This window comes from Podarcis gaigeae, assembly GCF_964106915.1.
Source record: "Podarcis gaigeae genome assembly, chromosome: 14".
Classification (NCBI taxonomy): Eukaryota; Metazoa; Chordata; class Lepidosauria; order Squamata; family Lacertidae; genus Podarcis; species Podarcis gaigeae.
Genome location: NC_139690.1, coordinates 21,350,568 through 21,858,759, shown reverse-complemented (window position 1 = coordinate 21,858,759; position 508,192 = coordinate 21,350,568). Strand labels below are relative to the sequence as shown.

The window sequence follows — 508,192 nt, the reverse complement described above, 5'->3', positions numbered from 1 at the left end:
TCCTTTGAGGAAGGTTGTAGGCAGTGCTATTTTTCTAGAAAAAAAGGTGCCAGAAAGCACCACAAACACTTCCGAATGGCAATGGCGCCCACCTAAGAGGTGCTGGAACTGAGGTCCGGCAAGTTCTGGCTACAAAAAAGGCCCTAATTGTAGGTTATTGATAGGTAAAGGTAAAGGACCCCTGGACAGTTAAGTTCAGTCAAAGGCGACTGTGGGCTGCGGCGCTCATCTCACTTTCAGGCTGAGGGAGCTGGCATTTGTCCACAGACAGCTTTCTGGGTCATGTGGCCAGCATGACTAAACCGCTTCTGGCACAACGGAACACCATGACAAGTGCTAGAGCACACAGAAACATCGTTTACCTTCCCGCTGCAGCGGTACATACTTATCTACTTGCACTGGTGTGCTTTCAAACTGATAGGTTGGCAGAAGCTGGGACAGAAGAACGGCAGCTCACCTTCTGATCAGCAAGCTGAAGAGGCTCAGTGGTTTAGACCACAGCGCCACCCACTCTATCACTCAGTGATAGAGCATCAGTCAGTGTGGACAAAACTAAGCTAGGTGGACCAGCAACATTGCAACATTCCCCACTTGTGATTCCTAGCAACTGGCATTCAGAGACCTACTTTCTCCAGCAGTGGAGGTAGAACACCATCACCATGCCTAGCAGCCACTGATAACCCCACCCTCCATGAATCTGTGCGATCCCACTTTAAAACCATTCAAGTTCGTGGCTGTTGCTACATCTTGTGCAAACAAATTCCATTAGTTTTAACTGTGTGCTGCAGAAGATGTACTTTCTTTTGCCTGTCTTGAGTCTTCCAACATTCAGCTGCAATTCTTCTATGTTACAGTTCTTATAATGCAGTTATAGAAGTTGGCCTTGATGAACAGCATTTGTTTCCCAGAAGCACTCTCCTCCCCATCAGATCCAGAAGAAGCGCTACAGATAAAATCTAGGCCAGCGGGGCAGGTATTCCTTCAGAGAGCTGACTTGATGGCAGTCAGAAGCCTCACAGGAGGGGTCTTGAGGGAATTACCCTCCTTCTGCCAGTAGTGGTTCTGAGGCTATGTTTACACTGTACATTTAAAACACATTACGTCCTCCAAAAGAATCCTGGAAACTGTGATTTGTTAAGGGTGCTGGGAATTACAGTGGTGCCTCAGGTTACATACACCTCAGGTTACATACGCTTCAGGTTACAGACTCTGCTAACCCAGAAATAGTACCTCAAGTTAAAAACTTTGCTTCAGGATGAGAACAGAAATCGTGCAGCGGCGGCGTGGCAGCAGCAGCAGGAGGCCCCATTAGTGGTGCTTCAGGTTAAGAACAGTTTCAGGTTAAGAACGGACCTCTGGAACGAATTAAGTACTTAACCTGAGGTACCACTGTATAGTTTTCTAGGGTAAACTATAGTTCCCAGGTTCTTTGGGGGAAGAAATGTGCTTTCAATATGTTTTGAATGTAGCCAGACAACTCTCATCCCTGGAAGGACACTCCTCCACCCCAGAACAGATCCAGGAGCAGAACAGTTTTAAACTCACTTTTTCGTTTCCTGACATGGCACACCTCACAGCTACTTTGCAATCTTACATGATGTCTGAGAAATCCTCCCTCACCCACAATTCCCTCCCTCTTTATTAAAAAAAAACAAAAACAGGCATGCATAAAGGTGCACTTCCATAAGCCGTGCACAGATTTAACGTTATTAAAAGGAGGCAAAAAAGCAAAATGAAGCACGATTGCAGGAAACATCTCTTCCAGTCCTAAGAAGAGATGTTCTGCAGCGGTGGCGGCTGTTCCGGAAACACAAGGAGCAGTTGCGGGATGTCAAAGAAGATCAATCAAAAGGAAACCATCAGGATGGCAAGAAAGGGTCTGATATGAAAAATTAAAAGCTCGGAGGTCTTTTGTTGCGAAGCCACAGCGCTGAGTGCCATCTCAGACCATTGGCCTGCGATTTAGGAATCTGGAAAGAACAAGCCCAGGCAACATGCATGTGGCCCACTGCTATGGGGGGGGGGTGTTATTTATTATTTGTGCATGCCAGGAAAAGGGTACCTAAAGCACATGACAGCATCAGGGGGAAGGAGGGGAGATGCAAGACTCAGGTGCCTTTAAATGAAACCACAATCGGGAGCAGTGATGTTAAGCCTAATAAGCCTTGTGGGTCTGTTACGTCTTTCCTGAATTTGCCCACCCCCCTCCTCTCTGTTTTCCTTTTCTTCAGAGAGCCAGACTCCAGAAAGCGGAGTGTGGAATCTGACACTAGCATGTAAGCAGGAGAGAGAGAGACCCAGAAATGGGATGCATTATTTATGAGCAGAAAACAAGGCCTCGGTGTTAACAAGGGCAAAGTTATTTCAAGGAGAAAATGGCTCCTGTTATGTGCCATCAGCCCCAGCCAGCTTCCCTTCTGGAAAAAGATCAGTATTTACAGGACGCTTCCAGACAGCACAAAACCAGTCCAAGTCGCATCTTATCCCCTTGGGCCAAACACTGTTCTTATTGGCTGTGTGGTGGTGTGGAGAGCCTCTTTCCCTTTGCTAAGCAGGCAGAGGAAGTTTGAGTGTGGGATGAGCACTGGAAGAAAGACCAAACCTTGGTCTCCTCAAGAGGCAAACTCTTCCCTCTCTCGCTCTCTCTCTCCGTTTTAAGTTTAAAAATTATCAGCTGATTCCTTCCAAACAGGTAAATGCACAGAGACATCCAGAAAGCAGAACACAGAGCTTCTTCTGAACGCTGTGTTGCAAGTTGTCTCTCTCTCTTGTCTATCAATTGAGCATATGAAACAACCTTGCCTTGATCCAGGATAGGATACCACCCACTGCTACTGGACCTGGGATATTAAGCAGCAGAACTTTTAGCTCCTCTCACAGCCACTCCTGCATCAGCAGGTGTGCCGAATTGGCTCCACTGGTGTGTTTGATTCTCTTCCCAATAAGCAGCAGCAACCCACCTGCCAAGAAGCTAACATATGGCTCCACCCCAGCCAGCCACTTTGGGTTGTAGCTCAACAGCAGAGCATCTGCCTTGCATGCGGAAGGTCCCAGGTTCGATCCCAGGCATCTCTGCTAAGGGCTGGGAGAGACTTGCTGTCTGTAATACTTGAGAGCTGCTGCCCATCAACGGAGACAATAGTGTTAGAAATGGACCAGTGGCCTGACGTAGTACAGTGGTACCTCGAATTAAGTACTTAATTCGTTCCGGAGGTCTTTTCTAAACCTGAAACTATTCTTAACCTGAAGCACCACTCTAGCTAATGGGGCCTCCTGCTTCTGCCGCGCCGCCACTGCGCGATTTCTGTTCTCATACTGAAGCAAAGTTCTTAACCCAAGGTACTATTTCTGGGTTAGTGAAGTCTGTAACCTGAAGCGTATGTAACCTGAAGCGTATGTAACCCGAGGTACCACTGTACTATATTGACCTGAATATAAGCGGCACCCGCAAATTAGCTGCACCTTTAAAATTCAAGGGGAAAAAAATAAAAAAATACAATACCCGAATATAAGCTGCTCCCTTAAAATTGGAGAGAAAAAGAAAAAAGTCAATTACCGGTATAAGGCAGCTTCCTGTGTTATGGATTTATTTAATTGGCAACACTTATCCTGAGCAGAATTTGGTGTTACTTAATACAGAATGTATTTTCTGCCTCAGCAAAAAACCCAACCCCGCAAACCCAACTCTGGATAGGTCCAGAGCTGAAACAATTTATTTAGGGCAGACAGGGAAGGTGAATCCTGTGTCTTCCTCCTTGGCCCTTCCCCTCCCCTCCCCTCTTACCCCACCCCACCTGCAGCTGCCATTTTGACACTGGCTCATTGATTCCACCTCAGGCTTCATTAACAGTTATTGCCTTCCCTCCATCCGGCTTTTACAGTTCCTTAGTGAAGATGTCTGTTACACCAAGATACCCCATGAGGAATAGCAGGAGCTCTTTAAGCAAATAATGAAAAGGAGCTGCCTCAGGTCCTGTTTGCAGGTAGGAGCTGACAAGGACTTCCTCCCAGAGAACATATTTTCAGTGCTCCCCCCCAAAAAAAAATGTTTAGGGTTACTCTCATTTTCCTACTCATATTGAAAATTGAAATACTGCCCTTCAATGAGGCCAAACTTAGAGTCTCAAAATGTTTAGGGGTATGTGTACCCCTGCACCCCCCCGAAAAAAGCACTGCATATTTTACTATGTTTTTATATATGCCATAAGCCGCCCAGAGTGGCTGGGGAAACTCAGACAGATAGGCGGGGTATAAATGAGAATATTATTATTATTAAACTATGGAATCCACTCCCACAAGAAGTACTTAAGCCAACCATTAAAAAAGGTAAAGGGACCCCTGACCATTAGGTCCAGTCGTGGCTGACTCTGGGGTTGCGGCGCTCATCTCGCTTTATTGGCCGAGGGAGCCGGCGTACAGCTTCTGGGTCATATGGCCAGCATGACTAAGCCGTTTCTGGCGAACCAGAGCAGCGCACGGAAACGCCGTTTACCTTCCCACCGGAGCGGTACCTATTTATCTACTTGGACTTTGACATGCTTTCGAACTGCTAGGTTGGCAGGAGCAGGGACTGAACAACGGGAGCTCACCCCGTCGCGGGGATTCAAACCGCCAACCTTCTGATCAGCAAGTCCTAGGCTCTGTGGTTTAACCCACAGCGCCACCCACATCCCAAGACAACCATTAGAGGGCTTTAAAAGAGGGTTAAACAAACTCATGGAGAATAAGGCTCACAGTGGCTACTAGCCATGATGGCTATGCACTACCTTCACTCTCAGAGGAGGTTGTTGGCATCTTTTTGTCTCAAGAGACAATGGAGTGTGCCTCCAGAGGTGAAGTCAAACCACTTGAGAATCACAGCACTTGCTGGGGCTACAGAAACCAGTATCTCACAACTGCTGCCTCCTGTGTTGTTTTTGCTGCATTAGCAGCACCGAAGTGACATCTCTGGGGCACTAGCCTGGGCAGTCTGTATGGAGGCTCTGGGCTGCCCAGACGACATGACGCCTCTGGGCCTCACTGATGTGGTCCGAAGGAAAGTAGAGCAATATGTTTGACACCAGCTTGGCTGCAGGACTTGCTAGAAGGAGGCGTACAAGGGGCCATCCAACCGCCTTAGGGATTTGTCTGGGTTTTACTCCTTAGCTTTTTCTTCTCCCACCTGAATACCAGTTGCTGAGAATCACAATTTGGGAGCGGGCTGTTGCAGTCATGTCCTGCTTGTGGGCTTCCCATGGGCATCTGGTTGGCCACTGTGAGAAGAGGATGCTGAACTAGATGGGCCTTTTATCCGATCCACCAGGGCTCTTCTTATGAACCACAAGAGCTTCCATGGGTAAGGCTGGTTTAGGATATAGGAAGCTGCCCTATGCTAAGTCAGACTTTCGGTCTGTAAGGATTGCATCTGAATTCCAGTTGCTGGAAACCACAGGTGAGGCGAGTGCTATTACACTCCTGTCCTCCTTATAGGCTTCCCTTAGGCATCTCACTGACCACTGTGGGAACACGATGCTAGAGATAATTGCTGTACAATAGTAACTTTCCAACTCACAGTGGGGAGCTGTTTCTCCTTCAAAACCCATGTGTGTTGCAAAGCATTCTTGTGCATGTTCTCGGTCAGTACGGGGCACATTGCATACCCCAAATAATAATCTGTTGCATACCCAACAAATCACTGCAATTAGCAGGAGAGGGCTATTCTGTAAAGTTTAAGAATCAGGCCTCTAGTGTGGTGGCACTGACCTTTTGGAGCTCCCTTCCATTAGATATCAGATTCTGTCATTTGGGCACCTATTGAACACCTTCCTTCTCCAACATGCCTTTTAAGCTTTTTTTTTTTTAAAAAAATCTATATTAGATTTGAAATTCACAAAATGGCTGGTGTTGACATGGTCTGTTGCAAAGCACCCATTTCCCAGAAGACAAACTAGTCAGTCTAAAAGTGGGGGGGGGGGGAGAAAACTTTTCTAAGAAACTGAATACAAGGCAGAGGTGGGCAGTGTTCCTTTGCAGCCGGGCATGGTGGGGAAGGGGACATTGATAATGACTGAGAAGCTTGTCTCTCAGAAAAACAAAAGAAACTCATCCGCCATGATGGATCTTCTTCTAATTGCGGTGCTTTCCAGAGCACAATTTGAAAACTTCTATAGAAACACCACCACCCCCATCATTTATGACTTTGAAAACTGGAAAACAAAAACATATCTGCAGCCAGAGGAAATTGTACAGACAGATCTGTCACACCATGTCTCCCGTGCCGTTTAAAGAAGATGAGAGGGAGAGAGCCCCCATGACCTCATTTAATATTTTCTATCTTGGTTCATGGTGATTTGAGAGGCAGAGGTCGGCTGATGGAGAAATTCAAAGGGTCCTAATGAGAGCAGCAATGTGCTCTCCTGTTCTGATCATCTCCCGGGTGATAACACTACAGGTGATCTTTGATGTCACATGCTGTGACTTCCAAAGTACAGCTGAACTGATCTTTCTGTTTCATCAGGAGGTAGGAGTTTGATGCTTGAATAGCTGGCTGTACAACATTTGGTCATCTTTCTTTTCTACTGGTATTCTTTGAGAGGGCAGATCTGATTAGGTTGATGGTAAAGGGGACTTGTCCTATCACAATTGGGATAGAATTGGGTACAATGCTGGTGAACAGCTGGGTGTGTCACTTGCAGCCTCACATCTCTGTGAATACATGGGCATATAGTATGTATTTTTTTAAAAGTGGAAGCAACTGGCATTATAAAACTCTGGCAAAACTTGAGTGCTGCTTTAGATTTCAGTTGCTGGATGGGAACAGAATGCAACAGAACTTAGTGCTTATTGTTCCTTTGCAGCATGTCCAAGCAAAATCCTTTACATCTTACCTGCACGGAAGATCTGGTAGTTACCAGTATTTCAAAAGGGGGAGATGCAAAGGCAACATTTGGATGGATTTTTTTTTTGCCCCCCCCCCAAAGGAACAAAGAGCCTTGAAGACATGTTCATTTGTTCCAGAGGTACCAACAAGGTAATCAAACTCCGTCTTGGGCAAACGCCTTGATGAATATGCAATAATTTTGCATACTTCAGATCTGTGCACACTGTAGTTTTTTGTATTCAGCCTTGAACCTGTGCAAAAATAAATATAAGAATAACTGTATACCTTTCATTCAAACAGTATTTGTCAAAATATATTGATCTTTCAACAATTCACCAAAGATGTCTACATGCTGCTACTATATGTAGAAATGATAAACTGTTTTATCCCAAGGCTGTCCCATGTGGCAGAGAACAAGGAATGCCTTTTCTATGAAAATGCCTGCTGTAACCTCAGTTGGAACAACTTAAAATAAAGACTCCCCCCCCCTTTACGACCATTGTTTTATTAATATGCCAACTTTGCACACATTTAATCAATTAATGAGTCAGTCAACTAAAACTAATAAACTAAAATGCCTTTAATCTGGTGACTATCTTTATCATAATTTTACATATTATTATACATTATCCATTTGCTTTCATCTCCTCTCTCCATTCCTTTTCCCTTTTGTATCGTGTCTATTCAATTATTAGTTTATGAGACAGAGACCACCGTATTTTAATATATGTACAGCACTTAGAAAATTGTTGGTTTTTAGTAAGTGTTATATCCAATGTACCACAAAGTTGAAGTCACTTAGCCGTATACTGGTTCCACTGGGGAAATGTTTTGCACCAGCAAAATGGTATTGCACAAGAGAATGCACAAGGACTAAACCCTAGACAAATCCAGAGTGGAGTTCATAAGATGTTTGGATGGCATCTTGTACACCTCCTTCTGGCAACTCCTGCAGCCAAGCTGGTGCCAAACATATTGCTCTGCTTTCCTTTGGATCTCTTCTGTGAGGCTGAGAGGGGGATCTTGTTGCCTGGCAGCCCAAGACCTCTATATACACTGCCCAGGCTTGTGCCCTGGGGAGGTCAGTTTGGCGCTGCTAATACAGCGGTTTGACTTCACCACCAGAGGCACTCAAGACAGCCAGATGCCAACAACAGCAGCAAATGAGGGTGTATGTGTGCATCTGTGTGATATGACAGTGACCCATCTGCACTATACATCTAAAACAGGATCATACCACTTTAAGCAGACCTACATTTCTGAGTTCCCTGTGGACAGGGATTGACTGCTAAACCACTCCAGAAATAGTGGCTCTGTGAGGGGAATAGGGGTCTCCTAACAACCTGCAGCATCCTGCAATTCCCAAACTGCAATTCCCATAATTCTACAAACCACAATTCCCATAATTCATTTGGAGAAGCCATGACTGTTTAAAGTGATATCATAGTGCTTTAAGTGTACTATACAGATGTGGCCTAAGTTTTTACAAGGGCTGCTGCATTTTTAAAAAAATGAATAGAAGAAGGAATTTCAACAGGTGTAGCTTTTCATTCTTCTCCAGCAACCACAAGAGCAATTTTCCTGTCTGTACTAATAACTAGGGATGGACAAATCTATGGATTTCATTTCCAGACAATTTCTCTTTCCTAACCTTAAATTCAGTTTGCTACATCAATGTGCCAATTTGTTAAGCCCTCACAAAATTTTGTCTGCTCTGTATTATAATATGCACATTTGTTCTATGCAATTTTACCTAAGATACACATTTTAGAAAGCAAGATCCCCAGATATCAGGCATTTTGTCCCCCCCCCCCAATGTGTGCATTTTTTGTACTAAACATTCATTGGAGAACCATATCACAAAATTTGGAGCATGAATTTTGGAGGACAGGTGGATTTTGGTCCGGGTACCATTTCAGAAGTGTGGATTTGGAAGATTCACGTTCAGTTGTGAACCACACCAGATATTTCCCTCCTCCTCACAACAACGTCGCTCCTTAAGCAGTACACTAGCTCAGACTTCACCAGTGCTACCAAACACATATTTTCCCTCCTTCTGCTAAAAACTAAACAGTCACTTCAAGTCAGTTTGTTCTCTGAAGCTTTTAAAAGAGACGTCAGCTATGCTTAGTGTGAAGTTGGGGCTGAAGTAAAAGCTGGATATGTGCCCAGTCCAGTCAGATGGAAATTACATCTTGCACAGGAACCTAAATGTCATCTTCCTCAGCCCCTTTTACAGCTGGAACTGTGTTAACTCCCTTTTATCCCCCCATGTTGCATCTTTATTTTCCTACAGATATGACTGTACTTCCCTTCAGATATGATAAATCATCTCTGGTAGCACCACAATCTAGGGCACAGTGAGCGATCATCTGGAATTTCAGATGACACTTAAAAGTATAATAACAAGTAAACAAAGCCCAGGAGGAATATGTGTCTTGAAATGTGCAGTTCATGTTAGTAGCGTGAAGTAATTAACAAGCTGAAACAGCAAGAGGGGAGCTGGGCGGCTTCTAGTTCTTCAGAAGATGCTGAAAACGAAAATGGGCCAGGTTCTCAGACCATGGGAACCACTGGGATAAGGTCAGCCCATGACCTGTGTTTATTATACCCTAAGCGCTGGCATTTGTTTGAGGTTGTATTCAGATCAGAGGTTCTCACATGAAGGCCTGCCAACCACTGGTGGCCCATGAGTGTGGTCCACACCTTTTTTTGAAAGATTGCAAAATAGTTGAGAATGTTCTATAGTTGAAGCAGCACATGATTCATTTTTTTCCCTGGCAACAGAGATGGAGACCATTTGGATCAGGTCTGGGTTTTTCCAACGGACTAGCAAATTCCTGGCCCATGGTTTTCATAACCAGTAAAGGCTGGTCCATCAACCCCAGTCTGCCCTTGGTCAGCCCTTCCTTTCTTTCTTTCTTTCTTTCTTTCTTTCTTTCTTTCTTTCTTTCTTTCCTTGCCTTTCTTTCCTTGCCTTTCTTTCTAATTGCCTTTTATAGAGTGAACATTATCACACATTATATTTCGTAGAAGGCAAAAGGTTTAAGTGGTCTGCCGGTTTTCAACTGGTCTGCAGGGCTGCTGTTCTGGTTTTGTTGTTGTTACTGAGAACTGTTGATAAAACCAAAATGGAGCAACTCCACATTAACATGCATTGTATCGTTATTTTTTTAGTTGCCAACAGGTTGTGCTGTTTCTTGACTTTGCAGTAAAGAACACTCTAATGACAGGTCTAAGGCAGGAATGGGGAACCTCTGGTCCACAGGCTTCCTGAGGCCTGCCAGGCCTTGGAGTTTGGCTCACTTGGCTATTTTAGGCAAACCACACCCACTTTCCTTGCTCCTGACATCGTATATGATATCAGGCATGAGAAACCTCAAGGTGCAGCTTGAAAATGAAGAAGAATCAGGAGCGCACCTGGAGCGCATTCCCAATAATTCCTTTCAATTGCCAGCTTGAATTCAACTCAGAAATGAAAATGATTTTTTCCCTCAGGCATGGCTCTCAGCAAAATAAAAAAATTAAAAATGAAACTCTCTCAGAAATAGAAACTGAGGAGAAATTGGGTTCAGTTTGCATTTAAATGCAAACCTACCTACTTCTCACTTTCTGTAGCAATATGCAAACTGAAACACTGGCAACCCTTCGAAATTTGCAGTTCCTTGAATTTTGCAATGCAGTTTGCAAGTCAAGCAATGTGTACAAAAATGCATATACTGAGGGCAAAGTGCACACAAAATGCATATAGTAGTGGCAATAGCATACAAAAAATGCATTATTGGGGGAATAACATGCAAAAATGCATCATGTTAGGGAAATTTGATTTATGAAATTCTATGTATTAGGCAAAATTGCATACACAAATGGATATATTGGGATAAATTTGCACTAAGATGCCGATGAATTTTCACAAGGACTTGAAAATAAACAATTCCTGAACCACTGTTAAAAACCAAACACAAAACTGCAAAAAATAGAAATGGAGAGAAACCAACATTGATTTATTTGGCCATCCCTAGCCAGAAGTAGGAGAGGGGACTGAAATGTTGAAGGAATGGAGAGAAGCACTTAAACTTAGGACGTGGAATATTTCCCAAAGAGGAGCTAGGGTTGCACCAGGCCTGTACTTGAGAGAACTGGATGTTCCATAGCTCTTTCTACCTTTAGCCATTAGGACCTTTACGCCAACTTTATACCTGCTTTCCACTGTCAATTTCAGTCGATTTCTAAAAGCAATATACAACACATATGGATGTGGAAATTCAGTGGGTGTTTTTGCCTAGAACGCATGAGATTCTGTCAGCAACTGTGAACATAAATGACTTCTTATGCTTTTCACTCCATCATCGTCAAGCCAGCATGTTGAAGGCCTTGTGCGTTTTCTTTGGGATATAAAATTACATTCTTTCTTCTTTTCTTTGCTGCAAGTGAGTTTTGTTGTTCTTGTATAATGTTGAGCACTGAGCGTGAAATGAGTGGATCTTGTTTGTTAGTGTGGTTGTGGGTTTTTTGTTACTGGTTTGGTTTTTTTAAAGTACTGATCCTTCATCTTTCAAACGATTGAGAAGGCAAACTTGGCAGGCAGGCAGCTCACCTGTTTTCTGCCATCACTGCATGATAAATAGCTTCGCAGAACCTGCCAGTGCGCCTGGGACACGCCTTTTCAAATGGCACCAAGTGTAAAAGTGTTATTGCAAGCCAGAATGTGGTGGAGGGAGGGAGGGAGGGAGGGAGGGAGAAATATTCTCTCCAGCATTATTGAACATTCTCCCACCACCCCCCAAGTTATATTTATTGTTATGTCCTGTTAGTTTGGAGGTGGTGAGAGTGGGAGTCACCAGATTGACAACATCCTACCTTGGAATGCTTGAAATTTTTTCCAGAGCTTGGCTCTGTAGCTTTCCACTGAATCAGTGGTTTTGGAAATGCTTGTCTAAAAGCATCACTGCTGGTGTACTTTGTCAGTTGTCCGCAGTGGTTCCCAAACTATCTTTCAAGAAACTCACGCTGGCATTTCAAACAGTGCAACTCTAGGCATCCAATAAGGTCCCACTAAACTCAATGAATCTCTTCATCGTTATCTGTCTGATTCTCATTGAATCAAGTACAGTGGTACCTTGGTTCCCGAATGGCTTGGTTCCCAAACATATTGGCTCCTGAATGTCACAAACCCAGAAGTAAGTGTTCCGGGTTTGCAAATGTTTTTTGGAAGCCGAACGTCCATTTCGGTTGTCGGCATTGTTTCTGGGGCCAATCAGCCAATCAGAAGCCGCACCTTGGTTTGCGAATGTTTTGGAACTCGAATGGATTTCCAGAACAGATTGAGTTTGAGAACCAAGGTATCACTGTATCTTCCTGTCATCAATGCCCATCCAAACAGACCTATTTAACTATTAATTATGTAAAAGACAGAGAGAAAGGTTATAGCCCTTGATGTTCATAACACAGGCATCTGCAGAAGGGGAAATGGTGGATGATCCTTAATGTGGCGGGCATTGTGTCCATGTCGATCAGCTGCTTGGGGAGGACAGTGAGCCCTGCTTGCAAAAGAACAATGGGGAGCTCCCTTTAAGCTCCTGGTTGTTCCTTTGTGGTCTGTGACAGGTGTGGGACAAGGGGGCATGGTTTCTGACGAATGGCTTTGTAGGCCAAATGGGGAGCTGTTCTGGCTGCAATGAGGCCCACAAACTGGAGGTTCTGCACAACAGGGCTGTTTGTTTCTTGCTGTTTGTATCTGCCTCTATGGACCTAAGGACTCAGGGAAGCTAAATGCAATTTAATTGCCTATATAGGTCTAAGTTTTAAGAGCTCACAGAAAAATAGACACAAAGGGAGAAGAGAGGCAGGGGGAAACCCACAATTTTATTTTATTTTCCATTTTTATTAACTTTTCAAATTTTACATTTCAAATTAAACATCATCTATTATACCATACATTCATTAACTTCTTTCCCTCCCTCCCCTTCCAAGGTTCGTTTAACTTCTCCACCATTCCTGCATATTTTGATATATCCATCTAATTCTATTTTCCTATCTTACATCACTTCAATATATATTATACTGTTGAATTTTACTTTAATACTGCCAGCGTTGTCAGCTGTACACAATTGTTTTCAAAATACTTGACCCACAATTTTAAAACTGAACATACTTTATCCCTATCCCAGAGTACATTTTCTCAGAAGTAATTCCCACAGAGATCAATGTGATTCACTTCCAAGCAAGCCTGCCTAACACTGTGCTGGATTTTAGCCATAGTATTTCATTTTTTAAAAATAATCTGTATATATGTTTTGACACTTTAGAAAATAAAATTTACCAAAAAAAAGAGGGGATCTTGAATGTTAAACTGCATTTTACCATGTTCAAAGTTGCCTTTCGGTACAATATCCCAGCCCTCGCTATTTTGTTTTTGAAACGTTGCCTCTTAAAATTACATAGCTGTGTTGCTTTCCAGCACAATGTGTTGATGAGAAACCTGTTTAAACATTTCATACCAGAAGGCAGGGCCAGATTTCACATCCAAGAACTTGCCAGATGGAGGCTTAATTCAAATGAACAAATGGCAAACAAATGATCTGTGCATCTGTAGGGACTATTTATGAGTTACCCGTGCTTAAATTTTTGAAAAGAAAGAGATGCAGGAAAGCATGAATGCCTTGACGCTGGTTCTCTGGTTAGTTGGTGGTGCGCATGCTATGGGACGCTTTTATATTCTAGAACAGGCATGGCCAAACCTGGCACTCCAGATGTTTTGGGACTAAAACTCCCATCATCCCTAGCTAACAGGACCAGTGGTCAGGGATGATGGGAATTGTAGTCCCAAACATCTGGAGGGCCAGAGTTTGCCTATGCCTGGTGTAGGTGGTCCTTCAAGGTAGCCTGATCCCATCAGTATGCAGATGATACCCAGCTCTACCTCCCTTTTAAATCAGAACCAGTAAAGGCGGTAAAGGTCCTGTGTGAGTGCCTGGAGGCGGTTGGAGGATGGATGGCGGCTAACAGATGGAGGCTGAATCCTGACAAGACTGAAGTACTGTTTTTGGGGGACAGGGATGATGCGGATTGTAGTCCCAAAACATCTGGAGGGCCAAGTTTGTCCAAGCCATGCCTGAACATCTGGAGGGCCAAGTTTGGCCATGCCTGTTCTAGAACTTCATGACTATTTGTGCTCATGATGGTATCACGGTGGTTAGATGCAATCCCACTTTCAATATTGTTTGTACTTGCAAAAGTTTTGGGGGCAGCCATCCTGCTTTGTTTCCAATCAGTGCATGTCTCATAGCTTCTTGCTGAAATCCTGTAACCTGTAACACATTTTCCTGTTTTTTGCTGTTGCCCCATTCTTGTTGTGCTATAGCGCCTGGATGGCAATAATGCAGTAACACTGGGGAAGCATTGCAGGACAACTAGTAAAACAGAATGGTATGTAGATGATCCATTATAACCCCAGTACAGTTTAAATCCACCACTAATACAGTATGTTGTTGTTGTTTAGTCGTTTAGTCGTGTCCGACTCTTCATGACCCCATGGACCAGAGCACGCCAGGCACTCCTGTCTTCCACTGCCTCCCGTAGTTTGGTCAAACTCATGCTGGTAGCTTCAAGAACACTATCCAACCATCTCGTCCTCTGTCGTCCCCTTTTCCCTTTTCTTGCCCTCCATCTTTCCCAAAATCAGGGTCTTTTCCAGGGAGTATTCTCTTCTCATGAATTGGCCAAAGTATTGGAGCCTCAGCTTCACGATCTGTCCTTCCAGTGAGCACTCAGGGCTGATTTTCTTCAGAATGGATAGGTTTGGTCTTCTTGCAGTCCATGGGACTCTCAAGAGTCTCCTCCAGCACCATAATTCAAAAACATCAATTCTTCGGCAATCAGCCTTCTTTATGGTCCAGCTTTCACTTCCATACATCACTACTGGGATATAAATACTGTATAAATCCACCACTAACACACTATTATTGCATCAATGACATGCCGCAGAAGACATCACCAGAATACACACACACTAGCCTGAAGGGGTCCTTAGTGGAGTCATATCAGGAGATAATTAGGGATATTTGAGAATTCTATCAGAAACAGAAATGGGAGCAGAAATTCCTACAAAATTTGCATTATCAGAGGTCAGAAATGGAAACCACACAAGTGAGTATGAACAGTATTCATTACTGTTGTTTTTTTAGCACACAAACATTATGAAAACAATCACATTGTTTATTGCATTGTTTTTAATGTTCCCCTTCAATTGAAATGCATTGAGATCAATTGTGCAATTAGGTATATGCAACCTTTTGCCATAGCGGATAGCAAGGTGGATAGCGTATGCTTTAGTGAAAGTTGAATTGTAGCAGAACTGACACAGTGCTGATTGTGATGAACACAGGCCAGGATGGAAATCATATATATATCCATAGACATAATTCAGGCCATTCATTAAGATCAGCCAGACACAGTCCTGCACAAGTTCTGACCTCACCAACAGTAGCACTGGAATCATGGAACTCTTTCCAAAGGAAATGCATCTTACCCTCTTCAGTAAGACAGTGAACAGGTGACCTATGTCTGCTGTCCAGCTTCTAACTGTTGGTGACTGCTAACTTTAAGTCCCCTCCTGCTCTTCCATCTTTATCTTCAAACTATAAAAACATAAGAGCCTACTGGATCAGGCCAATCTAGTACACCATCCTGTTCTCACAGTAGCCTTCAGCTGTGAAGGCAGAGCATAGCTATCATGGCTAAAGGTAAAGGTAAGGGTACCCCTGCCCGTACGGGCCAGTCTTGACAGACTCTGGGGTTGTGCGCCCATCTCATTTAAGAGGCCGGGGGCCAGCGCTGTCCGGAGACACTTCCAGGTCACGTGGCCAGTGTGACAAAGCTGCATCTGGCGAGCCAGCGCAGCACACGGAACGCCGTTTACCTTCCCGCTGGTAAGCGGTCCCTATTTATCTACTTGCACCCGGGGGTGCTTTCGAACTGCTAGGTTGGCAGGCGCTGGGATCGAGCAGCGGGAGCGCACCCCGCCGCGGGGATTCGAACCGCCGACCTTTCGATCGGCAAGCCCTAGGCGCTGAGGCTTTTACCCACAGCGCCACCCACGTCCCAGAGCTATCATGGCTAGTAGCCATCAAAAGCCTTCTCCTCCATTAATTTGTCTAATCCCTTTTTAATCCCTTCTAACTTGGTGGCCATTGCTGTCTCCTGCAGGACCAAGGTCCATAGTTGAACTATGCACCGCATGAATAAATACCGGTACTTTCTTTTATTTGTTCTGAATCTTCCAACATTCTGATTCATTGGATGCCCTCAAGGTTTCATATTATGAGAAAACCTTTTCTCTATCCACTTTTTCCACGCCATGCATAATTTTATGAATTTCTATTAGGTCACCTCTTACTCGCCTTTTCTCTAAACTTGTTGTTGTTTAGTCGTTTAGTCGTGTCCGACTCTTCGTGACCCCAAAAAGTCCCAAATGTTTCAGCCTTTCTTCATGGGGGAGTTGCTCCATCCGCATGATCTTTCTGTTTGCCCTTTTCGGAAACTTTCCCAACTCCTTTTTGAGGTGAGGCCAGAACCAGACTTGAACCAGACAACCCTTCAGACAGGGAGCACCTCAAAACAGAGGACTGTCCTCTGAAACCCCTTCAAACTGAGGACTGTCTTCTGTAAAGGAGAGGACATGGCTATCCTATCCAGGCTTCATCTTTACTCAGCACATTTCAGCAGCCCCCTTTGGTCTTGGATTAACGGTTGTGTTTAAGTTCTGTTGCTCTCCTGCTATTCTTCTGATGCTGCTTGTTTGTTTGTTTGTTTGTTTGTATGTTTGACACTGTGTGTGTGGCTGCTGGTAGCTAGAGCACAAAAGTCCCTGGACAGGAACAGTGGGAGTTGGAATGTCGCCAGCGAAAGAGACAGAAGTCTGAGTTCGGCAGCCAGCAGCAGGCTCCAAGGGCATGCTGTTTACTTTTGGAGAATAGATGCCTGCTATATAAGTCACTAAGTACTTTATGTACAAACATAGTACAAGCAGAGGCGACAATGCACCCCGACAGGGCAAGCAACCCACTACCCTACAAGATCCTTCCCCCCCCCCCGAATCTCTTATCTTCATCCAGTTCTATGCTGTCTCAATAGATCTTCTAAACTGCCACACTGCGTATGTACACACATACGCACCTTATTTCTGACCCTCGCCCACTAGTTGGCTGGAGCTTTGTGTGTGATTTTCTTTGACATGGTTTCTTCAAAGGTCACCCCACCTGGTCACTTTGTCAGTTTCATTTCAGAGGAGAAAGGGTGGGCTGTGAACGGTGCTCAGGCAAGCAGGGAGCAAAAGACTTGTTCATACAACACTCATCCTGATTTGTTTGCACAAAGTTTCTGGGGAGGTTAGACAACACCAGCTATTTATGGAGCATTCATGCTGATATCCCACATTTTCCAGCAGGAATGGGGCGGTGGAGGGGGGGGGGATTTGATTCAGTCTGCATTCATACTTTCTAACCCAGTATGGGAAATGAAACACAGCAATCCATCAAAATTCGCAAGATTCCAAATTTTGCAGGGAAGTTCTCCATACAAGTAATGTGTACAGTGGTACCTCGGGTTACAGATGCTTCAGGTTAAGCGTTTTCGGGTTGCGCACTGCGCTGAACTGGGAAGTACTGGAATGGGTTACTTCTGGGTTTTGGCACTTGCGCATGCGCAGAAGCGCTAAATCATGCTTTGTGCATGCGCTGAAGTGCTGATTCACGACCTGCACATGTGCAGATGCGGTGCTGCAGGTTGCGAATGCTGCGGGTTGCGATTGTGCCTCCCGCACGGATCGCGTTCGCAACCCAAGGTTCCACTGTACAAGAACGTTTACACTTGGGTAAAGTGTGCATCAAAAGGCCTATATTAGTGAACGCAGCCTATACAAATACATTATGTTGCTTTGTAAAAAAAAAAGTTTATATTCCACAAAATTGCATGCAAAAATGTGTATATTAGGATAAACTGACACAAAAATGTATTTTTTTTTAATGCAAAACACTGGAGATGTGGAGAAGTAGACTTAAAGATTGGAGGGGAAATGAGATATGAAGATAAAACCAAAATGGTCAGATTCACCCATCCCCATTTTCTTCTGCATTTCCCCATCAATTCTTTTAGTGCAAAATGTCCAGTCTTAGGGGGAAGCACGTTTGTTTTGCAACATTCACACAATGGTTGGCATCAAAATGCCAGCCAAATGGGAAAATCCAATGATGAATGAATGAATGAAAGAAAGAAACCTCTCTTGCCAATGACTCATTTGCAAATTAAACCCCGTTTGGAAGAATATTTTATGGCTTTAACACCACACCACCTTCCTCCCCCCGTTTTAGAATTCTAATGAGCTCAAAAGCAAGTTTTGCGACATTTTGGTTGGTCTTATAAAGGCATGGTCTGATTATGGATTTTGGAATCCTTATGGGCCCTCCTGACTTTGTGCCAGCTTGGTGACCCTGAATCAAGTACAGTCTTCTGCCCAAGGGGGATGATCAATGCCAGTCTGCATTGTAACACTATGGGGCCAAGTAATACTTTTCACAAAAAGGAATATTAAACTTTAATTTAGCTTCTTTGGAGCTATGCCTAGGCAGCTGCCTTCCCCCCACGTCCCTTGTGTAAAGTGCCACACTGTATAATATGCGTATGTACACACTTAGCTCTATAAATACACAGTCATCACACACTTCTAAAAGGGGTATATGTGCGCTAAGAAAACACAGGGGACAATACAGTTCCTAAGAGAGGCCTGGGTGGTTTTTCTCCCGCTCCTCAGGGTTGTTAAAAGAAGGCGGCACAGACTCAGAAGGATATGAAAATTAAAAATCGTCTGAAGGAAACTTGTGAGAAGCTCTGGTTAAGGCTGCAGCTCAAGAATCCCAGCTATGTTATGTCAGAATGTTTAATTGCGAGCTGCAGTTTAATGAATGGAAAGATATGGCAAAAGCAGGAAGCGAAGGGAGCCTGTGAAAACAAAACTCCAATTGCCGTTTTGGAAACTGAAACGTCCGCTAATATCTCTGTGCACGCCAGTATATAGTGTTACAAGGAGGCATTCAGAAGATCGCATTCTCTGGCCCTGAACCAGTTACCACTTAATGCAAGTATTTAATTTCTAAAATCAGAGGATGCAAGGTTGAAGTCTGCCTAATAGTCACACTTAGCTATGGAAGGGGAACCCTGTGGCCCTCCTAATGTTGTTGCGCTCCAACTCCCATGAGCCGAGACAGTGATCAGGGACGATGGGAGTTTTAGTTCAGCAATGCCCTTCCCTGCTCTAGGTCCTGTTCTAGAGGTGTGGTTACTCAGTGGTGCACATGTCCTATCTGTACATGCCCAGACTTATTGAGCTCTTTTTACTTCTCACATTCTTCTTGGGGCCTTGAAAAGTCTGGCTCAAAGTAAGATGTAATGTGCACATTTTTATGTGCGTGCACATTTTATGATTATGTATATGCCATGTCCAATCAGAGGGACGCAGGTGGCGCTGTGGGTTAAAGCCTCAGCGCCTAGGACTTGCCGATCGAAAGGTCGGCGGTTCGAATCCCTGCGGCGGGGTGCGCTCCCGCTGCTCGGTCCCAGCGCCTGCCAACCTAGCAGTTCGAAAGCACCTCCGGGTGCAAGTAGATAAATAGGGACCGCTTACCAGCGGGAAGGTAAACGGCGTTTCCGTGTGCGGCTCTGGCTCACCAGATGCAGCTTTGTCACGCTGGCCACGTGACCCGGAAGTGTCTCCGGACAGCGCTGGCCCCTGGCCTCTTGAGTGAGATGGGCGCACAACCCCAGAGTCTGTCAAGACTGGCCCGTACGGGCAGGGGTACCTTTACCTTTACCTTTATGTCCAATCAGACATGTTGTCCAGATGGGATAGATTTCCAGTTTCCAATGGAAAACTGGAAACAGAGAGGTTTTCCATTTTCCAGTTCCCATGGGTAGCAACTTTTTTAACTGGAGTGTTCTCTTTAGATTATACGTATAAATTAAAAGTGAATTCAAGAAGGATGAAAATTAGTAAGAGTGCTAGAGCAATCACAAAAAATGACATCCGGCATTGCAGCCTTAAACAGACTTAGCAGGGAGTAAATCCCACTGAAAGAACTGGGGCTTGCTTCTGAGTCAAGTTGCATAAGATTGCTTTGCCCTGGTCAAGTGAATTGTATTCTCTCTCTCTCTCTCTCTCTCTCTCTCTCTCTCTCTCTCTCTCTCTCCACTTTCCAATAATTTGAACTGAGAATTTATTGATATTTATTGATGAATATGTTCACAATATTATAGAATCAAAACCAAGCTAGTCACGCTTAGCTTCCACTGAAATCAATGTGAAATGTTAGTCATGACTAATTTAAACTCCATTGATTGACTAACCTGATGCGGGCCCAACTAATAATTTATTTTTAAACTCTCCCAATAACAAAAATCATATATTCAAGATTGATTATTAGAGTGTGTATATTCCCCAGTAACGGGTTCAGAAAGCAACTTAACACTCCTGCCCTCAACACACCATTGAAAACTATAGGATTCCCTACTAAATAAACATGCATAACATTGAATTGTAAAATAAAGCAAATTAGATAATCAACTCTAAAATATAAACCAGCAAACGATCAGAAGACAAGAACAGCTGCAAGACCAATCAGACTCACAAAAGATAAGAAGCTCAAAGGCATCGATGAGTGCCATGCTCAAAAATGCTTTAAAGATGGTATGGAATGGTGTGAGAAATTTAATTCTGTCTATAGCTGCAAGAACACCCCAGGTTGACAAGTATGGAATTGATGCCATTGATTGCTACAGAAGTGACGGGCTGCAATTCTATATGCACTTAGAATAATAGAATTGTAGGGTTGGAAGCGGTTCCAACAGGGCCGTCTTTAGCATATGCACCGCTGGGGTGCAAAGATCCACCCAGTGCCCCCAAATTTAGTTTAGCCACCCAATTTTTTTAAAGGGGGGGGGCGAGCTTTTTTTGAAAGGGGGGAAGCCAGAGTTGACGATCTTTTCAGGGGGAGGAGAATTGCTCACCTGTCACAATGACAAAGCAGAAATAACTGCTTTTGTTTCCTGACTCGTCGGGAATATCGGGAATATTTGACGCTATGGAGTATGGGTGGGGACTTTAGCTCCATTGCTTTTCAATGCCGCCAATCGAGAGGGACCAGTATACAGTAGGTATACATTTAGTGCCCTCCAGAATACACTTGGTGCCCCCCAGAATTGGGTGCCCGGGTGCCCCACACCTCTTTTACCCCAGGGTAAAGACAGCCCTGAGTCCCAATGACCATCTAGTCCAACCCCTCTGCAATGCAGATATCACAGCTAAAGAATCTCTGGCAGATGGCCTGAGATTAAGTCACATTGATCTCTTCAACCAGGCGTTGGACTGATTAACATCCTATGGCCTTTTAAATGTGTCTGTGGGAGAGGGTTTATTGGCTTGTTTTGCTTCTGCTGTGTTATTATGTACCTCGTGTTTTCATTCTGTATTTTTATGTTGTGAACCTTCCTGTGATCTTTGGATGAAGGGCACTATACAATTTTTATACAATTGAAAGGAAATGAAATGGGCCTTACCTCTGAGTCGACACTCATATTATCACGCTGTTAATGCTTTTGTTAAGAGCCCACTTTTTATTAACTGATAGCTAATTATGAGGTGTGTTTTGGCAAAGCCTTTGCTTTCATTCTTTCTAGTTGATAAATCATTTGCCTTGAGAAACCGTTGATCAATCAACTTAATTTAATGCTTCTGCGCATTACCAAAACCCCAATACAGTAGTACCTCGGGTTAAGTACTTAATCCATTCCGGAGGTCCGTACTTAACCTGAAACTGTTCTTAACCTGAAGCACCACTTTAGCTAATGGGGCCTCCTGCTGCTGCCGCGCCGCCGGAGCACGATTTCTGTTCTCATCCTGAAGCAAAGTTCTTAACCCGAGGTACTATTTCTGGGCTAGCGGAGGCTGTAACCTGAAGCGTATGTAACCTGAAGTGTATGTAACCCGAGGTACCACTGTACAAGTGGCTGTTGGTGATAATGGAGTCGTGGAATCACTTTTCTATTTATTTATTGCTTTTGTATCCTGACTTTTGTTTGGGGAGTTCCAAGCCAGGTGCTGCTCAGACCCAGATGTGTTCAGTTTCAACAAACTAATAGTATCCTGTTCCTTTGGGGGGTGGGGGATAGGACATGGTTTAGACCTCACCTTACAATTGAATAAATTGCACTGTTAAGATGGACACGACATTTTAATTAAAAAAACAACACCAAACCAGTTTATTGTTAATGTCACCAATTCAAATCTGCACTAGTCTATTTAAATTTAGTTTTAGCTGATTAGTGCTTCCAAACAAACTATATTTTAACCCATGGAGACTGGTATATTGGGGCAAATGGGGCACTGCCTGTCTTCAACCAAACCCCACTGGTCTGGCTTCTTATTTACAACCTCCCCAGATGCTGGAAATGCCTGTCTGCTTCCTCCTCCTTAGCTTCAGTTTTGGCCCTTGAACAATTCAGCAGGGTTGAAGATGGGGACAGAACATCAGTCATTACCTCTATCGCCACCTGCTGTTGGTCTCCCCGCCTTCTGCCCTACCAGCCCAAAATAGCTGCCACTGCTTTTATCTCCTCAGAACAAAATCACAGTAAAAGCATATAAAGGATTCTGAACCCCCTGGATGTTAATTGCTGGGTTTTTTTGTTTGCAATAATAAAAATTAACATCATAGATGTTGCAAAATAATGAAAAAAATCAAAATAGCTTGTAAAAAAAGAAAGAGTGGTACAATTGCTTAATGTAGGTTAATTTACCTGGAATAAAGGATGGCTTATAAAGGGTTTCATCCTCTTAAAACTATAGCAAAATAAAGTTAAAAGTGTTGAGGTGGCAGCACTTTTCCATCTCTGGTCTTCATCTACTAAGGTGGCGCTCATGGTTTATATGTAAAGATTGTTTATTTATACTTAGGGCCATTTATGGGGAGGCAATTAAAATTTAATTTCTTGATGTTTCATTAAAAAAAATCATACACCCACACCCACAGACCCAGCGGTTGGTTTATGTTAATAAGCAGCATGGTGCGAAAACTCCAGCAGATGAGTGAGAATCCCAGTGAGATCTCCATTTTTCTCCCTCCCTCTTTCATTTTTACTTATTTATTTATTCATATAGAGCGTTTATGTGATGCCCAATAACATTGCTCTCTGCATGACATACAAGATATTAGCATACAATAATAATCACAGAATAATAAAATCCACGCAAGAAATTCATAATGAAAAAAAATCAGAAACTAAAATGGCATAGAAAAAGCTGGAGCAGAAAGCAAATAAAAAGGAGGCCGTAAATTAAACGTTCAGTGGAGTAAAAAACTCATACATTGGTACCTCGGGTTAAGTACTTCTTTCCGGAGGTCTGTTCTTAACCTGAAACTATTCTTAACCTGAAGCACCACTTTAGCTAATGGGGCCTCCTGCTGTTCTTATCCTGAAGCAAAGTTCTTAACCTGAAGCACTATTTCTGGGTTAGCGGAGTCTGTAACCTGAAGCGTATGTAACCTGAAGCGTATGTAACCCGAGGTACCACTGTAATTTAAAAACCTGGGACAATAAAAGTGGGTGCCAGACAAGACTATCTGCCTCTGAAAAACAGTTCCTGGGAATCGCAGGTGGGCATAATGCTATTGCCCTCATTTCCAGCCTGCAAGCTCCCCACAGGCATTGGGTTGGCCACCGTTTGCAAAGGATGCCGGACTAGATGATCAATGGCCTGCTCCAGGAAACTTGTCTTATGTTTTCATGGAGAAGGTTTTCTGTTTCTTTATTGCAATGCCTTTTATTGATTTGTGAGTTCCTGTACATCTCAGGCATACCATACAAACGGGGGGGGGGGGGGCGACCATTTTTAAAACAATACAAAATATGACAAAAGATAGTGTTCATGCCACCCCAAACCCCATGAGTGGTGTGAGGTTCTAGAGGTTGCCATTCTTGCCAGGGTCTGTGTTCCCTTTGGGAGACAATGAGGCACAGCGGAGACTGTGTTGCCTTTCGGATATATAGTTTAATTTATGCATATATATATAACCTGCACCTAAATGGAGGTATTGCAGAGCATTCACATCCTGTGAGGATGTGGTTTCCCTCCTTAAGGACAGCATGGGATTCAAAAGGCAGCAAAAAGCCATCATTTGTGTCTCTTCGTTCCAGCTGGTCATTCCCATTCCTCCTACTTCTTGCTGCTAATCTTCACACATTCCTTCTCTATGATCAGAGCTCAAGGACACATTCCAACCAGGCAAAAATGCTCAAGCAAAGTAAGAAGGAGAGCTGGTGAGGGGTGTGGCTTGGGGAGAAAGGGGTGTGGCCTGAAGACAGCCCCAGAGGCCAGAGAGAGAGAGAGAGAGACAGAGAGAGACCTAGAGGGTCTCCCATCTGTCATGGCAGCCACAGAAATGAATCTGGCACCCTGCCAACATGCTGGGGTCTCCGCCAAATCCTGTAACAATCAGCTGGTGTAAGCTGGGTACAGGATTGCTCTGGTACAGTGTGCAAAATATTTCTCCTGACATTTAAGCGCTGAAATAAAGGGGAAAACTTTTTTTTTAAAGTCTCATCTGTGGCAGCTGACTCTGAAGAACAAATCTGCAACCGGCACTTGGAAGTGTTTGAAAGAGATTTTCTCTTAATTTCTTTCTTTCTTTTTACCTGTAACTTCAGTCTGGCAAATGTATCCTCCGCCCCCATTACAACATTCTTATACAAGCTGTGTCTGATCTAATCTTGTGTACTTTGGCCACAAATCTTGGAAAAGCAAATATTCCCAAGGCAATTGAAATATTGAATGCCCTATATAACAGCATGGAAATATGAGGCAGTTCATAAAGTGGAGTTTGTAAAGTTTAACTTACATTTTGTCAACATTGCAAGGGATAGAAGAGGGGGAGGAAGCAAGTATTATTTTTTTTATTGTAGGGCCTTGTTATGATAGCAGTCACAAGGCCAAAGACTCACCTAACATTCAGTTTAGGGAAGTGTTTGTATGTAATGCAGGTGTGGACGAATCTGTCAATTTCAGTTTCTTTCAGTTTCTCATTTTTCCAATCTTACATTCAGTTTTCGATATTTCTGCAGTGATTTGTGATTTTTAAATTTTTTTAAAACCATTTCATAAAAATTAACATTTTAATGCAACTTTTTGCTAAAGTGCACATGTATGTAGTTAGACTAATAGACACATTTTTGCAAGAAATTTCCTGTAATACAATACATTTTTGTTTGCTGTTTTTACTGCATACTTTCCCCCAAGAGGCTCATTTTTCTAAACATTGTTTGGTCGGGAACTGCATTGCAAAATTTGGTGCAGTATGAATGTTGAAGGATAATTATGATACAGTTCAGATATTGGTTCAAGAAGTGCATATTAGGTAGTTTTTCATTAAAATGAGAAATATATAGAGATAATTTCCCTTTATCCCTAAAGCAAACCTGTGCTTTTATCATTTTAATTTAATGTTTCCAAAAGTGGCTAATAAGCAAATAAATAAAAATCAGAAATGGAAAAGGAGCAACATAAAATAAAAAGAGGATAATGTGGCAGATAATGTAAATATCACAGCATAAAAACCTTTATAGATTAATAGAAAACCTGCATAAACCAGTGGTTCTTAACTTTTTGGGGGATTCAAGGACACCTTAAGAATCTGATGAAAACTGTGGACAGCCTTCAGAAAAATGCACACAAGCACAACATTTTGAACATAGTGTATTTTATTGTATTATATTTGTTTTGTGCCCAGTTCACGGTCCCCCTGAAGCCCATGCACAGACTCCCCCGGGGGTCCGTGGACTGCAGGTTAAGAACATTCAGCCTAAACGAAACCTCAATTTGTGGGTTAGGCAAAGAGAATTCCATAACTAGGATGTGTCCACAGAGAAGATCCCCAAACAATCTTGCATCACTCTGTGTTGGAATGCAGAGATTCACAATGCTTCTACTCAGCCCTTCCTGTTTCCCTGTCCATATGCTCTGGCAATGGGTGTGATCATAAGCATTGTGAGCACAACTCAAGGAATGACATTGGGTGGGTATCCCTTGAGTCAGATCTATCTGCTTTTTGTTAACAAAAGGATTTCTTTCTGTGCTTCTGGATAAGCGTGAAAATGCTTGTTTAGAAAGGCATCTGTGCTGCTTGAGCAAGTGACACTATAATGGTCAGGGAGTGTTTTTGTTTTTTTCTGTACTTCCTGAACCTGTAATCTGAATGCAACGCCTACAATAAATATTTCACTAAACACGGTTCTCTCCCATTTTCAATAATTCATTAATAGCATGAGTATGTGCACAGGGATAGCACTGGAAGATCATATATGTTTTTTATTAACATGCAACAACTTTATACATTTTGCCTAGGGTTGCCATATTTCACAAAGTGAAAATTCAGACATAAAATTGTTGAGCAAAATCGCAGAGAAATTAGATGTTTTTGAGCTGTTTCTGAGGAAAATTGGCAACAATGACATTGCCGACATGGGCTAGGTCTGCTTGCGGCTGCAGTATTCTGGAAAATGTTGGGATGTCCAGGAAATCACTAATTTTGCCACTCAAGGAGTATAGTTTTATACTAAGTAAAGGTAAAGGACCCCTGGATGGTTAAGTCCAGTGAAAGGCGACTATGGGGTTGTGACGCTCATCTCACTTTCAGGCTGAGAGAGCCAATGTTTGTCCACAGACAGCTTTCCGCCTCATGTGGCCAGCATGACTAAACAGCTTCTGGTGCAAAGGAACACTTGGACAGAAGCCACAGTGCACGGAAATGCCGTTTACTTTCCCGCCACAGCGGTACCTATTTATCTAGTTGCACTGGCGTGCTTTCGAACAGCTAGGTTGGCAGGAGCTGGGACAGGGCAACGGGAGCTCACTCCATTGTGGGGATTTGAACCACTGACCTTCTGATTGGCAAACCCAAGAGGCTCAGTGGTTTAGACCACAGTGCCACCCGCATTACCTTTAGTCTTTTACTGGAGACTCTAACAAGGGAAGACTGGCAAAGTGGTGGGGAGAGAAAAGGTCATTTTTTCCCCTTTAACACTCCTGAAACTCCCCCACCTTGAAAACCTGAACAGAGCTACAAAACGTCTCTTCCAGGGTATGTGGAGCAGCGAGCAGGCAAGCTGCAATGTTGCAGCATAAGTCTTATTTGTTACATCCTTTACAATGTCAGGGCACACCCCACATTAAGCATTAGCTGAAGCTGAGCTTTTAATACACTGAGGATGACTCAGACAATCCTAGAGCTCCTTCCAATTTGAGAGGAATGGGAAATACCCTGATTTAAACATTGCCAGGAGCGCCTGTTGTCAGAGACGGCTAAGATACTCTACATCAGTAAGAGGCCCAAACAACAGGAGATCTATGCCGCCAGCAGATAGACTATGCAGGTAGAAATGGAGCCACCATTACTGTATAAGTTTAGGATTATTTCTGACTACCTGAACATTATGCAGTGTTTGGAAATGCATTATTCATAGTTCTGGTCACCAAGAGGTTTGGAATATATTCTGCATGTCAAGGCTGTATACCCTGAGCTTTCTACGAGGCTGCAATCTGGGATTTATATTTATTTGTTCACCATGATAGAGCACCATCTTGAAACAATGCCATGGCCAATTTGCATAATATTTGCATGCATATGCTGGAGGCAACTTCAATACGACACATAAGCCATGTACTTTTGACTCTGTTCCGTGTCAGAAAAGTATTTGAAGCAATTGAAATGACATGTGTTGGGAAGCGTGACAAGACTTTCCTCACCAGCTGAGTCTTCAGCCAAAAGCTTTTGTATTGCTAATATTTAATGGGCAAAACCACAAATAGCGAATAAAAATCAGGAGATGTTTTGGAAATGTTTTACTCACTTTTAAAATGAAACATTGACACCCATTTTTAAAAGGAATGAGCAAAGCATCAAAAGAGATAGGGGTTTATATCTGAAAAACATGGAGAGTATCCTGGCCTACAATTTGGGCATAGTTTGTATTAAAAGTTATAATGTTAAAGGTTAATATGTAGTGCTTTTTACCAATATCAAGGATTTTAAACATACTGGAATTGAAAACTGTTTGCACATTATATTTTAGAGACAGTGGGTGAAAGTCAACGTCACACTATTACAAATATTCTTTCTACAGATCTGCCCCTTCCATCCCCCTGTGTGCTATTCTAGGGGTTCTCCTGATCCCCCATAGAGTGGGAGGAGAGGGAGAAGGCCCCGTTGCACAAGTGGACACCCTGAAGGTGTTTGGCAAGTGAAACATGCCCAGTATTTCCCATTTGCTTTACCATTTGGCAAACACTGAAGTTCAACACTGCATTTAAAAAAAAACAGTTAACAGAAATTCATTTTTTCTCAACATATATGCTTGGGATTTTTGTTGTTGTGGGGGAATAGGAAGAGTATGAAAGTTATGAATACAAGGCTGAGTTTAATGTGCATTTGAAGCTTCCCATTTAAGTAGCACTGTCCTCGTGAGATCCCTCTCAAACAGCTGCTATCCAGCTAAAATGTGGACAAATCCACAGTTAAACCTCACAATCATTACTTTCGTAGTCCAGCAACCTATGGAGGGGCACAGCCTCCCCAATCCTGTCCCACGATCTCATATGATGCCATTGCTTGAAAGACTCCCCTTTTAATGTAAACCATTTCCTCTATCTCAAGGTGGAACTTCTCCACTTCCTTGCATTACCCACCCTGTTGCTTCAGCCACTGCTTATCTTTTTCTGGTATTAGAGTTGGGACAACAGAAAAATGGTTGGGGAGTGAAGGTGCTGGAGCTCAGAGAGTTCAGTGCTTTTTATCTCATGCTCATTTTACTGTTAAATATAACACACACCCCACTTTTTATTTCAATGATTGAGCACAAGAATGATGGCCACGTTGTTGTCTACGTTTGTTCTCCAGATGGCAACAAAAATAGAGGTTTCCTGAGGGCACTCATGGGCTGGCTGAGCAGTCCCACGTTGGGCAAATCTGGTCTAAAGCTGGGAAGGCCCTCCAGATGTTGTTGGACTTGGTAATGTTTCTGCATCCAACAACAGGCACCAAGAATGAGAAATTGTTTTTTTAAAATACAAGAAACTTTATTTAGAGGAGCCCCTAAAACAGTCTGCTAGAACTCAAGGCCAAAACTCAAGGCCAAGGAATTGCCCAGGCGATACAACTCAGGCTGTAACACTAAGGAAGCTTCAACAAATTACGGACTCTATCATTAGATTGCAGCTCCCATCAGCCATGGTTACCAAGGTTAATGGAAAGGGATGATGGGAACTGTAGTCAAAGACTATCTGGGGGCCCATAGATTCCTCACCATTGCTCTAAGGGTCAGACCTCTGAGCATAAACAGGTCAATAAAAGATTGCAGCGAGTATGCAACTCCCTCACAAAATTAAGTCCTGCACTGCTTTATTTATTTAACTACAACTATATACTGCTTAAGGGACGCGGGTGGCGCTGTGGGTAAAAGCCTCAGCGCCTAGGGCTTGCCGATCAAAAGGTCGGCGGTTCGAATCCCCGCGGCGGGGTGCGCTCCCGTTGCTCGGTCCCAGCGCCTGCCAACCTAGCAGTTCGAAAGCACCCTCGGGTGCAAGTAGATAAATAGGGACCGCTTTCTAGCGGGAAGGTAAACGGCGTTTCCGTGTGCAGCTCTGGCTCACCAGAGCAGCAATGTCACGCTGGCCACGTGACCCGGAAGTGTCTCCGGACAGCGCTGGCCCCTGGCCTCTTGAGTGAGATGGGCGCACAACCCCAGAGTCTGGCAAGACTGGCTCGTATGGGCAGGGGTACCTTTACCTTTATATACTGCTTAATAAGGGAGGGGGGGGCACATCCAAACGGTCTACCTAAAACGATTTGTTGCTTAACAGTTTTATTGTTCTCTTAAGTGTCCTGTTTGGGTGAAAAGTGTTGGTTTCAAAAAACAAACAAACACAAATGGATTTTTTTTAAAAAACAAAACAAATAATTTATAGAGCCAAACAAACTATAACTAGTGGTAAAATTATCCACGAGCTTTAAAAGTGATGTAGAAAAAGAAGCTGGTTTTATTGAGAACAGAACAAGTGACATTTTTACATTACATTAGAAATTGCGTGAGGAAAAGTGTTTTTCCCCCTTTGCAAGGAGCGACGTGATTGGCTGGCGTCAGGCGGAGAGTTTCTCTCACACAATTTTCAACCAATCACACTTCTCCTGTCACAACGCATATTTCGCGTGTCTCCAGGCTTGTGTCTCGCGCGCGTGTGAAAATATTATGCGGCGCGTGGCGCGTGGTTAGGCTACTTTTTTGGGTCGCGTAGGGTAAAGTCTCGTATACCGATCTTGTCTAGCGACGGAGGCTGAAACCTCAGCCTATTCCAAATCCGACCAATCCTCGACGAGGTAAACTGGAGGGAATCATTCCATCTGCCCATGCGCCCTGCTCCCCTCCCTTGTCTATGCGTCACTTGCTCCCTGGAGGAAAAATGAAGCCAGCGAGAACGCTCTGAGCGCATGCGTGCATCTCTTTACACCCTACACCCTGTCAAGGACCGCTCGGAACAGCCACGGCGCTTCCCAGTTCCGATTGGTCATTTGTTATCCTGTATATCGCGCCCTGATTGGAGCCGCGGCTCTGTCAAACAGAGGCAAAGGTATCCGCCTACTAACATTTCGCTGATTGGCCGGCAGCTTCCCCCGTCCATTGGTTGGACCTTGACAGCCTTCTCTCCCGCCCTCCGCCCAATCACCTCGTGGCATAGGGGTCCTGACGGTGTGAAGAACGTAAGAGGCCGAACCGCTCCCCTACTGCTTAGCGAAACATAGTCCTCGCGGCCGGCGGCTCTCTGAGAGGAAAAGAAGTGAGCCAAAGAGAGCCTAGGGACGCGTGCCGGGCTGTTCGAGCACCCGCCGGTCCTGTCGCTGACTTAACCGGCCCGAGAAGCGGGGCGGCGGCTGTGTAAAGCGGCGGAGGAAGACGAGAGCGAAGGGTGTGTGTGGCCCGTATATTGCCCGCCTAGAGAGGCTTGAAGGGGAGTGGGCGGGGGTGGGGGGGAGTGGAAGTAGTTCCGGCAGCACCTTGGCCGTGTTGCCTAAAAATAGCGCCCCGTGGATATCCTTGCGCCGGTGTCAGTGTCTCCGGAGGAGCGTCAGTTAGGGAGGCGGCGGCAGGAGCAGCGGAGGAAGAAGAAGGAGGCGGCGGCGAGAGAGGAAGGAAAGAGGCAAACGGGTGAGCGAAGAGGGTGGGCGCGGGTGCTCATTTATGGGGTGGGGAAGCGGCAAAGGGGGGGGGGCTGTTGGAGGAAAAGGTGGCCAAGGAGTTGTGGGGGGATGCGATATATTTTACCCCTCAAGTCCTTACCCCAAGTTAGGAAGGTGATGCAGTTAAGGGGTTGGGGTGTTCAGGGGGGCATAGTATGAGAGAAAATGAGGGAGAAGGTCCCTCCCTCTTTCTGCTTCTCTGCCCCCTCCAACTCCTTTGCCACCATCTCCCCCCCCCCTTTCTACCTCAAACAGTTGCAATTTGGGGTGAGAGGGTGATCCTAGCAGGTGAGGAAAATCAAAAGTTTCTGTAGTGTGATGATGATGATGATAATTGGTAGCTAAAATGGACATACAGTCTCTGGGCAGCAAAAAAAATGCACACATGTGTTTGTGTGTGTGTCTCCGTATACACGTCTAGCTCAAGTAGTTGCAATTTGGGGTGAGGGGATGAGGCTAGGCGGTGAAAGGGGGGAATTAAAGTTTTTGTAGTATTTGCATGAAAATAATAGGTAGCAAAGATGCACGCACATATAGTCTGGGAAGCAGAAATGCACATGTTTGGCTATATTTGTGTGTGTGTTTGTCTACCCTAGTATGTATATGCACTTGTGTGTGATATGTTTATGTATATTCTGATTTGATCATGGCTCTAAGCAAAATGTTTGTGTGTGTGTGTCTATAAAACACAAATATCTGAACGTATTGTCTGTGTACATATACAGATATACATGCGTGTATATATGGGTTTTTTTACAGACACACATACTTAAGTTTACGCCACAGTCAAATAAAAATTACATGACTATATATATATAAACACCAGACACGTACACACAATAAGACATAATACTTTGTGGTGGTTATGCATCTGTTTCAAGATTGGGAAGAGGCACTTTTTGTCAAGCTAAGTTTGGGTCATAATAAGATAAAATAATAGCTGAAGTGGTTTGTGGTGCCTGCATTAAAAGATTGTGTTGCTTTCTCCCCTCTTCTTTCTCTCTTCTCTCCCCCTCCCAAATCTCTGGGTCCTTTCCCCATTGATTTTCAGGGGATTGGAATAAATGTTTTTCATATCTATTTTCTGCTTTTTCTGTACGTATCCGGACTCGCGGTGTATTAAGACATCAAAAAAGGCATGCTTGGTTATTATTTGTTTAAGGGGGAGGAGTTGTGGAATAAGAGAGACTTTAGGGGAATGAGTGTGTGCAAAAGAGAATCTACCCCCTCTTTCTACTGAGACTTGTACACAAGAAACATTTGGGGGGGAGGGAGGAAGGAAGGATGTAGGCAGTCTTCTGGTTGACAGATTCATGTTCCCTCTCATAGACTATTAATTCGCTCACATTGTCTCCTAGAGATATCTTTTTTTGTCCCATTTTCTTCCACTGTTCTCCTCAGCTGTGGTCTGAGAGGTTGATGAGAGTAATTTATGCATTGACGTGGATGAGTGTGAGAGCAAGAGATTTTGGAAGTTATGCTTTCTCCATCTCCCTCTTTTTAAGAAATGGTGGATTGGTATGTGGAGATGAGGGGAATTGAATTTAGGGATGTTTCATTTTGGGGGTAAAACTGTACCCTCATTTTATGAATCTGACACAGGATTCTTAATGAGTGGGTGGAGAATATGGGAAGCAGGTTAGGGAAAGTGATTGGTGTTTGTTTAGGGTCCAGACAGGCCTTTAAGAGCTAACTAATGTAATGGAAGGGATGACAGTCTTGTCTGTGGTGAGTAGAAAAGTGGATACATTTGTTTTCTTCTGTTTTTGCTTTTGCTTAGAGTTGTGAGAACCCTCCTTGATAAATGGCAGGTTTTGGCTGCAAATGCTTCTCCGTATTCTGTAAGATCATTACATGTACCTGTTTTGGAAGGGGCAGCAAGGAAGAGGTCCATTGAAACAGTTTGTGTTGTTTGCCAGATAATTTGATATTGGAAAGGTGTTGTGTTGTGTGTTGTTAGCAGACTTCAAGGAAAAAAATTGCACTCCAAAAATGCATGCTATTTTTAAGCTTTATTTTGACTGTCAGTGAAGAAATAAAGATTACAAAGGAACTGAGTTTTTTCTGTCTCATCTAAAACAGCACTTCCATTTGAGAAAGCCCATTTGAGGTTAGCTCAGCTTATAAAGTTAGACTTTTCCAACACTTTTCCTGTTTATATAGGAACCCTGCTGTTGATAAGGGAATCAAAGTGTTAAGCGAGTATTTTGTCCTTGTTAATGTTCTAATGACATGTTGGTAGACATTCTTCCCTTTGAGTGTGTGACTGATTGTCTTTGTTGCTTACTATAAAGAACTGTGTGAGTTGCAAGGCCTTGTCACTGATGTTTATCCTCGCACATTTTTCCCCCTCTTGTAACTCTAGGACTAAAAAGGAGAATTTAGTTTTCCATAGTTGCAACAATATTCTTTTTTCTTTTCAAGTAACACCTGTCCTCCCAAAGCTTTGGGGAAAGAATAAAAAAGGGTTTATTCATTTATTTCAGATACATTCATTGCATTGCATCTTCTCTGGATCACAGCGCTAATAGATTGTAGGGTATGACAATCTATAGGATTATTATCATGCAATCAATCACAATATTATGGTCTAAATTAGCTTCTTAAAGTGTCTTGAATTTAATGTCAGTTGAAGTGGAGGAAACAATTTTTGCAAACAATTCTGCAAAGTTTACCGTTTTTCTAAAGTTTGGGTTATTGTCCACTGGAATCACTGAAAGGGTTAGCAATGCACAAGTACCTAATCACTGCTGGCGTAATGAATCTCCTGTGTTGGGTGAAGTTATTTGGGGAGAGAAGGGAGAAGTAGCATCTGGAAATGCAAGGTAGTGAGATGTTATCGGGTGTATGTATATAAGGTCTTAACAAATTTAGATGGCTGATATCATTTTGTAAAATTTCCTGCTTTTCAGGGGGTTGGATGGTCCTTGGGGCCTTTCCAACTCTACAGTTCTATGATTCTATGAGAGTCTGGTATGAAATTTAACACTGCTTTCAATAGAACCATTCTTTCGAAGCAGCCATATTTGTTGTTAAACAACCTGTAAGAGACTTAATATGAAAGTTTAGTTTAAGATCTTTCAGTGAATGGGGTTTATTCAGGAGTCACATTGGTTGTTGCTCCTATGTAAGCTTTCAAAATACAGTGGAACCCCAGGTTGCGGACATAATCCGTGACGGAGACACATCCGCAACCCGCAGCGTTCAAATCCTGAAGTGCCACGTCTGTACAGGCACTGGTGCGATTAAGCACTTTTGCGCATGCGCGAGCGGCAAAACGCGGAAGTAACCCATTCCGGTACTTCCGGGTTTCCCATGGTCCACAACCCGAAAACACGTAACCTGAAGCATCTGTAACATGAGGTATGACTGTATAGAATAATGCTGTGAGAAAAGAGACTGATGCTTTACTGCAAAAGGAAACAATGTGTCTTATTAAATGATTGCCATATTGTCACCTTCATTTGAATCTGTGAATGAATTGGTAGTAGAATGTGTACTGTTCATCACTAGATTTCTGTGTTTGAGGGCTAGTGTGCATATTATTTGAACATATTTGATTCACATTTCCGTATCCTACTTGGCCAAAATTATACACAGTCTGGTTAGACTGTCATCTTACTCAGCAGTTGAGGAAACAAGAGCCAATCTTGAGAGAGCCAATCTTGAAACAATGCCATCTTGAGCTGAAGGGCATGCATATTTAGTAGTACGTAACAATTGCCTATATTTTCTTCTGGTTGTGGTAGATGCTAAACTACGCATTGATAGACTACAATTAATTTGTTACAAAATGTTTATTTTCAACTTTCTTATTTTATTTTAGTGAGGTATGCAATGCTATCAGTGTAGAAGGAAAGCGTGATACAAATCCAAGGGTATTTAAAACTTGCTGAATATTGAGGTTGGCAAGAAATGCCAAAAACTTTTAAACTCTTATTTATTTGTATACAAATATATTCTGCCTCCTGGACCTCAAAAGCGCCCCCCCCAAAGTGGTTATCAGCACTTGTAAATCTTAAGCCCAATTAAGTGTTTCAAGAAAATGGCCAAGTTTTAATCTACACTTCCCTTATTTACCTGTAAAGGATGAAATTTCCAGGGTCTATCTTTTAATTTCAGAAATAGTTTTATGATACCGTAACTTTGGATATTCTATCTGTACATCTCAAATATGAAAGGCCCTGTAAAATACCCAGAAATGAATACTTTTCATTTCTTTTAGTACTGTATGGGCATTGACAGAACAAGATTGAAAACCTCCACATTGTGAAGGATTACCGTATTTTTCGCTCTATAAGACGCACCAGACCACAAGACGCACCTAGTTTTTGGAGGAGGAAAACAAGAAAAAAAATATTCTGAATCTCAGAAGCCAGAACAGCAAGAGGGATCGCTGCGCAGTGAAAGCAGCAATCCCTCTTGCTGTTCTGGCTTCTGGGATAGCTGCGCAGCCTGCATTCGCTCCATAAGACGCACACACATTTCCCCATACATTTTAGGAGGGAAAAAGTGAGTCTTATAGAGCAAAAAATATGGTAAATTCTTCTTCAGAGACTTTCTTTAAGTCTTGAAGATATGGGAGTTCAGACAGAAAATACATGGGAAGATTTCTTTAGACTTTGATCAGATCCTTATCTTCAATCATAGTTTTCACCCAGTCCTTGCATGTGATCACCTAGCTTTATGATCACATATGATTGTGCAGATAACCATTTAAAAGGTAGTGTGGCTCACATCTGGAGCAAAGTGGCCCAAAGTTGTGATACTTGCCATAACATGGATTTAAACTTAGAGATTTAAAAGCTCAAATTAACTTTTCTTGCACAAGCCGCCAATATTTGCAGCTCGCATACTTTAAAAAAAGCCACTGCAATAACCTTGTTTTATTTAAGAGATTATGTTTTGTTTAACAAATCATTAGGAGCAATATGTTAATCACATCTAGTTCAACAAGAAATAATAATAATTCATAAAAATGTTTTCATGTGCTGACTGATACCAACAATTCAAATGTCTTGAATTTACTTTGCCAAAAGGTTTTCTTTTAACAAAAATAAATATACTGTTTCTGGAACATTCACTTTTGATTCACTAGGTCATAACTTGGTGGCTAGTATGTGTACATGTTGTTGTACAATGCATGTATGAGGGGACTAGATGCTGATACGCTCAACTTTCTGTATGTTTGAATGTAAAGTTATTAAGCAGAATATGATTTAATTCTAATGCATGTTGAATGAGTTGGTTTGCACTTAATGCTTGGGTTTGTTCCAGCTCATGCCTATAGCGCTAAACTTCAATGTTATGTGCACAAGCTGGAATGAGCCCAAGGTTACAGTGGGAGGAATTCGATAGTCTCACTTTCTGCAGATCCTCAGGTTTCATTATGTATGAACCAAAGCCAGACTAGTTGGTTTGCAGCTGTCATGCTTTGAACTTGACTTGTTTAGAAATCGATTAGTGTTTGTTTTAAACCAAGGGTAGTCAGTGTGGTTGGTGAACTCCAGATACAATTAGGCTACAACTCCCAACAGCCCCAGCCAGCATGGGCCAATGGCAGAAATTAAAGTCCAGCAACACCTGGAGGGCACCATGTTGCCTACCCCAATTTTAACCCATTTTCTGGTTTGAACATAGCAGGCTAGTATTTCTGGAAACTGAAATGAAATACTACAGTAGTGGGTGTTCTCCTTATCATGCAGGAAAAAGAGGGGAGTGCTCGGGCTTCTTTCAGCATGTTCAGTGGTTTAGCGTTAAGTGCAAACGAGTCCTATGCTTACTTATCTGCTGGCCTTATCTGCTGGAAATACTGGTAAAGAACAGCTTGATCCAGCCCCGCAGCAGTTGTCACTTATGAATGTTCATATGGATACAATGTGCTCTTGAACAAATTGTTGGAATTCATTGCCATGTGGAAGAAGTTTGTTCCTCTGCAACTGTCAAAGTGCTGTGACATCATATGTGTTGCTGCCTGACCTTTTGGCTTTGAAAATGAGTGTGGGAGTTTCCAGTGTACAGGGATTAGTGGGATCAAAGAGGAGGTAGAACTCTGTGCTCTGGGGATCAACCTCCTGCTGAAGAGCAAATTGCCTGGAGCTAATTAGTCATGTACATCACTGCATTCGTGTGCTCAACCTTCTTTTTCTTTAAAAAGGTGTGCACATGTGCTTATTGTGCTCTTGAAGTGAACTGTGTGATGTAAAGTAAGTACTGTACATTAAAATTACACCTTACTGGTTCAGGGAAAGTGCATCAAACTACTAGGAGAAATGCATCAAACACTATAACTATTTAAATAGGTTTACTAGTACATTGCAGGAAAAAACAGCTTGAATTGAAGCCTAACAAACAGTTGTTTGGTTAATAGTATATTGTCTCATATCTGTAGGCTGTGCCATAATTCACTTGTGATTTATCTGAAAACTTGGCCATAGCAACTCTATTCTTGACCCACTTTTTCTTTCTCATCTCATCTTCAGTTCTCATGCTGTAACCGGCTTGTTACAAGATATTATAGCTTCCTGAGTTTTCTTTAAATAAGCCTTCCTGAAATGTACTGCATGTGGACGACTGTCTAATTTAGAACTGTATCTGGCATACTAACCAATGAATGAGTAAAATATAGCAACAGTTGAAAACAAATGCCTCACCAAGGAAATCTTATTCCTACGCCCACTATGTAGTGAACTGAAATTATTATTAGTTCTTCCACAGTATTCTTGAATAGGTTAGTATGTGCTTTGTTTCCCTCTCTTCTGTGGTTTTTTTTTTTTAAAAAAACTGCTCCTTTTTTTAACATTCTGCACTTGAAGATCAGTAAATCCACCACTTAGATTTTCTCTATTTGTATTTGGAGTTCAGAAGCCTTGTAATGATTTTTGGTGGATACTTATAAAGAACATTTTTATACAGGAATGTTCTGAATAAATATTTGTGGGTATAGATGCCACAAGGGATATTCACAGGATACAATGAAAGTATGGTTTTTCTTGGTTGGATATCAGCAACTGAAACGGCAATGACTTGTCACCTTCAGCCTATAGTGGCTGTCAATTCTGGTGAATGTGACAGCTGAAAGCCTAGTTCTCCTGATTTCATTTGTTTCATTTTTAGTCATGTTACATTGCTTGAAGATTAATGGAAGCCATGTCACAAATGTTCAGAGCACTGGGGCTTCTTAGGATACAGATGAGGGAATTTCTCTTAGAATTCTTCTGATTTTCTGATGTAGGTTGAACTGTGGTCACACCATCACTGTTGAAGTCTAAACCTGTGCAAAAACTGAAGTTTTGACTGAAAATAAAAGGATATTGGATAGTCAATCCCCCCTCAGTCGTCCCCCCCAAATCTTCATTTGTACACCCACCCTCTTTCCAGTTTACTTCATGCATTTGGATGAAATAGATTCAGATTTATGAGTGTTCTGTTCCTCTAAGCTGCCAGAGCTGTTGTCTTTATTGCAACCTTTGAAACAAGTAGCAAAGGTGACCTTGACCTCATTCACATGTACCCATGGGAGTTGGAAGCTGCTTCCCTATGCTGTGATTCCTGTATTGCTCGCAAGTGTCCGTGAATGGCTCCTCCAATATTGGTCCTCCAATTCCATGAATCTTTCTACCCTTTTGTCACCCTGCTGGGATAGTAGGGCAGTGATTATTAGCATGGACCTTACCCATGTGATTGCTTGTTCTTTGTTGTATGGTATTCCAGCACATTGGGAGAAGCATTAGAGGAATTAGGATAGCAAGGTGTTGGGGCATTGTGTTAAACAAAACAAACAAAGAGAAAGTAGTCTAATTATTAAAAAATAAATAAAGAAGCCACAATTATTAAAAATAATTAAGACGCCACGATGCAACAATTGAAGGTTGGCGTGAAATACTTTCAGAAAAAGAAATGTTAGAAGGCATGTATGTTTATGAATAACAAGACAGATTTCATTGATGTGGCAAAACATTTCAGCTTCAGCCTTTGTCAACTGCTCTGATAAAAATGAGAGGGTACAGTTGCCAAAGTGGCAATTACAGAGCTTTGAAGATGGAATGTTCAGAGGGACTTCATTTGCTGAAGCTAAGTGATGTTGGTTGAAACAGTGTGGTATTACTGTGTCCATTGTGGAGAACCAGAAGTTTTTCTTCTTTGCTAACATTGTACATTCAGTTGATAACTCTGTTGTAGTTATTGATACAGCAGACAGAATATGGTTCTCAGAACTAAAATGTTTTATCAACTGGTTGTTCCACTTAATTCAATAAAATTGCACATTTGTGGTTCGTAAAGTGTTTGCAAAGGTCAGTTGTGGTTATACCTACATACTGAATATGACATCCTGGTTTTTGTACTTGGTAATATAGATTGCAGGACTGGCAATCCTGGTGCTATTGAAAGTAACTGCCTCCATGAAATACACACAGGTGATACAGAACCAAATTGATTAAAAAGGCAACCAAATACAGATGTTACCCAAAAAGAAACATGAGCATAAATTTTCCTAATAATTATGCATAACAGTAAAATCTTGACCTATACAATAAATAAGACACACTTAAAAAGAAAAATATTAGTTCCCAAGAGAGGCCACATGACTTTGTCTAAGTTGGGTAGCCTTCACTGTGAATTTAGCTGTATTAAACATTACAGACCTCTCTGTACTGGAAAACCCATATTAAATGTTATCTATACCACTGAGGGCATCAGCCACCACTAAAGTTTTCTCTATCTTTGCTTAGGTATTTTATACAGCTTACAGTATACATATAGTGTGTGGCATCCTCTATCCAAGGGCTACCGCATATGCCAAAACACTGATCTCTGGGGATTTTCTTAAATCTCCCTTCCAGGCAATTGGCTTCATAGTCTGAAAATGTGGGCCTGAAAGTACTTTGCAGAGAAAATGTGGATTTACTTCAGGCAAGTATTTCTCTTCCCTGCGGCGTGAGTTTTTGGTGGTGAAACTATCAGAAAATCTGGATAAAGTAATGGCATTCATGTTCTGTTCAGTAACAGGTATTGGAACCACACTTTAATATTGTAATGGCTAAGTTGGATTTCAGCCGCAAAAAAGGTGCTGGGCCTAGTCCATGTGTCCTCATTCTTTTACTGTTAGCTGTCCAGGTGTTTGTGGAGGATGACTGAGACTGCTCTATTATACACAATTTTAACCAGTTCATTTATTGTTTATCTCATTTTTTTAAAAAATAAGAGAAAATTGCCCTGAAAATGAAATATAAAATTGGCATTACTCCAGCTTCTTCCCACAGGGGAGCTGTGGGCGTTCCTGGTAGGAGATCAGTTATGTCAACTGAAGAGTAACCTTAGCAGCAGAAACTGAGGAGTAGCTCTGGTTTACCAAACTTGCCTGCTCAGTATGCAAAGATCGCGTCTTGCCTGTGTACAGTTTGCATCAAACCATTACATAGGATGATGGCTTGACTTGTAAGGCAAGTTGTTTGAATAAATAATACCTGCATATTGCACAATATTAAAATAGATGGGCTATCGATCATAGTTCTCTGTTCCCAGTAGTCCAGGAGTCGGCAAGGTTTACCTCACCTGGGCCAGTTCACTCCAGCAGAGATCCCTCTGTGGGCCGGATTGTGCCCACGCCCACGATTTCTGGCATCTGCGCAGACGCGATTTCTGGCATATGCCCATGCGCAGGTGCATTTTGCGGCCTCTGCGCATGCGGAGACGCAATTTGCAGCGACGTGGAAGCGAGTCACTGTGCTGCGCCAGTTTAGCGCAGTTTAGCACGGGGACTTGCCAAGTGGGCAGCTTGGTTCAGGGATGGCTCGTGGGCCAGTTAATTGACCCCCATGGGCTGCTTGTGGCCCATGGGCCTTAGGTTGCCAACCCCTACAGTAGTCTATTTCTAATAATCTGTTCACTGAGTAGAGCTTCCTCTACTTTTAACTGGATATTGAGATCCCACTTCAGACTGTACTTCCTTTGCTGCCTCTCATCATATCCTAAAAACCTGTCACAAAGACCGATGATCACTCTCCAGTTGGTCTCCCACTGCAAAATTCTTAGTTAAGGGGCACATTTGTGATTACATAATAAATAATCTATCTCACTCCCACCGTTTAAGGAGGAGTATGTAAAATTCCCTTCTGTGTTATCCTGTCCAGCTCCACAGGTTTTACAGGAATTGTCATTACAAGGACAAAATTTAGAATTGCTGATAGGTGGCAGAAGTAGAGTTTGTGAAGACTTGGAGGCTGGTGAATTGCTTTAATAGGAGGCTTGTTGACATCTTCAGCAAGACATTCAGAGTTTGCCAACAATGGGTAGCGTTCTCTGATCGCCAGGTGATAGATTTCCATCTAGCGTCTCCCAGCTACCACAAATAGGACATGTTGTTCATTGTTTATTGACACCTACTTTGATGGAGGAGGTTTTTTCTAGACAGGATGGAGGCCTAGTGGATGCTGCAAGTACAATTACAAGAAAGAAATCAATTACAAGAAGAGAATATCCTCTAGGCAGAAGGTGTTCACTGATCCTTCTTAGATATTGTTGTTTGTTGTTGCAAGTGTGCTTGATTCTGAGAGCCAAGCTGTAGACAATTAAAAAAAAATGCTTTGCTTAGCATCGTTCCTGGTATAGGTATTTTTTGACATTACTGGGTTTGTTTCAGAGTTTAGTGACTATTTTGTTGTTCTTAATGGTGAGAAGGACATCCAAGGGAAGGGATGTGTGGATTTTCAGTGTTGCTACTGAAGGTTAAGTTGATAGGTGTATAGAATTGATGTAGTTTTAAAAAAATTGTCCTAAGACCCTTTTTACCATTGGGCTAAACCATAAAGATGCCATCAATGTATTACCACCATATAAGTTGTTTGCTAATAAGCTGTTTGAAGATGTCCAAGTTTTTCCATGAACAGATTTGCACACATACATGCACACGCCCTGCTTAATGCCAAAAGAAATCAAATCCTTGATCCAGATGGCTTCACAGCAAGTTATTACAAAATCTTTTCCTCTATATTAGTCAAACCAGCCATTGAAATCAGTTAGTGAACTATTGAGGAACAGTACATTATACCTGAAACATGACTAGATACTACTATTGTGACAATTCCTAAAGAGGGAAAATGCTTATTAGTTACCTCATGCCAATTTATCACTTAAACCTCTAGTATAAGATTTTTACTGATACATTATCAAGAATAGCAAATGGTATTATACACAAATACATATACAGAAACAGCAATCAAGTAGACTTCATTTGGAAGAGGAAAATGAGAAATAATATATGTTTTTTAGATTTTGCATGCACTAAGGAAGAGGAAATGGTGATGAATGACCCTTTTTATCTGAGATACTAAAATACTTCAACTTTGTAGCATCATTTTTTACATGGGTATAAACTACTTAATGAAATCCAGAAGCAAAAGTATGTCCTAATGGGATTATTCTGCCAGGTTCTAGACAGTTTCCTGTTATTGCCTTTGTTTATTCTAGCAATCGAATTGTTAGCAATTATAATGAGAGCATAAAAATACAATAGTGGTTAGATCAATAAATACACAGAAAAACATTGATATGGATTTGCCTCATGCTCTGTCTTTCCAATCCTTTCCACTCTGTTCAAGTTTCTCCTACCCCATCACTTCTAGTGTGTCCCACTAACCTTCCAAATGGACCACCAGTTTCCTAGAATGATGGAGCAGCTGCTGCTCCCACCATTCTTCACAGATACTCATGGACCACAGTTTAGGAACCTCTTCTTTAGAGGTTAAAACAGCTGTAATTATCAATATATGGAGTACTGGTGACTGACTGTCACTAGCTCATAGTGGTCACACTTCTTAATAATTATTTTTCATACTATAAACTGATGAGAATTGCTATAACAGGACTAAAATGTAGGCTTAGGTCCTTGTTAATGTAGCGGTTGCTTATGAGGAGTAAGAATTGCCTCTCCGGTCAGGTTAGGAAGTCTTTGTTTTGAAGAGAGTGATTGTTCCCGCTCCTTCCTTTTTTTCGGCCACTGGTGTGCCATACAGGTATGTGCAGTCGTATCGTAGTACAACATTGTTAGCAGCTCTCATAGGGTATATTTGCAAAGTGGATGTATAGGTTTTTGTACAGCATCTAGGAAAAGCTGACATTTGCAAGGGCATCAGTTGCTGGTGCAGATCTGGCAGTTGTAACATATAAACTGGTCTGTGGCCCTGTTCTCAGTCCAAATGGAATTATTTGTGAGGTTAGATAACTCGGTTTGCTGTTGGCCTGATCCTAACATGACATGGATTTTGCACACCAATAGAGCATATCAGAGATCTTGATATTTTGGGTGCTCTTGGCACCCAAGCCAAAACTGTTGATCACTGGGACCTTGCCCCTTTAGCTCAATTATGTACATGTCTTCTTGGTAGCAACAGCCACTGAGTTCAATGAATCTCATTATCAGGTAAGCATGCACAGGATTGTGACTTTAGGCTACTGTGGTATACACAATTAACTTGGAGTTGCTCTAATGTTTCTATGTTTTTTAATTTTTTATGTTTTATTATTTTCTGTAAGCCACTTTGAGACATATAGTGAAAAGAAGGTATAAATTCTATAAAAAAATCCCACTAGTTTAGTACTGTATTGCGCTTCTCTCTGCCATTTACACCTGTACTAAAATATTGGTGATAATCCAAAGCATTAAAGTAGATAAACTGAGTTTTCTGCATTTTTGAGAACTGTCCATCTGTTGGTCTCACTTAAAAAAAACCCCAAATTGTACAATCAGTGCTACTTTTAGTGGCAGAGATCTTCAGAGGTCAACTGTGCATGTCAAAAGTTCATATGGCATTGTTCTACTGTAGAGTTGAAGGGGTAACAGTTCTCTGTTTACTTTACTTAGGACTCATCCATGCTGGAGATAATGTGGATTTCAACACTGTGTGTGTGTGTGTGTGTGTGTGTGTGTGTGTAGAATCCACATGATGTGCTCTTCATCCAAGTAGCAGTCCGTAACCCACTCCCCCAATCTGGATATTCCCAGTCTCTGAATAATCCAATAGGGGAAGAAAATCCAATATAAAATCACACATTACAAGACTGAGTGACCACATTCTGTGGGTAGGCTTTAGAAGGGTGGTGACGTTTTGCTGGATGCGATCTATTACCTCACCCCAACTCCCATGTTGTTTCTATCAGTCCAAAGGAAGGATGCAGCCCAACCTTTTTCACCTGCTGTTGTTGAAGGCATATTTATGGTATTATTATTTTTTACACAGCTCTTTTGTGTAGAAGTGCTCTTGCACAAAAATAGCTGCATGAAAAAAAAATTGCTCTTATAGGTACAGGAGGCAGAAAATGAAAATGGGAGGAAGCAGCAGCTTTTCAGAATGTGAATATGTATGTATTAAAGTAATATTTCTAGCCATGTGTGAGGGTGTTTCTAAGCTAAATGGGATTAAGTACTTTTGGCCCACTTTCATGGCTGCATGGATTAAAAGTTCTGTCTTGGAAGATGTGGTTTTTTCCCCGTATTTGAAATAAGGATAGAATGCTTTACATCTTCTCCAAGCTTTAGATTCCTATTGTATTTTTTCTTGGCAACTGGTTGTGAAGGGTGTGTATTAATGTTGCATTTGGAACTTCAGCTTCAATGTTCAGTTCAATGCACTCCCGTTTTTATAATAGTGTGTTAAGGTTTTCAGAATGGATCTATTTTGTAGCTATAGTGAAAACAAAAAAAATGTTTCTCACTATATCTTTAAAACAGATGATTGCTGAAGTATGTATGATAGCTGAAACATACATAATCACTGCAAAATCTTAAATTTTTCACAATGAATTTACAATACTGTGCCTGACTTAAGTTGTAATGGGGTCAGTACTACTATCAGACACCTGAACAGTGGGAAAATAAAGGAACGTGGGATAGGAAAAGGAAGCTGAGAGTGAGGCAGCCTCTTGAATGTTTAAGGTGCACATGGGATGATATTCACACATTTCCATCTTTCCTGGTTGAGACAGAACACAGGATGCAATGGGAATAACATGGACCAATCCCAAAAATAAAATCAATAGGTATCATGAGAGGGCTCTCACAAGATCAATCCGTTGAACAGTAAACTAATGATATACCAATATATCACAACGTCTGATATAAGGATAGAACTATGTAAAGGCAAACGAGGTAATGTCCTGGCAAATGCTACCACTCAGGGTTCTAAAACTGATACATACCTTTGCCCATTTACATCAGTTTTTTAGTACAAAGCAATAGGGGTGGCAGGAATAATGAGCGAAGCGATGACCAGCTTTCCCCACATCCCCACTGTACATACCCACATTGTGATTCATGATAGATCACCATGTCAAATATTATGAAACTGTTACCACAATACGGATTTTAAACCAGTTTTGTAAAATATATTCATATATTGCCCAGTCAGCAAACTTTTTCAGAAGGGGGCAGGTCCACTGTCCCTCAGACTATATTTTGAAAAAGAAAGAAAGAAATAACGAATTCCTATGTGCCACAAATAACCCAGAGATGCATTTTAAATAAAAGCACACATTCTACTCATGTAAAAACACCAGGCAGGCCCCACAAATAACCACCAGATGCATTTTAAATAAAAGGATACATTCTACTCATGTAAAAACACGCTGATTTCCCAGACTGTCCACACATTCGGCCCCCGGGCCTTAGTTAGTCAATCCCTGGCCCAGCCCTACAGTAGACCAAAGTGTGTTTTCCAAGGTTATCAGAGCTCTTGGTTTCAGGCAAAGATTCAAAATTGTTAAGAGCCTTTCAAGTTGGTTATGGTTACAAGTCTGGAATGAATAACTTAAGAGTTAATAAATTTGACTTGTGACTGTCCAAAATATTGTTCTTAACATTTATTTTGTCTTGCATGCCTGCACTGCTAACACACTGCCTGTTATGTCAGACTGACCTAGGGGTCAACCTAGCACAGCAGATCCTTAATACTGGTCCTTGACTTGATAGTATGTTATGCTGCCAGAATTGAACATAGCAATATTGTCCATATCAGTTCTGAATATGTGAATTATGGAATGTGCTTAATAGGATACTTGAGTAACTTTTAAATAAGGTACGTTGACGCTAACTGCCGTACTACCCAGTATTGTTTGTGAAAGGGAGCTGATGTGTCCTGTTTTTGCTTAGAGCTTTATAAACACTTGCAATTGGAACTGCACCTGCATCTTAGAGTATTACTTGCCGCATTTTGTCAGCTGGCTTCAAGCTGTCAATTCCTGTTTGAATTTTTTGCTCTTTCAGGAGAATAAATGATTTTTTTGAGGTGAAAGTTGACATGAAATCGACCCTGCAGACTTTCTAAACATGTACTTCAAAAGGACTTAGTTTACTAGTAATTACTTAAAATTTTTTTTAGTAAATAAGTAATAATTTTTAATAGCAGTACTTACTCTTAAAAAGACATTAAGTACAAAAATCTAACTTCATAATTTGTGCGGTATAAAAAAAAATACACTGTTTTGCTTTGCTTCTTCCGTAATCCATCTTTTGTGGGGGTGTAATAATTTTGGAAATTCTTTGTTGCATGTTTAAGTTTTGTCTAATTATGAAATCGCTTTAGGCAGTGAACTGTTACTGTCTTTCTTTCTGTAACAGTTCTAATTTGTATCTTAACACAGCTAGCTCTCTGCTTCTTGCCCCCCCCCCCCCCCCTTGTAGAGACTTCTGGGAACTATGGTACAGCAAGGAGTAACTCTAAAGGACTGCACTATCATATACTAGGGAAAATTAACTGTGGTTGTCAGAGCAAGACTCCTGTTGATACTGTACCTTGATGGCTCTAAAATCCGCCACTCTTTGTAACATTTTCTTAATAGCCAAGAGGAATGAAATACGTTTTCTAAATTTTGGGCTATGCAACAACAGTAAGGTGATGTCATGAGCCATGCTTTCTTGTCAAGCAAAGCTTCCTTTTAGGTATGACCTGGTAATTGCTGAAGCACAGTGGACTCTAGGGAGCGATTCAGCCTCTTTGTCTTATGTTACCTTGGAATTTGCAGGTTGAGAAGGCTGTAGCTCCTAAAAAAATAAAATAAAATAAAATAAAATATAAAATAGAATAAAATGCTTTGTCCAGTATGGTGACAAAGGAGTAAAAAGAACAGCATTGTAGAATTAGAGGTGTTTGGGAAATAGGGCTGATGTTGCTTTAATCAAAACTCTTTCTTTAACCAGGGTGCTGGAGAAAGTGCAATCCCTCTCTCTTTCTCTCTCTTTTTTAAAAGAATCAACAACGTTTATAAGACTCCAGTACATTCTTTTCTGATGGAAACATGCCTAACAGCTAACCTTAATTTTCTTCTGCTTTGGGGAAGAGGAACTGTGGTAATAGTTCTTAGGATGAACAAGGAATCCCAGAAGCAACATAGGAAAAAGAATGCATTGCATCATGTCACAATTGGCTGTATTTGAAATATGATATTTAAATTGCCTTGAGTTAAATCATTATCCAGAAAATGGACTTGTTTTAAATTGGATTTCTATTTTGAAGCTTATATTACTGGAGCAAACATTACTGGTTGCTATTACAATGAGAACATAAGGATTGTAACTAAATAGAGCCTTTACGCAAACTAGAAGCATAATCCGAAACCATGTGATCCATGTAGTTAATAAGCATAGCATATTTACGTTTGCTTAGACAATAGAGGCATCTCTGTTTTGGTTCTCTGGACCAGGCTGCTAAGCAAGACCACTTACTTGAAGACTGATCCAAAATATACTACAAGCAAGGGCTGGTAGCTACTGAACAAATTACTGTTTCAGTGAGAGAGAAAGTAAATATCCCTGATATTTAGTTGGTGGAACAATAAATATTCATTAAATTGAACAGTGTTAATTGGGAGAACTTAAAGCAGGAGAACATAATCATGTGTTTGGGCTTCAAGGGCAACTGTCGTGATATACAGCACAATAGCTCCTGGATCCTATTGCTTTGACTTGGTAATACCTGGGCCCTCTGGGAAGGCCATGATAATCTAATGTGCACTGTTTATGGCAACATGAGAAAGGGCCTTTTCTGCAGTGGCTCCCTGTTTGTGGAATGCTCTCCCCAGGGAGGTTTGGCTGGCAACTTCTTTATACATCTTTAGGCAGCAGGCAAAAACATTCCTCTTTAACCAGGCCTTTGGCTGATTGACATCTGATGCCCTTTTAAAATACGTTGTGGAAGTGGAGATTATTTGGTTGTTTTTTTCCTGTTTTGATTATGTATTTTGTGTTTTTTATATTGTGATTATATATTGTGAGCTGCCCTGAGGTCTACAGGTATCAGGCAGTAAACAAATTTAATAAATAATAAACATAATATGTGTGCATGCACGTTCCTGACTTGTTTGAACTTTAGAAATTATTTTTATTAGAACACTTGTAAATACAATATTTTAAGACATGACAATTCAACAGCACACGTTTCTGTTAACATACTTTATGTTTTAAGGGGGGGAAACTTACATACATACAATTTTTTTTAATGCAGCCTTTTCACAGTTGAAAACATTCTCAAAAGCAGGCAGGGTCAGGGGCAGCCAGGTACACTTCCCCTGGACCTCGGAAGGCTAAGCCACCTAGGGGGCTCCTTTTTTGTTTGTGTTGGGTCACTAGCCATGATCCTGCTCTTTTGGTACTTGATTGAATATAAAATGTGAGAAGAAGGCTGAGCACATCAGAAAAAGTCACTTATTGGTGTTGTATTCATTCATTTGGTTAGTACTTCTGTGAAATAGTGCCTTTTTAGAAACGGAAAAATTCTAAGCTGCAGAACTGCATGATAAGTAATTAACTGATAGACAGGAAAGATTTGCTAAAATCTTGGCCGGGGAGGGTGGGATACAAATAAAAGTTAATAATAGAATATTATAGAATATAATAATAATAATAATAATAATAATAATAATAATAATAATAATAATTTTAGCCACCTCTGTTTAGCAAAAAGCACAACAACAATTTAACTGACAACTATTTCAAAGTAGATGACTTACAGCAATGCAATTTCCATGAATGCACAGAGTTAGACAGAAAATCATTTTTAAAAACAGTGAATAATGCTGTCCCCTAACCCCTGTTTATTGCTGATGCAAGTTGAAATAGTAGACTGCTGTGACTGTAATATCAGCTGTTCCTAGCCAATCATTAATGGTCATTGCTTCAGCTGCTATAGCTCTTCAAGCAAGCAGATAGCGAAAGAGTAGGGGATGTACTGCCAGCCTTGGATCCCTTGGCAGTGATTTCCTTTTCTGAGTCAGATTCGCAAAGACCTCTGGCCTATAGTATATCTCTGCTATGATCTGTTTGTAGAGTTTACTCATAAATCATGATGTTGGAAAATGCATGTATTATCACCTTTTACAGTTTAATTCATGTGTATTAAGCTGTATGGTACCAATAATGGCATGTAAATGTGAAACTATAAAACTCAATTTCTGGGAACATCCATTATAAAACTTCATTTTAAGCACCTAATTAGTGCTTCTTATGAAAGGTATAAAAGTATTTTTGTGTTGTGCAGAGTGGGGATCTGGAAGGTTTGAACAGACCTTCTATCCCCTAAGATCCCATTGTTTCTGGGCATAGACTGGGAGATGGAGTGGGGGGAAGGAGTGCCCTGTTGGGATTCTCCATGAGTGTGTGCAGCAGACACCCATGTCACTTTAAAAGCATAATCAGCTTTGACAGTATTTTTAAAGCTCAAATGTGTGATAATTGTGTTAGTGAATGGATAATCTGTGCTGCATATTCTAATGTAGAAATCAAAGCAATGCATGCTTTGGAAAGTAAAATAATATTCTGATTGAATTTCATATAATTTGAATAATATACTGTTCTTGCATAGTCTTAATCCTCCATTGAACTTGAACGTGGTGGCACAGTTGAAACGTGAAGTATCGGACAGGACTTTTTATTTTTAATAACTCAATAAGCTCTTGAACCCCCCCCCCCAACATCTACAATTGGAAAACAAGCTCATTGGAAAGGTTAAAGAAGCTGTCTGCTTGTGCACTGCACAGTCCAGTCTAGTCCAGTGCCCATACATGCAGCCTTTTCTCTCTTTGGTAAGCTGCAGCTGACTCCAGAAATGTTCAGTCAACCATAGATGTCTATTATGTCAGGACTAGGAGATCCTGGTTATCAGATTTGGAGCAAGCTATGACCTGAAGCGAACTTCAAACCATGATTAAAGATCCAGACTTGTTCAGAGTCTGATAACCAGTGTTCCCTGTTAAGACTTAACTAGGAAACTATAGTTAACTGAAGACTTCCTGGGTTACTGCTCTGTGCCAGAAGAATAAGTTCAAGCACATAATGCCTTTTTCAGCACACAAATGATCATCTATTACAAGCACTGTATGCTTTGTTACTGTGTGGTTTTGGACTACTTGCTTCCTTCACTCTAACATGGGGGTGGGGAGGGGATGACTGATCTGCATATCCTGTGGTCAAGGCTGGTGCAAGAGATGGTACTGCTGGAATTATTGCTGCTGCCCCCACTCCACTTCTCTGCCTCTCTGCCTGCTTGCTTGCTTTGTCCTTTTGCTGCTGCATTAGTAGCATCAGCACTGACTCTCTGTCTTCCTCTTCTTCCTGCCTCACTCAGGAGGGGCAGCAGGATCCTGGGAGAGTGCTTCTGCTCCTACTATGGTGGCTAGAAATGGCCTTAATTTTTATAGTTATTTAGCGCCTTTGCCTTTCATAGAGTGAGGCAGGGAAGATGGGGAGGGCGCAGCAAAGAATTTGGCTGGCTGGCAGGCATTGTTGAACAGACAATGAGAGAAATGAGCAGTGGGTTCCAGTGTGTGTATGCGTGCCAGTTCACTGTTACTCCACATCCACCACCTGAGATTATTGTCTCTGCTTGCCTTATGAAAGATTAAAGCCCTGTTTGTGGTGATTTATAAAGTATTTTGCACATTTGGGCAGCAAATGACATTTTGAGACTCTTAACTCAATAAAAACCTTCAGTCGCAAGTCTTCAGATTTGAGCAATTTTACTGCTTAAAACCATTTAGGTAGCCCAATCTTGTGCAAGCTTACTCAGAAAAAAATAGATGTTCAGTCAGGTTAAAGGTAGATGCTTATAAAATTGAAGCCTAAATCATCTTAAAGTCTATTATAAATGGAGCTCTGAGGTACAGCTATGATTCCAAGGGGCAACCTTTAAAGGGGACACAAAATGAACTGAGTTCATCTTATAGGAAATATAAGCACATGATTCATCCTTTAAAAAATGTAAACTTGAATGCTGTTTTCATGAGAGTTATACATAGCTAGTCCTGGTGGGCTGTTTTGAGAATGTAGTAGGAGTAGATAAGACCAATCCTTTCCATGACCTTCAGACAACAACCCCCTTTGAACAGCTGTCCCCCACTGTGCCATTCTCTTCATCTGGAATAGATGAAACTGCATTCTTTCCAGTGTTAGAAACTGACATATGAAAACTAGGAGCTGAATGGCACCTTAAACCTAGGTTATGAGCACAACAATGGAATGTCTAGCCACACTTTTTTAATCACAAGAATACAAAGCTGAAAATGAATGAACTGCAGCCAAAATATTATGTTTGTTTTCCACATGGTCTAGTCCTTCCCCTCCCCACCCACCTAATATCCCTAGAGGGTCTCTTCTCTAGTCTTCAGAAAGTAGCTGGTAGTGGGGAGGCAGAAAAGGGTCCTCCTTTCTTTCCACTCTTCAGTTTTAATCCAAAATCTTAGGCTCAGTACTGCACCCAGAGCTTAGAAACTACTCGCACTAATGAAATTTTCTGTTGCAAAATTCTCCTAGAACAATGGGTGTTTCGAACACTGATTCTTTCCTATTGTTTCAAGATGCCACGTAGTGCATCTTCCCCACATCATTCTTCCTTGCTCTCCCACCTGCTTATTATGTGCTTTTCTGGATTGACTGTTGAGATGCTACCTGGTTTTATAACTTAATTCATGCAGCTAGAAAAAACAGATCAGTGTCAGCGTTTCAAGCTTTTGACCTGCTTCTGCTTAGGGAAGAAACATTGCATCTAACTTCCTGATCTATGCTGCTCAGCCAGAGAGACTTTTACGAACTGTATCAAGGTGCTGAGGCAGACGCACATGGGAGTACATTTCACTGAAGTTAGTTGGACTTAAAAGCTAGCAAGTTTAAAACTAGGTGGTAGAAGAAGACGTTGCATATGGATCAGTACTCCATCTTTTTTTTTTTAAGTGTGCAGTTTGTATAATAAAATGTCATCAGCTATCCCATTCACAAAATCAGATTTTTTTCCTTTGTAAAAGCAGATGGTGTGGGGAGTTCTTCCAAGAAAAACTGGTTAGTACTTGCCTTAAACAAAACTATATATCAACAATAAATAAGTTATTTCATAACTTTGAACATATAAAAATGTATGCCTTAAGCACTGTTGCACAAGGGTTCTACTTTGGAGTTCAGTGTGTGTCATGACAAAATTACAAACGTATTCTCCTCTTCCATGACAGGTTAAGTATACCCAGGAGCATTTGGTGAGGGACTTTGTCAAAAGCCCCCCTGCTTCTGATTTATTTAAATATTTTTTTAAAATTGGTGTCAGTGCTTTAATCAATATACTCCACTACTCCCCCCCCTTTGCATCTCTTAATGTCCAACTGCATTCCTTTTTCAAACTTATTTCCCTTCCTTTCTGTTCTCCATTTGGGCCAGGCTTCCATTTTATGAAAAAGCGATTGGTTAGTTTCCTTGACGATGCTTTTTAAACATGCTGGTTAAAAACCAGCTTGATGGTAATTTCTTGATCTGTGCTGTAAATTCTAGCTGAGCTTGTGGTTTGAATACCCTGGTATTGAATCCTTTCCCCTTTCCCTTTCAGCTTCCTTTTTACCAATCACCTCATTTTTGAAAAGTTTCTTTTTTTGAAGTGAACTGTAACTGTTTTGGCATTCCTCATTTTACAGAGGGGTAAAATGACAAAGGAGAAAAGAGAATACACCAGGAGGAAGGTGACCAAAGTCTATCTAAATAAAAAATGTCTTTAACTGAAAAACTGCAGCACTTTGGAGTCAGGACTCTTGTTTCTGTTTCAAGGGTCAGACAGAGACTTCTGATATAAAGCTGTCCCTGTAATCCCCATGTCTGTTTGTGTGTGGGGGGGTGTTATGGGTTTGTTCTGTTTTTGTTTGTTTTTATTATATATTATGTGTTTTTATTTTGTATTTTTATGCTGTGAACCACCCTGAGATCCTCAGACAAATTAAATAAATAAAATGTAGGACACAGCTTGTGTCCTAAAAGGATATTTTGTGAAGTTTAAAACTGAGTGGCTGGTGTCTTGTTCAGTCCTGTATCTTTGTTACCCTTGTCCTTTCTATATTGCCCTAATGTCATCAGGACAGAAGCAGTTTTCTCTGTTAAGTCAGCAAATATGTTGATCTAGTACAGGGGTAGGCAACCTAAGTCCTGGGGGCCTGGATGCTGCCCAATCGCCTTCTCGATCCGGCCCGCAGAGTCTAGGAATCAGCATGTTTTTACATGAGTAGAATGTGTGCTTTTGTTTAAAATGCATCTTTGGGTTATTTGTGGGGCATAGGAATTCATTCACCCTCCCCCCAAATATAGTCCAGCCCACCACATGGTCTGAGGGACGGTGGACTGGCCCACTGCTGAAAAAGGTTGCTGACCCCTGGTCTAGTAGTTACAGTGGTACTTGAGGTTACATATGCTTCAGGTTACATACGCTTCAGGTTACAGACTCCGCTAACCCAGAAATTGTACCTTGGGTTAAGAACTTCGCTTCAGGATGAGAACAGAAATCGTTCTTCGGCGGCGTGGCGGCAGCAGGAGGCCCCATTAGCTAAAGTGGTGCTTCAGGTTAAGAACAGTTTCAGGTTAAGAACGGACCGCCGGAACGAATGAAGTACTTAACCCAAGGTACCACTGTATTCCTCAACAGAGGCAGGAAGCTATCTTACAGCAAACTGCTTGTCTGTCTAGCCCAGCTGCGTGACTGGTAGTGGCTCTTCAGAGTATTGGGCAGAGGTATCTCCTGTGCTTTCATCTTTTGTTACCTTCTTCCCTTGCTAAGGATCTTATTTCATTTAAGGATGCCATGTGCAGGTGGCATCTGTATTCAGTAGTGCTACCTTCCTAAATGTAGCCTGCTCCATGATGTAAAAAGGGGTAGTATTTATATCAAGGACACATTGGCACTCTTTGTCTACACAAAGCTGTATTTTACACTCTGAGCCAATGGTAACACATGTGTCCATTTTCAATTTCTTCTTACTTTGTCTCCTGGACATTTTAATGATATTCTAAGCTCTAAAACAAGACTTAGATGTCAGAGGAATATTCAAATGGAATTTCTCAAATTATATTCCTCTTATCCATTTTTAATGCTGCATCAGAATATCATGGCTGTATCCTCAGTTGAGGGTGAATGTGAAATGCTATCTGACTAATCTCCTGGTGCTGCCACTACTTATTAACTCTGAGAATTGTGTTTAGTGCATTTGCCCATTTTCCTATACATGACTGAAAGGTAGTGCATTTTGTGACAGGTGACTGAGACAATTTGTGTTGATTTCAGTAAGCCATTTCCCCCTTTATGAGAAAGATTTAGAAGACTGCAAACTCTGTAATCAATCCTATTTTTTTTTTAATTACGGTACTTTGGCAGACTTGGATTGGGGCCAACGGTCTGTAGACCATGGCTGGTCTTGATAGCCAGTCCATGGTCGTTCTTTCCCATTCTTCCCACTTCTTCAATCCAGTGTCAGATGTCTAAAAAGCAGCAAGAAGTCTTGCAGTGTTGTTTCCAAGATTCAGCACCCAATTCTTCAGGTGCCTGAACACATGTGGGGATGTTCCTGATTTCACCCTGGCAACAAGCAGTCCTGCTGCTTATTTAGTATCTCTGGAGTATAAAGTGAAGACACGACACTTCTATAGGCTCAGGGAAAGGGTTGGGAACTGCTTGATTCTGTGCATTAGCTAAACAAAAGGTTCATTTGCCAGTGATGAAGTGTATTTGCAGATCTGTGTTCAAGATGAGCATCTTTACATAGGGCCATAGGCCCAAGGCTTGAGGATACCAAGTGGGGATTTTTTTTACTTTGAACGTTGAATATGTATGCGCACACACACACCTTGCCCATGGAGAATAATAAAGATAGGAAGGTTCATTTGCTCAAAAAATGCCTTGTGTGTCTATATATTGTTGCTTGCATGCATGGTAGCTTAATGCATTCACTTGCCTTTATGTTGACTTAACCAACTCCTGCCTTTTCCTGTACAGTACCTGTATTGTCATGCGGTCAATTTAGAAACCTGTTTCTTTGAGAGCACTCACAGACTTGTACTTTGTGTTCCCTTACGCCCCACAAGCAGATTCCATTCTCCTCCTTCCTGGCTTTCTCTCACCATAGTTCACAGTGGGTGGAATCAGGCAAAGTGTGTTTGGTACTAACCTGGATTATATTTGATTGGGTCCCGAAACATCAATGTGTAGTATCTGCTTAGTATTTGCAGTCTCTGATATATATAATCTACTCATTTCTGAGGAAGTTTCTACATTTTTAAGGAAAATGTAACTTGTGAGCCTCAGTACATATGCACACGTTTCAGCTTGCAAGCCTTTTCATTTATGTGGATGGTGACACAGGCTTATTGGAAAAGTTTGCAAGCAGCAAAGAAGTGTTGGATTGGTAATTGGCTTGTTAGTGATGTGTGAAAACTTGCAAGTTTTACAGTAATGAATATAACCTTGAATTTCTCAGCTATTTGTCAGCCTGTATGTTCCTGTGAAATAGTCTTTTGGGAAAATGGAGTGCTACATGGAGAAGTCTCAGAATGGATTTATTTTTAAACGGCATTCAAAAGATGTTTTGTTCTTGAATAGCATCTTCTATTTGAGCATGCACTATTCTCCAGAAAGAAGAACCAGGAGAGTAACGGGTGGAGCAAAACCCAGTCAGTTTGGGCTTCAATTTAGTTCAACTTCATATTGCAAAATGTTGGAAAGAGTCTTGCTTTTATGCTAGTTTTCTGCATGTCCGTACTAAAACACAACTGCTAAATACTTTGACTTCTTTAATGGAATATATAAAACAGAAATAAATTGCGCCAATGCAGCGTGTGTTATTGGTACATTTCTGTCCACAATTAGATATTAAATAATTGTAATACTTCTAAAATTGCATTGACAGAATAAAATAGTTGCAGCTGAAGGACTGGCTCAGGATATATATATATATTAAAAAGTTCTTGACTTTTGTACCTCTAAACCATTGGGTAACTAACAAATGCAAACTTTTGAATTGGGTTCTGTGAATGAAGTCTATGTCTTGATCAGAGTACAGTTGAACACATCATATGATATAATTCACTGTATTTCATTCTGATCAGAGAAGAGGCTGGGTTGTCTTGCATTTGACTTGTAATATGTAAACATTTGTGATGTGAAATATGTACTTTTGACATCAGAAACCAATTTTAATGTTTTTCCATTCTAGGCTTTCGTTACAACTGCGCAGTGCATGGTCGTGGAAAAGAATTTAGGCTTTAGTCCTGGAAGACAACTATCTATCATGTGCTAGGATACAAAGTTTGTGGATACTTTTACTTGTGTGCTTCTGGATTATAAAGAAGGAAAGTGAAAATGGGGAGGAAGAAAATACAGATCACAAGAATAATGGACGAACGGAACAGACAGGTGAGAAATAATAATGTTAAGCAAAGGTGGTCATTTCATATGGCTTCCCCAATAGCAGAGTCCTCCTCATCTCCTTTTCCTCTTGTGCCATATCTATTAGATTGTAAGCCTGTTTGGAGATTTGTCTTACTTTTATTGATCTTGTGCAGTATAAGGTGCCATGGAAGGCTTTTTGGCTGAAGAATTGGGATAAAATGCTTTAAGTAAGTAATTGCGTTATTAATTTGCCAATAACTTGATTTAACAGCATCTGGCTCCACACACTTTGTTGACAGAGCAGATACTGTTTGAGTCATGTGTGAGTCATGTGACCAAACGACCAATAAGAAAAAGTATAAAATATAGAATAATAACTAAGATCTCACAATCCTAGCAGTTCTAAGCCATGACAACGTTTAGATCAGTGATAGCCAAACTTGCTCCTCCAGCTGTTTTGGGACTACAATTCCCATCATCCCTCACCACTGGTCCTGTTAGCTAGGAATTGATGGGAGTGGTAGTCCCAAAACAGCTGGAGGGCCAAGTTTGGCCATAACTGATTTAGATATTTTCTACTAGCTTCATAAATTGCATCTGCCTAATATTGTTTTTTAATTGGTTGGCCTCTTTTGTTGTCTGCTTCCCACCCCCAACATATTAATCTGGCAAAATTCCATTGACACGGATACACCAGTCTATAAGAGAGGCTCCAAAGCGGGCCCTAGTACTCTTTTCTCTCAAAGCTTACTACCAAAAAGAGGTTTATGCCAGCTTCCTGTTGGAACTATCAACACTTACTGACTTAAGGGGGTGGTGGTGGAAGATATCAGTTTAACCTATTGGCAAAATCAAAACCAAACTTGTAACTTTTATGGGGGGAAACCCCCAGTATCTGACATTAAATCAGCATTTTAACTGTATTTGTTCAGTAAGATGAATACAGTAGTAAGGAAACTTTTCATGTTTTCAGCCAGTTCTTGTTTAGAAATATACTATTGCTATTATTTAGCTGTAATTTTATTATGTGTGTTCCTTTACAGATACAAGATAGTGACAGTGCTATCTGTCTTAAACTATTATTACTAAGTACATAGTGAGGGAAGTCTTAAAACATTCCTCTTCAGATAGGATTATACCTCAGCTCTATCCTGTATACAAAGTAACTGATACTCTGGGGGATTATAATTAACATGAGACTGTCATTGTAGTGGTAATTACAAACTCTTATCTGCCTGAATGAGCTGTAGGCCATTTATATAATTGAGCTAGATGGAATAAATGGTTGTAACTGGGCTATCAAAGGGACTCAGTGTCAGCATCATCAAATAGTCTTCTTTGTTAACAATTAAGAGAGAACTTTTCCCCATAAGAGAACTTTTCCCCATGAATTAAGTGTATAAAAGCATTTTGCAAATGCTTATCAGGTCTGTGACCTTATAAGAATTTTTTGTTATGTTTTTGCAACATTAGTTTCTGTAAACATATTAAAGCCCCTGATGGACTTAATAAAACACTGAGAAGGCCTGCCCTTCACTGTTGTGCAAAGTTGAAATCATTTTATGCTTTCTCAAATGCATTGTTCTGGTTTTAGATGTTTTTATAGCAAAAGAGGAAAAATGGGCTGTTCACTTGAAGCTTGGGTAGAGTGGTTCCACTTACGATTCAGTCTAAGATGGATTGCTTTAATGTGGGCAAATCCCCATAGTGTCAGTGAAATGGTTGGGTATGCAATACACGTGGGTGGGCTGAGATTAACTACTTGTCCTGAAGAAGTAACGCTTGTCCTGAAGAAGAAAGCTGCACTTGAGGCCACCCTTATAAGTTACTCAGTGGGTGGGTGACATCCACTGCTTTACTTATCTAGACTGTTCCTTCTCTCCACCCTACTAGTTGCTTATCATCTCCCCTAGTAATCTAACCCCACCACTGGAGCATTTGTTAGGGTGTTTAATGAGACACCCAGGTTTATATACTGTATTGGCTCAGATATAAGCCTCACCTGAATATAAGCCACACCTTTAAAATTCAAGGGGAGAAAAGAAAAAAAGACAATACCCAAATATAAGCAGCTCCCTTAAAATTCAGCAGGCACTCACACCCGTTCTGTTTTACCGTATGTTTGTTTCAGCAGTGATATTGTAAATGCTAGTTTTTGTAAGGTCATGAATTTAAGCCACACTTTAACCTTTCACGGTCAGAATTTGGAAAAAAGGGGAGCCTTATATTTAGGTACTGCCTGCTTTATACTTTGAGCCAAGTTGATGGTTTTGCTGTTGATGTTTAAAGCCCTAAACAACGTGAGACCAGGGTACTTTGATGAGTTCCTCCCTGGATCATATTAAATTAATCTTTAAGATCTTATGAGGAGATCCTTCTGTTTGATGACTAGTGGATTGTCACTTGAAAATGACTTTATCAGTGACAGCACCCCCCATGGTCTCTCTCAGGTAATTTGTCAGGTGGTGACAGGAATGATTTTTAAAAGCCTTTTGAAAATTTAACTTTACGCATACTTCTCTGGACTCTTGATGCTTACATTTAAAATTTTTATTTAGTATACTGCTCGGGTTTATTTGTGATACACAGTTGTCTATTTTCTTGTTTTTATTTTATTTTTTAGGTGATTTTATTGAATGTTGTTGGCATTCTTACTGTTGCAAACCATTTATGAACTTTTATTAAGAGATATGCATGGATTATCATTTTGTTCAAATGGTAACTTTATAACACAGAGAAACCAAGTTGTGTATAGCTTGTTACCATGTAGTTAGAAGTCACGGGATAAGCCTCAATTTATTGAGAATAGTCACAGAGCAGGGGTGTGTCTGAAGAACTTGTCACTATGTGATTATGTTGTTATTTTGCCACAATGGAGTGTGTTTTTCCCTGTGAGACATAAGTTGTGTGATTGGCTCACAGTTGCTGCCCAAACTATGCCCAAACTAAAGGCAATTTGAAGCAACTGGCATCCTGTAAGGGTAAAATGAGAAGGTGGGAGGAGAGCCATGTATATCACTCTGTGCTCTTCGATGGAATAAAAATGTAATGTCTTTTTGGTGCTGAGCAATATATGGATACAGAACTAGATAATACATTTTGGTAAATTTCCTTGTCTGCTATGTGAAGCAAAAGAGAAATTGGGTTTGGAAGAAGTTTGTTGCAATTATTGTGAGTGCCAGTTAACTGGGTTAGTGCATTTGCAGGGGGAATACTTTTCACATGTCTCCTCTGTATCTTTACAGTCTGACCCTTAAGTATAGTAGTAGTTGTCCATTTCATTGCGTAATACCTACCCTAAGTAACAGCAAAAGTAAATTTGTTGCATTTCATTTTGTTTCAGCATTTGAAATGGTCTAATTTCAACTCTCCTTGGGCTGACCTTTTACATAAGCATAGTCTGTGTTAATAAACTTCTTATTTACATCTATATACCTTTTCTATGCTGCAAGCAGTTTTACATAAAAAATCACAGAACATTTAAATACGGCAATTAAACATAAGATGCCAAAATCAAAAAGCTTGTGGAACTTTGTAAACATCAAATGAACTTGGAACTGCCTATTAATTGCCTCCAGAAGCCTTCTGAAATAAGTCTTGTAATCTCTGCAAAAGGTCCTAAGCAAAGAGGTGTATTTGACCTTATAGCAGATGTCTTTACTTCAAAACTGACGAACTGTCCAGGCAGCTCAAGGGAGAAATGATCTTCCAGGTTATTCTCCATCATTGAAGGAGTTCAAAATAAGAACCAGCAGCTTGCACTTGGACCCAGAAACGGCAGATAACTAGTACAGTTCAATTTATTTTTGCTTTCCAGTGTTCGTTAGGTGGTGAGCTACAGCATTCTTCACCTGCATGAGCTTCGGAATAGTTTTCATTGACAATCCCTGTAAAATGCATTACAATAAAGGCAACTCCCATCGTTCATGCGGGTTCAGTTCCAAGGGTTTTGCATATAAAGCAAAAATCTCATATAGGTAAAATTGCTTGCAAAGCCATTATTACTCAGATTATAGGTGGGGCATGTGCTTAGTCCCCCTCTATGGAAGGAAGAAATAGCTGCCCTGCAGCTAGGCAGCCTACCTTCTATAAGGCTGCCTGTAAGGGCAGGATCAGAGGTGGGAGGAAACTGGAAGACCCAAGCAGACCCAGTGCAAAGAGAACTTTGTAAGTTTGTGGCCTTTCCAGGCAAGTCCTACTTAGCACACCCTGTGTTTATCTAGTGGTTCAGTGGTTCTGGGAGTGGTGAGGATGCTCTTATGGGAACTCAAATTGTTCTGTGAGTTCTTGTGAGAGCATCCCCACCACTCACAGAGCCACCATTCTGCCAGCCCAAAGAACCCTGCTTCCAGGGTGTACAGAGTGGTACTTGCCCAGGCAGGTTCAGGTTTGTGGAGCAACAGAAGAGAGGAGGAAGGAGACAAGCAGAGAGAGAGAAAGCCAAGCACATATAGTCATGTGTAATGTGCATAAGATGCAGGTTTATTGCAGTCCCTTCTAGAAGTTACAGAAGTACAGTCATACCTCTGACAAAAAAAAATTCCTTCCAGTAGCACCTTAAAGACCAACTAAGTCAGTTCTTGGTATGAGCTTTCGTGTGCATGCACACTTCTTCAGATACACTGAAACAGAAGTTTCCAGACCCTTCTATATAGTGAGAAGGTGGGGAGGGGTATTACTCAGAAGGGTGGTGGGAATGGGTGGTTGGCAGATAGCTGTGATGAGCCTGTTGACGACTCTTAACGACTGCAATAGGTCTTACAGGGAGAAGCAAGGGGTGAAAAGGTGAAAAATGGCTTTGTCATGTATAATGAGATAAGAATCCAAGGTCTTTGTTCAGGCCATGTTTCTCCATGGTTTTAAGTTTGGTGATAAGTTGTAATTCAGCAGCTTCTCTTTCCAGTGTATTTGAGTAATACCCCTCCCCACCTTCTCACTATATAGAAGGGTCTGGAAACTTCTGTTTCAGTGTATCTGAAGAAGTGTGCATGCACACGAAAGCTCATACCAAGAACTGACTTAGTTGGTCTTTAAGGTGCTACTGGAAGGAATTTTTTTTTTGTTTTGACTATGGCAGACCAACACGGCTACCTATCTGTAACTGAGTCATACCTCTGGTTACAGACGCTTCAGGTTGTGTGTTTTCAGGTTGCGCACCGCGCCGAACCTGGAAGTACCAGAACAGGTTACTTCTGGGTTTCGGTGCATGCACAGAAGCGCTAAATCGTGCTTTGCGCATGCATGGAAGCGCCGAATTACAACCCGCACGTGCGCAGACGTGGCGCTGCTGGTTGCAAATGTGCCTCCCGCATGGATCACGTTCACGACCCAAGTGTCCACTGTATGTACAAGAGTAGCACAATCCTGTGTTGTCAAAAGGGGCTGGAGCTGACAAAAGCCACTCCTGGTCACTGTCTATGCTTGTTCAGGAACAAAAAAGAGTACCCCCAAGTGTCAAACATGTTCAGATGCAGTGATTACCACCTCATCTATCACAAGCACAATTGATCCCTCCAAACATTGGAATTACCTACCAAGAGCAGCTCTCTCTTTCTGCTGGATGAGCAGATACCCTGAACCTGACCTTTGGGATTTACATGCTTCTATTCAATCTGTGTCCTTAAATTACAGTGTTTTGTTGCTCTGAATGTATACAGAGAAGACCTGCATGTGCACTACTCCCCCAGCCCCGTCCTTTTGAAACTGTGGGAATGATACTGCCTGGGCAGGAATCTCCTTTCTCTCCCCTTCCCCCATCATTTTATATCACCAAAGGTTTGAAAGCATGTCCTGTGACCTGCTTCAAAGTAGTCTGAAGTTAGGCAAGAGAGTTCTTACTGCTGCTGGTCCATATTTTATTCCTCACTTACCCAGAGCTTTTGCCATTGTGTTTCACAAAATCTAAAACCACTTGTGAATTTACTGTTTACAAATCTGCCTGTTTTTATTTTCTAAAGGGCTTATGGTTTAAGCTCTGTAGCTTCTTGAACAGTTACCTATGTCCACAATAGTATAGCTTTAGGAATTTTGTATCCCATAAAAATTATTTTTTTAAAAAGGGAATTTTGTACCCCAAAAACATGTTTTTATCAGCACAAGCACATATACTACTCCAGCAACTTATTCTTGAAAATGGTTAGCAATTGTATGACAACAGTTTTTACTTGAAGAAATCATTTCAGCTTATGGAGCTAATGCAGGCAGCCTAATGGAAAACCCAATTCCATCTGTACTTAGAGCAGTGCTTCTGGTGCATTGACCTAATTGTAAAGCTCATTATCTGAGTCAGATAAAATTATTGAGCTGAGAACAATAACTAAATCATAACTCTTCTGATCAATGCTTATTTAACTTTGAGAATATTTTGGTCACGGGTTATATGTTATCACTTTTTAAAGGTTGCTGCTCTGAACCAAAACGTAAAACTTTTCCAGTTATTTCATAAGTGCATTTATGACTGGTATTATTATTTATTGAATTTATATCATCCTCCTACTCATTTAATCCCCACAACAACCCTGTGAGGTAGGTTAGGTCAAGAGGCAGTGATTAGCCCAAAGTCACTCATTGGCCAAGTGGGATTTGAACACTGCTCTCCCAGATCCTAGTCCAGCTCTCTGAGCACTACACCTCACTTTTTCTCTAAAACTCATAAGAATAAAATGAATACTTCCAAGAAAACCTTGGGTAAGGTATTAATAGATGTTCTGTCCACTGGCAGAATATTGTAATTGGTTTAGAATGTGGTGTCCATGGACAACATGGCACACTCAAAATGCCCCCCTGTATCTGCTGAGGGTGCCCTATCCCCCCCATTTTTAAACTGAGATTTTAAAGCTTTCTCTTGTTGCTGATGTTTAGGCGGGCAGACTGCCTGCTTCTTTTTGTGGGGTGAGGGTTGTTGCTTGCTTTTTGAGAAGGGTTTATTTGTTTTTGCCCGGCAGGTATTTTGCCTATTTTGAAGAAGGGAATATGAGCATCACCTGTTTTCTTCTAAGAAATGAGTATTTCACAGTGCCTCCAACAGTTTGCTAGGTTTCCAGATGTGCCTCTATGCTGCAAAGATTTGGCTTACAATATGTAGGAAGAATTGGTTCTGCTGCTAAAGGCAGGTAGACAGAGTCTGTTCTGTTTTTAGAGCTGCTAACCACATATCACATTCACCTCAGTCATTTCTGTGGGTTTCTTAAATTATGCAGATGAATTCCTGAATAGAACTTTGTAGATTAGACATGCTTAAGCTCTGTCTTTGGCAGCTCTGGATATTCTTTTTCTAGTTACAGTATCTGGTAGACAAACTCCCCACCCCGTGAAGTTTGCCATGAAATAATTTCATCTAGGAATGCATTCCTAACAGGGCTATGTGAACTTCCTTTCTGGATGTGTGCCAGATTTGTGTATATCTATGTACTTTATTTGACTCTTGGTCCCACTTCTTACACACGTTTGGCCAGTGTCCCAGAAAGAAGCACGAATGAGCACATGGACGGATTCAGATAAAGAACAACTTTATAATGCTTTGGTTTATTCTTCTGCAGTAGAAATTCTCTGTTCCTGTGGGAGCAACTTGGTTGCGTTTCTGTGGGAAAAGCCTGAGTCTTGGAGCAGTTTCACACACTAGCTTCTATAATGGAATAGCTTTTAGTAACAACAATAAGGAAGGCTATCCTAAATTCTCTACATTCCTTGGATCCCTGATGGGAATCTGTGGCCCTCCAGATGTTGTTGGACTACAACTCCCATTATCTCTGACCATCAACTGGCTGAGGCTGATAGGAGTTTTGAGTAGAACTACTTGAAGGGTCGCATGTTCCCAACCCCTGTACTTTGATTAAGAGCACCGTTGAAGCTATGTTATTCCCATGCTTGAAGAACCAAAATGTTCGTGAAATGTGCGTGAAAGTTGTGTGTGTTGCCCCTCAAACATTCTGTTTTGTTTTAGTTTCCAGACATTTGCACAATGAATTAGATTAGTTTCAAATCTACTGGGCCTCTGCTTTCTAACCAGGTTTATTGGTTTGTTCTCTGTTGCAGATACTTCCCCCCTCCCAAGTCACACTGACCTTGTTGCACGTCCAGCTCAGGAAGTGACAGTCTGGTTATTTATGCCTGTTTTGCTTGGCCAGGATATCCATAGTGAGCTAAATGACTTGGGAGCTCAGGAAATCTCTGCCTGACCTTCCTATAGCATCAAATTGTGGCTGAAGGCATAAACATGGGATGCAGAGTGACAAAGTTCAGTTGGAGGGGGCCAGTTGAGCCGTCTTGAGAGTACACTTGCTTATTTTATTAAACAACATTTATATACCATGTGATTGTAAGAAAACCTCTAATCAATTTACATCAGGGCATGTTGTCTGTAAGCCCATAGGGCAACATAAGTTCCCTCTGATGTAGTGGGTATTGAATAGTGCCAACAAATTATTGGATCCCCTTTCCTTGTGTAATCATTCACAACCAGGTGGTTACATGGCTTAGCTGGCATAAAACCTAGATGTAACCTTCATGTAACAATTACGGTATATTACCCTGTATTTAGCTGTTGCTTGAATTTTATGTCCTGGTTTCCCAAATCGGCTTGGAAACCTGGAGTTTTGCTGCTGTTTTTTATATTATTTTTTTGTATCTTTATTTTTATGTTCAGTTTGGTTATACAGTTTTTGATGTATTTCATTTATTTTTAATGACTACTTTGTTATGTTTGTAATTATGTAAATCTTTACATATTGTAAGCTGCATTGTTTTAACTATGGAAAGGCGGCATACAAATAAAATGATGATGATGAATTCAAACCTATTTTGCTCATAAGTGCATATTCACATTGCTTGCCAGTGGGTTTTCTCAAATTCCTTTCTCACTTCTTCTGTCTAGGTGACCTTCACAAAACGGAAGTTTGGATTAATGAAGAAAGCCTATGAACTGAGTGTGCTTTGTGACTGTGAAATAGCACTCATCATTTTTAACAGTTCTAACAAACTCTTTCAATATGCCAGCACGGATATGGACAAAGTTCTACTCAAGTATACAGAATACAACGAACCCCATGAGAGCAGAACCAACTCTGATATTGTCGAGGTAACAAAACTGTAACCATGAATATCCTCATACCTCATTTAGTTTTAGTAAAGCCAACCATACCCTTCTGGACAGTAACTAAAGTAATTAATTTCAATCAACAGTATTTTAAATGATACATTACTTTATCCAAAGCTCTCCAAGATGGGTAACAAACATGAATAAATCACTGGAGGCTGCTCCTGAAGGAATCTGTCTCATAAGGCATTGCATGGATTTAATTGAAACACAACAAAACCAGGAAGCATCCAAGGATGACAAACAGAAAGGAGAAATATATTGCAAAGATGCCAAATGATCACAAACCCTTCTGTTACAGAAGAGCTTGTATGGCACGAGTTCACTAAGGAATAAGAAAGCAAGCCCTTGATAAAAGCATTCTTGCTGAAATACACTCAGCATATTGAACAATAACATATTCTATCTTCTTGGCACCTTTGAGATATACCGGATATATTTGAGTATAAGCCGACTTTTTCAGCACATTTTTTATGCTGAAAAAGCCCCCCATGGCTTATACTTCAGTGAGGCAGGCGGTGGTGGCGGAGGGACAAGCGGTCCGAAAGGAGCCCTTTCTTGCCACTGGTCCCACCGCCCGCCTGTTGCAAGGGCAGGCACAGGAGCCGCGGTTGAGAGAGGTGCTGCGCTGTGCCTCTCCCAACCGAGGCTCCTATGCCTGCTCTTGCGAGTGGCAGAGGCGGTGGCAGAGGGACAAGCAGCCCAAAAGGAGCCCTTTCTCGCTGTTGGTCCCACCGCTGCCTGCCTCTCGCAGGTGGCAGAGGAGGAACAAGCATCTGTGCTGGGCTGCGCCTCTCCCATCCGCAGCTCCTATGCAGTGGCGGAGGGACTGGTGGCCCAAAAGGAGCCTTTTCAGGCTGCTCCTTCCTTCTCCTCCACCTTTGCTGCTGTAGGCGGCGGCAGAGGAGGAACAAGCAGCCCGAAAGCATCCCTTTTGGGCTGCTTGTTCTTCCTCCACTGCTGCCGCCAACACCAGGTTTGTGGTGTGGTGTGAACCGAGTCAATAAGTTTTCCCAGTTTTTTGTGCTAAAATTAGGTGCCTCGGCTTATATTTGGGTCGGCTTATACTTGAGTATATACGGTACTTTCCCTTTTTGTTCGTCAGTGTATCAGCATTCTTGCCACGTTAAAGCTGAATATCCAGGGTTTTTTCCTGTTTTTTTGCAGGTTGTGTTAGCTCCCTTTATTATATATTTAATGATAAAGATAATGAAGAAAACAAAGTAGTTTGTATAAAGTATGTACCTCTAGAGAATGAATCTGATTCTTCCTTTCAGAAAACAGGAACTCTGCAAAATCTTGAGTATGGTCTTTGTACAAATATGAGATGAGATTAGCAATAGCTATGTTAGACTAATTTAGTGTCTGCATTGCAGAATAATATATATGTGTTTAAATTAGATTTTTTAAAATTGGTTTTTACAGTATGGTTTTTCCATCCACTCTTCTTTACCCAATCAAATCTAAGGGCATCCTTTAATATGACTCTCTTAAAGGTAAAGGTAAAGGTACCCCTGCCCGTACGGGCCAGTCTTGACAGACTCTGGGGTTGTGCGCCCATCTCACTTAAGAGGCCAGGGGCCAGCGCTGTCCGGAGACACTTCCGGGTCACGTGGCCAGCGTGACATCGCTGCTCTGGCGAGCCAGAGCCGCACACGGAAACGCCGTTTACCTTCCCGCTGGTAAGCGGTCCCTATTTATCTACTTGCACCCGGAGGTGCTTTCGAACTGCTAGGTTGGCAGGCGCTGGGACCGAGCAGCGGGAGCGCACCCCGCCGCAGGGATTCGAACCGCCGACCTTTCGATCGGCAAGTCCTAGGCGCTGAGGCTTTAACCCACAGCGCCACCTGCATCCCTTGCAACCAGGCAATTCCACTAGTTGTCCTTTGCGGAGGAACCATACTCTCATTTCTGCTGAACTACATTTCATTTCAGGTTTACTCCCATAGTTGTACACTTTTATTTTTTGAAGCTTGTGTTTTGTTCTGACTAGTATGTGCATTGTTACTGAAGGAAGCATGTAGTAGTTTGGGATTTTCATAGTTCTCTGGTCACACATGACCTGACTTGTAGCATTGTTTTGGGCTGACTTTATATTAAGGTCCAGCTGATTATGTTGAGTGTTGTCAAACAACTGGAAACTTGCTTATGTTAGCTCCTACCCCCAAGGGGCAGGTTCTTGTGCCCAATCTTGTGCTACATCTCTCTGAAATGCATCTCTTCTCTCCCCCCCCCCCCCAGCTCTAAGCTTGGAGCTGAGGAGAGGAATTCTGCTCCTAACTTGCAGCTGGAGATAGGTGTGTTGAGCTGCTTTTGATTCTTTACCTGATTGGTGCTCAGAGTGCCCTGTTTGGCAGATTCTGTCTCCCATTAGCAGCTCTGAGCTAGAGATAAAGGATAGGGACTTGTTATTGTTCTGCACTTGTACGTGGCAAATACAGAGCCAAATAAATAACCCCAAACTTCAGTTGAACTTCGGAGCTAGGGAGGGGCCATGAATCATTCCTTCTCTGATGTTCCAGGGTTTGGATGAAGCTTTGGGCTCATCTCAGTTGACAGAGCCTCGTTCTCCCCTTGCTGTAGTGTGGGTTGTGTGTTAGATTGTCCAACCCTGAATGTTGTTTAAAAAACCCCCGGTCACAATTCCAAGAACCAGAGACCTTTTAGTTTCCTGCTTTTAGTATCCACACAGATGAGTTGTCATCACGGGGCAAACTAAATTATATGCCATAACACTGGGATGGGAAACCTCTAGCCCTCCAGGTGGTGTTTGACTACAATTCCTATCATCCTGGACCATTGGTCATGCTGGCTTGGGCTTATGGGGGTTGAAGTCCAATAACATCTGAAGGGCAACAGATTCTCCACCCATGCTTTAGTAAGTAAATCCAGTTCGTTTGTTGACTCTAAAATTGGTTACCTTTCATAATTACTAATCACATTTACAAATAAATCTTTGTTCTCAAGTTCAGTGGTCTACTTGTGCAACAGGCATCTACTGACTGTCTAGACCATGAAAATTATTGTATAAAGCTGGGTGGTGTCTCTTCTTAGGCAAGTAGCAAATGGTTTCTGAGGTGAAGATGGGTGGGACACATAATCTTAGTCAACGTTCTGAATTGCTCATTTGTAGGTATTCTTCCTTTATTGAGTTGGCAAATACTGTATAGATACTTGTGGATATGCAGAGAGCCTTCTGTACATGGAAGTATCTTGCCTATGTGTCAGCCAGAAAATTTAGCTGTTACATTCAGGTAACACATGGGTGATTACAGACTGCAATCTGTTTTAACTGTTTTTAAAATTTGTAAATTGTTGTAACCTGCCCTGAAACCTAATGCTAAGAAATCTAAATAATGATGATGGGAGTTAATCTGTCCAGTGAGAATCTCTCCTCCCATATGAAATATCTAGAATATTACCCAATGAACTTATATTTATAAGTATCACAATAGCTTCTTTCACTTCTGGATACATTCCCTTTTGTACCCTGTCTGTCTGACTATCCTTCCCCTCTTTTCTCAGTAAAATCTAGACTAGAAGGTTTAGGGTTGGAGTAAATGCATTTACTGTGGGTAAATATGTTTATCCTTTGTGTTGATTTTTTGTAAAAATGAAGGTTACTTTCCTAGTGGAATGGTAGCATTGAAGTGGAAAAGGGGGGGGGGAATGAGGCCAGCTGATGGATCCCCCCCCCCTTTGCTTGGGCATGGAACCTCTTTATGCTTGCAGCATGCCTTGTGTGGCTGTTCCAGCAAATTATAGTGAGTGGATGAAAATGGAACTAAATTGCAACACTTCAAACACTTCATTGACCTTCAGCAGACCTTATTTTATGTAATTGTATAGTTATATTTCATAGTTCATGACATTGTGCCAGCATCAGGAGCAAACTTGGGTCTGGCACTGGGATAGCCTTCAGTGCTTGCAGCATGGTGCAATTCATGCAGTGCCATGTGCAATGCAAGGGTTTTTGCAGCAGTGGCAACACTGGATGAGGCAACAAAGAGGTCAGTTTCTGGATAGTCCTGCTACTTTCCATGCTACAGGTCTGAAGATTCAAGAGAGCAAGAAAATGGCATCATAGGATAAAGTGCTAGGTAAGGGGGTTTCTCTGAATGCAGGTAGAGCTGGATGGCTCTGCTTTGCTTACCAGGCTCACAGTGGTTCTTCAGCAACCAAGAGAGCAAGTACTGTTTTGTGACTTAACTTAAATCAGATTGTAAGAGAAGGGTGTGTACTACACTGCTGCTTGCAGTATTTGAGATGTATTAAGCAATAGCTAGTATAAATATGCAAATAAAAATAAATACAAACTTTCAGAAGTTTGTAATAAACTCCTGTAACTTTAAAGTTTAGCACTGCTAGAATTTTATTTATCCCACTACCGTCCTTTGTATGCTTCAATTTTCATCTTGGGAGACCTCCAACAAAGCTTACAAAAATGTAATAAACACCAAAAATGAAACAAGCAGTATAACTATGAAATCGCATGAAAAGCACAAGAGCAGCATCACAAACAGAAATAAAAATATTCAGTGGCACACATACTTATTCAGCATTCAGAAACCTTCCTTGGATGACTAGATTCCCCCCCCCCCCTCGCTAAAATGCAAGTATACTTCCTTGGGAGGATGTTGTACAGTCATGGCACCACAATTGAAAATGTCCTGTCCCTTGTGCCCACCCCACTCATTTCTGAGTCCAGAGACATGGAGCAAGACCTTGGAAGCAACGACAGGAAGTAGAATTTTCCAAAACTGAAAAAAATCCAGTGGAAATTTTCCATTCCAGAAGTTGGTTAGTAACCACAAATGAAGCCAATGACAAATATTAGCCAAGATGGTTTCAAAATGTTCAGTTTTGTTTGCTAAATACAAGCAAAATAATCATGTTAAATTAGATGACTCTCTAAGCATCAGAATATTTTCTAATGTGATTTATCTGCATAGGAAAAATTTTCACTTAATTATTTTCCAGAAAAGACACATCAGTCAGATGTTGATGAAAATATATGAATAGGTAGATGTATTCTGAAGCAATTCTTCAAATATCCCTGCACCAAACTGCTTAGGACAAGATGAGAACTGTAGTCCTACTACACCTGGAGGGCCATAGGTTGCCTACCTCTGGTTTAGAGCTTTAAAGGTTAACACGAGCACCTTGAATTACACCTGGATACAAATCTTTGCTAGTGAATCTGGCATAAAAATCTGACATACACTGAGAAAATTCCATTTGTAAGTCTTGCTGCCTCATTTTGGACCGGTTGAAATTTTGGACTACTGCTCAAAGGTGACCTTAGGGAGAAGTGTTACACTAGTTGAACCTTCTATGAATGATCTTGACCAGGTCTGCTTTTTCAAGTGTAGAATCCATTAATGGTATCTAAACTCAAGTGCCACTTTTAGTTGCAGTGCATTTTAGAGCATCTAAATATCTTTGGAAGTTAACTATCTGGGTTGATTGTGTGATGCATTACAAAAAGCAAGCTACCAAAACTATGTTTACAGTTTAATTTTATTCTTCGAGGATAGCGATACAGCTTTGAAGCTCTGAAATTGCATGTCATTGTCTGCTAGTTCTGTCCTCTTCTATTAAGAGAGCACTTATTCAGTACAGCCCCCTCATTAATTTAAAGTGACATAGTTCAGGCAGTTGTCTAAAACGTGACCTACCTTCTTTTTCGTCCTGTGTGACACTAAACAGCATTTCTGCTAGTCACACATACGGGAAGAAGAACATTTTAGTATCTCTCTTAAGTTGAAGTACAATTTTAAAATGTTGAAATCGCATGCAGAAGCATGGCTTTAGTGCAGGGTTGGGGGGCCATGAGTTAGGTTTCCAGAGAATTTCAACATGGATGTTGATTCACTTGCTGCCTTAGCTTTTTACTGTGCTATTCTTGCTTAACCCACTGTGCTTTATCACTGGGCGGGAACAGGTGCAAATGAAATGAGACTCATTCAGCAATATATTTTTGTATTTTTCAATGTTTGAACGTAATTTCCATGTTCTCCTATATACTAGGGTGCAACAGCTCTGTGAAGTGTGCAGCAGTGGCAACAGAAACAGTTACTGAAACAGTTCACAGTACTGGTTAAAGTTGCTGCTTTTTTGAAGAGCAGTTTAGCATTTAAGTCCTGGTCACTCAGTGGCTCTTACTGACTCTGGTAATGGAATCTCTCACTTGCCACATGTGCCAGTTGGAGTTTCCAATTGGCTGAAAGTGACCACTGCTAGAGAGTTAAATTTTCTGCTTTGGAAGCAAGGGGCTGCATCCCTTCAGCATACTTGGCCTGTGCTGAGTTGGGCTGAGTAGCTGTTTTTAAAATATGGTCAGTCTTGAATTACTATGCACTTTGGATAGCACAGATGGTCGGTGCATGTACCTCATGCAGCCCACAGCACCTCTGAGAACTCTGCCCTTTCAATCCCAAGCCAGAGGCAGAAGCTGTAAAGAACATGGAAAAGGTGTCCCAGGCCAGCAGAGTGCTTTTGAAAACATGGATGTACTCAGAGCCTGCTTTCAAAGGTAGCCTTGCCTGCATGGGAAGTGTCAGCCCCCACCATGCCCCAGACAGGGAGAACTGAACTATAGAGCAGGAGTAGTGAACTTCAGAGCCACTGACCCGATACTGCCCTCCAGGCACCTCTATTGGGACCTTTGATTTCTCCCCAGCCCACACCCCTCACTGGCCCTGCTTTGCCTTACTGGAGCATGTCCTTGAACTCTGATAATGCCTCTTACTTGTCTGAGTGGAAGAGAGAGGGGGGTGTACTTTAAAATTTGCATTTGTTGTTCTGACCCCTAAAAAGTTTCCCAGAAGGAAATGTGGCCCTTGAGCTAAAAAGGATTTCCTACTCTTGTTTTAGAGGCAGATCTATTATGCCATCTATTAATAATTCTTCGCCTTTCTATGAAGATGCTGAAGGATAATGTCCTAATAAAGACTCAAAAATATATATCAGTATTATTGTGAAACGCACACACATGAACCAGCACAGATCTGCCAGATGCAAGCTTGAATAAATATGTCTTCGTACACAAAATGTGTAGTACATTCATAGTCTGATTTAGTTCTAGAACAGGAAGAGGTTTTCATTTAAAGATTTATAGTTCAGTATGTTTGCTTTGAAGGCTGCGTAAAATAAGAACCTTACAGGGTCTTCTGGTCTGTTCCAGGCCCAGAAATAGTTGATGAGCAGCCAAACACCTGCATCTATTTCTATAATAACCGATCTTAAAGCAAAACAGACACCTGGATTTTCAGATAGACATTTACTTCATAATGCTGATAGAAGGGTGAAATTAAATGAGTGAACTTATGTCAATGTTTGTGTGCCATTTTTTTCTGTTCTGTCCTTCCTTGGAGAGCACTCTTATTTTCAAGTGAAAAGATACACTGCTGAATTTGTTTGTTGTGCCTGTGTTAAAATATTTTAAACTAATCCTAGGCTTAGGGCTAGTTCCCTCAGGACCATGGCACACAGGGGGAGGTAGTTTAACCCTTCCTTCCACAGCCACAATCTCATTGGCAGCACCCATCCCCAGAGAACACACAGTATTTCAATTAGCAATAGGAAAAAAAGCTCCCATTGGATCATAGTGTTGTGGTCCTGATGAAAATTGGGAGGGGGCTTATCCTCACTTAGAATTACATTTTTAAAATTTCTTGATTTTAGCAAGATCATTGTGATTGATGTCGATAGGTCCTCAAAGAACTACAGTAGCTTCTGACAGGCCTCATTCAAAGCCCAAAGGCAAATTTGCTTCTGTTGACCCCATAAGCTAAGAAAATTTGATGGATCTTTGGGAATCCAGTGAGTTGGCCTGTGCAGTGCAAATGTAATATCTGATAAGTTCTTGGATTGCCATGTATTAAAATTGGTGTGGTTTGTCTTTGACACATGCCTTTTGCTTACTTTCTTTTTTGGAAGGGGGAATTATCCAGCTGACAGCTACAAAATGTCCCGTCCCCCCACCCCGGTAGCAAAATGAATATTTTAATGCCATGCTCCTTTGGTGATTTTTGAAAAGGTTGATAATATGGAAAAACTTATTGGCCAATCACTTAACTGTCAAAAAACCCTGTTGCTAAAATAGTAATAATTCAGGATGATGAATATCCAGAATTTTGTTCTATAGTTGCATGTTGGGACACATTCTGGTTTACCTGCCTCCAGAAAAATGAAACTTATGGGCCTTCCCCCTTGACCTAAAAAGAAACTAGTTCTGCAGAATTAGAAGCATTCTAACTTTTACATTGTAACAAACTGTTGAATTTTCTATGGCCTGCCTCTAAAGTCTATCTTTATGTGTGCCCAGAGGCTTTGTGGATATGAACTGTGGCCATCTAGGCAGAACTGCAAATTGCTTTGGAAACTCCCCTAGATTTCTTCATTCCAAAAAACACACAAGTTGTTCAGTGATGGAAAAAGGAGAAGGCCACTTGTATGAATCTGCTAGAAATGTTGAATAATATTTGTCAAGGGCAAGCTGAGCATGGGGCTGTTGTGATGTACTCAGTGGCGGAGGAAGGGGGTGCGGTGGGGGCAGTCCACCCCGGGTGTCTTTGCTGAGGGGGGTGACATTTGGCCCACTGCCCACCCACGACTCACAAGCCTACCCCAAGCCTATTATTATTATTATTTATACCCCGCCCATCTGGCTGGGTTTCCCCAGCCACTCTGGGCGGCTCCCAACAGAATATTAAAAATACAATAAATACAAGTGGTAGACATTTGTGACCACTTCTGCGACCTGTGCTTCTCTGGAAAGCAACCCGTTGACTCAACTGTTTATTGCTTATGTGTGCAATTAAAGCAGAAGTATTTGTAGATTAACCCTCTCCCACTCATATCATCCAAAGTGAACCTTGAAGGAGAAATTTTGAATACAAAACATTTTTCATAATGATTGTTTTAACCATATAAATGCAAATTAATATTAGTAATTTAATATAAATTTAATTGATTATTCTATCCTGCCTGGTGTCACAATAAACCTATTCTTAGCCACATCGATTGCAGTGAGTCTTGTTTTCTTCAGCAGTGTTTTAATAAGTGTATTTAGTATTTCTCTTAGAAGTATTTTATTTTGTTTGCAGCAGCATTGTTATATACAGTGGTACCTCTAGTTGCGGACACAATCCGTTCCAGGGTGCTGTTCGCACCCCGAAAAGTCCGCAACTAGAGCGGCAGTTCTGTGCAAGCGCGGAGCACAATAAAGCACTTCTGCGCATGCGTGCGTGGCAAAACCCAGAAGTATACACTTCCGGGTTTGCTGCATTCGCAACCTGAAAAGCCGCAACGTGAAGCAAACGCAACAAGAGGTGTGACTGTATATAAAAAAAGGCCTGAGAGCATGTTTATTTACTAATATTAGAAATGTATTAACATTATATGTAAATAATATTTCATGCTATATGGGGGTTATATTTTCCTATGCGTGTTTATGAATGCTAATTTTAATTGGAATTGTGTAGCATACTGAATATGCTATACTGTAATAACAGAAGATGGCTCTTTTCTGCAAATTGTAAATAGAATTGTGAAAGCAAGCCTTTACATGTTCTTTAATTTGATTAAACTTTAGGTAGAGTTTCATTGCACCTGGAAATTAATACCTGCATTTAAAAATTAATCCTCCAGTCGCATAAATCTTGAGTACCTACAAAGTCAAACTGAATATTCTGTTCAATCAAGGTTAGATTCAACTGAAACTGATTCCAGCTGGCATTGTACCAGGCTGTTTTTGTAAATCCAGCCAAATTGTTGCTTGACATTAGGGATTACAGAATAATATAACAGGCTGGGTATTGTGTGTGGTTTTTTATTATTATTTAAAAATATGCTTGTATTTGTATTAGGCATCATGGTGAATTTTATGCAGGTGTTAGGAGGATGTAGAAATCCTTTGGAAGAGTGCCAAAATATTTAAGCATAAAATAGAATCATCACTTGTGTTTGCTTTTACATATGAGTGGAATGAGGATTGAAGTGTAAGTCACAGATAAAAGTATTTTTTCTTGTACTCCTGTGATGTAAAGGTGTGTAATCAGCTTGTCACCAGGTGAGCTGCATGGCTGAACAGGCATTTTGTCCCATGTCTTGGATGTCCATATTCAGTGTATAGTGCCATACTAGTTATATAATATTTGGAATTATCCTTTGTGTCCTCAGATATTTGCATGTACATAAATGTCTACAGCTTTTTGAAGAGTGAGGAAGCCCTTTTTCTCTTGACCACTACGTTGTAGCATTAAGGCACAGCATCAAAAAAACAACATCAAAAAAACGAAGATCATGGCCACTGGTCCCATCACCTCCTGGCAAATAGAAGGGGAAGAAATGGAGGCAGTGAGAGATTTTACTTTCTTGGGCTCCGTGATCACTACAGACGGCGACAGCAGTGACAAAATTAAAAGACTCCTTCTTGGGAGAAAAGCAATGACAAACCAACACAGCATCTTAAAAAGCAGAGACATCACCTTGCCAACAAAGGTCCGTATAGTTAAAGCTATGGTTTTCCCAGTAGTGATGTATGGAAGTGAGAGCTGGACCATATAAAGAAGGCTGATCGCTTTTGAATTATGGTGCTGGAGGAGACTCTTAAGAGTCCCATGGACTGCAAGAAGATCAAACGCATCCATTCTTAAGGAAATCAGCCCTGAGTGCTTACTGGAAGGACAGATACTGAAGCTGAGGCTCCAATACTTTGGCTACCTCATGAGAAGAGAAGACTCCCTGGAAAAGACCCTGATGTTGGGAAAGATTGAGGGCATAAGGAGAAGGGGACGACAGAGGATGAGATGGTTGGACAGTGTTATTGAAGCGCCTAACATGTGTTTGACCAAACTGTGGGAGGCAGTGGGAGACAGTAGTGCCTGGCGTGCTCTGGTCCATGGGGTCACGAAGAATTGGACACGACTAAATGACTAAACAACAATAAAAAACCTCAATTCATTTCCTATATTGCTACCATAGAGTGAGGAACTCCTAGCTGTTTAATTCTGAGCTGGAGAAATTTTGTGGAGTTTTAAAAATCTTTTAAATTCAGTCCTGTAGCAGGGACCCTCAGATTGTCTATGAAACACCTCCTTTGTAAAGTGTGATGAGTGTAGCAGCAAATTTGCCAGCTCCTACTGACTATTTTCTCTCCCTAAACTGCTCAGGCAAACCCCAAGAGCAATCTGTCCAAATTTTACTAGACAGGCCAGAACAAGTACAGAGACCAGGTGTAAATCTATCCCTTGGATTCTGAACTGGCAGCTACTGAGTCACCCTTCCCACTAAACTCAGCATGGTTAACCTTGACCAACCCTCTGGTGGTCACATGCTAGCGGTGGCTGTGGCCATGAATACACCACAGACAGAGGCACATTGCCCTGACCTGTGCAGGTCAGCTGGTGAGGGGGATAATTGCCCTCTCCCCACTTAAATGATAAATCTGGTAACAGAAGAGGGGGCAATTTGTGTATCCATTAAAGGACTGGGCTGGATGGAAAGGTTTATACTTATCTACCTACCCAATGCTGAGTCTACTTTAATTTTTCTTCCCATTTTGCAACCAAAATAGCAATGTCTGGGTGGGTGGGAAAATTCCCTAGAGGGCCTGATGAAGCTCCCAGGCCAGTGCCTAGCAACCTAGCTAATTTTTTGGTGCTGGGTATCTTGGCCCCTGAGAATAGCAGTGGCCTCAAGTCCACAAAGCAGACAGATTCTCTCTCAGATGGCGAAGGTACATGACATTTAACTGAAGAGCATAGATTTGAAAAAGCTAACTACAGGATATTGACTATGAAGGCTCTACCAGACCCTGTTCTAGCAATATTTACTCTGGATGGACACATGGCACTAGCAAAAGAAATGAATTACTTTTAGCAAATTCTGAATATTCACTGGACTTGATAGGGAAAAGATTATGTACTGGAGGGGTAAAGCAAGTAACAGTTGTTCTGAGTAGATCCATTTAGTTTATCCACATAGAAGAGATTCTGATTTCTCAGGTAGAACATTCACAAATACGCATTTCTTGGGGCATCATCTTTCTTTTATTTTTTGTTTTTTAAAATCATATTTATTGAAATTTCCAAAAAGTCCAAAACATGAAAGAAAAGGAAAAAAAAGAAGCGTTTGCATTTAAGGCCTTACTTTCATTAACCTCTTTCCAGGACTTCCCCACCCCTCCCCCTCTTGTATTCCATTTCCATTAGATTAGTTCCACAAGTTCTTACCCCAAATTTTAAACTTATTATAATTAGCTCATTATTCAATTTAATTCATCTTATATAACCACTTTCCCTTTATATTCCACCGTCTTTCAACTTAAAAAAAAAAAATTCCCCTAAGGTCGATCCCAATTCCCTTCCACAAATTCCCCTTTTTAGTACACACAGCAGAACGAAATAAAGAAATAAAAAAAACTTCAGAATATAATTTTACACCCTTTGGATTCCAAATCTCCCTCCCCCCTTTCCCGGTTTCGATCCCCAATGTCCATCAATCTATCTGCTATCAGCCTGGAGACCCCACGTCCATGTCCAAGTCTCTCTCTGCTCCACTTTGCCGTCTTTTTGGTAGTCTTGGAGAAGCTCTATCTCAAGAATTTGGTAGTCTTGGAGAAGCTCTATCTCAAGAAAGTCCATTTTTCTTCCATCCAAACCTCTATATTTAAGAGTAAAAACTCGAATTCTGTTTCTTAATCCTTTTAAGTCTGAATGTCCCAAATGCTCCAACTTCCAGCTTAGTCCAATTCTTGTTGTTCTCTTTCCTCATTTTCCTTAGGTTTATTTTCCTGTTCCGCTGCAAAAACATTCTAATTCAAAAACTTCTAGTTCCTCTACAGAGGCTTTATTTATTCAGGAACAAAAACTTGCGTCAAGTCCCTTCCATTCTTCAATAGATATATTTATTGTCTCCTTTAGTGTAGAGACCTCTGTAGACAAAATAATGTTTCATTTTTGCAGCTTTCCCAGGAGATAAAAAGTCCTGTTCAATTCCATGAGTATTTTTCCACTTACAACCATTCTTGCAATGTCCCAAAACCCCCTCTAGAGGGATTATGGTAACTTAGTCTCCTTCCAGATCACACCCCAAAGTCAAGCTAACTTGTTATCCCTTGTTTTCAGCAATTTATATTCAAATTGTAATGAATCTAACCAGCAAAGTCATCATAACAAAGTTCTCTTTTTATTCTCCAACTTTGACATCTACTTTGACGGCTGTCAAAATCTCTATATCTCTTCACCAGGCTCTCTCACGGATCACTCCCGGTTCCCGGGGGGTTGCACTTTAGCTCTCACAATCCACTCTTCTCCTCCAGCACAGTTACTTGTAATTTCCCATCGTGAAATTAATAACTTTTATCAGTTAAAAAAAACACGGACTCTTCTCTCGACCTTAGTTGTCAGATCCTTGCTTTAAATCATCTACAACAGGGGGGAGACGGACTTCCTTTTTGCACCTCCCCGCTCGTTCCGAATCCAAAAATTTTTCCCCCCTTTTAGGTCCGATTTCCAAATTACTCACGGGTTATTATTTTTAGTCCAGATTTTCAATAGAAGAAGTCAGCGCTCTCCGTCGAATGGAATGCGGCTTCGCTCGGCAGGGGAAACAGAAGACTCATAGCACCACACCACCCCCCGTCCCCTTCAAAAAGGCTCCTTCGCGGGTTGGGGGGGCGCAAACGGTACCCGCCGAGTCACCAGGTCCATGGGCTTCCGCGCCCATGGTTTTTGAGGGTCCCCGCGTCGCCGGTGTGGCGGGACCCAACCCCTGCCGAGCAGACTCCCTCCGGAGCTCGGAGGGAGTCCGCCATTCGGCGATGGCGCCAACCCGGAAGTCCTCCATCTCTTTCTTTTAATCCGTCTATCAGCAAAGGTCCCAGTTTAGTCTTACTGTGCTGGCATTTGTATGATTTGTAGTAATACTTCATATGCCATTGCATCAGACTGCCCAGGATTCCATAATGACAGGATGAACTCTACAATACATCATTTTTTGCTTCCATCCAGAGCCACTTCAGCCATCATGTATATTTTGCCAACCAACTTGCAGTTTTCAGGGATGAATGGTTAGATATTGCCCCAGTTCTTTCAACTGCATGGGTTGGATTTCTTCTCAGGTATGTAATTTGACTTGAGCCTTCAGACTCCAGGGTAGCTCCATCACTCCTATTGCTGGATGAGGAGTCAACTGTTTGGAAAATGGAGCCATAGAGTGGGTTTTGCATTGTAATGCTTACAAGGTTTTTATTTTAGTTACTTTGATTGTAGATGACCCATTTAGCAAACTCAGAGCTGTCAGTAGAGACCATTGTCCATTTGTTTTGTAAAGATGGTCAGTTTGCAGTCCTGGACATCTAGAACTCATATTTTTGCAAGGCCATCAGACCAAAAACGCTGGTCTTTTCTTAGACTTACATATGGAATTGGACATTTTCAGTTTAGAGTCCTCCAGTTTGGACTATTCATGACACCAGAGGTCTCTTAAGAGTATGTGTCTACTCCCAGGCTTTGGAGCTCCTTACTGAGGAAGGTTTATCACACCCTATTTTTTTCAGGAGGACAAAAAACTTTTTTATTTAAATAGACATTTCAACACTGAACTGACACAGGGGTCTTTTTTGCTGCCTTCTCTGTTAATCAGTAATTTTTACTATAATTATGTTCCTAACTGGCTACCATCTTTTTCATATGCTGTCACCTAATTATTATACACCTTTATTGTTATATAGTATATTATTGTTATATAGTATATTAGATTTTATCATTAGCTGAATAGTATGCATGCCAAGACCTATATGCTGTAGGAGTGGGGCAGTAATTTGAAGGCACTGGCAATGGATTGTTGTCAGAGTCCTGTACAAGAGGGTCATATCATTCAGAATCTCCAGGACTTCATGACACCTGCTACTTTTTGTCCATTTGGCATACCTTTACTTTCATTTACTCCAGTTCTGGACCCCTGGATCTTGTCAGTACAGTGAAGGTTGACCAGTCCTAACTCCTTATCATTACTCCATTCTGTTCCCACCCCACGCCTCCAACCATGACAAGGTTAATCTTCATTGAAGTGTGACCTACTATCTGCATCCTTCTGAGCTCTGAGCATGGATTCACCGTTATGGAAATAGGGCACTGATTGTGATGATGAGGTGGCCAAAGGCAGCTGGTCTTTGTGGAATTGCAGTTTGCTTACATACATATAATAAGGTAATGCTGTCATCATGCTGCAGTTTGCTTGGTTGCCAACAAATGCTGCTGCAAGCTACAACATGACAACAGCCTTCTGAGAGCTGTTGGGCCATCACAGCAGCATTGGCGGGTGAGGGAGAAGGGAAGCAGAAGAGGGAGATGGATGTGGGTGGGTGCTTAGGTGAGCCATGGAAAAACTGTCAAGAAAGGGTGGGGCAGCTACTCAGCAACCATCCCGCTCTGCTGATGACCGCCTCACACAGATAACTTGGAGGCAGCTGGCTGGCTGGTCCCCGGAAGCTGCAGAGGAGCAGTCAGTACAGGACAGGGAAACTCCCCAACAACCATCCTGCTCTGCCACCACCTACTGCCTTCCTCCTCCTCACCCTCTACTGCTGAGACAGAAACAGTGTTGTTGATCTGAGGCAGGCAATATGAGCAGGAGGAGGTCTAAGGGAAGGAGGGTGGGTTTGGTGAGGTCTAAGGGGAGAATTGATAAGGGGGTGGGTTGGTGGGGGTTAGTGAGTGAAGTGATCAGGGGCTCAGAAACACAGTTCTCTTGGATTGGAGAGCATGAGACTAGGACCGTAAGCATTCAGTCTTTGCCTTCATGATTCATGTCCACACAGTTGCTACTGCTGATATATAGATAAGTGAGGTGGGGATGGAACTTCACAGAAGATATGCTAGGGAACCTTTAATCTCAGGTCCTAATCTGTTTTGAGGTTATGATCATAATTTTAGTCCAGTAATAATCCACTTTGTTTGAAAGAAAAAATATGTGTTTGAATTGATGCATCTGCAGAGTGGTTCCTGCAGAGTACCTTTAGGGACATAATGGATGTAGATTTCTTTGCCATCTGAAAAAATAAGAAAGTGTCAGGTTCTGGAATCAAGGAGGAGCCAGTCTCTCTGCCCCTGGGGATGTTTACAAGGGCCTTAAATTGAGCCATGGCAGATTAAGGGCCATCCTTGTTGATGTAGCATGGCAATATCTCCCCACTGAAGGCGGTGTTGGATGGGTGAGTGGTAGTATTCCATGATTTCCTGTCTTCCTTTCACAGAATTGAAAGTAACCCCTTTTCAGTATCTCCCATACTTATTTATGAAAGCATGTCAGATGGGGATGCCATAACATTCTCTTTTGATGAAGTCCAAGAGATGCACTGCTTTACTGGAAGAAATTCTTCCAGTAAGTGTTGATATTGTCCCTTAGTAAAATTTGCAGATTTCATTTTTGATTTTTTCATTTTTGATTGCCAATGGTGAACTCTTCTTTAAACCTACTTTAGAGCCATATCTGCACATCATGTTCTGCTGCATGTTTTAATAGGCATTCTCCCATGTTTTTGCGAAGCAGTTTCTCACAGGGTTACTTGACAAGTTTCTCCTGTTGTGGAGCCATCTCTTGAGGGAGCCTGTTGCTCTTTCTTCACAGCTTATGATAAAACTTCTTGTGCCCTTATATGTATGTTCTTTGGACAGACAGTCTTCTTTAAGGTTGCATTTCTATTAGGGGGGTCCAAAACTGCAGGTGGCCATGTTGGTGGGAGGGGGAGGAATTATAAGTAGCAACAGGCTATTGAAAGAAGCAGGAATGGAAAGTGTGGTATAGCAGAGTTTCTTCACTTTATCAATATTTGGAAAAGTCACATTCGTTGAATTGCACAGAGGCAATAAAGGAGACAGCAAGAGTTGCTGTTAGTTGTTGTGAATATTCCTTGTTATGAATATTCAAAGAATCCACTTCCCTTCTCTACTATAAAGGCTTTCACAGAGAGCATGAACATACATTTTGAAAGAACTAAGCAGGTGAGGCTCCTTGATTTATTTACTTGATGCAGTGTAGGAAAGGAGCAAGCACTCTGTGCTCTGAAAGTTTGCAGAGGTTGCTGCGTTTCGGCTGCCATGGTTGAGACCTCACTAGTATGGCCACAGTGAGAGCAACTTGAAGGCTAATGTTTACCTGTAACCCCTTGACTGTGCTCAGGTGCAGCTTTTTGTACAAACAGGATTTACACCAGGGATGGGGAACCTGTGGCCCTCACAGATGTTACTGGATTCCAGTTCCTATCAGCCCCAAAATCAGTGTATGTACTGTTTCGATCTAGTGCTTCTATGAATATCATAATACTAACCTGCTTCTTGACAGTGTCATCCTGCTACCACCCTGTAAATGTTGTTTTTGAGAGAATGGTGCATACCTGACCTTGAACTGGTCTTTGGGGGACACTTGGAAACAAGATTTCTCACTGCTTTCAGAAGGTGAATGCATGAGTTCTTGCCAATATCACACTGAGCTTCAGAAGCACCTTGACACCTACAGGATCTTGCTTCTGCTTCCAAGTGCTTCTGAACCACAGTGTTGTATCAGCCATGAGATCTTTTCCCTGCCCCTGAATTGTGAGAGATGCTGAGTTCTGAAAACCGCAGATGTTACTGGCTGACAAAATCTGTTGGTCCCTCATTGTGGAGAAAGAAGAGAGTCTCCACAAAGAAGGCCCTCTGTCACAGCAGCTGACCTTGCATTTTGTTTAGAAAAGCCTTTTTAAACAGTACAAAACTCAAAATATATGAAGTACCAAATAGAGGATATGATGCAAAGTGTAATTACGATGGGATTTTGGAATCTTTTCTTTCGCACCGCACATAGGTGCATTCCCAACATTTGGGTCTTTCTCAATGTTTGAGCCATGGTGGGTTATCCCTGACATAGTTGCCCGTTAGAAAACAGCCCACTGATTCTGCCCAGTTAGATTAGAGCATTCCACTTGTGCCTCCCTTGACACAAAGAGTAACAGTTTACTCTTATGGTACTTGATAATGATAAAGTAAGTGGTACTCTTATCAGAGTTGGGCCTGCAAAGGGATGTTTCTGTGTATGCAATTAGGAGACCAAATGCCTTGGCTTTGACTTGTTTCATCAGAAATGGGAGACTATAACTTTAAGTGGCCCAAGAGTGACAAGAACTTGGTTTAGAGTGAGGGTTTCCAGAATCTGAAGTGGGAGATTGTGAAACCTTTCCCTTCCTCCTGAGTTAAAGCAGGGTTAATTCCATTCTTAACACGATAAAAATAACAATTACGAAGAGTGCATATGTTCTTTTGTTCTGAGTTTAAAAGGATATGCTTCAGAGTGTGGGATGAATTGATTCTAGATTTTTCCTTTAATACACAGACTGAACACTCCATAATGCTTCTAAATTAAAATATAATACATGCATCACACACAAAATAAGATTGCTGTGTTTCTTGGAAATGGTCAGCAGCTTCTGGCTTGTACTTTTTTTCCTAATTTAAGATAGTGTTTTTTTAATCTACATTTCTTTTTTCTGGCTATTCAAGTATAAAGTGTTGAGACATGTTGGGCAAAATGTGTATATTCTGGTATGAATGCCACAAACTTTCTAAATCTATTTATAGTATTCAATAATTTGTAAAGGTTAACTGTAATCCAGACTGTAGTGTTAGCATTTTCCCTGCTGATATCAGTGTAGAAGACTGGCAGGCTTAGCCTTGTTGAAGGTTTGGGAGGGTTAGCAGCTTTCAAAGTGCTGGACAGCAGGGCCATGTATGGTTAAGTCCATATACATATCCACCTGATTGGTTAGGCTGTGCTGCTAAGTGTTGTGACAGGTGTTGCCGAAAGCTACACCTGTTTTCCTGAGAATGCTGATTTAGTGGGAGTTCCAGGCACTGTCTGTGGGACTTGCAACACCATGCCAAGTAACCTGAGAAGGAATGATATCTAACTGATGGCTTGAGAGCTTTACACAATTTTATTGTGTTATGTGAAATGCTAAGTGTACTTTGGAGCTGCTAGGAAAGAAATTTAGCCAAAACTTCCTATATCTGTATTTGCGTAAGGCCCTTGTCACAGCAGCACTCTTGTACACATTTGCAGCCAGCTCTTACCCCTCTTTTACTGCATGAGGAAACAGCATGTGTACAAGTCAGTGAGAGGGGAATGAAGGAGCCAGGGCAGCCTGAGAGGAGCCTGTCTGCCTGCAGCAGACCTTCTTACCAAGATGTTGTGGTGGCTCCTGGGAGAGATCCATAAAGGAGGGCAGTGACATCCCCCACATCCATAGAGGCAGCCACACACACAGCACCCTATAATTCATTCCAGTGCTGGAATGGGGAAGTAATGTGGGGAAACCAATCTACCAAAATTGGAGAAGGGACGTTCCTGACCGAATCAACCCGTAGCCATATAGTTCTCTGGTCGCCTCGCTAAAGTAGCTGGAGGGAGGAAAGAGGGAAAGGCAAAGCTGTCCCCTCCTCCCCCTCCCTTTCCCTCTCTTCTGATATCAGTCAAGAGGGTGGAATGGGGTAGGATGGGGTGACACAGGAGAGGACAGGGAGAAAAGAGGTGTCGGGAAAGGATGAGAAAGGGTTGTAGAAGCAGGATGGAAAACCCACCCTGGCTTTGCAGAAAGGAGGAATGTGAGAGTTAAATGCCAAAAGGCCTCATTAGCTACTAGCCAAGCCATACCGTACAGCATATAGTTTATGGCAGTGGTGTCCAAACTTTTTTCAAAGAGGGTCAGATTTGATGAAGTAGGGGCCAACCAGAGGGCCAACCAAGGTTGTTGACCTTTTTTTAGGATTGATATTGTTGACCTTTTTACCTTTTTACCTTTTTTTAGGATTTTACCCCAAAGTTGTTGAACTTTTTTTTAGGGTTGGAGTTGTTTAGGTTTTTACCCCAGGAAATGAACTGTCACAGGGGCCAGATTACACCCCTGAAATGGACTTTGGGCATGCCTGGTTTATGGTATTTGCTTCTACAGGATGCAGTGATGGTATTAACTTGGATGGTTTTAAAATGTGATTAGACATACTGTATTCATGAAAGATAAGGCTATTAATGACCACTAGCCATGATGGCTATATTCTACATCCACTGTTGAAGGCAGTATGCTTCTGTATAACAGTTGCTTGGAATCTCAGGTGGTCAGGAGTACTTTTGCACTTATGTCTGACAACTGGTTGGCCGCTGTCAATAGAATATGCTGGACTAGATAGGCCTTCTTTGGTCTTATCGTTGTCTTACATTAAGACAAGCTGTTACTAGCAGTGGTTGCTAAGAAATTACAAGATAATAATGGCTTTAGATCTGTGTAGGTTTGCTTGAAGACCATTAGAATTCAACTTCTCCAGTGGTGTTTATGAAGTTCAAATAGTTTTGACTAAAGCTTCTCTCCCAGTATTTCTCACAGCAAAATCTTGTAAGTAATAAAATGGGATATATTCTCCTCCTTTCTGGATACCATGGGTGCTTATTATTTATCAACTGATTGGATTTCTAGTTTGTAAACTAAGCATGACATACTCATAGAATATTATGAGAGAGTGACTTGGGTTCAGAACATACTTTCCCGTTAGTGATTTTTTTTTTAAAAAAAACCAACACCTACAGTTTTATTGTTAATTGGATTTTAAACATTGCTTAGAATAGTAGTTTTCAAAGTTCCAAAGCCCAGGGAACCTTACATATGTTGGTTTGTCTTCCAAGGAATGCCTTCACCTTGCAGGAAATTTTTATTTTCAACTAGAATCTCTGCTTTACAAAACATGCTTAAATTTACAAAATAAGTTGCACATTATAAAATGTTGGAGTGGAAGATGGAAGACAGAAAAAAGCTGCTCAACCCTTTCTATGCCGGCTCAAAAATTCACAAAGAGAACACTCTTAACAGCTTGTGGAGAGTGATTTCTGAGCTCAAACAGTGCCAGAGGGGGGAAAGGATTAAGCTGCCTCTGCTTGCTTATGCTTCCTTCATTCCAGATCTCAGGGCAGTTTTGGATTTTAAAAAGCCAAGAGAAAAAATAATGCAGAACCCTGTTTACTGTGCAGTGTGAGCCACAGGAGCTCTTAACCTGGATTAGTTATGACTTGTTAAATGATCATTAGACTGCCTTGCAAGGTAGATCATTCCCTATCTTCTGCACATTCTTGTTCTAGGATATGCTCTCAGTTCACACAGGGCTGGTGCCTACAAACTGTTCTCACAAATTCTTTTGTGGCTATTTTTAATTGCCAGAGAAAATAGATAGTGGTCAATGAGCTATTACAGTTTCTGACAGAAACCCCCATCTCTTAGAAAAGTTTGAAAATCACTGTAGCAATTATAAAGGGCAGGGGAAGAGAGAATTGTAGGTATTGTATCCAGTGCTAGTCCTATATAGAGTAGGCCCATTGACGTTGGGATAGAACTGCATGTGTTTAACAATACTAAAGTATCAGTGTATATGGATACACTTATTTCATGGGCTCTGGTAGTAAAACAGTGTGTACCTTCTTAATGCAAATTTGCGATTAAAAAATTATGGCAAGTTTAGTATTGTCTGTGTGAATTTTCCAATTGTATTTCAGACTTTAAGAAAGAAAGGCCTTAATGGTTGTGAGAGCCCTGATGCTGACGATTACTTTGAGCACAGTCCACTATCGGAAGACAGATTCAGCAAACTAAATGAAGATAGTGATTTTATTTTCAAGCGAGGCCCTGTAAGTACTTTTCTTAGCTCCTACTTTTTATTTGTTGATTCTTTTTATTAACTTCATTATTTAGGCTCTGAACAAGAAGGAAAACAGAGGGTGCGACAGCCCGGACCCTGACACTTCATATGTGCTCACGCCACATACAGAAGAAAAATATAAAAAAATTAATGAAGAGTTTGATAATATGATGCGGAATCATAAAATCGCAGTGAGTACTGTGGTATGGCTTGTGACTTTATTATATGCATGAGAACATTTTGCAACATCTCCTTAACTTTGAAAGCTACATTAAAGATGACGTTGTACGAGCTTATAAAGCAGAAATGTTCATGCAAGATGCATGAATCTGAGACAGAAATCTTGGGATTTTTGTATGAACTCTGAGAAAGGCACTTTGTATGCTATATGTGAGTTAGAAGGCAGCAGGAAAAGCCTCTTACACAGTCCACTTCCTAAGAAGCACTGTTTTCATTAAATTTCTGGTCACAGAGAAACAAAAATGCTTACAGTGTCTACTTTGTTAGCTGAAATCAACCAAGGCCTAGTACAAACCTTTCAGGCCTAGAGAAATCCATTCTGTACAGGCTCCTGTACAGGCTCCTGTCTTTCTTCAGTCTTTTCTCAATAAACTACAGTGGGACCTTGGCTCTCCAACAGCTTGGCTCCTGAAAAACCCGGAAGTGAGTGTTCCAGTTTGCGAATGTTTTTCGGAAGCCGAATGTATGATGCAGCTTCCGTGGCTTCTGATTGAGTGCAGGAAGTTCCTGCAGCCAATCAGATCCTGTGCCTTGGTTTTCGAACGGTTCTGGGAGTCCAATGGGCTCCCGGAATGGATTAAATTCGACAACCAAGGTACCACAGTAGTAGTTTTCTGTTATTTTGTCATGTATCATCCTAGATCTGTGAAAAATATGCTGCAGTATTTTTATATTAAAATATTTTCAAAACGGGGTATTCCTTGGTATAGAACTCAGATGCCTTTGAAGTAAAACCTGTAACTCTTAAGAAGTTAAGGCAGTCTGTATATTGTGATCAGTTGTTTTTGTCCATCACTAAGAAAATCATTGAGAGAGAGAGGATTATCAGCATATGCCATTGAGTAATTGGTCAGATAATTATTGTCCTTAGTCTATAAGGGAAGCCATATCTGAGTGTGATTTTCTTTTGAGAAATCTTTGTAAGTCACTTTGAGAGTGTTTAAGACCATAAAGCAGGATATAAGCATTCTACATAAATGAAAATAAACATGATTGCACAACTATAATTTCCCAATTTTGTTGGCAGAAGCTATGGCATTTTTTTCCAAAACCTTGTTAGTTTCTATTGCTAAATATGTCCTAATATTCTTTCATTTTGTTCATTCCAAGACTAGCATTCTGTACACACCAAAAGAAGGTTTTTTAAAATAAAGTCCTTTGATTTATTACTCTCTTAAATGAATTGCTAAAGGAATTTTTCAGTGTGCTATTTAAGGCAAAATTCTACCTTGTAGTGATGATGTGTTGCTCATATAACAATAGAAAATAACATAGCCATAGTATGGTAAATTATTTACCAGTCAAACTATAAGGAAGCTGTTTTTGTTGGTTCTTATTTTATATAGCATCATCCAGGTATATGGCATTTGAAAATGAGAGGTCCCTGTCATGACAGCCTTACAATCTAGAAATTGATATAAGGGCCATAGCAAAAGGTAGTGGGGGTGGTAGTGAATTGTGGAAGAATATGCAGTCATTTCTGTTACATGTTTTTAGGTATAGTTGAATAGATTCTGGGGACTAGAGACCAAACAATTCTCAGATGGGTTTTTGAGGAAGGATTTCTCAAAAAGAGAGCCAGTGTGGTGTAGTGGTTAAGAGCGGTAGTCTTGTAATCTGGTGAACCGGGTTCGCGTCTCCGCTCCTCCACATGCAGCTGCTGGGTGACCTTGGGCCAGTGACACTTCTCTGAAGTCTCTTAGCCCCACTCACCTCACAGAGTGTTTGTTGTGGGGGAGGAAGGGAAAGGAGAATGTTAGCCGCTTTGAGACTTCTTCGGGTAGTGATAAAGCGGGATATCAAATCCAAACTCTTCTTCTTCTTCTTTCAAAGAAACAGGATTTAACATAAGATGTAATGCCTACATGTACTTCATCAAAGTGCTTTTTTTAAAAAAAAACATAAATTGCATTCCTTTAAATCCAATCTTAAGCTAAATTGCAAAGAATTATGCATTAATTTATTCATTTTTTAACTTGAAATAGTTTTACAAATGAATACAAATATAATAGCACAACTCTCTAGCTTTTTTAGAACTTTCAGCATAGTTCTATAGTAATACATAATGTGAAGAATCAGGTTTGCCTTGGAACTTTTAAAGTTGAAATAGTATGCTGTATTTTTCAGTAACATCCTTTCCTCCCACTCTCATTGCATGCTTAAGTGCTCTCAAATACTGTTTCTGATTGCAAAGGGATAATTTTCATTTTCTGCAATAATCAAAATGCTTCTTAAAAGTTTGCTAGAAAGTTACGGGCAGATGCCCAGAACATCTTTCATTTTCTACATATGATATTTTGTAAAACATATCTCCATGTGATCAACTTGGAGTAATTATCTGTAGCTCTAGGTAATTATCGGTATCTCTAACCAATTTTGAGAGTGCTAAGTGTGGTTTGTATGTAACAAATTTGAATAGTTTGCATTACATAATTAAGATGTGTGTGTTCTATATGTATGTTTCAAAACTCCTTTTAGAAACCAAGAAGCTGTTTTCTAACATTTTGATTAAAACTTGAGGAAAGTGTAGCTCTTTAAATCTCACATGATTTCCTCCCACTCTTTTCAGCCTGGGTTACCTCCGCAGAACTTCTCAATGTCGGTCACTGTTCCTGTGTCCAGCCCCAATACTTTAACCTACAGTAATCCTGGGAGTTCCCTTGTATCCTCAGCACTGGCAGCAAGTTCTACCTTGACAGATTCTACCATGCTGACCCCTCCTCAAGCCTCATTGCATCGAAATGTGTCACCAGGAGGTCCTCAGAGACCACCAAGTACAGGCAGTGCAAGTAAGCGTTCCTCCCTCACCCCAAGTTTCAACAAGCTGTCACTCTTTACTTTTGTACATTTTTTGTACATCTGAGTGAAATAAATATTCTTCCTCTGTATCCCCCAATTAGGTGGTATGCTGTCCACAACAGATCTGTCAGTGCCAAATGGAGCTGGTTCAAGCCCAGTGGGTAAGTTTCAAAGTTTTGCATTTTGAATACTGCAAGAGGCTTAATTGGCTTAGGAACGGATGAAGAAATCAAAGCAAAGACTGTTTCTTTCAGGACTGACTCTTCTGAGCTGTGGGAAAGGATATCTGCTACTTTTTATGTTTTGCTTTTTATATGTAATATGTTCTTGGATATGTCCTTTTTGGTGTAAGTGCTTAGAAAATGTGGTTACCCTAAATTTTGGCATCCAAAGTCGTAATGAGACTTGAATCTTCCTAGTAGTTTCTTCTATTTTGAACTAAGTGCACTGTTGAAGGGAATTAGCTACAAGGATAATAGAGCCTATAGGCATGTTTTTATCTCTCTCTGCTTCTCGAATAACTCTGAGCTTTTTGCTTTTGCCAGTCTGCAGTTTGCGTAACTTTCTGTAAATCGTACTGAAAAAGAGCAGTCTCCAAAGGGGTGGGGGTGGGGGTGGCATCAATCTGTAGGCCTGCATGTCAGCTTGACTTTCGAAGGGGAGCTCCAGATATTTTCCTTGCACTTGTTGACAAACTGGAGAGTGGTGCTGCTTGCTTCAATCAGTGTAGAGGCATCTGTGTTCCAGTTCTCAAATTACCGGAAGATGGCATGAACACCTGCTGTCAATATTACGTGCCCACTCACAACATCATTTGATGGTGAAAGATCAGTTAGCTCAGGTCAGAGAGCATAGAATCATTCCTGTGAAATCAATTGATTTTCCTATTAGAGCCCAGTTTTCCAGTATCACTGTTAAAAGTTAAAACAAAAGTGTCTGGAAGTCCTTTGATAACAAAGACTATATGTATGTGAATTTGAGGTTGCAGATGGCATGCTGGCTGTGAGAACCTGAGCCCTTCTTGCTTTTGCTCTGGCATTCCGCAGAACTGTTGAATTCTAGTAAAAGCTTAGGCATGAAAATGGATATAAATTAGGCTGCAGTTCACTTACTTTTTATGCAGCATTTATGAATGACAGAATTTTAGAAAATGTATTTATTAAAGGTTTTTAAGCAAAAAAAATACACAATGCAATGTGATTTAAAAGGTAATATACAATTGCAAAAGAGATTTTCCTGTTACAATACAATTATCATTAAGCGACCTAATTCACAGATAAATTCATATCCAGGTATGGAGAGTTCTCCATGTTGTCATACAGTGTGGTGCAGACTGGTGAAGATTAATAGTTAATTAATGTAACTTTAAAAAGGGGGCCAAACTTCATCAAACCAATCATGTTTCATGTTGCCTTGTACCACTCTCAAATGTTTGGAGAGGGCTATGGGCCAAACAATATTCATCTACTGCTCTCTAGAGGGCCCATTAACTGACTTCCAACAGTTAGAAACTTTTTTATATACCCACGGTCAAAAGATGCACAACCAGTTCTTTGGTTGGTGTACAGAAAACATGGATGGTGTACAGTGCCATTGAAGGAGTACCTTTATGGATGCATCTTGGATTCTGGCATATTCTTTGCATATCCTTTCCCAATCCACATCTTCAGTGCACATCTATATCTCCTTCCCTGGACGCCTGTTTTGTCACCCACTGATTACTTAATGAGCAGTATATAGATTACTGAGGCAAACGGTCTCAGTTGCTGGCTCAACCTGATGCATAAACCTTCAAACAGTGTCCAGGACATAGCATGCCACCCTTTCTCATAAGTTCCCTCCTTCCCAAAGGGCCACACCTGCTTAAATTGGAGCCACAAGGCTTTAACACCTTTTAACTTCTCCCTCAAAATGTTCTTTGATGAGGTGGCCCTTCACCACAACATCTCTAATTCTATACAAATGCTTAGATTTCCATTCTTTAAATTGAGTATATTTATATTTGTGCCTAAATTAAGGATGATCCAGTGGGGGGAGTCAGGGGAGAGAATGCTGGTGCCAAACAATCACTCCAAGACTTCCAAACTTCCATAGTAGCCTTGAAAAAGGAAAGATTAAGCATGAACTATTAGCTATCATTACAGCAACTCTGTAATGCAGGTGATAGTGGCTCCTTTTGGATGCAATTTTGTAAGCAAGGAATGCTTAACTCTCCACTCCCCTTCCTCCCTTTGACACATGCTGATCCTGGTTAGCTGAAGTGATGCTTTCTTTTTACATTCAAACCATGGTTTAAAATCCTGGTTAGTAAACTGACATTAAACCACACTTCCCTGTTTGGCATGTAGAGGATCAGCATGTCAACGAAGAGAGAAGAGGACTGGGGAGTGTGCAGGACAGATGCTTCCACAGAGCTTCCTAAACTATTGCTTAGCAAGCTGAGTGTGTTACATCCAAACTAGGGCAGTAAATCTAGCAGCATTTTAAGCCCATCAGAAGTGAAACTCTGCCACTTCCTGGATCTGCCCCCCCCCCGCCAACTTGGTAATAAATTTAAATATGTCACTGTAGCTTTTAGCTAGGGCATTCAAGTTTCACTGTATTACTGAATGGTCAGCGTCCAGTATTTTGTCAGGATGCTGTGACTTGTCAGTTACTCCAGTGACACACTGTGGCAGGTGGGAATTAACCTCGGCCATCCTGAAAATACAAACTGAAGTCTAGCAGATGCATTCTGAAAGAGAACCCACTTAAACTGGAATACGAATTAATAACAAACCACAGGCATTTGTTACATTATTTATCTAAATATGTTTAGGTCACCTTTTAGGACAAAGCTGTTGCATGGCAACTTACCCAAAACCACAAGTATGTATATAATAATCCAAAAATGTAGTAAACATTTCAACAATAACAGTCAGCATTAAACATTTAAAACAGCTGAAATGTTTCATTTTTTCATCCAGCATTGTCAGGGAGTAAATGGGTCTTTAAAAGCATGTACTGATGGTACCATATGCCCATTTGTTGGAATAGAATTCCACAAATGTGGGACCACCATGAGAAGCGCCTTTCTTTTGTGCACACTAACTGAATTGATATAAATGGCAGACCTATTATAGACTCTCTGAAGCTGATCTTTGAGGATGGGCAAGTTCATACAGGTGAAGGCAGGTCTTTCTAAGGTAATGTGACCCCAAATCAGTGGCAACTTTAAAGATCATTACAATTGGCCTAGAAATCCATGGGCTACCAGTGCAAAGGGTTGCCCAACTCCCCCATCAACATATAGATGGGCACATGTTTGTTTAGTTTATTTACTGACATGCTATAATCTTATAAGGTTGCTAATTAGTAGTCCTCTGTGCAACTCCACAGCATAAAATGACAACATGGAATTGAAAATCCAATATCATGAAAGTAGCTTACACCAGTTGAACATTCTACATAGTCTTCAAAGGTAGACACGTATTCAAGTCTGGATGTCATTAGCGCATGTGTAGCATAGTTTAGGTAAACCCTATCTAGGTAAAATCACATATGCCGCATCATCCTGAACACATGTTGTAAAAGGCACCCTAGCCACCACTGGATTTCCACAGACAACACAAAGTGCAGGAGAACCCCCAAACTCTGAGGAAGTTACATCAGGGGAGGGATGTAACCCCACCCTAGTCTGGTTCCAAACGTCCATACACTTTGGTTGGTTTCCACAGTCTTTATGTGTTGTCTTGATTAAACTTTAGCTTGAATGGTTTCATTCATCCCAAAACTGAATCCAGACACCAGTTCAAGGGTTTCACAGCCTCCCTGGGATGAGTATGTCAAAACAAGAGCTAGAGCTGTGTGTTATCTTCATACTGATGAAAATTGCACCCTAAATCTCCAGATAACTTCTTTTAGCAAGTGGTAATATTTCAAACTAGATCTTAATTCTTCTTTTGCAATTCCCTATTTTCTCTCTTCTCCTTGATGATCTTTAGATGTTTCAGTGGCAACACTGCAGCTGCTCTTCCAAGGATTCATCCTGCTACTCTGCTGCAATATTTGAAAACACACTGATCAATGATAATTCCAATCACATAGGTCCTTATCACACATTTGTCACCAAAGCAGAATTCAGGGGTTGATAGTTGAGTGGTGAAGTTGAGTGCAGTTGTCCGTTACACAGGGTCTTCTTACATAGGAACAATATTGGAACATAGGAAGCTGCCTTATACTGAGTCAGACCATTGGTCCCTCTAGCTGATTGGCAGCAGCTATCCAGGGTGCTGGGGATTTATCCTGGGACATTTTGTGTGCAAATGAGGTACTCTGTTACTGAACTTTGCCTCTTTCTCCTAAACTCTTAAACATTACTGTGTGAATTAAACAGCAGAAAAATGGTTTAACATCACTCCTGTAACATCTAAAAAATACTGTAGTATAGTCAGTTAAAGATCTGAGTGTGATGGGCACCTCCCTTAGAAGTATTGAAATGTTAATCTCCTGTGGAAAATAGTCATTCTTGGGTTGACTCAAGGCTGAACAAATACTAATATCTGTAATTAAGGCTGAAAAAAACCAGTCATGCATCAAATTGTATCTCTCTTCTCCTCCACCCAGAGGGTACAGTTTTGTGGACGCTTAAAGCAAGAAGAGAGACAGTTAAGATTGTATTGAAGCCAGAAGTTAAAATCTTCATGTTTCAAAGAACTGTTCATTTAGCTCTTGTTTTAATTTATGAATTCATATTGTCCCAACAATTAAGGAGCTTTGAGTTTTTACACTGAGCCATATCCCTTATCAGATGTTTGGTGCTTATATCCAAAGTTAAATTGTCTGAAGGCAATGTGTTCTAACAATTGGCTTTCTATAATTTATGCTAGAAATTAATGTGATAATGAACTCCCTCTGAGGCACTGAGACAGAACCAGGGTTTTAGTCTGCCTGCAAGACTGTTAAGGGGCACCTGCTCTGTGTGACAGATAATAATCTAATATGAGACAGGGCACCTGATGCAGTTTTGCTTTACAAAACTCAAATGTTGCATATTTGGGTGGTATTTGGGTGGGGGCAGAGGCAGGGGCAGTGGCACATCGCCAAGCACAGGCACTCTTGGCCCCAGGGCAATATCAGTTTAGATCTAACCTTGGTCTTCAGTTCCCAATTAGCTAATTACTGAGGATGGCCTATTTTCCAAAAGCCAAGCCGCAGATCCCCTACTTTTGAAAAATTTGATAACTCTATTGTAGTTACATCAGAAAGGCAATTTTTTGAACAAAATGTGGTGTAGCCTCTAGTACGCAGAGGATTTTAGGTATACTAAAAAACAGACTAGAGTTGAGGAATATCTGGTTTTCAACATCATGATATATCAGCAGCTAAACATTGTGATATTCTGACATATCACAGTATCTGAAATTTGGAGATCGGGTGGATGGGGTGCATGCAGATCAGATGTGAGGATGGGGAGAAGAATTAGCCATGAAGATCAGATGGGTGGGTGGGGGGAGAGGAAGCGGAGTCACCTCTACTGCATGCTTTGAGTGGGAGGGGATGGGTATAGGGGGCATGAAACCGCCATCAGTGGGCTAGCCAGTGAAGACCCACATCCACTGTGGCTGCTGTTGCTTTCCCGTTGACTGAGAAAAGCTGCTCCGCCTGAGTGCCAGAGGAAGGTAATGCCACGGTGCCTTGAAGGGCAATCAGCTGCCCTGTTTTGCATCAGTGTGAGAGGGAGGTAGCGCCTCACAATTGGCTGCCCTGTTTTCCCTCAGAGTGAAGGAAGGCAGCTCAGATAAGCAGCAATATCGGCTGAGATCATTGTGCAATATTTGCAGTGCCTTGAAATCGGCTGTCCTGCTCTCACTCATGCGAGGAGTGATATATTGTTGTGTATTGCCAGGTAAAAATAGTTATCGTGGTGTGATTTCAAAACAGAATTTGGCCAATATATTGAAAAATCACACAGTGCTAAAACAGACCATAACATTTGAGATATTACTATGCAAAAATGGCAAAAAGATTAGCTGCGAGGGGGAGGCAAGGACCCCCTGCATGTGTTCTGCGGACCTCCAGGGGTCCTTGGACCCCTAATTGGGAACCACTGCTCTAGATGTTACTGAACTACAAAACTCATCATACTTGGTTATGCCGTTTGGGGCTGATAGGAGCTGTGGTTCAGTAACATCTAGAAGACTATGTGTTAGCCATCCTAATTTTAAACCCTCCACATTTAAAGTTATAAACACTGGGGGGAAACCAAGCCAATTCTTCTCAAATGTCCAAACTAATCTTCCATTTTAAATTCCATTTGGAGTTAAATGGCAAGGAAATGCTAAAAGTTGTCCAGCAAAATTGTACCCACCCCAGCTGCATTCACACCTGCTGAGGGTAACACTTCATGCAGCTGATGAATTGTATGATAGTTCCCCAAAACTTGTGCCATAATATTTGTCTACTCTAAATGAGTAGATATTACATATTCAGTTGTGTATCTATTACTCTTTTGAATATAATGTTTGTTGATTTAGGTGTTGTTTTAATAAAAATGAATGCAAAAATGCATCAGGGAGAAGGCCATCTGAACTTCTTGGGGGAGGGCATTCCAAAGCACTGGGCCACAACCAAAAGTCTCCTCGAGAAGCAAAGCAGTCTCCAAAAGAGTTGTAATTTGAATTAAAGCCTTGCAGATCTCAGTTGCTGAGACAGTAGGCTTATGTAGAAGGAGGCATTTGCTGAGATAATCGGGACCTAGGCTGTATTGTGTTAAAAGCACTTTGAAGTGGCCTCCGATGAATTGGCAGCCAGTGAAAGCCTTTTCCCATGGTTGATTGCTTAGTATCACCAGATGTTATAGAAAAATTATAATTTATTGAGAGGGTGAGGTGGGGTGGGAGGTAGATAGACAGCTGCCACATTTGAAAGGCAAATGTGTCCTAATTTGATAGAGAAGTAGCTCAGCGTTTCACATGGTTGGTATGTAAATAATATTGATGTTGCAGTAAAATAAAGTTAACACACAGGAAGGTTAGACTAGAAAAGGAATCAAGCTGTTAAAATGCTCTGAGAATGCCTTCCTGGAGGAACAATGGCTAGTGGGCCTCACAATCTTTATTAAAGCTATATGATAATGACACGTAGACCTTAATGGCTGGATTGATTAACTGCCCCCCCCTTGAATGGAAGAACATGTATAGCTGTCTAGTAGAGCAGGCAGATACTAGCTTGATTGCATCCAGATTGGGTTTCCATGGAAGCTTTTCATCAATAAGTAATCCTAGGTATTTAAATCGATGTGCTTGCTCGAGGGTGTGACCATCTAATGTCCACTTAGGCTTGGTAACCCTCTTACCGAATACAGCAACCTTAGTTTTGGCATAATTAACTTTTAGGTGTTCTTTTTTGCACAGTTGGCCAAATTTGACCAGCATCCTTCTGAGTCCAATTTTGTTCAAAGAGAGCAGGACTAGGTCATCAGTGTAAAGCAAAATGGACACTTTGCGATTTCCAAGAGAGGGAGAGAAGGAGGAAGGGGATGCCATTTCAGGGATGAAATTGATGATAAATACGAAAGGTACCAATACGCAACCCTTCTTGACACCTCTTTTAATCAGATAATGAGTTTGTGAAGGGATGCATTAAGCTTTAGAAATTGGTTCTTGAAAAGTATAGAACCAAAGATGGCATTACAAAACATATAAAGCATATAACCAAAATATTAACATTAAGAATAAAAACAAAAAAACCAGTAAGCAAAATTTTAACATAAGACTCAAAACAATTGTTGTAGCTGATGTCTTTTTACCAGGTTCTATATCTAATCCCTAAAACCCAAGAGTGTGAGGCTATGTTTGTGTCTGTCTTCTAAAGTTGACAAACTTTGATCTTACAGGATTTACTTGGTTTTTTTTCTCAGGGTCCTGAGAAACATCAACCAGAGCTTGGTACAAAAGACATACACCCAGCATTAAAGAATTCTGAGACTAAGAATTTGTTTTGAGTGCACAGTCCCTGCACACAAATATCTTCTCTGGGATTTTTTAATTTCAGCATTGTGATTTAGAGTGGAGATGGGGTCATTTTGTTGCTGCTGTTCTGAAGGTTGTGTCTGCTTTGCTCCTCCCCAGTCATCTCACTACTGCGCTGCACTGACCTAAGCCATAATTTGGCTTAGCATATTTTCTGAACCTAGGCTTGCCATTTAGCTCTCTTCAGACTGACCATGGTCTGTAACCAAGAGTTGTTCCTAGTTTGCTGTTTGTGGCTTGTTCCGAGAGAGCTAAGCCACAAGCCTGGGTTCAGATGACTCACTGAGTAAAGGAATGGCTTATCTCAGCATGGAACAACCCCAAACATTATGCCGTGATAATATAACTCAGTGTGAAGTGTGAACCTGGCCTGTATTGTCTTAAGTATAAACAACCTCGGGGCTGAGTACAGTGGTACTCTGGTTATGAACTTAATTCGTTCCGGGGGTCCATTCTTAACCTGAAACCGTTCTTAACCTGAGCTACCATTTTAGCTTATGGGGCCGCCTGCTGCCGCGCAATTTCTGTTCTCATCCTGAGGTAAAGTTCTTAACCTGAGGTACTACTTCCGGGTTAGCGGAGTCTGTAACCTGAACTGTTTGTAACCCAAGGTACCATTGTATAAGTTAATTAAATAATAAAAAGCCTGAAGTATGGGGAGTGTCACAATTTTAAACGCTCTTTCTTTTCTGTACTCTCACAATGTGTCCAAGCTTTGATTTTCTAAACCACATACATGCTTCCAGGTTTTCTATTGTCATATGTTTAAAAAAAAAAAAAAAAAAAAGAATTGTGGATGTTAACATCACTTTCAGATGAACACTGAAGGCAGGCAGTACTTTCCAGGCATCTGTCTTTATTGTGCAATTTGTATTGTGGTGCAGTTTGTATTGTGGAACATAGAGCACAATGATAGATTTAAAGAATGTTGGACTAGAGAGCATACAGCTAGGAATACCATATTAAAAATGGGAAGGTGATAGAATAGTTGGCATTCTTACTGGTTTTTGGTTTTACATTACCGCACAAAACAGTATTTTCTCCTCAGATAATCATATTGGTAGTAATTATTATTCTTTGGTTTAACCTGATTAACATTTCCTTTAAGAAAGAAAAAGGGGGAAAGTCATCAAAGCTTTCATTCATGCCATACAATCCATTAGATCTGCTCTATCTATGAAAGTACTTTTAATAACTTGCAGAAATTGCTTCTTAAAAAATCTAGCAGTGGATGATTTTTTTTTAATTCAAAACAACAGTTCCTCTTCTCAAATGCTTTCCCAGGGGTAACCAGTACAGTCTCTTTTTCTCTTTTTCACATGTTTTTAAAAGGTGCAAATTACTGTCTCTAATGTGTGCACACACATGCATTGTGCTGAGAAGAAGAAGCTGGCATACAAAGGGTTACCCTGGCTACATTTGGGAAAGCTGCCTGACTATTACATCATCTTGTAATCATTATCTGCCTCTGGCTCCTGACCTTATGCTAAAAAATCCTGCGCTTTTAACTGCCCTTTCACTTGGGTTTATAATTTGATATTCTTGGGTTACCAAGGTTTGCATTGAGTAAGGCAGTTTCTAAGATTTTGAAGAACAAATATATTTCCGGATGTTGTGGGAGAAGTAATCTTCCTGACTTAAGCATAGACAGTGTCATGCACAATAATCTCTCTCTCTCTCTCTCTCTCTCTCTCTCTCTCTCTCTCAGAGAAAGAAAACGCTTCTTAGGTTGAGAGTATTCCTTATCTCTTGCCCACAATCTTCTCCTTCCTATTTTGATGCCTTATCTAGAAAATGGCTCTGTTTTCTGGCAGGCAGAGTGCTTCACATCAGTCTGCCTGCCTGAGTGAGGCTCGGCACTGTTGAGAGAGGCTTATGTCTGACAGTGCCATTAAAGGATATGAAATGTTCTCTGAAAGACTGACAGTCCCTTGTAAGAAGGGCTGCAGGAAATGACTGTATTGGGTGTGGAAGGAAAAGCAGAACTGCCTGCTTGCTTGAAGAGAGTAATAGGAATAGTTGGTTTTTTAAAAAAGTACCCCACACTGATGTAATTCCCATTTAAGATAAACAGAATTTTCAAGGAAGTATTCATGAGTTTATTTGCTTTGAAGAAACCCCATTGCAATTAAGAGGGATTACCTGAGGTAAATATGCTTCGTGCATGGACTTTTAGACTTGTGTTAAAAGACTTTTGAATAATATACAAGCTTCAAGCAGCTGTCTTGTATGGCTGTGAATTCAGTTTCTAATAGACCTCAGCGAAGCAAGCAGACTGTGGTGTTACAAGAAAATGCTCAAGCACAATTAACATTATCGGTAGCTTAGTGGGTAAATGCAGGCTGTAATATTGGTGATCTTGAGTGCTATGATACATTAGCCTTTATCTTGAAGGAGTTGACTGGTGAGAAAACCTGTGATACGTTCTGCTTCTTAAAGTGCCAGGCAGGCTTTCTTAAGCAGATGTTAGAGACTTCTTCCGTATGTTGCTTTCCAAATAAGGGAGAAGTGGTCAAGTCCAACACACATGTGCACTTGGATCCCCAAAAGGTATGGGCCCTTTGTTTAGCTGATATCCTTTCTCTGGATCCCCTGAGAGGAGGCTTTGTGGCCCTGATTCCTCCTTCATACTACCATTCAAGTACAGTGGTACCTCGGGTTACAGACGCCTCAGGTTACAGATGCTTCAGGTTACAAACTCCACTAACCCAGAAATAGTACCTCGGATTAAGAACTTTGCTTCAGGATGAGAACAGAAATCATGCTCTTGCAGTGGCGCGGCGGCAGCAGGAGGCCCCATTAGCTAAAGTGGTACCTCAGGTTAAGAACAGACCTCCAGAATGAATTAAGTTCTTAACCCGAGGTAGCACTGTATGAATAAGTTTGTTTGCTTTAGCTACCATTTTGTTCCATAGTGCAACTATTCTTTTTACTTTTTCATGGCATAACTCTGCATGGGTGTAGCCAGGATTTATGTTAGGGGGCAGGCTTCATGGGGCAGAACCTCAGTTTTTTAATGGATTTACTTCATTTAGAGGGCCAGCCCCCCCCCCCCAGCTACGCCTATGCATCATAGTACATATAGGCCTGCAGAAACAATTTTGGTCCTGCATCCTTCCCTGTGATACCATGGTAACTCTGGAGTAAGCTTATGCATGCCACACCTTGAAGCATTCCGTTTGGGGAAGAGTCATTGCTGGTGGTAGCAGACGTCCTGCATGCAGAAGGTTCCGAGTTCAGGCCACAGTCTGAACAAGTGGTGATGGGATAACTGGATGAGTGGTCCATCCTGTTTTTGCCTAAAGCCAACTTCATTGGCTGATACTGTTCTGGTGAATGGATGCAACCTGCTGAGCGAATAGCAGTTGGTCGCTCTTTAAGGCGGGGGTACCCAATATGCCTACCAGATGTTCTTCAGCTCTCTGCTGATAGGGGGCTGATGAGAATCGGAGTCCAGCATCATTCTAAGGGCATCAGGTTGGCTCCTCTTTTTAGTTTTTTCCCTTTGCTTTTCCAGATTTCCTCCAGCAATTATTTTTTTTTCTAGACTAGTAAGATGCAGATGGAGCTGGTTAGATGCTTAGTGTCAGCTTCTTAGAAATCAATTGGACATGTTCTGTAAATACCGCCTATCGGTTGACTTGTTTGTGTCAACCAGCCTTCTCTGGCTCTTCATTTTGGGCTTGGGTCCCACAAGCTGTTCTTGTGTGTATGTATGTGGCCAGAGACAAATGCTTGACCAGATTCCCATCTTTTTCAGCCTGGTTACAATTACTGCATGTTCTTCCACATGCGAGAATATTTACGGTTTGTGCAATACTGTTGCTAAGCTACAGCCATAGTGCAATTGTTCAGACATTAAAAATGTGTGCTTCTGAAGGACACTTGTACATTGCATTCAGAAAAGATACAATGGGAGCCTTACAGCCTCAATTTTCAAATGCACACAGTTGCAAAATTTGAATGGAATTATAACAAAACAACAACTTAGTACCTAAGACTAATGCCATGCTGAAGCCTTCTCTTCAATTCTGGGAAATCTGCCCTCTCCACCCCCACAAAAAAGAGAGAGAAGGAGGCAGTTGATTTACTGTCCCTTTCACGGCGTAGGAAAGAATTATTACTTCAAAATTGTTCTGGAGAGCACGGCTTTGCCGCTTCCCTTAAGTTACAAGGTGGCCAAAGGGTGAGAGATGTTCTCACATTGACTTAAACCGCCCTCAGTGCACTCCATAGCTTCTCCAGTGTTCCAGAGAGTGAGACTGCCCAAGAGGCTGCCTGCAGCATGTCTGACAGCCTGGCTGTGTTTTATATGCATAGTAACCTCAAAATCTGCAAATGTGATTTGTTGTATACCTTTGAGCCTGTCAATATAGATATAGATATATAGCTATACAGTGGTACCTCAGGTTACAGACGCTTCAGGTTACAGACTCCGCTAACCCGGAAATAGTACTTCGGGTTAAGAACTTTGCTTCAGGATGAGAACAGAAATTGTGCTCCGGCGGTGTGGCGGCAGTGGGAGGCCCCATTAGCTAAAGTGGTACCTCAGGTTAAGAACAGTTTCAGGTTAAGAACGGACCTCCAGAATGAATTAAGTTCTTAACCCGAGGTACCACTGTATAGCTGTAGATACAGATTGCAATGGCGTTTAGCCACAATGCAGCTTTGACCTGATTCTTTCTTTGTTTCTTTTTTAAAGAATTGCCTGGCTCCCATGAGCGTTGTCCATCTCACTTTCTGGAATGGCAGGGAAGCCATAGAGGGCTTCAGAATAGCATGAAGAGGCTACAGTATTTATTAAAGAACAAATACACCCCTATCCCTCAGCTACTTCATAACTTTAACATTTGAGGTTGTTGGCCTGACGTATCTTCCCTGCTCTTTGCAGGAGGGGGCAATTACTTTTCACTCTTCCCCCCACAAATACCTGACAACCAGAATGGGCCAGATTATTAGAAGGATTTTACGACACTTAGGTCTGGGCAAAAAGGGGATTTAAAAGGACAGGCTTGCTAAGATTTAACAGAAAAATAATGGGAGGAAGACTTGGAGAAAGGAGATGGAGGACAGACCAACCAGGTCTGGATGGAATGGCCTGACAACATTCAGTGTCAAGCACCGCAGGAATATCTACATATTTAGGTGGCATTCTGTCCTCTTACCGCAGGTGATGTTTTAGATAGGTGCACATTCACACAGAAGTGTGAAACATTATTCTGTCCTATGGTTTTCAAACAGTTTCCCAGGATTCCTCAGATGCTTACTGGGATTTCTTAATAAGACCACTTAATAACAAATAAGCTTCCCGGAAAGACAGCTTGGCTCCCACTGCTGAGTTTATTCTAGGGCCCACTCCTTGGATCATGCATGGTGACACTGAGGACCAGCAATACTGGTTGGTATGAATATGCTTTGGACTCTGGGTGTTCCTTGGCAGATGAATTTGATTTGAAAGGTAGGAAGTTAGAATGGTGGTTTTCTTACTACCATACTTCCTTAACCTATTCTTAGCTCATTTGCTCAGGAGGCTTAAGGACATGGAGAGAAGAGCCCATTGTATGTTGGTTTTTGCATGCCTCTAAATTGAATATGAAATTTATTACTTGCTGTAATAAAATAGGTCACAGGGGTATACTCTGATCCAATTAATACTATAACCTACTTGCTTGCAACATTTCGTAGTCTATTAACAAAAAATTCCACACATGGTTCTGGTTGGGGTAAGAAATGCTGCTGGTGTGATATTTTTGAGAGAATGTTGAGAAATAGCACCTTAGGATAATTGTAGTTGTTGGAATATAATAGGTTTTTTAATATCTATTGTTCTATAAGCACCAATAATTCTTTGCAGCAACAGGCTCTCCTGTGCAATTTCCATTTATTTCAGTAAGTTTTTCAGAATTATTTTCTATTCTAAACAAAATGAGAGGCATTTTGGGGGGCGTTTTGTGTGTGTTTGTGAGACCCACATCATATCCCATTGCAACTTGACAGGTTGCTGTTGGGAGATGGACAACTGGAACCGCAACAAAATGTTGCAATGTGAAATTTTTTTTTCAGTATGTCAGCCATAGTGCAAAAAAAGTGGCTTATGGATTTTGTGGTCCTATGTGCAAATAAGGTTGAACTAGCCAAAACATGAGTGTTTTCTGTGAACATGCTGCCTGTGGTCCTGCTCCCAGTTATGTGAAATAATTACTTATCATGAAGATAAATGGGATTAACTGTGTGCTGGTTTTCTAGAGGGGTAGTTGTGTTAGTCTGCTGCAGCAAAGAGTCTTGATGCAACTTAAAGCCTGACAAATATATTGTAGCATAAGCTTATGCCAAAATAAATGTATTACAGTAGAACCTTGGGTTGTGGATGTAATCCACGACAGAGGCACGTCTGCAACCTGCAGCGTTCGCATCCTGAAGTGCTGCATCTGTGCCGGCGCAATTTGGCGCTTCTGCGCATGCGCTTCTGCACAATTTAGCACTTCTGCACATGCGCGAGCAGCGAAACCCAGAAGTAACCCGTTCCGGTACTTCCGGGTTTCCCACAGTCCGCAACCTGAAAACATGTAACCTGCAGCGTCCGTAACATGAGGCATAACTGTATTGTTTATAAGGTGCCACAAGGCCTTCTGTATATTGGATTGGCTCCACAGTGAGGTTTTTTAATTTAAAAACAAACAATTAAAAAAAATCTGTCAACACACTTCTCAGGCCTTTTAACTGCTTTCCCCACCCCCAAAGAAGTTCATCAGATGTCATGTAAGCCAAGACCTGGTGTTCCTACTGTCAGCAGGATCTAATGCCTCCTTTGGTGGCATGAGAGTGCGAAGAACCCTGTGTCAGACGAGAGTGCTAAAGCTACTGCAAACGCTATGTTAAAGAACAGATGGCATTAGAACATCTCTGTGACTGTTGCACCTTCTCATCAGTCAAGCTGCTATATCATACCTTAAAGTGGTGCCATCTCCACACATTTACTTTCATTTCCCTCAGGGAAAGGTGTGTGTTCCCCACCTGATTTTCTAGCCTGTAGAATGCAGCTTTTCTTAACCCACACCACCCAACCCTCCTGCAGATCACTGCTCATCAAACATTCTTCCTTCAGGGGATCCTTTCCTCAGTGACTTGTTTGTTGCAGAACTCCTTCATGTTGAGAGTGATTCTGGGATGTGTCCATGCATCCTGCATGGCAAGGCTTGCTAGGCCTCTCTGTTGCTAAGCAACCCCTGAAAGCTTAACCCAGAACCGTGGTAGCCAGTGTGTTGCCCTCCAGATGGATAGAAATTGGAGTCAAACAAAATCCAGACGGCTACTCTTTGCCCTAGAGCACAGGTTCCTAAACTGTGGTCCGCAAACTTCGTTCATGGAGCTGTGGTGTGTCAAATAGTCATACAGATTTTAAATTTCATTTTTATTACTTTTTATTTCTTAACATTACAATTGAATAAAATTAAAAAGTCCTACAGCATCTAGCACAGCATGTTACATTTGCTACAACAATAAAAAAATAATTGAGTGGTCTGCCAAGAGCCTCAGCAATTTTCAAGTTGTCTGTGGAGAAGAAAGTTTGGGATCCCCTTCTTTAGAGTGTATCAACATTCTCCCAAAGCTGTCACTTTAGAGGGCAAATCAGGAAGCTGTATTTTGGGGGTGTTTCTCCACCATTTATTGAGGTGCTCACAACCATTTCCCAAGGATCTCCAGATTGCCCTCTAACACTACTGCACTTGCACAAGCTCAGGCAAAAGCAACCCCAGAGTTGTCCGCGACTGGACCTAATGGTCAAGGTACCTTTACCTTTACCTTGATGCCCATATGTTCACTCACATAATGTATGATCATTTATCTTTGTCTTAAGGTGGACTTCTTTTGCCTCTTCTCTTACTACAGGAAATGGTTTTGTGAATTCACGAGCTTCACCAGGCCTGCTTAGCAGCACCGGGGGTGGGAATGGCCTAAGCAAAGGGATGCCTACAAAATCTCCCCCTCCCCCTGGCGGGGGCAACCTTGGAATGAACAGTCGCAAACCAGACCTCCGGGTTGTCATCCCTCCCTCTAGCAAAGGCATGATGCCTCCATTGGTAAGTTTAGCTTTTTGACTTATTAGTAGCTTGGAGAAAGACAAAAGAGACCTTGATCAGGAAGCTAAGAACAAACATGGGCTTGAGAATGTGGTTTGGTGAGAAACAAACTTGCAAGCACTGGTTAGGATGTTACACAAAGCCGGGCGCTCCATGGTTTGTTTTCCTGCTCAACTAAGGGAGGAGCGAAATGGTCACAGTGAATGGCTTAATGTTGCATTCGAACACAGACACTGTCAACAGAGCATGCCCATCTATAAGGGCAAACAGATGGTACTGTAAACATGATTCATATTCCTGCACTGGAGGGCATGTACATGTGAACTTAGCAAACAGTGGGCTTTTTTGGAAGCAGTTTCCAAGGGCACAAGGGCTTGCCCAAGCAAAGTACATTGAGGCTTCTCTAAAGTAACTGTGAATTGGTCGAATTTGGGTGTGGACGCTTTGCTTTTGACCATTTTAAATGTTCTTTTCCCATCAACTGTGTGTTGACAATAGGAGTCAGTAGACAGGCTGGAAGTTTACTATAATAATAATAATAATAATAATAATAATAATAAGAGTCCTACTGGGTTAGAGCTTTCTCTCTAGCCTAGCACCCAGTTCCCCCACAACTAGATGCTTCTGGGAAGCTGGCATAGTATCATGTAATGCTTCTTTGCCTTCTGCATCACACCATAACTTTGGAATATTAGTGAGGCTAAAAATAGCTAGCTCATCAAGCACCAACATGACTCTTTCATTCTTGAATACTGTCCTATTCTCAGTAACCTTATTATTCCTCTTATTTGCTGAGTACAGTCGGAGGAGGATGAATTGGAGTTGGTGAGTCTGGGTTCCTATTTGGTATGAGACATCAAGATCCGGAGAGCTTTCATGTTAACTGTCTGTTGTAGCTTAGACCAACATTCCCTTTGCTGCAGAGAGAAGCCAGTTGTGATTGGTTTATTTTAAGTTTCTACATTGACCAACAGAATATGGAAAACTAATAAATATTTGCCAAAAACGTTAATATTTTTACCAGTGGTGTTGCAAAGGGGAACGTTGGAACAGAGCCTCTAACAGCAACTGTCCACTGTGCACATTGAGGAGCCTTGAAATTTTCTTCTAAGGCACCTTATATTCCATGTCAAACTCTGCAGTGATTTGCTTCACTCATGAAGTTCTGCAAATTGTAATACAGTTCCTGTGTTGCTGCTGCTGCTGCTTTGCTTCTTGGAGATTACATCATTCCTGGTGAGGTCACCATTTTAGAGATCAAGTTAATTTCATGCTCTACAAGAGAAGCAAACCACAAGGGGGTTCCCTGTTTACCAAAGGAAACATACAATTGCAAGCTATTTTCCAATCTAGTGGGGAGGGGAAATGTTTTAGCCTTTTAAAATACAAAGTATTTTTTATGATTTGGTCTCTGGCACATATAAAGCTCTTTCTTTGTTGACCGGAACCTGGCTGTCTTTGCTGTTCTAGTGCAATCATTTTGGAAAGAACTGATTTATTACAAACCTGTGTGGAATTACTGTAGTGCTTTTTATCAATTATTTTAAACCCCAGACATGTTGCTGATATGGGGCTCTTGTTGCATGAAAGCATGGGATTGCTGTGTTTGTCTTGGCAAATGCATCGTGTTGGGTACTACGTGTGTGTTTTCAAACCAAAATATAAAGTTCTGTACAAGGTGTAATGGAGCTTATCAACAAACAACCTTTTGCTTCTCTGCATCCATATGCTAAGTGCTAGTGATTATCAAAAGCCCTGTAATTTGTTGCACCTGTGCTCAACTTCCAGAGGGAAAAACGTCTTTTCCCTAGGAAAATGCTAAAGTAACAAGGGGCACTTAGCAGAATTCTGCTAACGAAGTCACTATCGTGTGCTATTTTAAGTCATGTTTGTATTGCTTGTCTTGTGGGTCTTTCAGCAAAGTTCTGCTAGTTTCACGGCAAAGTTCTTTAGGACCTCAGTGCATACATAATCTGTTGTGTAGTTCTGCTTCTTCATAAGAAGCACGGCAGATAACTGTTCAGTTACAAAAAAGAAAAAACCCCAACCTTTTGGTTAGTGTGTTACGTTAAGGGCTTTCCATAATTCACTCATTCTCCAAAATACAGCAAAATTGTAGCTTTTCAGACCACGCTCTTCACAGGGTGGTATTTATGCAATGTGAATAGTCTGATATCCTATCTTGTGGTTAGTTGAAGCTTCACCATTACTTTGGAACTGGATGGCTGTCAGTGACAGAGGGGTTGAGTCTAAGTCCTAGATTTGTCTGTTCATTGGAATAGACCCATGGAATCTGTGCGAATGAAGTTACCATTCCACATTACAAGCACCCAACTGGCAAATGCCATCCACATAAATTAATAGTTGGAAGGGACCTGGAAGGCAATCTAGTCAATGTTCTGCTGCAGATATTTATCCATAAGGCACAAGGCAAATAACTATTTTGGCACCTTGCATATTCAGATTCTGAGAAGTAGATGGTTTTATAAACTGGGAGCTAAAGATGTGCAGAGTTGGTCAACATAAGGTTAGCCAGTGATTCACACTCATGGCCCGGTGGTTCCCATGAACAACTTGTGGAGGGTGTAGCTGCGTTAGTCTGTTGCAACAAGTCTTGTGTGTGCACTGTAAAGACACAACAAATTTATGATGGCATAAGCTTTTGAGGATTAGAGTCCACTTCAACAGGCTGCTTGCTTCTCCTGCCTCTCAAGAATGAGATCCACAGCTTAGATGCTTTCCCTTGAACTGTTGTGATGAAGCATTACATAAATACGGAAGATGTTCCTTGAATTAATTTGAAGCATTTCTAGTATGATGATGAGTTTCCCGTTAAAGCCTCCTATTTCAAATAATGAATGCATAAAATGCAGGCAAGGCATCTACTGCTTTGCTTACAAGGTTCAAACTCAGTCTGCAGTCCTGGTCATCTAGCTGAAGGCTGCTTTTACATTTTATAACATTTGAGCACATACACATGAGACTTGGTGTGTATCTGCACCGCACCCCCAAACCACTCAAAGGAGACGCATGCTTATTTTAATTCCGTTTAAGCATCCAGTGTTGCCTTTATTGTGCTCTGTGCTTATTTGTTACATCCATACATTCTCCTTCCATCAGAATTGCACTGTTTGCGTTGGGTGTGTGTGTGACTGTGCTAAATCTTGCAACCTGTCAAAAGTGCAACGCTGAAGTAGCTCTCAATTTCAATAGACAAGGGCAAAGAGTGGTTTCAAGTATGCAAGCCATAGGAGAGGGTTGCCCTCTGGTGGTGCGAGTTGCATCCTGCAGGGAAGTATGCAGTTAGTTGGAGAAAATACCTCCTCCAAGCAACTAGGTCATACGTTTGTCATACAAGTTGAAGGTAGCTCAGGCTATATTGCTGCTCTAGGCAAATATTTCAGTGTGCTTTCTCCATACCATGCCTTTTTCTAGACAGGGAATAGGGATTGTAAGGTCTTCGCAAGGGTTTTCCTGACCGGACCTCTCCACCCTCCCTGTGCTGCATAAATGAGTAGAGCAGGTGGAAAGGGCTGCAATTGGGAAGATAATAGGGGGAGATAATACAGTACTGTCCCAGATTGTAGTGGCAGAGGCTGCTACATATTTCTCTCTTCCTCTTTACCCCACACACCAGCTCACCGTAGGTTTTGCCGAGTAGCCTGGCCTCTCTTGAAATCTAGCACCTCGGGCAGCTTCCTGACCTGCTTATTGGGTTTAGCTTATTGCAGAGCTAGATTTTTCAGTCTTGAAATTCAGTTGCTTAGACAGCTCCATTTTTCTCAGCAATTCCCGTCCCCCCCAACCCACTCCATTGCACCTTGACCAAAGAAACCAAACAAATTCAAGCCCTCTCAGCTTCTGACATGTGGACCTGAACTAGTTTTGTATCATCTGTAGAAACTCTTCTTTGACAAGGCATATTACTAGCGAGGGGGGTGACTTTGGAGAGTTGCATTTATTTTGTGGTGTGTGCACAATCTCCTTTTGGTGCAGTTGGGTTGATAATCCTGCACACAATGCATGGTATATTACTTCATCTAGTACTACTTATGGCCTTACCTCTTATGCTCCATTTTACAGAATGCTCATATGGAGTTGAGTGTGACTGGTCCTAGGTTAGTCATTACATCCCAGCACTCTCCCCTCTGAATGACAGTGGCTCAGAAAAAGGTTTACATTTCCCTCTCTCTGATGGTTTGTCTTGGCTTTCAAGAAATATTACACTAGACATGGAAGAGGTTGCCTCAACCTGTGATTAAATTTCATTGTGGATTTGCCTTAACTGGGTTCTATGTTTTTGTTAAAAAAAATTTTTTACAGAACACACAGCGGTTAAGCAGCTCTCAGTCTACACAGCCTCTTGCAACACCAGTTGTGTCTGTGACAACTCCAAGCTTGCCCCCACAAGGATTGGTGTACTCTGCAATGCCTACAGCTTACAACACTGGTAAGCTATTCACTTGTTTGCTCTCCCTTCTCCCCTGGGTTTTGGTTTTTTTGGGGGGAGACGTCACTGAGAATAACACAAGATTTAAAACTCCAATAAACAAAAACTTAATGGTCTTTTAAATGCTTTAAATTTGAAAAGCTAAGAGTTTAAATGCCAGTGAAATTAAAAGTTATTTGCCTGCAAAGTAGTAGGCACCATGGAAGGTTCCCTGTGGGGGGTGTTCTATAGTTGAGAATATGACCTGCCTCACTTGCAGTCCAAAGTGGTACACTCCAGAATTCTGCCACTTCATTCTGTGTAATATGTTGGCCAGCTGTTCAAATCTCCGAGGCAGCTATATATTGCCAGTGTTCTTTTTTCCCTTTTAAACATTTTTCTGAAGTATGCTAGATAGTTGTTTTAATTTAAATCATGATAGTTTGACATAGTCCCTGAACTTATCAATATCTAATGTGCAGACATTTCTGTAGCAAGCTGTCATAGCTGCGTTGTGAAATCTTGAAGTTAAAAACAAAACACCATATTTTTTGATCCATAAGACACACCAGACCACAAGATGCACCTAGTTTTTGGAGGAGGAAAACAAGAAAAAAAATATTCTGAATTTCAGAAGCCAGAACAGCAAGAGGGATCACTGCGCAGTGAAAGCAGCACTCCCTCTTGCTGTTCTGACTTCTGGGATAGCTGCGCAGCCTGCATTCACTCCATAAGACGCACACACATTTCCCCTTACTTTTTAGGAGGGAAAAAATTAGCCTTATAGAGCAAAAAATACGTTAAGTCTTGTTGGTAAAAAGCAAGCAGTGAGGAGACCCCAGAAAATAAAACAAAGCCTGTCTTTACAAATAATAACCCAGGACCTTGTTAAGCATTTGGTGTGGTCACTGGGAGGTCCCATCCACCCTGTTTTTGCTATAGGAACTCAAGCATCTATGGCAATGTCATATTGGACTCCTTTGACATTGTGTTGGCACAGCAGTTGGTGTGTCTTATCCTAATCACCTACTTGCTGGCACGGCAAATTTGCAGGGATGAGCACTTGGAGAGTGCGTAATCAAGCATCTGAGGTTTAAACTGCTGTATCTCAAAGACGATTCAATCCCTAGAAGCTCCTGTTAAAATATAATTGAAGGACTTTGACCTCTCTTAAAAGTGCTCTAGGCCCTATTAGATGCTCAAACCTCTTTCATGAACATTCAGACCTAATTGAAAAGATGTCTCTGACTTACATTTATTTTATTTATTAAATTTGTATACCACCTTTTTTATCTGATCACAGGGCGCTTCACAACATAAAAAGACAAGATGAAAACATAATAATAATAATAATAATAATAATAAACAGAGACAAAAGCAACATGCATTATGATTTTTGGATTGATTTTGCATACTCAAGTGTTCTTGAAGTCCAAGGAAGTTCTCTTGACTTCAGTCTTTGATATCCTAGATGATAATTTATGGATTAAAAAAACCACCCGGAGATGAAAATTGTATCTGTCTCACGGGAACACACTTTTATCTCCTTTTCCCCCCAAGAGGGTAGAGCATATATAAAGCTGTATTAGAACGTGATTAAGTGTAGAAAAGCTTTTACAGCTCTCTTTCCAAATTCAAAGGAAAAACAAGTGATAATTATGAACTGAAATAACTTCTTATGTGTGAATCAGTAGTGATAACACTCTAAGTACTATATATCCTATATTTAAAACTCAAATATCTAATTGGTCAAGAACATAGAGGTTTAGTTTTGCATGCTGCATTCATGCAACTTTTGAGAGAGATGTTTTTGCCTTCAACTGTTTGAGTCAGCCACTTCGCAGCACGTAAAATGAAAAATGGGTCTAAAAAAAAAGAAAAAGACAGGTAACATGCAGTTCTTCAGTCTTTGTTATGCTGTCCATGGGAGCTTGCTGTTAATTCCAGCATTCTTCCCTTCCTTATGAATGTGCACCTAGAATTCATTTTTGGTATATAAATTCTATCAAGGATTCTTGTACTTTGACTTGCCAGCTGAAAGCAGATAAGAGACTGTCATGCACAGGCTCACAGCTCCTGACAGTGTTTCAGCATTCATCCCCCAAGAGCGAAAATAACAGCAGAATTAATGGTGGGGGGTTTATTTTGCCTTTTGTTTTGATGGCACTGTAGTCTGGAAAGATGGTAGCAATATGCTTTGGAAACCAAAAGGACATGAGACAAAGCCACAAGTAACTTGGGAGAGTCCCCTTTGAACCAATCTCATAGCTTCCAAGGAATGAGTTTGATGTAAAATCCATGCTACTTGGAGACTGATGTTGGAGTTTCTCCTTTCAAATCAGCATTTGCAACTTTTGCTGGTGTAGAATGGATTTCTGCCTTACCAAATTTCATTGTCCGAATAACATTCCTTACTAGTTTCGCTTGCCATGAACTTGCAGGGGTTGCAAAGTGCTGGTTTTAAAGCTGTAGATTTCATCATGCACTTTAACAGTGAATCTGACAGTGAATTCAGGTGGTTGAGTGCCTATCAGTTTGGAAGTGAAACCAGGGGGACCCCAAAACTAGGCAGCTGTTTCTGCATTCTTGGGGAGTAACTTTGGCATGCAGAAAGTTTGTACCTTGGAAGTGTTTTTATTACAATGTGTTTGTGGTTTTATTGAAATTTTAATAGCCTAATTTATTTGTGTATGCTTTTTTATTTGTCTCGATTAGTGAGCTTAGTAGCCAATGGATGTTAAAAGAAAAGAAAAAGAACATTTAAAATCCCCAAACTGCCCTCAAAACATCTGTCAGGTCCCAGGACTTCGAGAATGTGGCTAGCAAGGGGCAGGGATTGTCCAAAGGTAGCAGAAATCAGCAGACTGTGTGAGTCTTATCAGTTAAGTGTATGTTTGAGAGCAGTTCAGGGGAGGAAGAAGAAGGAAGTTGGCTCTTTCAGACTTATAGTAAGAATCCTGGAGAGGCAGGTTAAGTTTACGAGGATGTTGTGAGCGCAATCCCTCTTGCTATGCTATATAGGAATGTTTCTGGAGGCAGTAAAATTGAAAGCACACCTGTCTCCCTCTCCAGAACCAGACCTATCCGCCCCTGCAATATAGCAATAAAAAAAGCTCAGATTTGGGACTCACCCTGACCTGAGCCATTTAGCACTACATAGGAGACTAGGTGAAGAGAGAGAGAAGAAAGAAAAGGGCTACATTTGTCCATTTTCTTTTGAGTGGATTATACAGGGACATAGAGGGGGGAAATCAGCTTTAGAGCCATTAGTTCTCTTTGGGCCTAGCCTTGAGAGTCACTTGAATGGGGAGCATGTATGAATTACACTTTTTAATAATGGTATAGAGAAAATTTGCCCTTGGGGTCTTGAGGTGAAGTTAGCAGTTTTAAGATCACAGTCTTCCAAACCAGGCTCAAAGCCATTCTGCCATAGTGTGCCTGAGGGAGTTGTCATGGATTCAAATGCCTGTCCTCACCACGGTGCTGGCTGGTGTCAGCCCATGAATCTGTAACTTACACTTTCTGATGAATACATGGTACAAATAATTCCCCCCCCCCTTTCTTGCTCCTTTCTTCCTTTCAGATTATTCCTTGACTAGTGCAGACCTGTCGGCCCTGCAGGGTTTTAACTCCCCAGGAATGCTGTCATTAGGACAAGTATCTGCCTGGCAACAGCATCATCTAGGACAAGCAGCCCTCAGCTCCCTTGTGTAAGTGGGAACACACTCCCGCCCCCATTCCCTGGAGGATTGGCAGCCTTTGCTAAGTTACACCCAACTAGGCACCTCTTCCATTTAGCCCACAAGCTCAGACTTGGCCCTATTTGGTTAGGCACAATGTTCTTTAACACTTAACTTTGAGTGGGTTGGGTATACATGGGTAGCTGCCTCAGTGTACATACTGATTAGTGACTTGTAGGTGTTTTGCAACTCAGTGGGCTTGGAAGGTTATTTTGTAGGGGAATCCTTCTGCTCCTGCTTGTGCATTCATTGTCCAGTGGACCTTCCCCACCCTGCAAATAGTGATATTTTAACCTTCACTTCATTTGAATAAATACTCCAATACAAATGAAACTGAGTTGACCATGAATAAACTAAGCAGAGGGGTTGCCAGCAACTAGGCCGCACACTTAGAGCTTGTGCATATGGCTCTAAATGGATTGCCGATCTGAGCACTCAGGCCTCTATTACTGAATTGAAGGAACAGCAGCACTTAAAAGTGCTGTATTAGTCATGTACAAACTTGGGGTTTTTTAATTGTCCTTCATGACAGTTTCATTAAGCAGACTGGGGAATGAGTGATCTCAGGCACCCTCTGCACCCTCTATGTTGGGAGCTGCTCCTGGCAGTTGACTAGGTGGGTTGTTTTGGATTGCAGCAGTGTAGCTTGTTCTGTAGTGGCTAAAACACTGAAGGGCAACATTATTTTATTACATACACCTGTTTTTAAAACTGTTGATTGTATCTATATTTTGATAAATTTTATAGTGTGCTGTTTTTAAAGTCTGTTTTTATCTATTTAATGAGTATTTTATGTAAACCGCTTAATAATTTTTTTTAATTAAGTGGTATATAAATCTTGCTCCATTGGTTGGATAATAATGCACTGTTCTGGACTATCTCAGCATCATAAATCTGGGTGGTGCATGAACACCTGTTGTGCATAGCAATTGGCCTGGTTTGCATGCAATGCTAAACAATGACTTAGGGTTAGGTGCAATAGCCTCTGTGAGTCTCATCAAAGCCTTGGACTCAAAAACTCCCACCTCCCCTCATAGAATATAGGAAGCTGTCTTATAATGAGACAGGCTGCTGGTCCATCTAGGTCAATGTCTTCACCAACTGGCAATGGCTCTCCAGGGTTTCAAGCAAGGGACATTCCCAACTCTACTTCAGAGGTTTTCCTTACATGCTAGCAGTATATAAATTTTGTTGAATAAAAGAAATTAAAGAAACATGTAGGTGCTGGGATTTAAACCTGGGACCTTTTGCATGCAAAACAGATGCAAAACAGATGCTCTACCACTGAGCTACAGCCCTCTTCCTGCACAACCAGGAGGAATGCGTTGGTCAGTTGCAAAATAAGCTGACTTCAAACCTTGACTTGTTTTAACATACTAGAGTTTATTTTTTAAACCACACTTCCTGTTCAAACATACCAGCAAGCCAGAAATTGGGGAAAGCAGAACGAAATCTCTATGTGCTTGTCTTTCTGGTCACATGGTGGAAAGGGAAGGGGAAGGAGCCTTGAGGGTGGGGGCATTCAGAGGCTCAGGCATGTAATGCCAAGCCATAGTTTAGCCTTGCCTGCAAACTAGCCCATTGTCTTTTGGAACAGAAGGGTATTTTAAAACCTGCGTACATGCAGCCAGATTTGTTCTCAGTCTTGTCCAGCGTTGCTGCTTTTCCTTTCCCCCCTGCCATTTCCTTTTGTGTTTGCCTTTCTGAAAGTTTGGGTGGCGGGGCTGTGCCTTGCTTATAGCTCATCTCTGTGAAGCCCTCTAAATAACACTGCTTTTCTCCTCCCACCCCACCTCCGGTTTGAATTTTTTACTAGGACTGGAAGCCAGTTATCTCAGGGTTCCAACTTATCTATTAACACCAACCAAAACATTAACATCAAGTCCGAGCCAATTTCGCCTCCTCGAGACCGAGTGACCCCATCCGCGTTCCAGCAGCAGCAGCAGCAGCAGCAACAGCAACAGCAGCAACCTCAGCAACAATCACGTCAGGACATGGGCCGCTCTCCCGTCGACAGTCTCAGTAGCTCCAGCAGTTCGTACGATGGCAGCGACCGGGAGGACCCGAGGAGTGACTTCCACTCGCCGGTTGGACTGGGAAGGCCCCCCAATTCAGAAGACAGAGAGAGCCCGACCGTAAAGCGGATGAGAATGGATACTTGGGTGACATAAGCTTCCCATTCTCCCTTTTCTCCCTTCCGTTTCTACTTTTGAGTTATCCCAATGAACAGTCCTGACATATCTAAATTTATAAATAAGGACATGAAATAAATATTTATATGTATATACATACATGCATATATATAAATATATATATCTTTGTATACATATACATGTGTGAGTGTGTGAAGCAAGGCACACATACTCTCTCTTTCTCTCCCTCACACACAAAATCAGCAGGCACTTAAATACCAACTCCTCCTATAGCTGCAGATGCCCCGTGGTTTTTAAAACACAGTATAACAGAAAAGAACCCTTTCTAGGTATTGGTCTAGTCTGGCACTTAACCTGGACTTTGCTCCTTGAATAATGTAACCTGTTTTGCAAAATAAATGTCGTACCCGTATGTAATCTACCAAACTAGATGGCCGAGGCGTGAGGGCTCGCCTGTAGTCGTGTTCCTGTGTGTGTGTGTTTTCCAACAGCCGTACTGTCCCCTGTAGTTAAGAGTACGCTTTGTAGCAGCAGAGCCGTAGAAAAAGAAAGCAATACTGTACATAGAATGACCTTTATATTACCCAATCAAGCATGGGTCTCTCTCTCTTACGAAAGGGTGCATGGAGAAGGGCTGGCAATGTTGAAAACAAAACAAGAAACCCCCAACACCTGTATTTGCACGTGCAAAACTATACTGGGTCAAATTAAGGGTCCCCCCCCCCTTTTTCCTTTTACCAAGTGTGAAAGAGAGACACAAAGAACGTGCATGGAATATTCAAAAGATATTAGACTAGAAGATAGTCCATAAAGAAAATTTTAATATATTAAGTTATAATTGGAAAATGTTTGAAATCTTTCTTACGTTCCTCCTACCTTTTTAAAAAAATAGAGAAAAACAATTTTAGCTTGTGTATATTTTTTATTAAAGAAACCATACCCTTCTCTAAGACTATATAGAAAGTTATATACAGTACTTTTGAACACATTCTGCTATGAATTATTTATATAAGCCAAAGCTGTATGGTGTCACGCTTTTTTTTTTTTTGTAGAATATAGTTTTGTTTTTTGATTGTCTATTTTTTTGGTCTTTTGTTTTTAGGGGAGGAAGGAAAAAAAATCTTGCAGGCAGAACCTTGGGGAAAAATAAGCCATGAATACTTATTATTCTATATGTAAATTTAAAATTTGAGCCAAACTTTGTGTATATAGCATCTTAAATATATTATCACCTTTTGGTGTAAGTACCTATGTATTGTACGTTCGCCAGATTAAAAAAGTATATTTTTGTGGATTGACGCCAACTTGAAGAAAAAAAAAGGCGAGGTCCTTATTAAGTAGAGTATTCACTGTTTAATATTTACTATTTTGTTCAATATACTGTACTTCCTTTTGGATTTTAATTAATATTATCCAGATTTTTTCAGAGGGTGTTTTAAAAAGGGGCCGTTCCCCACTCACTGGTGGTGAATGTGTGTTAAAACATTTTTGTGCTGTATGGTAAGGCTTCATAATACATTTTATAAATATATATATACATATATGTATATATACATATATAAATATATGTATATAGATAGCAAAGTGATACCCACCCTTCCAATCCCATCCAGAAAACCTGGTGTTAAGTTCATCCTGCATAAATAGAAAATAAAATGCATTGGGGGGGGGGGGTTAAAGGCTGTGGGTTGTTGCCAAGGTTAATCATACTCGGAGTTGACTGATTTGAAATTGACATGGCTGAGTTAAAAGTCAACTAATTTCAGTGGGTCTATCCTGAGTAGAATTAAGGTGGTTACAACCTGTTATTTTAAAACTGCCTCTTTGGGGGTGGGGGAGATTATCTTATTGTTCATGCTGAAGTAGCAGAAACATACATCAGAAGCAAAAAATAAAAGGGTTTTGAAGTGGTGTGTGGGTTGGGGACAAAGTGTTTCAGAAGTTTCCTTTTCTTAATGCTCGGTATCCTTTAAATACAGCACCACCTCAGGTGATGTGGCTGGTCAGTGCTTTGCATGTGTGGGGGGGTAGGGGGCTCTGATTCTACAATCGCAGCTTGAGAGCTCTGCTTCTCATGCCTGTGGAAGCAACACGTTTTCTGAAACATCTAACTGCAGGGAACGACAGTAGGCCAGCAGATCCCTGTGGCATGTTTACATAACCAAGCATGTTTTGTGATGCATATTTGAATATGTACATGCTACATCTTTAGGGCCAAACTAGATATGGTGTTGAACGTGTCCTTGCATTTTGATGTGCACGCGTTTTAAAGCAGGGGTCGGCAAGGCTTACTGGGCATGGGCCAGATCGCTCCGTGGAGATCCTCCTTGGGCTGGGCTGGTGCAGTGCGACGCAGGAACTCACATCTGTGCATGTCCGTGATGCCGGAAATTGTTTCTGCGCATGCCCAGACACCGAAAATCACGCCTGCACATGGCTGTGGCACCAGAAATCGTTTCTGCGCATGCCCAGACACCGAAAATCACGCCTGCGCAGAAGCGATTTCCGGTACTGCAGACATGCACAGAAGCGATTTCTGGAGCCACGGAAGAGAGTCCCTGCGCCGCACTGTGCTGGTTTAGTGTAGCACATGGGGGCTCGCCTAGCGGGTGGCTTGGTTCGGGGGTGGCTCATGGGCTGGTTAAACGGCCTCCATGGACTTCTTCTGGCCCATGGGCCGCAGTTTGGGAACCCCTGTTTTAAAGCATTCAAATTGGTAGAGGTAGAATTTTAAACCTCTCTCTCCTGTTGTAGTTCTTGACTCTTCCAAAGCTGCTGTTTGCATTAGGAGAAATGCTCCCATTGATATTTATTATTATTATTCTTTATTAAATTTGCATACCACCCTTCATCCGAAGAGCCCAGGGCGGTTCACAACCGAAAAATACAAAATGAGAATACAAAATCTATAATAAAGCAAAAACAGGTGCACAAAGTTAATCTACTGTTGCATTTGGCTTGGTCTTAATGAGCATACATTGGCCGTGCATGCCAAAGTAACGCATGCAGTAGCTGAACCCCCCCCCCCCCCAAAGCCCTTAACCTATTATAGGAGAAAGTAAAGCCTTTGTTACCTAGAAATCAGGATTTAAAACAACCTAAACTCTCTCTAACTTTTGGCAAAATATCAATAAAACTAAGCAAGAACCAAGAGTTGAATGGAAGCTCAATTTATTTTTTTCTGTAATATATCCTCAAGTGGCTGCCTTAGTTATTTATTTTTAAAGATAAGCAAGGTATGGACAAAACTATGCCCTGTATAACTCATTTCACCTATAATTCTTCCCCACCTTATGTAAAAACTGTACAAACTGGTGGTGGATTATGTGCTTTATAGCTGGCTCCGATTTAGTTTTCATTAAGGGTTCTGTAAATGCATAAGCTTCTAGGATCTCTCTTTCTTAGAAGCATTTTGAGGAACTAATGCACACTAGGTAGTGTTACTTCTGTCCGGATAGGGTAGAGCAGAAAACGTCCCAGTGGTCTGTCAGCTTCCTCCCCCCCCCCCAAAAAAAAATCACACTTAACACAGAAACCACACCACCACTTCATAGATCCTTTTGATGCTTCAGATTGGTATGATTCTCCTGCACTATTTATGCACCTACATGAACTTTGCTGTACATTTGAATGGGAGTTCTTCATTTCACATTTACTGTCTGATTTCTTGTGTGCCTTAATGAGATGGCTTTGCTGACTGTATCCCAATAGTCTCTTATTCCTATGCAGGTTTGTAACGAGTTACATCAACTTTTTTCCCCGTTAAAAAAGAAAAAGATATAGTTTGGGCTTTGTACTTGAATCGAGCCAGCCAATTTTCTTTCTTTCTTTCTTAAAGAAATAATAATAATCAGTTCTTCGAGTCAGACTGTTAACTCTCAGCTAATCTCCTTGTTCCAGGATCAGGTCCTATCCATTGTCTCCTGCAAAAGAGCTTTACATCATGAAAACAAAACATGCTGACTTTTTTTTATATAATTAACACTAATAATGTAACTCTAGATGTTTTGAAAGTCTTACACAGTGGTCCTAGAGATAAAGATAGTTGCAGCAAGGCAGAGGATTGTGTGTGTGTGCAGCTCTGTCCTGTACTTTGGCATGGGAGCGAGTCAGTGTTTCTATGCTGTCATTTGCTATTCCTTCGTACCAAATACTAGATTTTGCACTGAAGCACCTGACCCCATAACGGCCCAAAATGCCTTTAGGCTGGTACACTGATGAACCCCCTTCCCCAGGCCCACTGCACTGCTCCATTGAATAAAAACCTTAATATTGCAAGGCACAAAGTTAAAAGTCACTTAGCTGTAGACTTCTCTCTCCCCCCCCCCCCCGGTGAAATGTTTTGCACTAGTAAAACGTTGTTGCACAAGAGAATTCGTAAGCAGGTTGCTAGTAATTTGGTTGTACAATAGATTGCGACGTCTGTTGCGCAACAAGTTTCTGCTAGCGCAGCTGCTGCATCAAATTCCACCTGCTAGCACCAGAAACTTTGTGCTAGTAGACAGAGCAATGGGGTACAGCCCCAAGTGTTGTAGCTAATGTGGCAGCAGAGGCTTTTGAGGGTCCCACTTTGGCCAGAGTCCTCAAACAAGCTCCAGTTTCTGAGCAGAAGTACCTCATGCTTCTTAGAAAACCATTTTTGCAATATGAAGGGAGTTAGGCTATATCATTGCAGGGCAGAGGTCGGGGAGACAGAAGAGGGTGCTATTTAAACTTGCTGAAAAATCACACTGGGCACCTGCAGGTCCTTTGCTATGCCCAAAGTAGCTTTACATCTCTCAGTCCCCTTAAGCCCAAGGTTTTTAGGGCAACTGTTTGAAGCTATTCCAGATGCGAAGGGAAATACATGGTGTGGTTTCTACGTCAGGGGAATTGTTGCTTGGAAGAGCTCCTGTGCCACACTCCCTATTTGGGAGAAACTGCCACGCCGGGCTTGTTAGCTTTTCAAATGCAGGGTGCTTTGGGCCGGAAAGTGCTTTCAAAGAAGTGACAATCTCAACCTCTGTCCTTAACAGGTTCTGAGGTGCTACTGGCTCTTTAAGAGGGCTGTACCACAGGTCTTGCTAAGATTCAGCTTTTGCAAATTCAACAGCAGCTTGTGCAATGAAGTTATTCAAAGACACGCACCCCTTTTATTTTTAGAACCATGGAATATTGTGACAGTAAAAATAAATAAAGTGTAAATAGAATCAATGGCATTTTAATTGAAGGTTGCAATTGGATTAAATCTTGTGCAAATCCAGATTGCTAGAATTGGGGTCAAATGTTGCATATGGTGGACGTAGCAATACTGACTTGTTCGTACCTGGTATCTCTCTTTTTTAAAAAAGAAGGAAGGCATGTTGGAAATGCTTTAGCCTTTAAACTATAAAGGACACTAATGCATTGACAAGTCTACTGTGCGCACAAGAAATATATAGTAAATAAGGAACATAAATGACTCCTGCCAAATCAACCATGGGAAGAAGTTTAAAATTTAGAATGTGAAAAGACTTTTAAAAAAATTATTGGGAAATTTCCTCACTTTGCTGTGCAAGAAAACACTGCTTTGCTATATTTAAAAGGAAAAGCTTTTTTTAAAATAAGAAAAAATATATGTATTTGGTAAATGTTTGTAGTCAACAGTTCACAGACGAAGCTGTTTGCGGTTAAAGCCGTCTGGCGGCACAAGCTGGACTTTGTTGCCATCTTTGAGACGAATCTTTAAGAAAAAAAATTAAGTTAATCTTTTTCCCTGAATGTGGTGTTTTTTTCTTCATTATACAATAAATATTCTAGTGAACTTTTTATCAAATGGTTAAGAAAATGCTAGAAGTTGTTGTAAAATATTTGTATCTTGCATTCACTAAAGTAAAAATACTGGCTTTTACTGTGTATATCGGACTCTCTCTCATATTTAAACTGAAGCTCTCAAATCTTTTCCCCTCCGTCAGCACCTAAACTTGGATTTGGTCCTGTTTCCTTGCCTGTAAAGATCCAGGCTTACAGGTACAAATGAAGCACTTGCATATATTTGAAGGTATATCCCACCCTGCATTCCAGTTGTGAGCCAGGTAAAACAAGATGGAATAAAAAGTGTTTCCTTCTGGCTTAAACTTCACTGTTTAAAGAGGAGTGGCCCTCTAGATGTTGTTGTACTGTAGTTTCCATCATCCCCTAACCATTGGCCATGCTGGCTGGGACTGATGGGAGTTGGTGGTCCAACATCTGGAGCTCCTTGGATTCTCTGCTTCTTTCACCTTTTTTCCCCCAAATGCATGACTAGCTTTTAATCCTGGTATTCAACATTTGTTTGCAAGGTTCACACTTATCCCCTTTTTCTCTTTCTGCCCAGATGCCTAGATTAAAAAAATAAATAAATCAGTTGCCTGTGCAGAGAATTTTGGCTACTCCCCCTCCCCCTTTGCTTTTAAGTAGTTGTATAGAAGAGCAAATATTTACAAAGGCAAGCAGTCTTCCTTGTGTTGTCACTCAATTTCTCCCCAACTTTTTTTTCCTTAAAAAAACCTTTTAGCATGTTACGCAGACATGGTGGGGCCTACTTGAATGACATAAAAATAAGCCTGTTTTTATCTGGAACATGCGGTAGACTACACCTGCATGAACTAATAGACACACCCTTCCTGTGTCCATTTGTTCATCAGTGCCTCTGTTATTCAGTAGGTGGCGAAAGATGCTTTCTGCTGGCCTAGTTTTAAACTTCACCACTGAAAATGACTTGGGTTTATTTGGACTGAATCATACCTTTTTAGAAAAGCTGATTCTTGCTCTCACCTTCACCTACGTGTTAGCTTTACTTCCTGGCATGAAGAGTAGGCTGGATTTATTAGTGGCTCCAGAAAATTTGTTGAGTTCCTTGGGCTAAAAATATTCAAGAGTGTAGCTACAGATGCTTAAAATCAATTCACTGTTGTTTTTCTTAGCTCACACAAATGCTTGTATGTTGACTCTTTTTTTTTTTGCCACCTAAACCTGATTTTTGTGCAACTTTGTGTTAACTAATAAAGTTCTAAGATCCTGAATAGAGCTGGAACAAAGCACTTAAAATTATTTACAAGATTTGTGGCTCCTGTGAGTAGGAAACAAGGAAGCATCAGGCATAACTTTTCCAGTAGGAAGTATCCTCCACTTTTGTATACTAAATGTTCTTTCAAAAAACAAAACAAAGCAAAAACCAAACCCAAGTTCTCTGCCAGAGACCATAAAATTATTGTATTAAAACTGACATAAATCCAATTGTGCTAACTTTGAACATAGTATTTAAGAACATAAGAAGCCCATCTAGTCTAGCATCCTATTCTCACAGCGGCCAAGCAGATGCCTATGGGAAACCCATAAGCAGGACCAGAGTGCAACCCCCACTTGAAATCCCCACCCACTGGTATTCAGAAGCTGGTGGGAATTGTAGCCCAACAACATATGGAGGGTAACACATTGGCTATTCCTGTCTTAGGCTATAGTCAGTGGTCACTTGATGGGCTGAGCAATGTCTGGTTTTCAACATTGTGATATGTCACCAGCTAAACATTGCGATATACTGCTGTCTGAAATAAGGATGGAACTATGTAGAGGCCAATGGGGAAACGTCCAGGCAGCTGCTACTACAGTGGTACCTTGGGTTACATACGCTTCAGGTTACAGACTCCGCTAACCCAGAAATATTACCTCAGGTTAAGAACTTTGCTTCAGGGTGAGAACAGAAATCGTGCAGCGGGAGGCCCCATTAGCTAAAGTGGTGCTTCAGGTTAAGAACAGTTTCAGGTTAAGAACGGACCTCCGGAACGAATTAAGTACTTAACCCGAGGTATCACTGTACTTAGGAGTCTAAAACTGATACATTTTTACTTAGCTTTAACATATTGTTACAGCTGTTATTTTATAGTACAGAGCAACATGGGTGGCAGGAATCATGAGAGAAGTGATGGATCCATAGCTGTCAACTTTTCCCTTTTCTTGCGAGGAATCCTAAGCCAACCAGAGTGGCTGGGGAAAACCCAGCCAGATGGGTGGGGTATAAATAATAATAATATAATAATAATAATAAATTATTGCTACAAAGACTAGAAGCTTTTTAAAATGAAAGCTGAGATTGTCAGGAAGCTGATTTCTGCAGCCATTAGTGTATTCTCTTTTTTCTGTATGGAGCTGTGCCGAGTCCAGACTCTATTGCTGAACCCCTTGAAAAAACAACAGACATTGCAAGACAGAGAAGCTTGGTGAGTCATGCCTGATCCTTGGCTGGGATTGACATGTGTCTAGCCAACATGAGAAACTCCATGCAAGTATTTTTAAAGGTCACTGCTCTGGATTTCCTATCTTAAAAGTCTTGTTTGTTTTTCTTTATAGCTATTTGATTGATATCACAGAATAAAAAGGGGGCTTCTTGCAGAGTTTTCTGAACACAGTCCTCACCTTCCGCTCTGCCATACTGTTCTGGACCAAATTCCTCTTTGTTGTAACTGCGTTGTCAGGTTTGCTGCGAGAGAGGTGGAATGGAAATTAATACTTTGTGCTCTGGCCCGAACATTTAGGGAATGTCGTGTTTTGCTGTCTGAAAGATCTGCAGCTGAAACAGATTTAGCCTGTTTTCCATTACGATGAGCTTTTGCCAGTTTCCATGGGCATGGAAGACTTTGGGAGTGATTAAAGTGTGTGTGTGTGTGTGCGCGCTCGCATGTGCCTCCTGCCCCACTCCCAAATTAATGCTTTATGGAGAGAAGTAAAGAAAGCCTAGGTGGTAATAGCTTTTGTTGGTCTGAAGAGGCCCTGATCAGCCACAGGAACAGGCAGGCAACTATTTTGGGCTACAATGCTGTTTGCTCAGTTATAGTGATTCAAAGCATCTATAAAACTGCTTTTCAGGGCAGTGCTCTCCCAGTGCATCATGTACAAAAAGAACACCACAATATACAGTGGCTACACAGGGGGTTGGGGAGAGAACAGTTCCACTGTGAGAGCCATTTTAAATGGCTTTAGGGATAGCCAACATGATGTCCTTCCATCTCTTGTTGGGACTATAAGTCCCACAGCCAGTTGTTGGGGATGATGGGAATTGAGTCCAGTAAGGCAATGGGCCACTTGCTCTCTCTTAGCTAGTCACTGCCTCTAGGCCTAGCCTACCTCCCATTCTTGGTGTGAGGATGAAATGGAAAGCAGGACCGCTCTTTATGCCACCCTAAGCTCCCTGGAGAAAAGGTGATGTTTAAATCTAACAATAAATAAGCAAGCAGCTAGAGGGCTCCACATTGGTTATGGCCACACCTGCTAGTTCGGGAAAGGCAGCCTTGAAGAAATAATTTTCTTTTCTGCCTTTTGTGTTTGCCATCTTACCAGAAGGACCTCTGGGAGCAATGGATAGAAACATACGGCTGAAGGCGCTGAAGTCAAACTTGCACATGGAGCCAATGTGAAAATGGGAGGAGTCTCCGCCATCTGTATTCAGGAGGGAGGAGAACCCCCTTCCACTGGGCTTGGGGTCTTAACCCTGGTGCTTGCTATGAGAAAAATGGGGCAGGAGTGCCCACATACGGCTCCTTGCCTGCCTTGTATACCCCACCTTTTCTCCAAAGAGCTCTCAAGGTGGCCTATATTCTCTTCCTCCCTGTTTTACTCTCATAGACTTTTACATAGGGTAGGCTCAGGCTGAGAGGCAGTGGCTGGCTCAAGGTCACCCAGGGAACTTCGTGGCTGAGCAAGAATTTCAACCCTGGTCTGCCAGGTCCTAGTCCAACACACTAACCACTCCAATCCACTGGCTCTCCCCTTTAACCTTTGCATCCGTCTTAAAAGGAACAGCCGTTATTCAGCTGTGGCTACAACAGCCTCGTCAGAGAGGACACAGTGCATCAGACGATTGGTCCATCTTGTTCAGTGCTATTCACAGACTGGCCGTGGTTCTTCAGGCAAATTTTCACAGCCCTACTTAGAGACTGAACCAGGCACCTTCTTCAGGCAAAGCAGAGGCTCTTTATCGCTGAGCTACAGCCCTTCCCTAAGCAGTGATGGTGGAGAGGGTGTGGAATGGGGAGAAGAGAGGATGAAGATCACCAGCAACACCACCCTGAGCTCATTGCAGAAAGAGGAGGCGATGCAAGTAAAATAGAAATCTTAAACCTTGTATCTCCCACGTATTTGTGTATGTGTAAACCAAGCTTGAGGGACGCAGGTGGCGCTGTGGGTTAAACCATGGAGCCTAGGACTTGCCAATCAGAAGGTCGGCTGTTTGAATCCCTGCGACGGGGTGAGCTCCCGTTGCTCGATCCCTGCTCCTGCCAACCTAGCAGTTCGAAAGCACGTCAGAGTGCAGGTAGATAAATAGGTACCGCTCCAGTGGAAAGGTAAACAGCATTTGTGTGTGCTGCTCTGGTTCGCCAGAAGCGGCTTAGTCATGCTGGGCACATGACCCGGAAGCTGTACGCCGGCTCCCTCGGCCAATAAAGCGAGATGAGCGCCGCAACCCCAGAGTCGGTCACGACTGGACCTAATGGTCAGGGGTCCCTTTACCTTTACCTTTAAACCAAGCTTGAGATGACGACTAGGTTCTTCTCTCCTTTTTTAGCAGAAGTGTATATGCAAAGAAAGCTTTATTGTATGCAAAGGAAGACTGGAGCTGCTCCTGCCATTTAAGACAAGATGACTTTTAATAAACTGGCAGTTAATTTAAATATATATCTATATAGTCCAGGTGATAGGCTAGGCCTGTTTCCTCAGAAAGACCAGAGTCTTTAAAGAGGCAGCAAGCATAAAATGAGATTTGCCCCCAATAACACAAGGGGGGATATGATCACATCTCCACCTTAAAGTGCTGTCATACCACTTTAACAAGCCTCCAAAGCAACCTGGGAGCTGTAATTTTGTCAAGGATGATGAGAGTTGTTAAGAGACACCACCTGCAATTCCCCTCACAGAGCTACCATTCTCAGGCTGGCTTCAGATTCAATGGCTCTTGCCAGTGAACTCTCAGAATTGTAGCTCTTTGAAGGGAATCATGGTGGTCTAACAACTCTCAGCACCCTTAACAAACTACAGCTCCCAGGATGCCTTGGGGGAAGCCCCGACTGTAGAATGTAAGGTGCAAATGTGGCCAAAATTTTTAGAGCAAAAAGGGTGCACAGGGGAGGAGTGCAGAACCTTCTCCCTAAGTGCCTTTCCCCCAGCTGAGTCTGTTTCTGATATCTGGCTGAAGACTGGTACTGGGGAGCACACAACCTACAAGAGGGTTCAGGTTCTGCACCCTCGCTTGCACCCCCTTTTGCTTTTTAAAAGTGAGCCATCCCACCATTCCCTTTGTGACTGACCAGCCACTGTCCATGTCTTGCTCTGTCCTGGTCTTCCTTGATCTCATTTTCAAGTTGAGCTCCTATCAACTTAGGAAGCAACTGATCTGTTGTTGGCTCATCCCAGAACATTATTTCAAAGCAAAGAGACTTTTCTCCACTTTTTGAGGGGTGGGGTGGGGTAACAGACAGAGTCATCCTCCTGACGGAAGGAAGTCTCCTCCTCTGTGGGTTTGGATAGTGGGCAGAGGTTCTTTAAGCACATGGAGGACAGGTGTCCCCCTCACTGACCCACCAGTGTTGTTCACAGGAAGAGTTGTGTTGGAGGTAGTAGTCACTTCGAGCTGCTGGGTTTTAAAATAGACAATATAAAACACTGGCAAAATTATTCCTACGAGGAGCATAATGAAAACTGCATTCCACCACTGGATCCCACAGTCTGCTCCAGCACCGATTTCCTTCCTCCCTGAAGGTGACCAGTTTGGTGTTTCAATGCAATAGTCTGTGCTTGGGGAGACACCGAGCAGAGTTGCTTTCTCAATGTCCTGGTCAATCCCTCTGAAATACTGATCGATTTGCTCGGTGTCTTCGGAGCTGCCGTCTCCCTCTTTGGACCCAGACGGTTCAGCAGGCAACAACAGACCAGCTCCCTGGGCAGGCAGCAACCCTTCCTGGGTCTCTGTTAACATGCCATTGACCTTGACTGGAATCCTGATGGATTTTAGCGCATACAAGTCTTGCTCCTGGATGAAGTTGTTGACCCGCTTGATATCTGCAACCTAAGAGAATTCAGAAAGGGGAGATGGGGTGTGAAGTCAGTTATCGAGCTCTTTTTTCATTGTATATAAACAGCTCCTTCTAATGCAATAATTTACTTCATGAATCGCTTCTAAGGGGACACCTAAAACAATGTGCAATAATATAGTAAATGCATATATCAGTGTTGTCCAGACTTGGGTCTCTAGCTGTTTGGGGACTACAGTTCCCGTAATCCCTGACCACTGGTCCTGTTAGCTAGGGATGATGGGGGTTGTAGTCCAAAACCAGCTGGAGACCCAAGTTTGGCCCACACTGGCATATATGAAAAAGTTTCATATATAAAAACAACTGCATATATAGAAACAATTTTTAAAACACATACATAGCAGAAGCAGTTTAAGACAATAGCCGTACACATACAAAATCAGTTCAGATCCAATGCAGTGACCAGCTGGGATAATGATCTCCATTTAGAACAGGTGTGGGGAACGTTTGGCCCGCCAGGTGTTGCTGAACTACAACTCCCATCAGCCCCTGCAAGCATGGCCAATGGACAGAGATGTTGGGAGCTGAGGAGTTTCTGAGGGATGTAGCCTTGAGTTCCTTGAGGCTGGGCAAATGGTCAGATTTGCTAAAAGGCAGCATCATATGCTGCTGATGGGACAGGGGGAAACATCCTCTCCTGCAAACCCAAGTACATAGGAAGCTGCTGTCTGCCTAGTCAGACCATTGGTCCATCTAGCTCGGAAATGGCCACCCTGCCTGGTTGCAGCTCCACAAGCCTACCTGGAAATGCTGGGGACTGAACCTGAGGCTTTCTATATGAAAATCAGGTGCTCTGCCACTGAGCTACTATTTCCCCCAAGTACGCAGAATTCAGAAATCCATAACTGGCTACCTTTGTTTCCAGCTGACACTCTCGTTCCAACTTCAAAGATGTTTCACCCAGCTATTTTTACCGGGTGAGTTACAACAGCTGAACAGTCTCCTCTGCCACCCAAACAACAAAATGATTGGCATGCAAGCCTGGAAACTCCCAGCTTGACTTGGTTGTCCAAGGCTGCCCTTGGGTAGGAGATGCCTTCCCCCGTCTTGCCTGTCAATGGAACAGAACAGAATGCTCTTCCTTGGCCTTGCAAGGCTCTGAGCCAGAAATGTAAAAACAAAACAAAAACCCCACCACTGATGTCATCAATTGCTGCTTCTTACTTTGCATCCATACTGCAGTGCCAATTTGTTCAGATTGTCGTCTTTGCTAACTTGGCGTTCCAGCAGAACCACATCCCCAACTTTCTCTGCGGCAGCCTTGCGCCTCCGTTGCTCCTTCCCTCTCGCTCGCAATTCCATGACGTCCAGTTCCTCCTCTGACGAGGAGTCATCCGAATCTGAAGGCCTGCTTCTGAACAGGTAAACTTGGCTGCTTGAGAACTTTCGGATGCTGGCAGGAGCCTGGAAGGGCTGAGTCAGTGCCTCACTCAGCCTCATGCTTTACAAAAACCTCTGCAACACAACACAAAGCATTTGGATTTTTATTTTTTTAATGATCATAAAATGAACAATATACCTTAACAACAGTTGGGAATCTGGGATGCCACAGATGAAGCTTAGCTCAGCAGCCATGGCAGAAAGGTTCAGATTACTCATTATGCTAAGTAAGCTCTAGGACAGGGACTCAGACCATGCCCATCCTTTAGATTTTGCTGTGACTCATACTCTGACAACCTTCTTTCTTTTTATCATCTTTAATACTGAAACCTCAAAAAACACTTTTCCCTTTGGCTATTTCTGTGGCTTCCTGCGCTGCATACAGGGTTATGAGAAGGGATGGAGGAATCAACCTATGTCTGGTCTATTCCATATCTGTTCTGCATTTAGTTCATCCACAAATCTGCTTCAGAAAATGGTCAGAACAATCTGGATTAAGGGGGGGAAAACCTGCAATTTTTTTTTTGTATTTAAATACATATTATCTCATTGTACATATTTATAAACTATCATCACTATCATTATCTTTACTCTAATGTCCCAGGGTGGGTAACAACAGTTAAAACACAGTGTTAAAAACTGTTTAAAACAACTTACAGAAATAAAGTGGGTGCTAAAAATATACACCTCAAGTGTCCAATGCCAGAGTAAAGAGCTGTGTCTTCAGAATTTGTCAAATCAGGATAATCAAGGTGCCAGATGTACCGCTGGGGGTGGGGGGGAGGAGTTCCACAACTGCCACAGACAAAGCCCTTCCCCAGCCATCCCTCCCTGAGCTTCTGAGAACATAGAATGATGAACACTGAAACAGCCTTCTACGATTGGCCTGCATAGCTTAGTACTGTCTACACCAGACATAGCCAATGTGCTGCCCTCCAGACCTTGTTGGACTCCAATTCCAACTGGCCCCTGCCACCATGGGCAACAGGGAAGATGTGGGTTGTAATCCAGCAACATTTAGAAGACACCCGATTGGCTACCCCTGGTCTGCAGCAGCTGACAACAGCACTCCAGCATTTCAAACAGGAGGACACTGGGGATTGAACCTGGGTCCTTTGGTTTTATCGCTGAGCCCATCCCCAAAGCAAAGGTTGAACATACCTTCCAGGTGCTCAGAGGTCCCCATGACAGGAGTGACTCTCTGCCTTCCAAGGCTAAAGATCTTTTGAAAACTTACACGCCCTGTTTCAGAACACTTTATGTCCCAGGACAGCCTGGCTTGCTTTGATGACTTGTCCACTGGCAAATTGTGTTGGGGAAGGCTCAGAGTGGCCCCTTCAAAATCGCTTTGGACCTTCAGCTATCCCATCCCTTGATAAATAATCATGACTGGGCCATAGACTCTGCCCCCCCCCCACCCAGTAGTCTTTCTTCTTTAAGTCCAAGGATGGATTTCCAACAGAGAGGAGAAACAGATGCTGCCTCCAACAGGCTCTCAAGTAGCATGAACGCACCTTCACTCTCATCAGCATAGGATTTCCTTCTCAGGCCCCTCAAGGCCTTCTCCTCTGTACAGCAGGAGAATGATGCCAGATAAGGGGACATCGCTGTTCAACTTTCTATTGTTTTGGCGGCGTATCATATTTGTGCCCTAACCTACCTGATTATCGTCTCCCAAATCAACTATTCTATTCTGAACTTAAAAATAGAAAGCGTAATGCTGGTGATCAGCAAAAGAGGATCAAAGACTCTCTCAAGGCAAAAAAAAAAAAATGTAGTATAAACACCGACAACTGGGAAACACTGGCCTGCAAGCGCTCCAATTGGACGACAGCCTTTACCAAAGGTGTCATGGGTTTTGAAGACACTTGAACTCAGGATGAAAGGGAGAAAAGCACCAAGAGGAAGGCACAACTGGCAAATCCACACCGTGATCAACTCCCGCTCAGAAACCTATGCCCCAGCTGTGGAAGGATGTGGAACCAGAATTGGCCTCCACAGTGTCTTACGGACTCACTGTTAAAACCATGTTTATGGAAGACAATCTTACTCAGCTACAAGTGATCACCGAAGAAGAGGAGGAGGTAGGTGTTGCTTTAACAAAAACATTGCCCTAAACTGGAGGGCGGGGGGAGAGAAAGGGGACCAATTAAAGCTACCTGCATTCCCCATTACCCTCCAACCAGATCAAAAGAAGTATCCTGGTAGAAAATAGTTGTGCAATTTTGGACTCTGGACTCAATTTGGCACACAAACAGCCTTTAGATGGTAATGTGTGTCAGCACAGCTTGAAGTAAGCTGGCCCTGCCCTCTTTGGGAGCCCTCATGCTCTTTTTGCTGAGTCTCTGTTTGAAAGGCCCACACTGAGGGCACCACATCCATAGCAGCTCCACACATTAGGCAGTAAACAGCCTGAATAAATGTGGACTGTATTATACAGACTCCAGGATGTGCTTAAAAGCAAAACCATATCCCTTCAATTAGTTAACTAGCACAAAAGGGCAACAGGTCCCCGCCCCCCCAAACCTACTGGGCTAGTTTACTAGATGCACAAACAAAGCTTTAGTTAGCATCCCAAACTATGACACACACACATCCTCCACCCCGGAAGTCTTAAGTGCTGCAGTCCTGAATTTCAATGCCTCAGTCATCCTCTGCCTCGTCTGAGTATGGGGTAGAGGAGTCCTACCTGCACACCTCAAAGAAAGCCATACAAGTAAAAAAGAAAAAAAAAACACTCTTCACATCAACACACCCCTGGCTCCCTTTCTAAGCCCCTGGAGTAAAGAGCAAAGATTCCTACACAGGATTTGTTTATTGCAATGGAAACGTGTGTGTGTGTGTGTGTGTGTGTGTGTGTAAATACCCAGGCAAATTCTCTTCTCTGCCCACACTCCCAAGCAATAAAAGGAAACACTTGTAGCGTGATCCTGGCCAGATCTACTCAGAGGCAAGTCCTAGTGAATTAATGAGGCTTACTCCCAAGGAAAGTGGGTTTTTAGTATTACGAGCCAAAGGCCTCCAAAAGCAAAGCCTGGTCTACTCAGAGGCAAGTACCACTCAATTAAATGGGGCTTACTGCCAGGAAAGTGTGGGGTTTAGAATTGCAGCCCTTACAAAGAACAGAGGAGCCCCCCAGTTGAAGGGGAACCCAGAACTCCCAGGTTAAAGGGTGTCCCTTCTAGATCAGCTGCTCCTGATCTAATACTCCCATCCCCGCCAACCACCATTCAGCCCTACCTGCTTTTATTTGCAGGCGACCTGGTTCCCAGCTGCCCCTCTTCCTTCCTTCCTCTCGCCCCAGCTGCTTGGCCTCACCCGAACATGCTGTGGGCTCCCTCTTCTGCCGGATAGTTCGGAATGGCCCAGGAAAGGCGGGCGAGAGCAGCGCCGCAGCCAATCGCCTGCTAGAACGGGCATGGCTTGTGCTTGGTGGGCGGAGGCGGGCGTAGAGCAGTTCCTTGAAGTCAAGTTCGGCGGAGAGGTCAGCGCAGGAACGTGCCTCAGGAGGCGGAGGAGGGAAGCGCGCGTTGGCCTTAAAGGAACAGCAGCCTTGTTTGTTTGTTTTTTAACCCCCTTCTTTCCTTGCTCCCCATAGATATTGGAAGGTGTGGGGAAAGGCAGTTCTCTAGCAGCAGTAGCAGGGGCCTTGAGCTTGCTGGGGCCTCGTATGAAGGCCGCTTCATAATTGCTGTCATGAATATGAGGTAATTGTTGCAGCCAGATTCCTAGGAACAGGGGATGCAGCCTTGTTTATTTACTGCATTTTTATACCACCCTCTCCTCCAAAGATGGGACATGGGTGGCACTGTGGGTTAAACCACAGAGCCTAGGACTTTCTGATCAGAAGGTTGGCGGTTCAAATCCCCGCGACGGGTTGCGCTCCTGTTGCTCAGTCCCTGCTCCTGCCTTCCTTACAGTTCAAAAGCACGTCAAAGTGCAAGTAGATAAATAGGTACCGCTCTGGCAGGAAGGTAAACGGCGTTTCCGTGCGCTGCTCTGGTTTGCCAGAAGCAGCTTAGTCATGCTGGCCACATGACCCGGAAGCTGTACGCTGGCTCCCTCGGCCAATAAAGCAAGATGAGTGCCACAACCCTGGAGTCGGTCACAACTGGACCTAATGGTCAGGGATCCCGTTACCTTTAGAGTTCAAGGGGGTGCCCTTGTTTTGCCTCCCCTTCCCCGTTTTAGCCTCACAACAACCCTGCAGGGTAGGTAGGTAAGGCTGGGAGACAGCGACTGGGTGAGGTCACGCGGGTCTGAACCCCCAGGGTCTTTCCAAGCCCTAGGCCTAAAATCAGTTTAGTAAATTTGCAACAAGGCTGTAAAATAGTCCAGTATCATTCTCTCCATATTTCTGGTTGAAGGCAGGGGATTTGAACCCAGGGCTCCTAGGTCATAGGCCAGCACTCTAACCACTACACTGCACTGGCTCTCAAGTCAGGATAACTTTGCATCAGTGAAGACAAGGAAGACTTTGCTTAGACCTGCAATTCCTGTTGCATGCACCTAGACACAGAAAGTGTTTCTAACTTAATTTTGTTCCTTGCTTTCTAATTTTGGCGCATATTTTTGATACAGTACAGACTCCGCTAACCCAGAAATAGTACCTTGGGTTAAGAACTTTGCTTCAGGATGAGAACAGAAATCGCGCGGCAGCAGCAGGAGGCCCCATTAGCTAAAGTGGTGCTTCAGGATAAGAACAGTTTCAGGTTAAGAATGGACCTCTGGAACGAATTAAGTATGTAACCAGAGGTACCATTCAGTAGCACCTTAAAGACCAACTAAGTCAGTTCTTGGTATGAGCTTTCGTGTGCATGCACACTTCTTCAGATACACGAGAAAGAAGATATCAGTCTGTACCTGTGCAAGTTTCTTGGTGAGGTTGATGGACTTCCATTTCATGCGGCTCAATGTGGTGCCTTCCATAGTTCCAGTTACAGATAGGTAGCCGTGTTGGTCTGCCATAGTCAAAACAAAAAAAAATCCTTCCAGTAGCACCTTAAAGACCAACTAAGTCAGTTCTTGATATGAGGTGTATCTGAAGAAGTGTGCATGCACTAGAAAGCTCATACCAAGAACTGACTTAGTTGGTCTTTAAGGTGCTACTGGAAGGAATTTTTTTTGTTTTGACTATGGCAGACCAACACGGCTACCTATCTGTAAGAGGTACCATTGTACACGTTTACTATGTTCTTCCAGCTTATCTCTGATGTAAACTGTGCCAGCTCTAGCCAGGGAATTGCCCTCCTTTTTCCAAGAGCTGCATGTGAGATTTCTGCTTCTCGCACGCAGTCCATGCAAGCAATAATTTTCACATGCCTCCCTTTGTACACACATTCTTGAGTTCTTGTAGGGGAACTCCAAGTTGCACATGCCCCAGGCCCCATAACCCCTCTGGGAGTCCCTGGTTCTGCTGGTGAGCTTCTGAAGAGACATCTGCTTGGCCACTGGCTTGGTAAAACTGGGTTCTCCTTGGCCTCTGCCATTGTTGGACCACGCAATTGGCCAGGCTATTAGGAGTCTTTTGCTGATCAAAAGAACAATTCAGGTTTTAGCAGCAGACTTCAGGCACAGAGCTGGAGAACAACAACCTGTTGTTTTGGAACTGATTGTGCATTGCCCATGACTTTGGTCTGGATCAAACAATATGGCATGCATTAGACCAGCCTTTGCCAACCCAGTGCCCTCCAGATGTTCTGGATCCCAACTGGGTCTGCGTGCTGTCTGGGGCTAATGGGAGTTGTAATCCAAAACATCTGGATGACACCAGGTTGGCAAAGAATTAAATAGGCTTTTCTGTCTTTCCTCTCTTGAAATCTTTCTTTTTTTAATAGAGCAGCATTCATGGGCAAGGCGCTTAAACATGCAAGTTGAAGGATCTTTGCCCCAAAGACCTTGCAATCTAACCTTCTACACAGGGGGTATGTGTGTTCCTCCGCGGTGAATTAATTCCAGCTATCGCAACATCACTGCCTGGGGAGAAGCTGATTTGAGCGAGGTATGTAAATTTGGCACTGGTCTGTTTACCTTGGCATTTTCTTTCTTTCTTTCTTTCTTTCTTTCTTTCTTTCTTTCTTTCTTTCTTTCTTTCTTTCTTTCTTTCTTTCTCTGATTTTTAATAAGATGTTCCTTGGATGGAGAATTTTGTATGTGACAAAACTACTGACAGCCTCACATGTGTTATCACATGTGTGTGGTTTTGGGCGAAAGCAGGCATGACTCTTAACTAAACAAACTTGGGACTCAGTTTGTTTTGGGACCCAAGTTTTTTTTAAATTATTATTATTATTCATTTCATTAGATTTCATTTCATCAGTTGCTTTTTACAATAAAAAGTCTCAAGGCAACTTGACAAAAATACAATATGATGTGTGACTTTTCAGACTAAACCTTTAGTGCAGCTGCCCTGTGGAGCACATCTTCTCTCAAAATTAGACAGGCATAGGTTTCATCCTATTCATACACCTTACAAAAAATTACCCAGCCCTTACTAGATGAGCAAGTCTATTCACTGATAGGAACTTATCTCCATTTTTGGAACCTTATATTACCTGCTTTGTTGTATGATGTTCTATGATACTTCTAAATGTCTAGCAGTTCATCAGTATTTAAAATAAACGGAAACATAATTGTCACGAGGATGAAGCAGGATAAAAGGTAGACGAATCTGTCAGTCTCTATTTCTCTCTGTTTCTCACTTTTTCAATATTTAATTCAGTTCTTCACATTTCCGCATCGCTTTGCTGCTATTTTTTTTTAAGTCCACATGGAAAAGGCACCAGCATTTTAGTGCAAATTTCTCCTAATATACACATTCTTGTATGCAATTTTGTGTAATATTCACAAAACAATTTCCCATTGTATAATGCATTTTTGTATGCTGTTTTCACTTGTATGCACACTTTACTCTGGTATATGATTTTTTGCACACTTTACTCTACTAAAGAACTGCCTTGCAAAATTTGAAGTGTGAATTTTGAAGGATGGCTGCATTTTGGTTTGTGTATTATTCTGGAAAGTACAAATTAAATGGGCTTGCCTTTAAATCCAAACTGAGTCAGATTTGTCCTGCCTCCCTATATATAACTGTTATAATGATAATTCTCCAGAGCCCTAGACTGGACTTCCCTTTGTTTTGCATATATCATTCTAAAAACACTTGGGTGTTCTGCAGCCAAAGCTCAGGCTGCAGCTGTTCAAATTGGCATCCAACTTGAAAGCTTTGTCCAGTACTTGCACAATTAGATATTGCAACCCATAAATCGTTTGAGCGATTATTACTTTCGACGTGATTCCTAATCTGGGATTAATAAAAAGCGGAGCCTAGTGAGATGGCAGGTTGTCTTTTTCATCATAGTTGGCCATGTGGGAATCCCTCCTAATGAGATCAATGGCAAAGAGTCAAGGCATTTTCAGAACTCAAAGGTGGCCAGTGAAAGGGAGGTTTTTTTTATAATCCTTTTGTGCTGGTAACCTCTGCCACTTAGCGTATGGTTTTTTTTTTTTTGCAATTTTTAATATTTTGCTTTGTCTAATGCTGTGTTTCCCAAACTTGGGTCTCCAGCTGCTTTTGGACTACAATTCCCATCATCCCTTGCTAGCTAGGGATGGTGGGAGTTGTATTCCAAAAACAGCTAGAGGTCGAAGTTTGGGAAACACTGGTCTAATGGGACAACAGGTTAGCTTTAGTGAAGGACAACAGGCTTGCCATCTCTTGCTGTACTTAGAAGAACATATGAAGCTTCCTTATACCAAGTTAGCATTGTCTACACCAGGGGTAGCCAGTGTGGTGGAAGCCTCCAGATGTCATTGGACTACAACTCCCATCAGTCCGAGATACCATAAACAAATGATCAGGGCTGATGGAAATTGCAGTCCAACAGCATCTGGAGGTCACCACATTGGCTATCAACAGAGGTCTTTCCCAGCCCTACCTGATGCCAGGGATTGGACTTGTGCAAGCAAACCAGATATACCCTACCTATGTCATCTTCCTTGGACTTCAACTGACCATGGCTTTTGCCTGGCCCAAGCCCAGACTTAGAAGGCCTTGAGGGGCAAAACCCAGTTTCTGGAGGGTGTTTAGAACTGCAGTCTGCCAGCCTGACTGGAATTGGTCGCAGAGGATCAGTGGGGCTATCCCTTGGGGGAGCAGATTCAATGTCAGATGTCCTCCTTGTATTTCTTTATCTATAGTTGGATATTCTACGGCACTCATATTAAAGGATAGATAGTAATCTTGAGGTCAGGAATGGAATGGAGAGCCTGAGGCCCTCTGGGTGTTGCTGGGAGTTGAAGTCCAAGATTCATGGCAGATGAGGCTATGAATGACTACTAGCCAACGGGGGCTATGTTCTACTTCCATTGCTGGAGGAATGCCATTAGACGGGTATCACAAGTTCACTGCTGCTCACACGTCCTGCTTGCTGACCCAACAAGGACACGGACTCTGCATTCATCAACTGAGGCCCTTCTTTGGGTGCCTCCTCCATGAAAAATGGGCCTTTTCTGCAGTGGCTCCCTGTTTGTGGAAATGCTCTCCCCAGGGAGGTTCAGCTGTCGCCTTCATTGTACACTTTTAGACACCAGGCGAAAACGTTCCTCTTCAACCAGGCCTTTAGCTGATTGAGAGTCTATGACATAGACTCTATGTCATTTTAAGCGGAGGTTATTGTTTCATTTATTTTTGTTCTTGTTTTTACTGTGCACCTTGTGGTTTTATTCTGTATTTTTATGTTACGAACCACCCTGAAATCTGTGGATGAAGGGCATTATACAAATTTAATTAATAATAATAATAATAACAACAACAACCAAATATTAAATATTTACATTTAATATTTGGTTGTTGTTATTATTAACAACTAACTTAGATATGATGCATTTCACGTTGTTAAAACAGAAAGATAAGTTTAGGCTTGATAAGGAAGTAATGGTTGCATTTTTAAAATCACCCCCTCGAGAACAGATAGGAGGGGAAAATACAAACACTTCCCCCATGGCTTCAAAATTCTGGAATTTTTACATCTCATCCCACTCAGTGATTCTGGGTACAGTGATTCTGGGTTATTTGCCTTATTCAGTAACAGGTTATTTAAGGCATAAAATTTGGCAAAGTATTGGTTGTGATTCCAGTTCACTGCCATGTTTGTGATGAGTATCCCTCATTTTCTTTTTGACAAGTGTCCTTTATCTCAAGGGAAAATTTCCCTCAAGCAAGGTGCAAATTTTCCCTCAGGATGAAAACGTTGAAGGAGCAATTTAACAATTAGTCAGCAGGTGATGCTGTTGCCATAGATTATAACGAAATGTCTCCTCACAAGCTCCTTGTGAATGTAATAAGCCCTGTTTTCCACTATATATTCTGGTCACAAATTGGTACAGCTGCTGCTGAGGAGACGAAATAGGGTCAGGGTGGATCTGTGTAATTAGGGGCCACAAGAAAAGATGCCTGTGTGGTGCTCAGACAGTCTGAGGCCAGGAAATACCTAATCCCCACCACAAATGGGAGTGTTGGCAGAAGTGGTCCTACCATTCGCTGAAGGCGGCTGCAAAGTGACGAGATTTTGGAAGTCAAGAGCTTTGTGTGCCACATAGCCTGTCCTTGGGGCTGGCCCTATCATTAGGTGGGTTTGTTTATTTATTTTACAACTTCATATACCATTAAATGCCAAAATAGGGTTCTAAGAAGTCTGAGGTAGCATATGCTGGAAGCGGTAGTGCCAGCCTCCTGGCTGATTTCCCTGACCTCACCATCTCCAAATTCCCCTCAGGGCCCAAACTCGAGACTTGTGGCAGTAGAGCGCATGATTTGCATGCAAAGACCCCCCATGCCAGCATCACCAGGTTAGGCTGTGGAAAGTCAACAGCAATTCCACACACAGCTTACGTGGGAAAAAGAATTGACTGAAGGAGCTGCCTGCCTCGAAGCACCCTCTATTTCTTTGGCAACAAATTGCCCCTTGTTTTCGTAACAAAAGAAGTTATGTAGTAGAATTGCGTACGTAAGGCTGTTGGCTTAGCAAAAGAAATGGGTCTGACCATTTCAGTGGGCCTCTTCTTCTCCAAACCCCAGTCTTACAACTACTGAATCATATTGTTGGTGGTGATCCTGGGAATAATTTAGCCCAACCTCAGTTCTGCAATGCTCTTTTATGATGGTTTTAGTGGTGTTAGTTTTGCTGATCTGTAGCCTGCCTTAGATCTATGTTCTGGATAGGGTATGGGTAGGGCAGTGGCATGCAGTGAAATTTTTCTTAGGGGTACAGTTATTGGCAGAGGCGCCAGCTTGCAAGGGTGATGTTGGGGACATCATGTGTGTGATGTTGTCCTGACATTGTGTGCGAGAGCATCATGCCTCCCTAAGCTGGACAGGATGCTAGAGCCCTTCCGACTCCTTCCCAAATCTGGGTGGACTTTGGGAAGGTGGCTCTTGGACCATGTTGAAGTATTGTGCCTCCCTCCCTAAGCCAGGCAGATGAGTCCTAGGCTTTGGGAAGGAGACACCAGGATTTAATACTTTAATACTCTAATTTACTGGGAACATTTAGTGGACTAGCCTAGTCTCCTGACGGCACACCACTGGGTATGGGGAACTTTTGGCCATCCAGGTGTTCCCGAACTACAGCAAGTATGTACCTCAGCAAGTATGGGCCATGCTCAGGGCTGATGGGAATTGTAGTCAGCAACATCTGGAGGGCTTAAAGGTTGCCTGAACCTCTTCTACAGAGAAGCAGGGAAGAGATGTAGCTGGCAGGAAATAAAACAATTAACAATAAAGCATTAAAAATGTGGGAGGTGATGATAGGGAAATATTTTGCTTTGCTGAGCCCAACTTCTAATAAACCTACATGTGTGCGCACATATCATTAGTCCTGTTTTGTTGGAACCTTCAGTTATACTGTCAGTAATAATTTGATTATTGTTTGAGACCAAACATCGCAAAATGAGAGATTAGGACGGTTGCCATGTGACCAAATGCAAGTTATCTCATAAGTATGCTTGTCCCTGTTCAAAGAAGTGTAGCTAACGGGCAGTGATGTAGTGTCCCTATTAAAATCAAGGAACGGGGAAGTAGTCATGCAACTGGTTTTTGAGATGCAACTGGTTTTCCCTCCCTCCGTCCCCAGACTTCTCTTCTGACAGAAATATGGCATTGCAGTCAGATTACAGAGCCTGAAGCTTGGAGGGAGGATGCAGTGGGCACTTTCCTTCTGGAAAGAGGACCCAAGACCATTTGGGAAATTTGCTGTGATATGTCGCTGCTAGATAAAAAGAGGAATGAGGCGGCTCTGGCATCTCAACAAAAGGATTTCTAACAGCAGAGCTGAGGGAAATCTCTGCTCGGGTCACCAGAGAGCTGCTGTTCATCAGCACTGGGTTAGGCTGGTTGGAGCAATGGTCTTGACTGAGTATAAGGCAGCTTTGCAAGGCACAGCATGTATTAATTACCCTCAAAGTTGAATAATTACTGCTGGAGCAACTGGCGACTGCAATTATTCATGGAAAAGAAAGTAGACTTGTCTTGGATGCACCTTATGCATTTTTGCCAGGGAGAAACGTGTGGGGAAGCAAATGAATTTGCAGGCTGTAAAACAGCAAGCGAGCGAGAGAGAAATGGCTGAAGTTTTGTTAACCACCTGTGCATTTTTTTAGGTCATGGAGCAAGTCTGTTGGACAGAGTGCTTCTGTCCCGCCAGCAGCTTCCACTCTCCATCTGAGAGCTGGAGGAAATTCCTGGAGTCCCATGATATAGACATGTGCGTGGCTCAAGAAAATGCAGGCGGAGCTGGGCCAAGGGACAGCTCGCACTCCAGCTTTGCTGCCTGCATAACAAATGCCTTCTAAAGAAAACTGGAAAGTCTCCTCCAAGTAAGTTTGTCTGGCAAAGGTTAGGACCCAGTATTAATGTAGGTTGTCTAGCTACTAGATTTCTTGTTTCTGACTTAACTGTCTATGGGAAACAGACCTTTTTACAGGATCTCTACTGAAGTCATTGGCTTTTAATAATAATGTTGTTGCTGTTGTTGTTGTTGTCAATCGATCAGTTAAACTTATACCCCTCTTACTCCTTCCTCTCCAAAGAATCCAGGGCATTAAACACACAAAAGATAAAACAATAAAAACATCTAAAGACAATTCCACTACAGATACAACCTTCAAAAGGTTTAGTGAAAGAGGAAGGTCTGTGGTAGGTGCCAAAAAGACAACAGAGATGGTGCTTGTCTAATATTAAAAGTGCTATTTGAAGCAGCCACCCCCTTCTTCTTTAAATGAAGGGGGGGGGTGCTTCAAACAGTGCTTTTGCGAAGTGCCTGAAGGCAGCCCTTGCACTCAACATTTCAGTTGAAATGGGAGTATGGGGACTGCTTTACATCACTTCTCAAAAGTGCTGTTTGAAGCAGCTTGTACACTTCTCTTGCCCCCTCTCAGGAGAAACGCATGAACTGTTTCAAACAGCGCTTTTGAGAAGTGCTTTAATCTCCACTCATCAGTCGATGAGCAGGGATTGCCTTGACCACACAACACAGTTCTCTGCTTAGAACATGGCACACAGCCAAAACAGGATTAAATCCTGGCCTCCCAGACCTCATCAGGGCAGATGGGCATGCTTTGAGGATAATGGCTTTGTGGACCTAACTGGATTCACTGGTGGGCCAAGATTAGCCTCCAGCCTGGAGGTTCTCCACCCCTGGTCTACCCTGACTGGCAACTACTCTGCAGGGTTTCGGGCAGAGAGTGTCTCCCAGCCCAACCTGGAGATGGCAGGGATTGAACCTGGAACTTACTACTGGCAAAGCAGATAGTCTATCACCAAGCCACAGCTCTCCCCCCAGTGGGTTGTTTGACTTGTTGGCCACAAGGGGAACTTGTGGCTTTGGTTCACACTCTCAAAGCTGAAATGCCAGCATCTTTTTTTTTATCTACAGGTAGAAAAAAAACCTTGATTGATTCATCTACCCAAGGGAGCAGTTCTAAAGAGCTTTAGACTTAAGGGTTTTTGTTTTGTTTTTAAGGAGGCTGGTAATGCTCAGCTGCATTTCTGGGGATTGAAATGAGAAGGTGTTCCATTATCTGGCTTGCTGGAAAGGAATTCCCATCCAGAGAAAACCTCTTAATGTACAAACAGTCAGACTGGCTTGCTGGTAAACTCTCAAGAGACTGGTAAAGCCGTCAGCTTCTCTGAAGACTTGAGAGTGAGTGGAGGGAACAGGTGGACTCCGACGACTGAGAAGCGATTGCTATGCTCTAAAAAGTAAAACAAAAAACCCCAGCCGCCCTGGGATTCTTATTCAGGCACTGTTTTTTGAAGCACTGTAATGGTCTGGTTTTGCCTGTCCCCGATGAACTCAATAGAAGACTGTTCCAAAGGGAGCTGGAAGCAAGAGGGAAGGTACACGGGGCTGTTGTCCCTTGGAAATCATCCGATCCTATGCTGGTTGTACCTGCCAGACCCACTGTAGATGCAGCTCAGAATTACAGGAGGGCGTTTATTGGCAGAAGTCTCCAATGCCTCCAGCCAAACCTATTACAGCATTAATTCTCACCCTCCCAACTTAATGCAATGCCTCTTGGCTTCCTAGGGAGCCCCCACAGGCCTTTTGTTGTTTCGGGAGTTCAACAATTACAATCTCATCTGGCTCCTGCGCATGATGGACTCTTCCAAGGCTAATGATGTGTTAATAGAGAGCGACCTTTGGACAAGGCCTGTTGTGTTTTGCTGCCGTTTTATAACCTCGATGGGAGGCTGCCTCGGTTAGTACCTCGGATACCTCCAAGAACAGGAAGCCTCCTTGTGCTGGGAAGGCAGCATTGGACCGAGGAATGGAGATTATTAAAATTTGTATACCCCCCTTCATCTGAAGATCACAGGGCGGTTCACAACATAAAAATACAAAATAATAACACAAGATACGTAATTCAAAAACCATAAACAAATCAATAGCCCCTCCTCCCACAAACACATTGAAAAGGTCATAGAATGTTTAGTCAGCCAAAGGCCTGGTTATTGAGAAACATTTTTGTCTGGCACCTAAAGATATGCAATGAAGGGGCCAGGCAAGCCTTCCTGGGGAAAGCATTCCACAAAGGGGGAGCCACCACAGAAGAGGTTCTCATGTTGCCACCCTCTGGAACTCGCATGGAGGGAGTATATGAAAAAAGCCCTCAGATGAAGATGGCAGGGTCTGGGAAAGTTCATTTGGAGAGAGGCTTTTCTTGAGGTATTGCAGTCCTGATTCGTTTAAGGATTCATAGGTTGAAACCAGCACTTTGAATCGAGCCTGGAAACTAACTGGCAGCCAGTGCAGTCGGGCTAGGATTGGTGTAATATGCTCAGACTATTTGCGTAGGTGAGATGGGGCACGGGGCAGGCTTCCCTTTGCCAACCAAAGGTGCAAAAAGGGTGGCTTCCTCAAGAGGAGGAGGAATTCTAGCAATTGTGGAGGAAGGCCAGATGAGCAGCTCACCTCTTCCACTGATGGTCTCTGGCTGCTGCTACCTCCAAGAGCAAAACAGTAGTTCTCCAGCAGTGAAGCTTGTCAATGTACCGTGGAGCTTATAGTCAGCTAAGCTTCTAGGGCTGCCTTCAATGGGCTGATTTGGCACTTGTACCCTGTTCCCTGGTGCTGTGGGTTAAACCACAGAGCCTAGGGCTTGCTGATCAGAAGGTCGCCGGTTCGAATCCCTGCGACAGGGTGAGCTCCCGTTGCTCGGTCCCTGCTCCTGCCAACCTAGCAGTTCGAAAGCACCTCAAAGTGCAAGTAGATAAATAGGTACCACTCCGGTGGGAAGGTAAATGGCGTTTCTGTACGCTGCTCTGGTTCACCAGAAGCAGCTTAGTCATGCTGGCCACATAACACAGAAGCTGTGTGCCGGCTCCCTCGGCCAATAAAGCGTGATGAGCGCCACAACCCCAGAGTCGGCCACGACTGGACCTAATGGTCAGGGGTCCCTTTACCTTTTACCCTGTTCCCACGTAGCCTCTCCAGTGGTCTGTTTTGGCTCTGAGTGTTGCCACTTGGTGCTCAGTTGGTAACTAGAGTTTTGAGTACATACAGTTTGATTGCAGCATTGGGTTTGTGGGAGAAGAGTCATCTCCAGTCTCTCTTGGCCTGAGCAGTAATATTCTTCAGGGTGTTGCCACTCCCCATGCCCCACTTTTGGTTCATCTCTGGCTGTTACAAGGGCCTTGCAGCTGTGCCAGCACCAACAGTCTTCACTGTGCTTTACTGCCTCAATAAAAGTACAGGAAGCTACCTAAAACAAGTCAGGCCAATGGTCCCTCCAGCTCTATGCTGACTGGCAGAGGCTCTCCAGCATTTCATGCAGAGGGTCTCTCCCAGCTCTACTTGAAGATGCCAGGGATTGAACCTGGGACCTTGTGCATGCAAAGCAGATGCTCTAACCACTAATGTGCAGAGCACACTGGCTTGAGCCTGTGGGGCAGTTGGCAACTGACTCCCCAGGCAAATTGAGCCCCATCATAACAATTACAGTGGAACCTCAAGTTGCGGGCATAATCCGTCCTGGAGGCACGTCCGCAACTCGAAGCCTTCGCATCCAGAAGCGCCACGTCTGCACGTGCCGGGATTTAGAGCTTCTGTGCATGCACGAGCGTCAAAACCCAGAAGCAACTTGTTCCACTACTTCCAGGTTGCCGTGAGACACAAGATGAAAACACACAACCTGAAGCGGACGCAACATGAGGTATGACTGTAGAGAGGGGCTAGGACCCAGAGGAAGTGATTTCATTTCCTGATATTCTGGTGGGGCTGCAGCAGTCAAAGGGCCATTTAGTCCATGCTTTTTCAGATGTTGCCAATGATGACACATAACACATCATGTTCCATTGGCTTGTGTGGGTTATGGATTCTGCAGCCTTAATTGTGGCTGCCCATGAGGCCACTGCTAAATACAATTTTGGCCTGGTGGAAATGCAGTTGAACTGACTTGCTCTGCACAAAAGAAAGCAAGTATGAGTTTAGGATCATGGTGCCAACAGAGCAAGCTATCCAGAAGCAACTCAGGTCTGCATGATACAGGTAAAAGCAAGACTTGCAATTATTATGGAAAAAATACATTTATTATTGTTGTTATTGCTGCTGTTATTATCTTATACATGTTGAACCTTTAAAAAAAATCCCCAGATTGGAATGATCTCTTTTAATTTACAATTTGTTGCATTAAGCTTTACTGGAATTATTATTATTATTATTATTTGTTTACAGCACCAGAGTAGGGGGGGCAAGGAATTAGAAATATTACCAATGGCTACAGTTCATATGGAAATTAATTACTGGGAAATATATCTATATCTATACACACACACATTTTTTGCACTTGGTATTGAAAAACGTAACACGGTATTATTACCTTGCATTAGAATAAAATATCAGTATCCAACTGCAAAGGTGTTTGTTTGTTTGTTTTAAAAAATCATATAGACAAAAGACAAAAAGATAGCACCATATGATAATGAGAATCTACACTCCGTATGTGACAACTTGTGCAATTACAAATGTACAGTACTTAAAAGCAGCACATAGAAAATGGATTTTAGACAATGGGATTCCTACCCTTGTAATCCAAGAGGGCTGGGCTCAAAGGGAGCAAAACAAAGGCGTTGCTGTAGCTACACTGAAACCAACAGGTGCCTACACAGTAAGTACAGATGAAGAAGCCACAGCCACTGTATGTGGGTGCTTGATGTGGCATTGATGCTCCTCATGCACCCATATTAATTGCAGTGTACACACAACATTGCTGGCATCAAAATGGCAGCCTGTACTCCCCATTTACGGTAATCTGGATTTTCCTTTTCCCAAGAAAACTTGGTAAATTAAAAAACAACAACACGAAAATAGGTTGCATCCAATATAGGATTAAAGTCACTTACTGGCATACTTGCTGCACTGCTGGAAGATGGTTGTGCAAGGGAAAACACAATGACATGACAAAAGATCTGTGCGTTTAATGGGGAGATGGGCAATAGGACTGGTTTAGGAGACGGAAGGTGAAGAAGAAAATGTTGTGAACTTCAGCCTTGCTTCAGATCTTGCAATGGCCCACCAGACTTTTTCAAAACCAAATTTTACTTGAACAAACCCTAGCACCATCTCAGCAACCATTTTGGAAACTGCCCTCAGTTTCAAGCACTTAATTAACTGTACAGCAGGGATGGTGGGAACCCATGGCCAGGGGTGCCAACTTGAATAAAATATTGGGGGGCAGGTAAGCCCCGTCCTGCATAATCCATCACATGACACAGCACACACAAACCATTTGAACAGCAATGCTCTTCAACTAAGCCCCTCTAATATTTTATTGGAGGGGACTGAAGGGGCCTCAACCACTAGGAGTTGGCTTCCATGCCCGTGACACTCTAGATGTTGCTAGACTCAATTGCTCATCTTTCCTGCCTGTTAGGCATGCTGGGCTGGGACTGGTGGAAATTATAGAGTCCAACTTGCACTGGGAAAACCACAAGTCCTCCATCCCTGCTATACAGCATAAGTGTAAGAGTGGCATGTTGGGTCAAAGGAAGACCTAGCCTAGCGTTCTGTTTCCAGTGATCCTCCAAGAAGGCACACCATCTGTGCCTTGAAGGGGCTACCCTTTCCATGTTGTTTATCCCCAGCACAAAATATTTAAAGGTACACTGCTTCTGTGTACAGAGGCTCCATTAGCAATTGTTGCTAGCACCAATTAGGCCCTAGCTCTCATGGATTTGTCTACACCCTTTTAAAAAAAAGCCATCTAAACTAATTCTCAGTCATACAACCCAGTCTCTTTATCTGCAAGGTTGGCATTTCATAGTGCAAGGCAAAAGATACCTTCAGCATGCAGGATCATGGCTCTTTTGATTGCAGCCTAAGCCATGATGCTGTGAGCTAGCTGATGAGGTCTGGCTATTCGGACCAGTGCCAAAGTGATGGAAATGAGTTGAAGCTTCTCTGCCAGTCCTCTTAGCACAAAGGCCGGCCTGCTACCCACTCCATCCCAAACAAGACTTTTTCACAGCACAGAACTGCTGGGTTAGGGTCTGAAAGGAACCCTGGCACAACACTGGCACTCCGTAGGGTACAGGCAGGCTATCAGCCTGGGATGGGCCTGATCTCACAGAGCAGAAGCAGAATGAGGATGGGATGATCATTTTACTAGAAGCATCTGACCAGGGATCGCCTTAGTATGTTGGTTTGGTTCGTTCATGAACAGTTTCCTAGATGTAGCCATAACATCTAGGAGACACCAGCAAAGAGGCCTGAAATGCAGTCTGAATGTCTTTCTATGATTGATCTTGAGGAGGAGAATAAGGAACACTATAAAGACATTTAACAGGCCAAAAGCACTACTACAACACCAAGTGAACTCAGCAAGATAAACTGGATTGGATAATTAGTAGCTACACTGTACAGAAATTTGATAGAATCCAGAGAAAGTTGGGCAAATTTTTATTTTTATTTTTTTGCGGGGTGGTGGTGGTGGAATATATTACCTTTATCACCTATTCCTCGTCTCGGAAGCTCACAGAGTAGTGGAAGTCAGGTTGTTTTATTGTAACCTCACAACAACCCTGTTTAGGTTGACTTCCCCAAGACCACCAAGTGAGCTTCCAGGCTGAGGAGGGATTTGAACCCAAGTCTCCCAGTAAAGTGCAGTCCTAAGCATGTTTATTCAGAAGTAACTCCGAGCGGGTTCCTACAACAGTCACTCACCAATGAGACTTGTGTACACCATCAATCAGCCAATGTCCAATTGGTCCCAATCCAACACAAACTCTCTGGATTAGATCTGAGGTTATCTCCCATAAGCTAGACAAGAAACAAAGGGTTGTAGCCAATGTTAGCCTACCTCAGAGGAGGCCCACTGAAAGTAATGTGCCTAAGTTAGTTATCATGTCTATTCATTTCAGTGGGTGTACTCTTGAGTAGGTCTAGCAATGGATCCAATCCAAAATGTGTAAGCTTTCCCCATCTTAGGGAAGTTTTAGACTACAACTTCCATCAGCCCCAGTCAGCACAGTCATATGATGCTGGGGACTGATAGGAGCACAGCTGATGGGAGTTGTAGTCAAAAACAACAGGAGGGTAGGCAGTTGGGGAAGGATGTAGTAGGCTCACCACCAAGACTACACAGTGTCTTTGCATATGGCTGCCAAGTCATCATTGCAGCCCTGCCTGTAAATATATGTATAAAGAATAAAGAATAAAGAACCCTGCCCCACAAACAACCTGATAATACAGAAGCAGGCTAGCACCAATGGAGCTCAGCGAGTGAATAAGCTCCTTTTGATCCAAACATTCCCACTGCCTTGAGAAGGGTTAGAAGCTGGTCCTGAATTTTCGAGCACCATTATCTTTATTTTCATCTTGATAAGATCCCAGGTCCGTACTCTGGAAAACCCAGTTCATTGTCCGACATCTGCCATGCCTGAGGGTTTTTTTTTTTTTAAAAAAAAAACAATTTGTGTAGTAGATTGATTTCAATGTCTTTTCATAGGATGAACTTTTTTAAAAACAAAAACAAAATGCATGTCTGACTGCACATCCAGGGATCTTTGTGAGTTCTGATTTCAACTCGGGGCCATTTCTGTATTAGGGGTGTCAGAATGTCCTAATATGAACTTGGCTGTCAAGTCAACAGAGTTGCAGAGGACAGAGTGGCTTCATGGAGCACAGCCTCCCATTTGCTACCTACTTGTCACCGTAGCGAAGGTGTTGAGGTGGAGATTCACAGCTTAATCTTCAGCACTGTGGCTGGAGATGCAAACATCTGACCTGAATGCGCTTTGTTTAACAGAGCATGTTTAAATCAGCACACCCATGAAAGCGGCAATGCTTCTCTCTGCTTACAGCACTGCTTGCCATAGAGCCTGTGAAAGGTAATGTCTGAACTGCATCGGTCTTCCACAGCAACCCTCAGAAATGACATTTCTACTCCATTTTATTTCTTTGGAGAGAGAGGGAGAAAAGATTCCCACCACTGAATGCAGGAGTGGCTGGGGCGGTGGGGTAGAGCTGTCCTCCCAGCAGTGGTGTCGCTGCTGCTTATCTGAACAGTGTGAGGGCTGGTGGGGTGGGACAGCAGCAAGGTTCAGCACCGCAGTAGGAGAACCAGATTGGCTGTGCTGGTGATGCTGTGCTGGGTCTTTCCCACAGCCCTGTCCTGCCTCTGCACCATCCAGGTGAGCTGTAACATCAATGACGCTGTTGGGAGGGCAGCTCTGTGGCACTACCCCATTGGTCCAGATCGGAAATGATAAATGATGTCCAAACTGGAGTGTGGGTGTGGAAGAAGAGAAACAGGGATATGCCTTCTGCCCAGAAAGAGATAAAGTAAGGATTCTCTCCCAAAATAACAGAGCCGAGAAGATTTAACCCCTCTTCTTGCTAACCCCTGTCCCCCAAATTCAACACATCAATTCTAATACTGTGATCGCCACATAGATGTCCGGACTCGTTTCAAAATAATAGGCAGCACAGGAATGGGAACCTGTGGCTTTCCAGATGTTACTGGACTAAAGCTCTTACCTTCCCTGACCTGATGACTGAGACTGATAGAGATTGGAGTCCAACAACCTCCAGAGAGCCACAGGTTCCCCATGCCAGACATAAAAACTTGCTTTCAGTGCTTAGCGCTGACCCTTCCACTGAAATTTCTGTGCCACATGTGAAGGTTCATTATGCAGCTGCAGTGGTGGGTGCAGTGGGCCAGGCATGTTTCTATGCAGCTCAGCTGGGCTACTGAAACTGGTCTGATGGAAAACTTCACGATTGAACTTGATTACCACTGTAGAGTTATGAAGCATTTTGAGTTGAACTGGGTCTCCTGGGATCGTTACAGTCGTCTTCTATTTATGTATTGCAACACTGGATAAATAAAGCACCTTAATAAAAAAAACAAAAACAAGGCAAAAGAGAATATATGTTGGCAGAGAGGAAGCGGAATGTCGGCCCTTGATTCGTTTTTCTTCTTCTTTTCACTCCTTTAAAATTATATTCAGTGGAATGCTGGCAGCAGCTGTGGCGAGCTTTCTGCAGAGATTTCAGATGCGTTCATCCACTGCTGTTTGGCTTTCAGGAGCTTTCCTAGCAATGCCTCTTTTTTAAAAAAAAAAAATTAAGCATTTCATTAATGGTTCTTGCTTTCAAGCCACCCGGCCTCGGCCCGCACTTTCGGGCTGGGAATGGAACGCAGAAGCCAAAGGCTGAAGCATTAAGTAATGTCTCTATCTACACTGAGTTATTTGCCAGAGGCTTACCCTGTTGAGGTACATGTAACTTTAGTCAATTTAATCACTTTTCAAATCTTTTCCTTTTTTTTTAAGTAAAGGAAAATGGTAGCAAGCCATCCAGTGGCTGGAAATAATCTATATATTACTGGGGCGGGGGGGCGGGGGGGGAGTCGCAATGTCAAAACATCATAAAAATCTCTAGGATTGGCTTGGAGACGAATTTTTCTTTCTTTCTCTTTTTCAGTCGTGGATTGCTTTGGTTCATCCGGTCTGCAAAAGGAGTTTCAAGTCCTATTAGGTAAGCGTTGGAATCCACCAAGTCTGAGTGGCTTGCTGAAGATCTGGTAGGCAGCTTACCCTCAAGCTTGCAACTTTTCCTGGCTGCACTGGGCCAAGGTCCATCTATTCAAGCATTTTGACATTTTAACAGTGGCCAGCCAGGTGGAGCTGGTGCCTGGTAGAAATGGCCATCCCCTGTTGTTGGTCACCAGCATCTGGCATTCAGAGGTAGACTGCCTCTGTGCATTTGGGGGGGGGGTTCCATTTTGCTGTCATGGCTGTTTAGCTATTGACAGACCTATCCCCCCCCATGAATTTTGTCTAATCCTTAAAAGAAAAAGAAAAAAAAAGCCATCTAAGCTATTGCCACTATCTTGTGGCAGGCAGTTCCATAAGTTAATGACACATTTTGTATGAAGCAGTACATAGGAGCTGTAATACCCTAAAGGAGCAAAAGGCGGGTGTCATTAACTTTTCAGTTGCATCTTGCTTGCATAGAAGTCTCTGCAGGTCTGGCAACAGCGCTGATACCACCTCATGTCCTGGCAGAGATTTTTCTCCCGAATCACGCGACAGTATACCATCCACTGGTCGCCTGTGCACTTGTAGGTCAGAGCAGCTTTTGGAATATAATGTGGGGTAGGAGGGAGAGAGAGAGAAAAAAGAGAGAAAAGGTTTTCTGGGGAAGGGGCTGGGATCACAGGGAAAGGTTTACACAACCCACAATACTCTGTATTTATGAACATATAAAAACTGCCTTATCTGGAGCCCAGACAATTAGCTCATCTAGCCTGGTATTCTGACTGGCAGCGGTTTTTGAGGGTTTCCTCCCAGCCCTCTTACCCGTAGGTAGGCAAACTAAGGCCCGGGAGCCGGATCCAGCCCAATCACCTTCTAAATCCAGCCCGTGGACGGTCCCGGAATCAGTGTGTTTTTACATGAGTAGAACGTGTGTTTTTATTTAAAATGCATGTGGGGGTTATTTGCGGGGCATAGGAATTTGTTCGTTGTTTTTTTCAAAATATAGTTTGGCCCCCCATAAGGTCTGAGGGACAGCGGACCGGCCCCCTGCTGAAAACGTTTGCTGACACCTGCTCTTACCCCAAGTCATTTTAACTGGGGCCTGAACTATGGGCCATGTTTTCCCTGTGTGCTTAAATTAACTTCAAACACAGCACCTGAATAAACTTTACAACAAACTTGGAAGGCAGGCCAGAATGATTAAGGCTCTGGAGCGTGGATGCCCCCTGCATGCACTAGGGCTAACAGTCATGCAGAGGAATAGCTGGGCACAGCTGATCCTTTCTGTATCTCTTATTTGTCCCAGTCTTAAGTTCAGTAGTTGACATCTGTTTGAGATTTATTTATTCATTTATTAAAGAACCCTCATGGAAATTTGTCAGGATTTTATTGTGGTGCTTTCCTCGTTGTACACATTCTTGTAAAGCAACTTTCCCTAATATAATGCAGTTTTTTGCATAATTTTCACTGCCACGTGCATTTTTGAACACATTACAGTGGTACCTCGGTTTTCGAACGTCTCCTTTGATGAACATTTCAGTTTTCGAATAATGCCGTAAATGCTTTGGTTTTCAAACACGCTTCGGAAGTTGAACATGCCACGTTGCTACCACTGAGTGCAAGATCCTGAGGCCTGGCTGTCAGCTATTGAGTTTTCAGTTTTTGAAAGTTTCAGAACTCAAATGGTCTTCTGGAACGGATTACGTTCGAAAACCGAGGTACCACTGTACAGTACTTGATTGGAGAAGTGCATGGCAAAATTAGGAGAATTGTGAATTTTGAAGGATGGGAGCGTTTCTGTTCTCATCTTGTTATGGAAAGAGAAAATTAGGTAGATTTGCTTTTAAATACCAGCTGGATCACATTTCTCCCCCATCTCCACCTCGTCACCCTGTAGCTTGCCTAAGGCTGCCTAGTAAGTCATAGCTGCTGGGAAACTTGAACCACTTCACACAGGCCCAGTGCTGCTGCCATAGCTCTCATGAAATATACAGAGTCTAAGGTTGGGAGGGTCTGAAGCTGCTCCTCCACCAGTCCTTTCCACTACCCCTTCTCTCATACTGGTGCCAGGTAAACATAGAGGCTCGCTTTACTGATCTGGGAGGAAGGTGGTGGCACAGACCAGCGATGCAGGAGGTGCCCTGGCTGAATCTCTTCTCAGAGCTTTATAATATACAGCAGGTGTGGGAGATCTTTGGCCCTGCAGGAGTTGCTGAATGACGTTCTCCTATCACTCCTGGCCATCGGCCATGCTTGCTAGGGCTGATGGGAGTTGTACTCCAGCAACTTCTAGCGAGCCAAAGGTTCCTCACTCCTGATATACACTCATGAGCACCATGCTAAGACCTGGCAAACTAGGGTGGGTGTTTACTTCCGTACTTGACTTCCTGGGAACCTTCATTTTCACTTGTGTGTGTGCTTTGTTTTTTTAAACACAAGTTTGTAGCCCTCGCAATTAGCAGGCACGTTTAAAAATGTTTGTTCAGAGCACTGTATACCCAGGGACCTCCCACTTATCATACATGGGAAATATTTGAAGTGGACATTTTCCAAATTAAGGCCAAATGTTTCCTTCTCACAGAAGAGGGAATCCACATGTGTCAGGAGGATCAACTAGACAAAAACTTTCCTCCTGGGAGTAGTAGTGATTTCAGGGGTGGGGTGCTTCATCAGGACTTCAGTGGAAGAAACGAAAGATATGACCCTTCACTCCCCCTTTGCCTGTGGCTTCCAGTCTGGTTCCCCCACCCTTCCATGGACATTGTTTAGAAAGGGGGAACCCCTAGACATGTTAATTGCATTTAATCAAGGCCGAACAGCAGGCATCTTTTTTTGAAGGTTCTGAATAGCCACTTTCAAATGCTTTTTTAAAGGCTACTTTTATTGTTTTATTATTTTTGTAAACTGCTTTGAGGTTTTATTACAATCAAGTGGTACATATATACACGTGAAATAAAATAAATATATAAATATACTTGGTGTGGCTGAATAAGTCTATCCAGACATGTACAATCTATCCCAGTATTTCAATGTGGTTTTAGCTTATAGCGGATTATTTATTTATTATATATTTTTATATTTTTTGTTATATATATAATCTATTTATTATTATTTTTTATTTAATTTTTGACTGCTTTAAATATTTGTTTTTAACTGGGATTTTTTTTTTTTGCTGATAATTTAATGTTGTCCCCCCCCTTTTTGCAAACTGCTTTGAGGTTTCAAGTGGCATATAAATATTGTGAAATAAAAAATAACTAAAATAAACTTGATGTTACAAAACATGCCGTTATTGAATCTCCTGCTGCTTTTCTTCACTTTTAAGCAGGGTTGGGGGCTCCAGTCAGAGTAATGCTGTCGGGACAGAGATGGGCTTAATCAGAATAGCATCAGTAGCGGAGGGGTGCAGTTTTCCTGATCAAAATGGCCCATCCTCTGAGATGCTTTTAACCCTGCTGTGCAGCTCTGCTGAGCCATACCTGTTCTGACACTCTACACATCAACACAAAGTCATTGGAGAATGGTCGCTAGCTTCAGAGTTTGTTTCTTTAGGGTGACAAATGCAGCCATACTTACCAAGTCTTGGTGAGGTAATTGTGTTCACGTTGATCTTCTCGTTACAGGCCTCTTGGTGACACTGTCGGTAGGCTGCAGGCTTGGAGAGGACAGGGCATTCATTGCCATGGCGACCTGTGACCTTGTGCATGCACTGTACCACGCGGGACTGAAGGCCTTTCCCACAAGTTGAGGAGCACTGGAGAAGAGAAGGTGACCTTGGTGAATTGTATATAACAGGCAGAAGGCCCATGAAGACAGCGGAGAGGCTCTTGGGATGACATCAGATGATGCCCAATTTGGCTTTGAAAATCCCTGGCAAGTAATGCAGTTAGTTGATGCTTAAACCGCAATATTTTTGGACAGCTTCCCTTTAAAGAAGGTTGTGCAATTGTGCTCTGCTGGCTAACCCTGTCCCTCAGGAGTCTTCCAGTCTCCGTTAATGGCCCACACCACAAGAAGAAGAGGAGGAGGAAACAACCCTTTGAGACAAGGGGAGAAGCTATTGTGGCAGTTCAGAGACAACGAAGAGGCTCCAGTCCAGTCTGTGAGGTCGGGTGGAGTGGAAGACCACTGGAAATCAGGAATGGGGCCTCTGGTCAGAACTGGTGCATCCTGCACTTTTTAAAAACATGTTGCAGTCATCTGCACACTATGAAAACAAATTTGCAATGTCTTTTACACAGGCACACATACTTCAATGTGAGTGACTTCAACATCTTTTATTGTGAAATGTGAAAAAAAGTTCTCTCCCTGCCAAGTTGTTTCTAATCTAATAAACGTAATATGTTATATTTTCCCATGCAAATGGGAAAAGTGACTCAGCTGCCTTCCTTGCACCAACAGGAAAGTGCAAATCCCCCGACCAGGTTGCTGTTCTGATAGTTCCACTCAACTTGCAGCTAACAGCAGCAGAAACGAATTGAAGCGACATAGGATTTGGCTGTTAACTCTCCCTTTTCTGCATTGACTCTGTTGATTTAAACACCTACTGTGATATACACTGTACCTCCCTTGCCAACGCATGATGCATGTATGCTCTCCATTGTTGCTGTACTTGATCTCTCCATTTCCTGATATGTAGGTTGGAAGTCTAACATTACTAAATATAACCATATCCTCACACTTGGAGCTAGGTCCATATAAATCTATCTGGGTGGTCCTTTCAACACAAGCAGACAGACCTGGTTTCTCAACAATGCCCAGCCCTTCTCACAGCTTTTCCCAGCTTCAAAAGGGTTTGAAAGCATTAACACACGTTTGCATGATCCTGCCATGAAGCCTGCAAAAGATCTATTGCAGCCTGTAGTCAGTGGAAGAGTCACAATTATTTCCCCAAACCATGTCACATGTGGGATATGGATTTACCTGTTGCTTGACTAGTATCTCTCATGTTGATGAAGATTTTATCAAATCAAAATGGATGCATGTTTGTGTGGAGATACACATACACACCACTCGGGGGTCTGTATCGCAAACGGCAAATGTTAACCTGCCTCTACATTTATGTGTCTGCATCTATGAGCCCACAGAGAGGGCAAAGATTCAAGGTTTCCTCCGCCTTTTCCACAATTTCTGCCAGCTCTGCTTCTCAGTACACAAAGAACCACCAAGTGTGTGTGTTTTTTCTCTTTCCTTGCCTTGAGCTTAGTTTGATTGCTTCTCCTGGGAAACCAAGATCATCACCTAGGCTATGCAATTAGTCTCTTCAGTGCCAGGAAGACAGACTTTAACATCTATCTTGAACTGCCTGGGTTTGGCAGCTAAGGAGACATCTGGCTTATTTTAGGGATGGGGGTGGGAATCAGCTTTCCAGGAAACAGGGAATACAGAAAAGTGTACACATGAGGGATTCTTGCACACATGGCATTGTACTTTGGGAACAGCAAGGGTGCTAAGGGCAGAAGGGAAGTAAATGTTGATAATGCTGTAATTTGTACCAAAAATGTTAAATCCTATACAGCCTGACTGGGAGATAAGTCTCACTGATTTCACTGGGAGATAATTTTGATGTCCTGGTTCAGATATATAGTTCAACAGTGCACCAGTTGAACCTGTAAGATGTGGTGGTGGAAATGTATGTTTGAATGGTCCCCATCAAAAGAAGAAATCCCTGAACATATAAAATAAGAATGGTAAGGAGCAGACTTGACTAGAACTCTTCTCCCTGCTAGGTTAATATCCATTTTTTTAAAAAAAACTTAAAGAATAATTTCATCAGACATGTTAAAAAATTCTATTAGCTGATTCATATACACATGCACGTTCATATTGATGTCTCACATGGCTGATGTTTGATTCAGAGAATCAGCAAGTTGAAGAGGGGCATACACGGCATCTAGACTAATCAAGCAAATCCAAATCCCCATCAGATGCCAGTCCAATTTCTGCTGGAAGACCCCAGTGAAAGAGAGCCCACTACCACTCTAGATCAGCCTTTCCTCAACCTTGGGTCCCTAGATGATTTTGGACTACAACTCTCACCATTCTTAGCTAGCAGGACCAGTGGTCTGGGATGATCGGAGTTGTAGTCCAATAACATCTGGGGTCCCAGGGTTGAAAGCCTGCTCTTCTAGACCATTGCTTTCATTGACAAACTGTTCTTACCATCAGAAGGTTTCTCTAAACATTCAACTGCAAATTGCATTAGCTCCACCTTTTTGCAGCCACATTACACTGCTGACACATATTCAGCTTGTGCTGAACTATAATATTCTGCAGTAGCTAAGCCAGATATTCCCTACCTCCCTATACCTGTACTTTCTTTTTCTTTTTTTAAAGAGGGTTGTAGCCAAATGCTTTACAGAAATCAAGATAAATTATGTCCACAGCAGTCCAACAATCTACTACACTAGTAATCCAATTTTTAAAAATGAGGTAAGATTAGTCTGGCAGGATGTATATATGCCTGTTTCTAACCCATTGGCTGTAGTATGACTTGTATGGGCCTTCTACTTAAAGATTAAAGATTTGCAACTGGCATTGGATGCTGGGGTAGATATATATTGGGAAAACTCTTGTTTGGAGCAGGTATCAGGTGGAGTGAAGTGGCATGTCTGCTCACCCTCTTGGTGTGGTGGCATCGCAGGATGGCAGAGGCTCCTCCAAAAGCCCCGACAAAGGTGGCTCAGGATCAATGCTCAGTCCAGATGGGCGGCGGGGGCGTAAGCCTGCAGCGTCTATCAGGAGCCAGATCCAAACCTGCACCCAGGATTGGCAAATGGGGGTGCAGGTTTGGATACGGGCTGGGCCAGGGGGCAGAGCTGATGCATCAGGAAGGCTTCCCTCAGGTCCAGTGATTTAGATGTGACGAAGCATAAAACTGCTCCCCTCTCCCTTCTCAACTAATGATCCTACTCTTTTTAAAAGCTGAAAGAAAAGTAGACTTGAATGTAGCAGATAGATTTCCAGTAAATCATTCACTGACAGAACATGGCTGTAGTTTCATACCCTAAAATGAAGGATTGGATCTTGAAAGGATGATTTGCAAAATCAACGTCCTGCATGCCCATGCCATTAATTTGGACTAAAGCTTCCAGCATTAATCAGTACATGATACCTTTTTTTCATAAACATTCAATCAACTCCAACAACTATTTTTAGTATCATAATTTCAGAACTACTGGAACACAGACAATGGGCAGGATCTGGGTCAGTTTATATGGGGAGAGGAGGTCCTTGAGGTATCGCAGTCCTGACCTGTTTAAGGCTATATGGCTCAAAACCAGCACTTGGAATTGGGTCCAGAAACTAATAGGTAGTTGGCGCAATTGGACCAGGATTGGTGTTGTATGCCCTGGTGAGCAACCTGACTGCTGATTTCTGCACCAGCTGAAGTTTCTGAACAGTCTTCAGAGGCAGCCCCACGTATAACATGTTGCAGTAATCTAACCTAGACGTTACCAGAGCTTGAGCAACAGAGGTTGGGCTGTCGCTGTCTAGACAGAGGCACAGCTGGGCCACCAATCAAACCTGATGGAAGGCACTCTGTGCCACCAAGGTCACCTGAGCTGCAATCTAAGTAGTCATAGCAGACTTTAAGATACATACTTTTCACAGCTTAAAAAAAAAAAAAGGGGGGGGGGGGAGACAGCAAAGGACAAAGAGGGAAAGAAACACCAAAGCCATATAATGATTGTCCCTAGTCTTGTCAAAAACCAACTTTCAGTTTTTTGTGTCAAGGAAATGATTTGTTTGATTCCAGTGGGGGTAAGAAATGGAACGCCTTTTGAATTCAAGGGGAATAGTTCAACATTGGGAAAAGGAATAAATTACATCAAGGTGAGAAAAAAATGTATCTTAGAAGTATATTGTAGAATGCAAAGGGGCATCCACCGACCAAGTTTTTCCCCCAACTGCCTCCAAGCTGCATTTTTTTAAGTCCAGGTGATATGGAGAACAAGATGGGGCCAGCATTTTCATCTCTGCGTGTAATTAAAAATGACTTCACCATTTTCAAAGAGCAGAGAGTTCGAGATGGCAAGTACATAAATCCATCTGCTTCCTGGAAGTATGCGTATGCCAAAGTAGGAAGAGAGGGGAAGGGGGATGCAGTTGGTAAGACGAACACATGAAAGGCTAAAGCAGAGGGAGAGATGGGAAGCCTGACCTGCTCCATTGGCTCTGCTGGCCAACTTTGGCTCGCTCTTTCTTTGAACAGTTTCCATCCCAGATGATCATTATCAGAACTGGTGCCTTAATTTTTCCTTTTCCCTCCCCATCCCTTTCCCCTTTTGCACTGTGGCCCCAGCCACACTTAAGCACCGTTCACAAAAACTGCAACTGACCAGCAGTGGAAATAAGTCTTTCCTGCAATGGCAAAGGTGACTTTTCCTGATGGTTGCGATGACCCTGAAGTCCCTTGTCTTAATTTCTAGCATGTAGTCATAGAACCACTTTGCACAAAGCAACCCAGTCTGAGGTGATACCAATGTGAAATTCCTTTACAAATGAAGCATCTGAAAATGTGAAGATCTGATCATCTAACATTACTGATAATTCCACCTCCCTGCCCCCCCCCCGTGCGCTCTCCCTAAAGGAGCTCTGGCAACCTTATCACCTTATTGCTTTCTTTCTTGGGGCAATAATAAATCTTGCAAAGAGCTGCAGGAAGGAATGCAAACCCAACTGTTGCATCACCAGAAATTTCTGCAGGCGACATTTGTACGTGCAACATCTGCATGTTGAGCAGTACGCAGAGGATCTGTACGCGTCCATGAGGATTCCATCTGCACAAGCCCTCTGGCATGGGCTGAAGAATCACATGTTCTAAATGTCTGGCTGGCTGTGTCTCGTATTTTTTTAAAAAAGCCTCCTCAAAATCTCTTTGCAAACATTTCATCGTTGCTCCAAAAACAAACCAGTATGTAAAATGGGGGATGGGCATGATTAAACAGCACAATATCACCTGTAATCTGCAGACAGGTGCTATCAGATGTATTTTGGCTCAACCCACCTATAACTAAAACTTTTCTTAAGTTAATCCAATGGAATTTCTCCTTGTCACTTCCCAATCGACCTAGAGGCCTGCAACGGCTGCATCTCATCATTTTGGGTTGTGGTTTCAAAGCAGTATGTAGTTGCAGTCCCTGACCATGTACACCTCTCCTGTTCTTATGCATTCACTTACCCAATTTTACTAAATACATCAATATCCTCTTCCCCTGAGCAATATTATCCGTTCCATACTACAGAAGATGTGGGAGGCTGAGGCTAGGCTCACGGCCACACCATTCACTTAAAGCACATTTTGAGCACAAGTCTTTTCCCAAAGAATCCTGGGAACTGTATTTTATCCCCAAAGAGCTACAATTCCCATAAATTTTAACAAACTACAGTTTCCAGGGTTCTTTGTGGGAAGCCATGTGCTTTAAATGTATAGTTTGGATGTGAACTGAGTGTTTAATGCAGGGATGGGGAACCTGTGGCCCTCCAGATGTTGCTGAACTACAAGTCCCAGAATCCCAGGCCTTGGACCATACTTGCAAGGGCTGATAGGAGTTCCCCACCCCTGGTTTAATGGGTGTCTGCATGAAAAAAATTGACTTGAGAATGAGCAAAGAGGCTTTGGTGAAGGCTACAAGTTTGTGATGTTTTAATGGGGCCTTTCTGTTTTATTGCCCAGTATCTTCGCTTCTGTGTCATGATAGCTCTTATACCTGTGGCAACAGCTAAAACAGAACGTAATCTGTAATACAGTTTAATAGAAAGATTGTTTCTAATAAAATTCCCCGCTGCGTACCTTGGATTTCTTTTGTTTTCTCTCTCTTTATTCTCCCTGGTTTTATAGAATATGGTTTACACTTGATCTTGCCAAAATGATTCAGTTGCAATTAGAAGTCTCTCATTACTCCTACAATGATGGATGACTGATAATCCCGCATAGAAGACATCTTGGGGGGACGGGACAAAAGAGAGGTTATTCTAACAGGAAATGAGACTTTCCCCAGGTTTCACATGTCCTACTGGGATGGATACCTGCAGCCAGGATTGCAGAAACAAGGATGCCGAAGAGGCAATTGGCAGCTCCTCACGTCAGGGGAGGGCAGGTGGCTAGAGGCAATTTTTCAAATGCACTTTATCATGAGTGACATGACTTGGCAGCGGCAGCAGGAGCCTTCTCAATGCTCTCTCATTTGCCAAGTTCTTGCTGATGCTTCAAAATGTGTTCCAGGTGGATATGGGTCCCCGGGGTGCCTGGTGGAGAGGCACTGCCAGTCAGGTGTGTGACATGGAAAGTAAGAATCGTTTCCCAGCTTGGAGTGGGGGCATGGAACATGGGCATTCTGCCAGATTCCCATGCTCGCCACCCAGCAAGGGGGGAAAAGAAGGGGGCTGCTTGCTTATCATAGGCTGGCCTTAAATACATAGCTATTTATCTCCTACTTGAAATAAGTAAATAAATGCACATTGTGATTCTGCCTCTGGGAGCCAGTTTCTGCTCTGCCTTCTCCAGTCTTCTGGGAAAGCAAAGTCTTCCAGCAGTAGCAAAGTGTTAGTAGTGCTGCAGAGTGGGCTGATAAGACTCAGAGCTGTCAGCTGGAAAGTCCCTGATTCAACTCTTTTCTCTGCCATGAAAATTACTAGGTGGTCCTTAGGCAGAGTTGGTGGAGAAATCCAGTGGAAATGGAAATGAGAGTGTGAGTGGAAATGGATGACGTTTGCTTATTTGTCCCACGTCCGGAACAGAAATCAATCCAGAGAACATGATCGGTATTTGCTGGTGCTGTTTTTGTCTGAAAGTGATACAAAACTGAAGATGTGTACCCCCACCCCCGCTTTTGCATTGTGTTTCCTTTGTATGGAAATGAATGCCGTGGAATTATTTAATTCATGGCAATTAATTATATAGAATTCCGCCACAGCAGACAGCATGACATAGCTTTTGTCAGAAGCCAAACTGCAGTGGAACGGACACAGCTCTGCATGCAATGAACATGGGTTAGAACAGAAATCTGTGCCTTCTTACACCCCTAGCCTGAGGCAAGATCCTACAGTGACAATAGTACTTGTCTATAGGGTGGCGGTTAAATGTGAACCACTTTTAACATTGTAAAGCTATATATAAATGTTTACAGTTAACTAGATGTATGCCCTGTAGTTTCCTGGATAAGCATTGCTCTCGAGGCTGTGCTTGTAAGCAGGCTGCATGCAAATGGCTTCTTGGATAGTCCCCTAACCCTCCAGAACAGATTGGGTGGGGGCTGCAGCCAGATATAGACTATCTGCCAGGAAGGAGGAGGAATGACTGAAAATGGCCCCCTCCCTCTTTCTGCTGATGGATGTGTTCCATCAGCAAAGCAACAGCCATTGGGTTCCACCCATAGGCTTCAGTATGAAATAGGAGACCGATGGCTTTAGATAATTATTTGAGGGCCCCAAGGGCTAATTCAGTGAATTAGTATCAGCTGAATTCCACTCTTGCCCAGAAATGAAAGAAACATAAGCTGCCAGTTGCACCATCCTTGGTTGCCATAGTTCCACAGCTGTCAGTCATTGTACTTTTTTCAAATCCTGCTTTATGACAGTTCGAAGGGAAAACCTGGAGAGCACTGCAACTATTTCATATGCTTCACTCTGAAAAATAGACTCTATGGTCAATTCATAGCCTGAAGAGGAGGGGTTTTTGTTTTGTAAGCCTCAAAAAATGTTATTTCACCTGTTAATACACAGTGGCTGTTTATATTGGCTGGCCCTTCTGGTTCTATGTTCCAGGTTATGAATAATATAATGTTCAAAATTCCAAACATTTGGTGATAGAAATTCTCAGTGCGACCTAAATATTGGCTTAGCAGGGAGTGAATAAGTGAGAAGGCCCTCTCTCAGATGCAAGATCATATAGGGCCCCTCCAGCCATCCTTTTTTATTGTACATATGATGATTTGTGCTCATGATGCTATCAGGGCAGTCATACATGACCCTGCTTTCAATGCTCTTTGTGCCTGCAGAGGTTTGGGGGCAGTAATACTGCTTCATTTCCAATCAGTGCATATCCTGCAATTTCCTACTGAAATCCTATAACTTTTCATATCACAAATGTTCTACGGTTGGTTACTGATCCCCTTTTGTTGTGCATCAGCTTCTGTGGACAGCAATAATGTGGTCACGTAGGGAAGCATTGTAGAATAACTACGTAACAAAGCAGAATTAATACAACACTGACCCTCGGTCAGTGTCAATAATTATTGCAGAATATACCCAGAATAACACACCAACCTGAAGGGGCCCATAGTCACACTTACTTTGGCCACCTGAGACCACAAACACCCTTGCTGTCAAATGGTCAAAAGTGGAAATTTCACCCAGAATGGACTAGGTGGGTTGTTTTTTATTGCTAGAATTCAGTCACTAACAACATAATTCAGCTCTAGTTTTTGGAAACTAAGGTGAAGCCACAGAGCCTGTCTGCTTTTAATTGCATTCTGAGTGTTCTTTTGGAATAAGCAGCTTCTCTGTTCAAAGACCATTAGGTGGGCAAAGATAAGATATGTCTATTAACTAGACATGGGGGATAATTTTGTTCAGACTGCATTTTTAAGCGAATTGACCTAATTTGCAGCTTCCAGACTATGCACAGACATTAACACAAATATCCATCAGATTTGACACTTCTTCAAATCTTGCAATATGGATCTTGGCTCAAAAAAAAGGTGTAGACATGCATACAAAAATGTGTATTTTGAGGATAAGTCTAGGAATAGATGCATTGATATATAAAATAAGTATTTAAATATCCCCCCAGGCTTATATGACCAAGGTAGAATACAATATTCCTGGGAAATTTCTGTTCCTTGTGAAAACATGGAATCTAGTAATGTAAAGGGACTTGATATACACTAAGGAAAAATTAACAGAATATTTGTCCGCACTGCATTCTGGAAAGGGATAATTTTTGGCTTTCTACCACAGAATTCTCAGCACCAAAACTGTCAAAGGATCCTGGGAATTAAAGCTGAAACAAAAAGGTGTAAATCTGTGACACTAACTATAGTCTCTACTTTCTTAACCTAACATTTGCTTGACTCCACAAAACCAGATTTATATGGTCACATACTGCCCATGTATAAAGGAATCCTATGAAGCCCCAGGGATGTGCTTGTACTGCAGCTCCACCAGTAAGTGTTTCAGCATAGCCAGAATGCCAAAGCTAGAACGTCTGAACTATATGGCCTTCTTATAAGGTGCTCTGCTAGGCCTTGAAGGAAAGATCTTAAAGAGATCCACCAATTCACACAGAGGGAGCCATATTTTAATCCTCTCCCTCTTGGCTCATCTCCTGTTACTTCACTGCTCATTTATTCAGCCACCCTCTGCAAAAGGAAAATCCCCAACATATTCAAGTAACAAGCATGCCTCACAACAATGAAATGTCGTCCGTAGACCCATTTACGAATGTGGCTTCTTGGCCTTATATGTATGTTGCTGATCTCAGTCCAAATATACCAATTCCTGTTCCAATGGGGTAGGCTCAATCCCACTTTGAGAATTTGGAAGTGACAATAAACTATTGTGAGAATTTATTTCAAGTCCTCCTAACTAGATGGGTGTTTGAGGAACAGCTTCCTCTCGTTGGCTCAGTGGCTAATAATACATGGGCACAGTATCAAGAGTTTGGAAACCATAAAGCAGCTATGGGGGCATAATTTCACATGGGCACGCCATCAATGTCTCCACCCTGTTCTTGAAGATTCCATCCATGCTTGCAATCCTAGTTTTAACAGAGCTAAACTGAATTTTCCTACATTTTTCTCATGCTTCTTTGATTTACCTTGGATTTCCTTGGCTCAGACAATGGGAATAGTGTTTCCTTAGCTATATTGCACTACATGTGAAAGCTTTGATTCCTCAGTTTGATTAGTGTATACAGTTCCCTCTGCAAACATGAGAGCAAGAAATGTAGAGGGGCTTAGAGCCACAGGAAGCTGCCTTTATGCCGACTCGGATCATTAGTCCACCCAGCCCAATATTGTTAACACACCTTCCATTCTGTGTAGGAAACCTGCTTCTCTGTGGCTGTTTTGGGCCAAGAGAACACCATGGAAGCCTCTTGCACCCTGAGCATCCTGGGATACCAGAATTCTCAAGGAGGGATCCCTTGGAAAACAGAGTTAAGATGAGCAAAGAAGAATGTCTGCAATGGCAGTGGGCAGCAACAGCGGTGGAACAGATGGAGATTGGTAGAGTTATTTCCAGGGGCTCTCCAGGGTTTCAGGCAGACCTTCTGGATGGAAATGATGTGCTCCATCATGTACTTGTGGTCTCTCTAAAAGTTAACAGTCACTAAGAGATAACCAGTGGCCGTATCTGCTCTACTGAACTAAGGCTCCATACAGGGCTGAAAGAATGGCCTTACCTTGGACCAGTCTCCTGTTTTCCACTCATAACAGCCCGTGTAATCCTCACACTCTTCCTCATCCCTCGGCCTAGTGGCTGAATCACACTTCCCTTGGGGGTTGGTGCATGTGACAGTTCTCTTCTTCTTCCCCTGCCCACAGTTGGACGAGCACTGCAAAGCAATGGGCACAAACATTGGTTGTTGATGAAAACTGACTTGGACGAAAACGGAGCAAAAATCTATTGTTGCCAACAAGTTTTTCCTAAGTGGTTTCAGATGTAAAGAGTTCTGCTTTCCCAAATGTTTCTCACAAGAATCTTCATAAAATTTTGACTGGGAGATTGTGGGCATGTTGGTGGGAGATTGACGTTGGACATGAACTCTAGCCATCATCCATCCAAGGCTATGTACACAGCATATCTTCAAAGAACATTTAAAGCACACACACACACACACACCAAGAATCCTGGAAACTGCCATCTGTTAAGGGTGGGAATTATAAACCTGTGAGAAGCAAACTACAGTTCCCAGTGCGCTGCAGTGTGTGTGTGCATGCTTTAAATGTATGGTGTGTATGAAGACAACTAGCACTGATATCAATACATTCTCTAAGTCTCACCAATACAGTTGTTAAACCTTCATTTTAAATGTGCAAAAGAAGAAGAAGAAAAGAGTATGCTACACACCAGAGCTGATTCTAAATTAGTTTGACTGGCAGATAATATTGGAAGGAAAACTGAGCTTAATAATATTTCAGACATAAAATATGGTGAGCGACATTTTTAATTCAAACTGTAATGCAATCTGTGACATAAAGGAAACAATAAAAACACATAAAAACCAACATAAATGTTTAATGTGGACACATCATGAAACCACCTCATTGAAGTTCATGGATCACCGGTGGGCTACAGATCAGCTTGTGAACTTCTGGTGTAGGGCATTAGCAGGGGAAAGTGTGGAACATGGCTGAATATTTAGCTCTACCCCCGATGTCACAGCTTCTTTCAACAACCACATGTGCACATGGTTCTATGCACAGTGCAAGCTCCTGCTTGCTACATAGGGGTTTTGTATACGATCAGGGATCCTGTTCACACGAAACCCCTACTCATAAGCAGTAGCTTTTGCATAGGCCTTCCTGAACACATAATTACATGCAACTAGGGATGTAAGAAGCATTGTTTTCTGTTCTGCCCTTTATTTGTCACATGCAGTACTGTATCCGTTCTGCCGCAGTTCCTCTTCTGCCAAAGACTATGTTACTTGTCTTGCCACATACACTGAAAATCCATCAATGTATCCATCAAGATAAAATGTAGAACTGTGCTAAGTGCTTGCCTGTTCCGCTTTTCCGGCTAAAATTTCTAGCTTTGGGGCAGGGAGATAAAATATTTTCACCCATACCCTTGATCATGCACAATGTATTCACTTTGTTTTCCCTGTTTCCCTCTTCTGCTTTTTGGTATTTTGTTTGTTTATTTTTCGGTTGAGAATTCTATAGGATGGTTCTAGCCAGTCAAAGCTCATATACTAAATGCGGTGAGGTCACAACACTATGCAGCCAACTAGATTGGCTTACATGCTGACATCACAGAGGGCGAATACAACACATTAAGAATGAGAGTAATGCTGGCTTCTGGTTCTACTCTCCCCCACGATAGCGGGAGATTGTTGGCAAAGGAAAAGCAAGGATGGTTGAGGGTAATTATCCTTGCAAATTCCCCCCAGTGATGGAGGGGGTGGGGAAACATGCTTTACTTGCAGTTTGTCTCGGTACCTGGTTCTCGCTCCAGCAAGGAATGTGAGGGGCAGGGAGGCGCTGAGTGCAAAAGCACTTCGCCTGCCGAAAACCTTCCAAAGCCGCCATTAAGAAGCAGAGGTTCTCCTGTTAATTGCAGCTTAATTTGACTAAAGTACAGGCGCGTGCTAGAAGAGATGGGATCACAAACTGCGGAACAAACCAACTGCAAGGACTTTAAGGTTTGAACTTGGATAAGACTTCATTCAGTGCAAGATGGTGGGGAGGGAGGGGAGCCTATGGTTTCTTTATTTAAAGTTTTCTTCTCTACATTTATGATTCGGCAACCCTCCTCTGAATGTTAGTTCAGATTGTATTTGTACAAGCGAGGATGGAAGAAATTGGGTTATAAATATGGAATATAACATCAAATGGAACTGTGTGTGTAAAAAAAAGGGGGAAAGGGAGGGAAACTCTATTTTGCAAAAGGTTTATGATGGAAACTTAGAGCTGACTCTTCCCCTTTATTATTTACGAAGTCAAATGAATAACGCTAAGAGGACATGGAATTTAATTTAATTTAATTGGAAGTATAATTGCTTATATATCTTGAGTTGGAAGGAACGATGAAAGGAGTCTGTGAAGCACGGGACAGAGCAATGGATAAATTTCTGAAACCACAATGGGATATTAGCTTCACCAAAGGCATGACGGATAACAGCAACAACAGGGGGAAGAAAGATGTAACATCTTACAAGGACAGGAAGAAACATCATGGACAGAATAATTTCCACACACAGGAAGAACAAGTATATAGTTTGAGTTCCTCACTTGTAGTTTTACAAATCATTTGATGCATCCACACAAATAGGAGTTATTAATATTGCAGTTGTTGTATAGGGGATTATTATTATGGCTGGAATGCAATTGAAATGAATAAGATTTTGGAATGCAGAAATAAAGAAAATCATCAAATCTAGCATGCAGGGGGGGCACTTTATCTAAATTATATAATTTGATGTTGAACAATTAGTATTAATAATTGTATTATAATTGGTATTGTTATAATAAGGCTATTATTGGACTAATTGAAAACTAATAAAAATTATTATGAAAAGAGAGAGAGAGTAATGCTTCCAGCCCTAGTCACATGAGTATTTCTAGCCAATCAGGAATATGATGATGTCACTAAAGGCAAACAAAGACTATTCAGGATAATATTTGTCAAATAAGCGAGTAAGCAACATTGCCAAGCAGTTATGGTGCTTTTTGACACTGCGGAAAATGTTTACGAAACTGCTCAGTCCTAATAAAAATGCTAGCTTTTTCTGGAGCATCAATCTTCACACACACACCCTTCAAGGGATCAGCACAGAAGAAACTGTGGACTTGACACTGAATAAATAGTTGGAGATATGAGATACTCCATGAGATCTTTTGAATGCGCTCCAATAAGTTTCTCTATTTAGGGGGTCTAGGATGGAAACAGGACTCAACTTGATATACGTTACAATAAACGGGCAGATCTCAGCATGCCTGTCTAATCGTCTTAAAAAAATACAATCCAGGCAGTCATGACCTGTTGACCCTGTTAAGGACATGAATGACAAGTGTTTATGAGCTGGCAAGCAAACAGACATGCTTTGAAATACTTCACAGCAACTGCAAAGTGACTTATTGAAGAAGAAGAAAATCTGGGAAGTCTTCCACTTAATTTATGGCTGCTCATTGCATGACCCCCTTATGGAAAGTAACATCTTCATAGTGTGAAAGCAAGAATAGAATTCTGCTGGCTACTGGGAAAGATTCCTTAAGATTGCAAGGATGCTGAAACTCAACAGCTGTGTCTTGAAATGAGTGGCCGGCTGTAACCATCCTCAGAAAAAGAGAGAGAGGCTGAATAACTTGGTGCTGTGGAGCAGCATTAAAACACAAGACAGGAAAGGATTCAAAAGGCTTGCCAGCTGCTTTAGTCTCTCCTCTAAAACAGGAAATCAGGAGCAGCCAGACTGCACTGTAATCACTGGGCGCAACAAGTGTCATTTTGGGGAATGTGAAAATTCTCAGCATATGATAACAAAGATGTGCCCCAAAATGCCTTGCAGTATAGCAGAAAATGTTGGGGCACAAGTTTCTGATTGAGTTCCTTATCTGAACTCTAAGCCTTGCAATGTTGGTTCCAGGATTCTGTTGGTCCTTGGGCACGGCACCCTCTGTAGGTCTCCTCAAGTCAGAAGAGGCAGGACATGAAAACTGAGAATTCTCCTTTGCTGCATCAGATCTTACTGGTTATTCTGTGCAATATAAGAATGGTAGGCAGGGAGGGCAGTGGGCCTTCTGATAGTCTTAGGGCCTTGCCAAATGCCCGGCTTTGTTAATCTATGGAGCTGGCCATGGTATTTCTTCTCTTTTCCATGATTGTACTTATGAGTTGCTTTTTAAAAAAATAAAACACCAACTCAAAGTGACTTACAATATAATACATTTTCTGAACTGTGGAAAGGAATCCTGATGAGACCCTCTTGTGTAAATGTGTGCAAGCGGAGAGTTGTGCCTGACACTTGGGGTGACAAGTCAGGCCTGCTGGAAACTTGTCTGGCTTTTGCAAAGTTTATGCACGAGAAGTATAAGCAGATTTGTTCAGATTGGTAGTAGCAGGGCTGATGCATTTCATTTGTTAAAGTATGTAGTCAAGACAAAAGTCTTTTTCAGCCCCGCAACCTGAGATCCTTTTAATGGGAGATGCCAAGGTCTGAACCAGGGCTGTCAGCATGCAAGGAACTGAGTTATGACCCTTTCCCTTAAACATAACCAGAACTTAAAAGGCCCTGAAAAGCAGAAACAGGGAATCTTACTAATGACTATATAAAGTAGGACCAGATCCACACATTCCTCTTCATATATGTCAGTACACTGAATGTGGTGGAGCAATGCATCATCTCAAAAAATTGCTACTGTGCCCCATTAAAGTAAGAATTCATTATTTTTCTCCACAATGAAAGTGAACCTTTGCTTTATGATTTAGGAACGTAATAGTTCGACTAAAAACCAGATTATATTTTGCATTTTATTCAAGTTTGGCCGCCAGAAAACCCCAAAGCAATTCATATGAAATATACAGGAATTTCCACCAGCACCATTGAGATTATTATTTCATTTTAAGATTATTCATGCTACAAGTAAACTGTATTAACCATGTACAATATACTTAAAATGATGTAACAATTATTCTCCTTCTCAGCAACATGCAGCATTAGATCAATTAACAGCAAGTGCCATCTGAGACTTTTTTTTAACAAAACAACTGGTTTACATTTACCAATCAAGACACAAAATTGATTAAAGGAAAACACACCTCTCACTTTAACGTTATTAAAAAACCATATATTGCAAAGAAGTGGTTTAGCTGGATCCTTTAGCTGATGAATCTCTCACATAGCACAATTCATATTTGTGGAACAAATTCAAGATGCAGATACTTAGAAGCTAAGGGTTGGCTAAGCCTGAAACCCAATGCCATGCACACACTTAATTAAGGAGCTTTGGTCATTTAATTTAGACAGGAGTCCGAAAGCAATCAAGGCACTCATTATATTAAACATTCAGCTGATCCTTCACCCCTCTAAGCCTGTGAAAGAGCCATAAAACATCTTTAAAAGTTTTGGTGATAGGAACTCAATAATGTCAGCTGCAAAATATGAACTACACCGTAAAAGACTATGCAGAGCTAGTGCTAGGACTCAATGTTGTTAAAAGTCACAATATTACTTTTGTGGAAATAACCTCTTGGCAGCGATATTCCTAAAATCTATTTTCCTGAAAGCAATCACAAGACTTATTGACACAACCTTGAGCAAACAAGGCAAAATAGCAAGTTTTGGTAGATACACAGCAGAAGAACATTGGGACAGTGGGGAGAAGTATTGGACCCGTGTTACTAATATTGGTCTTACATCAATCACTGCCTGCTTTTCCTAATACATACAGAGTCACTGTGTGTTGAAAAAACGACTCTGTGAATACACCTAGGGCATTTGGCTCTGTTGCGTGGTGACTAGTTTTACCCCCTGGATGGTGTTATAGGTGTGCTGCTGACCTGAAGAAAATTCTGGAATGTACTTCTTGAACCACCTAAACAATAAAAGGTTCCTGCGGCACCTTAAAGACGAACAAATTTATAATGGCATAAGCTTTTGTGAACTCAAACTCATCTTTTGATATAGTATGGATGCATGGGGGCAAATCCCACCAACTTGAGCTGCTTCAGGAGGTGTCATTGGATATGTCCCAACCCTAGGTTCTGGAACTGGATTCTGTGAATCTGCTTCTGCAGGTGCTATTTGGGGCATGTAAAAGCACCTACATCAGGGCAGTCAACGTGCTGCTCTCTAGGTATTGTTGGACTACAACTTCCATGAGCCCCATCCAGCATAGGCAGTGGCCAGAAAAATTTGGGAGTTGTAGTCCAACAACATCTGGAGGGCACCACATTTGCTAATCCTGGCTAGAAAACACTGATTCTTAATAGCCTGGGAAAAAATATTAATTTTAAGACTTCCACAAAATGCCCCTTTGATATTTATCTTTAAAAATAAATTAATTATGGATCACATGAAGTAGGATTTGCTCATGTTTAGTAGACTCCAATTTGGGGTTTTTATTGTGGATTTTCTGTCCTTTTCCTCCCACCAAGACTTCTTTACCTTAGACCACTCTGATGCTTCCCATATGGAAAGGCAGTCTCGACCTTCACAGCTTTGTATTGGTGTTGGCTTCGGGCCGAGGCAGTAAAGATCCCTAGTGTTGACATAGGTGCCATTCTGCAGCTGATAGACACATGCCACTTCTCGGATCTGGATGCCTTTGGAACAAGTTGCAGAGCAAGAGCTCCATTGCCCAGCCACCCACCTGTTAAGAAAAGAGAGAAAAAGGATTCAATAGGGACACAGCCCTTTGAGGCACAAGGCATTTACTGTATGCAAAGCCACTCATCAATCACTGCCTCTTGTGCCTACCTTGGGTGGGTGTCAAGCCCCACCAACCTGTGTCCAAGTTTTTTATTATTTGAAACATATTTAATGCAGAATTCAGAGGCTTTAAATCTGGACACAGGTAACCACTGCAAATTTCCTGGTGGTGGAAGATTATGTAGGACAACAGCCTAAAGAACCTTGATGTTCTTTTCCATGTCAGGGTTACTGAAGCACACTAGATGCATATTACTAATCCTTTCTTCCTTGGGCCCAGATAAAAGTGTCCTCCTACCTTGTTAAAGACAGGAATGATTTGGGCTTGGCTAGTTCCCCTTACAGGCAATGCACCTCAGAACTAAACTTGCAGGGGGTTCTGTGTTGCCCTCTTTCTGCAGCTCAAATCCTTGAGCTAGATCTGTATACCTGTTAAGTGATGCAAATTGATTGCAATTTAAGTGCCTTAATGAGAACTATATAATCACATAAGTTAACAGCAAGTGTTGCCCGTCTCTTTTCATTAAGCAAATAGGTTGTATAAAAACCACCCAAGCCATTTATACCAAGGGTCATTTGGGAGCCTGTGGCTTGCAGACCATTGTTATGCTGTTTAACTGAAGCAAAGTTGCTCATGGGCACTGAACATCCAGTTCTAAAGGTCTTCATGCCCCCTTTGATGCTCAGCCGCTAATGCTAGCTTTTCTGTGGCATGAGCTAATCCAAGACGGGCCAGGATTCCTCTGCTTCTAGCTGTGATATCCGAGCAGACCAACTAAAACCTCCAGAGGGGTAAAACCATCAGAAAAGTAAAAAGAACAAGAGGAGATTTCAGGAGTGATGAGGTCAGAGTATGAAGAGGAAAACAGAACCAACAGGGGACATTTGGCAATTATGTCATCTGCTTTGTTCAAACAATTGACACAAATAGTACACAGCTACCTACATCACATTGCAAATAAGATTCACATTATGATCGGCTCACAATGAAAAATCCCGTAGCCTTACATTCCCAGGTGCTGTGAAATATAACTGCTTGTCCTCCGAGATATGGACTCTACAGACCCTTTTGTCAGTCTGCCCTTCCAATCACCCCATATAACTAATTGCTATTTTGTTGAGACCTGAGCAGCAGAAGTGGAACTTTTGGAGAGTGACTCTGAGTTGGAGGTCATGGGAAGAATCAAGGAAAGAGGAATGTATTTGATAAATGCCTATATGGCATCTCTGCTAAGTGCTTCCTATGACCTGTCACAGAGGAAGATCCCCTCTGTAATTACAGGAATTCCTCGTCAAAGTGAAGAGCTGGAACAATAGCCCTGTGTGAACATGAAAAATGCATGAGGAGGGGGGAGGGAGGTGGCAATCACAGCACCCTTCTTTCAGGAAGTTGGAATCCTGGTCTGTCTTTCAGACTTGTCAACTTGATTTGCCTCCCAACCAAACTAATCTTTGCAACCTGATGCCAAGGCACTGAGGGCCCTTCCAAACTGATTTTTTTTTTTTTAAGCCTGGGAGTATTCTGCAACATGTTACTGACACACACACACTGCTGTAGTGCTGAAATTATTCTGCTTTATTAGTTGCCCTGAGATGCTTCCCCCATGCTACCACAATACTGTTGTCTGGAGAGGCCACAGCACCATAAAAGCAAAACACAAATATACCAGAAACCTTGTGGTATATATAAAAAATAAAGGCACTGAGTGGAAATGAAGCAGAGTGACTGCACCAAAACTTTTGCAGGTGCAAACCATAATGAAAGTGGGAACCCGTGTGACAGCCCTGATAGCATCATGAGCACAAATAATCATGAATATGCAATAAAAAGGACACCCACAGGCCACTATTTAAGCACTGAAGCACAAATTACAGATGTGTTGTTAAATATGTCATTGACTGAAAGTCCCAATCAGATAGGGCTGGTGAGATGAAGCTGGGAAGGGGAAAGAGAGGGGCTGCTTTACTAATTTACTGTCCTCTCCAAGAGCAGGCATGGCTGCTGTCCAGGCCCTGCTGAATTAAGTCTAGCAACGGCATTGTAATCTCCCTGTGATCTATAGCTATTGGCAAAGAAAGGAGAGAAAAGGATTGAGAGCAAAGAACAGTAGAGATGAAAGGAGTGAAAAACTTGGTAGGAGCCACCCTGGTTGTTTGCCTCCAGAACTGACAGTTCGACCGCACACCATACAGTCCTGAGAAAAAGGAGGCTGTGACCTCACTTAAAGGGGAAAGGAATGGGAGGAATCAGAAAGGAGACAGCCTCTCACTTTCTTTTCCAGTTCGGTGGTCTGTAAGGAAACAGGAAGACGGGCATGAGACGAGCCAGGAATTCAGTACAACGACAGATGGGAAAATGGACAACCCAGACTGCACTCTTGTCCAGGTCCGGCATAAGTGTCCTTTCATGAACTCGGTACAAAGCTACAACACGCACGGGGGTGGTTGTGGAATAACTAGAGTTTTAACTTTGTTAAGGACAAATTTACACTGACACTGTGTCAACCATCTTTTTAGTGCCACTTTCTAATTTTTTTAAATGAGCATTTTAAAAATGTTTTTATAAAACTGATTTTTACAAAGGGGTAAGAAAAAAGAGGCAGGAAAGTGTTTGGCTAGGGGAGAAAGATCTTCAAATTGCTGATAAATTATAAAAATAATTTTCTCACCAGTTTTGAGTGAAATTAGTGGAACATGGAACTCTTTCAGACGGTTTGTAGAACTCTGCCTCTTTGAGGATTCAACCACTAATATTGTTTTCAGTACGGCAATTCCAAGTATTCTAGCCTTCCTCAAAGAATTCTGGGAATGACACTTTGCTGGGGATGTTGAAAATTCTCTCTTAGAGATAACTAATCAGAATGACTGTTTATCCTGGTTGGTTTTTATTTATTTAAATTTCATTTGCCACTCTTCAGACCCGGCTCTCAGATCAGCATCAGAAGTAAATACAATAAATAGGAATATGCCAAGAAAACAACAAATTGCACGAAAAGTTAAAAGTCCAGCATTAAAAATAAAATACACCAACTTAAACAGCATAAGCAGATTTATTTAAAGTGCCACTAACGACAAGGTGGTCCTGCCTCCCATCATCACATGCCAAATTTCAGGTGGTGGGAAGAGGAGACAAAGCAGAAACTTTACAGATTAAAGTAGATTAAAGTGTGTAGGGCATCATCTCTCTCTCCTTCATACCCCCTTTGACTCCTCAGCATCCCTTATAAAGTTTGAATTTCTCATTTTTATCTACCAAATCACAGTCATTCTCTGAAATACACACTTCCGCAAATTTTGCAATGCAGTTCTCCAGCCAAATTGCATGGACAATAATGAACATACTGAGGAATGCATTCGGGAAAACACACAAAAACTGCATTGCAAAAGTGTATATGTTAGGCAAAATTGCATACAAACACATGTATGTTTGGATAAATTTACACTAAAGGATGCTGATGACTTTTACTGACTTCTACCATTGCAGAATTGTAGAGAACTGAATTTAAGATTGGAAAAATGAGAAACAGAAAAGTGGAACTGACAGATTCTCCCATCTCATCCCAAGAATGACCATGTGAATTTCTGGTAGCAATAATGTCAAATAGCAGGCCAAACTGCAGAGAAATCAAAGCGGTAGCTCTTATGAGAACCAGAGAGCAGAGCTCAATGTAGAAAACAGGAGAAGTTCTTGCAACAACGCTATAATAATTCTGCTTGAACTCTGAAAGCAAACCCAGAGCTTCTTTCTTTAAAAAAACAAAATAAACTATAGTCATGGTGAAAGAGAAAGGTCTCTTTAAGATGTTCTCGGTCAGAGAGTATGCCAAGCATGCATTTCTAATATCTGGGTGGGCAAACACTAATGGAAATTTAAATTCTACAGAGACTTAGAGAATGTGCTTCGGAAAACGTTTCCATTTGGCAGCTTCCAAAGTGTGAATGTGTGGTCGACCTGGAGGGAGCGAGAAAATGTTAGGAGAGAGGGAGAGGCGTGGCCTGCTTGGATGTGAAGCACTGTGTGGTTGTTGGTTGCCATGGTGCTGGTGGCAAAACGAACCAATGAGAGCCGCACACTCTAGTTGTCCAGCCGAGGATAATGGCCCTTTATTGTAACTCTAAATTGGCTCAGGAACTCCAAACCAAAAGCAGCAGTTCTGGAATTATATTAAGGGGAAGGATTAAAATCCATAGAGTAAGGCAATTTAGACTTCCCTTTCTCAACAAAACTGGGCTGGGTTGGCACCACCCTTGGATCAACCCTGACTTATTTTTTTTTTGCCTGTGGGCTAGCAAAAGGAAAATGAAAGTTTGGGGGTCAGAAATGGCACAGGCAGGCGGTTCCAGAAGCTTCTTCAGGTGGGCTAGAAATCCACACAGACCAAAAACCAGAGAGTTGGACCACTCCATGGCAAACAGAAAAGGCCCAAAAGGTGCTGCGGAAAGCTGGATTTATTTTTAGAGAATGACCTGACATGTTTCAAGCTTTACAGATCTTTTTCAATGGTGTGTTTTTCCCTTTTGCAACTCTTTCAGAGAGACCAGATTATTTTTCTTCAGCTGGTTTACCTCTCTGTCAATGATTCTTTGGATATTTTTCTCTCAATTTTCTCTCAATATACTGCCATGAAGGCTTGAGAGGAGGGTGGCTGAACAAATGACAACCATCTACTTAAGATCAACCACTTTTAATTAATTTTAACACCAGAAATAACTAGCTCCTAACTGACACAGGCCTACCTTAAACACAAGCAGACAGCCCAGACTAAGCCAGTCCCTAGTAAAGAAAAGAAGCCTCTGACCATATATGAGCAATGTATGGACTTGGCAAGTCACCAGGGGATTTGGAGACAACCACAGCAAATACCTTCTCTATAGCCTAGTTCTGAATGAGGTAGCAAATACATTCAGTTTCTTTTGTGCAAGACGTTTTTCTAAATGGAAGAGTACTTATCTATGTAAACCCCCACCTGCAAACTTAAGTGGTACAGTCCACGCACAGGTTAACCATCTCAGAGGCAACTTGGCTTAGGGGCCCTGGCTTTCCTGACATGGCACACAGATGTTATTGAAGGATCACAATAAAACATAGGGAATGGAAGGGCTCTGTTAAGCTCTCTCATTTTTGTGTCGCTCCAGAAACATTAAGCTCTTTAAGAAGCTGTCTGGCAACTAATCCATTGGTCCATTTAGCTCATCCTTTCCCACACTCCGGCCCCTGGGGTTTCAAATAAGGATGGGAGAGAAATTCAATTCAGTTTTCATTTAAAGGTGAATCTACCTAATTTGCACTTCCTGAAGCAATATGAAAATTGGAGAAAAGCCATCTTTCAAAATTCACACTTGTACAAATTCTGTGATGTGCTTCAGCAACCAAATAATGTATAGAAAAATGCACATTCTATGATCTCCCAACACCCTTTCTTGTGTGACTCTCAGAAGGGGCCCTTGGGTATATTGGATCAGTGATGTTTAAGAATTAAAATATCAAGTTCTTATATCCCCCAGTGGAGTAAAAAAGAGAGGTTGGGTGGTACAGATCTACCAAATAAGTAGAAAAGGAACTTTATGGCTGAACAAGTCAAAGATGCTCAAATGCATTTGTAGATTGGTATGCTTGGACGCAGGTGGCGCTGTGGGTTAAAGCCTCAGTGCCTAGGACTTGCCGATCGAAAGGTCGGCGGTTCGAATCCCTGCGGCGGGGTGCGCTCCCGCTGCTCGGTCCCAGCGCCTGCCAACCTAGCAGTTCGAAAGCACCCCCGGGTGCAAGTAGATAAATAGGGACCGCTTACCAGCGGGAAGGTAAACGGCGTTTCCGTGTGCGGCTCTGGCTCGCCAGAGCAGCGATGTCACGCTGGCCACGTGACCCGGAAGTGTCTCCGGACAGCGCTGGCCCCTGGCCTCTTGAGTGAGATGGGCGCACAACCCCAGAGTCTGTCAAGACTGGCCCGTACGAGCAGGGGTACCTTTACCTTTACCTTTATGCTTGGAAAAATAGGAATTTGGATGCAGTTCAATGCAGCTCCAGGGGTGTTATAAATGAGGCTTAAAACAGTTTTTAATGTAAAACCTGCATTGGCGAGAAGGCTCAGTTCTATTACAAATGCCTTATTTGTGCTTCCTCTGTTGCATTAACAATGCTCATACAATCACATAAATAGTGCATGGGAGACTACAATGCAAAATGAACCTTTGTATATGAAAAAGTTTATGATGACTGTAATGGGATCCTTACCTTGACTGGCAGGGATGCACATTACATCTTCTGACCTGAGGCTCGGGACGGGTCACCCGCTGGCAGGCACTGTCATTCACCAGTATCATAGTCTTGTTAACAACTCGTGTACAGGACACAATGGTTTTACGTTCCCCTGGATGCAAAATGGGGGTGGCGGTGTCATTCAGTAAATTAGCTAAATGTTTCTTTTTCTTCAGAGGCAATCTGATTTCAGAAATATCACGAAAAGAAATGTCTTGTTTGCTGAATTCCACTTGGTTGTGAACATGTCCCTATTTTCCAACATGGCTACTTTCCCCAGCAACACCCCACGGATATGGGACTCCAAGCCAAAAGCACTGCAAGATAACTCTTCTGAGCGGTTGAAGCTAATTTCACCCATATCCATTATCTGGGAGCCTTTGAAGCTTGCTAATTTGGAATGGGGCTTTCACAGCTCCGAGGCCTAGTATCTGTCCACTACAGTGTTGTTGTTGTTGTTATTTTAGAAAAGCTTTTCTTCTTCAATTCTGAATTGCTTCATTTAAGGATTCAGATTGCTGTGCATGATCTGATCAAGGGGATTGGGGAACTCCCCTATGAGGAAAGGTTACAACATTTGGGGCTTTTTGGTTTAGAGGAAAGGTAAGTAAGAGGTGACATGATAGATTGTAAACCATCCTGTGATCCTTGGATGAAGAGCGGTATAGAAATTTTATAAACAACAACGACAACAACAGAATATCGTAAATTTATGCCTGGCATAGAGAAAGTGGATAAACAGATGTTTTTCTCCCTCTTTCCTAACACTAGAACTTGGGGACATTCAACGCAGCTGAATGTTGGAAGATTCAGAACAAAAGAAAGTACTTATTCACACAGTGTTTTGTCAAACTATGGAATTTGCTCTCGCAAAGGGCTACTGGCTACAATAGATATACTCTGCTTCCACATTCTTATGTCCTAGGATTGATCCCTGGTATCTCCTGCTTAAAAGATTTCGGATAGCATGGTTGGAAATACCTCTTTGCCCAAGACCTTGGAGAGATACTATCAGTGAGACAAAGACAGCTGCAAGGTTGAGTACTGTTCTGCAGGCCTTCTACACTAATGGACCGCCTTAGATAAATTATTTTAAACAAACAAAATCTTTACCTCCTCCACACTGCACACTACAACCTTCCCATCCGCTGTGGGTCCATATGTACAAGGAGTCCTGATGATGATCCGGCTCACTTCTGTTTTCAGCAGAGTAGTTCACAGGAATGGTGTATTCATAGTGGATCCCATAATTCTGGTCATGGAATAACAGCACCTAGTTGAGAAAGCAGGAGACAGACAGTTGCTGAGGCTGGCATGTGTGGGGAGGCAAGACAAATAAATGCAAATCACCAAAATGGCAAAGCAACCAATAATAATAATAATAAAAGGTTTAGGTCAAGGGATTTATGAGTGAAATATAAACAACACGGTCTACTTCTGGGGAGTAGAAGCCCTGTGGTTGCAAATCCATCTCCACAGAGGAGATCATCTGGAAGGAAAGGATGTTTGATCTACTGTAAAACTATGTGTCTCTAAAAACCTTGAAACCTAGATTCAAATGTATTTAGTTATAAAAAATATTTATATGCCACAATTCATTAAAAAGATCAGAATGGTTTACAATTATACATAAAACCATTATACAATTATACATAATAAGAACAATATTAAAAATTAAAATCAGTAATCACCTATCATGGAAAGATATATTCTAAATCGCCCACATAAGCCTGTATTTCTTGTGATGCTGCAGGGGTGCTGAGCTAGCTGGGAATGAAAGCAATTCTCTACCCTGCTGTTGTCCTTCTAGCAACTGGCATTTGATGGCACTTTCCCTCTGAACTTGGAGGACTTTTGGATTTGAAGAGAGTTTGGATTTGATATCCCGCTTTATCACTACCCGAAGGAGTCTCAAAGCGGCTAACATTCTCCTTTCCCTTCCTCCCCCACAACAAACACCCTGTGAGGTGAGTGGGGCTGAGAGACTTCAGAGAAGCGTGACTGGCCCAAGGTCACCCAGCAGCTGCATGCGGAGGAGCGGAGAGGCGAACCCGGTTCCCCAGATTATGAATCTACCACTCTTAACCACTACACCACACTGGCTCTTTTGACAGTGTAATGCATTAGAAGCTGTGCATTGTAGCTTCATATTGTTTTATTGTCCTCATTATATGCTGTGCCAGTCTGGCAGGGAAAAGGCAGCTTGTAAAGGCCTATAAATAAATAAGATTATACCTTTAATGTGAAACTTGCAGTCTCAACTCCCCACACCTTCCCCAAGTTTGCTGCTGGCAACTCAGCTAGAAGTAATTATGACTGCAGGAAATGTGAAAACCAACCAAGCTTACTCTTAAAGCGACTCATTAATAATTCTGTTGAATTAAGATGCCATTGACTGTACAAGTTTAAATTTGTTTGGGAGGGTTCAGGTGTGCTGGAAGGTGTGCTAGTACTTGGAACAGGTTGGAATGAAGACGGGAAGGCCAGGGGGATGGGCGGGCAAGCAGGCAGGTGACACTGTATCTCATTGCAGTGAAATGGTACATGAGTTTATTGAAACAGCCGGAGGTATTAAGGAGCCCATTGAACAAATCAAGCCATAAATAAACATGGTAGTGTGTTGTCTAATGTGTGGTAGGGAACGGAGCCAACTAGAACTGATCTGCCCCTCTGACAGCTTGAGGCATCTGCTACTGCTTAGAGTTTGTGGAATGAGACAAAATAGGTAAAATCAAATGCTGCCTTTATAAGGTTGCACAGAGAAGCTAATGAACACCACCCATGTAACAGTGGAGGGAATTTCCATTAGGGGAAATGGAGCACTACTCCAACAGCCGTAGTCTTCCCTTAGTACAGGCATAGGCAACCTTCAGCCCTCCAGATGTTTTGGACTACAATTCCCATCATCCCTGACCACTGGTCCTGTTAGCTAGGTATCATGGGAGTTGTAGGCAAAAAACATCTGGAAAGCCGAAGGTTGCCTATGCCTGCCTTAGTAGGTCTCAATTGCTTGCCTTCTTTATTACCTCCCATTGCCCCTAGCACCTGATTTCTCAGAGGTAAGTCATCTCTAAACGCTGAAGTTCTATTTAGTTATCCTGGCCTATGACCATTAACAATTTTATTCTGTGAACCACCCTGAGAGCTTATGATAAAAGGCAGTATAGTGGTACCTCAGTTTAAGAACAGTCCTGTTTACGAATGATTCACTTTACGAACTTCGCAAAACCAGAAGTAGTGTCCCGGTTTGCGAACTTTACCTTGGTCTAAGAACAGAATCCAAATGGTGGAAGGGCACCAGCAGTAGGAGGCCTCCTTAGGGAAAGCACGGCTCGGTTTAAGAATGGTTTCAGTTTAAGAATGGACTTACGGAATGGATTAGGTTCGTAAAAAGAGGTACCACTTTATATAAATTCAAAGAGGGGAGAAAATGGTTTCTTGAAAGTAGTATTGTGCTTTGCCAAGAGAAGTGAAGGAGTGCCGATCATAGTAGCTGTAGCTTTAAAGGGGGCATTGCACAACACAAAGCCCAAATGTCACCTTGCTTGGCAAAGTGCTTGCCAGGAGAGGTGAAGCTGAGCATTTCTGACACAGAAAAATTATTTTTTTGCTACAGTCTTTCAATCTCCCCACCCCCAACAGCAAGAGGATGCTACGTCGGGTACATATGGGAATAGTTACTAGGCATTCATGGAAGATAAGTCACTCTCGTCATGTTTAACTGGAAATTAGACAAAAAAAATCATTTTTTCCGGTAAAAAAAGCAAACCCAAAACTAAACCAAGTGTGAGGAACCTCTAGATGTTGCTGAACTACAACTCCCACCATCACTGTCCATTGGAGATGCTTTCTGGGGCTGATGGGAGTAAAGTAATGCTGCCTCAAAGTAAATGCGTTCTACCAATTTTTAACCTAGCACAAATGAGATCAAAGTGGAAACTGAAAAAGAAACATACTTTTGAGGTAATTGAAGGACGATCACTTTTGTACTTAGTCCCCAAATATCCTGTAGAACCTTGAAGACATGGCTACAGACACTTGCATTTTGCAGAGAATACTCTCTGCATCCGCCACCTCACAGCCGTGGTGCCCCCTGCGGCTCCATGCCCATGGGGCTGAACCGGTCCCCCATTTGTTTGTTGTTTAGTCATTTAGTCATGTCCGACTCTTTGTGACCCCACGGACCAGAGCACGCCAGGCACTCCTGTCTTCCACTGCCTCCTGTAGTTTGGTCAAACTCATGCTGGTAGCTTTGAGAACACTGTCCAACCATCTTGTCCTCTGTCGTCCCCTTCTCTTTGTACCCTCAATCTTTCCCAACATCAGGGTCTTTTCCAGGGAGTCTTCACTTCTCTTGAGATGGCCAAAGTATTGGAGCTTCAGCTTCAGGATCTGTCCTTCCAGTGAGCACTCAGGGCTGATTTTCTTCAGAATGGGTAGGTTTGATCTTCTTGCAGTCCATGGGACTCTCAAGAGTCTCCTCCAGCACCATGATTCAAAAGCATCAATTCTTTGGCTATCAGACTTCTTTATGGTCCAGCTCTCACTTCCATACATACTACTGCGAAAACCATAGCTTTAACTATACGGACCTTTGTTGGCAAGGTGATGTCTCTGCTTTTTAAGATGCTGTCTAGGTTTGTCACCCTGCAACATTTCTTCGATGAAAATAGGGACATTTTATTCTGTATCAGGAGGATTCTCCCGCGTTTGATCTTGCTGCAAACTTATACGTCATATACACATATACAGCTGTCACCTTGAGCCAATTACCTCTCAGCCTAACCTACCTCACAGCACTGTTGTAAAATAAAAAATGTGCGAGGGAAGGGATCAAGTACAACACCTTCAAGAGAAGGTGAGGAGGGGCCAACTCTCTAGTAGCTGCTATGAGCTGCCCAAAAGACGAGGCCAGCGGCAACTATAGAAAGGCAATGGGATGCTTCCTCGCAGTCGCCATCGCCATTGTTGCTCAGGACAAGCACCTGCTGATTCTTCTCCCAGAACCTGGTGCTGGCAGAGCTGGCAGGGGAAATTGGGACATTCCAGGATCAAATCAGAAGCAGGGGTGGCTGTAATTCTGGGACCATCCTGGGAAAATCGGGACACTTGGAGGGTATGTTGTCCCCACAGCACTACTATATCTGCCTCTGCAAATACCACCAGCGACTATGGGGTGGAAAATTCATGCGCCCAAGTCTGGGTTCAGGCTAGCTGTTTATGCCCCAGGCCTGGTCCTGACAGTGTGCTAATCCATTGCTGCTTAATTGTTTTGTTCAAGGTTGGGTGTTAAGTGTTAAGTGAAGGTGCTGAGGGCTGAGAGTACTCCAGCAAACATCTGCTTTGGACTGTTTGGTCTGGTAGATCCTGCCTTCATGAAGACGTTCGGCCAGATAACCCTTGAGGCCCTTCCAGTCCTTTTAATTCTATGAAAGCAGGCACTCATCGCCTTAAAAATTTGTGTGTGTGTGCTGATCTGTACGAAAACAGACAAATATCTTTTGCAAGATGGGGAGAAATAAAAGACACATCTGTAGCTACAGAAGGAGCTTTATTAGTCTGAGTTGGAAGCCAAAGCTAAGACAAACCAGACAATCAACTATAGTTTTAAAGCTTTTTGCAGGATCCAAAACACTCGGCACTCGCCAGCACAAGACGTGAAGCCCCACCCTGCTCTTATTTAAGCAAACAAGATGCTAACGGCATTGCTGTACAGCTCGGAGGAAGCCGTCGTATTTGGAAGCATCTCGTGGGCTGAGATGGCCTCCAGTTGCCAAGTGGAGCTCTGAAGCAGATCTAGCTACACAAACACTCATTTATCCAAGGAACATACTTACAGTAACATATTTGGAGAAATGCCTTGGGTATTTAAAGGAGGGGAAAAAAGAGGGGGAAAGGCAAGCTCCTTCTTTAAAAAAGAAAAGGAGAGAGAGATCTTTATTATCTCAATCTGGGAACAAGGCTAGAGAATCTAAGGGCTCATATGAAATAGATTTCATGCCATTGTTTGGCTGTGTGGGTAATTGGGTTTCAAACAGAGGTCAAGATGTCTTCACTCAGGTGATTTGCGCTTTGTGAGTCAATGCTGTTCTAACAGTCTTCAGAACAAGTGGTTTTCAAACTGCATTCCAGGGAACCCTAAGGACCCTCGGAAGCCGCAGAAGCCCTCAGTGAGAAGATAGGTAATGGGGAACAGGTTTCCCTGAAAAGCAACCTGTGAGGTGGTCACGAGTTCTACATCACAAAGAACAGCCCTCCCTTTGAAGGACTGTCAGAGGACAGCCACCCCACCACTTTGAAGGCACTCCATATTTGAAGAGCTGCCAGGTATGGTTTAAAAATTAAGAACATTAACAAATCTACAATTTTATGATTCTAAAGGAGAACATCAAGGGCCTTGAAGATGCCCATCAAACATTAACAGCACTTGGACAGCAGAATGAGCAGGGACAACACTCACCTGGTCATGGTCCTCATCTGTACTGTTAAATTAACATCGATGCATATGGATTAGTGTGAGCATATTTTATTTCTGGTAATATAATCCTTGTTTTTTCTTTTGCAAATATATCAGTGGCTAAATTGCAGCCAACCTAGGACTCACTTAACTTCCTCTGCAATGTGCAACTCCAGAGGACTCTGTGGGGACACGTTGGACTGTGGTCCCTTGTGGGGCAGAGATAAGGCAAAAAGGCCTAGTGAGTGTCTTGCATGAACCAAGTGTACCTCTTGGAATATGCTCCAGAATCTTTCCATGATGCACTGGATTTCTGTGGCATAGCCTCACCAGGCAAATGAATGTGGAAAAGGTTCCTTGAAGTCAGAAAGTTTGGAAACCAATGGCGCTTTCCAAGTGTTTTTGACTACAACTCCCATTAGCCCCAACTGGCATGACCAATGATCAGGAATGATAGTAGTTGCAGTCCAAAACATCTGGAAGGCAACAAGTTTAAAAGACTGGTTTAAACAATGCTGACTATTCTTCCTCTTTATTGTGATTATTTTCGATTTAGCTGCTTTTCAGACAGGTTATTGAAGTTGCAAACAATAAAAGCAACATATTAAGAACAATTTAATAATAATAATAATAATAATAATAATAATAATAATAATAATATCAAATCATAAAGAACACATAATTAAAGTCCCAGACATAAATACAACCATCTGTTTTGCTTTTTCTGGAATATAAATTACAATCAGCTCACATATCTCATATTAAAGATATCATTGCTGGCTTATCATTAATTTTCAGAACTCTTTTGGGTGTTCTGCTTTTTCTTTGCAGATACCTTCCATTAAAAGAAGCTTAAGTTTGATATAACAGTTCACGTAAATGCCCGTATCTATGGTTTAGTTTTGGAACTAACCCTATCTACTAAATTTTTATTGCACCCTTCTTGCAAGGAGATCATGGTGTTCAAGATGGGCTTATCCCATTTTAACCTCACAACAGCCCTGACAAGCACCATATTTTTCACTCTATAAGATACACCAGACCACAAGACGCACCTAGTTTTTGGAGGAGGAAAACAAGAATAAAAAAAATTCTGAATCTTAGAAGCCAACACAGCAAGAGGGATTGCTGCGCAGTGAAAGCAGCAATCCCTCTTGCTGTTCTGGCTTCTAGGATAGCTGCGCAGCCTGCATTCGCTCCATAAGACGCACACACATTTCCCCTTACTTTTTAGGAGGGAAAAAGTGAGTCTTATAGAGCAAAAAATACGGTACGTTACCCTTTGCTCAAGTACATTACCAATTGCTCAATATTACCCAGTTTCATGGACTATCCAGAGAATTAGAACCCAGATCTTCCTTTTCCAATTTGAATATGTTACAAACTACACCACACTAGTTTGGAGGCTTCTATCTGTCTTTGATGCTTGTATGTCAGTTACTCTTGTAACTGAAGAAGGAAGTAGTTAATACTGAACACCCAAAAAACAATTCTACCATGATGAAAGCAGACAATGAAAAAGCATTAAATTACCATCAAGTGGAGTGGTATTTTAGTTGGTCCTTTGGCTGAGATTTTCTCCCATAGACCTCTTCTCACATACCGAACAGTGGTTCCTGCAATCTGAAACTCACCAGGAAGTTCGATTTTCCAGTCACTGTTAATGGATTTCTTACTGGAATCTTTCAAAGCTGGAAAGAACCAAACAGCATGGGATGAAACAGAAAGCAAATACCTCACCAAGAGAAACTGCTGTTGTCCAATTTCATTTAGGTTGACAGATGTTCCTTTTCTGGGTCCTAAGAGATTATCCTAAGTGTTCCTCATTGTCATGTCTCAGCCAGGGGATTCCTCATCAGAGGATGACCTGAGGTCCAGCATTACAAAAAAACACAGAATCAGGTTCTGTTGGATGGCAAGGAGCCAGGATCCTTAGATGAAGCTGAGGAGGGGTCATTTGTATCGTAAGTGAATTCAGCCTCTGGCGTTGAGGCCAAACAAGTGCTACTCCAAGGGAGAGATGGCACCTCAAACACAGGTCTCCATCCAAATAATGTGTATGAAGATGTGTATATTGTAGGGAAATGACCATAACACACTTATATTAGTGAAAATATATAATATTTAAATATATAAAAATGAGACAGCCTGCTTGCAAAAAATGTGTGTGTGTGTGTATAAAAATTGCTTATAAAAATATATATATTAGATAAATTTACACAAAGATGCTGCTAAATTTTCACGAGGACTTTTTTAAAAAATCACAATCTACTGTGGAAATGTGGAAAACTAACGAAAACAGAGAGAAATACAAAATGACAGATTCATCCAGCCCTAGTAGAAAGAATTAATGATGGACAAGCCCTGTTAAAATTGATGTGGAATGGGACTCAACCAAAGAAGCTATTTATGAAAGTAAGAATAAGGGTCAAGAAATAGCTTGGTTTCCGCAGGCCCGGCTATGAACCCTTTTCATTATCAGAAGTGCAATGAAATCTGAATTCCTCACTCAATTCCACCCATCATATGGACCCCAACCTGTATCATCTGGGAGATCCTTCTGTGACAGATCTATCTCCTCTATTACCGGTACCTGGCTGTGGCTGTATGTAGGACTTCCCCTATTTCCTTACTTGGGCTGCTTCTATGGCAGTTTTAGGGGTGGTGGTGGTGGGAGCAGCAGCTGCTAGGGCCAGGTAGAGGGATGGGTGGGGGTGGAAGTGAGTATGGTAGTTATGCATCCTACTTTGCAAAGGATAGTCCTTTATTTCAGTGGCAAGGGACATTTTTCCAACCTGAAGGCTGCATTCCAGCAGTGGGTGAGGAAAGAGGCAAAATATGGGTGGAGAAATGGATGCGAGTTTTACCTTTTGTACAATAGGCAACATTCCAGTCATGCAAAAGTTAGAGGTTTCTAAGCACACACCTCTCCACCCAGGCAAGCAAAACTGCATTCCAGTTGGGCCAAAACATTTGAGTAGGGTTGCTGACAGGTGTGTCCTGGGGAGGTTAGGACTAGGGAGAATCCAAAGGGCCATACAGAGAGGACTAGGGGGCTGCCTTTGTCTCTGGGCTTGAGGTTCCCCTGCTTTATTTGAAAGGCTGTCCAGTCTAAGTCTTGTTTAAAGATTTTAAAATCCTAAGAAGGAATGAGTACCCAAAGTTGCCCATCTACAGTTAGCAGCACCCGGACAGCCGACTGAGCTGGCACACAGGTCACCTGGCCCATAGTCTTTCCCCTACATAGCAAGATGTATTATACTGGTATTTAAATTATATTACTTATTTCTACATGTGCATCTATTAGAACGTGCAAATTATATACAAATACATGTCATCGCCTTTCCTATTTTTCAGGGAGCAGAGGTTTCTTCTTCAGCTCAGATGACAATGCTTGCTTCGGATAAAGCCAAGGACTTGCAAAAGTTGACAACATCACTACAGAATATGCAAATCCCTAATAGGTCTATTCCACCCTGGGCTCCTTTGGGAGGAATATAAATTGAATAAAGTGAATATTATGCAGAGGGAAATATATTCATCTTCACGTCACCAAACATGTATTATGCTAAGCTCTCTTCCAGATCACCGGTAGCAATGCAAAGGGTGAAAAATGTAATCAAGTACGTATCATTTGTGAACTGAAAGCAACAGCAAATACCAATCATATTCGCTGGATTGATTTTCATTCTGAACATGGGACAAATAAGCGAACATTGGCAATTTCTGTTCCCATTTCAGTTTACCCTAACCCTATTGCATAACCTTAATCATGTTGCCTGGACAGACCTGAAAAAACTTTATAATCATTAATGATATGGCACCTTTTAAATTAAGTTTCTCATTACTTTAACTGCAGCTCCTGATTTTAATTAAACCACTCAAAGCTTATATAGCTCGAAAGCCAATAAGTATATTTATCCATGTCTGGCTCTTTGAAACATCTCTTTTCCTCCTGGATATGAATTGACCCCATTGGTCTGTCTTCCAAGCTTGCGTCAAAGTCCAGTCTTTTGCTCAATTTAGACTCCTTCCAATTCACTTCCCTGCTTTATGGATACAAATTATAAGGCATTTCCTGTTCAAGGTAGTTTGCAACGGCAACTAAGCCAGGCGGCGTGGGATGGACGTAGGAGGAAAGAAACTGCTCCCAGCAAATGGAACATCAATTCAACATGAAGCTGGGTTCATTTCCAATGCGCCCTACCCAGTCCACAGTGGAAACAAGACCTCCTTGGCCTAAGCTTTGAGAGTGTAATTAGCTCCAGCCCTCACTCCAAGCTTAAACACAGCTATGTTTGCACAAACCTGAGGCCTTATTAAAGTTACAGTGGCAGGAAATTGTAGTACTTTGATTTCCTAATTATTCTGCTTACCCTGTTGGATTCTTGCCCATGTTCTGCTGCAAGGCTTTGATAACAAAGCAGTCGATCTCTGAGCTCAGAGGCAGCAGTAGACTTTAGAATGAACAGGGAAGTCAGTCAGCAGCCCCTGCCCATGTAACAGAGTGAGGCAAAATGCCCACAGGATTTAACTGACATGTAGTTTCTCCCCAGTCTTGTATGTAAGCATGGTAGCCATAGGTGATCAAAAATTCCGTGCATTTGAGCAAGTGGGCTATGTCCTGCCATCCACCCCATGCTCTGCATGGAAACCAAGGAAGCTGGTAGAGAAAGGAAATCTTAGAAATACGAATGAGCAAATCTATCAGTTATCAGCTTTCATTCCGTTCTCCACATTTCCACACCATTTTATTTTCCTATGCAAAGCCTTCAGTGTTTTAAGATGAATTCTCCTAAGATACACATTCTTTTGTGCAATTTTGCCAAATACACATTTTTGTAAACCAGTTTTCCTCAATTTTCACTAATATATGCATTTTCCTGTACACTTCACCTAGCATTATATGACGTTTTGTACACATTACTTGGCAGAAGAACTGTACAGTGGATGCTTGGGTTGCGAAAGTGATCCGTGTGGGAGGCACGGTCTGTGCACGCACGGGTTGCAATTTGGCGCTTCGGCGCATGCGCAAAGTGCAATTTAGTGCTTCTGCGCATGCGCGAGTGCCGAAACCTGGAAGTAACCGATTCCGGTACTTCTGGGTTTGGCACGGTGCACAACCCAAAAACACACAACCTGAAGCATCTGTAACCCAAGGTATGATTGTACTGCAAAATGCAACATGGTGCAAATTTTGAAGGATAGCTCCACTCTGCTTCTCATATGGTGGTACCTCTGGTTACGAACTTAATTCGTTCTGGAGGTCCGTTCTTAACCTGAAACTGTTCTTAATCTGAGGTACCACTTTAGCTAATGGGGCCTCCCATTGCCACCAGTGAACGATTTCTGTTCTCATCCTGAGGTAAAGTTCTTACCTGAGGTACTACTTCGGGGTTAGTGGAGTCTGTAACCCAAAGTGTTTGTAACCCGAGGTGTTTGTAACCCGAGGTACCACTGTATTGTTTCAGAAAGTGCAAATTAAATGTGCACTGAACTGAATTTCTTCCCCACCCCAACACAAAAATTGCTTGAGGGAGCTCTCCATTCCTCCTCTGTTCTCTGCCAGCCCCCAGCAGACCAGTAATTCTTTTTGCAGGCTAGTAACTTTTGTAGCATTTCCTCTCTCTTCCCATGCTCCATCTCCATCTTGATTCTGGACTGAAACATAGCTGCCCATCTTTGCTACTACCACTGTGGTATCCACAGGTAAGCTATCATCTAATTGGGGGGAAAGATGGAGGGATTTAGAAAAAGGCTTTGTGGTTGCCAGGCAAACTGCAAGCAGCAATTCCCAGTCATTTCCACTGTGTCCAGCTGGGGTTTTATTGGAGCAGGATAAAAGATTTATTTGAATATGGGCAGGGCAACTTTATCAGCATGGTTCCAAAGCCTGTTTTTTTGGACATATCAGTGAGCAAATAGCAAAAGAAAAAAAGGGTGTGTTTTAAGAAAGTTTGTTGCTGTTGCTTTAAAAAAACGTTATGATAGCAATGTTATCAACATAGGACAAAGAGACATCCCTTCAAAACACACACACACACACACACACAGAGAGAGAGAGGGAGAGAGAGAGAGAGAGAGAGAGAGAGAGAGAGAGAGAGAGATATTTTGGCAGGCACATCTAATACACAGGCCCATTGAATATGTTTATAGCAACAGCAAGCAAAACCACTGTATGATTTTTCACATTCAGGATAAAGTCAGATGGAATAATTTCAGCGCAGTGGGGTTGTTCTGAAAGCACCTTTGCTGCATTCAGTCTGAAAAAACCCACAAAACTAGAGCCCTAAAAGGAAAAAATAAACAGTTCTGCACATCTGAAGCATAAACAGGATCTGTGTTGTGCTGATTAGCTGGCCCATCATGATACCAACCCTCCCCCCACCCCCAAATTTTTGCCATCCCATTTTTGGAGCACTTTGACCTTTACTTTTAAAACAACAACTGTACACCATATTATAAAGACATTTACTCCTTATACATCACACCTATTTTAATTAATTTCCCACAGAGATCTGATCATTTTTACAGCTCCTTCCTCTTGTCAGATTTTGCTAATGAAATTACCACAAAACTGGCAAAATTTTATGTACCAGCATGCATTACTAGGAGTTAGATGGTTAAAATTCCTTACTAACTATGGTAAAGGGACCCCTGACCATTAGGTCCATTCGCAAACGACTCTGGGGTTGCAGTGCTCATCTCGCTTTACTGGCTGAGGGAGCCGGCGTACAGCTTCCGGGTCATGTGGCCAGCATGACTAAGCCGCTTCTGGCGAAACCAGAGCAGTGCATGGAAACGTCGTTTACCTTCCCGCCAGAGTGATACCTATTTATTTACTTGCACTTTGACGTGCTTTCGAACTGCTAGGTTGGCAGGAACAGGGACTGAGCAACAGGAGCTCACCCTGTCGTGGGGATTCGAACTGCTGCCCTTCTGATCAGCAAGCCCAAGAGGCTCAGTGGTTTAGACCACAGCACCACCCGCGCTACTAGGAACTAGATGGTTAAAACTCCTTACTAACTATGGTAGTGCTCAGTAATCCATCCTAAGCATGACAGTGAACATATGACAATGCACACATATCTTAGGTTTTTTTGCTATGTGTTTAATTTGTAATAATCCCCTGTTTAGGGAAGTTTTTAATGACTGATGTTTTAATGTATTTTTAATCTTTTGTTGGAAGCCACCCAGAGTGGCTGGGGAAACCCAGCCAGGTGGGCGGGGTATGAATGAATGAATGAATGAATGAATGAATAAATAAATATTATCTGTTGGCCTGTAAATTGCAAAATTGCATTTGTTTGGATGCAATTTAGTGGCTGTTCTGTGATTGTAATAAAGAACTGAACTATCTATCTATCTGACAACAAATTATTGTAAAGATAAATGAATGTTGAAGCACTCAGTCTTTTTTTTTTTTTAAAAGGACCAGCCACAGAAAAAGGACTGCCACCTAGGCCAGCTTGCCCTGCAGATGCAATTTGAGCTACATTATGTCTGTCTTCACCCTAAGTGACATCTGACAAAGCTCAACTGGCAGTAAGCATCCAAATTAATCCAACCAAGACAAATAAAAATGCTGGCTTCCAAAAGCAGGACTTGCAATGCCCCAGAACACTGGCAGTCATTGTTCTCCAAAGCTTTGCTATGTCAAAGTCTTCCGTGTAGGCGTAATTTTAGTCCACAAAACTGGCTGCCGGGTAAGCAGAAATGAAAGCAGTAGCAGGCAAGAGATCAAAGAATGGCACACTGTAATCTTGGATGCTACTCAGCCTCCTGGAGGAGACGAACCTGAAAAAAGTGTTGTATTTGTTGTAGAATGCAGCTTCCTGAGCATCCCAGCTCCCATTTTAAAAATGACAAGTCTCTAGCTCTTATAGGTATGAAATAGGCAATGCCTAGACTAGAGAAATTACAAAAGCCAGAGAGATGGTTGACCATTTCTATTGATCAGAGGCTTCTTGCATAGACAAAAAGAACAACAAATGTGTTGACCTGCGTAATCCAAGGTTGCAGAGTCGAAGTTTTTTTTGGTATTCAATTTTGTCACCATCTCCCCAAAAACATAGCATATCTCTGTCACCTCAGGGTTTATTCACATTTGCAACTGCACCAACTGACAGCACAGAAGGGGCTTTGATCAGCCACAGGACATAGAGGAGATCACACACGAGTTAAGACAAGCATTTTGATGTGCAGCCTATATCATACCCATTTATTTATTAGGAACATTTTGCTCCTTTAGAAAGCTCAGAAGGGCAGATGTGGTGCTTCCACCTATGTATTGATGAACCCCACACTTGCTTAGCTTCACCATTCTTTGAGGATTACAAGCTCCTAGAGTCTAGACCAATCCCCTTGTAGGGATTGTAGGTGACAGTGCAACTGAACCGAAAGAACACCCCCTGCCCTGTTTATCATCATAAATTTATGTAATATATTTGAATGCCCTCTTTTCAAGAAAAAGCTTCCAAAAGCCAGCCATGCGTCAAACATACAAGAAAACACAGTTTAAGGCAATAGCATACTCTCTCTCTCTCACACACACACCCCAATACAATATTTCAAACCATTACTAAAATCGAAGGAAACCAATTCTAAACCAGCATATTAAAAATATCAAAACCAGGCAGAAGGCGGAAGTTCTGTAGCTCACATCTAACCAGTGGCAAAAGGCAGTGGTAAGAAGGCAAGTTTTACCTAAGGCCTGTTTGAAACCATAAGGGATGCGGTTTGTTTGCTGTCCCATGGAATTGCATTCCACAGTTATGCACCCTTTCCCATTCCTCTGTCAAATTTGTAAGGTTCTTGGGACATGTCATCTTCTTCTTACTCTGTAAAACTGTTGTGTACATGGATGCCAATAACCACACCCTATTATGGTGAATTCAGGTGGTGAGTGCAGACACAAATGAAGCCAAAACAAGGAGGGAGGAACCAAAATATTCAGGGAGACCTCAACAGTTGCAGAACACAAAAAAGTGTTGCTGGGCTCTCTCTCTCTCCCCCCCCCTTATCCCCCCCAACCAAACCCCAGAGTCCAAGAGTGTCTGTTGGAAAAGTCAAATGGAAAACTTTTATGTGGAGTGAATGGGGGAGTAGAAGGCTTGAGTTGCTTCAGTATCAGATGTGCCTCAGTAGCCACAGAATGTTGAGTGGTAGTTGAAAAAGAAACACTTGAACAGGAGGGCATGACTGCCTGGTATCATTAACAAGAGCACTGAGCAGGGAGTGAGGAAAGGCCAGGGTGGCTACTTATACATTGAAGAAAGGAAGTAAGAAATGCATTGCCACAAAGGCGGGCACATATTTACATATGCCTATGTACAGATGCAAATTTAAAAATAACTACTAAATTTGAAATACAAAGACTATAGCAGCGAGGACAAGGGCCAGGTAGCTTGTGTGCCTACTCAGTTTGCTGTCCAGGGTCAACTCTGAAACTCCTGCTCTCCTTTATTATGCTTCTTTTTATCTTTAAACTAGGAGGGATAACCCTTTAAACAGAGAATTCCCCCAAACACAGAAATACAGTGGTCCAAAGAGAGGACACCTTGGCACCTCAGGAAACACTACAGCATTCTGATATAGGTCCCAGCTTTCAGTAACAGTGGTACTGGTAATGATAATGTTTAAACAATTACAGTTGTAGCTATCACTTGCCCTTAAAATCAACTCACAAAGGAGCCCTTGGAACGTTTGGAGATCAAAGAGCAATGGCACATGACAGCTAGTTACAGAAACCAATATTACTTCCTCTCTTACTTTGAGTTGTATCCCAAGTTAGTTGAACTTGGAGAAGACCCAGATAAATTAATATGGGATAGTTTCTGCCTCACACTGGGCCCATGAAAGGGTTAAGTTGAAGCAGCTTCAATGAGTCACCTGGTTAGGACCTCATTCCCCTCAGAGCTACTTAGAAGCACTTGTAGTCTTTGTTCTCTCCCAGGTTAGTCCACTTCTTTCTTTTGGAAGAATGAAGATATAAGAGCAGGGACCATCTCTGGCTTCCAGCTCGCCAAACTCCAAGTGGTAAATCTTCCCAACAGGAAGATCCACACAATCTGCTTTCTTTCATTAACATGAGGATTGCATGTTTTGTTTCTGAGATTGTAACTAATTATTTTCTCTTGAAAACGATTTCGGAACCTCCTTTTTAAATCTTTCAGCTCACTGGATGGAAACATGTTTAAAGCCTCATTTCTGTGACTTTTGATGTTTTGTGTGTAAAGTCTTTTACTTCTTTAAAAAGCATAGTGTACGTGGTTCATTTTAGCCTAAGCTTTTCCCCCTAGCAAACACATGTGAAAAGGTGGATGGGAGTGGATACAATTCTTGCCCAGGTTTAAAACTGCTTGGGGCAACCAGCATTGTGAATCCCTACAAAAGGGAGACAAGGGGATTAGATGATTTCCCAATATCTCACCAAATCTCTCTCTCAATAATTAATGAAGTCAATGAACTTAGATCTATTAATTTTGATGGGTCTACTTTGAGTATTTCTTCGCTGGAGACAATTCGCTGTATTTCAGGATAGCAAAGTACGAGCATAAACAAAAGCGTAAGATCAAGACACCAGTTCTTTCTTTCTCTTTTACCCAGAAAACTGTGGGCAGGTTTATCCTCCATCACACGGATCCGTCGAGCCCCAGCTGGGATCACTGCTGCTTCAATGTAACCTGGGGCAAATGAAAAGGACACACTGATCATAGTATCTCAAAAAACAAATAAATAAGAAAATAGACACTGGGTACTTGTGATTTAACATATGAACTCCATAATTTATTTTTTAAAAGCCAATCCCAATTCACATTTTGAAATGTTATGATGTGGCATTCAAGTTTCAGTGTCATGCAATATGACCTGAAGAGGAGGAAGAAAATATCTCTGGGTGCATCTTAAATGTGCTTCCACATCTGAGATTACAATGAATAAAAGTCTAGTTCGTTGATGTACTTTGTGCATGTTGACATTATCAGAGACATGTCAGGTTCCTCCAGGAGCTGCAGATATAGGCTTATGATCCTAAATCAACAAACCTTGTTGACACAAGTAAGACGCCCCCTGGTATTTCAGCTACACCTCCTTGACCAGATATTTCGTTTGCTATTTTTGTTTGCAGGAAACTGCTTCATATATCTCTGTCTATAAGTAGGGTGTAGTTACCCACCTCTCAGCCTAACCTACTGCAATTTTTTTGTGAAGATAAAACGAGGGGAGAAGAAGCATGTGTGCCACCTGAGCTCATTGAAGGATGGGTGGGATAAAATTTTAATTAAACAAAAAATAAGTAAGCAAAGTCTGTTTAAAAGAAATAGCAATTGTGCTGAAGGTCTTCAAATGATCAGGTTTGGGAGCTGAGCTCCTGCTCGTGTATATTGAACTCTTGCTCCATGCCTGGCATAAAGGAAGAGCTGCTGATTTAATAGTTTAACCTGTATGAATGACCTCTGAAAAAAACAAACCCTCAGGTATGCTTTTTGCAAAGGTCCAAGAGCATTTGTTACTGATCATGGGCCTTTAAACAGCAGCATCTGCAGCAATCAAGTATTTGTTGGGTCAGCCCACTAGATGATATATTGCAAACCCTTCTTTCTCCAAACCTGTGGGGATCTCATGTTCATCTGGTCTCTGCTAGAGGCAACAAGTAGGAAAGTGATATGACCCAAGGGCACCTATTTCAATGTGCATTCTGAGTTTCCCCTTTTGTTCTTGTCTCACTCTCCTAACCCCAATTTGCATTTCCATGTCACCGGATCTCCCCACCTTGACTGCACATTACCTTTTTCATTTTCTTCTCCCCTCGTCAGGTTACCAAGAGAAGCAGCCTGACCCCACCCCTGAGGGAAAACGGAAAACACAGTGGTAGCAGGGATCTGTATAAAGACACCAGTGAAGGCCAGCTGGATGGATGCAGCAGTTTAGTGACCACAAAACATGTTGCAATAATAATTGTCTTGCCATGTAGGGATGGACAAACGGGTCAATTTTCATTTCTTACCATTTCCCATTTTTTCCAATCTTATGTTCAGTTCACTACACTTCCATTATCAGTTTGCAAATTTTAAGCCCTCATAAAAATTCACCAGCATTTTAATACACCTTTCCCCTGATACACATTTTAACATGCAATTTTGCCTAATGCAGTATATACATTTTTTAAATCAATTTTTCCTCCTGTGATGCACTTTCATGTTTCCCCCCCACTAACATATGCATTTTTATCTGCATCTTGTCCTAATATATACATTAGTTAGGGAACTGCATTGCAAAATTCAGAGAGAAGCAGTGTTTCTGTGTGCATTTTGTTCTGCAAAGTGCAAATTAGGCAAGTTCACATTAAAATTAAAGTTCACATTAAAGTGTGAACTGAATAGGATTTCTCCCCTATCCCCTACTTGCATGTAGTGGTGGGTTTTTGTTTAAATATGCTTTTACCACAATAATGTAACCCATAATGGTCAAACCAAACAGACATTTAACATATAGTATGGTGTTGGTTTTTGGCGGTTTTTTTAGTGTGCGCTGTCCAGTTCAAGACTTAAAATGATACTGCAGTCACCACACTCTCTAATGGCAAAACTCTTTTGCCAAAATTCATGCACTGACACGCACACCCAACCAACAATGACTACCAGACATGAACACATAGGAGATGAGTGATTAATAACATGACACTATTACAAGAATACGACACACATGACAATCACACCCTGTCACCACCTTGGAACATGCCCAAAATCTACAATGTGTTTTCTTTAAGTTTTCTTATTGTATTGTTTTTTAAAGAAAATTAATTCAAGTTATGTTTTGCCTGGCCCTGGCTCTCCAGGCCTTCCAAGCCAGATCCTTCTAAAATTGTGGCATCAAATGACTCAACCTGCTGGACAAATCCAACCAATTTCAACATTCAGAGGGAAGCAGGGAATCTACCACAGCAGAAGAATTTCTCAAATGCAGGCCACTCCCCACATTACAAGAGAAAACCTCTTTATTTTTGGCCACTTTAAAAATGTAATTTAGGCAGGAAAGCCAAGCCATTTATGCATAAGCTTGATAAGTGACCCAATGAATTTTATTTAAATGTAATTCAAATTCTGGTATTGGTTGCACCATTACTACAAATCACGATTGCTTTGCCTTTACTGGATCTTCTGTTTCAAAGTTTGTTTGCCCACATGTAACATGTGGGAAAGCAACCCTTCAATGGAGTTTTTATCATCTCTGGCAAAATATCTGCACAGCCATGAGCTTCTGGCCACAGTAGACATGATGTTCAATGCAGCATTGACATCCACACTGGTAAAAGAAAGAAAAGCTGGTAGTAGGCACACACCTCCATTCTCCCATTTGGGGGAGGGCAATAGCAGATTTGGGGAGGGGTGTAATTTCATTGGGACCACAGAGGGAGGAAATGGGTAAGAATTCCTTCCTTCCAAGCTGGGGCCTCAACAACAACAAAAAACCCCACAGGTGCATTTTTATAAATTTCAATTGATGTGCTTGCTAATAATGCATTGAGCTGCTACTGTGTCTTTTTTGGGCCATAGGGCTCGTTTCTTAGAGAAGCTCAAGTGCAATCAATATAGACTATCCAGAAGGCACCAGACACCGCAGTGTAGTTGTGTTGTTTCACAACTGCCTTGGACCATTGCTGGCTGAACTCCCATAGAACTGTGTTTCCATGGACCATTCAAGAATTATGGCATATAGATTTAGTGGCTAAAGAGCACGACACCTGTGGTTTGCTCCAGTTTCAGCCATAAACTCATTTGCTGAGCTGGGGCAAGTTTCAACGCTTCAGCCTCCCATGGACAATATGATAACAACAATGCATAGTATAGTATGCAGAGCTCTCAAACTATAGCTCTTTAAAGGTATTGCCCAATCTCAGATCTAGCATACAGCTGAACATATAAAATGTGGATGTAGCAATTGGATGATTGACAACACCTGCAGGTGCAAACAGCTAGAGAATTGGGATAGGCTGGTGCTCTCTGTTGGGTTTATTAAAGTGCAATATGTGAAACAGCTGGCCACCAATAGAGGTACAATGCTCCTGAATCTAATTTTTTGAAGAGCTCATGGTAAAACTCTTGGGCATGTTCCTTTGGACAAAAAAATAAAAAAGTTGGAGATTTTGGCAACAACAGATTACAGAAATCTAATCCGGTTGCGAATACAATAAATCTACTACGGATACATGCAAACTCATTTCCACTATTGCTCTCTTGAGCTTTAGAATTCATTCATATGTTGCTTCACAAGGGATTAATAAATTAATGGAAATAAGCTTGCCAACATTTGAAAAAACCCCGTATCCTTGAATACCTTTTCCATTATATGCAAGCCACATTTCCTTCAGCACTTAGTACCTGCAGTTTCTCCACCAGAAAGGTCAACAAGTCTTTTACTTTGAGCAACTTAAATCCCAGTGCCAGAATTATGACATCCCATATTTTCAACAGTATCCAGCCTATTCTTCTAGGCTCTGATGATTCAGGTTTGACAACATCAACTATATGCAGTTGTGGGATGGTACTATTGACTACATGTCCTATCCATCTATCCATCCATTAATTTGAGAGCACTTTTGTTCTAAGGACGATGCTTTGAAGGAGCATCTCATCATTTGATAATTCATAGCACTGTACACAAGCATGCTCCACCTCGGGAATAGCGCTCTCTCTTTTTGGCATGCAATGATCTTTCTGGATAGCCTGCATTACATCAATGCTTCAGGAATGCAAAGCTGCGATTGAAGAGAATCCTGCATATAAATTATATGGTAGAAGTCAAATTAGAGGAGACACCTGAGCAGAGATAGAGGAAGGGAGGGATAAAGGGAGAACCAAGACTTTCGTCACCATGAAGATTAATATGTGAAGGGTAGCCTGTTGTATCTTCACTGAGAAGGCTAGAAATAAGTACCGGAGAGGGGATGGGGGGAGGAAGCAAGGTTGTTGAAGTATTTCTATTACTAGGCAAAGCTATTTTCCCCAGCCAGCCAAAACCAGATGTTGGTGTGATTTTCAGTGAAGAAGCTGGTATGGATCTTTCTAGAAAGTGATCTCTTCAGCGAAACAGATATTATACCGTGGCTGTAAGTGCTGCAAAACTTGCAAATAACTTTCCTTTCCACCTCATGTTTCAAGTTGCGTGGGTCAAAAGAAAACCCAATTTCTAAACAAGCCTTATTGCACTAATGTAGGATGCAAAAGTCCTGGCGCAACATAAAGAGAAACTTCCAGTAGAGCAGACCCACCCACAGCGGCTTTGCGCATGTGGGACTGCCTGTAGTCCTACCCTGTGTGCGTGCATGGGGGGAACGGAACAGGGATAAGCAATATAAGCCTCAGAAGGTTGCTGAATGGAGCATTTGGACATGCACATGCTGCATTTGTGCTGTGGGAACTGCTCTGGCTTTCAATCAGCCACCTTGTTCAAGGTCTTGCTAACATATAAAGCTCTGAACAATTCAGGACCAGGTTACCTGAAAGACTACCTGCTCCTCTGTAGGCCTGTAAGATCACTTAGATCTGGGGAAATTACAGTATATCAAAGGGTGGTGACCTGGAAACAGACATTTTCTGCTTTTGCCTGTACTGCGGAATGCCCTTCCCCTCTGCCAAATGTGATCCAGCAACCATCAGAGGCGTCAGACATCTTGTGAAGACTTGTCCTTTTGCCTTGGCTTTCCTCGACCCATAAGATTGGGCCTTGTTTTAAGATGAATTCCCCGAATCTTTGTTTTATTTGCTTTTATACTTTTTATTGGTTTTATGTTGTATTTTTGTTTTAATGAACAGTGTTCTATATTGCATATAGTTCTTAGAGATTTAAAAAACATTAAGTGGATTTAGAAAAGCTTTTAAATAATTAAAACAAATAAGGAGCATGCGAGTATAAGCTGATGTGGTCCTGACAACTAGCAGTCCAACATCTGGAAGGCAACAGGTTCCCATAATGCTTATTTTCCCCTTTTCCATTCAATATTCCAGCTCACTCCCACACATTTGGAGACCCCAAATGGGGATATATAAGATTGGTTATGTGTCCTTGAGCAAAGTGCACCCCCTCCGTTGCTGCTCTCTGCTGAGCTTTGTGTAAGCTTCTCACCTGTGTGGCAGATGCATAGAATAAGAGATGGTGCACTCAAACTTTAATCAGGACTATAAACTCACTGGGCTGCTCAGGTGAAAGGCATAAACTCAGTGGTGTAGTTGGCAGGGGTCAAGGCAGGGGGAGGATCAAAGATACGCTGCTATTTCTGCAGCAGTGTCCCTGTCTCCAGCTAATCAGCATGAAAGGGGAGCTCTTTCCCCACTGTATGTTCCAAAGCTAAGCATTTAGGAATACTGAAAACATAAGGTGTGCAGGTTCTGTTACGTACAATGGAACATCACAGAAGACAAAGCACAGTATGTGCTCAGAAAACATTAGATCTAACTAAAAGGGAACCCATGGAGATCAGCATTGATTATTACAATTCATCCCTCATTATTTTTATTGTTTAGGGAAGCTTTTAATGTTTGACGGACTACTGTATTTTAATATTTTGTTGGAAGCCACCAAGAGTGGCTGGGGAAACCCAGCCAGATGAGCGGGGTATAAATAATAAATATTGTTGTTGTTGTTGTTGTTGTTCTTACATTCTTGTATAATCTTAGAAGGGGCATGGATGTGAGGGTGTGTGGCTGTGACTATCACGAAATAAACCTGCACCTCTGACTATGCCACTTCACTACTGCATAATCTAGCAATTTACCCTATTTGTTCTATAAGCCCTTACAGCTGAAACATAGCCAACTCTAAAGGTTAAGCGTTACATCAGAAAGACCAAGGCAAAAAACAAGGATAATGAATTTCCTAAGATGTGATTTTTCACAGAGGACAGCCAAAAGATCCTCATATAGAAGGGATTTGTGCATTTTGGTTGCAATCCCAGCAAGTTGTGCTGAGTATATATGCAAAAGGCTTTCACATTTATCAACAGCTCTTCCTTCTTTTAGAACAATTCCATTTCCATGTTTTGATCCAACCAGAGGGGAGAGAGAGAGAGAGAGAGAGAGAGAGACCCAACACCAAAGACCATCTACCCCAGAAGCACCACACAGAGCAACCAGGCTTCTTACACGAGAAACACTTGGGGACTCCCTTTGCCTTTGCCATCACACACGTGGAAACCTTCTTACATTGACTATTGGATACTGAGAAAAAGAAAGGAATTGGCATGGGTTTAGTTACAACACTCACTCTGTTTTCATGAGTCAGCAGTCACAAAATATGAGGTCATTCAGTGGAGCCCAGTGTGCAGATATTACACAGTTTCATTCCAAACAGCTTTTTGCTATATCCAACACAGTGCCTGCAAGTGTAACTCTAAGCAGAGGTGGCGCCAGCATTCGGCAGAATTGTGCAATATAAGTAAAATTTATAACCTGTTGCATTTTTAAAAATGAATTATTTTCTTATAAAATTTAAATATCTGACCAAGTTCAATTATAACTTTTAGAACAGTTTACATTTATATATTTTAAAAGGCAACACATTCTATTATAACACAAAATAAAAGAGCAGCAATTAACATTGCGTGCCCAGCCGCAGTCCCCCCTCCCGGCGCGCCTAACTGCTGAGTAAAATGAATGGACACAACAACTGTCTGGGATTTAAACGGCCACAACTTTATTGATTTAAGCTGTAGGAAGCTTTGGCATAGGCATTGGGCGTGTATCCCTCTCAGCCCCCCCCTGCTGGGGGAACTGAGGCATGACAGGGTCTATTTGGAGGTGGATCCACTGCAAGGGACGCGAGTGGCGCTGTGGGTTAAACCACAGAGCCTAGGACTTGCCGATCAGAAGGTTGGCGGTTCGAAACCCCATGACGGGGTGAGCTCCCGTTGCTCGGTCCCTGCTCCTGCCAACCTAGCAGTTTGAAAGCACGTCAAAGTGCAAGTAGATAAATAGGTACCACTCCGGAGGGAAGGTAAACGGTGTTTCCGTGCACTGCTCTGGTTCGCCAGAAGCGGCTTAGTCATGCTGGCCACATGACCCGGAAGCTGTACGCCTGCTCCCTTAGCCAATAAAGCGAGATGAGTGCCGCAACCCCAGAGTCATCTGCGACTGGACCTAATGGTCAGGGGTCCCTTTACCTTTACCACTGCAAAACGCAGGTTTACGTGGATGGCCCCCTATCGCTGAGGGAAGCTCTATGGCCCGCTAGGCCTACGCAGTTGGCTCTTTGGACAGACACTTCCCTCCAGACCCCTCTACCTGGTACCCAGTTAACACCACCACAGGGAATAGGGGTGGGTGAATCACCACTTCACCACACCCCGATTAGAAAAACCACAGGATACCGCCCAAGGCCTAAACCGCCAAACTTGTGACTAATGCTATGGGGAAGGCGAAACCTGCAGAGCAAGGAAAATTCCTTCCTGGCTCCGAAAACGGCAACCATCACAAGACTACAGGAAAGCCCGGCAAGCTGAAAAGAAATGGTTAGAGCAGTAACCAACTATTAATGATGGGGAAACTTTCTAAAATAGCGCTGCGTGTCTGGGTGAAAGAGGAGGTGCCGTGTCAGGCTGCAACCGCTACTCACAGGCAAGAAGGTAAGTGATCATTAAGAGCAGAAAAATATTAAACGGTTCTAGCTGCCACCACCTTTAACCACAGCACCAGAGGGGATGCCAAAGGCCCCCCATCACTGCCACCGATCACTGTCCTTGTGAATTATGGCATTAATTTTTTTAAGGAAAAAAAAGGAAGCATGATGCCGCCATCCTTCAAGAATGTAGTACCTGAACTGGTGAAATGGTTCACATACACACACACCCCTGCCCTCCTCCACCACTTGGTTATTTCCAATGTAGCTTCATGCAGTATTTCAACCCGTTCTACTTGTAGAACTTCTATTTGAACTGATATTCAATTGCATTTTAAATTTTTGCTTGTCGCACATTGCCCTGAGCTCTTTTTGAAGGAAAGGTGATTCATAAGTAGCCTAAATAAATAAATAAAATTCTGATATGCTATTTCACAGTCTGTCCTTGGCCCACCTTGGAGATATTAGTAGTCATGCCAGATGCCCCAAGTTAGGATTATGCCAAACACTGCAACTCTTAATGGTTAACCCCAGACGAGCTTTGTTGCAATGAATGGGAAATGCACAAGAGAATGGATCTCATTTTTATAAATTGTTTTATTATTTTAAAGAACTGTACCCTTACTTTTTCCCCTTCTCAAAGGGGATCCAAAGCAGTTAATAAAACAGAAAACATCGTTCAGTATTCAAAAACATGTTTCACATACACTGTTCCTAACAACAGCAATAATAAAACCAAAATATTAGCATAATAAATCAACAACCCATAACAATTTCTGGAAATTCTTTGAAACCCCTAGCCAAGATTGTTCCTTGTGCACCAACCAATTAAAACGATTGTGTCAATGAAAGTGGGGGGTAGAGCATTGCCAAAAAAGAGCACATAGATTTGCATAAAACATGTACATGCTGTTTTAGTTATTATAATCAACATAGAAATACATCTCACCACAGTGGAAAAGACTGACCAAGTTATTTTTATGCCTGGCCTGCTAACTGTTGCTGGGCAATTTCAAGTCCTCTGCTTTCTTACGGTTCTTTACCTTGAACCAGACAGACGGCACCTTGAAGCGAAGGACTGTCCTCTGGAACTCCTTTAGATGGAGGAATGTTGTCTATAAAGTAGGACACATGGCCACCCAAGGGCTGAAAATCAGAACATCACATGTTCATAGTACAGTGGCAAGGCAGGCACACGCATTTATTCTAAATGGTAGTTCACAGCATGCCTTGTCTGCCACTTGTCTTCACTCTTGATCTGCATGAGCTTTGGACTATGCATCTGTTCATTGTGAAACAAGATGGAAGCACACAGGGAACAATAATGACCAGTAGATTCAAAGCTATCCTTCTGAAATCTGACAGCGCAAGGCAATAGCCTTGGGATGTAAAGACCTTTGGGGCAGAGTGTCTTGAAACCGCAAAGTCTGAATCAAAATTGAGTGACTTCAGTCAATACCTGTATCAAGCTGAGTATCACATTGCTGTTGACAGGTCGAATTTCTTAACTTTGCCCTCAAAATGCAGCACATGCCTTAACTTCTGCAGGCACAGCCTTTTTTTGCATTTCACTTCTCCCATGCCAAGCTACTGAGATTGACCAGTATCTACTCACCCATCCCTTTAGTATGGTTGAAGTCTCCTTTCACCACTTTGCAGGTTTTGCCATCTCCATTGCAGATGCCGCAACGATCTTCTTTGGCAGCTGATCCGATGATCCCATCACAGCCGATTTTCTAATGGTAACAAGAGGTTCTTCGTTATTTTGATGGAAAATATTTGCAAAGGGGTATGTTTTGATTAAGCATGGGACTGGATGTTAGAAGAGGTGTTGTTGGGTAGGGCCAAAGTTGCTGTTAGAAAGGGAAATTGCAAAATGGATCTATTAAAAAATCAATGAGAATCTTTCCAACATTCTGCCCTTCTCTGGCCTCATTCACTTCAGCATTTGCCAACCCTAGGTGGAGGTTGTGATTGGTTGCAGCTGGGTATGGGGAGGAGTTCTGGAGCGTTAGTTTTGTGTTTTCACCTAATATCTTACGGTGTATATGAGTGTTTTCCTCCCTTGTGAACTTGTGGGTTCTGCTTAAGTGCCTGCCACTCAGTATGGAGAGACCGGATGACTCCTCCCCCCTGAAGAGGACACAAGAATCTGAAGACCCTGCCTGTCTCTAGAAGGGGGGAGTCATCCCTATCAGGAATATCATTCCCCCAATCTGTAAACTGAAATTCACGGTAAGAAAAAGCCCCCCCAATATGAATGCTTGTATGTTATTTTCACTATGATATGCATTTACACACACAATTTACCCTAGTACTGTATATACATTTATGTACACATGGAGAACTGCATTGCATATTTTGTAGAATTTAAAAAAAATGACTGTGTTCTGCTTGTTTTGGAAAGTATAAATTAGGCAGCTTTGCCTTTAAATGCAAACTGCATCAAATTTCTCCTCCGCCCTTAGACTCCAGTGCAGGTGTAATGGAACTACATTTTCTCCTGCCCCCTCCCCCACCTGGCACGGGTGGAAGGGCTGTGGATGAGGCAGTGGCTACTATACTCCATTAAACCCTGCCACTGCTGGTCAGGGATTTGGACGGCATCCTAAGTGTCTTTTGGCTCCCATGTACATCAGGGCCATTTAGCTGTTGTCTTGGGAGCACTGCCTTACGATATTGGGTGACTGCCTTTTGCAAAACATCTGTGATGGCTGTTACAGAAATTTAGATGTTGTTAAATCCCTTCTTTTCAGAAACTTTTAAACTCCATTGGGAAAGGGCTTACATTTTGCAAGTAAAGAAGAAAAGAAAAAGAATACTGTACAAGAGGCAAGATTCCAAAACTTGGGGTGAGGGGAAGCTAGAGGTGCTCTTAATAAACATTGCTGTTCTAACCCGATTCTCAAATCATTCTTGTTTTTGGATATTTTCCAACACTCACATAGAACTTTAGAGTATTTAAAGATGCTATTATTGAATTCAGCAACCAGCTGGGATGTTACAAAGAGAGAATTATTGTATAAAGTAGAGAATAATGATCAGTGGTGGAAACAGTTGACAGTGGCGTAGCGTGGGTTGTCAGCACCCGGGGCAAGGCAAGTAATTTGTGCCCCCTAACCCGTGGATTTGCGCCCCCTAACCCGTGGATTTGCGCACCCTAACCCTAACCCCCAGATGTTGTGCCCGGTGCGGCCGGGCCCCCCTGCACCCCACGCTATGCCACTGACAGTTGAATCAAGAAGAAAATGCCCGTGCCTATTAAAAGAAGGTGTGTGCGCGCACCTGTGTGCAAGAAATGCAGGCAACTGTGTTTTGCTTACTTAGGGTATATTTTTACAACGAGGTCAGATAGTTCTCCAAGTAGCCTACATCCAGGTCACTGAGGGCTTTACAGATTAAAAACAACACCCCAAATTGTGTCAATAAATTAGATGTTAGCAAATGGTGTTTGAGAAGGTTGGGGTGTACCTAGGAGTTGACCAAGTTGGCAGCCACAAGAATCCAAAGAAACTAGAGGATGCACTAGACATCCCCCAGAAGAAGCTTGAGCTATTGAGCAAATACCCTTGAAGAACATCACTTAACCACCTCCAGCTGTTCAAGTCTTATATACCAAGTGCACATCATCATGCAATATTGGGTTACTGCAATGCGCTCCATTTGGGGTTTCCCTTGTGCTTGATTTGGAAGCTATAGTTTGTGCAGAATGCTACAGTTGCTACAATTGCTGACAGAAGTGAAACCCTGTCAGCATATAACACCTCTGGTCAGAGACCTGCACTAGTTGCCAATGTGCTACTGGTCCCAATTCAAGGTGTTGTTACTAGTATATAAAGCCTTTAATATAGTGCTTCTTAAATTTGGGTTCCCAGCGGTTGTTGGACTACAAGTTCCATCATCCCTAGCTAGCAGGAACCAGTGGTCAGGGATGATGGGAGTTTGTAATACAACAACAGCTGTAGACCCAACTTTGAGAAACGTTGCCTTAATACCTTTGGACCTGCTTACTTGCAAGATTGCCTTACCCCATACACGCCCACTTGGCTGCTTCAATCTATAAAACCGGCACTGTTACAGGTGCAACATAATACCTCAATGCATTTGTAAAAAACAAAACAAAACAAAACAGTCTTTTAGGGTGGCAACACTCACACTTTTTTACGTTCTAAATAGTTGGTTTTCACTGTTTCTCCCTCCCCATTCTTTTTGAAAAACATGTTGAGGATGTAAGTGGCATATAAATCTTGTAGGATAAATGAAATAATAATAATAAAAAAATATGCTTAGCATAGAAACCTAGCTTTGCATATATATGGTCAGGTGAACTTTGGTTCAATATGAAAACGTCTTCATATCCTGCATTTTAAAAGACTGCGCCATCTGTGCAAATTCACCTTTCTTCTAGCTTTCAAGAATTCTCACTGCAGCAGGAAGATGTGACCTAGGGGCATAATTTTCATGTGGGGGTATTTTCAAATAAACAGTTCTCGACCTGAAAACTGAGGCCATGTGGTGCTGCAACAGGATGTAATCACAGCTAAGCATAGTCACAATTCTAGCAATTCTAGCAATTCCCTGAACACACTTTATGCTGCCCGCTAGCCGTTCCCAAGAGACATGCCTTTGCTGAAGCTTAACATATCATCCTCATTATTATCATCTTCCATAGTTAAGTCATGCACAAGGCAAATATTATTGCTTAGAGAGAATAAGAAAAAAGTTACTCCACCTGGCACTTGCCATGAACGCAGAGTTCAGTCTCATAAGGCCCGCATGGTGTACCATCAACTACCCTGTCAGACACCAACACAGGGGAATCCTTTCCAAACAGGGAGCAATAAAGTTCACAGGGCTTATCTGAAAAACAAATACACACATACACACAAAACACCATGCAAGAATATTGACTTTAGTCATATCATGTACCCAAAGCACTTGAAAATTATTGGGACAGGTATATGATATATAACAGATAAGATGGTACTCAATTAATGCAAACTGTCAGTGCAAGAATTTATCCTTGTGCAATGGGACTTCCTTCCCTTCTCTTCACATCTAGGGGACCAGGGTGGGGGGGGGCAGTGGGAGGATGTTCCATTGCGCAAGCAGAAATCCTTATGCTAGCAAATGCTTGGCCCCCAACAATCACAAGGAACACCGCAGAAGTAAATGCAGTGCAATAGCAGGTTTAATTTGTTTTTATAATTATAACAGTTGCATCTGTTTATGTAACTAGATATAACGTTGCTAGAACCTGCCCTGAAACTTTATGATGAAAGGTGGGCAAAAAAATCTTATAAATAAACCATAAAATAAATATAAATCAGCAAGTTGTATTATCTAAGCTATCACCACCAAAACAACAGTACTCGCCTATTTCTTCATTGAAAAGCCAGCACAGTATATATTCTAAATGAATTGCCACACAAACGTGTATATCACTCAGTTACTCCAAATTAGTAAGTTTAAAATAATACATAAACAAAACCATAAAAATAAAAAACAGTACTGAAGGGTGGGAGGCAGGGGGAAATAATGTACAAGCGTACAGAAATGTACCATCCATGATGACAGCAGTCCAAAGGCTTTTCTTCTTGTTGGTGTACCTCTCATGAGTCTGGCACTGCTGGTCTCGGAATGTGGGCACCCCTTTGGGGCAGGGCAAGTTTTCACAAACTGTATGTTCGACACTTGTGCCACGGCAGTTTTTGCCTCCGGGTCCAGGGCTGTTAGTGGAGAAAAGCATGGGTAGCCATGAGCAGGAGACAGCTAACGGATCATAAATGCAATGCTGTTTTCAGGGTAGAACTCAGAGATGGCACTACAGGATCCCACTCGGCAGAAGGAGGGGGCCCCACACGCAGGAGGGCTGTTTTGTCATATTTGAAGTACCACAGTTGTGTGTGTTTTTAACCTAGCAAAGGGAGAATGTACTGTAGACCTTGGAAGCACATGTGTCTGTCTGAGCAGAATTTTAGCAATTTGAGTTGCTCTAAGGCCAGATGGGGACGCAGATGGCACTGTGGGTTAAACCACGGAGCCTAGGACTTGCCAATCAGAAGGTCGGCGGTTCAAATCCCCACGACAGGGTGAGCTCCTGTTGCTCGGTCCCTGCTCCTGCCAACCTAGCAGTTCGAAAGCACGTCAAAGTGCAAGTAGATAAATAGCTACCGCTCTGGCGGGAAGGTAAACGGCGTTTCCGTGCACTGCTCTGGTTTGCCAGAAGCGGCTTAGTCATGCTGGCCACATGACCTGGAAGCTGTACACCGGCTCCCTCAGCCAGTAAAGTGAGATGAGCGCCGCAACCCCAGAGTAGGCCACAACTGGACCTAATGGTCAGGGGTCCTTTTACCTTTAAGGCTAGATGAGCTCTCAAAGTAAAAAAAAAATTAAGGCTCGTGAAAAACAACTTCCCAGGAGAGGTCTACTAAATATTAATCATGATAGGGAAATGGAACATCCATTCCCAGAGGAAGTATACCTCTTAAAATCCGCTTTGGGGAGCATCACCTTTAATCCCTGCTTCTGGCTTCCCAGTAGTATCTGCAAGACCCTCTGTTGTAAACAGAATACTGGACCATATGCACCCTCTTGGAATCCAACAGGACTCCAACCACTCTTAATCCCAACCACTAAAATCAGTTTGTTTTTTAAACACTGCCATGAAATAAGCAGCATTTGTGTCAGCAGAATTTTCTGGCCAGTTAACTGGGAGGTGAAGGTTAACCAACAAAACCACTAGTCCTCATTCCTCTCTAAAAGGTACCTTTCTGCTGACTACGGCACTGTAACCCTGGAAGCTGCCTGATGGGGAGTCAGAACAAGAGCCCATCGAGCCCACTACTCTCTATTGAAGTGACTTTCAACTATTGGCCTGTGGACCACAGGCTTCAATCAGATGATCCATTGTAAGGATGCAGAACAATTGAGAATATCTGTACTTGGCCCTGGCCATTATTTATTTACTTTTCCCCTGATGATGGAAACAGGCTGTTTTGAGTAGGGCTGGCTTATCAAACAAGCTAACAAACAGTGCTCATGATTTTCATAGTATGCTGCTGGAGAAAGACTTGGGATCTTCATTACTTATCACCTTCAAGTCTAAATACAGAAGTGAGATAAATGCTGAACCTGTCCCAAGAGTAAAGCTGATAAACAACTTTATGTGAAGTTGACTTGACATGACTTTGCTCATGAAAACAAGCAAACCCACTGCATTTGAAAGAAAGACTACGGTTATTAAGAGTTATTCATGTGCTTTGGTTTACAGAACAAAAACGTTTATTATGTAAGCCATTAAGTTCCTTAGAATTTGTCAAGTGGTCTGGAGGTGGAGGAGCTTGTGAACCACAGATCTACTTCAATGGGTAGCAGCTGTCCAATATCTGAGGCAATGGTCCTTTGCAGCCAAAAGATTCTTCAACCAGATGCTGGGAATTGATCCTAGGACCTTCTGCATGCAGAACATATGATCCAGCACTCAGCTACTGGCCCTCCTTAACTCAAAACTCACCACACTGGACTGTCATTTATAACATCCACTTACCACCCTCATTGATTTCTAAAGCTCTTTACATTTAACACAGCTGCTGAGTTCTAGCATGCAAAATGGTTGCACAGTATGGGTGGGGAACATGATCTCTGTATACACAAGTTACCTTGTTAATAGAATCCGCTGAATAAAATCCAAACCCAAATGCTTTCCTGTCTCAGATGCTACATGTGGGAGAAGCTCATGCTAAAGCTCCCGGGATCTAATCCTCGTTATCTAAATAAGGCCTAAAACATCCAATTCCTAAATCCTCCTTAGCCAGGCAGAATTTCCATAAAAGATTCCAATCTGCAGCTGGAACTCATCTGCGTCACCATGTCAGGAGCAGAGTGTCTTTTGTGAAGAACCGTGCCACTACCAAACATACACACATACATGTTTAATCAACGAAGTTGGGGAAGGGCCACAGCTCAGTGATAGAGCATCTGCTATGAACGCAGAAGGTCCCAGTCCCAGGCTCCGTTTCTGGCATCTCTAGATAAAAGAATAAGAACACAGGGAGTCCCCTTATGGCATTGAGTCAGACCATAGCTCCATCCAGTCCAGAATTTACTCAGATTGGCAGCAACTCCCTGTAATTTCAGGGGGGAGGGGCTTTCCCCCTGCCCAGCATGGAGACCAGGTAGGATCAGCTTGCAAGTGGCACAAACACCCTCCTCTGCCTGAGGCCCTAGAGAGCTATGGATAGTCAGAACAGGCAATACTGAGCTAGATGGATGAATAGCTGGACCTGTTGCAAGCCAACTTAATGTGTGCTTGTGCTCTTTTTTGAAAAGGAGTCAAATGCCTGTTAGAAATGAAAATACGTCAATGGCAAAGGAAGGAAGGAAGGAAGGAAAGAAGGAAAGAAAGAAAGAAGACAAAACTCTTGAGAGAGTAGTAGCATGGTAGCTAAGATGCTGAACTGTGAGCTAGCAAACCCAGGATTCCTATCCCACCTTTGCCACCAAATCACTCAGATGTTATTCATGTGAAGGAGCAATGTGGGGAGGAAAGGGCTGTGAAGTCCCACCTCTGCCCCTGGCAGATGACTCGGGGTTTTCTCCAGCCCTGTCCCAGCTTCTGCATATTCCCTTTGCTGGGAAACAAAAGAGGGGGGAGTGCTGTTGCGCTCAGGTCATTCTGGTGGGCTTGCTATAGGCATCTGGATGGTCACTGTGAGAACAGGATGCTGGACTAGTTGGGCCTTTGGCATGATCCACCAGGGCTCTTCTTATGTTCGTTTTCTCTGGCTCCTGGAACCCTGATAATGGAGGGCTCCAGGACTCAGGGATGCCTAGACGCACAGGTTTCCCTGCCACAGACATCCATGCTAATTCCGGGATCAGAGGAGACACATGTCATTAGGGGTGCGGCCTGAGCAACAGCTCCTTTTACCCCCCCCCCTTGTCCCTTTAGTAATTTAAAAAAGAATCCTCTGCAAAATTCATCAACATTTGAGTGTAAATTTCTCCTAATATACACATTTTTGCAAAGCAGTTTTTTTGCAAAGCACTTTGTCTTAATATAACACATTTTTTGTATGTTATTTTCCCTGAGGCATGCACATTTACCCAGTGTATGCATTTTTGTACTCTTTACGTGGTTGGAGAACAGCAGTGCAAAATTCAGAAAAAGGTAAGAATTTTAGGGGGAAATTCAGGAAAGTGGGATGGCTGGGTTTTGATTTGCATATTGTTTTGGAAGATTGAACAAAATCAATTTTCTCCTCCATCCCTGTGGCAGAGAACACTACCACCAACATTACTGAATTCCCCAAACGAAGTATTTTTTAAATCCTCAATCAATAGATTTGGATAGCAAATAAACCAGCTGCAGAAGAACAAAGAATGCAGACAGGAATATAAAGTGAACCTATATAGAGAGAGTGAAACAGGATCACGTGCCATTTACGAGCCAAGAACTTACATGAGCAAAAGAATGTGAAAAATCAGCGCAAAAATCTGGTGCATTAAAGTAAGGGGCACTGGGGAGATTTAGTTTTACTGAAGTGGATGCACACACTATATTTCTTGTCTGCTCAAGCAGATTTTGTCGACCCCAGATACCCACATAGTGTGTACCATCTAGGCAACTATAGATGAGACTGGTACACAGCATGGTAATTTCAGTGATTTTCATAGTATTGGGCCTTGAGCAATGCTGCAGCTTTGAGTGATGTGTGCTGCAGAGTTAGCTTATGCACAAAAGAAATGAGGAAATGGCAAGGAAAGCAAACTGAGCTACAAAGGAGACTCCTGAAGTAACGGCTGCATCTTTCAGCCTCTTCCACAGCTTACTTTGTTTAATACATTTGTATACTACAGCTTTTATGGGAAACTCAAGGAGGCATATATAGGGTCCCCAGGACCAGGAGGTCTCCTGTCAAGGCACTCCTTTGGTTCAGCCAGAGCATCTGTTTTGCATGCAGAAGACCTTAGGTCCAATTCCAGGCATCTCCAGGTACTACTAGAAGATAACCCTAGCTGATACCCTGGAGAGCTGCTGCCAGTCAGAGTAGGCTGTACTGAACTAGATGGACCAACAGTCTGACTCAGCATAAGGCAGCGTCCTAGGTTACATGAGATTCCTTCAGGCTTTAATGTCTCCTTGGAATGAGGCAACTTACGGTGGATTGTCACATTTGCGTTGTCTGAATCTGGCACCGGTCCCACACGTCCTGCTGCACATGCTCCACTGGCTCCACATGCTCCAGTCTCCATCTACATGTTCGGGGATGGGAGTTTTGCTGACACACTCCCCAGTTCGGCACCACTGGAATGTAACAGGGGTTAGAATAAGTGTGGCCAATGACTTCAATGCCACAGGTGCTTTGAGACCCATCAAACATATAGGGGAATGGCTACAAGGATGTAGTTAAGCACAAGTTGAAGCACTTGTTAAGCTGAAATAAAGAGAAATTACAGGTATATACCAGCATTACCACCGGCAACTCAAGGTGGTAAACATGCTTCTCATCTTTTTATCTTCATATCAACCCTGAGAGATGGTGACCAGCACAAGGTCACTCAATGAACTTCATGGTTGGAGTGTGTGCCCATAGTTCTGGACCCTTGCGGTAGCAATATCCTCTTGGAATTGGGTAAATAAATATTGGAGATAAATATTCCTGAAGTCCTCCCAGTTGTAAAAACTGCAATCAGGGCCTTGAAACACTTTTAAGGTGATAATATTATTATTTATTCAATTTATATACCACCCTTTATCAAAAGATCCCGGGGCGGTGTACAACATTAAAAACACATCACAGAACATCAGTGATAAAAACATAATAGGAAACATGGTAAAAAAACATACTGATAGGCAGCCTAATAATAAAGCAATCATCCCGAGAAATATGCCAGAGGAAGATGGATGGTACCCCTCCTCCAGCTGTGTGTTAGTGGGCTGAGACAAAAGGGTTTAAGGGATGTAGGATTTCAGTTTGGGTGATGTAAGCAAGGAAAATCATTTGGAGCACTATGTCGGCTGGCTGGGGCAGGCTCTAACAAAGAGACAGACAGCCTGTCTGATTTATCTGTTCCGAGACACAAGCCTGCTCTGCTTATTGGAGAAGCAAGAGAACACTGATTTTTTAGGGGGAACCCTTATCTGGAAACCTGTAGTCAGCTGCTTAGAGCATTCTCCAATACAATAATAAGACAGTAGTATCAGATACTGATACTGCCAATAGTAAGAGCACAGCAGGCCCAAAACTTACATACAGTTAACTTATATGATCACAGCCTTGCACACTTTGCCAATGAATGAATGAATGAATGAATGAATGAATGATGGGAGACCTGAAAAAAGCCCTCAGAAGGGGCTTTGTGAGATTTCACAACAGCATCCAGAGCACTTGTACAACCTTCCCAGAGCCTGGAAAGCAAGGCAAAGGACTTAAAAAGATATTTCTGTGCTAGGCTTTCCTGCTGTGGAAATTTCTAAGCCCTCTGCCTTGCACTTACCAGCCTTTGGAGAGTAGCATGAGGACTCTGGAAGGCCTTGTGAGGCTCCCAAGATCTTATCTGCTCAGTGAACCAGCATTAAACAGGTATGGATGGGGTTTCAATTTCAGGGTGTGGGTGTGTGTCTTCCTGACTGCACAATTTTGCCTTTGCACGCAAGACCCCCAGAATGTAACCCCCACGTAAGTTTCTGGTCTACTGTATTGAGGTTCGCCAACTATTTGCCATAATGTAATTAATGCACACCCCACACAATGATTCCTAAAAAAGGATGCACAAACATTATCTGAGTAGAAAATGGTCTTGAAAAGCAAATGGAAGGGCAACTCTTAGAAAACTGATACTGTCGACTGGCTAGAAAAATTTGCTATCAGGCAGCATAGAGACACAGCAAATAAATAAAAAGTCCAGGCCTGAATTCTCCCTTAGGGGGATTACCTTGTCTGCTCCGCATTCTGTGCCATCCAGAGGAGGGTCCAGTTTGGTTTTGCAAGATGCGTCTCCTTCCACAAGGCACCAGAGACCAGCACACATCAAATGCTGCCAACATAAAAGCAAAAGCATTTTGTCCTTTTTTCTGGAGATATCAGCTATTTTTTGTGAGGGAGGATGTCTCTCATGTGAATTCAGAAGTATCTGATTGGCTTCATTTTTAAGCAAAGTGATATTTTCAAAGAACAACACAGTTATGTTTCCTGCACTGACCACCTGGGCTGGAAATATGCATACACACACACACACACACACACACACACACACACACACTTCCCTGGGGGAAATGTGACACTTTTTATTTCTGCCATATCCCCCCCTTCTCTTTCTTTCTCTTCCTCCTACCCCCCCAAAAATAAAGTAGATGCTTTTGGTAAACAATCTAGTTGCTTATTTTAGATTAATATTGGAGCTTGAGACTTCCTGATCTCTGCAACACCTCTCTTCTCTGCTCGTAATCTGTACCAGTTTCCCCCCATCTTTGCCTTTATTGCGAGATGAGTGCCACAACCCCATAGTCACCTTTGACTGGACTTACCCATCCAGGGGTCCTTTACCTTTACCTTCCCTTTTTGTATGCAGCTTTGATTAATATACACGTTGGTAAGTATGCTATTTTCAATAATGTGTGCATAATGCACATTTCCCTCTAATTTATGCATCTTTGTAGACATTGTTTGGGACGCGGGTGGTGCTGTGGTCTAAACCACAGAGCCTAGGGCTTGCCTATTGGAAGGTCAGCAGTTCGAATCCCCGCAACGGGGTGAGCTCCCGTAGTTTGGTCCCAGCTCCTGCCCACCTAGCAGTTCGAAAGCACGTCAAATGTAAGTAGATAAATAGGTACCGCCAGAAGTGGCTTAGTCATGCTGGCCACATGACCCAGAAAAACTGTCTGTGGACAAATGCCGGCTCCCTCGGCCTGTAAAATGAGATGAGTGCACAACCCCAGAGTAGTCTGTGACTGGGCCTAACGGTCAGGGGTACCTTTACCTTTAGACATTGTTTGGCTGGCTCATCACAGCTATCTGCCAATCACCCATTCCCACCACCCTTCTGAGTAATACCCCTCCCCACCTTCTCACTATATAGAAGGGTCTGGAAACTTCTGTTTCAGTGTATCTGAAGAAGTGTGCATGCACACGAAAGCTCATACCAAGAACTAACTTAGTTGGTCTTTAAGGTGCTACTGGAAGGAATTTTTTTTTGTTTTGACTATGGCAGACCAACACGGCTACCTATCTGTAACTGGAACTATGGAAGGCACCTTTTTTCACAGTCCATTTACATTCAGTATGAGACACTATGGCAATGAACCAGCAAAGAAGTTCTACTTTTGTTAATGCTCAGAGACAAAAAGAAAAAAAACCCACCTCATGTGAAATTAATAACATGTCTAATTGCTGTCCTTGGGTTTTATGGTTTTCGTAAGTTGGGTTATTAAAAAAGTGTGACTGTTTTCACTTTGCTGTTTTATATGAAGCTTAAGTGTTTGGTTTCACAGCTTCTGTGTATTGCAAGACTTTACTCTTACTAGAAAATATTTTTCATATTATTATTATTATTATTATTATTATTATTATTATTATGTATTACAACCCATTTTACACTTACTGGAATGTCTCAAAAATGTTTGCATGGGTTTCAGTTTGGCTGATTGTCAAAAGGCACTCTGGCTTAATGGGGTGAAAGGAGGGAGAAGAAACTTTAAATAGAATTGTAAAATACAATGTGGGAATCTAAGAATATCCTAATAAAAATAATTTTTAAAGTGATGGCTGTAAATAAGAAAAGGGCTTGAGAAACTGAAACACAAGCAGCTTTGAATTAACTTCCACAAGGGCTGGTGTGGCAATGCAAAACTACAGTTACGCTTCCTTTGAATTAGTTAAGATCTGTATTGTGGTATACCAAGTGATGTGTAATATTGGTGGGCAATGACTGATTGAGCTGCCTTAATGTTGCAGAAGAGACAGAAGGCAGAAGTGTCACTAGCTGAACTGCTCAGACCCTACAAAAAGGCTAGGGCACATAGATCGGTCCAGGGAAGGTGAGAGAAGCATCAGTAGCAGAAGGAAGGAGAAGGCAGAGGCCTTCAGGGTCAGAAAGCAGGGATCCCAGAAGTGTGGGAGGGCACAAAGCACTCCAATATGAAATTTAAATTTAAAATAAAAAAGGATCATAACTCAGTTCTGCACCACTTTGTTATTGGTTACATAGGCAGAATTCTTTTTTTTGAAACAAACATATATTTTATACACACACACACACACACACACACACACACACACACACACACTCCTCCATTGTATATATTTGCATACCATCCTTCATCCACAGATCTCAGGGCAGTTCGCAACAAGAGAGCTTCAAAATGATGAAAAAGGAAGTGCCATGAAGTGGAATGGGCTCAATAAAATAAAAATAAAAAAACCAAGAAAGCTGACAGCTGGAATTAACTCCCTAGCCACAACAATTTAAAGTACAATTTAAATACAGCTTTAAAAGGATAGTACTGCTGGTTTCCTCATTGAGGAGTTCCTGATAAAATATCTAGGAATCTCAGGGTTTGCTAGAGATCCAGTTTGAAAAGCAAAATTTTCTGTATTCCATTTAGAGAGCATTTACAGTATTCACATCCCAATAATCATGCCCCCCCGCCCACTTAAGTTAAACTTCTGAAGAATGTCAAGGTCAAAGTGCATTGCATCTAGCTATTTAACAAGGCTATAAATCTTGGGGGAAACAGCTGGTGCTGGGATCAAGGGGTTCATCATTTTGCGTGGACAGGCGGAGTTCCCAGATCCCGAGCAGTCCCCCCCCGTCATGTGGAATAACGACTCAAGACAACGTGCTATGGGATTAAATTGGCCACAACTTTATTAAATTTCAAATGTGGGTAGACCTTGGCTCAGGCATTGGGCGTTCTCCCTCCCCAGTCCCCAGCCGGGGACCTAGGGAGCTTCAGGGTTATCCAGTGTGTGTGGGGGTGGGTGGGTGGGCTCTGGAGAACATATGTTCAAGCAGAGATAGCCGCTCCCGTTACGCCGCTGCCGCAGGGGAGAGCAATGATGACCTTTCGGCGTACGGTCAAAGCCTCCCTTCAGAAACCCCTTTAAGGGGAAACCCTGGTATTGCCACCGCAAAGAGGAAGATGGACTAAAGGATTCCGCCCAAGGCCTGATACCGCCAAAGTTGTGACGTTTTGCTACGGGAAAGGCGAAACCTGCCAATGCAGGGAAATTCCTTTCCGGCCCTTTAACAGCGACCTTAACGTAGCAGCGCCCGCATACTTGTGAAGATAAGTTAACCTGCAAAACCTATGAAGAAAAGTTAACCTGCAAAAGAAGACATTAACTGAGGGTGGGTAGGGTGGGAGAAGCTCTGGAGCCAAGTGAGGATTCCCAGGTAAGATCCTCCCTCTATTGTGTGGGCAGGAATCCCTCCCCTACCTGGCCTGGTCTCCTTGGCAACGCTTCCCCCAGGTGGGATTGGACAACTGGCTGAGGTAGGCGGAGACCTCCAGGTATCCCACCTGAGGGAAGGCAAAGCCAAGCCTATGCTGATGGTGCCGCTCCAGATCTAGGGCTGCGCGCGTCCACGCAAAGGGCGCCCCCCGTTTTAAGCGGGGAGCAGTCATTGCCATTATACTGAAATATGAACATGAGGGCAAGTGAAATGTAGCAAATTCTTTAAAAAGAGATATAAAACATTCTGCTCCAGTCACCTGATTTACAATGGATATAGTACAGAGGCAAATAATTTGGGGGAAATGTAAGTTCTATGAGCTGCAATTTTCCTTTCAAACAATTGCCTTAGTGTGACAGAAGACAGAAATCCAGCTTATGTTTTCCTCACCCTACCCCCAACAATACCCACTTTTAAAAGTTTGGTTTTTGTAAATCCCACACAGGATGACTTTATTCCATTCAGTAGTATTGGTTTCCTCTTTTACCGTATAACATGAACTAACAATAAAGTTCCATTCAACATTAAGACCACATCCACACAACATAAAAAGCACTTTTGTTCCACTTTAAAAGACATGGCTTCTTCCCAGATAATCCTTGGAACTGGAGTTTGTTGAGGGTCTCGTAACAACTTTCTGCTCCCTTAACAAACTCCGGTTCCCAGGATTCTTGGAGAGGAAGCCATGGATTAAGAGAGGATTAGAAAGCATAGGGGCCATAACCCCCATTTCCTTGAACAATAGTAAAATAATATTACACAATATTAAAACTGGATGGACAATTGTGCCTCAGATTTGCAGAGGGTGAATTGGGGAGGCCATTCTATTGAATAATCTCCGGGGGGACTGAAATTCTCTAACAGTTTAAAAAATTGTCAGAACATTCATTTCCAATGAAATTTGGCTCATCCCTATGTTGGTGAACTAGTTGTGCATGTGGAAATGTGTGGGTCTCCGAGTCACACTGTTCTTTACTCTGACTCTCCAAGGTCAAGGTCTTGGACCCGTGCTTTCCAGATAAGGGACAAGGAGAGAACTATGCGTTGTTGTTGTTATTTTACTGAATGTTATCTTCGTAACTCTTTTTTTAATACCAAATTTCAACAAAATTGAGTAGGGCTGATTTACTGAAGCTTGTTTCCATTTTATAACAAATGTTTATATTTATATTCTGTTTTTCATATATTGTCTTATTGGATAAATATTGGCTAAAACAGCTTGCCAATATTTTCTGCAACTTAGACCAACTTCTCATTTTAGCCCTCTTCCTCTACTCTGCTTATTTCTTGTAGATATTCTGGATGATAGAGCCCTAGCCATTAACACATCTACTTTGAAAGAAGTCGGATTTCAACATAATTTACCTCTCAGAGCCCTCTCTCTTTCTTGATCTTTAGTACTTCAGCAATAGATTTATACCTGTACATATTAGGCCACAGCATGGCTCAGGATACAGCAGGTAAAAATAGTAACTCCCCACCTTAACCACCATTTTGCATTTGGCTGTACACCACCTCTCCCAACATATTATTTTGCCCTTGGCTTCAGTTCAGGGGTGGGGAACTTTTTTCAGCCTGAGGGCCATATTCCATTCTGTCCCACATTTCAGGGGCCACATCCCATTGGTGGGCAGAGATAGAGGGGAAAGTGGCCATAACCACAGGTGTGTACAGTAGACTAGTTCCTGTACACATTCACACACCCCCTCTCTATCCTCCATTCAGGCAAGCAACAAGCATTATCTGAGTTCATGCCCCCACCGTCCCCCACACTACGCCACCGTTCGCCAGTGCCTCAAGTTAACTCACTATGCATACTATAAGGTCCTCCCCTATAGAGAATCCTGTGCAACTCTCAAGGGTTCCACAGCTGACGTGCAGGGGTTCCTCAAGAGAAGGCAACACTGAAAGGATTTCCTGAAGGTTGAAAACTACTGCAGTAGGCCAAGCAGCAAAATACATATGTATATATAAAGGCCTCAAGCCAAGGAAAGCCAACCAGCTTCTCAAAGGGAAAATAATTGAGAATGTCCTTTTTTTTAACAGACACTTCCTGGGATGGTCTTTAAAGATATACACATTCAGAACGTCTCTCAATAACAGTGAGCTTGGTGGTCCACATTCCCCGAAAAACACTACTTACGAAGATTTTTAAAATATTTTTTGTGCTCATTGTTTTCATGTTGCATTAGCTGCCTTCCCGATCCAGAATAAATAAAATGGAACAGTTAAGGCTTGAAGTTCATTCCCTCTGCTACAGCACACAGTGAAAAGTTTTATTAATTTGGCACGTCTCATTTATGTAACATTAAAAAATATAAATGGTTCTTATTTTCTGTTTTATATCACATTTCAAGTTCCTGGATTTTTTACTAAGGGGAAGGGGGGGGCATTTACTGAAACAATTACCTCCCAAAATAAAGAGCAAAATTACAAACTACTCTGTCTATTCTAAGTGCGACCTCTAGAGGAGAAATGGCCAAAGTCTGTATTCTCAAGGGCCACTCTGTAAACCACACAGCAGTCTAGGGGCCAGAATAATTTTTGCCACCCAAACTGGCTTCCTTGGGAGCAGTGAAACTCCATAACAGAGCTGCCATTGACTTTGCAGTTGAGTTCATGTTCTCAGGCGCAGAATTACATGATATGTACAAAATAAATTTCTTTATTACTTCCATCTCAAAACAATTTGCCCTTATAAATGAAACTGTGGGCATACTTTTTTAAAAAAAACCATGCTTGGGGCCTTATGGTTCAGTCCCCAGCTTGTTTATGTCCCAAATGGGTTATCTTACCTCCATATTTTTGCAGAAAGTTGCATTAGTTCCAAAGAGAATCTGGCATTGCTCATCTGCGCTGTAGTGCATTCCTGGAAGTTTGTAAGGAAGTCGCACAACATAACGGCTCCGTGGGTCTGTTACCAGTAAACAGGTGCTAACTTTTGACCTGAAGAGATAAAACATATTTTGAAGGGCATTGTGAGAGCATTGCTCTATTTCATCAAATGACTGTATTTTCACAATATAATGGACTTCCAATTTAGCAACCTCTTCAAAACATGCCTCCCAACAGTGTACTACTATGTATACATACTACCTCCTTTTTAAGTGACAGCGTGCTATGAAACTGTGCTATGTATTTGATTTGTAAAAAAAAAAAAAGGTATACAACACTGTTCTGGTCCATAATGAGTGCTTAAAGAGGCTTATATTGAAAATCTACAGGACAGAATTAACAGCATCAATATCACAATAAAAATGTAAATATCAAATATCAGATTCCCATGACAAAATGTGTTGGCTACAATCCAGAGAGTTAACCGTGAAATTAATGTTCTGATGGATTATGGTCTCAGAAAGGGATTATAATGGAGCTGCTAAAAGGGGGGAAATGGTTATAATCTTATGAAGGGTTTTGGGTAAACTTTGATTCCAGTTCAGACCTTCCCCAAATTCAGAATTGGGAAGAAGTTGGCAGAAATTCTAAGAAACAAATTAGGCACAATGATAAAAATGTGACTACCACAAAAAATGACAATCATGTGTCTAGCTCTGCTCTCCTTCTCCATAATATCTAGTAGAAAACTTATCTTATGACATCACAACATTCTATATTTTCCTACCTCTACTCCAGGCCCTTGGCTGCCAGCAGTGAAAGCTGGGAAAGTGCATAATTTTGTAATGCCGTGATATAAGTTTTCTACTAAATGTTATGGAGAGGATGGGAGAACTAAGATTCATGGTATATCTTATGCCAGGTTTGGCCCAAAGAAGAAGAATCACGAATGTTACATTTCTCTATTACTTTCATGGCAATATTGCAAAAGCATAGAACTGGATTCTTCATTCAAACCAACATATTTCAGTTGTCACAAAACACTGGCAAGGTTTGATTTGAAAAGGACAGCAAAACTGGGATTCTTGTCAAGAAGCTGTCAAGGTGCTGAAATATGGGTATCATAACGTTTCTGATCTCCTGCCAGTAATGTCTGCAAAACCCAGGATTCAAAGGAGACAGCTTCCACCTTCTGGCACCCACCATTGAAAATTGTTCATCATTTCTGCAGAGAAGACAAGAGACTGGTGTCTTGTGATTCAAAGGCTTTGCTGACAACAGCATTCTTACTTGAGAAACTTTTCAAGGTCATCACGACTGCAGGAAGACCAGGATAGGTCACTGGGATTCCTTCCCTTCACCCACTCTCCGGACATGATGTGAGATCTTCCAGCACAGGACAAGTGGTCATCATCATGGCTCATCCCCATGCTGTCAGAGAAGAAAAGGAAATTAGTAAACCAATACTGTGAATGGGACACTTCCATGTGCAGTTTCTCAATTTCAGTTTCAAAAAGTAACAATATATTGTTTATTTCTAAGAGATGGCAGATTTGAAGTACTGGAAAAGAGTTTTTCAGCCAGATAATCCAAACTGTGGCTACACTAGAGTCCCATAGACTGGCTTGCATGCTGGTACCACTCAACTGGCAGCAATGTCTTCATGGATTTCCCATTCTTGTGGAACTGCCACAACATTCCCCCTTGACTCTGGTCCCAATTCTGCCAGGATAGACACCTTCAGCTCTACATTATCAGAAATGAGAATCTAGCTGTTTCAGGGCTCCCTACGCACAGCAATGTCACTTGGATCAGTGATCCAGGATGCAGAACTGAGGATTTCTGTCTGTCATTGCTAGCTTAATGGAAAGAAATCTTTCAGTTTCAGCCAGGTAAGTAACTCTACTCAGGGTACAAGGCTAATACCTGGCAACCACAAGGTACAATGGAAGAGTGAGCACAGAAGCCAATGGCCTCAAATGGTGCCTTTGTGTAAAGACCTGGACACAATGCAAGGCTCTGTACTTAAAGGAGCACCAGATTTAAATGCAGTAATTAGCTGTAAAACCACCTTCAAAAACTTGAAAGTGAGATCACACTGAGCACATTTACCTAGATGGAAAATGAAAACTTGTACAGCAACAAGAAAACCAGGCAGGGAAACAACCCATCCCTTCTTTCAAGGAGTTCAGCACAGTGTAAATGGGATTGTCCCCTTATAACATCACAACAAATGGGCTGTGAATAGGATCAGGCTGAGAAATAATGGCTGGCCTAAGACCATCCAATGACCTCATAGCTGAGCAGTGATTTGAACCCAAGTCTCTCTGCTCTAAGTCCAACGGTCTTCCCACTGCTCCTGGGTTTTTGTGGCCACAATTATGCCCAATTATGGAATGGCATTAATGCAATTGTTAGGTTAGTGGGCTGCATCTGACTTGGTAGGTCTGGAGTAATCTGATAATAGCCAATAACCAAGTTACAGGGAAACGCATGTAAACGCATTGGCTCCCAGTACGTTTCTGAGCACAATTCAAACGGCCCTAAACGGCCTCGGCCCAGTATACCTGAAGGAGCGTCTGCACCCCCATCGTTCTGTCCGGACACTGAGGTCCAGCGCCGAGGGCCTTCGGGTGGTTCCCTCACTGCGAGAAGCAAAGCTACAGAGAACTAGGCAGAGGGCCTTCTCGGTAGTGGCACCCGCCCTGTGGAACGCCCTCCCATCCGATGTCAAAGAGATAAACAATTCCCTGACATTTAGAAGACCTCTGAAGGCAGCCCTGTTTAGGGAAGTTTTTAATGTGTGACATTTTAATGTATTTTTAATCTTTGTTGGAAGCCACCCAGAGTGGCTGGGGAAACCCAGCCAGATGGGCAGGGTACAAATAAAATTATTATTATTATTATTATTATTATTATTATTATTATTATTATTAAAAACAAAACTGCTTCTTAATGGCTGATGGTCTGTGTTGTGTGTTTAGGAATAACTGTTCTTTTCAATGCAGCAAAGGGCCCACAAACCTTACCTAACAATGCAGCACCCTTGCAACTAAGGTCATGTAATCCTTGCCTCCAATGAGCTGCATTTTAAAGGGAATTCTGGGAAAGCGGCTCCTCTGAGCCACTTTACAAAGGTCTCTGTCTTTTCCTCACATCTGTTCATGCCTAAAAGGCTAAAGCGAAGGGGGGCAGTTTGTCAGTAATTGCCTTTGTGCTTTGAGTTGGGATGCCTTCATTCAATCAGCATATATATTCTCACGGCTATGCATGTAATTAAAAATGGCTGTTAATCAGTGCTGGTAGCTAGCACTTGCTGCTTTAAAATAAAATAATGAACAAATACGAATAAATAACAGAGCAAATTTCCCATTCACTCCTCATTGAAATAATTCCAGAAATAGCACATTTGAAAATCTTTCCAGAGATCACAGGTCTGAAGCTTTTGGTATGAAATACACTCATCCTTCTCCCCCTTTGGAAAAACTAGTCTTAGTTATTCCCATAGGGAATTTCCTAAAACAGAATAGAGGGGATTTTTATTTTTAAGGGTCTGTTAAACAGGAATATTGTAATGAGTCCCTGCTTTCTCTTGTCACACATTCTTCTTCTTGCACAAGCCTCTTCATAGTTAATCTAAGCAGGAGTGGCGAAAATGGTAGGAAGTCAGCCATATGCAGCTGCTAGAAAGGCTAGAAACTATGGGCAGATATCAAGGTTGAGACTATTGGATCAAATCAGATTAACATTCTTAGTTAAAGTAATTTTTTTTACATTCAACCCATTCACCCTTGAAATTAAAAGAAAGTGTGTCCTATATCACATACAGGCTGGCTCATGCATGCATAAAGCACAACTTGTTTGTGCAAAGAAGTGACCTCACAGATCAAACACAGGCACAACTTCATTACAGTGGTACGGTACCTCGGCTTAAGCACTCAATTCATTTCAGAGGTCCGTTCTTAACCTGAAACTGTTCTTAACCTGAAACACCACTTTAGCTAATGGGGCCTCCTGCTGCTGCCGCGCTGCCGGAGCACGATTTCTGTTCTCATCCTGAAGCAAAGTTCTTAACCCGAGGTACTATTTCTGGGTTAGCGGAGTCTGTAACCTGAAGCGTCTGTAACCCGAGTTACCACTGTATATAGTTTTAACTAATTCGTGCATGTTTTTTTTTCCGGGGGACGAGACCATTTTTCTAGCTCTTACAGCAGTGCAACAAAGCTGGAAAATGTACATGCCATACTAGGTGAAAGTACAAAATGGGGACTAAGCTGCACTTGTGAGCTCATTCATGACTTATACCTTCTGTGGAGTGCAACATGGGAGCAGGGAAGAGACCCTGCTGAGTATCCATGCCTATTATCACATGTGCCAACTACCCTGCCCCCAGCACCTGTGAGAATGGCCAAAGACCATCTTGGATGTGAGTCCAGGAAGACTTGCTCACTACCTTACAGGCCTTTTCCTACCTGGCCTGGGAGGGTGCGGCTCTGATTGATTCCAGCGGGATTGTTGCTGTTACTAATATTTTGCACCTTTCTTTTAGATAATGATGATGATAATGATTTGTATACCACTCTCATCCAAAGGTTACAGGGGCGGTTCATAACATAACAAAATGAAAACGTAAAATACACAATAAAACTAAAACAAAGCTACAACCACCACCCCTCCCACAAACACATTTAAAAGGCCATAGCATGATATATGTGGAAATTGTTTAATTTGGCTGTGTACGTTTTAATATTTTATTTATTGTTTATAACTACCTTTTGTTATGTTTGTAATTATGTAAACACAATTTCATGTTGTAAGCCACCTTGAGCATGGTTTTAACTATGGTTGCATACAAATAAAATGATCTATGTTTGAATGTATGCCTGCAGGGAGAGGGCCTTTGCACACAAATCTGTATGTGTGAAGGCTTCCATGCAACCTGGAACTCTGCACAGTTGCAGTTCCATGTTGTGTGGAAGCTTTTGCATGTACTGCTGTCCGCAAAAATCCCCCCTTGCAGACATTCATGCTGTATGCACGAGTGCCACTGGGTTGGGCTAGTCGGAATGGATCTGAACCCTGCTCTTGTTGCTGTACATGCAAACGATAATGTCTGAATAGGACTCTTGTGGTCTTCAGTGCTCTACCTGCCTTATCCTCCCTATGGAGAACTACACCCCCCCCCCAAGCAACTACATGGATACACTATGCAAATAAACAACATGCACAGTATTTGCTTAACTTATGTCAGTTAACCCAGTCAAATAACTTAGCCTTTCTTTGTGCAGAATTTGGAACTGGTTAGCGCAGCGCACACACAAGTCTCGCTACTGCCCTGAGGCTTTGACCAGAACTCCTGTTAAAAATTGATGGGAGCCTTCCCAGTGATTACAATGCAGAAGAACATTCTTCCCAATGAAAACTCACAAACAGTTACATAAGCCCTTCTTCTTTGTCCCATTAAAGCTGTATTTTCCCCCTTAGGGTCATTGCAGATTTCCATCCAATGCCACAAGGCCATTTTCCCACCCCAATAAAAGTTTTATGGTGAGCTGTGTTGAAACATCTACTTTTTGGGCCAACGTGCCAAGAAAAACGTGAAGCATTGCTGAAGCTTCCTGAAGGACAAAAGAGCTGCAGCTCCACCTACGACGCATCCTGCTGTTGATGCAAGAGCCAAGTATGATACAAGCTGGAAGTCGCCTTTCCAATGCAGGGACTCCCCCCCCCCCACCCCATTTTTTGGGTGTTTTTTTTTTTTTACTCACTCTTCAGTCCTCAGTGGACTTGAATGTTAGGAATTTTTATTGGTGTTTCATACTGAAGCTGCAACACTGGAAGAAGGCCAGTTGCTAAACTGATTCAATATGTTTAAAGTGTTTCGGCTCTGAAATGCCTAGCCCGGCAAATCTTCAGGCACCCATGCGTGAGAAAAGAAGCAATGAAGGAAGGGCCCTGGTTTAGAAGAGGAGTTTGGATTTGGTATCCCACTTTATCACTACCCGAAGGAGTCTCAAAGCGGCTAACATTCTCCTTTCCCTTCCTCCCCCACAACAAACACTCTGTGAGGTGAGTGGGGCTGAGAGACTACAGAGAAGTGTGACTAGCCCAAGGTCACCCAGCAGCTGCAGGTGGAGGAGCGGGGAAGCAAACCACTACACCACAGAAGCTGGAGTTTGAATTGGGCGTTGTCTCTGGTGCTAATTCTACTCAGAGCAGACGTGCTTAAATTAATGGACATAACTAATGTAGGTCCATTAATTTTAATGAGTCAATTCTAAATAGAACTAGCACTGGATACAACCCTTGGAACCTCACAGGAGGAGGCTGAGGGGCTCCTTTCCAGGACTTTGCCTGCTTAGCATCCTCAGGCATAAAAGGAAAATGGGACATGCAGCAGTGTCCCCTGTGACTTACAGACATACAGTGGTACCTCGGGTTAAGTACTTAATTCATTCCGGAGGTCCCTTCTTAACCTGAAACTGTTCTTAACCTGAAGCACCACTTTAGCTAATGGGGCCTCCTGCTGCCGCCGCACTGCCGGAGCACGATTTCTGTTCTCATCCTGAAGCAAAGTTCTTAACCCAAGGTACTATTTCTGGGTTAGTGGAGTCTGTAACCTGAAGCGTATGTAACCTGAAGCGTCTGTAACCTGAGGTACCACTGTATAAGGCCTCTGGATTGCCTAGGCCTAATTTTCATTACTACCGCACTGTTTTTCTTTCCTTGCCTGGTCAGGAAAGCAGAGCTTCCAACTAGGGATGTCAAAAACAGAAGTTGCTGATCTTTCCTTATTTGCCCCATGTCCAGAATGGAAATCAATCCAGTGAATACAATGCTTTCAGTCTGTAAATGTAACATAAGTGATTACGTCCCCCCATTTGTATTTTGTTTCCTCTGCACTGAAATGGAACAGAGTAACAACAACATAATTTTCTGAAAGATTCTATTTGATGTGTTGAAGTGAGACATAGCGGCCAGTTCAATAGGCTTCTGTGTGTGGAATGGTAGGGTGGCAGCCATCTTGCCCTTCACCTCAGGAAGAAAAATGTATTGGATCGCCTCTGCTGCCAACATAATATGATGCCTACAGACAGGTGTTTTGATACATACTAAGAGTAAAGAAACTCAACCCCACTCTAATGAATTAATCTCTCTCCATTGCCTACAAGCATGCAAAATGGATATTTTATTCATCAGGAGAGTGCTTCCTCAGCAGGTGCCAGCTTCCAAGCTCTGTTGTAATCCAACAAACATTATGCGCAAGTCCATTTGCTGGCAACAAAATCCTCCAGCTCAAGAAGTCTAACACCAAAAGGGTATGAAATTTCAGCTGTGTCCATGTCCCAACTGCTTTTGCCTGCCCATCAATGGTATTTCTACTTCCTTTTGAAGTGAGAAAGGCTGCATTCCAGTTGACAGCCCCTCATAGTTCCCAGCTCTCCATTATTACTCGTATCAGAGCAGCTGGGAAAGATAATTCAAAATCCTAGAGCCATTTGGCTTGGCTGCTCCATAAACTATTTTAGAAATGCACTGTGCAGTCTTCTCTGCCTTCTCCACAGGGAGAAGGCGACAGAAGAAATTGTAGGTGATGGCTTGGTATCAAAGCAACTCCAAAACAAGACATACTGTATAAGATGAATCCAAAATTGAAATTGGCAAGCAGCGGTGGGCTGCCTGTTTGCCTATAAAACTCAAGAGCTAATGAAATCAAGTTATTGTATAATAACATAAGAGAATGAATAAGCCACTTGAAAAGAGATACCTTTGTTTCGGAAAACATTTGTTGGAACGTATTGATATTAAGTTGAATTACAGTGTAAGGCGAGGGAAGCTGACATATCTTGAACAGACACATTTTGAGGGTATTAAGTTGTAAATGGATGGGATCTTGCATATCTTCTAAGTCAGGGGTCAGCAAACTTTTTCAGCAGGGGGCCGGTCCACTGTCACTCAGACCTTGTGGGGGGGCGGACTATATTTTTTTGGGAAATAATGAACGAATTCCTATGCCCCCAAAATAGCCCAGAGATGCATTTTAAATAAAAGCACACATTCTACTCATGTAAAAACACCAGGCAGGCCCCACAAATAACCCAGAGGTACATTTTAAATAAAAGGACTGTAAAAACACATTGATTCCTGGACCGTCCGTGGGCTGGATTTGGAAGGCAATTGGGCCGGATCTGGCCCCTGGGCCTTAGTTTGCCTACCCATGTTCTAAGTGATGCCATCATGTTGGAGTTTGGTATCAGAGCGCAGAAATATATTGTCTGGTAAGACTGCTGGTTGTAAGAATAAAGAAACTTAAGATTTATGACTTCTGGCAAACAAAGCCATTGCGGGTGCAAGCTCAAATATGGCCATCATGGAGACATGAGGTTATAACAAAAAGAAGTCTAACACTAACTGACTCAGAGGAGAAGCAGGAAGGAAGTAAAAGCCCAAGGAAAGACAATTTACATGTACTCAAGAAGGAATCGCCAAGAGAAGAATAGATTGCCTCTCTGTCCATTGCCAGTCCCCCCTCTTTCAGGTAATGTGATGGTTATATGGGGTTGCTCGTGCGTAAGTTGCCGCCACTCCTGGCTAGGTGGTCTGGTTAAACCTTTCCTGGCTGGACAGCCCTTCACTTCGTGGCTGTTCAGTCGCTAGCAGGATCCGTCAGTGGGCGTTTCTTGAACCTCTTCCAGCAAAGAAGCTCTTTGACGCCTACTTTCCCTGCGCGGAAGTCTTCTGCGCAGGGTGGGTTTGGGCAGCGGAGGACCTGTGCTCGCTGGTCTCCTGCGAAGAGTCCTGGAGCCTCCTCTCTGCTTCCCCCATCGGCCCCCCTCTATCCCTGGTGTAGCACTGATTATCTTCCCCAGCCGGAGACCTGCCTCTCTCCTTGCTTGGCCCCTCTCCAGCATCGCTGTGGAGCCTCGCCTCCTCCGCTAGTTGCGATGGCAGTTCCCTGACAGGTAACCTATTGCAAACATTGTTGCTTTACTCCCAATCTATCATAGGTATGTTTTTCAGTAAGTCCTGCATGCACTTCTGTTCATATAGACGAGATCTTCTGCACAAAACTGCTTTGGCAAGCAAAAAACCAAACCAAACCAAAAACAATGAAGGGTAAAAAAGCAAAAGCAGGAGAATAAACTAAAAGCTACTTTAGGTGTACCCAAGGGTTTGGCTACACCTAGCTGGATTTTTGAACTATCTCCCCTCAAACAACAGGCCAATGGCATATCACCAACTGCTTCTAAAAGGGCCTTTAATTCCAAAAGCAATTTGCCATGTGGCAAGTGGGGTCCCTTTGAAAAAAAGCAAACACAATCCAAAGCGTCCACAGAGTTACCTGCACAGTTCTGTGGACCCCCAACCACTGTCCGTATCCTCTCTTCTGCATGCCAACACAAATAACAATTTGCCATAGAAGGCAATAATGAAGGGTGTGCCCAAATAGTGGATCTGAAGGTCAGATGCGCTCCAGGCATCCCCAGAACAAATGTAGCTGCTTGTTAATTCTGGGATTGTTTCAGTGCCAGGAACACATATCCCCTTTCAGATTTGTTGTTTGGACACACCCTTCTCTACTGGCTTCTATGGCAAATGGGGGCTACTATTAGTGATCAGAAGATAGCTAATGAATAATGGTTGGCAGATGTGTAGATGTCTGCATTACATCCTAATAGTCAAGCAATCTACCTTCTTTTCTTTTCACCACGATTTGCAGCAACTGTTGCCCTCTAGCATCTTATCCAGTTGCAGGTGGGAAGTGAATCTGGTGACTTCTGTATTCCACGGGGAACAAGTTTCCCCAATTCTACCCCCTTCCTCTAAGCTTTTCCTGAAGTATGTGTCCAACATTCCCAGCGAAATGTCCCAGTGCCAGAAAAACAGCATTGTTTATAAGCATCTTGCAGAGTTTTACTTCAACATACTGGAACTGTGTGGAAAATGCGAGGAGTGCTGAGACATTTCGAGAAACCTAGCCAAAATAATCTTAGTTTAATCAACAGCACTACAGCTCAGCTGTCTACCCCCACTTGGGCTCATTCTGCTGAGTAAGCCAAAGACACACGGAATAGCTAGGCTATAATGAGCTGGCAAAGCTTACAGATGTTTTGTGCCAGGATGGTTCTGGTTCAATCCATCATGGCCTTTGTTGGCAGTAATCTCCTTTGCCCAATGACGCAAACCCAAGTAGAGCAGGAATGCTTTCTGTGCAACTGTTTGCAGAGTGTGCATACTGCAGATGCAAGTCAAGTTAGCATGTGCAATAGGTAAAGATGCATGCCTTGTTTCTCAAGGAAAGCAAATCTTACATATATACGTGTGGATGTTTAATTGAAGCACCGTGGCTTCTATAGTCCCAGCGGTTTAGCAGGTTTTCCTGGTTCTAAGGCCAGCAGCTGAAGAGCATGCATGAAAGAAAGGGATTATTTGCTCATTACATTGCCTTGCAGTTTCCCCTAGTTGTTCTATGATTAGGCAGGCACACACAAAAGACACAGAGGTGGATAAAGGGAAATATGGGTAGCTGGGATTTACTGCATGAGACTGGAAAGTGGGTGGTGAAGTGCGGAGTTAGTGCGACCTGTGATTTCACACAAGATTCATGATCCAGGCAATTTTAGCATTGGCCTCTCCCAATTGCCACAAAGGTCTAAACCTCAATGGCCTGAAGCCAACAAAAGTGAAAGACTGGGCTATATTCAATGGGGGAAATGAAAACAAATGAGAGGGAGGGCTATGGCTCAGTGGAATAGCATCTGCTTTGCATGCAGAAGGTCCCAAGTTCAATCCCCAGCATCTCCAGGAAGGGCTAGGAGCGATCTCTGTCTGAAACCCTGGAAAACTACAGATAGTCAGTGTAGATAGTACTGTGATACAAGGTATGACTGTATTCCCAAAGTCAGAATGCATCCTGGGTCTTAACTAGGGTAGCCAGCTGAGAAAGAGGACTGACTCAGTATAAGGCAATTTCCTTTATTCCAATAGCTGGGATTCACCTAACCAGCCTTGTCAGTGGAAACCCAGTGCAAGGAATCCCACTTGTGCAATTGGATTTTCTCCACTCTCCTCCCCTGCATCCACACAATTGGTTTGGGGGCAGCAGTTGGCAAACCCCCAGAACAACACAGAAGGGGGGGGGGGGTTAATTTCATCTAGCAAGCTGAAATGCTTGTGCAAACAGAATGATTAGCAAAGTATGATGTCATGAAATGCATTCTAAATAAATAATTAGAAAATAAATTAACAGATGGTGATAAGAAGCACCCAAGTGGCAACCTTACATTAAACGCAACCCGGATGCCATTGTCAGAGTGATGATATCTGTGGAGTTTGCAAATGTCACCCTGAAATATGAAGCCACAGTGTAAAAAAGAACCAAATGTTGTCTTTTTTAGTGTTGTCAAGCTGAGCACAGAGTACAAATGAACTCTGAAAACGTGTTTCCATTCTTCTATGGGTAAAATAATGAATAATTAAAAGGACAAAAAATATGCTACCCTAGATGTCCAATAGAAATAGCAGAAAATCAAAGTAGTACATGGGCAGAGGTAGGGTACTCAAGAGGTTTCCCAGGCATGGGTAATAATAATAATAATAATAATAATAATAATAATAATAATAATATTATATTTATACTCTGCTCATCTGGCTGGGTATAGTGCAGTGGAAAGAAGTGAAGTGCAGTGGAAAGACCTCAAACTAACCTATTGTATTAAGGGAATATACACATGTCAAGAAATGGCAACTCCCGAAAAAGGAGTGTACTGGAGGAAGGGATGCAGCAGGGCAGGGCAAGTCAGGGGGAGACTCACCTCTGTTTCTGTTCAACTCAGTCACGTGGCCTAACAATCCAGAGGAAGCTATATTGGCAAAAGGGGTAGTGTAAGTCAAACTACTTTAAAGGCTTGTTTTCCTTCTGCCAGGCTCTGACAGTAGCCTTGTTATCAAATGAAGTTTGGAGTAACAGTAAATAGCACTGGCATAATCTACCCGGCTCTGTTCCTAGACAGAATCTGGAATAGAGGTAAATTATACCGGCATAATTTGCCCTGACGTAAGTTATGTTGGCTTCCTATAGTTTGGATTGCTCTGTTAGTTTGTTATCACCACTTGAAATGCCTGTTCTTAGGAACCTCAACATATTGTACCAGCAGAATTTCTGCAGTATGTGTCTTTGGAAATCATAGTTAAAAGGGGAGTTACTGCATACCATATTATCAATCAGAATCATGTATCTCAGAAGGAGATTCTAGTTTTTGTTTTTCATGCAATGACAGCCATCTGTAAGTGCAAACTAAAATCCATAACATACCTCTAGGGGAAACATGAGGGATATTTTGTTTGTTTTAAAACAAACATCACTAAGTCGTCGTCATGACATTCCAGAAATCCTCTCTCTGGCCTGCTTCATTATTTGGCTTAATGTCTGCAACGTAGCCTGTGCAACGCTGAGTGAAGCCAGCAACCAGGAAACCTAAAGAAAAGAAATGGCCACCAGCCAGTTTGTTGTTTGTGGTGGCCAAGATACCGGAATCTCCCTCCCATTTATTCTGGGCTGTTCCAAGGGTCCCTTGTGAAATATTTCAATTTTTTAATATGTATTACAGGCAAATCTCTGCACTTCACACATCTGGATAATTGCTTTTTTTGACTTCCTGCTTGGGGAATTGAGAAAACTCACTTGTGTGCCCACGTTCTATCATCTCCAGCTTGCACACACAGGTTGTGTGCAGCGGGATGTAATTTGGTACAGGCCTTGTAACTGCTGGAGACAAGTCGCTCTCAGGGCTTGTGGTTGTGTTCTGACATCTCTCTCTGCTCCTACAGATTTCTGCGTGACAAAGTCTTCCAGACACAAGCTCCCTAAGCTCTCATCTGTACCTTCAGTTCAACAAGATGCATCAGAAATGGCAAGCTAATGAAAGGGGTCCCAGCGGTCCCATCTCCTGGGAGTAAGAAATAATTACACAGCGATGAAAGTGGGGAGGGGAGAGAGATGGCAAATGAGATTGTCCGATTCAATATGTTCCAAAGGCAGTTGAATTAAGAATAAGGCTTGGAATGTGTGTTGCCTAAACCCAAGGTCCCTGCAGTCTGTTGCTGGAGGGTGAAGGCTTGTGCTGGAGTGTGGAGATTAACAGGCAGGAGGCTTTGCTCTTTTGAGCAGGCATTGGCAGAATGCTTGTCCTGTGGCATTTAATACTAGGCCTAGCCAATCCAAAGGCTTCACGTTGCTGGCAACTGCAGGGACAGATGTTGCGTGTCTCTGTTCCCTGATTCTATGCCTGATGAGGACGGTCCATGTAGGAATGTCAGAAAATTCAGTTGGAAACAGAAACAGGAATGGAAATTGCCACAATTCACATGTTTGTCTGAGGTCAGAAATGGAAATCGTGCAAGCAAAAACAAGCAGCATTTGCTATCAATTTTTTTTTAGTTCACAAACATTATGTAAATAATTATGTTTATTTTGGCCACAGCAGATAGCAAGATGAATAATGTAGGGTTTAGTGGAAGCTGGACTGTAGTGGGTGGGAAAGAGTGCTGGTTGCAACAAACACAGGGCAGGATAGAAATCACTACTTCCTTACATCCCTATCTGAGTGCAGTGATTGCAGTAATTTAGATACATTTCCTTACAAGCAAAATTGGGATAGGAGTTTAGAGATGGTTCCTGGTAAATGTGTGTGGGAAGGTGCACCCACAGTCTGGGGTGCTTAAATAGGTTAGTTTCAAACTTTAGAATGTCCTTTCCACAACCTTAGGTCCCTAGATATTGTTGGACTACAACTTCCATTATCCCCAGCAAACATGGTCAATGTTTAGGGATGATGTGACTTGCACAGGAGACTTGGGTTTGCAGAAGACTGCTTTAGACCATGGCATTCCTCTGCTCTACATGAAGGTATTTGTGTGCAAGCCTCAGGGCAGGAAGGGTAGCCATCAGAAGTTGCATGGAACCATGTAGTTTTTTCCTTCTCTTTCTTGGCCAATAAAACATTCTGTAAAGTTTATGGGCTCATTCCTTTTTATTGCAAATTCACAATGATCTGTGCTCATTATGCTATTGGAGCGGTCATACACAGTCCCGCTTTCAATACCATTTGCACCTGCAAAGGTTTTTAGGCAGTCACACTGTTTCATTTCCACACAGTGTATATGCTGCTACCTCCTGCCAAATTCCCATAACTTTCTATGCCACAAACGTTCTGGTCTATTTTTGTTCTGCTTGTGTTGCGCTATAGCCTTCTCCGGACAGCAAAAGCATGTTAGCACAGGGGAAGCATCAAAGAGCAACCAATAAAGCAGAATAAATCCACCATTAATCGCTATTACTGTGTCCATAACATCTTGCAGAATACACCCACAATAAAACAACAGTCTGGAGGGGCCCTTTGTCCATTATTCTGTCTAGACAAAGGAAAATAGTTTAAATCTGTTTTCAAATGCATCTAAATAACACCATTATCTGGTGCTGCCTAACTAAAAAATATGGATTTCCAAATCAATTAACCATAGCACCGCTAAATGCAGGCTCCATGAACAGAAGCAATATACCAGTTTGTGGGGATAAGACAGGAGAAGATTGTATCTTCTCCAAACTCTGCTTTTCAGGAGCATCAAGAGGAAGAGTGTTGAAAGAATGGTGGACTATAAAGTATATTGGACCAAAATAATGTGGTTCTTTCTCACATGTTTCTGTGCCTGCCTCCATTCTGAAAACCAATGTCAATGGACTTCCTCTTTATCTTAACAACTAGTAATGTGGATGCTGGATTTTCACAAACTAGCTGGTTATGAGTGTTTTCATATGTTACTAAATATCACCTGTGCACACTCGACTGCTTTAATTGCCGGAACTGGCAGTGGTACAGGTGCCATATAATACCCGTTCTGCATTTGTAAGAACTTAATCATTTAGTGTAGTAGCAGCTGCACTTGGGAACTCCCTCCTTATTGAAATCAAGCAGACCCCTTCCCTGTACTCTTTTTGGAGCCTGCTACCCAGATGCTTAAAAGCTGAGGTAACTTTAATCCAATTTAGTATTTTAACTTTTGTATGGTTGTTATTTTTTCCTCGATTTTATTGTTCTATCTTTCTGTAAACCGCTTTAAGGTTTTTTACAATCAAGCAGTGTATAAATTTTATGAAATAAATAAATAAATAAATAAATAAATAAATGGCCTTCCAAAAATCCAACTTCCATAGGAGGCGGTTTTTTTTTTTTAAGAACAGGGTTTAAAGAAAGAAAGAAAGAAAGAAAGAAAGAACGAAAGAAAGAAAGAAAGAGAGCAATGTGAGAATCTATAGTTTCAATACACAAGGAGATGTTTCATGTATATACTAATCCACTCTCTAATGGATTCATTCATTAGAATAAACCCTGCCTGAAACTTTTTATAAAGCAGCTGTCTGTAGCACTGTTTTTGCAGTAAATCCAAGCAACACGAGTGGAGGATTTCAGAATCCGACACATCAATTAGTAAGCTCATTCACTTTTTCCACAGCGTAACAGCCGAGGTTGTTTGTGAATGCCAAAACTGAAACTTTGATCTGAACAGACATCATTTGTTTTTCCTCCTGTCAAGCAGCAATACATCTTACCCTTTTAACCCACACCAGGAAGCTCTACCAAGAGATTTTGCTGAAAGCTACAAATATGGAAGATTAGGTATTTTTGGCAAAGAACTTTGGGGGGAGGATACCTAACTTTTCATCAGACATAATACATGTGCTGAATATGTTTCTCCATTGGAATTTCCGGGTATATATATATATATTATCTTATTTTTATCTTATTTATCTTATTTATTTATTATATTTCTATACTGCCCTTCATCCAAGGATCACAGGGCATTTTACAATATAAAAACAGAAAAACACATAACATAGTAACCAACAAAAACAATAAACCCACCTCACAGTTTAAGAGGCCATAGATTGTTTAATTGGCCAAAGCCAGTTGTAGAGGAACATTTTTTGCCTGACACCTAAAGATATGTAATGAAGGCACCAGGTACAAACAAGAACATAACCATACTACAGATATAAGCATACTGTTATGAGTTGTAGGATGTGGGTGGGTCTATGTGCCTGAGTCCCCTTCTAATTCCTGGATCCAGCACAGTTTCATTTTCTGGAATAGCCAGGTTAGCTTCATGGTGAGGTAATGGCCCTCTAAGCACAGGCCATTAAGGCCACAAGGGAAGTGGCTCCGAGACAGTTTTCAAATGGGGATGCAGATCTTCACTCGCCCCTCCTTCTTTGGTGGGGAGGGGGCACACCATTTTGTGGTTTGCCTCAGGTGCCAAAATGTCTGCCTCCAGGTAAAGTTACTACAATAACATATGGGACTGCCTTGCAAGATGGTTTGCAAACTGCAGGATGCAGTGCAGAACGTAGTGGCCAGACTGATAATGGGCCCCAGCCAGTCTGGACACGTATGACCAATTCTGGACAAAGTGCGCTGGCTAATTATTCATTTCCAGGCCCAGTTCAAAGTGCTGGTTTTAACCTATAAAGCCATACACAACCCCAACACTTGGCTGACAAGTACCTACCCAGATCCCGAGATTAATGGATTGATTATTAATTTTTTACCAGCATCTGTCTAACTGGAAGTTATGAGAGTGGTGTTTCAGGTTTTTGTGGAAGGGTGTGGTTTTAGTATAGTAAACTTAATGGTTGTGTGTCCTTGCTATATTTTTATTTATATTTTGTATGTTTTAAACTGCCTGTACGCCACATTGAGACTGTTTTGTAAACCAAGTCTAAGAAATCTAATAAATAATAATATTGATGATGGTGATGATAAATGTGGATTCTTCAGAAGCTGGAAAACTACTGAGCTAGTTTCTGCAAAATCTTTTTGACACAGAACAATGGTGTTCTCACCCTCCAACTCAAAGATTAGTGTGTTGTTAAGGTTGAGAATTGATATAACAGCCTGGTTCATATCGTTCAAATAAAAACAAGGCTTCCCATCATTCACTTCTGTTGAAACCATTCCCAGTTTGGCTCGGCCGCCTTTCAGTGTCAACAGAAGGGGAACAGGACATTCGTTTTCATCTTGTCAAGTCTGGTAGGAGTTGAAATATTTCCTGTACCTGCCCCAAGTCCTCCATCAAGAATTGAGAAGCCACGTATTTCTTTTTTACAGTTACTGAACACTATCAGGTACAATAAGCCTCAAAAGCATTATGATCATTATGAGTGGAGTTCATTTTTACATGAAGGCATGATGTTGAACCCCATACAAACGTCACCCACTCCTTTAAGTATTCAAAATATGTATTTGGGGAAAAGTTGCTTCTAAACTCAGCAAAGATTTTCTTCTTCTTAAAGATTCACTTTAAAGCAAATATTGGTTATTAAAAGGTAATGCATCATCAGGACCATGCAAACAGTAAAAATGTTTGCAGATCTGTGTCCAATGATTTCTTTTGAGGGTTTTCCCCTTCCTTTTCATTTTAGTTTTTGTGGTATGCAAGTGTATGAGTTTAAAATAGAATCATTGATTCTTTTTCTGACCTTTTGCACAAGTTCATAAAGTCAGTCCTGGGACTTCTGAAGAAGGTTCGTGGGAAATGTAGCTGAAGGGACAATGTTGGAAGGACAAATGCAAGAATCATTCGCTGTGTGACTTAAGGGGTTAATTCTGTTACTGGTCTGGCTGACAGAGGACTCTGAATGTCTGGAGGTTCTAGTCATTTGGAAGGGAGAAGATGGTTGAGATTTGGCAGGTGGCAGGAGGGAGGAGGAGGTTTACCTCAGTTTGTGTGGTTGAATATGTCTCCCTGCTCTCAATTAGGCCTGCAAATAAGTTTCTCCTCATTATACCCTATTCTTGTTCAGTTTGTTATCAGGAAAGTTTCTTTTCTCTCAACTTCATCAACTTTATTCTAGTTGTTCTGCTAACAGACAGAAGAGGAATTCCCAACCTCAAAATCCATCTCTTCCTTAAAGCTGTTGGTTTAGCACAGATGTGGGGAACATTTGGCCCTCCAGATGTTGCTTAACTATAACTCCCATTATCCCTGGCCATTGACCATGCTTCCTGGGGCTGCTGGAAGTTGTAGTTCAGCAACACCTGGAGGGCCAAAGGTTCAGCACCCCTAGTTTAGCACCTCAGTCTGCATTCCTAACCAAGGGCATGATTCTGTGCATGCTTTCTCAGGGATAAGCCCCTTTGATCCCAAAAGGACTTGCTTCTGGGTAAACATACATGCAATTAGATTCCATGTAGTTGCTCTTCATTCCTTTGCTCACCAAAAGTGTGCTGGACTCAATGTTCAGAGCCACGCCCCCCCCCCCGAATGTTGTGCAACATCATGCACAGGCCCTCTCAATGCTCCAGAAAAGGTGGTATCTCTAGCTCACCACCAGTCACTTGTAGGGATGGTATGGGTATCTGATGCCATCTGCTGCATCACCATAATCATCACCACCACGACCACCACCACTATCATTATTATTTACCCACCCATCTCCAGCAGGTCCCAGATACAAAATTAAAAACTGTTTAAAGAGATTACAATCACAGGAATAGAGGGGCCCCTGTAAACACACATTTCAGGTGTCAAAGGCCATGGTAAGGCAAACGTATCCGACGAACATTTTCCGAAACCATTTTCCACCATCAAATAAGCCTGCTCATATACAAGGAGAAATCTGAGCTTACAGCTTCTGCATCAGCACAGGCTTCTGCAGTTGCCCAATTGGCAACTATTTCTGTTTCCTTGGCGGTCATCCCTGAAGACAAAAAAAATAGTTTGCAGTCTCCTGGGGCATGTGCACTGATGGTTTCATAAATAATATTGCATCTGCTTTGACATTTTGTGTTGCAAGAATCCTTGCAAAGTATATAAAATAAATATCCTCCTTAAAAGCATCTTCTTCTTCTTTGGCAATAACTCCTAGCCGAGAAAGATTGGTGGCGCTGTGGTCTAAACCACTGAGCCTCTTGGACCTGCAGATCAGAAGGTTGGTGGTTCGAATCTGCACAATGGGGTGAGCTCCCGTTGCTCTGTCCCAGCTTCTGCCAACCTAGCAGTTCAAAAGCACGCCAGTGCAAGTAGATAAATAGGTACCGCTGTCGCAGGAAGGTGAATAGCGTTTCCATGCACTCTGGTTTCCGTCACGGTGTTCCGTTGCACCAGAAGTGATTTAGTCATGCTGGCCACATGACCTGGAAAGCTGTCTGTGGACATATGCCGGCTCCCTTGGCCTAAAAGCGAGATGAGCGCCGCAACCCTATAGTCGCCTTTCACTGGACTTAACTGCCCAGGGGTTCTTTACCTTTACATTAGTGTACATTAGCAATGTACAAAAGCATGCTTAAGAAATGTTGCTGTTCTTCTGCTGGTCTTACAGAAACTCTTTTGCCTTTTCTTAGAATTCCTTAAGGCAATTCATCTAAAGGTGGGAACTTTCAAAATGACCTCGAATATCAAATTGGTAAAATCCAGAGACCGCCTTGGGAAATGTTGAACTAATTTTACTAGATTCACTGAAATATTTGGTTTTCTTTGGAAGTTCACTTACACTTTGCTTAAGAAATACTCACTACCATCCAGTCACAACATATATGAAATTTCACTAGGAATACTAGCTGCAACAACAGCAGCAATCCATAGCCTGTATGGACAACCCTAGTCACAACACCCTCAGACACTGCTACAAATATAATGGTGACCTCTTACTTGTGTCCCAATTCATGAGCAATGGTAAATGCCAGGTTCAGCCCATTGTCTTCTGCAAGAACACACTTCCTCTTCGCACTGCAGATGCCTCCAAGATAGGCAATTCCTGTAAAAGATAATGAAGGGTTCCATCAGTGCCAGCAAAAGCAGCTCATGCCTTTCACAAACACGTTGAAGCAGCTTGTCATAAGAAATAAAATTATGAGTCATTAAGGAATAATACTGAGCAATTTGCTCACAGATTGCTCTAAGGAGGAGGTGCACCAGGATGGAAATTCAATGCCAAACAAGGAGGGATATGACAGAGGTCTATAAAATCGTGAACAATGATCAAAACAGTAAGCAGAGAGAAGTTACTTTAAGACAGGTGGCTAAACTGTAGCCCTCCAGATATTGCTGGACTATAGTTGCCATCATCCCTGACTGTTGGCAGTGAGGATGAGGCTGATGGAAGTTCAACATTGGGAGGGTTGTAGGCTATCCGGCCCTGCTTTGAGGATGCTAGGACTTGGGATTTAATGAATCTGAATGGAAGCAGGTTCAAGGGAAACGAAAAGGAAGTACTTTCTTGGTGCAAGTATCAATAGCCTTTAACATTTATTGCCATGTGACACTGTAATGTTACTAGGTAAAGTGGCTTTTTCTTTTAAAATCAAGTTCATGAAGATGGATAAAAACTGTTGATACATAGGTCTATGATAGCTAGGAATGGAAGCCAAATGTTGAGATGTAGTCTAACTTTGTTTTTGTTTTTATGTAAAATCAAAATTACAAACGAAACAAAACAAAATAATCAAAGTTACAGAACATAGCAAGTCAGGCTAGTCGTAGAAAATTCGGGCTTAATTGGCTATTTATCTATAAGTGACAATAATTACAGGCTGATCCTGCCCTTGAGTCAAAAGAGACTAGACCTCTCACTAAATTTCAAGGATTTATTAAATCTGGGTAATCTAGGCAAAGAAATGGTATCTGTTATAAATTCATATAATCGTAGAGTTGGAAGGGACCACAAGGATCATCTAAGTACAACCCCCAACATGGGGTTTGAACCCACAATGATTAAGTCTCATGCTCTACCAACTGAGCTATCCCAGGTCTATCATTTATAAGGAACTTCTTCATATCTCTAAAGGCTCATTAGAAGGCTTTAAAGTTACTCCAAGGTGGCTTTCACCGCTGGAAGCTAAGGCCCGAAAAAGACCCAATATGGAGGCCAAATGGCCAAAATATTGGGAAATATTAGAAAAAGATGGAGACAATTGGAAATTGCGGAGTTTGGAGAAAATGAAGGATAAAGTGCGAGACTGGTTACACTACGCTCAGATTAATGAAGTTTTAAAAAATGACAAAAAGTTAGGGTTCCAGGTGGAGAAACTGAAATTGGACACAGAACTGTTAGAACCTAAGACTAAGGTACTTTCAAGAATGTATAACTTGCTGTTAAAATGGAATACACAAGATGAAATGGTTAAATCGGCTATGATAAAGTGGGCACAGGACATTGGGCATAATATCATGTTTGAGGACTGGGAAAGGTTGTGGACCAACGGGCTGAACTTCACTGCATGTAATGCTTTGAAGGAAAATGTAATGAAAATGATATATAGATGGTACATGACCCCAGTTAAACTTGCCAAAATATACCATTTGTCTGATAACAAATATTGGAAATGTAAAGAAAATGATGGAACATTCTTTCACCTCTGGTGGACCTGCCCTAGAGTGAAGGCCTTCTGGGAAGTCCTGCGTGAAGGACTTCCGCTTAGATGTCCCTAAGTGGAATGCAATATGGACACCTACAATCTGTAAATCAACCTCAACTTATGTAAGGGAATATTCCTTAAAGATTCTGCACAGGTGGCACTGTACTTCTGTGCAGTTTCTCATATGATTTCAAATACCCCACAGGTTGTTGTGGTTGCAGTAGCAGAGGAACATTTTCCCACTTCCAATGGGAATGCACTCTGGCATCTAAATTTTGGACTGACTTTTTTAAAGATATATTTAAAAAAATTAAATTTTCCATTCAGGCCTCCCCACAACTTGCCCTTTTGAATCTGTGGGATGATCAAACAGCAACTTTCTGATTTAAGGAACTTCTTATATGGATGTTGGCTGCAGTGATAACTTATTTGGTCCAGTACATAACTTAAACTCCCGTTGTGGTTCGAGAAAATGTAGACTGGCTACTGCAGTGAAAATAACTCACAAATTATACATTTCCAAGGGTAAGGAAGATGCCATTTGGTGAGATTTCCTTTATGTGTCATAATCTAGTCTCTGTGACATTATTGACTCTCTATTCATCTGGAAAATACAACTGTACTCTTACATTTTGTAATATTGATTATGCCTTTTAAAAATTAAAAATAAAAATCTATATTTGATTACTAGATGCTGCATAAAAGGTAAAAGGTAAAGGACCCCTGGATGGTGAAGTCCAGTCAAAGGCGACTATGGGGTTGCGGCGCTCATCTCGCTTTCAGGCCAAGGGAAGTGGCATTTGTCCATAGACAGCTTTCCGGGTCATGTGGCCAGCATGATTAAACCGTTTCTGGCAAATGGAACACCATGACAGAAGCCAGATCACATGGAAATGCTGTTTACCTTCCCGCCACAGCGGTACCTATTTATCTACTTGCACTGGTGTGCTTTTGAACTGCTAGATTGGCAGGAGCTGGGACAGAGCAATAGGAGCTCACTCCATCGCGGGGATTTGAACCACTGACCTTCCGAACGCAAGCCCAAGTTGCTGCATAACCAGCACCAAAACATGCTCAGAGGCTGCAATTGCTGCAGGGTAGGATATGTGTAAATATTTTGCACAGCCAGCCCAAAAGCCTGTTCTGACATGTAGAACATAATCAAATGGAACATAGGCCTGCAGTTGCCATAGACTGTTCATATAATTGACAACTTAAGCCTAGTATTCTGTTGGCCAAAAGTGGTCAAATCAAATTTCTCATGGAAGTCTACAGACAGGGCACACTAGAGCAATCTACCCCCATGCCCACCTCTATCACCTGCTGATAATACCAAGCATCTGGTGTTCAGAAGAGCATCAGCTGTCTGAACATAAAACAGTTTTGGTACTGGCTCTGTCATAGCAATCAATAAACACTATGAATATTCACATAGTCCTCCAGTATATGATGGAAATAGTCACTTCCACTCTAATTTGCAAAAAGGAAGTAACCTTTATTCCCTCTGCTTTCATTACCTCTCTGGGTACCTGCTTCCAAAAGGTTTCACAGAAAGCTAGGTAAACACTTCAGGCATGTATGAACAAAACATGCACCCATCTAAAGTTTTTTGGTTTTGTTTTGTTTTTTACTTTAATTAGGACCTTATTTAATTGTAAAGGGGGGGACTAAAGCCCACAATCCTTCAATAGCAGCTTTAATTATTTCAAGCTTAGTTTCCCCACCCCCAGCTAAGAGACAAGAGATCTATTTACTTGCAATAAATGTTTCTCCCACATAGAGGTGGCCTGGGGTTCAGTTGCCTTTAATAGAGTGAGACAATGGATCCAGCTGCACTTTACAGGGGCCAGTCTCATCCAGTTTGCTTATAAGGCTGTTGTTGTTTAATGCAATATAACATAATAACATAGAATTTATCTTATCAACCGCCCTGAAATCTTTTGATGAAGGGTGGTAAAATAAATTAATAATAATAATAATAATAATAATAATAATAATAATAATAATAATAGAATAAATATATTCCCCCCCCCCCCTTACCAGTGGCAACTTTCAAAGGCTCATGACTGTTCATACAAAATGGAGTGACTGTATATTTGGGCTGATGCTGTAAAATTAGTCTACATTACATGCATGAAGAAGTAGGATCATTTTCAAGACCATGAGACGTGTGCCGAGGGAATCTTAATCATCATCTTTAAGGATGAAGGAGTAGCATTATATGTAACAGATAGGACTTGCTGATCAGAAGGTCGGCAGTTCGAATCCCCGCGATGGGGTGAGCTCCCATTGCTCGGTCCCTGCTCTTGCCAACCTAGCAGTTCGAAAGCACATCAAAGTGCAAGTAGATAAACAGGTACCACTCCGGCGGGAAGGTAAACGGCGTTTCCGTGCGCTGCTCTGGTTCGCCAGAAGTGGCTTAGTCATGCTGGCCACATGACCCAGAAGCAGTACGCCGGCTCCCTCGGCCAATAAAGCGAGATGAGTGCTGCAACCCCAGAGTCGGCCACAACTGGACCTAATGGTCAGGGGTCCCTTTACCTTTACCCCATAGAAGAGAAGACTGAGAGGTGATATGATAGCCATCTTCAAATATCTGAAGGGCTGAAGAGCAAGCTCGTTTTCTGCTTCTCCAGAGCAGGACCTGAACCAATGGGTTCAAATTACAACACTTAAAATTAAGAAGAACTTTCTGACAGTCAGCGGCGGAGGAAGCTGCTCGGGCGCCTGGGGCGGCGCGCCCAGGGGTGGGGCGTGCCATGGGGCCTCGGCGGTCTGCCTGCCTCCTCCTATTCAGCCACCCTACAGCTGGGGAGGAGGCAGCGGGAGGACTGTTTGGGCAGTGCAGAGTCTGCACGCACCAAAGCCACCATGTCTCTCCCAGGAGAGAAGTGTGTCTTGGGTGCACTGCAGGCCCTGTGGTGAGTGCCACCCAGCATTTTGTCACCCCCCGCAGTGGTGATACACAGGGCGGGCCGCCCCTACCATACACCCCTTCCTCCGCCACTGCTGACAGTAAGAGCTGTTCAACAGTAGAATGGACTACCTGAGAAAACAGTGGACTCTCCTTCAGTGGAGGTTTTTAGAGTGGATTATTTAATTGTGATTCCTGCATTATAGGGGGTTGTGCTATTGTGTCCCTTCCAACTCTACAACTCTGTAGATTCTCTGATCATCCGTATTCTTTTTTGGAGCAGTATCTTGGGGGAAACGCAGACACAGAATTTTAGAGTAGCCCAAAGGGCTTTTCACCTATGGTGTGAGCCCAGCTACACAACGTGCTTAACACATGCCAGCATGCTTGGTGCCAAATCAAACCCCTTCTATAATGAGAGCCATATCCTATCAGAATGAAATAAGCCGACACGCAGCATAGCAACACCCCTTGTTTTAGCACAATTCAGCTTCAGAGTCTTTAGGACATGTTCTCAGTAAAGCACCAATTTTAAGCCCTTCTTAACTGGCATGTTAAAAAGGGGGCAGATAGTTTACCCTTTTTTGGAAGATGCAGTTGAGTAGAAAATCTTCTACCTTTTGCCAATAAACTAACACTTAATTAACAAGCCAAGTACAATGCAGGGGCCTCTATGTGGCAACTTTCCATCATGTTCTGCTGTTTTGCAGTTTTTGAAACCTTTGGTGGGAAAAGCTTGGCCATCATACTCTTATGTGCTAAAAGAAAATAAGTGAAAATTGCCAGCAATTAAGGGGGTGGTGTACAAGGAAAGCTGAAATTCAGGCTTCCATGAGAATTATAGGCTTATATGGGTATCTGGTATAGTTAATTAATTACATGATGAGGTGTTTGTTACAGCATCCAGAAGACAAAACTGAACATCAGGGCTCCTATATGGAAGAACACAATCAGCAAAATGACCCATAAATATTAACATATACTTGCAATGTTAAAAAATATACTGTATATAATAAGGAGACAATGGACAATAACACAAATAGGACAATGAATAATAAAAGTTAAATAAACTGGGTGCATGAATAAAAATACTATGGAACAACTGACCATAGGTCCATTTTTACCATTAAGTCTTTTAGAAATAGGTCCTTATTAGCCCTAAGTCCTTGGAAAAGATTTTCTTAAGACTGGTGGAGGGGGCAATATGTTCAAATAAATCCTCTTGTGTGTCAGCAGGTGATAAGAAGTGTTTTAGCTGGGCAGTTACCTTTCAGTTCAGAGACTGTTCTCTGAGATGCAGACAAAAACCAGTAATTCACACTTTCACCCCAGGGAGAGAGGAGAAAGGATTAAGTGGGAGGTGATGGGTCAAATCCAGGTACCATTCAGTCTAATAGCAAACTGGTTAGGCTACGACTTTGGAAACAAAACAGGGCCACTTACAACATAATGAAGATTTCTGCTTTACCAGGGAAACTGGTACATGCCATTTTAAAATTACTCCCCTGGGGCAAAATGTCTCACACACAAAGGGGGGAAGTAAGGACTGTACACAAGTGTGTGCACAGTCATGCAGGTCAGTTAAACCACTTGTTCAATGAGAAAATATCCAGCAATGCAGAAGGGCTGTCCAAGACCAAAAGTGCTTTGCCTGAGCAACACTACCAACACACATGCTTTATTCCCTTCCTTGACCCTTGTGGCCCTTTTCAACTCTGCAGGTCTAGGATTCCTCTGGTATAGTAGTGGAGAAACACAAATCTCTGATAAGATCCTCAGAGAATAAGGTGGAGAATAATTTAGTGGCCACTCAATTCAGAAAAAAGACAGACCCATGATTGAATAATGATTGCCTGTACTTTACCCATCTCAGCAGAAGCTGGAGAAGGGAGACCAGAAGACAGTAAAAGTTTTCCTGCAACTTTTTAAAACTGCAAGTCACACTTGTAGGTACAGTGGTACCTTGGGTTACAGACGCTTCAGGTTACAGACTCTGCTAACCCAGAAATATTACCTCAGGTTAAGAACTTTGCTTCAGGGTGAGAACAGAAATCGCACAGCGGCGGCGTGGCGGCAGGCCCCATTATCTAAAGTGGTGCTTCAGGTTAACAACAGTTTCAGGTTAAGAACGGACCTCCAGAAGGAATTAAGTTCTTAACCCGAGGTACTACTGTACTCTTAAACAAATGGGATGGGCTCCCAGACCACAACTAGGTTTACAAGGCAATATCTACAGAAATACTTGACAACATTAATTTTCAGTTTTTAAGATACCAGCTGGGACCTGGTGCTATTTAAAAAGAAAGAGAGTGAGAGAATATTAACATTATGTCTAGCTTGCCTCTTAAGAGTCCCATGTTTTGCAGTTTGGAGAGCTGTGGGCTTTTCAAACTGAGGATGGCTTTAAAAGTTCTTAGGCCTTTTAAAGTCATGCTTATATGGAGTTGAATAAATGGCTCCAATTAATCAATTCATATATTTGGGCTGAACAATTGTGGTGTGTGTGTCTACAGGCTTGGTTGGGAAATCTTTCTTTTTTAAAAAAACACCAGAGACCACATTTTAAATCAGCTTATGTGGAAGTGAATCAGCAGGAGAAGCCAAAGTTGGTGTTACTTTGGTGTTTGATCAATTCCAAATTTGGCCACTGTTGTACAAGGTTTACTGTATGATATCCAGTCTATGTAACCGCACCAACTATTGCAATTTAGTTTAAGCTGGGGCTGGGGGTGTGGAGAGGGGGAGAGAGTCTTACTTGATACAGTTCTTGTCTTACAGATGATACCTAAGCCAATTCACTCATTTCCAAAAACCAGCATGATTTAATGTTAAAAACAACCCCGACACAGGAGCATCAGATGCCCAGCCAAAGCAACATCAGCGCTATATTTTCAAGTATTGGCAGGGTTCCTTTAAAAATTACTCCCCGAGGGAAATTGCGTAATTGCAGCATGTAACTTCTGAGTTTGAGTTTGAACATATGATGCTATCTAGACTTGAACAGAAAAACTGCACGCAACTATTAAAAAATGGGTTTATCCCAGTTGTTACATGTAAACATTTTGCAGCTGCTGACTCTACTGCCAGCTAAAAAGGACTCTGCTTAGCACTGCAAGGAGCCCTTTACAATTTCACAAAGCAACACAGCCAGCCCATGAGGACATTGCCTAATTGCAGAGGTGATACATCAAATGCTGGTGGATGTAAAGGCTAATGCTGTTCCCCAGAGGTAGGCAACCTAAGGCCCGTGGGCCGGATGTGGCCCAATTGCCTTCGCAATCCAGCCCGCGGACGGTCCAGGAATCAGCATGTTTTTACATGAGTAGAATGTGTGCTTTTATTTAAACTGCATCTCTGGGTTATTTGTGGGGCATAGGAATTTGTTCATTCCGCCCTCCCAAAAAAATATAGACCAGCCCACCACATGGTCTGAGGGACGGTGGACTGGCCCAGGGCTGAAAAAGGTTGCTGACCCTTGCTGTTCCCCCTCCATTAATCCTTTAATGATTATTTGCAGGAGCTCCTGTTGGCAGCAAATAAACGTGTAATCAGCGCTGTTAGCAAGTTAATTAATGAAAAATTAACTGCTGCTACTTTTAATGTGTCAAGGAAAACTCTAATTCTTTGGGGGTGGGGTAAAGACGCAAAATAGGTAAAGAAGCAATAACTTTAACTAGACCAGTATAGTCACAGATAAGCTTCCCCATCCAAGAACCTCAAAGAACTCCATGGGCCAGTTCACACTGTATTTTGTGAAAGAATCTCTGAGTCGACTGTCGCAGCTATCAGTTGCGATTATTAATCATACAGAGCTCAATTTCAGTCTTCTCTTGGTGCAGCTGACGGTATCTGCACCAGTATGGCAGTATCTGGTTTTTGTAGCAGCGGACAAGAACAAGGAAGTCACAGGGTAGTCAGGAGGCTGCTATCTTGTTACAGAAAAATCTAGGTGTGAGGCTGCTCAGTCACCCAGCTCGTAGGGAATAAAGGAAGGAGTCCAGCCACCAACTGGAGCAAACAGCTGTAGACCAAATCTGCTGCTGAAAGTGTAGATGGTTAGGAGAAATGGGCAGTCAGGGGCTCTGTATGGTTACTTTTTAGCTATCAGAGTTAAAAGCTGCAACAGTCACCCAAAAGCTTCTGACGACATGTAAGCTCACCTATAGGCTTCTGTGTTAACTGGCTCTATGCTCTGGAATTTCAGAGAAGTGCCCTTTGGATCCATAAATTGAAACCTCTTCTCAGAATTCAACCTCAGCAAGAACAAGGGGTTAACATCTGTTGACACAGATCAGTTTGTCCCAACTTTGGTTAGACAACAGGATGCCAAATTCTGGTTTGTATTATGATTTCACTTCCATGAAAGGAAACTGGTGTCCTTAGCAACAATTGTCTTTGTCACTATAGTTAATGAAAACCACACTGGAAACAAATAAAGCCTTTACCAATTCTAAACTACACAGATGATGAAGATTCCTTTGCAGGGCTAAAAACTAGGCACAAATGTTTCTACCAGTGATTTTTAATTTCTATTACAGTAAATGTGCCCAATGCCCAAATTCATGCCTGCAAGAAAATGCTTTGGATGTGGTGTGCCCACTACGACAGATCCATCACCATAAACCATGGCATTAGGACATAAGAGCGGTCCTTCTGCATCAGGTGAGAGTTCATCTAGTCCAGGTCCATCCTGTCTTCACAGTGGTCAAAAATATGCCTATGGGAATTCCAAAAACGGGACTTGAACCCAAAAGCAATATCCCTTCCTGCAGTTTCAAGCAACTGGTACAGTGGTACCTCGGGTTACATACGCTTCAGGTTACAGACTCCGCTAACCCAGAAATAGTACCTCAGGTTAAGAACTTTGCTTCAGGATGAGAACAGAAATCATGCTCTGGCGGCGCAGCGGCAGCATGAGGCCCCATTAGCTAAAGTGGTCTTCTGGTTAAGAACAGTTTCAGGTTAAGAACGGACCTCTGGAATGAATTAAGTACTTAACCCGAGGTACCAATGTATTCAGTCATACTCCACTCCAAGAGTGGAGGGAGAACACAGCCAACATGGCCAGTGGCCATTAATAACTCTCTCATCCATGAATTTTGTCTAATCCTCTTTTAAAGCCATCCAGCTTTGTGGTCATCATTATCTCTTGTGGGAACAAATTCCATAGTTTAACTATGTACTGTGTGAAGAAGTGCTTTCTTTTAACATATGAAATGCACAGAAGGACCAAGGAGTGGTCAGAATTCAGGATAAATTTGCTTCTGTCTTCCATAACTTAGATTCTAGAATTATGGCAGGTCAGTCTGTTTAGGTCTCCAGAATACTTCACAGTCTAGTATTGCTGAATGCTGAGTACATAATTCCCCCCTGACCTTTGATAGCCAAGATAAGTATTGTTGCATGCCACCTCAATCTCTGAGCGTTGCAAGATTCTAGGGATTCCATGCACTTACCCAGAGTCTGTGTTTCCTTTTGGAAATGAGGCACAGCAAAGACTGTGGTGTCTTTATGACATATGGTTTATTTACACATATATACAACCTGAGCCTACAATGGAGGGGATCACAGCATTAACAGTCCACGGGGGTCTTGTTTATCCCATGGCAGGATTCATTAAAAAATCAACCATCGTGCTCTGACCCTCTCTCCAGCTTGCTGCCTTTACCCACCTGCAACTTTCCCCCCTCCTAGATTACACCTTTAAAACTCTAATTCAAATGCTGCCTTCTTCTTCTCACTGACTAGGAGTTGTGAATTGAGTGGGGCAGTGGCGTAGCGTGGGTTCTCAGTACCCGGGGCAAGCCAAGTAATTTGCGCCCCCTAACCCATGGATTTCGCCCCCTAACCCTAACCCCCAGATGTTGCACCCGGTGCAGCCGGCTCCCCTGCACCCCCACGCTACGCCACTGGAGTGGGGGGGGCCATGCATTTACTGTCTGACCTTTCCTCTGTTTTCTGAATGGCTTCTCTACCAGGCAATTACCTCATCAGGAAACTGCTGAATTCAAGGGGTTCAGTGTTCGACACTTAGTTTAACACTCCAAGCATTGATTAAACTCTAACACTTACTGGGTCCAGGAATTATAGGTATCTGGCACTCACAAATTCATAACAATATTTTTAGGACCACAGCTTGACTGTAATATGTTTTAGCTGTTTATAACAGTGAACTGTATGCAACTAAGTTCTACAGTGGTACCTCAGGTTAATTTGTTCTGGAGGTCCATTCTTAACCTGAAACTGTTCTTAACCTGAGGTACCACTTTAGCTAATGGGGCCTCCCACGGCAGTCACGCAATTTCTTTTCTCATTCTGAAGCAAAGTTCTTAACCCAAGGTACTATTTCTGAGTTAGCAGAGTCTGTAACCTGAAGCATCTGTAACCCGAGGTACCACTGTACTCAGAGTGGACCCACTGAAAATGGCTAAGTTGGGATCATTAATGGGTCTACTCGGAGTAAACCTTAGCTGAAAACCAACCAGCCACTGAACCTGGTATTCATATCCATCAATTTCAATAGATCTACTCTAAGTAGGAATAATAACCCATTGTATTTTTAAAATTGTGGTAAACCACCCCAGAACTTCATGGTGAATGGCAGGTAAGAAATCTATTTTTTAAAAAACAAAACCAAAACAAAACCAAATAATAACAATAATGGTAAAGTTTCAGATAGCACAACATGAAGATTTGGACAAATGGCTTTGTTAGATTCATGCACTTGCCCCTCTAGGTTTACAAAATTCAACAAGGAGATGAAGCTGGTTGGACCAAGATGGTGATCAATTCTTTGACAGGAAAGAGCTATTATCTTCCTGCTTGGAATGCCCTGCCTGAATCCTTTCCTCCAAATTTTAAAGAAAGTCAGCATATGTATATATGTGCTTATCCTCATCAAACTGCCCCCCCCCACCAAGTCATAACAGAGGGCCAGGGCAGAGTGAAAGCAAGATAAGCAGGAAAAACCCTCATTCATTTTGACATCTGCTCTTTGTACAGCAGGACACTCATTATCCCATTAAAACAATCCCTCCTATTCCCTCTCCAGACCCAAGAGCAAGTTAATAAACGCCACAGATCTGGCATGACACAGTGGCCCCTTCAATTATGGGATTAGCCAAAGCAGAGGAAGTAGAGCATCATCTTGATGTTTACTCAGCTTTGATGTGCTGATGTCCACATTCCAAAACAATCCCACCCTCTGACAACCCTAGGGAGTATAGGAGATGTAGGCTGCTTCTGCATTTCCCTGCTCAACATTTCAGTTATTGTTTAATATTTTGAGGGTTGATCAGGAAGATCCTTAACCAAGGCTCAGGAACTGCAATTAGGATGCTAATGCCTAGAGTGAAAAGTAAGGCCAAAGTTCAGATTATTTATCCATGGTGAGGTAAAGGAAAATGTAAAGGACCCCTGGATGGTTAAGTCCAGTCAAAGGCGACTATGGGGTGTGGTGCTCATCTCACTTTTCAGGCTGAAAATTGCTTATAGAATGTTTTTAAAATATAACTGCTTTTAGAAGTTTAAAATTGTAGTTGCTTTAAGAATGTTTTAAACTGCTTTAGAATGTTTTTGCTTTGTTTTTGTTTTTAAATTATAGATCTGTTTGTCACCCTGGGCTCCTTGTGGCGGGGGGGGGGGGAACTGCTTTAGAATGTTTTTGCTTTGTTTTTGTTTTTAAATTATAGATCTGTTTGTCACCCTGGGCTCCTTGTGGCGGGGGGGGGGGAATGTAAATTCAATAAATAAAAAATAAATAAAACTGCCCCCAGCTAAAAATGTACCAAGGACAATTGCTCTGCAAACTTTGCAGTGTTTCGAAAGTCAGCTTTTCATTCAGTATTTTTAAGATGAACTCAGAGACTTCCTTCTTTTCCAGTTTGCCCAAACCATCTGTATCAATAATGAAATTTGGATGGAGACAAGGAGGCAGTGCAAAAAGAAGGGAGCAGGGAAGGATGATGGGACTAAACACTTAAGCAAGACTTCTGAGCAAGAGAGTATCATGGAATTCACCATAGAGAATCACTGATGCTTTGAAGCCCACAGCATTCAAACACAAAGGCTGATGCAGAGAGGAGCAGGGGGAGGGGAACACCTGGCAGCTGGAAGCAGAGTTTATCTGTCTCCTGAACCTCCCACTCTGTAGGTATTTTGTTCATTTGAGAGCTGCTTGGGCTAAAGGGCTCCTCTCCTATATCTCTTTGCCTGTGGTCCTGTGACAAGGGACTGGGAGCTGCTGCTGATTTGCTGCTGATTTTCTCCTCTCCTTATTTTTTATGCTGCTGCTGTTAATGAGAATCTGTGTTTTGTTATATAATGTTTAGTATTAGAGTTGCATTCATATAATTGTTTTGATTTGTATGTTGCACAGATATAACACATAGTGACACGGGATGCATTTTGTAAACTACCCTGTGGACTTCTGACGAAGGGGCGTATATAAATTTAATGAAGAAGAAGGAGCAGAAGAAGTTAGGAGCACAGGAAGCATTAATATTGCTATCAACTTTCTAGCAATATGGCAGCACAAACATATAGCAGAATATAAATTTAAAAAAGAAATGGACACCCATGGCAGAGAATTCTTCATCCAGCTGTGGGAAAGGTATTCAGAAGAAAAAAATATATTCAGTTGTTTCTGGAAAGTGTAGACAGTAGGGGCCTGTCGTATCATGACAGGAATGCTGTTCTACAGAACAGGGGCAACCACACTGAAAGCCCTTGTACTAGTCCATTTAGCTCAGAATTAGATAGATGATAGATAGATGATAGATAGATAGATATAGATAGATAGATAGATAGATAGATAGATAGATAGATAGATAGATGATAGATGATAGATGATAGATGATAGATAGATGATAGATAGATGATAGATAGATAGATGATAGCTAGATGATAGATATAGACAGATGATAGACAGATAGAAACTTTATTTGCATTAGCCACTTGCCATAGCAATAAGATAAAATATACTGGAGGTACGTAAAGGTAAAGGTAAAGGTAAAGGTAAAGGTAAAGGACCCCTGGATGGTTAAGTCCAGTCAAAGGTGAGACTATGGGGTTGCAGTGCTCATCTCACTTCAGGCAGACGGAGCCGGTGTTTGTCCACAGACAGCTTTCTGGGTCATGTGGCCAGCATGACTAAACTCCTTCTGGCACAACGGAACACTGCGACGGAAACCAGAGCACATGGAAACGGCATTTACCTTCTCACCACAGCGCTTCCTATTTATCTACTTGGACTGGTGTGCTTTCAAACTGCTAGGTTGGCAGAAGCTGGGAGAGAGCAACAGGAACTCACCCCGTCGCACGGATTCAAATCGCTGACCTTCTGATCAGCAAGCCCAAGAGACTCAGTGGTTTAGATCACAGCGCCACTTGCTCCCCTGGGGAACAGAGCTAAATAGCTAGCTATACAGAATACGTTGTGGAGGTTTAAGGTAAAGGTAAAGGTACCCCTGCCTGTACGGGCCAGTCTTGACAGACTCTGGGGTTGTGCGCCCATCTCACTTAAGAGGCCAGGGGCCAGCGCTGTCCGGAGACACTTCCGGGTCACGTGGCCAGTGTGACAAAGCTGCATCTGGCGAGCCAGCGCAGCACACGGAACGCCGTTTACCTTCCCGCTGGTAAGCGGTCCCTATTTATCTACTTGCACCCGGGGGTGCTTTCGAACTGCTAGGTTGGCAGGCGCTGGGACGGAACGACGGGAGCGCACCCCGCCGCGGGGATTCGAACCGCCGACCTTTCGATCGGCAAGCCCTAGGCGCTGAGGCTTTTACCCACAGCGCCACCCGCATCCCATCAATGCAAATGACAGAATTGATACATGATCCACATGTAGCCACAGATAAAACTTGTGAACCCATAGGTTATTAAAAAAAAAACTGAGCAATGTTAGAAAGTTAAATAGATCTTATTCTAATTACCCCTGCTTAAAAATTAGCCATTTTTGCTGTTGCCTGGTTATCTTTATTTGCCAAAAGAAATGACACAGTAGCGATGGTTGAATGGCCTGGTACAGATAGTAGTAGAGGGGTAATAACCTCACTCCTCAAATCTTTATAAAGAGCACAATCTAGCAGTACATGAGCTACCGATTTAATACTGTCATCTTCATATGGACATAAATAGTTTTCCAGCAGAATTTTTTGAAATCAACCCTCAAGTACGGCTGAAGGCAGTATGTTCAGTCTTGCATAAGTGAAAGCACACCTGTATCTTAGGACTGTTAACTTTTGCAAGTATGGTGCCAATGTGTCAAGAAGACTGGGTGAAAAATAATCATAAGGTAAAGGTAAAGGGACCCCTGACCATTAGGTCCAGTCGTGGCCGACTCTTGGGTTGCGGTGCTCATCTCGCTTTATTGGCCTAGGGAGCCGGCATACAGCTTCCGGGTCATGTGGCCAGCATGACTAAGCTGCTTCTGGCGAACCAGAGCAGCGCACGTGTTAGGGACTCAAGAGCGGGAGCACAGGGAAGGGAGGAGATGGAAAGCGAGGGGGAACAATCCGAGGGCAGTGTAGGAGAAGAGGACAGTAGCCCGAGAGATTCCATGAGCCTCTCCAGCGAATCGGAAGATTCACAGAAGGGGGCGCCGGTGGCCAGGGCAAGGGGGGGCCCAAGGGGGACAATCCAGAAACAAGGGGCCAGCGGGGACTCCCAGAGCAGCAGTTGGAGATCAGGACCAGCTTCCCCACCAGAGCGTAGTGGGGGGGAGGAGTCCCAGGTATCGGGGCCAGCGTATTCACCACCAGGGAGAGAAGATGAGTCAGGGTTGACCACGCCTACATCGGAGAGTCAGGCAACGGAGGGGAGGTCACGTCCAGCCAGCTTCCAGAAGGAAGGAAGCAGTGATAGAAGCAGTGTAACGGTCAGGAGGATGATCACGGGGTTGGCGCGAGAGCCAAGTTCAAATGTACAGGAGCGCGGGACAGCAGAGAACGAGGATTGGGAACCAGGTCCTAAAGCCCGCAGGAGGCAGGGGGAGGAGTCAGGCGACTCCGCGTCAGAAGAGTCCAGAATGGTGAATGCCCCAGCGGGCAGGAGGACCCAGAGGAGGAGAGAGGAGAGGAAGAGGAAGAGGTGGAGCAGGGCTAGGATCTTAAACTGGTGTCAGAGGGGAGGAGATTCAGATGGAGCTTCGCCGGTCTAGGGTTTAAGACGTAGAGCTGCGCGCTGCGGCTTTGAAATGGAAACTGAACTTCAATAAAGACTTTTGTACATAACGACAGCCTGGCGTTGGTCCTCTGTGAGCTGGGACCTAGGGGCAGCTCTGACAGTACGGAAACGCTGTTTACCTTCCCGCTGGAGCAGTACCTATTTATCTACTTGCACTTTGATGTGCTTTCGAGCTGCTAGGTTGGCAGGAGCAGGGACTGAGCAATGGAAGCTCACCCCATCACGGGGATTCGAACCGCCGAACTTCTGATCGGCAAGTCCTAGGCTCTGTGGTTTAACCCACAGCGCCACCCGTGTCCCTAGAAAAATAATCATACCATGGACTAAATTACTTTATGGAGGACAAATTATTCTGCAGTTCAATGTCATATAGGTGCTGTCTAATTACATTCTTTGCTTTGCTGAAGCCCAATGTTAATAACTGTTGTGGTGATAAGTCAGAGGAATAAAGCTTTTGGATGACACTCTTAGTCACACTTAGTCACTCAGGCACTCTTACGACGGTCTCTCAATACTAGGGTTAGTAGACTGGTGGGGGTTAAATTCAGCCAAAACCAATAATTAAGTGTCCTACGCCAAATCTGTAATTCAACAGAAGGAAGCTTAGCCTCCAAGCGCAGTGAAGCGTTTGGAACACAGGATGGGACGGAGAAAAATTGCCTTAGGAACTTGGACTGAACAGCTTCTGTGAGTCCAAGGTGAGCACCTGTACAAATCAGCTCAGAATTAGCTACACTGACTGGCAGCAGCTATCCAGGATTTCAGGAAAGGGTCTTTCCAAGTCCTGCCTTTAGCTGTAGGGAAAGCAGAACTGAGCATGATCGCCTCAACAGCATCATGAGGACAAAAAATCACAAACGAACAATAAAATTGACGACTGGAGGGCCCCCTCACAGAATTCCAGTAGTAAGAGTTTCCCAGAGAGATGAAAAAAAGTACTAAACCAGTTTAAATATAGACCATGTGGAAATGCACGGAATAAACTTTAGTCGAGTTGAGGAATGTCTTATCAGCTTTCCTTGCATTTTCAGAGTCCTAAGGGTATAAGTACAATGAAGGAGCCATGCTCCTCTCAGAAGTAGTCCTTTATTTTTAGAAAGGTTACAAGCATCCAGACACTGAGCTGGCAAGACACAACTTGTTTCTGTGCTACTTGGGTCAAGGCCAAGTTGGACCGTCTCAATGGAACGATTCTGAAGGTCTGAACTCTGAACTGATGCTGCTGCATATGGCGTAGTGATGTTTCCCAATTTAGACACCTTGCATCTTCACTCACAGGGCCAACTTTCCCACTGGCTTCACCTCCTCACACTTCTGCATGCTGATAATTCCAATAGTCAATTGTTTTGGGTGGCGTGCACAGGGAGTTTTATCTTATTTTATACTGAGCGCTGACATATCTCTGCAGTCCTATCTGATTTGGAAAGAAACAGCCGGCCAAGGCCTTGACCTCACTAACACTCCCTTTCAAAAAGCTTCTAACGTGGGTCGGTAAATACATTAGACAGCTTTTAAAAAGACATGGCAGTACAAAAAGGACTATGTAAATGAAAGCTCTAAATTACATTTTGGCTTCAACACAGAGACCACAGAAGAATGAGTAGGAGAACAATGTTAGCTTGCTTATCTTGGGGATCTGCAACTCAACGATCTTAACAGGCTTTAGAGACAAATGAGTTGCATTGTGTCAGCTTGCCTTCTATTTGCAAAGCCTTACGCTGAATCCATTTTTCCCAGAAGGGAGTTTCTGACATGCTGTATTGAATAATATATTATGATTATATTGACTTTATGGGTCTGGAGGCTGATGGCAGGATAGGAGATGTTTAAAGATTAAAATATAGCTTCTTTTCACATGCAATTTATCATAAAAATTGCTTTGCTGAATCAAACAGAGTTCTGTATAATGTCCTTGTTCTTTGTCCCAATAATTTTGGGTTAAGCTAGAGATGTACATGGTGGGGAGATCACCTACTTGCCTGTGAGGCTCCCTGAAACCTGAGAGAGGGGGTGGAGACAGTTGAGGCATAGCTAGCCGCTCGGGCACCAGGAGCAGCACTTGCACCCTGTGCCCAGGGACAGGGCACACTTCGTGGAGCATCCAAAGCGTCCGGCTGCCGCCTCCCCCTCAGTTGTAGGGTGGCTGAGGGGAAGTGGCAGGCAGTCGCAAGCCCCACACTGCCGTTTCAGGCAGTGCAGAGCCTGCAGGCACCCAAGACACAACATCACTCCCAGGAGAGATGCATGGCTCAGGCGCACTTCAGGCCCAGCCATAAGTGTGGTGTGGTACCCAGTGCCCCCAACCGCCCCTCCCAGCTATGCCTCTGGAAAAGAGAGAGAGAGAGAGAGGAACTGTCCCATGATCTTCAGAATACAGTGAATACAGTGCTGGTGCAGTCTAATAATTTCATTATTCTTGTACCTGTACAAGATGGGGATTTTCGTCAATTGCTGCCCTTGAGTCCAACTGCGGAAGCAGGATGAAAGCTGAACCTCAGGCTAAAGCTGACAAACATTACACTAATTTTACAGAAAGTTGCTCACAAAAACAGGCATCTCCTTCATGTTAGAAAATTGTGGTTGTTAAAATATGTGCTGTGTGCCAGTTTTGCATTGTAGAATAGAGGAAGTTTAAGAGTTCCATCAGTTGTTCCACTCTAGCAAATTTGAAGTGGTCCCCAAAAAGAAAAAGAGTTTGAGAACTGTTTCTTTTGGAGAATTTGGTAGACACTTCTTTAAAAAAGACCAAATCAGCATAAAAGTTAAACTCTCAAAAATAAAATGCTTGCACTAGAAGGAAGTAAGGGGTTGCATCCAACTACGTTTCTACTCAGAGTAGCCCCACTGCAATTAATGGACCCAAAATAGACATTTCTATAAACTACACTAAGTAGAATGAATATTGGATATGACCCAGTAAACCTGGGAAGTCAAATGTAAGAATATGATAGCTAAATACTAAGAAAACACAAGAACTGCCGTGTTTCCTAGAAGCAAGCCACAGCACATTCTGGCCCTGAAGCGTTTACTCTGAATTCAGACATCCTCCCCCACCCCAGCCCACAAGGGAAGCGAAGCTTCAGTCACATTCACTGAGGCGTTGCATGCAATTATTGCCAATGGATATCTCCTATCATGTCAGCATACTGTGAGGTAACAATATATTTTTTTCATTCATACAGACTCCAACTGCTTCCCCCCACTTTCTTTTTTGCTTCACCTAAGGTTTCGTTTCGGTTTTTATCATTCCCCCTCCATCCCCAGACCTGCTGCATCATTGCTTGTTCATAAAAAGAAACAAAAAGGTAAGATACAATTTCTGCCACTCCACTAGTAACAGCCTTTTTGTGGGAGCTTAAGGGCATCCAAGCACAACCAATGGGATGGTTAACACATCCTGTTGTAGATCAGGTGCTGCTACTAGGGATGCCACTTTTAGTTTTTCTGTTTCTCATTTTCCTAGTCTTTAAGTTCAGTTCTCTGCATTTCCAAATCAGTTTACAAGTCATCACAAACAGACGTCAGCATTTTAATGCAAATTTATCCAAATGTATATTTTTAAAATCCAATTTTTGCAATATACACATTTTTGCAAGCAATTCCCTCCCCAATATAATGCACTCTCATACATTATCTTAACTATTATATACATCGTTATGCACACTGTCTTATTTTTGTACGCATTACTGACTTAGAGAACTGCATTGCAGAGTTCGCAGAAGTGCACAGTTTGAAGGACAGCTGCATTTCAGTTTGTGCATTGTTTTGGGAAGTAAACTGCAAACCAAAGCAACTCCCCCCTCAGTCCTAGTGATATCACCATCCAAATCAGTGCTCCGCCTCCGAGTTTTCCCCACTCTGTGAATTTCACTTCAAAAAACGAAATGGTGAAAATTCCTGCCATCTGATCTAAGGCTGAAACTGCTTTCTTTTCGTGCTGGCAATGACCTCCAATTTTTCGGCACTGGTTGTAAACACACCTGTGTTTGTTTGTTTATTAAAATAGATTTTTATTCTGTCTTTCTATTAAAAACGTTTAAGGAAGGTAAAAGCAATGTTTCCACCCTACCAGAAGTGGTTGGGTGGTGGTGGGGACACTGCTTATGTGATCTCCTGTCACCACTACCACTGTGGCGTACTAGAAAGATGAGGAGCAAGGAACCAACAAGTTTTGTGCAATTGGGTCTACCAGTGTGCTGGCACTGCCCTGATCTCACTGGAAGATCAGGTAAGTGGCATCACCCACCCTCTAACTGCTACTGCACCCTGCCAATGCCACCTGCTGGTATCTGCATGTTTGACCAAGATCTGAAGGGGAAGCTGGCTGCACTTGCACAGGCTCCTCCATGCAACTTACGCAATGGCAACTTGTTCTCTGCTCAAACCTTTGCTGAATGTGCAAAGATGGTCATCCATACACAACGGCAGGGATAGGGCAGTAGTGTGGTCCCACTCTTTCTTATAATTCCTTTATGAGGCTAACTCATTCATTCATTCATTCTTATGAGGATAACACACAAACATGACTTAATAGCTTCATTTCATTTCCTCTTCCTTGCCCTTGCTAACTGCCACCACTAACTTTTAATTCTATTGGCTGTGGCACCCCATATGATTCTGTTCACAAGCACCATAATCTCACATTAGATAAGAGATGGGGAGAAATTCAGTTCGGTTAGAATTTTAATGTGAATCTACCTGATTAAAGGGACGTGGGTGGCGCTGTGGTCTAAACCACAGAACCTAGGGCTTGCCGATCAGAAGGTCGGCAGTTCGAATCCCTGCAACGGAATGAGCTTCCGTTGCTTGGTCCCTGCTCCTGCCAACCTAGCAGTTCAAAAGCATGTCAAAGTGCAAGTATATAAATAGGTACTGCTCTGGCGGGAAGGTAAATAGCATTTCCGTGCGCTGCTCTGGTTCACCAGAAGCGGCTTAGTAATGCTGGCCACATGACCCAGAAGCTGTCTGTGGAGCGAGATGAGTGCCGCAACCCCAGAGTCATCCACGACTGGACCTAACGGTCAGGGGTACCTTTACCTTTACCTTACCTGATTAAAACAGTATGCAAATCAAACAGCAGTTGTTCTTTGCACTCCCCAAGGTGCAAGCCTGGGCAGTGTGTATGGAGGTCCTGGGCTGCCCAGACAACAAGACCCCCCTCTTAGCCTCGCTGATGTGGTCTAAAGGAAAGCAGAACAATACGTTTGGCACAAGTTTGGCTGCAGAGGTTGCTGGAAGAAGGTGTACAAGGCACCATCCAACTGTCACAGGCACTCCACGCCAGATTTGTGTAGAGTTTACTCATTAGCCTTTTCTTCTCTCAAAGATGTCCCACAAAGCAAAGGAGGTTTAGGATCAGAGTTTTCCTTCTCCTAGATGGGCTACCTTCCCAGGTTGATGAGCCCCATCTGCCCCTCACTTCGCTCTATAGCATGAGCAGAAAATGCCTTCTTGACCATTGGGCCACTCTTGGTCTCGTCCGCTCAATCTGCTTGAGCTTGTCTTCACATGCAGGGAAAGTCCCTAACTCACCGAGGGTTTGAGACTCATTGTCTACCCTCGCCTGGTTTAGCTGGCCAGTCAAAGCTGTTCCCAGGGTGTGGCTGCTGTCGCATGCTGACAGCTTCTAGGAACCACAAGTGAGAGCAGAGTACAGGCTGGAGACCAAAGGTGGACAAACTACCCCAGAAGGAGCATGGCATGTCCCCCACCAGAGGTACTACCCAGTCCCTAACACCCCACATACCCTACAGAAACAATATAATGCTGAGTAAAATGATTTCCGCACCTCCCAGGAATCTATTCAGTTGCATAGAATGGGCTACTTTCAAACTAAATATCAAAAGTGTAAAATATTTGCCACAGCCACAGCTTAAACAGTGACAATTTTGCACTGACTTTGCTTAACGGTCCCTGTTACTGAGGAACCGAATATGAAATGCCATGTGGTGGGATGCCTAACATTTCCCAACAAATCCTCTGGATTAAAAGCAACATAAACAGCTTCCAGGCATAAATGTGTGTGTGTGCGCGCACACACAATTATGCTGAATGTGTATTGCTCCCAATCTGATCATACCAGCTGTCACAATCGTTTTACACCAGCTAAACCTTGGAAAGTTTTGCATTCCCTATTATAGCAACGCAGAGAGACCTAAATATCCTAAAAATATGTATGCCAACTCTGCTAATCGGAATGTGTTCTTTCTGAATAAAATTGGCCCCTACCAATTATCCAACTAAATCTTGCTGTCCAACTAAAAACACAACTGATGAACAATCCCAGTAGAGCCTTCAACACCTTCATGCTCTCTTGCGACACTCAGGAAAAAATGCAACAATTCTAACCCTGCTTCCTCATAAGTAATTGGAACATTATATTTAATTACTACTCACATGACATACAAAAGGGGTCAAATACCTGCACTATTAATAAAAGTATATAGTTATTTAATAAAGTTCTAGGCTCTTGCTAGGGGCACAGGGCATCCCAAAGCAGATATTTCAGACCGAAGAGACTGTTCAGAGCTCTAAGACACCAGCAAAATAGCTACACAGAACCAATGCTTTCAACCCGTAAACCACAGAACTCGAAGTACCAGCACCAGAACCTAAATCCAAACTAAACCAGTGGCGTAGCGTGGGGGATGCGGGGGGCCCGGCCACACCGGGCGCAACATCTGGGGGTTAGGGTTAGGGGGCGCAAATCCACGGGTTAGGGGGCGCAAATTACTTGCCTTGCCCCGGGTGCTGACAACCCACGCTACACCACTGAACTAAACAAATGCTAAAAGACTGTCCCTGATGTCTGAAATGGCATGGAAGGGGAAACTGTGTTATCTTTGCAAGTGTGGGAATGGCTTGCACAGCTTTACTGTTTGCATGCAAAATGTAAACTCCAAGAACACTGTCACAAGACGTTAAATACAAGTCCATGACCACTGTACATGGCAAATTGATACATCTGGAAAGACTCCTGGAGATATCCTAAGGAAGTGGCAAAAGGCCAATCATCAGCAAGAATCTGAGCATGGATTTATCTCAATGTTGAGATTAGTTGGGATTTGCATTTTCTCAGCAACTCACCAAGTTGCTGAGTTTTTAACGCTCACACTCCAGAGTACTGAATTTCACTTATTAGCTTAAGCTCTTTGAAAATGAGGCAGCGTATGCATTTTTAAAATAAACTGCAGAATACTAGCAAAACCTTTAATTACAGCTAAGGTAAGGTACAGCCTGATCGCTATGCATGTTTATTTGGAAATGTGTTTCATTGTGTTTAATGGTTAGGGATGCTGGTGGTGCTGTGGGTTAAACCACAGAGCCTAGGACTTGCCGATCAGAAGGCTGGCGGTTTGAATCCCCGCGATGGGGTGAGCTCCCGTTGCTCGGTCCCTGCTCCTGCCAACCTAGCAGTTCAAAAGCATGTCAAAGTGCAAGTAGATAAATAGGTACTGCTCCAGCAGGAAGGTAAACGGTGTTTCCGTGCGCTGCTCTGGTTCGCCAGAAGCAGCTTAGTCATGCTGGCCACATGACCCGGAAGCTGTACGCCAGCTCCCTCGGCCAATAAAGCGAGATGAGCGCCGCAACCCCAGAGTCGGCCAGGGGTCCCTTTACCTTTACTTTTTAGTCCCAGATAAGTGTGCATAGGGTTCAAGCTATACAGTCCAATCGTATGCATGTTTACACTTAGAAGTCTGCAAAATGCTGGTGGGAATGTGGGGTCTGAAAACAGGGCTTCCAGCAGCCAGTCTCCAATGCCTTACTTCCAGTGCTGGTTATAAGAAGTTCTGTGAGTCAAGGGAGCCCTCTAGATTTCAGCACCAGCCTGGATTCTGCAAGCTGACCCCACAAGCCAGTCAGGATCTATCTGTACCATAAAGTCTAGCACCTCAGTTGGACCTACTCATATTGAGAACAAACTTGCCTCTCCTTTCTTTGCCTCATCCCACTTGTTTGTATCTGGAATCTGGAATCTGATCATTGGCCCATCTTAAACTTGGCTATGTTCAGACAGTCCCAGTGATTTCGAATAAGTGTGAGGACCACAGCTGTGCAAGCCAATGTCAAGTGTGTTTACTCAGAAGTAAATCCCACTATATTCAGTGGGCTTCATTTGCCAGTAAATGTACATGGAATTAGAGTTTTAAAAAGCTAACTATAAGAAAGAAATATTTGCATATTGGCCATGAAGTGCTCTTTGGGTCTCCAATAAGTGTTTACAAAACCTTTTTTTCCCTCCTTGCAATACACTCCGGTTCTCACTGGTCCTTATTTTAAAGCTTTGGCAACACCCAAAAGTGATAAACTCCAGGAGTTGCAATTCTCTCCATGGAACATCCCGCCTCCAGTTCTAACACGCTTAAGCTATTCCGTCCACATCTGCCTCCAAACAGACCTCATGCCTCACACACCCAGTAGCTGGGAAGGATTCCAAAAAGCCTTTGTTGACATTTGTTTGGCTGAAGTTTCTTAGCTGGACATCAGTTCGGCTTGTGTCTTCAGCCAGTCCAACTGCATATACGATTGCCTGCTTTCTGAGATATGTAAAGGATGTGCTTTAAATTACAATGAAATTGGAATTAGGTTACTTTTGGTAGACAATATTCCGCACGCTGATACCGAGGCACAAAAAGGCTAAAAATGTTTATTTCAAAGATTCTAGCAAAGTGAACAGGGTGGAGCAAAACCAAAATTACCTCTGCCAGCTAAGAACAGCAATTAGATTTACTATACCAGTATACAATCATGTAGAAAACTTTGGCAGTTTTGAATGGCTAACTGCAAAGGGAGGGCATCTTTAACTGCAGCTGGAATGACACACTTGCCATTGAGGTAAGATATGAACCATATATAGCACACAATAAAACGTGGGCTGAGCCGAAAATTCTCAAATGAGTACTTTTGGTGGAAAAACTGGAAAAGGTGAAGGATGAGCCAGGCACTACTTCATTGATTTGGGGGAGGGGCTGGTCAAACATTTAGTGATGGCAGTTGAAGTACTCTCAGCAGCTGCCTCCTGGCAGTCATCACTGCTCCCTGCCCCCTCAATGTCTTGAATGTTCTGTTGTACTCAGGTTCTGCTTGATGGCTCCCTATACGAGCCCTCAAGCTGGCTGCTCTGGGAATAGGATGCTGGACCAGATGGGCCTTTGGCCTGATCCACTGGGGCTTCTCATTTATTCTTAATGACTAACACAACTCCCATGGTGAAGGCCAATTTAGGACATAGGAAACTGCCTTTTCCAAAGTCAAGTCAGTTGGTCCATTTGGTTCTGGATTGCCTGTGAATACCAGTTGTTGGGTATCATGAATGGAAGAGAGAGCTGTCCTTCTTTTGCCCTCCTTGTGGGTCTCTCAGTTGGCCACTGTAAGAACAGGATGCTGAACCTTTCACCTGAACCATCAAGGATTTTATTATGTTTTTATCGCTTCAAGGCATGACATAGGGGGGAGGGTTATGATTAGCAGTGGGCCGCCAAGCAGGCACTCTATAGGTTCAGAGAGGCCCAGCCCACTTCCATCTTTTGAGATCCCTAGTCATAATAAGAATAAAAATGACAACACCCAAAAACAAAGCAAGGCACCAAATATAGAGTGAGACACGGTTTGGCTTATTTCGTTATTTAGCAAATGCTTTTCTAGTCTTTTTAGTTGAGAGTATGTGGCACATTTTGGCCCAATGTACATAAAAACAAGTTACAAATTCACATTATTGAGGGGGGAATAAACATTATAGTGGGAGGGGAATTCACATTTCAGCGGTGGGGAGTGGAGAGAGAATACCTGTTCTCCATCTCTGAACAAAAGAGACTGGGAGCAGTGCACCTGCACCAGGTTCTAATAAGTGGTCAATGAGATTTAAACCAAAGCCTGAGGAATCATCTCAAATAAACTCTTCCTTCACGGCTTCTATGTACAAAACCTTTCACAGAAAAGCCTCAAAACATTAGCAAAGCAAGGCAAAGAACAGAGACTGAACCAAAGCCCAGTCTTTTCACAACACTGACTTTCCTCTGCCCTCCAGCCTGGGCAAGTTTGCCTTACCCCCATGGAAGAAGGACACACTGCAATTTGAGGGCTCACATGGTAGTGGAAGAGGAGGGAGCAACAGCAATCCAACAAGGGTGAAATGCAGCTTGTCTTAATATTATTTCAGTTTTATTACAGTGGTACCTCGGGTTACAGATGCTTCAGGTTACAGACTCCGCTAACCTAGAAATAGTACCTTGGGTTGAGAACTTTGCTTCAGGATGAGAACAGAAATCGCACAGCGGCAGTGGGAGGCCCCATTAGCTAAAGTGGTACCTCAGGTTAAGAACAGTTTCAGGTTAAGAACGGACCTCCAGAACGAATTAAGTTCTTAACCTGAGGTACCACTGTATTTATTTATTACACTTATATCCCACCTTTCTTCTAAGGAGTGCAAGGTGGCATATATGGTTACTCTTCCTCTCCCTGTGAGGTATGTTTGGCTGAGAGTCAGTGCATGGCCAGAGGTCACCCAGTGAGCTCCAATGCTAAGTCAGAATCTTGATCTCCTAGATCTCAGACCAACGCTCTAATCACTGCATCTCACTGACAGTGCCGCCCTCATTCCTGGTCACCCACCCATCTTTTCATCGCACAGCAAGTCTAACTTATTGCCCTTTTGTGAGTTGAGAATGTAAAGAAAAGGTGTTTTATGTGCATTATAACACTGTGACACCAGAGGGCGCTGTGGAGTTCCGTCTTTCACCAATGTGATTTCCCATTATGAAGTTTACAACGCGTTTTCCTGAAACGCTTTTTTGATGTGCCTAGATCCAGCCTAGGATAAAGTGCCCTGGTTAACTCTTCAGGGTGAAGGGATGCTTATCTGATCTATCCCTTATTGCCAGCTGGTCTGAGGGAACATGAAAGGGGGAGCTGTCCTGGGGCTCTGGAGGAATCATCCCTCTGAATCAGGGGTTAGCAACCTAAGGCCCATGGGCCAGTAATGGCCCAGAAGGCTTGTCTAACCAGCCCATGGTGCCCCCTGCCCCCCCACTCTTACCGTCGGGTCAGAGGAGTGCCGGAAATAACATGTGCGCACATTCACGGACCCTCCTCCAACCCGGAAGAGCGTGTGTGTGCACATGCTCCGGCTCATCCTCCGGCAGATGGAGCGTTGACCGGCCCATCCTCGGATAAGGTTGCCAGCTTTTGCTCTGAATGATGCTGACCAGCATCCATCAGCCTCTCTTGACTTGCCTTCAATGCAAGTGGCTGAAGAAAGTCACAGAGGTAATTTTCAGATCTAGTGCCTGGTGACGTCACTCAAATGGGGAAGAAGAAGAAGAGTTTGGATTTGATATCCCACTTTATCACTACCCAAAGGAGTCTCAAAGCAGCTAACGTTCTCCTTTCCCTTCCTCCCCCACAACAAACACTCTGTGAGGTGAGTGGGGCTGAGAGACTTCAAAGAAGTGTGACTAGTCCAAGGTCACCCAGCAGCTGAATGTGGAGGAGCGGAGACGCGAACCCGGTTCACCAGCTTACGAGTCCACCGCTCATAACCACTACACCACACTGGCAGGAACGTCTCCCAGCTTTATCCTCAAGTTAGGGATGCCCCCAGGAAATAGCTAAGTTAGGTCATCCAATTGCAGATAGTTGCTATTACAAAAAAAAGTTGTGACTCTTTAAACTCAATTCATGTCTAACATTTTAATTCTGGGCTGCAAGAGTAAAGGAGATTGCCCTAAAACCTGCAAAGGGTTACAAACATGCTGGCCTACAAAACAAGGTTAGACTCTGACAAGCTATGCAAAGCTCGTCCAGTCTCCTTCCACAGGATATTAAGAGCGAGACGCTGAACTCTCACTGTTTGGCTCGCTCAAAGGCAGCGTGGCTGGAACAGAGATTTCAGCAGGAAACAGGAGAACTGATTCAAGTCACAACACGAGAGATATGGCTGAGGGCTGACGGCTGCAGCCCACAGACTGTTTAACTAGCTTCTGTCAACAGGGAACCCTGAATGGCATAAAAGCAAGGCCGCCTGCATTTCAGTACTGGTGGGGGGCGGGGGCGAGGCTGTGGCTTCTTTGCAGTTATGCTGCTTACAATACTATTGCTAAAAATTTGCATGCCTTTTCTATTAAATCCTCCTTTCTCTCTCTCTCTCTCTCTCTCTCTCTCTTTTCAAATAAAGAAAGAATTCAGCTGTCCTTTGGGGCCAGGTAACCAATTGAGCAAATACATTAAGTGCCAGCAGACTCTTTCCAACACAAATGTGGTTGTTCTGATTCTTGGAGCAGCCAGAACAGTCTTATCCCGCATATACATACCTACATATTTTTTCCCCATTTTTGAGCTTGGTTGAGTCATTATGTAACCTTCAAAGCTACCTTGGCAGTTGAATTCCATTCCCTGAGCAATCCATTCCAGCAAGCACACCCTGCCAAAATACAAATGCAAGCCGCCTGGTGCCATTTTTTCTCTCCAGCAAGCACAGCTTCCAAGAAAATACTTCGGTTTGTGCAGAATCTGGATCATTAGATATATCTGGCTTAATACAAGTTGAATGGAGAATACACAGAAACACTGGCCACCGTGCATAGCCATCATTTTTAAATTAATTAATTTATGTTATTTGTGTGCCGATACTTAACATAAAAGTTCTCTGGGCAGCTGAAGAGGGAATTGTGCTCATTAGGAACATAAGAAGATGCCTTATACTGACATCAGACCAAATTGTTTACTTTCAGAAAGGCTAACTTTCAACCACAGTTACTGAAGCTGGATAAAACAAAAAAAATTCCTTCCAGTAGCACCTTAAAGACCAACTAAGTCAGGTGTATCTGAAGAAGTGTGCATGCACACGAAAGCTCATACCAAGAACTGACTTAGTTGGTCTTTAAGGTGCTACTGGAAGGAATTTTTTTTGTTTTGACTATGGCAGACCAAAACGGCTACCTATCTGTAACTGAAGCTGGATAGTTGAAGCTAACCATGGTTAAAACTAATAATACGTACAGATACAGGCAACACAGCAAGCTTTGGTTAGTCAAAAGTGGAAGTTTCCAAATTCCTCCCCTTTATGACTGTACTAAAATCTGCAAACACAAACTGAATATTTGATAAAGTTTACAGTTATAATCCTAAACACACTTTTTTGGGCATAAATCCCAGTGAATTCAGAGAGACTTACTTCTGAGAAAATATACTTAGTGCTATAATGTTAACAGAAAGCAGATATAGCAAGGAAATATTAAAGCTGAAAAAATATCTACTTCTCCGAAACATGCAATAAAGTCTTCACACAAAATACAGATTTCTAAGGACTAGAGTTTTGCTCCTACCCAACTAAACTGAACTATGTAAGTTATACTATAAATACTCTATACTCAACTATGAATCCTCAACTATCACATTTTATTATTTAAAACATTTCTATTTTACCTTTCTAGAATCCCCAAGGCAGCTTACAAGCAAGAAAAAAAGTCAGTGAAACTACAAAAACCAGCATAATTATGTAAAAGGTGCAAAATAACCAAAGTAGACACAGGTTAACCAACTTGCCTTAGCCTTATCCTTGAATTTGTTCTCTATGTATATTTTGTGCCCCATGATTGTAGGTGCATTGGGATGAACAGGTCAGGTATGGCAAAGAAAATAAAGCATCAAACAGTGTACTACTTGTTAGGTATGCTACACCTGTCAGCATTGCCCTTGAGCCAGTGTACCAACTGGATTCATGTACTACAGCCCCGACTGGGCTAGGCGAGCTGGGTAGCACTGCCAGAGACCTCCTTTCCTACAGGAACAGGTCACAGTGCTGTGGACTCACAGCTTGGAGCTGAGAGCACCGGATTCACTGTCTCAATAATATAGTCGTTGCGCAGCAGCGTTTTGCAGAGTCTTGCAGAGTATAAACCACTCGGAGAGCAGCTCTGTAAAGTATCCTCCTTTATTCTATAACTACAGCTATAATACAAAACTATATACAGAGCTAAATATTCTCAGCATAAACCAATGCTATACTCTGAGTGCCTGCAGCTGCTCTTAGCAGCAATCTTATCTATAAACACAATCTCTTGCACTCTCTCTCCGACACACTGACTGACTCTCTCACACACAGAGATTCACTCACTTGACTAATTAAGTAGAGAGCAGTACATTGCTCCTCCTCTCTGTAGAGTCAGCAGAGACCTCAGGAGATTCTCAGGAGATTCTCAGGAGATTCTTGGGTATGGGAGGGGTGAAATCTCCTCAACACCTACTGAAATTCCTGCTTCTACACAAGTGCTAAAGGTGTAGGATAGAGACAGCCAACCTGGTGACCTCCAGATGTTGATGGATTCCCTTCATCCTGGCCACTGGCTATGCTACCTGTGACTGATCTGATTTGTAGTCTAACATCTGGAGAGCTCCACATTGGGTACCCCTGGTATAGGAGCTCTGCTCTCCTTTTTACCTTGCCATCCTACACTAAAGCTGTTTTAGCTGTCAATCACACACACACACACACACAGAAAATCTGGTACATACAGTTCTAGAAGCGGCATTAGGGATCTCTAACACATTCAGCAATTCCTTAGTATATTTGGAGGAAGCTATGACATTTAAACAGAAAGAAAACTGATAGAGGCTTGTACTGTAGATATACCCAAGCAGCACGATCCAGCCAAATTCCCATTGATATAAACAGGGAAGTTACTGTACAATCCTTGCCATGCAATCGTCTAAGAAAGGATGGATCCTGGAAATGTATTTAATTTTCCCGGTTTCAGTCTACAGTACGTTACTATTTTCTACCACAAAAGTCTATGCTAGGGGCCACTCTATCTGGCCCTCAGAACATTCCCCAGGCCGCACACCCTTTCTCCAGGATAAATCCCTTAAGAGCCCTTCTTTGTACTCTCCTTGTATGTTTTAGCCTGGCTGCACTGCTTCCTTGAACTATGATAATACCACTTGTTTGGCTGGACAGAAGACAGACAGGGCTGTGTGAGCATGTGTAAAAACTCTTCTATTGTACAAAGGTAAAATTTGCATTTATTGCCCCACCCACCTTTGCTTCTAGCCCCACCCATCACTGGTGTGTGAGCCTGTCCTGGAAGGTTGTCCATAAGGGAATGTGACCCTCAGACTGAAAAAATGCTCCCCACTCCCAATCTATGGGACATGGATGATTATCAGGGTTTGGCTCTAGCAGTACATGATACTCTTATAGAACATTCCTTTTCCCTTAATTGCCTTGCATTTTCATTCAAAGTACTCTGATTTATTCCTTGTAAGCTTCAGTTTTAGGACATTCATTTCTTATTTACAATGCAGAATAGTTCAGTTTAGCAAGAGTTAACCCAGATGCTGATTGCCTTAGCAACTTCACTCTACAGTTCTACAATTTCCAGTGTCACAATGTCAAACCAATTAAGCAAAGATGAATTAATTGCCAGGTCTAGCACACGGTGTAGAAAAAGATGAGGGAATAAATATGAATATGCAAATATATTACGTACAGGCGACTCAACTTACGCTGGGGTTACTCTGCGTCAAAACACATTGGGTTCAATGGTGGGTGACATTGCCAAACTTTTTTTGCCCACACGCTCACCCTCTGTCTTCCCCCTTTAATTTTTTAAAAAATTTTTGCCAAGCAGGTAAAGCTAAATGCGCACAAGTTAAATACCCCATAAGTTGCAAGTTACCTATAATGTTTTATGCACACTGGAATTAGCGAGCTTGATCAGAAAACTCCACATATAAAATAAAGGCAACATAGATAAGAACTGGGCAACTATGGCTCGCCAGATATTGTTGGACTACAACTCCCAGCATTCCTTACCATTGGCCATGCTGGCTGGAGCTGATGGGAGTTGGATTCCAACACCATCTTATGTGCCTTGGTTTCACCAACCCTCATAAAAATGGAACGTAATCGCTTAGTTACTTACCCACAGTGTCACAGGGCACATCCTTGTGGACACAAAAATCTGTCCTAAAAATAATAAATAGTAATTAAAAACATGAAAGGCTATGATGCACAACATATTCATTAAAATAAGCATATACATATAATAAAACCATTGAATCCAGTCCTGCACATTTATATACGCACTAAACACAAAAGATTAGGCTTGGAAAAACTGCTCTATTGGAGCAAATAGAAAACCTTTCTAAATTTAATTGTGGTACCTGGGTGTGCGTGGCATTTTCAGGGGCATTCATCGCAGCTGCGGTCTCTGAGGTCACCCTCCCCAAAGCAATTTGGTCTGAAATGCTCTCCCACATTACCTAATTGCTGAGGCAGGAGAGAGTTAGTGTGCAGGTGCATGAGTGTATATAGACAACAGAAGAGCCCTGCTAGAACTGATCCTCTGTCAATCTGTTTAATCCCCATTAAATGTTGTCCAAGTCTAGTCTGCGCATGTGTGCACGAGTGCTTGAATGTACAAGAAAATGTGTGGCATGTGTGTGCTGTATTTGAGCATGGGCAAGTAGATAGCCTTGCCCACTTCCGCCTTGCTTGTGCCCATTGCTGGCATGTGGCTCCTCAGAGGGCTGACCAAGAGGGAATGCAGCCCTCAGGACAAAAAAAGAGTCCTCTGGCTTTAAGGTGGATTTACCTACCTCATTACTTCGTTCCAATTAATTTTTAACGAAACCAAAATATTTGAGATGTTTGAGAATTTCAAACTATGAACGTAATGTTCTAATGTTTTTGTACTTTTCCTTTAACTATTGTATGCTGTTTGTTTCATAAAATGGGATAAACTACTAATAGGTTTATAAAGCATTATTATTAATATTTTACCCCACCCATCCGGCTGGGTTTTTAAAAACAGTTGCTCCAGAGGCATATCGGTGTGACATCCAGCTGGCACTATCCAAGGCCAGCTTTTGCTGCAAACTTGCAGAATCAATCCCTCCACCCCAATCTTGACCATACAGTTAAAATGTTTCCAGATCCATTCCTAGTGCACTAACCATGCTCTGCACATCTTTACCCTTGGCGATTCAATGCATCATAACTAACATTTATTAAATGCACACTGTCAATCCATTGCTTTCATTTTTCCTTCCTCCCAAAGCCATCTCCAGGCTTCTCTTTCAGGAGAGTCATCAAAAAGGATTTAATTCAGGCTGAAGCAAAAGAAACTCTTAAGCTGCTACCAGTGAACCAAAGGAATCCAGGGCTGCTCTACTGCATCTAAATGCTTGAAATACAAGCCTTTCCACAAGGCGGCTGATGACATTCTGCTCTTGACCCAGCTGGCGCAAGCACCCTCACAGGAGTTCCCAGAGCCAGCTCGACAGAAGTTTATTTAAGGATTTATTATGTTATATAAACTGGTAAATCAAACAGATGCTTTTATTGTGAACTTTGAGTAAGTGGCGGGAGGCCACGGCTGGAAAAGCCTCTTCCCCTAAGGGGCTTGCTAGCTTAGCAAATAAAAACACGACATTTCTCCCTCTTGCACTCTGGTACCAAAATTATGACAATGGGAGCTGGTGGTTCCAGGCGATTCCCTGGATTCTCCCCTCTAAATGCCACTGCTCCACACTAGAAAACAGTGCAGCAAAATTAGCCACCTGTGATTGATTGACAGGACTGCAAAATCATCTTATCCCTCAACACCAAACGGTCCACTGGGGAGCTCTTAACGTGGCAGCAGGAAGGGGAGCAGAAAAAGAAAATGTAGGCAGCTAGCTGCGTATTTACATCATGCAGAATGGGGAGGTTGACTGAGGTGGTAGAATTATGAGCTGTGTCTACACTAATCTCCACTAGTAACCTACAAAACTATGCCAAACCTTTCTCCCTAATGTCCTAGCTTTTTATAGACGGGTGTTTTGTGTCTGCATGTGCAAGAGTGTGAGAGCATTACAAAAATGCATTTCCACATCTACAATCTTAACTTGATTCAGTGGCAAAATCCCTGGCCTATCTGTTGGCCATTGCTCATAACAACAAAGATTTGAACCATGGCCTGTCAGTCTACCACTAGCCACATTCTGTGATGGAACAGCTCAGAGGCCATATATATGCACACAGCTGAATGTGGTGGTAAAGAGGGTTGTACCACTTCAGACAACATGTGAAAGACAAAATTTTTAAGGAAGCTGCCTTATACTGCATCAGATCCAGTAGCAGCCAGTGCAGAGGGAGAGGGATAAGATACAGGGAGCTCAGTGTAGAGTGGTGTGGCAGGAAGGAAGGAAGGAAGGAAGGAAGGAAGGAAGGAAGGAAGGAGCACATCAAATAAAGGTTCTTTTTCAGTAATCAGCAGTGAATTGCTGGCAAATCTCACCAGAACTGACATTTTGAGGTGAATTTAATTATTGCAGAAGAGAAACATCTGTGGAACTTCAAGGGCAGCAAATGAAGAATTTCTGATAAGATTAGGGAAATAGCTCAGGGTAGTTTCTGCACAGTCCTATGAAAACTTTTCCTTGGTCCTTCTCCTCAAGCATGCTACATCTTGTCATAGGAAAATAATGTATCAGAAAATCATTTTAATTGTGCCCCCACCCTCTAGCTTCAGGACACCTTGCAGAAAGCAAAGGTGAAATTATTATTATTAATACTGCCCTTCATCTAAACAAAGTGCATAGTTAAACTATGGAACTCCCTTGTACAAGAAGCAGTGATGGCCACCAATGGCTTTAAAGGAGGATTAGACAAAATCATGGAAGATAAAGCTATCAGCGGCTACTAGTGACTACTGTGTTGTATCTCCACTGTTAGAGGCACTATACCTCTGAAGACCAGCTGCTGGGAATCACAGTTGGGGAGAATTCCATTTCTGGACTTCCCAGAGGCATTTGTGAGAACAGGATACTGGAGTAGATTGTCTTGGCTTTTCTTATGTTACAGCATGATATCAAGGTGGGGTGCAATCACATAAATAGAAATTTAAAATACAACTTCCCAGAGATAAGCTGCATTTGGCTCTTCCATTGCCCAAACAAACATAACCTGCCATACAATATCCAGAAAAAAGTTCCCTTTTAGAGGCTGACCCTTAAGAGCTTAGTTCTTATGCTAACTGTAGCAGCTGCAGCTGTTGAAAAACCAGCTCCTGCTTTCCCCTAGCTTAGCCCTTCCAAAGTGGACACACTGGGGAGCATCCAGGGACATGTACATGCATTTTGAAAGCCAACATTTAATGAAGCAGCTTGCAGCGCCTAGCTGAAAATGCTAACTTTTGTGCCACAGAAACCAAAAAGAGTTGAGCCAAGAAATCTCCCAACTGACACACTGTCCTTTCCTATGCAGGGGAAAGTTCAAGCAAGACAAAAAAGCAAAAGCTAAAAGATATACAGGAAGGAAAAGGTTGCGGCAACACAGCGCTGGCTTATTTTGCAGGGTGGATGTGGTTTTGCTGAAGCCCTACATTGGTATGGTGCCCAATTCTCTCACAAAATGAGCTAATCTTTGAGTCCATTATCCAAACCAGTGGCAGCTGGAGCGCCCCATCTATTATTACTTCTGTAAACTTCTCCAAATCCATATAATTTGGAGGGTATCCCAAGTTTTCCCTGAGTGACTAGCTGCTCCAAACGCTTAAGTACATGTGGCATTCCATTTGGTAAATCAACCCAGTGGGTAAGGAAGGAGAATATGTAAAATAGTGGACCTTTGCTGCCCCTCTCAACAATATAGTGTGCTTGAGTGTGTGTTAAAGCTTACATCGAAGTGGGGAGAAAAATCAGAGAATCCAATCACATCTCAGCTACAGGGTTCAAAGAAGATCAAGAGGTTAGCACTTAACCTCATTTTGAAGCCAGAGAGTTAATTAATTTACATTATGTAATGTAATGTAAATATAATGTTACATTTTGAAGCAAGGGTGCTAATTAATTTAAAGCACAGGTAAATCTGGGGATCTAAGGTATCACCTGCTCTCATTTTTATTTTATTTTTTTGCAATTTCTATACTCTGCTTCTCCAGCAATGCTACCCAAAGGGGTCTATATGCAATAATCACAAGGACCCTCATCCATGTGCCTTGGGATTCTCTAATAAGCCAAGACTTTTCAGCAATGGCAACCTCACTGAGGATCTTCCTGCTGAAGAATGTGCATTAGACCAGCCCCATTTGATATTTTTGAAGTTGGTTAAGACCTCTTCCATCCTGTAGGGACTTTAAGCTCGGCTGTTAATTCTGTGATAAGATTTTAACTGAGTTTCATGAGGCTCTATTGGCCTTTTAAAACTGTTCTTTTATTTTATTTGTATTTGGTTTGCAAATCACCCTGAATCTTAAAAATGAATAACTATGTTGACACCAAGGGTGGATTATGAAGGAGGGGAAAATGCAACACAGGGAACAAAAATTATGGTTCTCCCCATCTCCCCATCTGGCTGGCACATGTCTTTGGAAATATTGTGAACCTTTCACGTAAAAGCGTTTAGCAAATATACATATGAACCATTTACAAACATAGTATTTGTTTAAACTCAGTTTCAGTAACTCAACTAAGTTTTCTGTGAATCTAAATCAAGGTAAGGTCTCCAGCATGCTAAGGTGTTGGCAGTCTGACCAGAACAAAAGCTAGGAAGGATGAAGCAGGGTGACCAAGCTAAGGATGCAGCACTCTTCAACCTGGCAGAGAATAACAGTGGGGTGAGAGATGCACTGCATGCAGGTCCCAGCCACTGAGAAAGAGATGGGGAAAGGAAGTGGGAGTGAAAGGAGGAGGTGCAGCAAAGAGACTGCAGATGAATGGAATCCAGCGCAAGAGAAGGAGAAGAGAGAGTGAGCGTGGCTGGACTAGAAAGGAGGGCAGGCAAGGAGAAGGAATGTGTGTGTGAGTGAGTGTGAAATTGAGAATGAACAAGCATAGATCCAGGTACTGAACCAGAAGAAAGAAGGGAAAGAGATGAAAGATACTGACTGCATTAGGAGTAAGAAAAGCAGCATCACCTCTGGTAAATTAAGAGGAGAGAGAATACAGATGTGTAACAAGGATGGAGGAGAAAAGCAGAGAAGAAAGTTGTAAAGTCAGGAGCAGCAGACCCCAGAGGTGGCAGGAGTAAGCAAACATCAGTGTGTGCCTGGTGATGACAAAAGCCCTAAACTTGAAACAGGGAGGAGCTCTCCAGAGGACAGTCACAATAGGAAACATGGCCCATATTTATGTGGTTTTGCTACTGATAATGGCCAATGCTTGATAACAGTGCTGGGAATTTAATAAGGATAAGTGATTAGCAAGAAGCCCATTGTGCCAGTAGTTCTGCCAGTTCCACTTTACACTAGGGCAGGACAGAAGCAGCAAGGAGGAGTCCAGCTTCTTTGGACACAACACAGAATGAAAGACCTTGCCCAAGTCCCCAGTGAAGAGCAAAGAGTAAAGGGATGTTTCTTGCAAATAGCACTCTGGGATAGGGTAGGCACTGCTTTAAGAACCTCTTTCCATCTCTCCAAATGACAAATGACAGCATCTTGTCCAAGAGCCTCTCAGAACCCAAAGCCAGTGGAAGTCATCAGTGGGTTCCTCCAGACATTCCTTTTTATTGTTCATTCATTATTATCTGTGCTCAGGACAGTCACACGTGATCCCGCTTTTAATACTACTTATGCCCACAAATGTTTGGGGGCAATCATACTGCTTTATTTCCACTCAGTGCATATCCTGCAATGTCCTGCTGAAATCCAGTAACTTTTCATACCAGAAATGTTCTGTTGTATTTTTGTCATGCTTTTAATGTCCTATAGCCCCTCCAGGCAGAAATAATGTGGTAGCATTGAGGAAGCATCACAAAACGAACTAAAGCAGAACAAATCCACCATCAGTAATGCAACTATTATTGTGTCAAAACATGTTGCAGGATGCACCTGAAATTTAAAAAAAGCCAGTCTTGGAGGGGATCAATCAATCTGAATTAAAATCACTACCTGGTGACAAAGACAGCAGCATCCACTGGAGGGGTGTCATCTCGTGCTCCCGGCACCTGATTATTTCCAAGGTATTTTGCGCCACCAAATTCTTCATTTTGCCAATGGCAAAAACTCTCCAGGGACCTCTCCCCATGATGCCCAATGGACAGCTTGGCCTTCAGGAAACAAAGAGGAATTGAAGAGACACAAAGCAGGGAGGGGCTCAACCCAGGTGGCAAATCTGCAAGCAATGAGTAGGCCATCAGTAGAACATGAACTAAGAATCTTTCATGACAAACTAATATGGACAAAATATGGACAACTAATATGGACCGGAGGAATAACTCTACCAGGGCTAGCTTTCACAGAGGTGGCTGCCTAGACTAGAGGACCACTTTGCATGGGAAAGAAATTTTGCTGCAAAAGCAGAGGGGATGCATTTTCACTTTGCACTAGTACAGGGAGCAATGGGATGAAGATTGCCAAGCAGTATTTTAGCAGCCCAACCAATAAAGTCATGTTCTATCTAGTAACCAGCAATGGGATCTGTAAAATCATTTCTGGGGAAACTTCACCAATGACACATTAGATTCTCTACAGTTCTGCCCATACTCTACCAGGGTCTAGCCTAGTTTTGGTCCCTGTTTTCCAGATTCTGCCATGGTTGTGCCTATGCCCTGGCAGTGCCTGTGCCCTGGCAGATTTCTCCACAAACTCTCCCTACTCGACTAGATTTTTTTCAGGCTCTGCTCTAACCCTGCTCTGCCTAGGAGCATATATACATATAAACAAAAGCAGTCAATCTTAAGAATGATAGGAAGGCAAATCTAGCAAGGAGAGTTGGCCTACATGTGACATCGCAATATGAGGATGTGGGCTTCCAGACTTGGGGCAGAAATTAACTGCAGCCCACCAGTGGATCCAGGTCAATTTCAGGTAAACTGGCACTTCCTCACTTCAGTGAAAGAAACCTCACCAAAGATGGCTATAGCACGTGGGTTGTGGAACTCTGCAATCTGTCCACTGCTGTTTTATTTAACCCATCTATTATTTAATGGTTATCAAAGTCACAATTTCAAACAGTTGTTTTGAGCAAAATAAAAACACCACCATAGCAGGTTGTCACCAACTTACAGGACGGCTTTGAAGAAGGACAAGCTTAGTCACTCGAATATTGACTTTAACTCCAAGGCTCTGGTGTTGAAACATGTTGTACACCTGAACAAAGGCAGTAACAGACAACAAGTTCAGAATATCATTCCACGGAAAGAAGTTAACTCAGACAAAAATGTTTCCCTGCAATTTATTCAGCAAATAATCTAATGACCATGACCTAACATACTAAACTACTTGCCACAAGTACAAAGAATTTAATTCTATTAGCAGTACTTAAATAACTTGCATACTATTTTTCAAGCAAATAGCTTCATGCACATAGCTCAGTAGTTTTTACAACGGCCTTACAGAAATACAGGAAGCTGCCTTACAGCAGGTCAGACCATTGATCCACCTAACTCTGTACTGTCCAGGATTTCAGGCAAGAACACTCCAGCCCTACCTGGAGATGCTGGGGATTGAACCTGGGACCTTATGCATGGAAAGCGGATGCTCTACTGCTGAGCTATAGGCCTTCCCCAACCTAACTTCTGCCTGACAAGAATCAATCTGCTTACTTTACTTCACCTCTCTTTCTCCTTGTCTTTAAAATAAAATGAAAATGGCAGCTGTAGCCCTGGGGCAATGCACTTTTGGGAGACTGTAACCCAGGTTTGGCTCACAACTCACTAATAACTGGCAACTAATTCAAAGATCTAAGAAACCAGACTACGGACGCTGTTTAAGATTTTTAACGAAGGATTAAATAATACATAAACAAACAGTGGGGTCCAGTCTTTTCGGCAACCATACCACAAATAGGGATGGAATTCGGTAATATGGAGCCCTGAGCGAGGACAAAATTGGACTCCTCCTCCTCACAAAACATATTTTTATTTTATTTCGTTTTATTGTGGATCTTCTCAGTAGGTACCCATATAAATATGTGGTGGCAATGGTTATTTTGCGCCCCCTCCCAGCTTGGTGCACTGCGCAGGGGAACCACCCACCCCACCCTAAATCCATCTCTGCCACAAATTAAGTTAAAGAGAAATCATTACTTTGCTGTGAGGTGTAATAAATCTGCACCCACCCCAATAGCTTTGGTGGGGGAGTGCTTTTTGTCAGGCAGAAGTGTAGCACTAGAGCCTGAATTTGTTGCAGCCTCACAGGCCCACATCCTGTGTTCAGAGTTTCTACAAACTCCTCTGCCTGTGCAATCTGTGATACCTTTTTCAATAGAGTGTCCGCCCATGGTTTAAAATATTGTGCCTTTCCTTGTGAATCCAGAGCTAGGATTTGACTCCACGTCTGCCAGCCCCGACATAGTAAACCAAACCAGCTTTCTTATGTACACAAATGCTAAGCACATGTTCCTTAAATTAGACTCATCTGATAACTTGCATATCCACAGGCAGCTCTTCTTAAGAAGAACAATATTTTTTAACAAGCTCTCCAAGGGCTAAAAAGAAAATTAATATATGGGTTTAAAACCAAACAAAACATGAGGCATTGAAAAGGCAGCTGAAGGGAAAAAAGATAGATGGTTCTGAGGAAATGGATGGTTGGGCACTATAATCAAAGGGAACACTGAGGTCAAAATATAATTTTAGAGTCATTGAGATAAGTTGAAAGACTGTGGTTTATGCAGGTCAAAAATACTGAAAACAGTGCTGTCAGAAAGCAAAACGAAATAATGGTGCATTTTGGACTTCAGGAAATAGAATGGAAAAGCAATTTCCTTGAGTTATTCATGTGCAATATAAGAGAATAGAAATATGAGTGAGTACAGAATGGCACAATCTTAAGTTAGAAAGCTCAAAAACACCGCAGGAAACTAGTTTATATGGTTATCTCCAGACTGTACATTCCAGCTTGACAGTTCATCTCTTTTACAGATACGTAATTAAGCCCAAAACTGTATTTCCCATTCCTTGATTGCACAGATACCTCATGTTAGAACATATCAGTCATTCAAAAACTGGAGGAACAAGAAATATTTGCATCTTCTGTACATTTCAAATTATGTTCTTCTCCACCAAGAAAGGGAGCCAAATTCAAAGCACAAATTTGTGTTGCATAAACCCTACAGTATGTGTTGTGATGAGACGTCTGACTTTTCTGTAACTTGATTGCTTGCTATCAGGCAATGCCGACACTCGCAGTGCAATCTAGAAAGGGATGCCTGGTGGATCTAGAAGACTTCAGTAAGCATAGATGCCTAGCAGTTCGTTTTGTGCTGCAAAGTACACTTCTGGATTCTGAACCACTGTAAGGATATTAGAACAGCCACTGAGAATACAGAAGATGGACTGTCTCTGAGCTACCTAATAGCTGAAGGTATTCCTTTAACAGGTATTGATGCCTACAAAATGCTTGAAGAAATAAGCACTGCCTGCTTCTGACAGGCAGCGGTGGTTGGCAATTTCCTGCCTCATGAGCCGGGAGAGTTCCAGCTGCTTGGCTGCACTCCCTTGCCTTAGAGGTCCTCACTGGGCTTGGTGCCTGGCGACACCAGGAAAGACTAATGATAAGGGCAGGAAATGATGCCTGAATACATAGGGCACCATGTGGACATGATGATATTTCTGTTCCTTAAGTTGAAGACTGGTATGATGTTGGGTCCAATGTAGCACTACGTTAAAGTCACATAGCAGTAGATGCCATGAATCCCTCGGACCCATCAAGATCAGGCATGCCACGGCAGTCCCAAACAGAAGAGGAGGAGGATGGAGATAGAGCTGATGGAGGGGAGGATAACAGACACCTGGAGATGAAGGATGGGAACCTGCCCCTTGTAACTCCAGGTGTCACAGATGGGGAAGCAGAGCTACTGGCTCTCCACACTGCCCCACTCCTGAGGTGTGGAGAGATTCATTAGGGAGCCGGGAGACGCTGAACAAGAGGAGCTGGAGGCAGAGGGACAGGACCCAGCTTTGTCACCATGAACAAAGTGTCATTGTTGTAGGTGGGATCAGTTGCACCTGCCTAGGAGGAGTTCGCAGGTGCGTATGTAGCAGGCTCACCCTTTGCAAGCTTGGAGGAAGAGGTGTGTCACTCATTGTGGATCACTCGTCTTCCTCATGTACCCTCACCACTCCTGGACCTCCGCTTCATACTGTGCCTGAACAAAGATCTGTTTCTTACTCCGAAGTAAGTGCCACTGTTGTTGCATTCTGGGATGGGAGCCTGAAAATATACTTGTTTTGCTGGCAGAAGGTTGTTGAGCAACCAAGAGAAAAACCCTGCTCTTCCCAAAATAGTGACAAATAATGCTAGCTTTGTGAGCCTGCAACTCAACTAGTAATTAGTATATCCAACTATATCAAATTTTGGTCATCTTCAGATGTACCTAATGGAAGAACAGATCTACAATTTAAGAGGGACTTTCTAAGACCTTTGTGGTAAGAGGATGCCCAGATATTGAAATATATGGAACAGCGATGTTAAAAATAATCTGCTGTTTGGTTAACCTAAATAATTACTTTTCAAATATATACTTACTTCTTGGTTTTGAAATGAACTTGCCTCTATTTCAAGAAAGACCACAGGCTGACTTAAGAAATTGTAAATGTATATTCTTAGTGTGGCTGCAGCTGTTGCTAAACCATGTGATTAATTTAAGAGCCTCCTGAAGCTGCAAGCAGTAACATGAAATTAGTGATCCCTTGAACATTATTAAAAAGGAAAGTTTATATGTTAGATTTTTTGAATAAAGTTGGGCTTCCCTTTGTAGTTTCCTTTTGGATTTTAAATCACCCTGTTAAGCCTGGTCTTTCCACTTGCAGATGCATCTTAGAGGCAGAGTTGTACAGTATGCGGAAATAATTGTTCTTTTCTTCAAAATACACTAATCTCTATTTTGGGAGTAATGCTTTTATTCCTTGAGGCACCATTTGGTGTTCTCATGTGAGAGGAAGCTTGATGTGAGAGGAAGAAGGATTTTTAACATCACATTATCCATCCCCTTTTCCTGGATGGCTGAAACAATATGATGGCTGAAATAACTACTATTTTTATGTATCCTACATCCTCAATGTATATGATGTGTTACAAATACCAAAAAGCCTCGAGACAGACAGGTTGTGCATTTACAGAAGTGACCAGAGGAGGAATGACCACTGGAAGCAGAACAGAGAGAAGAAATACAATGGTGCATCTGCAGCAACACAACCGGATACCTTCATCTACCCCAGCTGCAAAAAGCATGTCTCTCCTGCCTTAGCAAGCCTTCCAACAGTTTGACTTCACCCCTAAAGGTGCACTCCTCCATTGTCTCCTGAGACAGACAGATGCCAACCAGCCTTCAAATGCAGGGCCGTCTTTACCTGGGGGTGCAAGGGGTGCTAGGCACCCAGGCGTTGAATTCTGGGGGGCGCCAAATGTATACCTAACTGTATACTGGTCCCTCTCTATCGGCAGCAGTGAAAAGCAATGGAGCAAAAGTCCCTGCCCACCTCCTCCATCACTCTGTTACTCCGTAGCATCAAATATTCCTGAAGAGTCAGGAAACAAAAGCAGTTTTTTCTGTTGCATTGTTGTTATAGGTGAGCTATTTCCTCTCCCAAAAAAGCTCAATAAAAGTTAACTTGGGGATAGCTAAACTAAATTTGGGGGCGCTGGGCGGATCTTTGTACCCCGGCGGCACATATGCTAAAGATGGCCCTGTTCAAATGTCTCAAGCCAGCCTTCTCCAACCTGGTGCCTTCCAGGGTTTGGGATTACAAATCCAATCAACCCCAAGCAACGTAGTCAATGCTGAGGGTTGGTAGTGGTAATATACCCAAATATCTGGACTATAGCAAAAAGCTGAACAAAACACTTCCTGTACACAGACAACTAGCAAATCAGGGAGCCAGCTGTTAGAACTTGCTCTCTACAGCAAGGAATTTTCAGAGTTATGAGATTCTCCACCTGTGGTCCCAGGTGGAATGTACTACATAATTCTGCCAGACCATATGCCTTTGAACTCCTAGTTCTTTCACAGAAAGCACTCATCACCACCAAAACCTGACCCTCAGGTCTAGAACAAGCACCTAGAGTTCTCCATAATGGTTTCCCTGGGACAATTAATTTTTTTAAACAATATATTCATAAGTCAATGTTGTTTTAAAGCACAGTTCAAAGCTTTTAGAAGACATTTAAAGCAGAGATTTGGCTTTAGGAGCCCATCATCCAATCTGTGTCTTTTGAAATAATTTTTATTTTTGTTTTCTTTTGAGTTGCATCTATTTCCACCCCTAAATTCATATCCTCATTCAGCAGCTGCAAAAATAAAACCATATTTTGTAATGCTGGCTTTCCTTCCCAACAAACAGATATTAAATTGCTTTAAGCAGATCCTAGCTTTTTTATATATAAAAAAACCCTATAAATATAATGTGTGTGCTAATATGCCATTTTAAGTCTTACTTTGTGGTTTGACTGTAAATGTAATGTCTTACAGCAAGGAGCCAAATTAATAAATCCCCCCCTCCCCGACAGCAATGCTCTATTTGCTTAAATCCTGGCATACATGCCAAAATTAACATTCTGGTTTCTTTTAGAAGCAGCTGTTCGTCCTGCCATGTTGGAGTAGAGAAGAAAATAAACTCTGCAAGGCCAAAACCTGAACATTTATCAACATTCATAGGAAGACACCAATGACTCCTTGCACCCTTAAGCCTTGATGGAAGTTCATCATTGCCTTCATTGACCATTTGTAATGCAAAACTAGGTTCTACCTTTGTAATTTAACACTAACATTTGGGTGGGTAGTTAGTAGAGGCATGGGAGGCAATTATTATTTTTTTGCACTGTCAGAGGTACTAAGCAGATCCTACCTAGCATGGGAGGAGGAGCCATTCATTTATGTGGGCAAAAATAAAGGGGTGCAAAGGGGGACACATCAGGGATTGCAGATAAACTTATCCCATACTCTTGGCACCCTCAGTTTCCTGGGGAAGGAGAGCATTTTAAAAATATTATCCTAGTTAATAAATGAAGTTATTAATCTCCAATAACTTCAGCAGGTCTGTTCTGAGTAGAACTAGCATAGGATGCAGCCTAATGAATTTCTCTTCTTTGGTGCTCTTAACAAGAATCAATTTTCACTAATATATGCATTCTTAGGCACACTTTCACCTAACACACACATTTTGTACACAGCATTTGGAGAAGTACTAAAAAGCACAAAAATGTATTGGTTAGAGTTGACATCCTAAATGTTGAAGTTGATAACTTAAGGAAGTACCATACTCTGTGTTGCAAGAACCCTTTCTCTCCATCAGTATTACTTGATTCATTGCTGTGAAAAGAGAGCTCACATACAATTACTGCACTCTGGTTGTCTAAGATGCAACTATGCCTGTCTAAGATGTTTCATATAAAAATGAATAAAAAGTTCAAACTCAAATACAAAAACTAAGCATCAAAACATAGGACTAGTTTTGAATGCAGACACATCTCAAGGAAACCAAGTGAACCTACCATGTTCATCACAGTAAGAATGAATCTTTGAGCAGCATCTGCCCCATGGTACTGGACCATATCAGCATCCGCCACCACGAGTGTTTCCACTGTGTATTCATTTGTGAGCCGAATAGCATTCCTCCGCTCTCTCCAGTCATTGGTAAGCTTTGCCTTTTTTTGCCTCTTCTTTTCTAGAAAGCAAACAACATGTTCAAACATCTTTTCTAGCACTATTAAATATTCTCCTTTGATGCTTTAACTTTGAAGCAACAAGTTTCCACTACTGCAATAGTTGCATTGGATTCCTCTGTTGTACCACATTTAAGGGACGCAGGTGGCGCTGTGGGTTAAAGCCTCAGCGCCTAGGACTTGCCGATCGAAAGGTCGGCGGTTCGAATCCCTGCGGCGGGGTGCGCTCCCGCTGCTCGGTCCCAGCGCCTGCCAACCTAGCAGTTCGAAAGCACCTCCGGGTGCAAGTAGATAAATAGGGACCGCTTACCAGCGGGAAGGTAAACGGCGTTTCCGTGTGCGGCTCTGGCTCGCCAGAGCAGCGATGTCACGCTGGCCACGTGACCCGGAAGTGTCTCCGGACAGCGCTGGCCCCTGGCCTCTTGAGTGAGATGGGCACACAACCCCAGAGTCTGGCAAGACTGGCCCGTACGGGCAGGGGTACCTTTACCTTTACTTTACCTTTACCACATTTAAAGTAATCTGTCCACTAGGAACTGGAGCCCTCACACTAGCAGAGAGAGAATGTAGCCTATTGAAAATGATAGACATGACTTACCTAGGCCCATTAATTTCAGTGTGTCTGCTCTAAACATAACTTAGTTCACTACAACCCATGGACTTGGCTGAGAAACAGTGACACCTGACATGGCTTCCAACCATATATACCAAGTCATCATGGTTTCTCAAGCTAGTGATTGGGTGAAGTATCTCCACTGGCTCCCACAACTCTTCTGCTGAGTCCATATTCAGTGGTACATTCTCTTTTAAATTCCCCAGTGTAATTTAGCTATAGGGAATAGACCTGCTCTATTCTGTCTTGGTCAGACCACACCTGGAGTACTGTGTCCTGTTCTAGGCACCAAAATTTAAGAAGGATATTGACAAGCTGGACCATGTGCAGATGAAGGCGACCAAGATGATCAAGGGTCTGGAAACCAAGCCTTATGAGTACCAGTTGAGGGAACTGGGTATACTTAGATTGGTAAAGAGGAGACTGAGGGGAGATGTGATAGCCATCTTCAAACATCTAAAGTGCTGTCACATGGAGGATGGAGCAAGCTTGTTTTTCCTGCTCCAGAGCCTGGGACCTGAACCAAAGAATTCAAGGGACAAGAAAGGAGATTCCAACTAAACATCAGGAATAACTTTCTGACAGAAAGAGTTGTTTGACAGTGAAACAGACTTCCATGGACTCTCCTTGCTTGGAAATTTTTAAACAGAGGTTGGGTGACCATTTTACGTGTAGGATCTAGTTAAGATTCCTGCATTGCAGGGAATTGGACTAGATGACCTTCCAACTCAAGAATTCTATGATTCTGCCTTCCTAACCAGACTAGTAAACTATTCATTGCCTCAAAACAGGCTGCCCATTTCCCTTGAGCAAGGATCTTTTAAATAATACAACGGTCATGGCCTCTGCTGCCACTGTGGGCCCCTCAAGGCACACCTGAAACCAATACCCTTCTGCTCATTCATACTTCCATTCTGTCTCGTCAGTGCCTGCATTTGTTCACATCCAGTCCATCCTCTGTCAAAGTGTCTGGCAACTGTTCTGCTATATTGCTTTTCTGCCTGAGGCACCAACTATCATCACTCAATATAGTTTTCTCCCCCCACTTCTAAACTGAAGCAACAGACAAGAAATTGAACCCCACCACACACCCTCCTCCTGAAAAAGAGAAACACACAGAAGCAAAGAGAAAAAATGCATGTTGTGGAAATACCCTATTGTGATAAAGATCTACCATATATTCACTTTTTTTTGAGATAGTAATGAATAACAACAATTTACACACCAGTGGCTTAATCCCACTAGGCTTGCCTGGGCAAATCCTCATCCTTCTGTGTGTGTGTGTTCAAAAAACAGGATATAGATTATTAAGCCAGATAAACAGCCCACCGTATTCACAGAGGTTTAGGGTAGGTAGCAGCAAATTTCCACAAAGTTGGAGGGCTTCTATTTTTTTTTATTATAAATTTTTTATTAATTTTCCAATTTTAACAACAAAACAACACCAAACAATGCAAACAACAACAAACACAGACACATACATACATTTTGCTTTCTTAACCTCATTTCCATAAGCCTCTTTTCTCAGACTTCCCGTACCTTCCCCTTTTTGCATCCTAGTTTCAAAATTTTTCAGCAACCCTTTTAGCCAATTATAGTTTAACTTATTCTCCTTTCAATTACCCTTTGAATCAAAAGATATATATAGCTGTAATTATACATCTTCCTTTCCCTTAACACTTTAACACTCCTTAATTTTATAGCATTTTTTAAGATATGCTTTAAACTTCTTCCAATCTTCCTCCACAGTCTCTTTCTCTTGGTCACGGATTCTGCCGGTCATTTCTGCCAATCCCATAAAGTCGATCACTTTCGCCTGCCACTCTTCCAGCGTGGGTAACTCTTGTGTCTTCCAATACTTTGCTAGAAGAATCCTTGCTGCCGTTGTGGCGTACATAAAAAAGATCTTATCCCTCCTCGACACCAATTGGCCGACCATACCCAAAAGAAATGCCTCTGGTTTCTTATGAAAAGTACATTTAAGTACTTTCTTAATTTCATTATAAATCAGTTCCCAGAAGGCCTTGATCTTTGGGCAGGTCCACCAAAGGTGGAAAAAGGTACCTTCAGTCTCATTACATTTCCAGCATTTATTATTGGGCAAATGGTAAATCTTCGCGAGCTTGGCTGGGGTCATGTACCACCTGTAAATCATTTTCATAATGTTTTCTCTTAAGGCATTACAAGCCGTAAATTTAATACCTGTGGTCCACAACTGTTCCCAGTCAGCAAACATAATGTCATGACCTAAGTCCTGTGCCCATCTAATCATGGCTGATTTTACTGTCTCATCAATTGTATTCCACTTCAACAGCAAGTTATACATCCTTGATAAATTCTTCGTATTGGGTTCTAGCAATTCAGTTTCTAATTTCGATTTTTCCACCTGGAATCCAATTTTCCTGTCTTGTTTAAAGGCCTCCATTATTTGAAAATAATGGAGCCAATCTCGTACCTTGGACTTTATCTTCTCAAAGCTCTGTAATTTAAATTCACCACTTTCTAGTTCTAAGATCTCAAAATATTTTGGCCAATTAGTTCTCATATTAAGTTTCTTCACCTCTTTAGCCTCCATTGGTGATAGCCACCTGGGCGTTTTGTTTTCCAACAAATCCTTATACCGAATCCAAACATTATATAGTGCTTTCCTGGAGGGCTTCTACTGGCAAAGGGTTAGCAGTTTAATTCCATTATAACACCAGCAAGACCACCTCCACTCAAATCAGACCTGGTTTGTCCAGGTTCAAGGGAGAGAGGATGCCGACCCCAGTTACCCAGAATAAATCTCTTAGTAGCTCAGGCTAGCAATAAACATGTTACCAAGCACTGTGTGCCAATGAGGGAAGGTTGCAGTGTCTGGGACTTTTTAATTTAGAGAAAAGACAAGTGAGATGGTACGTGATAAAAGTTTATAAAATAATGCATGGCATGAAAAGAGTGGGCACAGAAAGGTTTTTCTCAACTGGGATTAAATAGAGAGAAATACATGGACATTGAAAAAGAAAGACAAACACTTGCATGCATGAAAAACACTGATTCCACAATAAACTCAAATCTGGAAGCATCCTGAATAAGCCGAAACAATGAGACAACTGGCCTTCATTACATGGTTTGTGGGCTGTGTTTGTTGTAGGTGACAAATTGTGCAGGCCTGACCCAGGAGGAAGAGTTTTTTCCATTCTAATTGTTCAGTCTCAAAAAATAAAAAAAATAAAAAATCCTTTTCCTTTTACCACCCCTGGTTCTCACAGCTAGTACGATAGACTGGCAAAAATCCTAATGATTTACGCAGGAATCTAAGTAAATGTATACAGGACTCAGAAGTTGAATGAGGCTGAACAAAGCTTTTACACTTCAGGAGATGGGTATTTATGCTTTTCAGTTCTTACCCAGCAATAAATTTTGCCAGTTTTAAGAAGCAGAGGATAAGCGCTATTGAGGAAAAGCAGCTTGCTAAGATCTGCTAAACATTATAGGATTTGCCAGAAACTGTTCAAGTGAGTGTTGGGCCAAGTCGCCTGGCAGTGACAGCACACACTTTTGCCTTATCAGATTTGCAAGATGTACCGTAATTCTTCTGCAGCCACACGAAATAAGGATTTCTGTACAATACACTATACCCTTTGCACTCATCTATCTATCTATCTATCTATCTATCTATCTATCTATCTATCTATCATCTATCTATCTATCTATCTATCTATCTATCTATCTATCGTCTATCCCTATGAGAATTCAGGATTGCTCAGTCATTCCAATTGTGACCGCCGTGATTGAATTACAGTGGTACCTCGGGTTAAGTACTTAATTCTTTCCAGAGGGTCCATTCTTAACCTGAAACTGTTCTTAACCTGAAGCACCACTTTAGCTAATGGGGCCTCCTGCTGCTGCCCTGCCTTCGGAGCATGATTTCTGTTCTCATGCTGAAGCAAAGTTCTTAACCTGAAGCACTATTTCTGGGTTAGTGGAGTCTGTAACCTGAAGCGTATGTAACCTGAGGTGGCACTGTACAAGAAAAGTAGGTCTGCCCTTAATGAAACCCCTTAAGCCTCATGCCTGACTCCTAATTTAACCCAGGTCACAGACACTCCCCCATAACCTTCCCCTATGAACAGTTGCCCAGGCAGGGGGCAGCCAGGTTGCCCCATCCCCTCTGCAAGTCAAACACTGAACGAGGGTGGATCTGAATAGGCAGCCAAATTAAACAAAAGCCATACACAACTGGAGACCAAACTGCCCTCTTCTGCCAGGCACAGGGCCCACCAGCAGACACAGGGGATGAGATATGGGTCAGGGGTGAGGTTTCAATAGAGGTTTGGGGGCCAAATATTGCCCTCGCCCCATGTAGCCTTCCAATACTCATGAGGGGAGGGGGGCTGCCATCCACCCGATCCTCCTCTAATTTGAGGTACTGATGCTCAGGCAAGTCTTAAAGAGTTGCTATGATGCCACTTTAAACAGCCATGGCTTCCCCGCAAGAATTCTGAAAGGCATATTTTGTAAAAGGTGCTGAGGCCCCCATTTCCCTCACAGAGCGACAATTCTCCGAGGGGTTTAACGGTCAGTCCGTTTCCCCAGGGAATTCAAGGTCTCACTGCCCTTAAACTACAGTTCCAGAAACATATTTTGAGGGGGGGGGGGGTGGAGAAGCCATGACTGTTTAAAGTGGTATCATAGTATAGCTTTACATGTATGCTTTGAACGTGGCCTATGTTTCCTATGTGGCCTATTGCTAAATTTGAGAGGTTCAAGAAGCAAATACAGCTGGAGTTTTCCCCCTCCACCATACAATAATTCTCAGCAAAAAGTTAGGTTTTTCTTTTTCTTTTAAAGGCTGCGGAACCAGGATTCCAAACTGATAACCGGGTAGCGCTGCCTCTCATCTCCCTTGGCAGTCATCAAAATGGCCCGTTACCTTGTTTAGCAGAATATGGGCTCTCCAAGTGGAGGGCTGAAGCTTCACGTTTTCTGTTGAAAGTGCTGCACGTCCAACCTCATTCCAACACTGCCACCCCTCTCTGCCTCTCACATCACCCCCATCGCCAACTCCTGGCTCATAAGCTACAAAGTGTTTCACGGGACCCAGTATGAGGGAAAACTCAAGAGCTGTCCGTTGATGCTGGCTGTCAAAAGATTTTCATTATTGAGGTGGGAGAAGGTTTGCCGGTTGGCAACTAACCTGAGGCAAACTGGAAGAGGAGAGGAACAGCTGCATGCTGGGAGTTGGCAGCCATGACGGCTGGCATTCGGAGTGCCTTTGCATCCAATGCCCACTTGTTCCTCACCAGATGATGCAAGTGTGAGGAGAGTTCTGTGGAATTTTTCAGAACGTTCCTTCAAGCACTCTTCTTTCCCACTGCCTCTCTCTCCCACCAACCTATTCTCCATGGTTAAAGTCCTACACTGTATTTCTTTCCCTTTATTTGAAAGAGAGACCGAGAGGGAGAGAGACAGAGTTATTCTGGTCTCATAACTCAGAGTAACTGCTATGAAGTACGGCTGGAGCTTGACACAACAAAGAAGAAAAAAGAAAACTGTGCCTGGCAAGGAGCAAGCCTTCAAAAAGAAAAGTGTCAAACTAAAAGAGGAAGAATGGCCACATTCACACAATACATTTAAAGCACTATGATATCATTTTAAACACTCATGTCTTCTCCCCAAAGAATCCTGGGAGCTGTAGTTTGTTGAGGGTGGCTGAGCGCTGTTAAGACACCTATTCCCTTCCCATAATTACAATTCTCATCCTGAACGAAGCCCTAGTACAGAGTTTCCTGGGAAGAGAGGTTGACGGTTAATAATAATGATGATGATGATGATGATAATATTTTTTTATTTATATCCCACCCTCCCCAGCTGAAGCCAGGCTCAGGGCGGCTAACAACAATAAAATAATACAACCACTCTGGGCTGGCTGACAGCCAGCAGAAGTGACCCCAAGAATTCACAACTACAATGAGGTTGGGGGAAAGTGATCCCAGATCCTCCATTAAATGGGATAAAGATCAGCACTGTCTTTTACTCAACCATGTTTTTTGGGGACTTGGGCAGACCTTAGATGTTCACACAGAGTGATGGAAAGGGCCACAAACAAGAGTATTTGGAATTCTTTTAGTGGGGCTGAAAGGATCCTGAAGGTCTATGTTGGACTGGCCTGGCCTCCAGTCATTACAAGACTGAAGAAGGAAGCTGTCTGAAAACCCTCCAGCAGCACTGAAGAAGGCTGAAGGCACAACAGCACATCTCCCCTTTCTCCTCTGGTATTATCTGATATATGAACCTTGGAATGGTATTCCCTCTGTGAAGCCAATGAAACCCCAAGCTAAAATAAACAAATAGCCAAATGGGCGTTAAAAGCCATGCAGCTCAGATGTTTAAGTGTGGGCATGAAAGTCATAAAACCCAAGCAGACCGAGTGGCAGAGAAATGTACATAACAAGCATCAAAATCTGAAGTTTTTAATGTTTGATGTTTTATCGTGTTTTTAATATTCTGTTGGGAGCTGCCCAGAGTGGCTGGGGAAACCCAGCCAGATGGGCGAGGTTTAAATAAATTTATTATTAATATAAATTATTATTATAATTGCTAAAGGCTCTTTCAAATGGTGACGTTGCAGAGCTGGGTAGCATGCCAGGGACTGACTCTTGGAGCATTCTGCATGCATAGCATATGCTCTACCCACTGAGCTGAGGGTCCCTCCTTATGCAAAGCAGGAGTAGCAAACTTACTTTCATTCATTCATTCATTCATTCATTCATTCATTCATTCTATAATAACATTGCTCCAAAGAGCTCAAATTGGCCCCCTCCCCTCCATATGATCCTCAACAACCCCTCTATGAGGTAGATTAGGCTGAGAATTTGTGGCTGCCCCAAAGTCACCCCACTGAACTGGGTGGCCAAGTGGGGATTTGCACCGTTTCCCCAGGTTTATTTAGTATTTAGCGTATTTAACCAACTGCACGATATACAGTGGTACCTCGGGTTACAGATGCTTCAGGTTACAGACTCTGCTAACCCAGAAATACTACCTTGGGTTAAGAACTTTGCTTCAGAATGAGAACAGAAATAGTGTGGCGGCAGCAGGAGGCCCCATTAGCTAAAATGGTACCGCAGGTTAAGAACAGTTTCCGGTTAAGAACGGACCTCCATAACAAATTAAGTTCTTAACCCAATGTACCACTGTAATCAGCCTTAGCATCCTGAAATAAGCCCTAGTACAGAGTAAACTGGGTACATTTCATTTTTTATATAGAAAAATGCAACAGTGATGATGGCAACATAAGAAAAGCGTCTTGGATCAGACCAGTGTCCCATCTAGTACAGCATCCTGTTCTCACAGCGGCCCACAAGCAGGACCTGAGTGCAACAGCACTCCTGCAGCCTCCAGCATCTGGTATTCAGAAGCACATTGCCATGAGTTTGTCTAAACCATGGGTAGGCAAACTAAGGGCCGGGGGCTGGATCTGGCCCAATCACCTTCTAAATCTGGCCTGTGGACAGTCCGGAATCAACGTGTTTTTACATGAGTAGAATGTGTCCTTTTATTTAAAATGCATCTCTGGGTTATTTGTGGGGCATAGGAATTTGTTCCTCCCCCCCAAAAAAATATAGCCCAGTCCCCCACAAGGTCTGAGGGACAGTGGACCGGCCCCCTGCTGAAAAAGTTTGCTGACCCCTGGCTCTAAACCTCTTTTAAAGCCATCCAAGTTGGTAGCCATCATTGCCTTCTGTGGGATTGAATTCCATAGATTAACTATGCACTGTGTGAAGACATACTTTCTTTTGCCTGTCCTGAATCTATCAACATTCACCTGCCTGATTATAGTGATATGCAAAGAGCTTGTGGCTCCCTCCTTGTCTTTCCACCGGCAGATGACAACTTTCTTATTCTGACAGCAGATGACAACTTTCTTATTCTGACAGGTTTTGGGGAAGTGGCTGTTTTGAAGGAAAGGGCTGTTGCTGTCATGTTTCACTGTAATTATAAGTTTTTAGTCAGGGGTCAGCAACCTTTTTCAGCTGTGGGCTAGTCCACCATCCCTCAGACCATGTGGTGGGCTGGACTATATTTTGGGGGGAAATATGAACGAATTCCTATGCCCCACAAATAACCCAGAGATGCATTTTAAATAAAAGCACACATTCTACTCATGTAAAAACACACCGATTCCCGGACCATCCGCGGGCCGTATTGAGAAGGCAATTGGGCCGCATCCAGCCCTTGGGCCTTAGGTTGCCTACGCCTGTTTTAAATGATATTGTGTGTTTGTAATTAATAGATTAGATGATGATAGATAGATGATAGATGATGATAGATAGATGATGATAGATAGATAGATAGATAGATAGATAGATAGATAGATAGATAGATATAGATAGATAGATAGATAGATAGATAGATAGATAGATAGATAGATATAGATAGATGATAGATAGATAGATAGATAGATAGATAGATAGATAGATAGATAGATAGATAGATATAGATGATAGATAGATAGATAGATAGATAGATAGATAGATAGATAGATAGATAGATGATAGATAGATGATAATAGATTAGATGATAGATAGATATAGATAGATAGATTAGATAGATAGATAGAGATAGATAGATAGATAGATAGATAGATAGATAGATGATAATAGATTAGATGATAGATAGATAGATAGAGATAGATAGATAGATAGATAGATAGATAGATAGAGATAGATAGATAGATAGATAGATGATAGATAGATATAGATGATAGATGATAGATAGATGATGATAGATGATAGATAGATGATGATAGATAGATAGATAGATAGATAGATAGATAGATAGATAGATATAGATAGATATAGATAGATAGATAGATATAGATGATAGATAGATAGATGATGATAATAGATGATAGATAGATAGATAGATAGATAGATGATAGATGACAGATAGATAGATAGATAGATAGATAGATAGATAGATATAGATGATAGATAGATATAGATAGATGATAGATAGATAGATAGATAGATAGATGATAGATAGATAGATGATAGATAGATAGATAGATAGATAGATAGATAGATGATAGATAGATAGGATTAAATTGCCATTGTTCCCTTTGCTTTTAGCTTGTTCTATTTTATCTGTAAGCCGCCTTGAGTCCCTGTCAGGGAATTATTAAACACATATACTACTGCTGCCACTACTAATACTACTAATAAATAGCTGGCATCTCTACTACCTCCCACTCTCCATCCCACCAGCAACAGACAGTCCAGAAGGGATCCCAGCTGCAACTCTTGGGGAGGGGCAGACTCCCCTGTGCTGTCCCCAACTGCATTATTAACAAGTAGTCTCCACTGTAATCCCTAGTAATGTAAGCAAATACCTTGGACTACCCAGGCAGCAGATTTGCTGAGTAAGGATATGTCAATTTACACAGCCAAGCTATACGATTAAGCTCCCTGACCCTGCAAGTTCAGCATTCTTCTCTTATGAAGTGGGGGGGGGGGGGGAGAGAGAGAGAGAGAGAGAGAGAGAGAGGATGGCTCCACTGGGGATAATTCAATACCAGCTCTCAGGTTGCTTAAGAACCCCAAGTAATCAGAACGACTAAGGTAGAGGATGAGCAACCAGCAATCTGAGCTGTCAAGTTCTGCCCTCATCCCTCTTGCCAACTTATTGATGTGTGGGTGTGGGTGGGTGTATAGGAAGAGATGGTTATAGCCATGGAACTTGCCAGGATTCCATTGTGGGAAACTGAGGAGGTGGGGCCTTAGCTCACCACCCTCTTAACTTCTCAAAGTGTCCCTGAGAGTGTCCCCAGAGTGTTGACCAAGTAACTATAGGAAGCATTTTTTTCTCTTTCTTTTTAAAAATTGTATCTGTGCAATTGTACAACCTTCTGAGTTGTTGTTTTTATAATAATTTTTATTAATTTTACATTTTTTCAAAACTTAATACCATTTTCATAAAACAATACAATAAACTTTTGGCTATATGTGCCTAAGACTTCCCTCCTCCACTTGGTTTAAAATACAGAACCTAAATTGCTGTCTGGGGCTGGGTTTGTGGAACACTTCCTGCCAGTTTTAAAACGACTGTGCTGGTGCCGCCTGATTTGTTTCCAAGCAACATTCAACATGCTAATCTTAACATTCAAAGCTCTAAGCTATTTGACTACCTCCTTCCACATGAACCTGCCTAAGTATTAAGGTCTTCTTTTAAAGCTCTTCTCTAGATAACCCTACCTTCAAATACGAGGCAGATGATGCCAAGAATATGTCTTTCTCTGGCATGGCTCCCTGGATCTCTAATATTCTCCCCAAGAAAGCTCACCTGGTGCCAAGATGTCTTTTTCAGTTCCGGGTTTTGCCAACTATTTTATATCTGGGAGCTATTCTTTTTAATCTTGGTTCCTGTATTTTAAAATGATGCTTTATATTTTTATTTAATAGTGTTTATTGTGTTTTTATATCTTCCACGCGAACATGAGGTTGTGTTCTCTGCCCACTTGGATGCTATACTCTCATAATAATTTATTTGGAGCCCAAGTACTGTATTCATAACAGAGATGGCTAAGCTGGTTCCCTGGGGGTGGGGGGCTGGGCTGTGAAGCATTTTTATCTGGCCCTCATCTGCCCTACCAAGATGTAACTAATGTCACACTCACATTTAAGGCACATGCCCCTGCTCCAGTTTGTTAAGAGTGCTGGGAATTGTAGCTCTGTTAAGGGTAAACTGCAGTTCCCAAGATTCCTTCAGGGAAGCCATATGCTTTAAATACATGATTTGACCAAAGTATGGTGGGGCAGAGATTGCCTACAGTTTCACTTTCAGAAATTTTCCATAGTTGGGTGAGAAAGAAATATCTCACATACTATGGGATAGACCCTAATGTTATAAGGGAAGAGGTGTAGCTCAGTGGCTGAGCATCTATTTTGTACACAAAAGGTCCCAGCTTCCATTCCTGGCATCTCCAAACAGGGTTAAGAGAGACCTTGGAGAGTCACTGTCAGCCACTGAAACTAGATGGACCATTTGCCTGACTTGGTAGAAGGCTACTTCTATGTTATTGTCTCATAAGAACATAAGAAGAGCCACCTGGATGAGGCCAATGCCCATTTAATTCAGAATCCTGTTGTCACAATGGCCAACCAGATGCTACTTTGACATCTCTAGACTGTAAGCAGCCTATAACTGGAAATAAACAAATAAAGGAAGTCTGAAAAGCAGGACCTAGGCAGATCAGCACTCTCCTTACTTGTGATTCCAAGCAACAGGCATATGGAGGCATGCTGCCTCCGTTGTTGGAGACAGACTACAGACGTCATGGCTGGAGGCTCATCCACTGAACTCCACACTGAATAGATATTTGAACAGAAACAGCAACCTCCACACCACTCTGGCTCTAACTGCCCGCCACAGGAGTTGTGTTACACTTGCAGCCCTGGACCACTAAAGTTGTTCACCTATAAATTATGCTATTTAGTGTTGTTGCTTAATAAGAAGCCAAAGGTATTGGGGAGTGGGGAGTTGTTTAAAAATGGTGTGCCTTTTTATTAGATTCTTAAATGATTTAGCATGGTGTAAGGGAATTTCACATGAGCATCCAAGATGGTTGAAAGCTCCACAGCCTATAAACTGAATTCGTGATACATCGAGCTCAAGCTGTCATCAAAAAATGCACTCGTTAATATTTCAACAGATACTTCCTAATATGGGATAATAGAGGTTTCATTACATTGCATTCTATTTTTAGTATGTGCAGCCTTTGGCCATAACAATGGGTTTTTCAAGCCAAGTTAAACCTACAGGAAAAAAAATAACATGGTGGAGAGAGAATCATTAAAAATACATGGGGTGGAGAGGACTTAATGCTAGAATAACATGTGGTCACAATTAGTAAGTGTTTGGAGAAATGGCCCACATGTGATACCTGAATATGTATACCTGGACACTCCCTGGAGCAGGGAGATGAAATACTAAACCTTATCTGGAAATTTCTAATTTTTGTTTTTTAATTTCAAACTTTCTGGCACTATGTTGGAAATGCAGTTATAGGCTTACTAATTTAGAGGTAAAAGTCCTTTGGGCAATCTTAGATTCATTGCTGGATCATTCGTGTCTACAGGTTGGATTACTGCAATGCACTCTACGTGGGGCTGCCCTTGAAGCCCCATTTTGAACTGGTTGCCAGTTCATTTCCAGTCCCAATTCAAGGTGCTCACATTAATGTTTAAAGCCCTAAATGACTTAAAAGCCTTCCATACCTGAAAAACCGCCTAGTTCCCTACAGACTGGGAGGGCAAAAGACAAAGAGCCCAGCAACAGTTGGAGTCGGAGTCAATGACATGCAAAGCCAGCTGATTCTAGTTTTTCCTCAATGAGTTCTAGATTAGCAACACTGAGACGAAGGAGGAGGAAGCTGAAAGGCAGTGGCACCTCCTTTATTGGATATAAGTAAGAAGGCAATTGGACGTGGGTGGTGCTGTGGGTTAAACCACAGAGCCCAGGACTTGCCGATCAGAAGGTTGGCAGTTTGAATCCCCGTGATGGACTGTGCTCCCGTTGCTCGGTCCCTGCTCCTGCCAACCTAGCAGTTCGAAAGCACATCAAAGTGCAAGTAGATAAGTAGGTACTGCTCCGGCGGGAAGGTAAATGGCGTTTCCGTGCGCTGCTCTGGTTTGCCAGAAGCAGCTTAGTCATGCTGGCCACATGACCCGGAAGCTGTACACCGGCTCCCTTGGCCAATAAAGAGAGATGAGCGCAGCAACCCCAGAGTCGGCCACGACTGGACCTAATGGTCAGGGGTCCCTTTATCTTTAAGAAGGCAATAGGTGGAGCTGGCTAATGGCAGGATGAGGTTGGTGGAGCAGGGCCTTGTTGGTCCTAATGGACCAGTCTTGAAGAACATGATCAGTCTAGAACATATCAAACACACATACACTGTGCACTACAGGAGAAGAGCTGTAATGAAAAATTATTTCACTACTACCGATCTTCTCGCAGATATTACAGGTTCTCAAAGAATTACAAGGTTCCCAAGGGAAAAAAAGACCCTAGCTCAGAAACATGCATTGTTTGCATTTATATTTGCTTATGCAGAAAGAAGTGTTAGCATAAAGTTAGCCCACTTCTTAAAAATACGTTTACTCTGTTGTAATAAATTCCTACCTCTCTTTAGAGTATGACTCGAGGCTTTAAATGAAGAATGTGGTTCAGTTGAGCCAAATTTTAGGCAGTTTCACATTTAAGAGTAATTTATGAGCTTGGTGTCATGAGCATTAAATTATCGCTTTTCCTAAGAAGATGATCTGCCTTGTTTCACACTCTTGAGCCGCATTTTATAAGAAGTCCTTTCTAGGTAATGGGACTTTAAATCACCATTTAAGACCTTTGGAGCAGACCTTAAGAAAGGCACGTCAGATTTCCTAGAGAAAACACCACATTTATAGCTAATCTAAGAAGGCATGCCTTTCTTTTAGTGTCTGATATCTACACTTACTTAAACAAGAATGTCATCCTTGGCCCCAGTAAATACCTGAGATATTCTTTTCTCCCATAAATGTAACATAACTTGTATAGCTGTTTCAGAACCCACAAATTAGAGTCTCTTTTAAACATAAATCAATCAGTTTATGCCAGAGCTATTTTTAACATTTAACCAGATTTTTCTGCAAAGTGATAGAATCCATTTGCAAGATTGCCACTTTTTGGTCACTTCCGTTATCCACAAAAGAATTGCAAGCAAATGACCGTTCCTTTCCAGCAATATAAATGCACACAGAACTATAGTTTGTACATCAAATTCTCAACTCCATAAACTGCAATTCTGCCAGAGCTGAAAAAATAAGACTCAAGCTGTTTATGCCTAGTTATGAAGAAGATATTTGAAATGCATTGGGTTCAATATACATATTTATTTGCAAAGCTTCCTCCCCCTTTTTTATCTCCTGTATTTTATGTCTTCCCATCTAGTAATACATTTCAAAATATAACATCACAATGCACACACTTACCACTCCTTTAGTCACACATGCTTATCTTGTAAACATTGTAATCACAACATTGTAAATATTGTCATCACAAGGAAGTAGATACAAGACCAAGATAAATTTTGCTGGTCATCAAAGCTCTTTCAACAGCCTACCCTAAAATACTTGAGATTTTTTTCCAAGTTCCTCCTTATACAAATATACACATTAATTTTCATAGCATGAAAAGCATGTCCTTACATATATTTTTCAGCTTCTGCTCTGAATAACTTAAGTTTGTGCCTAAATGTGACAGCCTAAATGCCATGTTCTGGAACCAAAGGTCTCTTATAGAATCCTGGCCAGCTCCTGCCTGCACTGATGGGTGCCATTCTAATGAGGCCTTTGATTCTCATAAGAACCTTTGGAAAAGTTCTCCAAGATCACCTGGTCCCCAAACCATGTCATAAGGAATAGGCTCTTTTGTGTGTCACAGCAGATTAGGGTTTCCCCACCCTCTCCCCTCTTAGGCACAAAAACGTTAATCCAAACAAGACAGGAGTCAATTAGGTCATTAACACACTAAGCCTATTAGAAGCCATGACATCACATCTTTCTTGAAGCAAAAGGGAGAAAAAGCAATCATGTTGTTTTTTTAAAAAAATGCACAGACACACACAAATAAGAAAAGAGCCCAAGGACAGTTCATGAAATTTAAGATTCACTAGGCTAGCTGGAAAATACTTAGTTAGAAGATACTGTAACTATTGCACTTAACTAGGGATGCGTAGAGAACTCCTGTCCAGAATATTTTTGTAAATCCAAATATTTCTGCCTCTACTGTTTGAAATTTCAAAGAGAAATTAAGTTCTTACTCTCTCTTGAAAATGTCACTTTCACTGAAATTGGGTGGCAATTATTTTTATTTATTTATTACATTTTTCAGTTGCTTTATACAAAATAAAAAGTATAAAACACAATGCATAACAGCACTTAGGGGTAACCGGAAATGGATTTGGGGGGTGGGGTGGCGGCCTGTGAGTTCTGGTGCTCACAACCCCTTGCTCAACAGCAGCTAAGATAGAATCATGTTATAAAACTTGTATGCCTTTCACACTTTGCTCCAGTCAGTATATCTTGGGATTCCATTAAAACACAAAGCAGATGTCACAAGCTTAAAGTCTGTGCCCTCTCTTATAGTCTCTTTTGCTCCACAGCCATGCAGGTTGCATTCCCCAGGGAGGCAGGCCGCTGAAGTCAAGGCTCTGCCCGTCTTCATAAGAATCAAGTCTTTTCCTAAAACAATGTTTTTCATAGCTTAGCCAACACAGCACAGCCCACTTGGAACTGATCAGGGTCCTGATCTGCATTGCTTACAGGAAGGGGTGTGCAGAAAATGTAATTAGCCTTATTGGCATTTTTGCTTACTTCAGAATTTTGCAAAGGTTTTACTCCAAATGTTCAGCCACACTTCACTCTCTAAGTTCCGATTAAGTGTCACATACCTAGAATAGATAGGCATCAAGGGCACAACTATTTCTAGCATTGTTTTGGGAGGCTGCCTTGCACCCACCAATCAGATGGGGCTAACCTAATTTATATATTCTGAAGGAAGCTGTACTGAAATCAGCAGGACTTGGGGGGGGGGGGGAAGAGGCCAGAACTCATTGGCATTATTTGCATGCAGAAAGTCCCAAGTTCAATGCCTGGGGTCTCCACCTAAAAATGTTCAGGTAACAGGTGCTAGGAAAGACATCTCTAGGTACCCTGAAGTCTGATGCTGCTAGGAAGGTGGCTCTGAAATAGATGGATCTTGCCTCATAACTCAGATGTAGAGCATGAAAAATGTAGACTTTGCATGCAGAAGGTTCCGTGTTCAATCCCAGGCTTCTCCTGGTAAAGGGACCCCTGACCATTAGGTCCAGTCGTGGCCGACTCTGGGGTTGCGGCACTCATCTCGCTTTATTGGCTGAGGGAGCCGGCGTACAGCTTCCGGGTCATGTGGCCAGCATGACTAAGCCGCTTCTGGCAAACCAGAGCAGTGCACGGAAACGCCGTTTACCTTCCCGCCATCTATTTATCTACTTGCACTTTGATGTGCTTTCGAACTGCTAGGTGGGCAGGAGCAGGGACCGAGCAACGGGACCTCACCCTGTCGCAGGGATTCGACCCACCGACCTTCTGATCAGCAAGTCCTAGGCTCTGTGGTTTAACCCACAGCACCACCCGTGTCCCCCTTCTCCTGGTAGGATGGTGAAACACCTCATTCTGGAGAGCTGGTGCTAGTCAATGTAGACAGTACTGAGCTAGATGGAACAATGTTCTGACTCAATGTAAGGCAGTTTCCTGTATAATCACAGTAGAAAATAGCAGTCTAGCTGGATAAACAGTCTGGCCTGGCAGTAGGCAGCATCCTGTGACTTGCTTTCAGATATATTGCATGGAATTGCAGGGATCAAACCAGCAGCTTTACTGGTTAAATATTAGTTTCCTACTAATAATAATAATAATAATAATTTTTTATTTATACCCCGCCCTCCCCAGCCAAGGCCGGGCTCAGAGCGGCTTACAAGCAATAATAAAAACAAGATGAATGGTTACAACTTAAAAACAAAAATAAAATACATTAAAATAATGGAACATTAAAATATTAAAATGTAGCCTCATCGCAGGAGGAGAAGGAAAAGAAAGGGGGGGAAAGAGAGAGAGAGGGAGGGAATCAAATTGGCTCCAAGCCAAAGGCCAGGCGGAACAGCTCTGTCTTACAGGCCCTGCGGAAAGAAATCAGATCCTGCAGGGCCCTGGTCTCATGAGGCAGAGCGTTCCACCAGGCCAGAGCCAGAGTTGAAAAGGCCCTGGCTCTGGTTGAAGCCAATCTAACTTCTTTAGGGCCTGGGACCACTAGGGTGTTGTTATTTATGGACCTTGAGGCTCTCCGTGGGGCATACCAGGAGAGGCGGTCCTGTAGGTACGAGGGTCCTAGGCCGTGAAGGGCTTTAAAGGTCAAAAGCAGCACTTTAAATCTGACCCTGTACTCCACCGGGAGCCAGTGCAGCTTAAAAAGCACTGGGTGAATATGCTCCCATGGCAGAGACCCCATGAGGAGCCTTGCTGCAGCATTCTGTACCCGCTGGAGTTTCTGGGACAGCTTCAAGGGCAGCCCCGCATAGAGCGAATTACAGTAGTCAAGCCTGGAGATGACCGTCGCATGGATCACTGTGGCCAGGTTGGGGCGGGAAAGGTAAGGGACCAATTGCTTGATGCGGCGAAGGTGGAAAAATGTCGCCTTGGCTGTTGCTGTAACTTGCGCCTCCATGGAAAGGGAGTTAACTGCATCAGGGCGGGGAGTTCATGTCAGAATGTAAAAGCTACAGACCACAACACTCCTCGTCATCGGTTGGGAGATCAGATGACCTTAGAAAGCCAGTCATGTCATTCCCTCATTTTGGATATGCTGGTATACTTCTATAAGGTTCCCCTGACCTTTGCTTCTATTGCTCAAGACATCTACCACCTCCCAAGCCCTTGTGAGCTGGACCTTGCTAGCACTTCAGCCTGTACAGAACATAGATATGAAAAGAGTGTATCCATGTTCTTTGGCAGGCCAAAGGGTTACACAGGATGAGTAAGGATAAACAGCTAGACCCAAAGGCTGCATATCTATCTTAGAACATTCCACCTACAGTGCTATACCCATTGGAACTTCCTTTCATTACAGTTGCTGTCTCTTATTATATTTTCAGCACTTTTCAAGCCTTTCAGATTGAAATGTTTATATTAGAATGTATCTGTGCTGGACTTGAAATTGTTTTTATTGCTGGTAAATGTAACTAGGATTTGATGAGAAGAGCACTCCTTGGTTTCTACCAGCTGGAATTCGGCTGCGTTACTGTCTCCCATCATGGACACAGAGCAAAGCCATTCTGCTGAGGAGCCACTTTATCCTCCATGAACCTGTCCGATCCTCATTTAAAGCCATCTAAGATGGTGGCCATCAATGCCTCCCATGGGAGCGTGTTCCATGTACTGTGTGAATATGTACTTTCTTTTATCTGGTCTGAATCTTCAAATATTCAGCTTCCCTGGATGTCTACAAGTTTCAGTGGGGGAAGAGAAAAACTTTCCTCTACCTACTTTCTCCAATTTTATAGACTTCTACCATGTCACCTCCTACTTTCCATTTCTCAAAACTAATATGTCCAAAAGGCTGCAACTGTTCCTCATAGGGGAGTCACTCAATCCCATTGATCCTTTTGGTCGCCTTTTTCTGAACCTTTTCCAACTCTGCAAACATACGAGTAAGCAAGCAAGCAAACGAACAGGTGTGCGAGGCCAACTCTAGCTGCGGCAACCGCCACTGCTCCAAGGAGGCCACTTGTTCACACACCGACTTCCAATAACCCACCTGCTACAACTCTGCAGGGCTCAACTGGGATCTCCGACTTGCCAGGATGTGCCGATCTGGTGGCCCGTTTGTGCCTGATGAAGTGCTCTTTCCCATGAAACGAGGTCTCGGAAGTGTTCACTGGTTGTATCTGCACCTGTTCTGATCCAATCTGGATATAGCCAACCTGTTCACCACAAAAACAAAACAAAAAAGTCATTGGAATCACATTGACCAAGAATATCTAATAACTTGGCAACCAGGAAAGGGGGGGAATATCCACTCTATTAGGCAAAAAAGAAAAAGAAAAAAGATGTTTAAACATTTCTACTATATGTTTATGAGCTCACTGGGCTAAGTCTTATCACCACATCACACTTAGAGCTCTAGCAAAAATTTTAGCGGGCCACCATTGCGTGCTCAGGCATACATCAAACTTTTAAAAGGGAAATGTTCATCTCCTTTTTTTTTACTGTTACAGCTGTATGCAAGACCCACCAGATGGGTACAGACTGAGAATAAGGCCAGATATTTCAAGGGGGAGGGGTTGTTTTTAAGAGAGAGTTCTATACCAGCTAGGCAGCCACCCAAATAAGTTCTCTGCACGTACATATGACTGCTGGGATGTGGAACAGCTGACTGCATTAATGTGATTTACAATCTACATTACATATGTGTTATAAATTACACAGGCCACACACACACAACACACTAGTCTTTGTCTTCACTTACACCAGGGCAGTCTCATTGACATACTTTAGCTATATAGCTTCATAGGAAGATTACAAACTAAAATAAGAGAACTGCTCACATTTCTTTTTAACATTTTCAGGAGAATTCAGCCAAGGCAAGAAGATTGCTGAATTTTACTGGTGAGGATGAAGTTCATAAATCAGCTTGGTGTTTCTCCTCTCTTGATTTACATTCTAGGGTGCTTTCGGTACACTAATAACAGAAGCACAGTTCCAATGTGGGCTCTCTACTTTGGAAGTTGCTGAAGAGGAAAGCTAATATTTGGGGCATCACTATATCACAATAAATGAACAAGAACATACCAAGAGCTCTGCTGGATTAGGCCAAAGGTCCATCTAGTCCAACGTCCTTGTTCTCACAGTGGCCAACCAAATGCCTATGGGATTAGAGCAGGGTTTTCCAAACTAGGGTCTCCAGCTGGTTTTGGACTACAATTCCCATCATCCCTAACCATTGGTCCTGCTACCTAGCAATGACGGAAGTTGTAGTCCAAAACCAGCAGGAGACCCAATTTGGGGAAACTCTGGATTAGAGCTATCAATAGCCTTATCCTCCATTATTTTGTCTAATCCTGTAAACAATTTAAGAAGAGCCCTGGCATCCTCCTCTATATTGCAGGGCTGTTATACTCAGGCCCTGCTTATGGGCTTCCCATGGCCATCTGGTTGGGCACCATGAAAACAGGGTGCTGGATTAGATGGGCCATTGGGCCAAGCCAATTGGGCTAATCTTCTGTTCTTAAGACAGGCTCATCATCCCCTCCCTTGAAAACCAAACTGGTACCAGGTATAAAAAAACAAACTTCAAATGAGCCCCAGGAGAGCCCTCATGTTTCCCCACTTACTATGGGATCACACATCCTCCCCATCCCAGTGAGTGAAACATTTTGACTGAATGTTGGAAAGATCTGGCTGAATGAGAAATCTTGGCCTGCTTTAGATTAGATAAATCCAGCCAGGTACCTCATTTGAAAAGGCCTGCACAGCTGTGACCCAGCAGCCCTACACAGCCTACCCAGGCCTCAGTAAGCCTCCTGTTCTTGATGCCTGATTGGGCATCCAAAAACCAGGGGAGCAGCTGGGCATATGGCCCATCCACAGCTGCAGAGTTCAGGTTGCCATAGAATCATAGAATTGTAGGGTCGGAAGAGACCCTGAGGATCATCTAGTACAGGAATATTCAGCTGTCCCATATGGGGATTGAACCTGCGACCTTGCCATTATCAGCACCATGCTTTAACCAACTGAGCTATCCAGTGTTGGTGGATCACATGTTGTTCAGGGCTGCCCTGTGGGCTACTGCGCAGTTAGCTAGAATGAGCTGAACAGCCCTGAAGTGCGTTGCAGTGCATTTGAGGAGCTGTTTATGTCAACTGACAGCATTTTGCATCACTTAACTAGAATATTCCTTATGGGAGAGTTAAAAGCAGGGATGTTGGAGAATTCCAATAGAAACAGAAACAGGAAATTGCCAATGTTGGCTTGTTCGTCCTGTGTCCAGAACGGAAATGAATCGGCACAGAAATGTCATTTTTCTCAATCCAGAATTGTTGATGCTCGTCTTCCAACATGCTGCTTTCAACTTACGTTGATTTTGGAGCCTGCCGTCTACAAGTGTGGGTGTGGTTGCCTGATACAATCCTTGATTTAGTTATCCATGCCTTCTCCTACCTGAGCTAGCCCCAGGTGAATAAAGAAGGAAGAGGTGATTGTGATCTTGATATACGCCCACCCACAACCGCATCAAGCAGGTGTTACTACACACCTCACCATTATCAGGACCACCTACATCTGTTTTCAAATGGGCACAATGTGGGGTAATGCAGAATCAATCTGTAATGGGCTTTTATTTTCAGAATGAAACCTGTTTTCTCAAGACTACATAGAGAAAACATGGACCCAGTCTCCATTATAAATTATAGAATAAAATGTTGCATCTTGCAGTCTATGCCTGCAAACAATAAGTAATTGCTTACATTTTATCTCCCCCCCCCCCCCACATCGTTTTTCCTTTGCACTGAAATGAATGAGGTGGAATAACATAATGTAACTTACATGTTTTGTGTGATTGTTTATGTAAATTATATACGTTTTATAAATTTGTGACAGCAGACAGCAACACAACTAATGCACCTTTTGGTGGAAGACAAACTGGATGGAAAGCACTGCTTTCTTACATGCTTAGTTAAAAGGCTATCACATCACACTTACCGGAGAGGCCTTTCATAGCATGGGAATTAAGGGGTATTGTTGCACAGGTGGACTTTTTAGCTCTGCCACCATTAGATATCTAGGAATGGGTAACAGCATTGGGCTGTGCTTTTCTAGATTGTTGGTTCGGCTGCTCACAAGGACTGACTATGTTTCCCTCTGGTACAAATGCATTCCTGACACATCAGGGAGGAGACTAGACTAGAATTAACAAACTGGAAGAAGTTCAGAGGAGGTCAATGAAGATGGTCCATGATACAGGAAGCACAAGCTAGCAGCAGCGGATGGTACCTGCTGAGACAGGTGGGGCCAAGGAAATGGTAACTAAGGATAGATGGAGCAGGGAATCACAGTGGTCGGAGACAACTAATGATAGCGTTCCCCTCATTCTCCTCCTTTGCAAATGACATTAAGGACATAAATTATTTCCATCTGTAATGTTCAAAGAAATCCAGCAATGAAAATACTAATTGAAATACAAGGCTGCAATACCATATGGGCTTATTTAGGAGTAAGCCCCACTGAATTCAGCGGAAACTACTTCTAAGTAGACCTACATAGGATTGCTCTGTATTCATCATCCACCACCTGCCTCTCTTTTGCACACATGCATATGCATGCACACACACACACACACAGAGAGAGAGAGAGAGAGGCTCCAACCAGACAGAGAACAGAGTTGTCGTTGCCTGTAGAAAGAGTAGTGCCCCAGTTTCCCAGAGCAAAGCGCCTTTCCCTGCCTACTTGGAAAAGTTGAAGGAACTATGCTAGTTCACCCAGGGAAAACAGAAGTGGGAAATAATATCCCTCTTCTAATACCGGAAGGACTCTCACACAAAACAGGGCGAAAGTTAGTTCTCTGATGCCCTATAAGACAGGACTGGATCTCTTGGACGTAAGTTAGAGGTGGAACACAAGAAGATGTTTCCTGGCAGTAAGAACGGTTTAGCTTTGGAACAAATTACACAGAGAGGTGATGGCAATTAGCATTAAGAAACAACCTCCCATTGGCACCAACAGGAACATCAGAACACAAAAGCCTGCAGGATCAGGCCAACAGCCTATCTAGTCAAGCATCCTCTTCTCTCAGTGCCTCACAGCTCCCTGCTCCCTCTCCTGTCCACATCATCAAGGCAACCATAGTTACTGCTCCCCACTGAACATCTGGATAGGTCTTCCCAGCATCAGCAGCTGGGCATAGTTAGAGGATCATGTTCTCTGCGCCTCCATCCCATGTGTTTGGTAGTGCTTTTCAGGATATGTAGTTTTTGCCGCAATGTGTTCTCTGCCAACAATGATGCAGTTAGCAGGGCTGGAAGAGGACCAACAATAGGAGAGGGTCCATGTTCCTATCTGTTGTGGTTAGTTTACTGCTGAGCCCATGTTATTTTACTTACGCATGGCACACAGATGTCACGGACGCAACTGCTGTTCGCGAACAACCCTTGGTTTTGTTCTTCCACAGATGGAATTCCCGTTAAAAGTTATGCTGCCTGGCTTTTAGGAGATAGAGGGCTTGCAAGCAACCTGCTCATCATCACCGCAGAGCTATTTCAGCTTCGGATTGTGGTACACAGTGAGCATTGCTGTCACAGCAGGAATCAGGACAATACCATGCTCTGCCCAACTTTCCAAAATGGAAAGTGCCTTGGTAGGCCATTGCTCACAAGGGTTTCCAGTGGTAGAACAAGTGCTTTGATTTCATACTCGTTCCTGGCATCTCCAGCTGACGTGATCTCAGCCAGCAGGCTTGGGGAAGACCTCTGCTTGAGGCCCCGGAAGAAGACTGTCACTCAGAGTTAACAACACTGATCTGACTCCATGTAAAGCAGCTGCATATGTTTCAGATGCTGGGGGAAATAGTTCAAAAGGAGAACTATCTCAAAGCGAAATATACAAAGGATTGCTCAACAGATGCTTCCCACTCTGTATCCCACCCAGCACTTGGATTGCATGGGAGAGAGGCAGCCCCCTACCTTCATCTAACACTCCCCTTAGCTCTAGCTATCACCTCCTAAAACAGTAGTTGTGATATGACTCCCATAGTGGTCTCTCCACTATGTCTTTCTGCACCTGGTTGATGAAGACAGTCTGGTCTCTGCACTGCTTTGTTTACTCAAGAGGTTATCCCAGACCCACCCACGTTATGGCCCAAGGGAGGATCTCTCTTTAAGTAGCTGTGCCCCCCCCCAGCTGCAATGCACTTTTGTTTGGTCAGTTAATCCCTTCTGCCAAAGCAAGAGTCTTGATTTGACACCCTGCGAGAGTCCCCACTACCTGAGAGTCTGGGGAACTGGCTGTGGAAGCTTCCCAAACAAGTGGAACAGTATACCTGTTTTAAGATTTGATTGATTATCTGGAGAAATGTCAGGATCCAGAAGAATCTCAACTCCTAGGCAAAAAAGTTATCGATCTCCTTGCAAGGGGAGAAGTTGTCGGTGGTGGTGGTTCGGTCCTAACTCAAATCGGTATAGAGATTCTTCCAATTTCAGCTGTATACTCTTGTTGTGCTGTTCATGTTATAAGGGATACAAAGGGGACCTGCACCACTTAACTTTGTGTGGCAACACCCTTAGTTTGCCAATTTTAATTACAAGGTAAAACAGGGCAAGGGTGTTAGGGCGTCCAGATTGTAGATTTCAGGAGCTTCCTAAATTCCCTCCACAATTCAGAGTCTGTCAACCTAACCACAGTCCCATTCGCAGGATACATTTAAAGAGGTCTGTTACCGCTTTAAGCAGTCATAGCTTCCCCCAATGAAACATGGGAGCTGTAATTTGTTAAGGCTTGTTAAGGGTGCTGAAAGTTGGTCCCCTCCCAAAGCTACCATTCCCAGGGTTCCCTGAGAAGCAGGACTGATTGTTAAACCCCTCTGGGAATTGTAGCACTAGGGGGCAAACGGGTCTCAGCACCCTTAAACTACAGTGCCCAGAATTCATTGGGGGGAGGGGAACATGACGTGGTATCATAGCATTTTAAATGCCTGGTGTGGGTGTGGACCATGTCTACTCAGAAGTAAGTCCCACAGGATTCAAGGAGCTTACTCCCAAGTAAGTGAGGTTGGGACATATTCCCCAACTGCCAGCAGAGTGTTATTAATTCCCCTTTCTACCACCAACACTTCTCAAGCAATAAAAGTTGCCACTACAAAAGAATTCCCGTTTTGTTTATATTTTTACATGGCTTTTTTCTCCCTGTTCCATTTGTACACTTTTCAGATGGCTTCAGAGCCTTAAGAGCTTGGTAATTTATGAATGAGATTAACAAAGTGTGCTTTGCAGCGAGGGACAGGTGGGTGGAGAACCCTGTCAGCGTTTCACGAGGGGGGAGCAGCATTTTCATTTTCAAGCTCCAAGAAACCTTTGGTGGTGCTCAGCTCCAGCTTCCAACATCAATCACAAAAGATGCTGGTATCCCATTATCTGGATGCAGGTGCTCACCTGAGGCACAGGGCTTGCCCCTCCTTCCTTAAGGACTGTCTACAGCACAGCTGCCCAAACTAAGCACCCCCCTGCTCCGCCCACTCCTGCCCTGAGGGGCAACGCCTGCATTAGGTGGGGAGGCGGAAGGGAAGGGGCGGGGTGGACAGGCTGTGAAGAATTCCAGCCTCATCGGCATTCCTACAGAGCCACAGAAACATCGCAGAAAGTGAACAGGCAAGACCCACAATACGACTAGACCAGCCTTTCTCAACCTGTGGGCCCCCAGATGTTGTTGAACTACAACTCCCATCACCCCTAGCTAGCAAGGCCAGAGCTCAGGGATGATGGGAGTTGTAGTCCAACAACATCTGGGGACCCCAGGTTGAGAACCGCTGGACTTGACCGATTGGAAGACTGGGAGGCCAAACTGCCCCATAGAATCACAGAGGGAGGGATCCTGGAAGTCCAACCTCCTCCGCAGTTGTCCCATAGAGGGATCCAGTCCCAAAACAGAATCAGAGTTGGAAGGATCATCTAGTCCAACCCCCTTGCCATACAGCTGTCCCATACGGGGATTGAACCTGCAACGTTGGCATTGTCAGCACTACGCTTTAACCAACTGAGCTATCAATGCTCGTTTATCACTCAGGGCTAAGCAGGGTGACAAGATGCAAAAGCTCCTGCAGACTGGAGATTCTTTTTTTTAAAAGCCTGCAATTTTAGAATGCTGCCGCCTACTGGTTTACAAGGTGTGCTCCCGGAGCACCCTGCCGTTCCTCAGAAATGAAGCCAGGATTCCCTCTGCAATTCGATCCGTAAGGGCAGATCTTTAAGCAGAAGCTGGTCTGCCCTCTTTGCCAGCAACACAAAGGAGCGTCGGAGGAATAGTTTAGCATAGAGTTTCCCAAACGCTGGGCCAGAGGCGACTAGTGAGCCATGGTGCCGTGACCTATCTAGTCCCCTGGCCGTGTGGGGCTAATGGTTGCATTAATGCCAGCACTCCTCATATGGCGAGTCAAGATGGCCGAGGGCCAGAGAAATTGAGGAGGGGAGGCCTCCCTTCTCAAAGGGGAAAAGACCTGAGGAGGTGTGGAGGGAAATTAGAGACAGCAAAAGTTATTGAATATAAATAAATAAATAAATAATAACAAAAACTGAGAATAGAAAGGAACAGGTTAAGAGAGAGTAGCTGTAGGAAAAGGGAGTGAATGTTAAGTGTGCTTTACTTTGAGCCTCTAGATCAGCAAACTCATCTTACAATATCCCCAGGATGAGCAACATTTGTTTTGAAATACAGGCAAGATAGACTACAGAACTCATTGCCACATGAAAAACACTGTGGCAAAGAATTTAGCAATGACCAAAGGCTGATTAGGGATCAACAGAAAACCATGTCAGTAACAGCCACCTAATTAAGCCAGACACTATCTCCAGCTGCCATCATTTTGAGACTGGTAGGCCTAAGCAATTGTCAGCCCTCTTAAGTAGGCCCCAGGGGTAAAACATTAAGAGCACCTCCTGTTCCAGGGCATGCACCCCAAAGCAGACTGAGCCTACTCAGCAGCCACAAAATGCTGCCTGTTGGAGTGGGGAAATGGAAAACATGATGGCTAAACGGAATGGAGTACCTAAGAAAAGGGAATGGCTGGCTGGCTGTAATTCTGATATCAGAAGCAGGCCAGACTGCTACAATTTTCTTCCACTTGTCAGTACGAAACTGACAGAGTAACCTGTAACTAACTGAAAATTGTAAGGGAATGAACACAGCTTTGCAACGCTGTTCCCTAGCCTGACCAGGCTCCCCACTTTCTAGGTACAGGGGACCCTCCCACCTTCTCACATTCTGTCTCTCGACTCCCTTAACTCTATGCCCCACCCAACACACTCTTCCACAGGTTCTTCTTCCCCAAACAACGGCCTCCCGCAACACCAGACTGAGCCCATCAAGGGCAAATTCGCCCAGAGACAAGTACCAGCCCGCCGCAGGCACTGAGGGAAGCGAAGGAGTCTGCGCTGCGGTTGAGCACGTGCCCTGTGTAGAAGCAGAGGCGGTCCAAGTCCACAGGGCGGCTGCTTCGGCCCACACCAATTTCCTCCACGGAGAAACCCGGTGCCAAAAACTGCCCATTTCGGCGAAGGTTCAAGTAGATGTCAGAGCCTGGATCGGAGCCCAGCCCGGCAGGAAGCCGGACGATCAGCACCTCAGCCTCTTCTTCTTCAGGCTGCAGAGGCACAGAGCGTCGCCTCCTATGCTCCTCAGAGTGGATCCCTCTGACCTGCAGGGAAGTGATCTTGTCAAGGGGCACCTGCTCCGGGATGATCACCACACCCAGGTCCGCATTGACTGCAAAAAGAGACACAGAGGGAGAGAAGAAAGTGGGGTGAGAGAGCATTAGCAGCCATCAGCAATCCAGGCCAGAGAACCCAACTCCCAGGTAAAAGGTTATACAGTGGTACCTCGGGTTAGGAACTTAATTTGTTCTGGAGGTCCATTCTTAAGCTGAAACTGTTCTTAACCTGAAGCACCACTTTAACTAATGGGGCCTCCCGCTGCTGCTGCACCACTGCCCTGTGATTTCTGTTCTCATCCTGAAGCAAAGTTCTTAACCCGAGGTACTATTTCTGGGTTAGCGGAGTCTGTAACCTGAAGCATCTGTAACCCGAGGTACCACTGTATTCACTGTTAGTCGTAAGAACACAAGGAGATAGCTGTTTGGGGCTACCACCCCATGAAATCTGCGAAGTCAGGTTGGTGGCTTGAGCATCTGCATGGGTCAAATGGTGAGGCCAGGCTGCAGGCCAGATGTTTCCCACCACTGTCTAAATTAAAACCACAACCTCACCAGAGCCAAACCTATTTTCAGAACCTTATTCGCAATGCTAGTACCTGCCAGTCTTACACTGGAATCTGTAAGAAGAGGGCACCTCTGCACATATGCAGAGCGAATCCCCTCTCCGACAACATGCAACCCCCTTTGGTATGTTGTGACTGAGAAGGCAGAACTCTCTGGTCAGAAGTTGAAAATGCTGGACATTTATTATTATTATTATTATTATTATTATTATTATTATTATTATTATTTGCCCAGTATTACTGCTTTTTAAAGGACGCGGGTGGCGCTGTGGTCTAAACCACAGAGCCTAGGACTTGCCGATCAGAAGGTCAGCAGTTTGAATCACTGCGATGGGGTGAGTTCCCGTTGCTCAGTCCCAGCTCCTGCCAACCTAGCAGTTCGAAAGCACGTCAAAGTGCAAGTACAGTGGTACCTCGGGTTACAGACGCTTCAGGTTACAGACTCCGCTAACCCAGAAATTACCTCGGGTTAAGAACTTTGCTTCAGTAGGCCCCATTAGCTAAACTGGTGCTTCAGGTTAAGAACAGTTTCAGGTTAAGAACAGACCTCCAGAATGAATTAAGTTCTTAACCCGAGGTACCACTGTAGATAAATAGGTACTGCTCTGGCAAGAGGGTAAATGGCGCTTCCATGTGCTGCTCTGGTTTCACCAGAAGCAGTTTAGTCATGCTGGCTACATGACCCAGAGAAACAGTCTGCGGACAAACGTCAGCTCCCTCAGCCAGTAAAGCGAGATGAGCGTCACAACCCCAGTCGTTCGTGACTGGACTTAACGGTCAGGGGTCCTTTACCTCTACCTTTACTACTTTTAAAAACTGATCCTTTTTTATATTTGTCAATCTTTTGATGATGCTTTGTCAGTGTGGGGGAGGAGGAGGAGGAGGAGGTCAACTGTGGTTACTCTGGCAACTCTTAATAGCAACAGAAAGCGCTCCGCATATGCTCAAAGGCACATAGGAATGAACAAAGGAAGCTGCCATTCTATTTGCTCATCCATTTCAGTTCTGCTCTGTCTGGCTGGGCCTCTCCAGGGTCTTGGGCAAATATTTCTCCCTCATTATCAACTCTCTGGACCTCTTTTCTTTAAAGGGAAGATGTGAAGGATTGAACCTGGGACCTGTGTGCAGTGCATTTAATTTATTTATTACATTTATATCCCATCTTTTTCTCCAAGGAGCTCCAGGTGGCATACATTGTTCTCCCCATGTAATCCACAGAAACCCTGGAAGGTAGACTGAGAGACCATGACTGGCCCAGGGTCACCCAGGGCTGAGTAGGGTTTGAACTGTGGTCTTCCAGGCCCTAATTCAACTGACCACTGCACCACACAGGCTCTCTAAGGAACATAGAAAGGTGACATGGCTTGATATTGTCTACACTGACCAGAGGTAGCTCTGAAGGGTTCCAAGAAAGGGATAGAATCATAGAACGATAAAACTGCAGAGTTGGAAGGGACCTCGAAGGTCACGTTTTCCAAGCACCTGCAACACAGGAATCCTGCCTTGGGTGGGCTCAAACCACCAACCTTCTGGTTAACAGCCAGACACACTGACCCATTGTGCCACCTGAGTATACAAGTTCCCAACCTTACATGAAGATGTCAAGTATGGAAACCGGGACCTTATGTATGCACAGCAACTGCTCTAGCACTGACCTATGGACTCATCTCTAGCATAGGCTAGAGTGGGGAATCTTAGGTCTCCTGTTAGCATTTAAAGAATCATAGAGTTAGAAGGGACCATGAGGATTATCTAGTCCAAGCCCCTGCAATGCAGGCATACGCAGCTGTCCCATAGCAGGATCGAACCTGCAATCTTGGCGTTATCGGCACCATGCTCTATCCAACTGAGCTACCTAAATTCCCTTGGTTCATACACATTCTGCTCCACTTCTGGGTCAGGCTAAGGATTGTCTCGCCAGCATTCTGTTACATACTCATGATGCTGAAACACAAGAGCCCTGCTGGGCCAATGCCAAAGGTCTATCTAGCCAAGGGTTTCCCAAACTTGGGTCTCCAGCCGTTTTTGAACTACGATTCCCATCATCCCTGACCACTAGTCCCGCTAGCTAAGGATGATGGGAGTTGGGCCTCCAGCTGTAGTTAGACCACAAGTTTGGCAAACTCTTACTTAGCCCAACATCTTGTTCTCACAGTGGTCAACCGGATGCCTGTGGGATGCTCAAAAGTGAGACCTGAGACCGGCTCTCCCTGCTTGCAAATCCCAGCAACCAGTATTGATGCAATCCTGTGAGCTAGATGGACCAATGGACCAATTGTACCATGGGACTTTTGGTAGCCTCTCAGAACATAAACAGAGCCCAGGCTGGATCAGGCCAAAGTCCCACCTAGCCCAGCATCCTGTTCTCACCGACCAGAATGCAACAACTCTCCCCACACCAACCTTGTGATTCTCAGCACCAGCATCAAGAGACATACATACCAGAGCACTCATCACACGACTAGCAGTCACAGGTAGACTTATCCTCCATGGATCTGCCAGCCTTCCCTTCTTCATTTGCCCCCAGCATCTTGACACTCAGAATTTAGACTGCCTTTGAAGCTCTGTTTACTAGGGAAGCTTGGATAGCTCACTTGGCTACAACATGGTGCTGATAACGCCAAGGTTGCAGGTTCAATCCCTGTATGGGACAACTGCATATTCCTTCACTGCAGGGGATTGGATTAGAACAGTGTTTCCCAACCTTGTGCCTCCAGATGTTTTTGGCCTACAACTCCCATCATCCCTGACCACTGGTCTTGCTAGCTAGGGATGATGGGAGTTGTAGGCCAAAAACATCTGGAGGCACAAGGTTGGGAAACACTGGATTAGAAGATGATCCTCAGGGTCCCTTCCAACTCTACGATTCTATAGTTCTACCTATCGTAAGGATGGAAGACGAGTCTGCTGCTGGATGAGGGCAGTGGCTCGCCTTGCCAAGCATCCCATTATCCCAGTGGCAAGTCAGATGCTTATAGGAGGCGCACAAGCAGCAGGACCCGAGTACAACAGCTCTTTACCCTCCTGCGGTTTCCAGCACCCGGGATTCAGAGCATAATGTCTCTGGCCATCAGAGTCAGTAGCCATTGACACATCACCTTCCATTTAACTTGTCACATATCCTCTCCCTACATCGCATGCACTGCCCATTTAGCAGTTTAATAAAACAAATGAGATATATTCCCAGATCAAATGCCCTGGAAGTTCTGAGCCAGCTGCAGGCAGAGAAGAGAGAGAGAGAGGTGATGGTTCTTTTAAATTTTATTTGCCGCCAGTAGCTACAACTTTTCTTTTAGTTATGCAGCATAAAGGGAAAAGTGGGGGAGGGAGATAAAGAACCGAACAACGCCAGAGTTTTCTTGCATCGTTCAAGAAAAGTATTTTAGATATTACACACACACACAAGGAGAGGGAAGGAGGGAGAGTGTGGAGGGGGTACTCACATTTCACCAAACCTATTAAAAAAGAAGAGAGAGGGGGGAGAGAGAGAGAGAGAGAGAGAGAGAGAGAGAGAAGGGGGGGGGGTGAGGTTTGCAAGAAGACCAGCCAGGAATAAAGAATATACAAGTCTGGAAACAGATACATCCTTTTGGATAAGGAAAACTGGGATCAGAGCCATATAACGGAAGGGAGGGTGGAAAAGAGAGAGAAGGAAACGAACATGCCATTTGGCTTTGAAAACTTTTGCATCTTGTTAAGGGGGCGGGGGAGAGATGCAACAAATATGGGGCTTCCCCAAAATGATTGTATCTCGAAGGGTTGGTGTGTGTTTTTAAAATGCATGCAATTTGCAGTCCAGTCCGCCACCCCCCCCAAAAAAAACTTCCCTTCCCCGCGCCCGCTTCCAAAATGTCAAATTCAGGGAGACGACAGAAGGCAGAAGATTGAAGTGGGGAGAAAATCCGCAGAACCACCCTACCTGTATGGGTGCCCGGTCCGCAGAGCACCAGTAGCAGCCGCAACAGAAGGGGAGATATAAGAGACAGGAAGGAGCCGTCAAACATTTTATTGCAGCCGAGGGGCCTCCGCAACTGGGCTCTGCGGTGCAGGGAGAAGAGGAGGAGGAGGAAGGCGAAGAAGGGCCGTTGATGGCGGCAGCAGCGACAGCAGCAGCGGAATCCCGACTTGCAGCGAAGCCCTCCCAGACTTTGGAAAAATTAATTAGCGCTACAAACTCAACGTGGTTTACAGAAAGGGAGGAAAGGGGGGAGGGAGAAGCGGGGGAGAGAGAGGGAGAGAGCATCTCCTCCCTTCTCCACTCGCAGGTGCTGATTGGAGCTTAACCTCCCGGAGCTACACCTCCTGCCCACTGATTGGTCGTCGGAATTAACACACTCGGGTAAATAGCGAGGTTGTAAAAGGAGAAGCGGTACACGTGGGTTGCGGGCGAAGGGGAAGCGCCGCCGCCAGGTGGCGCTACAGAGGCGGATGCCGGTTGGTGGGTTTTGCAACCTGGTGGGTTCAGGTGCGCTTGGGTCAGAAGCGCTGCCATCCCGGGCTCTCCTACCAGGTTGACCTGCAGAAGTTCAGCAGGAGACGTTTTACATGGCTTGGAGATCAGGTGCCCTTCTGCGTTTCTGTGCATTGGACTGGTTGCTGTTTAAAGGGACAGCCACAGAAGCGGCCCAAAAAAGTTGGCAACCCCTATGGCCATGCCGTGATATTCACCTCCGCATGTTAGCTAGCTGTTGAAAGTACAGGACAGGACCAGGAAAGGGTGAGGGGAAATGAAGTTCCGTTGATGGATTCCTTTTTACAGTTATTTATTTTACATACAGAAGCCTGTCTCAGAGGACAAGCGGATTGGGTGTTGTCGTTTTTAATGGTAGGCGAGAAGGAATGTCAGCAAGTGTGTGGTTTGTCACAGGAGAGAGAAGCTGTACCTGCAGAAAATTCTCTCTTTTGCCCAGCTAATAAAAGCCCTGCATCCCCGCCATCCTCCTTTTGCCACCAGTCACCTTGCCAGAATGATTGTTTCAACTGGAAAGAGGTCAAAGCAGAGCCTTTTGGGAAACACTTCTTTGACCAAGAAACACTCTGAGGCTAGGGACTTGGAGGGAGTCTGCAAGCTGCTCAAAGTTTGCTTGCCTATGTACAATGTTTGCATCCTGCTTTCAGAGGTGACTGGTGCCCATTGAACTGGTAGGGCAGAAGGCAGGGAGTCCAGCAGTAGGTGGCGCCAGAGCCAATGACAGGAAGAGCCACCCAATTCTCTGGCTGCCAGTTTGCTTCTGGGAACAACTCTTCAGAAACCATGCTATGCCCACAGAGGTTGACTCAGTCCTCAAATTATGGACAGGTAGGAGGGCCCTTAACAGCTCAGACCCAGGATACCTGAGGAACTGCTGGAGGGCACCAGGTTGGGGAAGGCTGGCGTAGGCTGCTAGACTGGCTCATCCTGTGAGGATGTGCTCTCCATGCAGAAGATCCAGAATTCAATCCCTGGCATCTTCAGGCACAGTTTGGAAACACTCCTGTCTCGAATCCCCAGAGAACCGCTGCCAGGAATTGCAGCCAAGTCTTTTCTCACCTGTTACCCTCCAGCTAGTTTAGAAGACGACTCCACGAAGTTCTCTCCTGTGAGGGTTCTAAATGCAGCCCTGGAGGGCAACAGCTGCCTTCTCCTCCAGACTGGGACACTGTCGCCAGCTCTGCTCCTGGATCTGATCTGGGGCAAGGCAATCACAACCACCAGATTTTGGGATAAAAAATGGGAAGAAGGCATCTGGGGAAGATGGTATCCCAGATTTTGTCTTCAAAGTGTTGGAGGGTATCCTCTCTTGTACTAATAGTACGGTCTACTTCTTCTTCCTCCACTATGGATTTCCAGACATGACCCAAACCATTTACTGACCTTGCTTTTAGTGCCTAGGCCTTCCTTTACTCCCAGACTCGCACTCTCCTCTGGGTGCTACCTGACTACCTCAAGTTATCTTATAGGAAACAAACCCTTCCACTGCTGCTTGTTCTACATTTTATTCTCATTCTCTCTCTCTCTCTCTCTCTCTCTCTCTCTCTCTCTCTCCCCCCCCCCCACTCCTCTTTGTCATTTTAAATACCCAGCAGAGAAGCCAAGTTTTGCAACCATTATTGCAAAGTTAGTAAGCCTTCAGAGACATCAGGCATATGTTATAGACATCTTTGCAATAAGAATCCCTTTGGCTCTTGGCCTGGAAAGCAAGGGTTAAGTTGGCTGCTCATCAAAGTAACTTTCCTCCCTACATCCCTTCCCCTCTTCCAGATAGCATATCTGGCTTCCTCTCAAGGGGATATCTATGTAGCATTGTACTTGTGACAGTGGAGCTTCTGAAACAGATTAGCTGCTGTCCAGTTTCGCTGAAGGCAGGGAACATTGGCAGTTTGACTGGGGCTGAAACTTCCCATGGACTGAAAGGGGCAGTATTAAGGACTGGAAGCTTTGGAAGGAAACTCAGGAGGTGGGGAAAATAAAGGGCAAGTAGCCCGGGGACAAGATAGTTTCAGAGGTCATCTCTGCCATGAACTTGCAGAATAACTTTATGGCCTTAGCCTGTGTGTGTGAAACTCTCTAAGGTTCCAGGGGAAGGTCCATATAGCATCTGCTTTGCATTCAGGTGGCCCTAGGTTCCTTCCCCAGCATCTCCAGGTAGGGCTGGGAAAACCTGGAAAGCCACTGCCAGTCAGTGTAGACAGTACTGAGCTTAGACCAATTGTCTGTCTCAGTAGGAGGCAGCTTCCCCTGTCCCTTCCTGTGGTTGAAGGAAGTGTGTGATGGAACAGGGAGCAGTAATATGCAGAAAAAGTAAGTGAATTAGGAAGAGGTTTGAGGGAAAAGGCAGAGAAGACAGGCAACTGTGATGAGAATGGGGTTGAACTTTTGCTTCTGCAATTAAGTTATTATGTTCTCCAGCCACCCACGCTTGTCCTTGTGCTTAATGCACAAGGCTGTAGATCTGGCTTGGGACAATCGCCTTGTATAGTCTTGTGAGTCTGAGATACTATCTACATCAGACTAATGCCTGATCAAGTGGTTGTGTGAATACCCTCTGTGCCCAGAGTAAGTTGGATCCTTTCATCCACATCCCTGTTTCTGGGGGAAGCAGAAGAAGCTTGCAGAGCTAGGGGTGCAAGGGGTGCATGCCTAATTGCATTATCAGGTATATAGCGGGGTCCACAGCTGTCCTTCCCAAGCATGGTTTGGACAAAGTGGGTGGGTAATACAGAAGAACTTTGGCATATCCATTTGATATTCTGCCCATTTTAGCTAGGCAGCAAAATGGTGCAGATCATCCCAGGCAAAAGCCCATATCTGGGTAGCACAGAGCTTGCTATCAACCCTAAAAACACTTAGGCATCATACATTAAAATGCTCTTATCTGCTATCTGGTTTATTTTTGTGGCCTTCCTAGAGAACGAACACATGACAACATAGTCATGACTTGATGCCTGTTCTCATGAGAGCGCACAGGACTCTTCAGCACCTGATCAAGCCTTCGTGTGTCTGATTCTTCTGTACCCACAAAATTGCAAAGCCCACAACATACATTTACAGTGCTATGATGCTACTTTGAACAGTCATGGTTTCTCCCCCAAAATTATGGGAGCAGTAGTTTGTTTAGGGTGCTGAGAGTTGTGGTGGGGCCTTTATTTAGGATTGCTATGTGTCCTCTTTTCCCAGGACACATCCTCTTTTTCAGGGGTATGTAAAATGAGAGTCATCATAGCAATCCATAGTTAAAAGTAGAAGTCGGCAAATGTGTCCTCTTTTTTGCTCTTCAAAATATGGCAACCCCACGCCCTATTCCCCTCAGTGAGTTATAATTCCCAGAGTTCTCTGGGAAGAGGGATTGATGGTTAAACCACTCTGGTTTAAACCAGAGCTAGGCTGCGAATTCTGTCCAAAGATCCTGAGATTGTCGCAGAAATACAACACCCAGAGCTCCTGGATTGGGAGTTGTGTTGATTATTCAGCTTTGAGCCTGTTTTAAACTAATATAGTATCTTTGGCGATCACTCATAGCCGAATAAGATTGTCTTCCATAAACACGGTTTTAACAATGAGTCCGTAAGTGACTGTGGAGGCCAATTCTGGATCCACACGTCCTTCCACATAGGGGACATTGGTTTCCAGACGGGAGTTGATCACGGTGTGGATTTGCCAAGTGTGCCTTCCTCTTAGCACGTTTCTCCCTTGCGTCCTGAGTCTGAGTGTCTTCAAAGCCAATGACACCTTTGGTAAAGGCTGTTCTCCAACTGGAGCGCTCGCAGGCCAGTGTTTCCCAGTTGTCAGTGTTTATACTACTTTTTTAAGATTTGCCTTGAGGCAGTCTTTAAACCTCTTTTGTTGACCACCAGCATTACGCTTTCCATTTTTAAGTTCAGAATAGAGTAGTTGCTTTGGAAGACGATCATCAGGCATCTGCACAACATGACCAGTACAACGAAGCTGATGTTGAAGAATCATTGCTTCAACACTGGAGATCTTTGCTTCTTCCAGCACACTGATATTAGTTCGCCTGTCTTCCCAAGTGTAATTTTTTTTTCAGAGACACCATTGATGGAATCTTTCAAGGAGCTGGAGATGGTGTTTATAAGTGATCCATGTTTCACAAGCATACAGTAAACTTGGTAGTACAATAGCTTTGTAAACAAGCATTTTGGTTTCCCTGCGAATGTCCCAGTCCTCAAACACTCTGCATTTCAATCGGGAGAAAGCTGCACTCACAGAGCTCAGGCGATGCTGGATTTCGGCATCATTGTTGGCCCTTGTGGAAAGATAACTCCCTAGGTAGGAGAAGTGATTGACATTTTCCAACGTTACATCATTGAGTTGGATCTGTGGCGCTGCAGAGGGGTTATAGAGCAGGAGCAGCTAGCCTCTGTCCTGTGGACCAGCTTTCGGCCGCCAGACCCTGCAACCTTATCTCCTGATCTGATTTCCTGTGCTGGCTGGGAATGATGGGAGTTGTAGTTCAAAACGTGGGTTGTGGAAAGCCGGTACAGACAGACCTTTAAGAGAAAGCCTGGCTCGCCAATTAATAAAATTGGAAGGACTGCTGACAGCCCAATGAATTCTACCTGTAATTAACTCTACATGGTGTGTTGCTCATTTCAGCATATATAGCAGTCATGGCAGGCTAGTCTATAATAACCAAAGACTCAGACCTATAATCAGAGTTGGCCATCTTCTGGATGATTTTTTCGGGGGGGGGAGGGGTGAGTATGGGAAGTGCACCACAATTTCTATTTTGTATAAATAAAAAATGTTTGGTTCTTATGGATGTGTAAATAGGTTTGAAAACCCAGAGTCAGCATTGGCAAGATTTCGCAGTGACCTCTGAGCTTGGCCAAGCTACATCTCTCTTCTTCATGGCCTCTGTTTACTTGACAATACTAATTAAATGTTCCACGTTTCGCTGTACCTCTCTTCTTCCTTCTCCACTACCACGACACTATCAGTTCTGGTCACCTGCAATCATAATTATGGAAACCTGGGCTCAAGATAAGTTGTGCAAATCAAGGGAATTTGTTCAAATTGAGGACAATGTCTGTATTAAATGAGTATTTGCATAATGTGTTGCCTGTAAAAAAAAGTGCATATCCAGGTGATATAAAGGCAGTGAAGTTTGCAGGGGAAGGGAGACCTCCATGGGTCATTTAAGTCCAATTCCCAGATGGCCAATGATGGCTACAGTAGTCACAGTCCAGCAACATCTGGAGGCTCGGCAGGATCAGGCCCCTAGGAAAGGGGAATGTTTCAGAGTGTTTGGGGGCAACCTGGCAGATTCCATTATGCATCCTGACAGTCATTTGCTTACAAAGTCAAAGGAGGGAGATGATTTCTTCTCCATGGTCTCTTAAGATTGGTCCTCACTTTCTCCTATACAGAGAAGTGTGACTCTACCGCCACCTAGTGATCATTTTTAGCAATACCAAAACTGGTACTGAGGCTGCAATTCCGAACACACTTATGTGGGAGTAAGTCCCCTTGACCTGAATAGAGCATAATTGGTTCCATTTGCTAATATCCCATCCTCCTCCTATTGCTGTTGGACCAACAGCAATAGGAGGAGGATGGGATATTAGCAAATGGAACCAATCCTGGTCCTACTGCACTGGTTGCCAGTTAGTTTCCAGGCCCAGTTCAAAGTGCTGGATTTGAACTATAAAGCCTTAAACAGCTAAGGACCTCATATGAACTGACCTGGACCCTGCCTTCATCATCTGAGGCCCTTCTTCAGAGGATGCCCTTCTTCGTGTGCCCCCTGCACAAGAGGTCTGGAGGGCAGCAACCTGAGACCGGGCTTTTTCTGTGGTGGCTCCCGGTTTGTGGAATGTTCTCCCCAGGGAGGCTCGCTAGGCGTCTTCATTACATATCTTTAGGTGCCATTGTTCTTCAGTCAGGCCTTTGGCTGATTAAACAATCTATGCCTTTTAAACTGTGGTGGTGTTGATGATTATTATTTTTTTTTAATGTGTTAGGTGTTTCTGTGTTTTTATGCTGTAAACTGCCCTTCGATCCCATGATGAAGAGCAATGTATACATTTTAATAATAATAATAATATGATTGTTTCAGGGATGGGGATTGTGCCTTGTTCTTTTTACTTTTGCAGTTGCTTGTTTGCTATATAGGGTTAACCGCCTTAAGCATCTCCATTGGCAGGGGGAAGTAGGATAGACATTTTAGGACCAGTAAATAAATACTGATAAAGGATAATCTGATTGCAATTAAAATTCTCATATAACCAGATACTGAAAGTAAAAAATATAGTGCACTATGCTGTTGGTCATGAAACCTTTGCACTGATTGGCTGAGCTTCTGTGATGATAAAGTGTTCACAAACATTCTAAGTGCTCAAGGAACAAAGCTGACAATCTCCACAGTCCAGTAACTATGAGGGAAGAGACTGTTGTTGGTCTGGCTGAGATTAAAAATTCACAGAGACAAGAGCAGCTTTGTGGCTCAGGCAAAGGACAGTGATCCTGGAAAGGAAGGGTGCTGGGAGTCAAGAGATCCATGAGGCAAAGTTGCTTCAGGAATGGTTCAGAGTAGGCAACGGATTGAGGAATTCATTGGTGAAGGAGAAGGCAGTATGAACCAAATGCAGAGGATGAGAGTGGAACAGGGGGAAATATTTTTCAAATATTAATGTGAAGTCAACAGCCCATTATTTGGCTGGTTTCTTGCATTGTGGCTGTTCTGCTGAGTGATGCTAAAGAGAGCCAGTGTGGTGTAGTGATTGGAGTGTTGGACTAGGACCTGGGAGACGAGGGTTCAAATTCCCAATCGGCCATGAAACTCATTGGATGACCTTGGGCCAGTTACTGGCTCTTAGCCTAACCTTCTTCACAGGGATGTTGTGAGGAATAAAACGGGGAGGGAGAGAACCATGTGTGCCATCTGAGCTTCTTGAAGGAAAGGTAAAGGGACCTGTGACCATTAGGTCCAGTCGTGGTCGACTCTGGGGTTGTCGCGCTCATCTCGCTTTATTGGCCGAGGGAGCTGGCTTACAGCTTCCAGGTCATGTGGCCAGCATGACTAAGCCGCTTCTGGTGAACCAGAGCAGCGCATGGAAATGCTGTTTACCTTCCCGCCGGAGCGGTACCTATTTATCTACTTGCACTTTGACATGCTTTCGAACTGCTAGGTTGGCAGGAGCAGGGACCGAACAATGGGAGCTCACCCCGTCGCAGGGATTCGAACCGCCGACCTTCTGATCGGCAAGCCCTAGGCTGTGGTTTAACCCACAGCACCACCCGCGTCCCTTTTCCTTGAAGGAAAAGTGAGAGATAAATGTGATAGGTAAAACAACAACAAAACAGCAGTTAGCAGTCTATGGTGCCTGATCACACAGTTTTTAATTGGGCAGTTTTGGAGTGCCCCCTCATTTTAATTATACCTCTGCAAAACATAGGGTTTCTCCCTGAGGCTGTTGATGCTTCCTCCCCCACTAGCTATGTGTTGGGCTGGGTGGTGCCATTTTTGCCTCCTAGAAGGGGCCCTCTGAGCATGGATATCAGAAACAGAGGGGAGGATGACCTATAGCAAAGAGTCTTGATACTTGAGGCTGTCCTGGTTTGAGACAAAACGTGTATAAAGCCAGAATATTGTTTTCTTCACCTTTCCTTCTGAAATCATCCTCACCATCACCTTCCAGAAGGTCAGGTGAGCCTTACCCAGTGGCCTCCTCAAATGTTCAAGCCCTCGGAATGAAACTGCGACTCCCGAACATCAAAGCCAAAGCTCGCCGCATTCGGTGCCTTCTTATTCCGTGGGACGCCTTTTGAACTTGCAGTGAATGAAGAATGAGGAAAAGGGAGGCAGAGCCCCACAAACAATTGACAGCCCAGCAAAAAGCAGGGCGAATGGGGAAGTTGCCAGCTGAGTAAATAGATGATATATCTTCTCCGCTTGGGGGGAAAAGAAGAAGTTGGGAGCAACCGAACATCAGCAACGTTGCCCCTATAGCAGATTGTTATGACTTCACGTTCAGAGTGGGCAGAGAGAAGAAGTCATATGTTGAAGCTCAGGCCACTTTCTTTGGCCTCACCTTCTAATAAACCCACAGCCTCCAGTAATCCTGTCAAGGGGGGAGAGGGGCTGTCAGCTAAATAAACTCTCAGAACCCTACTGGAGCCCTCTGTGGTCGGGGGGGGGGGGGGACATGGAGATTAGGTGCCTTTGATCTCCCCATCTCTTTGATTGGGAATCCCACTCTTTGACAAGGGATTAACGTCAAGGTCTTCACTTCTTCTCTGCTGCTTAATACCTAGGCTGACTTAGAAGATAGGGTGGAAAGCAGAAAGGTTGGGTTCCCCCCCCCTTTTCTCCCTTGCAGGGGGTCCTAGAGTTCTTGCCAGTTCCCACCCCCACCTCAAATCTCATCTCTGCAGTTTAAGTTGCAGGCTTTAAACCAGGTTCTCCAGATGTGGTTGAACTCCAAATCCCATCCATCCAGGAGCTGTAGACCCACCTCCAACTCTGTTCCCATCACCGCTTTTGGTCTGTAGCAACTGCTCTGCTTTGCATGCTGCCAACACCAATAGTTAACAGAAGCCACGTTTCAGATGGAGGAAGTCCACTGGGGATGAGAGGCCTCAGGCAAGTGAAGGTGCATTGAGGCGAAGAATGTAAAAGCCTACTGGATCAGGCCAATGCCCTATCTAGTCCAGCATCCTGTTTTCGCAGTGGCCGACCACTGTGGGAAAACTTCAAGCAGAGCTTCAAGCACAAGAGCACTCTCCCCTTCTATAGCTTCCAGCAACGGGTGTTCAGAAGCATAACTGCCTTCAACCATGGAGGCAGAGCACAGCCATTGTGGCTAGTAGCCTTCGATAGTGAATGAATATGTTGAATCCTCCATGAATATGTTGAGGATGGATGGTGGCTAACAGATTGAGGTTGAATCCTGACAAGACAGAAGTTCTGTTTTGGGGGGACAGGAGGCAGGCAGGTGTGGAGGACTCCCTGGTCCTGAATGGGATAACTGTGCCTCTGAAGGACCAGGTGCTCAGCCTGGGAGTCATTCTGGGCTCACAGCTGTCCATGGAGGCTCAGGTCAATTCTGTGTCCAGGGCAGCTGTTTATCAACTCCATCTGGTACGCAGGCTGAGACCCTATCTGCCCACCGACTGTCTCGCCAGTGTGATGCATGCTCTAGTTATCTCTCACTTGGACTACTGCAATGCGCTCTACGTGGGGCTACCTTTGAAGGTGACCTGGAAACTACAACTAATCCAGAATGCGGCAGCTAGACTGGTGACTGGGAGCGGCCACCGAGACCACATAACACCAGTCTTGAAAGACCTACATTGGCTCCCAGTATGTTTCCAAGCACAATTCAAAGTGTTGGTGCTGACCTTTAAAGCCCTAAACAGCCTTGGTCCAATATACCTGAAGGAGCGTCTCCACCCCCATCATTCCACCCGGACACTGAGGTCCAGCGCCGAGGGCCTTCTGGCGGTTTCCTCACTGTAAGAAGTGAGGTTCCAGGGAACCAGGCAGAGGGCCTTCTCAGTAGTGGCACCCTCCCTGTGGAACGCCCTCCCACCAGATGTCAAAGAGAACAACAACTACCATACGTTTAGAAGACATCTGAAGGCAGTCCTGTTCAGGGAAGTTTTTAATGTTTAATAGGTTATTGTTCAGGGAAGTTTTTAATGTTTAATAGGTTATTGTATTTTAATATTCTGTTGGAAGCCGCCCAGAGTGGCTGGAGAAACCCAGCCAGATGGGCGGGGTATAAATAATAAATTATTATTATTATTATTATTATTATTATTATTATTATTATTATTATTATTATTATTATCCCTTTTTTTAAGCTACCCAAGCTGATGGCCATCTCTGCCTCCTGCAGGCGTGAGTTCCATAGTTTAATTATTCCCTGAGGCCAAGTTCTAAGCAAGGCTAAGCCATGCCAATATGAGAGACTGTAAAACACGTTTACTGTTTACATGGTATGGGAAATGGGCCTCTTCCTGTATGATTTTCATACCTTTTGGTGCATGGCTGCGTTTTTAAGTACCATAATTCTTCTGAAACCATTTTTTAAATATTTCCAGCTGGTGGTCATCACCTCTTTTGTAGGTGTTCAACAATATATGCATCCTTAGGGATCTTCTATTCATATAATCCTATATATCTATATGTGCTTTAAATACTTTTGTTCACTCATTGTCAACTGTTCTGAGCAACTGCAGCTGAAGGAACTAGGCAACAATCCCTGTGGAGACCCTGTTTTTCTTTCAAAATCAGCAAAACGCAATTTCTTTACCTTTCCCTCCTTCACAGTTTGGGACATGCATAACGCCAAAACTCACATATTCCCCTTTGTTTTTGGATAACTTGATGGAAAATCTAAATTAAATATCTATGTGCATACACACACTAAGGACAGACAATTTTGGTTTCCTTTCTGATTCTCCTTTTCCCAATCTTCACATTTCCGCTTCCCTTTGTGATTCTTGCAAAGATTCATTGGCATTTCAGTGGGCATACACACATTTCTTTGCCAGCAATGTTACCAAAGATCATGCATTTTTGTATATATGTATTTTTACTCATATATGAGCTATCATCCACACGTTCCTCCAATATACTTTTTAAAATTTAGTATACATCTTTTGGCTGGAGAGCAACATTGCAAATTTTAGAGGAGTATGAATTTCAAAAGATAGCTGTGATTTAGGAAGTGGGGATTAGGTAAGTTTACATTAAAATCTGAACTGAATTCCTCCCTCATCTCTAGCACATAAACAAACCATGATACATTGAAGAAGTTCTCTGTCTTGGTTCATTATTTGGCTTGCACTGTAGGATTTGATATTGTCTTGAACTTAGGGTTGCCATATTTCAAAAAGTGACAATCTGGACACAAAAATTGTTGAAAAGGGTGGGTGGAGTTTGGGAATCCAAAGGGTATATAAATATAGTTTGTTTTATTTTTACTTTGCTTTGCTATTGGTATGGAAATTGGGAAAGACGTGGAAGGGAAACTTTGGTCGACTTTAGGAAAAATGTTTAAAGTGTTTAAGAAAAAATAATGAGGTATAAATATTGATGTGTAAATTTGGTTAAGTTAAAATTGATGTTTTTAAAATGGTCTAAATTAAATGAAAATAAGGTTTGTAAATATAAATTGAGGAAATGGAAGTAAGAAGAAAATTAAAATAATAACATGTTAGAATAAGTTAAATTAAGTTAAAATGGAGAAGTAAATTAAGGATTTGCTGAGCCAATAATTTAAATTGGAATACAAGAAGGGGAGGTGTGAGGAGGTCTGAGAAACAAGTTAAAAGAAAATAAGTATTTGAACTTTCAGGTGTTTTTAATTGTGTTTTTTTTAAGTTTTGGATTTTTGTAATTTTTTGTTTATTTTTGTTTTTGTTGTTATATGTGTTGTCCTTTTTTGAAAATGCTAATAAATATTCATTTTAAAAAATAATAATTGTTGAGCATTTTTAAATTTATTTTTTGCCCCAAAATCTATACTTCCCTTGCCATATGCCTGGATTTTCCTGGACATTTCAGCAATTTTCGGCCGGACACTGTTTATGTCTGGGGAAATCCAGGCATATGTCAGCCCTACATGAACGGGGAGGAGGAGGAGGATCCTGGCTACACCCCTTAGGACACACCAGGGGAAGCAGGGGATGGGGAAGGATGTACTCACAGGGTGATGGAGGATAGCAAAGGGATGAGTGTCAGTGCACAGGAACCAGAGCAGCAGAAGACGGCAGGCTCTGAGAAGTAGGGAGCAGTGGGCTCCAGGAGGCAGAGGAAAGCTACAGCCCACAGCCCAGCTCCCTCGCTGGCCAGGTGGGGCTCGCTAGTTCTGGGAAGAGGTGTGTGATTCCTCAGCTGGAGTAGGCTTGGAACAGGTGAGTGACACATGCCTCATCAAGCCCAGATGTTGCAAACACAAGTGAAGCAGAGCTGAGGGGTTGTGTCTGCTCAGCTGCCCATATTGAGGGACTTTGACTTGGATGCTCCTGGGACCATGTTTCGGGTTTGACTCTGGACTGTGTTTCCTGACCTTTGGACTTTGCTTGTGTGGATTGATCCCTGGTCTTTTAACTTTGGATTTGACACACTGACTGTTGGAAATTCAAGCCCTTCTCATGAGAAGCTGGCAGCAGTCCCAGGCACCCGGCTTGAATCCCTGTTGACCTCCCTGGCTGCATTCCCCAGCAGACGCAGGCAAGGTCTCGATCGGCGATTCTTCTCAAAGGTGAGAAGAACACACCCCTCTTTCCTGCCTCCCCCAGGCAGGGGAAAGAGATAGACAGAAACGTATTTACATGCTTTTATTTCTGTCTTTGCAGCGTTACAAAAAACATGACTGCTCTCTTCAAATTCCAGCAGTGTTGTGACTAAAACTTCCTGTACATCTTGTACAGCTCATATTACACTCTGAGGTAATTCCGGTGCTGCGCACTGTGAAATGACTGCCCCTCTGTTCCCACAGCAGTCCCAACATTCCCATCATGTTTACACTTCAAGCTAGGACTTTGCAGCTGCATTGCTTCATTATCGTAACACTGACTTGCCGCCAGGTAGGCCAGGGGTTCAGGACAGATCCAGAAGCTGCAGTTAGTGTAGAATACTGCAGCATGACTGCTGACAGGCGTGAGGCCTTGTCAGCATATAACACCTTTGTCAGAGATCTGTGCTGGTTGCCGATTTGATACCAGGAAAGGTTACTATTAGTATATAAAGCCCTGTAGTGGTGGCACTTGTATTAGCGCCCATTCTGCTGATATGTCAACCAGCCAAATGTGGGGTAACATACCCTCCAACATATTTCTGATGAAAATAGGGACATCCTGAGGAAAAGTGGGACATTCTGGGATCCAATCAGAAACTGGGACAGCTTCTGTAAATCCGGGACTATCCCTGAATAGGAACACTTGGAGGGTCTGGGGTAAGGCAAGCCCCACTTGAATTAGCTGGAACTAAGTTCTTTCCTATCCAACATGTATTTCCAGTAATAAGCTTAGCTTTCCTATTTTCCACAGTCAAGGTCTTGGGGTTCTCCTCCAAGCAGGGATTTTAGTGCACAGTTCAACCTGCTAATATAGTGGTACCTCAGGTTACATACGCTTCAGGTTACATACACTTCAGGTTACAGACTCCACTAACCCAGAAATAGTCCTTCAGGTTAAGAACTTTGCTTCAGGATGAGAACAGAAATCGTGGTCCGGTGGCGCGGCAGCAGCAGGAGGCCCCATTAGCTAAAGTGGTGCTTCAGGTTAAGAACAGTTTCAGGTTAAGTACGGACCTCTGGAACAAATTAAGTACTTAACCCAAGGTACGACTGTACATTTAAACTCTAATTGCCACCATTTAAAATATCATCTCACCCATTATATGCCCCCCCCCAATCATTCCACTCTGCAGGAGAAGGCACACTGCAGACAGAATCTCATCAGGAGGTATCCTGTATGTATGGTATAGAAACTGGGCCTTTAGTGTGGTAGCACCTTCTCTTTGCAATTACCCCCACTACACACCAGGTGGTTCTTTATTTTCTTATTATGTTTTTTTAAACATATGGAGTTGTTTTTAATTGTTTTTTATTGCTGATGTTCTTATTGCAAAATCACGTTTCAGGAATTTTATGGGGAACCATTCATAAAAAAATAAAGCAGGCTATCATCATCACAATGAAACTGATGTAACAAAAGAAGATGAGACAACACATTTTTTTTAAAAGGTTTACTGAAAAACCAGTTTCTGTACTGGAACCTCAAGTACAACATCCTGAAGTCTTAAAGTAATAATAACTTCCACCCACCCACAGACTGCATGTCCATATCTGCCCTGGATCCTGGATTTCCTTGGCGCCTCTGTTCTCCTCACTGATCCCATTTGGACAAGCAGCCTTGCCAGCCCTGGTGGGGCCCTTTTTGACACCCACCCATTTTTCTAATATACAGTAGCACAAGGCAGCCACCTTAACATCCCTGGCTTACCCCTTCTCTTCATAGGAAGCTGCCTGATGCTGCGTCAGTTCGCTGGCCTATCTTGCTCAATTTTTGTCTTCAATGGCTGGCAGTAGCTCTCCGAGGTTTCAAGCAAAATACTTTCACCAGCCCTCCCTGAGCATGCTGGAGATTGAACCTGAGGCTTTCTGTGCACAGAATGAGCGCTTTGGAACTGAGCTACGGCCCTTCCCCAACCAGTCACTGGTCCTACAGGCTACTTGCTGTTCACCCGTCTCAGATGTTGGTCAATTCCAAAAGGCTCCTCATCGATCCATCTGCTGCTGCTGCTGCTGCTGCTGCTGCTGAGACAGGAGCTCAGGCCCGTGTCCTGACCCTTTTCCTTTCTGCCCCTCTTTCATTCCCAGCTGACAATCAGTGGCCGATCTGAACACGCCAAGTCACTGCCAAGAAGGGATAGCTCCTCGCATCAAGTGCGGTCCTAGGTTTCCACCTAGGATTGGTCCAACGATAAGGCTAGTCCTAGCTCTCTTGAATCTTTGTCTAAACGTAGCAAAAAAAGCAACTCGCTGGGCATTTTCATATAAAGGAAGAGGTAAATATATAAATAAATACGTACACACGTTAACAGGTAGGTGATGTTGCAATTTATACATACAGAATACACACACATCCCACCCCCTCCCAGACCAAAGAGGGGAGATTTTACAACACTTGTGCGGTTCAAATGGGAAGGGGGGGAATAAAGTCACGAATACAGAGCCAATATTGTTCCTCTAGATCAGCCTTCCCAAATCTGGGGCTGATAGTAGTTCCAGTCCAAAAACTTTTTGGGGCATTAGATTGGAGAAGGCTGATCCAGAGATTGCTGCTGTCCTTTATCCCTACCAGATAAGTAGCCAAATGAGTTGGGGCTTGGGGAGACGCCACCTGTGGAATCTCTTGGGGGATGAATTGTGTAACCTCAGAAGAATTATTTCTGGTTTCCTTTGGAGCAGAGATGATGCAAAATTGAGAAGAAAGAGGCCAATTCTAAAGTAGGAGTCAGTGAAGTATCACTAAGCAGTGTCTCGTCCACTGGGCAGTTGTTTGGCCTAGTGGTTGCTGGTGCCCATTGGGAATGGGAGACAGATGTCAAGGAAATAAACAACTATCTGAGTTTTAGAAGACATCTGAAGACAGCCCTGTTTAGGGAAGTTTTTAATGTTTGATCTTTTATCGTATTTTTAATATTTGGTTGGGAGCTGCCCAGAGTAGCTGGGTGGAGTATAAATAAATTATTATTATTATTATTATTATTATTATTATTATTATTATTAGGCCAACCTGAAACAGAGGCAGTCATGGACTCCAGATGTGTTACTTGGTTTCTTGGAGGATAGATTGTTTTTAGAGAGAGAAAGCAGCAGGCTTCAATGGACACCTCACTGCAAAGCAGTGTAACAAAAATCTAAAGGAAGAGGAATTCTTTGTAGGGCTTCAAGGCATCGTCAAATGAGCTGCTTTCCTAAAAAAATGCAATTCCCACTTGGCACAACTGAGCTGAGAAAGAAGCAGTATAGCCCAACCAAGGCCTTCCATGCCCTTCAACTTCAGAATGATGTATGCATGGGATCACTGCCATCCACAATTTGCACAAGGCTGCTGGAGGCCCAGCAAGAAATCTCTAACTCAAGAGGTAGGAAGGTTGTGCTGAGCTGTCAGGAACTACCTGGGCTAGGACCAGGAGCTCCCAGCTCTCCATGCAGCCACCGTGTCGTAAGCCACCAGATATGCCATTTGGACCATCTTCCAGGGCAGAGAAGTGCTGTAGTAAAACTGGGGAAAGAATCCTATCTGAAGTGCTTGTGTAGAAAATGCTGAACAAGATAGATCTGACTCAGTCTAAAGTCTATGTTCTCAGGCTCCCCACATACCAGGGTGGCCGCTGGGCCCTCCCACAACGTCTTGTGCTTCTACCATCAAGTAACAAACCAACTTAACAACAATTCCCAGAGTGGCTTAATGGTCAATCGTCATTCTGGAGAAAAATGTCACAAAGAACCTTGGTAGAGTTTGGTCCCCCTGCCTCTTCCTAAGGTCAACCCTCCCAAGAGAGAATTAAAAGCAAATCTCAGGTAAGCAACCAATGAAGGCTTGAAACTCAACAAAGATGCCCTGATGCCTTATTGAAAAAATTCTGGTGGCAACAACTTCACATAAAACCCCGCACTTACGAAACCATGTTAAAACATTATTAGAGACTCGGCAAAACTGTTTAAAGCGCTTATCAAATTCTAAATGTGTGAGCAGCTCGGTTCAAAACGATGACACTCCAAAGACTGTTTGGCGATCCTTGAGAATTCTCAAGAGTTGAAAAGGTCAGGCTTGCCATGCACTCGTATGCACTGTGTTAGAAAGTGGCCCATTAAACACATTTTGTCGAGTTAAGCAAATTATTCTTGCTCTTTTAAGAAACTGGGCTCTCTTCCAGCTCAACTGGCCGGCAATAAAATCAATCATGGACTCCAGTTAAGATGTTGACGCTAAGCTCTCTACTGTAGGATGGGTTTCAGGCGCAGCAAACAGCACCCTGAGGAGAAGGCGCTGGGTACACGCTAATGATTGTTGTTGTTTAGGAGAGGGTAGCTCAATCCATTCTTGCTTCCGTTTTTGGTGCACTCCTCTTCAACATCACTGAAAGAATCTTCTTCTTCTTCATCACTCCTTTCATCTTTCACATGCTAAGTGGGGAGGGGAGGAAGAGTATTAGTCAACATTTACAGATGCCAACACACACACATCCATTGCTGACAGCAGCAGAACATAGAGTTAAACCAAAGGACACGGGGTATTGTTCAGAAGGAATGGAAACAGGCTACTTTTGATTGAAGAAAGAAGCGGCAAATCAGAGGTTGAAACTGATCTGAAAACACTCTCGCCAAATCTGCACCCTGCACCGGAATCCTCACATTTAGAAACTCAATGTACAGATTAACTTACATTGTCCCAGGTTACATTGCACTAAAACAGAGGTCAGGCACATTTGAACCAAAGGTGCTTGAGAACAAAGAATAATTTGGTAGAAAATACAGAGGAAGAGGAGAAGAAGAAAAAACAGGTCGGGGGAGCAAAGGCCTTTGGGTCAGAAAGGAGAGGTAACATAGTAAACCGTTCAAATGGATCTGTGTCATTTTTTCTGCCCTTGAGCAAGAGGAAATTCCCACACCTATACAGAGTTACTCAGTTGTAAAAACTGATTCATGTAAAACTGGAACTCGATTCTGTCATAAACACTCATGAAGAAGTAGGACGCAGGAGGGGCAGAGAGTGTACTAGCACTACTAGTACATCGTCATTGTCTCACCAGTACTTCCCAGGGCTGGGCAACTGTCAATTTCGGTTTCCCTCAGTTTCTCATTTTTCCATTCTTATGTTCAGTTCTCCACATTTTCATAGGCATTTGAAAATTCATCAGTGTTTAAGTCTGAGTTTCTCTCAATGAACATCCATTGCTGTGTGAAATAGCTGTGCGACTCTACCATTGCACTTTAAACATGAAGCAAGTTCCACCCACCAATCTCTTGCAGGAGGAAATATTCCCGGTGCTTCCATTTCAGTCTTTCCCACCCAACATCAGTGCAATCCCATGCTTCTCCACTCAAAAGTAAGCCCTCGTGAGCTCACAGGTAAGTGCACAACAGCCTTAGAACATTTTGGGATAAAAATTGCAAAACAAGTGCAGGCATTCATTCACTGGCCTTTCAGATCTCTCCCAGATCTACAGTTAGTAAAAGACTCCTATGTTAGTAGCTAGTCTGAAGGCAATTGTCCGTCATTGTCCCCCACTCCCCTTTATCTATTAAGTTTCCATGAAGACAGAGTAAAGCTAGGAGGGAAAATTAAAGCATAAACTCTACCAGCTTGACTGCAAAACATAAACTTCCTGGGGTTCTCTCTTTTGTCTTTTCCAGAGCAATGCTCACAAGGGTATCCAAACAAACAAATCACAGTGTAAATACTGTAGGATAAACTTGGCACACCATCAGATAGAAGGAAAGGAAAAGCCCCGCACAGACAATTGATGAGGTATCATTTTGTTCAAATCGCCCACTGGCACTTCCTGAGCTAAGGACTCACTTTGCATTCGCAGTCAAAAGGCAACAATGTTTTCTGGGGGTCCGCGATGATTACCACAGGAGCGCACAGGGAGGAAAGCCTCCACAAATTAAAAAAGAACAGACATGCTGAGCGCAGAGAGAGAATAGGAACTGGGCTTACTGTCCAGTTCTGGGTGTGCACATGCTGGATTTGCTTGTGACTGGGCCAAGAAGGGCTGTGGCTCAGTGGCAGAGTGTCTGCTCTACATGCAAGAGGTACCAAATTCAGTCCCAAGCATCTCCAGGTAGGAATGTCCTGTCTGAAGCAGTGGGCAGCTGTTGGCAGTCAATGAAGGCAATCCTTAACTAGATGGTCCCTTGATCTGACTCAGCGGAAGGTAGCTTCCTATGGGTCTAAAGAACTTGAGGCTGTGTTTATGAGGAAATGCTTCTTTGCCCCACCCCCAGTGTATTATCTGGAAGTTCGTTGAAATATTAATGGGACATTCATCCATGAACACATAAAGAAGGCTGTTGCTTTTGTGTAGTGCAAGCAGAAGAGGAAAAGCACAAGGAAAGATCTTTCTGCCTGTTTTGCATGTTCAAGACTATTTCTCTCTCTCTTTTTTTTAGTGGACTCTGGAATCTGCTCTGAAATTATGTGAAATGTCACCAGATCACGACTCAAGGCGTTCTATAAAAACAGCTGCCTCAAGCTAGGATGTGTTGAGCTACATTTTGAAGCCCAGCTGAATAGTTTCAAGGATAATAATTCCAGGTACCTAAATCCACTGAAAAAGTCAACTCGTGTTAATCCCAACATGTAAAAATAAAATAAAATTATTGTGAATAGGCCTGGATGATGGCCTTCAGTTGGCCTATTAACAATCCATTCATGCGGTGATAAGACAATCTTCCTTTTTAATTGACAGTAGTGTACGATGGATAGTCACATGGGAGGGGTGTTTCAAATAACCCAGATACATCATGGGAGAATTATAGAATGATACTAAAACTTTTGAGTCCATCAGTACAATCCAGTCTGCATTGATCTGTATACAACACACAGACCCACTGTGATTCTTTACTTAGAAACAAGTTCCACCATCTCCAATGGGGCTTGCTTCTTAGGAAGTGTGCAAAGAATTATAGTCACACGTTTGATTGTGAGGACACCCTGAAAGAACGAAAGCTTTCCCACCTCCACCAGTCGCAGGAGAAATCTGTTTGCTCTGCTCCCTTTGTACCACTGGAAAAAATGATTGTTTCAATTCCTGCCTCTGCAAGCCTGCAAAGCCTAATAAGAAAAAGTTACTTATCTCCTCTGCCTCACAGTGCCCAGCCTGGTGATAACAGAATAAAGATGCAAGGAGGGAGCTGCAGCCCAGGTTAGGAAAAGAGGTGGTTAGCTACTTTAAATGAATTCAGATCTCCAGGGCCTGATGAGCTGCACCCAAGAGTACTAAAGGAGCTTGCGGAGGTAATCTCAGAGCCTCTGTCTATAAGCTTTGAAAATTCTTGGATAACAGGTGAGGTCCCTGCAGACTGGAGGTGGGCAAATATTGCCCCCATTTAAAAAAAAAAATGGGGAGGAGAAGACCCAGTGAGCTTGACATCAATATCAGGGAAGATCCTAGAACAGATAATTCAAGCATTTGGTTTGCGAGCACTTAGAAATGGATGCTGTGATTACTAAGCCAGCGTGGGTTTCTCAGAAACAAGTCATGCCAGACAAGTCTCATTTCTCTCCCAGCCCCCCTCTTTTTTTTTTTTTTTTTTTTGCTAGAGTTACAAGCTTGGTGGATTGGGGGAGTAAGAGCTGTTTGACATGGGAACAGATTCCCTCAGAAGGTGCTGGAATCTCTTTCCTTTGGGATTTTTAAAGAGAGGTTGGATGGTCACCTGCCATGGATACTTTAGTTGAGATTCCTGAATAGCAGGAGGCTTGGGCTAGATGACCCCCTTACAACGCTACCATTCCATGACCTCCACGTCTCTCATTTTCCAGAATCCAGAAAAGCCAACAGCACTCAATATCAAACTAGTCTCTTAAGTTACTGCTCAGTTTTAACCAAGCAGAGACTACAATAATTCGCAATTAATCGTATACTCCGTGGCTTCCTATAAATTCTGCGGGCTGTGTTATTGAAATCCGCTAACTACTCCAGGGTATGTGACTTTGGGAGAATGTCAAAAGCTCAGGCAGCCCCGCACAAGTCATCACATCCCATTGCTTCCCCAGCGAGTCCAATTATAAATCTCCTCCTGGCAACGAAACAAAGGCCGATATAATAAGCATTTTGGTGCTGTTACGGAATTTCTTTGTTAACCCTAAGACAAAAGCTTAGAGTTGAGCTAAAGAGCTCCTTGTTATTAGACTTTGTTTCACATTATGAATGCTTCCTTAGCCAAAAAACAGACTTCTCGGGTTGGGGTGCATTTTATCGAGTGCTGTCATCGCAGATTGTCTGGGCAGTTGAAATGGCTCTGCCTCCTCAGCCCTTCAGAGGGGGCCAGGCCCAGACGCAGCTTGCAAGGTGGGATGGAGCTGCTTGGCCAGCTTCCTAGTGGGGGTGGGGGGGAGGAAGGAAGGGTCACTTTGGCTTATTGGTGTGGGAGTAAAAGACCCCAGGCCTGAAAACCTTCTGCTTGAGGTTGCTGACAAGGGGTGATGATAGAAGCGAATGGGGATTGGATGCTTACGCGACAAAGGAAAAGTGGTGTTCTCAGAACTTGTTATCGAAAACAAATTCTTGGGATGTAGCTGGAAGAACAAAACTGCAAGGTTAGCTGAAGCTGGCATGATGAAGTAAAACCTTCTTTGAAACAGCTTGGCTACTTTCACAGAATCACAGCTTCAAGGGACCACCAGAGTTATCTAGACCACCCCCCTACAATGCATGAATCTTTCACCCAATGTGGGGCTCAAACCCACGACCGAGATTAAGAGCCTCATGCTCTATCAGTGATCTGCGGCATGCAGCCCTCAGGCCACTTTTGTGGTCCCCAGCAACATTTGATGCCCCCTGCCAGCCCTTGCTCTGTTTCCCCAAAACCAGGTAAGTGAGGTGCTGGGTTTTAGGATGGAGGCCTGAGTTCCGGCTGAGAAAAAGCCCTGATTATGAAAATGGGTGCAAAAAGCCTGCTTCCCTTGGGGAAATTTACCTAAAGAAGGAGACTCTCTGATGAGTTTCTACCTGTTCCTCACAAGCAATACAGCCTTTCAATAAATTGATCTTTAGCAGATCCTGCATTGCAGAAGGATAGACTGGATGACTCTTTGGTCCTTCCAACTCTGTAATTCTAGATCTTTGCAACCCTAAAATAATTCTCAGATACCTTCGTCCACACCAGGAAGGATAGGGGCAATGTAGGAGGGAGGTTAGAATAGTGCAGACTTTCCAGCGGAGGCAATCCTGCAAATGTGTTTGCACCGCAACAGTCTCCCTTCTGCCTCCCCACACTGTTAAGCCACTGTGACCCACCTACTGGGAAGCTGGCATAGTGGCTCTGCCCCACTTGGAGAGGAAGGAAGTTGCCTGCTTGCCCACATGATCTGCACCCAGTGGTTTATTTTTATCAGTTTCTCATCTTCACACACAGAGAAGCAAGCTGCCTGGAATCCCAGGAAAGAAGCTAACTATTATCTGCATGTCAATGGGGTTTCCCGGAACAATCAAGTTTTCTGGGAACTTGGGGCTGGCACCAAAGCACACTGCTGCGTGATGCCAAGGGTGTTAGCATGGGAGCAGAATGACTCCTGTCACGCAATAGCGGCATACAAAGATGAAATTGAGAGTCTGGTTGGAACTTGCACCTGAATTGATTAACAGAATCACATTCACAAGTCTGAACAAATGGTTGCAGAGAAATAGGAGCTGCTGGCGCATTTGCAATGTGCCAACCTTGCCCTGCCCTTTCTCCATCCTGGCATATGGCAGCAGCACAGGAACCAGAGGTCAGGTGAGCACCACTGCCGCCCTCCCCACTACTGAAATGGATCTGGTTGGTATGGATTTTCTGGGCAGTATTTTCCAACAAAATCGAAAGCGCTGTTCTCTGCACAAAAGCTGCAGTCTCCCCTTTGTGATTTTTCCAAGTGACATTACATCCAGAAGAGAATCCCAAGATCCCTTATTACTGCATTGCTGTTTCCAGTTGCTATGTGAAGCCATGAAAGTGCTGAGGAAAAACCTGTAGAAGACAAAAGGTTGTACAGGAAACTGAGGAAGTACATCTTCCATTGATGCTTTTTGCCCTCAAGTATTTTTCTCAAACATTCAAGGGCAGAATCCTCTGAAATGGGTATTGCTTTTGCCACAAGAACATTCAGCTTTGGGGAGTAAGAATGGTTTCTGAATGAGGCAAGTGTTTACGGATAATGTACCAGAGTGAAGGAAGTGTGAGAAAAGGTCACTTTGCTGATTTTCTTCATGCGGCATTTTGAGATGTTCCTTTTCACCAGATATCCTGTTCAGCTCGCTTGACTGACAGGTTTCTGGGCCAATAAGAAAACAAAACGCTTTCTTCTTTGATTTTCTATAAACTGAAAAGAATTCATTGGGTGGAGACCGGCATGTTCTTTTCAGGAAGATCTTTGCCTTGGCAGGAACATTTTACACTCTTGACTGCAGCATTAGATTTCGATCTTGGACTCCGACTTTGGCCAACTTACTCTCCACGAAACACATTCCAGAGTGGGGATGTTGTACAAAAGCCAAGGGTTTTTGCTTTTGTTTTTGACTGAAGAGGAAGTCAATAAAAAAGGAGGAGAACTTCACACTATATAGAAGCCATCCAGCTTCTTGGAATTTTCGGCTGCTGAAGAGGAAATGGCACCATTCCCTATTCTCTCTCTCTCTTTTAACAAAGCCACTGAAGTTGAATGGGATAGGAGCAGCAAGGGGTGTGTGTGAAAACTGTATCCTTTCACCAGCAAAGTTGCCGCCAGTTCCACAGTGTTCCAGGTAGGCTGAGTTGCTTAAGCAACATTGCCCAAGTGTTCATTTGCTGAGTGGAAGGTATTTAAGTCACATGATGTTTGGGATAGGTGAAGTTACAAGATAAAACAGTAGAATAAGGTGATGTTAACAAGATGAATCCCTGTAGAATCAAATAGGAAAGCTGATTTTGGTCTGAATCTTTTCAGGTTACAGGTAGGAAGACTACAATTTCTCCTTCAATGAAAGCTCCGCAAACATAGAAAGCTAGCAGGTCATTGAGACAGGCTCAGCATCATTACTCCCTGACAGTTCATTTATCTATATGCAGGGAGTTTCTTCCTTGTAGGAACATTTGAACACAGGGACACCCCACCCAAACACCCACATGTGGCCTGAAGCTAAACAGCCCAATAAAATATTTACTACTTGAGCCTGTTAAACTGTATAAACAAGCCTTCAAATACCACAATTGGGGGTTGGGGTGGAGTGGAGTGGGATAAGGCACCAAAGATGCTCAACAAAATGGCTGTTATGGTTCTTGTTGCTTAGTCGTTTAGTCGTGTCCGACTCTTTGTGACCCCATGGACCAGAGCACGCCAGGCACTTCTGTCTTCCACTGCTTCCTGCCGTTTGGTCAAACTCATGCTGGTAGCTTCGAGAACACTGTCCAACCCTCTCGTCCTCTGTCATCCCTTTCTCCTTGTGCCCTCCTATTTGATAGAGGGATGCATACCATTTATCAATATATAGCCAACTGTTGGCACCCGTCTGTCTTGGGAGACAATGGAGGAATGCACCTTTGTGGATGAAGAAGAATTGCTGGAAGATTGCATGTTTTATTGCAGCTGGGGCAGATGAAGGCGTCTGGTTGTGCTGCTGCAGATGCACCATGGCATTTCTTCTCTGGTCACTGCTATGAATACATGACCTGACTGTTTCCAGGCACTTTGGTTGTCTGTAAGGGACTCCCACACAGCAGGGTTGATGCTGACAGCCTTCATGTCACATTTGCAGATATCTTTGTAGTGCAGAGTTTTGGCAATGACCAGTGGCTCAGTTGGCTTCCAATGGTAAAGGTAAAGGGACCCTTGACCATTAGGTCCAGTCGTGGCCGACTCTGGGGTTGCGGTGCTCATCTCGCTTTATTGGCCAAGGGAGCCGGCGTACAGCTTCCGGGTCATGTGGCCAGCATGACTAAGCCACTTCTGGCAAACAAGAGCAGCACACAGAAACTCTGTTTACCTTCCTGCCGGAGTGGTACCTATTTATCTACTTGCACTTTGATGTGCTTTCGAACTGCTAGGTGGGCAGGAGCAGGGACCAAGCAACAGGAGCTCACCCCGTCACGGGGATTTGAACCGCCGACCTTCTGATCGGCAACTCCTAGACTCTGTGGTTTAACCCACAGCGCCACCCATGTCCCTTCCAGCGGAAAGCCAGACAAATGCATGGAGACCAACGGCAGCTAGTTTCCATGTTCTGAGGCAGCAGAACTGAATATCAATTGCTGGGGACAAATAGAAGGGGAAGGCTAGTGCATTTGTGCCCCGATTGTGGACTTCCTGGCTGCATCTGGCTGCCTGCTTTTGGAAACAGGGTGTTGGAGAAATGCACCCTTAGTCTGATCTGAGTTTCTGAGTGGCAGGAGGTTGGAAAGACTATAGAGATGCTTCCAGGGATATAGAACACATGGGAATTAATGAATTGTTTGGGGGAAAGTGAATAGCAAAAGTGTTGCCACACTCAGTGCAGTTAAAATGAAGTGGTGTAAGATTAAAAGGAGAATCAGGATTTGCAACTCCATGACACAGGATGTGCTGATCCCTGGCAGTATAATTAGATTTTTAATTAGTGCTAAAATTCAACAGCTCTTGGTAAAGACAACCACACTCTCCCAGTTAACTTCATGGAAATGTGAACAACAGGAAATGGAAACGTGCATTACTTTCTTTGATACTGAACAGAAGTTGCCACTTTTGGAGGCAGAATTGTCTAATTGTAGAGACCTCTAATGGAAAAAAGACCTACTAAAAAAAAAAGAAACTTAAGCCAAAAGAAGCTGGTTCACCAAACAAGGTCCTAAATCACAAAAGTGATCTGAGTAATTTCTTTGATCAACCATGAAACAACAACGGTGTCCCAAATCAGTAAAGATGAAAAGGAAAACAGAAGCCAAATCCTTCGGTACATATGTCCCAGAGCAGGAAATCTCTCCCACTTCTGGGGCAATCTAACTCCCTACTGGAAGACTGTTAGTCTACTAATAAACAAAAGGAAAAAGATGAGCCTTCAGAGAGGCCAGTGAATCTCAATGGGACAAGAGGTTAAGAGGAAAAGATGATTGTGGGGAAATATGATTTATACAGAACTCAAGAGAATCAGCACCACAGACATGATTTACAGAACAAGCTGCATCACAGAGGAGATGAATCAGTAGTTCAATTTGATGTGCCGTTTTGCAAATGATTACCATTGGCTTGGAGATTATGTTAGGTGCCACAGGACACCAGGGTGGAGCATGCATCCAGGGTGAGCATGCGGATGCCAGAGCTGGTGCTTACCTTGTCATCGCCAATATTAGCCCAGGCTGGGATATTTGAGATAGGAATTCTGAGCACCTGCAAGGATAACTGACTATAAAATGACTGGTGACCACCATGTGAACAGCAGCTCCGAAGATGCTGAGTTTCCTCTGCTTTCATTTGTTGTTGTGTTGGAACAGCTCCTGACCTGCTGCTTCACACACCGGAAAGCAAGATGGTGCGACGTACCGCAACTGTAGTAGCAAGGACTCTTCTGTCACAACTGGGGGGAACGGGACTCAAGAGTGAACTTGAAGGAGAAGACAATGTTTTAATACGGTAGCATACTTTACCACGTCTCTGGGGTTTTCTACAAATGACAGTGGAGAATGTGTACGGTAGAAAGAAAGGCAGATATTGGCTATGGCAACCTAGAATCATAGAGTTGTAGAGCTGGAAGGAACCACAAGGGCCATCTGGTCCAACCCCCTGCAACGCAGGAATATGTTGCCCAACGTGGAACTCCAACCCAAGACTCCGGGATTAAGAGTCTCACGCTTTACTGACACAGCTATCCCAACCTGAATTTTTTAAGGCAGAGGTGTGGCCCAGGCTCTACAATGCTCTCCACATTACTTGATACTTATGCAAAGACCGAGATAAAATCATCAGGAGTCTTTAGCTTCCACTACCCCACATCCATCCACCCCCAAATGGCATGATCATAGAGGTAAACTTGAAAACCTGTTTTCAAAGGGAGAACATGAAAAACAAGACAATCTCACCCTACTTTCTTAAAGAGCTTATTAGAGACAGCTCGTACTTCATGCTTTGCATGCATAAAGATTCAGGTTTAATCCTTGGCACCTTCAGGTGTGTGTGTGTGTGTGTGTGTGTGTGTGTGTGTGTTTGAGGACCAAAGGTGGGCAAGACCCTCATTTTAAGCCAATGGTAGGGAACTTTTGTTCCTTCAAATGTTGTTGAACTCCAATTCCCATTGGCCCAAGACAGCATGGCCAATTGTCAGGGATGATGGGAGCTGTAGTCCAAAAACATCTGGAGGGTGAAAGGTTCTCCTTGGTGCTGGCACCAAGACTTCTCCACAAGTGATTGCTGGATATTTTGCAGGATTCCCAGGCCCCCTGCTACATTTTTTTAGTTGACAGCTATTACAATAAACTGAATGGAACCAGTGTGAAAACATCTGCGGAAACATCTCAGATATGACACTGAGAGAAAAAAGTAGGGAGAAAAATCTTGAGCCAAAGAAGTGATGGTGGTGAAAAATCTGTGGTTGGGGCAGAAATAACTATAGGCAGATTTGATGGCCAATACCAAGAAAAACATTAGCATACAATCAGTTTGGCTCCGCTGGGATTTTTCATTATCGCTTTGCATCAAAGCTTCTCACAAGGTATTAGCAACACTGTAATCATCCAGACCAAAATTACAGTGGTAGGAAACACCCTTGGCGAGGAGCCAACAAAAAATGCTGAAGCAACACCAAGCTAAGGTTCTTACTCAAAATGAGATTGCTGATTGGCTCAAAATATGGCAGTTTCTGAACCCTGAAGGCTTTGCAAGCAAGACAATACTAGCAATCAAAAAAACAAACAAAACTGGGTGCAAGATATGGAGACATCCCAATGAACATTTCACAAGGTTCATGTTAAATCTGCCCCACCCAGTGCATCAGCCAGTGCATCAGTTTCAAATGTCAGTCCTGGGTGTTAGAGAAGGGGTAGCTGACATAGTGCCTTTCAGACATCCTAGACTACAACTACCATCATCCCTGACCAATGGCCATGCTGGAGTTTCAGTCCACAAGAACTGGAGGGCACCACATCGGCTACCACTGCATCAGAGGTTTAAGGCAGGTTTGGGATTCTGTTAGTGTACTATCCATCCCATTTCTAATGGTCCCTCTGCCCAGATTAGTGGTGTTGATCTCAGAGGTAGTGCTGAGGACCTCAAGGTTTTTGATCTTGGGGGACTTCCACATCCAGATCCGAGCTGCTTTCTCTAGAGCTCTGCCTTTGCTTTCCCATTAACAAGTTCCAAGAAAGCAGAGGAAATCCAGAATGAGTATCTGACTGGAAGCAATTCTGGGTTGGATAAGGGCAAAAAAGAAAACCCCAATGCTTAAGTCAAAGAAGATAGAGGTACTGTTGGTCAGAAATGCAGCTGACCTGGAAAGAGATTTGCAACCAGTTTTAAAGAGGGTTGCACGTCCTCTCTAAAGTCAGTTAAGAACCTAAGAAGAACGTGATTGATGAGGTACACACACAAAAATGCGCCACTTGCCCTGGGCGTCCTTTGCCCCAATTTGGTCTGAGTGATTTGATTCTTTGGTTTCCATAAACATAAAAACACCTCTAAATGGTGTACAAAAAACTGAAACAACAACAGACAAAAATGCAGAGTTATAGATAAAATTGGGACTTTTGTCACTAATATGTATAAATCAATATCAGTTCATTTTCCTTCTAACGCAACCTCCCTCTCAGCCTCTGGGGTCTCGCCCACGGTCCAAACAAACTCTCAGCTCACCCACACAAAAAGTCTCACAATGTTAAAGAATTCCTGGAAACAGCAGGCATCACCTAGTCCAGGAATCCCCAGACTGGGCCCTCCAGCTGTTTTGGGACTACAATTCCCATCACCCCTGACCACTGGTCCTGTTAGCTAGGGATGATGGGAGTTGTAGTCCCAAAACATCTGGAGGGCCGAGTTTGGGGGTGCCTGCCCTAGTTTCTCACTCTATTTTTTTAAAAATAATATTTATTAGAGTTTCCAATAAAAACATATAAACACAAACAACAATAAAAACATACACAAACAAAAAACAAGTATAATTTCAAACCTTATTTTCTTAAACCCAACTTCCCCGACCTCCTCATACCTCCCCCTTCTGTATTCTAATTTCATTATCTAATCAGCAAATCCATTCCCTCTAGTTTCTCACTCTAGACTTGCTTTTTATGGGCAAGACCCAGGTGACTGGTTCTTCCTTAGGATGCCGGATAATTTAAGGGGCTGTTTTTGATCTCTGAAGCCCTCAAACATTTGGGACCAGGCTGTTTGAGGGATCACTTACATCTGCATGAACCCCTCCTTCCCAGGCCACTAGATTGGCTCTGCTCAAAGGAAGGAGGAGGAGCTAGGCTTTTTCTGTCACATGATCATCTATTCTGAAGTCACGTCCACACAACATCCATTTAAAGCACTCTTATACCATTTTAAGAGTCCAGGAGAATCCTAGGAGCTGTTTGTTAATTGTAGGTTCATGAGATCAGATCCTTCAATAAAACACGGTTCTCAGAATTCTTTGGGAAGCCATGGCTGGCATATGAGTGATTTAACTGGATGCTGCGGATGTGACACAACACACAGCCTGGCAATCTAATGCTTGCATAGGGTATAAGTCAAAAACTCAAAACCTACAGGCATTCTGCACATCTCAGACAACAGCAGTATCCTTTAATAGCCATGCTCTAAAAGTGTCCTGCCTTAATTTGCCTCAGTAGTATAGATGCATAGCCATCCTTTATACTCATTCATTCAGCTCTGGAAAGAAAGCAGTTAATCTCAGCGGATTCCCTTTGGCAAGATACTTTCCACCAGTACATCATTCCACATCCTCAATTCCCCACATGTTTTAAAGCTTGTCCCTAAAATATCCATCCTATGTTTAGACATTATGGCTCTGGACATGTTTCAGTGATGCTGAAAGCTGGAATCAAGAGGGCATTGTAACTACAAGAGGGAGTTGTATTAAAGAAACAAAATGTGCTTCTTAGCAACAGAAATCCTTGAACATCAAGATGGTAGCCCAAACCACACAAAACGGGGTTGGGAGTGGATTCTATGTTACTATTCCCTAACCTAACCTAACAAAAGCTTTTCTTCAAAAACACAAATTCAGGAAATCCAACTGGTGACAAATTCAGGAAATCCAACTGGTGACCTGGCCCTTTGCAGGCGCATAGTACATTTATGTATTAAAGTATTTCTATACCACAAATGACATTCTATATCACAAAATATTAGGGTGGTGTACAAAGTTAAAACATGACATGAACTGGCAGGACGAGGAGGAGGAGGAGGAGGAAAAATGGGATCCTGGCAAGGGGATGGGGAAGGAAGTACTCAGAGTGACAGAGGATGGCGAGGAAATGGGGATCAATGTGCAGGAACCAGAGCATTGGGACCCATCACCAGAGCCAAAGGGGCCCCTGTCTCCTCTCTGAGGAGTAGGGAGAAGCAGGAGTAGCACTCTAGGAAACTGAGACAGGCAAGAGCCCACAGCCCAGCTCACTAGCTAGCCAGGTGGGGCTTGCTAGCTCTGGGAAGAGGTGTGTGATTCCTCAGTAGGCTCAGAACAGGTGAGTGTCACATGCCTCACCAAGCCCAGATGTTGCAATCAGCATGCAAAGAACAAAAGGGAAACAAGAGCTGAGGGGTTGTGTCTGCTCAGCTGCTCATGTTGAGGGACCTTGACTTGGATGCTCTCTATGGGACTGTGGTTCAGGTTTGACTCTGGACTGTCTCCTGACTCCTGGACTTCAGACTTGGCTACTTGGATTAACCCTGGACTATGTTTCCTGACCTCTGGACTTTTCTTGTGTGGATTAACCCCTGGTCTTTGAACTTTGGACTTGACATGCTGACTTGCTGCCAGGTAGGCCAGGGGTTCAGGACAAAACACACACAGACACAGATACAGATAAACTAAAAACTGAACAGGGCTGTCTGCATACAAATGTTTCCAAGAGGTGTCTGAAAGTCAAAAGTGAGAATGCCTCTGCCAAATATATGCTGGAAGAGTATCTCATAGGCATGGGACTTGCAACACAAAATGACCAACATCCAGTGTAGGCCAATCGGGCCTCTGTAACATGTGTTAATACATCTGGAATGGATAATCTCGATGATTGGGCTGGGATATAAGGGCTCAGACAGTCATTAAGGCATAGTTATTTTGAAGCCACAAAGCAGGCATTCTTAACCTGTGGTCCATGGACCATCAGGGCATCCATGAACAACACACACACACACAAATTTCCCCAATGCAATAAACTTAGTGCTATGCCTTTATTTGCATTTTACTGGGGAAAGGGGGCCCATAGCTTTCATCAGATTCTCAAAGAGGTCAACGACTCCCAAAATAGTTAAGAACCGCAGCCATAAAATGTTGCTTGTAGAACTGATGTTTCTACATGTAAAGAACTAGAGATGAAGGAGGATATGCATCTACTTGCTGCTGAAAAGAGCGTGCAAGGCAGCTGGAAAACAGGGTGCTGTCATAATGAGTCCATGTCCTAGCTTTGTATTTGCCTAGATTACAAACTCGATTTGATTTCAGCCCTCTCGAGAGTTTCGTATGGGAAAGATGCCACGGACTGAATGTGGTATCTTTTTCTTGCAAACTATCTGCGGCACCATTGATCTATGGCCCCTCCCCTGAGAACATGGGAAGCTGTGTTATCCTGAGCTAGACCTGCACAGACTGGCAGCAGCTTTCTAGAGTTTCAGCCAAGAGTCTTTCCAAGTCCTGGGGGATGCTGGGGAATTGAACCAGGACGCTTTTGGGCTCTGCCACTGAGCCACAGGAGCTCCTCTTAAAGTTTTTGTGTAGTGATATGAAATACATGCTGCGATTTCATCATGCTACCAGTTTCCCTACCTTCAGAAGCAGCAGCCAATGAAGTGAAATAGGGATCACCTTGTTCATTTTGCATGAATCAATGAAACAAGGAAGAGGAGGAGATGGAAAACTTTGGCAATGGTCACACATTTCCTACAGCCAGTGGTACTGCCCCTGAGGTTACAATTTGGAATTTTCTTAATTCCTGCTGTTGATAAAAAATAAAATTTGCTTCCTGAGTGAATACCACCAAAAAGTAACTAGACACAGAGACAAAATCTTGCTAAATCGAGGCCCACATCTAATTGGCATTCCCCTGAACCAGCAATATGTAGTTGCAGGAGTGGGGATGGCTGCAGAGAGATATGCACTTAAATATCTAGCATAGTGCCAACTTCTATAAACAGATGATCTCGTGACATGGCCTGCCAAGCAAGTTGCTTCTGAAATCTGCTTAACAGCTTTGGGGACACAAGCCGCTTTCACAGCCAACTTTGCAAACCCTTTGGAAAACAGATGGGAGGGAGAGCCTGTTGAAGTCATCCCAGATGGCAAAGGAAGGGCAGTATTATGACCACCACTGTACAGACAACTGCTGTTTTGATGCTCCATTTCTAAAATATTGTGGAAATGGATGTACAAAACTGCTGTTTTGATGCTCCATTTCTAAAATATTGTGTAAAACTCCAAACACAAACATACAGGGGTCATACAGAGAGACATGGACATAGGAGCCAACGCCTAGAAGCCAAGGTACTTTCGACCCCCCCAATAAAATATTTGAGGGGGCTGGGCATTGCCATTCAGATGGTTTGGGAGAGCCCTGTCTTGTGATCAGTTATGAGGGGTGGGACTTACCTCCCCCCCCCCCGATATTTTATTCAAGTTGGTACCCCTGGGCATGGAGGGGTGCTTTCTGGATCCCAGACCTGAGTTTTCCTACCCTTGATGTAAATTATAGTTCTTAAAAAGCGAAGAGTTAAGAGAACTGGGAGTTTCCTAGTCTATCATTATCAAATGGACTTCTGCCCAAATCATACACTTACCCAGATGCTTTGGCCGAAGCTTAAGTCTTACCTTTATAAAGATGAATTTCTTCAGAATTTTGAAAACTAAGTAGCCCCAGTACAGATGCAGACCTTGCAGGATCAATAAAGGTACATTGTAGACGATATATGCTAGGACGAATGTCTGTGTATAATATATAGGATAGATCAATGAGCATCGTAGAATCCTGAAATAGAAAAAGTATTGTGACAAAGTGTGCATGGGACCCTCGTGGATTTTAAGCAGTGTATGCCTTTACTAACATCCCCATGCCCTGCTTTGCTTGGGAATTCCACAAGACAAAGAGATCAGTGCCATTTTGATACCAGCAGTTGAAATCTGTGCAGCCTTGAAAGGTTCAATTTACCATCTTGATTCAATATGACACCAAATCATGTCCAAGCATGGTTGAAAACCTGGCCCTTCATCACAGGAATGAGGTTCAACTATGCTTCAAAAATGTCTGGAGACTAGCACTTGCAGAGGAAACAACTCATGGTGCAGCAGTATTGAAAGGAAAAGAGAGAAATCGGGTGTTTTCTAGGCCAATTGGTGGCCATTGATTACATGTGGACTGGAGAACATTATGTTGGCTGCATCAGTACTGATCTTGACTTCCTGGTTGCTTTTCCTTTGTCAAAACTATGTTGGTGTGTGCCCTATCTCTGTTAAGTGATAGAAACTATGATAAAAAACCGTGTTGAAGGGATACAAAACTAGATAGTAACCAAATATGGGTAAAGGACATACTATAGAATATGGATAATACTTACCTGACTTCTGGCAAGAGGGGGGGTATTGACATTTTTTCCCATTTGTATGAATATTATTGTGCTCCTTTAATGTATATTATTTAAAAGTCAATAAAAATATAAATATTTGCAGGGGGAAGGATTGAGGAACCATCTGTTCAGCCTGCCGCCTTGATTCGAAATGGTGTCCAACTGTATCCAAATACAGATGAAATCCTACTCCTTGATCTCAGGAACCATCATGCAAAATTTGGTTACAATATTGCAAGAGGTGTCCAAATGCACAGAGAAGAGAGACAAGCCACTTTCCAAAGAACATCATGGATCACTGTAATTGTGGTTGACTTTTATGCTGCCCTTAGGGTATCAAGGCAGTGTACAGTAGTTAAAAGTAAAATGCAGAACAAAACAAAACGTCTATTAAAAAAAAAAGGCAATGCTAAAATTAAGAACAGACGCACTTGAATGCTGACAGAGCACAAACACAGACGAGAGCTCAAATCAAAGGCAGCCAGGAAAGGTTTTCTATCCTAAAGCTCATCATGCTCCTCTCATACCAAATGGCAACACAAAGATCATGGACCATGTGTAGAAGCAAAGGCACATTGGTGCTCTGTGGTCTTCCTTCTTCAAAAGGAAGCCCCCAAGCCTCATTATTTCAGAAATATAAAAGGATCAGAAAAAAAGGAAAGTAAAAAAAGAAATTTAAAATAACCTCTACAGAACTTGCCATATTCATTCAGTTTTTCAATTCAAGATTGCTCCTGTTTGTTTGCTTGTTTTTCCACTTCTGTATATCTCTCTACACTTGCAAGGAGGTCTCTTCCTCTTTTTATGGGTGGTGCCATTCAGGTAGTATCATTCATTCATTTATTAAGGGCATTTTTAACCCGCCTTTCATCCATTGATCTCCATCCCTGATCTAAGGACCTAGGCAGGCTGATGCGGGAATAGGTGTTCCTTCTTGAATAACAAATGCCACTCACCCTTGAACACAGCCAACAGAGGGCACAATCACTACTATAACAAAAGTTGAATTTTGTAATATTGGTGTCCAACTAATGCATCCCATCAGTGTAAGGATCTCCGCTTGCGCAATTGAACTTTAGGCTCTGCTCCTCTCCTCTCCCCACCCTCCCCAAATCTCCTCCAGATGGTTGAGGGAAGTGTAGAACACTTTTCAGGAGAGGCAGGGGAGTTCTATTGAGAAAGTGAAAATTCCTATCTGGATAGGCCCATTATGTAGTGCTACATTGGATACAACCCTTTGTTTTACCCTGAACATGTGTTCACGTTGCTAGTCCATATGAAGCAACTCACCAAAAGGGGAAGAAAATCATTCGCGTGATGAAGAATGCGATGGAGAAGACAACGAAGAAGAAACTGCAAGTTTTCTCCCAGCGAGCGTAGTTGAACATCTTTGCTGCCTGGAATGTAAACAAATCCATTAGGCAACATCCATAAATTTAGGAGATTCCCCTCTTTCAAATCTCCAGGATTATCAAACGGTTGCACAGTGCGCTAGAACAGCCATGAGCTGGCCCTTCTTGGTATGGTTCTCTGTCTTGTATGAATGAGGTCCCTGGTTCAATCTTGGGGATGTCCAGGTAGAGTTGGGAATGTTCCCTGTCTGGAAGCCTGAAGAGCAATTGCTGGTCAGTGCTGACAATATTGAGCCTGATAAATCAATAGCAGCTTGCTTCCTACTTCCATAGGCTTTCATCTAATCTGCAGTCTGCCACTCCCAGTCCTTTCTAAACCTCCCTGCAAGAGCTGTCAAAGCATATCTCACTGCACTTCCGTCCCACCCCACTGGTACTGACACCTCCGGCGCTCCATACTTCTGGCCCAGTGCAGATAGGGAGGGACCAATGGTGTAATTCTTCCTATGCCAGCATCTCCCCTGCAGTGCTCCTCTCAAATGCTGTTCAATAACAATATGAAGCTGCTGGAAGCGGTCATTAGGAGATATGGGGCATGGTATCATCAGTATGACACCCAGCTCTAACTCTCTGCTACATATGACTCAGGAGAAGCTCTGACTCTTTTAAAACAGTGCCTGGATGGATGAGGGCCAACAAGCTGAAACTGAATCCTGGTGAGATGGAGGCACTGTGAATGAGCGGTTCTCAGGTCTGGGAGTTAGGTAGTTCACCAGTTCTGGGCAGGGTTGCACTCCCTCTGAAGGAACAGGAACATAGTTGGGGGGAGGCATGTGCTTCCAGATCCATCCTGAAGTCCCTTCACAAGAAAGGGGATAACACTCTCCCCCCAAAATTATCGCCCTATTAGTTTTCTGGATGTTCCCTCCAAACTTTATGCTAGAAACCTAGCCAAGACACCTGCTAGGCTCCACAAAAACAACATCATACATGAGGAACAAGGGGGGTGTAGACTTAGAGCTGGCTATAGCACTACTGACCAATGCTTCACACAGTCTCACATCATTTGCAAATATACGAATCAAAACAAATGCAACCTCCATTGATCCATCTACCACTTTTGACTCAGCCAACCAAAATAGATTGAGGGAGAAGTTCTCAAATGCTTGTTATATAGACCTTTGAAAGTGCAAAATAATTTTCAAAGGAAAGCACTTTCATTTCCCAATGGGACATCAGCTGCTCTTCACGTAGAACTGGTTGACAACGACATAGGCCAAAATTGACTGTCTTTGCTTGTCAAACCAAATGTCTGAACGAGCAAAACAAAGAACACAAACCCAGTATGATCTTATAAATAGAAGGCACTGGAAACCAAACAGCTTTTACCTCCAGCCAGAAATCCGCAGAGTCATGGATGAGCATGACCAGCGTTCCTATGCGGACGTGATTGCTACACCAGGAGCCGAACATCAAGACAAGGGCAGCAAAATGGTGAATCACATGGGCTTTAAAGTCCTGTTGGAGAAAAGAATAAATAATGACTCAAACCCTCTTCTTCAAACAAGTTTAACAGAAATGTGTTTGTTACACCTGACATCATGGTCAGTGTCAGGAGTCAGCACTGATGTGCACCTCCTGAAACCCATGATCCACCAGGGGCGCCCTGCCAATCCCTTGCTGCTGCCTCCTATTCACTTGCCTTCCTTGTCTGAGCAAGCAGTGACAAAGAGTAGTAAAATCTGCATGGTTGCTCTGGGAGATGTTGCAGATTGAGACCAGAGGGGAAGGCCAGTGAGTCAGAAGAAGCAACAGTGGTGGTGGCAAAAAGGGGACATTGAGGAAGGGAGCCAACTGAGAGCATCTTGACTGTCTCCTGCCTAAACATGGAATCTGAACTCAGGAAAAAAGGGCTGGGTAGATGCACAGAAGTCAACGTGTTGGGTAAGTGCTATGGTTGTATAAATAAAAAGGAGGCTGCCTGATTCTGTGTACCTTCCAGAAACTCTGGCTCCTTTACATTTTGCAGGTGTAGCAAAGCCACATCAATATAGGGACCATTAGTACCATATTGAAGATGGACCATATTGCTTTGAAGCGCATCACTGCCACTATCCCCATTCTGTAGCTTGTGCAGATGCTTGGTTCAAGCAGAGGGCATATTGTATAGTGCAGGAGCATAGCATAAAATATTCAACTTTCAGCCACCAGATGCATATTGAAGGTGGAAGTTGATGCATCTTTCATAAAGACAGAACTGTGCAAAAATTTACACATGGGAGGTAGGTAAGGACCAATCAGTCTATTCACAGTATGTATCAATGTCACAAGTGTTAATTCATAAGGTTGTTCCATCCCATCCACATTATTCTGTACATCTTAAATACATATTTTATCACAAAATCTTTTCTCACATGCAGTTTGTCACAATTATTCATTTCTAAACACCTTTCATCCTGATATATGTGATTTTTTTTTGGGGGGGGACCCAATGTTTTGCAACATTTCTTGAGCTAATGTTGTGCTGAGACAACATTTTCCAAAGCTCATCCAGGAAGACCCACTGGGAGCTGTCCAGGGTCCTGATTAGCTTTTGCTTGATGAGACTCTGTTAATGGCTACTACTTCTCCATCAATCACCAAACCCCAACACAGTGTTGGATGCCTTCTGTCTCTTTTTCTGAGTGTATTCAGCAAGATGATTGTGGTGGGGCATAGCTGACCTGTGGCACAAGCCAACGCCAATGCTTACAAGTGACAGTATTGGAGCAAGGTTATCTGAAAGTCAGTCCTGTTCACACCTCCACCCAAGCTGCTATATTTGAAGGGAATTTTATGTTCTGAAAGAAGTTGCCTTCTTTCACGAGGGAACATCTGCAGTATTAAATTACTCTTGGGACCTGGTAGCAGAATGTTTTTACAATGTTTTTAGCTGAAACTGTTTTTAGAAACTGTTTTTTTAATGAATTTATGGGTGTATTTGCCTCTGTAGGAAGAAGTCCCCGAAAGTATTCTGTAGGAGGAGGGGCAGAATTAAACTTATTATTAATAATAAATAGCATTACCACCCACAGTGATTATGTGGGAAAAGCCTGCCCCTTTGAGAGTTTCTTACTTGTTGAACTCTAGGTCCTCTTTGATGCAGAGAACAACATAACCTTCAGTATGCCCTTCCCTGTCTTTCCTATAGCTTCCTTTGTGTCCATTAATTGTTCCTCGAAGCCATCTTGGCTTGGAGTCTCTTAGCATTAACATATCAACACTGATACACAGTATGCCTCTCAAAATGCCTTTGGCGTGTGCATTTCACCCTATAGTGCCCTGGCTTCTCTGAGTTGCTATCATGAGCCCTCGCACTCTCAGCGTCCAGTTCTCTCCTGACACTAAACTAAGTACAGTCGTACCTTGGTTTTCGAACAGCTTAGTTCTCAAATGTTTTGCCTCCCGAACGCCACAAACCCGGAAGTGAGTGTACTGGTTTGCGAACTATTTTTGGAAGCTGAACACCCAGTGGGGCTTCCGTGGCTTCTGATTGGCTGCAGGAGCTTCCTGCAGCCAATCAGAAGCCGCGCTTTGGTTTCCGAACGTTCTGGTAGTCGAAAGGACTTCCATAACGGATTTTGTTCGACTTCCAAGGTACGGCTGTATAGCACTTATGGAACACCGCAGTGCAACGTTATTCTTCTCCAATAAAAAAGGCAGAAAATCATACAACATTTGTGGACAGTAAATTGTGAACCATTATCACGACTTGCCTTCCTTTTGGTGTCAAATCCAAGAGTAAGCAACAGCGAACTATAGAAACTCATCTGGAGGATGTAGTACCAATACTGGGACGCCAGCAAAGACTGGAAAGAGAAAGAATGCCTATTACCTCTTGAGTCAGACAGACTGGGGGAGGGAAGAAAACACTGGTATTGGTATTAACACTGTGGCCAAGGAATAACAGAAGGATGCCTAAAAGAAGGGGGGCAGTTATGACCCTGGGATAGATTTTCCCTTGTTTGGGGGATGAGGCCAAGGACTTTGCATGCAGTTCAATCCCCAGCACCTCCACATAGGGTTGAGAGAGACCACCATCTGAAATCCTAAAGAGCCAGTCAGTGTACTGAACTAGATCAACCAATAATCTGGCCTGGGGAAAGGCAGCTTCCTATGTTCTTATGCATTCTTCTCTTTTTGACTAGTGGGCATGCAAAACTCAACATGGGGTGGGCAAAACGGTTACTCCGACCCCATTAAAGTGTCGTGGGACAACTTTTCAGAAAGAGGAGACAATTAGAACTCTAAGAGAAGTAGCAGAAACAGCACTCACGTGGTATGGATAGTTGGCCCAAACCTGCCAAAGATCATAAAGCCAGGGTTTCTAGGGGAAAACAAAACAAAACAGAATCAGGTAGATAATTACCATTATTTTCCATGTTACAGAGTAAGCACAGCACACTCATAGAATCATAGAATCATAGAGTTGGAAGAGACCACAAGGGCCATCGAGTCCAACCCCCTGCCAAGCAGGAAACACCATCAGAGCACTCCTGACATATGGTTGTCAAGCCTCTGCTTAAAGACCTCCAAAGAAGGAGACTCCACCACACTCCTTGGCAGCAAATTTCACTGTTGAACAGCTCTTACTGTCAGGAAGTTCTTCCTAATGTTTAGGTGGAATCTTCTTTCTTGTAGTTTGGATCCATTGCTCCGTGTCCGCTTCTCTGGAGCAACAGAAAAAAACCTTTCTCCCTCCTCTATGTGACGTCCTTTTATATATTTGAACATGACTATCATATCACCCCTTAACCTCCTCTTCTCCAGGCTAAACATGCCCAGCTCCCTTAGCCGTTCCTCATAAGGCATCGTTTCCAAGCCTTTGACCATTTTGGTTGCACTGGCTGAGCAACTGAGCTGGTTCAAATCTTACCTCTGCCACAAACTCACTAGGTGGCCTGAGGCAAGTCACTCTCACTCACCTGCCACTCACCACCATTTGCAATATGAGGATGGTAGTTGCGGCCTACCTTACAGGGTTCTTTTTACTATTAGTGGGAGAACCTGCTTACAGATGTCCTGAAGAGTTCCAACGTCGGGGGGCTGGGGAGAAACCCCTATACCACAACATGCATTGGACTAAGAGGAGGGCAGGATAATTCCCCAGTCCTGGCTTCTTCGTAATCAAATAAAATTTCATAAATCCCCTGGGATTATAATGACAAGCAACTGCTGAGAAATTGGGCATCTAGCCCTTATTTTGCAACAAGGAAAAATTCTGGGCACATGGCAAATCTTGCTTTAGAGAAAGCAGGATCAGGCCTTAGTTTTGATGAAGATTTTATTAAAGGTTCACTTGTTATCTCCCATTTAACTTACATCATAGAGAAATACAATTCCAGCAATACATGATGTCAAGTAGAATATAAATCGCCAACTGCAAAAAAAGAAGGAAAAAAGGATTTAAGAACACAGAAGTCACACATCTGAAGTAGACATAATGCTGCTCAATTTTCTATACATATTTTGGAGATAAAAAATATCCCTTCTTTCCACCTCCCTCATTTCATCCTAACTCCTTCCTTTCATTTTCAAAGTTACCGTATTGTTCCGTGTATAAGACGCTCCCTACTTTGGGGGACTCCAAATTAAGAAAACACCCCTCAGCACTACCGGTGTATAAGACGAGCCCCAATTTTAAACCATTTTTTTGGGGGGGGGTTAAAAAAACCCCTAGTCTTACACATGGAAAAATACGGTAAATTGTGGTTAGCTTTAACATTGTTTCTGATTACGGCTAGTAGTTAGCTGAAACTGGTTCAAAAATCCTACTTCTAATTATGATTGCAAAGTGCAGTTTTGATGGGCATCGGGGTGGGTGAGATAACTGATTCAGTTCACATTTAAAGGCAAATCTAACAAACTTGTGCTTTCTGAAACAACACAAGAACCGAAACACAGACATGCTTGAGAATTTTACACTTATATTAGGGGGAAATGTGCATATATATGCATATAATTACGGAAAATAACATACAAAATGCATTGTGTTAGGTCAAGTGGCTTGCAAAAATGTGTACATTAGACAAAACTTCATACACGAATGTGTTGGGTGGGTGAAATGCACATTAAAATGCTGCTAAATTTATTGAGCTTTTTAAACAACCAAACAAACACAAATTGCTGTAGAAATGTGGAGAACTGAAATTAAGATTGGAAAAATGAGACGCTAAGACAACTTAAAATCGTCAAATATCATTCCTTAATGTTTGGTGAAAAATGCCAGTGCAGATATTTTTTGTGTTGGCACAAAGGAGTGTGCCTTTGGTGGTGCAGATATAACGCTAGCTAGAATCACACAGCCCAATGAAAGGAAGTGGAAGATTTGTAATGAAGCGGAAGAAGGAAGGAGTAGGTGAATATTGTTGGTAGACTGCAGATGTATGGCCACCTGCGAGACCACTGAGCCAACATCAAAGAAGGGAAAGCAATACCTACATGAAAAGACTGATTCTAGGCATTGTTGGCAAACTCATTTAAGGGAGAAAAAAGCCAACTCAAAAAGCAAACTCAGCTTTCTTAGTTCAGGCCTTGTACAAAGCAGGAAGACATTCAACCAAACATACTGCCCTGGGCTGGCCAAGTCAGGGCGATGCACATGGAGGGCTTGCTGAGGACCTGGGGGAAAGCTCCAGCATGATGTGGGTGTCTCTGCCAGGATTGGGGAAGCCTGGTGGTGAAGATCTGTGATGGGGTAGGGGTCCCTCAACCTGCTCTCTCATCTCATCCCTCTCCGCAATGAGAGTCTTGCCTGCTTCTTCACAGGTCAGAGTCTGTCTCTGACACTTCCACAGTGCCTGCCACGCCACCCACCCCAACACTGTCAGACACTGGGAGAAGCTCTGCCTTTGCTCCACGGGCCTGGCTGCCTCTCAGGAGGCAGAGACACCTCCCCAGGCATCTAGATCTAAGAGATACCAAAGGCGAAAGGGACAGAGGGCTCCACCAACTGGGCATAGTGAGATATTCCGGAAACACTTGCTACATTAAGTTGTGTTGGTTCCTTTCCTCTTTATAGGATTAGCAAGGGCGTGACAGCATCTTTTGACCTTAAGGTGTATTCAGGATTAATTGTGTGTATTGCCTGAAGTGCCTTAACCCAGCGATTTGCAATCTACACTTTAAAGTCTTTGGGAAGAATTCTCCTTTGAGTGTTTGTTCCTCAGGAACTGGAAGCCAGGACCATACAGATGAAAACTCCCTCCGAAGTAAACAGCCTATCAGAGATGCACTACCAGCGAAGATCATGCTGCTCGGCTTAGTTGCTAAGCAACACTTCTACCCACCCCCCTCTTGGCCAGTTGACATGAACAATAGCAGAATGAACCCTACATGGAATAACCTCTGCTGTTTACCTGGAAGTAAGCCTCGTGTTATTTAGTGAGACTTATTTCCAAAGGGTCTTTGGCAGCTAAGCTTTGGCTTTTGAAACCAAGAACTCAGTTTTGCTTAGCTATTCTGAGCTGAGAAAAAAACTAAACAGGCAAAGTTAAAAACAAAATGGTACCAGGATCATCTGCAAGTTTGAACCTGCTGAGATTCCGTGAAAGGCAAACAAGGTGAGGTTTAAATTGCCATTACTCCTGCACTGTGGAAATACAGTGATGTAATACAGGAAAGCTTTGGGTGTGGGAATGGGAGGAACAGAGAACCGGATAATTTTTATTCCTAATATTCAGAATGATGAAATATTAGCTCTCCCACACTGAGTGATTTAGTCATATGTAGGGATGGAGAAGAAATCCAATTCAGTTCAATTCAAATTCAAAACACTCATCCATCACACTTCTCTGAATTTTGTAATGCCGTTCTCCAGACAAAAAATGTGTACCAAAAGGGTACATTCACATATTTGTATATGTATATCATACATTCAAGGGCAAATTCATATATCTGTGAAAATAATGCAAAGGGCTGCTTTTTGGTTCTCAGATTCTTTTGGAAAGCGTGAATTAGTTATGTTTGCCTTTAAATGTGAACTGAATTGAATTTCCACCCACCCACCCCCATCCCCTAACTGGTACAGCCCCTACTGAAGAGTCAGGGATCTAATGTTTTGTCCTTACAGAGCTAACAAATCTGTGATTGGGCGTTCTCCCTTCAGTTTGCAGGAGCGGACTCCCTTGGTGGAATACTCTTCCATGCAACTATAATAGGGGTGGGGAGAGAGACAGAGAATGGTCCTCCTAGCCTCATCTTCTTCTCCCTGGCATCCTCATTTTCTACACACACAGATGGCCATGCTGCCTGTTCTTACCAAGCTTCCTGGAATTTCTTGTGCAGAGTTGGGATTTCTAGATTTCGCCGCCGCCGGAACCATTTCTCCACCAGGTGCACCGTCCAGTTACACTTTTTGGCTAATCCACGTATCTCCAACTGTAGGGAAAGTCAGTGGCACACACGTGCCACAGGTTAGAGGCAAAGGAAGGACAAAAAGAAAGGGCCTTCTCATTTCTAAGGCTGTAGTTTTCACCACTAGGAAGTAGGGGCTTCTTTCTGACATTGACTTTCCACGTTTTCTGGAGGGCAGGCGCTGACTCAAGTTTGTTGCAGTGAAAACAACACCTTAAGGACTCATGCATTTATTGTGGCATAAGATTTCAAGGCCATTCAAGCACTGGATAGAGTGGGCTAAAGAGCACAAAAGCTCATGGCATATAATGTGTTAAGTCTTTCAAGGTGTCACAAGACTCTTCGTTTATGCTTTGTTTTTTTACTACCCACCTTATGATTTTAGGATCCTGAGAGTTCTTCCTTATTCAGAGCTTGGTTTCAACTACTAATGTGGGAAAGGCTCAGTTCTTTCATTGGTAGATTGTATTGGTAGATTTGTATTCTCATTGTGTATTTTTCTGTTGTGAGCTGCCCTGGGATCTTTGAATGAGGGGTGGTCAGTGATTTTTTTCTTTAAAATTTTTTTTAGGGGTATTCTTATTTTCCTACTCATATTGAAATACTGCCCCTCAATGAGGCCAAACTTAGATTCACAAAATGTTTAGGGGTATGATCACCCCTGCGTCCCCCCAGAAAAAAAGCACTGGGGACAGTATACAAATTTAATTAACAACAATAATAGATTAACCAGCAGCATGGCTAATCTGAAACTAACCTCAGCAGGACTTCCATATAACTGTGTACAGGATGTCAGCCTAAATTGATCCATTCTGAGATATACCACACTTGTTTATAGGACCTGTTCAGAAGCTGCTTTGGGTAAATGGGCACCCCCCTCTTACCTGTCTATTTACTATCCTGACAGCCAACTTTTTGCCTCCACTTTCTTACTCCAACACATGTGCTGCTGCTATCTTATGGTGCTTGCTCATAACCATTTCTAAAACCATCGTCTTCTCTATTTCTGATTAAAGTCTTCCCATGCTTGTGGGGAAAATGTGTTTGGCATTTGAGAGAAAGAGCCTTTTCAGTAGTGGCCCCCTAGGGATGTAGGAAGGCACCCTTTTCTGTTCTGCCCTCTGTTCACTGCATGCAGCACTGCTTCCCTTCTGCTGCAGTTCGTCTTTTGACAGAAGCTACGCTAATGGTCTCATGGCCTGCTGTAGTGAAATTACATGATCTATGTAAATCACACTGTTTTCCCAGAAAGGTCCTCCTGGGTGCTATCTTAACATCTCTTTATCATCAGGCAGAGACCTTTCTACTTCCTCAGTCTTTTAAAGATCTTTTTTAAAAATGAAATTGGAGTATACTTTGAGGACATCGTGTTGGCCACCCCTGATTTACTGTGATGTGTGAATGCGGCAAGAAAGGGACAGAAAAAGCAGGGTACAAATGGGTGGAACTCAGGGTTTCCAGATCAAGGAATGGTTGAAGAAGCTGGGTATGTTTGCCTGGAAAAGAGGAGACTGAGAGAAAATATGATAGCCGTCTTCAAATATATTAAGGTCTATCATATGGTCTAGCATACTTGTTTTCTCCTGCTCTGGAAGGTAGGACGTGAACCAATGGCTTCAAATTACAAGAAAGGAGATTATGACTAAACATTCGAAAAAACTTTCTGACAGTAAGAGCTGTTCGGTAGTGGAAGAGACTCCTACAGAGGTGGGGGACTCTCCTTCCTTGGAAGTTTTTAAACAGAGGTTGGGTGGCCATCTGTCATGGATGCTTTAGCTGATATTCCTGCATTGCAGGGGGTTGGACTAGATGACCCTTGGCGTCTCTTCCAACTCTTTAATTCTTTGATTCAGTCCTGCCTCACATGTGTCTTAACTTCCTGAATGCTGCTGCTGTTTTTCTCCCTGAATTGTGAGAAACAGTCCCTTGAAGGATCAGAGCATGGGGAGAGTGTGGGAGTCAGTTCCACTCACCCACACTACTTTTGATGTACAGTTTTTACATTTTTTGGTTTCTAATTTGTTAAGAGTTGAAAAACCAGCCCTTGCCGAAGGACTCAGGCTGGGCGGCAGCAGCAGTAAGAGAGGAGTGGGGGGAAGTGGTGAAGATCAAATCTGGCTGCAACTCCTCCAAAGTCTACAGGGCAAATCAGGAGTGCCTCAGAGTCCACTTGCCTCAAGCATTTTGAAGTCTTCCTTTCCAGAAAGGCTTTGATTAGTTAAACCGGCACCAGCGGGAATGTGTGTTACATGAACTGACTGCATGGATGTATAGCATTTTCAATTTTTTGGTGTTGTTATGCTAGATTTTACTGCATTTTGTACTGTCCTGGGAATTGTAAACTGAATAGGATTTTCATTATTAAGTTAATGATTTGGGGCTTAAAACGCAGGATAAAAACATAACATAAATGTACACAAAAATGTATTTATGAGAGCCACTTGGAATTTCCAGCACTGGTCTAGCGAGTGGGATATATAAGTTTTAGAAAGCCATATGCATTCAGAACTAGGGATGTTGGAGAATTTCAACAGAAATGGGGGTGGAAATTGCTGGTGTCTGCATATTTGTCCCTTGTCCAGAACAGAAATCAATCTGTGTTGTTGCTTCCAGTCCACAAATTATACATGATTATGCCCCCCCCCCGCCCAAAATACATGGGATTGAATAACGTAATGACCGTGTAACTTGCATGATTTCTGTAACTAACTGCTAAGTCAAAAAGACAGCAAGATGAAGAATGCAGTTTTTGGTGGAAGAGGAACTGCAGAAGAATGGAAGCAGTGCTGCATGCGACAGATGAAGGGTGGAATGGAAAACGGTGCCTTCTTATACCTCCAATGCAGACAGGCACAGACAATGGTTTTGAGAACAGGCATCTACTAAAGATAAAGCCTTTTAAAGAAGCCTTCACCTGTGATGGGTTTTTTGTGCACTTCCTGAAAAATGTTTCCAAGGTGGGATTCTTCTGGGGCCGGACACGCTTCACACTCTTTATGCCCATGAGATTTGCTAGAGGAGCAGCAATGCACCTGGAAAGATGCAAAAGAGGAGCCTTTTTTAAAAGAGAAAGAAATGGCAATGATTCTAATAGATTTCAGTGGAAACTGTGCTATCTGCTGATGAGTTTGCTTTTCCTACTGTTACTGCAACACCGAGAAATGATACCTGTGACTATGGAAAGGGTTTCACATGGAAAATCAGCCACTCTTTTAGCTAGACTGTGCTGCACTTAGGAATAAAGTGATACCTTGGTTCTCAAATGCCTTGGCACTCAAACGCCTTGGTTCCCAAATGCCAAAAACCCGGAAGTAAGTGTTCCAGTTTTCGAACGTTTTTTGGAAGCCGAGCGTCCGATACGGCTGTCAGCTATTGTTTCCGGGGGACCTGCACCACTCAGAAGCTGCGCCTTGGTTTTTGAACATTTCGGAGGTCAAACGGATTAAGTTTGGCACTTTTGTTTTTGCTATTTATTATGCGTTTTTGAGGCTTTTTCGGTTCATTTGTTTTTGTGACTGTGTGGAACCCAGTTCAGCTCCTGACTGGTTGATTGTGTGACTGCGGAAATGGATAAAAGCCCCCCATCCAAACAAGGACTATCATCAGTAAAGGTAAGAAAAATATTTAATTTCAATTTTTACCATCTACAATACTGTCCTATTTATTTTATAGTACAGTACATTGATTATAACTTTCATTTTAGGGATCAATGGTCTCGTTAGATAGTAAAATTCATGTTAAATTGCTGTTTAGGAGTTGTTTTTAAAAGTCTGGAACAGATTAATCCGTTTTGCATTACTTTCTATGAGAAAGCGAACCTTGGTTTTGGAACGGGCTTCCACAACGAATTAAGTTTGAGAACCAAGGTACCACTGTACTGCTGGATAAGAAGAGAGACAACATGACAGGTGGAGCCACAGTGCTGGCTTCGCAGAAAGAGGATTGCTATTGCTTACCAGGAGGGAAATAGGTGAGGCGGTGCAGAGGTCAGAACGGTGCAAAGTTTAAGGACCACCCAGATTGGCTCTGCTGGTGCATTTGCCTCTCTGCCACCTCAACCCTCCCTGCTCATAAGTAGCAGCACGCACCTGCCAAGAAGTTAGCATAGCAGTTCCACACCTGCCAAACAAACTGCTTCTGATATATCCGTATATATAATTGCTCCCATCTCTTTCCAGCTAATATCTCCAGAGAAGGATGCCTGGAGTGTGGCCAAGAGATGTTGCTTCAGCAATGCAGCAGATCAGACTGATGGCCTGGGTAGGAGAACTGGAGGCTTCACCCCTTCCTGGCTTTCAGCCAAGCCCTGATCTGGGCAGGTGCTTCCATGTACCTTCCCCCTCCTCCCAAGAAGTCAAAGTTGAAATATTATATTTTTCATTCATTTTTCTGTAAATATTTTAAGACATGACAGTGCAATAGCAAAAGACTTCATTTCCATTGCTGAAACTTAAATAAAATGAATAAATAAAGTAGTGAGGTCAGCCTTAGCTGGGGTAACCCAGAAGGATGGGTGAGGTATTATTATTATTAATAATATTAATAATGCATGCAACTTTTGTTTTATGGTATTTTATCCCTCAATTTCTTTCTTTACATATGCCTTCATCTTTGTCTTTCAACACCACCTTATCTTTAATAATAATAATAATAATAATAATAATAATAATATATGCGGTAACCTGCTCTAGGTTGGGCCACAGCTCAGTTTTAGATGCTGAGCCGCTCCTTGAGAGGCATGTGGTCTAAGGTATAAGCTCCTCACCTCAATGCTACAAAAATCTATTCAGCTAGAAACAGAATGGGGAAAAGGAGCAAGGCACTTACTTCAAGAGGCTTCAGAGCCAAACAAGAAATAATTCTAATGAAGCTACACACAGCTTCGTAACATTACAGCTACATGCAGGCAATTTGAAGCAATCTTCCCATTGCCCTCGCATTCTTGGAGCTTTGGAAAAGCAATAGATAAAAGTAAAAGAGAAATAGATACCTTTCAACAAAGAACCTAATAACCAACATCCCAAAAGCATATGGAATTGTGACCAATAACTGGTGTGGTTTCGGAAAGATGTATCCATTGCGATCTTCATAGTCCGACCAGCTACAGTTGGCAGGCATCCAGATGTTCTCCCACCAAAACCAGCTATTCACGAATTTTATTATGTGTGCCATTCTGAGTGGAAGGAAAAGAGGGCAAATTAGTCCGTGCTAGTCTATTAACAAACACACACACTGAGACTGCAACTGCTTTGTAACATTTAGACATGAACACGACAAGATCTTCTGCAACTGCATGCCAACTAAACAATGCAAATCAATTTACAAGTATATACACATCTAAGTATCAGTAGTGGAAGTTGTGGTGGGGCGACAACGTTCACCTGGGAGGAGGAAATGGGTGAGGCAGTGAGAAGCAGGAGAGATGCAAATGCACTGGTAGAAACACCAGGCTGCGTCTGCCGGTGTGATTTGCCCCTCCTTGCTAAATAGCAGTGACTCACCTGCCGGGAGATCAGATGAGCACCTCTGTCCCGTCATGTTGTCCTCTCCTGCTAAGGGCATTTCTCTACATCAGTTACAAGGATAATTTTTCTTGGTACAAGTCAGACCCTGACTCTTGAGCCTGTGCCCCATAATGGGTGCATGGAGGTTCTCCATATGAGTTCTCAATATTTCCTTGTTGGTGATTTATTTTATTGATTGATTGATTGTTATCTCAATACATATACAAAATGTCTACATAATATTACATATACATTATACTTGTAAATTCACATTTTTCATTTCATTATGTACCAACATCTAGTCATTTCTTACTTGCTTCTTATTTTACCCTATGTCTTCCCTTCACCCGTGTGTGACTTCCTAATTTTTATTTTATAACTTTATTATTTGTGATTTATTTTTTAAGGTCAGTATTTTAATACGAATTTCTCCTAATATATGTGTCTTCATGCAATTTTGCCCAGTATATGCATTTTTGCAAAGCAATTTCCCCTAATGTGGTGCATTCTTGGGTATTATTTTCACTAATATATACGTTTTTATGCACACTTTACGCAAATACGTGCATTTTTATTATTATTTTGGTATTTGCTGCTTGCATTGCACAATTTGGAGACAGGCCCATTTCAAAGATGGCTATGTTTCAGTTCATATACTGTTTCAGAATGTACAAATTAGGTAGGTTCACCTTTAAATGCAAACTGAATCAAATTTCTCTCCCATTCCTGTGCACGTCCTCAACTGCAGACATATGTGTGACTCCAGCATTAGCACTAATGCACACACAACAAAGAGGACTTCTAATGTACCACTTGAAGTGATACTTGCTTATCTGAATTCCATCCATACACATGCTTGAATACCTCTTGCCAAAATGTGGGAAAGCACCTGATAGAAATGACTTTTTTGCATAAGCTATGGCAAGAAATTATTCTGCTAGTAAAATTAACTGCATTGTTAAGATGGGTTTGCGCAATACTAAGGTGCAACAGGATGGATGCTGGAATTGATGTGCCATTGGCCTGGTCGAGCAGGCTCATCTGGTGTTCTTACAGGGGCTGAATGCGGCCCTTGAGCCCTCTCTGTCTGGCCCTGGGTCTCTCCCTGGACCATGATCCCTGCCACTAGGCCCCATGTTTCACTGCCTCTACTGTGCAGCCTCAAGTGCTTTTGCCTGGCTGGAATGTGTCACTGGACTGTGATAATGCTTCATGCTTGTGTCTCAGGGGCAGGTTTGGGATGGGAGTTCCTGTCTGGTGAAGAGGAAGAAGAGGAGGACGGGGTGGAGGATTCTGTAGGTAGGGAGAAGCCTGAGAGAGAGAGGATGGGACCCTCACCCTTTGCCTTTAGGGATTTTTGTGTGTGTTTTCGTGTGTATACAGATAGATTCCTATGCAAAGCAGCCAGCATGTCAAACATTTGAAACATATTTTTTTAAAAAAATACATCTATGAGGTAAAGCTCAAGTCATACTGAACAACTTTTGTAAGAGTGCCATGCATCAATACCTTATGAAAAACAACCGCAATTGTTGTATGAAGAAATGCTTTGTATCCCCAACTTACAGCCTTGAGCAAATTTTTATTACTGAACTATAAACCAGAGCAGGCTGAACTTTATAATGGGGACTTCTGAAAGGCACTCATTCACGGTGAGCAGATGCCACGATAATGAAGCCAGCCTTTTAAAGAGGCTGTTTAGACACAGGCTTTAAGATAAAGGGTCTTTAAGCATGCCAGTCACAACCGATGGTGTGCTTGTGTGTGAGAGAAAATGACTTAACAAAAAATTTATATCAGTAATGGTAAACTCCCACAGAAAACAAAGGCAGGTCTGACAGAAGTCAGAACACAATATGAAAAGGAGGCCTTTGGGGCGTAATTCTGTTACATTTGAAAGTACCCTGAAATATCTGAAAACTGACACAATGCCAGTCATTGTGGCAGGCGAAAAGCTAGGCCACCCACTGCCTAGGGGCAGAAGACAGATTTTACCCCTCCCCCCAGCTTCCCCATCCCATTCTTCGACAGCACCCCCAAATTTACTTGACCCCACAGATCTTGATAGGAACCAAGGAGAATGGAGTCAGTCCCGTTTTGCATAGCCCCTTCCCATTTAATCTGCATATCACTATCTAGGTTCTGATAGTGGAGGTAACCGTCATGACTCATAGCCAATGACAGCTTTACCCTCCATGAATTCATCAAGAGCCATAGCAGCTGGTGTTCTTTGTGCCTGGCAGGGCAAAAAGCAGGGAGCCCAACAGTAGGGGGCGCCAGAGCCAATGACAGGCAGAGGCAACATTTTTTTCTTTTTGCCCCCATCTGGTTGTAAGTAACAAGGCAAGTAGGGGGCTGCCGGGCAGCTAACAGAGGTTGGTGGAGCAGAGCTTCATTCGCCCACATAAATTGTTTCTCCACTGGCCAAGTGCTGAATGAACACAGTGAAATGTTGCATATATAAAAAGCTCTACACTCTCCAAAGTGTGGGGAAACAATTGAAATTTTACTTCATAAAATTTACACGCCATTTGATTGTAAAAATAAACTTCGAAGTGGTTTACAAAAACAACAATAAGATCATCACTAAGAAAAATTAACAACAATTATTTAGGACATTAAAAAAAGTTTAAGATAAAAAACAGATTAAAGATTTAAAAAACAGATTAAGACTCACATCAACTTTCTAAACATCTGTACAGGCTTGTCTAAACAAAGATGTTTTTAGCAGATATCATTAAGAGTACAGTGAAAGCACCTGCCTGATATCAATAGTCAGGGAGTTACAAAGGGTAGGCGCTGCCACACTAAAATATCAGGTACAAAGGGTAGGTGCTGCCACACTAAAATATCAGGTACAAAGGGTAGGTGCTGCCACACTAAAATATCAGGTTCTTACAAAGGTGGAATGGGTCTAATGTGGCTTCTGTAATAGTGTCAGTTCTGCCGACTGAAGCTGATGAGTGGACACATTTGGGGTAAGGTGATCATGATAGGATTCTCTTTTCTGGAGGCGCGCGCACACACACACACACACACACACACACAATGTCACATGGAAGATGGCGCAAGCTTGTTTTCTCCAGCTCTGGAGGGTACATCTCAAACCAATGGATTCAAGCAACAAGAAAGGAGATTCCAACTAAACATCAGTAAGAGCTGTTTGACAGTGGAACAGACTCCCCTGGGAGGTTGTGTACTCTCCTTCCTTGGAGGTTTTTAAGCAGAGGTTGGATGGCCATCTGTAACGGATACTTTAGTTGAGATTCCTGCATTGCAGGGGGTTGGACTAGTCACTAGATGACCCTCGGTATCCCTTCCAAGTCTACAATTCTTTGATTCTATTGCAAGGAATGTAGAAGGATCACGCTTACTATATTGACCCTGCCAGCATTCAAACATCACAGAGCTTTGCGGTTTTCAGAAGGGCAAACTGGCAAGAAACCATTGCAGGCTAAATGATGCAAAAAGAGAGCATCTGCACAATTGAAGTCACAGAAACCAGCTTTTCTGGCTGCCAAAGTACTGCAGAGCCCTGGCTACAGGCAGAGAACCAGGTGGCTCTGCAACTTGTTCTCCAATAACCCAGAAATGAAAGGAGTACAGCAGGCTAGACTCGTCCTTCTGGCTAGGCAAAAAGGATGCTGAGGCAATTATATTTCATCAAGTCACGCTGTGCACCAGTGTATTGCCACACTTCTCAGCGGGACTTCAGAGGTTTAACAGGACTTTGGGCACTTTTAACAAACTAGCAGCTGAACCATAAGGCAGCCTTATCACAAAACAAAAGGGGAGCATACTCAGTTGTGTAGGAAGGGGGATTGGAGGGGTCGGGCTGCCCCGGGTGCCACTCTGGGAGGGGTGACAAAATGGCCCCTGCCTCCTCCCAGCTGTAGAGCAGCCGAGGGCGCCCGCAGTCCGTATGGGGGCTGCCGCTCTGGTGCGCTGTCCTTACAGGCTGTGCATTCTGTACGGAGTGCGCATGCATGGGATGCTGCACATGCGCAGTCTGTATGGGCTGCGCCGCCCCAGGTGCTGGAGAAGATTCCTCCACCACTGAGCATACTATCAGGGGCTGGAAACCTCAGCCTTGTAAATGGCTGCCCCGAGTGGTGAGTGATCAGAACTGCAGTTTGGAAGAATACCCATGCTGTGGGCTCTAGCTAGGGTTGCCATACATTCATACCTCGGGTTAAATGTGCTTCGAGTTGAGCACGTTCGGCAACCCAGAAGTAACAGAGTGCGTTACTTCCGGGTTTCGCCGTTTGCACATGCGCAAACGCTCAAAATGTTGTCACGTGCATGCGCAGAAGCTGCGAAAAGCGACGCGTGTGTGCGCAGACGTGCCATCACTAGTTATGTTTACCTCTAGATGCGAACGGGGCTCCGGAACGGATCCCGTTCGTATCTAGAGGTACCACTGTATTTCAAACAGTGAAAATCCGGACAGAAAAGTTGTTGAGCTTTTTTTTTTTTTCCGGCCAAAGTTGTCAAATTCGCAAAAGCAAAACAAAAAAATTCCCCCCTCCCGGACATTTTTAGCAATTTCCACCCATCTGGCAGTGATGGCCACCGACTTGGGTGTCTTTAAAAGAGGAATGGTGCAGCAATAAGACTGCTAGCACATTGGCAAAGCTAAGCACGTTCCAGCATGTTTTCAAACTGGATGGGGGAACCGCATGTTGAAATTCCTACACTGCAGGGGGTTAGACTAGATGACCCACGGTACCCCTTACAACTTCATAATTCTATGATTCTACCTCTAGAGTTGGGAGCATTATGTCTCTGAATACCAATTCAGAGACATAATGCCCCCAAACTGCAGGAGAGGAGGATGCACAAGTGCTCAGGTCTTGCTTGCAGCCTTCTCACAAGAATCTGGTTGGCAACTGTGAGAGCTAAAAAGTAAAGGTAAAGGACTCCTGGATGGTTAAGTCCAGTCAAAAGCAACTCCTGGGTTGCGGCGCTCATCTTGCTTTCAGGCTAAGGGAGCCGGCGTTTGTCCACAGAAAGCTTTCCGGATCATGTGGCCAGCATGACTAAACCGCTTCTCGCGCACCAGGACACTGTGATGGAAACCAGAGTGCATGGAAATGCCATTTACCTTCCCGCCATAGCGGTACCTCTTTATCTACTTGCCCTGGCATGCTTTACTACTGCCAATACTGAGGAGTATATTACAACTTTTTGAAAAGATAGGCATCAGCAAACGCCCAAAATGAAGTCATGTTGATTATGCAACCTCAGCATTACATTCAAGATGAGCTTTCACAACTTGAAACCACACAACTCTGAAAAATAATAAGAGATGTATGGTCGGTATTCCGCTATGCTTCACTCAGAGTAGACCCACTGAAATTAATGGACCAAGCTTAGTCATGCCTGTTATCCTCAGTGAGTGTACTCTGAGTAAAGCTTAGCTGAATGCCGCCAGGCTTACCTGCAATCAGAATAAACAGATATGCAATTCAGCTTGCATGCACAAGCAGCTTATGCTAAAACAGATGGATTAAACATCTGGAGATGAAACTGGCCCAGAGGCTATGACACACTCAGCACATAACTAAATGACCCAACCTTGTTTACCCCACGCAGGTCCATTCTAACAATATAAGGATACCCATGTTTGTTTGTTTATATTTATTTCACAAAATTTAAAAACCACTTGATTGCAAATAAATATCCTTGAAACTGTCTACAACGCCAGTATGTAAGGCACAAGACACCAGAAGACTGGGGTGGGGTGGGGGGAGGGATCTGAGAATTTCCTTATTTTTTTACAAGGAAATTCATGAAATGGTACACTGTTTTTAATCACAAACTGCAAATCAAATGAATATAGCAGAGGTCTCTAAAGAGAAGCAGAAAGGTGAAACTTGATGTTTTAATGGCCTGCATGTTGTACCATCATGTCCCAGACTGGTTGGACGCAGAGGAAATGTGGGAGGAGCCAGCTGGGGACCCCCCCCCCCAGGGAAGAAGGCTCAGAGCCAGGGGAAAGTCCTCAGATTGCCACATCCTTAACATTAAGAGAGTGTCAACAAGTTATCAAGCTCTATCATTACACCTCCCCCTTTTAACAAGTTATAAAACGTGAACAAATATGGGGAAAACCTTAATATTATTATTAGATGCCTTGGACTGCTGTGGTGCTGCACTGCTGTGGGTAACAAGCCCCTCTTGATATGACTATGCTGCAAGTTCTGTACTCGCTCCATGCAAACTAAAGGTTTGTGAATAAACCATGTTTCTTAAAGCTACAACAGCCTTTGCTTCTCAAAGGAACACAGACACCAGGTGACCACCTAGGAAATACTGCATTGGACTACTGCAACGTGCTCTACATGGGGCTACCTCTGAAGGTGACCTGGAAACTATAAGGCTACATTTTAATATTTTAATGTTCCATTATTTTAATGTTGTATTTTATTTTTGTTTTTAAGTTGTAATCATTCATCTTGTTTTTATTATTGCTTGAAAGCTGCTCTGAGCCCGGCCTTGGCTGGGGAGGGCGGGGTATAAATAAAATTATTATTATTATTATTATTATTATTATTATTATTATTATTATTATTACTACTATTCCAGAATGCAGCAGCTAGACAGCAGACTAAAAACGGCCGCGGAGACCACATAACACCTGTCCTGAAACACCTACATTGGCTCCCAGTATGTTTCTGGGCGCAATTCAAAGTGTTGGTGCTGACCTTTAAAACCCTAAATGGCCTGGCCTTGTATACCTGAAGGAGCATCTCCAGCCCTATCGTTCAGCCTGGACACTGAGGTCCAGCTCCGAGGGCCTTCTGGCGGATCCCTCACGGCGAGAAGGGAGGTTACAGGGAACCAGGCAGAGGGCCTTCTCGGTAGTGGCGCTTGCCCTGTGGAACGCTCTCCCACCAGATGTTAATGAAATAAATAACTTTCTGACTTTTAGAAGACATCTGAAAGCAGCCCCGTTTAGGAAAGTTTTTAATGTTTGATCATTTATCGTGTTTTTAGTGTTCTGTTGGGAGCCGCCCAGAGTAGCTGGGGAAAGCCAGCCAGATGGGCAGGGTATTAATAATACAGTGGTACCTCAGGTTAAGAAATTAATTCATTCTGGAGGTCTGTTGTTAACCTGAAACTGTTCTTAACCTGAAGCACCACTTTAGCTAATGGGGCCTCCTGCTGCCGCCACGCCGCCAGAGCATGATTTCTGTACTCATCCTGAAGCAAAGTTCTTAACCCGAGGTACTATTTCTGGGTTTGTGGAGTCTGTAACCTGAAATGTATGTAACCTGCAGCGTCTGTAACCCGAGGTACCACTGTAGTAGTAGTAGTAGTATGCAACCCCCGGGAATCTTGCCCCAGCTTGGCAGAGATTAGGGGTGGCGTCCCACTTTTGTAACCCCATACATATATTGAGTAAATATTTTATAAGCAAATAGTATACCAAGTAGCTCTTTTTCCATCTGTGTATATCTAATTTCAGTGCCAGTGGGGGACTGAGATGCATATGCCACTGGCACCCATCTTTTGTAATAATATGCAGAGTATAGACAACATCTTTCCCTGAGTCCAGATCTTTAGCCTGTGCTTCACAGTTTATGAGCCCCTGCAAATCTGAATAGTCTTGTCCAGGAGCAGATTCCCCTTTTGCAACAGCCGCTCTCCAGTGCCATTATCTTTGATACCACAAATAATTCTGTCCCTTATCAAACTCTTTCCCAGGTCCACAAAAGTACAATTCTTACTCACAGCTTTCTTAATTTTGTTATGTATTGACCCATTGTTTGCTCCGCTTTCCGTATATACCTGAATAACTTATTCCACCCCCTCCCCAAAGTCTCATACTTTTAGGCATGCAGCACCCTTCATACTTATCAATAATTACATTCAAATTCATGTTCTCTCCTTGAGTGAGCCCAGTTATTATAAATGTCTAGGGCCTCCTCTCCTACCACAGCAACTGATCGTATCAGTTTTTCCTTCAGTCCCTATTGCTGCCAGGTACGTACAGTGCAAATCTTTGTCTAAACTTTCTCCAGTTTTCTGCAATATCTGTTGACAATGGCAGGCTTGATGGGGGCTGCAGCATTTTCATTTTTGCAAAGGTTTAACAACAGTTATGTAGATCTTACTGCCTCTGGGTGCGGCTGGGTGAGAGCCAGTGTGGTGTAGTGGTTAAGAGCGGTAGACTCGTAATCTGGTGAACCGGGTTCGCGTCTCCGCTCCTCCACATGCAGCTGCTGGGTGACCTTGGGCTAGTCACACTTCTCTGAAGTCTCTCAGCCTCACTCACCTCACAGAGTGTTTGTTGTGGGGGAGGAAGGGAAAGGAGAATGTTAGCCGCTTTGAGACTCCTTCGGGTAGTGATAAAGCGGGATATTTGAGGGGGCCAGGGCCCCCAATATTTTATTCAAGTTGGCACCCCTGTTTCTGCCAGTTAATGCAACATGTTTATCAACTTTCTGATACCATACAGTGTTTCTGGGTCCAACAATAGGCACCAAGAGTGAGGAACACTTTTATAAAAGAAGCTTTATTCAGAGGAGCCTCTAAGACTCTCTGCTAGAAAGGAGAAAAAATACGGGCCTAAGGAACTGCCTAGGTCATGTGACTCCAGGGCAAATCCCCAAATTGCCAAGCCCTTAACATTCAGGGTGTATCAACAAATTGCTAGCTCTATCACACACCCTCCAACATTTCTCTGATGAAAATATGGATGTCCCATTCCATACTGATAATTTTACTAATTACCATATTTTTCGCTCTATAAGACGCACCAGACCACAAGACGCACCTAGTTTTTGGAGGAGGAAAACAAGAAAAAAAATATTCTGAATCTCAGAAGCCAGAACAGCAAGAGGGATCGCTGCGCAGTAAAAGCAGCAATCCCTCTTGCTGTTCTGGCTTCTGTGATAGCTGTGCAGTATGCATTCGCTCCATAAGATGCATACACATTTCCCCTTACCTGTTAGGAGGAAAAAAGTGACTCTTATAGAGCAAGACATCTTATTGGGTTGTCCCAGCACTCTGGACAGCTTCCAACATATATAAAAACACAATAAAACATTGAACATTAAAAAAACTTCCCTATACAGGATTGCCTTCAGACGACCCGAGGGTTGGATAACACCACACCCTCCAACATTTCTCCAATGAAAATAGGGGCATCCTAAGGAAAAGCTGGATGTTCTGGGATCAAATCAGAAACCAGGACAGCTTCTCTAAATCAGGGATATCCCTGGAAAATAGGGACACTTGGGAGGGTCTGCTATCATTACACTGACCCTGGAAAGATGGGGAAGGGTGTGTTGCAGGAGTGGGAATGGAATAATCAAATGAAACAATCAGATGGATGCGTTCAAGACATAAGCCCTGCGTATGTTTGGTCAGAAAAGAATTCCACTGTGTTCAAAGAGGCTACACACATGGCTGCAGCCTTAGAACCTGATGTCATGTTATACTCATTGTGCGAAAAGACAAGATTTTAACTCAAGAGAATTCTGAGGAGCCCCTGGGAAACAGCAGATAAGAGCAAAACAGATTTAGGCTCAGTTTGCAGTAATGCCCAGCCAGAGCATGGCCTAGTGTGAATGTGCAAGCATGCAAGCTGTTGCTAAGGAAATCACGGCCTCTGGTCCTGTTGCTGCTGCTGCCAGCTAAGTCATAGAATTGTAGAGTTGGAATGGACGCTGAGGATCACTTAGTGCAACTCCCGGCAATGCTGGAATATGCAGCTGTCCCATGTGGGGATTGAACCTGCAACCTTGGCATTGTCAGCATCATGTTCCAACCAACTGAGCTATGCATGCTTTGGTTTAATATGTCTCCTGAATCCAGTTCGTAGTTTGTCTCCTCCAAACAAACCACAGAGCTGAAAACTCAAGAATATGGGTTACTTTTCCAAACCAAAGTGATATTGTCAAAGTGAATGTGTGAGTAAACCCTAGATAGGACATGACAGCGCACAGAAGGATGTTATGACTGCAGTGGTGCGATTTCGGTGTATGTTGACATAAAAATAGTGTGAGAGGAGCCATCTTGGTCATAGCTGTTTCTGCACAGTGAACAAATTCAATAGAAAGGTTAAAACAAAAGTACAGTGGTACCTCGCGTTACATACGCTTCAGGTTACATATGCTTCAGGTTACAGACTCCGCCAACCCAGAAATAGTGCTTCAGGTTAAGAACTTTGCTTCAGGATGAGAACAGAAATCGTGCTCCGGCGGCGTGGCAGCAGCGGAAGGCCCCATTAGCTAAAGTGGTGCTTCAGGTTAAGAAGAGTTTCAGCTTAAGAACGGACCTCTGGAACGAATTAAGTACTTAACCCGAGGTACCACTGTACTGACAAGGCACATACACAGCTACCATACTGCTCAGCTGGGACATCCTGGAATTACAGAATCCTGGAATGTCCTGCCTTTTGGTTTGGCGTTCTGGTGGGAGTCAGCTGGTTTGCACCAGAGCAGCTGACAAAAAAATGAGCATTCCCATTTGGCTCCCCTGGTTATTGGAGGGCATGAGCTACCCAGCGAGAAGCAGAAATAAGTTGCAGAAAGCTTCTGGTGAGCAAAGCAGATGCTAGAAACCAGCCCTTAGCATACTTGACAAATAACAATAAACATTTTAAAAATATTAAGCTGTAAGAAATAAGCTTGCGAGCATGGGTGGAAAACACCCTAAGAAAAGCGTAAAAAGGATTGTGCAGAGGCTTGGATGGAGCCCATTCCTTCTTGGCGGGCTTGGAACTTGCTGCGGCAATTAATAAATATCACCTACTGGGTGCCTTGCTTCATATCTTGGTCTCGCCCAGTTATTTCCCACCTGGACAAGAACTGACAGGTATTGAGGATTCTACCACCGTAGCAGGCTGCCTTATACAGAGTCAGACCAAAAGCCCATCCAGTTCAGTACTGTCCATGCTGACTTGCAGTGAGTCACTGTAGTGGTTAGAGTGATGAGAGACTAGGGTTCAAATCCCCACTCAACCACAACACTTGCTAGGAGACCTTAGGCCAGTCACAATGGTTGCGAAGATAGCAAGGAAGAGAAGGAGAAAGAGAACCATGTACAGTGGTACCTCTGGTTGTGAATGGGATCTGTTCTGGAGGCCCGTTCGCAACTTGAAAAGAACGCAACCCACGTCTGCGCACGCGCGGGTCATGATTCGCCGCTTCTGCGCATTATGTCATTTTGCACGTCTGCGCATGCGCGAGCGGCGAAACCCAGAAGTAGCCCGTTCCGATACTTCTGGGTCGCTGCAGGACGTAACCTGAAAACACTCAACCTGAAGCAAACCTAACATGAGGTATGACTGTATATCACCTTGAGCTCCTTGGAGGGAAAAGTGGGATATATAAATGCAATAAATTAATAATAAATACATTCCAGAGAAGGGACATTCCCAGCCATATCTGGAGATTGCTGGGGGTTGAACCTGGGAACTTCTGCATGCAAAGGACTCAAGCACTGAGTCATGTTCTACATAGCCTAAAAGCTCCATCTGATTCAAGCCTTTTTCTTGAAACCAGGAAATGGGAAAGACTGGCATGGAAACCAGGAAATGGGAAAGATTGGCATGGAAATGAAAAAGCATGACTGCTCATTCAAGAACACATAACAGGCAAAAGTCTCTGGAAGTTCAGCTCAGCAGACCCTACTATTACAGAATGCGGTGCCACAGACAGCGTTGACATAACTTACAAAACCTGTTTTTAAAACAGATTATTATGGGCGGGTAAGTGGAACTGGGTGAAAGGCCCTCTTCCAAGGAGCTACTCTGTATTCACAGTTATCAAGATGCTGCTTACATAAATGATGGAGGAAAAATCCAGTTTGGGTACCATATTCAGACAAAAACGTATATTTTGTAACTCGGGGGGGGGGGGATAGTGATTTTCATGGCATAAATGCACTGTTCTTGGTAAAACCTGGATTTATATTGAACAGGAAATGTTGTTTCAAAAGGAGAAATGGATTTTGCTGTTTTGTAAATCGCCTTCCTCTGTACTGTAGACTATTCACAGTTGTTTACAAAAGTATCAACTCTGGCATATATTGGGAGATCAGTCACTTTGAGTGCAAGCTTCTAGATCTCTGAGTAATTTTAAATCTATTGTATTGAGTCAGGGACACAGAGGCAAAGCACTGGTCTCTATTACTTACATAGTGCTTTTAGAACTTACCACTGGGTCCCCTGCTGGGTCTGAAGTGTTCTTGGGAGAAGGATTTAAATGCTTAATATAGGAGTCTGAATGGAAATCTCTGTGGTTAGCTAGGCCTTATAAATCTGTTTCACCATACGTGTGGTTCTGCACAAATTGCATTTGTACACCTGTGCAGATGTTTCCTATCACATTGCGGTGAACACAGGATTTCTGGCAGAGCTGTGGACCCTGAGGGACATTCTTCCATCATTGGCGAAAATGCCCTTGGGTGTTCATTATTTTGCTCTCAAGGATATCGAGAAATATCTAAAATAATTAAATCACTGGTTTAGGTCTCCCCACAACATATCCACTGAATATGTGGACTAACAACATGAAAACTTGTTGCTCTAAATAACTTTTAGCTGCTGCTAGAATTTCAGTAGCTCAGCCATGGAAAACCCTGAAAAATCTACGTTTGTCTTTGGACTTGGCTATTGCAGAAAAATGTGAACATGAACTGCATATATTTAGGGAGGCTCCAGAATGCTTTCATGTCATCTGGTGGGATTTTATTTCCTATTCCCGACATTCGTCATCCACACCTGCTTGGGAAATGAGGATGTCTTCATTTATACTGGTGTGTCATCCTTTCTTTAACTTACTTTTTGCTTTATATATGCTATGATGTAATATCCTGCTACTGTACTTTTGGACTGCTGTAATGGTAATAAGGGACGCGGGTGGCGCTATGGGTTAAACCACAGAGCCTAGGACTTGCCAATCAGAAGGTCGGTTGTTCGAATCCCCGTGATGGGGTGAGCTCCGGTTGCTCGGTCCCTGCTCCTGCCAACCTAGCAGTTCGAAGGCATGTGAAAGTGCAAATAGATAAATAGGTAGCACTCCGGTGGGAACGTAAATGGTGTTTCCGTGCGCTGCTCTGGTTCACCAGAAGTGGCATAGTCATGCTGGCCACATGACCCGGAAGCTGTACGCTGGCTCCCTTGGCCAATAAAGCGAGATGAGCGCCGCAACCCCAGAGTCGGCCACGACTGGACCTAACGGTCAGGGGTACCTTTACCTTTAATGGTAATAAAATTCTAATTTAAATACATAACTAAACACACTCTCTCTTTTATAGCACTTGTAAATGTGGTATCTGTCATACAGATCATTGTATCTGTACCTTGGTTCTCAAACTTAATCTGTTCTGGGAGTCCATTTGACTACTGAAACCATTTGAAAACCAAGGTGTGGCTTCCGATCGGCTGCAGGAACTTCCTGCACTCAATCAGAAGCCACGGCAAATGCTCAGCTTCCGAAAAACATTTGCAAACTTACTTCTGGGTTTGTGGCATTTGGGAGCCGATTTGTTTAACAACTAAGCCGTTCAGGAACCAAAGCACCACTGTATTAAATCAGACCCTTGGCCCATCTAGCTCAGTATCGTCTACACTGTGTGGCAGTTCTCTAGGGTTTTAGACAGGGATAATTGTGCAAATAAGTCTTGATGGATGTAATAATGTAATACTGAATGGTTTCGTTTATGGAAAATATGCAGGGATTTGTGATATGCAAAATGAACCATGGAAGGAGAAGAAGTCATTGATATTTTAAGGATGTTTAAATGAATATTCTAAATGGTAAAAATTTTATATATGTGTGTGTGTGTATATATATAATATAAATGTATGGCGTAAATTTGCCATTAATCTATGTAAAACAGTGGTTCCCAATGGGTGGTTTGCAGACCCCTGAGGTTCTGTGGCACCATAACAAAAACTATCAAAATTGTCAAAAGTAGGGGGTCCATGGCTTCTGCTGTTGAAAATCAGGGGGCCCACAATACTTTGCTAACTAGGAACCACTGATGTAAAAAAAAAGAATCAAGCTTTATTCATTATAACTCTGGCCAGAATATTTCTATGCAATTGCATGCTGGGGATAAGAAGCCTAATAAAACAGATCAGATAAAGAAAGTGTGGGGAAAGCTAAGCGTTGTTGGATTAACTTCTGTGCTCAAGGAGGGAGAAAGTGTGATTAAGTAACCGCTAATAACACAGTGTATATAATAAAGAAAGTTGGAATTCCAAGCCAGGGAACTGAATATACCAATTTGTGAAGAAAGGAAAATAGTATGCTGAGGAACATCAGCAGCAGTATTTATTATAGTTATCACGTATTGTGTTCTTTATAATATAATAAATTTTGAAGGCCAGAGTCTGTGTGTGCAAGTCACCCATCAATCCTGGAATTAGTAAAAGTTTAGAATTAACCAAGGTTTGATTAATTTAGTTTATGCTAACGAGCCAGGCCAGCTCAGCAGATGAGGCTCACTGAAAGAACGGAAGGCTGATGATGGCCAGTCATTAGCCCATCCAGGAAGCCTCCAAGAGGGCAAAAATGCACCACATAAGGAGGGGGGAAACCCCTGCCCCAGCTGTGCGTTGGTGGTGGGCGGAGACCAAAGCGGTTTCAGATTTCAGTCTGAATGACATAAGTGAACAAAAAAGGCTTATCAGTTTTGCAAGCGGTTTGGCAAGCAGAGCAAGAGAAGAGAACACCATGTGGGCTGGCTAGGACAAGCTGTAACAAGGAGACACAAAGGGCATAACTGATTTCTCCCTTTGCAGACCCAAGCAGGTTGCACCTATGAGAGAAGCAATGGGTGTAATCCTGAGCACCCTCTATCCTAGGCTCAGGTTGTATATCTGTGCAAATGCACCACATTTCATAAAGACGCCGCAGTCTCTCCTGTGCTTCATTGTCCAAAAGGAAATACATACAGAACCTGGTATTGGTGTGGCGTGTAACAATATTTATTCTAGCCAAGTAATAGTGTGGTATCATTAATAATTTCATATCAGGGGCTTTCTGAGAATTAATCATTTAGTGTTGCTCCTGTAGCTGATTGTGATAATGTGAATTGTGTACAGTTTTTATGATTTAGGTAAAGGTAAAGGTAAAGGTAAAGGGACCCCTAACCATTAGGTCCAGTCGTGGATGACTCTGGGGTTGCGGTGCTCATCTCGCTCTATAGGATGAGGGAGCTGGTGTTTGTCCGCAGACACTTCCCAGGGCAAGTGGCCAGCATGCCTAAGCTGCTTCTGGCAAACCAGAGCAGCGCACGGTGACTATTCATCTACTTGCACTTTGATGTGCTTTCGAACTGCTAGGTTGGCAGGAGCTGGGACTGAGCAACGGGAGCAATGGGAGCTCACCCCATCACAGGGATTCGAACCGCCAACCTTCTGATAGGCAAGCCCTAGGCTCTGTGGTTTAACCCATAGCACCACCCGTGTCCCTTTTATGACTTATCAATACACAATAAAGCTTGCACAATTCTTTTAAAAAACAACCCAGCACATAGTGAACACGGCGTCTGGTAGAAAGGTGGGAGGCTTGCCTTCTCTCTCCAACCTTGGATGTGGCAACATTTTTTTTTATTACGTACCACACACAATATGTAAAAGTAGTCATGTGCTCCCCCTCTACCACCTGCAGGTACAACGAGTTCAACACGTTTAAGGGATCAGGAGGTAAGAAGAGTGAGGCAACACATATTCGGTCACAGTATCCTATTTGACTTTATCCATCTAAAATCATTAATTTAGGTTTTTAGCACTCTACCCAAGCAGCAGTCTTTCCCTGTCTCCCAGAATATCATATGGATCTGTTAACTGTTTTTTTTAATAAACATCAGGAAAAAGTAATATCAATGGCTGCATTAAAATATTTCAGCAGTTACAAGCTGACAAGAAAAAGAGAATGTAACTCTATCTATCTATCGTCTATCTATCATCTATCTATCTATCATCTATCTATCTATCATCTATCTATCTATCTATCTATCTATCTATCTATCTATCTATCTATCTATCATCAAATCTATCTAATCACACACAGACAAACACCATTTGTCTGAGATGACAGAACCCTCAAAGCAGTTTACAAAAAGAATCAAACTATTAAATTGTCAGTAAAAAAGTTAAAAACAGCCTTTTAAAGATTCAAAAAAATAACAACAAAATAAAAAAATTCCTCCCAGTAGCACCTTAAAGACCAACTAAGTTAGTTCTTGGTATGAGCTTTCGTGTGCATGCACACTTCTTCAGATACCACACTTCTTCAGATATGGTATCTGAAGAAGTGTGCATGCACACGAAAGCTCATACCAAGAACTAACTTAGTTGGTCTTTAAGGTGCTACTGGAAGGAATTTTTTTATTTTGTTTTGACTATGGCAGACCAACACGGCTACCTATCTGTAACTGAATCAAAAAAATAAAATCAACAACACGGAAAGGCCAGATTAAAACACATGTCAAGATTCTACATGTTTTTGCTGTTATTAAAGCATTTCGGGTCAGTTAGTACACCTGCCATTCATTAGGATGGTGAGCTGTTTCATTGTTTTTGGCATAAACTCATTAATTTCAGTGAATGCGACCCACAGCATACAACTGTTAGCATGAAATGCATTCCTTAAAAAGAGAAAGAACCAAAGCAGCAGTCCCAGCTACTGCAGAATGAAGCTCAAGAATGAAAGGAGACAAAAAAGTCCTACCTGGCCGTTTCACTCCAGAGAGTACGTTACATCTCCCAGTGAAGAAGATTGAAGAGGCACAGCGGCTTTCTCTGTGGTAACGCCCCATTTGTACATGATTCTAAATTCTTCAGCGACCCACCCACGAAAGTTGCAATTCAGGATTCCTGACTCAGGGCAATCCTCCTATTGTGTAAAACCTTAGGATGCACCTCCAGTGGAACAATGCTGATCTGCTGCCTTTGGTGCTTGTCCCAACCTTGTAAAATGAGAGAGTCGTTGTTTTATGGTATCCCTTAATCAGGGAGGCAAATACAGCAGTGGCAGGAGGGGATTCTTCAGCTTAAAGCTGAGTTTCATGTAAGAAACTCCACTTCGATCCTAAAGAATACCCTGAAGGAGCCACAATGGGCTCCAATTTCATGGGATGCATACCTGTGGTATATGAAAAGCTTCTTTTTTGTAAAGGTACATATGTATTACAGGCACTGCATTTTTAACAGATACATATGAAAAGTGCACAACATTTTAACAGGTGAAGAATCCTGTGCCACATTCACACCATACATTTAAAGCACTATGAGACCATTTAACAAATCATCATCATCATCACTTTTAATTTGTATAGCGTCTTTCTATCTTACAATACCCAAGATGGTTTACAAGCCGAAGAAACAAAGCCCATAACAATCTAATGCCATACAAAAATGTGACAATAAAACGTAACTTTAAAATAAGCAACCTCCATCAAATAGTCCAGAGTCGTTCGTGACTGGACTTAACTGCCAGGGGTCCTTTACCTTTTTTTACATCAAATCAAGTAACATTCAACAATCATTAGAATGGTATGGAAATTATACTTCCCACCAAATAATTCTGGGAAGTGTAATTTGTTATGGGTGTTGACAGTTGCTAGGAAGAGCTGTGGGCCCTGAGGCAGTGAACAGTCTGTGACCAAAATAGCTGAGCTGTGCAGCTGAGGCTCCAATACTTTGGCCACCTCATGAGAAGAGAAGACTCCCTGGAAAAGACGCTGATGTTGGGAAAGATTGAGGGCACAAGAAGAAGGGGATGATGGAGGACGAGATGGTTGGATAGTGTTCTTGAAGCTACCAGCATGAGTTTGACCAAACTGTGGGAGGCATTGGAAGACAGGAGTGCCTGGCGTGCTCTGGTCCATGGGGTCACGAAGAGTCGGACACGACTAAACGACTAAACAACAACAACACAGATCAACAAGTGTCAATCAATCAACCTTTATTGAGGTCAAAGACCAGACAGGATCAACAAGTGTTGTTGTTGGGGGGGCTTTTCTTTTTTCCTTTTTAAAACGAGATCACACACCAGTTAATTGCAAGCAGCAATGTGGGAAAGCATTCATTTGCCTGTGCTGAATTCTCCAGAGGAAGCCACTTCACCCAGGTTCTCAGCACGTCAGCTGGATCCTGTCCATTGGCTCTTGTATCAGCTATTACAACAAAATGTGGGAAATGTGAAAGATCACAGAGAGAAGATAAATGGGGTGGCAGACCACCTCCATCTTCTTCCCACACCCCTCTAGCCTGAGCTGCTCCTTCTGCACCCAGCCACTTGGCCGATCCACCTTGTCCTACCTAACCTTAGCTGCTTGATGGCTATGGGAGAAGCCATGGGGAAAGTTCACCACTGTTTTTCAGCATGTATTGACAAATTGGACAATCTCATTTCCTTTCCTTTTCTCAAGTATCTACCACATTTCATCATCAGTTTTCCATATATATATATATATATATATATATATATATATATATGCAGGTTTTGGTGTCCTCGGGTGTCTTCCCGTGTAAAAGTTGGGGTGTCTAGGCGACGTTTCGACGAGGTCTCACTCGTCATCTTCAGGCTGGTGCTTTCGGCTTCTTGTTACTGGAACAGAGCGGGATCTCAATGTTTGAGTTCCTATAAATACTGTAGAGGAGGTGTGGTGTCTAGCCTCCAATGTTCTGGGCAGAGAGGAAGTTCCCAGGCTAGTGTGCCTTTTCTTCTTTTGTTCCTTAATTACTTGAGAGATACCTTGAGTGATTTCTTGAGTGATATCCTGAGTACCACTTAGGTGGGTCATTAGGTGTGGATTAGTTGCTAAAGTCTTTGTGTCTTGACCTCTTGAACTTTGTGAAGAGTTTTCCTGAGAAGATGGCTGTGTTGCACTTAGTTGTGCTTTGGCTTGGCTTCGTGTATAGGGGCGAGCTGTGGTTTTGTGGCTTGTGTCAGCCAGATCTGTGTAGGGATTGCAGGGGGGTGCAGCATCCGGAGGTGCCACCATGGATTGGCTACTGGATGGTGTCAGTAATTCATCTGTGGAGAGGGTCTGGGTTTGGGTCTGGTGTGGTTGATTGGTGTTGGCGTTCTGTGTGCCTCTGGATCTGGTGTCAGTTTTTGTGGGGAGGGCTAATTTCCAGATGTCTGGCAAGCGGGATGTGTCGTCACGCTTGTTCATGTTGTGAGGGTGTTTCTCTATCTCGATGGCTTCCATGATTATTCTCTTGTGGTGATGTTCCGTGTTAAAGATGAATTACTGACACCATCCAGTAGCCAATCCATGGTGGCACCTCCGGATGCTGCACCCCCCTGCAATCCCTACACAGATCTGGCTGACACAAGCCACAAAACCACAGCTCGCCCCTATACACGAAGCCAAGCCAAAGCACAACTAAGTGCAACACAGCCATCTTCTCAGGAAAACTCTTCACAAAGTTCAAGAGGTCAAGACACAAAGACTTTAGCAACTAATCCACACCTAATGACCCACCTAAGTGGTACTCAGGATATCACTCAAGAAATCACTCAAGGTATCTCTCAAGTAATTAAGGAACAAAAGAAGAAAAGGCACACTAGCCTGGGAACTTCCTCTCTGCCCAGAACATTGGAGGCTAGACACCACACCTCCTCTACAGTATTTATAGGAACTCAAACATTGAGATCCCGCTCTGTTCCAGTAACAAGAAGCCGAAAGCACCAGCCTGAAGATGACGAGTGAGACCTCGTCGAAACGTCGCCTAGACACCCCAACTTTTACACGGGAAGACACCCGAGGACACCAAAACCTGCATTCCTGTACCCGTGAAAATCTACGAAAGCACATATATATATATATATATATATATATATATATATATATATATATATATTCATGTCCATTGCTCCTAATATATGCCCTTATTGCAAGCAATTTCCCTGAATATGATGCATGTTAATATGTTATTCTTATAAATAAAAACATTTTTGCATGCACTTTCTGCCAATATGTATATATTTTTGGAGCTGGAGAAATGTAGTGCTAAATTCAGAGATATGTGATTGTTTTGAAGAAGCACTGCCTTGTAGTTCACGTTTTGGTGCAGGAAGTGTGGATTTCATGTAGGTTCTCATTAAGATGCAAGTTGAAATAATTTCTCTCCCACTCCTCTTTTTCAGGAGGAGTATACACCACTATGAACACTGGAGGTAGCTTTCTTTCCCACACCCACCACCCATTGCTATCTCAATTTTCCTCACAGATTGCCTGAAGCTACAAATCAGTATTGCCATCACCATATCTATTACTAGTGCCACCGAGCAGCTGTCCTTCTGTAGCCAAAAAGCCAACACACATGAAAGAGAGATATCAGCAGACGTTGAGGAAACCTGGAGTCTGTAGATATACAAGTTATAGAGCTGCAAAACGTTCAGAAAAGGAGAATGAAAGGAGAATGATCAAGGGTATAGAGCGACTCTCCTATGCAGAAATAGTTGCAGTATTTGGGACTTTCTAGTTTAGATACAGAACAGGTGACGTGACAGATGTTTTTTAAAATATGCATGGCATGGAGAACTTGGATAGTGAAGAATTTTTCTCATTCTCTTATGGCACCAGAACTCTTGGGCATCAAATAAAGCTGAATTTGGAAGATTTGGGACAGATTTTTTACAAAAGTACTTCAGCCATGCATGGTTAAACTGTGGAACTCACTCCCAAAGCTATCTTGGCTTCATAAGAGATTTAAACAAATTTTGGGAGAAGGCTATCAAGAGCAACTAAAGTAGACTAGTTCCTAGATGAGAATTATCCATGTAATTATATTGGTAAGCAATTCAGCTTTCTGAGGTCCAGCTCTGAGGGCCTTCTGGTGGTTCCCTCAATGCGAGAAGTGAGATTACAGGGAACCAGGCAGAGGGCCTTCTCAGTAGCGGTGCCCTCTGGAATGCCCACATGTCAAGAAAATAAACAACTGCCTGACTTTTAGAAGACATCTAAAGGCAGCCTGTTTAGGGAAGTTTTAAATGTTGGATGTTTCATCGCCTTTTTAATATCTGTTGGAAGCCGCCCAGAGTGGCTGCGGAGGCCTGGCCAGATGGGCGGGGTATAAGTAATAAATTATTATATATTTACAATGGTGCCTCTGGTTACGAACTTAATTCATTCTGGAGGTCTGTTCTTAACCTGAAATCGTTCTTAACCTGAGGTAACCCTTTAGCTAATGGGGCCTCCTGCTGCTGCCGCGAAATTGGTGTGCTATTTCTGTTCTCATCCTGGGGCAAAGTTCTTAACCAAAGGTTAGCAGAGTCTGTAACCCGAAGTGTATATAACCCGAGGTACCACTGTATTATTATTACTACTACTACTACTACTATTAATATTGTGAGTTCACGTGCAGGACAGACATGCAGTAAACAAAGCCAAGGATGAATCACAACATAGTCCGGTTTGCACGTAACACTAAGCCAAACCATGGCATTAAACAGACAACTATGTAGGCTCCCAAAGAGGAGGCTGTGGTTGTTTTGCTTCTCTTGTCAGTTGTCCTGCTGTTGTAATCCTGCGAACTAAGCTGTGTTTTGGCTAAGCTGTGTTTTGGCTGACTCCCTCCAATATTTATCAGATGAAAATAGGGACATTCTATTCTGCATCAGGAAGCTTCTCCTGAGTTTGATCTGCTGGACACATATATTTCATATATGTGCATATACTGTACATCTGTCGCCTTGAGCCAATTGCAACTTCTCTGCCTAAACTACCTCACAGGATTGTGGTAAAGAAACAATGTGCAAGGGAAGGCATCATGTACAACACCTTCAACAGATGAATGGAATGAAATACAATTTAGCTGTAAGCTGACTTGAATCCCTGTCAGGGAAAAAGGCAGGTAATGACAACAACAACAACGAGAATGATCAGGAACATACCAGAGAGTAAATCCCATTGCACTCAGTAGGACTTAGTTCTGAGAAAAATTGCTTAGGATTGCAGTGTAAGGCTGAAGAGTCTCTACCCAGTTACTAGGGAGTAAGCTCCATTGAATACAGTGGGGCTTACTTCTGAGTAGCCATGGCTCACGGTATAAGGCTACCCTTACAATAAAGGAATAAACACTCTGTGCATTTCCTGAAAGAAATGGCTGGCTGCTGATGAATTGCAATTAAATAATTTTAAGTGGATTGGTTTCAAAATTCTAGGAAGGGCTTTGTACGCCAGTTTCACCACTTATTTCATTTGGTGCAGGTATTTTACTTTCAGTTTAAACAGGACTTTGTTTTCGCCCATACACACACAAACACACACACACACACACAGAGAGAGAGAGAGAGAGAGAGAGACAGACAGACAGACAGACAGAAGTCTCCTGTTTCCTAAAAGGACAGGGGGGTGTCTGATCTCTCCACCACTTTTAACTGAAACAAGGAGGGGAGGAAAAAGCAAAACCAGCACAGCTTCTAGATTTAGGTAGGTAGCCGTGTTGGTCTGATGCAGTCGAAATATATATATAAAAATAAAAAATTGTCCAGTAGCACCTTAGAGACTAACTAAGCGCAGCTTCTGTAATTTTGGGACTGTCCTTGGAAAACCAGGACACTTGGAGACCTGGGCTCGAGGTTTAGCTCTCTCCAGGCAAAACATGAACTGCAACCAAGGTTTGTCCTATGATTTACAGCTTTGTGTATTCAACAGGTTCAGTTTGGGTAAGGTCTTCTCCATTTCCTTGCTGCTTATTTTAGGAAATCTCAACACAAGTTTCTGTACATGGTCAGTGGATTCCTCAAAGGTTTCCACTGGTTTGACGCAAGACAGCATTTTGTAATAAGCGCAACATTTCTTTTTAATTTAAATGGGAGGAGGCAACACAATCAGCTGAACAAATCACCTCCAGCTCTTTCCCACAGGAGATTTGTGACTAAGTGCTCTGTTAGTCACAGAATAGAATGTCCCTGTTTGTGGGGCTTGCTAGGGATATTTCCCAACTGGATTGGGGAAGGGAACAGCAGGTTGCTTCATGCTTTAGGTGAGAGGCTACATTTTCCCGTGTAACAAGATCAACAACATTAACACCCACTTGGGATACGGTAGATCTTTTCATGACTATTATGCTCATCTGGCCAAGCAAGCATATGAAATTTACATGAATGGAGGAAATCTAAGCTTTCCATGCATGAAAGATAACACCATATTTTTGGAGACTACAATATCTATATGTCAAATTGTAAACTCAGCCCTGAATGGAACAATCAAACCAGTACTGCTATTGCAGAAGAGGACATTTAATTGTGGGGTAATTAAGCAATGGTGCAATTAGTCCATTAGAAACAAGGCACAATTTCTCAGGTCCAAGTCCAATTTGTTACCTATGTTTGCACTTCAAAGAAAAAGCAGTGCCCTCCCCCAAAATGTAGGAGAGACAGTAATAGATTTGCATTTATTTAGTTACATAAAACAAAGTAATGTTCAGCAAGTAAGAAAGTTAATTCAGTAGAAATGCTGCTTAAAAGCAAGAAGACAGTCTGCAACTGTGACCAAAACTGCAATGTAAATATTGTTTTGAAACAGTTATGAAGTGAGCTGCTGATTCTTAACAGCAAAAGCCACCTTTAATATTTTCCTTTTAATTGACTCTTACATAGACATGTCATTAGAAAAGATAAGAATCCATTTTTTAAAAAAATAATATATATTTAAATTGTATTCCTTTCATTTATTTAAATAAATAAATTCATTTCATTTATTTAAATAAATAAATAAATAAAAAATTTATTTCATTTCATTTATTTAAATGAGGGTTTTGGTTGGTTTTAGTAAAAAGTGTAGCGCCTTTTTTTAAAAAAAGTTTAAAAATTTAGATCTAATGCAGATTAGATTTACAATTTATACTTTAATCTCTCAGCATTGAGTCATAACCATTATCAAAGACCATGCGGTGTAAGCATATGAATATCTTACTCAAATGTATGCCATACTAAACTTAATGGGATTTACGCCCCAGGTAAGTACCGGTATGTATGGGAAGGTACCCTTAGTTAAAGGCTAACACTGTAGAATAATATTGCTTGTTATTGGAACTCCATTGCTTCCAGCACATTTACGTGTTTTATATCCATTTTATCTGCTTTTCCCAGAGTCCCTATCTCATAAGGACAATCTCTGCCAGAATCTTGAATTATTCTGAGCAATTCAGCTCCCTCTTTGTGCTGCGCTCGGGGCTGGACTGGGCAGTCCCTCCACCTAGTCCTGCTAGGCTTAACCTACTGCCACCCGGGGGATGGGGGCAGGGGGAAAAGCAGGTACAGTGGTACCTCAGGTTACATACGCTTCAGGTTGCAGACTCCGCTAACCCAGAAATAGTGCTTCAGGTTAAGAACTTTGCTTCAGGATGAGAACAGAAATCGTGCTCTGGCAGCGTGGCAGCAGCAGGAGGCCCCATTAGCTAAAGTGGTGCTTCAGGTTAAGAACAGTTTCAGGTTAAGTACGGACCTCCGGAACGAATTAAGTACTTAACCCGAGGTACCACTGTATTAGCATTACTCCACTGGCACTTTGCTGTCCCTTCTGCCTAGTGAATGTGCAGGCAGGTGTGCTGTCTGTATGATCCCTGCTGCTGGCAGACAATGGAAAGCCCCCAAGCAGGCCTATCCAGGAGTGAAGTGGAGCCAGCTCAGGATCCATTTCGTTCCGAGCCATTGTTGCGCCCAAACCATGTCCAAATGTTGCAACAACTTCAGGCTGGCAGGATGATCTACTTGGCCACACCACCACCTTCTGTCCTGGCCACCATATGCAGGTGCACTGTGGCAGTGCACATGTCTCATATTGTAAAATTTCTTCCCTGCTTCTCCTTTCACACTTTGGTAAAGGTAAAGGGACCCCTGACCATTAGGTCTAGTCGTGGCCAACTCTGGGGTTGCGGCGCTCATCTCGCTTTACTGGCTGAGGGAACCGGCGTACAGCTTCCGGGTCATGTGACCAGCATGACTAAGCCGCTTCTGGCGAACCAGAGCAGCGCACGGAAACGCTGTTTACCTTCCCGGCGGAGCGGTACCTATTTATCTACTTGCACTTTGACGTGCTTTCGAACTGCTAGGTTGGCAGGAGCAGGGTCCAAGAACCGGAGCTCACCCTGTTGCGGGGATTCGAACCGCCGACCTTCTGATCGGCAAGCCCTAGGCTCCATGGTTTAACCCACAGCGCCACCCGTGTCCCATCCTTTCACACTTGTACTTTATTCACACACACACACCTCTGCCAGTGGAGAAAGGCCGTGCTTCGGTGGCAAAGCACGTTTCGAATGCAAAAGGACCCTAGGTGAATCCCCAACATCTGCAGGTAGGAGTGGGAGAGATCCCCTGCCATAAACCTTGCAGAGAGGTTGCCAGTCAGTGCAAACTGTCCTGAGCTAGATGAACCAACAGGCTGCCTCTGTATAAGGTGGCTTCCTATGTTCCTCATCCCTTCCTCTCTATTCTGCTTAATTATCGTTATTGAAAAATAATATTTTATCACTCTTTCTGATTTCTTTCAAAACCTCCTCTGGTCCTTTCCTCTCAGAGGAGGGAGACCTCTTCTCTTCTCCCCCCCCCCCCGCTTTTACTCAGCATGCAGGAAGTAGCTGGCGCTTGCACTGGTACAAATAAAAGATTATGGTGAAGTCTGCTGTGCTGAGGCCCTAAAGAAGAGAAGAGGAGGAGGAGGAGTTTGGATTTGATATCCCGCTTTATCACTACCCGAAGGAGTCTCAAAGCGGCTAACATTCTCCTTTCCCTTCCTCCTCTACAACAAACATTCTGTGAGGTGAGTGAGGCTGAGAGACTTCACAGAAGTGTGACTGGCCCAAGGTCACCCAGCAGCTGCAGGTGGAGGAGCGGAGACTCGAACCTGGTTCTCCAGATTACGAGTCCACCGCTCTTAACCACTACACCACACTGGCAGTTGTCCTACTGCTCTTCCCCAGGCCCATTATTTGAGAAATGTTACTAAGTGCATGTTACTAAGAAATGTTACTAAGAACTTAAGCCAGGAGACAAGGTTTGCCTGATAAATTATTCCACAGGCACTTAGGACCAAAGGTGTACAGTTGTACCTCAGGTTAAGTACTTAATTCGTTCCAGAGGTCCGTTCTTAACCTGAAACAGTTCTTAGCCTGAAGCACCACTTTAGCTAATGGGGCCTCCTGCTGCTGCCGCACCGCCAGAGCACGATTTCTGTTCTCATCCTGAAGCAAAGTTCTTAACCCGAGGTACTATTTCTGGGTTAGTGTAACCTGAAGCGTATGTAACCCGATGTACCACTGTATAAATGACATAAACTATATACTCTAATTATTCTTGTGGGAAGTCTACCCAAGATATTGCAAGCATTGGGATCCCAGAGATGCCACCCTGTATCTCACTGGCAGCGCCACAATTCTGGTTGGACAATTGCTGTGGTCTCTTGGGATCCTACCTCCGTTACTGGGAACCCTGTTGGACAGCCAACTCTGAGTCCACATACTTGATGCTGGGTGCCAGAGACAGAAGAGAGCATAGAAGGGGGAACCTGTGGCCCTCCATATGCTGTTGGGACTCAAGATCAAATCATCCCCAACCAACATGGCCAATTGTCAGGGATGATGGTAGTTGTAGTCCATCAACACCTGCATGGCCACAGGTTCCCCATCCCTGTAATGTAAATTCTGCTGTTAATCCATCCTCTTGTTTGGCTAAGTTTTGACTTTCAATGGCTTCTAAATGGCATAGGGGCGAGGGACCTATTAGAATGGTCTTCCGCCAGAGGCTAATGAATCCAAATGACTTCCTAGCCGTCCTTTATGTCAGGGACAGAAGCTGCCCACGCTAGAATAAGAAACCGATGACTCTGCCCAGTGTGGTGGTGAGTCACCAGAATTGCTTCTTGGCATGTTGTCCTAGTAATGAAGTATTCTCAGACTCTGGGATGGCATTGTGCAACAGGCTGGCCATTGGACTCTCCTGGACAGGAAGGTGACTGTAACTGTCATGGAAATAGTCAAGCGAGCCCTGGCAGTTAGGGAACACTGTGGCCTTGCTGATTCCCTTGGAGATATAGATATATAGATATAGATACACAGAAACACAATTTCAACATAGCAAATTATCAAAACAAATCATCTTCATTATCTCCCCCCATTTTCCCCCTCCCTCCCCCCTGTGACTTTCCTCAACTCCTCTCTGATTTCTCATTCAATGTTAACTTCTGCATATGATAAAACTGTATACATCCTTATATTACCGTATTTTTCGTCCTATAGGGCATACCGGCCCATAGGACGCACCTCATTTTTTTGGGGGGGGGGGGAATGAATAAAAAAAAATTATTCCCCCCCCAGCCGCGGCTGCCGCCCCAAGCCTTGCGCACACCTGCCCGAAGCACGGGACACCCTCCAGAGGGCTCCGCATGCTTCGGGCAGCAAGCTGCTGCCGAAAGCCTGCATTCGCCCCATAGGACGCACACACATTTCCCCTTCATTTTTGGAGGGGGGAAAGTGTGTCCTATGGGGTGAAAAATACAGTATCTATCTTCTATGTTATCCCTCAAAAAATTTGTTTATTCAAAACCTGCCAAGGAGTCCAATTCATTTTGTTGTCTTTTTTAAAAAAATTGTGACGGGTTCCCATCCTTCTTTGAAGTCACAGTTGTCCTTGTCTCGTAATTTCTATGTCAATTTCGCCAGTTCTACATAGTTCATCAATTTCTCTTGCCACTGTTCTTTTGTCGTGGTTTCTTCATTCTTCCATCCTTGTGCAATCAAGACTCTTGCCGCTGTTGTAGCATACCTAAGTAAGTTCTTTCTCTTCCTTGGCAGCTTTCAACATCCTTCTGGGAAGCCTCACGGTGCTGACACGGGGTGGGAGAGACACTATGTTGAAGTGACTCTGGTCATTCATCAACATTATTCTGGAGAAAGGGTGGGGAACTGTTTTCAAGGATGCCACTCCAACCCACTGGGCCAGATAACAATGGGAGGCAATGCCAGAGGCAATTCTCAGCTATTACAATGGAAAAATCCTATTGCCATGCTTAAAACTGGAAATTGCATTCAGTATCAATTTCACCTGAAAAACGAGATATTCGTGTGCAGTAGCTTCCCATACACTCCCTGCTTACATCACTGACATGCAAAAAGATTTCCCAATTTGTACCTAAGCAAAGCATGGTGCTTAAGTCTCCACAACGTGCCAATGCAGAGTGGCTGAAAATAATCAAAGATGTTATCACAAAGAAATGTTATCTCCTGCTATTTTTCCTCCAGACACATTACAAAAATACATTGTGCAGTGACAAAATGCTTTCAAATGAGAAATAATGGCACAATTTATTATGTAGATAACTCCTTGCCCTCCTTATATCTCCTTTCCAGGAAGAAACATTTCTGGTATGGGAAATACATTCTTTCCAAACCACACTATTTTGCAGTTTGAGATGTGTGATTTTCTCTTTGAAGCAGGTCATTTAAAACTTTCCATTTCTCTCTCTTTTTTCTCAACTGGCATAATTTATTATTACTATTATTTGTTCGCAGAATCTGTACCTTCTCCTCAAACAAAAATGCTCCCAGGGTGGCTTACATACAGTCATTTAGAACAAGGCAATCCCTGCCTACAGGCTTACAACCTAAGGGGAAAGGGTCAGAGAGGGGAGAAGTGGGGAAGAGAGAATCAAATTCAAGCCAGTTCTTAAACAGTTGTTCTCAAAGACCAGCTGGCCCAGTTCAGGGGTAGGAGGTGCCCAAGGGAGCTGGTCTGTTACAGCAGAGCTGATGAAGTAAGTTCTGCTTCCTGTATCTCCCACTGGGACAATCTAATACAACACTGCTCCCAGGTGACAGTTGAAAAAGTGAGTTCTGCTTCCCAACTACATTCAGAGTTCACCCCATTACATTTAGGGCTTCACTGCAGCCTACTGCACCCCAGTGCTGCTCCCCTCCCAGTAATTCTCCTTGCCTCTTACCTGTTTCTCTCTCTTCCTTGCTCCAAGTAAACCTGTTGGTCCATGCTTTTCCTGTGGAATCTTTGCAGAGATTTACCTCTGTACATACTAAGTTGCCCAATGTTTTGTAAGAAATTCAGTAAGTTTCAAACCTGCAGCTGAACCCTATGTTTTTTTGGCATTTCCTCCTGAAATTGGTGTGTAACGGACATGTCCCTATGGACTGCACGACTCTGGGCATTTTGCATGCATGTATAACATTTGAACGAGGACCTATGTCAACATCATGACGGATGAACAACATTTGGCTTTGAGAATCACAATTTTTGCAGGCCTGATACGTATCAAGCGAGTTGTTCTTATATATCAGATGCAGCAGGTAAATGAAGAACAACATTTGCAGACCTGTGGTTACCCACCAAGCAGAACACAGTCCCCAGAGAAGTGCTGTGATGTTTCAGGTGCTTGCTTTTGCTGCCTGCATGGTAAAAAAGAGAAGGCTCGTTGATTCCCTGCTAAGCCATCATATATGGTAAGTGGACTGTGTTCAGTTTGAAGTGGGGTAACAAGTTATAAAAGACTATTAGAGGCAGAATACTCCCAGGATCCAGATTTTCTGCAGCAGTCACAAGTAAGTGTACTTTTATCTCCTTTGCCCATGCCTTTCATTTCATAACCTTCTTAAAAGACTGAAACTCTTGAGTTGCATCAAATACTGAGCAACAGGAGTTCCTTGTGCACCTCCAAATTTTTGTCAGGCTGGTCCCTCAACCTTTTGGAGCAGATTTTGAGGGTGCAGCAAGGGGCGAGGTGAAGGAGAAGTTCCAATGTGCAGGAGGAAGTCTGTTGCATAAGCAGAACAGCAGTACTGGATAAAACTATTATGGTAACTTTGATTCTGTTTAATTATTTTAGACACTGTACATGCCTGTCCAGAGATGGAGCACACAGCTGCCCTACAATCTCTTAAAAGTGACAGCTATTCCTGTTGAGTAAGGTTATGCCTTTCCATTGGGATGGAATATCAAGGAGACCAAAAATAAAATTCAGGGTTTTATTTTCTTTTTAAAAAGTCACCCCCAGTGGCTGAATTATACATACCCACAGGCAAGACCATATCCTCCAGTCAAACACTTCCACACTTAAACACATCAATGGATTAGTCATTATAAAGAGTCCGTGTTTCTCATCCAGTTGGACCAGCTTTTAATGACCCATAGACAAATCCCAAAGAACGTGCCTCTGACCATAGGTTCTGGTAAACTTTAAGCTTCTGGAAAAACTCATTTGAAAACTATTAAGTGGGAGAAGACGGGGGATGGGCACTGCATATCCTTAGACTTTGAACTTCTTTGAAGCAGATCTGTTCTCGCTACTAATAGTGTCAACAGAAGTCAAGAGCTTCAGGAGTGCACTTGGATTGTACGGAAAGAGGTTCCTTCTGTGTAGTCTAGAAACCGACTCTTGCACTTGTTGAAAACACTTCACTGATTTTTGAAGCAGCCCTTCTTCTGATCCAAGTTTATTTAGCAAAATTGTGGAGTGAAAAGGTGAGGAAGTATCCAAAGTCTCCTGAGGCAACACACATCGTTCTGTCTGGCCATCCAAATTCATAAGGCCAGTGACTTCTGCCCAAGCTCGATCTAAAGGTGTCTGCCTCATGTCTGCCAAACTCTCCTCTTCTATCCATTCCACCTCCGAATCTTCTGAGCTTTCATAATCCACCAGCCTTTGAAGGGCTCCCACCAAAGATGTATTATCAGACTCTTGCAAAAGGTTAGACTTGCTGGGTTTTACAGCTTGACTGTCAGTATGCCACAGTGCAGAAAAATTTGGGAAAGAGGTTGAAAGGATCTCAGTACCGGATGGGGGGTCATACGAAGCATCCTGCAGATTTGAGTCTAGCCGGTAGGCACTTTTTTCTCGGCAGGGTAAGTTCACCATAGAAAAACTGAGCTCTCCATTAGAGGTGGTCTTGAAGTATTTAGAAATCTTGACAAAATGGTCCCAGTCTTGTACAAGAAGCTTTAAGTATCTTACAAAATATTCCAAGAAGCAGGTTTCAGATGAAATCAAGAAATCAAGTAGAACTGTGGCATCAAATGAAATACTTTTCAGCAGAAATAAGAAGATACAATGGGGATTGCAGCCATTCTGATGTGTAAAAGCAGCCCAGGTTCCATCATCAGAACGATATAAGGAAAGACCAGCTTTGTGCCAGAACCTAGAAAGTTAACAGTTGTAGAGTAAGCAATTCATTGCTTTTGAATCAGTGAACATTTTAGCAAAGTTCTGTTATTTACCATAGCCTGGTCCAAACATAATGAGCTTGGTCTAATACGGCATAGTTTGATGTAATGTATGCTGCCCATGCACATCATCTTCCCTCAACATTTCCAGGGCTTGTCAAACCATAGTTTCCAATTATATCTAAACCAGGAAACTGTGGCTTAATCTCCTACTACAAAGCAGGCTATGAAACCAATATATGCTGCGAGAAGTGAGGTTACAGGGAACCAGGCAGAGGGCTTTCTCGACAGTGGCACCCGCCCTGTGGAATGCCCTCCCATCAGATGTGAAGGAAAAAAACAACTATCTGACTTTTAGAAGACATCTGAAGGCAGTCCTGTTTAGGGAAGTTTTTAATGTTTGAAGTTTTATTCTGTTTTTAGTGTTCTGTTGGGAGCCGTCCAGAGTGGCTGGGGAAACCCAGCCAGATGGGCAGGGTATGAATAATTTTTTTTTATTATGATGATGATGCATCCTGGTTTGTGGTCAGTGATATGGACTCATGAGGACAGTGCATTACACCATGTTGTGAGCTTCCCAAAGATATCATACTGTGTGCTGTTTGAGTAAAAATGCTTGCCTAGGTGAATCCTTTGCCTTATCCAGCAAAGCAATTCTTATGGTTTAAAATAAACAAAAAAATGCTGAACTTATTAGAATGATTTATTACAATGAATACTAAGCAAATCAGTATGGGAAAACAACATGCATAGTAGATATGAATGTGATGAAATACCTAGAGAAGGTTTTCCAACTTGAAACTCTCAAAAGTCAGGTACTAAAACATAGCATTTTCTGAAAGTACAGTTGTCACCCAATTACAAGGGTGCAATCCTCTACTCACTTACCTGGGAGTAAGCCACTGGAGTCAGTGGGGGTTAGTTCTCAGTAGACATACATAGGATTGTGCTGTTATCTAACTATGGAAGTGCTAGGTTATTATATTTGCCTAAAGGTGAGGGTTCTTTAAGGTGATACATGTATGCATTAGAGTGGGCACACATCTTATAAACGGTATTCCCTCATATGCTAGAGAAAGGGAAATGGCTTTTTAAAGATGGTGCCCACCACACATGGCTTTGTAAGCAGCTGCATTAAAGACTGATTAAATATTTTTTTACCTGATCAAAAGGCTTAAATTAATCAATGCTACAGTCTGCATTTATTCATTATACTTATAACCCAGCTTTCAAAACAAAGGTTCCTGCTTACTAAAACACTATATGATTATTTCATTAGAATACAGCACATCAAAATATAAAACCAGAAATCCAATATATAATGCAACAATTGCAATTCTGCAGCAGAGACACCTGTTGCTGTTTCTTTAAAAAAAAAAAAACAACTCAGCCACCCCCACAAGCCCAAAGGACATGATACTCCTTGATTTGGTGTTGTGAAACTGTAATTCTTGAAGCAACAATAAATTTCTATATTGTTTGGATAGTTCTGCACCTCTAATTCCCAAGATAAAAGCTTCTGGGTTGTTCGTTTTTTTACAAATGTTATCTTAAACATCTTTTTTTAACTCATTATATATCATTTCCCCGTAAGCTTTTACTTTACTACAAACCACCATATATGATAAAAAAACACCTTCTTTCTCTTTGAATTTCCACCACTTAATTCGATTTTGATTTAAACATTTTCTCCAATCTATTAGGTGTTAGATACCATCTATATAACATTTCCATATAATTTTCTCTTAAAGCATAACGTATTGTAAATTTTATGCCCGTATTCCACAATTGTTCCCATGCTTCCATATCTGTATTATAACAAAAATATATTACCCAATGTATCATTGATGATTTTACTTGCTCATCCTTTGTCTCCCATTCCAATAATATCTTATACATTTTAGACAGCACTTTAGCATTACGTTCCAACAGGTGTCTTTCCAATTGTGATAATTGTTCTCCAAATCGTTTCATATCTGTCAGGGAACTGCCATCAGCTCAGAGGTGAGAGGTGGAAGGGCAGTTGTGTTACAGGGAGCCTCTGAAGATCTTGCGAAGCAGTTCTTCCTTGGGCAAGGAGGGAAGCCCCGCCTCCACTGGGGAAGGGGCGCAGGGATCAGAAGATGCTAGGGAGAGCCTCAACACTAAGCCTGAGCAAAGCGGAGGGGAGGCAAGTCCCCCTTTGCCAACGCCCACTTTACGCAGTAGGTTTGCGCACAGAGAGGGGAGGAGAAGGATGAGGGTCACACAACTGTTATGCTGGGGAAGGTATAAGGACCGCCCACTCCCAGATTCTGCTAGCGACTGAGCAGACATGGACTTGCGATGCTCCGCACTGTAAATAGTTTGTACAGATAATAAAGCCTGGAAAAGACATGTTGGAGTCTTGCCTGTTTGCTCTCGAGCAACCACACCAGTACCTGACAATATATTTCTTAAATACTTCATTCAAATGACATTGTATCCATGTTGTTAACATTCCTGATAAATCCTTAAATTCATTTAATTTAAATTCTCCTCCATCCTCTCTTAATAAATTTCTATATGTTGCCCACCCTTCTGTCATAATCTTTTTCTTTACTCCTATGGCTTCCAATGGTGAAAGCCAAAGTGGTGTTTTTTCCTCCAATAGATTTTTATATTTATCCCATATATACAAATTTCTCCTAATTATATGGTTTGTAAATCCTTTATGTAATTTCACCTTTTCATACCACAAATAAGTGTGCCAACCAAAAACATCATGACCTTCTAAGTCTAAAATATGCAGATTTTTCCAATGTCAACCATTCATTCAACCAGCATAGACAAGATGCTTCATAATATAATCTCATATATGGCAGGAGAAAACCTTCTCTCTCTTTCACATTTATCAATATTTTATCTTTTCAGTTTTTTCCCTTGCCAGATATATTTAGAAATATCTTTTTGCCGTACATTGAAACTTTCTGTCTTGCCAACCACCAAGATTGATTGAAACAAAAATAACTTTCTTGGTAATACATTCATTTTTACATGGCGTCCTTCTTAAACCCATTTCTACCTCTTACTCCTACTCCCTGAAGTTAGCTTCAGGCTGAACTGTTACCTGAAATATAGATGAAATCATTTTATTATTTGTGATGCCCAATTTTTTTAAAAAATAAATGAATAAATAAAAGGTTTATGACTTTAGAAAAGTGAAAATGGACACTAACCTTTCAAACTTTAAATGAACTGTTAATAAAGTTTTCGCAGCTTCCAACATGTCGTCGTCTTGTTCTATGAACAGCATAGAGAGCCATGCGCAAGGATGTTCACATGCGTGAGATGACCACACATGGCTCTTTAAGAATGCCAGCAGTGGGTGCATAATACTCTCCAGATGAACTAAAAGCAAAAATGAGGAGAAGAAAGGATCCTTGTGAGCCAAGCTCCCTTTAATCAAACCAAACATTCACTTTTGAGTGTTCCCAAGTGTGCCTTTTGCACATGCTCTAGACTGGCTACTTATCACTAACTGCTCTACTAAAAGGTTTCAGAAGGAATACAGAGGGAAAGTTTCAAGAAAGAGTGTGAATTTGCATATTACCTCCAAATACCTTGTGATGGTAGGCAACTGGCAGCCTGTGGAACAAATCTGGCGTAACATTAATTTAAGTTCATTCTGCATTATCCTAAGCCTGGCTAAATGATAAAACAGCTTTTTGAACCCAGGCAATCTTGCCAAAGCTGGCTGGCGAAAGCAGACAAAATTGCCAGAAATGCATCCATGCACCACCATAGTTCTTGCTCTCTCTGTGCATCCCACTCCAGTGACAAATTGGGCCTTTTAGGCTCGATGGAGGTATAAGCAGGCAGGAAACAAATAAATTGTAAGTGGAAGAAAGGGGTTATTGTGTGCAACGGTAGCATCCCCTTTTGAACTATTTGCCTTTCATTAGAGATATTTACCACTATTCCAGGGGCAGCTGTTGAGCATTTACAACCAGATGGACTAAAAGGTAAGGTAAAGGTAAAGGGACTCCTGGCCATTAGGTCCAGTCATGACCGACTCTGGGGTTGCGGCGCTCATCTCGCTTTACTGGCTGAGGGAGCCGGTGTACAGCTTCCGGGTCATGTGGTCAGCATGACTAAGCCGCTTCTGGCAAACCAGAGCAGCGCACGGAAATGCTGTTTACCTTCCCACCGGAGTGGTACCTATTTATCTACTTGCACTTGGACGTGCTTTCGAACTGCTAGGTTGGCAGGAGCAGGGACAGAGCAACGGGAGCTCACCCCATCGCGGGGATTCGAAGCGCCGACCTTCTGATCAGCAAGTCCTCGGCTCTGTGGTTTAACCTACAGCGCCACCTGCGCCCCTGGATTAAAAGGTAGCTTGAGACAAATCAGGACTGAGCCCGAAAAGAGTCGATGTTTATCTCACAGCCCTATAAACAAGTATCTAGCCCTATAAACAAGTATCTAACCAGTGAATGCAACACATCCATAAAACAGCATAAAAGGCTTCACATTTGGGATGGTGATAGACCGAAATGGGTGGACTGAGCTACACTTTAGAAAAGGCCTGGGCAAAACTGAAGGGTCTTGAGCAGATATTTGAAGCCAAGTACGTTTGGTACTTGGTTAATACTAACAAGCAGGCGAGGAGTTCCACAACCTAGGCTAGTTTCTAGCTTCTAGGAAAGTGAAACTTGATGCTTTGTTCAGAAGGGTAAAATAAGGACCTGACACAGCAGATTGTCTGCCACAGACAACAAACAGGAACACTGAGGCCTAGGTCTTCTGAAATGTGCAAAACTGGTTCTATACATACATATCATTAGCTTCTCCTTTAAATAATTAATTGATTCCAATTTCTTAATCAAGACATCTGTGGGTGGAACTTTCTAATTAGAGAGAAGCAACATACCAAATTATACTGCATGGAAAATTTGAATTCTCTAGAGTTGTCTTTTGTTTCTCTGCATGGTCAAAACTTCCCCATTGTCTCTTCCTTCACAAATCCTGTCCTAATCTGTGTTTGAATAAGGGTGTGAGCCTTATCATTACAAGACTGCCCAGGCTCCCCAAGAAATCCAATCAAGTAACCTGCCAGACAGGAAATAAACAAAGCGACAGAAGATAAACTGTGACAAGAGAAAAACAACATTTAAATTTCTGTGATGTAGGTGGGATGTATCTGAGGGGTGGTCTTAGGTTACACCCCTTCTGTGATGTATGCATAATGTTTCTGGGGGTGGTCTTGATCTACAGAATGGGAATTTCAAAAGTCTTTATAAACCCTTGCACAGCATTGTTCTGGGTCCTCTTCCTCTCCTGCGTGTGAGGTGAGTACCCTGTTGCAACAGATCAATAAAGATCAAGCTTACTAGCTGCTTTGCTTCTCAATATTCTCTGGTTGGCCTCTGTTATTTTCTCCTACCAATAGGGAACCTATGCAAGGACTCTATATGGGCTCTTGGATACCCCATAAGGGAAAAGGGCATATTTTTATTTACAACACTTTCAACATCAGCTCATACTCCCACCCCCATTTGGAACTACTTGGCCACATACACCCCCAAAGCCATGATGGAAGTAATCTCAAAATCTGAAAAGCCATTTTGGTTGGCTAGCAGAGTAACAAAGAACGGGTGCTGATACACACACAAAAGCAATTCACCATTCTAGGATTTGTATGCATTTTCAACACAAAGTTCTTTTCATAATCTCACTACTTGATATATAAAACCTATAACAACTTGTTAAAAACCACCTTTAGCATCTTCTTTTTAACTTCCTATTACAGCAATACGCACATCAGAATTAAAAAACAACAACCTTTGGGGGAAAAGAGTGGCCTTTGCTTAGTCCTCACCAATTAAAATGGTCCTTATTTACATAACTAAAGCTTTATCTGCTTTGCTGTTGGTATTCGTCTGTCTCGAGAAACAATGGAGGGTGCCTCTGGGGTGTCGTCAAACCACTGAGTTAGCAGTACCGAAGTGACCCCCCCCCCTCGTGGAAGCCTGGGCAGCGTGTACGAAGGTCCTGGGCTGCCCAGACAACAAGACCCCCCTCTTAGCCTCGCTGATGTGGTCCAAAGGAAAGCAGAGCAGTACATTTGGCACTAGCTTGGCTGTAGGAGTTGCCTGAAGAAGACATGCAAGGCACCATCCAACAGTCTTAATCTACTGATTAAAGCTTGCAGCTTAAACAAAGTGCTGGGAGAGCATGTATCCAAGCAACTATCTGGTGCCTTGATAGGCCTTCAGGCAATGTCTTGTCTTACAGGAATAATTAAACTTTTTAGATCCACTTTGGTTTTCTGAGCAAGTGCTGGGGGCTCCACTCCTTCTGGTTATCCTCTAACCCATACAGGAAGAAATGTAGATGCGGGTGCCAATATGAACTTTTCCTATGGTTTATTACTGTAGATAATGGCAGCAGTATAGTCGGCATAACTTGATATAAAAACAGACCCCATTGCTAACCCCATCCTGGTGCTACTTCTTATCCGAAACGCATCCTGGAATGCATTGGTAAACTCCTTGTCTTTTAATATAAGGATCAGCACAGTAATCTTTGCTACTACCAAACATAATTAACACCCCCTATGGGGGCCCTGCACAGACAATAGAATCTAAACTTAGAATTCAACAAACAGAAATTTCTCACTAGGATTATGTCCTTTCAATTACCAACTGACCAAATAAATAAAAATGGGGGGGGGACAGGAAGTTGTAGGAAATAAACAATGAAACAAAATAATAAACTGTATTGAAAATTGCTCATTCAAAAGCCACCTCCCCCTTGCTATAAGAGTACATTGGCTCAAAATAGGACATAAACCCCTGATTTTTAATGCCTGGCTAGTTCACAAACTCCAGATCGGGCTTTTTTCTATACTCAGAAGAACCAGAAGGATGCTATGCTTCACTTCAGGGCATGTATACCCTTCTTCTGCCCTTTCTCACTTTGCTCTTAGCATGGGTCCTTGGCAAATGTCATGCTCACTCTCCCTTTAAGCTTTCTGATAAGTATTCTTTTTCCTCTCTAGATCAAGGTGTGTATGTACAGGTACGATTTCCTGCCCACTTATATTGCAACACTGCTGTCTGAAAGCAGCACCCATATGTGCTGTCACTTTCATTTCAAGTAATAAATCAATCTTTCCTTGTTCTTCTTCCATATGTACTTCCAGTTGGCATAAGTTTAAGAGTAAGCACATACTTTTCAACAGAGAAGGTAACCACTCACCCCCTCAGGACCAAGGATGAGTTGGGAAGGAGGCTCAGAAGCACTTTGTGTCCTTGGGTGTAACGTTGCCAAACTCAAGTCTAAATTGTTACTTCCAGCAGCTCTTGCAACTCGCAAACAGAAGGGAGAGATGGAAGTGTTTCGCTGGAAGGGTAGAAGGGATTCTTTTGTTCAAGACTGCAACACTGCCAGGCCTTATGTGGCGTGCTGCCAAAACTGTGAGCCTGCACCAATTATAGAAGTAAAATTGGCAATACGAAGTAGAATTGCCCATTCCCGTGAACTGTTGATCTAGAGAAGAGGCACATGGAAAATGGTAACCGTTTGGATGTGGAAATCACAGAATTTTTGTAGAGTTGGGACCCCACCCCGGGTCATCTTGTTCAAAGCAGGAATCACAGCTGAAGAATTCCTAACAGATGGCCATCCAACCTCTGTTTAAAAGCCTCTAATGAAGGAGAGTCTGCCATCTTCTGAAGCCAGGGAGATCGGCCTATGACCCTTCAATCTTTTCTAAAGGTACCCCTCTCCCACAAAACTAATGGCTGGGAAGGGTGTAAGCCACTTTGAAAACTTACCTCGGGCTTCAGCTTCAGATGCAGAATCTGTTATCTTAACCTCTAAAGCTTTAAGCAAAACCAAGCTTAGGGCTCTTAGGGTCACTTGAGCAGGACTGCAACAGATACCCACTTCTGGCTTCACCTGATTGCCTCCATAGTGGCTCGCCTTTTCGTTAAGGGTAAAACGATTCAGCCACCCAGTAGCTACAAACTGCAGAATGACACCAGCAAACACTAATCTGTCCTTCTCAAAATGCAGGTCGGGGTGGGAGAGAGAAGGCACCTTTCCCTTGATTAGGTCTTCGCCAGCCTTGTGAAGAATGCATTTCTTAAGCAGCACGATAGCTTTCTTCTTGATTAAATCATGAACGGGTGAAGTGACAAGACCCAACACGCATGAAACGTTCAAAAGCAACATCCTTTGACAGACAAGGTTCAGTGGTGCCTGAGTTCTGGAGGCCACAAGTAGTTCAAGGAGGTCCAGAAAGCTGCTCAAGTCATTTGTGGCTTTTGCAGATACTTGGGCAATCTCAGAATAAGAAGATGGGATGCAGTTGTAAAAGTCTTCAAGCACTTTGTCAAGAGAAGTAAGAATCTTCTGTAGCCCACCTATAATGACAGCATCAAGCAGTGTTTCAGGGCCATCTCTAAGACAGTTTAGCTCATCTACTAAATTAAAGCAGCTTTGTAAAATCTTAAACTTCTAAATATTGATTTTTGCTCTAGACAGAAAAGCTCACAGTAAATATTTTCAGGCACACAAACTATTCTAGTATATGCTGCCTTCTTCCCCTACAGGTTATTTACAAAGTAAACCTGGTTCAAACAATACCTCCTTTGCACAATCCTTCATCTTTTAAAATTTCTCTGATCACGTTTGTAAGAGTCCACAGGCATTCCGCTACATGACTGCTCTTGGGAAACCCAGACAAAGCCTCTGAACAAAAAGCAAACCAGGCGCTGTTCAGGGAACCCTAAAAAAAGAGAGAAAAAACAATTATCTGTATTAGGGTTCAAGCAACTGGTAGACCTGAAGAGGTGCAATCTGACCTCTTCTCCTACACCTGAGCATTTGGGAGCATGTAAATAGCCTTGAGACTCCCAATACCACAACTTGAATTCAGAACACAAAGACCAATGGTGGCTTCCACAATGGATAGTACGTAAAAACAGGTAAAGGACCCCTGGATGGTTAAGTCTAGTCAAAGGCAAATGTGGGTTTGTGGTGCGCATCTCGCTTTCAGGCTGGGGGAGCCAGCATTTGTCCATGGACAGCTTTCCAGGTCACATGGTCATCATGACTGAACCACTTCTGGCGCAATGGAACTGGGATGGAAACATCCCAGCTCCCACCAACCTAGCTGTTAGGTACCGCTGCCGTGGGAAGGTAACGGATAGGCCATTCTGTAATGGGCTTGACGTTTTCACAGCAAAGAACACTGCATTCTCTGGGTCAAATTATGAAATACGAAGGCAATACCAAAGTGAATGGGAATCGCTCGGTCCTTTGGCAAGAGCTCAGCTATATCATTAGAAATATTCCAACTCACTGCAGCTCTGTTTACTGTATCTATAGGCCAATCAGCTGAAAGGTTTTAGCTTTCAGAAACTTTTGACATGGATGCTGGTAGCTACTAAAACTTTCACTGCTGCCAAATGGAAAGACAACCTTACAAGACTTTCATATAAAATGAGGATGCAGCGTTTAGCATTTGGGGGGGGGGGTGTACCTCATAAATTATGTGTTGCCAAAGGCTCAGAGGACTCTGAAAAACTCTTACGATGTTGGGTGGGACTTTATCTTAAATACAGTACAATACAGATACACAGGACTCCCTCTCCACGGTACAACATGAAATTTGGCTTTCCTAATGGTCTTGGGCAAAAGATTCCTGCATTGCAGGGGGTTGGACTAGATGATCCTCATGGTCCCTTCCAACTCTATGATCTACCTGATACCCTTTCGTATCTCTCTCATTTTTATTGTGTTTGACTTTGATTTACTTCAATAAAAATCTCGGGGGGGGGGGGAACTGTAGAAAGTGGGTCTGTAGGGAACAGACAGATTTTGCGAGGAAGTTGTCACCCACTACTTAGCAGCTGCTGGGCTTAAGTTGAAGGTTTTGCATTTGGATAGTGGATCATGAGATATTGCAACCCTTAATGCACTGTGCAGACATTGTCTTGATCAGCCCCTTAAGTGTGCAACACTTCTGAAGACGGAATAACAAATATTTAGCTTCTCTTATGTTATGAAGCCCTCTGCCTGATTATTCTGGTACTGCACTACCAAAAGAAAGCTAATACAGTAGGCTGGTGAAACAGCAGAACAGGCTTCACCTGCGTCCACCCTTTGGATGAAATGCTGAGGATGCAAAAGTTGGCTGAATATGGGAGAGAATCTGCATCAGAACCCAGGAATGCATACACAGAGCTCATGCTTAATAGGGGCCACGTGTGCTGCCACCATAGAATCACCAGTCAGTACCCATCACCCATAGCTCTCCTACAGTCATAGAATACAGTGGTACCTTGGGTTACATACACTTCAGGTTACATACACTTCAGGTTACAGACTCCGCTAACCCAGAAATATTACTTCGGGTTAAGTACTTTGCTTCAGGATGAGAATAGAAATCGTGCTTCGGTGGCGCGGCGACAGCAGGAGGCCCCATTAGCTAAAGTGGTGCTTCGGGTTAAGAACAGTTTCAGGTTAAGAATGGACCTCCGGAACGAATTAAGTACTTAACCCGAGGTACCACTGTAATTAGCTTAGCCTTCTCTCTAACATGATAATTTTCTATGTGCATGGAATTGTTCATTTTTTAAAAAACAGAGAGAGAGAGAGAGAGAGAGAGAGAGAGTAGGCAGGCAACAAATGAGACACAAGACATGCAGGTATGTCTGGGTACGCTGGTATTCTTTTAAGAAAATCGTAAAGGGGGTAGCAATCAATATTATTTTACTATATTCTGCATTTCTATACATAATATTCAATATATCTAACAGTAATTGAATCAAACACAGCACTAAAAGCACAATACAAAAATCTATACAGTGGTACCTTGGTTCTCAAATTTAATCCATTCTGGGAGTCCGTTCGACACCTGGAATGGATCAAAAACCAAGGCGCAGCTTCCAATTGGAAGCTGCGGAAGCTACACTAGACGTTTGGCTTCTGAAGAACATTCACACACAGGAACACTGACTTCCAGATTTTCAACATTCAGGAGCAGATTTCAATAACATTCAGGAGCACATTTCAACAACTAAGATGTTTAACTATCAAAGTTCCACTGTACTTCAAAGCAGCTGTCATACCCCATGCCTACTGAAAGGCTGTGGCAGAGGGAGAACTGGGAAGCAAGGCTACTTTGGAGACAGAATAGGCTCTTCCTTTTCTCATCTGTTATTGGCAGTGGCCAATGCCTTCAAGACAAGCTGCATTTAGCTGCTCCTCTCCCTGAATTGTTTCAATTCAAGCTGGTCATTATAAAAATTACAGTGCAGCTTTAACAACCAATGTCATTATTTCTGTTGCCTCCTTCCGTAAACTCTCTCATTTTGTGTCATGTACCCAAGACAAGGGGTGAACAGAAGGTAGATCATGATCTATTGGAAGTTATTTGAGTGCTTTGCTATAGCAACGATTTCTGATTCCCAACAATAGAACCAACAAATGACTTTTCCTACCTCAACTTGACTACTGAAATAAAGCCCAGAATAACCAAAAGCAGACTACTGTGTGGAAGGACTGTAAGTTCAGTTCAGATAGTGAAAACAAATTCCTAGGCTCAAAATATGCTCAGAAGGACCTTGTACTTTCAATGCTAGTGGTATTTTGTACCCAATTCTGGTTAGTGCATATGGAGGTTCTAGCAAAAACAACAAAGTAGATCATCATTATATGAAGTCTGCCCACTCGTTCAACACTGTAAGCTTGAAGACAGAGGCAGTCTTGCTTTTATTTATCATATATAAGCCACTCAGAGTCTTTGCAACTGAAGAACAGAATAAAAGCTGTAAATGTAGAGCTTTAAATAACAGTTAAGTAGAGAGGAAGCTCTCACCAACAAAGACATTCTACAATCTAGGCACTACCATGAAGAAAGCCCTCCTCTCTCTTGCTCCCGAAGATGCAAGTGTTTTGTCTGACCATGTTTTGAGTGAGTAAAGAAGCATACCCCCCCCCCCCCCCGATTAATTCAGCCTAGGATGATGGAGTAACACTACAGAATCTGATTAGTTAAAAGAAGAAAAAGTGATTCATTTCTCAAACACCGCCTTAAAAATAGCCCTGTTTAATCAATTAGCAGCATTCTCCTATAAGTCTACTCAGAAGTAAGCCCCACTGAGTTCTATGTAGGTACACAGTTGCAGCCATTTACCCAACAGTAAACCCCATTGAGCTTAACAGAACATCCCATAATTCCCACTGGTATGCAAAAGAAAGCCTTTTCTAAGAAGATATCTGCCATCCACAGATTTTAAAGTACTTAAATAAAAAATAATGAACCTTAAAAACAACATTATGATTGATTAGAAAAGGATCCCCTAATTACTTGCACAGATTTTTAAATCAACTGATTGATGCAGCTGACTTAATTACACACCTACTTCAAAAAACAAAGAGTGAAGTAGAAAGCTGTTTTAGTGGAACTAGCCCAAAGCCCACTTTGAAACTCACCTCTTCTGTTAGTTGAAAATGCACAAGGAAGACCAAAGCTTTGGAAGCCTGATAAGATAGTTGTTTATCAGAAATAAGTAACAGATGAATCTGCAATAAGTGGAAAAGGGAGGAATTGTAGATAAGGGATATCTTAGCAACGGAGCTATTTGGGGGTGGGGGTGGAGAATCACCCCAAAACTTACTAATTTTGAGTCTATGTTGGCTTCTTTCAGAAGAATTCTAATAATCTCTACATATTTCTGTTTTGATTCAACTGCAACTCCTTGGGATTGCATTTTGGATAGCATCATCTTGATCAAGGTTAACTGAAGCAGCATAATTTCTCGTGAATGGCATATTGAACGAATCACACTTTCAGATGTGTCCGGCTCATAATGTGTCTTGAGGGCTGTAAACGCTGGATCAGAAGAGTTCCGAGCACCAGTGTTAGGAGAAAACAGACTCATTGCCCATGATTTTCTATTTGTTGATGACAAGTGTTGCAGTGATATAGGATTTAGAAGAGCTGCACAACTATGACTATCTTTCAGAAATAAGGCATCTACCAACATATCATCATACATTTGCTGGAGAGAGTCCCCATTGTGGGACAATTTGGTATTTTCAGTCATTCTTTGCACATTCACATTACAGAGATCTGAGTTGCTTCTCCAATAAGCAGGGAAAGTTCATCATTTCATGCAGCTTTTTCTCTGGTGTATCTAGAATTAAAGGCAATAATGAATATCATCATCATCAGGAAATTGTTAAATCAGCAAGAAAACCAAACAGTTTAGATTAGTTATCTGACGGGAAGTAAGTACTTATCTTATGCATACCTATGGGGGATGTAAAGCATATCAGAACTAGGAATATTGAACTCCTTGAAAGAAAGGTGGGATATAACAATAAAAATAGATATTGCAGCCCAACAGGGCAGTTCTTTACAAGTCTATTCAGAAGCAGACCCTAACGAGGTCACCCTCCTAGAAAAGTATGTATAAGATCGCAGTCTAAATCTACTATTGCATACATTTTATCAAGAAAGCACATGGCTTTGGCAAATAAAACATTTCAGCCAAACAAATACACATCTCAGAACTATGTTCATTACTGAAAACTCACCCATACCTGAGACCATTAAGAGAAGGAAGGATGCAACCTACTAGGTTAATCAACCTAGGTTGTTTCTTAGGTTAATTATTATTGTGATTGGCACAACGCTGTTGTAATAGGAAGCATTTGAAATCTTTAGAGGGCTACACAATAAATGCTACAAATATTAAGTAATATAAAGCACAAGAACTTTTTTGCATCCTAGTCCTTCCCTCATATGCCTCATCTTAAAAGTTATCAATATACCCATCTCTTCCTGGTAGTTCTTCCTTGGAACCTAATACATTTACAGAGCAGAATGAGGTGGTAGGATCCTGAAGGGGCTGAGTGGACTTTTGTACGCTGCATATATTACAAAAACCAAAATCTGAAGTCCAGAAGTAGCACAGGATGAACAGAGCTGCACACAGGATGACAGGAGTTGATGACAGATAACAGCTCCGTCTGTGATGTGCTAGTGGTTGGTGAGGGATAATTCCATTTTTTTTTTTTAACGAGGACAGTTCATTAAGAATGTAAGAGTCCTGCTGGATCAAACCAAAGGCTCGTTTAGCCTTCTACCTGGCTATTTTTCTGACTGGAAATTGTTTTAACTGATTTTAATACTTTTTTTTGGGGGGGGGGTTTAAATTGATATACAGTGGTACCTCAGGTTAAGTTCTTAATTCGTTTCGGAGGGCCGTTCTTAACCTGAAACTATTCTTAACCTGAAGCACCACTTTAGCTAATGGGGCCTCCTGCAGCTGCCGCGCCGCCGGAGCACAATTTCTGTTCTCATCCTGAAACGTATGTAACCCGAGGTACCGCTGTATAGTGTTTTGCTAGAAGCCGCCCAGGGTGGCTGGGGAAACCCAGCCAAATGGGCGGGGTATATATAATAAATTATTATTATTACATTATTGCAACCATGTAGATATATTGCAATCAGTCACTGCCTCTCAGCCTACCTCACAGTGTTGTTGTGGGGATTAAATAAGGAGGCAAGCAGAGGCACAACTTGAGCTCCTTGGGCGAGGGGGGGGAGGGGGGAAATAAATCCCACAACGTTAGTGATTAGTCCACCATCTTGTGGACCCTTTGGAAGCCTACAAGCAGAGCCAAAACATAATAACTCTTCTCCTGCTCGCGTTCCCCAGCAGCCGGTTTTCTAAAGCACGCTGCCTCCCATAATAAACGAAGCCTCCCCCCCCCCCGCAGTGTGGTACAGTCCACTCAACCCCCTCAAGGCTCTACCACCGCGTCCCGAGAGCGAAAAGACACCCCCCCCCCGCAAGGCCCTCCAACAGCATCACTACAACGAATGCCCGTGCGTTGCTAGGCAACCCACCCCAGCTTCTAGGCCTAGCCATCGAAGCAGCGCTAACACCTCCTCATCGAAAAGTCCGAGCCTTCCCCGTCGCAAAAAAACCAACCCCTGGTTCGCGCTTTCCGGCACTGAGGGAGATAAGGAAGGCTCCGCCCCGCTCTTTCTCTTAGCGAACCGTAGAACATATAGATCTTTTAATTTTCAAAATAATAGAGTGACACCAACACCCGGAACTTCCGGTGGGAGCCCATAGAGATAAGAAAAGTGTAGAGTGAATTCGCGCAGCATGAACTTTAGGGGAATTAAACGGAAAATCGCTACCGGCCATCGTTTTGTATGTGGGGAGCTCGGGGGGGGCACCGCCGCTCTCCCACTCCCTATCTGGACGAAAAGCCCCTTTTCTACAACCGGCGTTAGCAGGCGAAAGAACAACAACAAAAAGTTACTGCCATGATTCCGGAAGTGCCGAAAGGGAGTGCAGCGGGACTGTGCCCCTTATGGTGAGGCGGAGGGAGTGGGTGGGTGGGGGGACGGACAGAGAGGAAGAGAGCGAGTGGGGGGGAGGGAGGGAACGGGGATGTGGGAGGGGAGGAGCGCTCGGAACCCCCGCGCGGCCCAATCGGGAGAGGCGGTGGGCTGCGGCGCGAGGCGGAGGGGAGCCGAGCGCGGCCGCTGATTGGCTGAGCGCCGGGGTCAGCCCCTGCCCGGTGACCCCGGAGTGAGGAGAGGAGGTGGCTTCTCCTCAGTCAGTCAGTCGGTCGGTGCAAAGTGAGTCCCCCTCCGCAGCCGCTTCTCTTCTTCGCCTTCTCAGCTGTGCCTACGGCTCCCTTCTCCTCCTCTAGTACGCAAGCTCTTTCCCCCGCCTTGCCCCGCCAGCGAGGGGGCGAAGTGGCCGCGGGCTGGCGGCTGGGCCGGGCCCGTGAGTGACTGAAAAAGAAAGAGAGAGAGAGAGAGAGACACGGAAAGACAGACAGGTAACGGCCGGCGAGGAGGGAGGGGCTTAGCGGCCCCCTCCCCCAATAGCAGCACGGGCTGGGGGAGAGGAGAGGTGGTAGCAGCAGCAGCAGCTGTTATTATTATTATTATTATTATTATTGGGTGAGCCTCACCTGGGATGGTGGAGGAGGGGCAGGGATAGGATAGGGATAGGATATCTGCCTTGGCTCATTGCTCGCAAGCTAAAGAGGGGCCTGCTCCGCTAGAGGTTTGGTGGGGTGCTTAGCCCCTTCGCCATATCAGTAGGGGTGGCTAGGTTTACCCAGTTTTCTTTTGCAACTGCTATTTCTCTAATTATTTATTTCAGTAAACGCTCCTTAACCTAGCTTTGGAAGCAAGCTTTATGGCTGTAGTTTTGTTTTTGTAATTGTGTTTGTTTGTTTTTAACTCTTATAACCTATCCTGGGACCTCTGGTTGACAGACAGGTAAGAAGGCTACTAGAAAAATGTAGACCTTGCAGTGAAAGGCCGCTATGAAACTGGAAAAAAATAAATGGCTATAAAAGTTAATAGTCTGAGGGTGAAAAAAATCCTAGAACCCTGCTGGGGTCTGACAGAGGGTGAGGCAGAGGGAGTGTTTTGTTTCTCTTGTAGTAGTTTGCTGCATTTTTATGCTGAGGGGGGGGGGATTCTCTTCCCTAGTTGTCTTCTGCTTGTGTTCATCTTGGCCATAGAAATTGAGCTAGTGTTTCAGTACAACCTAAAGAAACAACTTACCATTGTTTATTATTCTGTAATTGTTGCTTGGCTGCTTTATTGTATCCACATAAATAACTTAATTATTTTATAATAGCGTCTGAAAGCGATATCCCTCCCCCTGCCAAAGTGAAAGACTCAGTGTTGGATGGTACATTAAAGGTCATTTAATCCAACCTCTGCCAGTGCAGGACATCTGTTGCTACAGCATCCCCCAAATGTGGCAATCTAACCTCTGATTAAAAAGCTCTAATGCTGATGTGCCTATCACATTCTGAAGTACAGTAGTCTTTCACTGTTCAACAGCTTGTGCTACCAGGAAGCTTTTACTGATGTTTAGTTTCAATTTCTGTACATGTCTACTTAGAAGTTCATTCCATTGAATTCAGTGGGGCTTACCGTACTTTCTAATGATGTGGTTAAGACTGTAGTGCTAGGTTGTGTGTTGATGGGGAAATATGAAGTGTGGCCACTTATTTGTCAGAGGCAACTTGGAAGCTTGGGAACATAGTTGGATATTATAGGAATATATCCAGAAGGAATAAATGTGACTCATTTGAAGAATTTGAAAGATGATGGGGTGGGTTAGTTGTGTTAATAAGAATTCTGTTAGGGCAGGTGGAGTTTGCTTTCTAACAGCATCTGACTGGCCACGGGTTTCCCATCTCTGGGAGAAGGGAAGCAGGTAAATCAAGATGAGTTGATCTGGGAAGGGTATGTGGTGAGGAATGAGGTGACCTATATTGTCACCTCTGCTCAAGTTCCACCCCTTCTCTGGCATGAAGGAATTGAGAAGTAATGGTGAGTTCTTTTCTTTAGATTAAAAACTATGTGTTTAGAATGAGAAGCCTTTTCTGAGTACCTCAGAGATTTGGGATTTTTGTCACCTTCCACACGTCTCACGGCAATGTAGAGAATGCAGTAAAGCAGCTCAGCAGTTTAAAACAGTAAAGAAAAGAGCAGCAGATAAAACAGCTATACCAGCTAGACACTTATAGGATATACATATTCCCATAGCTGGGAAGGCGTGTTTATAGTTGTTTCTGGAAAGTACAGGTAGTGGGCATCTCTCACATATTGAAACGAATGCTTTTCCATAGAACCACATTGCTCCCTGCTCCAAATTACTGTGGAGTGGGCTTCTGAAATCTTTGGACGTTGTAGGAGAAGCTCCCCTGCAGATTGCAGTGATCATATGTGGGATATGGAAGAAGTTGATTCTGCATAGCAAATTAACACATCTGCCCCCCATTACCCAGTTTCTCTATGTTCCGAGTGGACACGTGGACTTTCATAGCACTCTTCTTAGTGTGTGTATGTGTGGAGGCTGGGAGTTAATATAGGTAAAGGTAAAGGCACCCCTGCCCGTACGGGCCAGTCTTGACAGACTCTGGGGTTGTGCGCCCATCTCACATAAGAGGCCAGGGGCCAGTGCTGTCCGGAGACACTTCTGGGTCACGTGGCCAGCGTGACATCGCTGCTCTGGCGAGCCAGAGCCGCTCACGGAAACGCCGTTTACCTTCCCGCTGGTAAGCGGTCCCTATTTATCTACTTGCACCCGGAGGTGCTTTCGAACTGCTAGGTTGGCAGGCGCTGGGACCGAGCAGCGGGAGCGCACCCCGCCGCAGGGATTCGAACCGCCGACCTTTCGATTGGCAGGTCCTAGGCGCTGAGGCTTTAACCCACAGCGCCACCTGCGTCCCTATGGAGTTAATATACTGACACCCAAGTATATTGCAATTTACAGAGTGATTTAGAAGATGGGTTCCTCTTTCAAGGAGCTTACACTCTAAATTGTGATGTGGGGAGAGGAGAAGAGAGAAGGGCAACAGAGGAAGACATAAGGCATGAAATGTAGATATTCTTCTAGTTCTTTAGTGTTCAGCTCATATAGGAGATCATAGAAATATTTTTAAAACTAAAATATTTCATAAAGGCTAGTATGACACAGCAAATTAACAGTAGCAGTGAATTTCCAAGGTGTGAAAGCTCCACAGCAAGTATGCTAGTCTTAAAGGAGTGATTTTCAAATTGTAGAGCAAGCTGCTCTGAGGGAGGTGCAGGGCACAGAACACCTGAAATTTTGGAGTTTCACGACAGGATGCTGAAAAGCTAGGGTTTTCCTTCCCTCGCTAGCCAGGATCTGGGTGAGTTTGAATGCTCTCTGGTGGAGCATCCACATTTGATATATTGGAGGGGTGTGTATGACTGTATTCCCAGTGCCACATTATACTAACATGATTTGGGAATAAGGGAGCTCTGCTATAGCTGCTGCTTTGTTGTAAGGCTGCTTCTTGTGGAGGGGGGAATTGGTGGAAATGTTGTAACTGATTCCCCTTTTTAAGACCAGTATACAATTAGGACCACCGTCCCTAGATTTCCACAGGCAGCATGTGAGCAAGAATCTCCACACACTCACCCAGAAGACAGTTTATTGGGGGACAGCCACAAGGTTGGGTAGGGGAAGGGCTGTAGCTCAGCAGCAGAGTACCTGCTTTTTATATAGAAGGTCCCGGATCCAATCCCTGGCATCTCCAGGTAGGGCTGAGAGAGACTCATGCCTGAAACCATGGAGAGCTGTTGCTAGTCAGTGTAGATAGTACTGAGCCAGAGGCCTGACTTGTTATTCAGAACAGGAACCCTAGTTTAAAACCTTGAGGAACACTGCTTTAAGGTGCCATGGTAATGTATGCTACAACAGACCAACAATACTGCTTGAGTTTGATCCACCTAATATTGTCATAACCTCGTTCCTTCCTTAATTTTAAATATAATTGTTTCCTCCTTTGTTCTCCAGGGGCTTGGGTTTAAGTATACTGATCAGGCTTAACCTTTGCCATTTTGGGGGTTGCCCAAATCCAAAAAACTGGAAATGGGGTGTTTGCTAATCTTATCCCTTCCCCTTCGCTGCCAGGAATTTTGGGGGGGAGGGCAGCACACAGTCAGCAGCTCTCATGTTATCCCTGAGTGCTTTTTGGGGCCCACAAGCTATTAGACTCCAAAGAAACTGTGCTTCAATTTTTATAAGTTGATTTTAATGGGGGGGGGGGGAGAGAGATTATGAGTTTCAAGCTATAACAGAAAAGGAAACAAAATAGTCCCAAACACATTGCCGGTTTCAAATATGAAAAGTGTATACAGGTATCTCAGGTTTGTCATACTCTGTAAGTGAAGGATATACTGCATGTATGTCAAAGCAGCAGGTAGATGCAGAAGTAACTTGCACATACTCTTCCATGTAGCTCTAAGACTACATAAGACTACTAAGCATAACAGCAATGTGTTGGAATCATAAATCTTTATTTCTGAAGCTTATTATTTTGGCCATCTGTTTTACATTTTTGACATGATCCTTAGGTGGTTGTTTATAGCACACTCTTATATGTATATGCTCTGAAGTAAGTTCCATTGAGTTAAATGGGGCTTACTTCCAGCTAGGCTGTTATAGGATTGCAGCCATAGTCTTTTAAAACTATCACAGGGAAGTCTTCTATAGCCTGGCCCAGTGGTTTTCAACCAGAGTGCTATGGCACCCTGGGGTGCCTTGAATGATGGTGGGGGGTGCCACGGGCAACAGTGGCCTCTGTCCCTCTTTCCTTCCCTCCCTCCTCTGTTGCCTTCTCGCGTCTCTGCCTCACAAAGGCTTGCGTAGTTTTTTATTGCAGCAGCCCTGGCTATAAGCTCTACAGGCGAATGGTGCTTCTGGGAGGCACCTCTTTTGGGGGTGGAGGGCAGCTCAGAGACCAGGGATGGCAACAGCAGCTGCCTGGAGGACTTTCGAAGGGAGAGGAGAGGAAACTGAGGTAACACTCCACAAGGGGGGGGGGTGTTCGAAAAAGGGTGAGAGGCTGGCAGCTCTGGAGGCAAGTGGTGCTCCTGGGCTCCTGAGCCCCACAGGGGTGTCGCAGAAAGAATGTGGAGCCGTGGACTCAAAAAGGTTGAAAACCTCTGGCCTAGCCATTTCAGAGTTAAGCGTTTTCCCCCTTTTTAATCTTGCAGGATCTACTTAATTTTTTAATTGGCCTGTACGACTTTGGTTTTGACTTTGTACTGTATCATGAAATTCTGTGGGCAACCTAGGGATAGTTACCATCTCTCAGCCTAACCTTCCTCACAGGGATTATTTACTATTTATTTATACCCTCCCCTTCATCCAAAATTCCAAGATTAAAATTATAGAGTCCAATTTTTATTTTTTTTAAATTTTTTTTAATTGAAACAGCATAAAACAAAATACAGAGTTTTGTTGTGAGATGAAATTGGGGTTGGGGAGGGAGACCAATAAACTGCCCTGCACTCCTTGATGGAAGGGTAGAGTAAAATGTAATAAAACAAGTGTGGAGTAAGGAATGAACTTGTACCAGCTGCAACCCTGGTTCTTCTTGTCATTCCAGGCTCATGCCGCTGCAGAATAAATTTGCAGATTTTGAATCCAAAACAAAAGTCAAGAGGCAAAGATGTAATGGAAGAATCCAGTATCCAGGTGACAAACTTCAATCCTGGTTTTTTATGCTTTCACACTATTTTGTGAGTGTTGTTACTCAGATTCTTGGCTTGCTGACAGTGGATTGTAACTGTTGGCTGATGTCTTACATAGCTTCCACTGTGATAAAATGATCAAAATGTTGAGAGATGCAAGAGGCATAGTTGTTTTCTCTTTGTATTTTGGCTAGTTACCCTGGAAAATTTGGATGGCCTTCTAGAATTAGCTATTCTAAATTTTACATAGCATGTACAGTGGTGCCTCGCAAGACGAAATTAATTCGTTCCGCAAGTTTTTTCTTCTTGCGAGTTTTTCGTCTTGCGAAGCACGGTTTCCCATAGGAATGCATTGAAAATCAATCAATGCGTTCCTATGGAAACCGCCTTCAGACCAGGTCCGGCGACAGTCTGTCCCCCGACCTCTTCTGAAGGCTGGGGTGGGGGACAAGGGCTTTTTTCCCCACCGCCAGCCTTCAGAAGGCTGTTCTGAAGGCTGGCGGTGGGAAGAAAAGCCCTTCTCCCCACCTCCCGCCCCGCAAGCTCTGGGGACAGGAGGGCTTTGCTACCGACCGCCAGCATTTTAAAAGCCCCCGGGGCAGCGGAGACTTCTCCGCTGTCCCGGGGCGATTTTAAAATGCTGGCGGGCGGCAGCGAAGCCTCTGCTGTCCCGGGGCGATTTTAAAATGCTGCCGTCCCCCAGCATTTTAAAAGCCCCCGGGACAGCGGAGACTTCTCTGCCGTTTCTCCGCTATCCCGACGGCTTTTGAAGGCAGGCGGGGGGGGAGCAAAGACTTTCTTTGCTCCCCCCCCCCGCCTGCCTTAAAAAGCCGTCGGGATAGCGGAGAAACACACTGCACTTCTCCGCTATCCCGGGAAGGCAGGCGGGGGGGAGCAAAGACTTTCGCCCCCCGCCAGCCTTCAGAAGAGGTCCAGGACGGCCAGCATTTTAAAAGCGGTCCGGGATAGCGGGAAAGTGCAGTGCAATTCCCTGCTATCCCGGACCGCTTTTAAAATGCTGACGGTGGGGAGCAAAGCCTTTCGGCCCCCGCCGGCCTTCCTGGACCTCTTCTGAAGGCCGGAGGGGGGTGAAAGGCTTTGCTCCCCACCGCCAGCATTTAAAAGAGGTCCCCGGAGATTTCCCAAGTGGCTTTCTTCTTGTGAAGCAAGCCCATAGGGAAATTCGTCTTGCGGAACAACTCAAAAACTGAAAACTCTTTCGTCTTGCGAGTTTTTCGTTTTGCGAGGCGTTCGTCTTGCGGGGCACCACTGTATTGTGTGCAATATAGGCAATTATTGAAGACTGATTTCATGCATGCTTCCTTCAAAGGAAGCTCCATTGTATTCCCATAGGATTGTGGCCTTCATGTAAAAAGGTCTCCATTTTGGATATTTTTTGCTTATACAGGTAATAAACTTATAGTCGTACAAGTTAGATTTCAAAGTGAAGAGAAGGCAATGCCACTAGAACCAAGTAAACTCATAACTATGGATTAACTTCTAACTGGATCCTGTTCAGAATAAGTGCCAGATGCACTAATGTGCCATTGAAGCTCATCACAATCTGTTGACTGACTCTCTGCAAGTATAGGAGTGAGCCTTCAAGTGAGAAAGAAGGTCAGGAAAGAGGAGTGTTGTACATTGTCTATATATGTTGACAGTTATAATCCTGAGAAAGGAACTGAGTCTCTGATCCTATGACCTGTGCATAAAAAGGCCATGTGGGTATACAAGCCAATAATAATAATAATAATAATAATTTCTACCATCCTTTATACAAAGTTTACAGGGTGGTTTACAATGTAAAACAGAAAAATACATGCCATCATAACAAACAGAAACAAAAGCCCCACAGTTGGAAAGGCATAGATTGTTTAATTAGCCAAAGTTCTTGGGAGAAGAGGAATGTTTTTGCCTGGTGCCTAAAGATATGTAAAAAAGGCACCAGGCAATCCTTCCTGGGGAGAAGGGAGCCACTGCAGGAAAGGCCCATTCTTGTGTTGCCACCCTCCGGACCTCTTGCAGAGGAGGCACACGAGGAAGGGCCTCAGATGGTGATCACAGCATCCAGGTTAGTTTTTATGCATATACCAGTAGGTGGTCCTTGAGTTATTGAAGGCTCCCACCCCTAACTTGGACAGTCGCTCCAGAAGGATACCATGCTTGATAGTATTGAAAGCAACTCAGAGGTTGAGACAGAGATCATCATCCAGGGAACCAAAGTAGTTTCTATTCCATAACCTTACTTTAGGACCCCAAACCAGGCCTAAACTGGTAGTGGCATTTCTATTCCATAACCTTTCTATTCCATAACCATAACTTGTTACTTGATTATTTGGCATACAGAGGTTTCACAGGAGGGGAATTATTTCTTACCCAGAAATCTTTAGAAAGAGTGTTGGGTGTATTTCTGTAGACTATAGTGAGGGGGCATCATTCACCTGCCATCTTCTTCACAGGATAACCATTAGGGTTTTAATGCTTGTACATCTCTGTGCATGCTAGAAAAAAGATGGGATGCTGATGAGCCAGTGTGTGTTACTGTTTTTTCTTCCTTTTCTTTGTCCACTCTGCATTTTTCCTCCATCTTGTTCTACCCTGCCAAGTTACATGTCTTAAATTAAGCATCTTTTTTCAAACCGCTTCCGTTATTTCACCCTGTTTTAGACACCCTGGTGTTAAGATGCATGAAATCTATGTGACATTTGAGAGTCGATGAGCAGTTTTTATTTTTGCTTGCTTTGATCTAACAAGACTACTTTCTTTATTTCAAGGAAAGCAGTTTGCTTGACACATTATACCTGCCCACAAGGTTATGTATAATAAAGATGGGAAATACAACTAACAAAAAGTGACCTCTGTTTATAAGGTAACTATTTTTTTAATTGAACATTTGAAACTTTGATTTGTTTTAGAAAATGTTAGAATGCCTCTTTCTTAGGGTAGTAACAGTGGAGGACATCCAGGATCTACTCATTCAGTGCTATCTTCAGTGATAGCATTAGGGATAAATGGCCGAGGCAAATAACAATAAATGAAAGTTTCATTGCAATTTCCCCCCTCCCTGGCTTGATTTGTATTATAAAACATGTTATAGTTACCCAGCCACAGAAAAAGTTTTTATGAGAGAGAAAACTATTTCAGATACTGGATATTAAATGGCAAATACTAAATACTGAGCTTTGTCAGCAGCCAGTGTGGCTACCCTAGTTGTTGCTACTCAAAATATCCAGGCAATTTTTAAAGAATGTTTAAGAACTGCAAAGCAACTTTAAGGATTGCAAAGCAATTTTAGTTATGGTTTTCTATGTATGTATAAGTGTTTCTGAAACCTATTTTTTAAAAAAAAAACAGTGTAGTTTTTGAACAATAACAGTTTTCTACTGGTTCTTTGGTTAAAGTTGGAAGCAAACCATCCTCTACACTTGCACAAATCTAAGTCAGAGGAAGAAAAGCTGTTGGTTCATGCATACATCGCAAATCTTAAAAGAACTCAAAGATTTTTTTAAATGCATAGATAGTCCATTTGAATTGCAGTGTAGCTAATTCCACTGTTCTTGAGGAACATGCAGATAATGCTGCATGACATTTTATTAGAAATAGTTGTGTCCATTGATACTTAGGAAGTAAGAACAATGAGGGCCTAAATGGCACAGCCAGATCACCCTCACAGTCTTAAAAATGTAGGTGTAAAAGGGCAAGTGTCTAGGCTTCGTGAAATAAAAAATCAAGGTTACGATTTTTGGAAAGAAATATCAGAAAATGAGGGGCAATGGATGAACAACTGATTGACCAATGGCATGAATTTAAATATCTAGGAATTCATTTGGAATGTAATAAAATGTTAAGCTTCTAAAACCTTGAGTACCATTAAATTTTATTCTGTGAAAGTTGACTTTATAATTGATCTTTCAGCCTTCTCAAATGGCTATTTTGGGGGTACAGTGGGGTAGCGGGGACTGAAAAGCCCTGGCACATGGGTGTGTGTGTGTGTGTGTGTGTGTGTGTGTGTGCAGCTTTGTGGATCCTGTCCCGTTTATCCATATTGCTATGGAGTGTTACTGGCACTCTCCCTCTCTCCAATTCTGATTTGTGTTTACTGTGTTTCAGTTGCAGGTGACCTGTGAGACCTCATGATCCTTCTTTAGGAGGCAGATTCTGCGAGGATGTTACATCACCACTGCCGGAGGAACCCCGAACTACAGGAAGAATTGCAGATTCAGGCTGCGGTGGCTGCTGGAGATGTTCACACTGTGCGCAAGATGCTAGAGCAGGGCTATTCTCCAAATGGTCGAGATGCCAATGGCTGGACCCTGCTCCATTTCTCAGCAGCAAGAGGAAAAGAAAGATGTGTCCGTGTATTCCTCGAACATGGAGGTTGGTTGACTTAAATGAGGTGGGGGTGAAATTTGACCAAGCATCAAGGATTTTATCCTTTGCACCTTCACTTTAAACTCTTGTTTGTTTGTTTGCTTGTTTGTTTGTTTATGGCAGTGGCCACATTCAGATGATCACATCTCTGCTTAGTAAGTCAATATATGTGCAAACTTCATGAACCTTGCTTCCCACTTGGTGTGAGTATGCAAATGAGATGGGAAATGGCAGCTTGTCTTTCAGTCATGCCTGAATCTGGAAACCGTCACTTAAAAGTTAGCCTCCAGATCTTGACTTGATTGAAAGCAATTAACCATAGTTCCTGGTTGGGCGTAATGGGAAGCTATTGTTAACTGCCGCTTCCTGGCTTGTTCGCTGGAGGGAGAAATGAAGGAACTGCATACCTGTATGAAGCTCACTCATGTTGAGTTTAGGGTTTTATCATCTGAATGTGGCTCTTTTTGCATTTGGCTTCACAAAATGATCAGGTAAGATGAGTAGGACTTAATTTCTGTATTTTTAATTTTTTGTACTTTAAATCTAATAGTAAATTTAAAAAGTGAGTAGGCAAGCTATGGAATTGCAAAATGCTCCACAAGGGGGCTCCCCTCTGTTAAGTATTTTAAAAACTGTACATACCAGAGAAATAACAGGTTGCAAGGATGCTCAAGGAATCCATTCACTTTGCATCTAGGCTATGTTATTTTTCTCTTGTTAAGTTATTTATTTATTAAATTTATATATTGCTGTTTATCTGAGGAGCACAGGGTGGTTTACAATATAAAAAACACAAAAATATATAATATAATAACAAACAGAACAACCCACCCCCCAGTTTAAAAGGCAATAGATTGTTTAATTAGCCAAAGGCCTGGGAGAAGAGGAATGTTTTCAACTGGCACCTGAAGATATGTAATGAAGGCACCAGTTGAGCCTCTTTGGGGAGAGTGTTCCACAAACAGAGAGCCACCATCGAAAAGGCCTGTTCTCTAGTTGCCACCTTCTGGACTTCTCATGGATGTGGCAAATGAAGAAGGGCGCCTCAGATGATGATCACAGGATCTGGGTTGGTTCATGTGAAAAGAGGCAATCCTTGAAGTATTGCATTCCTGAGCCATTTAAGGCTTTGCAGGTCCAAAACAACACTTTGAATCGAGCCTGGAAACTAATTGGCAATCAGTGCAATCAGGCCAGTACAGTGGTACCTTGGGTTACATACGCTTCAGGTTACAGATTCCGCTAAGCTGATGGAAGGCACTCTGCACCACCGAAGCCGACTGAGCCTCAAGCGACAGCAATGGATCCAGTAGTGTTCTCAAGCAGTATACCAACTCATTCAGAGGGAGTGTAATGCCATCAAGAGCAGGCAACCTCCCATCTAGCCAATCTAGAAAACCACCCATTAACTGCCTTAGTCTTACCTGGATTGAGCTTCAGTTTATTGGCTCTCATCCAGTCCAAAATACCTACAGATGTAAGGGAGAAGTAGAGCTGTGTGTCATCAGCATATCGCTGACAGTGTACTCCAGAATTCTGTATGACCCCACTCAGCTGTTTCACGTAGGTGTTAAGTAGAATGTGGAATAAAATCTAATTCTGAGGAACCCCACATTGAAGGCTGCATGGGGCTGAAGAGCATTCCTCAAGTATTACCCTTGGGAAATAGACATCCAAGAAGGAACAGAACCACAGCAAAGCAGTGCTTTGAAACTTTTGTGTAAGCCAACTATCAAATGTAGATGATGATACTGTGGTACCTCGGTTGTCGAACATAATCCGTTCCAGAAGACAGTTCGACTTCCGAAATGTTCTACAACCGAGGGGCAATGGGCGGTTGGCAAATTCCATTGAGAAAATGGAGAAACACACCTCGGAAGCCGTTCAACTTCCAAGGCACATTAAAAAACGAAAGCATTGACTTACAGGTTTTTGGCGTTCGGCTTTCAAATCAATCGGCTTCCGAGACGCTTGAAAACCAAGGTTCCACTGTAGCAATGTTTAAGAGGTGTTCTGTTTTTATGTCTTTGGTTTCTTTGAAGTGGTAACATAGTTTTTCTAAGCAGCTTCGAAGCCCAGCCATCATTGCAAATGTTCAAAGGGAGCTCCCAGGAGTGAAAAGATCTGATTTGGACCCATGAGAGCACCCATCTCTCTCCTCCACCCCAGCCCCACCGGTACAGTGTCCCTGGGAGGCTCAGTGTATATTTCCGCATCATTTCCATAGTCATTTGCAGCCCTATTTGAACATAGTCACAGTAGCAGCTGGTATTGGAAGCTCCTTGGGAGTGGCTATTTTACCAGTTTAAAGTTTCTGTCTTTTTAAATGCAGCCTTCAGCCTATGTAGTAAAACAAGTACCATTCTAAATGTGATTCTAGTACAGACATTTTATTTTTGTTTTAAAACTTGCAAATAGTAAACAAACAACCTGGGAATTAACAATGTGAAAGTGACACAGACTGACCATCCCTAGTTAAGGGCAGTGCTCCAGAACTCTGTACTACAGGGATTGAACAAAAGAAATTGTCTGTTCGCACTTGGGCCGGGGAGCAAAGAGAGAGCTATTTGTGCATTAATGGGAAGCCACAGTTCAGAGGTGGCTAAAATGTGGCCCTTTGTAAGTTGCTGGACTACAGCTCCTGCATTCCTGAGTGTTGCCTATGCTTTCTGGAACTGATGGAAGTTTGGAGCCCAAAATCATCTAGAGCAGTGTTTCTCAACCTTGGGCCGCCAGCTGTTTGTGAACTACAGCTCCCATCATCTCTGACCACTGGTCCTGCTAGCTAGGGATGGTGGGAGTTGTAGTCCAAACTAGCTGGAGGCCCAAGGTTGAGAAACACTGATCTAGAGGGCCACAGGTTCCCCAACCCTGCCATAGTTAATGGTTTCCAGGAAAGTATGAACATGCCACTGTGTGCATAAAGTGAATTGGAGCCTATGTGCTAAAATGTAAAATTGGTGAATTCGAGATAAGATGGCAGAAAGACTGGAATTTAACGAAAGGGAAACTCTGAGAACTTTTGTGTGGCCTCTTACTGGGGAAATTTCTCTGGAGGCAAGAGCTTATGGAACAAACGGATCCAAGTGAATCATGTTTTGCCAAAATCCAACAAAGCTTTGTATGCCACATAAGTACCCCTTCATGTATCTAATATACATAAATCTACTAGAGGCTGAGGTTTTACTATGGGAATGATTTTGAACACTCAAGAAAAGCATGATTATGTATTTTTCAGTTCTGCTCATGTAGCTCCCACCTTCTGTTGACAATAGTGTGTTTATTGTAGATTTGTCTGTATTACTCCAGTAGAGTAGATTCCTCTTGCTATGTTTGTAAGGAAAAGAAAGATATTTTTGTGTTGCAAGAAATAGTTCTTATGCTTTATCATTGTATATCTTAGATCATGTACATGTATGTCTGAGTGCATGTGCTGCATAAACACGAAGCCCATTCCTTCTAGATGGTGCTAACATGGAACTGAGCATTTAATGAGGGGGTCGATTTGTGCCATGAAATATACTACTAGTTAATCAGGAGAATAGCACAGAAATAGCCTATTGCTGCCTTAAAGCAGAGCTTATAAATCAGGTTTCCTCAAACTCAAAACATACAAACTACAAAAGCTATAGTCTCAAAACATCTGGAGGACTGAGTTTGAGGAAGCCTGTTATAAATGATCAAAATGCATAAAGAGTTGGCAAGTTTTAGCTTAAACTTCAAGTATTGCAAATTGTATGATCTTTTAAGGTCCAGTAGAATAAATTATGACCGTTTTTTATCCTTCCTGTGGTAAGTGTGGCCAGAAGATGGCAGTACAAGTGTTTGCAAAACAGATTTAGAACTGCAATGAATTTACTCCCAAAAATTACTGTGTGAGTCTTGATGTCTAATAATCTCCACCTGTTTCCTAGTTATGCAAATATTCATCAGAATATTGCATAGCTTCGATATCCAATTATTTTTTTATTTCACTATTCGATATCTGCCAGTTTATATTAGCTGTATTTGATAGTTCCTAAAAAGTATTTGACATTAGCCATACTTTGACAGCTGGTAGGCAGTAGTATGTTAAAGTGGTTTTTAGACTTTATGAAGGGAATCCTGTAGACAGTGATATCTGTGATACAGCTCTTGGACATTACAGAGCATTTTGTAGCATGTTCTAAGGTGGTTGCTTAGTTCACACAGGGCAATGCTAAGCTGCCTCATTCCCCCTTGGCTGTAAATTGCAGAGGAAAGATCAGTAGTGGTGGGCAAACTGTCTTCCAGTGAAAGTTTCAAAATCACTGTACTCATAACAGTGTGCTGACAATGAGCATGCAGTAGTATTTAATATTAGATTTTGAAAAGCTGACATGTAATCATTTATATTATTTATAACCTAAATAGGATTATAGCAGCATCACTTGTTATAATACTGTCTGTTAGCATGAGTTTTTAAGTTGTCATGCAGATGCTTTATCAGAAATAGTCTAATTTAAATAGATTGGCTTCTTCTATTCCTTCCAGTAGCTACTGAGTACTTACAGACTTTCTGGAGTTGTTCGTTGGGCAGAGTAGTTTTTTTTTTGTGTGTGTGTGTGTGTGTGTGTGTGTGTTAAGAGCTAGTCTTAAAACTACTTGGTTTAACACCTGCACAAGATAATAACAGAGCAAGATAGTTATGCTAACAGTGTTGCCCTAAAGTAGGGTTGCCATATTTTCACCTGGCCACTGTTTCCAACAGCCGAATCCCGGCTATGTCCAGGAAATTCCGGACGTATGGCAGCCCTACCCTAAAGTTCTAGAGCCCTGTTAGATGATTGGGTAGAAAAATATTTTTTTTTTATTGGAAGCTTCACAGTAAAGCCAACCAAAAAAACTATGCTTCAACAGAACTTCAGGGACATGCAGGAAGAACATGACTTTAAGGTTTGGAGCAGCTGGGCTGACCTCAGGCTTGCTACACCCTTGGGAAAGCACTTGGTGAAAACTTCTTAATTCATTTCCTGGCCACCACAGTATTTACCCCTGTTTTTTCACCTCATTTTTTCCTCCTTTGCTTCCTCTGTTTGTCTTGAGAGAAACAAACCAGCAGCACTGGTCTGCACTTAACATATACAGGCAACTCTCCATTTATGCAGGGGTTACATTCTGAGGCACCGTGCGCATACGGGAAGTCATGTATAATTGAAGCACCCATTGGAAAAGCCTGCAAACACCCTCTAAAGCTCTGGAAACCCTTTAAAAACCAGTAGTCCTACCAGACGGCTAGAAATGGTGGCACTCAGTCTTCCTCATCGCTGGAGGAGGATGATTTGCAAACAATGACGAGCAGAGTAGACTGGTATCCCCAAGTGCTTGGTTGTAGGTCAGATTCACTTGGTGGGGCTGATGGTGTATTGCAAAAGAACATGGGGGTGGGCAGCTGGCACTTTTGTCTCTTCAGCTGGTCAGCGCACGTTTGGGCAGCCTCCTGGTCCACAAATGCAGCTTCAATATGGGTGCCAATATTCTTTAAATTAAAATGTCATTTGAAGTGGTCCAGCCAACCGCAGCTAGCTCAGAACTCCTTTGCAGGCTGCTTGAAGCGCACATGCAGCCTGACAGTCTTCTTGTGCAAGGTGCTGCCATTAATGGGGATACACTAGCAGTTTATGTCCTCTAGACACAGGTTCAGCGCCTCATGTGCCTTCACCAGGGCCTCAGTGTTCGAAACTCCCATTGTTCTAGGCACATTTTGTGACCGGTAATTTAATTAGCGCGAACAGTTTCTGATCTCTGGGTGCAGTCCTGCGTCTAAGTTTTCAGATTAGAACTGTAGAGTGAAAAGGAAAGCAGGACCTTTTTCTTCCACCCCACTTCCAGCTACTCTCTGAAGACTGGAGAAGAGACCCTCTTAAGAATATTAGGGGGGTGAGCGGGGGAAGGACTATACCATGTGAAAAACGAACATAATATTTTAGCTGCAGTTCATTCATTTTCAGCTTTGTATTCTTGTGATTAAAAAAAGCATACCTAGATATTCTGTCGTTGCACCCATAACCTAGGTTTAAGTTGCCATTTAGCTCCTAGCTTTCATATCTGTTTCTAACACTGGGCATGTAGATGGGGACTATGTAGCATGTAGTTGGGGACTATGGCAGTTGCATGTGTACATGCACTTGCTGCCCCTGATGCCAGATGGCCGTGGTATAAACAATTTTTTTTCCTTGTACCTTAATGGCACATATTCTGGATTCATTCTTGCCAAACTTGTGTGCCACAGCGCGCGCACACACACATGCCACTCTAGAAACAGTCCAGCACTTCCTATTTCTCCTTCAGCGTTGGTGATGCTGTGTTTAGGTGCCGTATCAAACAACAGCTTTAAAAAACTCCTCCAAAACAATCGCTCTCTCCCTATCTCCTTTCTCAAACTCCCAACTCTCCACAGGCCTCAATGGTAGATGCAAGGGCTCTTGGGACTGCAAGTACAAAGGCCTGTGGGATTGCTAGGTGCTGTTTCCACTCCTTTTCTGACTGTTTCATGCCTATTCTGAGGCTGTTTTAGCAATTTTTATCATTCACTCCCATGTATGGCGTGATGCACGTATGTATGGTGACACACACACATTGAATGTACATAAATGATGGGTTGCCTGTAGTTAGCCTCTGACTTGTTTCCTTCTTAAGTGTAGCAGAGTTAGGAGCAGGGGAGAAGCAAAGCAGAGGTGTTTGAGCAGTGTGCACAAGTTTGCACTGAATCTTAGTTTTTAAAGTGGTTTAAAGTTGTATTTTAGCCAGGCCAATGTTTTAAACTGTCCTTGCAAATATCTTATCTCAATCTTGTATGCAGATAATGCCAGTGTATGTATAAGCAAAACTACTCTTAGAAAGGTTGGGGGGGGATATGTGTGTTGTGTTGGAATATCAACTCTACACTGGTGGGTCTTTAAAGAATGAATCCAGATTTCTGGGGATAGAGGGAAATCTGTGATACTGTTTTTTATTTGGTACCTTATTTTCTTTCTTCTATGGCTGGATATTTACATGCCTGAAAAACCTTAATTTTGTGAAATGGCAAACCCAGATTATTTTCATTTTATAGAAAATGCTTTTATCAAGATGATCTGAAATAACATGTAGCTTACATACTTTGGAAATGCTGTGAACCACAGAGGGCATTCTTTCTTTACCTTATACAGCATTGTGCACCCCCCCTCCCCCGCAAAAAAATAGAAGCTCATCTTGCCAGACCACAATACATCTGTATCTTGGGCCAGCAGATGTTACTTCACATGCTTCTTTTTAAGACCAAGAAGCACAACGCAAAACAAAACACAGAACACAGAAACAAGCATGACATTTTAGAGTTGAAGGAGCTTTGATGCATAGAAATACCTTGAGTAGTTGGGTTTAGGTTTGTTTTTGACCAAGATGTGGAAACTGAGGAGGTAAATTGAGATGAAGCTTACTACAAGAACTCTGCATCAGTTAATTCATATTTCAAGCAAATATGAATTTCAGTGAATCTACTTCTAATTTGAGCTGTTGCATGAGCTGGATGGATAGTTGCTCTGTATGAGGCAGTTTCCTGTGTTCCCATTAAAAACATTATAAATCACAACAGCACTAAAAACAATTAAAAAGACCTGATTAAAATGATGCATGCATATTAACACCTTTTCTGAAAGCACATACTTCCCTTATAAAAACAAAATAAAGTGTATAGTGTGGAAGATCAGTGTTTTGCTTCCGCTAAAGTGTTCATTGTTCTACTGCAAGTAGGTTTAGCAATTAGAGTAGCGAAGTATCAGTTAGTTGGTGCAGCCCTGTCATAATAGTTAGACAGCAGAGCAGTAGCTTTTACATTTCCCCCCATCTTCGTCTTTTCCTGGTTTGGCTTGGGGGGGGGGGGACTTGCCATGGAGGAGTTAGGCTGGAAAAGGAGCCTGCTGCCAGGCAGAGTTAGGAGTAAAGAAAGGTATCAACTAGCACCTGTGGTTAAAACAAGCCATGACTTTGCATTGTATCATGTTGCCAGACAACAAATCATGGTTAGTCTGCTGAGCTGCATTCAGATGTCTTAACGAGCCACACTTTGGCTAAACAAGCTGCTGTTCAGCATTATGCGTGAACCAGGCTAATACGCAATAATGTTGAGTCTGTTCAAAAGGAAAGTAAGTTCACCCGTTTGCTACTACGTTGTGTATTTTTGTGTGTTCTTACTGTAAACCATCCAGTGATCCTTGGGTGAAGGGTGGTATAGAAATTGAATAAATAAAAATAAAATTCACTTTTTCAAATAGACCCATGTTCCAAAATACAGCCTGCACCTGAGATTTTGTTTTTTTATTTATTATTATTTATTCAACAGCCTCTGCCCTGGCTCTGCCAAACAACATCTTAAATTCTCTGAAGTTATAAAGCAACTTGTATTTTGAGGGTTACTACTGAATTGGAAAATTGCATACAGACAACAGTTGTGTGCCAATATTATCAAATTGTTTGGATCAGCTAAGACTAGAAAGCCATAAAGTAAAATTTTTCATATTTTCAATTGGTGAAAGTGAAAGAGAAAGACTAGCTCTTCCCCTAACTTTTTAGATCTTTCTTTCATCTATCATCTATCTATCATCTATCTATCTATCTATCTATCTATCTAGTCAGCTAGCTAGCTAGCTTTTATTACGGTAAGTAAATAAAATGAACAGCTTACAGCATAATATAAGAACTAATTATTATCAATTGCAAGATGGTTGGGTAAGATGATTTTGTAGGACACCCTCCCAAGAATTGTAACAATGTATAGAAAAAATTTCAGATGCCTTTCTGTGTTCTCCTGATAATAGCTAACCCATTGCAATTTTGTTTAACTTTAGCTGATCCCACAGTGAAAGACTTAATTGGAGGCTTCACTGCTCTACATTACGCAGCTATGCACGGCCGAGCTCGGATTGCACGCCTAATGCTGGAATCAGACTACCGCGTTGATATCATTAATGCAAAAAGTAATGATGGCTGGACTCCTCTGCATGTGGCTGCTCACTACGGCAGAGACTCGTTTGTCCGTCTCCTGCTGGAATTCAAGGCTGAGGTTGATCCACTCAGTGACAAAGGTACTACACCACTTCAACTGGCTATTATCCGCGAAAGGTCCAGCTGTGTCAAAATACTCCTAGATCACAATGCCAACATTGACATTCAGAACGGCTTCCTGTTGCGCTATGCTGTGATCAAAAGCAATCATTCTTATTGCCGGATGTTCCTTCAGAGAGGGGCTGATACAAACTTGGGGCGCTTAGAAGACGGGCAGACGCCATTGCACTTGTCTGCTCTTAGGGATGATGTACTCTGTGCACAGATGTTATACAACTATGGTGCAGACACTAATACAAAGAACTATGAAGGACAGACTCCGCTCGCAGTTTCAATAAGTATTTCTGGAAGTAGCCGACCTTGTTTGGATTTCCTACAGGAAGTAACAAGTATGTATACTGGAAATCTTTAATCAAAGTCCTCCAATGGTCTTTGGGGGAAGTTGGTGGAAAAATGGGTTTCCTACTTAGCTGGTTATTACTTAGGCAGGCCCAGAGAATAACCACTATTTTCCCCTTCAGAATCATGCTTGTACTTCAAATCCTGATTTTTTTTTTGTCAGTCCTAGTCAATCAACAGTTCTGCATGTGGCAGGAAGGTAACAGAGAATGAAGGCTGAGAAGTGTAAAATACATTTTCCCAAGGTCTTTCTCTGGTTTACAAAGGAATGTTCAAAAACTGCCCCTTGCTCATAAATTATTTTTCACTTTTCTTTGTTCTTCATTAGAATGGGAGATGATACTGAATTATTTATCCCTTGGGGCTGCCAAATGAGCCTGGTTATTGTGTTGACATCCTTTGGACCTCACAGTGATATTAACATGTGTATGTTGGCTCTTAAATTATAGATCTAAGCAATTCGTGGTTGATACTACTTACCACTAAGTATTATTTTCACCATCAGTCTTCTTTTCTTCTTCTTTGGTGATCAAACTTTACCAAACCAATTCTTTTTCCAGCAGTTGCCTGACACAATATTTCTTCTTGGTTTATGCTTATGATGCAGTGTTGACATGGTTAATCTGTACTGTTTTCCTTTGTCACTAAGCCCCCAACTTATGCACATTTAACTTGTGCACATTCAGCTTGACATGCATGGCAAAAAAATTAAGAAGGAGTAGAGTTTCGAGGAAAATGACTTTGGTAATCCCACCTGCCATTGAATCCGGTGTGTTTTGCCTATATGTGATTTTGGCTTTAGGCATGATCCCCAGAACGTAACCCCACTCAAGCTGCAGGCTTACTTTTGAAGTAAAATATAGAGTATACAGAATAGAGCAGAGCCAGAGTTGTTCTTGTGACAAAACCATATTATAACAATCAGCCTGTTACGTGTTCTCTGTATGATAATGATATCTCACCGTAGGTGGAACTTGTCAAATGTAGGTAGCATGTAACAACCCATAGTTCCAATTCTGTTTAGTAGCAATCACTTGTCTTATCTCTAGTTATTGCTGAGATGTGGGTAAGACTAACTCAGCTGTATCTGAGGCTCCTACATTCAAGAAGTGTGTGGTATGTGTATGGGGTTTGATTGCTGAATAAGCTCGAGGAGGCATGTCATAGGTATGTAAATTATCTGCTCACTGAATTTGTACTTCCTTTGAAACTACAGAGGGATTAATTTTAACATACAGGTTTAGTAACAGGTGTAATACTAAACTTTGCATCAGCATTATATAAATGAAGTTTGGGCTTTTGTTCATTCTCCCTCACGTCGCTATACCAATTTCTATTCTCTCTAGTTTACAGAAACCATTAATTTATCATCATTTAAAAAACAACAACGCAGATCTTTAAAGCATTTCCTTATTTTTTAAAAAATTGTCCCAGAAAACTAACCCTTTCCTTTAAAACAAATAGACAGGTTACTACCATTTGCATTGTCAGTGTTTTTCTGGACTTGTAGTTTTCCTTCATTTTTCCTTCACCCAGTTTTCTTTGCATATAACAATGCATTCATATCCTAGTTACTTTGTATCCAGGCACTTTCTCTGCAGAGTTTTTCTTCCAGCTTACTCTCCTCCTACCCTAGCAACTTCCTGCTTAGCACCCTCCTCTGTGTGTCATGTGGGAATTTGGGATTGGTTTTTTTCTTGAACACTTAAACCTTTTTTTAAAATTGTGCTTAACTTTGCATATGTTCAGATTTTTGAACATTAAGGCTGCAGTCCTAAACACCTAGATTGAATTTTGCTCCATTAGACTCCGTCGAACTGACTTCCGACTAAGGTATGTTGGATTGTCCCGCCACTATAGTTAAGTAATTTTTAGTAGCACTGTTCCTATCAATGTCTCTCTTTTTGAAAACTTCTCGGTCTCCTTAACCCTACAGTGTAATTTTGATCTTTTTCAGTGTCCTTCATGGATTGTACATGGATTCTATACTGTCTTTTTCTTTTCATCACCTCCCTTCTATTGTCATAATCATTTAACCTTTTAAAGATGTTCAGTGCTGTAGGCATGTATTCTCCTGATTTTGATTGTATGACTTTCTTCATCAAAATGTAATGCCACACTAGCACTGGCTAAGATTTGTGGAATGGCTGAACTGAAAGATCTCTGTGCTGATTTTCTTCTGAGCCTATCCCTTCTAAGGCTTGCTTTGCTCACGTTCTGCTTGGCATACCTTCAGCACTACCCTTATACAATCCTTTGAATACTTAAGCATTGAATAAGCAGCCACACTGGCCTCCTCCCTACACCTGTTGTTTTTCTCTTTCTCTTTCCCAGTACATCCATGTGTAGCACACCCAGTGATCCTTGGGGATGGCCTTGGGCCTCTCTTGGCCACGTTGGTCCTATTGCATACCCTCCTTAAATGCTTTTGACTTGGCAGGAATGTGACCTTGAACTGTGGTAATGCCTCTTGCTTCCTGGATAAAGGGTGGAAAGGATTGTGCATGTGTGCTGACTTTAGCATGCCTGCAATGTAGGCAACTGTACAAAGGAAAGTCACATCCATTGCTTGGCCCACTCTTGCCTTTGGTCCCATTCACCATGCAGCCCTTGGGATGAAAATGGTTCCTTGCCCCTGATTTAGGCCTTATTCCCAAGATTTACTGCATTTGTCTCTGCCTCTGGGATGCCATTTGACAAGTTTGTATTGTACTTTAGCTAACTAAGTCAAGACTCATAGGCGCCGACTCCATGGGGCCTGAGGGGGCCCGAGCCCCCTCAAAAATTTGTTTGGGGGGTTAGGGTTAAGAAAATTATTAGTTATATTATGCTTTGTAAAATCACAAAATTATGTTGGTATTTTTTATTTTCCTTGTTTGACGATAGTTACCTTTTAAAATACATTCAGTAATGAGTTAAAACAAAGCCACTCCCGATCTAGAGAGGGGGTGGGGTTGCAGGCTCTCGACCCATCAACAATCTCGCGGGGCTGATGTCAGCCCCGCGAGAAGCGGGGATTCCCCCTAGCTCATTAATATTCACCTTCCACGGCGGCAGCCAATCGGCTGCCGCAAAGGGCGGGCCCTCACAGGTTCACTTAAGGTCGGGGCGGGGTTCGTTCCCCCAGCAGCAGCGGTTTGGAGGTCTTGGCCCCCCCCCATATTTTTTATAAGTCGGTATGGGCCCCCGCCCCCCCAATATTTTTTATAAGTCGGCGCCCCTGTCAAGACTGCAGGGAGAGTACTCCCATCACAAAAAGTCAGTACAGGATGTGTCCGTTAGTAAGTGGATTGAGCCACTTCCAGCTTTTTTGGCAAACTTGCGACAGGCTTATGAAAAGCCAAGGTGCAAACACATTCTTATTCTTGTAAAGGGAGTGGTTAGTTGAGTTGCAGCACTTCCTTAAGCGAAAACCTCCAATGTGTGGAAAGCAAATACTTTCAGCTTGAGAGAAGGCTCTTCAATGTTGATACACACCAAGCCCCAACGTGAAAAGGTCTTTGTCACCTGTAGCCATGATGGTAGCGCTGTATTTTATATTATGTGATAGTGTCTGAACGCATCCCTCTGCCCATTTCACTCTAGGTTGGCTTTGACAGTTTGACTAGGTGGTAATAACTGTTTGTGGCAACAAAGTATAAAGCTGTAGTTACGAGGTTTATTACTGTGTTGCAGTAGTCTAAGCAAAAGGCACATTACTGCTCTAAGGAGCTTCCATTGATCGAAGGGGGCCAAGCAGCTTTAAGGCTGGATGCTTGGAATGTGGTTTCCTTGATAATCATAATCAGAGAGGATACTTAAACAAGTTAGTCTTCTCAAGGGAGATTATTTAATTACATTTTGTATTTTTTATACTACTGTACTCCCTTTGTTAAATTGAAAGATTTGTGGATTGAAAAGTAATTTGAAAGCCTTTTAGATCCCCCTTTCTTTAGACACCTACAACTGAAATGAATCTAAATTTTCTTTGCCAAAATTTGAAAAAGTGTGTTCGGTGTTTTTAAGTCGTGCAGTGGCTTCCACTCCTACGTAATTTGAAGCCTTTGAAATTGAGAACTTCATGGAATGTAGTTGTGGTCAATGGGGCAATTTTCCTGCATCAGCATCTTTCAATGTGTAGGAAAATATTCTATAACTTAATACGAAGTTTTAAAATCATTTACTTCAATTAATGGTTGTAAACTTCCTCTGCTTTTCAAGTCAGGTTGTAGCTGATGGCTTAGTTCATCCTCTTGCAGAGATGTTGTTTTTATGGAACTAATGTTATAGTGCATGTGATATTGTAGACTCTTCATGCAGTACTAATCTCCCCTTGTTAGGCAGCTGATAGTCAAATGCCAGTTTTAAAATAAATAGTGTTTTATGAGACGGGGGCAGGCTTTTATGTATGTTGGAGATGGATCAGACTCTTTCAGAGAAGAGACATCCTAGGTTCTTTTGGGCATGGAAAATAGGAGGCTAAACTTTCAAAGGGTTATGTAGCATCTGAGGTGGGTGACTGTTAGTCAAAGCAAACTCCCTGGCTATCATATTCCAAGCACATTTTCAAAGCATGCATGTTTGCCTCAAGAACATAACTGGGCTTTTTGTTCAGGTAGGTGCTTTGATATTGCCGTATGTTTTGTGTGTTTATCCCCAACAATCCCTTTATTCAACCCCCCCCCCCAAAGTACTCTGTTTCAGGGAGGTTGGGCTGGCTTTGGCCATTGCAATACAGTATAAAAGTGAAATATCCAGTGTACTAACTGTAAATGGAGCTAAGCTATAACATATGCTGAAGTCTTGCTGATTTAAATAATGCATTTGTAAGTGTACCACCATGTATAATTGCACACTGTGTGCAGCAAGTTTGAACACCATGAGCATGAGCCGGACTTCTATTGGGCTTGATCTACAAAGTGAAATAAGCTTTCAGCAAAATAGAGACCTTGCGACAAACGGCTGTTATCTCAGGATTTTGGAGTTTAGTTTCAACCACTTTTATATTCTACTTTTACTGATGCTGGGGTTGTAGTGGATTTCTTACATTCCTATTGAATCTGCATACAGTTGCTGTTGCCTGCCGCTGTGTTAGGCAACAGTATTATCAGTCTGTATACCGAAAAGGTGTTATGAACCTGTAGCTTGAGGCTTTTAAAAGAGCTGGAGTTTAATTGCAGCATTTTCAGGTCACCAAACAATAAATGGTTGAGTGGTAGTTATCCCTTCAGTTTTGCAAGCAGATTTAACATAAATATAAATGGGTAGGCAGTTATTCAATTTCTTACCCGCCCTTTACTGCAAGTTCCCAGGGCGAGTTACAACAATAATATATACAATTATAAAACAAAATAGTTACAGCCATAAACAAAAGTGTAAACAATTACAAACAATTCCATATATAAAAATGGAACAGACATTTAAAAGCAGTTCCATAAATAAAAACCATTGAAGTTTATTCCAGTGCAGATGCAAGACTGCACATGAAGCTATAGGAACCCTGCATGTGAATGTCTCAGGCTTTAAATGATCATCAAACTGTATTTTTAGTATTTGATTGTAATGTGCACTCTTTTAAAATCATGAAGTGGGGAGAGTGGAAGCAACACTACTTCGAAACCAAAAATAGCAATAAATCATTTGACTGCTATAAGGCAACAGTGCATTTTGTAGGGGTGTGAATTGCTTCTTTTACCTCACTCTCCACTTGATATAAATCACAGAGGCAATCAAAATAATGACAATTTCCTTTTCCTTAAAACAGCTTTCTGGGACTGGTGCCCATTTATGATGGTGTTTTAACTTGCAGATTTCACCTTAATTATCTAATGAAAGAAGTTTTGGTTTTTGTATGTATTTTTGAAGCAGATATAAATTGGTTTAACTTTAATTTCACACCTATCCCCCCCCCTTTTTTTTGGCTTCATATTACTGTTTTGGAGCCTTTTACACAGTAGATGGTAACATCAAATATAGTTCATTGCTACCTTGAAATTTATTATTAACGAAATTAATGAGTACCTATACTAGCTAGACAAAACATGGCATATATCTAACTCACATTTGAAATAATGTTCTCCATAGATTCTGTGCTTTGTGGGTGTGGGGCGGGGAAGGGAAATGTTTCTTACCGGGGGGGGGGGGGAGCTATGATCTCACATTCCTTTTGAGAAACCAATTAAAACATTTTTTGAAAGAAGAATAGTGGTGGGTAGAGGGGGGAAAGTCTGCTCTTTTCCAGCTATGTGGAATTATATTGCATTTTAGATTGTTACTTTTTTGGGGGGGGGGTGGAACGAAAACAAAAAGACAAAGCACTTCTTTGCCTTCAGTGGAAACGTTGGGTCTTTGTGGGCATCCAAATGATCAGTGCAAAATTTTGCAGTGATGGAAAGTTCTTTTTAATCTATGCTAAGTATAAGAAATGTTATACTGGAGAAAGAACCTCATTGTTTCTGGTCTCAAACTATCATTTAAAACCAGGCTTTGGTATGCATTTGAAATGGAGGGTTAAACACTAGCTTTCTCCCATTGAGGTAACTCTTCTGGGAGAGAGAATTTTTTCTTTTATAAAGATCTGTTATATCATTGGCCACAAGAATCTAAAGCAAGCTACAGGAGGTGGATTTTTTTGGGCAAGTAGAGCAATTATTTTATTTTTTTAAATTGACACTCTTGCACAACTAAAATGATTTCACCAATCAGCAATCCATCAAGGAAAACTAGAGAAGGAGAAATATACCAGCATATGAAAGTACATAATTGCTCTGATTTGATACTCTTGATTCATTCGTATTTTAATTTTAGACCAGTTTATCTTTTGACAATGATGGTTTTATTCCTCATATAGACCACAGACAGAAAACCAAAGTTTGTGCTTCTGGTCTAGTTTGCAGGTCAGTTGCTGCTCTTGTGATCCTGTAATGGGACTGTTGCTGATCTGGGGAACGACTTGTGTGCTATTCAAAAGCCTAGAATGACTAAAGTTGTGATGGTATGTCAATAGGCCCTGCTCACTAATCTATCAGTGCATCAAATCAGGCCAGCAGCACGGGGGAGCAGGACCTTATAGCTTATAGCTATCTATATTTTAATATATCTTGGAGGTTTGGTATCGTACGTATTTCATTTTTTGATTGCTGCAGTTCAGCATTTGGAAAAAGTAACTTTAAATACAATACTGCTTGATATCAGTTTTCCACAACTTAGAAGTTGTCCCGTCCCCTCTTTTCAGGCTGCTAGAAACAAGATTTTGAAAAGTATTCCATGTCCCTAGTATGGGAATGGATTTTCAGAGCAGGGCAGGTGTTTGCTTACAACAATATGATGACTACTTTGAAAATCTAGCTGCCAGATAGGCTTGAAAATCACAGCAGGTTTCGTTGCCTGTGGTGAACAAAAAAATGTATATTTAGGCCAGGCTGGAAAATGTTACAAAAAGTTGTTAAGGATGGGAGCTTTTGGGTCTTTTAAAAAAAATATATGTCTGCTTCTATAAGAAACTTTGTGGTCTAGTAACTTCTGTAGACTACAAATTGCCATATATTACAAGTATAAGGATAATATTAAGGGTGCTAGGTAACTGAATCTCAAAGGCACTACGAACTTATTAATGGCTGAATTGTAGACTCTAATTAAAATATTTAGGTCTTTGGGCTGTTGTCTTAGTCCTGTGCCTGCCTTCCTGTTTGTGATGGAGTTTTTTGTCATTGGGTTGTTTTGTTGTTTTTTTTACTTTCCCATTGCCATATCTGCTTCATTAAAACAACAAACAACCCACCCATCCCCTGATACTTCAAATGATAACATGTCTGTGCTTGCTGTCAGGTGAAATATGCTGGAAAATACACTGTTAACATATACCTGTTAGACTGTTCACTCATAGGAATCAGCTTCTTTCTGGAGAATGGCCAGATTTGGTTAACACAGCAGGAGAAGTTAGCGTTTCTAAAGGGTTCCCCTAAGCAGGTCTTAAATTGCTGAGGTTTCAACTCTCACTGTCCTTTCCCACAACAGAAAAATGTTCAAAGGTGGCTGCCATTCAGATTATTTTAAAAATGCTTTTTGTGGTAACATAATATGCAAACTTACTTTTAAAGTCAAGTGAAGCTTATGGTTGCAACTCATTCTTTTACTTTATTTATAAAGACTGCAGAATAATATCAAAACCACTTAATGGAAAAGTCACAACACTGTTGATTTCTGTGTTCTGGAATCTCTTGGTTTTATCTATGATGAGTGAATATGCAGGCTGAGGGGTGACTCAAAAGGTCATTTTTAGCACAAATTCATGTTTTCTTAAGCCTTTGTAATATAAGGCTAGCTGTGCAGCTGTGCATCGTGGCCCCATTACATGCATAAAGAAAGCAGTGCTCAGATTGGAGTCCCAGTGCTTTCAGGAAAGAAATTTATACGCTTGTTGTTCAACTTCTATTGGATATATAATATGTGCAATATGTTCTCCAGTATATTGTCTAATGATCAGGTCTAGAAGCATGAATCTACTATATTTCATTTTTTATGTTCTGTTCTTCCTCCAACAAATTTGGGGTCATGCACCAGGTTCTTCCCTTTCCCTTCAACCACACAGCCGCCATATGAGGTAGGTTGAGCTGGGAATTGAAGCTGAATCTCCCTGGTCATAGCCTGTCACTGACCACTACATCAAGACAGTTTTATTAATTACCACAGAAATTTGCAGAGACTATTTTCTACCCGGATGTGACCTCACTCATGAAACTCCAACTGCTTTGTCATATATATACACTGTCGTGAAAGAGTTGGCTGTGGGTTCCCATGGCATATAAACACAGCTATTTGACATAGGTACTCCTGTATTCTGGGAGAATGTAAATTCAAAGACTTCACACACTTCTCACATGGAAGTAATGTTTGTATAGAGAATTGGGCTTCCTTGGGAAGAGTCTTATGAGAGGAGTTAACTTGTGGGGAGGTGAGTAGAAACAAATATTTGTATGAATGGAAAGTAATTTAATTAGATTTCTCAGTCACTGTTCCCTCTCTGAATTTTATTTTGCGTTTGTCAGACACCATCCAGTTTTGCCGGAACTCATATGTAGAACATATCGACAGCAGTACAAGGAGACGACTTACCCCAGAGGGTAGCCACAAATTCTCCATCCGCACAACTGCCATGGGGGTGGACCATCAAGATCCCAAATAAATGGTTCACCCTCCTCACCCAGAGGAGGGGAGTCACCACAGGCTCGCCCTGCTACAGCCAGATATGACAATTCACAAATCGGTCCCTCTTCCTCCTTGAGGATGGAGCCCTAGCCTCTTCCCCCAAATGGGGTTAGGGATGGAGGAAACACCTTGCCCAGTGAAAGATGGGAGAAATAAATGAATTAGGAGACTGTTAGCGATTACATCAGCATTTCAGTTCCCTTTCCCCCCCTTAGTTTCCAAAACAAATCTTTAGATCAGTGTTTTCTGTCTTACTTTTTTGTTTCCTTTAGCTAAAATTAAAATTGCATAACATTAGGAATAAACATTAATACACTGGAAAAGGCTAACAAAACAATTGCGAGATCATACCAAAAATGATGAATAATGGCTTACAACATATCTAAACTTATATTCCCAGAAGGTCATTAAATCTATTTTTTATCAAATGGAGTTTCACAAATTTGATTCTCAGAATCACAAATAAAATTAAGTTTTAACATTATAGAATTTGTAATATGGCTATGAAACCAGTCCCACAATAGTGAAGAATTTCACCACATACTCAGAAAAGAGATAGAAAATGCAGGTGAAGAACTTCACAAAAGCTGGTCAGGTTCAGCATAGCACTTACTATAACACATTGAAAAATGTGGCAAACACACATACCTTTTACAAAGCTTATGTAATACAGTATAACCAGTGCAATCCCAGATATTTCCTCCTTTTCCCCCTCCTGCCCCTGCTGAATAAACCCCATTACAAATATTTTGCCATAGTTTTTAATCTACCTTTTTAGGGTATTTAGATTTTTGACAGATACGCTTTGGATTATGTTTGTAATAAATGGGTCGCATTTAAATTGATAGTTCTCAGAGGGTAATATGTAATGGTAGAAGCAAGTGATGGCATTAACTAAAATAATTATATCTTTTCGAGGTACTAAATATATATTAAGAGATTTGATTTTCTGTGGCTTGTTTTGTTCTAACAGTTTCTTATCTAGTAATAAAAGCTTATCTAATTTTCATATACAGTCTTCCATCTGACTACTGTATTTACAAGCATCCAGTTATAATGCTACTGGGGCATCATCTATATATATATAAAATCTCAACTAACCAACATAAATATTAATTTGAATTTATGAAAAAAAACCAAATCTCTTAATATACATGTAGTACCTCGAAAAGATATAATTGTTTTAATGCCATTACTTGCTTCTACATTACATATTACCTTCTTGAGAGATACTATCAATTTAAATACGACCCATTTATTGCAAACATAATCCAAAGTGTATCTGTCCAAAAATCTAAATACTCTATTTCTATTTAATAAAGCTGACTGAAAATCTGGTAAAATTTTATTTCTCCTTCTGATAAATGCTTTGTCCGTTGTAACTAAGAATTACAGTTGCTACTTTCACTTTACAGCTGATAAATTGAAATATTTCTGATTTAGTCATCTCTCAATTTACGAGTTTATTTTATTTATTTAAGCAACTTTTTTTAAAAAAAAACCCAAACTTCAAAAGTAGCTTACATAATAGAACATCAAACAATATACAAAAAGATGGCAGCCCAGCATTTTAAATAATTTCTGAAATGGAAGAAATTTAGGAACAGTGTTAATCAAGGAAAGTAATTCACAAAACCACAGTTATAAGGGGGAAAGCAGCAATTTTGTAAGACAAGTATTTGGTAAGGGCTATAGCTCAGAGGAAGAGCATCTCCTTTACATATGGAAAGTCTTTCGTTCAATCCTTGGCATCTTGAGATTGGACTCAGAATGTTCCTAGTCTGAAACCCTGGAGACCAGCTGCTGGTCAGTGTAGACAATACTGTACTGAACTTGATGGGCTGGAGGTCTGTCTCTGCATCAGGCAGTTTCCTATGTGTTAAGCCCAAATGCCCTCCTAAAGATCCATATTTTAACCAACCACATAAAATCAAAGTATTGGAGTCTGACAGATCGCACTTGATAGGATGTTCCACATGGTGGGTGCCAGTTTGGAAAAGGCCCTGCTCATGATAGCTGCCCATTATGCCTCATGAGGGGAGAACTTTGGAGTGAGGACTCATATGTTGAATTGGGCACATTGAAAGGAACATATGGAATTCCCACTGTATCTTTACATTGCAGTTATGCATAATCATATAAAATCATAAGCTGATCTCTTATTTAAATCTAAAACTCTAAAATTATTGAATATATCAAATATTTTAATCTCAACCATTTTTCAGTTTGAGCACATCCTAATGCTCTTTGCTAATGCACTTGAGGAACAATATCCCCAAAATCATTCTCTCTTTGAACTAAACTATCCAATTTATCACCAAGTTCTTTAAAGTTGTTTACATAAACATGTACTTTATTCATTGATGTTTTTAATCTTTTTTGACACTCTTAGGTTTCTCAGTATATTCTTTCAATTCTTGTGTTTATCTTCTGAAAGTTTGAATTCCTTCATTAAATATTTTTTTCCCTTTCCTCAAGAGACTATATTGGGATCTCTTACCCAATTAATTTTCTCAGGAATTTTTGGAGTCATATCCACAAATCAACTTTGAATCATTCACTCCCCAATATATTAGTAGGACAATCTTAACTGTAAATCTTTCATTTCATCCATCCCACAGACAGAATCATTATCATATCAATTTGTTTCAGAATTCTTTTTCAAATAATCATATTTCAATACCGCCCAGTCATATCTCGCATAATATATATTGTGCATCTCCTGTATACAAGAAAATTGTAGAAAATGAAGTGCATAATGTTGCATCAATGCTGGGCAGTTTGTAAACTATAAACATTTTTCAGCTAAATACTATATTTCACTATCCCTTACATACTATAATTTATATTGCAACAAACCAGTATAAAAAAGAACATTGAAATTCCAAATCCTTATTAGTTGAGAAAATAACAGTCACAAAATCAAATTGGAATTTAGTATGCAGTAATGTTTTCGACATGCATTTCCGAATAGGGTCGTGGTAATATTGGTTAACGTTCCAAATAGTCAGAATTCTCAGATTTTGCTGAACAGTGTTATGAAATGGTCGCACCTTTTGATGATCTAAGTCACTTGTACTGGTGAGGTGGCCTCCAGCCATATACAAAATATACACCTGGAAGCGAGTTGCTGTGGCTGGTCTGTGTTGGAAATGGAACTTGTTAGCTGCCCTCACCCCCCTGGAAAAGGTGGGCAGGCTCACCTGACAGCAGCTACAGTTTTCGGAGTACCCAGCTTGACAGTTCTCAGCTTCTGTCTCTTTGAAGTAGTATTGCATTCACTGAACTTGAGCCCCTGGGATAGGGTGGGTTGTAAGTGTTTGCTTAAATCAGGCTTTTCAACTGTTGCCTGTACCAAAGGAACAGACAGCTGCTGCCTATGCTTCTAGAATAAAAATTACTAATAAGAGCCTTCATTAAATTTGATGGTTCAAACATGTGCCATCGTTGGAAGCAGACAGAGAAGGGTTAATGGAATTAGTTTTGATACCATTGTATTTCTGAATGTGCTGGCTTTGGAAGTCTTTTAATTGTCATGTTTAATCTCCCTTTTAATCTTTCCAAACTTGGCAGAGGTTCTGCACTTAGTATTACCTCTTAATCATCATTAGATAGAGCTTGATTTGTTGCCTTCTTCACTTGTATTTCTTTTGCCTGATTACTAATAACATTTTACATTTGCCAAATGAAGGTTCACTGGTGTTGGTCTATAATCCTCCCCTCCCCTCCCTTTTTCATTCAAATGCAACCAAGAATGAATAAGTTCTCTAGACACCAAGAGCCAATAGATGTGGCAACTGGTGCTTAACACTGGAAATGTCCATTGTTAGCACATTCCCAGGAAATGCTCTTCAGCTTATCAGGGGGAAATGTCAAGACGCTTAATAATCAGCTCTTAAGGAATTCTGCCCTAAGTGTGGATTGTCTGCCAACCCCCTTCCATTTTATTCAGGAGATCTGTTGCAGATTTGGATGTGAGATGTTTTTCTATAGGCTACAGTCAATGTTCAACTTTCGATGTACACTTGTGAATGCTGATGTGACAATCCGATTCAAATGTTGTGAATGTCTGAACACTATTGAGAGAATACTGTTTGAAAATTTCCCGAACTGTTAGCAATCACTGTAGTATGTCCAGAAAAGGAGAAAATCTCATTCTCTCTCTCCTTCTCCCCCCCCCCCCCAATATTCATGAAATCTCTCTGGGATTTTCGGTTTTCGCCTTTAAATACCATAAATTTATGTGGATATAAAATCATGCACTAGTGGTTAAAAGCAAATGTCTATATGGTTAAGTTTGAGTTGGCAATACTTTCTTTTTTTATGTCTGTGCATCTCATTCTGCAGTTAGCTTAAAATTTGTTCTTGGGCAACCCTGGAAGGGAGCAACTCAGTGTTAGAGCATAGTAATAGTTGGCATTCAAAAGGTTCAGGGTGCATTCTGGCATCCTTAAAAGGCTATTGGGTAGCAAGGTTGGGAAAGACTTCTGCTTGAGACCTGCTGCTAATTGTTTCTAATTTGGATAGTTTAGCTGAAACCTGACATTTAACTGAACATACGAAAACCAGTTTTTAGGTCTACACATTTAGCTGTTCTGCTTCGTAGTGCTTGTGAGAGTTTCTGCTTGTTTGTTTCAGCTTTCAGCTTTCAATTACCTTTTAATGATGGCATATTCTTTTTATCTTCTTTTCAGGGCAGCCACGGAACTTACAAGATCTATGCCGAATTAAAATCCGCCAGTGTATAGGCCTTCAAAACCTCAAACTACTTGACGAACTACCAATTGCCAAGGTTATGAAAGACTACTTAAAACACAAATTTGATGATATCTGACATTTTTGCAAAAACGTTGGACGATAAGCAAGATTAGTTTATATTCCAGATACCTTTCAAAGGCTGGTCACCTTGCACAACGTATATCCTATGCAATTTCTGATTTTTTGTTTTCCCCGAGAAGTCAGAAGGCAGGTATACAATTTCTTTGGGAGGGGGGTGTTTTATACCAAATGCTAGAAGGTCTTACTTTTTTATTATTTCTTGGTCCAAGTTTACAAGATCCAAGCTCTCTATACAACTTTACGATTGTAGTCTGGTTTCCCCAACCCCTCTCCACAGGGGTGAGTATCTTATTTTTTTATTTTTAAAAAACTTAAACTTGCAGCTTTGAAATGAAGACAGAATGTCAGTTGTTCAAAGGGATCCTTCCCCTACCCCAATGTAGCATGTGTAATACTGTGAGATGGCTGAGTGAATGCTAAACAAAGTAAAAGTAGGAGACTTAAGGAAGTAATCCACAACACACTACTGTTGTATAGCCTCTGTTCCATGGAGAATCTCAGGCAGGACCCTCTGAAATGTAGGATCTACATAGCAGCAGTGCTTACTGGATTAAGCCCACTAGCATTGTTCCCGTGCCAAGGACCAATATGGGTATCCGCTTATTCCTCATAAGGAGTCCTGACAATTGACTGGATTCCATATGGTCACTATTTTCTACCCATAAGGTGCTTTTTTTCAGAATCATGGCTCAGGCTTGTAACTAGGGTGTTCAGAGTTTACTATAAACACGATAGCTCTTTGGAAACATTGCCACCTTCATTGCTTTTTTCCTTTTCTTCCTTTTTCTTAAAAAAAACCCAAGTTGGATCTTTAACATAATAATTGTAGTTCAGATGTCCATATGTCTTATCCTTCCTTTGATGCCAGTATGTTCGCTGCTGTTTGTAATTAGGTTTTACACTGCTCAGATGCCTCTGTGGTCTCTCTGTATTTCTTTTTTTATAAAAACATTAACGGAAAACTAATCTAATTTCAAAGCCGATGCATCCTGTTTCTCATATGCAATAATTCCCCCCCCCCCCCCGATTTATATTTTCTCCATCACACATGTGATTCACACACATTCCTACCCTGGTCTCAATATGATGTTCGTTACTTATTGGAATTGCTGCTTGCTTATTGGGATATATATATATATATAGATATTTTTGTTACCCCTCCCAAATTTCAAAGGCATCTAGTTTGGACTGTTGTGGCTCACTTCTTCCTCCCCTTACCCCCATGCAAGAGGCTAATCTGTGGTATTCTTAAAACCAGAATCTGGCCTAGCAATTGGGTTTCCATATTTTTAAAAGGGCTCCATAACCTGAAACCTGTTGTGTTTTCAGCTTGCTTGGTGTTAATTAGAACTTTGGGCTGATTCACCAAACCCCTAATTTGTTCTTATGGGCTGTGGTGTAAACACAGCATCTCAAAATACCTTTGCTGACATGCAGATCTGTGTAAAATTTACCATAAATCTGTAGGTCACAGATCTAAAGGGGAACCTTGTGTGAACAATTAAGTTCCATAAGTATGTTGAAGCATAAATAATTGGCCATACCCATAGAAAACTTAGCCACAGCACCTGGACCTTTTTTATTTTGAAGATTCTATATATAACCCCACTGTAATGAGACTTTCTCACTTGGAAGATAAGCTTCTGAGCACAAATCTAAATCTGCAAGAACCCAGCCTGTGCTTTTTAGGCTGAAACTGGCACGTTTAATTATTGCACAGGTTACTAGTCATACCTTGGATAAAGCCTGCAGTTTGATAGGAGTTGAGATTGCAAAGGAAATGAGTTTATAAAAGTTATCCTCTGTATGTCAGTGGCTTTAGCATCCTGAGCTTTGGGATTCCATCTGAGATTCAACATAGATTGCACTTGGGGAACATTATTAGTTCTCTCTGCAGTTTCCAATCACTTTCCCACCACTCGTTTCTTAAAGGGGAACAGAAGTCAGTAATTTAGGATCCATAGAGCTATGTAATCGATGGTACATGACTGCAGCATTAATTTCCATTCTTATAAGCATCAATCCTGTTGCTGTCAATCAATTACAAGGAACTAAGGTAGCAAATGGCAACTTTTTGCTCAGCAAGCACTGACTTAGAGTGCAAGGTATTTCCTCCCAACACACATACCTCCCCCCCCCCTTATCAAGATTCTACTTCAGAGGAATGTATGTTGTTTGTTTAAAAAAATGGAATTTTAGTGGCCAACTAGTACATCATTCTATTCTATTCTATTTAGTTTGCCCTTAATTGGAACAGCATTCAAGCTACGTATACATCAGATGGTCTTTAGTGAATACAAGGGTTTTGCAAGTCTGGACAACAAGGTCCCTGTTTCTTGTGATAAGGAGCTAGGAGCAACTCATCTGTTTTGATCTTCAAGGAAATGTTCACAAAAGCCTCCCAATCTCTTCTAATTTTTATGTTCTTTGGTATCTTAAGGCCCTAGTCCAGTTTACTGGAGATTCAGGCTTTGATCAGTTTGGTTGACTTTCTTAAAGTGATGGTGCATTCTTACCAGCCTAGTAGTCTTTACTGGTTCAGGGATCAATTGTAAGGTGAATTTTATTCTGTCTTGCTGCTGTGACTTCAAAAAATATATATAAAATGTATTGCTGATAACAAAAGTGCTATTTAATGAAATGTATAATTCCATTTATTTATTTGTTTGAGGTTTGTTTTCGTGTCTCTCCCCCTGCCCCAATGTTTTAATAATTGACACACTTTGAATGAAGTACATCTTAGGCCATAAAGTAAAATTCCCTTAACCCTACTGTGTTATCCATTATTTCAGTAAAGCCATTTGACTAGCTGAAGGCAAAGTGGGGAGGGGCAACCTTCGGTCCCAGTTCCTAAGAAAATCAAGCCTTTGACTTATTAACTCGGTAGCTGGTCATCTTTCTTTTTAATGTACAGGAGATTCCATAGCATATGCACCATGTTGAATTGGGGCCAAAGGGCAGAATGTGCATTGTGCATATCTCCATGCAAGCCCAACTCAATTAGGGGTTATACAGCCTGAAATATTTGTACCTCTTTGAGCAAACAACACTTGTTTTTGAGAAGAGAATCAGAATGAAATGATGTTGATGTATTTTGGTTTTACCACTAAAAAATGATGGAAGCTTTTCCATTAAATGTTTTGGCTTAAATTCCAAAAAAAGAAAAAAGATAAGAGCATTTATCCCACTTCTTTAATATTAAACATTTTTATATAGCTTTTTTAAAAAAACAAAACACAAATTGGCAAACACACCAAAGAAATGGACAAGATGAAGATCATTAGCAAACCACAAACCTCATTCTTTTAAAAACAAAACCAGAGTTTTGTAAATATTTCTGTTTATAAATGTACAGCAGAGTAAGAGTCTGTTTTTTAGATTATTTAATTACCATATTTCTAATCTATTTACAATATTAGAGACCATATTTGTAAATTCCCAAGGCTTCTGTTTCATTTTTCATTTTTTACTTATTTCATTATTCATATTAGGAACAATCTGCCCTCATAGGGACAGCATGAAGACACAGCATTTTGTATTTGTTGGTTTCTGGTACTTCATACACACAAAGATGCCCAGCGTAGGAGTAACAGTGGCTCCCTGCAAGTGTTGATTTGCAAATTAGAAGCCAGCCTCATGAACAAGTTTTTCCTTCTCTAAGCACAAACTCTCTTCCACTACCCCTATTCAGTTTAATGCTATATCTGCACCAGTGCTAACCAGGATTCCCCTTGTCCGTGTCAGATCCTGGTTAAGATGGCAACCTTATTTTAGCATTAACCACAATGCAGGTGCAATGTTTCAACCATAGTTAAAGCTGACACTGGACAACGAGAAGGAAATAATCCCTGATAGAGAAGGAGTGAGAAGGGCCCACATTCCTTAAGCAAAGCCATGTTTACAAATCATGGCTTACCTTACAGAGAGCCAGCATTTTGTTTGCACCAGCCTCAAGTGACTGAGAATATAGTCCCCTGGGAACGTTGCCTACAGAAGCACACTTGAAGCAAATTGGTGGTTCTTGTCTGTGGCAAGCTCCGGTTTCTTTCAGCGGAGCCTAAGATGGAGACCTTTGTTGTGGATTTTATGTCAGGTTTTAATGAAGGGTGGGCTAATGAAACCTGAAATCCCAGTCTAACTCAATACGGTCAGTTTGTTGCAAATTTCACTGTGAGAAGGATGATGTACCATTTTGCCCGCCATTCTTATCTTCCATGCAGTTCTTTCTGTGTTAGCAGCATCGTAACATATTTTGTTCTTCCTTTTGTAATGTAAGGTTTTGCGTTGGGTCATTTTGAATTAAAATAATTACCAAATTCTTTTAAATCTGCTTCATTTCTTTAAAAAAAAACATTCAAAAGTTTTTATTCTTTATATTGCAACGGTTGGGGAGGGTTGCCTCAGTAGCTGCCTTCTGTAAATATTGTACTTGAAGTATGACCTTCAATTTCTGGACTTAGATCTTTCCCTGGCTGTTGAAATTGTGTACTTCTCAGACCTGGAATTTAGTGATAGTATCCGGGGGGGGGGGGGGGGGACTAGGATGGATGGATTTAAACCATAGTAATTTACATCAGCAATTTAAATTACCAAGAAGAAAGTCTATGTCAAGTAATCAATTAAAATCCAAATTCTCCATTTATTATTATATACTGTCTAAATAAAATATCATACCAAGGTTCCTGTTACCATAAAAAAATGACCTAGAACTTTCAGATGGTACACTATACATTTCCTAAGTGTGGTCTAAAAGAAAAAAAGAAAAAGCTTCTTTTTAGATTAAATTTACTCTTTGTTAATGGGAAGAACTGGATGACTGTAGCACTGTTATAGCACTGCATCACCGTAAATGTATTTAATGAAAATAAACACATGTGGGGCATATAACTGTCCTGCCCACCCCCCACCACAAAACATCAATCTCATTCAGACACAAGGACAGGTGGTCCTTAGTGGAGACACACCATGAGATTGAAAGTGAATATCAATGGTTTTTGGCTGATGCTTGGTTATAAATTGGGATACAGACTGCCCAAGTGCAGCCTTGCGGACATGCTCAACTGTCCTGCAACCCTCCATCACAGCAATTAGGCTTGGTAAGGTACCCCATTGGAGCAAAGAGACTGTTTTTCAAGCCAAATTGCTTCCAGAGTGGGGAGATCTTTGTGTATCTTGCAGCTGGGGTAGGACGTATGATAGTCATGCCCTGCAGTCTCTGTGAGGATCTCCCCTTCCTCCTCGCAATTAGAATTGGGGAAAACTCAAATGTTTTTTCAAGCCTAATATGGGGGAGGGTGTATTTGTGGTGTGTGATAGGTTGTGATGTGTATGAGTGGAAGTGTGTGTTATATGTGTATGAGAGTGGGTTGCCCCACCCACACTGGCCCTTCCCACTGCTGGTATGTGACCTCTTCTAGAAGGTTAGCAATGAGCTAATCATAAATATTTACTGACTCCGAGCTAATTGGAGTTTGGCATGAAATAAGAGTAAAATTTCACATGATGATCCATCACTGGGCTAACTTGCCGGTCCTTGGTCCAGATAACAAGCCATATATTCATGACCTATTGGGATGTGTAATGACTGATGATTATGATTTATCCCTAGTTTACTAATAAAAGTAGCATCTCATAAGTGGGCCATCTTCTTATATTTGCATTAAGTGCAGATTGCATTTAAGATCAATTTATTTTTAAAGCGAACTCATAACTGAATTTTTAAAAAAGAAATCTGGTTTATTTATCCACCCTGTACAAAAGTGAGAATTGACTCAGGGGAACAGTATATAAACACATCTGGTATTATAAAACCTCTTCTTATGCAAGCTGTCATGTCCTAGCAGGGAGCTCTCTGTATCCCATGGCAATACTTTAACAATGATGAACCATTTTTGTGTGTATCTTAAGAATCTGAAAGAGCCAGCTATGCTTCTCCCAGTGGCAGATAGAAAGTTTGCATTTAGCCCAAAAATGGAAAACATGTGGCTCTCCAGATGTTGCTGGACTCACAACTCTCATCAGCCCCAGCAAGCCTTGCTCAATGGTCACAGATTATGGGAGCTGTAGGGCCACAGGTTTCCCATCCCCTAGCCGTAGGAGTGTTGATGTTGATTGACAAACAGTGATCCCCTCTTCTGCAGCTTTTGGCCTGGATAAAGAGTAGTCTGGGAAGGTTTGCTACCCTGGTCAAAGAGCATATGAGTGCTGCTTTTGATGCAGCAGGTGCTCTGTCATTCTGACAGAACCATTGGGGAGAAATCATAGGCTTCAAGTTGGGCATCCTTGATTGGCCTTGATACCACTAATTAACGCCTATCCTGTCCTGGACCAACCTAAAGGTGAGGTGCTGTTTTGCTTCGTCTCAAATGTCCAACCCTTCTTCCTGCTTGCACTTGATCTAGCACTTGTTTTACACACACACACACACACACACACACACACACACACCCTCTATCTTCACTTGAGTTTTCTGCATTAATTCTAAAGCAGCACTGATCTCAGTTCCACCATTGTTCCAACTTCTCTATGACATCTTTGTTGACTCTGGTAGGATAAGCAAGAGGATATTGTTGGCTCTTCCCATTCATACTTGAAACACACTTAAGAGTTTCTAATATGCTTTCTGTTCCCATCTCTCCCCCTGCCCACCGCCTAGGATATGTTGTTGGGTTCTGACACCAAGTTAATAGTAGAATGCAGAGGATTTAATACTACCACAAGGCCAGCTTCACCTAGTAGTTTGTTTTTTTAATAAAAAAAATGCATACCTCAAATGGACAATGTATTCCCTAAGGCTGCTTGTTGGGCTTGGCCTAATTTCAACAGTCCTCTGCAAATGATTAGTTCAGACATTTAGTACATAGACAGGCAACACCTTTCGCTCTGGACCAAGGACTGCATGGGCCCACTTGACCGTCCACCTATCAATCACGAGATTGACTGGTAGGTGGGTCAAATTAACTGTCCAAATTGGTCAGCAAGGTGGGTCCTTATAAAGAACCCTGGAGAAACCTGTAGTGACTAAAAACCATGCTCTAAAACGGGCTTTTTCAAACTTTGGTCTTCAGCTGGTTTTGGACTACAACTCCCATCATCCTTAGCTAGCAGGGCCAGTAGTCAGGGATGATGGGAATTGTAGCACAACAACAGCTGGCGATTTGGAAAACCCTGCTCTTAAAGTTGGAACTGCCATATCAGTAATCCAGAATGCTCTGGGACAGCTAGCATGCACTGAATATCTTTTAACAGCATCCAACTGGAAAGCAAAGCAAAATACTTAAAAGTGAGGATGGACAGAGAGACACAGGAATTGTGCTGAAGTGAGCTGTACAAATTTACTCTTGCCAGGTTTCAAGAGTCCCCCCCCCCATTGGCAGTGCATTTGGTGAATATGGACTGCTAAACTGTATCAGGCTAAAAACTATGTCCCAGTTTATGTATAATGTTTCCTGTGTCTGCAGAATAATTAATGGTGCATGTTATTGTTTACAGAAATTATTCTCTGCAAGCTGTTGGTGAAACGAAATTTATACAGGGCATAGCACATTCTTTCCATAAATATGTTTGTCTAGGAGCATAGGGAGCTGCCTTATATGGAGTCATTGGTCCATCTAGCTTAGTATTTTCCATGATGAGTAGTTTTCTGGGGTTTCAGACAGGGATCTCTCCCAGCCCTCCCTGGAGATTGAATTTATCAATTTATCATATTAAGAAGTGAACCAGCTTGCTTACTTAGCAAAATTAATAAAAGACTTTGACCAGAATGAATAATTATAACCAATTACCCTTAAAAATATGCCTGAGAGCTCATAGGGGCATAACCAACACGTTTAAGTCTGATTAATGCATAAAAGGGTTAACACCATAGAGTAAGCTGTCCTGCCAGGCTTAACTAGGTCACTCCCCCTCGGTTTGTGAGATTGATAATCAAGCTTATTGTTGTACACCGGTCTACTTGAGAAGCTCAGTGCTGAGTTTCCTCCCACCCCACTCCAAAAAAGACAAGTCTGCTGATAGAGTTCTAGGACTTCTTCCCTCAAAGATTTTCTGCTCACTTAGTATGTGCTAATTAGCAAGTACTGGAAATGAAGAGGTTGGACTGAGTATCCATGACTGTGCCTTGAGTAAACTGACACTTAAAGGTAAAGGTACCCTTGACCGTTAGGTCCAGTCACGGACGACTCTGGGGTTGCAGCTCTCATCTTGCTCTATAGGCTGAGGGAGCCGGCATTTGTCCGCAGACACCTTCCGAGTCATGTGGCCAGCATGACTGAGCCACTTCTGGCAAACCAGATCAGTGCACGGAAACACCGTTTACCTTCCCGCCGGAGCAGTACCTATTTATCTACTTGCACTTGTGTGCTTTCGAACTGCTAGGTTGGCAGGAGCTGGGACCTAGCAACGGGAACTCACCCTGTTGTGGGGATTCGAACCGCGACCTTCCAATCGGCAAGCCCTAGGCTCTGTGGTTTAGACCACAGCACCACCTGCTTGACCTAAATTAGGCTTGACCTAATTTGGCCACAGATTCTCTTCCAGGCAACTAATGAGACCTCAATGCTTCTAGCCTGCCTTGTGCTCTTGAATGTGTGGAGCTGGTAAGTGGCCTTGGCAGGCTTCCTGGGCATAAGTGAGGGCATTGCATATGTACATTGCATTTGTATAGATGTTGATTTTCCGTAACACATAGCTTGCAGGCTCCATCAGATCAGCCAAACCTCCTGCTTTCATTTGCACTCGACGCTTTTGCCTTTGTCTTCTGACTCCCAGGCACTGATTTTGGGCAAGATTACATCCATTTTGGGTGAGATTTTGCCTGAAATCAGACAAGATCTTGCGAAGTGCACCAGATGTGAGATCTCAGTCAAAATCGGCACAATCTTCCCCAAAATCGGTGCCAATGGTGGTGGTGCTTCTCGCCCAGTGGTGGATGTGGTAGGGCGTGTGGCAGGAGCAGAGCAGGATGCGGCGGCAGGAACAGGTAGGTGGTGGTGGAAGCAGCAGCAGGGCAGTGGCACTTTCCGTTTTGCCTCAGGTGGCGAAATGGGATGCGCTGCCCCGGTTACTTGGACAGTTTACGTGAAACACTTTGAATACCTGAGATGCGCTATATAAAATGCTAAATATGAAATACCAGTTTGAGGGAGTCGGGTCCAACTCCAGTTGCAAGCCACAAATGCCAGTTTCCAAGCAGAGATGGGTTTGGTTTGTCACATTGATTTTTTTAGTATACACTATTAAAACATTGTAGTCGTTTGTGTGTAGGGCTGGTCTGCTAAATAGGCTTGCTTTGGAAGCCGTCCTCATGGCAGGCACACAAAAAACCCCAGTCTGTATACAGTACCACACAATAGGGATATTTATCCAGTTCTACAGAGAAGTTTAAACGTTGTGACTCTGCTTTTCACTTGCTTGATCTCCCGTCAGTGAAACTCATTGTAATGACTGCTGTCGTCTAGGCTCTGTCTGGGTATAATGGCTGACCATTAAAAAAAAAAAAAACACCCCAATTCATATCCGGAGCATTACTAATCAAGTATGCCTTGTGAAAGATGAGCTATTTTATCCGCCAAATAGATTCTGCCAACCCATCGCAACAGGCCTTTGGCTGTATGGTCTGGTTTTGATTTGGTTGCTTCCTTCAAACTTCTAAAGCATCTACACATTTCAGGGGAGGAAGGCATAGAATCATAGAGCTGGAAGGTATCTCAGAGGTCAACTAATCCAATCCCTTGGTGGTGCAGGAAATCCACCTCTAGAGCCTTCCTGATAGGTGCCCATTTAGCCTGTTTGCCCTCTTCATACATAACTGTTTACTTTGACCCAAGTGTATCCAGCTGCTGCTGTTGTGAATTGTTGGCATTGTGGTGATACTTGTTGAACGGGTGATAGAAGGCATCACATGTGATGGGTACAGTGAGAACTCTGGCCACAAGGAGCAGCTTAGAATCTGGAAGCAATTGGCTTGCAGGGGGATAAAGGATGTGGTTAGAGATATTTTGGGAAATTAAGCAGAATGGTAAGACTGAGCTACATTTGGAAGAGGAGACACCCAGTGGAAATGATGGAGCATCTATACAGAAGAAATTGGGTGATTATTATTTTTTGTTTGTTTTGGTTTTTGCATGAATTGGTGCTTCTGGATCCTGAATCAAAGGGATGGTTATACTTAGAGCTCTGCATTCCAGGAACTTCAGTCAAAGGGGCCGCCTGGATCAACCATTTAATTAACCACTTTTAAAGCACCTTAATATGTCAATTCCTGGATACTGGTGTGGAATAATAATCAGATAAAAGGGTTGGTGGTCTTTTCTGTGTTTTCCATGTTCAGTAATTCCAGTGGATGATCATAGTACGTTTGGGTCCATTGCTCTCCCATCCCCCACCTCCCAGTTGTAGTGCCATTGTGACCTTGACTTTTGTTCTTCTTGGTGGTTTAGGGGCCACAAGGACAACTTTGTTCAAAAGCAGTGAGTGTAACAAACGAACTTAAAACCAAACTCCTGCTTTTTCGTTTCTTATTGATTGCCCCTTTCTGCTTTATGACAGAGGTTAATGCAGAGAATGAATCTGCCATGACATTGTTTAAAACATCCTTTATCCTTGCCTAATTAGGGGGGATACTTGAAAGGGGGGGCTCATGCGGCTCAACACCTTGTTTCCTAAATGTCAGACTTCATCATTTAGTGAGAGGCATAAAAAGAATCTTGGGAGACCCCATTGCAAGCTACTTTGTGCATGATTGCAGAAACAAATGCTACGACTTTGCTGGGAGATAACATTTCCCCTTTATTCAAACATGTTTTTGTTGATTTCAAAGCAGTTCACAACTGCATAAAACACAATATCAACAAAGCAAGGAGCCACTACAACTACAGTTAAACGGTGCAAGGCAGAGTTCGGTTAAAATCAGCCCATCTCTCTAAATAGCTTGGGTGAGAGACTTGGTGCCTAAATGATGACAAAGAAGCTGCAGGTTAAGAATGTAGGAAGCTGCCTTAGACTGAGTCAGACCATTGGGCCATCCAGCTCAGTATTGTCTGATTGGCAGGGCCAGATAGGGAACATTCCAAGCGCTGCCTGGAGATGCTATGGGTTGAACTCTGTTGTCGTTTAGTCATTTAGTCGTGTCCGACTCTTCGTGACCCCATGGACCAGAGCACGCCAGGCACTCCTGTCTTCCACTGCCTCCCACAGTTTGGTCAAACTCATGCTGGTAGCTTCGAGAACACTGTCCAAACATCTTGTCCTCTGTCGTCCCCTTCCCCTTGTCGTCCTCTGTCGTCCCCTCCATCTTTCACAACATCAGGGTCTTTTCCAGGGAGTCTTCTCTTCTCATGAGGTGGCCAAAGTATTGGAGTCTCAGCTTCAGGATCTGTCCTTCCAGTGAGCACTCAGGGCTGATTTCCTTAAGAATGGAGAGGTTTGATCTTCTTGTTTGATCTTCATGGAACTCTCAAGAGTCTCCTCCAGCACCATAATTCAAAAGTATCAATTCTTCGGCGATCAGCCTTCTTTATGGTCCAGCTCTCACTTCCATACATCACTACTGGGAAAACCATAGCTTTTACCACTTTTGAACTCTACCACTGAGCAAAGGTCCAGAGGTGTATTTTGCCAAACCGATTGGGCCCCCTCAAGGTATGAAAACAGTATGGCAGAAAGACCTGGGAAAACCCACAGAACAAAATGAATGGGCTGCAATCTACGTTTAAAAGCCCCTTTAAAATCTAAGCTCTGCTTGAAGGTCCAGAAAAAAACAGCTTGGAGCAAAAGCTGATGCCGTCCTAAAAACAAAAATAAAAAACCCCAAACCCTGAAGAAAGAAGAGGGGAATGCAAAAGGATTTGTAATCGCCGAAAGTAAAAGACCTCACTCAGTTCTTCCTGCCCTGGGATAAAAGGCTCGTTGGCTGCAGCCAAGATGGTGCCATTCTCAAAAGAGGCCTCTTCTTCACTGGAGAAAGAAAACAGTAGCAATATTTTAAAATAAGTATTTGCAGCACAACAATGAGCCATAAAGGAGCTTATTAAAAAATATATTTGGAAATAACTAATGCTTCCAATGGAAATAAAACTGACAGAACTTAAATAGGGCTGTCATATGTCCGGAGTTTCCCAGACACATCCAAGAATTGGACTGCAAAATGGAGTCTGGGTGGATTTTTGCTGAATTGGCAAAATGTCCAGGAAAACTTGGATATATGACAAGTAGGGTGATTTTAAAAAACCAAACTTTACAAATTCTCAAAAAAGCCCTTTTTCCGGATTTTCACTTTTGAGAATATGGCTACCCTAATTTAGCACAAAGCTTGACTCTCACAGAAACAATTACAGTCACAAAATAATTAAGCCAAATCCATGGCAAAAAGATCAAAGAATTACAAAAGGAAAATACAGATGTACACAGCAAGCTTGAAGATGCAGAAAAGCGAAAAAGTAAGAATTAATTAGCATTTGGGGTTTTTTGAAGAGGGAGTGTAAGAGAATGATCCTGCACAATTTATTGCCTCATGGCTTAAATCCCTGCTTCCAGACCTCATAATCTCTGCTGATGATTTTGAATGGGCACACAGGGCATTTGGTCCCAAATTGAGGGAGGGAGGGCCCCCCCCATGATATAATTGCCTGCTTTGCCTGTTGCAGGAAGAAGGAAGAACAAAATGGAACAAAGTGTTCAACCTAATATCCATAACTTTTTTTTTTATAGCTCAGTTATCATGATTCAGGATCTGGATTCTGAAACACCGAAAAAGATGAACAAACTATGTGCTTGCATGATTAAACTGCAATTAAACTGGAATTAAATATTGCTGGGACTTCCCCTTCTGCCTTAACGTCATGAGAGGATCAACACAGCTCACGACAGCAAACAGTCTGGAAGCAACAGCTCTCCTCAACACTCTTGAAATTGACCTATCTCTGGAATGGCAGCAAGGAGAAGCAACGGAAGAAAAACAGGATGAACTTTCCGATGGAGTTTGGGGGGATGCAAACAGGAACAAAAGATCCCGCAAATGCCTCACACCTCACAACAGAGGAGACCACTACAACACCCCAAGCAGATTCCTACTAGACCCTCCGGATATCACTAATACACTTACCCTGTGACTTTAACCAAATCTCAAGTAGAACGGTATCCTATACAGCTTGGCTGTCTGTGGACAAACACCAGCTCCCTCAGCCTGAAAGCAAGATGAGCGCCGCAACCCCATAGTCACCTTTGACTGGCCTTAACCGTCCAGGGGTCCTTTACCTTTTACCTTTACATAACCTGGTGAAGGGGGAGCAGCCGCCTGTTGCTGCAACTGCTCCATAGAGCACAGACTTGGGAATACCAGCCTAGACGCTAGTTAATACTTCCTTGTCTATCTCCTTTAGCTGGGGAGTACCCAGGGAGTACCTTTGACATGAAGCAAAGAAAAACCTAAAGGTTTCAGTTTTACATTTCATTCATGCCTCTATGGCTCCCAATCCAGATTAGACTTTTTGCTGCTCAGGTAAAGGTAAAGGGACCCCTGACCATTAGGTCCAGTCATGGCCGACTCTGGGGTTGTGGCGCTCATCTCGCTTTATTGGCCGAGGGAGCCGGAGTACAGCTTCCGGGTCATGTGGCCAGCATGACTAAGCTGCTTCTGGCAAACCAGAGCAGTGCATGGAAACGCCGTTTACCTTCCCGCCGGAGCGGTACCTATTTATCTACTTGCACTTTGACGTGCTTTTGAACTGCTAGGTTGGCAGGAGCAGGGACCGAGCAACGGGAACTCACCCTGTCGTGGGGATTCGAACCGCCGACTTTCTGATTGGCAAGTCCTCCGCTTTGTGGTTTAACCCACAACACACTGTTAATTCCCTTCATGTAATCGGTGAACATAGCTAACATCAAGTTCACTGATCATGCACGAGTTGAAGTGACCATATGACTGACCGATGAAATCCAAACCTCGCCACCGTGGTCATTTAGCTCTATTTTAGTGACCAAACAATTTCCCCTCCTCCACCACCACCACCATACTTTGGTCACATCCACATCATAAAGCACACACCCCAAAGAATCCTGGGAACTGTAGTTCACTCCCCACAGACCTACAATTAACAAACTATGGTTCTTTGGGAGAAGTTATATGCTTTTAACTCTATGGTGTGAGTTTGACCTTTCAGTACCTGAAGCCCCTCACATGTGTGAGCTTGATTTTTGCAATACACTGGTACCTTGGTTCTCATACTTAATCCGTTCTGGAAGCCCGTTCCAAAACCAAGGCACACTTTCCCATAGAAATTAATGCAAAATGGATTAATCTGTTCCAGACTTTTAAAAACAACCCCCAAAACAGCAATTTAACATGAATTTTACTAAAGAGACTATTGATCCCTAAAATGAAAGCAATAAACAATGTACTGCAGTCACACAATCAATCAGTAGCTGAACAGGGTTCCACACAGTCACAAAAACAAACAAAAAAGCCGCAAAAACAAAAAGGCAAAATAAATAGCAAAAACAGACAGGCCTCAGTGTAACACTCAAAACGGAAGTGTGGCACTCAAATTGAAAGCATAACAATCAAATTGGCAGCGTAAGCCTTAAAACGGAAGTGTGGCAATCAAAATGGAAGCGTAACACTCAAAACAGAAGTGTGGCACTCAAAACGGAAGTGTGGCATTCAAAATAGAGCATGTTTTGGCGTCTGAAGAAAGTTTGCAAACCAGAACACTTACTTCCTGGTTTGCAGTGTTCGGGTTCCAAGTTGTTTGAGTACCAAGGCACCACTGTATTCCACCCTTATAACTGAGAGGGAGGAATTGTGCAAATCAGGAATCCACACTGACCAGCAAGTGTAAATATGTGTACTGCCCCTAAGTTGATAATGACAGGGGTTTTCCTTCTGCCATTTTCTAATTATTTGGCAGCAGCCTTGTGAGATGAGACACGCTTGGTATGTTGGCACTCTTTTCAACTGAGAATGAGAACAATGGGCCGTGTAATGAATTCTGCCTCCTTGTTTTCTGTAAAGCAGCTTCCTCATTCTCCACAAGCCTCCTGTTTCTTTCAAGGATGGGCAATCTGGTTAGCACCAGGAGCGAAAGAAATGAAAAACCAGATTGCTTTGGCAAACTTGAGCGGTTTAGTTAGTGAACATGATTTCTGCCACCCCAGTTTCCTGTCCTTTATTCGTTTTATTGATTTATGGCCCAGCCCATCTCAAAGAGAGAGAACGTCAGTAAATGCCTGTAACAGAACACAGCCATCTTAGCAAGTTTCAGTAGCACCTTCAAGATTTTCTGATAACTTTGGCATACATTTTTGAGGACTAGAGTCTGCTTTGTCACAGGTGTTTTGTAAGTTTCATCCTCTACTGGCAGACATTTATGCTTGTTGGATACAGAGGGCAACCCCCCTAAATATTGGGACCCAACACCATAGAAACATAAGAAGACCCTGTTGGATCAGGCCAATGGCCCATCTAGTCCATCTTCCTGTTCAGTGGCCAACCAAATGCCTGTGGGAAACCTGTAAGGAGGTCCTGAGCACAAGAGAACTCTCCCCTCCTGCAGTTTCTAGCAATTGGAGCACAGACCTCATGGCTAGCTGCCCTCGATCGCCGCCTTCTCCATGAATTTGTCCACTCCTCTTTTGAAGCCATCAGAGTTGGTGGCCATCACTGCCTCTTGTGGGAGCAAATTCCATAGTTTAACTATGTGCTGTGTGAAGACTTTTATCTGCCCTGAGTCTTCCAACATTCAGCTTCCTTGGGTATTCTAGTGCTAAGGAGGAATGATTTTCTCTATCCACTTTCTCTGTGTCGTGTACAATTTAATAAACATATATCATGTCATTTCTTACTCTCCTTTTCTCTAAATGACAAAGTCCCAAATGCTACAACCTTCCTTCATATGGGAGTTGGACCGGTCATGTTGTGTGGATGCCTGATTATCATCTTCCAAAGCAACTAACAATGGGAAGCATAATGCTGGTGGTCAACAAAAGAGGTTTGAAGACTGTCTCAAGGCAAATCTTTAAAAAATGTAGTATAAACACCGACAATTGGGAAACACTGGCCTGCAAGCGCTCCAATTGGAGAACAGCCTTTACCAAAGGTGTCATGGACTTTGAAGGCGCTCGAACTCAGGACGAAAGGAAGAAACGTGCTAAGAGGAAGGCACAATTGGCAAATCCACACCGTGATCAACTCCCACCCAGAAACCTATGTCCCCACTGTGTAAGGACGTGTGGATCCAGAATTGGCCTCCGCAGTCTCTTACAGACTCACTGTTAAAACTGTGTTTATGAAAGACAATCTTACTCAGGTACGAGCGGTTGCAGCAGCAGACGACGACGAAGAAGAAGATGAAGAAGCTCCAGCCCCCTTGATCATTTTGATTGTCGTTTTCTGAAACTTTCCCAAATCATTTTTGAGGTGACGCCCTGAAATAAAAAAAACTTGGAGAAATATCATGGACCTTTTGCATTTCAGGTTCTTTGGGTCCCATTGTTTCCCATGCTTCCTCCTCCTCCTCCTCTTCCACCACCACCATTGCCCTTGATTCCCAACACACATCTACATCTGCAATTGCATATAAGACTTTGTAACTGTGACAAGGTGTGCTCTAGTGTATGAAAAACTATGCTGCAATCCATTCGTTGGTTTTCCAGGTGCTGCCAGACAATATTAGCATATCTGCGGGGCTCTTACAAGTGGGGCGAAAGGCAGTTTTTGTCTCCTTTCACCCCTATTCCAGCTTATGTGTTTTTGTCACTCTAGAATAGGGGTGGGGAACCTGTGGCCCTCCGGATGTTGCTGGTCTCTTTGCTGACCATTGGCCATGCTGGCCATGGCTGATGGTAGGAGAGATCCCAAGAACACCTGAAGGGCCACCGGTTAACCGCCCTCTGTTCTAAAGAGCGATGGAAAGTTGGAAGCTGTTACTTAGGCAAGACTAAATGATTGGACCAACTGGCAAAATCCAAAAGATTGCTCCTAGATACAGAAGGCTTTCTTAAGAAGCGTTATTCATCCTTCACTGCAGTTACTAGATAGACTTAATTTCACCCCCCACCCCAAATGGGCCTCCTGTTCATTTTAAGTATCATTCAGTCTCAATGCCCTGCCTGTTCTTACCCTTTTGTATTAGCTATTACGCATCCTTTCTGTTTAGTCTACAAAATTCTGGGGGCAACCTTTGTGGGGAAGGCAAGATAAAGAGAGATTTGTGAGCTGGCTAAGTGACATTGTCTTCCCGGATGAAGTTAAACTACCCATTTAAAGAAGGACTGTTGCCAGGAAAAGAAAAATCTGCTGGAAATGAGAGAACAGTTCTACCAAGAGTGGGAATAACGTCATTAATACCCCAGTGGGTTCTCTCTTCTTTAGTGAACCACGCTAGATCAGGGGGCCAGTTTCAAGTTCTTCTGCTAGTGCAATAGGACTTTTTGTTCCCTGTCCTCCCCACCCCCACCCCCAGCACCCACACACCAAATTAACTCCAGTGAGGTGTCAGGGGAACTCCCAGGACAGTGCACAGCAGAAGAGGAGAGATCATTCCATCTGGGAAGGTGAAACACATGAGAGCTACATTGAATTCCTCCCAGAGTGGCTAACCTAGCCCCCCCCCCCCCGATGTTGTTGGATTCCCAACACCCATTAGCCTTAGCCAGAATGGTCAATGACCAGGGAAGATGGAAGTTGGAGTCCAGCCACATCTGGAGGGCCACCCCTGGTTCAGAAGACTGCCTTCTGACGCTTTTGCATTTGCAGAAGAAGAAGAAGAAGAAGAAGAAGAAGAAGAAGAAGAAGAAGAGGAGGAGGAGGAGTTTGGATTTGATATCCCGCTTTATCACTACTCTAAGGAGTCTCAAAGCGGCTAACATTCTCCTTTCCCTTCCTTCCACACAACAAACACTCTGTGAGGTGAGTGGGGCTGAGAGACTTCAAAGAAGTGTGATTGGCGCAAGGTCACCCAGCAGCTGCATGTAGAGGAGCGGAGACGCGAACCCGGTTCCCCAGATTGCAAGACTACTGCTCTTAACCACTACACCACACTGGCAGATAGTTTCAATAGACTCTTCCACTAGTCTTACCTATGTATGTATTTATCGGCAAGGTTTCTATTCCACTTTTCATTAAATGCTTTCGAAGTTGCTTAAAGTTACATAAAATTAAAAAAGTTACATTTGATCCAAACAGCAAACTATTAAGGAAATCGTGAGGCGGTTTTTAAAAGCAGCAACAGCAGCTGAAAAGCAGAGAAACATGCCAAATTCAAAAGCTCAGGAGAATAAGGTTGTAATCCTAAACATACTTACTCGGGAGCAAGTCTCACTGAGTACAGTGGGTTGTATCCAATGTAGCACTAAGTTAAAGTCACTTAATGGTACATTTGTCCCACTGTTGAAATGCTTTGCACTCATAGAACATTGTTGTGCAAGAGAATGCACAAGCAGATTGGTAGTGAATTTGCTGCACAAGATGGACCAGTGGTCCAACTCACTATATAGCAGCTTCCTGGGTTGTTCCTATTTGGGATTGTAGCTCATTCCCAACCACTAACTATAGTTCTCATTTTCTATTCACATTGCTGAGTGACTTCCCCTTGTAAATTGTGCTGAATAGGGCTCTTCTCTAGTCCCCACCCATTGCTGACAGCTTTTTATTTTACATGGCACCATAGTATTGCAAAAGGGTAGCCAGCTATCATGGTGTCCACCAGATGTGGGGGATTTCAGCTCCCCAAATCCCTGACCCACTAGCAATGGTGTCTGGGGCTGCTCAGAGTTGTGGTCAAGAAAAGCATCTGGGGGAATCTCTCACAATGCCAATAAAAATTAAATAGAGGCCACATGATTCTGACATGATTTGTTGTTGTTGTTGTTGTAGTAGTTGTTTAGTCATGTCTGACTCTTCGTGACCCCATGGACCAGAGCACGCCAGGCACTCCTGTCTTCCACTGCTGGTAGCTTCGAGAACACTGTCCAACCATCTCATCCTCTGTTGTCCCCTTCTCCTTGTGCCCTCCATCTTTCCCAACATCAGGGTCTTTTCCAGGGAGTCTTCTCTCATCATGAGGTGGCCAAAGTACTGGAGCCTCAGCTTCAGGATCTGTCCTTCCAGTGAGCACTCAGGGCTGATTTCCTTCAGAATGGATAGGTTTGATCTTCTTGCAGTCCATGGGACTCTCAAGAGTCTCCTCAGGCACCATAATTCAAAAGCATCAATTCTTCAGCGATCAGCCTTCTTTATGGTCCAGCTCTCACTTCCATACATCACTACTGGAAAACCATAGCTTTTACTATACGGACCTTTGCTGGTAAGGTGATGTCTCTGACACGATACCCTACACAAATGCAATGCAATGCCTTAGAACAAAAGAACAGCACCCTCCTATCCCTCTCCCCTCTCTCTTCCTCCCCCAACTGCATAATATCTAGAACAATAGTGTCTCATACAAAACACAAATGAACTCCATAAATCAAAAGCGGAGATGCTGTATGCACTTTCCCCTGTTTATTTGTTTGTTTTGTAGCCAAAAAAAATCTCTAATAAAACTATTTTTTTTAAAAAGAAGCAAACGGGGGCACTAGGTTGGCTACATCTGCTATTGCATCTCATTCCCTGTTCTGCACAATTGGCCTAACTTCACAATGAATCACGACTTGCCTTTGTTTTGGCTCTATTTAGAAACATGTTGCTCTATTCGGAACACTTCTTCATAGCTGTGGCTACTGAGTTTGCACTGTTTGGAAATCAAAGGTGTTGAATCTCTAGGTTGGAACATCTGCACTGTTGTTTTTTCATGGGGTGGGGACAGATTCTGTCCCTGCTCTCACAAACTTACATAAGTCACTGGAGCTGTCAGAACTGACAGCTGTGCCAACCTGTTCAGTGCTGTGCCTTGTGGTCCCACCCAACAAAAGGAACGAGACACAGCTCTCAATTCTGGATGCGGAAGTCCCTAAGCTCATCTCCGGGAGGACAATGTGTGCCAAAATATTCTGGAACAAAAGGAGACATTTCAGAAAAAGTAGTAATCAGTGCAGCAGGAACGCTCTTCCTCTTCCAGCATGCTTGATTGCAAAAATCCGTAAACCCCAAATGTTCAGTTTAGCAACAATGTGTTAGCGGATCAAGCAAATAGACCTACATAACTGCTGAATGAAATCATGCTGACGTCCCTCATCGCCATAGTGGTTTGTTCTGTAGAATGTTTTCCATCACAGGGCCCCCCTCAGTTTAATGTCAGAAAACACGACGTCATTGTCTCTGATTCAGAAGGTTGCTCCTGTCTTGGCTGTAAAAGGCAAAATAATCAGTATTCAAAAATTTTAATTCCCCTGAAAAGAGAGTCTTACACATGCTCATATTGTGCAAGCTTTTGATGTACAGTATTGTGTATCATTGTCTATCACTCCAGTAGATGTTGAAAAAGGAAGTGTTTCTTTTTATGTAGGACATGTTTCACTACTGCACCTGAAAATATTTAATTTTAGCATGAATGTTAGAAGAATTCTCCATCCTCAACAGAGCCAATGGACTGCGCTTCTGTGGCAGTTACTGTTCTAGCATGTCACCTCAGAGGATTGTTCATTTTGCTCTAAATCTTCATCGGGAATGATCCAAATCCATGAGTAGGCAAACTAAGGCCCGGAGGCCAGATCTGGACCAATCGCCTTCTAAATCCGGCCTGCGGACAGTCCGGGAATCAGAGTGCTTTTACATGAGTAGAATGTGTCCTTTTATTGAAAATGCATCTCTGGGTTATTTGTGGGGCATAGGAATTCGATAACCCCTCCACCCAAAAAATATAGTCCGTCCCCCCACAAGCCCCCTGCTGAAAAAGTTTGCTGACCCCTGAAATAGACACAGCTCTGGACATGATGATCTGCTCTCAGTTACATACAACAAACAACTGCATTCACAAGCCCATGTCCTCACTCACGCACACACCCCATATATTTTGAATATTTAATGATCTGAACACACCTTGTGCAGTGATTGGACAGAATCCTCTCCCAAAAAAACCACACACACACACACACACACACACACACACACACAACCTGAAATGCAGACATAGCATAAGCTAGAGGCTAGAGCAGCAAATTATGCAGAGACATGGCAAGCAGCCTCCTTCGACAGGGTACTTGGGCCTCCATGAGTTTCTCATTGATTTCTTGTGGCAGATTGAGCAGTTCTCTTGTGGCATGTAGTTTGGGAATTTAGCACAGAATTGCCAGTTTAATCTGAACAAAACCAGGTGGTATATTAAATGGTGATAATGATATTCCCCATTAAAGATAAACAGCCCTAAGAAGGGATAGCAGGGATTGGTGGCCTTGAATCAACAGCTAGCAGTATCTAGACAAGCCAACTGGTCACAGTCTATCTGCCTATGGTGAGAGATGTACTGTATCTCTACATAGATTCGTAGTAATTACTACTCAGTTAACACACACAATCTTTCCAAGTCCTCATTTGTTCTCATGTTTGACAATACTTAAGTGGTCACCCAATGTATCAATTGTAAGTTGAAAATGAGGGGCACTAGGAGCATAAAAATGGAGTTTATTCCTCCTGAGCCCCCCAATACATGAAACCAGAGAGCAAAGTTTTTGGTGAGGTCTCCTGGAGGCAGCTGTTCCCATGAACCACCCCCAAAAATGGAACAATAGGTGTGGCATGAGATACACAGATGTGCAGAAGTGTTTAATGCAACGTAAAGTAAAGGTAAAGGGACCCCTGACCATTAGGTCCAGTCGTGGCCGACTCTGGGGTTGTGGCGCTCATCTCACTTTATTGGCCAAAGGAGCCAGCATACAGCTTCTGGGTCATGTGGCCAACATGACTAAGCCACTTCTGGTGAACCAGAGCAGCGCACGGAAACACCGTTTACCTTCCCACCGGAGCAGTACCTATTTATCTACTTGCACTTTGACGTGCTTTCAAAATGCTAGGTTGGCAGGAGCAGGGACTGAGCAATGAGAGCGCACCCCATCATGGGGCTTCGAACCGCTGACCTTCTGATCGGCAATCCTAGGCTCTGTGGTTTAACCCACAGCGCCACCCGCGTCCCTTCTCTTGCAAGGTAAACCTGCACAAATGTTATTCTCCAAAGCCTCTTTTTAAAAAACAAAACAAAAAACCCCCACTGCAGATGCTCAGTAAAGTTTTCTTCTGTCCAGTGAAAAGCCTGGCAAGAGCTTGATGGAGCAAAGGAGGGGACCTCTTTGCGGATGGATCTGCCAGGAAGGGAAAGCAGAAGTCATGTCCAACAGACAGATAAAGCAGTGATGTCATCCATTTCCTGGAACAAGAGTCAATTCAGCCAACGCATTCCAAGCCCCCATTGCTCTGCTAGCAAAACAAGAGGACTCCTCTTGGGCAGCTTTGTGTATATCACAAAGGAAATTGCACCACTTGAAAATGCAGGTGGCAGGAATGCGGCTGAGTCAAGATTTCAGCAGAGGCTCTGAGTCAAGAGGAAAGAGGGCATGAAACTGGGAGTCAGGTCTCCCTGCGGAAAGATAGGAAGGGATCTTAGGCAGCAGATCAGCAACAAGGCATAATATTCTGAGGAAAGTGAATTCTTGATAACAGTGGGCTGGGATAGGAATCCAGGGCACATCTTAGGACACATGTTGAGTAACCCTTTTTTTTTTTTTTGCACTAGACTAGAGGCTTGTTTCACAAATTGCATTTGAGTCGTACACTGTCCATTTCTGAAGCGTAAAATAATTTTTTAAACTCTTTTTCTAAGTTCGTAACATTGGTTTTATCATTAGGCACCACATTAGGATAATAAAAAAATAAATAACTGAAAGTGGGGCAAAAACATGTATTTCATTTTATTCTTCACACAGCACATAGTTAAACCACGGGATTTGTTCCCAGAAGAAATAGAGGTGGCCACCAACTTAGATGACTTTTAAAAAGGATTAGGTAAATTCCTGGGGGAGAGGGCTATCAATGGCTCCCAGCCAAAATGGCTTCATTCCTCTTCCACTGCTGGATAATATAATAATAATAATAAGGGTAATAATGATGATGATGATGATGATGATAATTTATACCCCGCCCATCTGGCTAGGCTTCCCCAGCCCTTCTGGGCGGCTTCCAACAAAATATTAAAATACAATAATGCATCAAACATTAAAAGCTTCCCTAAACAGGGCTGCCTTCAGATGTCTTCTAAAAGTCTGGTAGTTGTTGTTCTCTTTGACATCTGGTGGGAGGGCGTTCCACAGGGCGGGTGCCACTACTGAGAAGGCCCTCTGCCTGATTCCCTGTAACTTGGCTTCTCACAGTGAGGGAACCACCAGAAGGCCCTCAGCGCTGGACCTCAGTGCCCGGGTAGAACGATGGGGGTGGAGACACTCCTTCAGATATACTGGTCCGAGGCCATTTAGGGCTTTAAAGGTCAGGGCCAACACTTTGAATTGTGCTCAGAAACATACTGGGAGCCAAAGTAGGTATTTCAAGACCGGTGTTATGTGGTCTCAGCGGCCACTCCCAGTCACCAGTCTAGCTGCCGCATTCTGGATTAGTTGTAGTTTCCAGGTCACCTTCAAAGGTAGCCCCACGTAGAGCGCATTGCAGTAGTCCAAGCGGGAGATAACCAGAGCATGCACTATTCTGGTGAAGCAGTCCGCAGGTAGATAGACAATATGTCCCTGAACAGCAGTTGCTGAAAATCACATGTGGATAGAAGATGCTGTTGTACTTTGGGTCCAGCTTATGGACTTCATCTGGATGGCCACTGTGAGAACAAGATGTAGGACAAATGTGAGTTTTTAGCCTGACTCAGCAAGGCTTTTATTACAGAATCATAGAGTTGGAAGGGACTATGAGGACCATCTAGTCCAACCCATGCAATGCAATTTTTTGCCTAATGTGGGGCTCGAACCCATGACCCTGAGATTAAGAGTCTCATGCTCTACTGACTGAGCTATCTCAGCCCTGCATGTTATCATGTTCTTAATCAAACAGGTGTACTGTACTATGTTGGTCCAAACCACAGTTCCTTGTATATTGGCTCAAACAAGTCCCCAAGGAACTTATTTCTCTTTACGTTCTGATTGTGAATTTCTGGGCATAATTAAATGCTGATTTGAATTCCCCCTGAATTAATTGCAACTCATCCCAACATCTGTTGGGCACCTGTTCATCTGGGTACACGTGGAGGCGATGGCACAAAGTACATTTCCCTGGGATGTTTGCCTGGTGCCAGTCTTAACTTTAGGGACCACATGAAAACATTTCTTGATAAGCTGAGATATTAATGAGCCTTTTTGACATGCATGCAGGCCCTTCATACGAATGAGTGAGCAAAGTGGAATGTCTTCTATTAACTATAGTTTCCTGTTTCATCCAAACCAGGAAACTATAGTTGAGTTTCAAACAGTGCAGGATATTAACACATGGTTTGAAGATAGCTTAATATCCTGGCTTGTTGGGAAGCTGCTAATGGAATATTATAGTAAACCAAACAGTTCACTGCTTTGTTCCATCCCATCTGGGTAGAAGGAATGCACACACCAAAAAGGGCCATTCATAACTCAGCTCATTAATTCAACTTATTATCTTGCACATGTGGCTACTGAGTGAGAATAGATAAGAAAGTTCGGGACCTGGGTGTTTTGATCAGCAGTAGGCTCATTCACACATCCAAGTCCCCATTTAATGATGCCATCATTTATTTATAGCCCACCTTCCATCTAAGGAGTTCAAGGTGGTGGTACATGATTCCCCCTCCCCCATTTTATCCACACAACAATCTTGTGGGGTAGGTTAGGCTGAGAGACAGTGACTGGCTCAAGGTTGCCCAGTGAGCTTCATGGCTGATGGAGGATTCCAACTCAGATCTCCCAGGTCCTAACGCAACACTCTAACCACTGCACCACACTGCCTCAATGAGCATGCAAGTATGAACTGGGGGAGAATGAGCAGATTTGGTGACTGGAGTTAAAATGCTGCAGTGATCTGACAAGAAGGGTCATGCTGGCTGCCTTTATCTGGTGGTGTGTGAAGGGAGGATGGGCCTGGAAAAGAATTTTGCCATATGGCTTCAAGCCTTAAAGAGAGAAAGAGGTGGAGCAGAAAGTTTCCTCATGAAAAACAGCAATGATTAAAAATAAATAAATTCCCATACCGATGAAAATAAGCTGATGAGCTAGCTAGTCCCGTATTTATCACTGAGCTCAGGACAATGCTAAAAGCATGCTTTCAAAAATGTCTGGGAGGTTTCTACGCATGGATGTTCCTGTGATGTCAACCAGCACTGCAATTCCCAGAGTTCCCTGAGTAGAGGGATGGATTGAGAAACCACTCTGGGAATGGTGGCCTCCTAAGAATTCTCAGCACCCTACACTTCCCAGGAGATTTGAGGGTGAAGCCATGACAGTTTAAGGGGTATCATAGGGTGGGAGTAGGTACACAAATTTGTGCTTAAAGTGAGCATCCTGGGGGGGGCACAATTAGGGTTGGAGGGATATGTGTTGGGTGGGTAATGCCCAACTACGCAATCCCTGAATTCTTTGGGGGAAAGGTGGGATACAAGTGAATAATAATAATAATATCTTTTAAAGTACATTACATAAATAATATGTATGGGGTGTTAGGGGTACCTCTGGTGGGGGACATGCTGCTTCTGCAACATTTCCTTGCAGGTCCCACTTATCATTTTAGAAACTTTAAAAAGCACTGAATTAACAAGTCCGCCCTAACTAGCTCTGGGGCTGATGATAGGGTAGCAAATTGTTAAGTTGCTTTCTTTATTTTTCTTGTGTTTTTACTGCTAGGGATGGGGAACGGGTTTTCGCCCTCAGATCCCAAAGTTACTTGACTGGCCCGGGTATTGCTATACCCCCAAGTGGGAGTAGTTCTGCTCTTCTGAGCTGGGCAGCCAAATTTCTTCTGCTAGCCCTGTGGGTAACAGTGCTGCCGGAATGTTCCGTCATATTTCAAGCGGTGAAGAGATTCCAGGACACGAGCTGGAAAAGTGAATCACTTTTATGTGCTAAGATAAGCTTGAGATGCACCTCCTTTTGCCTGGAAGCCCCCAGTCAGTATGAGATCATTCCAGTAACAGGAAAACCAGCAGGGACTTTCTGTACGGAGAACAATCAGGTATGGAATTGCCCTGCAATGTTATGTGCAACTTTAGATAAATTGATGTGGTAGTTAGAAGTTAAACTAACACGGCCAGTTTTAAATCTACACCAGCCAAGAAGGTCATGGGAGAGCTTGGGTTAGTCAGGGTCATGTTTAGCCGAGTTTACCTTTGGGCCACATTCTCACCATACATTTAAAGCACTATGATACCACTTTAAACATGGCTTCCCCCAAATAATTCTGGGAGGTTTAGTTTCTTACAGGAGTACAATTCTCAGAGTTTCCTGTGGAGAGGGATTGATTGTTAAACCACTATGTAAATTGTAGCTCTTTGAGGGAGGTATATATCCCCTAACAACTCTCAGCAGCCTTAAGAAACTACAGCTGTCTTCTTCTTTTTTATGTGTTTTCTGTTTTTTTATCAGTGCACACAAATGGCAACCCTATAGTTATTGTAGCAGTTCACACCTGACAGTGTGTGTTCCGGCCCCCAAAATCATTATGCCGCAATCAGTTAAACTGGATGGATATATATACCCATGTCTAGTGGTCTATTTTTATTTCATAAAATGTATATACTGCTTGATTGCAATAGAAAAACGTCAAGGTGGTTTACAAAACAAAACAAAAAAGTTATCTGCAAAAAACGATCAGTTAAAACATTCAAAAAATAGTTTAAAATCCATGATAAACTAAAAAAAACCTGATTAAAACACATGCCAACATTCTGTGTATCTTTTAGGGACACTGAAGTGGGTACAGTTAAGGCACCTACCTGATGTCAATATGCATTGAGTTGCTGATAAAAGATTGATTTCTTACAAATGAAGTAGGAATGAGGGATGAGGTAGTAAAGAGGTGGCAGGATGGATGGTGTCACTTCAGAGGATCACGTTTCTGAATGCTGTCTTGTGCCGAATGTTGAAAAAGCAAACCAAAACAGTAACAACCCCCTACCGTCAGAAAGCTAGCCTCTCAGGGAGTGAGCTGAGATAGAGCCTTGTTCTTTGATGTGCTAGATTATTCCCCCTCATGCTTCCAAAGCATATTTTTCATGGGTGGCTGGGGGGAACCATTCAAAAGTGGCACTGTCCTGACCCCACCTGCATGTTGAACTGGTATTCTTCATATGCTGGTCGTACACATTAGGAGATTTACAAACCCTCTAAAAGTTTGTTTTTTGAGAGTATAGCAGAGGATCAGCTTCCCTCCCCCCCCCACCAGCTGTGTTTGTTCTCTTGGTGAAATACATGAAATTTTATGGGCTGCTGCCTGTTAACTAATTTGCTCCAGCAGACACTTCCTAGAAAGAGAGCTTGTCAGGATTAGAGTGGTATTTATATCCTTTCCAATATCAGTGAAGCGGGCTTAGTTTCATCTTGTAAAAACACTTAATATTTGCTTGATCGGGGAGATATTGAGAGCCACTGTATGTGTGACTAGTGGCTGGAGTGTCCTCAAATACTTGGAATCGGTGGAGTTTTCCTTGTGGATTTGTTTTTTTTGCCCAAGCAGGCATTCCAGATAACTCATTTTGAGACTCCGGCTGCTAATCTTCAATGTTGAATCCTCTGTGGTCATTTTCTCCTTTCTGGCAGGTTCGGGGTTACAGCAAGCCTTTGCCAAACCAGCTGTGCTTTTGAGACTGGCTTTGAGTGGCATAGCTGGCTGAATTCAGTGCCAACAAGAAGCCTGGTGCATGTTCTGTTAGAGTTTGGATTTGATATCCCGCTTTATCACTACCCTAAGGAGTCTCAAAGCGGCTAACATTCTCCTTTCCCTTCCTCCCCCACAACAAACACTTTGTGAGGTGAGTGAGGCTGAGAGACTTCAGAGAAGTGTGACTGGCTCAAGGGCACCCAGCAGCTGCATGTGGAGGAGCGGGGAATCGAACCCGGTTCACCAGATTACGAGTCTACCGCTCTGTTAGGTCACATTTGCACTGCATTTTTATGATACAACGGTCATGGCTTCCCCCAAATAATTATGAGAATGAAGCTTGCCTGGATGTATATGTAGAAACACCTGGATTTTGCATGGCTTGGCTGTAACCTACTGTCCAAAAGGTGAGGGTCACATCTGTCGCTCCACTCATTTTTGTCTCTGGCTCTGCCCACCACTGGTATTTGCCCCGGGGAAAGTTGCCTATGTGGCCTATGGACTGAAAGATGTTTCCTACACCTGTTTTAGCAGACAGCTATAATGTTTCTCATTTTTGTATGCTACAAGTCATATGGTGTGGTCTGTTGATGGACTCTCGGTAGTGGTGTCCACCCTATGGAACATCCTCTCATCAGATGTCAAGGAGATAAGTAACTATATAACCTTTAGAAGACATCTGAAGGCAGCCCTGTATAGGGAAGTTCTTTAATGTTTTTATATACAGTGGTACCTCGGGTAAGTAGATAAATAGGTACTGGGTAAGTAGATAAACAGGTACCACTCCAGCAGGAAGGTAAATGCCATTTCCGTGTGCTGCTCTGATTCACCAGAAGCGGCTTAGTCATGCTGGCCACATGACCCGGAAGCTGTACGCCGGCTCCCTCAGCTAATAAAGCGAGATGAGCACCGCAACCCCAGAGTCGGTCACAACTGGTCCTTTACCTTTACCTTTTACCTCAGGTTAAGAACTTAATTCATTCTGGAGGTCTGTTCTTAACCTGAAACTGTTCTTAACCTGAGGTAGCACTTTAGCTAATGGGGCCTCCTGCTGCCGCTGTGCTGCCAGAGCACAATTTCTGTTCTCATCCTGAAGCAAAGTTCTTAACCTGAGGTACTATTTCTGGGTTAGTGGAGTCTGTAACCTGAAGCGTCTGTAACCCGAGGTACCACTGTATGTTGGAAGCCTCCCAGTGTGGCAACCCAGTCAGATGGGCAGGGTACTGTTGTTGTCGTCGTCACTGATAGAGGGTGTTTTTTGCCATTGGAATCGTTTTAATTTTTTTTAAATTGATTTTTGTTAAAGGGGCTTTTCATATTGTACGGTTCCATGGTTTCAATTATATGCTGAATGACACCCAGATAATTTTTGTTATCGGGCAGCTAATGAATACCGTCAGCAATGGGTTTTTTGAAATGGGGCTTACCCTCATGTAAATGTGCATAGGATTGCAACATCTGCCTTGGAACCACCTGTCTTATTGGCCAGATGTGCCAGGCACTGAAGCATGACCAAGACCAGCTAAAGTACAAAGAGAGGAATTCCCTCCTGCTGGGATAATTTCTTCAGAGATAATCTGAAGCCATTGTGCATCTGCTATCTGACTTGTTATGGAATTTTCTGGAGCCTTGCTTGTAATTGCAATGTGTGTGTTTGTGTTCTGTGGCATTGGACAAGGTTGGGTTTTTAAAAAACACAAACAAACAAACAAAGCAAAAGAATACAGGGGAATTCATATTAATTAAATGGAATGGGAAGAAACATGAGTTAGGCTTGGGATGAACGAATATGTCAACTTTTGTTTCTTTCAGTTTCTCATTTTTCCAATCTTCAGCTCCATTTTATTCATTTCTTCATCAGTCTGCAGAATTGGTTTTCTTTAATGCCCTCATGAAAGTTCACCAGCATTTTAAGCAAATTTCTCCTAATGTAAACATCTTTGTATGCAATTTTGCCTAATATGTGCATTTTTGCAAATCAGTTTTCCCTCATACTATGTATAGTACTTTCTTTAGTATGTGTGTTTATATGCACAGTTTACACCAGTATATCCATATAGTACTTTGCTGGTGAACTGATTTGCAAAATTCGGAAAAGTGTGAATTTTGAAGGACAGCTGTGTTTCAACTCGCCTCTTGCTTTGAAAAGTGCAGATTAGGTAAACTCACCATTAAATACCAGCTGAGTTGTACTCTCCCCACATGCCCACCAACCTCAAGAAACCTTCCTGAGCATAAGTGAAGGAACTGGGAATGGAACAGCACAGGGCTGAACAGTAGGAGCTTTATTTCAGTTTTCTCCTCCCCCCCCCTTTTAAAAAAAGCAAGTTTGAAAAAGAATATTAAACCTGAGCTAACAAGCAAAGCTTGGCATTCCTGAAGGATGGAAGCATTTGTCTTCACAGGAGCCCGTCCTCATATTAACCTGACAAAGAGAATCCTGGCGACACACAGTGAAGGGGCTGCCTGATTCTTGAAATAATTAGCCCCCTCCAAAAAAAAACAAAAAACTATCCATCACACATGACTTCACCTGGAGAATGCAGCCGTCTTGGTTTTCAGATTTATTTTGTTTTGTTCTGCATTTTAGATCCTTTAGCCTTGCTTGGAGGAGGTTGAAGAGTGAGGAGAGGCCTAATGGAGTATCACTAGTGTTCCTCTGAGACTAGAAGGCTAAGCTGTGAATATGTTGTCTATCTGTTGGCTGGTATTCAATGACCAGTAAAACTATATTATGCCAGGTGAGTAGTGCTGAGGCCTGGGGGGGGGGCAGATTTTACTGAGGATGACCATAAGACCTATTTTACAGAGGAAGGGGCTATATTTTAAAGGGCTTTTTATAAAAGGACAGTATTCTGAAGGTGTTCTCTATCTGAGGACTGTCCAGTCCAGGTCTAGCTAAAGGAACCATAAAGAGTAAAGGTAAAGGGACCCCTGACCATTTGGTCCAGTTGTGACTGACTCTGGGGTTGCGGCGCTCATCTCGCTTTATTGGCCGAGGGAACCGGCGTACAGCTTCTGGGTCATGTGGCTAGCATGACTAAGCCGCTTCTGGAGAACCAGAGCAGTGCACGGAAACGCCGTTTACCTTCCCGCCGGAGCGGTACCTATTTATCTACTTGCACTTTGACATGCTTTTGAACTGCTAGGTTGGCAGGAGCAGGGACCGAACAACGGGAGCTCACCCTGTTGCAGGGATTTGAACCACCGACCTTCTGATCGGCATGTCCTAGGCTCTGTGGTTTAACCCACAGCACCACCCGCATTACCATAAAGAGTAAGGATGGGCAAATCTGTCAGTTTCAATTTCTCTCAGTTTCTCGTTTTTTCCAATCTTAAGTTCAGTTCTCCACATTCTTGTAACAGTTCACAATTTATTTAAGCGCCCATGAAAATTCATCAGAAGTTTAATTGCAAATTTCCCCTAAGGTACACAATTTTATGCAACTTCCCTAATAGGCACATTTTTGTAAAGCAGCTTTCCCTAATATAATGCATTTTGTGTGTCATTTTCACCAATGTATGTATTTATATGGTTCTGTGGTTTGTGCATTTTGTAAACATGACTTGAATTTTGCATTGCAAAGTTCAGAGATGTGTGAATTTCAAAGGGTGGCTGTGTTTCGGTTTGTCTATTGTTTTGGAAAGTGTGGCCTTAAATTTGCCCTTAAACATGAACTGAATCAAATGAGCCTTGAACCCCAGCCAGACCAGGTGACCTGAAAACCCAGCTGGCCCTATAGAAAGGGGTAACAGATTAGCTTTCCTACCCCACTGGAAGTTGATCACCAGCCAGTCCATTGTTAAGACCATGTCATCTGCCTCTGGCCCTGTGAGTCCTTGTCAACCTCCTCTGGAATCCATCTACCAGCCTGATTGTTGACCACATGATCTGCCACTGACCGTTCCCTGAGAGGCATGCTGAGCTGTTTGGAAGTAATGCCTCTGTGTCAGTTGGAACTGATGAGAGCTTAATCATGTATGATAATATTCACAAGCTGCCAACAGCAAGAAATCTTGGCAGTCAATGGCAGGATCATGAAAACACCCCCAAATTCCAAAATCATAAAATACAGAACAAGTGGCCAACACTGAATCAAATCAATTCTCCTAAGAACATTTGGTGCAACGAAAAGGTTTTCAGCAGGCCATTAAATATCAAAATGGTAGGTTTCAACGGGAGCAGTATTCAAAAATACTTGTGCTGCCATGTTAAAAGCCTTAGTTCGTACATACAGAAAGCAAATGGGAAGAAGTGTGCGACAGTCAGGAGGGTTCTCCAGTTATTCACAGTGATCTGAGAGGCATACAATGGTACCTCTAGTTACGTACTTAATTCGTTCCAGAGGTCCATTCTTAACCTGAAGCACCACTTTAGCTAATGGGGCCTCCCGCTGCCGCTGTGCCGCCGGAGCACGATTTCTGTTCTCATCCTGAAGCAAAGTTCTTAACCTGAAGCACTATTTCTGGGTTAGCGGAGTCTGTAAGCTGAAGCGTATGTAACCCGAGGTACCACTATAAGGGACAAGGTGACCCTTCTGGTAAGCTGATCCTAAACCACTGTTTCCCAAACTTGGGTCTCCAGCTGTTTTCAGTCAATTCCCATCATCCCTGAACACTGTCCTAAGCAGTTATAGTCCAATACAGCTGGAGGGCACCAGGTTGGGGAAAGCTTTGCCATTTTTCTTTCACCAAGAAAAGGTGGGACGGAATCTGCAAAGATAAGCTATTTGACGGTGCTCCCCATCCTGGATTCCAACACTCTGAATTTAATTTTAGGCTCCGCTTGGAGTGTTTGGAAACCACTTTCATCAGGACAAACTTCCTCCTCCTGAGCATAATTGTGTGGATAAGGCACATATCTGAAAAGAAAGAGCCGTCCAAGGAATCTTCCCCTTGATAGCTGAGACTCGCAGGCTGCCTCTTGCAAAGAGGGTAATCCAAAACTTTCTTGGCTGCAATTAAGTAAATCTTGTGTCCTGAAGCAGTGAGATAATATCAGCATAGAAATGCTCTTTTAAAGTTTCCTGTTCCCATTGTATTCACAATCCCCACAGGATAATAATTCTCATTGACTAAATCCAAGGCCCGCTAAAAATAATTAACACAGGTGTGAGTCACCGGGATTCCCCGACTTTCACGAGCTCTCCCCACAACTTTCAATGCCTAAGAAAGAATTCCAACATATGCATTTTATTTAACCAGTCTGGGAAAATTCTGGCGTTTGTACAAAGTCTTGCAGAAATAGGAAAACAAAGCCCTAGTGAATAATGCATGTTGGCTGGGGAAGTATTGAAAAGAGGGATTGCAGCTTATAGCCAAGAGTTTGTGGCTCCAACTCCCTCAAATGACTCTGCCCCTTATGCCTGTAACCACTTCGCAGAACACCTGCATGAATGATGTGGTCTCTGTTGGGAGAAAAACATCATCTTTCCTGTGAAGTCTGTGGTACAGTGCATTTGGCTGCATTTGGGCCCCATTTAATGGAGTCAATTCCATAGAACTTGCATCTGAGAAAGGTTGGGCGAGGACTATGCAGAATTAGATAAACTAACAGGAAGGATTTGAAACCGGCGGGACCAGAAATTCACGGAAGACTGGAGCAAATTTACGGACTATTTGAAAAGTATTTGTGAAGACCAGATGACGTTTGTAGGTTTGCAAGAAGTTTTGTGAGGAGTATTATTGGAATTATTGCTAAAATGTACAAGGGGAAGGATGATTTGTTAAAAGACTTAAAGGCAATATAAGTTAAGAAATGCATAAGAAGTGGTTAAAACGGTGGATCTTCAGAGGTACTGATGGAAGTCTAAAAAGATTGTATGTGTGATAAGTTTTGTGGTATGTTTTATAATTTATATGTTAAAATCAATAAAAATTATATATTTTTTTAAAAGAGAGAAAGTTTGGGCGAATCTCTCAATTTTGATTTCTCTCGGTTTCTCACTTTTTTGTAGTCTGGATTCAATAATCCATACAAAAAGCATTATTCAGAAGAGTGGTTTTGCATGACCAACAAAGGAAGATAATAGCACAATGAAATTCACAACAGGGACAATTAATTGCACATTGATTCGAAATCCAGTAAAAACTAGTTTAATTAATTCAACAAAAGTGATGAACTCGATCCAGTGATGCCAACATTTCAAAATCTGATAGTCATTAACCCCTCCAGCACCCCTGCCACCTCCCTGCTTTGCTTTGCCTCTATGTAATCCCAGGGGGTGAGACCATCCACTTTGGGAGCCACTGTCCTAGAACAACCCAATTTTAGGGGTGGAGTTGGGTGCATATATACTGTGGCAAGATCCCTCCTTGGATATGAAAAATGACTTTCCCTTAAGGCTTATGTACAGCTAGTTTAATGAAAGTTTCTTTCCAATGGTTGGTGGATAGAGGCACACATTCAATCTGTAAGGACTAGATTTTCATAAACTTCTCCTTTGGGAAGATTGGGATAGAAGTGTAATGATTTCAGGAGCATGCCCCCTGCTTTCCTCCCTTTTGACCTTAGTTCACAGGTGACTCAATTTTGATTTTCAGCAGAAGCTTCCTACGGAATTTCAACCTGAGGATGGGTGGACATTTGCCTTAGATAACTGCTGTGCTCTATCAAACATCTGATGCGTGGACCTCAGGCGATGGAGGAGGAGGACAGCTTGGAAGAGGAGGAAGAGAACAAAAATGGCCCATAAAATTTCCATTACTCTGAAAAGCAAAAACATCTGCTGAGGAGTGTAAAGTGACAAGAAGAAATGGTGTTTACCGGCTAGGCACTGGCATCAGATCCACTCAGAACCCAGGCATGAAAAAAGAACTGGCGCTCCTATCCGTGGAATTACTGGCTCAGTGGTTCCTTACACATCATCTGCCCCAGGGTCTTCTCAAGAGTGGCAAAATGAGCTCTATAACAGCTTGGGTTTCTCACGTACCAGGGCCACACTCTTTCTCAGCTGGCTGAGAAACGTCGTGCAAGGCTGTGGCTGACATGAAGAGCTGTTTCTAATAACCGAGTGTTATGCAAAGTCTGGTCCACAACGTTCATTTTGCATGCTGAGCTTTTCTTTCTTTTCTTTTTTAAAGAACACTGATCTGGGAAAGCAGCAGTGAAGAAACCTAAGCTGTGCTTTGTCAAGGCTGGTGGGATGAAGTCATGGCAGAGGTCTCCAGAAACTGATCTGGAGTAGCAAAAGATTGAGCACACCCTGGCCTGCCTCCAGGCTCCCACAAGGCTCAAGGGCTACCAACTAGAGAGGGGCGAGCTTTCCAAAGGTGCCCCCCCCCAGATTAGCTCAGAAATTACGCTAACTTTTCTGGCCGGAGAATGGGGGAAAGCTCAGATAATTTCCCTGTGTGCAAGCTTGTGAGAATTTTCAGCTCCAGTGGTGCAGTGAGTGAGCACACTCTATTTACACTGCAAAGCAGTGCTGAGATTGTGAGTTCAAGTCTCACCTGGAGCATAAATTCTGGGGAAGGAACGGAGCTCAGCAGTATACAGAAGGTTGCAGGTTCAAGCCAAACATCTGCAGGTAGGGCTAGGAAGGGCCACTGCCTGTAACCCTGGATAGCTTCTGCCAATCAGTGTAGACTGGACTAGATGGACCAATGGCCTGACACAAAATAAGACAGCTTCCTAAGTCTCTGTGCATCTCAGTTATCCACAATGTCCTTCCTAGTGAGGTCTGGCATCTGATCGACCACTTTGAGAATAGGGGGTTGGAGTAGATGGTCTGGGACACGGGTGGCGCTGTGGGTTAAACCACAGAGCCTAGGATTTGTTCGAATCCCCATGATGGTTTGAGCTCCCGTTGCTCAGTCCCTGCTCCTGCCAACCTAGCAGTTTGAAAGCACGTCAAAGTGCAAGTAGATAAGTAGGTACTGCTCCGGTGGGAAGGTAAACGGCGTTTCCGTGCGCTGCTCTGGTTTGCCAGAAGCAGCTTAGTCATGCTGGTCACATGACCCAGACGCTGTATGCCGGCTCCCTCAGCCAATAAAGTGAGATGAGCGCCGCAACCCCAGAGTCAGTCACGACTGGACCTAATGGTCAGGGGTCCCTTTACCTTTACCTTTACCTAGATGGTCTATGAAGCTCTTCTGATGTTTTTAGGTGGTAAGTGCTGCATTTGTGGATGGACCAGAAGATAAGATGATGGGGGTGGGGAATTCTCCCTCCCTTTTCTCTAATAATAATAATAATAATAATAATAATAATAATAATAATAATTTATTTATACCCTGCCCATCTGGCTGGGTTTCCCCAGCCACTCTGGGCAGCTTCCAACCGAATATCAAAAACAATACAGCATCAGACATTAAAAACTTCCCTAAAGAGGGCCGCCTTCAGTTGTCTTTTAAAAGTAAAATAGTTGTTTATTGCCTTGACATCTGACGGAAGGGCGTTCCACAGGGCGGATGCTGCCACCAAGAAGGCCCTCTGCCTGGTTCCCTGTAACCTCACTTCTCGCAGCAAGGGAACCGCCAGACGACCCTCGGCGCTGGACCTCAGTGTCTGGGCTGGATGATGGGGGTGGAGACGCTCCTTCAGGTATACTGGACCTAGGCTGTTTAGGGCTTTAAAGGTCAGCACCAAAACTTTGAATTGTGCTCAGAAACGTACTGGGAGCCAATGAAGATTTTTCAGGACCGGTGTTATGTGGTCTCGGCAGCCACTCCCAGTCACCAGCTGCCGCATTCTGGATTAATTGCTGATATGCTGATTAGGTGTTGAGCTTTCACAGCTTGGGAGACACCATTTTCCTATTTGCTTTGTGCACCATTCAGTCTGCTGCCTGGTAATGTCAGTGCTTAGAGTGCTGGACTCGGCCTGGGAGACCCATATTCAAATCCTGACTCAGCCATGAAGTTCACTGCTTCTCAGCCTAAGCTACCTCACAAAGGTTGTTGTAAGGATAAAATGGGGTGGGGGTGGGGAACCACATCCGCCACCTTGAGCTCCTTTGAGGAAAGGTGAGATATAAATGTAATAATAAATAAATAACAGCATTCCTAAGTTATTTAAGCCACAATCTCTACTCGTGCCAAAAGTTTGGGGTTACATATTCCTATTAAGAAGAAGAAGAAGAAGAAGAAGAAGAGTTTGGATTTGATACCCCGCTTTATCACTACCCGAAGGAGTCTCAAAGCGGCTAACATTCTCCTTTCCCTTCCTCCCTCACAACAAACACTCTGTGAGGTGAGTGGGGCTGAGAGACTTCAGAGAAGTGTGACTGGCCCAAGGTCACCCAGGAGCTGCATGTGGAGGAGCGGGGAATCGAACCCAGTTCACCAGATTACAAGTCCACCACTCTTAACCATGTGTTGACCACGAGAATCAGTGGTCCACTGGCAGCATGATATGAAGCCGCTCGCATTTGAGAAACCAGGCATTGTTCTGCATTGTGAAAGGAAACAAGGCAAGGGATGCAGATGTCCATCTCAGAACAATGCCGGTAGATTGAGGAAATCCATCTCCCCCCTGCCCCCCCACCCCGTTCACAGCATAGTTCTGGCATGGAGTTGCAGAGAAGCTGTGGAACGTGTGATTGCTGTCCGGGCTGCTCCAACTAGTCAACTATGATTATGCGTAACTGATTCCAGCGCTCATCCCAAAATCATTTTGTTGCACAAAATCAATTTCTTCTGCAATTAAGGAGCAGGGATAGGCAAATCCATCAGTTTCAATTTCTCATTATTCCAATCTCAAGTTCAGGTTGCCCCATTTCCAGTTTCCAGTTCTTTTTCAAAGCCCTAGTAAAAAAAACCTGCCAGCATATTAGTGTATGTTTCTCTTAATAGCACATTTTTTCACAGTCAATTCTTCCTAATGCAGTGTCCTTTGTATGCTGTCTTCACTAATATGTGCATTTTATTAATAATATGTGCATTCACTAATATGTGCATTTTACACCTTTTTGTTTTTTTCAAAAAGTGTGACTTTCAAAGGAACGGTGCATTTTGGTTTGCATATGTTTTTCAGGAATTATAAATTAGGTAAGATTGCATGAAAATAAAAATCAAACTGAATTACTTCTCTTTCCCTTTTAAGGAGGATAGTGCGAGGAGCCAGATGACCACAGTACGGGCATCTCCAAACTCGGCCCTCCAGCTGTTTTGGGACTACAACTCCCATCATCCCTAGCTAACAGGACCAGATGGGAACTGTAGTCCCAAAACAGCTGGAGGGCCGAGTTTGGGGGTGCCTGCCACAGTGATTGCAAATTGTGAGCTTCATTTTGGTTTTCTCTTAATTAATGCATCACTAATGCCTCTTTTTCCTTCCTCTTTTTTTTAGAAAAGTGAAGACACAAGGAGGGTCTTGCTTGGTGGAATCAGCAAGTGACTGACCTACTATTTCATTGGATTTATGGTTGTGTCCGGCAATTGATTTTGAAAAAAGCCATTGCCGTGAACAGAGCTAAAGCGAAACTTGACAGTTCAGAGATGGAGCTTCAAGGAATGTGCTAGATCATGCGCTGAGCTTGGAGAATTCCAATGGGGTGTCATAGAATTCCACTGAAAATGGAAACAGAAGCAGAAATTTCTGGTGCTCGCTTATTCATCCCATGCCTGAAATGGAAATCAATCCAGTGAATATGGGTCAGTTTCACTGCTCTCCTTGGTTCCAGTCCACAAATGATACACAATTGATTACTTTCCCCCTATTTAAATTGTGTTTCTTTTGCATTGAAATGAATGGTGTGGGGGAAAGTATGTTGTTGATCTAGGTTATGTAAATTATGCAAATAATCATGTGAATTGTGTTAAAGTGGAGATAGTAAGACGAAGAGTGCAGCATTTGGCAGAAACCGAAATGCAGTGGAACGGAAAGGTTGCGACAAAGAAAGGTCAGAATGGAAATTGCTATCTTCCTATACATTTCCCCTGCTTGGACAAATATGATAGAAAATCAGGGGTGGATTTGGGAGGAACATGGCAGGCTACAGGTGAAACTTGGAGAATCTGGTGGATCTGGGTAGGGCCATGGTGGAGTTTGGTGGGTCATGGGTGAGCTGTGACAAAAATCTGGTGTTTTAGATCCATGCACTGTTTGCCTAACAGAATATAGTTCTGCTTGCTGGACTAATGAAATATGATGCATTGGAAACCCTAAACAGATTGCTACACAGGCTCTGCACGCTTCAGCTGCACCTGTTTTCTCACTGATGGACCAAGTTCTACAGCTATACTGAAATTGTCAATTCAATACATATTATAGTGATGTAAGATAGGAAAATAGAATTAGATGGATATATACAAATATGCAGGAACGGTGGGTGAGTTAAATTAGTCTTGGAGGGAAGTCCGTGAATGTATGGCATAATACACACACACACACACACACACACACACACACACACACACACACATTCTAGAGCTTACATAACAGTGAAACCAAACTGGTTAGTCCAAAGTGTTCTGTCTTAGCATAAATACAGACAGTTATGAACGATAGGTTATTGCTCTGTGGGTGTAATTACCTGATTGCCTATAATTCCCCATCAAGCGATGAGAGGAAATTGACAAGTATTAAAATTCTTGCTTTCTTTTCTTTCCCCCCATCTAACCTTGAAAATATTTCAAGACCAAGCCTTGGAAATATTCATTTGCTAGAAAACATCTCTTTCTGCTCATAACAGACCTATCCTGTATACATATGCTGGGAAAAATATGGTGGCTAAGGATCTAAAATATGATGATGATGATGATGATGATGATGATGATGATGAAGGGAAGTATACAAAATTAAGTAAATTGTTATTTAATTTGTATACCGCCCTTCATCCAAAGTTCACAGGGCAGTTCACAACATAAAAATATGAAATGAAAACGCCAAATACATAATAAAACAAACCAATATAACATCAATTCCTCCTGAAGGAATTCCTGCAACACTTTATAGATTCTTCAAAGTTCCTCCACAGGAACATCAAGGAACTGAGCACACACTTTTTCAATTTTTTTAAAAAAAACACTTTTGGCTCAGATCACATGACCATCAAAGCTTTCTTTCATATTTGTCATTTTTTTTCATATGTTTAGTGGAGGCCAGTGGACTGGAGAGCTGGTTCTCTGCCTTTGCCAAATCATGTATGCAGGAGAAATCATGTATGCAGGAGGAAAGTTATTTAAGTAAATCTGGAAATGATAGTCTGCTGTCACAACTCAGACTTTTCCTATTAAAGAGTTGATCTTCCTTCAAAACAAAAGAAAAGAGAATCCCACAAACCTCTACCAGCATCTCAAAATACCAACATTTTAAAGGTTATGGTAATTTCCTGGAAACATTAAAAGGCAACAACTTACTCAGAGCTTTAGATCCCTTTTCTGTCTCCCCCCACAACTCAATATCAGCCCATTTGCTTCGTTTTTCTTGGAAACGGTGCTATTACACACCCCAACATCTGATTTTCTATCAGTCTTAAAATGAGTCTGTTTCACGCAAACACTTGGTAATAAAATCCAGAGGAGATCTTAATCTCTCGAGTGCTTGATCTACAAATAGTCCTTTCCCCCCTAACTGGCACAGACTCCTTGGACAATGCCCGTGTCTCCATCCCCCCGCCCCCCGGCCTGGTCCTTGCATGCGTCAGCTGAATCCTGGCAGGAACAGGGCCTTGTGTTCTTGAACATTTTGGAAAGAATCAGTGTTCCTTGTAAAGTGTTTAACATGCTTTATAAATTTGCTCCTTGTAAAAAAGCAGACGGGGGGGGGGGGAGAGAGAAGGGTGATGGAAAATTGGTTCCTATGGCATTGCCTGTCTGTCAGAACATTTGAACTGGTCGGCCACTGTGAGAACAGTACGCTGAACTAGATGGTCCATGGGCCTGATCCAGTAGGCTCTTCTTATCTTCTTAAGAAGAGTTCTGCTGGATCTGACCCATCTAGCATAACCTCCAACATGTTGAATCCCCAAACCAGGATATATATCTTCCCATCTGTGCTCCCATGCAAGTCACGTGACCCGCGTGAGATCACGACGCCCAAAAGATGCACTTAGTTTTTCTGGGATGCTTGTAGGGTATGATCTAGCCCAGCATATTGTTTTTCATAGAGGATATGTCTATGGGAAGCCCAGAATGCAACAGCACCTCGCTCCTCCACCACAGCTCACCCAGACCAGCCTTCCTCAACCTGATACCTTTCAGATGTACAGTGGTACCTTGGGTTACACACACTTCAGGTTACAGATGCTTCAGGTTACAGACTCCGCTAACCTAGAAATAGTACCTCAGGTTAAGAACTTTGCTTCAGGATGAGAACAGAAATTGCGTGGTGGCGTGGCGGCGGCAGTGGGAGGCCCCATTAGCTAAAGTGGTACCTCAGGTTAAGAACAGTTTCAGATTAAGAAAGGACCTCCAGAACGAATTAAGTTCTTAACCCGAGGTACCACTGTATATTGCAACTTCCAATAACACAGCCATATCAGATGTCGGACATTCAAAGTCTTTAGGCTGAGCACGTCGTGGCTCATGTGAATTCATCTTTTGTTGTTCTTCGAATGAACATAGGATGCTGTCTTAGATCAAGACAGACCCTTAGTCCTTTTAACTCACTATTGTCGACACTGAGTGGCAGCAGCTCTGCGAGGGTTTCACACAGGCAGCCCTCCCTGGAGCTTCTGTATGCAAAACTGATGCCCTACCACTGACTTGTGGCTTGTCTTTCTCTGCTTCTTCATTGTGAGGCATCTGCTGCCTGGACGCTGAGGTCCATCGCCGAGGGCCTTCAGGTGGTTCCCTCATTGCGAGAAGCAAAGCTATAGGGAACCAGGCAGAGGGCCTTCTCGGTAGTGGCACCCTATGGAACACCCTCCCACCAGATGTCCAAGAGAACAACAACTACCTGACATTTCGAAGACATCTGAAGGCAGCCCTGTTCGGGGAAGTTTTTAATGTGTGACATTTTACTGTATTTTTCATCTTTATTGGAAGCTGCCCAGAGTGGCTGGGGAAACCCAGCCAGATGGGCGGGGTACAAATAATAAATTATTTTTATTATTATTATGGCAGATTCCAAGAGAATGACGAAGCCTAGGTGGGAAGTGTTGAAACTGGGTGGATGCAGAACAACCTGTTGCTGGAATTCTTGGCTTAATGTCCACAGCTAGAAAGGAGTTCCATAAAATGAATGCATGGGTCTACTCTGAGTTAGGGACTAAGAACGGATCCATCTCTGTATTAGATATAGTTTCATTCTGCTCAGTCTCTTTTTACCCCTGAGGGTCTGAGAATGCAGAAACCACAGGTATTCATTGCAGCATGAGTGAATCAATTCAGGATGCAGATGCTGGGAACTGCTTTGGCTGGTATATCTAAGGATGCTCAACAAACTCATTTTATTTTTGGGTACCCTCAAATTCTTTCTTCGCTCCAGCAGAGATAAAAGGGAGGGAGGCATCTGGGACAGGGTGACCATCAGGTGGTGCAAAACTAATGCAGCCTCATGGATGGTTCCAATTTACCGCCAGCCCATGACATAAAACATAATTTTCTAGGAAGAAGCTGACATGAAACCTAAGAGACATTCTTATGCACACATTTTCCTTCATCACACGATGCCCTCCTTGGGAAATAAGTAGGCACGAGTGCTATTTTCTCCCAGCAAATTTATTACTACACATCTGCTCCTAGTGCATGGTGGTAGCATGTGAGACTATGGAGAACGAAAGCTAATGTAGATGCTCTGAAAACAATATATGATACAACCTTCCAGTGACTGTACCATTTCAGAAAGAGGAGGGTGCATCTTAATTCCCCCAAACAAAACAAAATGCTAGTTGACTACTGAGACTGAGTATAGTTGGGAGCTGAAAATGTTCTGTTAGGGATCCCCTAGCTTGGACAAATAGGAAGCTGCTTTATACCAGTGCTCAGACTAAATGGTATAATCTTGAAAGGGCTATGCAACATCATTTAACTGAGGCTGTGGTTTGGAATTTCTCCTGCCCATTAATAGTTCTTGAAACTGTGATAAACTGAGGGTTAGGAACCACCCTCAGACCTCCAGGTATAGGGCGGTATATAAATTCAACAAACAAACAAACAATAATGGCAAACTGCACAACAGCCATTCTACTAGGACAGCCTTGGCCTACCTGGTGCCCTTTGGATATTCTAGACCACAGCTCCCACTAGCCTTAACCAGGCTGTGGCTGATAGCTATTGTAGTCCATAAATCTGGAGGGCACCAGGTTGGCAAAGGCTGTGCTAGAGCAGGAGCTTCGTTCTTTGCATAGCTTAACAGCCGATTCTAATCTTGTGCTCATAAAAAGGCATTGTGCAACCCTAGTGCAATTGCCATTATTATTATTATTACTACACTTGGTGGCTGTTAACCTTGCGCCCTTCCACTTGCAAAACAAAGTCAACTCTTACACTTTGGCACTGATGTTTTGTTGGGTCTCGTGTCAACATCATTGCTACCCAGTGCACAGCCTCCAAGTGTTGACTGTTTGGAGAAGCTCATCTCCCTTGACACATTCACAGCATGAAGCAGCTGTGGTTGTGGCGAATTAAATTCAGAGCCTCAACTTGCATCATCTTTGAGAGCCACAAGATGCTGGTTATTTCCTCATCACTTACAACAGTGTAAGACACTCAGATTCGCCATCCTGCATTGCCGCCTCATATTGTTCAGGCCACAAGCAGGTGTGTAGTGATACATTCAGAAGTGCAGGGTCCCATCAGGTTAGTCATAGCCATACCTCCTTCTGAGACTAGACAATAATAATAATAATAATAATAATAATAATAATAATAATAATAATAATGGATGCATTGCAAAGATCAACACAGGTTTAATAATAATAATAATAATAATAATAATAATAATAATAATAATAATAATAATAATTTATTTATACTCCGCCCATCTGACTGGGTTTCCCCAGCCACTCTGGATGGCTCCCAACAGAACACTGAAAACAGAATAAAACTTCAAACTTTAAAAACTTCCCTAAACATGCTGTATTTCAGCTAGATCTTGCATGGGCAAATGATTTGGAGTGCTCCAATACCTACTTTTGCAGCAACTTAAGTTGTCCTTTCCTTGAAATTTCATTGTACGTAAAAGAACTTGCACAGCATCCTCTTGAAATTGTGCTTTCAGTGTCCCTAAATGTTTAGCTTCGAAGCATACAGGTCAACAGCTTCTCCGTGTTCTTCCTGTGTACCTTCTTCAGAGTGACTCCAGGAGCCACTCCTCAGTAGCTGGGTCAGCCTCCTTTCACCCTGATTGGCTCCAATCACGATAAAAGAGTGAGAAGACTTTTTCTCGGTGGCTTGAAAGCTGCCCTTCCATGCTGATTGGGGGGCTTTCGGAAACTGGAGACAGGGACTATGCTGCAGAAATAATAACTAGTTTTCCACACAAACCCAACAAGACAGACCACTGCACCTCTGGCCCAAAGTACCAGAGCTGATATGGATTTGAATCCTGACACACCGTAAAAGTGGTGCCTGTTTGTTTGAAACTGGCGTTTGAAACTGGCTACAGGGGAGATACAGGAAAGGTTGCACATTTGAAATTCATTTTCTGTTTATAAACACAACTCCTTGCACTTCCAAAACAGCAGATTGAGGTGAAGCCTAAACCAAACACTTCTCTCTGGCATGGGCATTGTGTACATAGAAGGTTCTGTTTATTTATTTACACTTACTTATTAGTCACTTTCCTGGGCTAATCTCTCCCAGAGAGGAAGAAAATAACAGAACCTCACATTTTTTTAATATATAGAAAATAGAAACCTGAGAGGTACTAAATTAGAGCTAGGGCTGAACTCAGCTGGCATAAGTCCTCTATTCTGGCTAAGCTGAGATCAGGGTAGGTCTCACAAAGGGGTGCTGTGATGGGAATAGACTGGAGGGTTGGGTTTGGAATAGGAGTACAGTGGTACCTCGGGTTAAGTACTTAATTTGTTCCAGAGGTCCGTTCTTAACCTGAAACTGTTCTTAACCTGAAGCACCACTTTAGCTAATGGGGCCTCCTGCTGCCGCTGTACGATTTCTGTTCTCATCCTGAAGCAATGTTCTTAACCCGAGGTACTATTTCTGGGTTAGTGGGATCTGTAACCTGAAGCGTATGTAACCTGAGGCGTATGTAACCCGAGGTACCACTGTATGTTACAGTGGCATAATCTACCCCAGCGTAAAGTAAGCTGGCTTTCTATCATTTAGATTGCTCTGTCAGATTTCCCACAAATTCTGCAAATAACCAGACATTTCTCACTTATTGATGCATGTGCATCTACTTCTAGTTTCCAAAATCCCCAGTAAGATTCCCAGTTGGTTGTGTAGGTTTGCACCAACCAGATAACTGGTGGGGGAGAAAATGAGTGACCCTGGCTCAAGAAGATGAGTTGTAGCATTAAGATCAGTCAATAAAAGTGAAAAGATGAAAAAACTTTCTTTGCAAATGGGCTAGTTCTGCGACCCCCCCATAGCTACGATTCAGTAGAAATCCCTTCATCGCAGGGGGTTGGACTAGATGATTCTTGAGATAATAATAATAATAATAATAATAATAATAATAATAATAATAATTTATCCCTTCCAACCCCACAATTCTACAATAAAAACCCCCAGTGAGGTTCCTTTGATAAAGAGAGAAAGTTGTGTGCAATTGGATGTGGTAATTAAGAAAACGTGTTCAATTTCCTTCCACAAAACATGTAAGCCATCCTTCAGAGCTCATCTGTTAGGGGTAGATTTTGTGCTTTTCATTCCTGCCAAGGGCTTAGATGTAACCAGAAGACAAAGAAAGGGAAAGTGGTGGGAGGTTGGGAGGATGGAGGCACACCGACAGCCTTAAGTAGGAAGCAAGAGGTGTGAGGAGAGGGAAAAATCTTTTGGCAATTTAAGAGGATTAAGGAAGGCCCCAATGTTCTGGGTTGCCTGTTTTCTTTGTGTGTGTGTTTAAGGGATTCCATGTTGGGTTTGCATTATGGATTAAGTTCTGTGTGACTGCAGAAGAAGAGAAAACAACTCATTAAGAGAGGGGCTGGGTGGAAAGGTTGTTCCAAGATAATGGTTACAGCAAGCTTCATCAACCTGAAGCCCTCTCAGATGTTTCAGGCTACAGTTCCCAGCCAACACCACGGTAGTCGAAAACATCTGGAGGGCACCAGGTTGGAGAAGGCTAGGCTAAAGCAACTGAGCTGTAAAAACCGTGGCCTGCTAAATTTAGGTGGATTTTATCTGAAAGCAAACATCATCGCAGTTCACATAGCGTTTCCCAAACGTCTGATAACTGTGGCACTATTTCTGCTCCTGTATTAAACGGACATGCTGTCAGAGATACACATGGTGTGCTGGTATTCAGTGCTGGTCTTACTCAGAGTAGACCCATTGAAGTTAATGGACCTGGATAACATAGGATCATTAATTTCGGTGGATCTGCTCCAAGTAGGGCTTAGCTGAATACAACCTCAACTAGCACATAAACAGATACATTGAACAGTGTGTGTAACTATGTAAAAATATGAATTATGCTGCAAAAATCTAGCATAGCATGGAAACTGATGTTACATCAGCCACTCAGACATAAGCACACTGGGTCCAAGAGGCTTCCCAATGTGAGCAAAGCTTGATCAGATCAAAATTGCCAAATGCCAGGTTTTGTCCCTTCATCCCTCTACTAGACTCTGTTATCTGGAGGCAAGTTTGGAATGATAAGAAACTGAAACTTAATTCAGTGAAAATAGATGCACTGTGGGTAGGGAAGTTATTACTGACTTATTAATAGCCTTCTAAACCACCATCTCAAGGAAATTTGCATAGAACATCATTAAAAACAGCCAATGTAAGAACAACAAAAACGTTTAAAATAAGACTAAAACCCTAGCAAGTGGACATTCATGGTAAAGACCCATTTAACCAGCTGGGAAAGTCTGTGGGAGACAAAAATGCATTCAATTGTTTCTGGAAAGTGCAGTCAGTGGGAGCTTGCCATATCTTGGATTGGGTGGAAATGTACAACTGGTTCTGAAGAAGAAGAAGAAGAAGGAAGAAGAAGAAGAAGAAGAAGAAGAAGAAGAAGAAGAAGAAGAAGAAGAAGAAGAAGAAGAAACTACCTTTCATCCATAGATCTCAGGGCGGTTCACAGCATAAAAATACAATTAAAAAATGGCAAAATACATAATAAAAGTAAGAACAACAACAAACCAATAAACTCCCCTCCTACAACACATTTAAAAGGGCATCTGATATCAATCAGCCCCAGGCTTGGTTGAAGAGGAATGTTTTCACCTGGCTCTTGTGTAATGAAAGCGCCAAGTGAACTTCCCTGGGGAGAGCATTCCACAAACGGGGAGCCACTGCAGAAAAGGCCCTCATGTTGCCACTCTCCGGATCTCTCCTGGAGGAGGTGCACTAAGAAGGACAACACATGATGATCACAGGGTCAGGATTGGTTCAAATAAGGAGAGGTGGTCCATGAGGTATTGGATGGAGTGGAGTATATGCATGGTCTCCTATTGAAAACTGCCAGCTGAGGGGTCCTTCTGAACTTCAATGGATGTCAGTGGCTACTAGTCATGAGCGCTCTGCTCTTCTTGCCTGGTTGAAGGCAGTAATACTATTGAGTATTAGTTGCTGGAAACCTCAGGAGGGAAGAATACTTATGTGCTTAGATCCTGCTTGTGGGTTTTCCTCAGACATTTGGTTGGCCCTTAGCTTTTCCACCAGTGTGGAAAAGCCAGTGTGGAGAGCCAGTGTGGTGTAGTGGTTAAGAGCGATAGACTCATAATCTGGGGAACCGGGTTCGCGTCTCCACTCCTCCACATGCAGCTGCTGGGTGACCTTGGGCCAGTCACACTTCTCTGAAGTCTCTCAGCCCCACTCACCTCACAGAGTGTTTGTTGTGGGGGAGGAAGGGAAAGGAGAATGTTAGCCACTTTGAGACTCCTTCGGGTAGTGATAAAGCGGGATATCAAATCCAAACTCTTCTTCCAAACTCTTCTTCTTTCACCTGTTGAAACTGTAGCATGATTTTTACTGGTCTCATTTGAAATTGTTTTGTGTTAAGATAAATTGTTCTCAGACACTTATTTCCAAATCTGTTGCGTTCATTGTTGAGCCACCTTGAGAAAACTCTGATCTGCAAGGTGGCATATAAATTTCCGAAATGAATCAACAAGCTTACTTTTGACCCTTCCTCTTTGGAAGACGACAAAAGTTCTCCCTCTCCCTCTCTCCCTCGCACAGCCCATCCCGACTTCCATATGGAAAGCAGAACTGTTTTCCTCAGGCATACAACATTTTGGGCTTAATAGCTTGCCAATGGAAAAATGACACTAAAAATATATTCTTTAAAAACTTTTGGAAGGAAGCAAAGGCGCCTCAGAAAAGGGGCAGAGGCTGGGAGGGGGCTGTGAGAGAAACAATTTTGCCAGAAATGATCTGGCTAGACAGCTGTGCTAGGTGGAAACAACGTGCAATAAAAACTCAAGGGAACCAATTAAATTGTGGTTAAATAGGCTTAGCCTGATGATGAACCAAGCCAACAGGAAAACCAACCCCAAATTCGCCATTGTAGAAACTGCTGGTGGTGTGTCTGTGAAGGAACAGCTTAAGGTCTCAACAGACAGATTTGGGATGAAGACAAGAGTTATTGCAATGTTCTTGACCATCGTAGAGCATGATTCCAAACTGTTAACCTGCCATCCTCACCATTTGGATGTCTTGAAACCACAGAATGCTACCAGAAGCTAAGGCTGAGCATTGACTTTGGGTAAATCTCAGATCCCGAACCGAATGTGGCTGCTGCGACTCTGGAGTTTTGTGGAACAGGTAGAGGCAACCCTGAATTGCTCCAGGTCAGGTCCACCCAGAGCGATCTGGGACTGGTGGCAGCTGGGCAACAGTATGTTTAATTATGGTTTTGTACCACACTTAAACATATGATTGGTCTTGAGGGAAGAAGGAAACCTAGCAAGAGTAATTAAACCATTAGGGCTGTGCAAGGCTCTCAATTTGATTTGGGGCCTAGGTTCAAGTCTAAGTCACCCTGGGTCAGATTGGGCCCAATCTAAAGCACCAAATTGTGCCCTGAACCAAATCAGGATGTTTGCTAGCTCTACCAGAAACACAGGATTGCCTGCTGCCTTCCATAACTTATTGAATTTTCCACAGAAACAGTAAATCCAGATTAAACAGGAAAATAATCAGGACCAGCATCTTGATGAGGATGGCATAGTGTGGATATGGCACAAAGCATACACTAGTTCTGCAGAAACACCCAAGGAAATAAAAACACACTACACAGAAGCCCAAATAGTTAAGAAGAGCCCTGTTGGGCCAGGCCAAAGGGCCACTTAGTGCAGTAACCTGTTCTCAGTGGCCACTCAGATGCCTCTGGGAAACTCACAAGGAGAACATGAGCACAAGAGGACTTTTCTGTCCTAAGGACTCCAGAGACTGGTATTCAGAAGCGTTAGTGCCTCTGAATGGAGGTAAAACTGGCATGGCTGGCATAGCTTCTCCTTCATGAATTTGTCTAATTCACTTTTAAGGACACCCAGGTTGGTGTGGAACCTAAGTTTTGCATTTCACACAGGCAACATGGAGTTCACTGGTTAGTAGCAACGGTTCTCAGCAGACGTCTTCCCCACGCTCATCTGGGTCTATTCTCTTGTTCCCTTCAGCACCTGGAACTATGAGCCATGATTTTAAATTTCCCACAATGCCCTGACATAACCGTATTCTGGGGGCATTGCGGGAAAATTAATGGTGGCCCCTAATGGGGCATTGAAAATACCTCAAGGTGGTGTTATGCCAAGGGCATTATGGGAAATTTTAAAGTGGTGGCCAGCAGACCCAAGATAGGCAGGGTGATTCCACTTTGTGTTTATAGGGGTGGGCAAACTTTTTGGTACAGGGGCCCACATGCACTGCATAGGAATGGATTTTTCCAGAACAAGTGGTGGAGGCACACAAGAGGAGGGAAGAGATGGGTTGACCTGGGAATAAGATTGGGGAGGAGGCCATTGTGATGGCGAGGAAGGCATATTGGGATGACTCTCCCCATGTGTTGCCCATGGTAGGGCCTCCTCATGGGTGGTTCCCCATTTGTGGAAAGCCTTCCCTGGTGACGGACATTTCTTTCCCTCATCATTAACAAATAGGAGGAAGTCAAAAACATCCTCAATCACCCAAGCATTTGATGCCTGAAATACATTGCTCTTGTCAGCATTTAAATTATTAGCTGTAAGGATTTGTGATCGTTTGTAGCATGTACTTAATGCTTTTAAATGTTATTTTAGAACTTATTTCATTTTTAATTGTCCCCTTTTTTCTGCTTTGTTGTATGGGACCCTGGGATCCTCTGGGAGGAAGGGTGGGGTGGGAATGTCATAAATATAAATAAATAACAAACATGCCTCCCTTCCCATCTCCATCATGCTACCATATAGCCTGCCAAGCAGCTGTTGGGCTGGGCTGGAGGGAGCGCAGTTTACAATAGGGGGAAAGCGCATGGCGATGGTTCTCCAGCTACATCCCCATCAAAACTGGTCTCCCAAGAGCAAAAGTCAGCAAAAATTGGAGTCAGCAAGATTTAACCTATAGCAGAGCCTCCAAGTGTCCTTATTTTTCAGGAACAGCCCCAGATTTACAGTAGCTGTCCGGGTTTCTGATTTGATCCTGGAATGTCCTGCTTTTCCTTAGGACATCCCTATTTTCATCAGAGAAATGTTGGCGGGGATGGAGTTATCCAATCCCCGAGCCATCTGAAAGGAGCCCTGTATAGGGAAGTTTTTAAAATGTTTTATTATGTTTTTATATATGTTGGAAGCCACCTAGAGTGGCTGGGGCAACCAGATGGGTGGGATATAAACAGTAAAATTGTTGTTGTTGTTGAATAGGACGTTCCTAATTTCATCAGAGAAATGTTGGAAGGTATGCTATAGGAAGGGGAAAATATAGCAGCTGGGTGGTGGGCGGGAATCAGACAAATTCATGGGTCACTATGAAGACCTGCAACAATTGAAAGCACCCCTCATGATACATTATTTTATTGATTTATTGAATTTATATACCACCCTACACCTGCAGGTCTTAGGGTGGTTCACAGAATATAAAGCCACAAAAAACATAATCAAAATAAAAACAACCATCACCCAATATTTTCATTATCTCTGACGCAAGGGAATTCTTGGGAGTGGCGGAGCAGCTGTAGCACTGGAGCCCGGCGATCGCTGTTTCAAAGACAAGCTCCTTCTTCAGCCTGTGAAGTTAACAAGGTCCCACATTGGGTACAAGTAGAGGCAACAAGTAGAGGTGCGACTGCTGAAAATATATTATTAATTGTAATATTGTACTTATTTTGATTTAGTCTGGAATACTGCTTGCATATACTGTATGCCCTTGTAACAGTTGGTACATTTTGACGAATACATTCATTGTACATTGCTTGCCATACATTGTGTCTTTGTATGCTGGCCTGAACCCATTTTTTCTATTTGCATGTGTTCCTATACAGTGGGTTCCTTAATTTTGTGCCCCAACTGCAGCTCAAGAGTGCTGGGCAATGGCTCTAGGCCTGGGAAAGGGGTGAAAAAGACTGCCCTGCTTCAGAGGCTTCAAAACATAGGGTTTGAAGGAAGAATGTTTGGTTTGTACCCAGACCTGAGTACAGTGGTACCTTGGGTTAAGTACTTAATTTGTTCCGGAGGTCCGTACTTAACCTGAAACTGTTCTTAACCTGAAGCACCGCTTTAGCTAATGGGGTCTCCTGCTGCTGCCGCACCGCTGGAGCACATTTTCTGTTCTCATCCTGAAGCAAAGTTCTTAACCTGAAGCACTATTTCTGGGTTAGCGGAGTCCGTAACCTGAAGCGTATGTAACCTGAAGCGTCTGTAACCTGAAGTACCACTGTATCCCACTAGGCCATTTTGTTACTGAGCTTACATTTAAGGGGCATAAAGCATTACACAGTTCCAGACCAACAGCAGTGTAGTGGCAAAGTCAGAATTGCAGGAGCCCTTCATGCGTAGGATTCCTCCACACTCCATCACGACAAAAACCCCCTCACAGTCTCACCTATTATACAACAATAATAATGAAGGATGCATTGCAATGCATATCTATTTGGATAAACCCACAATTTCCTGTGCATGTACATGGGCAAATGATTTTGAGTGCTCCAATATCTTCTTTCGGAGGACCGTAAGTTGTGCTTTCTATGAAATTCCACTGTACATAACAGAACCTGCACCCTGTTCTCTTGAAACAGAAACCAATAATAATAATAATAATAATAATAATAATAATAATAATAATAATTTATTATTTATACCCCGCTCATCTGGCTGGGCCTCCCCAGCCACTCTGGGCAGCTTCCATAGAAACCAAAAATACAGTAAAATATCATACGTTAAAAACTTCCCTGAACAGGGCTGCCTTAAGATGTCTTCTGAATGTCAGGTAGTTGTTTATTGCTTTGACATCTGCTGGAAGGGCGTTCCACAGGGTGGGCGCCACTACCGAGAAGGCCCTCTGCCTGGTTCCCTGTAGCTTTGCTTCTCGCAATGAGGCAACCGCCAGAAGGCCCTCGGCGCTGGACCTCAGCGTCCGGGCAGAATGATGGGGGTGGAGACGCTCCTTCAGGTATACTGGACCGAGGCCGTTTAGGTCTTTAAAGGTCAGCACCAACACTTTGAATTGTGTTTCCAGCCTTCCTAAATGCTTAGCTTGGGGGCTTTTAGAACAGCTCCGTGTTTCTCCTGCGCACCTTCTCCAGAGTGACCCTGGGAGGCAATCCCCAGTGGCTAACTCACCTCCTTTCATTCTGATTGGCTCTGGTAGGCACAAAGGGTGGGAAGCCTTTTTTTTCTCACTGGCTAAGAAGTTCCTCTTTCATGTTGTGACTGCTCAGCTGGTGACTGGGACCCTGTTGCAGAGATAGTACTGAGTCTTCACCCTCCTGCCCGCCACCACATTCGAGGGCTTAGGGCAGCACAACCAGTTCCACCACCCTGGGCGCTGAGCTTAGGGGGTGCTTCAGGGCACTGCAACTTTGATGTAGTGAATTGTGCAGAACAGAAGGCGAAAGTTGTGGGTGCAGAATTTTGGCCTTGCGGAGGGTACCGCTGAAACTTGAAAGACTGAAGTCCACTCCTGTCCTCTGTGCCCCTGCACCATTATGCCTCTGCACACCAGGGTATCTGAGAAGCTACCTTTCCCGCTGCATCCTACCCATATCACTTAGATCTGTGGTGCTGCCACATGCCCTTGCAGTAAAGCACACTCTGTTCGGGACGTGTGCTTTTAGCATTATGATACCAGTTCTCTGGAATTCTCTTCCCTTGTTAATTACTATTTCTTTATAAAAGAATATTTGTATACCACACTTGCATTTAAAAAAAATTCAAAGTGGTTTACAGCAATTATACATGGAATTAAAACCACATTAGAAAAATAAAATCACAGACCATCAGCAAACTATTAGAGAAAATGTTTTCTTAATTGTCTGCATGAGCTTTAGGAGTGAAGCAGCCGCTCACACAACATTGTTAGGTTTCCGATGTTTGTTGAAAACCTTCATTTTCTCTCACGTTCTCCCAAATCATTCTATTTTATCACTTTTTAAAAATTCTTTTAAATTCTTGCTGGTTTGTATGTTTCTAATATACAGTGGTACCTTGGGTTACATACGCTTCAGGTTACAGACTCCGCTAACCCAGAAATAGTACCTTGGGTTAAGAACTTTGCTTCAGGAGGAGAACAGAAACCGTGCTCTGGCGGCGTGGCAGAAGCAGGAGGCCCCATTAGCTAAAGTGGTGCTTCAGGTTAAGAACAGTTTCAGGCTGAGAACGGACCTCTGGAATGAATTAAGTATTTAACCCGAGGTACCACTGTACTGGTTTTGTTTTGTGTGTTTTATTTCTGTACACCACTTGGGTATTCCTCGAATGTAGAGCAGTTTCTAAATTCTTTATAATATAAAATTCTTTTATAATTAATATAATATAATATAATATAATATAATATAATATAATATAATATAATATTCTGGGAACAGAATCGAGTGACAGTGCAGGAATCAGGGAAGGTGGGACGCATTCTCCAACAGTTTTCAACAAGCCAAAAACAAAAGCTATCCATTCTGCAAGGTTTCACCCGCCTCTAGGCCACTGCTCCAGACACAGACACAGCATTTGGGTGGACAACACCTGGCCAGAAGCATCCATTCTTTTTTTAAAAATGCTTCCCAGAAGCTACACCTGCAGTAGGTAATCACTGAATACACCACAATCCAGAAGATCAAGGTATGGATGAAATATTGTGTCCCAAACAATGCAATCCTTGTTGCTTTACATCCATCTAAGGCCTATGCAAACATTTATACACCCTGAGTTGCTACACAAGTCTGAATCATCTGAAGCCGCAAACTGTCTGAACCCACAGGAAACACAAACAGAGCAGTGGCTCAATGAGAGACTCAGTCAAATGGACAAGTGTTGTTTCTGTAGTCACAATTGATGAAAGGATTTGTGTCCTTTCTGTATCACCTGAATAACTTCCTCCCTCTCTGTGATTCTTTTGACGTTTATTTTGATGGCGAAATTCATCTTGATCTCATGGCTCAAATATTTATTCGTTTTGGTTGTTAAAAGGACGCATGCAGAGTACCCAAAGATCCCTCTGCTCTTAATTTATCAGCTGTTTGTTTCCTGTGTTCTTGTTTTTCTGTAAAAAAAATTGCCTCAGGATTATCTTTCAGCTTAATTCTCTTATGCAGTTCCCTATTTGTTTTGTTTTTTAAGAAAATTGGTAAAGAAAAAGAAATAAATACGGGAAAACATGTTGTCCTGGCTGTTATCACCATTCTGTTATTGCGGTGGAGGAGATCAAAGAGTTCTAGTTTATGAAGCAGTGGATGGTCCAAATGTCAAGGGAGAGCTGGGCAAGGCCTCTGTGGTGGCCGCTTCGAAGAAACTCAGGGAAACAGGCTGTTCCTTCGGGTTCAATCCAACTTTCCCTGTTTGCGATTAATAAGCGGTCCTCTTGCGTCAAGCAAGGGGCTGAGGACAGCTGTATGCCGTCTAGCAGACATCCTCTTTGTTTGCTTTTCCCAGGATAGAGTGTACAATACCAAAGGCCCCGTATATAGGCAGGGTTTGGGAAGGAGGAATCTGAGGGAAATGACAGCATAAGCCGATCGGCTCAAGTCATGAGCTCGCTTTGCATCTGTGCTCATACCATTCTGCTTTTCACGAGCCCCTCCAGAAAACCTCCGGGCTCAAGCTTCAACAAACATCTCTTAATTAAGAATTTAAACCGCTTCTCCAAACTTCAAGTCACAGCCCAATAACACACGGGGCAAGGATGGAAGCCAATATGACTTATTTATTGGGTCTGCCGAGAGCCTCAGCCCACAGTGTTTTCCTTGCATTAGAGGAACGGGCTGGTTTGTTTTCTTTGTCGCCATTGCATCTCATAATCTGTGGTTGACCTTAAGACCTTCAGAAGCTGCCTTATGCCGAGTCAAGGCAATGGTCCATCTTAGCTCTGTGCTGTCTGCACTGGCTGGCAGCATTTCTCCAAGGTTTCCAGCAGGAAGTATTCCCTACCTGGTGATTCTGGGGAATGAAACTTGGACCTTCTGCATACAAAGTACGTGCAACCTTGGCCATCCTCCCAATGTCAATAGGAAATTTTATGACTGACATAGTGTGTTGTCATGGAACTCAAGTAGCCATTCTCAATTATGTGTGGCCTTCTCAATAGTGGCACCCTCCCTGTGGAACGCCCTCCCATCAGATGTCAAGGAGACAAATAACTATACAACTTTAGAAGGCATCTGAAGGCAGCCCTGTATCGGGAGATTTTTCATTATTTAATTATGCATTGGAAGCCACCCAAAGGCTGGGGCAACCCAGCCAGACGGGTGTGGTATTATTATTATTATTATTATTATTATTATTATTATTATTATTATTATTATCATTATTACCCACGTGAATCTGCTACTTGCCAAGGCACAGTACCAATTCCTTTGTAGGTGGGTGGCCAAGCTACCTTATTAATGATACCACTCGTGTTCTGAGAGAGCACTGCCTTTATTTATTTATCATGCCTGTGTCCTACTCTTTCTCTATGATGCTATATCTGCACCTATCCAGTTGTGATGGCCAGGAATCAGGCTTGGACTTGGAGCCAGAGGAGTCTCAGTCCACTCCGGATCCTTTGCCTCAGGCGGCAGCTGAACCTAGTCTAGGGCCTGATTCTGAAGAGCCCCAGTCTGCACAGGTTCCCCTGCAACAAGCACCAGCTGGGCCGAGTCAGGGGCCTGAGCCTGCTCTGGCTCCAGATGCGGGGATTACCTCGTTGCCTCCAGCTGGGCAATCACTTACAGCTGCTTCACTACCAGTTGGGTCAGGAGTAACCCAGTGACATCTTCCGAGCTGCAGAGACTGAGGTCAGAGAGAAGGAGAGACCTGAGTACTTGCAAGAGGAGTGCTCGCCTTCGGGCGAGACAGGGAGGTGAATCACTGGGGGATCAGGACTGGCCGTTACCCCAAGAGAGATAAAAGGCTGCTGGACCCCGCCCCAGGTTGCGGGAGCAACGTTGCTGTTTGCCAGAACCTGCCTGTGATCCTGTGCCTGACCTTGCCTGGTTTCCTGGCTCGTGTCCTGCCTTGGCCTTGTTGGACTGACTCCTCGTGGAACCCTTGGATTTGGGTGCAGACCTGGACCGCATTACTAGCGTTACCCCTGGGCCCAGCACACCAGTGGCAGCAGCAGAAGCAATTTATATAACACCAACGAAGCACAGGGCACTATACATCACTCAAGACAACTGTGCCCAGTGAGGCATGCGCCACAAGAGAACCTGTCGCTTTGAACGTTTGCTCACAAGACCTGCCTGCCTTGTGGGAATGTGAGGACTGCAAATGCACACTCTGTCAGGGTGGGTAGGCTTGCTCCCATCTGCGAAGGCAACACCTCTTTGTAGGTGACAAGACTGCACTGGTTCGTTCCGGCTCCTGCTCTGTTGCTGCCACCTCCTGTTTTGCCTCCCTGCTCAGCTGTTCACAGCCCTCCCCACCCTCAGGGTAGAAACAGGAGATTGCCTCTCCTCCATACGCACAACTCAGGCCTCCATTCCTTTATCCACCTCCTGTGTTGGGCCCTGCCATTCCAGATCCGATGCTGATGCCATTGCCAGGCTCAGGATACTATTGGCTGTTGTGAATCACCATTGAAGGCTGTGTTTGGCTGTTACAAATAGATCCTGACTTACCATCCATGCATGAGAAGGGAATTATTTTGGAACAATTGAAGATTTCATGGGAAACTTTTACATGATGGCAAGATACATGCTTAGCTACTGTCTCAAGACAGGCCCATTGTCCTCAAGTTCATCTTTCTCTCTCTCCTTTTAATGTATATTGATGTTATACATTATAAAAATCAATTACCTCCTGCAGATATTTCCTCTCCAAATAGTGCAAGTTCTGGATTCAATTATGATGTCTCTCTATCTTTTTATTATTATTAGGAAATGTTGAGTTCAGCCGATACATTCTGCACAGTAACTTCTCATGTATGATGGAGAACCACTCTATCAGGATGTTGGCACGAAAGAAGTTGTTTTATTGCCAGGGTAAGTCAATAAAAATGAGAAGTCTAAGTATTGGCATATGTTGGGTCATGGCCAAAATGTAACGCCAACAATGCATTTTCTAGTCATGCCAGAAACCTCATTCTCTGCTATTTTCTCATTTAATACAGTTGGCAAATATTCATATCGCTATCTGCATTTGGACCGTAGTTCAACATTCTGCTGGGACTGTGTGTGTTTTTTTAAAAGCTAATCCTCATTATAGTTGTAAACATGTGTTTCTTTTGGCTCAGGGCTCTAGTGCTAAAGTGAAAATAACCATTCAGAACTTAAACCAGATCTCTCTCTCTCATTCATATATATATATATATATATATGAAACTGCCTTATGCTGTGTCAGACCACTGAACCATCTAATCAAGTACTGACTACCCTGATTGGCATCCGCTCACACAGAGGTCTTTCTCTGTGTAAGAAAGATCCAAGATCCTTTAACTGGAGAAGCCAGTGATTGAATCGCTCTTTGTCAACAAGAAAAGCATGTGTTCCGTTGCTGTGCTGCTGGTTCATCAAGTCTTATACTGCCCACTCTGCTAGCAGCTCTTAACAACTTGAGATCTTTACCAGAGGCCCATCTAGTCCTGTTCTCACAGTGGCCAATCAGATGCCCACGGGGAAACCTGCAAGCCAGACCTAAATGCAACAGCTCCCTCCCATTTATATCCCCCTGCAGAGGAGATTAGGAAGCTGACTCATAAAGATTCAGACCATTGGTCCATCTGCACTGATGGGCAGTGACTCTCCAGGTTTGCAGGCAGACGTCTCTCCCAGCCCTACCTGAAGATGATGGGCGGTTGGTTTTGGAACCTTCTGCACCCACAGCAGAGGTTCTAACACTGGGTCACAGACCTTCCCTAGCAATTGGTACTTAAAAGCATGCCACCTCCAATACTGGAGCCACAGTATAAGGCCACCATGACTTGTAGCCATTGAAAGCCTTCACCTCTAGGAATTTCTCTAATCCACCCAAGCGGGTGGCCATCCCTAATTCCATTGTTTAGCTATGCTCCATACTGAATCTTCCAACATTCATCTTCAAAGTCTCAGGCAGAGGTCCTTCCCAACACTGACTGCCTGGTGATCCTTTAACTGGTGATGTCAGCCTGGAGCTTGTCTAGAACAGCACGACAAAGATAGTGAAGAGTCTGAAGACCAAATCCTATGAGGAGCGTTTGAAGGAGCGGGAGAAAAGATTAACAGCAATCTTCAATCACTTCAATGGCTGCCCCGTTACAGGGTCACTTTGGGGCATTGTGGGAAATTGGAACGGTGACGTAGTGTAGGCTGGAGCCCACCAGAGGGCACTGTGCTGAGGACCCTTCAAACCACAGAAGTGTTTGGGAGGGACTTTAGAAGCAATCTAGTCCAAGGCACTGATCCAGCATTCCTGATGCTACCCATGCAGCCTCTTCTTAAAAATATCTAGCCAAGGGGAACTCACCACTTTCTAAGGATTTCTGTTCCTCTGTCAGACAGCTTGTACCATCAGGAAACTCTTCTTAATGTTTAGTCTGAATCTTTGTTCTTGCTGTTTGGCCTTTGTGTGTTCCAGCCCTACCTCCTGGAGCAACAGAAAACAGATTTGCGCCATCATTTAGCCATTTATTTTCATAAGATTTCTTCCCTTTACCAGGAGGTCCCAGGGTGGGTTACGACGAGGGAGTATACTATTTCTAAAAACAGATAGTCGTTACAATTGCAAAACAAGTGAAACCATTCTGAATGGAACAGAACAGTGTAAACAAAGCAGGAGAGGTGGGTCCCACAAGACAAGATCTTCAAATATTTGGAGATGGCTGCTGTATTGCCTCTTAATAATATCTCATTCAGGATAGATTTCCACAACTCCTTCAGCTGTTCCTCATGGGTCTGGGGTTTCATTCAGATCATACAGTTAAATCAAACTTAAGGTACTTGGC

General features: G+C 42.8%; 5 protein-coding genes and 6 long non-coding RNA genes across 37 annotated transcripts in view; 5 read left to right on the top strand and 6 right to left on the bottom strand.

Annotated features, from left to right (window-relative positions):
- LOC310831980 overlaps positions 1-4,024 on the top strand; it is a 13,960-nt gene extending 9,936 nt beyond the window's left edge. The window contains exon 3 of the long non-coding RNA XR_014558084.1: positions 3,882-4,024. This is a non-coding gene — a long non-coding RNA (uncharacterized lncRNA). The remainder of the gene's footprint in view (positions 1-3,881) is intronic.
- Positions 4,025-22,583: 18,559 nt separating this feature from the next.
- Positions 22,584-24,296, bottom strand: LOC310831999. The gene is made up of 2 exons (XR_014558103.1): positions 23,478-24,296; positions 22,584-23,266 (listed from the first exon to the last, which is right to left on the bottom strand). It is a non-coding gene; the product is annotated as an uncharacterized lncRNA (long non-coding RNA).
- Positions 24,297-30,679: 6,383 nt separating this feature from the next.
- On the top strand, positions 30,680-118,030 carry MEF2A (myocyte enhancer factor 2A). Of its 16 annotated transcripts, none has more exons than XM_083713191.1 (12): positions 30,969-31,159; positions 40,035-40,104; positions 56,686-56,885; positions 65,734-65,937; positions 87,731-87,868; positions 90,487-90,706; positions 90,818-90,877; positions 106,619-106,809; positions 107,611-107,655; positions 111,133-111,259; positions 114,822-114,948; positions 116,795-118,030. In XM_083713191.1, exons 3-12 carry the CDS (start codon positions 56,832-56,834, stop codon positions 117,147-117,149), a joined length of 1,521 nt encoding a protein of 506 aa, XP_083569317.1. In that variant the 5' UTR covers positions 30,969-31,159; positions 40,035-40,104; positions 56,686-56,831; the 3' UTR covers positions 117,150-118,030. The 16 variants fall into 16 exon arrangements, with proteins under 16 accessions (XP_083569310.1, XP_083569319.1, XP_083569315.1 ...); XM_083713194.1 differs by lacking the exons at positions 40,035-40,104; positions 87,731-87,868 and adding exons at positions 44,493-44,550; positions 87,535-87,666 and having other exon boundaries at positions 30,971-31,159; XM_083713184.1 differs by lacking the exons at positions 30,969-31,159; positions 40,035-40,104; positions 87,731-87,868 and adding exons at positions 30,680-30,920; positions 87,535-87,666 and having other exon boundaries at positions 107,611-107,634.
- A 768-nt stretch (positions 118,031-118,798) lies between these two features.
- Positions 118,799-125,080, bottom strand: LOC310831967. Its single transcript, XR_014558070.1, has 2 exons — positions 119,620-125,080; positions 118,799-119,558 (listed from the first exon to the last, which is right to left on the bottom strand). It is a non-coding gene; the product is annotated as an uncharacterized lncRNA (long non-coding RNA).
- Positions 125,081-127,747: 2,667 nt separating this feature from the next.
- Positions 127,748-133,941, bottom strand: LYSMD4 (LysM domain containing 4). 3 transcript variants are annotated; one of them, XM_083713277.1, is made up of 3 exons: positions 133,832-133,941; positions 130,376-130,664; positions 127,748-129,186 (listed from the first exon to the last, which is right to left on the bottom strand). In XM_083713277.1, the coding sequence occupies exons 2-3, from the start codon at positions 130,649-130,651 to the stop codon at positions 128,602-128,604; spliced, it is 861 nt and encodes a 286-aa protein (XP_083569403.1). In that variant the 5' UTR covers positions 130,652-130,664; positions 133,832-133,941; the 3' UTR covers positions 127,748-128,601. The 3 variants fall into 3 exon arrangements, with proteins under 3 accessions (XP_083569403.1, XP_083569405.1, XP_083569404.1); XM_083713279.1 differs by having other exon boundaries at positions 130,376-130,666; positions 131,753-133,906; XM_083713278.1 differs by lacking the exon at positions 133,832-133,941 and adding an exon at positions 131,249-131,717 and having other exon boundaries at positions 130,376-130,666.
- Positions 133,942-134,088: 147 nt separating this feature from the next.
- LOC310831964 lies at positions 134,089-155,889 on the top strand. Of its 2 annotated transcripts, XR_014558068.1 has the most exons (5): positions 134,089-134,298; positions 136,429-136,592; positions 146,249-146,302; positions 152,074-152,127; positions 155,753-155,889. It is a non-coding gene; the product is annotated as an uncharacterized lncRNA (long non-coding RNA). The 2 variants fall into 2 exon arrangements; XR_014558067.1 differs by lacking the exon at positions 146,249-146,302.
- Positions 150,050-320,405, bottom strand: ADAMTS17 (ADAM metallopeptidase with thrombospondin type 1 motif 17). Of its 2 annotated transcripts, XM_083713075.1 has the most exons (24): positions 320,064-320,405; positions 315,264-315,634; positions 306,927-307,092; positions 287,774-287,946; positions 281,345-281,428; positions 280,229-280,386; positions 274,280-274,323; positions 242,553-242,658; positions 224,136-224,276; positions 222,806-222,956; positions 216,492-216,593; positions 214,715-214,860; positions 210,114-210,280; positions 209,284-209,411; positions 206,167-206,287; positions 203,081-203,155; positions 196,544-196,624; positions 187,473-187,630; positions 180,596-180,755; positions 179,459-179,594; positions 172,963-173,167; positions 166,537-166,689; positions 155,706-155,883; positions 150,050-152,727 (listed from the first exon to the last, which is right to left on the bottom strand). In XM_083713075.1, the coding sequence occupies exons 1-24, from the start codon at positions 320,146-320,148 to the stop codon at positions 152,576-152,578; spliced, it is 3,441 nt and encodes a 1,146-aa protein (XP_083569201.1). In that variant the 5' UTR covers positions 320,149-320,405; the 3' UTR covers positions 150,050-152,575. The 2 variants fall into 2 exon arrangements, with proteins under 2 accessions (XP_083569201.1, XP_083569202.1); XM_083713076.1 differs by lacking the exon at positions 203,081-203,155 and having other exon boundaries at positions 320,064-320,361.
- Positions 320,406-335,203: 14,798 nt separating this feature from the next.
- LOC310831881 (ceramide synthase 3-like) lies at positions 335,204-415,344 on the bottom strand. Of its 5 annotated transcripts, XM_083713127.1 has the most exons (16): positions 414,883-415,034; positions 412,643-413,161; positions 412,458-412,547; positions 408,603-408,744; positions 407,789-408,379; positions 403,187-403,358; positions 368,328-368,510; positions 366,252-366,369; positions 363,243-363,361; positions 360,305-360,362; positions 359,259-359,309; positions 358,699-358,791; positions 356,333-356,461; positions 354,882-354,988; positions 352,840-352,996; positions 335,204-337,294 (listed from the first exon to the last, which is right to left on the bottom strand). In XM_083713127.1, exons 2-16 carry the CDS (start codon positions 413,069-413,071, stop codon positions 337,169-337,171), a joined length of 2,565 nt encoding a protein of 854 aa, XP_083569253.1. In that variant the 5' UTR covers positions 413,072-413,161; positions 414,883-415,034; the 3' UTR covers positions 335,204-337,168. The 5 variants fall into 5 exon arrangements, with proteins under 5 accessions (XP_083569253.1, XP_083569254.1, XP_083569257.1 ...); XM_083713128.1 differs by lacking the exon at positions 412,458-412,547; XM_083713131.1 differs by lacking the exons at positions 403,187-403,358; positions 407,789-408,379; positions 408,603-408,744; ... (1 more) ...; positions 412,643-413,161; positions 414,883-415,034 and adding an exon at positions 385,539-385,686.
- Positions 337,290-339,820, top strand: LOC310831968. The gene is made up of 2 exons (XR_014558071.1): positions 337,290-337,671; positions 337,798-339,820. It is a non-coding gene; the product is annotated as an uncharacterized lncRNA (long non-coding RNA).
- Positions 337,971-344,297, bottom strand: LOC310831962. The gene is made up of 2 exons (XR_014558064.1): positions 340,553-344,297; positions 337,971-340,511 (listed from the first exon to the last, which is right to left on the bottom strand). It is a non-coding gene; the product is annotated as an uncharacterized lncRNA (long non-coding RNA).
- Positions 415,345-415,477: 133 nt separating the features above from the next.
- On the top strand, positions 415,478-453,216 carry ASB7 (ankyrin repeat and SOCS box containing 7). 4 transcript variants are annotated; one of them, XM_083713270.1, is made up of 6 exons: positions 415,478-415,835; positions 420,948-421,036; positions 423,812-423,901; positions 425,143-425,409; positions 434,250-434,855; positions 448,746-453,216. In XM_083713270.1, exons 4-6 carry the CDS (start codon positions 425,199-425,201, stop codon positions 448,883-448,885), a joined length of 957 nt encoding a protein of 318 aa, XP_083569396.1. In that variant the 5' UTR covers positions 415,478-415,835; positions 420,948-421,036; positions 423,812-423,901; positions 425,143-425,198; the 3' UTR covers positions 448,886-453,216. The 4 variants fall into 4 exon arrangements, with proteins under 4 accessions (XP_083569396.1, XP_083569395.1, XP_083569397.1 ...); XM_083713269.1 differs by having other exon boundaries at positions 420,948-421,080; positions 423,807-423,901; XM_083713271.1 differs by having other exon boundaries at positions 415,542-415,629; positions 423,807-423,901.
- Positions 453,217-508,192: the final 54,976 nt, after the last annotated feature.

Bases quoted from the DNA above. Each gene is read 5' to 3' on its own strand.
- MEF2A (XM_083713195.1), top strand. From the start codon at position 56,832: ATGGGGAGGAAGAAAATACAGATCACAAGAATAATGGACGAACGGAAC. The intron at 56,886-65,733 runs GTGAGAAATAAT...TCTTCTGTCTAG, and splicing joins TGGACGAACGGAACAGACAG to GTGACCTTCACAAAACGGAA. The intron at 114,949-116,794 runs GTAAGTGGGAAC...ATTTTTTACTAG, and splicing joins GCAGCCCTCAGCTCCCTTGT to GACTGGAAGCCAGTTATCTC.
- LYSMD4 (XM_083713277.1), bottom strand. From the start codon at position 130,651: ATGAGGCTGAGTGAGGCACTGACTCAGCCCTTCCAGGCTCCTGCCAGC. The intron at 129,187-130,375 runs GTAAGAAGCAGC...GAATTCTCTTAG, and splicing joins CACTGCAGTATGGATGCAAA to GTTGCAGATATCAAGCGGGT.
- ADAMTS17 (XM_083713075.1), bottom strand. From the start codon at position 320,148: ATGTTTGACGGCTCCTTCCTGTCTCTTATATCTCCCCTTCTGTTGCGG. The intron at 280,387-281,344 runs GTAAGTTGGTGA...TGTTTCCTGAAG, and splicing joins TCCTTCTTCAAAGCCGTCCT to GCCAAGCTGTCCATTGGGCA. The intron at 196,625-203,080 runs GTAAGAAGCCTG...CATTTGCCCCAG, and splicing joins AGTCCCCAAGTGTTTCTCGT to GTTACATTGAAGCAGCAGTG.
- LOC310831881 (XM_083713127.1), bottom strand. From the start codon at position 413,071: ATGACTGAAAATACCAAATTGTCCCACAATGGGGACTCTCTCCAGCAA. The intron at 356,462-358,698 runs GCAAGTCGTGAT...TTTCTCCAACAG, and splicing joins GATTTGACACCAAAAGGAAG to GACTTTAAAGCCCATGTGAT. The intron at 354,989-356,332 runs GTAAAAGCTGTT...TTTACATTCCAG, and splicing joins CTGCGGATTTCTGGCTGGAG to GCAGCAAAGATGTTCAACTA.
- ASB7 (XM_083713270.1), top strand. From the start codon at position 425,199: ATGTTACATCACCACTGCCGGAGGAACCCCGAACTACAGGAAGAATTG. The intron at 425,410-434,249 runs GTTGGTTGACTT...GTTTAACTTTAG, and splicing joins TGTATTCCTCGAACATGGAG to CTGATCCCACAGTGAAAGAC. The intron at 434,856-448,745 runs GTATGTATACTG...TCTTCTTTTCAG, and splicing joins TTTCCTACAGGAAGTAACAA to GGCAGCCACGGAACTTACAA.